General features: G+C 47.7%; 12 protein-coding genes, 2 long non-coding RNA genes, 1 other non-coding gene and 1 pseudogene across 19 annotated transcripts; 7 read left to right on the top strand and 9 right to left on the bottom strand.

Moving 5' to 3' along the window:
• Positions 1-9,234: 9,234 nt before the first annotated feature.
• Positions 9,235-12,264, bottom strand: LOC132592246 (uncharacterized). 2 transcript variants are annotated; one of them, XR_015950746.1, is made up of 3 exons: positions 11,207-12,264; positions 10,723-11,073; positions 9,235-9,611 (listed from the first exon to the last, which is right to left on the bottom strand). It is a non-coding gene; the product is annotated as an uncharacterized LOC132592246 (long non-coding RNA). The 2 variants fall into 2 exon arrangements; XR_015950747.1 differs by having other exon boundaries at positions 12,034-12,264.
• Positions 12,265-12,748: 484 nt separating this feature from the next.
• LOC148685512 (uncharacterized) lies at positions 12,749-19,507 on the bottom strand. Its single transcript, XR_015950745.1, has 3 exons — positions 19,379-19,507; positions 16,992-17,387; positions 12,749-12,853 (listed from the first exon to the last, which is right to left on the bottom strand). It is a non-coding gene; the product is annotated as an uncharacterized LOC148685512 (long non-coding RNA).
• A 20,744-nt stretch (positions 19,508-40,251) lies between these two features.
• Positions 40,252-49,594, top strand: OAZ1 (ornithine decarboxylase antizyme 1). Its single transcript, XM_088672931.1, is given in 6 exon segments — positions 40,252-40,496; positions 47,445-47,502; positions 47,504-47,590; positions 47,777-47,949; positions 48,846-48,931; positions 49,074-49,594. Coding segments are annotated over 6 exon segments (660 nt in total). The 5' UTR covers positions 40,252-40,371; the 3' UTR covers positions 49,205-49,594.
• Positions 49,595-52,269: 2,675 nt separating this feature from the next.
• Positions 52,270-106,489, bottom strand: MYO1F (myosin IF). The gene is made up of 28 exons (XM_060275408.2): positions 106,333-106,489; positions 91,767-91,904; positions 88,284-88,373; positions 88,030-88,124; positions 81,777-81,864; positions 81,119-81,208; positions 79,604-79,735; positions 78,960-79,094; positions 78,632-78,764; positions 77,390-77,586; positions 75,982-76,062; positions 75,622-75,708; positions 75,003-75,089; positions 74,369-74,536; positions 74,011-74,096; positions 72,675-72,756; positions 71,241-71,347; positions 67,652-67,750; positions 65,577-65,721; positions 62,616-62,730; positions 61,753-61,922; positions 61,253-61,398; positions 60,697-60,843; positions 59,460-59,608; positions 58,265-58,348; positions 57,261-57,474; positions 53,757-53,926; positions 52,270-52,822 (listed from the first exon to the last, which is right to left on the bottom strand). Exons 1-28 carry the CDS (start codon positions 106,333-106,335, stop codon positions 52,746-52,748), a joined length of 3,315 nt encoding a protein of 1,104 aa, XP_060131391.1. The 5' UTR covers positions 106,336-106,489; the 3' UTR covers positions 52,270-52,745.
• Positions 106,490-108,208: 1,719 nt separating this feature from the next.
• Positions 108,209-138,282, bottom strand: ADAMTS10 (ADAM metallopeptidase with thrombospondin type 1 motif 10). The gene is made up of 24 exons (XM_035120628.3): positions 138,068-138,282; positions 135,750-136,117; positions 132,085-132,244; positions 129,717-129,934; positions 128,473-128,556; positions 127,153-127,298; positions 125,941-125,984; positions 125,568-125,673; positions 124,792-124,938; positions 123,309-123,450; positions 121,589-121,696; positions 121,226-121,371; positions 121,065-121,128; positions 119,877-119,979; positions 119,630-119,763; positions 118,384-118,507; positions 117,905-117,985; positions 117,133-117,296; positions 115,308-115,434; positions 114,113-114,242; positions 112,394-112,598; positions 111,689-111,865; positions 111,024-111,180; positions 108,209-110,282 (listed from the first exon to the last, which is right to left on the bottom strand). The coding sequence occupies exons 1-24, from the start codon at positions 138,153-138,155 to the stop codon at positions 110,173-110,175; spliced, it is 3,333 nt and encodes a 1,110-aa protein (XP_034976519.3). The 5' UTR covers positions 138,156-138,282; the 3' UTR covers positions 108,209-110,172.
• On the bottom strand, positions 123,858-124,086 carry LOC118087377 (small nuclear ribonucleoprotein E pseudogene; annotated as a pseudogene).
• A 19,526-nt stretch (positions 138,283-157,808) lies between the features above and the next one.
• ZAP70 (zeta chain of T cell receptor associated protein kinase 70) lies at positions 157,809-183,096 on the top strand. The gene is made up of 13 exons (XM_060275409.2): positions 157,809-158,029; positions 166,134-166,592; positions 168,045-168,205; positions 169,463-169,601; positions 170,602-170,683; positions 171,825-171,865; positions 172,117-172,171; positions 174,951-175,134; positions 175,555-175,761; positions 177,453-177,645; positions 180,343-180,483; positions 181,334-181,446; positions 182,185-183,096. Exons 2-13 carry the CDS (start codon positions 166,191-166,193, stop codon positions 182,300-182,302), a joined length of 1,836 nt encoding a protein of 611 aa, XP_060131392.1. The 5' UTR covers positions 157,809-158,029; positions 166,134-166,190; the 3' UTR covers positions 182,303-183,096.
• A 216-nt stretch (positions 183,097-183,312) lies between these two features.
• Positions 183,313-183,386, bottom strand: TRNAE-CUC (transfer RNA glutamic acid (anticodon CUC)). Its single transcript has one exon. It is a non-coding gene; the product is annotated as a tRNA-Glu (tRNA).
• A 19,750-nt stretch (positions 183,387-203,136) lies between these two features.
• Positions 203,137-204,925, bottom strand: ACTL9 (actin like 9). Its single transcript, XM_035117359.3, has one exon. The coding sequence runs from the start codon at positions 204,546-204,548 to the stop codon at positions 203,217-203,219; it is 1,332 nt and encodes a 443-aa protein (XP_034973250.1). The 5' UTR covers positions 204,549-204,925; the 3' UTR covers positions 203,137-203,216.
• An 8,251-nt stretch (positions 204,926-213,176) lies between these two features.
• Positions 213,177-375,621, bottom strand: LOC118078488 (uncharacterized). The gene is made up of 82 exons (XM_088671363.1): positions 375,399-375,621; positions 361,417-364,634; positions 352,897-356,463; positions 350,624-352,782; positions 315,396-331,588; positions 280,488-298,724; positions 278,133-278,249; positions 273,353-276,997; positions 271,522-271,638; positions 270,339-270,467; positions 269,634-269,788; positions 269,485-269,552; positions 269,199-269,371; positions 268,734-268,760; positions 268,089-268,243; positions 267,930-267,997; positions 267,647-267,819; positions 267,172-267,198; positions 266,459-266,613; positions 266,300-266,367; positions 265,995-266,167; positions 265,338-265,364; positions 264,662-264,816; positions 264,503-264,570; positions 264,200-264,372; positions 263,743-263,769; positions 263,208-263,362; positions 263,049-263,116; positions 262,766-262,938; positions 262,290-262,316; positions 261,854-262,008; positions 259,757-259,824; positions 259,451-259,623; positions 258,845-258,871; positions 258,476-258,624; positions 258,323-258,390; positions 258,021-258,193; positions 257,694-257,720; positions 256,834-256,988; positions 256,670-256,737; positions 256,364-256,536; positions 255,604-255,630; positions 254,729-254,877; positions 254,576-254,643; positions 254,274-254,446; positions 253,941-253,967; positions 253,100-253,254; positions 252,936-253,003; positions 252,630-252,802; positions 250,708-250,734; positions 250,410-250,573; positions 250,122-250,189; positions 249,028-249,200; positions 248,423-248,449; positions 248,125-248,288; positions 247,095-247,162; positions 246,125-246,297; positions 245,369-245,395; positions 244,333-244,472; positions 243,006-243,076; positions 242,317-242,489; positions 241,330-241,356; positions 239,545-239,690; positions 239,064-239,131; positions 237,247-237,419; positions 236,213-236,239; positions 234,802-234,944; positions 232,705-232,772; positions 231,347-231,519; positions 229,625-229,651; positions 229,387-229,532; positions 228,083-228,150; positions 226,843-227,015; positions 225,153-225,289; positions 224,211-224,278; positions 223,127-223,281; positions 220,322-220,485; positions 218,743-218,810; positions 218,429-218,601; positions 217,531-217,569; positions 217,244-217,323; positions 213,177-214,595 (listed from the first exon to the last, which is right to left on the bottom strand). Exons 1-82 carry the CDS (start codon positions 375,619-375,621, stop codon positions 214,497-214,499), a joined length of 55,293 nt encoding a protein of 18,430 aa, XP_088527489.1. The 3' UTR covers positions 213,177-214,496.
• Positions 375,424-410,222, top strand: LOC148685511 (uncharacterized). Of its 2 annotated transcripts, XM_088672926.1 has the most exons (8): positions 375,710-375,850; positions 383,032-383,099; positions 402,390-402,449; positions 403,352-403,571; positions 404,656-404,801; positions 406,151-406,267; positions 406,793-407,024; positions 410,044-410,222. In XM_088672926.1, exons 4-8 carry the CDS (start codon positions 403,547-403,549, stop codon positions 410,046-410,048), a joined length of 525 nt encoding a protein of 174 aa, XP_088529052.1. In that variant the 5' UTR covers positions 375,710-375,850; positions 383,032-383,099; positions 402,390-402,449; positions 403,352-403,546; the 3' UTR covers positions 410,049-410,222. The 2 variants fall into 2 exon arrangements, with proteins under 2 accessions (XP_088529051.1, XP_088529052.1); XM_088672925.1 differs by lacking the exon at positions 383,032-383,099 and having other exon boundaries at positions 375,424-375,850.
• Positions 410,223-412,165: 1,943 nt separating this feature from the next.
• Positions 412,166-415,200, top strand: LOC118087110 (heat shock protein beta-11-like). Its single transcript, XM_088672924.1, has one exon. The coding sequence runs from the start codon at positions 413,533-413,535 to the stop codon at positions 414,037-414,039; it is 507 nt and encodes a 168-aa protein (XP_088529050.1). The 5' UTR covers positions 412,166-413,532; the 3' UTR covers positions 414,040-415,200.
• A 1,310-nt stretch (positions 415,201-416,510) lies between these two features.
• LOC118087112 (heat shock protein Hsp-16.1/Hsp-16.11) lies at positions 416,511-417,474 on the top strand. The gene has a single exon (XM_035119449.3). It carries the CDS (start codon positions 416,574-416,576, stop codon positions 417,195-417,197), a length of 624 nt encoding a protein of 207 aa, XP_034975340.2. The 5' UTR covers positions 416,511-416,573; the 3' UTR covers positions 417,198-417,474.
• A 1,260-nt stretch (positions 417,475-418,734) lies between these two features.
• FKBP8 (FKBP prolyl isomerase 8) lies at positions 418,735-438,513 on the bottom strand. Of its 3 annotated transcripts, none has more exons than XM_035119447.3 (10): positions 438,250-438,513; positions 435,600-435,674; positions 429,694-430,006; positions 427,907-428,076; positions 425,088-425,176; positions 424,267-424,484; positions 423,098-423,270; positions 422,513-422,590; positions 420,878-421,009; positions 418,735-419,967 (listed from the first exon to the last, which is right to left on the bottom strand). In XM_035119447.3, exons 3-10 carry the CDS (start codon positions 429,983-429,985, stop codon positions 419,881-419,883), a joined length of 1,239 nt encoding a protein of 412 aa, XP_034975338.2. In that variant the 5' UTR covers positions 429,986-430,006; positions 435,600-435,674; positions 438,250-438,513; the 3' UTR covers positions 418,735-419,880. The 3 variants fall into 3 exon arrangements, with proteins under 3 accessions (XP_034975338.2, XP_034975337.2, XP_088529049.1); XM_035119446.3 differs by lacking the exon at positions 438,250-438,513 and adding an exon at positions 435,937-436,020; XM_088672923.1 differs by lacking the exon at positions 438,250-438,513 and adding an exon at positions 435,926-435,991.
• A 69-nt stretch (positions 438,514-438,582) lies between these two features.
• KXD1 (KxDL motif containing 1) lies at positions 438,583-445,512 on the top strand. The gene is made up of 5 exons (XM_035120863.3): positions 438,583-438,722; positions 439,536-439,649; positions 441,142-441,294; positions 441,816-441,862; positions 442,906-445,512. The coding sequence occupies exons 2-5, from the start codon at positions 439,555-439,557 to the stop codon at positions 443,130-443,132; spliced, it is 522 nt and encodes a 173-aa protein (XP_034976754.1). The 5' UTR covers positions 438,583-438,722; positions 439,536-439,554; the 3' UTR covers positions 443,133-445,512.
• Positions 445,513-447,102: 1,590 nt separating this feature from the next.
• WDR18 (WD repeat domain 18) lies at positions 447,103-485,587 on the top strand. Its single transcript, XM_035118966.3, has 10 exons — positions 447,103-447,370; positions 453,034-453,144; positions 460,035-460,168; positions 462,464-462,605; positions 464,746-464,889; positions 467,158-467,222; positions 467,590-467,714; positions 474,937-475,103; positions 483,161-483,229; positions 484,314-485,587. Exons 1-10 carry the CDS (start codon positions 447,143-447,145, stop codon positions 484,443-484,445), a joined length of 1,317 nt encoding a protein of 438 aa, XP_034974857.2. The 5' UTR covers positions 447,103-447,142; the 3' UTR covers positions 484,446-485,587.
• The last annotated feature ends 26,071 nt before the right edge of the window (positions 485,588-511,658 follow it).

Here is a 511,658-nt window from a genome sequence, read left to right as displayed (position 1 = left end):
CTCTACAATTCTACAATTCTATGAGCTGCAGCTCTTCCCAAAGGCAACAAGCTGATCATAGGGTTAAGATATCAACTCTAATTTTTCTACCCACCCACCCCTTTGTTGCACCATCCACTGGGTCATGCAATCTTCCTTGATGGAGAGTTCTTCAGAATTTGAAACCGGTACCCCAAAGCAATGAATACATTAGAAATACATATGCTAATTTATGAATCAAGGTTCTCTGGTCATGTCAAAGTTCCTGTTCGGATTGGAATGGTGTGTGTGTGTGTGTATGTGTGTGTGTGTGTGTGTGTGTGTGAAAAAAGCAAATAAAGTGAAAAAACAACTCTGTCCTTCTGCAGAGATTCCTGCATTGCAGGGGGTTGGACTAGATGACCCTTACGGTCCCTTCCGGCTCAACAATTCTGTGGTTCTTTGATTCCAATTAAATAGGCAGACAGCACCCTCTAGTGTTGGAACCGGATGCTCTCATGTTCTGAGTAAATCACGCTGTTCTGTCAGTTGAACAGAATTTGTCATGCACAATGGAAGTGGAGGGAAATTATCCGGATAGATCCGCTTATTTTGCATACGCCTACCCAATTTGCACACTGCAGTTTCCCAGATTTGGGTGTGTGTGTCCCCCCCCACACACACACTTCAGAAGCTTAGCAATCATTAATATTCAGGACAGACAACAGACTAAATAGGAAGGGCCTCTTTGCACAGCACAGTTAATCTAACGTCTACTTTTCTGTGAGCTGCTTATAGTTTCTATTTCTGACCCAGTGGCATGCGCTGTGCTGCCACTCAGAATGCATGAAGGTGCCTTAGGCAGAGTTGGGTGCCTGTTTCTGATCAGGGAAAACCTTCACAGCCCCTTTACTGGAGATGCTGGGGACTGAATCTGGGACTGAGTGCACCACCTTCCCATCTCCAGGGAAGATCTGCATGCCACGTGTTGTGAACAAAATCTGCCCCTTTCCCCTTATGGGGTACCCAAGAGTCCTTAAGTATAGAGTCCTTAAGTGGGTTCCCTATTGGTAGGAGAAAATAACAGAGGCCAACCAGAGAATATTGAGAAGCAAAGCAGCTAGTAAGCCTGATCTTTATTGAACTGTTGCAACAGGGTGCTCTCCCCACATGCAGGGAGGGAGGAGAAACCCAGAACAATGGTGTGCAAGCCCTTATATAGACTCCCCCCCCACACACTGTAGCTCAAGACCACCCCCCAATACATCATACATACATCACAGTGTTAGGTCACCAGAAATGTAATATGGATGATTGGCTTCCCAAATTGACCAGACGAAATCTCAGGCAGTTGTACATATTATAAAACAGATTTATTAAAACATTTATTGCAATAAATGGTGGCAGTGAGAATGAGTTTCTCATTCTGCCCGACCCATGGGCATACACAGAGTGCTTTTATACCTTTTTGACAGAGTGAAGTGAAGATCAGCCTTTCTGCAGTACTTCATCAACCAATCAAGAGAGAGCACCCCAAGATGCAAAGTCACCCGCCCAACTCTACTAGGTGGCGTTATGTACCTGGTACCTTCATACACGTGTCTATGTGGAATTTTACAGGCACAATTGTGGTTGTGCTCTACTTATAATTTGCGGTGGGCTACATCCTCTTGCTCTTGTGGTTTATGCTAGAATTTCTTAGAAGTGCTGTGTGTGGTTAGATCTTTGCATTAGATGTGCAAACATGCTGTGCCTGTGTGCAAAGTGCTGTCTAATTTACTTTCTATCAGAGGCAGAGAGATTTAGAAAATGGAGTTCCTCTTGCTTTTAGGGCCTGCATGGTCTGACCAGGATTATTCTGGCCCTGGTCATTGCCACCCTATAACAGAAGGGGCGGTGTACAGCAGAAATACATCACAGGAGGTGGTCTACAGCAGAAATCCTGTTTGCTGTATATCTGTTAATGGTCACTGATTGCATTACCTGGGCTCACCCTGAAGGTAAAGGTAAAGGACCCCTGACAGTTAAGTCCAGCCATGAATGACTGGGGTTGCGGCGCTCATCTTGCTTTACTGGCCAAGGGACTCGACGTTTGTCCGCAGACAGTTTTTCCGGGTCATGTGGGCAGCACACAGAAATGCCGTTTACCTTCCCGCCAGAGCAGTACCTATTTATCTACTCGCACTTTGACGTGCTTTCGAACTGCTAGGTTGGCAGGAGGGGCCAAACAACAGGACCGAACAACAGGAGCTCGCCCCGTCGCGGGGATTCGAACCGCCGACCTTCTGATCGGCAAGCCCAAGAGGTTCAGTGGTTTAGACCACTGCACCACCCGCGCCCCTATTCATACCCTAATCATACCCAAATGTGCCCTTAAGGCAGGATTTGTGAGCACAGAGACAATGGGGAGGCTTTTCCTATTTCCATCCAAACTGCAGAGGAATATTTGAGGCCACTGAAAGAGTCAAAATGGCTTTAGGACTGTTTTCCTGTACTGTTTCAGACACGCAGTTTATATATCTATGTATGTGTATGTATATTTGAGACCTTAAATTCTTCTAACACACGTGAGAACAAACCACCCTTTCAAGGAGAGTGGGAGGGTTTGAGACCATTGTTGACACTGTCACAAGAGGCTGTCTCTTTTTTACAGCATACAGCTTGTCCGGAAGATCCGTCACTGATATTCTCAGGCAATATGCTGCTCTGTGTTCTGCCACCACTGAAAATGTGATTATGGGTGCCATCTAGTTACGCAATTACAGGCCCTCCAAGTGTCCCTATTTTCCAGGGATGGTTCTGGATTTACAGAAGCCATCCTGGTTTCTGATTTGATCCCGGAATGTCTCACTTTTCCTTAGGATGTCCTTATTTTCATCGGAGAAATGTTGGAGGGTACAGTGGTACCTTGGTTCTCAAACTTAATCCATTCCGGAAGTCCGTTCCAAAACCAAAGCGTTCCAAAACCAAGGTGGGCTTTCCTATAGAAAGTAATGCAAAACGGATTAATCCGTTCCAGACTTTTAAAAACAACCCCTAAAAGAGCAATTTACCACGAATTTTATTATGAATTTTTTAAAAAATTCTGACCTGCACTGATGATAGTCACTGATAGTTTTTTTAAAAAAATCCATTTCCACAGTCACACAATCAGTCAATCAGTAGCTGAACTGGGTTCCATGCAGTCACAAAAACAAATTAACCAAAAAAAGCCTCAAAAACAAAAATGTAAAATAAATAGCAAAAACAAAAGCACCAAAGTTAATCCATTCTGGAAGGCCGTTTGACTTCTGAAATGTTCAAAAACCAAGGCACAGCTTCTGATTGGTGCAGGCACCCTGGAAACAACGTTCGAAAACCGGAACACTTACTTCCGGGTTTTTGGCGTTTGAGAACCAAGGTACCACTGAATTGGATACAGTATTCCTATTTTCAGTGGATAAATGTTGGAGGGTGGGGAGTTATGCAACCCCTGAGCCAAGGAAATAAGTAACTCTACAAGCTTTAGAAGACATATGAAGGCAACCCTGTATAGGTAAGTTTTTATATGTTTGATGCTTTGTTGTGTTTTTATGTGTGTTGGAACCCACCTGTCAGGCTTCGGAGAAACAGCTTCTTCCCCACCTTTGGCCATGCATCAGCAGAACAAAGCAGTTAAGAGTCCCTTAGCAGTTTAAGAGCATTTAATGATCACAGCAAAAGAACACAGCAGCCATTCTCGGAGCGCAGGTGCTCCCAATTAATTTTCCTCCCCCTCCCCCCCTCCCAGTCATCGTTACTTCCCCTTCTTGCAACCTGACCTTGCAACCACTGAGCCTTCTGCACAGCAACTTTATCAGCTCTCCTTGCCTTTGGAAAGATAGGCTGGACACTATCAAACGAAGGGGGGGGGTCAGTTATCTCTCTCTCTTCCTGTTCTGCTTCTCCTAGCTCAGGCATCCCCAAACTCCAGATGTTTTGGTCTACAACTCCCATGATCCCTAGCTAACAGGACCAGTGGTTGGGAAAGATGGGGATTGTGGTCCAAAACATCTGGAGGGCCAAAGTTTGGGGATACCTGTCCTAGCTGTTCCCCACTCAGCTCTGACCAGCTGTTGTTTTCCAAACTATGTCCCTCTTTAAACCAGTTCTCTAAATCTATGGTGCTCCATTGTTCCTGGGCAGCTTTAGGATCCTGGTCAGGAGCAGGGAGAGGTTCCAACTTCCCACCCTTCCTCATCAGAGGTCTAATCCTGTCAGGTCTCTGGCACCACCCAACCCCGTCAGATGGCAGGATATTATTATTATTATTATTATTATTATTATTATTGACAGGGCTTTTTTCAGCTTGAACTTGCCAGAACTCAGTTCCTGCACTTCTCAGGTGGGTGCCATTGCCATTATAAGAGAAAAAGGGAGATGTACATGGTGAGTTCCGGCACCTCTTTTTCTAGAAAATTAGCACTGATTATGGAATAGGATGTCCCTATTTTCATCCAAGAAATGCTGGAGGGTATGTAATTATTCCTGCCTCTCCCTCATTTTTGGGGGGATGTCTCGGAAGGCCTGTGCAGCAGCGGCAACTGAGAAATCACATGATGCTTTCATCAGCAGTGCATGATGGGAGCTGTAGGCATGAGCATGGGAAACTGAGGACCTTAGCCACAGTACTCCCAGCATGCACCGGGGCATTTGGAGGACGCAGCTTCTTTCCATTTCACCCTTTTCTGGCCTTCCCATCTGGATCACAGCGAAAAGGGGAACAGCTCCCAGAAAAGGAGCCTGGTGGTCCTCTAACAATTTTATTTTGTACATTTCTTTGGAACTGTCAATTTCAAGCTATGTTCTGATAATTTTTACGCCCAGTTCCATTTCTTAAAGTCTGATTTCATGGGTATTTTTGCTATGTAATTTTTATACATGTACTGTAAAAAGCTGTGTTTTTTTTAACCAATTAAGTGGCACTGTATTTACATTGTGATTAATAAATAAGGAAGCAACTGAGTCATCTTTAACCATCTGCAATATGAACTTGGCAAGATTTTTCATTGCTCTGCTATGGTTAAGGGATCATGCATAGACAAGGTCGCATCCTGTTCGGGCCAGGAGCACTCCGTTCAGCTCCCAAGTTTCCCCACCCTGCTGCTCCCTGTCGACAAAGAAGCCTTGCTTTCGCCCTCCTGATTTAGCAGCCGCCCAGGTGGCTGGTTCAGGTTTCCCCTGCCTGCTTTGCAATATGTTAAGTCACCATTTCCAATTGAAACCGGAGAGGTTTTTTTTCCCCTGGGCGCCTGATTATCTAGATGGGCGCCTGTCACTCACCATGCTTCCCTAGGCAAGGAATGTATTGAAACCTTCCGCCAGCAAAACTTGCCAGAGGAAAGTTTGCTCGTTCTTGTTTTTTTAACAGATGTTTTGTAGAGCCAAAGTCTGCGTCCAAGTCGAGAGGTAAAATGGAAAACCGCTGTCAAGCGAGGCAAAATAATAAGAATAAAAATCCCCCCCCCAGAAAACCCAGGCAGCAAGTAGAAATGTTGAAATGAACTCCACCCTACAGGGAAAAAAAATGGAATAAATGTGTAAACAGCTGGCTGCAGTTTTGTTATTTATTGACCAGATCAATTGGCTTGTTTATAGATAGTTTTAGAAGGCTGGATTTATCAGTTTGCAAAAAGTGCAGGATCTCACCTCTCCCTGGAGAGAGTGAATGGCTCTGTTGAGATACAGGCCATTATTTATTTCTTATCCATTTATTTCTTTTTTCTTTTATATACTTTATTGAAAGATGAAAATAATGTGAAAGATGAAAATAATGTGTACTTTTTCACAGTAAAAAAAAGATGTGAAAAGGGAGGTAAGAAAAGAAAAAAATAATAGCCAAATACAATACCAAAAGAAAAACCCACCGGAAACAGAATGTATAAACATTACAAGATTGTTATTGTTCAATCTGTTTTATATATATATATATTCTGAGGCTCCAATACTTTGGCCACCTCATGAGAAGAGAAGAATCCTTGGAAAAGACCCTGATGTTGGGAAAGATGGAGGGCACTAGGAGAAGGGGACGACAGAGGACGAGATGGTTGGACAGTGTTCTCGAAGCTACCAACATGAGTCTGACCAAACTGTGGGAGGCAGTGGAAGACAGGAGTGCCTGGCGTGCTATGGTCCATGGGGCCACGAAGAGTCGGACACGACTAAACGACTAAACAACAACATTCTTTATTGAAGATAAACAGCAATGTGTATATAATTGTAAGTGCACAGGGTAAAATATGATGTGAAAAGGGGGGAAAGGAAAAGAAAAAAAGAAAAGAACACTATATACAATATAATTGAAACTTCAAAACAAAACCCACAAAATTAAAATTATTCTAAAACCAGATAAGATATAAGATATAAGTTAGATATAAGCAGCAGCAGCAGCATCACCACCCAGGACAACGATCAGTCACACATTTCTTTTCATTGTGTTAAAACCAGGAGTGGGGGGCAGTTAAACGACGCCCCAAAAATCCCAAGTCCCCACCACAGTCCACAGGCATAACAAGGGGGGAGTAGGGAGCGGGCCACCCTGGGTGCCACTCTGGAGGGGGGTGACACTCGGGGCCCCCCCTGGCGATTTCCAAGCCGAGCCCCGCCGCCTGGTAAAAACCGTGCCGAGCGAGGCCTTTTACCGGGAGGCCGGAGGCGCGAGCGGCGCCACCGGCACCCCACTCATATGTAGTATCTACGCACCTGCCACAGCCTCAAACTAAGGCCAGGACAATGACCATTGACACAGGCACCATACAGACACAACAGCAAAGAGGTTCAGGAAAGCAGTCTATAAAATTGTAGCAATAAGCGGATACCATATACCGTATTGTTTCCTGACTATCCAATATAGAATAATCTCCAAAATTCTTTTGCTGACCAGAGGGACCTGCCAGGGAGTGGCACCCCGACGAGCTGAACAGAGGTGTAAATCCACACCCCATGATTTTTCCTTCTCAATTGTTTAATGTAGAAATTTCAGTTTTGGTAACAAATGCCTTTTAAAAAACAGAGGAGCGGCTGCTTCCTTCGAAGACGGTGCCTGGAATGAGAGGCCCGTTAGGCCAGGTGTGAGTTCCCTGAACATCAATGGGAATGTGCCCAGTTGAGCGTCCCACACTTTAAAGGAGGATAGGGACAAACTGGAATGGGTGGGGAACAGTCCGATGAGGAAAGGTTGGAAGGGGGGGGGGTAAGCCTGGCCGGGGTAAAAGATGCCCCACTTGCAGGCAGAAGTCCTCCACCCACGCTGCACTCTGCTCCCCCATCTACAAGGTTAACACAAGACTGCCAGGGTGCCCAGTTGGTGGTGACCCAAGACGGCCACCAACGCGACTCTGGCATGTCCCGTTTCCAGGAGGAACTGGGAGGCCTGTTTCAGAACCAGATTGCTTTTAGGAAAGGAGAGGTTGGAACGTAAAAAATCAGCAGGTTCCCCCCCCTTCTTTTTGGCTTGGGAGTTCCAGTGAGTTGTGGCTACAAAAATCCCCAAGGGCCACTCCTTACAAGTCTGCAGCTGTTCGACAGAGGCAGGGGTGGCGCCCAGGTGGGGTGGACCAGAAGCAGAGTCTGAAAGGGCCTTCCAGGAGCAAGTTGCTTGCTTGGAGAAATTTGTGCTGCTGCAGTCTCTGGCCTGCTTTTCCTTGAGGGACCAGACCAAGACACCTGTCAAGGAGCTGTCTCAGGTGAGCACAGGCCATTCACGGGGCAGGAAAGAACATGAGACATGAAATGCAATGAGCTTTGATGCACAGGAGAGTTCTTCTGGCTCGACTCGCTCTAGCTGGAGACTCTGGTTCCCCTGCTCTAGTTCCCCTGCCACTAGCCCTCCGGGTGCCTCCAGGACAAAGAGTTAGGATTCAGAGAGGTGCCCAACGGGGCTCATAGCACAATGGTAGTGGCTTGGAAGGGCAGGAGGTAAACGAAAATACAGTCTAGTGGTGATACAATTGAATGAGGGGCTTAGGTTGCTCTTGGTTCAGTATTTATTTTGTAAGTTGTCTGTTTGCATGTGTTTCCAGGTGGACAGGAAGAGTGGCCCTCCCGCAGAGGGGCAGGGACCCCACGGCAGCCCTCCGGCACCAGTGGCCAACATAAGCAGGCCAGGCTGTCTCCAGAAAAAGAAGCACCAAGGGGGCTCGGAGCAGGAGCAGGCCACACACGAGGGGGGTCGTGCCAGGGACAGGGCTTTACGCTACCAAATGCCTGGTTTAAACAAGGATGCTTTTAAATTTCTCCTGGAAACTAAGAATGAGAGAGATGGATGCACCTCGTGAGGGCGGCTCACAAACAGGAAGCCGCCACCAAGGAGGCCCCGTCTATGGGCACCACCAACTGGGCACACTGGCAGCCTTATATTAACCTTGGGGGTGGGTTGGGCGTAGGACTTCTACCCGCAAGCAGGGCATATTTTACACCGGCCAGGCTAAACATGTCCACTCCTTTCCAACCTAGACTGTTCCTCACCCGTTACAGTTTGTCCCTATCCTCCTTTAAAGTGTGGGACCCTCAACTGGGCACATTCCCACTGGTGTTCAAGGAAATCACACCTGGCCTAACGGGCCTCTCATTCCAGGCACCGTCTTGGAAGGAAGCAGCACTTTCTCTGTTTTTTAAAAGGTGTTTGTTACCCAAACTGAATTTTTTATATTAAACAATTGATAAGAAAAAATCCTGGGGAGTGGATTTACTCCTTTGCCCAGTTTGTCGAGGTGCCACTCCCTGTGGGTCCCTCTGGTCAGCAAAATAATTTTGGAGATAATTTGATTCTATATCGGATAGTCTTTTTGGCTGTTTGGGAGCCACAGATGGGGCAGGCACCATTGTGTCGCACTGCTTCCTGGGGGGGAGCTTCCTCCTTCCTTTCGGTGGCTTGAGAGCCGTGGTTGGGAGGGGTGCCATTGTCCTGCACCCCCAATGGCCCTTGTAGTGGCATCCTGGGCAGGGTGGGAGGGCGCTCTCCATTCCGGGCTTGGAAGGCAAGGCCAATTTTTGCAAGGTCGCAAAAATAAGCCACACTTTTAACTTTTCCCGGGCAGAATTTGGGGGAAAAGTGTGGCTTATATTTGGGGCAATACGGTAATTTCTACATTAAACAATGAAAACCCATGTGTGACCGATTGTGCATCACAACCTCTTTCTGCAGGTTCCTGGGTAGTGATGCTGCTGCTGCTCATATCTCCTTTTTTGATATACAGACCGGCCAGTTCCTCCTGGAAGCACGACATGCCGGAGACAAAATAAAAAAAATTCCTTCAGTAGCACCATAAAGACCAACTAAGTTTTTATTTTGGTATGAGCTTTCGTGTGCATGCACACTTCTTCAGATGCCGGAGACACATTGCCTGCTGGTGGACGTGACTGTGCTGCTGGCTAATCCACCGTCTCAGCCACCTGGCCAGAGGCCTGCTCCCCACTTGTGCCCTGCTGCTGGTGCTGGGTTGCGCTGGTGGCACAGACGGCAGCGCTTTCCTGAAGACCTTCCGGATCCAGGAGACAATGGAACAGAGACTGAGGCATGAGGGGGTCGTGTGGGGCTCTGACGGGGTGCTGGGAGTCTCCTTGACTAAGGTGCAGTTCTGAGCAGATGACCCCCGCTGGGGACTCTTTTTTCCGTTTTCCGTTTCTAGCCCGACCTGCGAGAAAATGAAACAATTCACCTCCAGATTCTGGGAAACTGCCATGATTATTACTAATTAATTAATTAATTAATGGGAGGAACCAGCTGGGGAATGCCCAAGAGAATAAAGATCAGAGCCCGGGGAGTGCGGGTGGGACAAAAGTCAGTGGTCAGAGGGAGAAGACTGGGAAGAAGAGGTGTCTTAAGCTGGAGAGGTAACAGGGCTTAGTGAACTGGAAGAGTCTCTGGCAGAGAGAAATCCACAACCAGAGACAGGAGCTGCAGCAGGAGAGTGGGATGAGGGAGGCCAAGAGGCAGAGATGAGTCTGGCTGGGAAAGAGTTGTGATTGTCTCCCCCTCATGCTGCAACAAGCTTCCTCCCTCCTGTCTCCCAGAAGAAGAAGAGTTTGGATTTTATACCCTGCTTTATCACTACCCGAAGGAGTCTCAAAGCGGCTAACAATCTCCTTTCCCCTCCTCCCCCACAACAGACACCCTGTGAGGTGGGTGGGGCTGAGAGACTTCAAAGAAGTGTGACTAGCCCAAGGTCACCCAGCAGCTGCATGTGGAGGAGCTGAGACACAAACCCGGTTCACCAGATTACGAGTCTACCACTCTTAACCACACCACCACAGAATAAGGAGAGGCATGAAAAGGGCACAGCAGAGGTTGACTGCATGCAGGTGCAGTCTCCAATTGCTTGAGAAAAAGCACTGGGGGGCAGCGGACTTTCAGCCTCGGCAGCTGATTTTCACGGAGTAAGATGGAGGAATAAGCTGCTCTGCTCGTTAGGCCTGACACTCCACAGGTTTGTGGAGATTGTGTTTTTGCTAATAAAGAGTTAACTCCGCCTTTGAACTGTGTGATTACTGACCAGCACTCTGCTGCAACACATATTTACATACGCAGGTGCCTTGTTCTAGGTCAACACCTATTGCCCATCTAGACCAGCTATGCCTACTCTAATTGGCCGTGGCTCTTCAGGGTCTGACGTTAAGAGAGTCCTTTCCTGATCCCTTTAACTAGAGATCCCTGGGATCAAACGTGGGACCTCCTGCCCTTCAAAGCCATTGCGCTACAAGCCCTGCTGGGCACCTCCCAGAATCTGAACTCACATCGCACCCTACCTGCTTCCCCTCTGCAGCGGCCTCCTTGATATTGCAGCACACATTTGAGGGCTCCCACCTCCTCCTCTGGGCTGGGTGGCAGGGAGCGCTGGTCCTGCAGCTCCACTGCTGTGGCCTGCTCCTCCTCCTCCAATGAACAGCCTTGGTGCTTCCTCTTCTGGGTACACTTCTTAGAATCAAAGAATCATAGAGTTGGAAGACAACACAAGGGCCATCCAGTCCAAACCCCTGCCAAGCAGGAAACACCATCAAAGCATTCCTATAGAAATTCTTGCTCACGTTGGCCACTGGTGGCGGTGGGCTGTTGTGGAGTCCCTGCCCATTTGCGGGAGGGATACTCTTCCTGTCCACCTGGAAACATATACAAATTGACAACATACAAAATAAATACTGAGCCAAAAGCAACCTAAGAGAAATATCTTTTTTTAAAAAAACAACAACCACTCATTCAATTGTATCACCAATAGCCTGTATTTTTGTTTACCTCCTGCCCTTCCGAGCCATAACCATTGCCTCCTTGATATTGCAGCACACATTGAGGGTTCCTGCCTCCTCCTCCAGGCCACTGCTGTGGCCTTCTCATGCTCCTTCTTTGAGCCCCCTCCGTGCTTCCTCTTCTGGGGACACTTCCTGCTCCTGTTGGCTGCTGGCAGAGGCGATGGAGGGCTGTTGTGGGGTCCCTGACCCTCTGCGAGAGGGATACTCTTCCTGCCCAGCCTGAGGCCCCCACTCTCTTTGTCCTGGAGGCACCCGGACGGCTCAGGTTGTACTTGCGCAAATAAAACCATGTGCCCTGAAGACACCAGTCTCTGCTGACCTTCAGTCCAAGGAAACTGAACCTATGTAAGCACCTGGAACCCTAGGAGATTGTGGCATGCACATCTGCATCTCTGCGTTTATTTGTAGATGAGTGGTAACCATAACTGTGAAGCAAGAAATGAAATCATACTCCTTTTTTGGACCTTATAAGTTACAACCTTGTATCAGTTCTCAGTCCTCCTTAATGTGGAGTGATGGGTTGCGTTTCTATTTAAATTTCAGTCCTTATTCCTAAATCTATGGAGAGCTTGGATCCTGCTTTGGGGAGTTCCCCCTTGGGGCATTTGGCTGTCCACAGTGAGAACGGGATTCCGGACTAGGTGCTCCATTGGCATGGGTGTCTATTTATTTCCTTCTTGAAATATGGCAACCCTAGTTAAGGGGTTCTGGCTTATGAGTGTCTTCTGCCCCTTTTAAGGCCACCCAAGCCTGCCCTCTCTCCTCTTCTGGTGGCAGGCAGTTCCTAGGACTGAATCCCTATGCACCTCTGACCTTGTTCACTCTTGGCTGCAGGTGTTCTTCTCTGTTGTCTCCAGGTGGAAGTCACAGCCCCTCCAGAGCATCCCTGGCTGAATTATTGTGCGGCAGCCCTTGGCTGCTAATATATTCCAGGATGGTGCCAGGCCACTGTTGAGTCGTGGGAAAGACGGATGAAGACACAGCTCTTAAAACAACCAGCTCATTATTTCAGCTCTGAGTCCAGGACTGCACAATAGCTTACCCGGCTGGCTTATATAGTACTCAGTAACTTGCAACAGTAACAAACTTCCCCTAGTTACCCAATCCGTTAACAGCAGTCTCAATCCTTCATTTGCATGCTGTGGACCTGAGTGAGAACTTCAGCCACTGTGGGCAGGGTAAGAACTGCAGCCACGGTGCCCAGAATGAGTACTGCAGTCAAACTAAATACATAATACAGTACATAACAGCCACCCTCTTCCTTTTCCTGAAGCTGTGGCACAAAACCTAAACAAAAATAGCAACGTGAAGAAGTCTGAAGGACAGAGCAGGCTACGGTGTCCTCAGAGGATCTCTATTTCCTAAATAACTCATAGGAAAGATCTGCCTGGTCCAGAAGCCCTGTCAGCCGCGATGGGAAGGGGGGGGGGAGAGACTTCCCAGAATCCATTGCAACCTGACCTGACCTGGCAAGGCTGTCCTTCGTCTTCCCTGCCTGGGCTCCCCTGCTCGTCTGTCTCCCACATACCTCCTTGAGATCTCTGAAGTCCTCCAAGGTGTTGCTCTTGTAGGCTTCATGGACTAAGCTCCTCCTGCACACAACCTCAGAATCACTGGTATCCATTTCAGGGAACTGCAGAGGAAGAGGGAAAAGCTCTGTGAGCAGCGCTAGGAAGAGGGGAGAGAACTTCTGCCTGCAAGTGGGGCATCTTTTACCCCGGGCCAGGCTAAATATGTCCTCTCCCTTCCAACCTTTCCTCATCGGACTGTTTCCCAACCTTTCCTCATCAGACTGTTCCCCGCCCATTCCAGTTTGTCCCTACCCTCTTTTAAAGTGTGGGACCCTCAACTGGGCACATTCCCACTGATGTTCAAGGAAATCCCACTGATGTCATCTCTTCTGTCCTCCCAGTTGAACGACATGGCCCAGGGAGAGAGGGAAAAATAGGGGAAGTGAACAACTGGCTTCGCAAATGGTGCAAACAGGAACGGTTTGGATTCCTAGATCACGGTCTGCAGTTTCTTGATGATGGACTTCTGGCAAGTGATGGACTGCACCTCACAAAAGTTGGGAGGAATGTTTTTGCCACAAAACTCAAAAACCTCATCAGGAGGGCTTTAAACTGACTTATGTGGGGGAGGGAGACAGTGGTCCTGAAGGTAGGAGTCTATCAAATGCTGAAGATGATCATCCAAATGTCAAGGACCAAATGGAGCAAGCAGCATGCAGACCTAGTGGTGGGACGAAAATATCCTTAAATAAGAGACATGGGGGAATGATCAACGGTCTTCAATGTCTGTATACTAATGCACAGAGCATGGGAAATAAACAAGATGAACTTGAGCTCTTGGTACAGCAAACTAAATATGACATAATAGGCATCACTGAAACCTGGTGGGATGAGTCTCATGACTGGAATGTAGTAATAGAGGGATACAATCTATTTAAGAGAAATAGACCAAACAGGAAAGGAGGAGGAGTAGCTTTATATGTTAGGGATATGTATACCTGTGAAGAGATCCAGGATTTAAAACTTCAAAGCCAAATTGAGAGTATCTGGGTCAAAATTAAGGGAGAGAAAAACAACAGTGATCTCATTGTGGGAGTTTACTATAGATCCCCAAGCCAAACTGAGGACACAGATGATGCCTTCCTGGAACAGATGGCCAAGCATTCCAAAGGAAGTGAGATAGTAGTAATGGGGGATTTCAACTATCCTGATATTTGTTGGATGTCAAACTCAGCCAAGAGCATAAGGTCGAACAGATTCCTCACTGGCCTTGCAGACAACTTCATTGTCCAGAAAGTGGGAGAAGCAACAAGAGGATCAGCCATTTTAGATCTGGTCCTAACCAATAGTGATGACTTGGTTAGTGGGGTAGAAGTGGCAGGATCATTAGGTGGGAGTGACCATGCTCTTCTGGAGTTTATTATCCAGCGGAAAGGAGCAACCAAGCATACTAAGGTCCAAATTCTAGACTTTAAGAAAGCCGACTTCAGAAAACTTAGGGAAACGCTGGGTGAAATCCCATGGACAGTAATACTAAAAGGGAAGGGAGTTCATGATGGTTGGGAGTTTGTTAAAAGGGAGATATTAAAAGCACAACTTCAGGCAATACCAATGAGACGGAAACATGGAAGGTGCCTAAAGAAGCCAGGCTGGCTATCTAAAGAACTTTTGACTGAGTTAAGATTTAAAAGGGATATGTACAAAAAATGGAAAAGGGGGGAAATCTCCAGAGAGGAATTCAAACATATAGCCAGCACGTGTAGAGACAAAGTCAGAAAAGCTAAAGCACAGAATGAACTCAGGCTCGCCAGAGAGGTTAAAAGCAACAAAAAGGGCTTTTATGGGTATGTCCGTAGCAAAAGGAAAAACAAGGAAACAGTGGGGTCACTCAGAGGAGAAGATGGTGAAATGCAAACAGGGGACAGAGAAAGGGCAGAACTCCTCAATGCCTTCTTTGCCTCAGTCTTCTCCAAGAAAGAAAACAACGCCCGACCTGAAGAATATGGAGCAGATGATTCAGCAGGGGAAACACAGCCCAGAATAAGTAAGGAGGTAGTACAAGAATACTTGGCTAGTTTAGATGTATTCAAGTCTCCAGGGCCAGATGAACTACATCCAAGAGTATTAAAAGAACTGGCAGAGGTGATTTCAGAACCACTGGCAATAATCTTTGAAAATTCCTGGAGAACAGGCGAAGTTCCAGCAGACTGGAGGAGGGCAAATGTTGTCCCTATTTTCAAAAAGGGGAAAAGAGAGGACCCAAACAATTACCGCCCAGTCAGCCTGACATCAATACCAGGAAAGATTCTAGAGCAGATCATTAAGCAAACAGTCTGTGAGCACCTAGAAAGAAACTCTGTGATCACTAAAAGTCAGCATGGGTTCCTGAAAAATAAGTCATGTCAGACTAATCTGATCTCATTTTTTGACAGAATTACAAGCCTGGTAGATGAAGGGAACGCTGTGGATGTAGCCTATCTTGATTTCAGCAAGGCCTTTGACAAGGTGCCCCATGATATTCTTGTAAAGAAGCTGGTAAAATGTGGGCTAGACAATGCTACCATTCAGTGGATTTGTAGCTGGATTACTGACCGAACCCAAAGGGTGCTCATCAATGGCTCCTCCTCATCCTGGAGAGTAGTGACTAGTGGGGTGCCACAGGGTTCTGTCTTGGGCCCAGTCTTGTTCAACATCTTTATCAATGACTTGGATGATGGGCTTGAGGGAATCCTGAGCAAGTTTGCAGATGACACCAAGTTGGGAGGGGTGGCTAACACCCCAGAGGACAGGATCACACTTCAGAATGACCTTAACAGATTAGACAACTGGGCCAAAGCAAACAAGATGAATTTTAACAAGGAGAAATGTAAAGTGCTACACTTGGGCAAAAAAAATGAAAGGCACAGATACAGGATGGGAGACACCTGGCTTGAGAGCAGTACATGTGAAAAGGATCTAGGAGTTTTGGTTGACCACAAACTTGACATGAGTCAGCAGTGTGATGCAGCAGCTAAAAAAGCCAATGCAATTCTGGGCTGCATCAATAGGAGTATAGCATCTAGATCAAGGGAAGTAATAGTACCACTGTATTCTGCTCTGGTCAGACCTCACCTGGAGTATTGTGTCCAGTTCTGGGCACCACAGTTCAAGAAGGATACTGATAAGCTGGAACGTGTCCAGAAGAGGGCAACCAAAATGGTCAAAGGCCTGGAAACGATGCCTTATGAGGAACGGCTTAGGGAGCTGGGTATGTTTAGCCTGGAGAAGAGAAGGTTAAGGGGTGATATGATAACCATGTTCAAATATATAAAAGGATGTCATATAAAGGAGGGAGAAAGGTTGTTTTCTGCTGCTCCAGAGAAGCGGACACGGAGCAACGGATTCAAACTACAAGAAAGAAAATTCCACCTAAACATTAGGAAGAACTTCCTGACAGTAAGAGCTGTTCGGCAGTGGAATTTGCTGCCAAGGAGTGTGGTGGAGTCTCCTTCTTTGGAGGTCTTTAAGCAGAGGCTTGACAGCCATCTGTCAGGAATGCTTTGATGGTGTTTCCTGCTTGGCAGGGGGTTGGACTGGATGGCCCTTGTGGTCTCTTCCAACTCTATGATTCTATGATTCTATGATTCTATGATTCTATGAAATCACACCTGGCCTAACGGGCCTCTCATTCCAGGCACCGTCTTTGAAGAATGCAGCTCCTCCTGTTTTTTAAAAGGTGTTTGTTACCCAAACTAATTTCTGTATCAGACACGTCAACCCACCGATCCTGATTGATCAGTCGATCAGGGGGTTGATCTTGGTCGATCGCGGGGCGCAAGGCAGCCCGAGCACAGCACACTCCTCAATAGCCAGAAAGACAATGACTCCAAAGCCGGGCACCAAAGAGCTCCGCAGCCCAGCTGGTTTGAGAAGAGAGAGAGATGGATATGTGCTGGGGGAGGGGGGAGAGGATGGAGGTGAGAAGGAGCCGGGTCTCTGAAGAGGGAAGGTAGGATCAGGACCAGCAACAACACCGCCTCCACAGGGGTGGAGGGATGAAGGGGGAGAAGGCAGGATTGGCATCGCCCACCCACACTGCACCCATCCCTGCCCTCAGGAGAAGCAGCCGGCAGCGCTCACCCACCCACGCTGCACACATCCCTGGGTGGTAGATCACTGCCAGTTTTTATATTGGATCATAGATCACACGCTACTTCTTGTTGGACATGCCTGTTCTATATTAAACAATGAAAAGAAACGTGATCAATCGTGCGTCACAACCTCTTTCTGCAGGTTCCTGGGTGCTGCTGCTGCTTATATCTTCTTTGTTGATATACAGGCCGGCCAGTTCCTCCTGGAAGCACGACATGCCGGAGACACATTGCCTGTTGGTGGACGTGACCGTGCTGCTGGCTAATCCACCGTCTCAGCCACCTGGCCAGAGGCCTGCTCCCCACTTGTGCCCTGCTGCTGGTGCTGGGTTGCGCTGGTGGCACTGGCGGCAGCGCTTTCCTGAAGACCTTCCGGATCCAGGAGACAAGGAAACAGAGACCAAGGCACGAGGGGGTTGTGTGGGGCTCTGATGGGGAACTGGGAGTCTACTTAACTGAGGTGCGGCTCCGAGCAGATGACCCCCATTGGGGACTCTTTTTTTCCGTTTCCCGTTTCTAGCCTGACCTGCGAGAAAATGAAACAATTCACCTTCAGATTCTGGGATACTGTCATTATGAATGACCTTCATGGATAAACCTTGGGGTTCCTTCCAACTGTACAATTCTATGGACCCCATAGCTGCAACTAATGGAGAAGCAAGATCTGTTGGGGCATGGATCCTCTGCTTATGTTGTACTTGTGCAAATCAAACCATGCCTCCTGAAGACATCACAGTCTCCACTGACCTTCATTCCAAGGAAACTGAACCTGTGTAAACACCTGGAACCCTGGGAGATTGGGGCATGCATATCCGCATCTCTGCATTTGTTTGTGGATGGGTGGAAACCGTAATTGTGAAGCAAGAAGTGAAATCATTCTCCTTTTTTGGACCTTATAAGTAACAACCCTGTATTAGTTCTCGGTCCTCCTTAATGTGGAGTGATGGGTTGTGTTACTATTTAAATTTCAGTCCTCATTCCTAAATCTATTGGGAGCTTGGATCCTGCTTGGGAGTTCCCCCTTTGGGCATTTGGCTGGCCACAGTGAAAACAGTCAAGTCAGAGGCTCCTCCCAGCTCTGCCTTGCCCCGCCCAGTGGGCAGGACCACTCACCACTAAACCCCGCCCCACTTCTACCTGCATTCCACCACCACCCTTTGCAACCTACTGTCTTCTCCCTGCCTCCTTTCACAATGGCTCACCTGGATTGACGCAGGTGGCCTACCACTCTCAGGAGCGCTAGAGCTCGCCCCTCCCCACTCTTCCCACTTGCTTCCCTCTCCCCTCCCCCTTACCCCACGCTGATTGGCCAAGACAGGGTGTAAAGGGTGTGGCCCGGCAGCACCAGCCTGGCGGGAGGCAAGGAGACAGAAGCAGCTGGAGGAAATTCACCCCCAAAAAACTTAATTAACCCAGAAATAAAACCTGTTTTGAACAGAAAACTTCTAAACTGCAAAGTGAACTATTGCAGTCAAATAAAAAAATATATATAAAAAAATGTACAACCTACTCCTTGAATGGGAACCATAGCTGCCAAGTTTTCCCTTTTCTCGCGAGGAAGCCTATTCAGCATAAGGGAATTTCCCTTAAAAAATGAGAGAACTTGGCAGCTATGATGGGAACTAAAAGATGAAGTAATAAAAGAAACAACGATAAAGTGGTCACAAGATCTGGGCAAGACAATACATTTAGATAGGTGGGAAAAAATAGGGAGTGTTGACATAAATTTTATGGCTTGTTATTTGATAAAAGAAAATATAATGAAAATGTGTTATCGCTGGTACCTCACCCTAGTAAAACTTGCAAAAATCTATTTAAAAACCATTCAAACCTTTGTTGGAGATGTAATGCTGAGATGGGGACAATGTACCATATGTGGTGGAGGTGTAAAGTGATTAAACAATTTTGGACTATGATACATGAAGAGCTGAAAAGAATATTTAAGAGTACAATTCTCAAAACGCCAGAAGCATATCTGTTAGGCTTAATAACCAACGATATCCCCAAAGACAAAAGGAATATATTTCTCTAAATGACTGCAGTGGCTACCGGTAGATTACTAGTGGCAAAAAACTGGAAAACAGGAAAAATGCCAGAATTAAGATTTGTGAATTTATGGAGATAGAAAAATTAACGGCATCAATCAGGGGCTGCTCCAAGCAAAAAAATAATAGAGAGTGGGGGAGTGTAGAGATATAGAGATATATATGGAAAAATTGGATATGGAAATTAATTTTAACATATACGTAAAAGGAAAGACTCGCAAGGGCACAATATGATATTATAAAGGACTAGCTGGCCATGCCATGCGTTGCTGCGGCTTTTTGTGTTAAATGGACCTTTTCCTGTTAAATGGACCTTCAGAGTCCCCTCACCTTCGGAGTCCCCCTTCATTTTGCACACAATCATTCCTCCCAATATATTCCTCTGTTAAATTTTGCCCTGTCCCAACCCTGACTCCCCTACCCACGCGTGTTGCGGGAAATCCCCCCCCCTGCCCCGACACATTTATCCTACCCAAAGGCACGGCCCTGTAAAAGGCCCATATTCAGTTGGTTCTTGCCTGTGGCGTAGTCAGCTATCCTGGCTGGGCTATGCTGCGGCCTAGTCAGTCGGCTGCACAATGCTGGGCCTTGTTGCTGCACAAGGCCTGTTTTCAGTTGGTTGCTGTGGAATTTTGTAATGTCACCGATTGTCTGCAGCCAATGGAGACGCAGATTCTCCGTTCTATTTCCCAGCACGCACTTTTATCTGATCTGTGTGTCCTGAAACACGGGGCTTTTGGGGTTTTACGTGGCCCAGGTGTGACATCTGTCTTAGGTAACTTTCGGGACATTCACATGTGGTGATGTGTCAAAATTTCACCTCAGTCGGTCAAGCAGTTTCGATGAAAAGTGGACCCACATGCCCTTTTTACATATATATATATATGATTATTAAAAATAAATGACTGCTAACACAACAAGAAATAATAATAATACAAATGCCAATAAGATCATATGGGTGAGGGGAATTCGGGGGGGGGGAGGGTAGCAGAGGGTGGTATTTGGAATATCATAAAGAATGTGATATAAATGTAAATTGGCTGACAACGATTGTGCTTGTAACTTGAAATATTTTGAATAATTGTGGTTGTAAGTTTCTTTAAATAAATTATATATATACATACATTAACTTAACTCTGCTTGAACTGGGGGGGGAGGTTTATTTCTGCTCCCTCCCAGCTGGCTTGAAAGGGGGGGCTGTAAAAACACTTACCGTAACCTTCCAAGGACTTGGGGAAATTTCAGTTCTGGGGTGAGGAGCATGGAAGGTGACTTTGCTTTCCTGATCAGAGTTTCAGGCTGGGGAGTAGAGAGCAACTTTGAGGCACCTCCAAAGGACAAAAAATGGGAGGAGGTTCGTTTCTTTAGGGGTGGGAATATATATATATATACTGTACCGTATATTCCGGCGTATAAGACGACTGGGCGTATAAAACGACCCCCAACTTTTCCAGTTAAAATATAGATTTTGAGATATACTCACCATATAAGAAATACGACCCAGCGTATAAGACGACCCCCGACTTTTGAGAAGATTTTCCTGGGTTAAAAAGTAGTCTTATACGCAGGAATATACTGTGTGTGTGTGTGTGTAGGCATTTTGGCTTCCTTTCTCCTTGGCATTCCTCCCACCCACTCCAATTTTATTTATTTAAAATATTTATAAGTCAGTTTGGGGGTAAAAAAAGTGATACCTCTTCCAACCATTAATGTATGCAAAGTTATTTTTAAAAAGAAATATTCTCTCCCTTGATGCCCTGTCTTTTCCTGCTTAAAAATGCAGTGCTTTTTTTTTTCTAAAAAAATGTTTAGGGGTACTCTCATTTTGACTCAAGAAAATAACCCATTTTATAGTTCAAATCAGGAAAAATTAATACAGTAAATGGACAAAAATACGAAGGTTCACAAAATGTTTAGGAGTATGCGTCCCCCCAGAAAAAAAGCACATATGGGTATGTAGAGAGAGATTGAGAGGTATCTTGGGCACAGCTGGAATGTAAAAAGGTTAAGAGCCCCGGACATTGCTCTGCTGGTGTCCTTTGGTTTGAAAAAGCTGCTTCCTGATGGGAAAGAATCACAGAAACGTATCATCAGAAGGGACCATGGGGCCATCTAGTCCAACCCCCTGCAGTGCAGGAATCTGGTTGGGGGAATGCATTGTACTGGGAGAGACTGGCCAATGGCCTGATTTGGAATAAGGCAGATTCACCTGTTGGAATCCTTGCTTTCCCTGGGCAAGATATTGGTGGGAATTTGCACCTATGGCCCTCCAGGTGTTGCAGTACTCCAACTCCATGCAGCCAGGAATGGTCAGGGGCAATGTTGGGAGTTGAAATCCAGCAAAACCTGGAAAACAGATGTTATAAGAATTCTAAGATCTCAAATATAAAATACATGTTCATAAATGCATGAGGCAAACACATACATAAGTATTTAAACCACATACTTGAAACAGTACAGGAGAGCAGTCCGGAGGTCATTTTGATTCCCCGTCACCTCAAATATTGCTCTGCAGTAAGGGAGGAAAATAGGAAAAGCTTTCTCATTGTCTTTTTGCTTACAAATCCTGTTTTAAGGGCATATTTGTGTATGAATAGGGTGAACCTATGACCTGGATCCAGGAATTAAGAGTACCGTATATTCCGGCGTATAAGACGACTGGGTGTATAAGACGACCCCCAACTTTTCCAGTTAAAATATAGAGTTTGGAATATACTCGCCGTATAATAAATACGACCCGGCGTATAAGACAACCCCCAACTTTTGAGAAGATTTTCCTGGGTTAAAAAGTAGTCTTATACACAGGAATATACAGTATTTACCTTCACGCGGGTGGCGCTGTGGGTTAAACCACAGAGCCTAGGGCTTGCCGGTCAGAAGGTTGGCGATTCGAATCCCCGCGACAGGGTGAGCTCCCATTGCTCGGTCCCAGCTCCTGCCAACCTAGCAGTTCGAAAGCACGTCAAAATGCAAGTAGATAAATAGGAACCGCTACAGCGGGAAGGTAAACGGCGTTTCCGTGTGCTGCTCTGGTTTGCCAGAAGCAGCTTTGTCATGCTGGCCACATGACCTGGAAGCTGTACGCCGGCTCCCTCGGCCAATAACGTGAGATGAGCGGCGCAACCCTAGAATCAGTCATGACTGGACCTAATGGTCAGGGGTCCCTTTACCTTTACCATCACCAAAGAATGTCCAGGCTGCCCAGGTAAAGCAATCAGTGATCATTATCCAGATATCCTGGCAAACAAGATTTCTGCTGTAGACCGCCTCCTGTGATGTATGTCTGCTGGAGACCACCTCCTTCTGTGATGTATGTATGATGTCCTTGGGGGTAGTCTTGAGCTACAGGATGGGCAATTTCAAAAGTCTATATAAGGGCTTGCACACCATTGTTCTGGGTGAGTGAGGACCCTGTTGCAACAGTTTAATAAAGATCAGGCTTACTAGCTGCTTTGCTTCTCAATATTCTCTGGTTGGCCTCCGTTATTTTCTCCTACCAATAGGGAACCCACTTAAGGACTCTAAATGAGCTCTTGGAAGGGAAAAGGAGCAGTTTTTTTTCTTATAACACAGATGTTTTCTCTTCCTGGTTATCCTCTCCCAAGATATATGGGAAGAGTATACTGTATAGTAAAACAGCAGGAGTCATGTCCCAGCAGGACACCTGCTCTGCATGCAGAAGGTCCCAGGTTCAGTCCCAAGCATCTCCAGGTAGGACTGGGAGAGCTGCTGCCGGTCAGCGTAGATCAGGGATCGGCAACCTGCGGTCCATGGGCCTCAAGCGGCCCACGGGGGTCATTTAAACCACAAGCTGCCCCCAAACCAAGCCGCCCGTTCAGCGAGTCCCTGCGCACTGCGCTAAACCAGGTGCAGACGCGATCCGGCCCACGGAGCAATCTCCGCGGGAGCGAACCAGCCCAGGCGAGGTAAACCTTGCCAACCCCTTGTGTAGATGATACTGAGCAACATGGACCAATGCAAGGTCTGACTCTGCATAAGGCAGCGTATCAAGTTTCTAGATATCACACTTGCAATAGTAATAATAACAATAATAACAATAACAACCATAATAATATCAACTTACTTGCTGAGGTCCCAGGTTCAGTTCCTAGCATTTCCCGATAGGACTGGAAATCTTATAGAATAATAGACTTAAAGAGTTGGAAGGGATTCCAAGAGTCATCTAGTTCAGCCCCCTGCAATGCAGGAAACTTTGTTATAAAACCTCCAAGGAAGGAGAGGCCACCACCTGCCAAGGGAGCCCGTTCCACTGCTAAACAGCTCTTATTATCAGAAAGATTTTTCTGATGTTGATTCGGAACCCCCTTCCTTGTCACTTGAAGCCACGGGTTCAAGTCCTACCCTCTGGAGTGGGAGAAGACAAGGTTGCTCCCTCTTCCACGTGGCAGCCCTTGAGCTATTTGAAGGTGGCTCTCCTATCTCCTCTCAGTCTCCTCTTTCCCAGGCTAAACATACCCCAACTCCTTCAACCGCTCCTCATCAGGCCTGGTTTCCAGACCCTTGATCATCTTGGTCTCCTTCCTCCGCAGACGTTCCAGCTTCTCGACATCCTTCTGGTGCCCAGAACTGGACATTGTGTTCCAGGTGTGGTCTGATCAAGGTAGAACAAAGTTGAATTATGACTTCCCTTGATCTGGACGTGAGGGTGGTGGGGCGATCTGCCCAGGCGGGTGGGGCAATCTGCCCAGGGGGGGCGCCACGGTGAGCTGCCCAGAGTCTGCCTGGCGGGTCCAAGCCCTACACTGCCGTTTTGGGCAGCGCAGGGCCCCGAGCCACCGCGTCACTCCCAGGAGAGACGCATGGCTCAGGCGCACTGCAGGCCAGGCCCCGTGGTAAGTGTGCCCTTTTGGCACCCCCTCAGGGAGGACACCCGGGGCAAACCGCACCCCCGCACCCCCTTCCTACGCCCCTGCTCCATGTAGTTTCTTGGCTCTCCTCAGCTCTACCCCCGAACTCTTCTGACAGAATCCAACTCCCAGGCCCCATTCATCAGGATTCATCTCTCCCTCCACTCCAACTGCCGCCCTCGGAACTCTGGCCAATCAGGAGCTGTTGCTAGTTAACTGTTTGCTAGCGGCGGGGGGGGGGAGAGGGGAAACACACGCACTCAGTGGCTCAACCTGCGCAGTAAACAAACTTTTCCGTCACATGCCCCACCCCTGAAAATCATTGCGTGGGCAAGGTTGCATAGACCAGCCTCGATGCAGCAATGGGCAGGAATGGTAAAAAAGTATTTTGGGGATCCTGTTTCAAAACGCAAATATACGTGTATCGTGCACATGATACCTTATACAGGTGAAACTCGGGAAATTGGAATATTGTCGAAAAGTGCATTTATTTCAGTAATGCGACTTAAAAGGTGAAACCAATCTATGTGATAGATGCATGACATGCAAAGCAAGATACGACTAGCCTTTATTTGTTGTAATTGTAATTATTTGTCGTTAGGCGGGTCAATTATAAATGGAATGTAGTTAATGAAATGTAATAGCGATGTTTATTTTTGAATTATTGTAACTATTTGTTTTATTACTGTGGAATTTCCAAAGGAAAGTGTGAGGGACAAGGGATACAGGGAAGTCCCTCCCATCTTAAGTTCCAGCCCATCCCCAAGCGCTGGAGAGAGTAAGGAGAGCTCTGCCTCCAGCGGAGAGTCAGGAAGGGGTGTCCGAGGCTCAGGCAAGGTTGTAGAGCCCATGCCGCAGGTGGGACAGGAAGTTGGACGCACGGGGGGGGGGAGGCCAATCCCCCCAACTCCCGAATTGCGACGCAAACGTAGGGGGAAGAGGTTGGGTCTGCCAAAGCTTTGCTGCTGGAAGAAAACGCGCCAATCGCCATTCGGAGGTTCTGACACCTCACCTTAAGGATGCATTTTTACTGCTCTGAACACTGTAAATAATCAGCACTTAATAAAAGCCTTAAAAGACCATGCTGGAGTCGTTACTCTAGAGTAGCCATATCAGGCCCTCTGACAGAAAGCATTTGTAAAAATTAAAAAGAAAAAAAGTTGCATTACTGAAATAAATGCACTTTTTGACGATATTCAAATTTTCCAAGTTTCACCGGAATACCGTATTTTTTCGTCTATAAGACGCCCCATGTATAAAGCGCCCCCTATTTTTGTGGCAACAACCAATCACCAGTCCATCCTTGGCACTATCCGTGTATAAGACGCCCCCTAATTTTTGACATTATTTTAAAGGGAAAAAACCTAGTCTTATACACAGAAAAATATGGTACTTTATAATACTACTAGCTGACCCGGCCACGCGTTGCTGTGGCGTTGTGTTTGTAGTTTGAAAAGTAGGAAGATATTCAGTCAATGTTTGGGTAAGCGTTTGTTCTTTGGATGCTTGCCTTTGTATTTTGGTGGGGGGGGGGGTTGTACGTGGTTGTTGAAGTTCTTGTTGTGGTTGAATTGTCTTTGTGATAGTCTTAGGATGGCGTTGTTGAAGGTATTGTTTGAAGGTGATGGATGTTGTTGATGTTCTATATTCTTTTACATCTATAGATAGGCATTGCACTTTAAAAATACAGGATCCAAATACATTCTAACCACTTTTAAATTTGCAATTTAACTAATTGCATTTCAAACAATTACAGCTTGTGGGCTTCCCATTGCGGGCATCTGGTTGGCCACAGTAACAACAGGATGCTGGTTGGAACCAAGGGTGCAGGTTTGATTCCCATCTGGGGCAACTCACAGGGGGTTGGACTAGATGGCCCTCAGAGTCCCTTCCAATGCTAAAATTCTGTTTCTTGATGGGCTGTTTGGCTGGATCCAGCAGACTGTGGTTTTGCTGCACAATAAGCCCACCCACAGAAAAACCACACCAGTCTGGAGCTAGATTTCTCCCCACCCACCACCCCCACTCTTTCCAAAGATGCATTGCTTCCCCCTGTGTGTACAGTAATACCTCAGGTTAAGAACTTAATTAGTTCCGGAGGTCCGTTCTTAACCTGAAACTGTTCTTAACCTGAAGCACCACTTTAGCTAATGGGACCTCCTGCTGCTGCCGCGCTGCTGGAGCACAATTTCTGTTCTCATCTTGAAGCAAAGTTCTTAACCTGAGGTACTATTTTTGGGTTAGCGGAGTCTGTAACCTAAAGCATTTGTAAGCCAAGGGACCACTGTACAGTATATACGGTAGATTGAGGCAGAGCCTGACTGTGCCGCCGCCACCGGATGGGAGTTGGAGCCCAAACATCTGGATGGCACCAGGCTGACAAAGGATGGTCCGCACCCAAACCTGGATGTGAGGGACAGGGGATATCGCGAAGTCCCTCCCCTCCTGAGTTCAAGCCCATCCCCGAGCACAGGGGAAAGCAGAGAGAGTTCCGATGCCAGTGGGGAAGCAGGAAGTCGGGTCCGAGGCTCAGGCAAGGTAGAGGAGCCAGGGTCCCAGGTGGGACAGGAAGGGGCGAATAAGGGGGGGAGACCCATCCCCCCAACTCCGGAATTACGCAGAAAGAGGAGGGGAAAGAGGATGGGTCTGCCAAAGCTTTTGTGTTGGAGAAAGACGCGCCAAAAGCCATTCGGAGGTTCTGAAACCGACTGACCACATCACTCCGTGTAAATAGCAATGACTTCAGCACTGTAAATACGCAGCACCAATAAAAGAATAAAATGCAGAGCTGCGTAGCGTCGTTACTCTGAAGTAGCCCACTCCGGCCACTGTGACAGCAACCTCCGAATCCTTTTTTGGGCTACTTTGGAGTTGCCGGGATGAGCGTGTCAGAGGCGGAGAGATGGCGTCAGATCGCGGAGCAAGCCCAGCAAGAACTGCAGCAGCTGTCGCTGCAGGCGCAGGGGGAATTCAAGGCAGCTAAAGAAGAGACTAAGAAGGTCCAGGACGACCGGCTACAACTTGCGGAACAGGTGAGAGCGCTACAGGAAAGAGAGCAGGAATTAAGGGCGGTGGCGGTAGACCTCCAAAACAAGCTGGATGCAGAGAAAAACAAGGCGGGAGGGGCACCCCAAGTCCAAGTGCTGCCAGGAAGGAGAGCCGGGACCCTAGTAAGCAAGTTCAATGGAGACCCGAGGGAATTTCAGGGCTTTGAGACTGAGATTGTGTATGCTCTTGAGCTGCACCACGATGAGTTCCCTGATGATGAGCACAGGGTAGCGTTTATTGTGGAGCACCTTACCGGGGCAGCCAGGGAGTGGCTAAGACCGTTAATCGCAACAAAGAATCCTTGCATGAAGAATGTCAAACTATTTCTAGAAGGTTTGAAAACGATGTATTCGTCCGATAGTCATATGGACCAGACTAAGGAGGAACTTCATAATTTACGCCAAGGAAATATGACAGTTCGCGCGTATTGGGCGAAATTCACCATGCTGGTGCACAGATTGGGGTGGGAACTAGAGTCACCCCCAATGCAAGCGGCGTTCTACTTGGGGTTGCATGAGGAGGTGAAGGATGAGCTCTCGAGAGGTCCAAAGCCCGGTAATATGGATCAGCTGAGCAAAGCGGCTCTGGCGGTGCGGGTGAGACAGGAATCCCGGTGGAGCGACAAGCAAGCAACGCGCGCAAAGCGGGCTTGGTTCCCACGGTCGCAGGAGAAGCCACTCCCCCAACAACCCTTTCAAGCCACGCCTGGGGCCAGCCAGGACCAAGAACCCATGCAGATTGATAGCGCGCGCGCGCTGGCTTTTCAAACCCCAGCGGCGCCAAGACGCAAGGAGGGAAGGGGTGGGAATTGCTTTCTCTGCAACTCCCCCCAGCATCTCGTCAGAGACTGCCCACATCGCAGGGAGTGGCAAGGAAAGGCGGGAACGGTTGTGCCCTCCCCCACTGAAGCAGCACCACAGCAGGGAAACGGGAAAGCCTGGCTGCAGGAGACAAGGGGCAGCAGCCAGGCACAGTCAGCAGACAACAGCCCCAACCCGCCCACCCGCACAGAGAGGAGCAGAGCCAGCCCACCCCTCCCAGAGCAGGAGTGGTTCTAGAAGTGACGTTCACGCTCCCAAATGGCTATCCCCTGACGGTCCTCGCCCTAATTGACAGTGGGGCGTCGGCGAACTTCTTCTCGAGAAACTTTGCAGAAGAGCACCAGATCCAGCTTCTGCAGCTGGATTTTCCTCTGCACGTGGCAACCATTGACGGCAGAGAGCTGCTGGGAGGGGCCATCACTCATCAACCCCCCCCATGAGAATGACGGTTGGAAGGCACTCGGAGACACTGGCATTCAACGTCACCACCATCTCAGACCCCCCCATCGTCTTGGGCATGAGCTGGCTGGCGCGCCACGACCCCTCCATCAGTTGGCACCAGAGATGCATCACGTTTGGGTCGGACTTTTGTCTGGAACATTGCATGCAGCACCAACCAGGGGAGGGGCCTCCAATAGCCACGGTGGCCACCATGCACGTCAAAGGGGGTGAGGCGATACCCAAGCCGTACTGGGACCTGCAGGAGGTCTTCAGCGAAGCGGAGTCCGACCACCTACCCCCACACAGGCCTTTTGACTGCCAGATCAACCTGGTGCCAGGGGCAACTATACCCCCAGCCAAGCTGTACGCCATGTCAGACCAGGAACTGGAAGATCTGCGCGCTTTCATCGACAAGAACCTCAAGCGGGGGTTCATCAGAGAAAGCAAGGCAGCAGGGGGCAGCCCGGTCTTCTGGGTGGACAAGAAGGACACGCAACAGCGCCGTCTTGTGGTGGATTTTAGACGGCTGAATTCAGTGACAGAGCCAGTGGCTTTCCCCATGCCCAGAGTGGATGATCTCCTGACAGCGGCACGCAGGGGCAAGATTTTCACCAAGCTGGACCTGAGGGGGGCGTACAACTTGATCAGGATCCGGGAAGGCGATGAATGGAAAACCACGATGTTCACGCCTCTGGGCTCTTTTGAATATCTGGTGATGCCCTTCGGGTTGCAAGGGGGCTCAGCATGCTTCCAGGCCTTCATGCACCACGTCCTGGGGTCCCTCCTCTTCAGGAAATGCTTGGTCTTCCTGGATGACATCCTTATCTATTCCGATGACCCAGTGCAGCATGTGAAAGACGTCAGGGAGGTGTTGCAGCGCCTGAAGGAGAACCACCTGTATGTGAAGCTGGAGAAGTGCAAGTTTCACACCAAGGAGGTGGACTTCCTGGGCTACAAGCTGTCAGACAAGGGGCTGGCGATGGACAAGGACAAGGTGCAGGCCATCCTGGACTGGCACAGCCCCAGGACGCGCAAAGATGCCCAACGCCTACTAGGCTTCGCCAACTTCTACAGGAAGTTCATCAAGAACTTCTCTCGCGTTACGGCTCCCATCACTGACTGCCTGAGAGGCAAGCAGAAGTTCAGGTGGACACCAGAGGCGCAAGCAGCGTTCGAAAGCCTCAAGAGGGTGTTCGCCTCAGACCAGAACCTGTTCCACGTGGTTCAGGACGCGCCCCTACGCGTGGAGACAGATGCTTCTGATAAAGCTGTGGGCGCCATTTTGTTGCAACTGGACGCCAACAGAGAATGGAAACCCTGTGCCTTCTTCTCCAGGAAGTTGACCCAGCCAGAGCGAAACTACACGGTGTTTGATCGGGAACTTCTTGCGATCCACGCTGCGTTCCAGCACTGGAGACACTTCCTGGTGGGCGCCAAGCACCCCATCCAGGTGTGCACAGATCACAAGAACCTGGAGTTCTGGAGAACTGCCAGGGTGCTCAACCAGCGGCAGATACGGTGGGCAGAGTTCTTCTCGAACTTCAACTTCTCCATACACTACATCCCGGGAGAGCAGAATGTCAGGGCGGATGCCCTCTCCCGCAAGCCAGAGTACATGGAGGAGGAGGCGCCACCGGCACCCAGGCACATTTTCCCCCCGTCAGCATGGTCCTGCGGAGCAGCAGTGGTGAGCGAGGCAGAACTCACAGCACTGACAGCAGCGGATGAATTTGCCAACCGCATCTTCAGAGAACTGAGAGGGGGGGGGAGCAGGCAAAAGACTTTGCAGCACGCAGGGGGCTGCTTTTCTACAAGGGTGCACTGTACCTGCCCACCACCCAGCTTAGACGTACGGTCCTCAAGCAGATGCACGACAACCCAACGGCGGGTCATTTTGGGAGGGACAAAACCGCTCACCTAGTCATGAGACACTTCTGGTGGCCAGGGGTGCGGGAAGATGTTCGAGACTATGTACGGGGCTGTGACACCTGCCAGCGGGCAAAGGTGGTCAGGGCACCACCAGCAGGGTTGCTGGAGCCCTTAGCCACACCACACAGGCCGTGGGAAGTGGTGTCCATGGACTTCATCACAGATCTGCCTTCTTCCAGGGGCAAGACCGCAGTGTTGGTGGTGGTGGACCTCATGTCCAAAATGTGCCACTTTATACCGTGTGCCAGGGCGGTCTCTGCAGAAGAGACAGCCAAACTGTTTGTTGACCACGTATTCCGACTGCATGGATTACCTTTAAGGGTTATTTCGGATCGTGGCCGCCAATTTGTTTCCAGGTTCTGGCGGCGGCTCATGAACCTCCTGCAGGTGGAGGTCAGCTTGTCGACGGCTAGACACCCGCAGACCAATGGACAGGCGGAGAGGGTCAACGCCATTCTGCAGCAGTACCTGAGATGCTACGTCAGCCAGCGGCAAACGGACTGGGTGGATCGCCTGCCACTGGCAGAATTTGCCTACAACAATGCGGTGCACGTCTCCACAGGGGTGTCGCCCTTTAAGGCCAATTACGGGCGCGACCTCAGATCTTTCCCAGAGAGGGAGGGGGAGGAGGAGGAGGAGGGCCCACAGGCTGAGGATTGGGCAGAGGAACTGGAGACGGTGCACCAGCAGCTCAGAGAACACTTGGAGAAAGCCAAGGAAGCGTACAAGAAGGGGGCAGATCGCCACAGGCGACCGGGGGAGGTCATTAGGGTGGGGGACAAAGTTTGGTTGTCCTCGGAGGGCCTTCCCATCAGAGGGAGGTGCAAAAAGCTGGCGCCCAGAAGGTTGGGCCCCTTCACGGTCACGCAACAGGTCAACCCGGTGGCATACAGGCTGGCACTGCCAGAGGACATGAGGGTGCACCCAGTGTTTCATAGATCGCTGCTGTCGCCGTACAGGGAAAGCAGCAGGCTCCGAGGCAGCGAACAAACCCCTGAGGGAGGGGGGGAGAGGGAAGGCAGGGAGCAACTCAATGAGGCCACGGCCATCCTGGACTCAAGGTGGGGGGCGGGGGGCCTGGAGTACCTCATGTCATGGGAGGATGCTCCACCGTCCCAGAATGAATGGGTCCCAGCCACTCAGATACAGGAGGAATTCCTGGTAGAAGAATTTCACGCCCTCTTTCCCCATAGACCCAAGCCCTGGCACATGGAAAGGGAGGGGGAGGGGGAGGAAGCAAGGGAGAGCAGTTCACCATGGCGCTGGGAAGCGGAGTTTGAGGAACCAGAGGATGAGGTATGGGTGTCACCGAGATCCACCCAGTCAGAGGAAGGAGCAGATTGGCAGAACATTTTTACCCCTACCAGCTCTGACGCCACGGACTTTTTGGGATTCCCGTCCTCCCAGGCGGAAGGGGGGGGCTCGCAGGACTGGGGGGAGGTGTTCACACCAACGGGCTCGGAAAGCACTGAGTTCTTAGGCTTCCAGTCGTCACCGACACCTGGGGGGGACCTGGGGAGGGGTGAAGGAGAGCTTGGGAGGGGGGTGGATGTGAGGGACAGGGGATATCGCGAAGTCCCTCCCCTCCTGAGTTCAAGCCCATCCCCGAGCACAGGGGAAAGCAGAGAGAGTTCCGATGCCAGTGGGGAAGCAGGAAGTCGGGTCCGAGGCTCAGGCAAGGTAGAGGAGCCAGGGTCCCAGGTGGGACAGGAAGGGGCGAATAAGGGGGGGAGACCCATCCCCCCAACTCCGGAATTACGCAGAAAGAGGAGGGGAAAGAGGATGGGTCTGCCAAAGCTTTTGTGTTGGAGAAAGACGCGCCAAAAGCCATTCGGAGGTTCTGAAACCGACTGACCACATCACTCCGTGTAAATAGCAATGACTTCAGCACTGTAAATACGCAGCACCAATAAAAGAATAAAATGCAGAGCTGCGTAGCGTCGTTACTCTGAAGTAGCCCACTCCGGCCACTGTGACACTGGGTTTCCAGCTGTCTTTGGACTACAACTCCAATCCCTAGGTAGCATGCCCAGTGGTCAGGGATGATGGGAATTGTAGTCCAAAACAAAAAAAGTCCTCTCCTCCATGAATTCATCCAAATCTCCTTTAAAGTCATCAAAGTTGTGACCGACACTGCCTCTTGTAGGAGGGAGTTCCAGAGTTTAGCTACGCACTGTGCGCCTTTTGATGGTAACTTCCTTACCGGTCACGATCATTCATAACATCTCAACGTCCGCTCGTTTTGCATCACAGGGATTAGCTGTACTCAGGCCAGCAGAATGGTGCTTCTGTGTTTTGAGGGCAGATCTCTCCCTCGCCCTGTTCTCTTTTCTTCTTCCAGGAAGGGACGCCCTGTAGAATTAGCTGATCCCACTTAATCTCTCTGTTATAGCAGAGCTGATCCACATTATGAAGGACTGAGTGCGCCACACTGGCCTGTTATTGCAACCCACAGTGTCTCCGGGAAATGCGTTATCCAAGCAAGCAGATGCCTGCGTTGTACGCGTCTTGTCAGGAATGCATCGGGGCTCGCATTCCGCATGCCTAAACACTTCTCTTCCAAATGCGCACATTAGGCAGTTCATGTACAGAAAGCACTGATGCTGGTTATTAATTATTCCATTCCTCTATCAAGTAGCTGAGCAATAGGCCGGTTCGTTCGGTTCCATGTACGATTATTTAATATTTTTCAAACGCTTAGTACATATTTGATACCATTCCTTCTAATACATATGAACTTACCCTCCATCCCATGGTTTCCTTGTTGTTGTTGTTGTTGATTAGTCGTGTCCGACTCTTCGTGACCCCATGGACCATAGCACGCCAGGCACTCCTGTCTTGCACTGCCTCCCGCAGTTTGGTCAAACTCATGTTGGTAGCTTCGAGAACACTGTCCAACCATCTCGTCCTCTGACGTCCCCTTCTCCTAGTGCCCTCAATCTTTCCCAACATCAGGGTCTTTTCCAAGGATTCTTCTCTTCTCATGAGGTGGCCAAAGTATTGGAGCCTCAGCTTCACGATCTGTCCTTCCAGGGAGCACTCAGGGCTGATTTCCTTAAGAATGGATAGGTTTGATCTTCTTGCAGTCCATGGGACTCTCAAGAGTCTCCTCCAGCACCATAATTCAAAAGCATCAATTCTTCGGTGATCAGCCTTCTTTATGGTCCAACTCTCACTTCCATACATCACTACTGGGAAAACCATAGCTTTAACTATACGGACCTTTGTCAGCAAGGTGATGTCTCTGCTTTTTAAGATGCTGTCTAGGTTTGTCATTGCTTTTCTCCCAAGAAGCAGGCGTCTTTTAATTTCGTGACTGCTGTCACCATCTGCAGTGATCAAGGAGCCCAAGAAGGTAAAATCTCTCACTGCCTCCATTTCTTCCCCTTCTATTTGCCAGGAGGTGATGGGACCAGTGGCCATGATCTTGGTTTTTTTGATGTTGAGCTTCAGACCATATTTTGCGCTCTCCTCTTTCACCCTCATTAAAAGGTTCTTTAATTCCTCCTCGCTTTCTGCCATCAAGGTTGTGTCATCTGCATATCTGAGGTTGTTGATATTTCTTCCGGCAATCTTAATTCCGGCTTGGGATTCATCTAGTCCAGCCTTTCGCATGATGAATTCTGCATATAAGTTAAATAAGCAGGGAGACAATATACAACCTTGTCGTACTCCTTTCCCAATTTTGAACCACTCAGTTGTTCCATATCCAGTTCTAACTGTAGCTTCTTGTCCCACATAGAGATTTCTCAGGAGACAGATGAGGTGATCAGGCACTCCCATTTCTTTAAGAACTTGCCATAGTTTGCTGTGGTCGACACAGTCAAAGGCTTTTGCATAGTCAATGAAGCAGAAGTAGACGTTTTTCTGGAACTCTCTAGCTTTCTCCATAATCCAGCGCATGTTTGCTATTTGGTCTCTGGTTCCTCTGCCCTTTCGAAATCCAGCTTGCACTTCTGGGAGTTCTCGGTCCACATACTGCCTAAGCCTGCCTTGTAGAATTTTAAGCATAACCTTGCTAGCGTGTGAAATGAGCGCAATTGTGCGGTAGTTGGAGCATTCTTTGGCACTGCCCTTCTTTGGAATTGGGATGTAGACTGATCTTCTCCAATCCTCTGGCCATTGCTGAGTTTTCCAAACTTGCTGGCATATTGGGAGTAGCACCTTAACAGCATCATCTTTTAAAATTTTAAATAGTTCAGCTGGAATATCATCACTTCCACTGGCCTTGTTATTAGCAGTGCTTTCTAAGGCCCATTTGACTTCACTCTCCAAGATGTCTGGCTCAAGGTCAGCAACCACACTACCTGGGGTGTACGAAACCTCCATGTCTTTCTGGTATAATTCCTCTGTGTATTCTTGCCACCTCTTCTTGATGTCTTCTGCTTCTGTTAGGTCCTTACCACTTTTGTCCTTGATTATGGTAATCTTTGTACGAAATGTTCCTTTCATATCTCCAATTTTCTTGAACAGATCTCTGGTTTTCCCCATTCTATTGTTTTCCTCTATTTCTTTGCATTGCTCATTTAAGAAGACCCTCTTGTCTCTCCTTGCTGTTTTTTGGAAATCTGCATTCAGTTTCCTGTATCTTTCCCTATCTCCCTTGCATTTTGCTTGCCTCCTCTCCTCCGCTATTTGTAAGGCCTCGTTGGACAGCCATTTTGCTTTCTTGCATTTCCTTTTCCTTGGGATGGTTTTCGTTGCTGCCTCCTGTATAATGTTACGAGCCTCCATCCATAGTTCTTCAGGCACTCTGTCCACCAAATCTAAATCCTTAAACCTGTTCCTCACTTCCACTGTGTATTCATAAGGGATTTGATTCAGATTGTATCTTACTGGCCCAGTGGTTTTTCCTACTTTCTTCAATTTAAGCTTGAATTTTGCTATAAGAAGCTGATGATCTGAGTTACAGTCAGCTCCAGGTCTTGTTTTTGCTGATTGTATAGAGCTTCTCCATCTTTGGCTGCAGAGAATATAATCAATCTGATTTCGATGCTGCCCATTTGGTGATATCCATGTGTAGAGTCGTCTCTTGTGTTGTTGGAAGAGAGTGTTTGTGATGACCAGCTTGTTCTCTTGACAGAACTCTATTAGCCTGTGCCCTGCTTCATTTTGAACTCCAAGGCCAAACTTGCCAGTTGTTCCTTTTATCTCTTGATTCCCTACTTTAGCATTCCAATCCCCTGTAATGAGAAGAACATCCTTCTTTGGTGTCATTTCTAGAAGGTGTTGTAGGTCTTCATAGAATTGGTCAATTTCACTTTCTTCAGCTCCGGTAGTTGGTGCATAAACTTGGATTACTGTGATGTTAAAAGGTCTGCCTTGGATTCGTATCGAGATCATTCTGTCATTTTTGAGAGTGCATCCCATTACAGCTTTTGCCACTCTTTTGTTGACTATGAGGGCCACTCCATTTCTACTACAGGATTCCTGCCCACAGTAGTAGATACGATAGTCACCCGAACTGAATTCGCCCATTCCCTTCCATTTTAGTTCACTGATGCCCAGGATGTCTATATTTATTCTTGTCATCTCATTTTTGACCACATCCAGCTTACCTCCACTCATGGTTCTTACATTCCAGGTTCCTATGCAATATTTTTCTTTACAGCATCGGACTTTCCTTTCGCTTCCAGGCATATCCGCAACTGAGCGTCCTTTCGGCTTTGGCCCAGCCGCTTCATCAGCTCTGAATCTACTTGTACTTGTCCTCCGCTCTTCCTCAGTAGCATGTTGGACGCCTTCCGACCTGAGGGGCTCATCTTCCAGCGTCATAACTTTTATATGCCTGTTGTCTTTGTCCATGGAGTTTTCTTGGCAGGGATACTGGAGTGGCTTGCCAGTTCCTTCTCCAGGTGGATCACGTTTAGTCAAAACTCTCCACTATGACCTGTCCATCTTGGGTGGCCCTGCATGGCATAGCTCATAGCTTCTCTGAGTTATTCAAGCCCCTTCGCCACGACAAGGCATTGATCCATGAAGGGGTTTCCTTATTTCTCCTTATCTTGCTGCATATCATACCTAACAGCCCTCTTCAACTTAGCTGAATATCTCAATTGTTTTTCACTGCTGTTCACAGTTTGAATCCTACTTGCAAATTTATCTATTATATTTCTTCAAATATTCTATGAAAGGGTTCCACTCCTCCCTTAACACGGACTCCTCCTGGTCTCTAATTTTTGTTGCCAGACTTGCCAACTCCACATACAACTCAGCAGTAGAGCATCTCTTTTGTAGGCATGGAATCCTGAGTTCAAACCTTGAGTTCCACTGTGAAGCGGAGCCGCTGCCAGCCAGTGTAGGAAATACTGAATCAGATGCACCAATAATCTGACTCAGCATTAAGCAGCTGAATAAACTGGCCAAGATGTACAAGACTGTATCAAGCAAATTTTGGAAATGCTGAAGGGTCATTTTTTCATATGTGGCGGACTTGTAAAAAAGTGGCAGGATTTGGGAAATGATAAACAATGAATTGAAGATGTTTGAAATAGTCACCCCCCGCAAAAAAGCCTGAATCATTTTTTGGGGGGAATAATAGGGGAAGAGGTCCCAAAATTTGGTTAAATTGTTTACGTATGTTTCCACTGCAGCCAGAAATGGAAAGAAGAAGTAGTTCCGACAAAAGAGGAGTGGACGTTAAAACGATTGTATTGTATGAAGATGGTGAAATTGACGGCAAAAATAAGAGACCTAAAAGACTATCGGTAAATGTTTGTGGAAGAGTGGAGATCCTTTTTGGACTATCAGATAAAATATTATACTCAAATGAAATCGCAGGCATGGCTGAAAATATGAGCAAAGGAATGAAAATGATAAAGGAATATAATGTACGTACGATATGAACAGCACCAATGATCTTGTTGTGTATTGAGTCAAAGGATTTTATATCTGTATTGTATTATTATTGTCTGTATTTGCATTAGGATAAAGTAACTGCCTTTTGGTTCCAGAGGGTACAGCTACTATTGGTTCATTTAAGCTGCTGTATTTGGATCCTCTTTCTTATTGGTTTCCTCCAAAAGCCAGCACTGTGATTGCCTTATATTGTTCCCTCCAAAATGTATCCCTTTCTAGCTAGTCCCCTGTCCCTATAAATGTAGCTTTGCTCTCCTCAGACCTCAGTCTTGTTTACTTTAATAAAGAAGTGTTACTAGAGAACTGTCTCCAGCATATTATGTCCAGAGAGCTGAAGTCACAAACCCCACGTCACAACAGATCTGACCCAATATTAAGCAGCTAAATTGTGTTTAAAGGGTCCTTATTCCCCTCAGTGAGCTACAGTTCCCGGAGTTTTGCTGAGAAGAGGAACTGATAGTTACATCTTCTGGGAACTGTAGCTCTGTGCAAATAGAGAGTCACCTGGCAACTCTCAGCAATCCTTCTTGTTTAGTCGTTGAGTTGTGTCCAACTCTTCATGACCCCACAGACCAGAGCACGCCAGGCACTGCTGTCTTCCACTGCCTCCCACAGCTTGCTCAAACTCATGTTGGTAGCTTTGAGAATACTGTCCAACCATCTTGTCCTCTGTCCCCTTCTCCTTGTGCCCTCCATCTTTCCCAACATCAGGGTCTTTTCCAGGGAGTCTTCTCATGAGGTGGCCAAAGTATTGGAGCCTCAGCTTCAGGATCTGTCCTTCCAGTGAGCACTCAGGGCTGATTTCCTTCAGAAATCATCTTTCTGATTTTTTTTTTGAGGTAAAGAGAGCTCATCTTTCACATCCTCATTCAACCCCAGGTAGAACGCCGCTTCCATGGGAGGCGAGTGCAGTTCCCACCCCAGTCTGTGCACTAGCATGGTGAATCTCGCCCAATATTCGCGAACGGTTTGATCTTCTTGCAGTCCATGGGACTCTCAAGAGTCTCCTCCAGCACCATAATTCAAAAGCATCAATTCTTCGGCGATCAGCCTTCTTTATGGTCCAGCTCTCACTTCCATACATCACTACTGGGAAAACCAGACCTTTGTTGGCAAGGTGATGCCTCTGCTTTTTAAGATGCTGTCTAGGTTTGTCCTTGCTTTTCTCCCAAGAAGCAGGCGTCTTATAATTTTGTGACTGCTGTCACCATCTGCAGTGATCATGGAGCCAAAGAAAGTAAAATCTCTCACTGCCTCCATTTCTTCCCCTTCTGTTTGCCAGGAGGTAATGGGACCAGTGGCCATAGTTTTTTTTGATGTTGAGCAATCCTTAGCAAACTACAGTTCCCAGGATCCTTTGCCGGAGGGAGGAGACCATGACTGTTTAAAGTGGTATGATAATGCTTTTAAATGTGTAGTGCAGATGGGGCCAAAGATTAAAATATGTCGACGTTTGGATGGTCTTGCCTAACTAAAAGTGATTCAAGCAGGTGCCAGAAAAAGCTCAGCCAAGGTGCCTGCCTGATGTCAAGAGGCAGGGAGTTCCAAAGCCTAGGTGCCTCCACACTGAAAGATTTATTTCCTATGACTGATGTGCACAGTGATGGCAGAATACAGCCACAAAGAAAACAACCCCACACTAGTATGGAGGCACCCTTTATTTAATTTAGTGTTGGCCGTTCTTTTTCTTCTTCCTTGTTTTTTTGGTATGTTATGATTTTGCAATGTTTAAATGTCTTCATCGTACACCAACGTGAGCGTTTCCTGCCCCCGCAATAATTAGTACAATGGCTGATATGTATTTTAGAACTAAATAAATGTACAGTTAAGGGTCAAGGGATTTTTAAATCTGAAAAAAAAGGTTCTTTTGTGGGGAGGGGTGTTGTGTGTGTTCCTTATGGGTTTCTCAACGTAACCACAGGGAATTGAAAAAATAAAAAAATTCTATACATGATCGAGGTAACTGGGGCTGCATCCAGTGAAGTCTTCCAAAGAGGAAACCCATTGAAATGAATGGGCCTAGCCGTGCGCATTGTCTCTGTGTAAGCCCCACTGAATTCAATGGAGCTTACTTCTGAGTAAACATGTTTAGGATTTTGCTGTTAAGTTGTATACAACCATTATTGTTACTGTTATTATTGGTTACAGGTAGGTAGCCGTGTTGGTCTGGATCGAAGTAAAATAAAAAAATTCCTTCAGTAGCACCTTAAAGACCAACTAAGTTTTTATTTTGGTATGAGCTTTCGTGTGCATGCACACTTCTTCAGATGTATCTGTGGGAAGGGGGGGAGTTATTGTTTCATTGTTATGGTTTATGTTATCCATAACAATGAAACAATAACTCCCCCCCTTCCCACAGATACATTTAAAAGGCTGTAGGATATTAATCAGCCAATATAATATAACATAATCTGTTATAGAAAATGCGGTAAAAGGTGGATTAAAAGGGATTTTCTGTTTGTACGTTGAGGAGCTATTCTTTAAGGTAAAGAGAGAAAAAATCCACATTTTAAGAAATTATCTGTGGAAAATTATTCTTCATGAGAAATATTTGTTTTATGGAAATCCTGTGGATTAAATGGGTCTCTCAGCGTGCATGTGTGATTATTTCAAAAGTATGCATTTTATGCATTTCAGCTGAGGCAATATATGAGCGTCTGAGGAGAATGTTTTCAAGGAAGGGGTTTATGGATATTTAATATTTATTTATATTTGCTTTACCTAATGAATAAAACTTTATATTATTCAATAACGAGGCGTTTATTTGTGAGGGAATAGTAATAAGATCCCCCTTGCGCTTCCACATCTGCGCATGCGCCACTACCTCAGGCCACTGAGGCGCTGCCCCCTCCATCTCATTTTCAATTTACAGTACTGTACTTCAAGAACGCCACCTTCTCAGCCAATTGAATCGCCAAGATCATCTCCCTTGACCAATGATAGAAGTCCGCTTCAGCATGGCCCCGCCTTCCCTCTTTTATGTGCGTTTGTGTGAAAGCATTCTGCGTACTGCCAATCATCTTAACCCGCCTCCTTCCTTTTCTGCGCCGCGGCGCCTCAGCCAATCAGGAAAGCCCTTCACGGTCGGGGGGGGGAGGGGAAAGAAAATATTGTTTACCTCAGAGAGGAAAAAACGGTAAAGATGAAAAAAGAGGTGGAACAGGGAGGGGGGAGCGAGGGAGAAGAAGTGGGCGTGTCCTTGCCCTTATTTGCAGAGGAGTGGGCGGGGCAACACGCCTCATGCTAGATAGAAGGTAGACGCGGCCTCTGCTCCCATAGGCGTAAAAGGCTCGAGGTGGGCGTGACCATAAGGCTCCCGGGCACCGCCCACCACTACATAAAGGCGGCTGACGGAACGTTCCGGTCCGCCATTTTGTGCAGCCGAAGGGAGGAGAAGGAAGGGAAGGGTCTGCCGCGAGGGCGAGCCGAGAAGGAGGAGGAGGAGGAGGCGGCGGGGGGAAAGACCCGACCGGGGGTTCGGCGACTAGGGGGCGGCCCGGATGGTGAAATCCTCCCTGCAGCGGATCCTCAACAGTCACTGCTTTGCCCGCGAGAAGGAAGGAAATAAAAAGACCCACGTCCCCGCCGACATGCCCGCCCTGCCCGCCAGCGCCGCTTTGAGGAGGTGAGGAGGAGGAGGAAAAGAGAAAGGAACAGGGAGAGGAACCCCCCCCCCCAACAGGCGCCTCGATTCGCCTGATGGGCCGCGGCCTTGTCGTGCAGGCCACGCCCTATAAGCCACGCCCCTCTGCGCGAAGGGCCCGAGAAGGGCTGGGAATGGTTTGGCCACGCCCCTCCCTTTTTTTCTCTGTCCCTCTTCTCCCAAATAGCACCTCATACATATAAATACTTACGTGTATGTACATTTGTGTGCGTGCGTATGTGTATATGTGTGTGTGTGAGTGTGTAGGGAGAGGATGGAGATAAAGTAAAACATGTAGGGGGACTAGAGATGAAACTACTTTGAAGAAGGGAGGGGGCTATAGAGCTTTTTAAAAAAATAAGAAAGGGGGCTGTAAATGTAAAAGTCCTTAAAACAGGAAGCAAAACCCGTGTTTTTCCCTCCCCTCTTTTTCTCTTCTGCCCCCAGCACCCCATTTAAAAAGAAATATTTTAGGGGGGCTTTATCTGGCGTAGGGATGGAGGGGGGGACTACAGAGAAAATATATTTAATGGGGGGATGATAAAGGTTTAAAGCGCAGAGAGGGGGCTAGAGTTTTTTTTTAATGTGAGGGGAATTAGAAATGACCAAACTATTTTGAATAGAGAATAAGAGATTTTAAAAGCTATGTGATTTAGTTAGGGAGCAAGAGTTTTAAAACTAGGAGCAAGCTAAAGATATATAATATGCCAAAAGGAATTAAAGGTTTATGAAAGAGATTAAAATATGTTTAAAAGGAGGGGATGTCAAGATTAAAATATTTTTAAGGGTTGGCTAGTTTTTCTCCTGTTTGTTTTCATGCAGTACCCCAATATAATTGGGGATAAACCATACTGTTTTTGAAAGAACAAGTTCAGGCATTCAACCCTGTAACCCCATCCTCCCAAAAACGACCATTAGGCAGCAGTTCTTATATCTACTTGTTAAAAATTGAGCTTGTTTTTTTCTCTCCACCTCACTCCATAGTAATGCTCTCTTTCTAGGTGCCTCTAGGTTCCAAAGCCCTAACCATATTTAGTCATCAGGGGCTGATGGGAGTTGAAATCCAGCAACATCTGAAGTTAGTTGGGTTGGGGAAAACAGTTGTGGCTAGATAACACTCTCCCCCCCTCCCCATGAAAAAACATTAAAGGAACTCACTTCACCATCATGCACAATTTTATTTTTGAAAAAGAAAGAACCTCTTAAACGTAGCGCTTTTTTCCTTTCCTCCTAACCTAACCCTGAACATAATTTAGGTGTAAGGCACCATTTGTGTTTGTTTAGGGACATATTTAGGTTTCACCTTCTGCCTGGTTAGGTTCTGTGCATACAGATAAAGAGTTCTAGTTACAGGTAGGTAGCAGTGTTGGTCTGACGTAGTCGAAACAAAATAAAAAAATTCTTCCAGTAGCACCTTAGAGACCAACTAAGTTTGTCATTGGTATGAGCTATCGTGTGTGGGTGATCTTTTCCCTAACACCTCTCAAAGTTCTCTGTTCAATAGGGCCTTGCCGTTTCCCTAGGTGCCTCATAGCTAAATTTTGTTCAGAGTTGGGGTGGAGAGAAAAAAGTGCTAGGTTTAAGAGGTTCTTTAAAAATAATAATTGTGGTGAAGTGTGTCTCTTCAGTGCCTTACACTGCCTACTACAGTATACCTCATTGACAACCACTACTCAGATATTGGGTGGGGGGAGAGAGGAGAGTGAGCGTCACCTTTGTTCCATTACAGAACTCAAAATTCTGTGTCCATCGGGAGGAAGGACAGAGTAAGACCCACTTCTGCTAATTAAGGAACGAAACAAATTGTTTCTGCTGCTCTTTCACACACACCCCAACACAAGCTAGCCTTTTAACACCAGCGTATACGAAGGAAAGAAGGCCAATTTTAAAGGTGGAAGGGGAAGAGTGTGAGCAATCCTTGTTCTTTTGGGAAGTTCAAGTTTGTCCTTCCACTTTACATTGCTCGTACACCTACTGGGCAGCCAACACTTGGAAAATTCTTACCTGTATATGTTTGCAGGGAATATGAATTTATTTCTGATCACACAGGACAAAATAAAATTTTATCACACACGTGCCTTTGCATAAAATGACAATTGGCCACCAGGCACTGAACACCACAAAGGAGGAGGTACTATTTTAAAATATGTATGTATGTACCGTATATTCCAGCCTATAAGACGACCCCCAACTTTTCCAGTTAAAATATAGAGTTTGGGATATACTCTCCGTACAGTATAAGAAATACGACCCGGTGTATAAGACGACCCCCGACTTTTGAGAAGATTTTCCTGGGTTAAAAAGTAGTCTTATACACAGGAATATACAATATGAGGGTGAGGGAAAGCAAGGTGCACTTTTATATTCTATAGTGTGAAACTCCTCCCTCTCATCCTTCATTTAGTGCTCACCCCCCTAAGAAGTCTCTTTCTAAACAGTATGAAGGGACAGATGAAGCAAAACCCATATCTGATCATTGTGGGGAAGGATGTGCATCTTCTCTCTCCACTGCCTGCCCCAGAGTGAGGCCAGAAGCATCTGCTCCCTAGGAAAGAATGAGGTTCTGCTCTCCTTTGTTGCAGACGAGGTCATTGGTTATGAGAGACCCCCTGATCCACACAAAAAACAAATAAGTCTTTTTATCATTAGGGGAAAGGCTTCATCCCTCCCTTGAGATGCAAGACATATTTAGACACCTTACTTAGTATAAGTTTCAGGGAAATGAGTGACAACATAAAGGAAAAATGGGCACCAACTTCCACTCTTCCCTATCAAAACCTTGGGAGCCTTTTGTGAAAAATAGTTCCTGTGCAGTTCCTCAATGACTTTTTTTTTTGGCAGAATAGCCTATGTATTCATACAGCAAAGGCAAATCTTCTGCAGTAAAATAACCACATTTAAACAGTTCTTCCAAATGGATACGTATAACACTAGGGTCCCAAGTAGAGGGGAGCTCCGTTCGATACAAAGAGAGTACAGTATGTGTAAAAAAGAAAACTGTGTCTTTACTATATAATCTAAATCAGATTTCACCAACCTAGTATCCACCATATCTTTTGGGTGGGCACCAGGTTTAGCAAAAACCACCTCTAGATTTCCCATGTCACTGAATTCAGAAATGGGACCACCCTTTAGAAAAGGGGTGGGGGCTCTAGACAATATTTCAGGTGGGGGCAAATTCACAAGGCCAGCAGTAGGGCTTAATGTCCTTTCCTTCACTATTGATCATGTTAGAAGAAGCACCTCAGACTGAGCATTATTGAGATGTAACTGTCTGCCTCTGGGAGAGTGGGGAGTTTCCTAGCTGTTGTCCTCTTGGGTGTGGCTTGTCGTGAACTTCCTTTTTTAGTGCCATTGGAGGTGACATGGGGCCTTGGCCAACTGCACCTTCCCAGAACAGGCAGTGGACCCACTTCCCCTTCCTCCAAATCCGTCGTCTTCATCTCTTGTCTGATAAGATCTGCAGGTGCACACTTTATTGGCACCACCTAGGAAGGGATGTTCCTTGGAGGATGATAGAATGAGAAATGGGGGTGGAAGTGTTGGGTGCAAGAGAATGCTGGAGACTTCTAGGGTGGCACTTTAATCCCTTTAACCCTGTAATAGCCCTTCCTCACGGCCTTGCTATTCTTCATGAGTTCAGAAGAGATGGTGGTAGCCCCTGTCAGAACCATTTCAAAGAAGCCTATGCCTTAGCTCCCTTTTCTCAAATCTCAGTGCAAAAGTAGCAGCTGATCCAAGAATGTTTTTTTTAAAAAAATAGAAAAATCTGTTTCTCTGAGAAAGACGTCTTGTTTTGACCAGGCCAGGTATGGGAAATTGGATATCTGACCCGCTGTAAGCAAGGTCCAGGCCTTTTTTTTTTTTTTTTTTGCATGTAATACTTTACACCGTGACCTGTTCTCTGTATAATTTAAAAGGTACAGGCCATATTCCTTTCCCAGAGATTTGGATCTCTGAAGGATAGTGTACGAGGCATATACAGTGGTACCTCTACTTACGCGCACCTCTGGTTATGTTTCCTTTGGGATACGCACGCGGCAAACCCAGAAGTATTTTTCAGGGGTTCACCGCGTGTGCATGTGCAGAACAGGCACCACCGGTTGCGAAACCCTCGGAATCTGACCGGAGCTCCAGAACGGATCCCGTCCGCAACCGGAGGTACCACTGTAACTGAATGCTGTGGCAATGGTTGCCTTCATGTTCCTGACACCACCTGCCTAAAACCCTGTTGCAGGGAGCCCTGTTTAGACTAACCTGCCGCCAACATGGTGTCTTCCTTGTCCCTAATCATTGGCCAGGCTGGGTTAAGTACACAGTAGCACTTGGTAGTATAAACTTGGATCGTCCCCAGCTTGGGATGTTGGTGGGGTGAGCAGCCTGGGTCAGCTCTTCTCCCAGAGATTGAGTTTGTCCCTTGACATGCTCTAGGTCTTGATCAGCTAGGTTTGGATAGAGCTGGGGACCCCTTGGGTCATTTAGTCCACCCGCCTGCAGTGCAGGAATGAATTCCCTCCTCCTGTCAACTATCTTTTGGGCACGGGGCTTGAATCAGACCACTATTTCTCAGAACAGCCCTGGCAGCGCACTTGATATGAGGGGGGTATCTAGGCTGTGTGTGAGAAAATCAGTACCAGCCTTGTGTGCCCTGTGGTGCTGTTGAAATGACCTCAGAACACAATGGAGGGGGGTTGAGTTAAAGGAAATGCTTTTTGCTTTTGCGGGGAGTCGAGGCTGGAACTGGGTTGAGTCCAGTCTGGAATAGTTTCCCTTCTTGCTTTGAATCCTCTTGGTTCAACAGTGGGTGTTGAATTTACAAAGCAAGAGTGCATAATTTGGATCCGCAGACAGGTGAGGCACAGCCAACCTATGTTTCAAGTGATTCTCCTACTCGAGCACCCAAGACATCCATGCTCACTCAGATCCAGGCCCGCAGGAGCCTGCCTTAGTTAGGTGATCCATGGAGAACTGGCGATTGGTCCCTCTCCAGTGGATTGCAATCTTGGTTACACTGAATAGAAACAGTTTTCTTTAGATAAGCAGCTTGGGCTTCCTGCGTAACAGGGCCGATTCCTTGTCAGACTGTAAGGATAGACGGGTGTTGAACCCTAGGCATAATGCCTGCTTAAGGAGAGGGCTCAGTTCATGATGGAAAACACTACAGGTGGTAGATCTTGAACACTAGAATGGACCTTTTTCTGTGGTGGCTCCCCATTTCGGGAATGCTCTCCCAGAGAAGTTCTCCTGGCGCAATTTAGGCACCAGGTAAAAACTGTCCTCTGTAACCAGGCCTTTAACTATCTGTGGCCTTTTAGAAGTGGGTGGGATGTTTTTAATGTATTTTTCCTGTTAGTATCAGAATTGCAGAGTTGGAAGAGATCCCCAAGGGTCATCTAGCCCAACCTCCGCTTAAAACCCTCCAAGGAATGAGTTTTGATTTTAATGTACCTATGTGGGGTTTATTATTTGTCCGTTTGGTTGTATGCCATTTTGGGTTGTCCTGAGCAAGATAAAGCAACTGCCAAATGTAATAAAAAACAAAAATACATGCCCAGGGGTTTCCTGCCTGGAACCATTCACCCACTCATCCAAACTGAAACAGCACAGAGCATTGTAAGACGATGGGGTTAGTAACTGTCTGTTGGGCCTATGGCATCAAACCAGAAATTACAATAGCAAATGTAATGGAAAAGGCGCCCTTAATGAGTAGATACTGCCTGTCAGAAGACCTTAAAAGAAGTCACAAACCATTGTAACCCGGAGCAGCATTTTTCTGCGCCTCAGATGACTCAAATCATTCTCCCCCCCCCCCTCCACGTTTGAGCAACCTTGAGCCCAGCTTGGCTGAAGGAGGAATAAAATAAATCGGATTGTTGTGCAATCCTTTGAGCAAAGCACTGCATTGTGGTGAGGGATTAGTGGGGTGGTTGTTTCTTTTTTGGCTGTTCAAAATGGTGGATGACAGGGCTTCCTCCCCACCCCTTGTTTATTCTGTTTTGCAAATGGCTGCTGGCAGGATGGTTGTGAGAATTTCCCCGAGGGGAACCTTGATCTGCTTCATCTGCTGAGGTGACGCATCCAGTGAGAGCCTGCAGGGTGAAGGATGGTGCAGAGGGAGGGGCTAAGTGGGACAGCGATTATCATCATCTGCTGTTGATGTTAAAAAGGAGATCGAGCTCATTCAATTCAGCTGGCTTGCTGTTGACATAGCACTGTACATGAATGCTGCACAGCTAGCTTGCTTCAGCTGTGCGGGTCATTTAAATGGCAGTTTAGAAATTCAGAAATAGTGGTTGGTATTTTGCAGCTGCAAGCTCCATTCTTAACGTGTGGATGCATGCACTTTTTTGTTTTTGTTTTAAATGGCAGTTCTCCAATTTAGCTTGCAGGCTTGCTGCTCCTAGTATTGATTTCTCATTAAATTCCCAGTAGAAAGAAGCAAAACATATTATGGATTAACGAAGTTTTATGTATTTTATTGCAACCAGTGGAGGGGAAAGGAAAGGGCTTCCAGTTCTATAGAATGTGAGTGCGCCAAGAGGCTAATAGGGAATGCACATGTTTGTGGGCTGATGGGGCAATAGAGTGCTAGTTAAACAACTAGAATGGGAGCTTTTAGTCCTCTCCCCGGCCCCCGCCTGCTTCATGGGTTGGAGTTCGCATTAACTCTGAAAACTTAAGCAACTCTCCAGAGAATAGCAAAACAGCAGACTTGAATATCAGTGGAGTGCATCCAGATTGATTTGTGTGTTAGCATTCAACAGACACAAGTGTAACATTTGCAGGATTTTTTGAGTTGGAAGCAATTTGTTTGTGGGGTTTTTTTTAAATTTTGTTCAAACTTGGAGTTCATACTACTAGTCCACAAGAAATTCTGATGCCCTCCCTAGGTGTGCAACCCTGATCACTTTCCCCCTCTCTCTTTCTCAGTTCCAGAGTGTCCTTCAGTTGCTGTAGTAACCTGGGTCCGGGGCCTCGGTGGTGCTCCTGATGCCCCTCACCCACCCCTGAAGATCCCAGGTGGGCGAGGGAATTGTCAGAGGGATCACAATCTTTCAGCTAATTTATTTTATTCCGTAAGTATGCTTGTACTCTACAAGTGGGGTTAATCCCTGTATATTTTAAGGGGTTTAGAGATTAGGCTGAGATGTGTCCTTTAACTTCAGTGGGTCTACTCTGAGTGGGACTCACGGTAGATTCAGCCTAACGCTTTCCCCACAGCCATAAGCAGATAAAAAAAAACACTTTTCTGTTTCCTTTAGGATAATCGGCTGAATGTAACAGAAGAGATAACATCCAATAACAGGACAAGAATCCTGAATGTCCAGTCCAGGCTGACGGATGCCAAACACATCAGCTGGAAAGCTGTATTGAACAATAACAACTTGTACATCGAAATTCCCAATGGTGCTCTGCCTGAAGGGAGCAAGGACAGGTAAAGGGCGGAAGGAGTTCAGGTGTGCCTTGGTTGTTGTCATGGTTGGAGTGGGGTGGGGGAGGCCTCCAGCAAATTTATAGCTCTGGTAAAGTCTCATTCTTGAATCTGTGCTTTTACAGAACTGTCCTCAGGGTCTATCCTTGATACACCTCTTGGTGTGTTGTGCAGTGTGCTTTACACACTGATTAAGCAGGCTCACAGCAGATGAGTGGTCTATCTGCTGACAATTAGCTGCGATGGCTAAGTGGACCCTCCGTGTTTGCAGCCAGTGTGCTGCTTCAGGGGAGAGTTTGATGTCTTTCACACTGTGCTGATGGGCTTCCTAGAGGCATCTGATAGGCCGCTGGGGATCAGATGGTGCTGGTAGTGCAATAGGGATAGGTTGAGGCTGTTCAAATACTAGGTGCCCCCCCTTCCCTTTACAGAATGGAGGAATTTCTCCTCGTTAAATTGGTCCTGGGGAACCTGTGCTATTCTACTTTTGTACCTATTAAGTACGTACAGGTTTCCTGCTTTTCCACAGAGATGGTGTGGGGCTTCAAAAAAGAGAGGCCTGTGTTTAACAGGAAAGGAATGCAGTCCACGTTCTTCTAAGTTCCCACGTGTGCATCTTAATTCCTAAAACCAGTTCTTGCCAGTAGCATTGTGGGGGAGAGGCCATCCTGGGTAATTTCTGTACTGTAGTCCGTTCAGCCCCAGGAGATTATTAAGCTATAAATAGCAGCTGCTGGCTCCTTAAGGAGCTTCTGCTGCTTTTGAATTGCATTCTCCCTACCAGTTCCATCACACTTCCTCTGCCCAAATCAAAACCACAGCTGCATAAAATACTTCCTGAGCAGGGAAGTGGAAAACAGAATTTTCACTTGCTTCCTGTTCTTTCCCCCCACCTCCAGTTTTGCAGTTCTTCTTGAGTTTGCTGAAGAACAACTTCAAGTGGACCATGTCTTCATTTGCTTCCACAAGAATAGAGACGACAGAGGTAAGAGAGGCTGGCTTGGTGGCTGGGTGTGCGTGTGAGGAACTGGTGTCATCTCCCCGGTGGCATTGGTGGGAGATGGCAGGCAAATGGGGTGTCCAATTTCATCTGGGGAACTCATCTACATCTCTTCTCTCCCCGGTAGCCTCGCTGCTCCGTACTTTCAGCTTCTTGGGCTTTGAGATTGTGAGACCCGGGCATGCCCTCGTCCCCAAGAGACCCGATGCTTGCTTCATGGCGTACACCTTCGAACGAGACTCTTCCGAAGAAGACTAGATTGCAGTGTTTGCCTTGTTAGAGCTTTTCTCTCTCTTGTTTCTCTTTGTCAAAGATGAATCTGTAGAAATTTTGTCAACATCTTTAAATGATGCGTAGCACACAAGCACCGGAAAAAAGAAAGAAAGATTACTTGTTCCTTTGTACGAATTATTTGTGACAGGCTGCTCTGGTGGTGGTGGTGTGGGGGGGAAAGATGTTGAAAATTTCCACCTTTTGTCATCTGTTTTTTTTCTCTCCTGGATTTGTCTGCATGTTGTGATTGTGCAAAGAAAAAAAATAAATGCTCACTCCAAATTAGCAGTATATTTCTTGGAAGTTTAATATTGTGTGTTTGTGATACTGAAGTATTTGCTTTTAATTCTAAATAAAAGTTTATATTTTACTTTATTGCTAGTTTTAATGTTTAATAACAGTTGGTGTGTTTGGCTAGGAAGGGTTTTTTAGTCTGGACTTGTAGAGCAGTGGTGAGGCATGTTGGGCTCTCAGCTCCTCTCGTTCCTAGCTAGTGTGGACGAGGCAGATGGCATTGGAGTTCAGCAACATCGAGAAAGCAGTGGGTCGCCTTGCTGATGAGATCATGACATTGGTCCTACTGTGAAGGTTCATTTTCTGCAGGGAATAGTTTTCCACTCAAATCAGGGTCCTTTCAAGCAAACACAGTTGCATATTCCACAACACCACTTGGCTTTGTTGGGGGTCCTCTTCTCAATAAGGTAATTTGGTGCCGATTCTGAGCCTTTCCATGGGTTGCGGCTCATTTGTGTTATTGCTTCAAGATAGATGGGATTCTAGGGTGCTGAGTGGGCCTCTCAAGATTACTTTCCTGTGTCCTGCAAGCAGGGACTTGGCTGTTCTTGTGATTCACTGCCTCTGCATGAGGGAGAGGGGAGCTGAGCCAGCAGAGTTAACGGGTTGTGGGAATTGAGAGAAACATTGGCTGGCTTCATGGTTTTCCCCACATTCTGATTTTTGCATAGCACACACAGACACCAAGATTTGCAGCATATTGCCAGGTCAAAAATTATGAAACCGATATCGTGATATGAACTTGCATCATCTAAAGCACATTTTATCAAGATATCGCCCAGCCCTAGTGCCTGGAAACCTTAAATTGGGACTGGTGTCTTGAGTTGCTGCAGCAGTCCAGACAAGCAGCTGTAGGAAACGTGCAAGTCTGCATTCTCATTTCTCTACCATGTCCCCTCGCCTCGGTTGAGCTTGTTGCTATGAGAAGTCCAAACCCCTGGCTTCTCACTCCCTGTTCCTTTCATCCTAGGTGGCGGCTGGTTTTATACCCTGTAATGCAGCCCCTTGCAAAAGGCTTTATCACAAAACTCCCATCCTGTGTTGCTATCGCGAGACAAACTGCAGTCTACTTTTGCCAGTTACACTGCAGCAAACCATGGCTCCATCTACCTGAGCATTGTCTATACCAGTGTTTCTCAACCAGTGTGCCTCCAGATGTTTTGGGACTACAACTCCCATCATCCCTAGCTAGCAAGACCAGTGGTCAGGAATGATGGGAGTTGTAGTCCCAAAACATCTGGAGGCACACTGGTTGAGAAACACTGGTCTATACAGACAAAATTGGATGCCAAGGCAAAATGCTTGCCACAGTGATCTTTACCCGAGGTCACGTACGTACACTGCTCACGAGAGAGGCATTAAAGAGACTTTGTAGCATAAGTAAACAATTGTAGAGTTGGGACGCTGCAGTTGTCCCATAAGGGGATCAAACCTGCAACCTGGGCATTAATCAGCACCACAACCAAACTTAGGATAGGTCTCCCCACCTTGCTGGAAACCTTATGGCAGGGTGCAAAAAGAGAACAGGTGGAAAAACTTTCAACCTGAGAGCTGCCTTTTAGGGACTTGCTGACTGGTGGGTGGGGCAAAAAATTAAAATGTTATCTGACCAGCAGCATAGCTTGTGCACATACTCCTCTCTATACTGAGTTTACCCAGACCAGCAAGAGGCATTACTGCAGTTCATTGGCACTTTGTGTCAAAGCTAAAAGCACTCAAGGAAAGTGAGGCAGGGCTGGGGAGTGTGTCCAGGGCCAGACGGGAAGGTCTGCGGGGCCTCAATTGTTCCCAAGGCCCAAGGTTCTCTGACCCAGAACGGGAATGGGAGCAATGTTGGACACATCTTGCCCAAGCCAAAAATTAAAGGGATGCAGTGATCATATAATTGTAGGTGTTTTTAAGCAGAGTTTGGATGGCTATCTGTCATGGATGCCTTAGCTGAGATTCCTGCATTGCAGGGGGTTGGACTGGATGACCCTTGGTGGTCCTTTCCAGCGCTACGATTCTATGCTAAAGCTCTTCTCAATCTGATGGAGCAAGATGCTGGCTCCAACCCCAATGAATCGTAATAAAAAATAAAGGCCCAATGCAAACCTGAACCTCTAGGTTAGAATGACACTTGTCGAACAATTCCACGATTCTAAGTCCCATTTGTTCTGTTGAATTAAATCAACTAAATAGTTTCAATGAGATTTTGAATAAATGTGCGATTGATGTTTACCGTTTTGAAACTTGATTGCCTTAGCGGGCTGTGCAAACCGCTATTTTGAACCATGCTTTTTGTAGGGGGTGCTGTTCCCCAAAGGTCTAGCAACCGCTGTTGTGGATAATACTAAGCTCGAAATAAAGGAAGTTCCTATTTCCCTACCTGTTCTACCCCCCCCCCCCGGAATGATCAGTGGTCCTGAGCCAAATCCGCTTTACACAACTGGGGAAGCTAAACTGCAAACAGGCACACTCTGATTTTTTAGCAAATCAAAATGGGCCAAGGCTTCCCCTCCCATGGGCGTAGCCAGATTTAGGTTAGGGGGCTGCAGCCCCCCCCTATCCCCATCCTCTTCCTGGCTCTGTTTAGCAGATTTAGAATGAGATTTCTCAACAACTGTTGTTTTAAATTACTTCCTTTTAAATTACTTTTGAATTCGGCGAGGATTTCAGTTCCAAATACTGTATTCTGATTATTTCTACTTTTACTTAAGTATGTCCTTCAAATGAGTGTCCTTGCACCCTAAACTGACATTACAAGGAAGACAATGTGCATTTCGAAACTGCGTTTTTAATTCCTTCCTGGGCCTCCCTGCCTCTCCCACTCACCACCCCCCCGCCGCCCAAAAAAGCATTGCGACATTGTACAGAGAACACATCCAAGGCGGTTGTTGTGCAATGCCTCTGCCAGCAAACCTCGATAACTTATATCCCTTAAAAAAAAAAACCTACCTGCCATACCCGCTTAGATAGCACCAGAACAGCAAAAAATATCAACACAATGTGTGCTAGGGTGCAAAGGTTGCCTTCGTTTTCCCCATGCTGAAAAAAAACCCCACATGCCAAAGCTTTGGCAGTTTTGACAGCGGTCAGGGAGGGAGCGTTCCTGACTCCATGCGCTTGCAACACATGTGGCGGGGGTTCCTTGTGCATGGCGCAAGCTCTCTCTATTTCAAGAGCAGGTTTTGTATGATCTGGCCTGTTTACTGCCCTGCTTGGGCTCTTGGGCCACAGGACGGAGCGTTGCTCAGATCTTCTGAACATAATTCCCGGGGAAGAGGCCTTCTCGCCCATGAAGCCGGCCTTTCCACCATCCGGAGGGGTCTGCGAAAACAATACAATAGATGACAAAGTGTTTGTGTTGCTTGTCAACCCCACGTGCGACCCTCCATCCTTGCTGTATTGAAACAGCTGCTGTTTAAAACCATCTCTTGAAAACTAGCCCTTTTTGCTCTTCTCCCCTGCCCTAGCTAAGTGCATACCCTCCAACATTTTTCTGATGAAAACAACAGGATCGTTCTACAGTCCCTCCAAGTGTCCCTACTTTCCAGGGACAGTCCTGGATTTTCAGAAGCTGTCCCGGTTTCTGATTTGACCCCAGAATGTTCGGCTTTTCCTTAGGACGTCCCTATTTTCATCGGATAATATATACAACCTTTAGAAGATATCTGAAGGCAGCCCTGGATAGGAAAGTTTGTTAATAATGTTTTATTATGTTTTTATATGTGCTGGAAGCTGCCCAGAGTGGCTGGGGCAACCCAGTAAGTTGGGCAGGGAATAATAATAATAATAATAATAATGCAAGAATAGGATGTCGCTACTTTCATCAGACCTTGATATTGGGAAACATTGAGGGCACAAGGAGACGGGGACGATAGAGGACGAGATGGTTGGACAGTGTTCTCCAAGCTACTAACATGAGTCTGACCAAACTGCGGGAGGCAGTGGAAGACAGGAGTGCCTGGCGTGCTCTGGTCCATGGGGTCACGAAGAGTCGGACACGACTAAACGACAACAACTTTCATTAGAGAAATGTTGGAGGGTACAAAAGTGGCAGAGAGAGGAAAGGGTGTCTGGTGGGGAGACAGCTTCAGAAGAAGGGGACAACCCTGCACACTTTTGCCACTGCCTGTCTGCCCTGTGCCTAACCTCAGACCGACCTGTACCTCCCCCAAGAGAAATGTGGGTTTCTGTAGTGCAAAAGCACAGCTTCCTCACCCCGTCCTTGCATGATTCACAGACCGCATTGCAGACCTACCTTCCATCAATATATCTATCACGTCGCCCGGGTTGAAGCTGATCTCATCCACATCCTGCCCGACGTACTGGTACAGAGCGCGGCATCGTGGCCCGGAAGCCTTGGCCTGCGGCTTGGGCCTCCCCACGGCCGGAGGGGGTTTCTGGCTGATGCTCCGCTTCCTCTGCGTCCTGTTAAAAAGAGGCGGAAGTGAGTCGGCAGGGGGTCCTTGCAGCTCTGAATTCGAATTCTGCAGGGCCCCAGAGATGTTTCCAGCTGCAGGGCTTATCCTTTTAACACCTTGGTTTGGGTAGCAGTGGTTACATAGTTTTATGACCGCTGCTCCTTAGAAATTGACTGCATACATTTCTGAGGTATGCTATTATTTCGTTTACTTTTGTGTTGTTTACCTATATTGTATTGGATGAAAATTAGTGCTTTTGATTATTAAGAACCTTGTTCATGCTGGTTATTGTCCTTGATATAATTTTACATATATATATATTTTGTAGTTGAGGAAGACCACATCGAAACAGTGTCATTATCCAGATCACTGTCTATTATTTGCTATTACAGTGGTGCCTCGACTTACGAATTTAATCCGTTCTGAAGGCACCTTTGTAAGTCGAAAAATTCGTAAGTTGAAAAACGCCATTGGAAACACGATTTCCCATAGGAATGCATTGGAAACGGAAAACCCTATCTAAAAATTCATAAGTTGAAAAATCCCTATCTAAAACTGCTGCGGTTTTCCCCCAGATGTCGAGACATTCGTAAGCGTCTCGCTTACCCCCATTCGTAAGTCGAAAAATTCGGTTGTCGAGTCGTTTGTAAGTCGAGGTACCACTGCATTTGCATCGACAGATATCGCTAAGCATTCAAATTATATCACTGGATGAATTTTATTTTGATACTATATGGACTGTACACTGGAATATCGCTTCGCTGCAACTTATAAAGATATACATATATACATTTACTAGTGGTTTTCAGCCCGTTCAATAACGGGCGCTAGAATCCTGGGGTTCGGAGAAGCGCTTGCGCAGCGCTTCTCCGAACCCTGGGACCTGTCCTTGCTGTCGGCGGCAGGGGGACAGGAACGGAGGAGGAGAAAGCGCTGCTTTTTCCTTCTCCGTTCCTCTCCCGCAGCCGCCGACAGGAAGCAGATATCCCAGGGTTCGGAGAAGCGCTTGCGCAGCGCTTCTCCGAACCCTGGGACCCGTCCTTGCTGTCGGCGGCAGGGGGACAGGAACGGAGGAGGAGAAAGCGCTGCTTTCTCCTCCTCCGTTCCTCTCCCGCAGCCGCCGACAGGAAGCAGACATCCCAGGGTTCGGAGAAGCGCTTGCGCAGCGCTTCTCCGAACCCTGGGACCCGTCCTTGCTGTCGGCGGCAGGGGGACAGGAACGGAGGAGGAGAAAGCGCTGCTTTCTCCTCCTCCGTTCCTCTCCCGCAGCCGCCGACAGGAAGAAGACATCCCAGGGTTCGGAGAAGCGCTTGCGCAGCGCTTCTCCGAACCCTGGGACCTGTCATTGCTGTCGGCGGCAGGGGGACAGGAACGGAGGAGGAGAAAGCGCTGCTTTCTCCTTCTCCGTTCCTCTCCCGCAGCCGCCGACAGGAAGCAGACATCCCAGGGTTCGGAGAAGCGCTTGCGCAGCGCTTCTCCGAACCCTGGGACCCGTCCTTGCTGTCGGCGGCAGGGGGACAGGAACGGAGGAGGAGAAAGCGGCGCTTTCTCCTCCTTCCTTCCTCTCCCCCAGCCGCCGACAGGAAGGACGCGCGCACTCTTCCCCCCCCCCGCCTCCTCCAACCGCCGCTCCGGCGGGAGCGGCGGTTGGAGGAGGCAGAGTGGGGGGAGAGTGCGCGCGCGCAGTCTCTGCTGTCCAATCCCTGTATCCCTGGGGCACATGCGCAGTGACCCAGGGACACACGGGACATCTGGACGCAGGGACAACATGGACATTATTATATAGGATGCCCTCATTTTTCATCGGTCCATGTGTTGCCGCTGTTGTCTTTAGTCTGGAGTTCGCAACACAGGGGTTAGTTGATTTAGGGCTCATCCCATCAGCAGGATGAAACTTGCAGGGGCACAGAAGATGGCATTGGACACAGAATCGTGCTTTTCCGACGGGTGCCAATTTGAATAAAATATTGGGGGGGGAGGGCAGGAAATTGATCACATGATGCGGCACATTGCAAACAATTTGAATAGGAATGCCCATCAACTTTTTGGGGACCCTCAAATATTTGGCAGGGCAGGAGCAGATATAACAAAAGGAGAACAACAGAGGAAGAGTCAGGTCCAGATATTCACACAAGCAAGTTGGAAAGAAAAAACATAATATAGAAAGAATAATAATAATTTTATTGTTTATACCCTGCCCATCTGGGTATATACAAGTAATGATTTAAGGTGGAGAGGCAAGGGGCAGAGTAAACTCATTTGTTTTCTTCTTTCTGCTTTTCTTTTTAAGGAAATAAGTAATTATACGAGCAGGAATTGATAAATAGAAGGCTGAGGGAGAAGGGGAAAGGGAAATAAATTTTAAAATCTGGAACTGAAGATTAAATAGAAGGAATGGAATGTGAATTGGAAATAAATGGCTGATATAAAGCGGTAATTAGAGGAAAGATGAAACCAGTGGGCAATGAAGAGTGGAAAGTCAATGGAAAAACTGTGTTAAATTTGATGTAATTTGGTATCGATTTGTTAAAACTAATAAAAATTATTTGGCAAAATAAAAATAAAAATGTGGAGGGGCCAAGGGACCTCAGACCCTAGGGGTTGATTCCTATGGTTCCCAATAAGTTCAGTTTAATTTTCAAACCGACTCCATGATTCTAGACCAGGCATAGGCAACCTTGGCTCTACAGATGTTTTGGAACTACAACTTCCTTGATGATGATGATGATGATGATGATGATGATGATGATAATGATAATAATAATAATAATAATAATAATTTATTATTTATACCCCGCCCATCTGGCTGGGTTTCCCCAGCCACTCTGGGCGGCTTCCAACAAAAATCTTAGAATACACTAATTTCTTAAAGATTAAAAGCTTCGCTAAACAGGGCTGCCTTCAGATGTCCTCTAAAAGTCTGGTAGTTATTTTTCTTTTTGACATCTGGTGGGAGGGTGTTCCACAGGGCGGGTGCCACTACCGAGAAGGCCCTCTGCCTGGTTCCCTGTAACCTGGCTTCTCGCAGCGAGGGAACCGCCAGAAGGTCCTTGGCACTGGACTTGTTAGCTAGGGATCATGGGAGTTGTAGTTCCAAAACATCTGGAGAGCCAAGGTTGCCTATGCCTCTTCTAGACCTTATGGTTTTGTTATCAAAATCTACCTTCTGCTTCTTGATTGTAAGTAAAACCTCCAAGAGGTTTGGTGATGATAATAACAATAACAATAACAATAACAATAACAATAACAATAACAATATTGTCAGCAAAGGGGGTGGGGAAACAGCTATCCTCACATAGGGCGCCCTGGGGCAGGTGATAGGTTTCAAAATCGAGACATACCCTGCCATTCCCTGGTCTGGAACGTTGAGGAACTCCATGTTGTGGTCAGAGGGTGTCCTCGCCTTCGCTCGTCGCGTCATGCCTTGTCTGGGGAGAGCGCTGGCCGGAGGCACTTGTCCAGGCCTCTTAGGGGTGCTGTAGGTCTGTTCCTGGGACCTGGTGTTGCGTGCAAATTGCGGCGCTCCGTTCCTGCATGTACCTTGAGGGGGCGCCCCTAAATCAGAGGCGTTACAGAAGCCTTAGCAAATAAACTCTGCAGAGGTCCGTGCTGGTTTTGCTCAGCTACGCACAACCTGAGCCTTTCGTTGCCTAGTCGCCTGGAGCCAACTGTCAGCTCACCACAGGCGAGTTAGATTGTGGCGAATGCCCCAATTATTAGTAATGCCCCTATTATTGTTGTTGTTGTTATTAAAATTTGTATACCACCCTATACCTGTAGGTCTCAGGGCAGTTACAACATAAAATCACAATATAAAAACAAAAATTATATAATAAAAACAAAAATGACCCAATATTTGTTACCCACCCTTCACTAGCAGGCCCCAGGTTGGGTCACAGCAATTTAAACCTCAGTTTTAAAAACAGCTTAAAGAAAACATGATGAGCGAATCTGAGCTTTCATCCAGGCCAATAAAAATTAGAGGGCAAGTTTCTAGACCTCATGGAGGAAGAATGCAGGTTGAAATTCCCAGGTGGTCTATGTGAGACAAGGCAACCCCACAAAATGGGTTAGCTTTGCATACTGAAACTGGCTCAAGGTCTGCAAATGAGCAAGTGGGTCTGAACACCGATCCTCTGGGATCCTTGCCTGGTACTTTATCCTCTAACCTTAGGTCAGAAATGGGCAAATCTGTGGTTTTTCTGGATGTTGCAGGACTCCACTTTGCAGAACCCCCCTGACCATTGACCATGCTGGCTGCTTGGAGCTGGACTCCAACAGGGCATGCCGTGTTGGGGGTGCATTTTTCTCCCTTCTGCCAAGAAGCATCATCGGCCAGGCTTACCTCTCGGGGCTGACGTGGCGGTTCGCGATGGCGTTGCCTGCTTGTGGCGACCTCTGCTTTGAAGGGCCCCTTTCCGGGTTGGCTCTGGAGGAAGAGAGGAAGAGAATTCACATTCACCTTGGCCTGGAATTGGGATAAAATTCTGCAAAAGGTCATGCACATGGTCATGCAGATGATACCCAGCTCTACCTCTCGTTTAAATTGGAACCAGTGAAGGCAGTGAAAGTCCTGTGTGAGCGGCTGGAGGCGGCTGGAGGATGGATGGTGGTCAACGGATTGAAGACAGAAGTGCTGTTTTGGGGGGACAAGGGGCAGGCAGGTGTGGGGGACTCCCTGGTCCTGAATGGGGTAATTGTGTCCCTAAAGGGGACACAGCCTGGGAGTCATTTTGGACTCACAGCTGTCCATGGAGGCGCAGGGCAATTTTGCCTCCAGGGCAGCTGTCCACCAGCTCCATCTGGTGTGCTGGATGGGACCCTCCCTGCCTTCTCCCCGTCTCACCAGAGTGGTCCATGCTCTGGTTATCTCCTGCTGGGACTACTGCAATGCGCTCTCCATGGGGCTACCTTGGAAGGTGACTCAGAAACGACAACCAACCCAGAACGCTGGTGACTGGGAGTGGCCGGCGAGAACATATAGCACCGGTCCTGAAAGACCTGCTCCCAGTATGTTTCTGAGCACCATTCAAAGTGTTGGTGCTGGACTTGGAAGCCCTGAATGGAATTGGCCCTGAAGGAGCGTCTCCAGTCCCATCGTCCATCTCCAAGGGCCTTCTGGTGGTTTCCTCCCTGCAAGCATAGCTGTCAATTTTCAGATTTGAAAATAAGGGATCAGCAGCCTCACCTGTCCCGGGGACAGACTCTACGGTATATCTAACAATCCAGGATAGCAGCGGGAAACGGCACTGGAATAAGGGAATTTCCATCAAAAAGGGAAGGTTGACAGCTGTGGCTTGGAATAAGGGAGTTTCCCGGAAAAAAGGGAGGGTTGACAGCTATGCCTGCAAGAAGTGAGGTTATAGGGAACCAGACAGAGGGCCTTCTCGGTGGTGGCACCCTCCCTATGGAACACTCTCCCATCAGATGTCAAGGAGATAAACAGCTATCTGACTTTTAGAAGACATCTGAAGGCAGCTCTGTATAAGGAAGTCCCACACTCAGACGTGGGACTCCCGGCCGAAAGCCCCCCAGCTTACTGGAGTTCTTGGGGAGTCCACTCCCAATGGATATGGTCAGAGTCTTGCCGCCTGCTTTGAGGGCCGCCACGTCGCCCTGTCCACTCACGAACGTCACCGTCCGGGTGCCCCCTCCTCCCCACCCTTCTTTCTTCACACGGAACTGTAGTCTGAGGGACGGAGAGAAGGAGAGGTGGGGATTAGAGCCACAAAAACATTGTTCATTGTTTCTCTCACATCCAAAGTGACTTGCAGTTTGAACCAATTAAGAACATCCAATAAAAATATTAAAAACAGCTAAACAGATAATTCAGGACGTGCCGATCCCATCCCACTAAAAGGAGGCCGCAATTGCAGACCCTCCCAGTGGCCCCCGTTTTCCTGGGACAGTCCCAGATTTACAGAAGCCACCCCAGTTTCTGACGATCCTGGAACGTCCCACCTTTCCTAAGGACGCCCCTATTTTCATCAGAGAAGTGGTGGAGGGTAGGGAGTTATGTGGCCCCCAAGCCAAGGAGATAAGTCACTAGACAACCTTTTGAAAAAAGAACCCTCTCCCTTTTTGTAGAATCATAGAGTTGGAAGGGGACCCTATGGGTCATCTAGCCCAACCCCCTGCAGTGCAAAAGTCTCTTGGCCTCACTGATGTGGTCCAAAGGAAAGCAGAGCAAGATGTTTGGCACCAGCTTAGTGGCGTGAGGTGTGCAAGGCACCATCTGACCATCTTAGGGACTCCGCTCTGGATTTTTGTTGGCGCCAGATTCAATGCGCAGCATTTCCAAGCAGGGCTGGGGGGGTGGGCTAGATGACCATCAGGGTCCCTTCCAAGTCTACAATTCTCCGATTCTGAGACCTGGGAAAGCTGCTGCCGGCCAGTGTCAGTAACACACCGTGGTCTGATGTGGTGGTAAGGCAGGTTTGTTTCTTGGTTATCTCTCTCTCTCTTTAAGATTCTTATTAGAGTTTCATACCTTTAACCAATTGATTTCAGACTTCAAATTTGTCACACATTTCTCTTATAATTTGACTTCCCACCTTCCCTCCCGTGCTGTTTTTATAAATATTTCTTTAATATGCGTGCATAATATCACACTTTTCACCTAATACAAATTGCAGAAAACGCTACTGCAGTTTTAGAGGGGTTCTGAGTTGGAACGGCAGGGCTTAGGAGTGAAACCGGATCCATTTCCCAGCGACACTTTGGGAAAGGCGGGTGGTGGTTTGCGTGCTTGTGTGTGTCGCTAGTCGTCCCGCTTACGTGTCATTGAAGTTCAGGTGGAGTTTGCTGCGGGTCGCCTCTTCGTAGCGCTTGCAGAGCAGACTGATGAGCTCCGTCTTGAAGATGGATTCCAAGAACGTGTCGGCCTCGGCTTCGTGGAGGATGAAGAAATCGTCTTGCCTCGTGCTGTGGTCGCCCCACCCCAGGGGGAAAAACCAGGAAACAGCCAGAGAAAAGAAGGCGTTAGTCCTCTTGGGAGAGGGAGAAAGCGGGTGGGTTGAGAGGGAGAGTGGCAGGGAGTCCCTCTGACCCCGAGACGGCCTAGTGAGGAGCAGAGGACCACATCATTTCAATTCTCTGAATCGGAGGGTTGTGGGTTCGAGCCCCGCGTTGGGCAAAAGATTACTGCGTTTCAGCGGGTTGGGCTAGATGACCCTTGGGGGTCCCTCCCAGTTCTACGACTCTATGATAAGGCAGCTTCCTATTTAAACCAACCCTTTGTTCAAAACAATGAGGACTAGAATTTTGCTTCAATTTTCAGGGAAGGAGGTGGCTTAGAGGAAAAGTGGCACAAACGGAGAATGTGGTATCTCACCTGAGGGACACTCTGTTGACAGCCTGGACCTCCACTTTCTTCTTCAGGACCTCTCGGATCTGGCCTTTCTCAGGACCCTTTTTCACCTTCTCCCGGCCGATCATGTAGAGGTATTTGGGAGTCAGAATGAAGTCCCTCTTGATGGGCTGAGGAGGAGAAGTTGGTGGCTGCCATTACCTCTCGAAGGGAGCAAGCGTCCCCCACTTATTCACCTTCCCCCTAAACTCAAAAACCATTGTGTACTGGGCAAAAATTTCAGCTACAAACAAGGAAGTCCCAACTTTGAATCTCACGTGGAACTGACTCAGTGGCTCTTAGGCATCCCATTCTCCCTAGAAACCTCAGTCTTCCCTATCTGCGAAATGGGGATTAAATGCGCCGATCTGCCTTGCACAGAACATATGAAAGGTAAAATAGAGGTAATGTTTGTGGACGTTTCAGTGCTAATGGAAGGGCAGGACTCTGGATAAAGGATTTGGAAGAGGAAACCTCCACTTTACCTTAAACCGCCTGTCGTATTTGGTGACTGAGTCGGCAAAATCGATCCGCTCCCTCCTGGCCAAGAACTGGCGCAGCTCAGGCTTGTCTTCCATGCCCAAATAGTCCCCCACGAAGTTCCGGTTGATGCTGTTGCGCCGCCTCTCTTTGAAGTTGTACAGGATGTGAGATGCTTTGCGGTTGGGAGAAAAAGAAGAGGCCGGTTTGAAAAGCGGCCAGGCAGACCTGGCCTTGGTCAAAATTTAAAACGCAAGGAGCTAGTCCTTAAGACTGCATACCCTTGTGCGTGTTTCTGACCAGTTTTAAAATCACATGGACAAAATTTGAAATGCAAAGCGTTAGTCCTTAAGGCTGCATACTGTGCCTGTGCTTCTGACCAGCTTTAAAAGCACACAGGCAAAATTAAAAAGCCAAGGTGCTAGTCCTTAAGACTGCACACCCTACTCATGTTTCTGACCAGTTCTACAAACACACAGGCAAAGTTCAAACCACAAGGGGCTAGTCCTTAAGCTTACATAATGTGTTCGTCTTTCTGACCAGTTGTTTATTATTATTATTATTATTATTATTATTATTATTATTATTATTATTATTATTATTCCCTCCCTCCCACCACCTGGATGAAATTTTATTAGATTGTAATGTCCTTGGGGCAGAGACCTTGTCCTCTTAAAAATGATGCAAAGCTGGAGGCACATTGATAGCTCAACGATCACAACAATGGTTAAAATGGCTATAAACTGCTTTAAAGGCTTTCTTCAAGGTGGTGGAAAAGGGAGACAAATGTCCTTCCTTCTCTCTCTCATCATCCTGCTTCTCTCTCCATCATCCCTCAAACATTGGGGTCTTTGTGCACATCCTTTACCTTCCTCCCGCATCTGCTCGTATTTCCGGACCGCAATGTGGCGGCGCCAAGCTTTTTGGATTATCCGGGCGTATCCGTCAAACTTCCGTTCCCGCATCTCCTCTAGCAGAAAGAGCTGAGTGGCGATGAAGGTGGGAGGGAGAGAGAAACAGAACTAAAGGATTTTATCAGAATGTGATCTATCGAAAACTAAGGGGGAGGGGGAGGAACCCATTTTCCCCTTCCTTTTGAACTTTCTCCCTGCCCCACCCAAATCCCCTTTAAAAGGTACAAGAAGATGTCTTCTACTTAGCGGTGGCTGATGCCCAGATTTCCACCCTAGACATTAGGAAGAACTTCCTGACAGTAAGAGCTGTTCGGCAGTGGAATTTGCTACCAAGGAGTGTGGTGGAGTCTCCTTCTTTGGAGGTCTTTAAGCAGAGGCTTGACAGGCATATGTCAAGAATGCTTTGATATGCTGTTTCCTGCTTGGCAGGGGGTTGGACTGGATGGCCCTTGTGGTCTCTTCCAACTCTATGATTCTATGATTTCTGTTGATGTTGCGAGTCTTGGGAATCGGCATGGCTCCCAGCTCCAGCAAAATATGCTAGGGTGCTCTTAGGGACGGGTTGGGTGCAGATGAGGGGTGGGAGGAACCAGCCGGGGAACCCCCTAGGGAGGTAGGGGTGGGTGGGAAGACAATGAGGGAGAATACTTGGAGGGGGAGGTGTCAGAAGTGGAAAAAAGTAACAGGGCTTAGTGAGCAGGGAAAGTCTGTGTCAGAGAGCAGTCCAGAAACGGAGGCAGAAGCTGGAGCAGGAGATGAGGGAGGCCAAGAGGCAGAGATGGTGAAGAGTCTCCTGCTGCAAGAAGTTCCCCTCCCTGCTGGTCTCCCAGAACTAGGAGAGGCATGAAAAGGGCAGAGGAGAGGTTGGCTTCACACAGGCAGAGTCTCTGATTGCTCAAAAAAATTCCCAGTTTAGCTCCATCTTGTATGCTGGCTGAGACCCTCCCTGCCTGCGCCCTGTCTCACCAGAGTGGTCCATGCTCTGGTTATCTCCTGCATGGACTACTGCAATGCGCTCTGTGAGGGGCTACCTTTGAAGGTGATTCGGAAACTACAACTAATCCAGAATGTGGCAGCCAGACTGGGGACTGGGAGTGGCTGATGGGACCATATAACACCAGTCCTGAAAGATCTACACTGGCTCCCAGTACGTTTCTGGGCACAATTCAGAGTGTTGGTGCTGCTGACTTAGAATCATGGAGTTAGAAGAGACCACAAGGGCCATCCAGTCCAACCCCCTGCCAAGCAGGGGACTTCTAAAGCCGTAAACAGCCTTGGCCCTCTATACCTGAAGGAGCATCTCCACCCCCATTGTTCAGCCCGGAGACTGAGGTCCAGCTCCGAAGGCCTTCTGGTGGTTCCCTCACTGCAAGAAGTGAAGTTACAGGGAACCAGGCAGAGGGCCTTCTCGGTGGTGGCACCTACCCTGTGGAACACCCTCCCCTCCCACCACATGTCAAGCAAATAAACAACTATCTGACCTTTAGAAGACACCTGAAGTTTGGGAAGTTTTTAAAGCTGGATGTCTTAAATTTATTGGAAGCTGCCCAGAGTGGCCAGGGCAACCCAGTCAGATGGGTTGCATTTAAATAAAATTATTGTTATTATTAGAGGATTGGGAAGCAGCTTCACTTGTCTGGGCTGCCTCTTCCTCCTCTTCCTTCGGTCCATCCTGTGCACCCCCCAGCTCCGAAGCTTCCCCTTCCTGCACCTCCTGCTTCCTGCTTAGTACAGTTCCCCACCATAGCCATCAACTTTCGGATTCGAAAATAAGGGATCAGCTCCCTCACCTGTCCCGGGGACAGTCTACGGCAGGGGTAGGCAACCTAAGGACCGTGGGCCGGATGTGGCCCAATCGCTTTCTCAATCCGGCCCGCGGACAGTCCAGGAATCGGTGTGTTTTTACATGAATAGAATGTGTCCTTTTTATTTAAAATGCATCTCTGGGTTGTTTGTGAGGCATAGGAATTCGTTCACCCCCCCCCCCAAATATAGTCCGGCCCACCACATGGTCTGAGGGATGGTGGACCGGCCCACGGCTGAAAAAAGTTGCTGACCCCTGGTCTACGGTATATCTAACAATCCAGGACAGCAGCGGGAAACAGCGCTGGAAGAAGGGAATTTCCAGCAAAAAAAGGGAAAGTTGACAGCTGTGGCTTGGAATAAGGGAGTTTCCCGCAAAAAAAAAAAAGAGGGTTGACAGCTATGTTCCCCACAGATCACTCTCCCCCCCCCCCGGGAGTCAGACTCCAGCGCCCAGCCAGGATGGCCACAGAATGGAGCAGAATGGGCACAGGGGGAGTGTAGCATAGTGGGTTCAGGCGGACACTGAGATCCAGCACTGAAGGTTCCCTCATTGTGATGTGAGAAAAGATTTATACAGTATGTGGGGGTTTTTGTTGTCCCCCCCTTTTTGTTTTTGTTTTTCTGCTCTGTTTTTGTCTTTATTGTACCGTATTGTGTTATTTTACTTTTTGGAAAATTTAATAAAACATTATTTAAAAAAAGAAGAAGTGAGGTTACAGGGAACCAGACAGAGGGCCTTCTCGGTAGTGGCACCCATCCTGTGGAATGCCCTCCCAGCAGGCAATAAGCAACTATTTTACTTTTAGAAGACAACTGAAGGCGGCCCTGTTCAGGGAAGTTTTTAATGTTTAATGCTGTACTGTTTTAATATTCGGTTGGAAGCCACCCAGAGTGGTGGGGAAACCCAGCCAGATGGGCGGGGTAAAAATAATAAATTATTATTATTATTATTATTATTATTATTATTATTATTATTATTATAACGGGGGAGTAGCAAAAAAGCAAGGCCCTCCGGTTCGTGCAACCTGGCTTGCACAACAGCCAAACCCAAACCCGAGTTCCAGATCCTCTGGAACCCGGGGCCTCTGACATCAGAGCGCTCTGCTTACCGACTCGGGGTTCTTGACGAAAACCTTGGAGCGGCCCATCTGGTACTGATCCGCGTCCATGTTGACGGACCGCAGCAAGTGCTGGACCCCCTGGCGCTCATCTCCCTGCCACCTGGGCCACGTCTCCGGGGTCAGGATGGCGTACCTGCAGGAGGGAGCAAACCCACTTTGCTCAGAGCACAGCAAAGGCACATGGAGATATTGGGGAATCCCAGCAGGAGCGGGGAAAGTATGGGGGCATCGTCGGTGGGGAGGGCTGGGAGGGACCTGGCTTTTAACACCGCAATATATCACCAGCTAAACATCACGATATAGTGATATACAGTGGAACCTCGGTTTACGAACACCTCGGATTATGAATTTTCAGTTTACAAACGCCATCGACCCATCTGGAACGGATTGATTCACTTTCCATTACTTTCAATGGGGAAGTTCGCTTCAGTTTATGAACGCTTCAGTTTATGAACAGACTTCCGGAACCAATTGTGTTCATAAACAGAGGTACCACTGTATCACCATCTCTGAAATAAGGGTGGAGCTGTGTAGAGCCATTGGCTGGCTTCACTGATTTCCCCACATCGTAAATTTTGCACAGCACACAAACACATTGTGATTCACAATATATGCCAAAAATTCTGAAACCAGTATCATGATATGGACTTGAAACTGGTTTTTGATGATATATCGCTCAGCCAGGGCTGGCCCTACGGCCAGGCTGGGTGGCGCAGGGCACCACGGCGCCGGCCTGCCAGGAGGGCGGCGCAAGCTGCGCCCGCCCGCTGGCCGGCCGGTCCGCTGGTCTGCCGCGCTGGGAAATGGGGGGGGGCGCCGGAGGGATCCGTCGCTCCACGGCGCCAGGGGCGCTTAAGACAGCCCTGCGCTCAGCCCTAGCGGTGGGTAGTCTAGAGGGCTCTGAAATCTGCCGCCTTCTCCCCCCGTCAATATTGTGCTAAAACTTTTTGGGGTGCCCAGCCGGGCGCCCTGCGTATCACCTTGCTAACGAGATGCAGCCATCTGCCATCTTAATTTGCCCAGAGGTGTGTATATGTACCTATATCACCATATGCAAATGATAAGCAGATTTGTGTGCTGGGTGTGTACCCTGAGGCCATGCTAGGAAGATTTTAAAACAAATTCAGGCTCTAGCCTGGGGGGGGGGTGAGTGGGGACTCTTTTCCAGCCTGGGAGAGTAGAACCAAAGGCAAAGAGGGGGATTGTAACTTGAGATGGGGGCATTGTGGGGGTCTTATGTTATAAATGCATAGCTGTCAACCAAAATGGTCAATGGCCTGGAAATGATGCCTTATGTGGAACGGCTTAGGGAGCTGGGTATGTTTAGCCTGGAGAAGAGAAGGTTGAGGGGTGATATGATAGTCATGTTCAAATATATAAAAGGATGTCATATAGAGGAGGGAGAAAGGTTGTTTTCTGCTGCTACAGAGAAGGGGACATGGAGCAATGGATTCAAACTACAAGAAAGAAGATTCCAGCTAAACATTAGGAAGAACTTCCTGACAGTAAGAGCTGTTCGGCAGTGGAATTTGCTGCCAAGGAGTGTGGTGGAGTCTCCTTCTTTGGAGGTCTTTAAGCAGAGGCTTGACAGGCATATGTCAAGAATGCTTTGATGGTGTTTCCTGCTTGGCAGGGGGTTGGACTGGATGGCCCTTGTGGTCTCTTCCAACTCTATGATTCTAACTCCCGGATTGAAAAATAAGGGATCAGCAGCGGCGCGGCACTGGAAGTCGCTTCTACGCATGTCCAGAAGCGATGTCCGGTGCCGGCGCTGCCCGATTTCCGGTGCCCAGACATGGGCAGGGCGGCACCCGAAATCGGTTCTGCGCATTTCCAATCATGTGCAGAAGGAGCCTCCCCGGCCGGTAGGAGCTGCTCTCTAAATCCAGGGGATTTACGGGATTTCTTTTCAATTTGGGATAACAGCGGGAAACGGGTTTAAATACGGGGGTTTCCCGTGAAAAACGGGAGACTTGACAGCTATGTATAAATGTGAAAAATCATGGAAGCCCAACCCAGCAGCCCCTCCCCACTTCTGCCCCCTAGGAAGTGTTTCTGCTTACCTCTGCAGGAATTTGTGGAAGAGCCTGCGATAGGCGAACCCCGCTCTGCGGACTCGGATGTTCTCCTTCAGCCCCAGATACTCCACCTGGTGTTTTACCCTGCAAGAGAGGAAGAGCTGCCTTGCTTCTTTGTTTTCTAGAGTGTGCTGCAAATGTCTTAGAAGAGGCATTCCTATCTCTCTCGTGTAGCACAGAATGCCTCTTCTAAGGTGCTGCTTGCCACCTTGTGTGCCCTTTTCTCTGACCCAGAAGGTAACGCCTCCAAGATATCGGCATCTGTGAAATTCTTTCTTTCAGCTGAAAAGGGAATGCCTCTCCTAAGGGAATCTCTGCTCCCCTCTTGTCATCTTCTTCGAAGACACAGCTTGCCTTTCTCATTCCTCATCCTCCCATGTTTTTCTAAGACAGGGTTTTGCAAGCTGGAACGGGTCCAGAGGAGGGCAACCAAAAGTGGACAGGAACAATGGATTCAAACTACAAGAAAGAAGATTCCACCTAAACATTAGGAAGAACTTCCTGACAGTAAGAGCTGTTCGGCAGTGGAATTTGCTGCCAAGGAGTGTGGTGGAGTCTCCTTCTTTGGAGGTCTTTAAGCAGAGGCTTGACAGCCATCTGTCAGGAATGCTTTGATGGTGTTTCCTGCTTGGCAGGGGGTTGGACTGGATGGCCCTTGTGGTCTCTTCCAACTCTATGATTCTATGATTCTAATCCACGTTCTCCCTCTCTCACACAGCATAGAATGCCTCTTCTGAGATGAGACACGAGATGGGAGGGGATTCATCTTTTCTTTTCTTTTTTTAGCTGTCTTATTAGTTTAATGGAAATAATTACCAGGGAAATAAAAATGAAACACTGTTTTAGCAACTTACATTAATTACGAATAAATACAATAAAACACATTTTTTGTAACTCTCTTCAATATCTCCCTTGATGCTTTGGGCTCACTTAAATTTAAGCGCCAGTGACTCTCGAGGAAGTCCATGGCAAGTTTCCGGGCCTCCATCCTTCATCTTATGCCCACTTACTTGTGAGAAAGTCCCCTTGAGCTCAGTGGATTCCCCCCCCCCAATAATTTTTATTAATTTTTCCAAATATCTTAAACACAATACAGCTTGCTTAACAATATTATTCTCCTTTAAATCTATATATCTTATCCGAATTAATTTCCTTCCACCCCTCTTCTGGCTTCTCTACATTACTCTTACTTAAGCGTGTTTACTATATATACCTTCTATAAATGTCTATAATTCCGTAATAAATTTTTGTATTATACTTTAAACATACATTCCTTATTATATTACAGCACTACATCTTATAATCTAACCAAATGTTTACAATAAACGTTATGAGTTTTATTTCAGTCCTGTGAGTGTCTTTATTTATGTAAAGTTTTCTCTAAGTCATAGCTGCCAAGTTTTCCCTTTTCTCGCGAGGAAGCCTATTCAGCATAATGGAAAATCCCTGAAAAAAAGGGATAACTTGGCAGCTATGCTCTAAGTATACCATAAATTTGGACCATTCTTTTTGGAATTTCTCATCGTCCTGCTGTTGGATTCTTCCAGTTAGCCTTGCTATTTCTGCATGGGAATGCCTCTTTTAACATTATTTCTGTCCATAGGAGAGGATGTCTCTTCTGAGAAGAGAAATTCTGGATCAACCTAGAAGGAATTCCTCTACTGTACTAAGATGAGACGCCCCCCCTCCTGTATTTTAAGGGAAGGAATGCCTCTTAGAATCATAGCATTGTGGAGGGTCGTCTTTTTTGCCCAACGTGGAGCTCGAACCCTCAACCCAGAGATTAGGAGTCTTTTGTGCTCTACCAATTGAGCTACCCCTGCCCAGATTCCTAAGAGGAGGCACAGGAGAGAGTGGTTATTCTGCAAAGAGTTACTCTCCCTCCTTTGAAAACTCAAGAAATCGCTGCCTCAATAATCTTACAGTCCAAATTTTAACTGTGGGCGAGGAGAAAGAGAAAGAGCGAGGAGATAATAATAGTAATAATTAATAATAATAATAATAATAATAATAAAATTATTATTTATATCCCGCCCATCTGGCTGGATTTCCCCAGCCACTCTCGGCGGCTTCCAACATACAATAATCTATTTAAACTAAGAGCTTCCCTAAACAGGGCTGCCTTCAGATGTCCCCTAAAAGTCTGGTAGTTGTTTTTCTCTTTGACATCTGGTGGGAGAGGGCGTTCCACAGGGCGGGTGCCACTACCGAGAAGGCCCTCTGCCTGGTTTCCCTGTAACTTGCCTTCTCGCAAGATGAACCAGAGAAGGAAAAACAGCCGGCGATTCACACTGAAATCAGCGTAACCTCGAGGAATATTAAGCTTTGCTGCGAGGGGAGCGACTCCCCGATGAAGAAAAGTTGCAGCGCTTGGGGATTTTTAGAGAAAACGCGAGTAAGAGGCGACATTACAGAAGTTTATAAAAGGATACATGGCTTGGAGAAAGTGGACAGAGGAAAGCTTTTCTCCCTCCCTCATCACACTCGAGCTCATAATCGGCAAAATTAAGAGGATCTAACAACGAGTGCTTTATGGAAGAATGGATACATTTTTCAGACTATTTGAAGGAACTATATGAGGAACTGAGGGGACCCAGGTGGCGCTGTGGTTAAACCACAGAGCCTAGGGCTTGCTGATCAGAAGGTCGGCGGTTCGAATCCCTGTGACGGGGTGAGCTCCCGTTGCTTGGTCCCAGCTCCTGCCAACCTAGCAGTTCGAAAGCACGTCAAAATGCAAGTAGATAAATAGGAACCGCTACAGCGGGAAGGTAAACGGCGTTTCCATGTGCTGCTCTGGTTTGCCAGAAGCGGCTTTGTCATGCTGGCCACATGACCTGGAAGCTATACGTCGGCTCCCTCGGCCAATAATGCGAGATGAGCGCGCAACCCCAGAGTCGGTCACGACTGGACCTAATGGTCAGGGGTCCCTTTACCTTACCTATATGAGGAACTAGCAAGCAGGATTCGAGCAATGAGCAACAGAAAGAATTAGACTATAATGCTGTGGTTATGATTCAGTAGATAGAAGCAGAAGGGGGATATAACAGCTCCCTGGAAAACGGGGTGAGAAGTTGACAATAATAAGAGAAAGGACGAAATTGTGTTTTGATTGCATATGTTACAAAATATAATTGGGGGGGGGGAACAGCACTCGAACTCATGGACATCCAATGAAGCTGAATGTTGGAAGATTTGGGACTGACGAAAGTAAGTCCTTCTCCGTGCCGTGCAGAGTTAAACTGTGGAACTCACTGCCACAGGAGCCACCAACTGAGATGGCTTTAAAAGAAGCTTAGATTAATTCACGGAGAAGCACAGGGCTATTGGTGGCTACTAGCCAAGGATGGCTCGGCTCTGCCTCCACAGTCGGGAGGCAGCGATGCTTCTGAATACCAGCTGCTGGAAACCGCAGGAGGGGAGAGCCGCTCTTGTGTTCGAATCCTGCTTGTGGGTTTCCCACAGTTGGCCACAGTGAGAAGAGGATGCTGGACCGGATGGGCCATTGGCCTGATCCAGCAGGACTCTCCTCATGTTCTCAGTTGTCAGATCCGGGTCTCCCTCTGTCCTTTCTTACCTGCTCTCCTCCCAGTCTCTTGGTCTCTTGGTCTCGTTGGGTTTGATGCAGCGGATGTAGTGGGGGGTGCACTTCATCAAGGTCTTCACGAGATCATTGGCCTGCCTCTTTTAGGGAAATAATGATTATAATAATTATAATTATATTATCTATACCCAGCCCATCTGGCAGGGTTGCCCCAGCCACACACATAAAAACACAATGAAACACCAAACATTCACCATAACAATTTGATCCAATACAAATAAAGTCGCGATGACTTTAAAGTAAACAACTCATATCAAATAAAGCTATATTGAATAATCAGTTAGAATGCAATAATAAACAATAAAATTAAATCAGCAGATTATAATTAAACAGTTTACACTTATCAATTACAAGGAAGAATAGCTAAACTATAATCCATGGGTAGGCAAACTAAGGCCCAGGGGCCAGATCCGGTCCAATCGCCTTCTAAATCCGGCCCACGGACGGATCCGGGAATCAGCATGTTTTTACATGAGTAGAATGTGTGCTTTCATTTAAAATGCATCTCTGGGTTATTTGTGGGGCATAGGAATTCATTCACCCCCCCAATATAGTCCGCCCCCCCCAAGGTCTGAGGAACAGTGGACCAGCCCCCCGCTGAAAAAGTTTGCTGACCTCTGATAATCAGTAAAAATAATGGCAAGTCACAATGCACTCTTCCCAGATGCTTTTGCTGTTCTCAAATTCTGGGAAAGGCTCCCAGGGCTTGATCAGGATTTCCCGAACTTGGGTCGCTAGCTGTTGTTGGACTACAGTTCCCATCATCCCTGACCACTGGTCCTGCTAGCTAGGGATGATGGGATTTGTAGTCCAACAACAGCTGGAGACCCAAATCTGGAAAATCCTGGGCTGGACGGTGGGGCAAGGCTGGTGGAAAAAGCCATTGCCTGATGGACAGCAGAAGACACAAGATTTTTGGTGTTACCCAGCCCAGGGTGCAAATGACAGGAATGAGCTGGAAGTCAATCGCAGGAAGCAAGCGTAGTTAATTCTTTATTAGGAAAAGCAGGATCTCCAAAGCAGTACCAGGCCTAATGACCACAGCAACTCTTCTTCAGTGGGTCTTGAAGGTCCCTGCCTCCCCACAACCTTCTAAGACCCCTTCTCTCCAGGACTTTCCCCAAGAAATCGGAGACTATGCCTGCATGCAGCCAACCTCTCCTCCGCCCTTTTCATGCCTCTCCTGGTTCTGTGAGACCAGAGGGAGCGGAGTTGGTTGCAGCAGGAGGGGAGGAAATCCGTGACTCTTCACCAGACAGACTTCCTCTCTGCCTCCTGGCATCCCTCTTCTCCTGTTTCAGCTTCTGACTCTGATTCTGGACTTCATAATACATGGATAGTTTTATCCCACTCAAATGCTTCCTAGCTTCAGCTATGAATCGGATCAGGCCAAACACAAAGACTCACCTTAATTTTGGATCCCGCTGTGGTGGGTCTCCCTTTCTTATCCGCGTCGAGTTTTTCTGGGAAGAGTCCCCGGATGAACCCACTGGGAGGTGAAAGGTTTGGGGGCCTGGTTATGTCAAGCCAATAAACCCCACCCCATGATTCCCAAAAGAGAGAAGTGGGGTAGCTGATAAGGTAGTCAGACCAAGGAAGTTTATTATTCATTTATTAGCAATCAGTGCCATGCACTTTCCCAAGCACACTCATGAGGTCTAGAAACTTCATGCTCCATTTTTAAGGCAAAAGCTGGGTGAGAGTACACTCATTGCCCCTAAGCCATTGCACCCTCGCCTGCTTTTTCTCTGCCCTTTCAGTGACAAGAGGGATCCGGCGATAATTTTTTTTTTTAATTGATATTATTATTATTCGTACCCCGCCCATCTGACTGGGCTACCCCAGCCACTCTGGGTGGCTTCCAACATATATGAAAACATAATAAAACATTAAACCTTACAAGGCTTCCCTATGCAGGGCTGATTTCCGATGTCTTCTAAAGGTTGAATAGATGGGCCAGGAGAGCCTCCTCTTCCAGGTAGGGTCTACCTTCCTCAAACTGCGGTGACTTTGATGCCACCAGGGCAACACAGTCCCCTGTTGCCAGCACGACTCTGGACAGCAGGTTAATTCTGAAATGTTTTTGTCCACCCCACTTCCCCTCCACCCTGCTTGTCCCTGACCCTGGAAATAGCCAGTGTGGTGTAGTGGTTAGAGGAGTGGTTCACAAAGTGGGTGGGACTGCCCCCAGGTGGTTGTGGTGGGATTAACTATTCTAAATAAAGGCACTCGTTCAAATCTGAGGAGAGGATGCCTCTTCTGGACAGATAGTTTCTAGGGTTTGGATTTGATATTCCGCTTTTTCACTACCCGAAGGAGTCTCAAAGCGGCTAACATTCTCCTTTCCCTTCCTCTCCCACAACAAACACTCTGTGAGGTGAGTGGGGCTGAGAGACTTCAAAGCTGCATGTGGAGGAGTGGAGACGCGAACCCGGTTCCCCAGATTATGAGTCTACCACTCTTAACCACTACACCACACTGGCTCTCCATGTAGCTCAGGACTGAATGCCTCTTCTAAACAGACGCATCTCTCCATCTCTTGCAAGCTGCAGGGAATGAATCTTCTTCTGTCAAGGACAGGGGAACCTCCAGCCCCTCCAGAAGTCACTGATTTTCACCTCCCAGGGGCGCTGCTGGTTTCCCCATCCTGGATCCAGCAAATTCCCAGAGCCTGCTTCTAACAGAGGCTAACCGCCAGACGTTTCCGGGGAAACTCACGACCGCAGGGATCCTGGCAACTCACAATTCGCTGCTTTGCATCAACTCGATCAAGTCGGTGAAGAGCACGTCCCGATTGCGTTCGCAGAAGCCGCTCACGTCGTAGGACACCTGGAAACGAGCGCCATGGAATCTTAGGACGGCGGAGTTGGAAGGGGCCCCCCAAGGGTCATCCAATCTAACCCCCTACAATGCAGGAGTCACAAATAGAAAATCCCCAACAGATGCCACATGTGCAGAAATGGAATGAAGGGGGGGGAGGGAATCCACAAGAGTTTTATTTTAAAATGGGCTTTAAAAGTAAAATAATATGAGGATAGCAAATCAGCTAATTGGGAACCACGGATGTAGATAATAATAGCGCCCCACAGTGCTCCAGAGACCTTGCCAGCATAATGGTGGATGATGAATCCTAAATTGGACCCATTGAAATGTTCATGGTTCCCCACAGCCGACTGCAGCTTCTGAAGGAGTGTCTGGTCAGCCCCGTCGCCCTTGGCGTACACAGTGGCGCAGACATCGTCCAAGACGCTCATGATGCCAGGAGGATTCTGGGAGTCGGAAGAAAAGAGTGCAGGTGGGCTAATTACGTTCCGCTTCAGCCTTGCTGGCATTCAGCCACACGTCTTTTTCTGCCCAACCTCCTTGCATTCTGCCCGTTCTCTACGCACACATTTTGGGTGGCACCCAACTAAATTCTACTCAGAGTAGGTGTGTTAAAATGAATGGAATCAAGGTACGCATGCCCTTAAGTCTGAATGGGCTTCCTCTGAGTACAGCTGTGTACACACCACCCATTGCAAGCCCATGAATGCCAAAGAACCATGGGAAATGTCGTTGATTTAGGGTGCTGGGAATCATAGCTCTCTGAGGGGTAAACTACAATTCCCAGGATTATTTTTCGGAGGAAGTAATGTGATTTAAATGTACAGGGTATAGCAGTCTATGCTCAACCATTCCTGTCCACATTTTTTTTTGTAAAAGGGGACTTTTTGGGAGGGGGGGGCCCTCTCTTACCAGCTTGTTTTCGATGAGGTCACACACCACTTTGTTGTTGAAATATTCAATTGCGGTCCATTTGATCCCTTCCTGCACATACTCTTCCTAAGGCAAAGAGAATGAGCTGGAAATGCGAGGTTTTTTATTTTTTAAAGAAACCATAATATATCAAGAATTGAGGAGTTAACTCTTGATGTCACCCCGATTGATGTGTGGGGAGGCTGTCTGTCAAGTGACTGAGATGGGCACACTTGCTGATTTTGTTTTTAGAAAATCCCCTCTTTTCACCTTGAAAGGCGGAGTGAGGAAACCCTTTCCAAACTCCGTTTTTTTCTTCTTGCTATATAATACAGTTGTAAGGCTGTCATCACTCTGCAGCTGGTGGCTGCAGAAGCTCCAGCAATACAGCAGAATATTGGGCAGGCAAGCCAGCGGGTATGTTTATTCATTTCATTCAGACTCTGCATTTCTATATTAAATTACATTCAAGGTGGCATGCATAGATATCAGCAACAAACCAGTTAAAGGGGCTTAAATGTTTAATGGCTTGTCTATTGCAGGTAGGAAGAGCCAAAAGGAAATGCAAGGGAAGAGGGGGGCCATATAAAGTGGTCTAGAGCCATGGCGTAGAACTCACCTGCTCTGCTTTGAGGGTCAGCTCGATGAAGATCTGCTGTAGCTTTTCATTCACAAAGTTGATGCAGAATTGCTCAAAGCCATTTCTCTGAGGGGAGGAGAGAGATTAAAAGGCGTTATTCATATCACAGGGAACAGAGACATGCCCCCAGTTCAGGTCGCAAACTGTGGCAATCAGTGTATTGTAGTTTCTGGAGACGGCAAGAGAATTAAACCCCCTTCACCCAGGCAAGCGAGAGGCATTATCAGAGTTCAAGGACCCATTTCCAGCCAGGTGGAAAGGCTCAAGGAGGGTGTGGAGCAGGGCCTTGAGAGGGGGCGTGGCTTGGGGAGAGGGGGTGCTCTGAAGAAAATCACCTACTTGGAATATTTCGAACCCATAAATGTCCAGAACGCCAACGCTGTATTCTTCATGCGGCTTCTGAATGGCTCTGTTGATGGACTTGAGGCAAAGGAGAGAGGATTGGTTAGCATCCAAACGTGGCGGAAGGATGACAAGCAGGTTGCACAAATGACAACCAAGGAACCGGCCAAGGTCAGTAAAGCAGGCTTCCATCTTGCCCAACCCGCTAATCATCCTAAAGGTTGCTTCCAGCTAAGTTCCACTCAGAGTAAACCCATTGGACTTAATGTGCCCAAGTAAGTCTTTTCCATGGATTTCGAGGGGTCTCATGTAGGACCAAAGGCAGATCCAGCTGAATAGTCCCCCCCCACCCTATTTCAAAGAACCATAGAGCTGGAAACGACAAACAGGCTGCTCTCCAAAAACTCCTGTCTTTCCACGTTCAGTTCATAGCTGTCAAGTTTCCCCTTTTCTCGCAAGGAAGCCTATTCAGCATAAGGGAATTTCCCTTTTAAAAAAAGGGAGAACTTGACAGCTATGGTTCAGTTTCTAAAGGATCGTAGAGCTGGAAGAAAGAAATGGGCCGCCATCTTGTTCCAACACTCTCAGACTATTCCTCCCTTCCATATTTGGTGTTTAAAGAACCACAGAGTTGGAAGCAAGAAACAGGCTGCTCTCCAAACAAGCCTCATTCTTCCATTAATGGTTTTGAAAGAACCAGTGAATTGGAAGTCCAGTTCTGGGCACCACAGTTCAAGAAGGATACTGACAAACTGGAACATGTCCAGAAGAGGGCAACCAAAATGGTCAAAGGCCTGGAAACGATGCCTTATGAGGAACGGCTTAGGGAGCTGGGCATGTTTAGCCTGGAGAAGAGAAGGATAAGGGGTGATATGATAGCCATGTTCAAATATATAAAAGGATGTCATATAGAGGAGGGAGAAAGGTTGTTTTCTGCTGCTCCAGAGAAGCGGACACGGAGCAATGGATTCAAACTACAAGAAAGAAGATTCCACCGAAACATTAGGAAGAACTTCCTGACAGTAAGAGCTGTTTGACAGTGGAATTTGCTGCCAAGGAGTGTGGTGGAGTCTCCTCCTTTGGAGGTCTTTAAGCAGAGGCTTGACAGGCATATGTCAAGAATGCTTTGATGGTGTTTTCTGCTCGGCAGGGGGTTGGACTGGATGGCCCTTGTGGTCTCTTCCAACTCTATGATTCTATGATTCTATGAATGGGCCACTCACACTTCCATATTTGATTACTGAAAGAACTGTCAAGTTGGAAGCTATGAAGGGGCTGCCATGTTGTCCCAACACTTTTGGGATCCAAAGAACCACAGAGTTGGAAGCGATAGACAAGATTCCCTGTTGCCCAAGTGGCCCCAGCCTCCCCTAACATCCTGGACCAGGATGAGGCCAGTCCTCACCTCCACAAGGAAGTCAAAGACTCGGGAGTACAGCCCCTTGGCAAGGGCATCGCGGGTGTAGGAAGCTTGCTCGACATTGAGGGTCACGTTGATGGACTCCTTCTGGTTCCCCCACTTGCTGTCCATTTTCCGGCTGGTCAGCTTGTCGTTGAGCCGGTTCTTGTCGATCCCCAGGAGGTAGGCAGGAAAGGCCAGCACTGGGGTTGGGAGGGAGAGGCAGCTGAGCATCTCTGAAGAGGCAGAGAGGCCTGCAGGACTCACGGCCACCGCATAACTTCAGGGGTATGGAATGATCTTCACAACAACCTTGTAGGGTAGGTCGGTTTGCACACCCTTGCTGGGCCACAAAGGTTGCCAGGTGAACAGGGGGAGGGGTGTCGGTTGGCATCTTCCCTCAGCCTAACCCATGGGTAGGCAAACTAAGGTCCGTGGGCCAGATCAGGCCCAGTTGCCTTCTGGATCCAGCCCACGGATGGTCTGGGAATCGCCACGTGGATCGCCAGTGCGTGTGTTCTTTCCCTCTTGCTCCCTCTCCCTCACACGGCGGTGGCGACTCCTCCCTCCCTCCTCTTGGCTTCTCCCCGCCCTGCCTAGAGGAGGAAGGGGGCTGGGCTTTGTTGGTGCCAGCAGCAGCATTAATCAATTTTAAAACATTTCTCTCCAATACCTCTTGAAGGACACTTTGAATGAGAAAAGCACATCCTACTCCAGGCATCCCCAAACTTCGGCCCTCCAGATGTTTTGGACTACAATTCCCATCATCCCTGACCACTGGTCCTGTTAGCTAGGGATCATGGGAGTTGTAGGCCAAAACATCTGGAGGGCCGCAGTTTGGGGGTGCCTGTCCTACTCCCTCCCAGGCTAGGGCTAGTATCTCTCTCTCTCTCTCTCTCTCTCTCTCTCTCTCTCTCTCTCTCTCTCTCTCACACACACACACACACACACACACACTCACACACACTCACACACACACACACACAGCCCCTCCCTATCCTCTAGCTGTGAAGCCAGGCTGGCGAGGGGCGTGGCCTAGATAAAAGGGGTGTGGCCATGGGAGTGGATCCCAAAGGGCCGCTTTTTCTCCCCCTCTGGGCCTGAGGTTCCCCAGGCCATTTGAAATGCTTCATTTTGAGCAATATTCCACAGGGTCACAGAACTGTAGCATTGGAGGGGACCCCAAGGGCCATCTAGTCCAGCCCCCCCTGCAATGCGGGAATTTGTTCAGGTTGGCAAGCGACTCACAATCTGGGCTCTCCACCTGGGCGTAGTTGCCCTGCTCCTGGAAGCCGATGTTGCCGAGGTGAAGGATGCCGGCAGTGATCTGGAGGATGAGCTGTTTGTCTTGGCCAGAGATTCCGATGACGTCCATGGCGTTCTTGGGTGGCATGGGGGGAAGCCCAGGAAAGAGAGAGAGAGAGAGAGGGAGAGAGAGGGAGAGGGGAGGTCCATGTTATAGCTGGCGCCCCTTGAAGATGATAGAGAGGCAGGGACCCCCCCTCCCAAACCCTGGAAATTAATGAATGGCAGGGTTTCGATGATTCAGGATGCGAAGGGAGAAATATGACCACACCATTGTCTCGTGGAATTCGCTTCGGTCGTCCGTTCCGTCCACTTTGTACGTTTCTGATTGGGACAGGTAGTAATAGTAATCTGGGCTCATGATCCCCAAATTGTGCTTCTGGTCTTGGGAGGCACCCTCGATGAGCTGCAAAATGAGACATGTGTGGGAGACAAAAAAATATGCAACACAAACACAGATGGCAGGAGTACCGAAGATTTCTGCTGTGAGAGAATGTACGGAAGAGGCAATATTCTTTGTGCATGGACTAGCTGCAGGGGTGGTATAATGCTCAAGGTTTTGGAAGTTGCACTTTTGCCAGATCTTGGGCATGGAAAAGTGCTTGGCCATGCCTACTTCTGGCAGGGCAGTCAGTGCATAGTGGTGCATTGTTGTGAGCTCATCCCCGTGCCTCCTTGCACAAGCATGCTCAGGTTGGCACCACATTGCTTTAATTTCTTACCTTACAATAAAATCGCAAGGCTGTCACCACGCTGCACTTCACCTAGCCACCAGTAGGTGGCCACGGCCACTCCAGCATGGTTGCAGAACAGCAGGCAGGCGAGCAAGCAACAATGCATTAGATGTGCTTCTCAGGCAGATCATGCCTAGCTAAACACTTAACTGACCCAACCCTGCTTGGTCAGCTCCTTTACCTGGTAATAGATATGGAAGTTCCTCTCGCTTTCGTTCTGGCTCACCACACGGGATTTTTCCAGCAGGAAGTTGGAGATCTTCCCTCCATCGGGCTCCCCTCCACGACTGAACTGGATCTCAAAGTACTTCCCCTGGCAGGGCGAGACGGAGGCACAGGCTCGTACCAAATGTTCGCCCTACTCAGAGTAGCCCCACTGAAACCAATGGGCATGGGTCGCCAAGGCCCATTTGTTTCAAGTGCTCTCTGAGTAGATCTTAGCGGGAGACAACCCACAGCACCATGGGCAGGTCATTTTGCAAATCCAGTTTTCAGCCCAAAGGCCACATTTGCTTCTGGGTAACCTTCGGGGGGGTCACATAGAATTGTGGAGTTGGAAAGGACCCCCAAGGGTCATCTGGCCCAACCTTCTGCAGTGTAGGAATCTCAACTAGCATGTATTTTGGCTGCATTTGGCCTGGATGATACCCAGCTCTACCTCTCTTTCAAATCAGAACCAGTGAAGGCAGTGAAGGTCCTGTGTGAGTGCCTGGAGGCGGTTGGAGGATGGATGGCGGCTAACAGATTGAGGTTGAATACTGACAAGACAGAAGTACTGTTTGTGGGGGACAGGAGGTGGGCAGGTGTGGAGGACTCCCTGGTCCTGAATGGGGTAACTGTGCCTCTGAAGGACCAGGTGCGCAGCTTGGGAGTCATTTTGGACTCACAGCTGTCCATGGAGGCGCAGGTCAATTCTGTGTCCAGGGTAGCTGTCTATCAGCTCCATCTGGTACGCAGGCTGAGACCCTACCTGCCTGCAGACTGTCTCGCCAGAGTGGTGCATGCTCTAGTTATCTCCCGCTTGGACTACTGCAATGCGCTCTATGTGGGGCTACCTTTGAAGGTGACTCGGAAACTACAACTAATCCAGAATGTGGCAGCTAGACTGGTGACTGGGAGCAGCTGCCGAGACCACATAACACCAGTCTTGAAAGATCTACATTGGCTCCCAGTACGTTTCCGAGCACAATTCAAAGTGTTGGTGCTGACCTTTAAAGCCCTAAATGGCCTCGGTCCAGTATACCTGAAGGAGCATCTCCACCTCCATCATTCTGCCCGGACACTGAGGTCCAGCACCGAGGGCCTTCTGGCGGTTCCCTCGCTGAGAGAAGCCAAGTTGCAGGGAACTAGGCAGAGGGCCTTCTCGGTGGTGGCGCCTGCCCTCCCAACAGATGTCAAAGAGGAAAACAACTACCAGACTTTTAGAAGACATCTGAAGGCAGCACTGTTCAGGGAGGCTTTTAATGTTTAATAGATTATTGTGTTTTATTTTTCTGTTGGAAGCCGCCCAGAGTGGCTGGGGAAACCCAGCCAGATGGGCGGGATATAAATAATAAATTATTATTATTATTGTTATTATTGTTATTATTATTATTATACCTTGTGGTCTCCCACCCTGCCCTATTGTCATCAGAAGCAACCAAAGTTGGAGGCTCCAAGTCTTCGCTCCCCAAACAACGACCCTGCAGAGACTTACGAATCGACTGGAGTTGTTGTTTCGGACAGTCTTGGCATTGCCAAATGCCTCCAGCAGTGGGTTGGACTGGAGAATGATATCTTTAACGTGCTGGTAGGAAGAGAAACCAACATCAGTGGAACTGAGCAAGAGAGAACAAGGCAAAATGGAACTGAGATACACTAAACCCTCACAACATCCCCGAATCTAGTTTTCTCCTCCTTTTGCAGAGTGAATAACTCTGAATCTCAACCCAGGACCCTGGCCTGGGGAACCCCAACCTGGCCTGTAGCTATTCAGGGGCAAGGCGAATGTTCAGTTAAGGTTTTATTATTTATTTGTGTTTCATTAGCCTCACTGGCTGGTGAGCAGAGGGTTCGATCCTGCAGGGCACCGCATCCCCAGCAGCTTCCCTGCAGGGAGCACGCCAGCGAAGGAAGACCTGGCCGTCTCCCAGACCCATCTAACAGCCCCAGATTGCTCTGGAGATGGCCCCACTTGAGCAGGGGCGATCTAAGGCTGCTTTGAACCTAACTCAGCCCACAGCCAGATCCTAAATCGGCCCGAATCAGTTTGTCATCTCGCCAGATGTGGAGCCGAGACCTAGCCCATGGGACAGGAAGCAAGAACTGAAACAAAATACAGATTTGGGATAGGGCCAAAGGGCGAAATGACCTACCTGCACCTTTTCGCCACCTCCGGAAACTTTGGAAATGTACCCCATGATGTATTTGGCGGCCACCGTCTTCCCTGCACCACTTTCGCCGCTGAAACACACACGTCACAATGTCAGAAGCTGCCTTATGTACAGAGTCAGACCAACATGCCCTACCTAGTTCAGCACTGTTGACAGACGTCTGTCTCGGGAGACAGTGTGCTTTCGGGGGTGAAGTCAAACCGCTTTGTGAGCAGCACCGAAATGACCTCCCCGGGGCCTGGTCAGTGCGTCTGGAGGTCCTGGGCTGCCCAGACGACAAGACCTGCCTTTCAGCCTTGCCGGTGCCCAAAGGAAAGCAGAGCAAGACATTTGGCACCAGCTTGGCTGCAGGAGTTGCTGGAAGGAGGCATGCAAGGCACCCTCCAACCGCCTTAGGGACTCCACTCTGGATTTGTGTACGGCAGTGATGGGCAACCTTTTGAGCTCGGCTTGTCAAAATTCGCTAAAAAACCGAGCATAACTTGGGTGGTGTGTCACTTCGAGGAAAAAGCCATAATTTTGCGATATTTATAGTTTAAATAACAAAAATGTATAATTGTAATATGTGACTGTATTTAATAAACCAAAAACTAATTATTTAACCAAGCCAAACCAAAAACCCCTTATTTATTGCAAAGTGCCCAGAGTTGTTGAGCTTTTTTGGGGGGAGGTGCTGACCAAAGTTTTGGAGGTTTTTTTGGGGGGTGCAAAAGTTGCTTTGCTTTTTTGGGGGGGATGCCCCAAAGCTGCTGCGCTTTTTTGGGGGGGGGGAAGAGAACAGAAATAAATGACGAATAATACCTTCGCTGAAACTAACATGCAGCACCGACATAGTCTGCCAAAGCGCCTAAAACCCCAGCACAGAACGGGTTAAAAAACGAACGCTGTTACACCCAATCATAGTCTGCCAAAGCGCCAGGAAAAAAACAGCACAGAAAGGGTTAAAAACCAATCTCTGGCTACCAGCAACAACAACAACAAAGGACCCGGGTTTTAACAGCGGAGACAAGCTGTAGCGGAGACAAGCTGTAGGAGGAGCATGAGAACAAATGGAGAAAAAACAACAACAACATCGCGAATGGGCTGATGGGGCGCATGCCAGCAGTGAGGGCTCTGCGTGTCACGTCTGACACGCGTGTCATAGGTTCGCCATCACTGGTGTACGGTTTACTCCTGAGCCCTTTCTTCTCCCAAATATATCCCGTAAGGCAGCAGAGATCTCAATTTTCTTTCTCCTAGATAGGAGACAAGCCCACTGGCCCCTCACTTCCCTCTACAGCATGGGCAGAAACCACCTTCTTGACCGTTGGGTCTCACCCACTTCATTCGCTGGAGCCTATCTTTACCTGGAGGGGAAGCCCCTAACTCACCAAGGGTTTGAGACCCACTGGCTCCCCTCCAAGCCCAGGGTTTGGGAAATAAAGGGTTTGGGGACCCCAGGAGGCCCTCTTTGGCTATTATGGGAAACACCCCTTTGCCCCGTGAAACTTCGCTTGCCATGCAAACCTTCCGCTAGAACGCTGCAGACTTCAGTGGGGAAGTTGCTCAACATTTTGCAACAAATCTGTTGCAATGATCTCATCAGGGAAAAACAAACAAAACCCCCCAAGCCCTAAATTTATACAGTATATATATATTTCCCTTTCCCTTTTCCTTTAACAACAGGCTTCTTCCTAAGTCACTGCAGCCGTGGTAAAAATAAAATAAAATCACGCCTGCCCCAGGAGTTCTGCTTCAAGGGCAACGGGAGAACTTCTGCTAGAGGAAGAAGTGTGTATGTTTGTATGTTAGTGTCTGCGTAACCTTCGTGCTGAGTTTCGAGTTGCTCAATCATCTCAGATGGTCCACAGATGTTTCATCGGGGGGAGCCGAAGTGGTCTCTCCTGATTGCTGGGTTTCTCTTTCTTGCCATTGGAATGAGACACCCATTTGAATTCAGAGAAGGTTGATAGACCAGGCAGATAGGTCTCTAGAAGCTCGTTCTTGGCAGGCAGAACTATGCCCCTGTGATGACCATTTTTTTAATTTATAAAGAAGAGGCTCAGGCAAGTCAGGAGTCCTCCTTCTATCTGCCAGAGCTGGTCCTCCAGATATCACTCCCAGGTAGCTAATAATCAAAGATGTTGGGTGTTGGGCGTTTTGACCTATAAAGCCTTAAATAGCTCAGGGCCGCAATATCTCAAGGATTGCCTCTCTCCAGGGTGGTATTATATATCAACCCAACCCTAAGACCGCGGATGCTATTTAATGATGAAGAAGGTAGAATAATAGGAGTAGAAATTTGTACAAAGATGGGAAATGTGGTTATAATAGGGATCTATGCCCCAAATAATAGAAAAGATGAATTCTATAAAAATCTTGAAGAAATGATGTGGGACTACATGGGGGAGAACATGATATTGATGGGAGACATGAACGGGGTAACCTCCATGGATTTAGATAAAACGCCAAAAGATAGAAATAATAATTCGGGCAGGTTGCCTCTTTCCTTTTTTCAACTTGTCGAAGATTTCGAACTATATGACACCTGGAGAACCAAGAATCCTACGGCAATAGATATTACACATTATTCTGATGCAAAGAAATCTGGGGGAAGAATAGACTCAATATGGATAACAAAAAAATTAATGTTAAATCTAGAAAAAGCAGAGATACAAAATAGATCTATTTCAGACCACAATCCGGTATCAATTCAACTGGATTTCGGACGAAAGACAAGAGGAAGGTGGAGATTAAATGACGAGATTTGGAGGGATGAGCAGAGGGTAATGAAAGCAAAAGAAATATTAAAAGAATTTTTTGAAATAAATGAAAAACAGGATACAGATAAGAAGATAATCTGGGAGGCAAGTAAAGCCTATATGAGAGGTTTTAGTATTCAACAAATGAAAAGGGTAAAAAAAGAGAAAGAGAAAAATATAATGGAAATGAACAAACAAATAAGAGAGAAAGAAAAAGACTTAATAAAAGACCCTGGGAATGATGAATTAAGACAACATATCAAGAGATTGCAAAACCACCTCACAGAAATAATAAGTAAAGAAGTCCAAAATAAAATATTGTGGACAAAACAAAGGTATTTCGAACAGGCCAACAAGCCTGGGAGAATGCTTGCGTGGCTAGTTAAAGAAAAAGAAAAGGATAAGATAATTAACAAAATAGAGGTTGAAGACAAAGAAATAACGGATTCACAACAAATTAAGGAAAGTTTTATAAACTACTATAAGAGGCTTTACAAAGAGGAAGGAAAAGATGAGACAGAAACCCAGAACTATCTGACCCAAAATAAATTACCAGAAATAAATGCAGTGGAATATCAATATTTAAATGCAGAAATAAAAGAGGAGGAAATTAAACAAATTATAAAGAAAATGGTAGAAGGAAAGTCGCCGGGACCCGACGGGATTTCGGTAAAATACTACAAGGTACTAGAAGACCTGGTAATCCCGAGATTAAAAGAAATAATGAACGAAATCTTAGAAAAAGGTACAATACCGAGGTCCTGGCAGGAGGCTTTGATAACATTGATACCCAAAGGAGACTCGAATTTGAAATTAATTAAGAACTATAGACCGATATCCTTACTCAATATAGACTATAAAATATTTATGGGGATATTAGCAAACCGACTAAAAAAGGTATTAAACAGAATAATTGAAAAGGACCAAGCGGGTTTCCTCCCCGGGAGACAGATAAAAGATAACACCAGGGTCATTATAGATCTGATAGAATATTTGGATTTAAACCCTAGCCTAGAAACAGCAATGTTACTAGTAGACGCGGAAAAGGCGTTTGATTGCGTATCATGGAATTTTATGATAAGAACCTGTGAAAAGTTAGAATTGGGTCCCAAATTTTTAAATGGAATTAAAGCAATTTACAGAGATCAGAGGGCAAAACTGATTATAAACAACGAAATTACAGAAGAATTTAGTATAGGGAGAGGCACAAGACAGGGCTGCCCCTTGTCTCCTCTATTGTTTATCACAATTTTGGAGACCCTCTTGGTGGCAATCAGGAAGAACAGAACAATAAAAGGAATAAAGTTGGGAACTTATTGTTTTAAAGCCAAAGCCTTTGCTGACGATTTGATTATAATGACTGAGAACCCGGAGGAAGGAATTGTGGAAGGGTTAAATGAGATGGAGAGATTTGGTAAAGTGTCGGGCTTTAGATTAAATAAAGACAAATCGAAAATGTTAACAAAAAACATGAGAGGAAAAGATATAGAGAAATTGGAAAAGATAACTGGGATAAAAATAGAAAACAAAGTTAAATATTTAGGCATTCAGATAACAAACAAAAATACAAATTTATTAAAAGATAATTATATTGAGACATGGAAAGAGGTGAGGAAAAAAATGACAAAATGGAAACATATGAATCTATCTATTTGGGGCAGAGTATCCATGAGCAAAATGGTAATTCTACCGAAAGTTTTATTTTTATTCCAAAACATCCCGATTATAATTGGGAATAAATATCTAAAAGAGTGGCAAAAAGACCTGACGAATTTCATCTGGCAGGGGAGAAAGGCGAGGATGAAATCGGAGATACTAACAAACTCAAGAGAAACTGGAGGATTTGCTCTACCGGATTTGACAAAATATTACGAGGCAGCCTGCTGGACCTGGATAAAAGATTGGTTGACATTAGAAAAATCTGATATCTTGGAGCTAGAGGGCGTAAACAAAATCTTTGGGTGGCATGGGTATTTGTTATATGATAAAGGAAAGAAAAACAAAGAATTCCAAAATCACATTATAAGAAGGGCCCTATGGGAGGTGTGGAATAGAACAAAAGAAAAAATCATAGACAGAACCCCCTGGTGGGCCTCACCAGTGGAAGCCAATGCCACACTAAGATGCTATAAGAAAGAAGTCTGGCCCACTTACAGAGAAATCACTGAGATAGTAAACGGAGATATTAAGCTTAAAGGATATGAAGAACTTAAAACAAAAGGAATAGCATGGCTTGAATACTTCCAGCTGAAAGCAACGTTTGAAAAAGATTCTAGAACTAGGGGATTTGGAGAAACAAAAACGAGATTTGAGAAAGAAATCCTTAAAAGTAAAGAAAAAATTCTCTCGAAAATGTATAGATTGTTAAATGAACAGGAAAGGGAGCAGGGAGTAAAAAATAAATATATTGTAAAATGGGAGCAAGATCTAGGATACCCTATAGAATATGAAAGGTGGAAAGAATTTTGGGAAAAGCAAATCAACTTTACAGCTTGTTATACATTGAAAGAGAATTTCATGAAAATACATTATAGGTGGTACATGACCCCGGCCAAAATAGGAAAAATAAATAAAAACAACAACAACAAATGTTGGAAATGTCAGCAGGCCGTTGGAACGATGTTCCATATGTGGTGGTCATGCCCTAAAATTAAATTATTTTGGGAGATGATCCACCGAGAAACCCAAAAATTAATTAAAACCTCATATGGGAAAAAAGCGGAAGCATATCTATTAGGTATTCTAAACAGAGATATTCCCCGAGACAAGGTAGATATATATCTATACGCAACAACAGCGGCAAGGACGCTTATTGCAAAAACCTGGAAGGAACCAAGAACACCAACAAGAAGTGAATGGGTCGACAAACTTTGTGAATACCTAGAACTAGCAAAGTTAACAGATTTGATACGGAATAAATCTAAAGACAAGATCAGAAAACAGTGGGAGTGCCTCAATGATTATTTAAGGAATATGGGAGTGGGGAACAGAACATGGCTGTGTTTAGACTAACTATACAGGATTGTTTATAAGAAGTTTAGAGTGTTTAGTTTTTTTTTTTTCCTTATAGTACTTGTGATAAGATGTTAACGACTTGGGGTATGGGATCGGGATCAAGTACGAAGGTTAATGAGACTATGTGTGGTAACTACCGGTAGCACCTTAAAGACCAACTAAGTTTTTATTTTGGTATGAGCTTTCGTGTGCATGCACACTTCGTCAGATACACTGAAACAGGACACCATGACACCATGTTATTGTGATGAATATAAAATCGCAAAACTTAATAAAAATTTTTTTTTAAAAAAAAACAACCCAATATTTTTTAAAAAATAACCGACCAACCTTTTCCCAGTCCTTCAATCCTGCCTCCTCTTGATAACTAATTTCACTAGTAGGACTTGGCCAATTTGGCAGGTTCTGTCCATTTCGGCTGCCAATCCTCTTTAGTACGGATAGTGACTCCCATTCTGTTTTATCCTCCATTTGCTTACCTAATGATGACGCATTGGTTCTCCCCGTCGATGAGCATGTTTCGGTACATGTTGTCGGTCAACGCATAGATGTGGGGCGGGTTTTCGTACTGAGCCTAGGACATAATACCAGAGAGGCGTGAATCTGGGGCTCCTCCTGCTGTTGCCAGACCCGTGTCAGAGGCCAGGGAGGGGCTCGGCTACCTCAAGAAATTGGGGTGCCCACTGGCAGCCCCCCGACCTGTTCTACCATCCCCACAACTCCAGTGCCTTACTGCTCCTTGGTAGAGTTCCACTTCCCGGTCCGTGAAATAGGGCATTTGCTTAAAGGGGTTGACAGAGATGAGGACAGGTCCAATATAGGTCTGAGAGCCATTTGTTAAGGAATAATCTGTCTGTCTGTCTGTCTGTCTCAATATATTTTGGGGAAGGTGTGGGTTTCTTGTTTTCTCCTGCTCTGGAGGGTAGGACTCGAACCTGTGGCTTCAAGTTGCAAGAAAGGCGATTCCGCCTCAACATTCTGACAGTAAGAGCTGTTCGGCCATGGGATGGAAGGTGGCAGACTCTCCTTCCTTGGAGGTTTATAAGCAGAGCTTGGGTGGCCCTCGGTCAGGGATGCTTTATCTATAATTCATGCATTGCAGGGGGTTGGACTAGATGACCATTGGTGTCCCTTTCAACTCTATGATTGTATGATTCTATGAAATCAGAAGCCGGGGGTGGCTTCTGTAAATCCGGGACCATTCCTGGAAAATCAGGACACTTTGGTGGGTTTATCCTTGCTGAATTCTGCAAGAAGCAGCACCGGGACTAAGGAACAGGAAGCTAACAGCTCCCAGGTTGGTTGTCAGTAGCATAGCAAGAAGGTGAGGGCCGGGTGATGGCTCACCGAGGCAAGGGGGGCAGTGCCCCATGGGCCCCAAGGCGCCATGGCATGTACCGTACAACTGGCCCAAGGTGCGGCTATGCCTGCAAACCCGGTCGCCCTGCAAGCGAGAACCAGCCGGCCATTCTCTCTGGCGCCACCTACTGTTGGCCTCCCGGCCTCCCAGCACCAACTGCACTTGCAGCGTCGAGAGGGAGGGGCTGGGGTTCTGCTCTGCCTGGTCCAGGAACATCCGAGGTGGACTCAAGTTCGGATCCAGCCCCCAGGGGCTGAACCTGACCTTTTAGCAACACCCTGGGCGCCTGCTTATGTAGGTTGTGGCAATTCTGGCTGACTCAGGCTACAGCACGGAAGTCGTTTTCACAACGGCTGTTGTGGGCGGTGCTATTTTTAAGCAGGAAGATGAAAGCGAGAAAACTTTTCAGTTTCAGTGTGTGTGCGTTTATCCCACAAAGCTAAAGAGTCCCGTGACTTTGACTAAGCCCATCTCCATCTCTCTTGCGTGCTAATTTTTGGAACTTCCGTGGACCTTCAGAATAATAATAATAATAATAATAATAATAATAATAATAATGTAGCGCCTATACTCACAGGTCTCAGGGCGGTTCATAATATAAAATCACAATATAAAAAACACATAAACCGCATAATCAAAATTAAAATAAAAGCAACCCAGATGTTGCCCGACTGCAAAATTCTTTGTACAGCACAGGGTTAAATTACGGAACTATTAGCCACAGTTGGTGAAAGTGATCCTTGTGAATTCCAGTTGCTGGGAACCCCAGGAGGGGAGAGAGTTGCCCTTGTGTTCGGATCCTGCTTGTAGGATTTGGTTGGCTGCTGTGAGAACAGGAACCTGGACGAGATGCGTCACTGGCCTGATCCAACAGGCTCTCCATATGCGCTTATGGATTCTCAACCCCCCAATCACTGGCAATACGGCCTGTTTATTCTTGTTCCGTATCATCTGGCATTCTGAGATAGGCTGGAAGAGGAGGCTGAGGAGGAGACAGGAGAGCCACCTTCCAATATCTCAAGAGCTGTCCCATGGAAGACATGGAAGCCTTGCTTTCTCCTGCCCTGGAGCGTAGGATTCGAACCCATAGCCTCAAGTGACCATAAAGGAGATTCCTACTAAACATCAGTAAGAGCAGCTTGACCGTGGGATGGAAGGTGGGGGCCTCTCCTTCCTTGGAGGCTATTAGACAGAGGTTGGAGGGCCACCTGCCAAGAGTTCTTGAGCTGAGATTCCTGCCTTCATAGAATCATAGAGTTGGAAGAGACCACAAGGGCCATCCAGTCCAACCCCCTGCCGAGCAGGAAACACCATCAAAGCATTCTTGACATATGCCTGTCAAGCCTCTGCTTAAAGACCTCCAAAGAAGGAGACTCCACTCCACCACACTCCTTGGCAGCAAACTCCAGTGCCGAACAGCTCTTACTGTCAGGAAGTTCTTCCTAATGTTGAGGTGGAATCTTCTTTCTTGTAGTTTGAATCCATTGCTCCGTGTCCGCTTCTCTGGAGCAGCAGAAAACAACCTTTCTCCCTCCTCTATATGCATTGCAGGGGGTTGGACTGGATGACCCTTGGGGATCCCTGCCAACTCTACCATTCTATGATTCTTTGATTCTACGACTGTCCCCGAACAGGAAGGCCCAATTTATCCTCCTTAGCTAACAGCTGCCAATAGATCTCATCTCCATGGGTTCATCTAAACCATTTTTCTTATTAAATAGACATGCTGGATCAGACCAGGAAGACTCACCAAGGGCAGGGACGGGGGGGGGCATCTCTCCCCCTCCAGATGTTGACAGACCTCATCCTACATCGTCCCTAACAACAGCCATGCTGCCTCAAGTTGGAATCCAACGGCATTGGGGGGGGGGATATACAGGTCTTCCCCATCCCTGACCCCCAGAATGAGCCCCTCATTCTCTAGGGAGGGAATGCCTCTTTTTAAAAGAGGCATCTTCCCATTTCTTGCAAGAGTTAGGGGAGACTGCTTCTCAGAGCAGCACCAGGGGATTTCATAGAATTGTAGAGTTGGAAGGGATCCCTGTGGGTCATCTAGTCCACCCCCCGCAATGCAGGAACCCACACTGGGAAAAGAGTCCCTCAATGGGAACATCAAAGTATTTGGGAAATGGGCAGAGAGATTGGCTTCTGGAGTGGAGAAGAGGCTTTCAGCGTTCTGCCGGGACTGCCAAATTTGGAGAGAATGACGGGAGAGGAAGAGCAGGGGGGAGAAACATACTTGGCCACAAACCACAGGGACATCTGAACGGAAGTGACACAGAGGGACAGCAGCACAGGCAAGAGCAAAACTATAAATTTAAGAAGGATGTTGGCAAGCTGGAAGGTGTGCAGATGAGGGTGACTGAGATGATCAGGGGTCTGGAAACCAGCCCTGATGAGGAGCGGTTGAAGGAGCTGGAAAAGAGGAGGCTGAGAGGAGATATGAGAGCCATCTTCAAATATCTGAAGGGCTGCCACATGGGAGAGGGAGCAAGCTTGTTTTCTTCTGTTCTGGGCAGCAGGACTTGAACTCATGACTTCAAGTGACAAAGAAAGGCGATTCTGACTAAACATCACGTGGAACTTTCTGACTGTAAAAGGCGTTCAACCATGGGATGGAAAGTGGTGGAGCTTTTCGAAGCAGAGGTTGGGGGGGGGGCTTTTGTCATGGATGCTTCAGCTGCATTGCAGGGGGTCAGACTGGATGACCCTTGGGGGTACCTTCCAGCTCTATAATTCTATGATTCTAATTCACTGCCCAAAATGAAAACATGGATCAGTCAAGATGCCCTGACTCTGATCACGACGGGCACCAACGGCTAGAAGAACGAGCGAACGAAAGGATGAAAAGGATACGAAAATATAGTCATCCATGAACCGCTTCTTCAGATTTTCGACGATGGCGTCTTCGTTGATCTTGCTGAGGAGGACCATGTCGTCCACCCCACTCTGCTTGACGTTGTGGCTTTGCCAATGGAACCGCTCTTTGCTGCCCTGGGAAGATTCGAGAGAGAGAAGAAAGCAGAGTCAGGCCACCAGAAGTGGACCTGGAGTTTGGATGGATTGATCTTTTCCATTTGCACGAAGGGGACCCTGAGGGTCATCCAGCCCAACCCCCCGCAATGCAGGAAATCTCCGCTGAAGCACCCATGACAGATCATAATGCCATCCAACCTCTGCTTAAAAACCTCTAATCCTTAAAACCTCTTCATTGGAAGATCACAGGGCGGTTCGCAACACAAAGACACAAAACAAGAACACAAAATACATAATAAGCAAACAAACAAACAAACAAAGCAAAGCAACAACCCCCCTCCCACAAATACAGACCCCCCCCCACATTCCTCTGGTGAATGTGGGGGCCATTTCTCACTCCCCTCAAGTGACCCTCCTTGACCCCCCATTTATGCCCCCCCCCCGCAGAGCATTCCCACCACATCACCAACGGGGCACACACAAACCCTGAGGAAACTCCTTAACCCCTATTTTATTTTATTATTTAATAGCAAGTTTTTTATTAAATTCTATGCTTCAATACGTGCTAAATTTGTCTTTTTCCGACTTCCCACCCCTTTTCTCCCCCTCTGCTGCACAAAACCTTCCAATTCTTATGCCATCAACTTCTTCTTTTATATATATATTCATTTTAATTGTTTTTCCATATACAAAGCAAAAATGACAAAAATAAATTATCACACAAATTACAGGAGTTGTACAAATATTATCCAATATTAACATAACGGATACATTATTCTGATACAGTGGTACCTCGGTTTACAAACACAATTGGTTCTGGAAGTCTGTACTTAACCTGAAGCGTACTTTCCCATTGAAAGTACAGTGGTGCCTCGCTAGACGAATTCGCTAGACGAATTTTCTTATAACGAAAAATTTGTCTAGCGAATCCCATAGGAATGCATTGAATTTTTTTTGAATTTTTTCCCCCCCATAATTTTTTTTTGCCCATAATTGAATTTCAATGCATTCCTATGGGAAACCGCGATTCGCTAGACGAATTTTTCATAAAATGAATTCGTCTAGCGAGGCAACCTCCGCTCGAAAAATCCTTTCATTAAGCGGAAATTTCGTTAAGCAGGGCATTCGTTAAGCGAGACACCACTGTAATGGAAAGTGGATTAATCTGTTCCAGATTGTCCGCGGAGTACTTAAACTGAAGCGTACTTAAACTGAAGCGAACTTTCCCATTGAAAGTAATGGAAAGTGGATTAATCCATTCCAGACAGGTCCGCGGAGTACTTAAACTGAAAATACTCAAACCGAGGCATACTTAAACCGAGGTATGACTGTATATATAAATGTTCTGCCGAACATGACTTCCTTCCTTCCTTCCTCTCCCTTGGTTTTCCCTTCCTTTCTCTTCTTTTATGCGCTTTCTACATTTTATCCCTTCTGCCAGGGGTCCCCAGACTACGGCCCCCGGGCCGGATGCGGCCGAATTAGCCGCCAAATCCGGCCCGCGACGACCCCCGCCGCCCGCTGCCGCCGCCCGCTCTTACGGCATGCGGCGGGGCGGCGATCTTCAAAATCGGCAATAAATCGCCGAAAATCCTTTGTGCGCATGCGTATGGGCCTCTCCCGACCCGGAAGAGGTCATTTCTGATGCACTTCCGGGTCGGGGGAGGCCCATACGCATGCGCACAAGTGATTTTCGGTGATTTCCCCCCCGACCGTGTGCGTGTGCGCATGCGCACGGGCGCGCACTCCCCGCCCTCCGGCCCGCTGCGCGCACACTCCCCTGCTCTCCGGCCCGCCGCGCGGCCGGCGCGGCGGGCACCGGCCCGAAGCCCGGTAAGTCTGGGGACCCCTGCCTTATGCCCTCAATTTCAATACTGTAATTCCTAATTCCTTTTGTTGCTCATATTTCAAATCCCGCTTGCCAGTTCTGTTCTATTCTATTCTATTCTATTCCATTCTATTCTATTCCGTATAAACACACATCGATAAATAGATTTTGGAAAGGTGCAATATCAGACATGGACGCACAAAGCATTTCTTAGAGTAAAGAAAAGCAAGGCTCCCCCTTTCTTCCTGCCCAGGTTTGCCTTGCCTGCACTTCAGGGCTAGCGTGTCTCAGGCGCTTGGCCTTGGTGGTGGCAGCCCCTTCTCTACCTGGCCGGTTCTGCAGCTGCCCGAGGAGACTGACAGCAGCGGTGGCCGTGGAAAGGTCATGAGAGGCCATGGGATGCTCCCTCGCAGCCCCGATAGAGCCATTCTGGGATCAAATCAGAAGCTGGGGTGGCTTTTGTAATTCCAGGACTGTCTGCAGACCCCCCCCCAAGTGTTCCTCTTTTCCAGGGACAGTCCCGGATTTACAGAAGCCGTCCCGGTTTCCAATTTGATAACGGAATGTCCCGCTTTTCCTTGGGGCATTCCTATTTTCATCGGAGAAATGTTGGAGAGTAAGTAACCAAACAAAATTTAGAAGACATCAGAAGGCAGCCCCGTAGAGGTAAGTTTTAAAATGTTTTACAGTATTATGTTTTTATATAAGTTGGAAGCTGCCCAGAGTGGCTGGGGCAATCCAGTCAGATGGGTAGGTATTATTATTATTATTATTATTATTATTATTATTATTATTAGAATAATTTATTATTATTGGCCAAGTACATTTTCCAACATACTTGGAATTTGTTTCGGCTACATTGCAATGTAAACATACGCACACTGTTCCACTCACAATACAAATAAGCAATATTATTGAATTGTTGTTGTTGTTGTTTAGTCGTTTAGTCGTGTCCGACTCTTTGTGACCCCATGGACCATAGCACGCCAGGCACTCCTGTCTTGCACTGCCTCCCGCAGTTTGGTCAAACTCATGTTCGTAGCTTCGAGAACACTGTCCAACCATCTCATCCTCTGTCGTCCCCTTCTCCTAGTGCCCTCAATCTTTCCCAACATCAGGGTCTTTTCCAAGGATTCTTCTCATGAGGTGGCCAAAGTATTGGAGCCTCAGCTTCACGATCTGTCCTTCCAGGGAGCACTCAGGGCTGATTTCCTTAAGAATGGAGAGGTTTGATCTTCTAGCAGTCCATGGGACTCTCTTTTTTTTTTAAAACATACTTTTTATTAATTTTACAAACAGCAAAAAAAAGGAAACGGTACATACATAAACACCTTTTCCACCTCCTTCCCACCCACCCACATGGATCCTCCCCTGCCACAGAAGTATCTCATGTAGGTGAACAGTCAGAGATGGTCCATTTTATGCTTGGATTTCTGTCCTCCTCCCCCTCCCCTGACCCCAAAGCCCCCCCCCCTGCCACCAGGGAGCTCCAGCAAACCAGGGCAGTACGCAGGAGGACATCCATCCAACCATCTATTGTCATACCCAAAAAAGAAAAAAATTAAAATAGGAAAAAAGAGAAAAAAGAAAGAGCAAAAAAAGAGAAAAAGAACAGTACAAAACAGAATTTTTTTTTCTTACATTCATAATTGTAAAACCATATTTTGTGGGCTTCCCCTCCCCCCCCTTCCCCGGTTTTCATCCCTTTTTTATCATCTTTAACAGTTTCTTACTTTATAAAAATACACCTTTATATCTTATACAACTTATAAATCAATTATTATCATTTTCACCTAATGTTCAAATCACTGAAAAATCAAACTCCCATTTTATCTTCCCGTGCCTAATTTTTACTCCCTCTATAAGCCTCCATATTTTCACATTTTTCCAAAATCCATTCACTTTTAAAACTATAACTATTCTCAATTTAACCTTACCTCCCCGATTACCGGCTCCACCCCCCCAATCCAGCAAATTCCATAATCAGCAGACCAGTTATAAACCTGTTAATCCATCCTTATAATCACAACATCACTTTCCCTTCACCCCACCCCCTGTTTATAGTCTTTTGCCATCCAGGCCACCATACAAGACCCCTGAATTTCTTCTCTTCTCTGCATATTTTTTCCTTCTTCCCTGTGGGTGTTCTGGAGTTCCAGTAATACCAATCGTGCCCCCCTCAAATGCAGGGCACTCCATCCAACTTTTTGTAGAGTAAAGTCATCATTTTTTTCGTGGTGTGCTTCATTTTGTGTTGAATCATCACAGTCCTCATCTTCATCTTTTTCTTCCAAATCACAGTCACCATCATTGTCATTCTCACATTCATCTTTTTCAGTTTCAAAAGCTTCATCTTCTAGAAAATCATATTCTGCCATCACCATCTGAAATTGTTGCTGTAACTCTTGCCGTTTTGTCTCCTCTTGACATAGTTCTATTCTTGTTTCCCACATTAAGGTCAAAACAGACCGCTGGAACTCAGGGGAACACTTTTTTGTTGACATAGTTCAATCCTGCCAAGGTCAAAACTTGTCACGTGGGGTGGAATATGATCACAGTTTATTTTCTCGACTCCATTTTAACGAGCTGGCTGCATTCTTCAAGTCTTATTGACAATAAAGTTCGAACTCACATTTCACAAACATTTAAACCAAAAAAAGAATTTCCACAAAGTTCAGAAATACAGTGAAATAAAAATTGACTTATAAATCCTGATCAACTCACTGGGTTGTCTGGGCTGCCGGCTCCCGAGGAAAAGAAAGGTTTTTCTTAGTCTTTACCTCTTGCTGCAGGGCACTCACAACCACAGTCTCTCTCCCCTTTCACCCTGCATTTAGGGGAGATTCTCTTTGATGCCTTTGAGGGATCCTTTTAAGTTAAGATCTTCTGTTTACGGCTTCGGGTTTCTGTTTACTGTCTCTTATGTTACCGTGGGGGGGGGGTGGTGGCTTCCTCTTTTTCCCCTCTCTCCCAAATCCAAATTGCCTTAATTTAAATTCCAAACAATCCAAATTACTCACAGTCTATTCATTTGCTAATTATTCTTGGAAGAATTGGCCGCCTCCACTTCCCAGACTCGCAGCTTCGCGCTCTCAGAGCAGCAGTGTCAGCCTGTCCGCCGCGGTTCACCTCCTCACTCTCGGGGGCTTAAACAAAGCCGATCCGGGGAGGAGAGAGCCCGCTTTTGGCGCCGCCAGGCAAAATCCGTCCCCAAAAAGCTCGATTTGGGGCTTTTAAGGAGGTTTTGCTTCGCTGGAGCAATTCCCTCCACCTCTGAAGCGCCGAGGTCCACTCCGCTGATCGGACCCCCGTCTGAGCAAAGATGGCGCGGTCAACCGGAAGCCCCGCAGTCCATGGGACTCTCAAGAGTCTCCTCCAGCACCATATTATTGAATAGGATGCCTATTTTCATCTTGGAACATCAGGACACTTGGAGGGTATGCAAACACAGCGAAAAGGCCCTGGATAGTTTAATCAGCCAAAGGCCTGGTTATAGAGAAATGTTTTTGCCTGGCGACGAAATATATGTCATGGGGGAGAGCATTCCAGCAGCGGGGAGCCACCGCAGAAAAGGCCCTGTTCTCGTTTTGTCATCCTCCAGGCCTCAAGGGAGGAGGCACACAAAGAAGGGCCTCAGAGGATGATCTCAGGGTCCAGGGCGGTTTATTCGGGGAGAGGCGGCATTGCGGTGCTCCGTGCAGTGGGCTTGTTCCTCAACACACATCTCTTGGTCCTCCATCCAGTCAAGCAAGAATCACAGTCGGAGTTGAAGGGCACATTCTGCAGGGGCAAAAATGCTCTCCAGGAGGGCATGCGGCAGAGCCAATGAGGGCCGTGGCTTGGGACAAGGGTTGTGGCTTGCGGGGAGTTCCGAGGGCCGGGCAGAGAGGTCCCAGGAGCCGCATTCAGTGTCTTCTCCACCCCCCAACTGTAGTCGCGGACAGAAGTATTTCCGATGGGGAAGTTTTAACTGCTCCTACATGTTCCTGATTGCCTAAGAGGTGGTTTAGATGCAGTGGGGCAATTTCGGAGATCTCGGCCTGTCGAGTCATTCTGGTGCTTTTAAGATCGAGGGCTGAGATCCGACAAAGTCAGGCTCAAAATAGACCCACTGGCATCAATGGAACGAGGCAGGCCTGCAGATTTCAACAATCTATTAATAAATTAATAAACAAACATTGCCCCCCCCCCCTGCCTATTTAAGTATGTATTCTTGCTGAGCTGAAAATAAGATGGAGAACTTCCAGGGACAGGCTGAGACCAGAGAATCCAGGACTATTTTTGATAAAGAGGGGAGGCAGGAAGAATTCACCTCTACCTCCTCCAGGATTCCAAAAACACAACTACCCTCTGAAATCTGTGCTTCTCTGAGTTTTAGGACCCAGTTCTCCAGCCTCTCCCCTTCTGCAAATGTGTTCAGCAATATGCATCACTTTTTTGTGGTTTGGGGGTCAGTCTAGATGATGCCTCGGGTCCCTTCCAGTTCTTGAGATCCTGTAACGGTTTGGAGTGGGATGCATGAGAGCAAGCTCTTTGGCTCTTGTCCCTCTGCAGGACTTTTCTGGTTTCCATATGCGCCTTGAGGGGTGGGGGTGGGGGTGGAATGCACATAGGCCAATTTGCTGATGTTTAGGGATTTTTATAGAAAAAATAATTTGCAAATGGGTGAGGAAATGCGGTGGGGTTGAGATGAAGAAAAAACAGGAAGCGGAGAGAAAGCGAAGTGAGGGCAGACCCAACCCAACCCCCCAACCCCCAGATCTTGAGGGCTCTCCTGCCTTCATTGAAACCCTCGTCTGCCCCCAAGGAATTTATTTTGGACGTAGTGGTTTTTGATTTATGGTGGATTGCTAACTTGTCGAGCAACCTCACTTGCAGATATTGGAAATGTTAGAATATTATACGTTCAGGAACTGATGGGCAGCTAGCCAATGGTTAAGGATAATTAACAACAACAAAATATTGCAAGAAGGTTAATTGCAAGGAATGTGAATTAGAAATAACCGGGAAAACAACGCAGCAACAAGAGGAAATGAGGGACACATCGAGAACAGAGTGCTGGAAACCAATTTTTGGAAAAAAACCCTGTATGAAAATTGCTTTCATTTGTGGCTGATTTTCAATTTGGCAAAAAAGAAAGAAAGAAAAAAAGGGTGGGGGAGAAACCATAGTCTGCCCCCTTCTTGGTGTGGTCACTGTTTGCAAAAGCATCTGCCATCTACATCCTCTAGATCTTATGCAGCGCACAAGAAGGTCTCTTCCTCTGAGGTTTGGTTGCTGCGGCTTGGAGAGCTTCGGTTTAAAGGAAAGGGGAACTGAGGTAGCTGTGTCGTGAGTGTGTTTGTGTGTGTTGTGAAACCTGTCTCTGTGTTTCCCAGGACATGGTTTCGAAAAGGCGGCCAGAGAGGGTGGGGCCGACAATCAGCCATCAAAGCAGTGAGTTCCCCCCCCCCCCAAAATGGCATGTCCTGCGGATCACTAGGTCAGCGGAGGGTGTCTCCCGCTGCAACTCTGTATGAGTCTCCGTTCCAGGCCTGGCCTCCTTTGAATCAGCAAGTGCCCAACCCGGGGAACCACCGACACCACCCATGGGTTTCCTGTTTCGCGCACCAGCTTCAAAGGCAGCAAGAAGGCACACTTCCTGTGGTTGAAGTTAGAGGAGCGATCAAGGACCTAGTCCTCAGCGAGGTGGCAAACCCGACTCTGGGGAGTGCTGCTTCAGAGGCAGAACCTCCAAGTGTCCCTATTTTCCAGGGACAGTCGTGCACTTACAGAAGCCGTTCCGGTTTCTGATTTGATCCTGGAATGTCCCTCTTTTGCTTAGGATGTCCCAGTTTACATTGGAGATCTGTGGCAGTGCATTCTTGAGCCTGTGATGGAGGGGTGTGTGGATAAAACGAAAGTTGGCATCCAAACCTCTGACCCAGCTCTCTCATAGAACCATAGAGTTGGTCGGGACCCCAAGGGTCATCTAGCCCAATCCCCTGACATCCAGGGATCTTCTGCCCAATGTCGAACCCACAACCCTGAGAGTCTCGTGCTCTACTGACTGAGCTATCCCAGCAGTACGTAGCTCATATCAGCTGAATTGATTTATCTATTCGTGTTTAGTTTTTGAACACGTAAATGTATTCATGATTATTCTGGGCAACTTACAAACGTTGCCTTCTGGGGTGGGCGGGGCCAGAGGGAAAAGTGGGCGGAGCAAACAGAAACATTACAAGAATGTTTTAGCAGGTGCCAAAAAAGGGACAGGCGCCTGTTGTCAATAGGCGGGGAGTTCCAAAGATCGATTTCTTATAGATGAGGAAAGGGTATTACGTGGCAGCTGTTGACAGGCCCAGTTCTGCAGATAGAAGAGGTCAAGGGGTGCATATGGGGTATGGCAACCCCACAGGTAAGGGGTGGCTTAGTTTTAGGGCTGAACATGATCAATATTTCTTTCTCCGAGTTTCTTATCTGTCCAGATTTAAGTTCTCCACCTTTCTGCATCAACGTGGATCCTTGTGAAAATACCTGTGCAAATTCACCAGAGCTTTAGTGCCACTTTCTCCAAATATGCACATTTTCTGTAAGCCGTTTCCCCCACGTTATTCCCACTATTATATACATCTGTGTGCGCACCCGTAATTATACAGATTTTGGGAGTTGGATCACTGCATTGCAAAATTCAGAAATGTGCAATTTTTGAAAGATCACCTAATTTCGGTCTGGCAAAGTGCAGGTCCGGCATTAAGCGGACCAAATTCCTCCTCCTCCTCCTCTTTCCTCCTTTGGGTGCCATGTTCTCTTCAGTCCTTGGCACATTTAAAAAGACGAGCGCGAGAAGAGAAGCTGGATCAGGCCCCCAAAAGGAAGCCCATAAGCAATAGCGAGTATCACAGCTTCCCAAAGTAACCTTTCCAAATGATGTTTTCCCCCACCTACCCTCCCGCATTGATGGGTCTCTATCCTCCTCTTCTGACCTCTCCATTCTGTTTTCACACCTCCCACCCAGGTGTCAGTTTCCTTCCAGCCTCTCAGACTGTCCACACCCCATGCTGTTCCGTTATTATGGGATTGTTTTAATGTTTCCAGCCTCCCACACCCCCTTAAAATCTCTTGCCTATCTGCAAACCTCAGGGGTCACTCACAGTTTACTGATATTCCTGTCATAGAATCATGAAATTGTAAAGTTGGGAGAGACCTCCAAGGGTCATCCAGTCCAACCCCCTGCAATGCAGGAATCCTGCCCACAGCCATCCCTGGGTGGGCTCAAACCCCCAACCTCCTGGTTCACAGCCAATTGCACTGACCCATTCGAGACATTTTCTCCCTGTGAGCGTAAAGAAGAGGCAAATTGGCCCACCTCGCTCTCTCTCTCTGATCAATCCATGCACACAGAAAGCTAGCATGCAAGGAGAAGGTTGGCATGCTAGTTTTCTGGAGTGCAGTAGAAGCACTCCATTGCTACAGTCTCATGTGCTACAACCCTGGCACGGGAATAGCCATTTGCCGCAGAATTCACAAAGAATGCAAAATTAATAAAAAATAAAATTCTCCCCACCCGCTGACCCCCCCTTTTGGTTTTGGCAGATCTTTGGACTTTTGGACTGTTGAGTATTAATCTGATCCTCTCTCTGCAGATCTCTGTTTCTGCTGTTCTCGGGTGAGGGGTGGTTCCATCTGGCTGGGTTTCCCCCGCCACTCTGGGCGGCTTCCAACAAATACCAAAATACATTAAAATATCACAGATTAAAAACTTCCCTAAACAGGGCTGCCGTTAGGTGTTTTCTAAATGTCAGGTAGTTGTTTATCTCCTTGATCTCCGATGGGAGGGCGTTCCACAGGGCGGGCACCACTACCGAAAAGGCCCTCTGCCTGGTTCCCTGTAGCTTTGCTTCTTGCAGTGAGGGAACCGCCAGAAGGCCCTCGGCGCTGGATCTCAGTGTCCGGGCTGAACGATGGGGGTGGAGACGCTCCTTCAGGTATACTGGACCGAGGCCATTTAGGGCTTTAAAGGTCAGCACCAACACTTTGAATTGTGCTCGGAAACGTACTGGGAGCCAATGTAGGTCTCTTAGGACCGGTGTTAGGAACTTCCTAAATATCAGGAAGAACTTTTTGACAGAGCCGTTCAACAGTGGAACAGGCTACCTAGGAAGGTGGCGGACTCTCCTTCCCGTTTCCAAACAGAAGTTGGATGGCCACCTGCCAGGGATTCTTTAGCTGCGTTTCCTGCATTGCAGGGGGTTGGACTGGATGACCCTTGGGGGGTCCCTTCCAACTCAACATTTTTATGCTTCTATTACCTGGAACTTTCAAAAAAAGTCAATGCTGGTTTAATTGTTATGTTGGTATTAGAACCTTAAACAAAGCATTGTTTGACATATAAACTGGCTTCCTAAGACGGAATGGAAGTGTAAAAAATGGAAATGTAAAAATTCCCGAAGGCTGTCAAAGCCACTACGTCTCAATTTTGCAATGTATGGATCATTTTGTAAGCAGAAAAACGAAACCTTCAGAAGCACAGGAATAGCACCTCATCTAACCTTGGGGAAGGGGGGGGTGTTATTCCGTTGCTTTTCTTTTTCTTTTGATTATGTATTTTGTGTTTTATAATGTGATTTTATGTTGCAACTGCCCTGAGACCTATGGGTATAGGGACGTATACAAATAATAATAATAATAATAATAATAATAATAATAATAATAGCATATATAATTTTATTTCTTAATTGAAATCAATTAAGAATCTGAGGCGAATGGCATTTATTTATTTTTGTGGATAGCTGTTCAGTGGAAAGCGCAGGACAGGAAGATTTCAAGTCACCACCTAAATTCCTACATAGAGGTGTTACACTTCCTGTTGTTTTGAAGCTGCAAAGCTCAGCCCCGTGTGTGCTTACTCAGAAGTAAACGCTGCTGTGCTCACTGTGGCTTACTCCCAGATAAATATGCAGAGCAGCACTGAGCGGCGAACTTTCTTCCAACCTGAGGGCCACATCTCCTCCTGCGAAACTTTCTGGGGGCCACCAGTCAGAGGTGGGCGGGGTGATAAGCAAAAGTGGGTGGAGCACCAGAGGTAAACCCCGCCTCCTCACAATAAATAGCCAGGTTTCCACACACCCCTCTCTGTCTATCCTCCACCCAGGCGAGTGAAAGACAAGATTGGGTTATGAAGACACATTCCCAGCCATGGGAAAATGTTCAGGGAGGGAGCATGGCCTGGAGAGAGAGGATGGGGCCTCAGCACATTTCCGAGGGCCAGACGGAGATGCGTGGAGGGCCACACCCAGACACAATGGGTCTAAATTGAAGCTAAATTGAAGCAGGTGATACTTAGGTAGGTTTAGGAAAAACAAAGCAAAATGTGAAAACAGTGTGTTTGTTGGCTGTTGGAGGATTGACAGCACTCACTTCCCCCAAACATTTCTTGGGTGAAGATAAAGGTAAAGGTAAAGGGACCCCTGACTGTTAGGTCCAGTTGTGGATGACTCTGGGGTTGCGGCGCTCATCTCGCTTTACTGGCCGAGGGAGGTGGCGTACTGGCCAGCATGACCAAATCGCTTCTGGCAAATGAGAGCAGCGCACGGAAATGGCGTTTACCTTCCCACCGGAGTGGTATCTATTTATCTACTTGCACTTTGAGGTGCTTTCGAACTGCTAGGTGGGCAGGAGCAGGGACCGAGCAACGGGAGCTCACCCCGTCGCGGGGATTCAAACTGCCGACCCTCCGATCAGCAAGCCCTAGGCTCTGTGGTTTAACCCACAGTGCCACCCGCGTCTTCACCTGTGGGTGAAGATAGGAACTCCCTATTCTGTAACAACAACAACAACAACGAGTCTGTGACATTGCTCTGTCGGAGAGGAGCATCCTAGAATCACGGAGTTGGAAGGGACCATGAAGGTCATCTCGTCCAACCCCCTGCAAGGCAGGAACCTTTTTGCCCAACATGGGGGTTGAACCCATGACCCTGAGTTGCACACTCTCCAACATTTCTCTCATGAAAATAGAGACTCTGGGCGGCTTCCAACATATGTAAAAACATAATAAAAACCATGAAACATTTAAAAACTGCCTTCAGATGTCTTCTAACGGTTGCACAGCTACTTATCTCCTTGGCTTGGGGATGGCACAACTCCAGACCCTCTAACATTTCTCTGATGAAAACAGGGACGTCCTAAGGAAAGGCAGGACATTCCAGGATCAAATCAAAAACCAGGATGGCTTCTGTAAATCTGGGGCTGTCCCTGGAAAATAGGGACACTTGGAGGGTGAATGCCTGGATGCTCTGGGTCCCTTCCAACTCTACGGTTCTATGGTCTGACTTCATTTCCTGGTGATGCTAACCTTCCACAACAATTAACACCACCCAAAGTGGCCTTTGGGGTGTGTGTGTGTGTGTGTGTGTGTGTGTGTGTGTGTGTGCTGAGATACCTCTTGGGTGCCTGTAACAAGAACTACAATCTCCATTTCCCAGCCTGGAAAGAGAGTTTGGTTGTTAAGCCCCACAGGCTCCAGGAAGTTCTCGAGCAGGATGCAAAGGCAGCAAACAACCCCTTGTTCCTAGTCACCAAAAATCTAGTACTCCAAGGTAGACTGCGTTTGCATGGGGAGGCTCCAAGTTGCTGTCAAGGTGGGTCTCTGTTAAGGAGAGCTCTGCTGGGTCAGACCAAAGACCTGCCAAGTCCAGTGGCCAATCAGACTCATGGGATCATAGAATTGTAGAACTGTAGAGTCGGAAGGGACCCCCAAGGATCATCTAGTCCAACCCCCTGCGATGCAGGAATCTCAGCCAAAGAGATTCTCTGCCTCAAGCCCACAAGCAGGGTGTGAAATGAATGAGGTTAATCCTGAGATGCGGTGATTGCTAACTCTCCCGCTCCCTCTTGTTTGGGTTCTTTGAGGTAGACTTCCTTAGATCATGGAGGTTCCATTACACCAATAGCTATCAAGAGATCAGCTTTCCTTCCCCAAATCTCTGCAGTATAGTGGACATTACCACATCTCCTGGCAGGGAATCCTGTCAGTTAGGGGAATGGGATTCCCCCCCAGCCTGTGGACCGGCATGTGGGTCCCTCGTGGGCACTTTGGGGTCATGAGGCAGGGCTGGTGACAATCCCGATTTGTGGGGAGAGTCATGAGGGCTGGAGGACTTCATTCAATCTTCAGATTATCTACTCACTGCCCGCTTTCGCAGTGGGCACAGAACACGATGCAGAACTTGGACGACTGGTCTGAGATTCTGGCCTGAATCTACTGCTAAGTTTGTTCATTCTGAATCGATTGTTCTGAATCTCCTGATGGGTGAGGGACGCCCCAGGGTTCAAGGATCACGGGAGAGGGAGAACAAAAAGTTTTTTCAAGCCACTTTCTCCCTACTAGACGTTTTTTAAACTCTGTGTTCTACCTTCAGTGTGGCTATGCCCCAGAAATACATCTGAACGTGGACCCAAATATGTGCCAGTTTGGGGTTGAATTTACTCTGTCTTTAATTACACAACAGAACGTCAGGATAAAGGCAGGTCTCGGAAGCCGAATCCTAGAATCGTAGAGTTGGAAGGGCCCCCGAGGATCATCTAGTCCAACCCCCTGCAATGCAGGAATATGCAGCTGTACCATAACAACATACAGTGAAAACAGCATCAAACAGAATCTGCCCCTTCAGCAGCTTGAAACAGGGCTTCTACCTCAGATCGTTCAAAGGGTTGGTATTGTATTCGCCTTTAGCCACAGAGTAGAGCCTCTGAAGTGAGTGGACATGACTAACTTAGGCCTGTGACTCTGAACGTGTCTACTCTGAGTAAAAACCCAGCGGGATGCAACTGATGGATGGCAGAGTGGCAGGGGAGTGAAAAAGAGCAGAAAGTGGTTCTCTGTTACACACCCCATCATGGACCTCACAAGGACTAGCCGCTTGAGCTGCCCAGGCACCTTCTTATGCCGAAACACATACAATTGAGGTTACAGCCCAGCAGTTCCGCAAGTTGCTTTTGGGAAGGCTGCAAGTAAGGCCTGCTGGGTTAGACGTCTCCTTTGGACAGGGAAGCTTAATTTTGCCTTTTTTATTTTTAGCAAACCAGCCGAAGAACACCACCCACCCTGGAATGAATCAGGAGGACCGAAATACACATGCATCTGAATTGCACATCCTTGCACAAAAAACAGAAGCATCGCACCAGACACAGAAGTGGCAAAATTCATTTTTGCCTGGGTAAGTGCAATTTAATCCATCACCTCTGAATACACACAAACACACACACACATATATAATGGTGCCGTCTTCTTTTATCTGAGATAAGTCCCCTTGATTCCCCCCATCGATTTGAGTTTTTGAGTAGGCATGCTGAGGACTAGAACTTTTATTTCCCTCCCCAAATTCTCATGCCAAGTGGATGCCAAGCGGTAACTTTCCTTCAAGCAACCCCAGCGGTCCAAGCAACAAGTGGCAAGCAATTTGTCAGGGAATTTGGGGGTGTGGGAGACTTACCCCTGCCAACCCCCCCCCCCCCTGACGCCAGACACCTCTGGTACTCGGTCCATTTTTCCTTTTTGAGCAGTGCAAGCTGGGTGGCAAACCGGTTCCCAAAACAGGACGCCACAACTCACCTTGCCACCCTTCAGCACAGACTTACCATGATCTCTGCTCTGCCCACTCTCCAGATTTGGTGCCGAGACCCCCTCGCCCCCCGAGATGGGTCACTGAGGTTCTCTGTGGGTCATAGATGCATTCCTGGCAGGGCAACGAGCAAGCAGGGAGAGATCTCTCGGCGATGAGCTTCAGAGCTGTGCAGGCAGCAAGAGAGAAGTGGAAGCTCACCAGTGTCGGAGCAAGTTCCTCTATCCGGCCTTCACCCCCCCTCCCCGCCTTCATCTCCCCCTTACTTCCTCCTTCAGAGTTGTGCAGAGTTGTGCAGGTAACAGGCCTCTGAGAAGAGTCAGTGCAAAACTTGCACTTTTATTTCAGAATGACGCTCTCGAACCCAGTGCCGGAATAGGATTGTAGAATTGGAAGGGATCCCAAGGGTCATCTAGTCCAACCCCATGCAATGCAGGAATCTTGGCTGAAGCATAGTTAATAGTTAATTGATCCCCCTCCTCCAAGTTTCCTGTTCAGGAGGGGGATCTAAAACTACATACACAGACACAGGCCAGATGAGGAACGATTGAGGGAATTGGGTATGTTTAGCCTTGAAAAGAGGAGACTGAGAGGAAACATGATAGCCATCTTCAAATATCTTAAGGGCTGTCATATGGAAGAGGGAACAAGCTTGTTTTCTCCTGCTCTGGAGTGTAGGACTCGAACCCATGGCTTCAAGTTACAAGAAAGAAGATTCCAACTAAACATCAGGAATAGCTTTCTGACAGCAAGAGCCGTTTGACGGTGGAAGTCTCCCTCGGGAGGCGGTGGATTCTTTTCCTTGGAGGTTGCCAAGCAGAGCTTGGATGGCCATCTTTCATGGATGCTTGAGCTGAGATTCCTGCATTGCAGGGGGTTGGACTAGATGTCCCTCGGGGTCCCTCCCAACTCCACAGCTGTATGACTCTTGGATTCTGTGAAAAAGCTCTTTCTAGTGTGATGGTGGCTCCAACTGCAATGAATCATAATCATAAAAAGGGCCAATGCAAACCTGAACCTCTAGGTTAGAATGACTCTTGTCAAACCGGGTTCTGAAAGTTAATTAGTGCCCCCGCACCAAGTTACTAGTTCAGAATAAACGTTAAAAATTGCTAATGTGACAGTGCAATGGCATGGTTTGAACAACAGTGAATTGAGATGATGTACAAATAATTACATGAAAATAATGGTCAGAATGACTCTGTTTAGGAACAGTTACCAGCACAGAAAACAAACAAACAACCTAAACTAATAGAGATGTGATGGAAAGCTGGGGTCTTTAACCCCAGTAAATTATAAGAACATAAGTTTGCAATGAAGAATCTTTTTTGTGTGTGTGTGCCTCAAACGTCTGTCCTCTTAAAAAGATGATGGCAAAATAAGGGTTAAGGATGCAGTCTGCTTCAGTTAAATTTTGCATTTTAAAACACCCCCCACTGCCCCCCCCAATTAGAAATCAGTCTCTTGTTGCACCAGAGTTGCACTAGAGTTGGTGGCACTCACTGGGTGTGTGGATGTAACACAGAATGTACTGCTACCAGTGGGATTCCTGCCGTCCAGGCTCTGTGAGGGGAAGGAAAGTTGTCAGTATGGCTGGGAATGAAACTTTACATGGGTGCTGAGGAATGAAAGTCAAAGGAACAAAGAGACAAGGAGCCCAGAGGCCAGGGTGAGAGAAAGACAGGATTGCCAGCTGACATGAGGTACCAATTATTATTAGGTTTAAAATCCAGGGTTGTACCCAACTCAGCACAGAACAAACCTCAACCACCATGCCCATTAATGCCAATGCGTCTATTTCGGGTGGAACTAAAATAGGATAAAACCATATGTTTTTACATCTCCCCAACACCAGACATAGATGCTAATTCATAATAGCTCAGAACCAGGGGTGGTAGGTAGTTTTTTTATTGTAAAAATCATGCTGTAATTTCTCTCTCTCTCTTTCTCTCTGTCTCTGTCTCTCTCTCTCTCGCTCACTCTCATCATGGAAACGGGATTTTAAACAACTTCTATAATAACAATATTATTATTAATACAATATATCTGTATATATTTATATATGAAATGGTGAAATCTGACCCTGCCCACCAGAGGGCGCTCTGAGCAGATTAAGAAAACCAGCACCCAACTATCAGCTAGGAAGGTCCCTTTGGCCAAATGGCGGATCTCCGTCTGCTTGTGTCCGGGAGAGCAAGTGACCAACATTTTGCTGGCAGCCAAAATCCAAAACTGTTGCTGGGTATCACCGAAGCTGAAATTTGAACTGGATTCAGTGAAATTTTGAGGGAATGGGAAACAGTTTATGAGTAATACATTGCCCCACCTGGATGAGTGGAATCCTGCAGGTCCCTTAGACTTATCAGCGGGTTGTGGGGTACTTTGTGGGGTGAGGGCGATCTCCAACCAGATGGGAGAGGGTTTGCCATGTGAGATCCACAAAAGGGGCAAAGGTGAGCCAACCAGCCTCCCAGTGGCATAGCATGGGTTGCCAGTGCCCAGGGCAACCTGTGGAACATTAGCACTCCCCGAGTCCCTTCCACCAATCCTGTATTGAATAAAGTCAACAAAAGACTCTGCCATGTTGACCTCTGTCTCTCCGATGTGCACATCTCAAATCACTTGAGACAAGCACGGGGACGGGGACAGCGGGACAAGGAATTGGTCAGGAGAGGGTATCTTTCGAAAGCTTGTGCAGAGGGCATCCTAGCAACCAGCCGCCACCCAAATCCGCCCATGCAAACATTGGGAGATTTTCTGTGTAAGCTGTTACTATTATTATTATTTTGAAATTGTGCACCCCTAAGAATTTTGTGCCACTGCAACTCCCCCACCCCACTGTCTAATTTTGATTGCTCTGGAATTTGGCATGCTGTCCTACACCTTCTTAAAAAGATAATTCTGGAATCGAAACACACACAGCTTTACTGTAGTTTCGAGTCTCCCAGGACAGGAAGGGACCTCCATCAGGTTTGTGAGAAACCAAGTGAGGTGAAAGAGTTCCCCCTCAAAGCACCATTTTATTGTTCACGTCTGCAAGTTCAAAGGGAAGACCATGGAAGCATATACTCCCCAAATCTCAGCGGGACACAAACAGTTCTAAAATATCCTAGGATCTTCCCCCACTTGCAGGCTCTGATTTGGCCGCAAATCCCCGGGTTCTGAAAACAAGAGGTCTGTGTCCAAATTCCTGGATCTTCCTCCTTCAGCAGCTTTGGACAACCCCAGACCTGGAGACAAGCAGGGAAGATCCTGCCACCCGCTTGTTTCTCTTAAGCGAGCCTCAAGCATGCATGGTCCCAAAGGGATCATAAGGGATTTCCCTGAGGCCTTGCTGTATTCTCTTCTCTGCCATTCACCTGCAGCTCGGGATCCCTGCCGTGCTCTGCCTCCGACTCCCAGACCCAGACTCCTGTGCTACGCCTCCTCCATGGGGCTCGCAACAGCCAACCCACTGAGTAGAGGAGAATTCTGGGGCTGGAAAAATGGGGGAGGGGGAATGCTGATGGGGCACTAGTGACTCAGGTGGGCTACTCCTACACCGTCGGGTGGGCAGGGCGACAGCGGCACCCAGCTGTGATACTAAAATAAATAATAATGTCAGAGTTTCAAGTAATGCACTCCACAGCGCCTCGCCCAGGTCCTTTGCCTGAGGCACAGCGGCCCCTCGCACTGCGCTTTGCTGCGCCCCCCCACCCTCTGCAGAAGGTGCGGAGATTCTTGCCTGCTTGTTGACAGTCCTTGGGGAAGGGATGGGCGGTGGGGTGCGGGAAGGGCACAGCCACCCCTTGACCCAAGCCTTCCCGATTTCCTTGAGGCGCTGAAAGCGTGCCCCCCCCCAGCCACCGATGCCAGTTTAACGCCCCTGGCAGGTTTTGCAGCACATCTGTCGGAAGTAAGGTCGGCTACAGAACTTGAACTTTAGCACCAAAGGGCAGTAGGCGACCTTGTTCACATCTTTGCATTCTGGAGAGGAAGAAAACGGAGAAAAAGAGAATGTGTGATGTTTGTGGGTCAAGAGTAAGAGGGGACATGAAGAAGTTTACGAAATCATGTGCGGCGTGGAGAGAGTGAAGTTTCGCTCCCTCTCTTGTCACGCTAGAACCGGTGGGTGTCAGAGGAAGCCGAATGCTGGAAGATCCAGGGCAGATGAAAGAAAGGACTTCTTCAAGCAGCACAGAGTTGAGGTGTGGAACTCCCTGCCAGGTAGGCCAGGGGTTTCGGATGGCTGGGCTAGGTATTTGTTGACTAGAGACCCCAGCCCCTCCTAGGCCCTAAGGGTTCTAGCTGTGGGGATGGTCTCCTCAGGGCTCTCCTGATCCTTTGAGGAGCCTGGCAGCTAAGGACGGTCTCTTTGGGGTTCAAGGGACGGGTGACAAGGCATCTGTATAAAGTGGACCATGCAGCAGGTCCATCTCCTCCTCGTTGCTGCCATCGTCAGAGGACTCTGCTCCCAAGCATTCCTCGTCTGGGACCAAGGCAGTTTATTTAGGTGAGACTCAAGACAACCCCTCCCCTGCCCAGCTGGCCTTCTGCAGTCTACAGGTTCTGGCCCATGCCACGGGTGTAAGTCCCAACAACTGGCCTCAAGACACCCTGAGGTCCTCAGTTAGGTCACAATAGCTTTGTCTCATGGGGAACAGAGCTTTTTTTGCCACCCCCTACCCCTGTGTGCTTGATACAAATGTTGGAGCAGCACGCAAGTACCTTCGGGGTTCTCTGTGGGTCCCGAGTCACACTTGCTCTCGCACTGCTGTGCCGCCGCAGGCTTGAGGGCTTCTACGCACTCCCTGGAGGGCTGCCCCGTGTGGGTCATGCACTGGACCGAACGGTGTTGCTGGCCAAAACTGCACTGCCCAGAGCACTTTGGGGAAGAAGGAGGAAGGTGCAGGAGGGTTAGGATGGGCTAAGCAGTACGGAGTAAGATCGTAGTCCTCATGATTTAAATAGAAACACAAGAAGCACATAGATAGAGGGACAGACTGATAGAAAATTTTGGACTTTCAAACTCTTGATTGCACTCTCATTTCCCCCTAAATGAAATAAATATAAAATAAATAAGTACTATATAACATTTAGGAATTGCCTGAGGACATTCCTGTTTATCTGTTGGATTATCTACTGACTCCTCAAGCCGTCACCCTTGGTTTGTCCCAACCAATATGGCTCCCCAGTGCTTTCACCATTGGTTTGACCCGCTCAGTATGGCTCCCCATCCCCTTCACCATTGGTCTGACCCAACCAAGATGGCGGAGCAGCTCTAGTGACCTCCATTGAGTCTTTGCCTCTGGTTGAGACTCCCCGCAGTGGCTTGGCCTAGTGGAACAGTCCTTGGCAGCTCTCGTAAGTGAAAGAGGGCAGCAGTTCCATACCTCTCCCCACTCGCCGGTGACCCACCGCGGGGGTGGACAACGCCGAAGGCTGCACCTTATACTGGTTGGGGGCTTGGCATCCTCGGGACACTGGGAGGTGGGCAAGGTGGAGGTGTGGTCACCGCTCTTGCAGAGGACGATTCGGTGGCGGAAGCCGGGCCCGCAGTTTGGGGTGCACTGTAGAGAGAGGATGCTGTTATGGACTGGGGCAGAGAGAGAGAGAGAGAGAGAGAGAGAGAGAGAGAGAGAGAGAGAAAGGATAGCTGAGCTGAACCAAGCAGCTTGTCTGGCTCATGACCGAAACGTTTGGTCATGACAGGGGATAGCCACTTGTTTAATTGGTGTGTGTGCTTGTGTACCATGCTCAATCAGCAGCGGGCCGGTCCACTGTCCCTCAGACCTTGTGCGGGGCCGGACTATATTTTGGAGAAAAAAAATGAACGAATTCCTATGCCCCACAAATAACCCAAATATGCATTTTAAATAAAAGGGCACATTCTACTCATGTAAAAATACCAGGCAGGCCCCACAAATCACCCAGAGATGCATTTTAAATAAAAGGACACATTCTACTCATGTAAAAACATGGTGATTCCCGGACCGTCCGCGGGCCGGATTTAGAAGGCCATTGGGCCGCATCTGGCCCCCGGGCCTTAGTTTGGGGACCCCTGTATTAGACATTTAAAAAGACACAGAGGCTCTTACCTCAGACCAGTCAAGGGCGGCCCATTCTGGGGGGCAGGTCTGGTTGCCGCAGGGCTCCAGCAGGCGGGGGCGTGGTGAGTTGCAGGAGGTGTCGTCCAGGATCTTCTCCTCCATGGTGGAGATTTTGCGCCGGCAGGTCACGCTCCGGGTGCGGACGCCCTGGTTGCAGCTGCGGCTGCACTCGGACCAGTTCCCAATCACCCAGCTGACGGAGGCGAGAGGCAGAAAGGATAAGCTTGCTTTCCCTGTGTGCTGGGAAGGGTGTGGGGAGAAGGGGCAGCTACAGGCCCTGGCGGTGCAAATGCCCAGAGGTGAGAAATTTCGGGGTTTAAATGAGAGAATGTCACAAAGTCTCCAGAGCTTCACAGATGGAGGCGGCAATGTTTCTGGATACCGTTCGCTGTAAACCGCAGGAGGGGAGAGCGCTCTTGTGCTTGGATCCTGCTTTCACACAGGCAACTTGCTTAGCCACTGTGAGAACAGGATCCTGGACTACGTGGGTCATTGGGCTGATCCAGCAGGCTCTTCTGATGTTCTTAGGAGCTTATGTTACAGAATCTGTATTTAAATTAGAATCAGGGCTTGGTGGATAAACCACTAACTGGATTTCTATCAGAGGCTGCATGGATGGTTATAGCCGCATTCTGGAAGGATTCAGTTCAAAAAAAGGATGGCATATTCCCTACAGGGGGACGGGACTGACTCACAAATTAAGATTGGCAAGTGGAATGAAGTACCCAGGACACCTTTCTGGGAAAATGGTGGAACTTTCACCCATTCAAAAATCCTCCAAAAAAACAAAAACCAAAGGTTTAGGCTGATGTGCGGATCACTTAAGATGCATTCTGCTCTAAGTTGTAGTGTATGTAGGGCAATACAGGTTTTCACAATGCATTTCGGGGAGAAGATAAATAAATATTTAAAAAAGAAAGGGAAAGGGATGCATAGGTGTGTAAAAACAAGTGACCCTCAAATGTTTTCTTGGTGGAGGGGAGAGTTGGTATTTTCCCTGCCTCAATTGGATTGTTGTTGTTGTTATTTAACTTTGTATACTGCCCTGTGCTTGCAGGTCTCAGGGAAGTTACAACATAAGATTACAATATAAAAACACAGCATACATAATAAAAATGCAAACAAAAAAACCCAATAACCCCCCCCCCAACACATTTTAAAAGGCCATCGGATGTCACTCAGTCCAAGGCCTGGGAGAACAGGAACATTTTTGCCTGGCACCTAAAGGTGCCTAATGAATGCGCCAAGTGGGCATCCCTGGGGAGAGCGTTTCCACAAACGGGGAGCCACTGCAGAAAAGGCCCTGTTCTCGTCCTGGCACCTTCTGGACTTCTTGCGGACTTGCGGAGGAGGCACATAAAGAAGAGCCTCAGATGATGAACGCAGAGTCTGGGATGGTTTATATAGGAAGAGGCAGTCCTGGAGGTATTGTGACCCTGAGCTGTTTTAGAGGTCAAAACCAGCACTTTGGATTGGGCCTGGAAACTAATTGGCAACCAGAATATGCTCAAACCATTTTGCCCCGATGAGCAACCTGGACACTGAATTCTGCACTAGCTGAAGTTTCTGAACCATCTTCAGAGACAGCCCTACGTATAACGCATTGCAGCAATCAAACCTTGAGGTTACTGGGCACTGGGCTTCTTTTGGAGTGCCCCTCCCCCTAGGATGCAGCCCCCCCCCCGCAAAAAAAAGCATCTAACTTACGCCGGCGGGCAGGGCTCAGTGTTGCACAATCTCTGTCTCTCGGGCAGCTTAGTGTCGGGGCTGCAGAGGTGGTTGAAGACTGTGGAGCTGTCGGCTTGGTTGCGGCAGACAACGGGCTGGACCTGGCTGCCTGTAATGATGGTGCTGAGTGAGGATGCTGAGGTTTGAGCAGCGAGAAACAGCAGCACCTTCTCACTCACTCCCCACACCCTAGGTGCCAACTATCTGGGGCCCTGGGTGCTTGAGCACCCACAAAATTCCCCTTGATAGGAATTTCAATGCCAGGGCCCTGCATGCTGCATGGCACCCACGGTCACGGGACCAAGTTGGCACTCCTGCCCCCCACGTTCCATAGCACCCCCCAAGCCAAACAGTCTGCTTTTCAATGGTAGGAACTGCCTGCCCTCAAATCCCCATAAAATGTGTGCTTTCAAAAAGATGTGTGGACAGAAGCAAGGGTTCATCTAGCTCAGAGCTGACTACACTGATTTGGAGATTGAACCTAGGACCTTTCCCATGTAAAGCAACTGCTTTCAAGTCCTTGTGTTCCCAGAACAGGAACTGGATTTTTCCTTCTACTGAGTCAGGCTGCTGGTTTGTCTAGCTAAGACTGGCAGCAGTTCTTTAAGGGTTCTGGTGGAGTTTGCTCCCAGCCACACCTGAGATGCTGTTGGGGATTCATACCCAGGACCTACTGCATGCCAAGCAGATGCTATGCAGTTGAGCGATGGCCTTTCTCCTATAAATAAAGCAAGATTCTAGTCCTCACAATTCTGTATGGCTTAAATTGGAACATGGGGATCTGCCGTGGAGCAAGTCTTCCCAAAGGTCTGCCGAGCTTAGCAGAGTCTCTACACCGCTGTCGACACAACAATGGCAGAGTCTCTTTAGGGGTTCAGACAGGGGCCCTACCTGGAGATGCCATGGTTCGAACCGGGCAGCGCTGGATTGCCAAATAGGCAGAGTAGGCACCAGCCTATGGGCCCCAAGCCTTTTAGGGGTTCCACGACAACAGATCAATATACGATTGATATCAACAACATATTAGGAGATAATTTGCACAGAGCCCCCCCCCACGAGATTTCGACTACCCAGTGGCCTCCACAGGGTTTAATCCAGGACTGGAACCGGGGACCTCCTGCATGCATACCGCTGCCGCACCTCTGAGCTGGGCCCTTCCAATAAAGAGTCTTACCTCCACCACAGAGGGCCGAGCATTTTGTCCACGAGACATACTGCCACAAGTACTGGGCGACGGAACCACGGAGGATGGGTGCATTGAACTTGTAGCGGATTCTCTGCAGTTCTTCCCTGACGAGCACCTAGGGGGTGGGAGGGAGAGGGAATAGTGAGGCACAGCCATGGTTGGTGGCTGGTGGAGAACCCCGCACATTCCCAAAAGGACCTTGGAAGCAGAATTCTCTGCTGGAAATTAAAAAAAGCCACCCCCACCCCCCATAGCTGTTCTGTTGCATGACTTGTGGGGCGTTATTGCAATCAACCCAACAATTCATGTTTTGCCAGATGGGCACACGAAGGGGCAAAGGTTCACAGAGGTTTCCTACAAAATTTGCTAGAGGGAGCTCTTCCTGAGATCACTTCCTTTGTCTGTCTTGGCAGGAAGCTGTAGCACTAAATCCTTCCTTCCTGTCTCAGCATCTCTCTCTTTCTTCGCCATGCCTCCACACATGCATGCCTAGTTCAGGCACCATTTTTTGTAACTTAGATAGTGGTTGTAAGTCTGCCTTCATTTTGCTACTGTACTTCCTGCTTCAAGGCCGAGCTTATGTAAGTAAATACAGTGGTGCCTCGACTTACGAATTTAATCCGTTCCGAAGGCACCTTCGTAAGTCGAAAAATTCGTAAGTCGAAAAACCCCTAAAAATTCCTAAGCTGAAAAATCCCTATCTAAAACTGCCGCGGGTTTTTTCCGGATGTCGAGACATTCGTAAGAGCGCAGACATTACCCCCATTTGTAAGTCGGAAAATTCGGTTGTCGAGTCGTTCGTAAGTCGAGGTACCACTGTACTACTTTTACGGGATTTGTCATCTTTCCGCAGGGCCTGCAAGACAGAGCTGTTCTGCCTGGCCTTTGGGTTGGACTTAGTCTGACCCCTGTGTTTTCCTCCCTCATGGCTTGGATTTATGGACTACTTAAAATCAGGCTGCATTTTAAATTTAAATACTGTATTTTAATCAATTGCTTTTTATGTTTTATTGTAATTTTATTGGTGTGAGCCGCCCTGAGCCCGGTTTTGACTGGGGAGGGCGGGGTATAAATATTTTTTTTAATTATTATTATTATTATTATTATTATTATTATTATTATTACTTCTTCACAAAGCAATGTCATCATTATTATTGTATCATTCTATTGAAAACTTGGAAGGGACCATGGGGGTAATCTAGTCCAACCCCCTGCAATGCAGGAATCTTTTGTGCAACACAGGATTCGAACCTGTGCTCTACCAAATGCTCTACCAAATGAGCTATCCCAGGTCCATGGGATTGTTATTTTTAAGGGGGAGAAAAGGGGTACTGCCGGGGTAAATCCAGTCTGCCTCAAAGTGACCCAGATTATTGTTTCTAGAAGATTAAATCAACCTTGTTTTAGCTTCCAAGTTTAAAGCTACAGAGTATGGTAGTCTGCTGATCTCACGCACGTGAGCAAGGAAGGATAATAACTAAACAATATACCCTCTCCTGAGGCTTAAACCCATTTCTACATTACATGACCCCCTAGTCCAACAAGGATCCCATGCCATCCCAATTAAATGTCCAATCAGCTTTAGCTGTGTGCTGAGGTCAAACAAGGGCAAATGGAGTCTGTTAGTGGGCATGGCGTCCTGTACTGGTTGCAGGGAGAATCTTGGCTTATCAGGGATCACCCTAAAGCAGCGGTTAAAAAAGTTTTTCGTGCCCCACCACTAAAAGCACTCTTCAGTAGAGCAGTGATACCCGCTTTTCAAAGACTGATAGTTTAGATACCACATTTAGTAACCTCTGTTCAGTCAACGAACCATTACGATGAGGGTGACGTTGGTCGGGCCCAGGGATTCCAAGGACTCCAGCTCGTCTTGAGCGCGTCTGTAGTGGAAGGTGGTCCCGGCGATGTCAAAGCGCCGGGGTGGGTCGATGGAGAGCTTCCCATTGACAAAGTACTCGTCGTTCTCCCCTCTCAGAGCTGGAAGGAGAATCCGGGGGGGGGGGGACGGGGACAAGTCAGAGGTGGGCTGAAGCACTTGCATCCCACCCCCCCAAAGGATTCAGGGATATTTTTTCATAATAATCATAATTGTATTACTTGTTCCCCACAATTATTATTATTAACATTAACATAATGTTTATTTGCTTGACACCTGACCACCGAGAAAGCCCTCTGCCTTGTTCCATGTAACCTCACTTCTCGCAGGAAGGGAACCACCAGAAGGGCCTCAGAGGTGGACCTCAGTGTCCGGGCAGAATGATGGGGGTGGAGACGCTCCTTCAGGTATGCAGGGCTGAGGCCCTTTAGGGCTTTAAAGGTCACAACCAACACTTTGAATTGTACCCGGAGCCACTGTAGGTCTTTCAGGACTGGTGTTATATGGTCCTGCCAATGGCTTCCAGTCATCAGTCCGGCAGTCACGTTCTAGATTAGTTGTGGTTTCCGAATCACTTTCGAAGGTAGCTCCACGGAGAGCACATGACAGTAGTCCAAGCGGGAGATAACCCACATGCAAAACCAGAGGTTGGAGGTCACCTCAAGGACAACCTGTCTGGAGTCTTCCCTGCTTAGCTAAGGTTTCTCACCAAGGTAGTTCAAGGAAAGGTTGAGCTCCCGGATGTCGATATGCACCGATCCTTTGGGGATCCAAATCACCTCTTCGTAGCCTGTGTGGCAGATGGAGATAATCAACCAAGGTAAGTTCTAAGGGGGTGCTCAACGCTCAAAAAGCCAAGAGAGAAAATTTGGTGCAGGGAATTGCAAAGCACATGAAGAAATGTGTTGATGCTGTCTTCTACTAAGTCAGTGCTGGGATGGGAACCTGGGAGATCAGCCTTCAAATTAGCATTTTTTAAGGGCACTGGTCAATAGGCATTACGGGCATTGGGCAATAGGTGCTATGCACAGCTGGAAACTTCCCCAATCAAGTTCTACCCGTGCAATTTATTTTTGAAAGCATCTGCCTGGGAATAGAAAAACATTTGCCTACAACATGTCAGAACCCTCTTGGCCACTCTCTGAGCTGTACATTTGTCCACCTGTCGGCTCACCAGGCGACCCTCACCTCCGTCCGGCAGCGAGTGGTTGAAAAGTCCTTCAATGGTCTCACAGGAGCTCCCGTCCCCTCCGCAGACCCGGCACTTGTCCTCCTTGGTGTCCGAGCCCAGGATGCGGTCGCAGCCCACGTGCTTATAGGAAACAAAAGGAGAGGTTTGACGGAGGAAGTTCTTGAAAGAGCTAGGGATGGCAACTCTGGTTGGGCGATACTGGATTTTCAACATCGTGATATATCACCAGCTAAACATCGTGATATACGGATATATCACAATGTCTGAAATAAAGATGGAGCTATGTAGAGGCATCGGCTGGCTTCACAGATTTACCTGCATCAATATTTTTGCATAGCACGTACACACATCATGATTCGCAATATTGCCAAGGTCAAAAATTAAGAAACTGATACCATGGTATGATCTTCAAACTGGTTTTGGACGATATTATCGCCCAGCCCTAATGAGCACCAACCTGGATAGCCTTAAAAGAGAGTAGGCCTTTCTAAAGAGGAATGGTAGAAGACAAGAGCCTGGTTTTGGTCTGGCCAATGGCACGTTTGGTCCAGCATCCTCGTCTCACAGTGGCCAGCCAGATTCCTCCAGGATGCCCGCAGGAAGGAGATAAAGGAGCAAGCCCTATGCCTCTCACTGTGGTTCATAAAAAGCTAAGAAGAACCTGCAGCTGGGACTCGTCTAGTCCAGCCTCCTGTCCTCACAGTGTCCAATCAAATGCCCCCCTAAGAAGCCCAAGCAAGATGCGAGAGTAATAGCCTTCCCTTGAACACACCATTATAAGGTAGACTGTCTCTGCCTATGAAGGCTCTATTTGTGAATTGCCAGGAACTAAGTGGTGAAACAGATGCCCATGATGGGACGCCCGCAAGCAGAACCTGACCATCACAGCAAACCTCCCTCTTGTGGCACCAAGCAACTGGGATTCAGAGGTAGACTGCCCCGATCCAGGAGGTGATATGCAGCTATCATGCCTAGCAGCCACTGATATAGCCTTATAGTCCTTGAATTTGTCTAATCCTCTCAGTTAGCCTATGTCCTTAAATCCTGTGTCCCCCTTGTTACCTTTTATCTAAATGGAAAAGCCCCCCCCCCCCAATGCATAAATCTTTCCTTGTAGAGAAAGTGGACCAACCTCTCCCCCACCCCCCACCCCGCCACGGTCCCAGAAGCTGCCCATTAAACCTCAATCAGTTGGAGGCCTACGGGCAGCGAGGAGGAGTGGTTATAGCGCTGGAGAATCACCTTGCACTCTCCATTGACACAGATGTCGTTGGAGTCCTGCCGGCAGGGTGTTCCATCCACCACGGCTGCCGCCCTTTCCGTGTAGAAGTTGAAACCTTCTGCCAGGCAGTTGAGTGAACAGGACTTGACGCCTCCTGCGGAGAGATGGCAATTTCAAACCACGACATCAGAGAGGCTGGGTTTGGAATGGGTAAAAGCTGTCCCACATACCCCGCCCCTCTGGGCGTGTGTGGGGAAACAGCCTTACCTCCTCGGTACGTCTTCCAGGTGTAATACTTTCCTCGGAAGGGGATATGATCAAATTCGGCGCACTGCAGTTCTCGGAAGTCTTGCGAGCCCGGTAGGCAGTCCTGGGGTGGGGGCACAGAAAGATTGCCAAATATATTATTGGCTCTCTGGGGGTGGGGCTGGGGTGCTGCTTCTTTTAATGCCTGGAAGCAGAGATGGCACACTCTGTGCCCCACAGCTGAAATACTTTGCTGGGAGGTGTAAGGCAGACACTCCACGACTAAGCTATAAGGTTGGGAGCTGTTGTCACTTCTCACATCTGCCTCCCAAGGCATGTGACTCACTCTGCCCTATCATTATTAATATTTATTAAATTTGTATACCTCCCTTCACCCGAAGATCACAGGCAGCTCATGACATAAACATTCAAAACGAGAACCCAAAATACCGTTATAGATTGTGTGTGTGTGTGTGTGTGTGTGTGTGGGAACACTCCTAAACCCTAGAAATTGACAAATGGTAGGATTTCGATTAATTGGGATGTGGATGAAAGTACAACCTGCAGAGCTGTGCCGGACAGGAAATCCCTGGGCTGGCTTCTGCAAACCAGCCTGGGTAGCCTAGCAAACAGCAAATCTGTCAACAGTGGCGCTGGCTTGGGCCCCAGATTATGGGTGCCCAGTGGCAAGCACAAGATGTAAAGTGACTTCAGGACAAAGAGCAAATCACATGACAAAAGGTGTTGATGTGCCATCCGAGAGGAATTCTGTTGCCTGGGGAAGCAGACGTGTCAAGATGATGGGTGTGTGTGTTTGTGGTGACAGGAAAAGAGTCTTTTCAGCAAGGTGTGCTGGGAAGAAGAAAGGGAAAGAAGAAAGGCTGGGATCCATCTTGGGCAGGTTGGCTGAAGGCAGGCTGGGAGGGATGCCTTGGACTCCAGGGCTGCACAAGCACCTCTTGAAATGACCATGCTGTAAGATCTGGCCTCCCTCCAGGCAGACTAAAGGTGTAAATAGGTGAATAAATCACATTTCTTAAAGTTATGGCAGTCTCCACCGTGTCACAATTCCCCAAGCGACCACAGACCCTGGGTGAACGCCTAGAACCCCTTGGGATCTTGCTGCCTCTCAGCAGAGAGCTCAACTTTTGTAACAATCCATTCCGTTGCCCCCACCGTCCTCCCATCCCAGAATCCCTTGCTACTCACGTCAGTGTTACAAGACCGGTAACGCTTCCGTTCCCCGAGACAGTATTTCCCACCGATCGTCGGCCTTCGGAAGAGAGAAAAGGAGGAAGACGTGAAAAATGGCACCCCAGGGAGCACGGGGTGTGTGTGTGTCTCAGGTATTTATGCATGTGTCCACTTACCGTGGGCTGTCACAGTGGCGGATGGATGAGGAGACGCCTCCCCCACAAGTCCGGCTGCACTCTCCCCATGGCGACCACGTCCCCCAGGCTCCGTCCACACCCTCTGGCCGTGTGCCGAAAGGAACACACTCCCGTTTGTAGCACCACTGGCGGTGGATGCAGAGAAGAAGAGAGACCCACCGGTCAACAACAACACCCCCCACCTCTCGCTGGCATTCATGCGTCTGACCTCAGCGTGACTGTGTGATTAGGGGTAAACTGGCCGCCTGGAAGGGATCCCAAGGGCCATCTAGTCCAACCCTCTCGCAAGGCAGGAATGGCTGCTGTGGGTTAGGGTACAGCAAGGGTGGCCCTGCCTCTTACCCCCCTCTCGATGGTGTTAGTCTGGCAGATGGTCCCCTCGGCTGCTGGGATGCTGTTGGTGATGCATCGGTTGCTCTTGCTAAGGCACCAGAGCTCGTTGCAAACTTCCTGGAGGAGGAGGAGAAGAAGGACCAGTGGGTGGGTGGGGGCGCGGGCGGAGCTGGGAGGAGGGGTGGACGACCGCAGAGGTTGGACTAAGGAGGGAGGTGGCAACTGGTGACTGGAGACTGAAGGAAGGATTAAAGAAACACAACAGGTCTCTGTGGGGACTAGGTCTGGGAGATAGCTGGTTTTCAACATCGTGATACATCGCCAGCTAAACATCACAATATATCACAAGGTCTGAAATAAGGATGGAGCTATGTAAAGGCCCAGGGACCCAGGTGGCGCTGTGGGTTAAACCACTGAGCCTAGGGCTTGCTGATCAGAAGGTCGGCGGTTCGAATCCCTGTGACGGGGTGAGCTCCCGTTGCTTGGTCCCAGCTCCTGCCAACCTAGCAGTTCGAAAGCACGTCAAAATGCAAGTAGATAAATAGGTACCGCTACAGCGGGAAGGTAAACGGTGTTTCCATGTGCTGCTCTGGTTTGCCAGAAGCGGCCTTGTCATGCTGGCCACATGACCTGGAAGCTATACGCTGGCTCCCTCGGCCAATAATGCGAGATGAGCGCGCAACCCCAGAGTCGGTCACGACTGGACCTAATGGTCAGGGGTCCCTTTTTATGTAAAGGCACTGGCTGATTTCATGGTTTCACCTCGCATCGTGATTTTTGCATAACACACGTACACAGGCTGGGAGCCTCAATGTCGCTCCTCTGTAGGCTTCAGCCGGGGCAAAAAACCTGACTAGCCGCCCCCGCCCCCCTCCTCTGTAGCTACAGCTCTGCATTAAAGTCAATGGATTGTAGCAAACTGCACCAAACTCAGTAGACCCATTTAGCATCAATGGATCTATCGAACTACGTATGTTTTTACTCAGTGGAGTCATTTAAGTCAGTGGGTTGCCTCAAATTATCTCATGCTGTGAGGAGCCCCTTGGGGTATAGGAAGAGGGTTGCTGATTCCGTTTCCCCACCCCCACCACCTCACCATTCCCCATCCACTAATAAGCAAAAATATTGCTTTTGAAAATCATCAGAGTGGAGAGAAAAAAACTGGTGGAATTCTTACAGGTGGAGTGCAGGGATTTTGCCATCAATATACAGTCGTACCTTGGAAGTCGAACAGACTCCGTTCCTGAAGTCCGTTTGACTTCCAAAACGTTCAATGCAGGAACCACATGCAAAGTATCCCTAAAGAACTGTGTTGGTAATGCTCCCCATGAAGAAGCTTTATCTACATCAGGAAGTGTGGTCACCCAGGGAGGCTGAGGACGTATTGCCTGGGGAAAATGTTTACTGGGAACGAAACAACATCTGCATAAAAATGTCCAGAAGTCTCCCTGGAAACTCCCAACTGCCCTGTGAATCAGGCAGAAAAGGTTGAAGCCTCTTTCGCAGAAGGAGAGTGGTTTTTAAAAACAACAACCCGGAGGACAGATTTCAGCCCCGCACTACTGATTACTGCAAGAGTGGACCTTGGCTGACGCTGGTGCCGCAGCTGAGGGCTGTGGCTGGTTTAAAGGCTGGCCAGTGGGTGCAAAACGCCTTGCCTGATGGGGTAAGCCCATCCCTCCACCCCTCCACGTTGGGAATCAAGAGTAAAAGCAGGAAGGCTCTCTACCCCATATTTACACTGGCGAGATTTGACTCCGTACTGAAAGCGGCACTGCTCATCTGCATCGTAAGCCTGTCCTGGGGCCACCGTTGGGTAGACGAAATCCTGCTTGGGTGGAGCATTGTTCAGGCAGAGGCCCATCCCGGAGCTGGAGCAGCAGAGAGAAACAAAGGAGAAAGACATCAAGGGTTGATGGTGTTGAGTGCGAGAAGAGTTTTATTTATAAAGAGCTGCAATTTCACATCAACGTAGAAAAATTATTGAAAATTATGCAAGCACAGACTAAGCAACTGGCTTCATTCTTCAGCTGGTAGAGCATGAAGCTCTTAATCTCAGGGTCATGGGTTCAAGTCCCGTGTTGGACAAAAAGATTCCTGCATTGCAGTGGGTTGGACTAGATGACCCTTGTGGTCCCTTCCACCTCTATGATTCTGTGATTCTGTCAGACAACCAAAGTAGAATTTGGAGTGGTAGCATTAAACTACCACATACTGTATTGTAATCTGTAGTTTTAAATACTGAAGCAATAGAACAAAACACACTGAATAGACATTTCTAGTTAGAAACGCTGAGTAGAAGAGTCATATTAATCCCTTTGAACGTGATCTGACTCAGCTGTTTCCTTGATTTTTGTCTTGGAGTGAATCTCCTCAGCATCATCCAGAACCAAGTTCAAATCCAATAAAACAGACTTCTACCTTGTGTTCACCTGTTCATATAGTCCCATCTGAATTCTGGACCTGTTTTGTAGGCATCTGAAGATGAGGTTGATGGGCTGCACCATTGCTTTCTTCAAATTCTGGCCTTGCCCGCCATGGCCAACACCTGGGCTTGGAACGACCCCCCCCCAAGACAACCCTACTTCTAAGGGATGGGGGGGGCCTCTAAGAAGAAGCATAGAATCATAGAATTGTAGAGTTGGACTGAGGTTCATCTAGTCCAACCCCCTGTTCTTGTTCTACCAGCTGATTGTTGGAAAGAAATGGCCAGCAACCCAGATGACCTTAAAAAAGGATTGGACAAAATCATGCAAGGAAGGGCTATCGATGGCTACTGCCCACAATGGCTGTGCTCTGCCCTCCACAACTGGGAGGCAGCAGTGCTTTTGAATACCAGTTGCTGGAAACCACAGGAGGGAAGATTGCTCTTTTGCTCAAATCCTGCTTGCTGGTTTCCCATTAGGGCATCTAGTTGATCACTGTGGGAACAGAATACTGGACCAGATGGGTCATTGGACTCATCCAGCAGGACTCTTCATATTCTTATGCACTCCACAACAAAACTAAATATGGAAAGCAGGACCCCAAATAATAAATAAACCCAGAAGACCCCCAGCATGAAAAAGGAGCCCATTGTGTCATTTTTGTGTCAACCACTTAAAGGCCAGTTATGGAAAACTTTTGGAACAAAAAGACAGGGAAAATGAAAGTAATGGGGTGGTGTGTGTGATGCTTTGGAGACACACAGAGGAAAACAGGCAGCCCCTTACTCGAGAAAGCTGGTTATATAGTCCCTACTGCACGTGGACCACACAAAAGGGTTGGTTTTCATGGTGATGTGAGCCGCCATCAGCTTGGCTGTCTCCTGCCCCCGGGAACCACAGCTGTTCCCGACGCCGTCGTGGTTCATGCCAAACCTAGATGGAGAAGCGTGAAGCCGGAGAAAGAAGGCACATACCAAACGGGATTATTTTCTGCCTGCTTGGGAGTGAACAGAGCAGCAAGGAGGGAGAGTCTATCCTGGAATAAACTGACTGGCAAGTAGGGGAGTCTATCCTGGAATAAACTGAGTGGCATGTTGGGAGTCTATCCTGGAATATATTGATCAGCAAGTAGGGGAGTGTATCCTGGAATAAACTGACCAACAAGTACCGGTAGGGGAGTGTATCCTGGAATAAACTGACCGACAAGTAGGGGAGTCTATCCTGGAATAAACTGACTGGCATGTTGAGAATCTATCCTGGAATAAACTGGACAGCAAGTGGGGAGTCTATCCTGGAATAAATCGATCAGCAAGAAGGCGAGCGTATCCCTGAGAAAACTGACCAACAAGTAAGAGAGCCTGTCCTGGCCATTCGGATGTCTTTGACGCCATCCTTTGCATCTGCACCCAACCCCTCCCACAAGCCCTCTTTTGGGCCTGTGGTTCAGAACACTACAACATAGCAGAAGTGGTCTTAAGCATTAAACAAATCATTGATCAGACACAAGACCAAACTGAACCATTTCGACATCAACCCCACAACCAGATCTGAACTCTGCTCACGTGTGGCCGATCTCGTGGGCGATAGTGAAAGCTGTCGCCAGGCCGAGGTCTTCATTGATGGAGCAACTCCGTTCCCGCTCACACATCCCACCCACGGGCGCCAGTCCTGGGAGAGGCAGAGAATTGTCATAGAGAGACGTTATGTCAAAGCACATTCAGCCACCAGATCCAAAATCCTGAGCTGCACATTGCTCTGGAAGGGTAGTTTGTAGAGAATTCCGCCCTCTCCCCAATTGGAATCTGCCCTAGTTTGCATCACAAACTGATATTGAAATAATGCTTCTCACTCTGCTCTAAAGCTGGGGTGGGGGTGGGGGGAATGGCAGAAACAGAGCGTTTGAAATGCATTCAGTGGGAAAGGCTTCCTACCTACCTAGAGTCCCGCATGGTTTGTTTTTGTAGATGCAGATATCGTATCTAAAAAGCAGGTGCGAGAAGAAGGGAGATACAATTAAGGCAGATTCCAGCCTGCCAACTGAGCAAAGCAAATAAACGAGGGGCAGGTGGGGCTCGTCCACCTGGGAAGGGAGCCCACCCAGGAGAAGGAAAACTCTGACCCTAAACCTCTGCTGTCTTGCAGCCAGGACATCTTTGGGAGAGGAAAAGGCTCAGGAGTAGACCCTCCACAGAAACGGAGTGGAGTCCCTAAGACGGTTGGATGGTGCCTTGTACGCCTGTTTCTGGCAACTCCTGCAGCCAAGCTGGTGCCAAACGTCTTGTTCTGCTTTCCTTTGAGCCACACTAGTGAGGCCACAATGGGGGTCTTGTCATCTGGGCAGCCCAGGACCTCCAGACACACTGCCCAGGCTTGCGCCCTGGGGAGGTCACTTGGGTGCTGTTAGTGCAGCAGTTTGACTTCACCCTCAGAGGCACACTCCATTGTCTCTCATGACAGATGCCAACAACAACAACAACAACAACAACAACAGCTATTATGGAAATTCCAGTTCTGGCGTTTTATAGCTCTTATTTTGGAAAAAAGTGATGTTTGCTGAACTTATTCTTAAAAATGGAATAAAATTATTTAATTATGTTAAACAACAAGCAAGCAAGCAAGCAAGCAAGCAAGCAAGCAAGCAGACAGAGAAACCTCTGGGTTGTGAGAGAATCTCAGCTTGCAAAGGGCTCAAACATGGACATAGCCATGGGTGTGCAGGGGGGGCAGCTGGCCCCCCATCAAGTAAATAAATAGAAATACCTGACTAACTGACCAATTGCTTTGCAGAAAACTCGGTTCTGCCCCCCCCCATAATGCCTGCTCCCCCTAAAATAATTCCAACGTGGCCCATGAGACCATCTCCCCCTAACCCTGCCCACCTGTCCATCAGCTGACAGCCCTGGGTGACATCAACTGATGGGCAGCATTCAATCCTGCTGAAGTCTGCTTGGCCAATGCATTCCCTGGGGCTGGGAGGATTGAACCGCCCTCTCATCAGTGGGTGAGTGGAGGGTTTGATGGCCAGGGGCATCCTGAGGTTGGCATGCCAATACTGCCCCCACCCCCAACATGCACAATCAGGATGAAACGAGATGTTTCGACTTTGGAGCCAACTGCTCTTATGCCACCAACATGGTTCCAGTATACCTGGTGATCAAAACGGCAGTGTCGTGATTGGCGATGCCGTTGTCTGGGATGGCATTCCCGTTCCCATTGCGATTGACAATGGATTTCTGCCACTTGCAGAAGCTGTCGAGAGACTTTCCGGCATGGTGGTTGATCTCCAGGGTGGGCTGGAGGAAGAGGGAGAATTGAAAAGGTTTCAGAGAGTGTAAACACATGAGGAAGGACATTTTCTGTGGCTGCACCAAGACAAAGCCCTGTGGCACATGGGGTTCCAGGCACTTAAAGGTAAAGGTAAAAGGACCCCTGACCATTAGGTCCAGTCATGACCGACTCTGGGGTTGTGGGGCTCATCTCACTTTATTGGCCGAGAGAGCCAGCATACAGCTTCCAGGTCATGTGGCCAGCATGACAAAGCCGCTTCTGGCGAACCAGAGCAGCACACAGAAACACCGTTTACCTTCCCGCTGTAGCGATACCTATTTATCTACTTGCACTTTGACGTGCTTTCGAACTGCTAGGTTGGCAGGAGCTGGGACCGAGCAATGGGAGCTCACCCTGTTGCAGGGATTCGAACCGCCGACCTTCTGATCGGCAAGCCCTAGGCTCTGTGGTTTAACCCACAGCGCCACCCAGGGTCTATTTCCTTTGGAGGGTTGAGACACGGCAGAGACCATCGCAGATTTAAGAAATATGGTTTACGCGTCTGTTTACACCTTCAGTCTGTGTGGAGGGAGTCCAGATCTTACAGCACGGTCATTTCAAGAGGGGCTTGTCCCCCACAGCAGTGCAGCCACGGAGTCCAAAGTATCTCCCCCAGCCAGCCTGCCTGTAGCCAGCCTGCCCAATATGAATCCCAGCCTTTCTTCTCCCCCCCAGCACTTCTTGCTAAAACAAAACAAAACACCACACTTTTCCTGTCACCTCAAGCACATACTGCATCACCTTGGCAACACCTGTCTCCCCAGGCCAAAGGATTCCTCTATCCACACCTTTGGTTATGTTAACAGATTTGCTCTTGCTAGGCCAGCCAGGCTGGTTTGCAGAAGCCAGCTCAGGGATTCCCTACCTGGCACACCTCCATACCCCAATTAATCAAAATCCTACCATCTATTAATTTCTAGGGTTTAGGAGGGTCTCCCCCAAAAAACCTATAGCACATCTCTTATCACCTCCCCTCAAATATGCTCCTCTTCCCCAGCTTTATTGCCAAGGAGAGGACCCAGCAAGCAACCAACCGCTGTCATTTTCTGTTCCCACTTTTTGCCACCACCATTGTCTGGGGAAGCTTCTCAGTGACATCTGCCCTGGTCCCTCTTTCTTTCTCTTGGGGCACCCCCTCACCTGGTCCTCTGTCAGTAGGATGAGCCGGGTCACCAGTATGTTGACAATATTGCCCAGACTTGAGTCTTGGAAAAGTTTAGCAACCTGACCTCCAGGAAACAAAGAAAGACCAGTGTTAAAAAACAAGACGGTCGGGGGGGGGGGCAGCTGAATGACGATGGGCTTTTAAAAAAATCTTTCTCAATGGGACAGAGGAAGCTGCCTTTATACCAAGACAGACTATCGGTCAGAGTAGCTCAGTAAAGTCAAAACTGACTGGCAGCCACTCTCCAGGGTTTCTATCAATCTGGAGATGCCAGGGATTAAACCTTTTGCACACGATGCAGATACTCTACAGTGAGCTACGGTTCATTTCTTAAAAATAAAGCAAGGTCCTAGTGCTCAATATTTATTAATACAGTATTTGTGTTTGTTTCGATTTGTTTTTGTAGATGAAGTTGCAAACCGTACAAGTGTCCCTATTTTCCAGCATTATTTCCGCATTTACAGAAGCCATCCTGGTTTCTAAGTATCTCAGAGTGTCCTGCTTTTCCTTAGGACATCCCTATTTTAATCGGAGAAATGTTGGAGGGTATGCACTTGCGTTTTACAACTGTAATTGGTTTGTTTGAAAGCATGCCCTGTGTGTGTGTGTGTGTGTGTGTGTGTGTGTGTGTGTGTGTGTGTAGTATATACATATATACACACATACACATACATATACATACTATATATGTATATATGTGTAGATATGTATATATATATGTGTGTGTGTGTGTGCAACCCCAGCTACCCCCACCAACCTCATGCTAACCCCAGCACCCCTCTTGTCAACCCTCTTTACATCTCACCCAAACCCCATCCTCCCACAACTCCTTCAAGCCCCCCAATCCCTGCTTTATTGAAACCTCTGCTTTCATTTATAGCCACCATTTTGCTCTCCTCCCTCGCCCTGAATTCATGCAAATCCAGGATTGCGTCGAGGCAATTTCTAGCTGCGTGACAACAGCCTTACGTTTCTATGTATATAGGAAGATACATTTCCCAAATGAAAACAAACAGCTAAAAAAAGGCAGACCTTTGTCAAATTGGAGTCAGCCTCCAATACTGTAATAATTATCCAAATTGGAGTTAGTTAATGTGTGTAAATGGACTTCAGGAAGCACTAAGGTTTGCCTGGACTGCACTGCACATCCCACCATTGGCCTAGTGGGAAAGTTCCCAAAATGGGAACCTGTGTCTGGGTGCTTGGTTATAACACTTACAATATTCATGATGGCCAGGATGTACTGCTCGATGTCCCGCCGGCCGTGGTACCCCACCATCATTTTGTCGGCCACCACGAGGGTCTCCACGTAGCGCTCAGTGCTGACCGACCTCTTCAGCGGAAGCTGCCCCCGTTGGGTGAAGTTGCTCAGCGTCTTCAGTGGGGAGGGTTTCAAGGCCCGCAGCCACCATGGGCGGCCCTTCCACGGCTTCTCGTCTGAATTGGGAAACGGCTGTGAGGCAGACTGCTTTCTCCTCTGTTCCCCCACAGGCCTATTTTGTGCAAACCACTTACAATCCCTAAAACCTGCTAGGCCCGACAAATCCAGATGCCTGCTAGGTCTGGCTAGTCTCTAATACATACTAGGCCTGGTCAATCCCTGAGGCTTAGTAGGCCTGGTCAACCCTCGAGCCAGCTACTAGGGGCTATCAAACTCTAAGGCCTACTAGGCCCGGCTAGTCCATGGACCCCCAGGCCTGGTCTAAATCATACTAGGCTTAGCCAATCCCCGAGGCCTTCTAGGCCCAGAAAACCCCAGAGACCTACTAGGCCCAGCCAATCCTCAAGGCCAACTAGGCCTGAAAAATCCCTGAAGCCTACTGGGCCCAGCCAATCCTTGGCCAATTCCTGGGGCCTACTAGGCCCAGCCAATCCCCAAGGCCTAGTAGGCCTGGAAAATCCCTGAGGCCTACTAGGCTCCCCCAATCCTCAGGAAGGTAAACATTGTTTCTGTGCGCTCTGGTTTCCGTCACGGTGTCCTGTTGCACCAGAAGCGGTTTAGTCCTGCTGGCCACAGGACCCGGAAAAACTGCGGACAAACGCCGGTTCCCTCGGCCTGAAGCAAGATGAGCGCCGCACCCCATAGTCACCTTTGACTGGACTTAACCATCCAGGGGTCCTTTACCTTTCCTTAACTAGGCTTGAAAAATCCCTGAGGCCTACTAGGCCCAGCCAGTCCTCAAGGCCTCCTAAACCTGGACATTCTCTTAAGACCACCTAGGCCTGGAAAATTGCCCATTTTAAGGGCCACTTCCAGATTTCATGAACAGTATCAGTAACAAAACTGGCACGGATCAGGAGGCAAAGAAAGCATTTGAAAGAGTCTGGAATGCAGAGCGCCGGTTGCTTGTTTTGGGGGATTGTTATCTCTCCAAGAAACAAATTGGAAGCAGATTTGCTCTTGCCCAGAGAACGCAGGGAACGGCCAGAGTGCTTGAAGAGGGCAGCAGAAGGCCTCTTGGCGGCATTAAATGCGAAATGGCTTTGACAGTGTCCTCTGCTCTACTTCTTCTGGTATCCGGGAATCCGATCCTTTGGATTCCGGCTCCAAAGTTAGCGGGAGGCGTGTGTCTCCCCCACAAAGGCAAACCGGAATCCAAAACCACATCCTTGAACCAAGTGTCTGTTAGGTCAAAATGCATCCCTCACTGGGCCTCCCAGATGGCTTTCAAAATTACTACCGCCAAGCAGATTTCTGGCCTATTTCGGCCCGAGGGCCACATTCCCATCTGTGCAACCACTCGGGGGCCACATGCCAGCTGCGGGCAGGATCAGAGGCAAAAAGCGGGCAGAAAGTGACAGACTCTCCCTTGGAGATTCATAAGCAGAGGTTGGGTGGTCCTCTGCCAGGGAATCTTTAGCTGTGATTCCTGCATTGCAGGGGGTTGGACTGGATGACCCTCAGGGTCCCTTCCAATTCTACAAATGGGTGATTAGAAAAAAACATGTTGATGGTTGTTCGGTTGTTATAAATAATATTTCGCAACTGAAATCAGCTTACATCAATCAGTCAAGTCTCCTAGCTTGACTCTATTCTCTTTTTTTTGTGGCTAGATGCTTGATGGAAAAAAGCAGGACAGGAATACTTTAAATAAACACCCAAATACTTACATAAGGGTGTTTCACTTCCTGTTGCTTTGAAGCTGCAAAGCCCAACCCTATGCGTGTTTACTGAGAAATAAACCCCACTATGTTAAGTTGGGGCTTACTCCCAGATAAATATGCAGAGCAGAGTGGGGGAACGTTGCACCGTCTGGGGGCCACATTTCATCCTTGGAAACCTTCCAGGGACCACGTGCCAGAGGCAGGTGGGTCAAAAGGCAAAAGCGGGCAAGTTTCTACACTCAGAAACACCCCTTCCCTTTATCCACCATCCCAGCAAGAGAGGCAAGTAAGGAGTGCATCCCAGCCATACGAATGCCGTAGCTCAGTTGGTAGAGCATGAGACTCTCAGGGTGGTGGGTTCAAGCCCCATGTTGGGTGGAAGGTTCCTGCATTGCAAGGGGTTGGACTAGATGACCCACGTGCCCCCTTCCAATGTTACAAGTCTGTAGTGTTTATCCACCCGGATCTGGCCCACGGCATACCTAGCACCCCACAGGCGGCGTCCATGTGTGGGTGCTGGAGAGACGATCTCTTGTAGACCACATGGGGACTCCCTTCGCTCTCTTGCCCCCCACTGATATTAGTGCCGGGGCTCAGGGGCTCAATGAAGTACTCCTCGCCGTCTGCGATGATCACACCATGCTGGAACGAGGAGAGGAGAGGAACGTGCAACGCGTTTATATGTGGGTCTGCCTCGGAAGACGGTCCAAAAAATTTAGCGGCCAGATCACTCACCAGAACAAGGTGAAACAAAATTTAAAAATTCCTTCCAGCAGCACCTTAAAGACCAACTAAGTTTGTTTTTTTTTTGGTATGAGCTTTCGTGTGCATGCACACTTCTTCAGATACCATGCATGCACACGAAAGCTCATATCAAAATAAAAAAAACTTAGTTGGTGTTTAAGTTGCTGCTGGAAGGATTTTTTTTATTTTGTTTCGACTACGTCAGACCAACACGGCTACCTACCTGTAACCAGAACAAGGTGGTTCGAGCACAGAACACCAATCCTGGCACAACCACACTGGCTGCTGATTAGTTTCCAGGCCCAATTCAAAGTGTTGGTGCCAAGGTGCTCAGGACCTCAATACCTTAAGGATAGCCTCTCCCTGTATGAACCAATCTGGGCCCCACACTTGTCACTGGAGGCCCTTCTCCATGTCCCCCATGCCAGTGGCAGCAAGAGAATGGGGTCTTTTCTGTGGTGGCTCCCTGATTGTGGGATGCTCTTCCCAGAGAGGCTCGGCCTGGCAGCATCACTACATGTGCCAGGCAAAAATATTCCTCTTTGCCCAGGCCAATGGCTATTAAATAATCTATGGCCTGTGAAAGTGTGGCAGAGAAGACTGTTATGATGACTGCTTTCTTATTAGGCTGTCTGTCAGTATGCTTTTTATTATGTTTGCATCGTTGATGTTCTGAAATGTGTCTTTAATGTTGTACATTGCCCTGGGATCTTCTGATAAAGGGTGGTATATAAATTCTGATAAAGGGAGGTATATAAACTGCCCTCCGTGGTTACAGGCAACAAAAGTTTTTGAATACCAGTTGCTGGAAGGGAGAGAGCTTGTGCTCGGGTCCTGCTTGCATTGCAGGTTTGTTGGACTAGGTCCCTTCCAACTCCACAATTCTATGATTCCATGATCTGGACGGCCACTGTGAGAGCAGGATGCTGGGCTAGACGGGCCACTGTCCCTGACGCAGCAGGCTGTTCTTATGTCCTTAGGTTTCGCATCCCAGGGTGACCCTGCCCACAAGCCACGAGATGACCCCCCTCTCCTTCTTCCTGGCTGCTCTCTCTCCGGCTGACGCTCGAGTTTTCAGCCGGACTCCTTGCCAGCCTAGCCTCACACTACCCCGCTTGTCCTCGGAAGCGTGGCTTGCGGCCAAGAGCAACAAAAGCTTTCGTCAGGAAAGGAAATCCACAGCAAGGCCATCAACACCGCCCCTTTCAAGGGCTGGGAAACCAGAAACTTTTCATTACACGCACACAGAACTGATTCAACTCTGGTTCTTTGTGGAGGGGGCTTGGAAGGAGAGAGAAAAATTGGGGGGGGGGACCCCCAGACCAACTGATAACTAGGCGTGCTACCAGATTTCCAAATGCTTTAAAAGAGAGAGAGAGAGAGAGAGAGAGAGAGAGAGAGAGAGAGAGAGAGAGAGAGAGAGAGAGAGAGAGAGAGAGAGAGAGAGCGCAGGGGAAACTCTTATTTTTTAAAGAGTTAAAAGCACCCTGGGACGAGGGCTTCCCTTCCTATCTTATCCCGCGCTGCTCGACAATATTCCTTTTCATTCTGCAGCAGAGACAGGAGAGAAATTCGGCCTGTGTTGCAGTGCTTGGGGCTTTCTAGTTTAGAGAAACGGCGAGTGGTGTGATAGAAGTTCATAAAATTATACATGGCATGGGTGGAGAAAGGGTTTGCTCCCTCTCTCATGAAACTAGAACTCGTGGGCATGCAATGAAGCTGAACGCTGGAAGATCCAGGGCAGATAAATGGAAGTCCTTCTTCACACAGTGCAGAGTTAAACTATGGAACTCCCTGCCCCAGGAGGCTGTGATGGTCACCAACTTGGATGGCTTTAAAAGAGAATTAGACGGGTTCAGGGAGGAGAGGGCTATCAGTGGCTAGTAGCCAAGGGCTGGCCACTGTGAGAACGGGATGCTGTGCTAGATGGCCTACAATTCCCATCATCCCTGACCACTGGTCCTGTTAGCTAGGGATCATGGGAGTTGTAGGCCAAAACATCTGGAGGGCCGCAGTTTGGGGATGCCTGATTTACAGAAACCAGTTTTGAAAGTTTTAGTCCACCACCTTGATTCAGAATGGCACCTGGCAGTATCCAAATATAGATGAAAACCTGCACCTTGATCTCAGTGTCCCAATTTCCCAGGGACAGTTGCAGATTTGCAGAAGCCGTCCCGGTTTCTGATTTGATCCCGGAATGTCCCGCTTTTCCTTTGGACGTGACTGTTTTCATCAGAGAAATGTGGGAGGGTATGCAGTTATGCAACCCCTGAGGCAAGGAGGTACAGTAACTAGAACAGGCATCCCCAAACTGCGGCCCTCCAGATGTTTTGGCCTACAACTCCCATGATGCCTAGCTAACAGGACCAGTGGTCAGGGATGATGGGAATTGTAGTCCAAAACATCTGGAGGGCCGAAGTTTGGGGATGCCTGAACTAGAAGATATCTGAAGGCAGCCCTGCATAGGGAAGTTGTTGTTGTTGTTGTTGAATAGGATGTCCCTATTTTCCTCGGAGAAATGTCGGAAGCTATGATCTAGCAAAATTTTGGCAGCGAGGTCTTAAGAGGTGTCTGAAGGCATCGTGAACAGGCAAACGACTTTCCAAGATCAGCAGGGAGAGCTCCTGCCGTGCTCAGGTCCGGCTTGTGGGTTGCAAGCAGGATGCCGGACTGGATTTCAACATGACCCAGCAGGCAGGATCATCTTAATTTCTTACTCCAGAATCCGTTCTGGGATCTTGCATGGTTAGGAAATTGGCTGGGGGTGCGTGTCGGGGGCGTTTACTGAATTACCGCCATGTCCTTGGGCTGGGAGCCAAAGAGACAGTGACAACAGGAGGAGGCATTGCAAAATTTCCCTCCTTGAATTGTAAAGAGGGAAAGAATGAGTTTAGGATTGAGAAACCAAAGAGGATCTTCCAAAGCGGAGAGTGGAAGGAGTCGCCTACGGAAGGTCTGCAGAACCTTTTCCCTGAAGTGCAAACCTTTTCCACTTGAAAGGAATAGTTAGCGTAAATCTCTCTCTGGGAATGATAATAATAATGATTTTGATTTTTTATATGCCACCCCTCTGACTGGGTTTACCCAACCACTCTGGGCGGCTCCCAACAAAATATTAAAAACACAACAAAACACCAACCATTAAAAGCTTCCCAATACAGAGCTGCCTTCAGATGTCTTCTAAAAGTTGTGTAGGTATTCTTTTAAATCTCTTTTGGGTGTTCCGCAGGGAGGGTGCCACTGCTGAAAAGGCCCTCTGCCTGCTTCCCTGTGACTTCACTATAATCTTACATCATTTTTAGGGAACAATGAGGACTAGAACCTTGCCCTGTTGTTGTTGGGGTTTTTATAGGGGAGGGTCTCAGGCCTAGCACAGGCGAGGCTGAGCCGGGGTGCAGCTTACCAGCCCGTTGCAGTTGCTGATGGCGACTTTGGAGTTGAGGTACTCATCTTGCAGGTGGCCAGAGTAGTGGCAGTCCTCGTGGAACTCGTGCTTCCGGTCGACCCCGTCGTGCCGCCAGTACTCCACCCGGAATCGCTCCGCCAGCAGGTTCGTGTGCAACGTCAGGTTGAGGAGGAACTGCGCCCGGTGGGCTGATACCCTGTAGAAGACCTGCTGCTCCCGGGGGGGCTCGTGGGAGGGGCCCCCCGTTCCGCGCCGGGCCCGCCGCTTTCGCGGGCTCTTCACGTCAAAAGTCAGGAAGTCCCCATTTTGGTCCACCTGCACGGGGAAGGCGATCTCATAGTGGTCGAGGCTTGAGAGGAACTCCTCTGGAGGGGGGAAAGGAAATGCGGGGAGAGAAAAGACATGCAGGTGGGTGAATCAGTGCCCTGGCCATTCCCAGGGTTTTGCTTGGCACAGCAATCCATGTTCATTCCGCAAGAGAGAGGTGGGGGGGCCCCTGGGGCCTTTTAGATGTGGTTGGGGTCGAGTTCCCACATCCCCTCTGACCGATGGTCGCACTGGCTGAATCATAGAATCACAGAGTTGGAAGAGACAACCACTTTGAGCTGATTCTTAAAAAATGGAGCTTTCCCCCTTTGCAAAAAAGATGCACAACTCTGAGCTGACCCCCCCCCCCCCCAAACGGGACTTTTCCCATTTGCAAAAAAAGCTGCACAACTTTGAGCTGATCCTCAAAAAAATGGAGCTTTCCCCCTTTGCAAAAGAAGCTTCCTCAAATATTTAATTTGGGGGGGGGCAAAGGCACCTAGGCCTCTAGGAGTGGCTGCTATGCCTAGGACAATTCAAGAAAGCAAAATATTTTCCCCCTTGTTTTCCTCCTCTAAAAACTAGGTGCGTCCTATGGCCAGGTGCGTCCTATGGAGTGACAAATACGATATATCTGGATGGATACAGGTCTTGCCCCCATGAAGCAGTTGCTGAGACTGAAGGTCCCTGCCTCCCCACAGCTGCCTCAGTCCCTTCCAATCCAAGCAATTGGAGGCTGTGCCTGCACACAGGCAACCTCTCCTCTGCCCTCTTCATGCCTCTCCTGGTTCTGGGGGACAAGAAGGGAAGGGAGCTTGTCACAGCAAGAGGGGGAGACACCCATGACTCTTCACCAGCCTGACCCATCTCTGCCTCTTGGCTTCCCTCCTCTCCTGCTGCAGCCTTCGATTCTGGACTGCTCTCTGGCACAGACTCTCCCTGCTCACTAAGCCCTGTTACCCCTTCAGCTTCCAACACCTCCTCCTCCCAGTCTTCCCTTTTCTCCTTCTGCCCACTAATCACTGTCCCACCAACCCTCCCCAGGCTCTGAGGCTTCTTCCCTTGAGGGTCCTCCAGCTGGTTCCTCACACTGTTCCTCTGTGTCCATTTAGTAAGTGACATCCCAGAAGAGGCAGGCTCCCCACCCAATTTGGCCTCTGTCCTCACCACTGGAAGGCTGCCCAGAAGTAAATGCAGACCCCACGTCAAGAAAGCTTCCTTTCCCCCGCCTTGAGGTCTAGTAAGTATGTCATTATATTACAGTCAATGACCAGTATCAAAACATAGAACATCAACTGCAAAATTAAAAAAAACGCAGAACAAAGTAAAATAATGTAAAATCACATATACATAAAAATAAAGTAATAAAATGTCAAACGTTCTAAAGTTCCCTATACAGGGCTGCCTTCAGGTGTCTTCTAAAAGTTCTGTAGTTCTTCATCTCCTTGACATCTGCTAGGAGTTGCGTTCCACAGGGAGGGCGCCACCACTGAGAAGGCCCTCTGCCCGCTTCCCTGTAACCTCACTTCTCACAATGAGGGAACTCAGAGCTGGACCTCAGTGTCCGGGATGGACAATGGGGGGTGGAGACACTCCTTCAGGTCTACAGCATAGCTGCCAAGTTATCCCTTTTTTAAAGGGATTTTCCCTTATGCTGAATAGGCTTCCTCGCGAGAAAAGGGAAAACTTGGCAGCTATGGTCTACAGGGCTGAGGCTGTTTAGGGCTTTAACGCTCAGCACCGAAACTTTGAATTGTGCTCGGAAATGTACTAATCATTGCATGTCGTATTTTAATTGCTGCCGCCCAAAATTTGGCTACCTTGTGTGTTACACCAGGATTGTTATCTAGGAGCGACAGAGTGGCAAGAAACTGTTCAGTATATTTCAGTATATTTATGGAGTACTGGCAGAATAAGGTCAGAGTGTAAATCTCTATAAAACAAGCACTGAGGACTAGCAGCTTGGGGCTCAACCTGCGCTCCCTTGCCCCGCCATCCCCACACCGTACCTTGCGACTGGAAGGCGTAGCCTGGGAGGTTGCCCACGGACACGGCCGAGACGAGGGTCCAGGTCAGAAGCCTCCAGGCTGTTGCCATAGTGGGCTACGATGCTCGCTGCGATGGGGGCTGCGTTGGACCAGGCCGACGGGGTCTGCCCCAACATTGCTTTCGCTGAGCCGCCACGCTTGCTTAGACAGGGGTCCCCCGTTCCTCGGTGGCCATCCTCGGCCACTGGGTGCTCTGCAGGAGGCGGCAAGGGTGGGGCGTGCGTCACGGCGGGGAGGGGCTGGTCCTTGGCGCTCAGCATGTGCCAGGAGTCTGCGGCATTGCTCTGTCGGAGAGGAGCATCGTAGAATCACAGAACAGTACAGTTGGGAGGGGCCACAAGGACCATCTTGTTCAACCCCCTGCAATGCAGGAACCTTTTTGCCGAGCGTGGGGCTCGAACCATGACCCTGAGACACATAAAGGTAAAGGTAAAGGGGACCCCTGACCATTAGGTCCAGTTGTGACCGACTCTGAGGTTGCGGCGCTCATCTCGTGTAATTGGCCGAGGGAGCCGGCGTACAGCTTCCAGGTCAAGTGGCCAGCATGACAAAGCCGCTTCTGGCGAACCAGAGCAGCGCATGGAAACGCCGTTTACCTTCCCGCTGGAGTGGTACCTATTTATCTACTTGCACTTTGATGTGCTTTCGAACTGCTAGGTTGGAAAGAGCTGGGACCGAGCAATGGGAGCTCACCCCGTCGTGGGGATTCGAACCGCCGACCTTCTGATCGGCAGGCCCTAGGCCAGGCATCCCCAAACTTCGGCCCTCCAGATGTTTTGGACTACAGCTCCCATCTTCCCCGACCACTGGTCCTGTTAGCTAGGGATCATGGGAGCTGTAGGCCAAAATATCTGGAGGGCCGCAGTTTGGGGATGCCTGCCCTAGGCTCTGTGGTTTAACCCACAGCGCCACCCGCGTCCCCCTGAGATGCATACTCTCCAGCATTTCTCTGATGAAGGTAGGGATGTCCTATTCAATAACAATTGTTGTTGTTGTTTTATTGTTTATACCCCGCCCATCTTACTGGGTTGCCCCAAGCCACTCTGGGCGGCTTCCAACATATGTAAAAACAGCATAAAACATTGAACACCAACAACTTCCCTATCCAGGGCTGCCTTCGGATGTCTTCTAAAGGTTGTTTAGTTACTGTAGGGAACCAGCAAGCAGGATCCGAGCACAGGGGCAACTCTCTCCTTTCCTGTGGCTTCCAGCGACTGGGATTTAGAAGCTGTTGTGGTTCATAGAAGAGATTTTGTGGCTCAAGAGAGAGAAAGATAGTGGGGGAGAAAGAAAGGACGGTAGAAACAGCGAGGTGCTTGGGGCACAAAACAGTGGGGAGAGAGGCAGGGGAGAAGGACACAGAGAGGATTACCGTAGTTTACATCTTAATTCCCCCCCCCCCTTTAAAAAGTCCAGATTGTTGTTGAAGAGAAGGAGAGAGAGAGAGTACGTCTGTTCCCAATTTTGCCACTGGATCTGCAGACAACTCGGCCGCGCTGGCTTTGGATCCAGCTGTAGAGGAGAGTAATGGGAAGCAGATGGGCCGGAGGGGTCCCTGTCTGCCTGCGAATAAGCGAGGAAGGATTTTTTTGCAAGGAAGGCAATGGGACCCGTGGACCTTGAGCTCTTGTTTTGCAGATCGGGAGCTTGGATATGTGTTTATTTCATCATCCAGGGTAGGCCCATCCAAGTTAATGGCTTTAAATTCAGTGGGTCTACTCTGAGTAGGACTCGGCTGGGGGATTTAAGGATAGCAGGCTCTCGTCTGTTTCAGGTTCTCTCTGCCCTCCCCATCCTAAAAACCGGCTCTCTGCAACCGGGAGCCAGTAGTGGCATAATGGTTAGAGTGTTGTCCTTGGACCCGGATGTGTGTGACCCGGGTTCAAATCCCCCCACTTGGCCACAAAGCTCAGTGGATGCCCTTTGAGGAGCTAGTCTCTCTCTCTCAGCCTATCTGACCTCGCAGGGTTGATGTTGTGGGGTTAAGTGAGGAGGGGGGAGTACTGTGTATGCCACCCCGAGCTCCTCAGAGAAATGGTGGGATCTAAACGCAATGAAGAGATACTTTTCAAGAGCAACAACCGCAAAAGTCTTAAGGAAATTGATCAGAGAGGTAAGGCACGAGAGCGAAATAAAACCATAGCATCAGAGAACAGTAGAGTTGGAAGGGACCCCCAAGGGTCATCAAGTCCAACCCCCTGGAATGCAGCTGAAACATCCATGATGGATGCCACCCAACCTCTGCTCAAAAACCTCCAAGGAAGGAGAGTCCCCGACCTCTGTTCCACTGTCAAGCAGCTCTTACTGCCAGAAAGGTGTTTTTTCTGATTTTTAGTCAGAATCTCCCTTCTTGTAACTTGAAGCCATGGGTTCGAGTCCTACCCTCCAGGGCTCCACCTTCCATGTGACAGCCCTTGAGATATTTGAAGATGGCATTGTATCTCCTCTCAGTCTCCTCTTTTCCAGGCTAAACACCCCCAGGTCCTTCAACCGTTCCTCATAAGGCTTGGTTTCCAGAATTTAGGAAAATCTGCATACTGTACTGCTTGATTGTGGTAAAACCTCTGAGTACATACATAATTTTATTTGTATGCTGCCACTGAGTAGGGCAACTCTATGATTTGAAGACATCCCATGAGGAGTCAAAGGTGTCTGGCAAGCATGTGAAGAGTGCAAGGACAGACCAAACTATCCATTTTGGTTCCTCTCAGCTCCTCGTTCTTCCATTCTTAAAGTTCAAATTCTGCATCAGTTGGCGCTTTATTTTTTTGAAAAGTCCTCATGAAAGTTCGCTTGCGCATTTCCTGCAGATTTCTGCAGGCTGCTTGACTAATAGACCAATTTTGGTTTTGCAAAGCAATTTCTTCCAAATGAGCACTTTTATTTTCTCTTCCATCACCCAGGACAGCTATTTTTGCACATTACCTGGCTAGAGAACCATTTTACAAAATTGGGTAAAGTGCACATTTCAATGAACAGCTCCTTTGTGTGTGTGTGTGTGTGTGTGTGTGTGTGTGTGTGTGTGCCATTTCAGAAAATGCAGATACGGTGGGTTTGCCTCAATGCGAACTGAATAGATTTCCCCTCTCCCCCCATTCCTAGATAAGCAGCTTTTCCTTTCAGAGAAGGTCACTACCTGATCAGAAATCAGGGTGGATTTGATTTTCTATTGGGCGTGGTAGGAAGAGAATCGCCTATGAAAGATGTGAATCTGTTTTTATACGCCACAATTGCAGCCAGAATATTGTTAGCAAAGTACTGGAAGACACAGAAGATACCTACAGTGGAAGAATGGCAAATAAAGACGCTGGACTATATGGAACTTGCTGATCTGACCGGAAGGCTACGCGACCGGGGAGAGGAGAAGGTGGAAGAGGAATGGAATAAATTTAGAATTTATTATAAAAAAATATTGCAGAATTGATGTATGAGAATTATAAGCAATTGTGAAGTCGCAGGTTAAGAAATTAAGTGAGATATAATTGAAAATAGGTTAGAATATTCTAGTGAGTTGTAAAATTGAGAAAAGGACGTTGTAATTAGGTTTGGAAAATAAGATATAGAATTTGTCAAGAATGATATGCAATGAACGGTTAGAAGCGGGACTCGGGGAAGTCCCTTACTAAAATGAGAAAAAAATGGAATGTATATGTTGTTGTTTTCTTTTAACTCTTCTTCTTTTATTTCTGAATTTTTGAATATTGATGTTATAATAATGTATAATTATATGGAAGTTATTCTTTTCTTTTTATAAAACTTAATAAAATTATTAAAAGAAAAAAGAAAAAGAAAAGAAATTCAACTGCTATGTCCCTTAGTGCCTTCGTGCTAAAAAGGTTGACCTGCATACCTGCCAGGCAGCTGTTAAAGGCTCAGAACATAAAAAGAGGCCCTGGCCCTTAGCTTTGAAACATCTGAAATGGAGGTAAAAGGAGAATGCTCACCTCCAGCCTCCTCCTCACCCCGACTCTCATTTCTAATTATTATTAAGCCCAATTATTTACACTCTCAACCCACCAGACGTCATTGAGCGAATTGGCTTGGCTTTTCAACTCAACTAAAGTTTGCTCGGATGATTAAAACAACAGGTTGCAAGGGATTAATGGAATTGAGCCTGTGGTGCAGTGGAGTGTGGGTTTAAAAAAAATAAAAATGGATGGAAGGGAATGCTTTTCAGGATCCAATCAGAGCATATGACCCAGAACTCTGAGCCAGATACCCAGCTTGAAGAAGAAGAAGAAAATCACACTGCTGTTAACGTATTTTTCGTGGAGCAGCCGAGATGAGAGAGCGCATTTAAGCTTGTTGGGAAGGTAGGCGTGTAATCCCACGATGCCCAATTAGCAGATGCAGGTAATTAAAAGGTTGTCGGAAAGTTGGGAGGAAAACACACACACACACACAGGGGTGCCAACTTGAATAAAATATCGGGGCGGGGAGCAGATAAGCCCCACCCTGCATAACTGATCACGTGACGCAGTGCACTCACGCCATTTGAATGGCAATGCCCATTGATAACTCCAGGGCTGCCTCTCTCCATATGAACTGACCCAGACCCTGAGATTATCCTCTGAGGCCCCTTTTCGTGTGCTTCTTCCATGAGAGGTCTGGACGGTGGCATCATGAGAACAGGGCCTTCTCTGCAGTGGCTCCCCGCCTGTGGGATGCTCTCTGTTGTGACGTGGGGTTTGTGATTTCAGCTCTCTTGACAAAACATGCTGGAGACAGTTCTCTAGTAACAGCTCTTTATTAAAGTGAACAAGACTGAAGACTGAGGAGAGGAAAGCTACATTTATAGGGACAGGGGACTAGCTAGGAAGGGATACATTTTGGAGGGAACAATATCAAGCAATCACAGTGCTGCCTTTTGGAGGAAACCAATAAGACAGAGGATCCAAATACAGCAGCTTAAATGAACCAATAGTAGCTGTACCCTCTGGAACCAAAAGGCAGTTACTTTATCCTAATGCAAATACAGACAATAATAATACAGATATAAAATCCTTTGACTCAATACACAACACCCCTCCCCCCCTAGTGAGCACAGCAGACGTAATCCCTCAGGTACTGTGGGGTCCTACAACTTCTACCTGATCTCCTGACAACAGGTGTTGCAGGTTCTGGATTGGGTGTTACCTGTGGTGGAGGGGCTGCTATAGTGGTTTCATCAGGAACAGATGGAGTCCCAGACATCTCAGGGTCCCCGACCTGTACCTCGTCATCATGAGGACTAGCAGACCCTGGTTCATTTGCTGAAGCCCCTGGTGACTGTACCTCTGGACCATTTTCACTCTGGTCTTGCAGCTGTGCGTCATTAGCCAGGGATGAATTATCTGACTCCTCCCTGCTGAGCGCCCGGCGCCTCAGCTGATCTATATGTCTCTTCCAAACTTGCCCATTTTCCAAGGTCACATAATAGGACACAGGTCCACTAGCCCGGGTGATCACACCGGCCACCCACCGCGGACCTCGTGAATAGTTCCTCACCCAGACCAGATCTTCAGGGGCGAGATACCTTGTTGTGTCAGTCTCAGCCTGGGGGGTTGCTCTTGAATTACGGTTTGGCATTTTATCTGGGTGGACATAATCCAGCACCGTTACCAGTCTTCTACCTAAGAGCAGCTCGGCTGGCGACTTGCCCGTCGCAGTACATGGCGTCGCATGCTGCAAAAATAACATTCGCGCAATGCGAGCCGACCAGTTACCCTCCATTAAGCGCGCAATGGATTCTTTGGCTGTTCTTACCATGCGCTCAGCCTGCCCATTGGAGGATGGGTGAAAGGGCGCGGATGTGACCCCTCTTATAAAGTTATCAGCCAAGAATGCCCTGAATTCTTGGGATACAAAAGCTGCCCCATTATCTGATACAATGGTCTCAGGTAACCCGTGGGTAGCAAACAGCTGCCTCAACACCTTGATTACGGCAACTGATGCCATGCTAGGGACCATCGCCACTTCTAACCATTTGGAATATGCATCAACGATAACCAAAAAGACCTTCCCTTGGAATGGCCCAGCAAAATCTATGTGTAGCCGGCTCCAGGGAGTCCTGGACTGCTCCCACCAGTGGACTGGTGCTCTGGCCACTTCTGGCCGCACCTCTTGGCATGCCTTGCATGTTCGTACCCATTGTTCTATGTTCTGGTCCATTCCAGGCCACCACACATAACATCGGGCTAGCGACTTCATCCTGACCATTCCCGGGTGTCCCATGTGAAGCGTCTCAAGAACCCTGTTTCTCAGTGGTGCTGGGATTATCACCCTATCTCCCCATAGGAGACAACCCTTATGCATGGACAATTCGTGCTGCCTTGTCGCATAAGGCCTGAATTTTTCTTCATGCGGACCACCTGGCCACCCCCTCCCCACCCAAGTGAGCACACGGGAGAGAACAGCATCTTTCCTAGTTTTCTCAGCTATATCCGTAGCTGTTACAGGAGCCCCCGGAAGTGTTTCTAGCATCATAATGTGCTCCGCCGGAGCAGGATCCTCATTGCTCCCGCCAGGAAGGGGCAATCGACTCAGCGCATCAGCATGGCACAACTGTTTCCCCGGCACATGGGTCAAGGTGTACTGGAACCCATTCAGGAATATTGACCAACGCAACATTCTGGGGGAGAGAATTTGTGGCGTTTGTTTGTTTGGGTTAAACAACCCTAACAGTGGTTTGTGGTCCGTTTCAATGGAGAAATGGCGACCGTACAAATAATCATAGAACCTTTTGATTCCGGACACAATAGCCAGTGCCTCTTTATCAATTTGAGCATAGTTGCGCTCTGTGGGCGACAACGTACGGGAATAGAAAGAGATGGGCTTCTCCGACCCATCCGGTTCCCTATGACTCAGCACAGCCCCCAGACCGTATTGAGAGGCATCACATGCCAGGACCAGCGGCTTTGACTCATCATAATGAGCAAGGACGCTCCTGCTACTCAGCATTCCTCGCAAGGAGTCAAAAGCCTTCTGCTGCTCCCGCCCCCATCGCCACACATTCTTTTTCTGCAATAGTCTATGTAATGGTTCAGCTACCGAAGCTTTCTGGGGTAAGAACGAATGATAAAAGTTAATAAGTCCCAGGAATGACTGCAACTCCGTCTTGTTCTGTGGTCGTGGTGCCTCGATGATGGCCTTAATCTTAGCATCTGTGGGGTGGATGCCTGATGCATCAATTTTAAACCCCAAGAAATCCACAGTTGGCACCCCAAAACTGCATTTTTCTTTTTTCAGTTGCAACCCCACCTCCTTGAACTTGAGCAACACTGCACGGACACGCGCAACCAGTTCCTGTGGGTCTTTTCCAGCAATCAAAACATCATCAAAAAATGGCAAGACCCCCGGCAGACCTCTTAACAGGCGTTCCATGAGCCCTTGAAAAATCCCTGGGGCCACACAAACTCCGAACTGTAATCTGTTAACTCTGAACGCCCCTTTATGTGTGACAATAGTCTGTGCTTCCGCTGATTGTGGGGTTACTGGCAGCTGTTGGTAAGCTTGTGCCAGGTCAATTTTGGCGAACACCTTGCCCCCAGCCAGTTTAGCCAACAGATGTGATACGACTGGAATGGGGTATGAGTTTCCCCTGAGTGCCTTATTGATAGTACATTTGTAATCTGCACATATCCTGACTTCCCCATTTGCTTTAAGGGGTGTGACGATTGGAGTCTCCCACTTAGCAGAGTCCACGGGTGAGAGAACTCCCTGCTTGACCAATTTATCCAGCTCTGCCTCGATCTTGGGTTGCAGTGCAAATGGCACTCGCCTTGGTTTGAGTCGGATTGGAGCCACCCCGGGGTCCAACTCGAAGTCAACTGGGGGCCCTTTATAACAACCCAGTTTTCCATTAAAGAGACCAGCAAATTCCTTGCATAATACCTCACTCATCTCAGGGCAGGTTTGGATTGAATTAAGCCCTGAGATACTCAGTCCCAGGGCAGGGAACCAGTCAGTGCCCAGGAGACTGGGGCGACTGCCCTTCGCAATCACCAGTTTGAGTACAGCCTGTTTGTCCCGGAACTGTACTCTCACGGCACACATTCCCATAACATGGATGCGGCCTGCTGAGTACGACTGCAAGGTTGCCGGAAAGGGCTCCAGAGGGGGCAACTTACCCCTGGGGAAGAATGTCTTCGCGGTCTGGTCCGACACGATGGTGAATGCGGATCCGGAGTCCACCTCCATGTCGCACTGCTGACCCTCAATCTTCACCTTGACGTGTGCCTTGCCTTGCGCTGGAAACTGCACGGCCCTCCCGTTGATCTCCGTTACGTAGTGGCAGTTCTTTAGAAAACGAGTTGCTGTGGGCGGTCTGCGATGCTCCAGTCTAGGTGCTCCTGTCGCTCCCGACGCCGCCGATCTACAGACCCTGGCGATGTGACCCGTCTTTCCGCACGTCCGGCAGATAGCATCCCTGAAACGACAACTCTTCCTTTCATGGTTTCCGCCACAACCTGGGCAACTGCCTCGGCGATCTCTGTGCACTGTGCAGGCCTGACGCACCGACTCGACCCCACGGACTGGGCTCTGGCTCGGAGTAGCCTCTAGCTCGTCCATGGCATGCGCAACTTCTATCTGTGGCTTAGTGGCCTTGCGACTGGCATCAAGCTCCTCTCTTTCATAATTCTCCGTGGCGGTGGCCTCTTTCAAGGCTGAAGCAAGGGTAACCTCTTCTTTAGCCACGATGCGTCTTCTGGCTTTCTTGCTGCTCAGACCACCAATAAACCGATCCAGGAGAGTCTCTTCCAGATTTTGGAAGCCGCAGTGCTGAGCGAGCTTCCGGAGTTCAGCCAGAAATGTGGATACAGACTCCCCAGCATGCTGCTGCCTCTTATGGAACTCCATCCGCCGGGCCATCTTGGTCTCAGTAGGCGCCAAGTGGCTTGTTAGGCAGGCAAGAATATCTTTGAGAGATGTCTCACTCAGCTTCGCTGGAGCAAGTAATGCCTTGGCCAGCTTGAAGGTCTCGGGCCCACAGTAGCTCAGGAATGTGGCCCTTCTTTTGCTGGCATCGGTGATCCCTTGAGCCACTGCAAAGAACTCGAAGCGTTCGACGTAGTCTTCCCAGGTGTGGGGCTCTGATGGCTGGAAGGGCTCCAATACCCTTGGACTCTCCATTGTCCTAGCGGGCAGGGTCGTCTTCTCAGCTGGCCAGTGAGTCTTGTTCTCAGCTGCAATCCGGACTCTGAGGCAGGGTTGTGTTTAACCGCTCCTCAGCATTCCGGATCCCACCTTCGTCGCCAGTTGTTGTGACGTGGGGTTTGTGATTTCAGCTCTCTTGACAAAACATGCTGGAGACAGTTCTCTAGTAACAGCTCTTTATTAAAGTGAACAAGACTGAAGACTGAGGAGAGGAAAGCTACATTTATAGGGACAGGGGACTAGCTAGGAAGGGATACATTTTGGAGGGAACAATATCAAGCAATCACAGTGCTGCCTTTTGGAGGAAACCAATAAGACAGAGGATCCAAATACAGCAGCTTAAATGAACCAATAGTAGCTGTACCCTCTGGAACCAAAAGGCAGTTACTTTTTCCTAATGCAAATACAGACAATAATAATACAGATATAAAATCCTTTGACTCAATACACAACACTCTCCCCGGGGAGGCTTGCCTGGTGCCTTCATTATACACCTTTAGGCGCCAGGCCTTTGGCTGACTGACATCCAATGCCCTTTTAAAATGTGTTTTTGGGGGGTGGGGTTATTGGGTTGTTCTTGTTTATGTTTTTTTTATTATGTATTTCATGTTTTTATACTGTGATTTTATGTTGTAACCACCCTGAAACCTGCTAGTATAGGGCGGTATGCAAATTTAGTAAATGATAATAATAATAATAATTTGGGAGGGGGCTGGCTCTCGCACACAAACCCCACATCCAAAGTCAAAGTCTCAAGGGAGACTGATGTTGGAACACTGGCCAGGCACAACCAGACGGTCGGGGTGGGCATACATTTTGGGGGCTGACCGGGGGGGACGACGACTAGACTTTATTTCATCCAGGTAAAAGACCCAGTTTGACACCCCCTACAAAAGCATTTGCGCGCGCGCACACACACACACACACACACACACACACACACACAGGCTGGGGGCCTCCACGGCGCCCCTCTGGAGGCTTCACCCAGGGCCCCAAACCTGGCAGCCCCCCCCCTTCAACAGCTCTGGGGGCTGTTATGGGGTTCGCTTTGCAACCAGCAACTTGGGCAGTTCTTGTCTGTGGCATTGCCCTACAACAGATCACCACATTTAAAAATAAAATAAAATAAAATAACTACTACATCTCAGATTTTGATTAACATGTCAAAGCTACTGGTGGGAATAAATATTTCCTATGCCTTATAGTTTACAAGAAGCGTGGGGTACCAATTAGGGAAATGCTCTACTGTATAAATGCATGAATTAAGCCGCTTCTAGGACAACCCCCACCTCCGGTGATTAGGGACCCCGAAAAGTTATGCTTCCTTTATTTCCCAGAGTCTATCCGCCACTGCAGATGGTCGAGATCAACCCTGGAGATTTTTGCATACGTGTAGAATTTTGGGAACGCGAGGCGAACATACTTGGCATCCTGCAGAAATGTTTTCCCACCCACCCAGAAGGCAGCAAGCCCTTCCCATTCCCCGGAACACAGCTAACTGTGAGAGAGAGAAAGAGAGAGAGAGAGAGAGAGAGAGAGAGAGAGAGAGAGAGAGAGAGAGAGAGAGAGAGAGAGAGAGAGAGAGAGACCCAAGCAAGACATCTTTTCGGGTGGGGGCCAGGGAGAGACCGTGTCCCCGGCCTCATCCCCCAAACCAGCCGTTTTTGCGCAAGGATTCTGCAACTCCCGTCCCTGGATCGCTTCATCATCCCCCCCCCCCCCGCTTTGCAAAACCAGAAAGTTCCCAAAGGGGGAAGAAAAAAAATTCAAATAAATTCCCTTTGCATACCTTTCGCTAATTTTGTTTTTTGATTTTTCTTCTTCTCCCCGCCCCGGGTTTCTTGCCGGAAATTTCGGTTGGTCCGATGAGAGAGGTTATCCAAGCGCAGGACGCAAAGTTTTCCCCCCGAGCAACAGCTGGAAAGAGAAGGAGAGAGAGGGACTGGGAGAGAGAGAGAGAGAGAAAGAGAAGCAGCAGAGGGGGAAATTCAGGGGAAATGCTCCTCCTGCAAAAAGTCTTGAGCTAACGGATTCGTTGCAAGAAGAAGAAGAAAAAACAGAAAGAGGGAGAGAGAGAGAGGGAGAGAGAGACCTCCTTTCAGGAAGCAAGTGGAGGTTGTATGAAGCAGACCGGGTTGTTTAGCAAAAAAAGAAGGGGGATTTTGCCAGGCTAATTAAAAATAAAAATAAAAGCCACCACAGTGCTTCCCCCCACCTTCACCCAAGGGGAAAAGAGAGAGAGAGAGAGAGAGAGAGAGAGAGAGAGAGAGAGAGAGAGAGAGAGAGAGAGAGAGAGAGAGAGAGAGAGAGAGAGAGAGAGAGAGAGAGAGACCTCCTTCTCTGGTGACGCCATTGAAAGGCAAGTTTCTTTCTGTTACAGATGTAAGGCACCGCTGGGTTGCTAAACCTCAGTGGGAAAGGGAGGGGGAGACAGATGCACCCCCTCCAACATTTCACGGGTGAAAATAGAAACGTCTTATTCAATAATAATAATAATAATAATAATAATAATACCCCATGCATCTGACTGGGTTCTCCAGCCATTCTGGGCAGCTTCCAACATCTACAAAAACATAATATAACATGAAACAACATTGAAAAACTTCCCTATCCAGGGCTGCCTTCAGGTGTCTTCAAAATGTTGTATAGTGACTTATCATCTTGGCTTGACTCCAGAACCTCCAACATTTCTCTGATGAAAATAGGAACGTCCTAACTAAGGAGCAGTGGGACATTCCGGGATCAAATCAGAAAAACAGGACAGCTTCTGTAAATCTGGCACTTTTAGGGAAGCTTTTAATGTTTAATCGATTGTTGTATTTTAATATTTTGTTGTAAGCCGCCCAGACTGCCCCTCAAAATTGCTGCTGCCAGGTATCCCGTTAAAGGAATCCTGGGGCTCCACACATTTGTCCGTACCCCCGGTAGGGGCTAGGACCGCGCATGAGCCTCAGGGAGCTTCCGAGGGAGAGGTGAAGGGTTTGGCTCCCAGCTCCCTCCTCTCTCAGAGGGTGCTCACCTATACTGGCTTCCCTAGTACGCTAGCGGGAGTCAGTTTTGTTCCAGGCTGGGGGACGGGGGGGGGGGGGCGGACAGATGGCTGGAACCAATGCCTAAGCAATCACTCACATTGTTGTTGTTGTTTAGTCGTTTAGTCGTGTCCGACTCTTCGTGACCCCATGGACCATAGCACGCCAGGCACTCCTGTCTTCCACTGCCTCCCACAGTTTGGTCAAACTCATGTTCGTAGCTTCGAGAACACTGTCCAACCATCTCGTCCTCTGTCGTCCCCTTCTCCTAGTGCCCTCCATCTTTCCCAACATCAGGGTCTTTTCCAAGGATTCCTCTCTTCTCATGAGGTGGCCAAAGTATTGGAGCCTCAGCTTCACGATCTGTTCTTCCAGTGAGCACTCAGGGCTGATTTCCTTCAGAATGGAATCACTCACATTAGTTGTATTTAAATAAAGTTGTGGCCAAATTAATGCCAAAAACCTTAACCTTAAATTCTGTGTGAAGTGTGAGTTGTGGGGGGAGGGTGTCTGGGTACCTTGACACACTCCCTGAGAATCGTAGACTGTCCCCGGGACAAGTGAGGGTGCTGATCCCTTATTTTCAAATCCGAAACTTGGCAGCTATGGCCCAGAGTGGCTGGGGAAACTCAGCCAGATGGGCGGGGTATAAATTATAAATTATTACTATTATTACTATTATTACTATTATTACTATTATTACTATTATTATTATTATTACTGTCGCTGGAAAATGGGGACACTGGGAGTGTCTGCTGATGGGAGGATAACAAACCAAAAAGGCAAAAAAGACAATCACGGAAGGGTATAACCAGCGTAAAAACAAAGCTGTGCCGTGATAACTCGAGAAACGAGATATAGGTAAGGTTGAAAAACCCAACTAATAATTCCTCAAAGACAAATAATAGATTTAAATATTCCCAAAGAAACTTTGATATAGAAAAGAAATAAATATCCCAAAATAACCTCTAAATAAAATAAACCTTGACGAGGTGCCGGCTAAGTGACTCGTTTCACTGGAAAATATCTGTTTCCTCAGAAGGGAAATGTTAAATGGCTGAGAAATATCATTGCTCTTCGAAAAGTTTAAATAAAGGGCTGCAAAAGCTCCCCTAGTTTGTAATGGTATGTCTCCATTGTTCAGACTGCTAAAGGGTGTTTCTGATTCTTGGCTTATATACCGAATGGAGCTCCATTTAAGAATACCATTACAACTAGGAGAGGTTTTGCAGCCCTTTATTATTTTGGGATATTTATTTCTTTTCTATATCAAAGTTTCTTTCGGAATATTTAAATCTATTATTTGTCTTTGAGGAATTATTAGTTGGGTTTTTCCACCTTAAATATATCTCGTTTCGGGGAGTTATCACGGCACGGTTTTGTTTTTACGATGGGAGGATAACAGCACATCTAAGCTCAGGGGGAGTGGGGGATGTAATATTTAGACAGCCTGCTGGATCAGGCCAATGGCCCATCTAGTCCAGCATCCTGTTCTCACAGGGGCCAACCAGATGCCCCAATGAGGAACCTGCAAGCAGGATCCGAGCACAGGAGCAATTCTCCCCTCTTGTGGTTTCCAGCAACTGGTCTTGTAGCTCCCTCATTGGAAGCCCACATCCTCGCCAAAACATCCCTGCCCACACCCTGTACCCCAGCCTATGTGTGAGATGCAGGTGGCACTGTGGTCTAAAACGTTGAGCCTCTTGGGCTTGCTGATCGGAAGGTCAGCGGTTCGAATCCACGCCATGGAGTGAGCTCCCATTGCTCTGTCCCAGCTTCTGCCAACCTAGCAGTTCGAAAGCATGCCAGTGCAAGTAGATAAATAGGTACCGCTGTGGCAGGAAGGTAAACGGCATTTCCGTGCGCTCTGGTTTCCGTCACAGTGTCCCGTTGCGCCAGAATTGGTTTTAGTGATGCTGGCCACATGACCTAGAAAGCTGTCTGTGGACAAACGCCGACTCCCTCGGCCTGAAAGCAAGATGAGCGCCACAACCCCATAGTCGCCTTTGACTGGACTGAACCGTCCAGGGGTCCTTGACCTTACCTTGACATTTACCTTTACCTTTTACCTTACCCCTGGTAAGGTATTTGAAGCGGTTATTTCCCTCTAATTAGTTGCCTCACGTACTGAATTCTGGGTAGGAAAACAGGGTGTGTGTTTTTATTCATTCAGCCCTTATTGGCATACAGTCATACATCGGTTTAAGTACACCTCGGTTTGAGTACTTTCAGTTTAAGTACTCCGCGGACCCATCTGGAACAGATTAATCCACTTTCCATTACTTTCAGTGGGAAAGTATGCTTCAGGTTAAATACGCTTCAGGTTAAGTACAGACTTCCAGAACCAATTACACTCATACTTCGGGTTAAGTACGCTTCAAGTTGAGTACTCCACGGACCTGTCTGGAATGGATTAATCCACTTTCCATTACTTTCAATGGGAAAGTTCACTTCAGGTTAAGCACGCTTCAGTTTAAGTACTCCATGGACCATCTGGAATGGATTAATCCACTTTCCATTACTTTCAGTGGGAAAGTTCACTTCAGGTTAAGTTCGCTTCAGGTTAAGTACAGACTTCTGGAACCAATTGTGTACTTAAACTGAGGTACCACTGTAATACTTTTTAAAATGTAACTTCAAAGATTAGATTAGATTAGATTATTGTATTTTAATATTGTGTTGGAAGCCATCCAGAGTGGCTGGGGAAACCCAGCCAGACGGGCGGCGTATAAATAATAAATTATTATTATCATTATCATTATTATTATTAAGAGCAGAGTATCTCAGTTTGAGTGGGTGGGGAAATGCCCCCTCCCTTCCTCAAAAGCCTGCGGCGGGTGATGCAACTGTGAGGAGCCTTGTCAGGCAAAGAAGTCCTACTCTGCAGGAGCCATAGAAGCGGGCCTATGGAACTCCCTGCCACAAGGCATGGCAATGTGTGCTGGCTTGGGTGGTTTTTAAAGAGGGCCCCTGGTGGGTATGCTTGGCCTCTACAGGACCTTTCCCCCTATGTTCCTAACTCAAACCAGATCTTTATTCAGGATCATGAGGACTACAGCCTTAGTTTACATTTAGGGGAAAACGTCACTGTGGAAGACAGAGGGCGGGAAATGGATTGCTTCAGTGTGCAAGAGTAAAAAACAGATAATGTACATTTCTCATGATGCCACAGGGTGACATCACTTATTAAAGGCTGACTCCCCTTGCAAAATGGTGCAGAGGCACAGGGTGGGAATGAATTTAAATAACATTAATGATAATAAATAGATATACAGTATTTATAAGGGGCCCTTTATGGGATGGGACATGTGTTAGTGTTCACTTTCAAAGTGCCCTCTAGTGGACAAAGAAGGAAAAGCTTTCCTTTTCCCCGATACAGTATATTTTATTTTTATTGCTTTTTTAAAGAAAGTATTTTTAATATTTTAAAGGAAAAATCTCAAAGTGATTGGCAACACATGAAAACATCAAATAAAACACTCCAGAATAAAACAAACCCAAGCTTCCAGATTAGTATTTCAGATCCTTCTCTAAGTGACATTTTGCTTTCACCTTATTTATTAGACTGGCTTAATTTATAGAGCTGTCCTATAGCAGAAGGACTCTAGAAATTTCACATATACATTCCAACACACAATAGATTTCTCTCTCGTTTTGTCGACTTCCCATCACATTTTCCAGGGTTGTTTTTTTTCTTTCATTCTCTCCTATCTTCTCTCTCTTATCTCGTAACAATAATGAAATAATCTCCATAGTTCAAATCCTGCTTGCGAATACATCATACTAAAATAACAAACACGCCCATAATTCTGGAGGGTTCCTCACCCTTGAAAGCATTTAAAGACCTGCGACGGGCACATCGGTATTTCCCCCCGCTGTTGGGCCCGCTCTCACTCAGATAAATTGCCCCCACCTCACTGAACAACCCTTTACCCAAAGGTTTTTTTTCCTTTCCTCTTAAAATTCTAGCCCAGAGTATCTTGCGGGGGACCTCTGTGAAGGGATAACTAGTAAGTTGGAGTCTCAGACAGGATTTCTTTAAACAAACAATAAAAATTTATTTAAGGCAAGATCTTCTTCTTCTTCTTCTTCTTCTTCTTCTTCTTCTTCTTCTTCTTCTTCTTCTTCGATCATTCGTAGCCGAGTAAGATTGTCTTCCATAAACACAATTTTAACAATGGGTCTGTAAGTGACTATGGAGGCCAATTCTGGATCCACACGTCCTTCCACAGTGGGGACATTGGTTTCCAGGCGGGAGTTGATCACGGTGTGGATTTGCCAAGTGTGCCTTCCTCTTAGCACGTTTCTCCCTTGCGTCCTGAGTTCGAGTGTCTTCAAAGCCCATGGCACCTTTGGTAAAGGCTGTTGTCCAACTGGAGCGCTCGCAGGCCAGTGTTTCCCAGTTGTCAGTGTTTATACTACATTTTTTAAGATTTGCCTTGAGACAGTCTTTAAACCTCTTTTGTTGACCACCAGCATTACGCTTTCCATTTTTAAGTTGGGAATAGAGTAGTTGCTTTGGAAGACGATCATCAGGCATCCCGCACAAGATAGTATATAAGGCAAGATAGTATATAACACACATGGATTAAATTTAGGTTACTTCAAGAATACAGTGCAATTTCTCTTTAATTCGTCCTCAGTTGTTTTTGCGTTGTAGGTTTGGTTCCTTTATAGTATGGTCATACTTTCTTTCAGTTATCCACCCCCTTTAGCAATCCTGCTCCTGAGGTTATAGACCAAAGGGCTCTTGAGACAGTCTTTAAACCTCTTTTGTTGACCACCTTCACTGGGTCTGGGAGTTTTCTTCTTTTCCTTGGAAGTCTCTCTCCCCTCCAGACTAGATTTGAGTCCCAAGGATGCTGTTCCTTTCCAGCTCCTACTTTTCCTGGCTCAACCTCCCAGTAAAATTTCCGGCCTATTCCTCCTACAGGACAACGGCAACCACACTCTGTCCTTCGCAATAAGCTCTGAATGGAAGTTGCTTTTACCCAGAACCAACTATTTCTCCCATTCACTCTTTATTCCTCATCCTGTCTCCTATCCTAGCTCCCTAGGTAAAGGTAAAGGACCCCTGGGCCGTTAAGTCCAGTCACGGACAGCTCTGGGGTTGCGGCGCTCATCTCACTTTACTGGCCGAGGGAGCTGGTGTTTGTCCGCAGACAGCTTCTGGATCATGTGGCCAGCAGGCGAAATCAGAGCAGCGCACGGAAACGCCGTTTACCTTCCTGCCGGAGCGGTACCTATTTATCTACTTGCACTTGGACGTGTTTTCGAACTTCTAGGTTGGCAGGAACTGGGACCGAGCGAAGGGAGCTCACCCCGTCGCAGGGATTCGAACCGCCGACCTTCTGATCGGCAAGCCCAAGGGGCTCAGTGGTTTAGACCACAGCGCAACCCTCGTCCCCTACCTCAATTCCAACACTCCAAAACCAACCCTCTCAACTCCCACAACCACTGTCTCTCCTCAGATCCTCTCCTTTTAAACTCTCCCTCCTGGAACCACGGCCAATCAGAGGCTGTCATTCATTAAACATTTGCTGGTGGGGAAAGAAAGGAAAGAAAGAAACACTTTTTGACCCAAACAGTCCAACAAAACCAACTTTTTCATCACACCTGCCTCTTTCTGGCTGTGGCTAATCACACTGCTCCTTGTTATCCAATCACCCGGAGACCCAGCCGGGCATTACTTGTGTGAGAGGGACCAGGGTGAGAGGCTCTGCCCACCTGGGTGGGCACCTAAGATTTCGGCTCCCACAATGTCCTGGGTTGTTGATTCTGGTGCCACAGAGAAGCCCTTTCATCCCTGACCAAACCCAGTTTAATGTGTCGACCTCCCAGTTCTTAGGCTGCACTATTCCTTTGAAAAATCAGATTTGAAATAAGAGTGCCTCTAAGCATGCTCAGAGTGACATTAAGTATTTTTCTGGGGGAGGCGGTGCAGGCTTCATGTAGTTATATTGGCTTTAAATTACTGCCCCTTTGTTAGAAATTATTATTATTATTATTATTATTATTATTATTATTATTATTATTATTATTTACGCACCCTTTTTCATTCATTGAAAACAAACCCCTTTCCCCAGTCATGAAAATGAATGCAAATTAGGTAAACATACTGTATGTCAAGGTTCCTATGCAATATTTTTCTTTACAGCATCGGACTTTCCTTTCGCTTCCAGGCATATCCGCAACTGAGTGACCTTTCGGCTTTGGCCCAGCCAGGAGAGCTGGACCATAAAGAAGTCTGATCGCCAAAGAATTTATGCTTTTGAATTATGGTGCTGGAGGAGACTCTTGAGAGTCCCATGGACTGCAAGAAGATCAAACCTCTCCATTCTGAAGGAAATCAGCCCTGAGTGCTCCCTGGAAGGACAGATCGTGAAGCTGAGGCTCCAATACTTTGGCCACCTCATGAGAAGAGAAGAATCCTTGGAAAAGACCCTGATGTTGGGAAAGATTGAGGGCACAAGGAGAAGGGGACGACAGAGGACGAGATGGCTGGACAGTGTTCTCGAAGCTACGAACATGAGTCTGACCAAACTGTGGGAGGCAGTGGAAGACAGGAGTGCCTGGCGTGCTATGGTCCATGGGGTCACGAAGAGTCGGACACGACTAAACGACTAAATAACAACAATACTGTATGTCAAAACTGCTCAATTGATTCAGATGAGGAAATGTGCAGGATACCGTTTTAGAGTATCAGTTCAATCCGTAGAGCATGAGACTCGGAATCTCAGGGTCGTGGGTTTGAGCCCCATGTTGGGAATTAAGATTCCTGCATTGCAGGGAGTTGGACTAGATCACCCTTGGGGTCCCTTCCAGCCCTATAATTCTTCGATTCAATATGCAAAAAAACAATTGGACGTTTCCATTTGTATCAAAACCATTATTTCTCCTTCCTGCGCTGCTGGCAATCCATCAGCATCTTTGACCTGAGGCTTCCAATTTTCCTTTGGAATTAGGGTTGCCAGACTCAATAGAGGACAGGACTTCTGTGCCTTTAATTGCCCTGCTCTCTTTTGAGTCTGGAAACCTTAAACAGAAACCAGCAGAACCTTTGCTTGGAAATTAAACAAAGGGTCTGCAGGTTTCTCTTTAAGGTTTCCAGACTCAAAAGAGAGCAGGGCAATTAAAGGCACAGAAGTCCTGTCCACTATTGAGTCTGGCAACCCTATTTGGAATTTCCACATGCGACGATTCTAACCACTAGGTAGTGTTGCTCCCCCTGACCCCAGGCAAGATGCCTTTACCTACCAGACAGGGAATCAAGACTTGCAGGTTTTCCCATAAGAGAGGGGAAAGAGTCAGGGAGGCGAGTTATGGCTCTACCAGTCGAATTTCTGCCTGGGGCACAATACTCAAAAAGCACAGGAGCTCTCCCTGAGAAAGGAAGTGGCGAATGTGAGTTTTTCAAGCCTAACTTGTGCTCTTTACACCTTCTCAAAACCAGAAGCCTTTCTTCAAACGCGCTTTTATCAACCTTCCTGCTTACGTAGTACGGAAATTGGGTCAAAACTTCAAAGACCTCACCCTGCAGAGCAAACTCAGCCGCCACGTCTTCACTGCCAGAAGACCTCTCTCTCTCTCTCTCTCTCTCTCTCTCTCTCTCTCTCTCTCTCTCTCTCTCTCTCGTTCCCTTTACACCCCTAAAAACCATCATTTTGCTTTGGGATGGACATCATTTCCCCTTAAAAAGAGAGAAACAGACAGAAACGTTTACGGAAGTGTCCGTTGTCTTCCCTGCTCTCTCCATCAGGTAAGGATCTTGAGATGTTTGATGCACAGATAACCATTTTTCTCCCCATTTAGTGCTGAACTGGCGCTGCTCCACATTGGTAAGAAATTGATATTTCATTGTGGTGGCATCTGCCCTCTGGGACTCCTTGCCTATTGACATCAACAGACGCCTAGTGTCCAGATCAAGGGAAGTAATGGCACCACTCTATTCTGTCTTGGTCAGGCCACAACAGGAATACTGTGTTCAGTCCTGGGCACCAAAATTTGAGAAGGAGGTTGACAAGCTGGAAGGTGTGCGGAGGAGGGTGACCGAGATTATCAAGGGTCTGGAAACTAAGCCTGGTGAGGAACGGTTGAAGGAGCTGGGGATGTTTAGCCTGGGAAAGAGGAGACTGAGAGGAGATATGATAGCCATCTTCAAATAGCTCAAGGGCTGTCTCATGGAAGAGCGAGCCAGCTTGTTTTCTCCTGCTCTGGAGGGTAGGACTCGAACCCATGGCTTCAAGTTACAACAAAGGAGATTCCGACTAATGTCAGAAATAACTTTCTGACAGTAAGAGCCGTTCGACAGTGGAACAATCTCCCTCGGGAGGTGGTGGGCTCTCCTTCCTTGGAGGTTTTTGAGCAGAGTTGGGGGGACCATCTGCCATGGATGCATAGCTGCCAAGTTTTCCCTTTTCTCGCGAGGAAGCCTATTCAGCATAAGGGAAAATCCCTTAAAAAAGGGATAACTTGGCAGCTATGCATGGATGCTTTAACTGAGATTCCTGCATTGCAGGGGGTTGGACTAGATGTCCCTTGGGGGTCCCATCCAGCTCTATAATTCTATGATCAGGGGACACCTTCTTCACTGTACTCTTTCCTGTGCCTGCTAAATACATTTTCGTTGCTGTTTAGACAAACCCTTTCCAGACATGTGGAATCATAGAATCGTAGAGTTGGAAAGGATCACAAGGGCCATCTATTCCCACCATGTGCCTTGCAGGAATGTTGACATATGTTTTAATCTGTTTTCATTTTATCACAGGTTTTATCTTTGGAAAGTTTTAAAAAATTGTTTCCCCCAATACTTTTAATAGCTTTAATTCTATGGAGAAACACCACTTTGAGATAGTCAAGTGGTATAGACATTTTATGGAAAAAGCACACACCAAATAAAGTTGGGGGTTCAAGGCAGGGTTTCAGGGAGCGAACCTCAAGGGGGTCCTTGGTTGTTAAAGGTTGGTTAGGGTAGGCTGGTGTTGGGTTTAGATCAGGGGTCAGCAAACTTTTTCAGCAGGGGGCCAGTCCACTATCCCTCAGACCTTGTGGGGGGCCGGACTATATTTGGGGGGGAAATGAATGAATTCCTATGTCCCACAAATAACCCAGAGATGCATATTAAATTAAAGGACACATTCTACTCATGTAAAAACATGCTGATTCTCGGACCGTCCACGGGCCGGATTTAGGTGGTGATTGGGCCGCATCCGGCCCCCGGGCCTTAGTTTGGGGTCCCTGGTTTAGATAGACCTGTGGTGTGATTTAGTGTAAGAGAGCTTCCTATTTAAATCAGCCACTTATCCAAAACCACAGGACTAGAAACTTAACTTTATTTTTAGGGGGCCAAAAATTACACATAAAATCCCAATGCAAATTTTAAAAGATTTCTTTCATCTTGTTGACTTCACATCCCATTTTCTGTTATGATTTTCTTATCCTCCCCCTTTGCTGCATTCTGTTCTTCCCTCTGTTTTAAGATAGTCATAACACAACAATCTTTAATTATTTTTGCTGCTCATAGGTAGAAACCGGTTCACAGATTCTTCATGTTCTGTGTCCTACTTGGAGCGAAATCATTGCAGGCTGCTTTATTTAGGACCTTTGATTTCAGTAAGTTCCTCTGTGTTTAACTTAGCCAGACACTACTCACAGTCCTATTCAGAGTAGTCCCCGTTGGACTCGTTTCGGCCCATCAATTTCCAATGGGTCTTCTCTGAGCTAAAAATTTCCAGTGTTTGTAGGGGAAGCGGAGTCTTGCGAATCGATTGACATCTATACTGTGACTTGGGGTTGATTTGGGGTTGATTTCGGTTTCTCTCAAGTTTTCCACCCTTCCAGTTTTCAGTTTGTCATGTTTCCACATCCGTTTGCAAACTTCAATAAAATAATTTTAAAAGCCCTAATGGAAGTTCATCAGCAGTTTAGCGCTCATTTGCCTCCCATCGATGGGTTTCTCTGATATGCAGTTTCCCTGATATGATGCATCCCTGCGTGTTATTTTTGCAAATTCGCGCACAATTTCCACCGTGTCTGCAAATTTTGAGCTGTGCTTCATTTGCGGGGACTGCATCATTCGAGCTCGGAGGCTCGTAAAATGAAATTATGAAGTTGCTAATTATAATTATAATTATTATAATTTATTATTTATACCCCGCCCATCTGGCTGGGCTTCCCCTGCCACTCTGGGCGGCTTTCAACAAACATTAAAATACATCAAATATCACAGATTAAAAACTTCCCTAAACAAGGCTGCCTTTAGTTATTTTCTAAATGTCAGGTAGTTGTTTATCTCTCTGACCTCTGATGGGAGGGCGTTCCACAGGGCGGGCGCCACTACCGAAAAGGCCCTCTGCCTGGTTCCCTGTAGCTTTGCTTCTCGCAGTGAGGGAACCGCCAGAAGGCCCTCGGCGCTGGATCTCAGTGTCCGGGCTGAACGATGGGGGTGGAGACGCTCCTTCAGGTATACTGGACCGAGGCCATTTAGGGCTTTAAAGGTCAGCACCAACACTTTGAATTGTGCTCAACCACAAACCCTCAGTTGCATGGAGGCTGGATGTCTGTTGTGATCGCACACCTTTTAAAGATAATGTATGCTAATCAGAGATAAACACAGAAGGTAATTTTTTTTAAACTGGTTTTTCCACCTTCCTCGGTTTCCCCTGCAGGCAGAATAGATGCTCTCCCACTTAGCTCCCCAAATGGTAAAGTAGTAGTAGTAGTAGTAGTAGTAGTAGTAGTAGTAATAATAATAAAAATAATAATAATAATACTTCAACTCCGCCCATCTAACGGGGTTGTCCACTGTGCTCGGAAACATACTGGGAGCCAGCATAGATCCTTTAGGATGGGTGTTATATGGTCCCGGCGGCCACTCCCAGTCACCACTCTGGCTGCCGCCTTCTAGATTAGCTGTAGTTTCTGAATCACCTTCCAAGATAGCCCCACGGAGAGCGCATGGCAGTAGTCCAAGCAGGAGATAACCAAAGCATGGACCAACCTAGCGAGACAGTGTGCAGGCAGGGAGGGTCTCGGTAGACCCCTGGAGGCAGAATTGACCTGCATCTCCATGGACAGCTGTGAGTCCAAAATGACCCCCAGGCTGTGCACCTGGTCCTTCAGGGGCACTGTTACCCCATTCAGGACCAGGGATTCTCCCACACCCACACTCACCCTCCTCCTGTGCCCCAAAAACAGAACTTCTGTCTTGTCAGGTTTCAACCTCAACCCGTTGACCGTAAACCACTGCAAATCCTGTGTGCCATTGTAATCAGGGCCGGTGCTAGGGTTTTTTGCGCCCTAGGCAAGATCACCTTCTGGCGCCCCCCCCCCCCAGCCAATCATATCTCAAACATGAGTATATATGAGTAGGCATATATAGGATTGCATTGTAAGCCGGCCCTTCTCTCACTTTCCTGGGAGTAAGTCCCATTTGACTCAGTGAGACTTACTTCTGAGTAGAGATACTTGAACACGCGTTTGCTTTTTTAAAAAATTGTGGGTCTGACTTTTGAGTAGACATGCGGGCGATTGCATCCGCGTCTGCAACCCGATAGCAAACACCTACGTGCGGCATCTCTCCGTCCTACGCGAGCTAATTTTGGGGAATTTCCACGGGCCGCCTCTCCCACCAGCCCTTTCTGCCTGAGGCTGCGCTGAGCCAGCCCCGCACACGAAGTGGCACTTCGAGGCCCCGTCTGACAGCCGTCAGGGGCTGGGAGGCAACAGAGCCAAAACGCCGCGCTTGTGCTCAGGAGCAGCAGCGGCATGGGCGGAGAGGCTGCTTCAGAGGCTAAAGGTCCTTAGAGGGAGTGGCGACGGCGGCAGCAGGAGGAGCAGCAGCACCTGCGGGAGCCTTCACTTTGTCACCAAGATGCCGGCTGTGTCAAAGGGGGACGGTTGCGCAGGCTGGCTGTCTTCATCTCTGACATCAGGAATTGTTAGCGCGGCAGCCCTGGATGAGGCTGGCCAGCGCCCCCTCCATTTTGGTGCCCTAGGCAACTGCCTAGTTCGCCTTAATGGACGCAAGGTAAATAAAATTTTAGCCTCCGCATTCCCCATCCTGACCTGTCTCGTATTTTGCCTGACCAAAGGTGGTAACGAGGGTCATCTAGTCCAACCCTCTGCAATGCAGGAATCTTTTGCCCATTGTGGGGCTCGAACCCGTGGCCCTACCAACTGCTCTGTCCCAGAAGGCTTGAGAGCAGCCTGGTGTCAGATGCTTCATTTTGTAGCTACATTTGCACAGCAAGCCCCCAGCACAAACACACAGAGCGACCATCTGCCTGCTCTTAAGTCACACCTCCTGGCGGCTGAGCTTCCTGCCGCAACTTCCTGCCCCCAAAATGACATATGAGCACCTTCTGAGTCTTCAAGAGCTGCTCTAGCCTTCCGGGACCAGAATATGAGTGCAAACACATGGATGCTATAAATTGCAAAATCTATCAAGCATGTAGTAGAGACTCCCTGAAGGGAGCCTTTTCCAGTGTTTAGGGACCTTTTAGCTTAGAGAAAAGGCAGGAAGAAGAGACACAATGCCAGAAATGTATGAAATTAATCATGGCATGGAGAAAGCGGATAGGGAAAAGTTGTCCTCCCTCTCTCCCCACACTAGAACTGAAGGTTGGAAGATTCAGGACAGACCAAAAAAAGAGAGGACTTTTTCATGCAGTTAGACTTCCCAAAAAGATAAAACAATAAAATTACCCAGTCACTATTCTGGCAGCTGCATTATGGATTAGTTGTACTGTAGTTTCCAAGGTGTTATGTATTCAGTGGTCCGTGTTTGCCTGAGCTTGAGTCTGGACTAAGGCATAGCTGCCAAGTATCCCGTATCCGCCGGGAAAACCCCTTTTTTCTTACCGTTTCCCGGCGGTCTCCCGTTTAGCGAAAAATCCCGGTATTGTCCCTTAAATCGGGATACTTGGCAGCTATGAGTGGAGGAGAATGCAATTGTTAGCAACCCTAATTACCCGGCCATTTTTCTGGTGCCGCTTGCCCTTCTATGGGCACCAGAAAATGGCGCCGCCGGCGCCGGAAGTCGCTTCCGCGCATGACCGGAAGTTGCGTGATGTGACTTCCGGTGGCGCTCGCCCTTCTATGGGCACCAGAAAATGGCGGCGCCGGCGCCGGAAGTCGCTTTTACGTGTTTCCGGTCATGCGCGGAAGCGACTTCCGGTCATGCGCGCGCTGCCGATCCCGGATATTTACGACCCGGACTTGGCAGGTATGCTAAGGATTGTGAGCTCCTGTGTTCTGATTCAAAACATGATGCCCAATCACAGAACGTTTCGACATTTGGGCCTCTGCCATTGGCCCTTGAACTCTGAGTTATGATTTGCAGCTTGGAAGTTTAGACAGCCAATCATGTTGGGAGTGGGAGTGGCCCAGGCTTTCAGAAATGTATATAAGCAGTTGCTTTGCCCATTTCCCAGTTATGTAGTTCAATAAAGGTTCTTGCTGTGATCACTGTGTCTTGCCTCATGGGAACCCACCTACACTTCAAAAGTCACCTTCAAAGGTAGCCCCACTGAGAGCTTATGACAGTAGTCCAAGTGGGAGACAGCGGCGTCGCTAGCCTTCTGGCTGCCCGGGGCGGCAAACCTGAAGGCACCTCGCAGGGGGCGGGGTGTCCGTCACACGCATGTGTCACGCGTCACGACCCATGCGTCCTGACGCACGCCCCATGTGTCATGACGCACGCTGCACGCGTCGCACTACGGACTCCTTGAATGCCCTTTTTATAACGATCTTAGAAACAATTGCGTCCGCCCCTGGTGAAGATTGCAGAAGGGAAGCTCACCTTTTGCAAATGTGGGAATGTTAGGGATGTGTATTAGGATCATAGCTGCCAAGTTCTCCCTTTTTTTAAAGGGAAATTCCCTTATGCTGAATAGGCTTCCTCAAGAGAAAAGGGAAAACTTGGCAGCTATGATTAGGATATATTATTAGATACATCCTATCCAAGCTTGTGTTATCAAGCTTCCAATATCAGCAGAGTGACATTCCCTTTTTGTGTGCAGCAAAAGTGTGCGTTTAGGTTTGTTAAAACCTATACAACAATATTATACTTCCTAGTAAATCCCCTGTAAAAGAAATACATGACACAATAGTCTTAAAATAAGATAGAGTTTACTCACATGACATCCTGAGTTAACAGCATAATCTCAGAAAGGCAGGTTTACGTAGAAAAGTTACAAATATATACATCTGGAGTCCATAGCTGCCAAGTTTTCCCTTTTCTCGCGAGGAAGCCTATTCAGCATAAGGGAATTTCCCTTAAAAAAAGGGATAACTTGGCAGCTATGCTGGAGTCTACTTAGTCGAGTAAGGCTCCATCTGGTTTCTCTCTTGGCAGCAGGCCAAGAGAGAAAACCATCCTAACTGTGGATTCTCTGGAGATGTGATCCCATTGAAGAAGAGATGGCTAAGAGAGAGAATGGCTGCTGGCTAGGGGCTTTTATCTGCCAGCTAATCCATCTCATCTGCATGTCTGGAGGAACAGGAAACTGACCTGGTCAGGTGTTCCTCCAGGTGTTCCTCCAAGTGGACACTCTAGGAACTGTTATGACTTGTCTGCTCCCAGTAGTCCATCCCACAGCAAAGACCTTTTTTCTGTTGTCTGATGTAGAGAAGCCTATCTCTTTTAGAACATCCAAATTTCTCACTAAGGTTCTACAAATTCGTGTAACAAAAAGGGGGTATGGGAAATGATTAATCCTCTAAAGCAGGCACCCGCAAACTTTGGCCGTCCAGATGTTTTGGACTACAATTCCCATCATCCCTGACCACGGTCCTGTAAGCTAGGGATCATGGGAGTTGTAGGCCAAAACATCTGGGGGGGGTGCAGTTTGGGGATGCCTGCTCTAAAGGTCAGGGAGCAGAAATGTAAACCACTGCTAGCAGCAGAATTCTTGTTGTTATTATTTTTACATGTGAAGTGGCTGTTTGGTTGTTGTTGCTGAGTCGTTGAGTTGTGTCCGCCTCTTCGTGACCCCATGGACTCCCAGTTTGGTCAAACTCCACAGTTTGGTCAGACTCATGTTCGTAGCTTCGAGAACACTGTCCAACCATCTCGTCCTCTGTTGTCCCCTTCTCCTTGTGCCCTCCATCTTTCCCAACATCAGGGTCTTTTCCAGGGAGTCTTCTCTTCTCATGAGGGGGCCAAAGTCTTGGAGCCTCAGCTTCAGGATCTGTCCTTCCAGTGAGGACTCAGGGCTGATTTCCTTCAGAATGGATAGGTTTGATCTTCTTGCAGTCCATGGGACTCTCAAGAGTCTCCTCCAGCACCATAATTCAAAAGCACCCATTATTCGGCGATCAGCCTTCTTTATGGTCCAGCTTTCACTTCCATACATCACTACTGGGAAAACCATAGCTTTAACTATACGGACCTTCGTCGGCAAGCTTTAACTATACGGACCTTTGTCGGCATAGCTTTAACTATACTATACGGACCTTCGTTGGCAAGGTGGTGTCTCTGCTTTTTAAGATGCTGTTTGGTAGAACACAATACAGTGGTACCTCGGTTTATGAACACAATTGGTTCCGGAAGTCTGTTCATAAACTGAAGCGTTCATAAACTGAAGCGAACTTTCCAATTGAAATTAATGGAAAGTGGATTAATCTGTTCCAGACGGTCCGCGGAGTACTTAAACTGAAGCGTTCATAAACTGAAGCGAACTTTCACATTGAAAGTAATGGAAAGTGAATTCATCCGTCCAAGATGGGTCCGCGGCGTTCGTAAACCGAAAATTCGTAAACCGAGGTTCCACTGTAAACCGAACCAAGCTGCACTGAACTGCATGTGTAATTCTGTTGTTGTTGAAATTTAATAATAATGCCTGCCTGCTCCTGTTCCCCAGGTGTTTCCCTGAGCACCCTATGACCACCGCTTGGGCAGCCCCAGAACCTGCCGCGCGATGCCCAACCCGGCTGCCCACCTGCCCTTCTACTACGGTAGCATCTCCCGCTCGGACGCAGAGGAGCATCTCAAGCTGGGCGGGATGATGGACGGCCTCTTTCTGCTCCGCCAGTGCCTCCGCAGCCTGGGGGGCTACGTGCTGTCGGTCACCCACAACCTCCACTTCCACCACTACCCCATCGAGCGGCTGATGAACGGCACCTTCGCCATCGCGGGCGGCAAGGCGCACTGCGGCCCCGAGGAGCTCTGCGAGTTCTACTCCAAGGATGCCGACGGGCTCTGCTGCCCGCTGAAGAGGCCGTGCAACCGCCCCGGCGGCCTCGAACCCCAGCTGGGCATCTTTGACTCCATCCGAGAGAACATGGTGCGGGAATATATCCGGCAGACGTGGCAGCTGGAGGTACGGGCAGAATCGGGGCCTTTCCTGTGGTTGTTGGGGAAAACATTGCGGCCAGCGGAATATGGAGCGGCACCGGAGGGCACGGGGGAAACGTCAAAAAGAAAAGAAGAAAGCAGCAACATTTTTGCCAGTTAATTTTTATTCATTTTCAAATTTATAACACATCCAAATCGAATTAAAAGTGTTTTAAAACGTTCCCCCCCCCCGAAAAAAACTGGTTTCCCACTCTCTCAGGTATATTCCAATTCATCCCCTTTTACATGCTGCTTATTTTACAGATTTATTTCTGCTTAACATCCATTTTGCTAAGCAAAATACTCGTCCCTCAGCTGTCCCTTTACCAACTCCTGCATACGGATTAAACAATATTACGTCAAATAAAAACAAGTGAAGTTAGGCTATAGTAATTTAAACGTTTTGTTCTTCTTCCCAACTCGCATGTAGATTCATTCTCTTATCCCTGATAGTTTTCAGCCTCGGCCTGTTTGCGCAAACCCTTTTCCTTTCCATATGCAAACCAGATTATCTCCTTTCAATGTTCAGTCTTTGTTATTGAGTTACAGCCTCTGAAATCCATTATTTGCATTCCATTGGAGATAAAGCTTTTACAATGCCCTTCTTTTCCTATTGGATGGGAACACAAAGCAGGACTGGGAGATATTTGGTTTCCAGCGTCACGATATATCACCAGCTACACATCGTGATATACCGGTACTGATATATAACAATGTCTGAAATAACATTGCAAACCCCCCCCCCCCAAATGATTAACAGTATATTGCCAGGTCAAAAATTATGAAACTCTACAATTCTATGCATGGGACGCAGGTGGCGCTGTGGGTTAAACCACAGAGCCTAGGGCTTGCTGATCAGAAGGTCGGTGGTTTGAATCCCTGCGACGGTGTGAACATCCCATTGCGCGGTCCCAGCTCCTGCCAACCTAGCAGTTCGAAAGCATGCCAAAAGTCCAAGTAGATAAATAGGTACCACTCTGGCGGGAAGGTAAACGTGTGCTGCTCTGGTTCGCCAGAAGCGGCTTAGTCATGCTGGCCACATGACCTGGAAGCTGTCGGCTGGCTCCCTTGGCCAGTAAAGCGAGATGAGCGCCGCAACCCCAGAGTCAGTCATGACTGGGCCTAATAGTCAGGGGTCCCTTTACCTTTACCTTTACAATTCTAAGCCACTAGATATTTCCTCTAAGGTAATCTCACTGCCCTCCAGGAGACCGTACCACCCACTTTGGGAACCCCTAGTTTAGAACAACATACAGTTACAAAAGCAGTTCCTTCCATCTCTAACATCTAGGCGTGGAGTGCCGCCCTTATGTAGCAACCAACCGGGGTTAAATGGGAGGCTGATAATTTCCCCCACCAAGCACAGCTTGTCTCGGAAGTTTAAATAATTCCCAGAAAGGCAATAGAGTCTCTGTTCTCTCCTCTTCCTTCTTCGTAGGGGGACACCCTCGAACAGGCCATCATCAGCCAGGCCCCCCAGGTGGAGAAACTTCTGGCCACCACAGCCCACGAGAAGATGCCCTGGTACCACGGCCCCATCACTCGAGCGCAAGCAGAAAGCAGACTCTACTCAGGCTCGCAGCCTGATGGGAAATTCTTGTAAGCACGCTATCAGGGGAAAGCTTCCTGTCTGTCGTCTTCTTCTTCTCTTACCTTCCAAGTCCCAGACTGCAGAATCCGGGACCGGCAGCCGTGTGACACCGGAAGTTGCGTTGACGTAACTTCCGGTGTCGCTTTGCCCTTCTATGGGCACCAAAAATGGCCGCCGGCGGCTTCAAAAGTCGCTTGTACGCATGTCAGGAAGTGCATTGACACAACTTACGGTGTCGCTCCGCCCATCTATGGGCACCAAAAATGGCCACCGCCGACACCGGAAGTCGCGTCTATGCACTTCCGGACATGCGTAGATGCGACTTTTGAAGCCGCCGGCAGCCATTTTTGGTGCCCATAGAAGGGCAAATCAGAAAGAAAAAAAATGACCGCCGGCAGGAGAAAATAACGGAGAAAAACGGGAGACGAAGTGATACGGGGGACCACCGGGAAAATGGTAAGTAAAAACGGGGGTTTCCCGGGGAAAACGGGGTACTTGGCAGCTATGCTTCTTCTTCTTCTTCTTCTTCTTCTTCTTCTTCTTCTTCTTCTTCTTCTTCTTCTTCTTCTTCTTCTTCTTCTTCTTCTTCTTCTTCTTCTTCTTCTTCTTCTTCTTCTTCCAAATCATTTTTATTGATTTTCCAGATTTTAACAAACCAACCACAAATTAAAACACATTCAATCCAATCTTTCCCCAAAATGGGTTCCTGCACCCTGTCCTCGATGCATCCATAAATTCCTCTCGTTGCTGCATTGTTTTTCCAACCTGTCTGTCGTCTTTCTGTGTTGCTGCCATTATGCAGTTGGGGCACCCATCTGCTTCGCTTTGCAGATTCGGGACATCTATCGAAGATTAAAACAACTACCAACTCTACAATTCTGTTTATTGCTAGGTAGCCACAGGGTGTAAATTAAGCTCGGGTTTGCCTCAAAAGGCAAACTCCCCTGATTTGTAATTTTTGAAATCATATGCGGAATGGAAAGCAGCCACCCCTCACAATTGGCACTTCTCTGAATTTTGCAATGCCATTCCCCAGTCAAATGCCTATATATATAGCAACAACCTGCCCATAAAAGACACACATTCGTGCAAATGTCATACAAAATGGCATTATCTCGGGGGACCCTGCTTTGCATAGGGAAGCTGAGATTGGACGAATGAGAACCAGAAAATGGACACCTTCGCCAGGCCCCTTGGAGAAGAATCAGGTGCCCCTTAGTAGGAACAGAGCTGATCCCGAGAACCTCAATGCCATTTCCCTCCAGGCTGAGAGAGAAAAAGGAGAGCGGCTCTTACGCTCTGTCCCTCGTCTATGGAAAGACGGTTTATCACTACCGGATCGGACAGGACAAAGCAGGAAAATATTCGGTGGACGACGGAACCAAGTTTGATACGCTGTGGCAGGTGGGTTGTGTGAGTGCGTGGGGCTGGAGACCCTCCTCCTTCTCGGATTGCCTACATTGCAATGAAGAGAGGAGAACCATCGAATTGCAGAGTTGGAAGGGACCCTGAGGGTCATCTAGCCCAACCCCCTGCAATAGGTGTTTTTTTTTTAAGGCAAGATGGGCACTGCCACCCAAGAAGGTGTCGGCAAACACGGGCGAACCACAAGGTTTGCAGGGGTACAACTTTTGTTGGGGGGGGGGGGAATGGGTGGACACTTAAAGGGAGGGGGAGCCCCCAAAACAGACCCATTTGGACTGAGCATGTGTGGTGGCTGTCGAGGGAGACAAACAGAAAACCAGATGGGCAACGGAACCCAATGGAGTATAATAATTTCGATTAAAAATAAATAAAGTGATACAGAGGGAAAGTGAGGAAAGTGAGGGGTGGGGGAGAAGAAAGATGTGTCTATTCCTAGCTGGAAGTGAATGGAGGACAGAGCATAGCTGCCAAGTTTTCCCTTTTCTCGCGAGGAAGCCTATTCAGCATAAGGGAAAATCCCTTAAAAAAAGGGATAACTTGGCAGCTATGGGACAGAGGGGTGTTGTGTGTTAATTTCCTAAAATTATATTCTTGTGAAAATAATACCTCAAAGCAGTCGCTGTGTGGGCGGAAATTACCCTGCTGTACTCAGGTATAACCTTGCTCTGTGGCTCTGCCCACTTTTGCCACTGGCTCCGCCCACTGCTGGCATGCGGCCCCCTAAGAGGCTGCCAAGAAAGGAATGTGGCCCTTGCATTCATGAAATCTACTGTCATGTGGAGGAACCCTTCCCCTGGACCATCCCTAGCTGGGCTTATTATTTCACCTCCCATATTTCGTCTTGCTGTCTCCAAGGAGATCTTGGGATCCGAGCAAAAGGAGAATGTGGAATAGGCAAAGTTGAGCCTTTAAAAATAAAATAAAATTCTCTCTGTGTTTTTGGGCTTCTAACCTTCTTCTCCTCCCTTCCCAACTGCAGCTCGTGGAATATCTCAAACTGAAACCAGATGGCCTGATCTATTATTTGAAGGAAAGTACACCCAATCCAGATATGCCAACAGGTGAGAGCCCAATTGCTCTCAGGAGCAATTCAGAATTGTTGGGTTTTTTGTTTTGTTTTTTGTTTTACTTTTAGTGGACTTTGTTAAATACGGCCTAGTTTCTTTTAAAAAGTATATATGAATTTTTCAATTTTTTCCAAGCACCAATTAAAAAGCAAAGCAAAACAATACCCATATCCCCTTGGACTTCCCTCCGTCCTTTTGTGGATTCTTATATTATAATTTCCCCCTCCCCCTGCATCTCCTTAATGATTTCAATTCTTACTTGTAACTAGCCTTTATTGGCATAAGTTAAAACAGTAAAACCATACAAAGTCATCCAAATGCATTGATACATATACAATATATAAAAGACTTGTTGTTGTTTAGTCTGGTTTGGGATTCATCCAGTCTAGCCTTTCGCATGATGAATTCTGCATATAAGTTAATAAGACTAGATAACCACAATTTTTACTAAATCCGTAACTGTTCCTTATTTTCCATTTTTGACCTCAAGTTCTGCATCATAGAATCGTAGAGTTGGAAGAGACCACAAGGGCCATCCAGTCCAACCCCCTGCCAAGCAGGAAACACCATCAAAGCATTCCGGACAGATGGCTGTCAAGCCTCTGCTTAAAGACCTCCAAAGAAGGAGACTCCACCACACTCCTTGGCAGCAAGTTCCACTGCCGAACAGCTCTTGCAGTCAGGAAGTTCTTCCTAATGTTTAGGTGGAATCTTCTTTCTTGTAGCTTGAATCCATTGCTCCTTGTCCGCTTCTCTGGAGCAGCAGAAAACAACCTTTCACCCTCTTCTATATGACATCCTATATGGCATCAGTCCTGCTAATGAGTTTAGTTCCCCCCCCCAACAGTTTTTCCAATAGATAATATGCTCTCCCCATTCTTTATTAAAAGTTACTTCTCCCTGGTTTCTAATTCTTCCCGTACATTTTGCCATTTTGGCATAGTCCATTAATTTTATCTGCCACTCTTCCTTGGTTGGGACTGTATCTTCTTCCCACCTAGCTCCTTCCAAGCAAGGTTCATGAGGTCTGGAAGCTTGGCTTTGTTTGTTTGTGCATGAGAGCGCTAGAAGGACCATAGCTCAGGCTTGTCCTTCGAAGATGTCACCTAAGCAAACTCTTTCCTCTTGTTTCCAGAAACCGTGACGCCTGCCCCACCGGCTCATCCGTCTGCATTCGTAAGTATCTCTTTTTTTGCTTCCTCTCAAATTGTTGCAGTCGGGTACCGCCTTTTAGGGTCGGTTTAAGGACTGGGGGACACGCATGTCCTGGGTGAGAGATCAGCCATGGCTTCCATCAGCGGCCAGGGAAATCCCATTGAACCGATCTCTGCACGGAAGCGAATCCTGAATCTGCAAGGGGTGGAGTAGATGCCCCCAGGGATCCCCTTCCAACACTGCAATTCTATGATTCTATGTTTCCTTGCCAGGCTCAACGGAGACTCGTATCACAAAACTCTGATGGTTACACACCTGAGCCCATCGGTGAGTAAAGGGCAAGGGAATAAACCAGCACCCCAAGGTGAATTGTTGTGTTTTTATATGTTCTTGGTAAGTAACTGGTCCAAATTTTAGGCATTTCCCCTCTTTCTCTACATACACACATAATTTTATTCATGTGCTGCCTTCCCACAGTTGTGGACTCTCCTTCCTTGGAGGTTTTTAAGCAGAGCTTGGATGGCCATATGTCCTGGATGCTTTAGCTGAGATTCCTGCATTTCAGGGGGTTGGACTAGAGGACCCTTGGAGGTCCCTCCCTACCTTACAATTCCAGGATTCCAGGTTTCTATGAAACCATGCTCAATGCAGCTTAGAACATGAAGAAAACACATAACTACAAGATAGCTGTCACAGGCGCGTTGGTGGCTACTCTAGAGTAACGACTCCTCCAGGCGTTGTCTTTTCATGCTTTTATTTAGGGCTGATTATTTATAGTGCAGAGCAGTACTATGTACATGTTGTCCGTTAAGGGTCAGAACCTCCAAATGGAGATTCGCGCGTTTTCCTCCAGCAAAGTAGTCTCGGCATACTGAATCTCCGCCCCCGTTGCCTCCTCCTCAGTTCCGGGGTCGGTGGGACTGGTCTCCTTCCTTTGCTTCCCACTTCCCTTCCCACACTGGGCATGGGCTCCGCTACCTTGCCTGAGCCTCGGAACCACTTCCTGAATCTCCGCTGGAGATCTCTTCCTCCCCACTAGCGCATAGCTGCCAAGTCCGGATCGTAAAGATCCGGGAACGGCAGCGCGCGCATAACCGGAAGTTGCGTGACGCAACTTCCGGTGGCGCTTCGCCCTTCTATGGGCACCAGAAAATGGCGGCGCCAGCGCCGGAAGTCGCTTCCGCGCATGACCGGAAACACGTAAAAGCGACTTCCGATGCCGGCGCCGCCATTTTCTGATGCCCATAGAAGGGCAAACCGCAACCGGAAGTCGCGTCACGCAACTTCCGGTCATGCGCGGAAGCGACTTCCGACGCCGGCGCCGCCATTTTCTGGTGCCCATAGAAGGGCAAAGCGGCACCAGATAAATGGCCGCCGGGAAGAAGCAAATTAAAGGGACAATGCCGGGATTTTCCACCAAACGGGAGACCGCCGGGAAACAGTAAGAAAAAAGGGGTTTTCCCGGCGGATACGGGATACTTGGCAGCTATGCACTAGCGCTCCCATTGGGTGATGAGCTGCTGCTTAAGATGGGAGGGACCATAGCTGCCAAGTCTCCCGTTTTCCCCGGGAAAACCCCTTTTTTACTTACCTTTTCCCAGTGGTCCCCCGTATCACTTTGTCTCCCGTTTTTCTCCATCATTTTCTCCTGCCGGAGGCCATTTTTTTTCTTTCCGATTTGCCCTTCTATGGGCACCCAAAATGGCCGCTGCCAGCTTCAAAAGTCGCGTTTACGCATGTCCGGAAGTGCATAGACGTAACTTCCGGTGCTGGCGGCGGCCATTTTGGTGCCCATAGATGGGCAAAGCGACACCGGAAGTTGCGTCGGCACACTTCCTGACATGCGTACAAGCGACTTTTTAAGCCGGCGGCGGCCATTTTGGGTGCCCATAGAAGGGCAAAGTAACATCGGAAGTTACATCGACTCAACGTCCGGTGTAAAATGGCTGCCGGTCCCGGATTTTGCAGTCCGGAACTTGGAAGGTAAGAGAGGGACCTGCCTGTACGTTCTGTCCCTCACAATAACGAAAGTATCTTGTAAAGGAAGTGTTAAAAAAACACACAACCAAACCAAATGATTTCCACATAAATCACAACAAAATCTAAAAGACTGCAACAGCAACAATGGCTACAGCGCCACCTTGTGGCCACTGGTGACACTTTGAAAAGGAAGTTTTTAACTTTGCAAGGGCATCTAAGAATTCACTCTACTAATTGTTTCTTTAAGTGCGAAAAAGAAGAAAGAGGTGGAAATCACACCAAGTTCATCTACTGCAATCATTTTATCATTTCTCTTCCACTGCTTTTATCTTGAATCCTGCCACAATTTCATTTTACTATAAAATTTTTAAATAGTCCACAAAAGGCCTCCATTCTTCTATGAAAAGTTCTTAATTTGGATCTCTTAATTTCGCTGTCAGCTTTGCCATTTCCGCAACATCTTTTACTTTCAAAAGGCAATCCTCCTTTGACATTATTATTATTATTATTATTACTACTACCTTCTCTTCTTTCCATTCTGTGGATATAATATTCTAGCTGCTGTTGTCACATACATAAATAATTTGATCATCTTCTTTGAAACCTCCGTCCCTATTATCCCTATAAGAAAATATTCTGGTCTTTTGGGAATGGCCCATTTAATTTTTTTCTTCATTTCATTAAATAATAATAATAATAATAATTTATTTATACCCCGCCCATTTGGCTGAGTCTCCCCAGCCACTCTGGGCTGCTCCCAATTGAATATTAAAACAATACTGTACAGCATTAAATATTAAAAACTTCCTTAAACAGGGCTGCCTTCAGATGTCTTTAGGATAGCTGCTTATTTCCTTGACATCTGATGGAAGGGCGTTCCACAGGGCGGGTGCTGCTACCGAGAAGGCCCTCTGTCTGGTATTATTATTAGAACGTTAGCAGGACCAGAGTAATTTCAGCAGTAAAAAATACGTCGAGATAAAATGGGAAAGGGAAAACACAGGGAATAGAAGGAACAATGGAAGGGGAGGAAGTCAATTTAATTTAACGCTTTGCTTTGTTTATGTGACTATGAAAATTATAAAATTCATTTTTTAAAAAAAAGTTCTCTTGGGGATGGGTGCAGGCCGTGGAAAAAAGGGGCGGATCCTGCCCATGGACACGTCCTGCTATGAAAGCCCTTACAGCGACCCCGAGGAGCTGAAGGAGAAGAAGCTATTCCTGAAGAGGAGCAACCTGATTGTCGAGGACATGGAGCTGGGGGCAGGCAATTTCGGCTCCGTCCGGAAAGGCGTTTACAAAATGAAGAAGTAAGTTTTCCTCATCGTGAACGAGAGCAAGGATCCGACTACCTCAGTATTGCCTGCACTGACTGGCAGCCGCTCCCCAGAGAGTCAGGTTAAACTGTACCATACTTAATTTTTTTAAAAAAGACACCCCCTGAAAATAAGCCACCGTGCTTTTTTTTGAGGAAAAATAAATATAAGATGGTGTCTTATTTTTGGAGAAACACGGCACTACTCTAGTTTGGGTGGAATGCCTCTTTCAAATAGTCTTCCAAAGAGTCCTTTAAGAGCCCAGCCTCCTTTCCCTACTCAAAGAAGAGGCATTCCGCAACGTCGGAGGTAGAGGCATCCCTCCGCCTCCAGCATGTCGAGGGGAGTGCTTCTTCTGAGAGGCCAATCCCAGCTGCCACCCATCGCCATAACCTCTGCTCCCTTCCTCCCTAGGAAGCACATCGACGTGGCCATCAAGGTCCTGAAAAGCGGGAACGAGAAAGCCGAGAGGGACGACATGATGAAAGAGGCTCAGCTCATGCACCAGCTGGACAACCCTCACATCGTCCGCATGATCGGCGTCTGCGAGGCAGAGGGGCTCATGCTAGTGATGGAGATGGCCTCCGGAGGGTCTCTCAACAGATTCCTCTCCTCTAAGAAGTGAGTCGATCGCGCTGCAGATTGGATCTGCAGGTCCCGGGCGGAACTGCAAATCCAGTTCTTTTTCCATTTCCAAGGTTTATGGACAACTCTCCTTCTCCGGTGTGGTGTAGTGGCTAAGAGTGGTAGACTCGTAATCTGGGTGACCGGGTTCGCGTCTCCGCTCCTCCACATGCAGCTGCTGGGTGACCTTGGGCTAGGCACACTTCTTTGAAGTCTCTCAGCCCCACCCACCTCACAGAGTGTTTGTTGTGGGGGAGGAAGGGAAAGGAGAATGTTAGCCGCTTTGAGACTCCTTCGGCATACCTGCCAAGTTCCTGTCTGAGAAATAAGGGACTGGACCGGAAGTAGCAGACCGGAAGTAGCGCTGCCGCCATGTTGGAACTGGGCGGAGCATGCTCAGAAGCGACTTTTTATGCTGCTTTGCCCAGTTCCAAAATGGCCGCCGCGTCAGAAGTCGCACTGCAGCCATTTTGGAACTGGGCAGAGCTGCATCAAAAGTCGCTTCTGAGCATGCTCCACCCAGTACCAACATGGCCGTCGCGCCAGAATAAACCGGGGAAAAACAAAAAAAATCTGTTTTTTCAGCTGGGAACAGCTGGAAAAACGGGGGTTTCCCGGGGAATACGGGAGACTTAGCAGCTATGCTTTGGGTAGTGATAAAGCGGGATATCAAATCCAAAACTCTTCTTCTTCTTCTCTTCTCCAAAGAAGGTAAGAAAGCAGATGGCGGATCGATTAAGCAGTTCATCCGCTGAATAAAAGGGGATACAAATAGGCCTAATGCGATTTCCTTTAGAATCGTAGAATTGTAGGGTTGGAAGGGACCTTCTGGAATAGAAATGTCCTTGTCAAGTTCAGCAAGGGAGGGGCCTCGCCGGGAGGGAGTTTTACGATATTGGGATTGCACTATGGAATATTTGGCTCCTGAGAGATATGAGCCACGGATCTGAGCCACGGGGATGCCACTAACCATAAAAGCATAGAATTGTAGAGCTGGGAGGGACACCTTCTGCAACGCAGGACTCCCAGCTCAGGAATCCCTGACAGGTGCCCCCCCCCGAGCCCCTGTTTAGAAACCTCCAACGACGGAGAGTTCGCCACCTTTTGAGGTCATAGAATTGTCGAGCTGGAAGGGACCCTGAGGGGTTGGACTAGATGACCCTCGGCGTCCCTCCCAACTCTGGTTCTATGAAACAGAATACAAGTAATACCTCCCTGGAAGTCCTCAGGCTAAGAAACTTTCTCCGTCTTGGACTTTTTGAGTGACAAAAGAGGAAGGCTGCGCCTGGGAGGGAAATGTGACAAAATACCATTTAGCAGAATAGTATGAGAACTGTAATTTTAAGTGCAGCCAGAAATTTTCATGGAGTGTTTATATATCAAATAATATAATGTAGTACTAACAATTGACAGAAAGGGTTGTGGAGGAGGTCCTTTTCTTTTATCTCTATCTCTTTTGTCCATCCTCACCGTTTCCCCCCTCTTGCTTTTTCTCTTTTCTTATTCTCTTGAGATGTTGATTTTTATCGTTCTTTCATACATGAGTTTGGATTTTATTGTTCAATATCTTAAACACACACATGCACAAGTTTCCCCTTCCCTGTTCTAAAGCAATTGGGTTCTCCAGCTCAGGAACCCTCATTAAGTCAATGCCTTAACCGTGGAAGAACTTTCTTTCCCTCCCCTAGGGATGAAGTCCCCGTAAATAATGTGGTCGAGCTGATGCACCAAGTGGCCATTGGCATGAAATATTTGGAAGAGAAGAACTTCGTCCACCGAGACCTGGCTGCCCGGAATGTTCTGCTGGTCAACCAACACTACGCCAAGATCAGTGATTTTGGGCTGTCCAAAGCTCTGGCCGCTGATGACAGTTACTACCTGGTGAGAAATGAAAAACGGGTTGCAGGCATGTCAAACCTGCGGCCCTCCAGATGTTTTGGCCTACAACTCCCATGATCCCTAGCTAGCAGGACCAGTGGTTGCGGAAGATGGGAATTGTAGTCCAAAACATCTGGAGGGCCGCAGGTTTGACATGCCTGGAAGGTCAGAGAGTGATCTGCTGGGATGCAAGAATGGTTGAGATTAGGGCTGGGCAATATCTGGTTTTCAACATTGTGATATATCATCAGCTACCGTAAACATTGTGATACATGATGTCTGAAATAAGGATGGAGCTGGTTCTCAAATTTGTGATATATCACCAGCTAAATACCACGATATACTGATATATCTCAATGTCTGAAATAAGATTGGAGCTATGTAGAGGCATTGGCTGGCTTCACTGTTTCCCCCACATTGTGATTTTTGCAAACACACACACACACACATCATGATTTGCAATATATTGCCAAGTCAAGAATTATGGAACCAATATCATGATATGGACCTGAAACCAGCTTTGGATGATATATCACCCAGCCCTAACACACATCATGATTCACGATATATTTATTGCCAGGTCAAAAACTATGAAACTGATTTCACAATAAGGTGACATGATAGCCATGTTCAAATATATGAAAGGATGTCATATGGAGGAGGGAGAAAGATTGTTTTCTGCTGCTCCAGAGAAGCGGACACGGAGCAATGGATTCAAACTTCAAGAAAGAAGATTCCACCTAAACATTAGGAAGAACTTCCTCACAGTAAGAGCTGTTCGGCAGTGGAATTTGCTACCAAGGAGTGTGGTGGAGTCTCCTTCTTTGGAGGTCTTTAAGCAAAGGCTTGACAGGCATATGTCAAGAATGCTTTGATGGTGTTTCCTGCTTGGCAGGGGGTTGGACTGGATGGCCCTTGTGGTCTCTTCCAATTCTATGATTCTATGACTTCAAACTGGTTTTGGACAATATATTGATATATCGCCCAGCCCTAGAGATATCTAAGGGAAGGGGGACACTGCCCAACCAGATCCTGAGAAAACAAGAAGGCATTTGATTATATCGAGGTGACGCCAACTACGTCATGGTTAGAGTGTAAGCAATAAGTTGTTGGTGGTGGTTGTGGTGGTGTTGGTGTTATGAACAAGGACATGTGTGGCCTAAACCCAGAAGACCTCTTTAATGGAACTTTGAATAAGGCAAAAACAATTCGTACTCAGAGGCTTTTCGATATTGAACTGCAAAAAGAAGGTGCCTTACTCCCTGATAACTACAGGTGTCTAAAATCTTGGCCTAATTTGGCAGCTGCCCCGTATCTATCCAATATTACTTATGAATCTTATAGATGGGCCTTCTCCAGAGCTCGATTTGATGCGATGCCTTCAGCTGTGTTACACGGCAAATTCTTGCGTGTACCAATCAATGAGTGCCTTTGCCCATGGATGTCCAATAAGGTGGAATCTGTTATTCACATTCTTTTATTTTGTGAACTCTAAGGTGAAGAACGAACGCGACTCATTTTACCCCTATTATCAAAATTCACACCCTTGCAATATTATCTGGTATTTCCCCCCCGAAACATTACGTTTTGGAAGATTCTCTGAGCTCAGTATCCTACACTGTGGCCAAATTTTGCACCTTAGCTACCGGTATTAAAAAACGTAAATCTCTTTTATTGAATAACATATTATAACAATTTGTCCTGCCCTCCGATGATGATATCTCCATCATTCTGCCCGGACACTGAGGTCCAGCACCGAGGGCCTTCTGGCGGTTCCCTCGTTGCGAGAAGCCAAGTTGCAGGGAACTAGGCAGAGGGCCTTCTCGGTGGTGGCGCCTGCCCTGTGGAACGCCCTCCCAAAAGATGTCAAAGAGGAAAACAACTACCAGACTTTTAGAAGACATCTGAAGGCAGCCCTGTTCAGGGAGGCTTTTAATGTATAATAGATTATTGTGTTTTATTTTTCTGTTGTAAGCCGCCCAGAGTGGTTGGGGAAACCGAGCCAGATGGGCGGGGTATAAATAATAAATTATTATTATTATTATTATTATTATTATTATTATTATTATTATTATTATTATATTGCTGATCTTTTGTTTGGAGTTGACTGACTGACTAGGACCTGGGAGAACAGGGTTCAAACCCTCAATCAGGCTCACCGGGTGACTTTGGGGTGAGCCACAGTCTCTAAGTGTTCTTCAGAAGAATAAAAATGGGCCAAAGGAGAGTCATGCATGCTACCTTGAGTTCCTGGGAAGAAATCTGGGGTAGAAACGGAATAAAAAAAACAGGTCTTGCCCATTGAAATTAATTTCTAATGACTTACCTCTTGATATGAGCTGTTGGGAGTCGCAACTGGGGAGAGTTGCTGCCATTGCATTCAGAGGTCAGGGCTTATTGTTAGGACACCATGAGGACAGGAGGGTGGACTGGATGGCCAGATCCAGCAGCCAGGCTCCCCTGAGTTTCTTACGACTGCTAAATAGAGCTTCCATGGGCAGAGGCAGTCTACCTTAGAATGACGGGGAACAAAGGAGGGAGGAAGCCTTTGGTTGGCCCCTAGGAGGACAGGATGCTGGGCGAAGGTGGGGCCTGTCTCTGCTTGGGGAGAGCCAGTTGTCCACCTAAGTCTTCTCCTTCTGCACCATGCACGTTAACTGGCGGTTCTTCACTGCTCCTCTTCTGTGCCTTTCGATGCAGGCCAAGACAACAGGGAAGTGGCCGTTGAAGTGGTACGCCCCAGAGTGCGTCCTCTTCCGGAAGTTCTCCAGCAAGAGTGACGTCTGGAGTTACGGCGTCACGATGTGGGAGGCGTTTAGCTACGGACAGAAACCCTACAAGGTGAACACCCCTAAGCTGAGTAACTTGGGAACCCTACACACTGCAAGATCTGTCCTTCCACTGAGCACTCAGGGCTGATATCCTTCAGAATGGATAGGTTTGATCTTCTTGCAGTCCATGGGACTCTCAAGAGTCTCCTCCAGCACCATAATTCAAAAGCATCAATTCTTTGGCGATCAGCCTTCTTTATGGTCCAGCTCTCACTTCCATACATCACTACTGGGAAAACCATAGCTTTAACTATACGGACCTTTGTCGGCAAGGTGATGTCTCTGCTTTTTAAGATGCTGTCTAGGTTTGTCATTGCTTTTCTCCCAAGAAGCAGGCGTCTTTTAATTTTGTGACTGCTGTCACCATCTGCAGTGATCAAGGAGCCCAGGAAAGTAAAATCTCTCACTGCCTCCATTTCTTCCCCTTCTATTTGCCAGGAGGTGATGGGACCAGTGGCCAGGATCTTAGTTTTTTTTGATGTTGAGCTTCAGACCATATTTTGCGCTCTCCTCTTTCACCCTCATTAAAAGGTTCTTTAATTCCTCCTCACTTTCTGCCATCAAGGTTGTGTCATCAGCATATCTGAGGTTGTTGATATTTCTTCCGGCAATCTTAATCTACAGTATCTACCTATCCGTTTAGTCTTATTTCATAAAAATTATCTATATTTTATTATATTTATTATTTACCATGTTGTTGTTGTTGTTGTTGTTGTTGTTGTTGTTGTTGTTGTTGTTAGAGCATGAGCCTCTTAATCATATGCATTGCAGGGGGTTGGACTAGATGACCCAACTCTATGATTCTATGGTTCCCTGCTCTTAAGGCAAACCAATCAATTTCTCTGCCACCATTCCACTAGAAAATGAAAGGACCGGAGGTGATAACATTCCTCGAGGACGGGAAGAGGATGGATTGCCCCCCGAAATGCCCCCCGGAGATGTACAAGCTGATGCAGCAGTGCTGGACTTTCAAGTAAGACTCTTTTTGCAGTTCAACGAGGTCTGGCTTGGCTGAGTGCTCTAGATTAGCCGAGCCCTCTCAAAAACCATGCAGGGTTGGCAGGCCAATATCTGGGATTCTTTAAGTTTAAAAACAAACAAACATTTATTCAAAAGTTACAATACAGCTTTCCCCACTGCCATAACATCACAGAATGGTCACTCTGTGAGCCAAGGAATACCCACACCTGATACCTGAGACGGGGAATGCTTCTTCGTGCAGAACGGAGTTAAGCTGCGGAACTCACTGCTGCAGGGTGCATACCTGCCAAGTTCTTCTCTGGAAAAAAAGGGACCGGACCGGAAGTAGCATACCGGAAGTAGCATGGTGGCCATTTTGGAACTGGGCGGAGCATGCTCAGAAGTGACTTTTGATGCTGCTGTGCCCAGTTCCAAAATGGCCACCGCACCAGAAGTCGCGCTGCAGCCATTTTGGAACTGGGCAGGGCAGCATCAAAAGTCGCTTCTGAGCATGCTCCGCCCAGTTCCAAAATGGCCGCCGCGCCAGAATAAACCGGGAAAAAACAAAAAAAATCGTTTTTTCGGCTGGGGACAGCTGGAAAAACGGGGGTTTTCCGGGGAAAACGGGAGACTTGGCAGCTATGGCAGGGTGTGGAGAGGTCAGTGCAAGTATGAGCCTCCAGGATATTTCATTGACAGATATGCAGATCCCCCACTTAATTTTCTCCCCTCCATTTCCCTCCCTTCCCAGGTGGGAAGACCGGCCGGACTTTTCCAGGGTGGAGACGCTCATCCGCACCTATTACTACAGCATCGCCGCCCGGACAGAGGAAAGGCAAGAGGAGAAAGCGGAAATTACGCCTGATTGAGCTCTCCAGACACCCACCCCAAACCCTCTGCAGCCAAGACGTCTGTCCTCCTTTGGGAAGGGATGCCTTGCAGGCTGCGCTGTTTCTCTGCGGCTGCAAATCCAGAGATGGTGGAGACCAAGCTCAGTCTGCCCTCACCCAAGCCCACAACTGCCTGCCTTCTTGTGGGCAACCAGCCCTCCTTGCCTGTCGGCTTCCTCCCTCACCCTCCGTCTTGCAAAGCTTCTCTGCCTCTCATTGACTCTGGTGCCCCCTACTGACAGTCCTCCTGTACAACAGGCACCGCACACTGTTGATCCAAATTCAGTAGTGGCTCCAGGTTTTCCTCTCCCTTCCCCTTCCGTCAGCGAATATGAACGCGAGAGCCTGCTGGATCAGGCCAATGAATGGCCCATCCAATCCAGCATGCTATTTTCACAGTGGCCCCACCATGCAAGCAGGATCTGTGCGCAAGAGCCCCCTCCCCTCCTGCTGTTTCTGGCATCTCTGCCTCAGATTGTGGAGGCAGAGCCGTAGAGATTGTTGCTAGTAGCCTTCATAGAATCATAGAATACAATTCATTGGAAGGGACCCATCAAGTTCAAGAGTTATCTGTTTTGTTATACATAATGTAATTTTAATTGAATTTCCTAATTTTTCCAAATTGACTTCAAAGTAAATACTGTAGTTGCATTGTTTCATGTATTGCCTCCCCCCACAACCTCCTCAGTGTTTCTGTTCATACCTTTTTCTACTGCATTTTAAATCAAACTCAGATCCCTTTAATAAAATTACTTTATCATTTTTCTTTCGCTACTACGATCTCGAATCCTGCCTGCGATTTCATCTGGCTACAGACCCTTTTCAAATACTCCAAAAAAAGAAGAAGAGAGGCCTCCATTTTTCTATAAAAATTTCACCATTTTGACCTCTTAATATTCCTGCCATCTTTGCATAGTCACAGAATCATAGGGTCGGAAGGGACACCCAAGGACCATCTGGTTCAACCCCCTGCAATGCAGGAGTCTTCTTGCCTAGCGTGGGACTCGAACCCACAACCCTGAGATTGAGAGTCTCAAACTCTACCGACTGAGCTATACCAGTCCATTGAGTAATCTCTTCACTTTGAAACCCTGCAAAGGAAAACCCTCCAAAGGAAATATAAAGGAGGAAGAAAGTATTAAGATTATTCATGTGCCTAGTTATGGCTCTGAAATATACTCGGAGTCGAGAGTGAATTTCATGCTCTTTATTCAGCTCGTAGTCATCAAGGAGAAGAAGAGAACAATCGCCCTTTCCCCAAAACCATGTGCTTATATACATTATTTACACAATGGGCCTTGCATGATTGGCTACTTCAGGGCTACACCTGTGGGCCAATCAGTTTGTGGATTGACTTCTGCCAGCAGCCTGATTGGCTGCTCCTGCAGGCCAATCAGGTTGCGGATTCACTTCCACCTGGAGTTGGATTGGGTGGCTCCTGCGGACCAATCAGACTGCTGATTCTGGATCCTATTGTTCTATGATTCAGCTCAGTACATAACAGGCTCTCTCTCACATTAATAACTCACCTCTTGGATCCATTTTGCTCATCTAATTTTTAATTTGTATCTTCAAAGATGTTTAATAAAGGAGTTTTTTTAAGGGCTGAGATCACCCGGCCATTTTTTTTCTCCCTACGAGGTCTGTGAAGGCCAGCCAGTCCTCACCTTTGATCAGAGTAAGAGGCAACCACAGCACTTCTGAAAAAACAGACAGCCGTCCTCTGCTAAAATGTGACAAACGCTGGAGAGATATATATCTGATGTATTTTATTTACAGGTGCATGTTTTAGGTTCTGACTGTAAAGTGATGTTCTTGTTTGTTTAATTCAGGGTTGGGGGTTGGGGGCAATGCTCATTTATGGTTTTGTAAGAACCCTTGAACATTATAAATCACAGAATGTGAATATTCGGAAGGCATCCCAAGGGTCATCTCGTCCAACCCCCTGCAAAGGAAGGACCACAGATAAAAAGGTCTTTTAAAAAGGTAAATCTGAACAAGTTGCCAGTCTAGGGATGGGGGGAAAGATTGATTGATTGATCCAGGCACTTCTGTGTGAGTGCCTGGAGGCGGTTGGAAGATGGATGGCGGCTAACAGATTAAGGTTGAATCCTGACAAGACAGAAGTACTGTTTGTGGGGGACAGGAGGCGGGCAGATGTGGAGGACTCCCTGGTCCTGAATGGAGTAACTGTGCCCCTGAAGGACGAGGTGCGCAGCCTGAGAGTCATTTTGGACTCACACTGTCCATGGAGGCGCAGGTCAATTCTGTGTCCAGGGCAGCTGTCTATCAGCTCCATCTGGTACGCAGGCTGAGACCCTACCTGCCCGCGGACTGTCTCGCCAGAGTGGTGCATGCTCTGGTTATCTCCCGCTTGGACTACTGCAATGCGCTCTACCTTTGAAGGTGACCCGGAAACTACAACAAATCCAGAATGCGGCAGCTAGACTGGTGACTGGGAGCGGCCGCCGAGACCATATAACACCTGTCTTGAAAGATCTACATTGGCTCCCAGTATGTTTCCGAACACAGTTCAAAGTGTTGGTGCTGACCTTTAAAGCCCTAAATGGCCTCGGTCCAGTATATCTGAAGGAGCGTTCCACCCCCATCGTTCTGCCCGGACACTGAGGTCCAGTACCGAGGGCCTTCTGACGGTTCCCTCGTTGCGAGAAGCCAAGTTGCAGGGAACCAGGCAGAGGGCCTTCTCGGTGGTGGCGCCTGCCCTGTGGAACGCCCTCCCATCAGATGTCAAAGAGGAAAACAGCTACCAGATTTTTAGAAGACATCTGAAGGCAGCCCTATTTTAGGGAGGCTTTTAATGTTTAATTGTTTCATTTCATTTTTCTGTTGTAAGCCGCCCAGAGTGGCTGGGGAAACCCAGCCAGATGGGCGGGGTATAAATAATATATTATTATTATTATTATTATTATTATTATTATTATTATTATTATTATTGATTCAGTTCACATCCAAAGAGAAATCTGTTGAATTTGCAGTTTTGGAAGCAATCTGAGACCCAAAACACGCCAATCTTTCAAAATTCACAGGTATCTAAATTTTGCAGCGTAGCTTGCTGACACACCACCACTGGCAGAAATGGCATATTAGGGGAATATGTTCACAAAAATTAATACATTGTGGAAAATAACGTCTGCAAATGCATTATAAATGGCTCAGGACCGCAATAATCCAGAATGCTACAGCCAGACTGGTGACTGGGAGCGGCTGTTGGGGCCATACCATATATAACACCGGTCCTAAAGGAACTACATTGGCTCTCAGTACGTTTCCAAGCACAATTCAAAGTGTTGGTGCTGACCTTTAAAGCCCTAAACGGCCTCGGTCCAGTATACCTGAAGGAGCGTCTCCACCCCCATCGTTCAGCCCAGACACTGAGGTCCAGCGCCAAGGGCCTTCTGGCGGTTCCCTCCCTGCGAGAAGTGAGATTACAGGGAACCAGGCAGAGGGCCTTCTTGGTAGTGGCGCCCACCCTGTGGAAGACCCTCCCATCAGATGTCAAGGAAACGAACAACTACCGGTATTTGACTTTTGGAAGACATCTGAAGGCAGCCCTGTATCGGGAAGCTTTTAATGTTTGACATTTTTTGTATTTTGCTGGAAACCTGCCAGATGGGCGGGGTGGAGTATAAATAATAAAAATATTTATTATAGAATTGTAGAGTTGGAAGGGACTCCTGTGGTCATTTAGTCCAACCCCCCTGCAATGCAGGAATTTCAGCTAAAACATCCATGACAGATGGCCTTCTCATGTTCTATTGCGTTTTTAAGATTTTGTTGGGAGCCTCCCAGAGTGGCTGCGGCAACCCAGTCAGATGGGTGACAGATAAATATAAATATAATAATAACAGCAATAATAATAATAATAATAATAATAATAATAATAATAATAATAATAGCCCAACGATCTTCTCTAGGACTTCCAGATCCCGCATGTCTAGTTTTGCCTTTGACCCCCCCCCCTTTAGTGCTAAATCAGAGAAAATCCGATTGAAGCTTGCTGTGATTCACCAGCAAAGAGACAGTGGGGACTTCGATGTCCACCTTACGTCCTGTTTCTCTTTCTGCCATTTCAAAAGCCAGTGCAACTTTTGTGCGTATTAAGTCCCCTCCTACCCCGCTCCTTTTCCATTTCATTCTGAAACTACTCCCCTGTCTTCCCCAGAAATTACTTTTCCGTTCCAGAAAGGCCCTCAGAAACTCCTGTGATGTAAAAATGTCGAATTTAGCCATTGCTAAATAGGATGTCCATGAATGAATGAATGAATGAATGGAAGCAGCATACCCTCCAACTTTCCTACAATGAAAATAGGGGTGCCCTATTCCATATACTCCAACATTTCTCTGACGGCTTCCTTATTTTCATTGGAGAATCTTGGAGGGAATGGACTAAGACAGGGGTCAGCAACCTTTCTCAGCCGTGGGCCGGTCCACGGTCCCTCAGACAATGTGGTGGGCCGGACTATTTTTTTTGGGGGGGGGGAAATGAACGAATTCCTATGCCCCACAAATAACCCAGAGATGCATTTTAAATAAAAGCACATATTCTACTCACGTAAAAAACACGCTGATTCCTGGACTGCCCGTGGGCCGGATTGAGAAGGCGATTGGGCCGCATCCGGCCCACGAGCCATAGGTGGCCTACCCCTGGACTAGGACGTCCCTATTTCACTTGGAGAAATGTTGGGATGTCCCTATTTTTGTCAGAGAAGCGTATGCTGTGGACTGAGCTGCTGCTCAGGGCACAGGAGCAAAGGCTGGGTTGAAAAGTTTGCAACCTGCGCGGCTGCCTCGCTCATCTTTCTCTCTTTTTCACACACAACTTCCCCGGTGACTCATTTCCCACCCTCTGATCTTAGAAATAATAAACCTGCTGCCCTGTGGATCAGCCACTTTGACCCGGTCTGTTTCCCCCCTCCCCTTTCCATCTGGGGCATCGGGTTCAAAAGGGAAATGAAATCTCCACCTGCGCCCCTTCTTTACCGCCTTCCTTCCCTCCCTCCCTCTCCCTCTCCCTCTCCCTCCTTCATGTACCGGTAATTGTGAGATGCTCACCCATTTTTCTTAGACTGGAGACAGACAGACAGAGTTGAGACCTTTGGACGTTCCCAACCCAGTTCATCTTAGAAAGATCGGGGGGGGGGGCTGTTCTCATCCTCCACATGTTGGCAGGTAAGATGGATTTCCTCCTTCTAGGGATGAGCTAGAAATCAAATTCAGTTCACCCTCAGTGGCGGACCTATCAGCATTTCCCTATATAACTTTTAATTATTTCTCCCCCCCAAAACGTTTTCACCAGAACCTTCAAATCAAATGCTGTTTCATAACTGACTTCCTCCCCTCCCCTCTACAATTACTCAAACCTTTTCTACTGCGTTATACTGTATCTTTATCTCCTACAAAAAAGTTTCTCTATTACAATTATTTTTCTTCCGCTGCTTTCATCTCGAATCCTGCCCGCGATTTCATTTGACTGTAATGTTTTTTTTAAAAAAAATATTCCACGAGAGGTCTCCATTCTTCTGTGAAAACTTCATCATTTTGATCTCTTAATTTCTGATAGTTCATTGCTTTCAAAAACCGCCATTATTATTATTATTATTATTATTATTATTATTATTATTATTATTATTACCTTCTCTTCTTTCCATTCCTGTGCATATAATATTCTAGCTGCTGTTGCCACATACTCTAGTCCAACCCCCCATTATATACATTGCATATACATTATATTAAATCTGCAGATAAATAGATAGATGCATCAAGTCCCAGTCGAGATTAGTCCTGCTCAGGGTAGGCTTATCAAAAAATAGTAATTTTTTAAAATGATCATTGCATGCCAAAGGATGGTTCTTTCTCTCTCATTCTATATATTCCTTTGGTTCTATACAGAAAATTTTATTCAATCTGTAAATAGATCCATATACAGTAACTCAAATAACTTCCTTGCTAACAGCTACCTGCTTAGTTACAGGTAGGTAGCCGTGTTGGTCTGAGTCGAAGCAAAATAAAAAAATTCCTTCAGTAGCACCTTAAAGACCAACTAAGTTTATATTTTGGTATGAGCTTTCGTGTGCATGCACACTTCTTCAGATACACATGCATGCACACGAAAGCTCATACCAAAATATAAACTTAGTTGGTCTTTAAGGTGCTACTGAAGCTACCTGCTTAGTCACAGCTCTAGGCTGCGAGGAGGCCTCTACGTGCTCTTATTTCAAATCAGTTTTTAAAAGCCATACTAAGAGAAATTGACCCGCAGACTCTGGGTTTCTCAGAGAGGAACTGAATCTGTTGGACTTTGCAGCTCTCCGATGGGTTTGGGTCAGCCAATTTAATGGCAAATGCCATCCAAATACAATTTTGCCTGGTGCTGGTTTTTATTATATGAGTTTTGTGTATATATATAATTCTTTTTCCATGTAGAAAGTTACATTTGCTACTCAACAGTTCTATTCCAATTCAACAAAACTAGTGACTTCCCACTCACCCAACATCAATGCTTTTAACTCAAATTACACACAATTGCGCTTTAAGGTTCCAGTCCTCAGTGTCTTATCTGATTTCATCCTCGCTAGCACGTTTCTGAATATGCTCTGCTGTTTTTCTTGCTCTTCGAACCCTGCTGCGGTCTTCGCGTATGGGAAATGACTTTTCATATAGACTAGGAATGGGTCCCAGTCTTCTTTAAAAGATTCTAAAATCTGTGTTTAGTCAGTGCTGTCAGTTTTGCCATCTCCACATATTTCAATTTTTCCATCTGCCTTTCTTCCTTGGAGGCTGTTCTCTCCTCCTTCCATTTCTGAGCATAGAGAATCCTTGCCACTGGAGTCACATCCATAAATATTGTTGAGGCTTCCTTTGAGATTTCACTATTATTCCCAGAAGGAAGGATTCTGGGCCCTTGGGAAAAATCACTTTAATTTTTTTCTTAATTTCATTATAAAGCATATCCAATAAGAGTTTTTGATCCACTGTTTAGGTCTTTTCTTGGACTAGTGCTGTATTGCTTCCTTTGTACAAGCTGCTTCTTCTTCTTCTTCTTCTTCTTCTTCTTCTTCTTCTTCTTCTTCTTCTTCTTCTTCTTCTTCTTCTTCTTCTTCTTCTTCTTCTTCTTCTTCTTCTCCTCCTCCTCCTCCTCCTCCTCCTCCTCCTCCTCCTCCTCCTCCTCCTCCTCCTCCTCCTCCTCCTCCATATTTTTCCATCTCCCTATCTTATACCTGGCCATGCTAAATAGTTTCTTCTCATTTCTTCTTTGTCAAATTATTGGAATACTTCAGATTGGTTTGTTATACATTTAAGAAAATAATAAAAACCTGCAAATAAAGAGATAACTAGGTTGGGTCATAACCAAGGGTAATTTCCCCCGTTAGACTGATAGAAATATGTTATTATTTTTATTCATGGAAGCAAACCAAGGATGGTTCTGTGCATATATGTCTATAGAAATAACTCTCTCTCTTTCTACACACACACTCCTTTGGTTCCATGCTGTACAAATATTTTTATATTAAATCTTTAAAGAAAGAGATAACTAGGTCAGGTTGTAGCCAAGTTTTGTTCTACATAGGCTAGACCAACTGAAAGGAACAGACATTGCAAATTTAGGTTTGTTGCTCTCAAGGGATCTCCTCTGAGTATAAATTTCTGCAGCATTTTGTGAATTCTGTTTTTAAAAATTCTCACGAGACTTCTTTAGAATTATAGTGTGGATTTTTCCTAACACACATTTTTTCTAGGCAGTTTTGACTAATGTGCCCATTTTGTGCAAGTGATTTCCCCCAACACAATGCGTTCTTGTATGCTATTTTCACTACCGGTAATAAGTTAATTTTAAAACACACTCCCCCTGCCCGAACATATGCATTTCTGGAAATGCAGATGAGTGCAAATGTCTGATAAAATTCAGATAAGTGCAAATTTCAGATAAAATTCAGATTAGTGCAAATTTCAAAAGACAGCCCTCTTTCGGTTCTTGTATTACTTCAGAAAGTACGGATTTGATAGTATTCAGATGCAAACTGAATCCAATTGCTTTCCCCATAGAAACCAACAACTTTCCTCTCAGGACAGCTTAGTTCATGGGAAGGCAAACTAAGGCCTGGGGGCCGGACGTGGCCCAATCGCCTTCTCAATCTGGCCCGCAGACGTGTTTTTACATGAAAAGTTTTGCAAACTTTTCAACCCAGCCTTTGCTCCTGTGCCCTGAGCAGCAGCTCAGTCCGCAGCATACGCTTCCCTGACGAAAATAGGGACATCCCAACATTTCTCCAAGTGAAATAGGGACGTCCTAGTCCAGGGGTAAGCAACCTAAGGCCCGTGGGCCGGATGCGGCCCAATCGCCTTCTCAATCCGGCCCACGGGCGGTCCAGGAATCAGCGTGTTTTTACATGAGTAGAATGTGTCCTTTTATTTAAAATGCATCTCTGGGTTATTTGTGGGGCATAGGAAATTGTTCATTTTTCTCTCCAAAATATAGTCCGGCCCCCCACAAGTTCTGAGGGACAGTGGACCGGCCCCCTGCTGAAAAAGTTTGCTGATCCCTGCTCTAGGAGGCTTAGGTAAAGGTAAAGGGACCCCTGACCATTAGGCATAGCTGTCAACTTTCGGATTTGAAAATAAGGGATCAGCAGCAGCCTCACCTGTCCTGGGGACAGTCTACAATCCAGGATAGCAGCGGGAAACGGTGCTGGAATAAGCGAAGGTTGCCAGCTTTGGCTTGGAATAAGGGAGTTTCCCGCAAAAAAAGGGAGGGTTGACAGCTATGCCATTAGGTCCAGTTGCAGATGACTCTAGGGTTGTGGCGCTCATCTCGCTTTACTGGCTGAGGGATCCGGCGTACACCTTCCGGGTCATGTGGCCAACATGACTAAGCCACTTCTGGCGAACCAGAGCAGCGCACGGAAACGCCGTTTACCTTCCCGCTGGAGCGGTACCTATTTATCTACTTGCACTTTGACGTGCTTTCGAACTGCTAGGTTGGCAGGAGCAGGGACCAAGCAACAGGAACTCACCCCGTCGCGGGGATTCGAACCACCGACCTTCTGATCGGCAAGCCCTATGCTCTGTGGTTTGACCCACAGCGCCACCCGCGTCCCTAGCCCCCCGCGTGGAGGAGGCTTAGTTTTGTCAAAACTGAGTCTACACTTCCAGAGTTAATGCTAAATACATTACTTTTGGTAAATGGGCCAGCGTAGCCACGAGAGGGCCGTGAAAATTTGTGTCCTGGCCTTTTCAGACTCGTCTTCCCAGGCACTATCTGAAACCCAAGGGGCGCATGGATTGCCAAATGTGGATTCTTTCTACTTCTCATATGCGTGATGATATCCCAATTCTTCTGAATTAAAAATTTCCTTTTGTTTAGAGAAAAGGTGAGTTGTTGGGGGGGGGGGAGATACAACAGAGATATGTAAAATTATGCATGATTAGGAGACAGCCGATTCCTCCCCACTCTAAAAAAATTCCTTCAGTAGCACCTTAAAGACCAACTAAGTTTATATTTTGGTATGAGCTTTCGTGTGCATGCACACTTCTTCAGATACACAGTATCTGAAGAAGTGTGCATGCACACGAAAGCTCATACCAAAATATAAACTTAGTTGGTCTTTAAGGTGCTACTGAAGGAATTTTTTTATTTTGCTTCGACTCAGACCAACACGGCTACCTACCTGTAACCTCCCCACTCTGTCTCTCAGAATTTGAAAAGCTGAGGGTCAGAAAGGAAGTGCAGCATTGGAAGATTTGTGACAGGTGAAAGAAAATAATTCTTCCCCTTCTGAACTATTTCCATCTCTGCAAGATCATTTTTGTGATGAGGCGACCAGAACTGCACACAGTATTTCTTTCTTTTTTAAAAATAATAATAATTGTTATTGGGTTTTACAAAATCAATCACACAATTAACATTCTTGAAATGTTCAAATCTTAGGACTCCCCTCCTCCCCTCCATGGATTCTTAAAATACCTACAGTATATCAACCGCATATTATAGTTCATCCAAATTTCAGTTCTCCATTCTTTCCAAAGTCTTTGTAACATTGCAGGATACAGGTAGGTAGCCGTGTTGGTCTGAGTCGAAACAAAATAAAAAATTTCCTTCAGTAGCACCTTAAAGACCAACTAAGTTTTTATTTTGGTATGAACTTGCTTGTGCATGCACACTTCACCAGATACACTGAAACAGAAGCCACCAGACCCTTATGTATAGTCAGAGGGTGGGGGTGATGGGAATGGGTGATGGGCTGATAGGAGTGGTAAACCTGTTGATGACTGTTAACGACTGTTAATGACTGCAATTGGTCTTGCGGGGGGGGGCGAGCAAGGGCTGAGGTGCTACGGAAAGCTTGATCATGTATAATGAGATAAGAATCCTATGTCTCTGTTCATTCCAGGTGGCTCCATGGTTTTAAGCTTGCTAATGAGTTGCAATTCAGCAACTTCTCTTTCCAGTCTGTTTCTGAAAATTTTCTGTAATAAAACAGCTGCTTTGAGATCTTGTATAGAATGTTCTGGGAGATCGAAGTGTTCTCCTACTGGTTTCTCCTACTGGTTTTTTTTAAAAAAAACATTGCAGGAGTTATTTAAAGGCTGCCAAAGAGTTCAAGCGTCCACAGTGTTCTTGAAAATGCAATCTATATTCATCCCAATCTCTGCTGAAGTTTCGGTCCTCCAGATTTCTAATTTTCCCGGTCAATCTTGCCATCTCTGCGTCATCTAATAGTTTCATCTGCCAGTCCGCCTTCGTAGGCATCTTGTCATCTTTCCATTTCTGGGCAAGCAGCCGTCATTGCGTACACATGAACAGACATTTTGCACATGGTATTTCAACTGTGGTCTCAGCCTGGATTACGATGCCAGCAGTTTTATTTGCAATCCCTTTCCTAATGATCCCTCGTGTGCTACTCAGTGGGCAGCAGCCTAACTAATCTGCAGATATTTAACCCACCACCGTGGGTTGCAAGTTAGCTGAATGTTTCTTTTTTTTTATAAATATTTTTTATTGATTTTGTAACAAATAGAAAAAGAACAAAATACAACAGAAATACAAAAACAAAAACAAAAACAGCTTAAAGAAAAGAAGACAAAATTAAAGAGCAAAAACCAAGAAAAAACAGAAAAACAATTCTTCAACATTTAATCCAATATATATCTTACCCTGGCGACTGCCGACTTCCCCCCTTCCGCGTTTCTATTCCTGTCTATTGCAACACTCTCTACTTCTTAATCTATTTCTTCTTCTAATATAGCTATAATAAATGTTTTCAATAATTATTTTACATTTAAGACTTATTTCCTTCTCACAAACGCTTAATGCTTCTTCAGCATCTTTGAGTATCCACTTCCCTTATTGTCCATTTTTAATCTTATATTTCTCTAAATAAATCTTAAATTTCTTCCAGTCTTCTTCCACTGTCTCCTCTCCCCGATCTCGGACTCTCACAGTCAGTTCAGACAGTTCCATAAATTCTATCAGCTTCATCTGCCAGTCATCCACCGTAGGTAGATATTCAGATTTCCAATTCCTTGCTAATACAATTCTAGCTGCTGCTGTGGCGTACAGGAAAAAAGTAACATCCTTCTTTGGCAATTCTTTCCTCGTAATTCCGAGTAAAAAGGCCTCTGGGTTCTTAACAAACGTGTTTTTAAACACTTTCTTCAACTCATTATAAATCTTATCCCAGAAGCTCTTTACTCGGGGACAAGTCCACCACATATGGTAAAAGGTCCCTTCTATTTCTTTGCATTTCCAACATTTATTATCCTTATTGTGATATTTCTTTGCCAGTTTCACTGGCGTAAGATACCATCTTACCATCTTTGCCAATTTCACTGGCGTACTGGCGTAAGTTAGCTGAATGTTTCATTGCCATGCTCCCCCCCCCGTGTCCTTGTTCTTTGATAAAGTGAAATTTATCGACCTGTGGTTGAGAGATCTTCCATGCACCAGCCTCATTTCATAACCCCCAACGATTTCCTCTTCTCCCACGCCAGTTACCGGCACTTAGGTATCAGTAAGAGATTGACAAAACAATCTGTGGTTTGCTCTGGCAATGTTGAGGTTGACGTTTCCATGGAGAAAGGTCAACTAGTTCTTGGCAATAAGGCATCTTTTCTAGGTAACTGACATTCGCCTTTCGTTTTGTTTGTTCCAGACATCGTTCCTTCCTAGCAGCTGACGTGCTTTTGGAGGAACAGGGCAAATCGGCCCCCAAGTCCCGCCCAAATTCCCCCCAGGTGACCCCAAATGACGTACATAGAAAGAAGAGTTGGCGTCTTTACATTTTTCTGCTGAGTTGAGCTGGGGTTCTGAAGTAAGAACATAAGATGAGGATTCCTCCATTACAGCGGGTTGGACTGGATCTTAGAATCGTAGAGTCAAGAACTGTAGAATTGGAAGGGACCCCAAGGGTCATTTTTAAGGGACCCAGGTGGCACTGTGGTTAAACCACTGAGCCTAGGGCTTGCTGATCAGAAGGTCGGCGGTTCGAATCCCCGCGACGGGGTTAGCTCCCGTTGCTTGGTCCCAGCTCCTGCCAACCTAACAGTTCGAAAGCACGTCAAAATGCAAGTAGATAAATAGGTACCGCTACAGCGGGAAGGTAAGTGGCGTTTCCATGTGCTGCTCTGGTTTGCCAGAAGCGGCTTTGTCATGCTGGCCAAATGACCTGGAAGCTATACGGCCAATAATGTGAGATGAGTGCGCAACTCCAGAGTTGGTCACGACTGGACCTAATGGTCAGGGGTCCCTTTACCTTTACCTTTACCAAGGGTCATTTAGTCCAATCTGCAGCAACGCAAGTCAGCTAAACATTAACATGCCACTCTCAGACCCAGCTCCTTCAACCGTTCCTCTTAGGGCTTGGTTTCCAGACCCTTGATCATGTTGGCTGTCGTCCTCTGCATATGTTCCAGCTTGTCAACATCCTTCTTAAATTGTGATGCCTAGAACTGAACACAGCTAGGCCTGCCATATTTCAAAATGCCATATTCCTTTTTTTAAATTATATTTTATTGATTTTATATTATAAGAAGACCAAACATACAGAAGAAAAAATACATAACATATTTTCCACTGACTTCCGTCCACCCTCCCAGAGCCCTCTCCTCCCACCAGAGGGACCCCCGAAAGGTAGGCAGCTAGCAGTGTTTCATTTTATGGTTGGATTCCTCCCCCCTCCCTCCCCTCCCCGGAGCCCCCCCCTGCCACCGAGAGGCTCCAAGAGAGGGAACGAAGGGGGCGGCATCCCTCCAACCAATTATCCAAATAAAGGAAAAAGAAACGAAGGGAAAAAAGGCGGGGGAGCAAAAAGAAAAAGACCCCCCTAAAAATAAAAATTAAAAATTAAAAAAAAATAAAAAAAGAAAAAAAAAGAAAAAAGGAAATAAAAAAAGTAAAACATCATTATTACTTATATTTCTATAATCATTGTCATTATGTGGACCTCCCCAACCTCCCCCCTACCCCGATTTCCATTTTCAATTCTTATTTAGCAGTATTCTTATTCTTATTCCCATTCTATTTCCACAAAAAAGAAAAATTAACCTTATGTCATAAAAACTATCCCAATTTTTAAATCCTCTTTAATCAAACTAACTTGATATTTCTGAATCTTTTCATAATCAAATCTACTCATTACTTTTTTTTTTGACCTGCCTATTTTTTATCCTCCAAAGCTCCTCTTTATTATTCTTACTTTCACAAATTAAAAATCATAATTTTCCCCTCCCCGCTCCGATCACGGCCTTTCCCTTCCAGTCCAGTAAGTTCCAAAGTTGTCAGTCCAGTTATCAGTCCTTTTTGTCTGTCCTAAATAATTGATATACAATCTTCCTTCAACCCACCCCCTTCCTAACCTGTTTCAAAATCCAACCCCCTCTGTCTCCCCCTCCCCAGTCTTCTTTTCTTCTTTGCTGTCCATTTTTCTCATGGGTGTTCTGTCTCTCCTGTACACTTTCAGGTGGTGCCCAGGGAGCTGAAGAAGAGGAAACCTCCTGGGGGTGAATGGGCAAGAGAGAAGCTGGTGGCAAAATGCTGATTCATCCCTTGATGCCGGAGGGGCCACCCCAAGCACCTCCGCTGAGTCAGCGTCTCCGTCAATGCCAGCAACACGACGAGGCAACAACAGAGAAGCGGAGTAAGCAATCGCAGGCCTGAAACGAGGGCAAGGGGACTGTGGCATTGAAATATAACTCCTGGCAAGAGGTTGTGAGACGGCAGCTGGCCATCATCCCCTCCCAATTATCATAGAACCATAGTTGGGAGGGACCCCACGGGTCATCTAGTCCAACCCCTTGCAAAGTAGGAAGCTCAGCTAACGCAACCAGGACAGATGGACTAAGGGGGCAGGGATGGGGGGGGACATGGCCCTCCAGATGTGATTCGGAATGGAGGGCTCGTTTAAATAAGAACAACTAAAACTGCCTTGCCTCATCAAACCGTTGGTGGATCTAGCTCAGTGTTGTTGACACTGGCTGGCAGCAGCTCTACAGGGTGTCAGGGCAGCAACTGGAGATGCCATCAGGGATCGAAGCGGGGGGGGGGGGCACTTGCATGCTCCACCCCTGAGCTATTGCCCCTCCCATAAAGATAGCGTAACATCCTAGTCCTCGTGGTCCTGAATTTTAAAAGTCGATTTAAATGGGAACCTGGGAAGATGCTGTTTTCTCACTGGGCCAGTATTGTCTACACTGACCGGCAGCAGCTCACCAAAGTTTCAGGCAAGGGGGATTTCCAGCTCTACCGACAGAAAGGCAGACTCAAACCTGGGACTTTCTGCAGAGATTCTAGTCCTCGTGAATCCTGGGGCAGGGGGAAGGTTGGAATTAAACAGGAAGCTGCCCTTATTGTAGCTCAGTGTCATCTTCTCTGACTGGCAGCAGATTTCCTGGGGTCTCAAACAGGGGTCTTCCTCAGATTTCCCAGCAGCTCACCCTTTCATTGAATCGTAGAGTTGAAAGGGACTCCAAGTGCCATCTAGTCCAACCCCCTGCAAGGCAGCGATCTCAGGCCAAGCATCCCTGGTGGCTTTGACGAAGCGAGATTTCTCACCCTTATTGAACCCATTTTTTTCCTTTCTTTCGCAGAAGGCAGTGAGCGGACTGCGGAGGGTTTCCAGGGCCCCCTCCCCGGGGTCTTCAGCCGCCCCGCCGTTCGCTGCACAACAGGCCCTCTCCCTTGCAGCCCCAAGGGGGCTCTGCGGAGGAAGCGGGAGTTCACCCCCGACGACAAAAAGGACACCGCCTACTGGGAGAAGAGGAGGAAGAACAACGAGGCGGCCAGGCGGTCCCGGGAAAGGAAGCGCTGCAACGATTTCGCCATTGAGAGCCAAGTGGCCATGCTCCAAGAGGAGAACCTGCGTCTCCGCTGGGAGGTCTTAGAGCTGAGGGCCCGGTTCAGCCTCGCCGACTCGGAGGCCCACGGTGCCCAGCAAATCCCAGACCCCCAAGTCTCCCCTCTCCTTCCCAGACAAGACGGGGGCTGCTTTAGGGTTCGCCATGACCCCCCTGCAGCTCAAGAAACAGGGGGTTTTATCTACCTCTCCAGGAACCTCCCAGGTTCTCTGCCAGGCTTGGGTTCTCTGCAAGAAAGGGGCCAGTTTTGCAGATTGGCCTTCTCCCCAAAGTTCCTCGACTACCACCTTGTCCACAGTTACGGCTGCCATTTCCCAGGGTTTGGAGACCCCCGTTTCCAAATTGTGACGCTGACCGCGGGCGAGGGAGGGAGGGATGGCCGACCCCAAACCCCACCAAGCAGTGGGCCTGAGCAGCAAGGTGAGACCAAGTTGCCCCCTTGCAGGTCGTTGCCGGATGCTTCCGAAATGCTGCAGGCAAACAAACACCACTCTGCCTTGCCCCATAAACTTCGGATTAAGGCGAGTTCTTTAAACTCTTGGGGAACCGGGAGCATCCACAGACACTGCATGGAGGGTCGATCCTTGGGGAGGAAGGATGACATGGGGCTTATGGCGTAGCAACCAACTTTCGGATGCAGGTATTTGGGCGAGGACAGTGGCTTGCAACCTTTCTGAGTCCACGGCAAAACAAGGTTCAGATCAGAAGCAGGAATGTTGTGTTATTGTGGGGAAGGGAAGGAAGAAACACACAGCACTACACACACATGCAGACATGGTCCTTTCCTGCAATATTTCCCCCGACTCATAGAATCGTAGAGTTGGAAGAGGCCACAAGGGCCATCCAGTCCAATCCCCTGCCAAGCAGTAAACACCATCAAAGCATTCCTGACATATGCCTGTCAAGCCTCTGCTTAAAAACCTCCAAAGAAGGAGACTTCACCACACTCCTTGGCAGCAAATTCCACTGTCGAACAGCTCTTACTGTCAGGAAGTTCTTCCTAATGTTTAGGTGGAATCTTCTTTCTTGTACTGTAGTTTGAATCCATTGCTCTGTGTCCGCTTCTCTGGAGCAGCAGAAAACAACCTTTCACCCTCTTCCATATGACATCCTTTTATATACAGTGGTGCCTCGCTTAACGAATGCCCTGCTTAACGAAATTTCCACTTAACGAAAGGATTTTTCGAGTGGAGGTTGCCTCGCTAGACGAATCCGTTTTACGAAAAATTTGTCTAGCGAATCGCGGTTTCCCATAGGAATGCATTGAAATTCAATTAATGTGTTCTTATGGGCAAAAAAAAATTCAATTTCCCCCCCCAATGCATTCCTATGGGATTCGCTAGACAAATTTTTCGTTATAAGACCCGTGGAACGAATTAAATTCGTCTAGCGAGGCACCACTGTATTTGAAAATGGCTATCATATCACCCCTTAACCTTCTCTTCTCCAGGCTAAACATACCCAGCTCCCTAAGCTGTTCCTCATAAGGCATTATTTCCAGGCCTTTGACCATTTTGGTTGCCCTCCTCTGGACACTTTCCAGCTTGTTAGTATCCTCCTTGAACTGCGGTGCCCAGAACTGGACACAGTACTCCAGTTGAGGTCTGACCAGAGCAGAATACAGTGGTACTATTACTTCCCTTGATCTAGATGCTATACTCCTATTGATGCAGCCCAGAATTGCATTGGCTTTTTTAGCTGCTGCATCACACTGTTGACTCATGTCAAGTTTGTGGTCTACCAAGACTCCTAGATCACATGTACTGCTCTCAAGCCATAAAGTCGGGTGGCTCCATAAAGTCGCGTGACTGTTAAGGAGGAGGAGGGTTGCCGGGGGGGGGGGGAGAGGTAGAGAAGAAGAGGGGGGAGGGGGTTGGAGGTAGAATTAATTTTGTATACTTGCGCTAGCTCAAACATGGTGGCAGAACTTCAATGATGGGACCAAGAACTGGGGAGAGACAGGTTCAAATTGCCAGTAGCCAGGCGGCCCTGAAGCTTGCTGGGTGACCTTAGGCCAGACACAAACCCTACTTTGCAGGGATGTTGTGAGGATAAAATGGTGGGCAGCAGGAATGACTATTGTATGCTGCCCTGAGCCCCTTGGAAGAAAGGCTGAATAGGAAAGAAAATTATAATAACAAAGAACTCAAGTTACAGGTAGGTAGCCGTGTTGGTCTGCTGTAGTCGAAACCAAATAAAGAAATTCCTTCCAGTAGCACCCTAGACACCCATGAAAGCTCATACCAATGACAAACTTACCGTAGTTGGTCTCTAAGGTGCTACTGGAAGGAATTTTTTTCATTTTGTAAGGAACTCAAGAACCACCATAGGAACATATCCAGACCCCATGATCAACATCTGAGGCCCTTCTTTGTGTGCCTCTTCCACAACAGGTCCGGAGGGAGGCCACATGAGAACGGGACCTTTTCTGCAGTGGCTCCCTGTTTGTGGGACGCTCTCCCCAGGGAGGATTGCCTAGCACCTTTATTACAGTATATTCCTGTGTATAAGACTACTTTTTAACCCAGGAAAATCTTTTCAAAAGTCGGGAGTCGTCTTATACGCCGGGTCGTTTTATTAATACGGCGAGTATATCCCAAACTCTATATTTTTACTGGAAAAGTTGGGAGTCGCCTTATACGCCCAGTCGTCTTATACGCCGGAATATACGGTATGTATCTTTAGGTGTCAGACAAAAAACGTTTCTCTAGAACCAGGCCTTTGGCTGATTAAACAACCCATGGCCTTTTAAATGTGGTGTGTGTGTTTTTTTGGGGGGGGGAGGGGAGGGAAGTTATTGGTTTGTTTGGTTTTTTTTTGTTAACATAGAATAAGCGTAGAATTGTAGAGTCGGCAGGGACCACCAAGGGTCATCTAGTCCAACCCCCTACAATGCAGGGATCTCAGCTAAAGCATCCAGGACAGATGGCCATCCAACCTCTGCTTAAAAACCTGCATGGAAGGAGAGTCTACAACAGGGAACTAAATTTGCTCCTTTCTTGAATCTTCCACCGTTATGTGATGCTGCTTCTGGTTAGAGAAGGCACTCTGCAAATGCTTAGAGGTACTATGAGCGACCTTTAAAATCGCACCCCACACAATCCTGCTCCCTTTACAGAAGGAAGGCAGATCTCTGCCTTTGCATGCTTACAATTTGAGGGGAAAGGGAGAGGAATGTTCTACTCAGAGGAGGAGGAGAGGAAAGCACTCTGCCTATGCTCAGGAGCACTTGGCACCACAAAACCAAAAATGGGCAAATCCTTGATTGTGTGTCTCTATCCACCTGATCAAAAAGTAATAAAAATATATTTTTATTTAATGGCGACATTGTGTTCCCTCTTTCCTGTTGCTGGGGGGGAGGGCCTTTTGCTGGGGAGGGGGGGGGAGGCAGGAGATGTACTGGTATTAATAAAGGGAACCTACCACAAAGAGGCATTGCAAAATGTTGCAAGCAGAATTGACCACAGCCCATGCTGGTTACAGCCGCAGCATTGAAGCCTAGCACGAGCAATTTGGCTGCAACTTAAGAGGCCAAAGGCCGCGTGAAAATGTCTTGGCTTCAGTATCAGCCACACCAATGGATCTTAAACGAAGAATTGCGCAAAATAAAATATTATTGGACTCCCTGATGTTTGCATAAGAAAGGACTATCTAATGTATCACTCTGTTAGAGATGTGATACGGACGATGCTTCTTTGAAACAGATGCTTCTATTATGTCGCACACTGACTAAGTTTGGGAGAAAAGTGCTGGACTATATAAACAGTGCACTATGGAAAAACTTAAGATCTGCAGAGGTGAATATGCTCTTGAACTATATACCGACTGTATGGAAATTGACGACAGGACAGTGAATTGGAAGAATAGAGATACAATTCCTCTTAATCAGTGGTTTGACAGCATGACAACATTGGAAACTTAATTTCATACCCTTATTTTCACCTTTTTCATACCCTCCAATGAAAATAGGGACGTCCTATTCTATAATAATAATAATAATAATAATAATAATAATAATAATAATAATAATTTATTTATACCCTGCCCAACTGGCTGGGTTTTCCCAGCCACTCTGGGTGGCTTCCAACAGAAAAATAAAATAAAAATAATCGATTAAACATTAAAAGCCTCCCTAAACAGGGCTGCCTTCAGATGTCTTCTAAAAATCTGGTAGCTGTTTTTCTCTTTGACATCTGATGGGAGGGCGTTCCACAGGGCGGGCGCCACCACCGAGAAGGCCCTCTGCCTGGTTCCCTGCAACTTGGCTTCTCGCAATGAGGGAACCTCCAGAAGGCCCTCGGTGCTGGACCTCAGTGTCCGGGCAGAATGATGGGGGTGGAGATATTATTATTATTATTATTATTATTATTATTATTATTATTATTATTGGTTGCCCCAGGCACTCTGGGGCACAAAAAACACATGAAACACTGAAAAACTTCCCTTTACAGGGCTGCCTTCAGATGGCTCGGGCCTTGGATAACTCCATACCCTCCAACATTTCTCCAATTAAAATATGGACGTCCTAAGGAAAAGTGGGACATTCCAGGATCAAATAAGAAACTAGGACCCCTTTTGTGAATCTGGGGTGGTTCCTGGAAAACAGGGACACGTGGAGGGTCTGTGAACAGACAGCTTATCGACACATATACTTTCTTTGGATAAATGCAATTATATTGGGAATGGGTTCACACAGAGTGTATTAGATTATTGGCAACTACCGGTATATGTGTATTAGGATGATAAGAATATACACATCTGTATATTGATCCATGCTAATGTAATAGTTGCCTTTGTCCATGGAGTTTCCTTGGCAGGGATACTGGAGTGGCTTGACAGTTCCTGCTGCAGGAACTGGCCACCTCGTGAGAAGAGAAGACTCCCTGGAAAAGACCCTGATGTTGGGAAAGATGGAGGGCGCAAGGAGAAGGGGACGACAGAGGACGAGATGGTTGGACAGTGTTCTCGAAGCTACGAACATGAGTCTGACCAAACTGCGGGAGGCAGTGGAAGACAGGAGTGCCTGGCGTGCTATGGTCCATGGGGTCACGAAGAGTCGGACACGACTAAACGACTAAACAACAACAATGTAACAGCGTTCCCCCCCCCATTTCACACACTTTTTCCTTTCTTTTTCTCACTCTATGAAATCCATTTATTAATACAGTAATAAGAAGAAAAGAGGCCTCTGCTGTGTTTCCTTGCCTGCAGCAAAGACGGTTACGGTTGCAACGGCCTCAAGGAGGCTTCGGGGCTTGCCGCCTCCCTCCCAGGGGTCTCCAGCACGGCTGTGGGCAAAAGCCCTTTTGGAGAGAAATTGTGCAGGGAGCCCGTAAAGTTCATTCTTAACAGAGCTGCTTTCTTTGTTGGCTCCCTGACCGCAGCACTGCCTCCGGCGCTGAGCTCATCCCCTCCAGCCAATAACTGTGAGCCTCGTTGTCATTCCTATGCAAACTGATTTATTTTTGGTCCCCTGGCATCCCAGCCCCAAACTACCCCCGGGGGGATTCTCGCCTGGCCCGTCTCAGTAGCACTTCCTGTGGACGATGTATGGGCCGTGTTCGTGATATTGCTCCTTCCGGATCCAGCATGGCTGAAAGTTCTTCAGGGAAGCGAGGATGGACCCCCCAGTCCAAACAGAGTACTTCCTCAGAGGGATGGCCGTGACTTTCACTTTCGTGTTGGTGGGCACAGCCACCATGAGGTCGTGCAAGAACCTCTTCTCGAAGCCCTCAAAGAGGGACGAGCCACCACAGAGCATGATGTTCTCGTACATTTCCTTCCGGGATTCTTCAGGGACTTTCCGGATGCTTCTCAGTGCCATACCATGAAGCCCCAAAAGGTTCAGTCCGGGCATCTGCGGAGGGTTGAACAACATCTCTGGACACTGAAATCTCTCTTTGCCCAGGCTGATGATCTGGCCGTCGGGCAGCTGGTAGTCTGCCATATACTCCCTCTTGGGACGGTTCCACTCGTTCTCAAAATCAAAGGCCACGTAGCAGCATTTTTGCTTCATGTCGTCAATGACATCCAACATCCTCTCGTCAAAATAGTGTCCCATGTTCCTGAGAATGTCCATCAGGAAAGATGTGATGTTGGCGCCCGCGATGTCCATCCTCTCGGTGGCGTGCGGCAGATTGTACCCTTGGTGGACGGGGACGGTGTGGGATGTGGCATGTCCCGCGTCCACTACCAAACCGCTGATCTTGCCGTGGGCGTACACCGACAACACTGACTGGTACGCCACGTACATCCCGGGGGAGTTGAGCGACTCGAAGACCACCTCCACCAACTTTTCCCTGTTTGTTGTGGGGCAGAGCGGCGGGTCGGACATCAAGAGGGCGTGGTCTTCCGGAGCAACCTTGAGGTCATGGTAGAACAGGTGCCTCCACAGAATTTCCGCCGCGTCCCAGTCGATGATGATGCCGTGCCGGACTGGCAAAACGATATCGACGTCCAGCTCTAACCGCGCCCGCTCCCCAACAAAGGTATCTGGCCTGTCTCTCCTCGTCCTCATGGACTTCTCGGTGGGGTGCCCAACCAACGTTCCAATGACCGCCTGAGGAGTCTGTTGACCTGCGAACCCCGCTTTACACGTCCCTGTACCTGTATCGATGATCACTGCTCCTGTCTTCACAACTGAGCGCCCTCTTTCCGGAGTATTTGACCGAGGAGCTTCTTTCGAAGATGCCCGTGATCTGGACGAGCGGTCCAGTGTGAATCCCGGGGATGCGTTCCTTGTTCCGGCACGTCCTGGGCTGACCGGCCTCGACCCGGGGCTCTTTGATCGTGAGGATGCTGGGCTCCTTGTCCGTGAAGGGCCGGGGCTGGTTCTCCTGGTACTCCTGAATGACATCTTGAACGGGCCCTTGAGATACCCCCTTCTTCAAGGTCAGCCACTGAGCTACAACACCAGATTGTCCGGCAGAATTCTGCCTCACTCTGTCACAAAGGGAACTATGACACCACACCAGCTCCTTGGGTGACGTGGCTCGGGGCAGGCCACTTGGTCTCGGCCGGCTGCGATTCCCTCCCTCCGACCATTGCTCGAAGCGCGAAACCTGGGTGTTCAGTCCATCCCACCGCTGGTCGTCAGGAGGCTCTGAATTGTTCCGCCAGAGACAATGGGTGGCAGGCCCGGAATCCTGGAATCTTCGGTACTAGATGACTCTTGGGTCCCTTGCAACTCTATGATTCTATGATTCCATGAACATGGAACACCACAAGTCAGCTGGGCATATTATCTCCTGAGTGAGTGGCGTCTAAGAGATTCACATTTTGTATCTGGAAACACAGATAAGTGATGGTTCATCCATCCACAGCTGGGGGCAGGAAACACCTTGGGAGTTGCAGCTGCCGGGAATCACAATGCGCTGTCACGCACAGGTTCTGTTTGCGGGCTTCCCTTTGGGGTATTTGGTTATTACTGGATCTCTCAGCGGCTGTCGGCCACAGTATCCTCCTGGACTGTCTAGGAGGGCTGGGAGCTGGGGGGCCCTATTCTGCAGTGGTTCCGCTCCTTCCTCCTGGGCCGTGTCCAGAAAGTGGTGTTGGGGGATGAGTCTTCAGACCCCTGGGCTCTCACTTGTGGGGTGCCTCTCAGGGCTATGCCCTCTCCCCCATTCTTTTTAACATCTATAGGAAACCTCTGGGAGAGATCATCAGGGGGTTTGGGCTGGGTGTTCATCAGTAGGCGGATGATACCCAGCTCTACCTCTCTTTTAAATCAAAACCAGTGAAGGCAGAGAACATCCAGTGTAGGTGTCTGGAGGCGGTTGGGGTGTGGGTGGCGATCAACGGATTGAGGTTGAATCCCTACAAGACAGAAGGGCTGTTTCTAGTTGATGGGGCAGGCAGGTGGGGAACTCCCTGGTCCTGAATGGGGTAACCATGCCCCTGAAAGACCAGGTGCACAAGCTGGGAGTCATTTTGGACTCACAGCTGTCCATGGAGCCACAGGTTAATTCTGTGTCCAGGGCGGCTGTCTACCAGCTCCATCTAGTACGCAGGCTGAGACCCTACCTGCCTGCAGACTGTCTAGCCAGAGTGGTGCATGTTCTAGTTATCTCCCGCTTGGACTACTGCAATGCGCTCTACGTGGGGCTAGTATGGCGGCTGAGACCCTCCCTGCCTGCTCCCTGTCTCGCCAGAGTGGTCCATGCCCTGGTTATCTTCTGCTTGGACTACTACAATGTGCTCTTCGTGGGGCTACCTTTGAAGGTGACTCGGAAACTGCAACCAATCCAGAATGTGACTGCCAGACTGGTGACTGGTAGTGGCCACCGGGACCATATAACACTGGTCCTAAAGGATCTACACTGGCTCCCAGTATGTTTCCGAGCACCATTCAAAGTGTTGGTCCCTAATTTTAAAGCCTAAACAGCCTTGGCCCAGTATACCCATCGCTCAGCCTGGACCCTGAGGTCCTCCTCTGAGGGTCTTCTGGCAGTTCTCTCACTGCGAGAAGTGAAGTGACAGGAAACCAGGCAGAGGGCCTTCTCGGTGGTGGTGCCCTCCCTGTGGAACGTCCCCTCCCATCAGATGTCAAGGAAACAAACAACTATCTGACTTTTAGAAGGCGGCTCTGTATTGGGAAGTTTTTAATGTTTGGTGTTTTATTATGTTTTTATATGTGTAGGAAATTGCCCAGATTTGGTGCAAATTGCACCAAATTGCACTGGATTTGATGGGCCAGAAGATCAGTCTCATATTAACATTCTTATGTTCTCTTAACATTATAAGAATGTTAAGAATTAAGATTCTTATGTACAAAGATTACCATAATAAAGGACAAAGGTGGTAAGGACCTAACAGAAGCAGAAGACATCAAGAAGAGGTGGCAAGAATACACAGAGGAATTATACCAGAAAGATATGGAGGTCTCGTACACCCCAGGTAGTGTGGTTGCTGACCTTGAGCCAGACATCTTGGAGAGTGAAGTCAAATGGGCCTTAGAAAGCACTGCTAATAACAAGGCCAGTGGAAGTGATGATATTCCAGCTGAACTATTTAAAATCTTAAAAGATGATGCTGTTAAGGTGCTACACCCAATATGCCAGCAAGTTTGGAAAACTCAGCAATGGCCAGAGGATTGGAGAAGATCAGTCTACATCCCAATTCCAAAGAAGGGCAGTGCCAAAGAATGCTCCAACTAACCGCACAATTGCGCTCATTTCACACGCTAGCAAGGTCATGCTTAAAATTCTACAAGGCAGGCTTAGGCCGTATGTGGACCGAGAACTCCCAGAAGTGCAAGCTGGATTTCGAAGGGGCAGAGGAACCAGAGACCAAATAGCAAACATGCACTGGATTATGGAGAAAGCTAGAGAGTTCCAGAAAAACGTCTACTTCTGCTTCATTGACTATGCAAAAGCCTTTGACTATGTTGACCACAGCAAACTATGGCAAGTTCTTAAAGAAATGGGAGTGCCTGATCACCTCATCTGTCTCCTGAGAAATCTCTATGTGCGACAAGAAGCTACAGTTAGAACTGGATATGGAACAACTGATTGGTTCAAAATTGGGAAAGGAGTACGACAAGGTTGTATATTGTCTCCCTGCTTATTTAACTTATATGCAGAATTCATCATGCAAAAGGCTGACCTAGATGAATCCCAAGCCGGAAGAAATATCAACAACCTCAGATATGCAGATGACACAACCTTGATGGCAGAAAGTGAGGAGGAATTAAAGAACCTTTTAATGAGGGTGAAAGAGGAGAGCGCAAAATATGGTCTGAAGCTCAACATCAAAAAAACCAAGATCATGGCCACTGGTCCCATCACCTCCTGGCAAATAGAAGGGGAAGAAATGGAGGCAGTGAGAGATTTTACTTTCTTGGGCTCCTTGATCACTGCAGATGGTGACAGCAGTCACGAAATTAAAAGACGCCTGTTGCTTGGGAAAAAAGCAATTATAAACCTAGACACATAGCTGCCAAGTTTTCCCTTTTCTCGCGAGGAAGCCTATTCAGCATAAGGGAAAATCCCTTTAAAAAAGGGATAACTTGGCAGCTATGCCTAGACAGCATCTTAAAAAGCAGAGACATCACCTTGCCTACAAAGGTCCGTATAGTTAAAGCTATGGGTGATGTATGGAAGTGAGAGCTGGACCATAAAGAAGGCTGATCGCCAAAGAATTGATGCTTTTGAATTATGGTGCTGGAGGAGACTCTTGAGAGTCCCATGGACTGCAAGAAGATCAAACCTATCCATTCTGAAGGAAATCAGCCCTGAGTGCTCACTGGAAGGACAGATTGTGAAGCTGAGGCTCCAATACATTGGCCACCACATGAGAAGAGAAGAATCCTTGGAAAAGACCCTGATGTTGGGAAAGATTGAGGGCACTAGGAGAAGGGGACGACAGAGGATGAGATGGTTGGACGGTGTTCTCGAAGCTACGAACATGAGTTTGACCAAACTGCGGGAGGCAGTGCAAGACAGGAGTGCCTGGCGTGCTCTGGTCCATGGGGTCACGAAGAGTCGGACACGACTAAACGACTAAACAACAACAACAACAACATGTTCTCCTTCCATGGATACAGAGTGAGTCAAAGACCCACAGGTTCATTTAGTTGAGCAGGCATTTTGTACGCTGACTAACAGCAGCACTTCAGGATTTTAGACAAGGGGACTCCTCTCTGGATATCCCCGGGATCAAACCTGCGACTTTCTGCATAACCTAATGGGGGCCCCTTTGGCCCAATCCAACAGGGAACTGCTGCTGTTCTTAGGAATGACTTTGGACAAATTCACAGAGGGTTAGCAATGGCTATTACCTGCAGTTTCAGAGGTAGTCAATCTCTGAGCACTAGCTGATAGGAATGCAGCCGGGAAAATTTCCTTTTTTTATTATCCAATGAAGGCAGATTTTTGGAAAATTCGGGACCAGTAAAGGAAAATATGTATTCAAAGTACCTGCCACAAATCTGGATCTTGGCATCCAGGAATTTGACTTTTTAATACCCATTTTTTCAGTGCCACAACAATCAATCTGCAGCTGGGTAAGGCTGGGAAACCTGAGAGACACTGCCAGTCAGTGTAGGCAATACTAAACTAGACAGACCATTAGCCTCAGAGGGTACAAGGCAGTTTCCTATACAGTCCTAATGCGCTGAACATAGTTAAGGCAACAATGTCTTAAGTTTTCCAGCAGGTGGCAGGAGTGAATCAATTAATCACCATCCCACCAAAATGAAAAGCTGTTAATCAAGATCAGGCATCCCCAAACTGCGGCCCCCCCAGATGTTTTGGCCTACAACTCCCATGATCCCTAGCTAACAGGACCAGTGGTCAGGGATGATGGGAATTGTAGTCCAAAACATCTGGAAGGCCAAAGTTTGGGGATGCCTGATCTAGATCAGGGTTTCCCAAGTTGGGTCTCCAGCTGTTTTGGGACTACAATTCCCATAAGGGGATTGAACCTGCAACCTTGGCATTATGAGCACCATGGTCCAACCGACTGAGCTATCCGACTGATATGGCTTAGAAGCAATTATCATCTATAGTGTCAGAAAAATGGTGGGGGACTCCTTCACTGCAGGTTTTTAAACAGAGGTTGGGTGGCTGTTTGTCAGGTGTGATTCAGCTATCAGTCCAGAATTGCAGGGGGCTGGGCTAGATGACCCTCGGGGTACCCTTCCAACTCAACAATTCTGTGATTCAATGATTGGTGAATGTCTGTAATCCCTATTTTCACTGGAAGAGTGTTGGAGAGCATGCTGGGTATGTTTAGCCTGCAAAAGAGGAGACTGAGAGGAGATACGAGAGCCATCTTCAAAGATCTCAAGGGTGGAAACATGGAAGAGGGAGCCGGCTTGTTTTCTTCTGCTCCGGAGGGTAGGACTTGAACCCATGGCTTCAAGTTACAAGAAAGGAGATTCCGACTAAACTTCAGGAAGAACATTCTGCCAGTTAAAGCTATTCAGCCATAGAACAGACTCCCAAGAGAAGTGATTGACCCTCCTTTCTTGAAGGTTTTTAAGCAGGGGCTGAGTTTCCTACATTGCAAGGGGTTGGACTGGATGACCTTTAGGGGTACCTTTCAATTCTGCAAGTCTGAGAGTCCACAGCAGGTCCCTACAGCAGGGACAGGGAACATTGATGACTCTCCTGATGCGGTTAGACTCCAACTCCCAGCAGTCCAGAGGCATGATGGAATTTGGAGTCCATAAGTATCTGGAGGGGAGCTAGTTGGGCAAGGCTGGTCTATATCATGTTGTCAGAGTGTTAGTAATTAAGATACTAACAATAATAGTAAACTTATGGAGAAATTATGATCTGGAACGGATTCATCATTCCTGCATGACACACCATTTTTTTGCTCACATGTCTAATCCCTCCCAATTTGCCCTGGATTTCTGCAAGGCACCCCAGGACATCCATTCACCAAAAGTTCACTTTCAGTTGAGCCACGGTCCATTTACTCTGCTCCCTTTTTTTAGTAGAATACATAAGGATCAAAAGCACAGAAAGACGCCCATTCTCAAAACAGCCGAGGGCAGGAGAGGTGACTGAGAGGGCGGAAGAATGAAGGGTATTTGCATTCCGAGAGGCAGAAAACGTAAGAAGGGTTTGCCGGATCAGGACAGAGGCTCATCGAGTTCAGCATCCCTTTCTCTCGGAGGCCAACCCACAAGCAGGATTTGATCACACTCCCCTCCTGCGGCTGGCAGCAACTGGGATCCAGACGCATACAATGATAGAATTGTATAGTTGGAAGGGACCCCGAGGGACATCTAGTCCAACCCCCTGCAATGCAGGAATCTCAGCTAAAGCATCCAGGACAGATGGCCACCCAGCCTCTGCTTACAAACAGTGGCGGAGCTTCATGCTCCGGCACCGGGGGCGGAGAGCAGGTGGGGACGGGGCTGGTGCACGCCCCGTGGCGCTTGTTCTGGGGGTGGGGACAGCCACAATGGCACCCTACTGGGATCGCACTGCCGGGGGCGGCACGCTCCCATCACGCCCCTCTTCCTACGCCCCTGCTTACAAACCTCCAAGGAAGGAGAGTCCACCACCTCCCGAGGGAGTCCATTCCACTGTCGAACAGCATTTACTGTCAGAAAGTTTTTTCTGATGTTTAGTCAGAATCTCCTTTGTTGTAACTTGAAGCAATGGGTTCGAGTCGTACCCTCCGCAGCAGGAGAAAACAAGCTGGCTCCCTCTTCCATGTGACAGCCCTTGAGCTGTTTGAAGATGGCTATCCTATCTCCTCTCAGTCTCCTCTTTTCCAGACTAAACACCCCCAGCTCCTTCAACTGTTCCTCATCAGGAACTTGATAATCTTGGCCTCCCTCCTCTGCACACCTTCCAGCTTGTCAACATCCTTCTTAAATTGTGGCACCCGGAACTGGACACAGTATTCCAAGTGTGGTCTGACTAAGGCAGAATAGAGTGGGACTATTACTTCCCTTGACCTGGACACTATATTTTTGTTGATGCAGTCTAGAATAGCGTTAGCTTTTTTTGCTGCTGCATCACACGGTGGTCTCATGTTAAGCAGCACCAAAGTGACTTCTCTGCGGCGCAAGCCTAGTAGTCAGTGTGTCTGGAGGTCCTGGGCTGATGCAGTCCAAAGAAAATCAGAGCAATTCATTTGGCACCAGCTTGGCTGCAGGGGTTGCCGGAACTTGTGCAAGGCGCCATCCAACTGCCTTAGGGACTCCGCTCTGGATTTGTGTAGGGTTTGCTCCTGAGACTTTTCTCTCTCAAAGATGTCCCACAAGGCAGTGGATGTTTAGGGTCCTTCTCCTAGATGGGCTCCCTTCCCAGGTGGATGAGCCCCACCTGGCCCTCGCTTCCCTTTATGGCATGGGCAGAAACCACCTCCCTAAATAAATAAATAAATAAATAAATTAATAATAATAATAATAATTTATTATTTATACCCCGCCCATCTGGCTGAGTCTCCCCAGCCACTCTGGGCGGCTCCCAATCGAATATTAAAACAATACAGCATTAAATATTAAAAGCTTCCCTAAACAGGGCTGCCTTCAGATGTCTTTTAAAATTAGGATAGCTGCTTATTTCCTTGACATCTGATGGAAGGGCATTCCACAAGGTGGGTGCTGCTACCGAGAAGGCCCTCTGTCTGGTTCCCTGTAATGGAACTGCCAGAAGGCCCTTGGCGCTGGATCTCAGTGTCCGGGCTGAACGGTGGAGGTGGAGACGCTCCTTCAGGTATATAGGACCGAGGCCGTTTAGGGCTTTCAAGGTCAACACCAAGGCTTTGAATTGTGCTCGGAAACGTACTGGGAGCCAGTGTAGATCTCTCAGGACTGGTGTTATGTGGTCCCGGCGGTCGCTCCCAGTCACCAGTCTAGCTGCCGCATTCTGGATTAATTGCAGTTTCCGGGTCACCTTCAAAGGTAGCCCCATGTAGAGCGCATTGCAGTAGTCCAAGCGGGAGATAACCAGAGCATGCACCACTCTGGCGAGACAGTCCGCCGGCAGGTAGGGTCTCAGCCTGCATACCAGATGGAGCTGATAGACAGCTGCCCTGGACACAGAATTGACCTGCGCCTCCATGGACAGCTGTGAGTCCAAAATGACTCCCAGGCTGCGCACCTGGTCCTTCAGGGGCACAGTTACCCCATTCTGGACCAGGGAATCCTCCACACCTGCCCACCTCCTGTCTTGTTCTTGACTGTTGGACCCCCTCTTGGTATATCCACTCCACCCCCCAGGGCCTGTCTTCACATGCAGGGGAACCCCCTAACTCATTGTGGGTTTGAGACCCATCGGCTCCCCTTACCTGATTTAGCCGGCCAGTCGAAGCCGTTCCCAGGTTTGTGGCTGCTGTCACCTTCTAGGAGCCGCAGTGGAGAGCAGGGTGGGGACCAAAGGTGGACCAACGACCCCAGGAGGAGCACAACATGATACCCACAAGAGGTGCTACCCCTCCCCTAACACCCCCCCACACACCCTGCTCTCAATTTAATAATCATAAAAAGAGAGGGTTTGCCCTCTTAAGAGAACAATCATACAAATTGAGGACTCTTGCCTCTTTTATATGCCAGTCATTTGGGGATTTAAAGATCAAGGAGTCTTAACTCAGAAACCGGATCTTCCTCTTCTGCCATTCCAGTACCCAGGCTTAAGGCAAATAAATGTATGTTATTGGGACCTGACTCTCACATCACGAGCTGCATTGCGGCATAATGGATGTATGATTACAGGCGGGTTTCATTTTCTCCTGCCAACCTAGCAGTTCGAAAGCACGTCAAAATGCAAGTAGATAGGGACCGCTACAGCGGGAAGGTAAACGGCGTTTCCATGTGCTGCTCTGGTTTGCCAGAAGCGGCTTTGTCATGCTGGCCATATGACCTGGAAGCTATACGCCGGCTCCCTCGGCCAATAATGCGAGATGAGCGCGCAACCCCAGAGTCGGTCACGACTGGACCTAATGGTCAGGGGTCCCTTTACCTTTACCTTTTCATTTTCTTGTAGGTTGGCTTTAGATTCCAGATACAAACACACAAACGTTCGTTTTTCAGCTTGCTGTTTATTGATTGGTTCGTAAGAAATCGAGAACGTTTTTAAATATTGAGATATTTTAGAAAACAAAGAACAATCATCATATCAATCGCTGACATACAAATATATATTATTTTGGAATCTGGTTCTCTCCTAAACCACAGCCCCAGTTGTCTTTCCGGAGCCACAGCTCTCTTGTCAGGCCACATCCTTCACTAACCTTCCACCCCACCTTCTATAAGTGCTTTAGCCTGCCTGGAAATGTGTCTGTGATAATGCCTCCTGCTGGCCTGGACGGAGGACGGAAAGAGGAGTGGCCAGACATAGAAACCTCTAGTCTTCGTTCTGGCGGCGTGTAGCCTACCGCACAAAGGTAAGTAGCATAGGCCCGCCTATTTTTTTGCTCCCGGCTCGGCCCTCCAACGGTATGTGGAACCTCGGAAGATCCCCCAAGAGGGGGCCCGGCCCCTGAGCTGAAGGAGCTCTCCCAGTCCCCAAGCTTAACGGAATTTGTTTCTGCAAGTAGATACAATATCTGCTGAGGGATGATATTCCCCAAAATGCTGAGATTGTTTCGAGATATTTAGCTGAGATTTTTAGTGTCAAATTTAAAACTGCTTAATTTATTTAATAGTGGCTACTGGGTCTTTCATCATGTTTTATGAGTTTAATATGTCTAGATTATGAATGTTTTATGGATGGTTTTTATTTTATTTTAAAAAAACTGATTCTACTGTCTAAGCTCTGCCAACAAAGGCTGAATGAATGAAAAGCAAAATTCTAAGGGAATCAAAAGTGCAATACAGTCTAAACTTCCTTTGATGCATCTCTGGACGTTTCAGAGAATGTGGGGCGGGGGGAGAAAGACTTGACACTGATCTGCATCCCAGGCAGAATCCTTCTACAAATAGTTAAATAATCTGTGGCTACATACATATATATATATTAAAATTACATTCGAAAGTCCACCGTGCATTAATAAATAAATTAGAACGGACATTCCCCACTCCACTCACTTCTGAATCCGGAAGTCTTCAGGGTCGCCGAGGTCAATGTCCAAAATATCTCATAGAGCATGCTCAATAGTCATAGAATCATAGGGCTGGAAGGGACCACAAGGGTCATCTAGTCCAACCCCCTGCAATGCAGGAACCATCTCTCTCTCTAACGTTGATTGGTTGTGATTCATTTCTTAATCAAGACGTCTGTTCCAGCTGTGCCAAAACAGTTGTTTGCTGCGGACGGTGGGAGGAGCGTGCAAAAGGAGACCGCTACCCCACCTCCACCTCGTGGGGCGCAGAGAGTCAAGGCCGCCAAAAGTCTGCACATCACCGTGCTTTCCTCATGTCCAAGTGCGGGAAGTAGAGACCGAGGACGTCCTGCTGCACTTGGTACTTCCCTCCTTTCTTCCGCAGACAGAAGGCAACCTGGTTGGTGCAGAAAGAACAGAGGAGGGAGAAAAAGAATGCTCGTCATACAAGTCTGTGTGCGGACAATGCTCCCCTTCCTGTCCTGCATCAGCAGATGGACCACAAGCTGAACATGAGCCAACCGTGTGATGCAGCAGCAAAAGAAGCAAATGCTATTCTAGGCTGCATCAACAGAAGCCTAGTGTCCAGATCAAGGGAAGTCATAGTCCCACTCTGTTCTGCTTTGGTCAGACCACACTTGAAATACTGTGCCCAGTTCTGGGCACCACAATTTAAGAAAGACATTGACAAGCTGGAAGGTGTGCAGAGAGAAGGGCGACCAAGATGATCAAGGGTCTGGAAACCAAGCCTTATGAGGAATGGTTGAAGGAGCTGGGTATGTTTAGTGTGGAGAAGAGGAGACTGAGAGGTGATATGAGAGCCACCTTCAAATATCTCAAGGGCTGCCACATGAAAGAGGAAGCAAGTTTGTCTTCTCCTGTTCTGGAGGATAGGACTTGAACCCATGGCTTCAAGTTACAACAAATTCTGACTAAATGTCAGGAATAACTTTCTGACAGTAAGAGCCGTTCAACAGTGGAGCAATCTCCCACAGGAGGTGGTGGGCTCTCCTTCCTTGGAGGTTTTTAAGCAGAGGTTGGGGGACGATCTGTCATGGATGCTTTAACTGAGATTCCTGCATTGCAGGGAGTTGGACTAGATGACCCTTGGGGGTACCCTCCAGCTCTACAGTTCTATTGAGTCTAAGTCTGTGTGAGGACCACACTCCCCTTTGTGCCCTGTAACCAGATCCATCTGCAGCTGCTGTCAGGGCTGGAGTTGGACACAGGTCAGCTAGGAAAGAAGCAGATCTTCGATGCCAGTATAGTTAACTTTTTATTCAAGGAAGCGGCACACAGCTCAGCAACCCTTCCCATCAGGTCTTGCCCCTATGGAGCCATTGCCAGGACTGAAGGTCCCTGCCTTCCACCCTCTCTAAGGCTCCTTCTCTCCCGGATGTTTCCCAAGCAGTCTCAAACTGTGCTTGCACACCTCCAGCCTCTGTTTTGCCTTCCTCGTTATTTTCGGAGACTAGGGTGGAGAGAGCTTGTCGCAGCCAGAAAGAGAGACTCCCTGGATTCTTCTGCAGCCTCTAGACCATCCCCACCCCTGTTTCAGCCTCAGTCTGAATTGCTCCCTGTCGCAGCCTCTTCCTGCTCACTAAAGCCTGTTGCTCCGTCAGCATCTGGCACAGAGGTCTAGAGGTTTTTAAGCAGGGGCGTAGGAAGAGGGGGGTGGTGGGAGTGCGCCGCCCCTGGCAGTGTGATCCCAGTAGGGTGCCATCGTGGCTGTCCCCGCCCTCAGAACATAGAATCATAGAATAGAGTCATAGAATCATAGAGTTGGAAGAGACCACAAGGGCCATCCAGTCCAACCCCCTGCCAAGCAGGAAACACCATCAAAGCATTCTTGACATATGGCTGTCAAGCCTCTGCTTAAAGACCTCCAAAGAAGGAGACTCCACCACACGCCTTGGTAGCAAATTCCACTGCCGAACAGCTCTTACTGTCAGGAAGTTCTTATTTCTTGTAGTTTGAATCCATTGCTCCATGTCCGCTTCTCTGGAGCAGCAGAAAACAACCTTTCTCCCTCCTCTATATGACATCCTTTTATATATTTGAACATGGCTATCACCCCTTAACCTTCTCTTCTCCAGGCTAAACATGCCCAGCTCCCTAAGCCGTTCCTAATAAGGCATCGTTTCTGGGCCTTTGACCATTTTGGTTGCCCTCCTCTGGACACGTTCCAGCTTGTCAGTATCCTTCTTGAACTGAGGTGCCCAGAACTGGACACAGTACTCCAGGTGAGGTCTGACCAGAGCAGAATACAGTGGTACTATTACTTCACTTGATCTAGATGCTATACTCCTATTGATGCAGCCCAGAATTGCATTGGCTTTTTTAGCTGCTGCATCACACTGCTGACTCATGTCAGCACTGAAGATTGATCTTCCCAATCTTCTCCCTCTGACCTCTCCTCAGTGTCCCACCACCAACTCCCTGGCTCTGAGCCTTCCTCCTCTGGGGTTTCTCTTGGGGGTTCCCCAGCTGGTGCCTCCCACCCCTCCTCTTCATCCAGCCAGTCCCTTACAGATGCTCTTTGTGGCTGCTTAGGACAAACCGTTACACCTGGCTACGTCAGACAGAGAGGTGAGGCAGGAAGGCTCCCTCTGTTGGTCTGGCTGGGACAAGCTGTTCCACCTACCGCTAGCTGTGTCAGAGGGGAGTCCATCAGCTGCATCTGAGCGAAAGGTGAGATAGCGAGGCCCCCTCTGCCAGCCTGGCTGAAATTAAATGCCGTTTGGGTCCTCCCCTCCCCAAATGACCTCCATCAGCACACCAGGACATTTCCCAATTCAAAAATAAAAAATACTTGTGCAAGTAGTTCTCCCACGGCATTCTCCAGCCCCCTTCCATGTGAAATGGTTCTGGGGAAATGCGATTTCCCACACGTTGGGTGCAACTGGTGTCAGAAGCGAGATACCCTGCCCCAAAATTGTGAAATGGTTCTGGGGGGGGGGAAATGTGCATTGCTTGTGTCCGATAAAAAAAAAAGAGGAAAGAACTTCCTATCCCCTATGTCCTGAACGCAGAGGATGAACATACCAGGAAGCAGATGAGGAAGAGGAGGAGGAAGCCCAGGAGAGCAGACAGACTTATAAGGATGATGGCCCAGAAAGGTAACCCTGGAAGGACAAAAAAAAGAAGTATTAAATGTTGGCAGGCTTTGACCCATGGCATTGTGGAGAATTAAAATGGTGGGCAGCTTCTGAGGCTGAGGCATTTGAGTAAATCCGACGGCCAGTGGAAGAATTGAAAGAGGAGACCCACCCACCAGAAACCAGGACCCCTCCAACCTCGAATCAACACTGAACCAAATAAAAATCACTGACCTCCTTGGTGGTGCACTGGGGTCCCTGTTGAAGGATAACCTGTCAAGTAAATATAGCATAAACATAACAGCATGAAATGAACCCAGGAGCAGAATCGAGCCAAAAGGGCCCCATCTAATGTATTGTTTCTGGGGGACAGGGGACGGGCAGGTGTGGGGGACTCCCTGGTCCTGAATAGGGTAACTGTGCCCCTGAAGGACCAGGTGTGCAGGGTGTTGTGTCTAGAGGTCCTGGGCTGCCCAGAGAGCAAGACTCCCCTCTCGGCCTCGTTGATGGGGCCCAAGGAAGGCAGAGCAAGACATTTGGCACCTACTTGGCTGAAGGAGTTGCTGGGAAGAGGCTGACACAGGACCAGAGCTTTCCTTCTCCTAGACAGGAGATGAGTCCCATCTGCCCCTCACTTCCTTCTACAGCATGTGCAGAGACTACCTTCTTGACCATTGGTCTCCTCCACTCCATCTGCTGGAGCCCGTTTTTGCATGCGGGGAAAGTCCCTAACCCCCCGAGGGATTGGGACCCATCAGCTCCCCTCGCCTGGTTTAGCTGGCCAGTTGAAGCCGTTCTTGGGTTGTGGCCGCTGACAGCTTCTAGAAGCCACAGGTGAGAGTTGGGTGCAGGTGGGGACCAAATGTGGGCAAACTACCCCAGGAGGAGCATGGTATGTCCCCCACCAGAGGTAACCCCCCCCCCCGCGCCCCTAACACCCCAGTCTTGGAAGCAGTTATGCTCCTGACTCCCAGTTGCTGGAAGCCATGGGAGGGCAGTGTGGCTCTTGAACCACAGTGAGACAAGGGTGCTAGACTAGATGACCCATTGGCCTAATCCAGCAGGCCCTTCTGTCTTTCCCCCAGAAGCTTCTGCCATTGTCCAGGATCTCTGGCATTCACTGCATTCTTACCGCTGACCAGCAGGCTTCCGTTGTCCAGTGTGTACACCCCCAACGCTGTGGCATTGCCCGTCCAGTTCCTAAACGCATCATACACCACAGCTCGGCCAAAAGTCCTCGTGGACGAATCCATCGCAAATGTGCAGGCGCCGCCGACCCCTGTCTCGGTAGGCTGGCCGGTTGGTCTATGCAAAAATTAAATCAAAGCCAAACGTTGGTCAACCGCCATGACTGATGTCTCTTAAGTAGGGATGTTGGAGACTCCCAATGGCAGCGGAGATTACCGACCCTCACTTGGACTCCATTCGAACCATACACACACGCACCTGAAGCTCTTGACAGAGCACTGCACAAACTCCTTCTGCAGGTCGCTGCGTTGGTATAACTGGTGGAGCTGTTTGGAGGAAAAAGGGGAGGACAGAAGAAGAAGAGTTTGGATTTGATATCCCGCTTTATCACTACCTGAAGGAGTCTCAAAGCGGCTAACATTCTCCTTTCCCTTCCTCCCCCACAACAAACACTCTGTGATGTGAGTGGGGCTGAGAGACTTAAGAGAAGTGTGACTAGCCCCCAAGGTCACCCAGCAGCTGCATGTGGAGGAGCAGAGACGCGAACCCAGTTCCCCAGATTACGAGCCTACCGCTCTTAACCACTACACCACGCTGGCACACAGGATCAATAAGGGCGAACGTAGCCAGAGAGAGGTGCAATTCGGGTCCCTCTTTGAGTCATATTACATTGGCGTGGCCTGTGCCATTGTTACACGGGTTTTAAGATGCACACACACACACATAGCAGGTGCCCCCCACCCCGCAGAAAACCAACCCTTCACCCTTCAGCAATTTGGGAAATATTCTCTGGAAATAATGGCCACTTTATTTGAATGTATTAAACTTAATTCACATCGCAAAACAAGAGCAGTTTTAGTCAGGTGGCGTACAATGCGTTGCCAGCGACTGGGGCAAGGCAAGGATTGTGCCCCCTAACCTCAGTGCGGGCATTGTGCAGGAGGCAATGGGTGGACTTGGCTCGCTGTGCCCCTGTGGTACCCGCTCCTCGTGGAGGTCGGCTGCCCTCTCGGCTTGGGGAGAGACCAGGGTTCAAATCCCCACTTGGCTGTGGAGCTCACTGAGTGACCTTTCAGGCCTACCTACCTACCTTACCCAAGCTACACTGAGATCCTCAGAGAAACAGGATATGTGTTCATATATATGATTTGAGATGATTTTAAAAATTGTCCGTGGAATTTGGAATTCATTTTTATAAACACCGTTTTTGATTAAGTTACAGGTAGGTAGCCGTGTTGGTCTGAGTAGAAGCAAAATAAAAAAATTCCTTCAGTAGCACCTTAAAGACCAACTAAGTTTATATTTTGGTATGAGCTTTCGTGTGCATGCACACTTCTTCAGATACACGTTTTTGATTAAGTTATGGTTAACTGCAATAACAATTTCCTCTTTTTCTGTAATGTGCACGATATCTTTTTCCCCTGTTTCGTTTCCCTCATGGGGATGACGTCTTGTGTCTTATATTACTCTGTGCAGTTTTCATTTTGTACTCTGCATTTTCCAATAAAGATTATAAAATAAAACCTGATAGGAGAAGATTTTAACTCTAACTCTTTTAAAATATCTTGAGCTGCTCTTAGAATGTTTTCGCTTTGTTTTTTAAACAAACTTGGGGAGGAGAGGCAGGATATAGAAGTTCAAGAAATAACAATACATATATTGTACATATTTCCAGCCAGGCCAAAACACTCGAGGAGGCCGGAGGGAGAGAAAGAAGTCTGGGTCAGGGGCAAGCCTGAAAGGAGTCTCAGGGGCCTGGCAGAGTGGTCTGGAGGGCCGCAGTAAAAGTCAGGAGTGAGGCCTGGCCTCTGCTTAGCGTCTCTCCCAAGCTGTTTACCTCGCTCTCAAGACTCATTTTGGTCTTCCAGTAGACACCCGAGTCGGGATCTGCCATTTCCCCTGCGTACGGCAGGTTGGTGACGGTGAAATTGACCGCAAAGTTCTTCAGCTGGAGTTGGAGCGGCAGGGCGGCAGTGGCAGACTCAATAGCCGATTCAGGAGCTGGGGAGGAAGGGGAGATCCTAAAAATCCCAAAAAAATACCCCTTCGGCCACCCAGTGCCCCCATCTGATATTATTTAAAAGACCGCTTTGCATGACCAACTAACAAACAAAATCAAACACATTGCACATATATTGGAAATCCAACTAAAACGATTCAGTTTTATTAAATAGAATTTTTTCTTCTTCTTCCAGTAGCACCTTAGAGACCAACTAAGTTTGTCATTGGTATGAGCTTTCGTGTACATGCAGGAGTTTTTTTTTTTAATATTCAGAAAACCAATTTTTATTAATTAATTAATTAATTAATTAATTGCCAAAGTTTTATTAATTCAACAAATCTGATTACCTTCATCCCAAGTCTGGCAGTCGTTGCCACCCCCAACGCAACCCCTCATCTCATAATCGTTGTCCCCAAGCAATCCCCAAGGTGTATACTTTTGATTTTAATAAAGATACTACGTTTCACTTTTAAGTCGCATTCAACCTTTTAGACAGAATGCACGAAGGGAAAGGTTTCATTTCTGGGTAAGGTTCCGGGGGGTGGGGGGTGGTGGCCTGCATTTTGCAACCTTATGCTCTCTAGGCCATAAACAGGAAACTCTAACCTTGAAAGTGGTACAAATGGTCATTAAAATGTGTTATTCTAAGCACAGCTGTCAAGTTTTCCCTTTTCTCGCGAGGAAGCCTATTCAGCATGAGGGAATTCCCCTTAATAAAAATGGGAGAACTTGGCAGCTATGGCTAGAAGAGGCAAGGGAAGTGAGACAGAGACAGGAATGTCAACAGCCCGAGGAAGGCAACATCTGAGACGAAATGGTCTGGGCACATTTGGCGCACTCGGTTTATGAACACCTCGATTTACGAATTTTCAGTTTACGAATGCCGCGGACCCATCTGGAACGGATTAATTCACTTTCCATTACTTTCAATGGGAAAGTTTGCTTCAGTTTATGAACGCTTCAGTTTAAGTACTCCGCGGACCCGTCTGGAACAGATTAATCCACCTTCCATTACTTTCAATGGGAAAGTTCGCTTCAGTTTATGAACAGACTTCCGGAACCAATTGTGTTCATAAACCGAGGTACCACTGTATGGAACTGTGGGGTCTCAATAAACATGAGGGTCTCAGAAAAAGATGTAGAAGCCTTTCCTTTTCTGTTTATAGGATAAGTAATGCCATATTTGCTTCTGTACAACGTGCTTGCCAAATTAATAGTTTGCAGTTAACAGAAAGGTTGCCAAGGAATTTAATGTTAGTAGATACCAAGTTACCTTGGAAGTTTGTCTCCTGCAACAAAAACCTGTCAATTAATTTGTGGCCTTGCTATCTGAATTCCTTTGAAGCTTGGTCTTTGTTTTTGTATCCTGTGTAAGCCCATTAATCAGCCTAATTGTCGTACAGTGGTACCTCGGTTTAAGTACACAATTGGTTCCGGAAGTCCGTACTTAACCCGAAGCGTACTTAACCTGAAGCGAACTTTTCCATTGAAAGTAATGGAAAGTGGATTAATCCATTCCAGACAGGTCCACGGAGTACTTAAACTGAAAGTACTCAAACCGAAGCGTACTTAAACTGAGGTATGACTGTACTTGTAGAAGAATGTAATGTAGAAGAATGTAATGTACTGAGAATGGTAGGGAGTCATTTTTCCTGTGTCTGGTGCTCAAGGTTTATAAACCAGCATGGTCTGATTTATAGGCAAGAGGCCCCTGAGACTGACAGATTTATAGGTTTAGGGTTGGTTTAGGGTTAGTTCATAAACTGGGAGATTTAGCAGGTGCTAGCTTGAGGGCTCTGCGCATGCTCTAGAGCAGGCACCCCCAAACTTCAGCCCTCCAGATGTTTTGGACTACAATTCCCATCTTCCCCGACCACTGGTCCTGTTAGCTAGGGATCATGGGAGTTGTAGGCAAAAACATCTGGAGGGCCGCAGTTTGGGGATGCCTGTTCTAGAGCCTCATGAAAATTAAAAAAAACACACTCCTTAAACTGCTAATTTACATGAACATGGGTTGTATGTAAAGGGAGGGGGCACACATCAGGGAGTAGATATGAAATGGGTGTTTAGGGAAGTCTTAACCAATAGGAATTGCAAGGAGGAAAGGAGGGGGAGAGCGGGGGACGGAGCAGCTTTAAAGCATGGGTAGGCAAAGTAAGGCACAGGGGCTGGATCTGGCCGGATCGCCTTCTAAATCCAGCCCACGGGCAGTCCGGGAATCAGTGTATTTCTACATGAGTAGAATGTGTGCTTTTATTTAAAATGCATCTCTGGGTTGTTTGTGGGGCATAGGAATTCGTTCATTCCTCCCCCCCCCAAAATATAGTCGTCCCCCCAAGGTCTGAGGAACAGTGGACCGGCCCCCTGCTGAAAAAGATTGCTGACCCCTGCTTTAAAGGGCAAGGGGAAAGTTTTTCCCCTTGTAGCAGTTTCTTTCTCTAGATTGAAAGTGTTGCCCTCTGTTTTACTCAGCTGATTAAAAAGAGTATTTTCCCTGGATCTCCCGAGTCTGTTGGCTTTCATTGACCAACTGAGCCAAAGGCTGCCCTGGTCCAAATAGTGGACCCAACAGAACCACGCGTGTTTTACTTCTCACAACCGGTGACCTTTCCCGATTTATGGTGAACGGTGTTCATGTACCTCGCACAGTCACGCCCTTGAGCTGGAACTGCTTTCCCAGCCACAGAGACGTGGCGTTCCTCGTCTCCTGCTGAAACGTCTCTCGGACTACCTCTTGGCTGGTGTTTGTGGCCGGGTCAAAGTAGCACTTGCAATCGACCACAATGGAGCCGTACCTAAGAATTGCAATGTGCAGAGGAAGAGTCAGGGACAAGAGGACATCCCAAACAAAAATGAAGCCAACCCCAAGAGGCAGGCAATCCCTTGAACAACATGGTTAATTCAAAAAACCTGATCCCGCAAGGCTCTCCTGATGTTCGTATCTGTGACTCCCATCTCCCATTAGCCTCAGCTAGCACGGCCAACGTGCAAAGGATGATGGGGATTGGAGTCCCTCAACATGCAAGGGATGATGGGAGTTGGAGTCCCTCAACATGCAAGGGATGATGGGGGTTGGAGTCCCTCAACATGCAAGGAATGATGGGAGTTGGAGTCCCTCAACATGCAAGGGATGATGGGGGTTGGAGTCCCTCAACATGCAAGGGATGATGGGAGTTGGAATCCCTCAACATGCAAAGGATGATGGGGGTTGGAGTCCCTCAACATGCAAGGGATGATGGGGGTTGGAGTCCCTCAACATGCAAGGGATGATGGGAGTTGGAATCCCTCAACATGCAAGGGATGATGGGGGTTGGAGTCCCTCAACATGCAAGGGATGATGGGAGTTGGAATCCCTCAACATGCAAAGGATGATGGGGGTTGGAGTCCCTCAACATGCAAGGGATGATGGGGGTTGGAGTCCCTCAACATGCAAGGAATGATGGGAGTTGGAGTCCCTCAACATGCAAGGGATGATGGGGGTTGGAGTCCCTCAACATGCAAGGGATGATGGGAGTTGGAATCCCTCAACATGCAAAGGATGATGGGGGTTGGAGTCCCTCAACATGCAAGGGATGATGGGGGTTGGAATCCCTCAACATGCAAGGGATGATGGGGGTTGGAGTCCTTCAACATAAAGAAGTCTAAAGATTCCTTATCTTTGATTCAGGTAGATGTCTCAGGAGCCTGGATAACTGCTTACACTTTCTTTTCTATCGGTACTGACCTCATTCTAGTTACTTTGCAAATGTTGAATCCATTTCGGATGGCACTCCGGAGGAAGAGTTGATTTAACTGGAATGGGTGGAACAAACTGAAATTAGGAACTGCTGGGATTATTTTTTTATTTTTATTTTTTTATCGCATTTGCATCCTTCGAGGAGGCGGCTAATACGGTTTCCCTCCGCCTCGCTTAACCCTCACAACAACCCTACCAGGTAGGTTGGGCTGAGAGTGAGCGACTGGCCCACAAGGGCACCCAGTGAGCATCATGGATTGGTCTGAATTCGAACCCTGGGCCCTGAGGTCCTAACTCAACACTCTAACCACTGCGCCACGCTGCCTCTCGTGTTAAATCACCTGTGCCTTGCAATGTGTGAGAAAAACCATGCAGCCTCACTGTTTGACATACACATATTTTGCTATATGTATGTATGTATGGTAAAATAAAAATAGGAATGGGAAGCGATCTCCGTGCTGCATTTTATCTGCCGTGGGGGTTTCAGAATTTGGATTTGATCCAGCTGCTGTTCTTAGGGACAGCTTTACAAAGGGATTAGACAAAACACGCGTTGTCATTCTTCTTCCTTAAACTCCAGAAAGGCAGAAGAAAGGTGCGAGGATGGTCAATTAAAAATTTAACATGGATAATGACACTATATCAATTAATATTGCAATGCAGGGAAGTCTATTACATTGCGCAAATATATATATATATATATATATATATATATATATATATATATATATATTCTTATACACATCTTTGGTTCCCCCCCACTTCCCCCCTTTCCCCCCTTTCTATCACTTTATTTCTTTGCTATTGAAATTATTTCAATATAAATATAACACATAGAAAACGAGGACACTGAAGGAAGTGTGTATGACCCATTCCTGAAGGCTCCTATGCCTTCTAGGGTCTGGTGAGTCCCAGCGCACAGATCCTGACCTCGTGGGCGATGGCAGACTTCACACGCTGGTATTCTGGAGAGGACGGGTCCGTGTGGGTCAGGTTCTGGTTGATGACCGTGAAGGCGAGCTCATAGCCGACCCCTTCTGCTCCTCCTCTGAGGGCTGGCGGGTATCCTGCAAAGAGTTGGAAGGATCAGGTCGTGAACAGGTGTGTAGGCAATGGCAGGCCCTCCAGATGTCCTTATTTTATAGCGACGGTCCTGGATTTACGGAAGCCTCTCTTTAAAGGCAGGAATGTAGGTGGCGCTGTGGGTTAAACCACAGAGCCTAGGGCTTGCTGATCAGAAGGTCGGCGGTTCGAATCCCTGTGACGGGGTGAGCTCCCATTGCTCAGTCCCAGCTCCTGCCAACCTAGCAGTTCAAAAGCACCTCAAAGTGCAAGTAGATAAATAGGTACCGCTCCGGCAGGAATGTAAACAACGTTTCCGTGTGCTGCTCTAGTTCGCCAGAAGCGGCTTTGTCATGCTGGCCACATGACCTGGAAGCTGTATGCCGGCTCCCTTGGCCAATAACGCGAGATGAGCGCCACAACCCCAGAGTCGGTCACGACTGGACCTAATGGTCAGGGGTCCCTTTACCTTTTACCCAAAGGCATGGTGAAAGTCACCCTCGGAGGAGACTGAGGACTGAACTAGGCCCTCCCCAACGGAACATTCACAAATAAATTGTAAACAGATGAGAACATTGGCAGGATTATTGTATAAACAATACTGTATAATGAATAAATGGGTAAATTAAGTTAATTAAGTTAATTTGTGTGGGACGAAAAGGTGCAGTCAAGTGCAGCATTCCGGCAGAGGACTAACGGCCTCCATGTTCTAACCGGTTGCTGTGACAACCAGTTTGTCGGTTGCTGGTAGTTTTGAAAGATATCTGCTGGGTTGCAGCCACCTCAGGACCAAAGTCCCTCTGGTATAGTTTATTATGTAACCTAAGCCTGCCTTCAAGTACACTTCTGTAAACCTGAATGAATCTGAGAGTAAAATAGTTTCATAGTAACATCTTTATTAGTAGAATTCAGACGAGTCAGCAACAAGCTGATCGCTGCATAAACTTATAAAGGGGATTGCTTAACTCTGCTAAAGTAAACCTTCCCACAATTTGGAATATGCAGAAAATATTTTAAAAAACAAATTTAAGGAACTGCAGAAAGAGAGGGAAGGAAGCCGAGTTTTGAAATGTTAAAACGGTCGTAAAATTATTGAAATGTATAAAAACTGAGAATCGTTTTTTTTAAAAAAAGAATTAGGCCCTCCCTGTTCCTCACCCTCCTTGAGTGTTTCAAACTCAGATCCGGCCTCTTGCTTGCCTGGATGAAGTGTAGAGAGGGCTGTGTGTGTGTGTGGAAACTAGCCTATTCTCTACAAAGCTGACATTTTATAGAATCGTAGAGTTGGAAGGGACCCCCGGGGGTCATCTAGTCCAACCTGCTGCAATGCAAGAATCCCAACTAAAGCAATCTCATTTACCATTCATTTCCCCGCCCACTTTTGCACCTGGCCCCGCCCACCATGGCATGCAGCCCTCAGAAGGTAACTCAGGCCCTCAGGGTGGGAAAGGAGCAAACCCATTGAGATGAATGGGCACCATGATGAATGGCTTAAGCCTGTCGATTTCCACGGGTCTCGGGTTCTTCTCGTCCGGCCTCTGGCCCCCAACTGGCTTACCATTCACAGACAGGCTGTCCTTCTCCATGCTGTAGTGGCCGAGCCTCGTGCTGTCCCACGTCAGGTTACTGATCTCCCGGTGAAGCCTCGCTTGGTCTAAGGGGGCAGGGAGAAGATCTTCCCAGTAGGTGCAGACAGTGTCCACCGCCACAGCATGCCTGGTTTGTGGAGCCCTAAGGAAAGGCAAATGCACATTATAGGATCATATAAACCAGAAGGGGTCCTTCAAGAGTCATCTAGCCCAACCCCCTTCAATGAAAGGGGGTCCTCCCCTCCAGAGCAGCAGAAAACAAGCTTGCTCCACCTTCCCTGCGACGGCCCTTCAGATATTTCATAGAATCATAGAATCATAGAGTTGGAAGAGACCACAAGGGCCATCCAGTCCAACCCCCTGCCAAGCAGGAAACACCATCAAAGCATTCTTGACATATGCCTGTCAAGCCTCTGCTTAAAGACCTCCAAAGAAGGAGACTCCACCACACTCCTTGGTAGCAAATTCCACTGCCGAACAGCTCTTACTGTCAGGAAGTTCTTCCTAATGTTGAGGTGGAATCTTCTTTCTTGAAGTTTGAATCCATTGCTCCGTGTCCGCTTCTCTGGAGCAGCAGAAAACAACCTTTCTCCCTCCTCCATATGACATCCTTTCATATATTTGAACATGGCTATCATATCACCCCTTAACCTTCTCTTCTCCAGGCTAAACATACCCAGCTCCCTAAGCCGTTCCTCATAAGGCATCATTTCCAGGCCTTTGACCATTTTGGTTGCCCACTTCTGGACACGTTCCAGCTTGTCAGTATCCTTCTTGAACTGTGGTGCCCAGAACTGGACACAGTACTCCAGGTGAGGTGTGACCAGAGCAGAATACAGTGGTACTATTACTTCCCTTGATCTAGATGCTATACTCCTATTGATGCAGCCCAGACTTGCATTGGCTTTTTAAGCTGCTGCATCACACTGCTGACTCATTTGAAGATGGCTGTCTGTTTCTTCTTTTCCAGGCTAAACATACCCAGTTCCTTCAACAGTTCCTAATAAGGGTTGGTTTCAGGACCCTTGATCCCCCTCCTCTGCACAAATTCCAAATTCTCAATATCTTATCGGGGGGGGGGCTCAAAAGGGGTATATGGAACATCCATGTTCAACAGCAATCTACATTGGAGACCTGCCAGAGGAATTGGTTGGAATTTGAAAGCCTGGCTGTTGCCCACCCTCTTAGCTGCCCATCCCAGGCCCTTACCGAAATCTCTCCACTTGGCAGTTCGCAAACGCCGGGCCAACGTGTGTTTTCTTGAGAAGAGGCTCCATCTGGAGGGGGAAAAGAAAAGAAAAAACATTGGCAGAGTTCCGTCACATGCAGATCAGTCACTTTGAAAGCTTTGCCTGAAAGGCAGAATGATCTGCGGAGCTGGCACTGTTAACGGTGCCACCTAATGAGTGATGCCGAAGAAGAAGAAGAAGAAGAAGAAGAAGAAGAAGAAGAAGAAGAAGAAGAAGAAGAAAAGAAGAAGAAGAAGAAGAAGAAGAAGAAGAAGAAGAAGAAGAAGAAGAAGAAGAAGAAGAAGAAGAAGAAGAAGATTATTCTGCATTTGTAAAAAATCAATCTTTCAGCACATGGTGGAACCTAAACTTTGGAACTCCCTGCCTCTTGACATCGGGCAGGCACCTTCCCTGTACTCTTTCCCGCACTTGCTAAAGACACTTTATTTTATTAGACTCAGAAATTTAGAATGCTGATGTGTTTTTAAGTTGTTGATTTGATTATTATTTTTCTGAATGTTTTAATAGTTTTTACTAATACTCTTACTGTTTTATTCTTTTTGTAAAGCGCTTTGAGGTTTCCTATGATCAAGCGATATATAGATTTTTGCAAAATAAATAAATGCACACAAGAGATAGGACGTGGGGATAATAAAGGTTTCTCAAGAGCGAATAGGCATCAAGAGTTGGCCCAGTGAGGCATTTTCCAAGGACTCACAACCAACAGTGGGGTCCAGTGGCAAGAGCCCCTTTTAGCAACCCAGGCACTTACTTATTTATTTTATAAAAAATTGTTTGCAAAAAATTGATTGCACAAAAGCAAAACAACGGCCTCAAAGCTGACTACAAAAAAGGGGAAAGCAATAAAAATATACATAAGAAAAAGGAACAGCCATAATTTAATACTTTCAAGAAATTAACTATAGGCTAAAAATAGATACCGGTAACTCAGAATGAAATTCCGGAACCAAAGTGCTTTTTTTGTGTGCAGCCTGAGCACAAAAAGTTTTAAAACGAGCTCAAGGTGAACTAGCCAGATGTTTAGCTGAGAATCAATCACAGTCAGTCCATCAATTGGCAACTAGACATTCCATTTCGGCAACTACAACCTTCGTTTAAGGAACCATTTGGTTTTTTAGCTTCTATATCGGAGTTTCTAGCACTGGAGGCAGTCTTCAAGGACAAGCCCCACATCTAATGCAGGGCAGTAGTCTAACCAGGAAGTCTCCAGGGCTGGGCTAGTTGCGCTGCAGGTGGCGCACACTAGTGGGATATGAAACGTACGTAGAAGTTCAGGGCTTTCTCCGTGGCGTTGAACTTGCGAGAACCAGGGGTCCCCATGTCATTCGTGTAGGGGAGGCTGGACAAGGTGTAGCTGACCGTGAAATTCCGCAAAGTTGGCATCTTGGCAGGGGTCGCGGCGGGGAGATCTGGAAGGAGGAGGAACAATGTGAATTTCAAGGCAGGAGTCGTTTCAATCGGAGAGTTTTCCATGCACAAGGTGGCACTTCAGAATACTTACACGGAATGCTACGCAGGTCGCTGTAACCTGGAAAGGAAAGAAACAAATACCCTCGTAAAGAAACTAGAGGCACGTAAAGAAAACTGTTTTCCTGCTCAAGAAACAGGATCCCTCTTTGTTAAAAAATAAAGGCTTCGTCACTAACTGCAAGTGAGCTTGTGCCTCCATGTAGTATTGTGGTCCTCCCTGCCCCGAATTAATAACTTAATATTATTATCCTTCATATCCTTTCTGGATGGTGCAGTAAGAAATCACCCTCTGTGTGTTCCAAAAAAACAGTCACAGAGGACATTGTCCACTGAATTATCCAGCCTCCTCTATTCAAAGATCTCCGTGAAATATATCCATCAAGCCGCAGGGGGAAAAGAAGTCTTGCATCAAGCGAGTTTGCATGTTTTCCTGCTGTCAGATGAGGAAAAGTATGGACTCCTGGGGGTTCATTTGCCTTGCCTGCCAAGTGGGTGGCTCAACTCGGATGGCCTTTTGTTATGGTTAGGGCTTATAGCTAAACAAATAAAATTGCTATTCCTGCCCTTCATGAGGACTAGCAGCCATGCTATCTAACCCCCCCCCCCCAAGATGTGTTCAGGGTCCGCCTTGCAGCTTGCTGACTGGGGAAGTTTGTTGTGTGTGAAGCCAGGTGTTCTGACTTAGAAGCCTCTTGACCAGGCACCCCCAAACTGCGGCCCTCCAGGTGTTTTGGCCTACAACTCCCATGATCCCTTGCTAACAGGACCAGTGGTTGGGGAAGATGGGAATTGTAGTCCAAAACATCTGGAGGGCTGAAGTTTGGGGATGCCTGCTCTTGACTCTTGACCTGGAGTCACCCGCCCGGAGGTGGTTGGGGGATGGATGCTGGCTAATGGATTGAGGTTGAATCCTGACAAGACAGAAGTACTGTTCTGGGGGGGGGGGGAACAAGGGTTTGGCAGGTGTGGGGGACTCCCTGGTCCTGTACAGGGTAACTGTGACCCTAAAGGACCAGGTGTGCAGCCTGGGGGCCACAGCTGTCCATGGAGGCATGGGACAATTCTGTGTCCAAGGCGGCTATCTACAGCTCCATCTGAGACCCTCCCGGCCTGCACAATGTCTCGCTAGGGTGGTCCATGCTCTGGTTATCTCCCGCATGAACTACTGCCATGCGCTCTACGTGGGGCTACCTTTGAAGGTGACCCGGAAACTACAACTAACCCAGAATGCGGCAGCTAGACTGGTGACTGGGAGCGGCCGCCGAGACCACATAACACTGGTCCTGAAAGACCTACTTTGGCTCCCAGTACGTTTCCGAGCACAATTCAAAGCCTTGGTGTTGACCTTGAAAGCCGTAAACGGCCTCGGCCCAGTATACCTGAAGGAGCGTCTCCACCCCCATCGTTCTGCCCGGACACTGAGGTCCAGCTCCAAGGGCCTTCTGGCGGTTCCCTCACTGGCAGGAGTGAGGTTATAGGGAACCAGGCAGAGGGCCTTCTCGGTGGTGGTGCCCTCCCTGTGGAACACCCTCCCATCAGATGTCAAGGAAATAAACAACTATCTGACTTTTAGAAGACATCTGAAGGCAGCCCTGTTTAGGGAGGTTTTTAATGTTTGATGCTTCATTGTGTTTTCATAGCTGTTGAAAGCCTCCCAGAGTGGCTGGGGAAACCCAGCCAGATGGGTGGGCTGTAAATATTATTATTATTATTATTATTATTATTATTATTATTATTATTATTATTAGTGCACCATTGACGTAGAGGCTGTCCTTGTCTAGAGTGTAGGGCCCCATCTTGGTCATGCCATTGGTCATATTTATCAGCTCCCGGTACACCTTCACTCGGTCGAATTGTGGCGCCGCCGCATCTCGCTGGTAGCTGCAGACGGTATCCACCGTAGTTGCCGTCACACCATCCGAAGACCTGCAAGATTGAAGGCGCAACGGTCAGTCCCTAAGCAGGCAGGGGTTGAGCGTTTTTCCGGCCTGGAAGCTGCATTGCAGCGACCGCATGCCAGAGGCAGAAATGGGCGGCTAGCTGCTACCCACAGTCACAGGGCAAGATCAGCAGTCCAGGGCATATCTCTAGCCTGGCGAATATCAGTCAGCTGGGGTGTGAAGTGAGGGGTGTGGCCAAGGGAGAGGGGGTGTGGCCTAGGGAGAGTTCTCAAGGGCCAGATAGCAAAGGATCTGGAGGGCCAGGCCTGTGGGTCTCAAATCCTACCATTGATTGCTTTATATTCTTTTTCCTTTTCCTTTATTTCATTTTCTTTTTTAAAAGTGTTTTGGTGCACCACCCTTTTCTCTGACTGAACAGGAATTTCTTTACCTGCATCACGGGGTTGGGCTAGATGACCCTTGGGGGTCCCTTCCAAGTCTACAATTATTATTTCCCCCCGGTTTATCTTTAGTAATTTGTATTGCTTTTCAAAAAAATTAACAAATTCATGTCAAATTAATCTGAATTAAATATTCAAAAGTTGCTTTCCCACCCTTCCTTCATGTGTGCCCTTGTTCTTCCTATCTTGCTGCGTTATAAAACATATTTAAATCTACTTGTCACTTTATTATTTAAAATAATTTATCATTTTAACATTATTTTGTAAGTCTTCATCTCATCATTTTCCATTGTGTATATTTCAATCCCTGCCCTTCCTTTTATTAACGTGTGTGTGTGTGTGTGTGTGTGTGTCTGTCTGTCTGTCTGTCTGTGTGTGTGTATCTCGTTTGTCTTTCTCTGTTTCCTTTCTTCCTTTGTCTTCCTCTCTTTTCTTTTGATGTTTCTCTCTCTTTGTTTTTTATGATTTCATCTGTTCTAGATGTAGTTTATACTGTATTGAAAAAACTTTAATAAACATTTCTGAAAACAACAACAACAACAACCCTATAACATATTTTCCAAACAAGACAGAATTACTCTTTGCTTTGCTATATCCAACTCAACAATTCTATGATTCTCATCTAAAGGTTGCAGGACACTGGTGTTGAAATTCATTGGAATGGAAATACTGCTTAACGGCAACATTCGGGTTCAAATCAATAATAGCCACTGCGCTTATTTAATTCTCCATGAGAACATGGAAGGTTCAGGAATGTCGAGACGTCTTACCGTAAAGCCGTAACCTTGCATCCGGAATAGGCTTCTCCAATGCTGCTTTTCCTCAACATTTGGCCCAGCTAAGGGCAAAAAAGAATCTTAGATTAGCCCGACTCACACTCTGGATAAGGAATGATTAAATTGTGACTCCGGGTGGTCTGGCATCCAGCCTGGCCCTTTGGCCCCTTTGGTCCAGGTTTAGGAAAGCACCACACGCTTATTAAGGAATAAGTCCCGTTGAATAGAGCAGAACCTGCTTTTTACTCAGGAGGTGGTGGACTCTCCTTCCTTGGAGGTTTTTAAGCAGAGGCTGGATGGCCATCGGTCATGTATGCTTTAGCTGAGATTCCTGCATTGCAGGGGGTTGGACTAGATGACACTCGGGGTCCCCTTCCAACTCTACAATTCTATGAATCTATGATTCTATGACTAAACCAACATAGGATTGCACTGTACATTACGTCGGGCCCATGACCTTAGGGCCTGGCCTACATCACAAGGTTGTTGTGAGGGGGGATTAGGGGGTGGTGACCTCGAGTTATAGAATCATAGAGTTGGAAGAGACCACAAGGGCCATCCAGTCCAACCCCCTGCCAAGCAGGAAACACCATCAAAGCATTCTTGACATATGCCTGTCAAGCCTCTATTTAAAGACCTCCAAAGAAGGAGACTCCACCACACTCCTTGGCAGCAAATTCCACTGCCAAACAGTGGAAGAGTTCATTGGAGGAAGCACAGGTGGTTCTTTTAATGTTGCTATTATGTTGTTGAGAGATAATAAATTAACAATAACAATAATAGATTAATGATTATTATGAGTGGATTAATGGTAATAGTACTAGCTTAAAATGATACTAACAGCTTAAAATGATACTAACAGCTTAAAATGATACTAAGAATGCTATATATATATATATATGGCATGTGGGTGTGTCTCCACTTTTCACCAAAACCGCTTGACCGATTGAGGTGAAATTTTGACACAACATCACATGCAAATGTCCAAAGGCTCTTATAAAGTTTGCCAAGACAGACCTGTCAACCTAAGCCAGGTAAAAACCCCAAACCCCCGTGTTTCAGAACTCACAAATCACATGAAAGTGCAAGCTGGGAGCACAGGAGAGGTTGCAAACCAGTGCCCTCTAGTGACAGCTACACTGCTCCTGCACCTAGGAAAGCTTCCCTCTCCGCAGCATCTCGGCTCAGCTTTGCAGACTGGGCCGAGTGGAGGTGGGGGCTTGCCTGGCTGGGGGATGAGGGGAGGAGGGGGCAGGGTGGGGGGTCTCACAGGGATGCACCTGTGTAAACATAACACACATAAAACAGGGGGACTCTGAAGGTGAGGGGAGTTTGAAGGGGGACTCTGAGGCTCCATTTCATAGAATGAGCCACAGCAACGCGTGGCAGGGCCAGCTAGTAATAATTATATATTCCATAATAATTAACAGATTATTGTATGATATTGGGCAATAACCAATGTTGGCCCTATTCAGGGCAGCCCCACTGAAGCTAATATATATATTGACTAGCTTGGGCCTATTAATTTCAATGAGTCTACTCTTAGAACTTAGATGGAGCCAACCCATTGTTAATTACCAATAACAATTACTCTTGCTGCTGGTAGGAATGTGAGGCGTTATCTGTCAGCACACACGTATTCAATCTCATTTATGCACTAATTGATTCCCCTCCCTTGCAAAAAATAGAAATGCTCACATTGGATTTTTTTGGAAGGGCGAAAGCCGGTGGATTATGACCAGTGCATGATAGCTCAGCTGGTTAGAGCATGATGTTGATAACACCAAGGTTGCATGTTCAATCCCCATATGGGACACCTGCACATTAGTGCATTGCAGGGGGTGGACTAGATGATTCTAAGGGTCCCTTCCAGCTCTGCAATTTTATGATTCTATGACTATCTGCTCAGAAGTAAGTCCTGTTGAATTCAATGGGCCTTCTTCCCATGGAAGTGGGGGAAAGAACAGCAGTCTTTGCTCCTCATTTGCAGAACATGCCAGACCATACAAGACTTTGCAAAGACCAAATCTCTCATCCAGACCTACTAATATCCTGTGCCCATGAAGTTAGTACAGGAACACCAAGACTCACCAAAGTGGTTACAACTCTCTGTGTGGAAGTGAAAGCTTTCGAACTCGGATCCCCCATCTCCGCCTTGTATCTGAGGTTGGTCAGAGTGAAGTTGGTCGTGAAGTGTTCACTGGCTGGAGGGTGGGGAGGAGTTGGGACAAAGCCTGCATAACGGAGAAGAAGAAGTCATTATTGACATAGGTGTCTGTCTCCTCGAGGATATTACTGTCTCCCAAGAGCTGAGCTGAAACAGTTTTTTCACATTGCACCGTCATGATCACCACCTTCATGAAATGCCATAATCCTGGGCCGTGTGTCTGGAGGTCTTGCTGAGGGGGTCCAAAAGGAAAGCAGAGCAAGACGTTTGGCCCTCATTTGACTGCAGGTTGCTGGAAGCAGGCTGACAAGGCAGCATCCAACTGCCTGAGGGACTCCACTCTGGATTTGTGTAGGCCCCCCCAGATGCCCCACAAGGCGGCAGGTAAGGTCATGAGCAGTGGCGTAGTGTGAGGGAGGGTCACAGGGGTGGCTGCCCCAAGGCTGAGATACGTGGCAAAGCAGAAGCTAAGATGTTCTGCCAACAATTGACAGGCCCTATGCATATGGGACCCAGGTGGCGCTGTGGTTAAACCACTGAGCCTAGGGCTTGCTGATCAGAAGGTTGGCGGTTCGAATCCCTGTGACGGGGTGAGCTCCCGTTGCTCGGTCCCAGCTCCTGCCAACCTAGCAGTTCGAAAGCACGTCAAAATGCAAGTAGATAAATAGGAACCGCTACAGCGGGAAGGTAAACGGCGTTTCCATGTGCTGCTCTGGTTTGCCAGAAGCGGCTTTGTCATGCTGGCCACATGACCTGGAAGCTATACGCCGGCTCCCTTGGCCAATAATTCGAGATGAGCGCGCAACCCCAGAGTCAGTCACGACTGGACCTAATGGTCAGAGGTCCCTTTACCTTTACCTTTATGCAGTGGCGTACAAGAGGCGGTTGGCCCGGGCACAAAATTGTTAGGGGCGCAAAATTTCAACACCTAGTGCTGCCTCAATACAGCTGCACACTTCCATCCCTGGGCTTCATTGAAAACACTTTCTCCATGCAAATCAGGAAGTGACCTCTCCATACTTCTCTTACGTCAGTGGCTGCGATCTCCTAGGTGATGATTGAACGCCCTGGGCACTGGCAACCCACGCTACGCCACTGGCCACAAGGACTAGAATTGTGCTTTGTTTTAAAGGAAAGCATTGTGTTTGATCTCCAGCATCTCCAGGGCCTCCAGGTCTGGGAAAGGCCCTTGAGTCTGAAACCCTGGAAAGCTGCTGCCAGTCAGTGCAGATGATATTGAGCTAGGTGGCCATGGTTTGCCTCTGCATAGGGCATTTTTCTATGGTCAGTTGGGGTGTGGTTGAGATGTCACAGTTCTGTGAATAGCACACTTACCGGGTTGACGAGATAGTTCATGATAACCTGTTGAAGGAGGGAAGACCTGTTAGAAGGTGGCAGAGAGCACATTGTTGGGGGAACGTCCCACCCAGGCTGAAGAAATCAGGACAGAGAACAATGTTCTAACACAGGCATACCCAAACTGCGGCCCTCCAGATGTTTTGGCCTACAACTCCCATGATCCCTAGCTAACAGGACCAGTGGTTGGGGAAGATGGGAATTGTAGTCCAAAACATCTGGAGGGCCGAAGTTTGGGGGTGCCTGTTCTAACACATGTAACCACACACTGCCAGTAAATCACAGCAACACAAGCTGAATTTAAAGAGTAAGCAACTATTTTGGAACATGTTGAAATATTGCTTTGAATATTACGATGCCTTATGAGGAACGGCTTAGGGAGCTGGGCCTGTTTAGCCTGGAGAAGAGAAGGTTAAGGGGTGACATGATAGCCATGTTCAAATATATAAAAGGATGTCATATAGAGGAGGGAGAAAGGTTGTTTTCTGCTGCTCCAGAGAAGCGGGCACGGAGCAATGGATTCAAACTTCAAGAAAGAAGATTCCACCTAAACATTAGGAAGAACTTCCTGACAGTAAGAGCTGTTCGGCAGTGGAATTTGCTACCAAGGAGTGTGGTGGAGTCTCCTTCTTTGGAGGTCTTTAAGCAGAGGCTTGACAGGCATATGTCAAGAATTCTTTGATGGTGTTTCCTGCTTGGCAGGGGGTTGGACCGGATGGCCCTTGTGGTCTCTTCCAACTCTATGATTCTATGCTTTGAATCTTATGTAATATTGCATTTATAATTGAGGAAGTAAGTCTCTGCGCTTATTGCATATCAATCATAGCAGAAATATTCTGGCCTCTGTGTCGTGTTCAGAGGACTCTCTGGCTCTCAGGAGAGCAGATATCTCTCCCCCAGGCATTTGGAATAAAGAGAGGCTTCAGCTGGGAAATAAGAGTTGTCTTGTGGTTTGATTTCCATAAGAACACCTCCACATGCTTCAACCATAACAGCAAATTTCCTCTCCTCACCATTCACAAGGAGGCTGTCCTGGTCCAGGTCATAGGGCCCCATCTTGGTGAAGTCCTTTGTCTTGTTGACAATCTCCCGATATACCTGCATCCGGTCAAAAGAGGATGCCATCAAGTCTCTCTGGTAGCTGCAGACGCTGTCCACACCAGTGTTCTTCCCGTCATCTATGGATCTGGGAATGGAAAGGTTAAAAACTTAAAAACTCTTCCTAGGTGGGATCTCTTCCTCCTCCTTCCATTTCAACACTTTTGGCCCTAAATTAGATGTCCCAGGAAAGGACCAGTGGTTCTGGTAAGGAGCAGGGACTTTGCTAGAGTGGCACCTCCAAGAGGACAAGGCAGGGTAGATGTTTCAGCACCATGGAGAGCTCCCTGTGAGCCACTTGCCCTGCCTGAGATTAGATGTGTATTGAGGTCTTTAAAAATTAGTATTAGCACTAGAATTAGTTGCTGTTTTGCCACGGCTACTCAAAGCGACTTACTATATATAAAAATCTGTTATTGATTTTAGACCCAGTAAAGTAAATAAAGATATATATGGACAAATATTGCATAGTTATTGTTAGTGTTTTGCTACTTTGTTTTTAATTATGTTCTTGTTTTTATTCTGTATTTTATTCTGTGAACCACTCTGACATCTTATGATGCAGGGTGGCAGTATTACAACAGGTCAAAAGCGGCATAAAGTTGAATATCACTATTAAATTTACAGGTAGGTAGCCGTGTTGGTCTGAGTCGAAGCAAAATAAAAAAATTCCTCCAGTAGCACCTTAAAGACCAACTAAGTTTTTATTTTGGTATGAGCTTACGTGTGCATGCACACTTCTACAGATACACTTCAGATGTATCTGAAGAAGTGTGCATGCACACGAAAGCTCATCCTATATAATAAAGTCCCTGTGTCTCTGCGTCCAAGTTGTCCCGTGTGTCCCTGGGTTACTGCGCACGGGCCCCAGGGACACAGGGATTGGACAGCAGAGACTGGACGCACACACGTGCATGCTCTCCCCACCACCACCTACCGTTTCCCTGTGGCTGCCAACCGCCGCTCCTGGCTGGACTGAGCGTTGGCGGGGGGGGGGGGAGCGCGCACGTGTGTGCGTCCAGCAAGGACAGGTCCCGGGGTTTGGAGAAGCGCTGTGCAAGCGCTTCTCCGAACCCCGGGATGCCTCCTTCCTGTCCGTGGCTTGGGGAGAGGAACGGAGGAGGAGAAAGTAGCGCTTTCTTCTCCTCCGTTCCTGTCCCCCTGCCGCCGACAGCAAGGACAGGTCCCAGGGTTCGGAGAAGTGCTGCGCAAGCGCTTCTCCGAACCCCGGGATACCGCCTTCCTGTCCGCGGCTTGGGGAGAGGAACGGAGGAGGAGAAAGCAGTGCTTTCTTCTCCTCCATTCCTGTCCCCCTGCCGCCGACAGCAAGGACAGGTCCCAGGGTTCGGAGAAGCGCTCCTTCTGCCTACCAGATTGCTGTTTCTACATCTTCCCTATTTTTGTGTCCTCTGGTTGTTGGTTTTTTTTGTCTTTTTATGTATGATATCACCTTTTAACTACTTACTAGTTTTTATTCCTTACCTGTTTAAGTCTTATGTGCTCAGTTTATCCAGATGCTGGTCTGTGACCGAAATAAAGTTTGATACTGATACTGAAAGTGTTTGCTTCAATTCCTGTCCCTGTTTCCATATCATTAATACAAGGACTGCATTCACAGTCAAGCTTTGTGACGTATGCTGTGCTTGTTATTTGGCATCTCTTACTTGCCTGATAAAATTTCAAAGACCACCTTTAAAGTAATAATAAAAAAGCACCCATCCCACATCTGTACCTGAACTCCGAAACTCTGCATCCCATGAGCGCAGAACCAACGCTGCTTGTCCGCACTGCTCGACCCATCTAGGCATAAAGGAAGGTGATGTCATTTATTTATTCCTGCCCTTAAAAAACAGAAGGTGTGCTCTCCATACCTGCCAAGTTCCGGCCTGAGAAATAAGGGACTGGACCGGAAGTAGCAGACCGGAAGTAGTGCTGCCGCCATTTTGGAACTGGGCGGAGCATGCTCAGAAGCGACTTTTGATGCTGCTCTGCCCTGTTCCAAAATGGCTGCCGCACCAGAAGTCGCGCTGCAGCCATGCATCAAAAGTCGGTTCTGAGCATGCTCCGCTCAGTTCCAAAATGGCCGCTGCGCCAGAATAAACTGGGGAAAAACAAAAAAAATCCGGTTTTTTCGGCTGGGGACAGCTGGAAAAACGGGTTTCCCGGGGAATACGGGAGACTTGGCAGCTATGGTGCTCTCCCGGAGGGCTTACCAGCGCCGAAAGGGCCTTCTCCGTCGCGTTGAACACCTTCGACTGGGGAGTGCCCATCTCTGGCTTGTAGATGAGGTTCGTCACGGTGTAGTTCACTGTAAAGTGATCCACTGCCATTGGAGGTCGAGGAGTGGCGGGCGAGGCAGCTGTAAGGGAGATAATCTGTGAGATCGCAGCCTTGCCCCATGTATGCCCCCCACCCGACCTCACCAGTCTGCATTACCGGCACTTAATACTCATTCTACACTCGGAAGAAATCCATCTTTGAGTGTGGCAGAAGCTACCCTTTAGAACTCCCTGCCTCTTGACATCGGGCCGACTCCTTTCCTATACTCTTTCTGGCTCAAGCCGAAAACATTTTTTTTGTTTACGCAAGCCTACCCAGACTTGACCCTCCAGATGTGGCGGGACTACCACTCCTATCATCCCTGACCGTTGGCCATGCTGACTGAAGCTGATGAGGTTTGGAGTTCAACAGGAGGTAGTCCCAGCCTCACTATCCTGTCCTACTGCCTCAGACATCTCCGAACAGTGCGCTGGCCTTCTCTTCTCCAGATCCTTCCTCCAGAAGGGGGTCATCCAAGGGGTCTGAGCCCTCTGGGTCTGGTTCATTGGGCCCTGGAAATGCTGCCCTCCCTTTAAAAAAATCTTAAATCAGTGCTCCCTTTTGCTTATAGGGCTACGGGGCATAATGCAAAGTGCAGGGGTGGTGAGGGGGTCCGCCCCGCATTGTGGGTGCCCGGCGCATGTGCATGACCTCACGAACATCACACACATGATGACTGGCGCTGTTGGGCCTTGGCGTGCTGTGTGCTGTCATGCAAGCGCTGTGTTGGGTCGCCTGGCTGGGCACCCGCAGTGATAATTTTGTGAGTGCCTTGGCAGCCAGGGCCCCCCAGAGATGTCTCCTATGACCTGAGTCACATGATTAGTCACACTGAGATGGTGTGCACTCCATACACATGTGGCTTCAATTCCAGCCTTTGTTTCCTGCTCTCTCCCAGCTTTTAATTTTAATTTCTGATCTGGCTCTCAGCGCTAAAATTGGCTATCCATCTAACTCAGGCACCCCCAAACTTCAGCCCTCCAGATGTTTTGGACTACAATTCCCATCTTCCCCAACCACTGGTCCTGTTAGCTAGGGATCATGGGAGTTGTAGGCCAAAACATCTGGAGGGCCGTAGTTTGGGGATGCCTGATATAACTGATAGATCAGAGGTTGCCACTCATTTTCAGGGCAGCCTCCTGTTGGTTCCAAAAACTCACCCCCAGTGCCCCTACTCTGCTCTATATAATTTTTTTTAAGCATTGTTCAACCCAGGATGAATTAATTAAGTCAACAAGGATGCAATGGGTCTGAATAAAAACACGGTGGAGGTCAGGGTGGGAGATCAATCCATGAAACAAAGCTGCCATGTCATTATCTAATCTGAAGATAATTTGAGAAATTTTGGAAACGTAGTAAAAAAATAATATTTGCAAAAAAAGAAAAGCACTGTTCGAAAGAGGAAGATCATGACACAACAGAACAGTAACAACTGATTGCACTTTCATTCAGAATTCAAATAAAACTGCTCAGTTTCATTCAATGAACTTTACACTTCCTGCACCCCCGTGCCGCCCCCTTCATTGCCTCTTAGTAACCCCCTAAGCAATCCCATTCTCCCCCAGGGGGCAGAACTGCCCACTTTGAGAACCATGGATGTAACCAACGCGCCACAATTTTGGATTAGCCTGCCCACAATGAATAAAAATTAAGCATTGCAACGGTTATTATGCCCTTACTTGTAGGATGCGATGCTTCCTTGTAACCTGGAAAGAAAAGGAACACGTGTTTAAAGGCAGAATCGGGTTCAGTTGCTTCCACTTTCTAGCGTGGATGTTTGCCCACTTTTGTCCTAGGATAGGGTTGGGTCTCTTTATACCAGGAGTGGCTAATGTTTTAGTATTTTTGGTCCCCTTTCATCTAGATGTCTACCAGCTCCATCTGCTGCGACGGTTGAGACCCTACTTGCCTGCGCACCGTCTCACCAGAGTAGGATATGCTCTGGTTATCTCCCACTTGGGATACTGCCATGTGCTCTCCGTGGGGCTACCTCTGAAGGTGACTCGGAAACTACAATTAATCCAGGATGCAACTGCCAGACTAGTGATTGGGAGCAGCCACCGTGACTATATAACATCGGTCCTGAAAGACCTACATTGGCTCCCAGTACATTTCCAAGCACAAGTCAAAGTGTTGGTGCTGACCTTGAAAGCCCTAAACAGCCTCAGCCCTGTATACCTGAAGGAGCGTCTCCACCCCCATTGTCCAGCCTGGACACAGAAGTCCAGCTCTGAGGGCCTTCTGACGGTTCCCTCACTCAGAGGAGTGAAGCTACAGAGTACCAGGCACAGGGCCTTCTTGGTGGTGGCACCCTCCCTGTGGAACGCCCTCCCATCAGCTATCAAGGCGATAAGTAACTATACAACCTTTAGAAGACATCTCAGGGTAGCCTTGTAGTTTTTTATGTTTGATGTTTTATTGTTCCTGTATATGCTAGAAGCCACCCAGAGTGGCTGGGTACAAATAATAAAATGAGGAGGAGGAGGTGGAGGAGGAGGAGATAGATGGGGTGAAGGGGTCTTTCCCTATTTTCTGAAGTTGTTAGACTTGGTGGGGCAGATCAGGCCCTGAAACTGGAGGTTAGCAACCCTACTGGCTTATATCCTAAACGTTCTGAGACACAGCAGGCAGATAGAAAATATTGGACAAATTGAAAACCTGGTTACCGTTCACATAGAGGCTGTTTGGGCTCAGATTGTAGGGCCCCATCTTGGTGAAGCCATTGGTCTTGTTCACAATTTCGTGGTACACAGTTACTCGGTCAAAGGGGGGTGAGGAGGATGGTGCCCTGTAGGCACAGACAGCGTCCATTGCCGTTTCGTCCCCATCTCTCAACAGCCTGGAAGGAAAGGAAGAAGGCAAAGAGAAACACTCAGAGGGGGACCAGAGGTGATGGAGAAGATGCAATTCCTATTGTCTGGACAACGTAAGCACATGCCAGGGACTGCTTGGACGGAAGAGGAGTGGTGGGAGGAGCCAGCCAGGGAACTCTCAACAGAACCTCCAGAGGAGGAAGGCACAGATCTCAGGGATTGGTGGTGGGACACCGAATAGGGGTAAGATTAGGAGGTGGCGTTGGATACTGAAGGGGCAAGAGGGTTTAGTGAGCAGGGAGAGCCGGTGACAGTGAGCAGTTCAGACTCCAGGCTGAAGCAGAGGAGGGGAGTCAAGAGGCTGCAGAAGAACCAGGGAGTCTCCCTCTCTGGCTGCAACAAGTTCTCTCCAAGAACAAGCAGAATAACGAGGAGGGCAGAACAGAGGCCAGAGGTGCACAGACACAGACTGCTTGGGAAACATCTGGGAGAGGAGGAGTCTTAGAGAGTGGGAAGGCAGGCTTGTGTTGGGGAAGGCTGACCTCAGAGCTGTCACTCGGCATCCCTGATAGTTTGGGCCGATGCTTCTTCCACTGGAGATGACTCTGCCAAGCTGAAAGAGAAAAAATACTGTTGGTAAACTTTGTTATATGCCTGTTGTCTTTGTCCATGGAGTTTTCTTGGCAGGGATACTGGAGTGGCTTGCCAGTTCCTTCTCCAGGTGGATCACATTTAGTCAAAACTCTCCACTATGACCTGTCCATCTTGGGGGGGCCCTGCATGGCATAGCTCATAGCTTCTCTGAGTTATTCAAGCCCCTTCACCACGACAAGGCATTGATCCATGAAGGGGTTTGACCTGGCGTGCTATAGTCCATGGGGTCATGAAGAGTCGGACACGACTAAACAACTAAACAACAACAAACTTTGTTAATATCGTTGCTACCAAAAATACCTTGTAGACAGGAGCACCATTTCCCCCCACCCTCCAAAAAAACATGGGAGGTTGGGGAGTGGCATTTATTTCTAATACAGTTTGTTTAGACTACAAAAACAAACAAACACCCTGCTACATGGGATTGTAGGTAGGGTACCCTCCGGAAAATAGGCTGACTCACAGGCATTCTGTGATGGGAAGAGCCGAGCTGGGACTTTTGGGAGACAATTTATGAGATTGGGGGGGGTGTTTAAAAGCTTGCCCCCCCAAAAGACCAGAGGCATTTCTCTTAGGAATAATTGAGTCAAATGTTTCTAAGAACTATAAGAATTTATTTCTCTATGCAACAACTGCAGCTTGTATTTTATATGCTCAAAAGTGGAGGGAGTCCCAACGAGGGAGGAATGGCAAATATGATGGAATACACAGAGTTGGTGAGGCTAAGCAGCGGAATTGGAGAGCAAAAGGGAAAAAAAGTATTTAAAGAGGATTGGAAAATGTTTGTAGACTATATGGAGAACTTCTGTAAATGGGTCAAAACGCTAGCAGGTTTAGAATAAATTCAGCAGTGCAAAATATGTGGAAATAAAATGTGAAAAGAGAAAAGACAGAGTGATTCTAATGTGCAGTGGTAAAAGATATTAGAAGGAAGGCATGGAAAGGCAGAAAGGAAGCCAATGTTCTAATTCTTAAATTTTTGGTTGTAATGTTGAATGAAAACTGTGATGATGGAACCATGTAAATAAAAGTTTAGAAGAGAGAGAGAAGAGCCCAACTGGGCGGGGTTCCAACACAAGGCAGGTCTCTGGCACAAACAGAATGTAGAGCTCCTAGAGACCTTTGAGGAGCAAAATTCCAGCAGATACACTGACTATGTCAACTCAAAAGGACCACAAACAATTATCAACAACTGGATCAGAACCGGACTCTTACCACCGTGGTGAGAGCTTTTTCTGTGGCATTGAAGACCTTCGAATGCAGAATTCCCATTTCCGACTTGTATTTGAGGTTAGTGACAGTGTAATTGACGGTGAAGTGTTCAATTGCCCAAGCTGGGGGGGTCTGAGTTGTTGCTGGAATAAAGCGGAGACGGAGGGAGAAAATTCAGCTTGGCTCTCATTTCAATGCACAACTAACAAGTTTACATTTCCAGAAACAATTTGGGAACTGAAACACAGCTCTCCTTCAAGATTCTCACTTCCTCAGATTCCTCCCTGCCCCCTGGGGGGGGGGGGAGTGTACAAAAAATGTGTATGTTGGGGGTTTGTGTTTGTGTCGGGAGTGGGGGGGGGTCATTGTAAGCAACCTACGAAGATATTAGAGGAACGGCTTGCAGAAATGTGTGTTGTAGGAGAGAAGCATGCTAAAATGCTGGCAAATTTTCACGAGGCCTTTCGAAAAGAAATAAATAAGAAATTGATACAGAAATGTGGCAAACTTAATTTAAAAAATACTTTTATAAGCTGTATGTCTTTGTTTCTCAATTTGATGCTTTTAAAAGGTTTTGAATGTATTGTGGTATTTTTTGCATTTATTTTGATTGATCGCAGTTTAGTAACTGCTTATTGTTAATTGCTAAGAGTAAATTTCTGTTGAATCGTCATTTCCTGATGTCCTGGGAATCAATTTTATTGTGTGCTATTATGTTCTAAATAGATTATTGACTATTACTTCATTTGACACAAGTCGTCCCATTTAAAAGCTATGTTTTATCGTTACTGTTTTTTGTATTGGATCGGATTATTATAAGCTGCGTGTTTTTTTGTGGCATATTTTGTCGCTGTAAACTGCCTTGTGTATATAGAAAGGCGGTATACAAATTTTAAGTGAAATGAAAATGAGATGAGGGGGTGAGAAACTAAAAAACCCCCGATCACTTCATTCCCTTTAGAGCCATTGTCAAGACACCCATATGCCTCATTAACATGGGCTTTGTAAGGATTCTACAGCCTTTTGCAGTTATACTTACATGGTTCCAGAGGGACTTCCTTATATCCTGGGGGGGAAAGAGAAGAGGTGATAGTTTGTGGAGAGAAAAAGAAGACATTGCAGCTCTAAGGCAAAACCGGCAGGAAAATAGGCAAGATTCTCCCTCCCTTCCATAGTGCCAAGTACCCCGTTTTCCCCAGGAAACCCCCGTTTTTACTTACCTTTTCCTGGTGGTCCCCCGTATCACTCAGTCTCCCGTTTTTCTCCGTTATTTTCTCCTGCCGACGGCCATTTTTTTTCTTTCCTGATTTGCCCTTCTATGGGCACGAAAAATGGCCACCGCCGGCTTCAAAAGTCGCATCTACGCATGTCCGGAAGTGCATAGGCGCGACTTCTGGCGTCGTCGCCGGCCATTTTTGGTGCCCATAGATGGGCGGAGCGACACCGAAAGTTGCGTCGACGCACTTCCTGACATGCGTACAAGCGGCTTTCGAAGCCGGCGGTGGCCATTTGTGTCACACGGCTGCCGGTCCCGGATTCTGCAGTCCGGGACTTGGAAGGTAAGCTCCCTTCCGCCCTGCAGCTCTCCATCTTGGGAATGGTGCCTCCTTGTATTTTTTCCTTCCCTTAATAAGGAAACTAAATGTGCGATAGACTCATGTCTTCCTCTCTGACCTGTGAATGACCTGATCTTCCTGTTAGCCCCTTGACACCCCAATGGGAAGGCCTATCGAAAGCACGGCACCTGAGGCAATCTATAGCACGAAGAGCAAATGCCCAAAAACTGCTTCACTACCGTTGACGCAGAGACTGTATCTCTCCAAGTCGTAGGGGCCCATCTTGGAGAAGCTCCTTGTCCGGTTAACGATTTCGTGGTACACATTCACTCGATCGAACGCTGGTGCAGCAGAGCTGATCCGGTAAGAGCAGACGGCATCCATCCCAGTTTCGTCCCCGTTTTGCACTGGTCTGGAAGGCAAGAGAAAGGATTTGAGCAGGAGCCTTTGGAACTGGCCAAAGCGGTGGGTCTGAGAGGAATGAAGCTGCTGGGAAGAGATTATCAAAGCTGAAATGTCTACAAGAGGGTGATGACTTTTTTACAACCTCATTTCCCTGTATCATATTTTGATGAGCTTTCCTTAAAGATTAGATAAAATCTTACTTTCAAAGAGATTTGAAAAAAAACCTCACACACAAAATGATTAAAAAAATTATTTATCAGTTTTTTTACCATTTTTGAAGTCACTGTAAGCAGATATACAATTGAATCCAAGCTTTAGAGTCACATATATACAACATTATGTAGGGTCATCAAACACACAAGGAAGCTTTTTTTAGCTGCAGTAACAGTATAGACGATGTTTTGCTACCTCTCCTGTAGGTTCTTTTCCCAGCATGCCCGGCAGGGTCTGCTGCCTGAGTTTTGAGGTCCCCAAAAGGGACTTTTACCTTGCGCAGGTGTGACATTTGTATACCCTATGTTGCTAAGAACACTCCCCATTGTGGAATGTGGTGTTGTGTCCAAATTTGATACGAAATATATATAGAATTGTTAATACAATTTTATGAAATGGTAAAACGGCATACAAAAAAAAAAATTTTTAACGGTTTGTGCGTAACCTTTTTTAATATTTCAATGGAATATACCTCATTTTAGTCATTAATAGGCAAAAGTTCATCCATTTGTGCTACAGGAAATAATTTTTAAGAAAAATAAATAAATGAAAAAGTCATCACCCTAGTCTACAAATAAGAGGAAGGCTTACCTCAGAGTTGACACTTTGCATCCCATAAATGCCGAGCCGATACTGCTACTCTGGAGGATTCTTCCAAACTGAAAAAGAAAGTATCCGTTGAATATTATTATTTTGAATCCAATATTCTGAGTGAGTGAATGTTATTTGTATTTTTTAAATAATGATTTTTATTGATTTTATAAACACAAAAGAGAAAAACAAAAGATCAACAACAACTTAAAAAACAATAAAACACGTTAAAAAACAATAACATAAGAACAAAGGGAAAAACAAACATCTAAATACAAATCCAAATTTCTTTAACATTGTATATAGGGACCTCCTCGAGTTCCCTCCATCTGCGCTTCATTTCATTTTTTATCTTTTGGCAATTTCCAATGCATTTTTATATAAATTTCTTAAAATTTCAAATATATCCTTTCTATATACTTCACTTAGACCTTAGATACTTAGCTTCTATACAATTCTAAATCTATTCTTGATATACAATTTTTGCATATTTTTAAAAATAGGTTTTAAAGTCTTTCCACTCTTCTTCTGTTGCTTCTTCTCCCCGGTCGCGGATTCTTCCAGTCATCTCAGCCATTTCCATGTACTTGTTATTTGTACTTTTACAAGATGGTGTGATTGTTATTTTAAGGGGGAAATAACATGAGAATCCAGTCTGCCTTAAAGCATCCTGGATTAAGGCTAAAATTATCTGATCTAAGCTACCCTTTCAAGCTGCTGAACTCACAAAGATGAGGAAGGAAAGATAATATCTTATAAATCTATCCTCTCCTAGCATCAAGTCACATCCCAACCATAGCTGCCAAGTTATCCCTTTTTTAAAGGGATTTTCCCTTATGCTGAATAGGCTTCCTCACGAGAAAAGGGAAAACTTGGCAGCTATGATCCCAACATTTGAAACCTACTTAGTAGCCAGTTTATGGACCAAAGCTTATGTCTAAACGGTCCTAGCCTGCCAGTGGAGGTCAAACTACCAGGGAACACCACCACAGCATCCCAAACAATCGACGCCAACTGGAACCAGTCTTACCAGGGTGGTGAGTGCTTTCTCTGTGGAGTTGAACACCTTCGAATTGGGAGTTCCCATCTCCGGCTTGTATCTGAGGTTGGTTACGGTGCAGTTCACAGTGAATCGTTCAACCGCCAGGGCTGGGGTTGGGGTTGGTGCTTTGGTTGGCACTGGGGGCAAAACAGCTGGAAAGGAAAACAGTTATAAATCGATGCTCTTCCATTGAAGCTCTGCAAGAGACCCCACATGCTCTGGCTCCCCTTCCCCTCTCCCCATGTTCTGGACGGACTCAAAGTTAGGATTTGATTGTGGGACTTACTTGATCTGAGAGGTTGCTCATTGTAGCCTAGGCAAGAAGGAAAGATAAGAGCAATTAGCATGGAATTCAAGGGGGAGAAAGAATTGTTACAATGATCGCTGGTTACAATATGCAGGCACCCGTGGGAACACACACACACCAAACCCCCTCCATATCTATAAGGAACATGCAATAATCACAGCAGAAGATACTGCTCCCGTGATGTGCTGCAACACTGCAATAATGCAAACACGCCCACAGATATTCAACGCATGTGAAATGCATAAAAGCTATCTGGCCACTGTTGTTTCGTTTCATTTTTTCATTTCACTTTTAATTTGCCTACCATTATTTTATTATTTATTATTTATTGAATTTATATACCGCCTGGAGGTCTCAAGGTGGTTCACAGAACAAAATCAAAATATAAAACCACAAAATCATAGAATCATAGAGTTGGAAGAGACCACAAGGGCCATCCAGTCCAACCCCCTGCCGAGCAGGAAACACCATCAAAGCATTCTTGACATATGCCTGTCAAGCCTCTGCTTAAAGACCTCCAAAGAAGGAGACTCCACCAGACTCCTTGGTAGCAAATTCCACTGATTCACATAATCAATATCTACCATTGACGCAGAGGCTGTATCTTTCCATGTTGTAGGGACCCATCTCGGTGAAACCGTTGGTCCGGTTGACAATTTCATGGTACACCTTCACCCGGTCAAAGGCGGGTGTGGTGGAGTCTTTGCGGTAAGTGCAGACGGCGTCCATTCCAGTTTCATCCCCGTCTCTCACTGGTCTGGGAGGAGAGGGAGAAGGAAAGAGAAGGTTTTAGCAGAAATATTGGGGGGGGGGTCAATACAAGAGAAGGGAGTATCGAATTGCTAGGAACAGAAGGGCACAGGATGCTGCTAGTCCTCATGATTTTGAACAATGGCTGGTTTAACTAGGAACCCAGGGAACTGACTTATACCAGCTGGTCCATCAAGCTCAATATTGTCCACACTGATTGGCAGCACCTCTCCAGCAGTCTTCCCTACCACCCTGCCCTACCCAGAGGTGCTGGGGACTGAGTCTGGGGCCTACTGCTTGCATTGCGGACACTCAGCAACCAAGTTATGGTCTTTCCCCTAAAGGTAGTACAAGATTCTAGTCCTCATGGTCCAGAATAAAGGGCTAGGTTAAACAGGAGATCAGCAAGCCGCCCCATACTGAGTCAGACCATCTGGCTTGGTATTTTCCACTCTCCAGGGCCAGACTCACTACCTTCCCTTCCGTTCCCCATTACCTGCCTGTTGGTACTTGTATTTATTAGGAAATGTATTTTGCAAAGAATAAGTTGTGCTGGGGAAAATCAAAACCTATGTAATGTAATGGCTGCAAAATCTTGTGACTCCAATTAAGGGCGCAGAATGCTGAATCGTGGCCTTGTCAATGTGCTAACACTCTTTAAAAGTGGCCATGTGTATTGCAAGCTATAATTTATGGGCTGCTTCAAAGGAGTTTTGGAAGATAGAAGATCCTCTCTTGGACTCAAGAGAGTGAGACGCGTTGCATTGGACTTAGCATATATGTATGATATTGCTTGTAATAGCTGCCATCTTGCAAGTAAAGAGTCATCTTCAAAGACTCATGTGTGGAGTCTACTACAACACTAGGGCTTCAAGGGTGAAACCACTGCATCACTCTGCATGACTCAGAAAAAAAAAGCAAGCCTTACTTCAAAGCTGTGACTTTGCATCCCGAATACTCTGGGCCGATACTGCTTCCGGAGAAGATTCTGCCAAGCTGGGGGGGGGGGGGAGACAAGATACATTGAGTACGTTGAACCTTGATGCTTCGCACCTTATGAGAATCGATTTTGCCAAGTGGATCGGAACCCAACTCTTACCAAATGCCTGTCTAAATAAAGAAGAAGAAAAGTCCTAGCCTACCAGTGGAGGTCAAACTACCAGGGAACACCACCACAGCATCCCAAACAATCGACGCCAACTGGAACCAGTCTTACCAGGGTGGTGAGTGCTTTCTGTGTGGAGTTGAACACCTTCGAATTGGGAGTTCCCATCTCCGGCTTGTATCTGAGGTTGGTTACGGTGCAGTTCACAGTGAATCGTTCAACCGCCAGGGCTGGGGTTGGGGTTGGTGCTTTGGTTGGCACTGGGGGCAAAACAGCTGGAAAGGAAAACAACGATATCTTGACAGTCTTCTGTTGAAGCTCTATCATCAGACCGCCCCCCCCCCGTTCTCCTTCCCTGCCCTCCATGTTCTGAATGGACTCAAAATCAGGTTCCCAATATGGTACTTACTTGTTTCGCGAGGCTGTTCGTTATAGCCTAGGCAAAAGGGAAGGAAGGAATGGTTTGTGTTAGAATCAGTGTGATGAGAGAATTCTTGCTTTGATCCCTGGTCTACAATATGCAATTGCCCTTGGACAGTTGGGGGGGGGGAACCCCCACCACATCCCAGGAAGCCATAACAAATACACAATCAAAGGCACAGAATCATAGAATTGTGGTGGTGGAAGGGACTCTGAAAGTTATCTAGTCCAAACCCCTGCAATGCAGAAGTCACACTGAAAGGATCCCTCCAATGAATGAGAGCCCACCACCTTCCAAGGCCCTCTCTTCCACTGTTGAACAGCTCTCACCATCAGAAAGTTATTGCTGATGTTCAGTCACAATCTTTTTTTCTTGTCATTTGAACCTATTCGTTTGTGTCCCACCCTCCGGTGCAGCAGAAAACAAGCTTTCTCCATCTTCCATGTTCAGATATTTCCACGCCATTTGAAGATGGCTATCCTGTCTCTTCTCAGTCTCCTCGTCACCACACTAAACTTACCCAACTCTCTCAGCTATTCTTCATAAGGTTTGGTTTCCAGGCCCTTCTTAGTCACCCTTTTCTGCACATGTCAACATCATTCTTAAATTGTGGTGCCCAGAACTGGACAGAGTATTCTAGGTGTGGTCTGACCAAGGCAGAATAGAGTGGGGCTGTGATTTTCCTTGATCTGGACACCAGACTTCTGTTGATGCAGCCTAGAATAGCACTCACTTTTTTTGCTGCTGCCTCACACTGTTGATACATGTTAAGCTTGTTGTCTACTAAGATACCTAGATCTTTTTCACATAACAATAATAATAATAAATAATACATTTTTATTTATACCCCGCCCTCCCCAGTCAAAACCGGGATCAGGGCAGCTAACACCAATAAAATTACAATAAGACATTAAAAAAACTATTAATTAAAATACAGATTAAAATACAATATTAAAACTTAAAATGCAGCCTCATTTTAAGTAGTCCATGAGGGAGGAAAACACAGGGGGGTCAGACTGAATCCAACCCAAGGGCCAGGCGGAACAGCTCTGTCTTGCAGGCCCTGCGGAAAGATGACAAATCCCGCAGGGCCCTGGTCTCCTGTGAAAGAACGTTCCACCAAGTTGGGCCCAATGCTGAAAAGGCCCTGGCCCCAGTAGAGGCCAACCTAGCTACCTTATGGCTAGGGATCTCCAGAGTATTGTTGTTTGTGGACCTTAAGGTCCTCCGCAGGGCATACCAGGAGAGGCGGTCCCGAAGGTATGAGGGTCCTAAGACGCATAGGGCTTTAAAGGTAAAAACCAGCACCTTAAACCTGATCCTGTACTCCACCGGGAGCCAGTGCAGCTGGTAAAACGCTGGATGAATGTGATCCCGCAGCAAGGACCCCGTGAGGAGCCTTGCTGCGGCATTCTGCACCCGCTGGAGTTTCTGGGTCAGCTTCAAGGGGAGCCCCGCATAGAGAGAGTTACAGTAATCAAGCCTGGAGGTGACCGTCGCATGGATCACTGTGGCCAGAACAGGGTGAGAGAGGTAAGGGACCAACTGCTTAATAGGGCGGAGATGGAAAAAATGCCACCTTAGCTGTGGCTGCAACCTGCGCCTCCATGGAAAGGGAGGCGTCGAAGGTTACACCCAAACTCTTGACAGAAGGCGCTGGCACTAATTGAGCCCCTAACTGAGCCCCTCTCATCCCTTGACATGCTGTCAAGTCAGATGTCTCCCCCCATTCTCTGTTATGCATCTGGTTATCCCTCCCTGAATGTGAAGGAACAAACTGATGCACAAGGTTTTCCAAACTTCCTAACTTGCCACCTGTCACTCCAAAGTGTACAGCCACAACAACCATTCAAAAGCATTAGAATAATGCAAACACACACACCCCTCTTAAAAAACCAACATTAGGTTACCGTTGACGTAGAGGCTGTATCTTTCCATGCTGTAGGGCCCCATCTTGCTGAAGTTGTCCGTCTGGTTGACGATCTCATGGTACACCTTCACTCGGTCAAAGGAGGTCGTGGTGGAGTCATTGCGGTAAGTGCAGACGGCGTCCATTCCGGTTTCATCCCCGTCTCTCACCAGTCTGGGAAAAGAGAGTGAGAATTTGGGGTGCAGGACTCTCCACAAAGGTGGAAAACAGAGGCGGGAGGAAGTCAGTCTTGCCAGAGTGAGAAATGACCAGAGGGTATATTTCCCCGCACTTGAGGAAGGCTTACCTGAGCTGAGTCACTTTGCATCCCAAGAATGCCTGGCCAAGGCCGCTGTTGTGGAGAATTCTTCCAAACTGAAGAAGGAAGGAAACATTGAATTGGTGAAATCACCAGGATCACCCACAACACATCCCATGCCAGTCTCACAAGTAGATGGGAATCAGACTTACCAGCACGGTGAGCGCTTTCTCCGTAGCGTTGAAAGCCTTGGAGTTGGGAGTTCCCATTTCTGGCTTGTATCTGAGGTTGGTTATGGTACAGTTGAGGGTGAAGTGTTGAAGTGCTGGGATTGGGGTTGGCGTTTGTGTTGGCGTTGGCCGAGTGGCTGCAAGTGGAAGAGAAGGACACATGGCAGTGCTCAGAGGAACATGGTGTGATGGGATTGTGACACACAGCAAAGCAATCAATGAAAGATTTTCATACTGAGGCTCTTCCGCTGAGTCACGGCCATTACTGAAGGAGCGTCTCCACCCCCATCGTTCAGCCCGGACACTGAGGTCCAGCTCCGAGGGCCTTCTGGCGGTTCCCTCACTGCGAGAAGCCAAGTTGCAGGGAACCAGGCAGAGGGCCTTCTTGGTAGTGGCGCCCGCCCTGTGGAACGCCCTCCCATTAGATGTCAAAGAGAAAAACAGCTACCAGATTTTTAGAAGACATCTGAAGGCAGCCCTGTTTAGAGAGGCTTTTAATCTTTAATCGATTATTTTATTTTTCTGTTGGAAGCCCCCCAGAGTGGCTGGGGAAACCCAGCCACATGGGCGGGGTATAAATAAATAATAATTATTATTATTATTATTACTGACACCCTCAATTTACTCGTTCCCTTGAGTTTGTCATGAGGAGCACAATTTTTCATATTTTTATTTTATTGGGCTTTATAAACGAGAATAATGTTATTCAAACAAGTATAGCAAGTATTCTCATGTCGTTTGTATATCACAAAATACCATAATAAATGTGGGGAAATATCTACAACATATGGACACAATTTAAGGATAATGATATGGTTCTTACTTGATGAAACAGGAGCTTCATGATAACCTAGGACAAAGGAAGAGATGCTGGTTTATGAATGGACTAAGACTATGGGTGTTTCAGTTGTAGCACTTGAAAAGATAATGGATTTGATCCAGACTCCCCCTGAGTGGAACCCTCCTTGCGGGAGCCTCCCCATTATCCACACCAAATTTCCTTCTGCCCATGAAGCCAGAACTCTCAGTTCTGGAGTGAGAGGCCTCATCTCTCAGGAAATTATGGACACAACAAGAAAAACGAGCTCAGAGGACAGTCTAATTCTGTACTATGACACAAACCCCACAGGGAGATAATTAGGAAACACCTGGTTACCATTGACGTAGAGGCTGTATCTTTCCATCTTGTAGGGACCCATCTTGGTGAAACCGTTGGTCTGGTTGACGATTTCATGGTACACCTTCACCCGGTCAAAGGCGGGCGTGGTGGAGTCATTGCGGTAAGTGCAGACGGCATCCATTCCGGTTTCATCCCCATTACTCACAGGTCTGGGAGGAAAGAGAGAAAGGTTGAGCAGAATTATGAGCAGTTGGAATGGTTGTGTGAGACAGGATCATGTGTGTCTGTTCAAGGGATGATCAGAGCTAAAAGGTTCCTGTGTTTCGAGGATGGCTGACCTGAGCTGAGTCACTTTGCACCCCACATACGCCGGGCCAATACTGCTCTTGCGGAGCATTCTTCCCAGCTGAAAAATAAAGGAGGCACTGAGTACGTCAAACCAATAGGATCATGGCAAGCCACTCTCACAAGTGGGCAGGAATTTGACTTACCAGAGTGGTGAGAGCTTTCTCTGTAGCGTTGAAGGCCTTTGAATTGGGCGTCCCCATTTCTGGGTTATACTTGAGGTTGGTTACAGTCCAGTTGACGGTGAAGGGTTCAACTGCCGGGGTTGGGGTTGGTGTCAGGGCTGGTGGAGGGGCTACAACAGGAAAGGAAATAAATGTATCAGGCAGAGGCTAGCAGCTCGCTGCATGGTGTGACTGATCAAAATAACAACAAATCAATTTATATGAGTTCACACCGATGGTCTTCCATTGACATATCACCAACACTATTTCTGTAATGATCTCTAGCAGACAAGCAAGCTCTGGTAAGAAGTAATTGACCCTCTGGCAGTTTTTATGCAGGTTTATTTACAAAAGGCTCATCCCGAGCCCGGCATCTCGCCTGCTTGCAATTACATTTGTTGGTCAGTCTGAAGTTTTGCTCCTTCCACAACAGGAAGGACGCCAGACTCCCGCCTTTCCCCTCCTGCCCTTCTGTTGCTTTTTTATTTCACCCAAATGCCTGGAATTGGGACTGAGAGGCTGACCTTCCCCCTCCTCCTCACTCTCACTCAACCCAGACTCAGACCACTGTTTATCTGCTGATTGCCTAGCAATGTTTGGCTGCCTTCCCAATTCTTCCTCTCCTTGAGAGCTAATAGGGTCCTCTCCAAAAAGGGGACTCAAACTGCCCTCTCACGATTCTGACAAGCAGTTCTAATTTGCAGAGTCAGTCCCTAGTTCAATCTCTGAGTCTAACCCATCCCCTGCGCTCAGGGGGCCACTTTCCTGACAATTGCCTTCATATTACTCTTTTCCCTCAGTTTCATGAAAGGTCCATGAAGGGCTTTAAGATGTTGGATTTTTAAAAGCAAACTTACTTGATTCAACTGGGACTTCATTATAACCTGGAGGAAAAGAAGATGCAGAGGTTTATGAATGAGGCAAAGCAGTGGTGTTTCAGATGGAGATTCTGGCAAAAAATATACAGTGGTACCTCTACTTACGAATTTAATGCGTTCCGAACACACATTTGTAAGTCAAAAAAATTTGTAAGTCGAATCCCATAGGAATGCATTGGGAGAAAAAATTTGTAAGTTGAAGCAACCCTATCTAAAAATCGTAAGTAGAAAAAATCCTATCTAAACCGCATCCAATATGGCGGATGGAGCTCCATTTGTAAGTAGAAAAATTCGTAAGTAGAGTTATTCGTAAGTAGAGGTACCACTGTAACTGGTTGCATCCAGAATTCCCTTGCGTGGTGTACTGCTCGGACCGGGGGCGGGGGAAGTCTCCAATCTCTCTCCCTGCCAATCATCTTTGTGGGGATTAGGAAAGCTTCTTGAACATGGGCTACGTGGTGCAGTAATAGGGGCAGCACCAGGAAGGAGGCGTCCTTCTCAGTGGTTGATGACCTCTTCCATTATCTATCTCGGCAGCCCATTCAGCTTCCTTCAGCCCATAGAGTTTGAAACCCCCTGTTTGAAAGCATGTCATTCGGGAGATGGAACCCTCATCTCTCTGAAAACATTAGATCGGATGAGAAGATGGGACCCTCAGGACTACCTGGCTGTAACTACGACACAAACCACACAGAGGGGTAATCTATGTACATGAAATCTTTAAGAAACACTAGGTTACCGTTGACGTAGAGGCTGTATCTTTCCATGCTGTAGGGCCCCATCTTGCTGAAGTTGTCCGTCTGGTTGACGATTTCGTGGTACACCTTCACTCGGTCAAAGGCGGGACTGGTGGAGTCATTGCGGTAAGTGCAGACGGCGTCCATTCCGGTTTCATCCCCGTCTCCCACCAGTCTGGGAAAAGAGAGAGAGAATTTGGGATGCAGGCCTCTCCACAAAGGTGGAAAACAGAGGCGGGAGGAAGTCAGTCTTGCCAGAGTGAGAAATGACCAGAGGGTATATTTCCCCGCACTTGAGGAAGGCTTACCTGAGCTGAGTCACTTTGCATCCCAAGAATGCCTGGCCAATGCCACTGTTGTGAAGAATTCTTCCAAACTGAAGAAGGAAGGAAACATTGAATTGGTGAAATCACCAGGATCACTCACAACACATCCCATGCCAGTCTCACAAGTAGATGGGAATCAGACTTACCAGCACGGTGAGCGCTCTCTCCGTAGCGTTGAAAGCCTTGGAGTTGGGAGTTCCCATTTCTGGCTTGTATCTGAGGTTGGTCACGGTACAGTTGAGGGTGAAGTGTTGAAGTGCTGGGATTGGGGTTGGCGTTTGTGTTGGCGTTGGCCGAGTGGCTGCAAGTGGAAGAGAAGGACGCATGGCAGTGCTCAGAGGAACATGGTGTGATGGGATTGTGACACACAGCAAAGCAATCAATGAAAGATTTTCATACTGAGGCTCTTCCACTGAGTCACGGCCATTACTGAAGGAGCGTCTCCACCCCCCATCGTTCAGCCCGGACACTGAGGTCCAGCTCCGAGGGCCTTCTGGCGGTTCCCTCACTGCGAGAAGCCAAGTTGCAGGGAACCAGGCAGAGGGCCTTCTTGGTAGTGGCGCCCGCCCTGTGGAACGCCCTCCCATTAGATGTCAAAGAGAAAAACAGCTACCAGATTTTTAGAAGACATCTGAAGGCAGCCCTGTTTAGAGAGGCTTTTAATCTTTAATCGATTATTTTATTTTTCTGTTGGAAGCCCCCCAGAGTGGCTGGGGAAACCCAGCCACATGGGCGGGGTATAAATAAATAATAATAATAATAATAATAATAATTATTATTATTATTATTACTGACACCCTCATTTTACTCGTTCCCTTGAGTTTGTCATGAGGAGCACAATTTTTTATATTTTTATTTTATTGAGCTTTATAAACAAGCATAATGTTATACAAACAAGCATAGCAAGTATTCTCATGTCGTTTGTATATCACAAAACACCATAATAAATGTGGGGAAATATCTACAACATATGGACACAATTTAAGGATAATGATATGGTTCTTACTTGATGAAACAGGAACTTCATGATAACCTAGGACAAAGGAAGACATGCTGGTTTATGAATGGACTAAGAATATGGTGTTTCAGTTGTAGACACTCAAAAAGGGTTCAATCCAGACTTCCCCTGAGCATAAGCCTCCTCAGGGGAGGATCCCCATTATCCACACCAAATTTCCTTCTGCCCATGAAGCCTGAACTCTCAGTTCTGGAGTGAGAGGCCTCATCTCTCAGGAAATTATGGACACAACAAGAAAACTGAGCTCAGAGGACAGTCTAATTCTGTACTATGACACAAACCCCACAGGGAGATAATTAGGAAACACCTGGTTACCATTGACGTAGAGGCTGTATCTTTCCAGCTTGTAGGGACCCATATCAGTGAAACCGTTGGTCTGGTTGACGATTTCATGGTACACCTTCACCCGGTCAAAGGCGGGCGTGGTGGAGTCGTTGCGGTAAGTGCAGACAGCATCCATTCCGGTTTCATCCCCGTTACTCACAGGTCTGGGAGGAAAGAGAGAAAGGTTGAGCAGAATTATGAGCAGTTGGAATGGTTGTGTGAGACAGGATCATGTGTGTCTGTTCAAGGGATGATCAGAGCTAAAAGGTTCCTGTGTTTCGAGGATGGCTGACCTGAGCTGAGTCACTTTGCACCCCACATACGCCGGGCCAATACTGCTTTTGCGGAGCATTCTTCCCAGCTGAAAAATAAAGGAGGCACTGAGTACGTCAAACCAACAGGATCATGGCAAGCCACTCTCACAACTGGGCAGGAATTTGACTTACCAGCGTGGTGAGAGCTTTCTCTGTAGCGTTGAAGGCCTTTGAATTGGGCATCCCCATTTCTGGGTTATACTTGAGGTTGGTTACAGTCCAGTTGACGGTGAAGGGTTCAACTGCCGGGGTTGGGGTTGGTGTCAGGGCTGGTGGAGGGGCTACAACAGGAAAGGAAATAAATGTATCAGGCAGAGGCTAGCAGCTCGCTGCATGGTGTGACTGATCAAAATAACAACCAATCAATTTATATGTGTTCACCCTGAAGCTCTTCCATTGACATATGGCCAACACTATTGCCTTCCTATAATTCCTTTCCGTGAGTTCGGTGAAAGGGACATTAAGGGCTTTAAGATGTAGGATTATTAAAAGCAAACTTACTTGATTCACCTGGGACTTCATGATAACCTAGGACAAAGAAAGACAGGCTGCTTTATGAATGGACCAAGACAGCTGTGTTTCAGTTGTAGAAACTTGAAAAGGGTTCTATCTAGACTTTCTCTGAGCATACTCCTCCTCAGGGGAGGCTCCCCCCTCTCCATGCCCCATTCCCAAATTTCCTTCTGCCTATGAAACAAGAAATGCCCATTTAGAGAGCTCTCAGTTCGGACGTGAGATGCCTCATCTCTCCATAGCTGCCAAGTTCTCCCTTTTTTAAAGGGAAATTCCCTTATGCTGAATAGGCTTCCTCGCGAGAAAAGGGAAAACTTGGCAGCTATGCATCTCTCAGGAAATCATGGACACAAGAAGAAAACTGAGCTCATCGGACGGTCTATTCCGGGCATCCCCAAACTGCGGCCCTCCAGATGCGCTGGCCTACAACTCCCATGATCCCTAGCTAACAGGACCAGTGGTTGGGGAAGATGGGAAATGTAGTCCAAAACATCTGGAGGGCCGAACTTTGGGGATGCCTGGTCTATTCCATTACACAAACCACAGACAGAATTAATCTATGCACAATGAAGCGCCTAAGAATCTCCTGGCTACCGTTGACATGGAGGCTGTATCTTTCCATTTTGTAGGGACCCATCTCGGTGAAGCCGTTGGTCTGGTTTACAATTTCATGGTACACCTTCACCCGGTCAAAGGCTGGCGTGGTGGAGTCATTGCGGTAAATGCAGACAGCATCCATTCCAGTTTCATCCCCGTTTCTCACTGGTCTGGGAGGAGAGAGAAAGAATTTCAGGTGTAAGACAGACCACAAAGGTGGACAAGAGAGGAGAGACAAAGTCACTGTTGCCTGAGTGAGTAATGTCCAGAGGATATCTGTATCCACATTGGAGGAAGGCTTACCTCAGTTGAGTCACTTCACATTGCACGAACGCTGGGCCAATGCTGCTGTTGCGAAGAAGTCTTCCAAACTGAAGAAGAAAAGAAACACTTGATTGGTGAAATCAACAGGCTCACTCACACCTCATTGCATGCCATTCTCACAAGTGAGAACCAAGAACAGAGCAACACGTGGCCAATTACAAATGAACAATATATATATATATATATATATATATATATATATATATAACATATGTAATGTCAAACAAGACTAGAATATATAATATAATATAATGCACATGAAAACAATTCCAATAGGTCTCTGGAGGTCCCTGTCGATATGAATGGAACCAAATGGCAGAAAGTCATTTTGTGTGTGTGTGTGTTTTTTTTTTTACTCGTACCTTTTTCAGGGTTACGAGTGTTAAAATCTGAGTTGGATTTAAGTTGAATGTATGAGTTTAAGTTTCAAGTCATATTATTATTTGATTTTGTATTATATTTTATTTTGTATGTTATTATTTCAAGTGTGTGTATGTGCTTACGTGTGTGTTTGTATTAATCTGAATTTCAATGAAGTTTATTTTTAAAAAATAAAAAAGTCATTCAGTAAGAAACAAGCTGAAAAGCTTTGTATAGCAAAGTTCCAAAGTACAGTAATCAGCAAACTTGTCATATTCCAAAGTTCCAAAGTAACTGAAGTATTCAATGAACTAGTCGGACAGTGTTTCCGGAATGTTGCACAGTTTCGTGAGAACTTCTTCAGCGCAGAAGCAGAAAATTGATGTATTTCATAAACACATCCATAATATGAGTAGTAGGGTGATGACTTTTTTACAACCTTATTTCCCTGTATCATAATCTGATGAGCTTTCCTTAAAGATTAGATAAAATCTTACTGTCAAAGAGATTTGATAAAAAAAACCTCACGCACAAAATGATTTAAAAAAATTTATCAGTTTTTTGACCATTTTTGAGGTCACTGTAAGCAGATATAAAATTGAACCCAAGCTTTAGAGTCACATATATACAACATTATATAGGGCCATCAAACACACAAGGAAGCTTTTTTAAGCTGCAGTAACAGTATAGACGCCGCTAGAGGACGATGTTTTGCTACCTCTCCTGTAGGTTCTTTTCCCAGCATGCCCGGCAGGGTCTGCTGGCTGAGTTTTGAGGTCCCAAAAAGGGGCTTTTACCTTGCGCAGGTGTGACATTTGTATAGCCTATGTTGCTAAGAACACTCCCCATTGTGGAATGTGGTGTTGTGTCCAAATTTGATATGAAATATATATAGAACTAGTGTATTTCAGCCCGTTTAATAACGGGCGCTAGAACATCCTGGGGTTCGGAGAAGCGCTTGTGCAGCGCTTCTCCGAACCCTGGGACCTGTCCTTGCTGTCGGCGGCAGGGGGACAGGAACGGAGGAGGAGAAAGCGCTGCGTTCTCCTCCTCCATTCCTCTCCTGCAGCCGCCGACAGGAAGAAGACATCCCTGGGACCTGTCCTTGCTGTCGGCGGCAGGGGGACAGGAACGGAGGAGGAGAAAGCGCTGCGTTCTCCTCCTCCATTCCTCTCCCCCAGCCGCCGACAGGAAGGACGCGCACACTCTTTCCCCCCCCTGCCTCCTCCAACCGCCGCTCCTCACGGCCAGGGAGGGTTGTGAGGAGGCCTTCGCCGGCCTCCACCCTCGCTGACGTGCCCTGCAGTGAGGCGGTGTCCGGCGGGAGCGGCGGTTGGAGGAGGCAGGGGGGGGGAGAGTGCGTGTGCGCAGTCTCTGCTGTCCAATCCCTGTATCCCTGGGGCACATTCGCAGTACCCCAGGGACACACGGGACAGCTTGGACGCAGGGACAACTTGCACATTATTATATAGGATTGTTAATACAATTTTATGAAATGGTAAAACGGCATACAAAAAAATTAAAAACGGTTTGTGTGTAACCTTTTTAAATATTTCAATGGAATATACTTCGTTTTAGTCATTAACAGGCTAAAGTTCATTCATTTGTGCTACAGGAAATAATTTTTGAGGGGGGAAAATGAAAAAGTCATCACCCTAATGGGTAGATTTGCAGAACAGTGTTCATAGACTCATGTAATCACAGAATCAGACTTACCAACATAGTGAGCGCTTTCTCTGTAGCGTTGAAGGTCTTTGAGTTGGGAGTTCCCATTTCTGGCTTGTATCTGAGGTTGATTACGGTACAGTTGACGGTGAAGTGTTCAAACACTGGGGTCGGGGTTGGTGTTTGTGTTGGTGCTTGCAAAGTGGCTGGAACAGGAGGAGAAAGATATGTACTAGGGCCAAGAGATTGATAGCAGCATTAAACGATTATTATATCCAAGCCATTAAAGGGTGCTCATATTGACACTAGTTCACTGATGTATTGCCAACAGTTTTAACATCTTGAGTCTCATCCCTGACTAGGTTGTAAGAGACCATAGTACCACAGCAACGTAGGTGGTAATAACTTGCTTCAAGAGGGGCTTCATTATAACCTAGAAAAGGACAAGAGGTGTGATGTGTTAGAATTTAAATGTAGTTCTACTTACTTGTTTCAGGAGGGTCTTCATGATAACCTACAGAAAAGGAAGAGACGGTAGTTTGAGAAGCTCTCAATATATTGATGTTTAAAATATGGAGGGTATTTTTCTGGGGCAGGGGAATTGTTATGCCCTCCTGTATTTGGAAGATGCACTACACAGAAGCAGTGAGACACATCCTGCACATATTATGACACAATCATGTCCGTCACACGATAACCACCTCAAGAAGCTTAGGACACTTCCATGACTTGGGGAGGCCTCCTGGGCAGAGGACAAAAACCTCATAGCGTTATCCCTGCACCCAGATTGGCACAGCAACTCAAGCAGCACAAAACCATATGAAAATACCCCAGCATTCAGTTCGCAAGAAAGGGTGCAAATATCTCTGCAAACATTGATGAAGGCTGGGCTTGGGGGAGGGGGGACTGCACAGAACACACACGGACAATCTATGCACATCGAGGGCTCCACAACTTCTTTACCATTGACGTAGAGGCTGTATCTTTCCACCTCGTAGGGCCACATTTTGCTGAAGTTGTCCGTCTGGTTGACGATTTCATGGTACACCTTCACTCGGTCAAAAGCGGGACTGGTGGAGTCATTGCGGTAAGTGCAGATGGCGTCCATTCCGGTTTCATCCCCGTTCTTCACTGGTCTAGGAGGACAAAAAGAGAGGGAGATCTGTCAGGATGCAGAACGGACCACAAGGGAAGAAAGGATGGATTCCCACTAGCCAAGGTGTGTTCCCATAGATGGAAGACTTACCTGAGTTGAGTCACTTTGCACCCCAGATATGCAGGGCCAATGCTGCTGTTGCTGAGGAATTTGCCAAGCTGAAAGAGGAATGAGACATGACATCAAAAGAAGAGCATCGTCTACACCTCATCACAAGCCTTTCTCACAAGCCATTGGAATCAGACTTACCACTGTGGTGAGTGCTCTTCCCGTTGCATTGAATATTTTTGAATTGGGTCGTCCCATCTCTTCCCTGTACTTGAGGTTGGTGACGGTGAAATTGACGGTGAATTGTTCAACCACTGGAATTGGGGTTGTCGTTTGGGCTGGCGTGGGCAGAGTGGCTAGAACAGAGGGGGGAATAAATGAATGTCTATGCCACTCCTCCTTGCCCAAGGGCCCCCAGGATGGAAAAAGGAGAGAAAAGCCAAGGAAGCAATATCCAGAATGCAATAACTAAAATGAAGGCCACCAGACACGCTGCTTTCACAATCTATTTCCCCTCATTAAAGGATAGAAATATTGTGAATGTAGGCAGGAGGTCCATCACATAGTGAGACTGATAACTCTAAGCAACGAATCACTTGAATGAAAGAATCTTCCTTTTGGTACTCTTCCACTCTTGCATTGTCAACATCAGCTCCTCCAATTGTTGTGTGTGTGTGTGTGTGTGTGTGTGTGTGTGTGTGTGTGTGTGTTAGAATTTAAATGTGGTTCTACTTACTTGTTTCAGGAGGGTCTTCATGATAACCTACAGAAAAGGAAGAGACAGTCATTTGAGAAGCTCTCAATATATTGATGATTTAAATAAGGAGGTTTGTTCTGTTGCAGGGGAACTCTGATGTTCTCCTGTATTTGGAAGATGCACTATGCAGAGGCACATATTATGACACAATCATGTCTGTCACATGACAACCACCTCATGAAGCTTAGGACACTTCCATGACTTGGGGAGGCCTCCTGGGCAGAGGACAAAAACCTCATAGCATCATCCCGGCACCCAGATTGGCACAGCAACTCAAGCAGCACAAAACCATATGAAAATACCCCAGCATTCAGTTTGCAAGAAAGGGTCCAAATATCTCTGTAAACATTGATGGAGGCTGGGCATGGGGGAGAGGGGACTGCACAAAACACACACGGACAATCTATGCACATCAAAGGCTCCACAACTTCTTTACCATTGACGTAGAGGCTGTATCTTTCCACCTTGTAGGGCCCCATTTCACTGAAGTTGTCCATCTGGTTGACGATTTCGTGGTACACCTTCACTCGGTCAAAGTGGGGACTGGTGGAGTCATCGCGGTAAGTGCAGATGGCGTCCATTCCAGTTTCATCCCCGTTCTTCACTGGTCTAGGAGGACAAAGAGAGAGAGATCATTCAGGATGCAAAATGGACCACAAGGGGCAGGAGGATGGACTCCCACTAGCCAAGGTGTGGCAGGACCAGCAAAGAAATGGTCTCCCATTGGAAGAAGACTTACCTCAGTTGAGTCACTTTGCACCCCAGATACGCAGGGCCAATGCTGCTGTTGCTGAGGAATTTGCCAAGCTAAGAGAGGAATGAGAGACGATGTCAAAAGAAGAGCATCGTCTACACCTCATCACAAGCCTTTCTCACAAGCCATTGGAATCAGACTTACCACTGTGGTGAGTGCTCTTTCCGTTGCATTGAATATTTTTGAATTGGGTTGTCCCATCTCTTCCCTGTACTTGAGGTTGGTGACGGTGAAATTGACGGTGAATTGTTCAACCACTGGAATTGGGGTTGTTGTGTGGGCTGGCGTGGGCAGAGTGGCTGGAAGAGACGCAGGTATTTCATAAATCTTCCTTCCACCCTTCCCAAATGGGAAGCAGAATAGTTAAAACAAGTGAAAATCAATTGAAATTCCCAGAATACAATAATTAAAACGAAAGGCACCATACTCCCGGTTCTCACAATAAACATTTCTGCCTTAAGAGATTAAAATACTTTTAATTTCAAATAGAAGTCGGTTGAATGGTGTGAGAATTGAGAAAAGAAAAGAAAATGCAATAAAGCAATATTCAGAATGCAAGAACTAAAACCAAAGGCCATGAAACCTCATAAACTCAGATTATATATCCCCTTCTTAACAGATTGAAATGTTTTGAATGTCAACCAGAAGTCTATCACATGGTAAGATTGGGAAATCTAAACCAACCAACCAACCAACCAAAGAGTGCTCATGTTGCTAGCCTTCTCCTGCTCCATTGTCCAAATCAGCCCCCCATCACTCTTTGCCCTGTGTTTGTCGGGGTGTGTGTGTTGTGTTGGGATTTAAATGTGGTTCTACTTACTTGTTTCAGGAGGGTCTTCATGATAACCTACAGAAAAGGAAGAGACGGTTATTTGAGAAGCTCTCAATATATTGATGTTTAGAATACGGAGGGTATTTTTCTGGGGCAGGGGAATTGTTATGTTCTCCTGTACAGTGGTACCTCGCAAGATGAATGCCTCGCGCAACGAAAAACTCCCAAGACGAAAGCATTTTGCGATGTTTTTGGTGATTTGCAAGATGCCGTTTTCTACGGCCGCGCTTGGCAAGACGAATTTATCGCAAGACAAAGCAACTCGCGTAACGAACTACTTTCATATTGCGAGGCACCACTGTATTCGGAAGATGCACTACACAGAGGGGGTGAGAAGCATCTCGCACGTATTATTGACACAATCATGTCCGCCACACGATAACCACCTCAAGAAGCTTAGAACACTTTCAGGACTTGGGGAGGCCTCCTGGGCAGAAGACAAAAACCTTCATGGCGTCATCCCTGCACCCAGATTGGCACAGCAACTCAAGCAGCACAAAAACCATATGAAAATACCCCAGCATTCAGTTCACAAGAAAGGGTCGAAATATGTTTGCAAACGTTGATGAAGACTGAGCTTGGGGGGCTGCACAAAACACACACACGGACAATCTGTGCACAACAAGGGCTCCACAACTTCTTTACCATTGACGTAGAGGCTGTATCTTTCCACCTTGTAGGGCCCCATCTTGCTGAAGTTGTCCGTCTGGTTGACGATTTCGTGGTACACCTTCACTCGGTCAAAGGCGGGACTGGTGGAGTCATTGCGGTAAGTGCAGATGGCGTCCATTCCAGTTTCATCCCCGTTCTTCACTGGTCTGGGAGGACAAAGAGAGAGGGAGATCATTCAGGACGCAGAATGGACCACAAGGGATGGGAGGATGGACTCCCACCAGCCAAGGTGTGGCAGGACCAGCAAAGAAATGTTCTCCCATTGGAGGAAGACTTACCTCAGTTGAGTCACTTTGCACCCCAGATACGCAGGGCCAATGCTGCTGTTGCTGAGGAATTTTCCAAGCTGAGAAAAGAATGAGAGACAATGTCAAAACAAGAGCATTGTCTACCCCTCATCACTAGCCGTTCTCACAAGCAGTCGGAATCAGACTTACCACTGCGATGAGTGCTCTTTCCGTTGCATTGAATATTTTTGAATTGGGTTGTCCCATCTCTTCCCTGTACTTGAGGTTGGTGGCGGTGAAATTGACGGTGAATTGTTCAACCATTGGAATTGGGGTTGTCGTTTGGGCTGGCGTGGGCAGAGTGGCTGGAAGAGACGCAGGTATTTCATAAATTTGCATTCCACCCTTCCCAAAGGGGAAGCAGAATAGTTAAAACAAGAGAAAATCCGATGAAGGAATTCCCAGAATACAATAATTAAAACGAAAGGCATCATACTCCCAGTTCTCACAATATATATTTCCTCCTTATGAGATTGAAATACTTTTAATTTCAAATAGAAGTCGGTGGAATGGTGTGTTTGAGAACTGAGAAAAGGAAACCAGATAAAGCAATATTCAGAAGGCAAGAACTAAAATGAAGGCCATGAAACTTCATATTCTCAAAATATGTATCCCCTTCTAAACAGATTGAAATATTTTGAATGTCAACCAGAAGTCGATCACACGGCGAGACTGGGAAATCTAATCAATCAATCAATCAATCGACCAACCAACCAAGCAACCATCCAACCAAAGAGTGCTCATGTTGCTAGCCTGCCCCTGGTGCATTGTCCAGATAACCCCTCCCCCCATCACTCCCCATCCCTGTGTTTGTCGGGGTGTGTGTGTGTGCTGTGTTAGAACTTAAATGTAGTTCTACTTACTTGTTTCAGGGGGGTCTTCATGATAACCTACAGAAAAGGAAGAGACGGTCATTTGAGAAGCTCTCAATATACTGATGTTTAAAATATGGAGGGTATTTTTCTGGGGCAGGGGAATTGTTATGTCCTATTTGGAAGATGCACTACAGAAAGGGGGTGAGAAGCATCTCACACGTATTATTGGCACTTTCATGTCCGTCACATGACAGCCACCTCCTGAGGCTTAGAACACTTTCAGGACTTGGGGAGGCCTCCTGGGCAGAAGACAAAAACCTTCATGGCGTCATCCCTGCACCCAAATGGCACAGCAACTCAAGCATCACAAAATAATATGAAAATACCCCAGAATTCAGTTCACAAGAAAGGGTCCGAATATCTTTGCAAACATTGATGAAGACTGAGCTTGGGGGGCTGCACAAAACACACACACACACACACGGACAATCTGTGCACAACAAGGGCTCCACAACTTCTTTACCATTGACGTAGAGGCTGTATCTTTCCACCTCATAGGGCCCCATCTTGCTGAAGTTGTCCGTCTGGTTGACGATTTCGTGGTACACCTTCACTCGGTCAAAGGCGGGACTGGTGGAGTCATTGCGGTAAGTGCAGATGGCGTCCATTCCAGTTTCATCCCCGTTCTTCACTGGTCTGGGAGGACAAAGAGAGAGGGCGATCATTCAGGATGCAGAATGGACCACAAGGGAAGAAAGGATTGACTCTCACTAGCCAAGGTGTGTTCCCATAGATGGAAGACTTACCTCAGTTGAGTCACTTTGCACCCCAGATACGCAGGGCCAATGCTGCTGTTGCTGAGGAATTTTCCAAGCTGAAAGAGGAATGAGACACAATGTCCAAACATGGGCATCGTCTACCCCTCATCACAAGCCGTTCTCACAAGCAGTCGGAATCAGACTTACCACTTCAATGAGTGCTCTTTCCGTTGCGTTGAATATTTTTGAATTGGGTCGTCCCATCTCTTCCCTGTACTTGAGGTTGGTGATGGTGAAATTGACAGTGAATTGTTCAACCGCTGGAATTGGGGTTGTTGTTTGGGCTGGCGTGGGCAGAGTAGCTGGAACAGACATAGGTATTTCATAAATTTCCATTCCACCCTTCCCAAATGGGAAGCAGAATAGTTAAAACAAGAGAAACTCAATTGAAATTCCCAGAATACAATAATTAAAATGAAAGGCATCATACTCCCGGTTCTCACAATATATATTTCCTCCTTAAGAGTTTGAAATACTAGAAGTCGGTGGAATGTTGTGATTGAGAATTGAGAAAAGAAAAGAAGACCAAATAAACAATATTCAGAATGCAAGAATTAAAACGAAGTTCATGAACCTTCATATTCTCAAATTATATATCCCCTTCTTAACAGATTGAAATATTTTGGATGTCAACCAGAAGTCAATCACATGGTGAAATTGGGAAATATAACCAAACAAACAAACAAACCAAAGAGTCCTCATATTGCTAGCCTTCTCCTGGTCCATTGTCCAAATCAGCACACACACACCCAAACCACTCTTTTCACTGTGTTTAAATTTGAACCTACTTACTTGTTTCAAGAGGGGCTTCATTATAACCTATGGAAATGGAAGAGACGTTCATTCGTCAAATTGCATAATGTAATACCACAAGCAAGCTTTTGAAATATAATAGTAACTGGTTGGGATTTCTCACTGTTTTGGACGGTGCATCACCTGCAAACAGGAAGGAACATCCTCCACCTCTATGACAAAATCATCTCACTGCAAAGGGAACCTCAGACCCCCCCACAACATCAGGTGAAAACCTCCATGGTCGTATCTCTGCACCATGATTAGCCCCGTTCTACCCAAACAACACACAATACCATTTTCATCAAAGTCCGCAGCATTCGGTCCTAGAAATTTGGCCTCTGGAGACGGCTGGGCTTGGGAAACTGCTGTGTTGCTTCTATTAACATTCATGGACCCAAACACCCATCCATACCCATCCAGATAATTGATGCACATCCAAAGCTCAAAAAACCACTCAGCTACCGTTGACGTAGAGGCTGTATCTTTCCAGATAGTATTGCCCCATCTCGGTGAAACCATTGGTCTGGTTGACGATCTCGTGGTACACCTTCACCCGGTCAAAGGAGGGCATGGTGGAGTCATTGCGGTAAGTGCAGACAGCGTCCATTCCGGTTTCATCCCCGTCTCTCACCGGTCTGGAAGGAGAGGGAAATCAGGATCCAGGAATTGACCACAGATATGGACAAGGGAGGACAGAAGATGCCAACCTTGTTTGCCTGGGTTGTCAGCAGAGCAGATATGTTCTCACCTGAGTTGAGTCACTTTGCACCTCAGATATGCCGGGCCAATGCTGCTGTTGAGGAGGATTCTGTCAAGCTGAGGAAGGAAGGAGACATTGAGCATATTCCACAAATTTATCTACATGTCCCTTTCTAATTACCATGGGGTCAGGCTTACCAGGCGGATGAGATCTCTCTCCGTTGCATTGAATATTTTGGAATTGTGAGTTCCCATCTCTTCCCTGTACTTGAGGTTGGTGGTGGTGAAATTGACGGTGAATTGTTCGACAGCTGGAATTGGGGTTGTTGTTTGGGCTGCCGTGGGCAGAGTGGCTGGAACAGAAGGGGGAATAAATGAACGTGTGTATTCGGCAAATTTCCACCCCACTCTTCCTTACCAAAGGGGACCCAGGATGGTTAAAAACGGGGAATCAAATGAAGCAATACCCAGAATACAATATTTGAAACGAATGTCATAAGTTTGCCAGCCTTCAAAGGTGGTGTGGCCAGGCCGCTCCAGTGATCTGTTGGCGGGCTGGGGAAGGATCTCCCAATTGCCAGCAAATTGGCCAATGCCGGCAGGTTTCAGGTGGGAGTTCCCCAGGGGCTGGTCCTGTGGAACGCCCTCCCATCAGATGCCAAGGAGATAAGTAACTATACAGTCTTTAGAAGACAGCTAAAGGCAGCCCTGTATGGGGAAGTTTTTTTTATGTTTAATGTTTTTGTATACGCTGGAAGCTGCCCAGAGTGGCTGGGGAAACCCAGTCAGATGTGTGGGGTATAAATAACAAGATCATTATTAATATGCTTCCGGCTCCCCCCTCCTTTTAAAAATTATTTTCAAATCATTAAAAACAAAATCACCACCATGCAATTTTCTTACTTGTCAACTGGGGTGCCATGGAGGAAATTACTGGATGCTGTCTGGGGGTTGTCCATACTGGAGTGATTTTGGTGGTTGTGCGGGCTGTTGTAGGTATAAGTGGAGGAAGAAGAGGCTTTGTGGAAGAGCCTATGGAGGAAATAGAGAGCCAGGGGGTTACCACAAGAAGATGTTACAGGTAGGTAGCCGTGTTGGTCTGAGTCGAAGCAAAATAAAAAAATTCCTTCCCCAAAAAGGGGACTTAAATGAATCAATGAAATCAATGAAATCGACAGAGAGCCTATGTGATGCATGCTTAGAGCACTGGTTCTCAAAGGACCATCACCTTGTCATGGTGAGTGGGCTTGCAGATTCCTATGACCCTTGCGAGTGAAGCTGTCGGGAATCTCGGACTCCCGCAGGGTCACCCAAGGGGGTAAGGTCAAAGGGGAGGAGCTAAACAAAGAATGATCCACAAAGTCCTCAACAGCAGAACAGGCGGAAGATAACAAGGGGCATGTTACAACGGCTGTGAAGGCGGATGAAGAATCTACCAGTCGTCGTGATCCTCATGCCATCGGAATAGACCCTTACTGATCTCCACACATAAAACAAATTCACACATAGGTTTCTACAAAAAAGCCGCCACCCCCCCCCCAAAAAAAAATGTCCCATGGCAATCGGCAAATGGTAACGGGAGCAGGACCGTGAAATCTGGAAGCTCCTACTGATGAACCGGCACATGGGCGGCAGATACAGATTCAGTAATTTTAACTAAAGGAACGAGGCAGTTGAGCAGCTCGGCAGCTGTACTGTATCCATGACTGAGCAGCCCTACTTAGGATCCACTCTGCTCACCCCGAAAAGGGGGAGGGACTAGAAAAGGACAGGCGGATCCAGAATTGGCAGGAGAGGATGGCAAGTGTGGCAGGAAGATTCAAGGACAATCCAAGAAACATTTCAGTGTAGTATAGTAAGAGTATCAAAATATTTATTTTTTTATTTGCAGAATACAGATAGACATCTTTTCAAAATGAGAGCAAGACCATTGTTGAAACCTGACAGGGACATTGTAGTGAAGGGAGGGTCAGAAAGTGAATGATCCCTAATCTGAAGAAGTTTATACCCAGAACAAACTTAGTTGGTCTCTAAGCTGCTACTGGACATTTTTTTTTCATCAGCAACAGCAATAGTTAATACTTACTTGTTGTTCCGACATGGGGCGTAGTTGCTTGTGGCGTTGTGGCATTCTTAACACCTCCCGGTTGCAGGATTGGCCTCTCGGTAACAGGCTGGATCACAGATTCGTTGCCTTTGGTGGCTGGAAGGGAACAGATTTCCATTACTGCCGGCCAGAGATCTTTGCTGACAGGTCCCAGATCCCACTTTCAGACACAGACTCTCAGCCAGTTACTATGATGCATACGGCATGCAGGTCCAGAAATGCAACCGAGGCCAAGATATGGGGCAAAGCAGAAGCTAAGATGTTGTGCCAACAACTTAAAGTCCCCGTGCCGTGGCGTAGCATAGGGGGGCCCCTATAGGCGATTGCCCTGGGCACAAAATTGTAAGGGGCACAAAATGTCAACACCCGGTGCTTCCTCAATACAGCTACCGTGGTGCCTCACAAGACAATATTAATTCGTTCCGCGAGTTGTTTTGTATTGCGAAAATTTCGTCTTGTGGTTTTCCAATTTAAACAAGTCAAAGCCAAAAAAAATTGCAAAAAAATTCGTCTTGCGAGTCAACCAAAAGATCGCAAAATGCTTTCGTCTTGCGAGTTTTCCGTTGCGCGAAGCATTAATCTTGCGAAGTACTATGGTATTGCGAGGTACATGCTTCCGTCAATGGGCTTCTCCATGGGAACCCGGAAGTGACCTCTCCAGACCATAGAATGGCTCTTCTTTTCTTATCTCTGCAGCTGCAATCTCCTGGGTGACACTGCTATGCAGTTGAACGTGCATGCGTACTCCAACCGTTTGCCTCCTACCCATCCTGCTCCACGCGGCCCTGGGCAACCCACGCTACGCCACTGGCCCCATGGGGCCTCCCATTCAATGAGCGGAGAAGTCAGACACTTGCATGGGTGGTGACCTGATCCTCAGGTAGGACCACTGAGAGGTGGTCTGGGGGAACCCCCAACAAACAGTGGACTGTCAAAAAGTCATTACATGGGATAGAAAATAAATGTGTCACCTCCTTCTTATGTTGACAACAAACATGATAATATTTGTACCTGTTGAGAATATTCAAATCCAAATGACTCTTTTCTGACAGTGCTGGGGTCACAACAGACTGCTGTGATGCAACACTTGGGGTCTCAGGATGCTTCTCTCAGGCCATCCCCAAGGCCAAGGCCGCCCAATCCACTGAGCACAGGTACCTTCCCGCTGGAGTGGTACCTATTTATCTACTTGCACTGCGTGCTTTCGAACTGTTAGGTTAGCAGGAACTGGGACAGAGCAATGGGAGCTCACCCCGTCGTGGGGCCTTGAAAAGCCAACCTTCCAATCAGCAAGTCTGAGCGGCACAGTGGTTTAAACCACAGCACCTGAGAGGCTCAATGTGTGAGGAGGTCTGAGCTAGTTGCTGAAGCTCAGACCACATTGTTCTTACAAGACCTCATTGTTCTTATAAACCAATGATATGGGGGAAAATTACCACTGTAACTAAACGAAGTTTTACTGACTGTGCAACCTTTTCTGAATGCTGTATGGGAAATGACCTGAATCTGACCTTAGGAGAGTTTGTAAGTAAAGCACTCTTTGCTCGTTAAAAAGTGGAAAGGCTGAGTCCTTTTTTGCCCACCCCAGCGCTTTCCTTTGTGGAAGCTCACATTTTATCATTAAATTGGCAGAAAACCTGAATTGTCATTTCTTCCAATTCAGCATTAAACAGCAAGTTTTTGTGCTGAAAGAGTCAGAGTTCTTGTTTTTTAAACATTCAGATACAGCATAATAAACCATAGACCTGTGCCTAGAAAATTTGGAGGAAAGGTAAGTGTGGATGAGCCCTTGGGGAAAAAAAGAACATACCTCTCTCTGTCTCTAGAGTGGTGGCTGTCTCTGATGTGAATCCAGTAGTCTCCCCATGGGAAGTAGAAAGAGCTCTTGACCATGATGTTAACTCAGTAGTCCACATTGCAGAGGTTGATGGTTGTTCTCCACTAGACGTGACCTCCACAGGGACAACGGGAATAGTGGATGTAACATGTACAGTTGATGTTAACTCTGTAGTTTCTACTGGAGAAGTGGATAGAGCCTCAGTACTTGATGGGATCTCTGTGGTCTGCAGTGGAGAAGTGGTGGCTTCTGCTGCAGTTGATGTCATCAATGTTGTCTCCTTTGGAGAAGTGGAGAGAGCCTCAGTACTTGATGGGATCTCTGTGGTCTGCAGTGGAGAAGTGGTGGCTTCTGGTGCACTTGATGTCAGCCCTGTAGTCTCCTTTGGTGAAGTGGATAGAGCCTCAGTACTTGATGGTATCTCTGTGGTCTGCAGTGAAGAAGTGGTGGCTTCTGGTGCAGTTGATGTCATCAAGGTAGTCTCCATTGGAGAAGTGAATAGAACCTCAGTACTTGATGGGATCTCGGTGGTCTGGAGGGGAGAAGTGGTGGCTTCTGGTGCAGTTGATGTCATCAATGTCGTCTCCATTGGAGAAGTGGATAGAGCCTCAGTACTTGATGTAATCTCTGTGGTCTGCAGTGGAGAAGTGGTGGCTTCTGGTGCAGTTGATGCCATCAATGTAGTCTCCGTTGGAGAAGTGGATAGAGCCTCAGTACTTGATGGGATTTCTGTGGTCTGCAGTAGAGAAGTGATGGCTTCTGGTGCAGTTGATGTCATCAATGTAGTCTCCTTTGGTGAAGTGGAGAGAGCCTCAGTACTTGATGGGATCTCGGTCGTCTGCAGTGGAGAAGTGGTGGCTTCTGGTGCAGTTGATGTCATAAATGTAGGCTCCTTTGGTGAAGTGGATAGAGCCTCAGTACTTGAGGGGATTTCGGTGGTCTGCAGTGGAGAAGTGGTGGCTTCTGGTGCAGTTGATGTCATCAATGTAGGCTCCTTTGGTGAAGTGGATAGAGCCTCAGTACTTGATGGGATTTCTGTGGTCTGCAGTGGAGAAGTGGTAGCTTCTGGTGCAGTTGATGTCATCAATGTCGTCTCCTTTGCTGAAGTGGAGAGAGCCTCAGTACTTGATGGGATCACTGTGGTCTGCAGTGGAGAAGTGGTGGCTTCTGGTGCAGTTGATGTCATCAATGTAGTCTCCGTTGGAGAAGTGGATAGAGCCTGAGTACTTGATGTAATCTCTGTGGTCTGCAGTAGAGAAGTGGTGGCTTCTGGTGCAGTTGATGTCATCAATGTAGTCTCCGTTGGAGAAGTGGATAGAGCCTCAGTACTTGATGGGATCTCTGTGGTCTGCAGTGGAGAAGTGGTGGCTTCTGGTGCAGTTGATTTTAGCCCTGTAGTCTCTTTCAGAGAAGTGGAAAGAGCCTGAGTAATTGATGGGATTTCTATGGTCTGCAGTGGAGAAGTGGAGGCTTCTGGTGCAGTTGATGTCATCAATGTAGTCTCCTTTGGTGAAGTGGATAGAGCCTCAGTACTTGATGGGATCTCTGTGGTCTGCAGTGGAGAAGTGGTGGCTTCTGGTGCAGTTGATGTCATCAATGTAGTCTCCTTTGGTGAAGTGGAAGGAGCCTGAGTAATTGATGGGATTTCTATGGTCTGCAGTGGAGAAGTGGTGGCTTCTGGTGCAGTTGATGTCATCAATGTCGTCTCCTTTGGTGAAGTGGAAAGAGCCTCAGTACTTGATGGGATCTTGGTGGTCTGCAGTGGAGAAGTGGTGGCTTCTGGTGCAGTTAATGTCATCAATGTTGTCTCCTTTGGAGAAGTGGATAGAGCCTCAGTACTTGATGGGATCTCGGTGGTCTGCAGTGGAGAAGTGGTCGCTTCTGGTGCAGTTGATGTCATCAATGTAGTCTCCTTTGGTGAAGTGGAGAGAGCCTCAGTACTTGATGGGATCTCGGTGGTCTGCAGTGGAGAAGTGGTGGCTTCTGGTGCAGTTGATGTCAGCCCTGTAGTCTCCTTTGGAGAAGTGGATAGAGCCTCAGTACTTGATGGGATTTCTGTGGTCTGCAGTGGAGAAGTGGTGGCTTCTGGTGCAGTTGATGCCATCAATGTAGTCTCCGTTGGAGAAGTGGATAGAGCCTCAGTACTTGATGGGATCTCGGTGGTCTGCAGTGGAGAAGTGGTGGCTTCTGGTGCAGTTGATGCCATCAATGTAGTCTCCGTTGGAGAAGTGGATAGAGCCTCAGTACTTGATGGGATCTCGGTGGTCTGCAGTGGAGAAGTGGTGGCTTCTGGTGCAGTTGATGTCATCAATGTCGTCTCCTTTGGTGAAGTGGAGAGAGCCTCAGTACTTGATGGGATCACTGTGGTCTGCAGTGGAGAAGTGGTGGCTTCTGGTGCAGTTGATGTCATCAATGTAGTCTCCGTTGGAGAAGTGGATAGAGCCTGAGTACTTGATGTAATCTCTGTGGTCTGCAGTAGAGAAGTGGTGGCTTCTGGTGCAGTTGATGTCATCAATGTAGTCTCCGTTGGAGAAGTGGATAGAGCCTCAGTACTTGATGGGATCTCTGTGGTCTGCAGTGGAGAAGTGGTGGCTTCTGGTGCAGTTGATTTTAGCCCTGTAGTCTCTTTCAGAGAAGTGGAAAGAGCCTGAGTAATTGATGGGATTTCTATGGTCTGCAGTGGAGAAGTGGTGGCTTCTGGTGCAGTTGATGTCATCAATGTCGTCTCCTTTGGTGAAGTGGAAAGAGCCTCAGTACTTGATGGGATTTCTATGGTCTGCAGTGGAGAAGTGGTGGCTTCTGGTGCAGTTGATGTCAGTCCTGTAGTCTCTTTCAGAGAAGTGGAAAGAGCCTCAGTACTTGATGGGATCTCGGTCGTCTGCAGTGGAGAAGTGGTGGCTTCTGGTGCAGTTGATGTCATCAATGTAGTCTCCTTTGGTGAAGTGGATAGAGCCTCAGTACTTGAGGGTATTTCGGTGGTCTGCAGTGGAGAAGTGGTGGCTTCTGGTGCAGTTGATGTCATCAATGTCGTCTCCTTTGGTGAAGTGGATAGAACCTCAGTACTTGATGGGATCTCGGTGGTCTGCAGTGGAGAAGTGGTGGCTTCTGGTGCAGTTGATGTCATCAAGGTAGTCTCCGTTGGAGAAGTGGATAGAACCTCAGTACTTGATGGGATCTCGGTGGTCTGCAGTGGAGAAGTGGTGGCTTCTGGTGCAGTTGATGTCATCAAGGTAGTCTCCGTTGGAGAAGTGGATAGAACCTCAGTACTTGATGGGATCTCGGTGGTCTGCAGTGGAGAAGTGGTGGCTTCTGGTGCAGTTGATGTCATCAAGGTAGTCTCCGTTGGAGAAGTGGATAGAACCTCAGTACTTAATGGGATTTCTGTGGTCTGCTGTGGAGAAGTGGTGGCTTCTGGTGCAGTTGATGTCATCAATGTAGTCTCCTTTGGTGAAGTGGATAGAGCCTCAGTACTTGATGGGATTTTCTTACTTGTCAACTGGGGTGCCATGGAGGAAGTTACTGGATGCTGTCTGGGGGTTGTCGCTGCTGGAGTGATTTTGGTGGTTGTACGGGCTGTTGCAGGTATAAGTGGAGGCAGAAGAGGCTTTGTGGAAGAGCCTATGGAGGAAATAGAGAGCCAGGGGGTTACCACGAGAAGATGTGATGGGGAGATGAGATAATTCTTCTCCCTTGCCTGCCCTTTAAGCCCCCAAAAAGGGGACTTAAATGAATCAATGAAATCGACAATGAATCAATGATCGACAATGATCAATGAAATCAATGAAGTCCCCAAAAAGGGGACGTAAATGAATCAATGAAATCAATGAAATCGACAGAGAGCCTATGTGATGCATGCTTAGAGCACTGGTTCTCAAAGGACCATCACCTTGTCATGGTGAGTGGGCTTGCAGATTCCTATGACCCTTGCGAGTGAAGCTGTCGGGAATCTCGTACTCCCAGCAGGGTCACCCAAGGGGGTAAGGTCAAAGGGGAGGAGCTAGACAAAGAATGATCCACAAAGTCCTCAACAGCAGAACAGGCAGAAGAGAACAAGGGGCATGTTACAACGGCTGTGAAGGCGGACAAACAATCTACCGGTCGTCGTGATCCTCATGCCATCGGAATAGACCCTTACTGATCTCCACACATAAAACAAATTCACACACAGGCTTCTTCAAAAAAGCCACACACACCCCCCAAAAAAGTCCCATGGCGATCGGCAAATGGTAACGGGAGCAGGACCGTGAAATCTGGAAGCTCCTACTGATGAACCGGCACATGGGCGGCAGATACAGATTCAGTATATTTAACTAAAGGAACGAGGCAGTTGAGCAGCTCGGCAGCTGTACTGTATCCATGACTCTGGATCCACTCTGCTCACCCAGAAAAGGGGGAGGGACTAGAAAAGGGCATGCGGATCCAGAATTAGCAGGAGAGGATGGGAAGTGTGGCAGGAAGATTCAAGGACAATCCAAGAAACATTTCAGTGTAGTATAGTAAGAGTATCAAAATATATATATTTTATTTGCAGAATATAGATAGACATCTTTTCAAAATGAGAGCAAGACCATTGTTGCAACCTGACAGGGACATTGTAGTGAAGGGTGGGTCAGAAAGTGAATTATCCCTAATCTGAAGAAGTGTGCATGCACACGAAAGCTTATACCCAGAACAAACTTAGTTGGTCTCTAAGCTGCTACTGGACAATTTTTTATTTTTTATTTCATCAGCAACAGCAATAGTTAATACTTACTTGTTGTTCCGACATGGGGCGTAGTTGCTTGTGGTGTTGTGGCATTCTTAACACCTCCCGGTTGCAGGATTGGCCTCTCGGTAACAGGCTGGATCACAGATTCGTTGCCATTGGTGGCTGGAAGGGAACAGATTTCCATTACTGCCGGCCAGAGATCTTTGCTGAGGTCCCAGATCCCACTTTCAGACACAGACTCTCAGCCAGTTACTATGATGCATACGGCATGCAGGTCAAGAAATGCAACCGAGGCCGAGATATGGGGCAAAGCAGAAGCTAAGATGTTGTGCCAACAACTTACAGTCCCCGTGCCGTGGCGTAGCATAGGGGGGGGGCCCTATAGGCGATTGCCCTGGGCACAAACTTGTAAGGGGCACAAAATGTCAACACCCGGTGCTTCCTCAATACAGCTACAGTGGTGCCTCGCAAGACGAAATTAATTCGTTCCGCGAGTTGTTTTGTATTACGAAAATATCGTCTTGCGGTTTTCCAATTTAAACAAATCAAAGCCAAAAAGAAAAATTGCAAAAAAATTCGTCTTGTGAAGCACGGCCATAGAAAAATTTGTCTTGCGAGTCAACAAAAAGATCGCAAAATGCTTTCGTCTTGCAAGTTTTTCGTTGTGCGAAGCATTCGTCTTGCAAGGCACCAAGGTATTGCTGAGGTACATGCTTCCGTCACTGGGCTTCTCCATGGGAACCCGGAAGTGACCTCTCCAGACCATAGAATGGCTCTTCTTTTCTTATCTCTGCAGCTGCAATCTCCTGGGTGACACTGCTATGCAGTTGAACGTGCATGCGTACTCCAACCGTTTGCCTCCTACCCATCCTGCTCCACGCGGCCCTGGGCAACCCACGCTACGCCACTGGCCCCATGGGGCCTCCCATTCAATGAGCGGAGAAGTCAGACACTTGCATGGGTGGTGACCTGATCCTCAGGTAGGACCACTGAGAGGTGGTCTGGGGGAACCCCCAACAAACAGTGGACTGTCAAAAAGTCATTACATGGGATAGAAAATAAATGTGTCACCTCCTTCTTATGTTGACAACAAACATTATAATGTTTGTACCTGTTGAGAATATTCAAATACAAATGACTCTTTTCTGACAGTGCTGGGGTCACAACAGACTGCTGTGATGCAACACTTGGGGTCTCAGGATGCTTCTCTCAGGCCATCCCCAAGGCCATGGCCGCCCAATCCACTGAGCACCTCCTTGGGATCCAGTTCTGAGAGCTCTACATCCTCATCCCATTCCTCCACCCAGTCTAACCAAACCTTCCAAGATCTCTCCACAGGACCCAGGACACCAACCCATCCTCCAGGTCTCCAAATCCTAAACTGCTTCCTGTTTGTGTCACAAAGGGAGTGCCTGGGGCAGGTGACCCCATACCTGTTCCTTGCAAAGCATCCTGTATATAAAGGAAGGGATCATTGAGGTTTCCTTTTGTGCCGTGTTTCTAGGCTGAGGTTCGCCCTTTGCATGAGAGGGTTAAGACCAGAGAGTAAGCTGTCCTGACAGGCTTAAAGGTAAAGGTAAAGGGATTCCTGACAGTTAAGTCCAGTCGCGAACGACTTTGGGGTTGCGGCGCTCATCTAGCTTTACAGGCCGAGGAAGCCGGTGTTTGTCCGCTTCCGCAGACAGTTTTTCCAGGTCATGTGGCCAGCATGACTAAGCCACTTCTGGCAAAGCAGAAACGCTGGTACCTTCCCGCTGGAGTGGTACCTATTTATCTACTTGCACTGCGTGCTTTCGAACTCTTAGATTGGCAGGAACTGGGACAGAGCAACGGGAGCTCACCCCGTCGTGGGGCCTCGAACCGCCAACGTTCCAATCAGCAAGTCCAAGCGGCACAGTGATTTAAACCACAGCACCTGAGAAGCTCAATGTGTGAGGAGGTCTGAGCTAGTTGCTGAAGCTCAGACCACATTGTTCTTACAAGACCACATTGTTCTTATAAACCATTGGTATGGGAAAAAATTACCACTGTAACTAAACTAAGTTTTACTGCCTGTGCAACTTTTTCTGAATGCTGTATGGGAAATGACATGAATCTGACCTTAGGAGAGTTTGTAAGTAAAGCACTCTTTGCTCGTTAAAAAGTGGAAAGGCTGAGTCCTTTTTTGCCCACCCCAGCGCTTTCCTTTGCAGAAGCTCGCATTTTATCATTAAATTGGCAGAAAACCTGAATGTGTCATTTCTTCCAATTCAGCATTAAACAGCAAGTTTTTGTGTTGAAAGAGTCAGAGTTCTTGTTTTTTAAACATTCAGATACAGTGTAATAAACCATAAACCTGTGCCTAGAAAATTTGGAGGAAAGGTAAGCGTGGATGAGCCCTTAGGAAAAAAATGAACATACCTCTCTCTGTCTCTAGAGTGGTGGCTGTCTCTGATGTGAATCCAGTAGTCTCCCCATGGGAAGTAGAAAGAGCTCTTGACCATGATGTTAACTCAGTAGTCCACATTTCAGAGGTCGATGGATGTTCTCCACTAGACGTGACCTCCACAGGGACAACGGGAATAGTAGATGTAACATGTACAGTTGATGTTAACTCTGTAGTTTCTACTGGAGAAGTGGATAGAGCCTCAGTACTTGATGGGATCTCGGTGGTCTGCAGTGGAGAAGTGGTGGCTTCTGCTGCAGTTGATGTCATCAATGTAGTATCCTTTGGTGAAGTGGAGAGAGCCTGAGTACTTGATGGGATCTCTGTAGTCTGCAGTGGAGAAGTGGTTGCTTCTGGTGCAGTTGATGTCATCAATGTTGTCTCCTTTGGAGAAGTGGAGAGAGCCTCAGTACTTGATGGGATCTCGGTGGTCTGCAGTGGAGAAGTGGTGGCTTCTAGTGCAGTTGATGTCATCAATGTTGTCTCCTTTGGAGAAGTGGAGAGAACCTCAGTACTTGATGGGATCTCTGTGGTCTGCAGTGAAGAAGTGGTTACTTCTGGTGCAGTTGATGTCATCAATGTCGTCTCCTTTGGAGAAGTGGATATAGCCTCAGTACTTGATGGGATCTCGGTGGTCTGCAGTGGAGAAGTGGTGGCTTCTGGTGCACTTGATGTCATCAATGTGGTCTCCTTTGGTGAAGTGGAGAGAGCCTGAGCACTTGATGGGATCTCTGTGGTCTGCAGTGGAGAAGTGGTGGCTTCTGGTGCAGTTGATGTCATCAATGTTGTCTCCTTTGGAGAAGTGGATAGAGCCTCAGTACTTGATGGGATCTCGGTGGTCTGCAGTGGAGAAGAGGTGGCTTCTGGGGCAGGTGATGTCATCAATGTCGTCTCCTTTGGAGAAGTGGATAGAGCCTCAGTACTTGATGGGATCTCGGTGGTCTGCAGTGGAGAAGAGGTGGCTTCTGGGGCAGGTGATGTCATCAATGTCGTCTCCTTTGGTGAAGTGGATAGAGCCTCAGTACTTGATGGGATCTCGGTGGTCTGCAGTGAAGAAGTGGTGGCTTCTGGTGCAGTTGATGTCATCAAGGTAGTCTCCATTGGAGAAGTGAATAGAACCTCAGTACTTGATGGGATCTCGGTGGTCTGCAGTGGAGAAGTGGTGGCTTCTGGTGCAGTTGATGTCATCAATGTTGTCTCCATTGGAGAAGTGGATAAAACCTCAGTACTTGATGGGATCTCTGTGGTCTGCAGTGGAGAAGTGGTGGCTTCTGGTGCAGTTGATGTCATCAAGGTAGTCTCCGTTGGAGAAGTGGATAGAGCCTCAGTACTTGATGGTATCTCTGTGGTCTGCAGTGGAGAAGTGGTGGCTTCTGGTGCAGTTGATGTCATCAAGGTAGTCTCCATTGGAGAAGTGAATAGAACCTCAGTACTTGATGGTATCTCTGTGGTCTGCAGTGGAGAAGTGGTGGCTTCTGGTGCAGTTGATGTCAGTCCTGTAGTCTCTTTCAGAGCAGTGGAAAGAGCCTCAGTAATTGATGGTATCTCTGTGGTCTGCAGTGGGGAAGTGGTGGCTTCTGGTGCAGTTGATGTCATCAATGTCATCTCCGTTGGAGAAGTGGATAGAATCTCAGTAATTGATGGGATTTCTGTGGTCTGGAGGGGAGAAGTGGTGGCTTCTGGTGCAGTTGATGTCATCAATGTCGTCTCCTTTGGTGAAGTGGAGAGAGCCTCAGTACTTGATGGGATCTCTGTGGTCTGCAGTGGAGAAGTGGTTGCTTCTGGTGCAGTTGATGTCATCAGTGTTGTCTCCTTTGGTGAAGTGGAGAGAGCCTCAGTACTTGATGGGATTTCTGTGGTCTGCAGTGGAGAAGTGGTGGCTTCTGGTGCAGTTGATGTCATCAATGTCGTCTCCTTTGGTGAAGTGGAGAGAGCCTCAGTACTTGATGGGATTTCTGTGGTCTGCAGTGGAGAAGTGGTGGCTTCTGGTGCAGTTGATGTCAGCCCTGTAGTCTCCTTTGGAGAAGTGGAGAGAGCCTCAGTACTTGATGGGATTTCTGTGGTCTGCAGTAGAGAAGTGGTGGCTTCTGGTGCAGTTGATGTCATCAATGTAGTCTCCTTTGGTGAAGTGGATAGAGACTCAGTACTTGATGGGATCACTGTGGTCTGCAGTGGAGAAGTGGTGGCTTCTGGTGCAGTTGATGTCTCCAATGTAGTCTCCTTTGGTGAAGTGGAGAGAGCCTCAGTACTTGAGGGGATTTCGGTGGTCTGCAGTGGAGAAGTGGTGGCTTCTGGTGCAGTTGATGTCATCAATGTAGTCTCCTTTGGAGAAGTGGATATAGCCTCAGTACTTGTTGGGATCTCGGTGGTCTGCAGTGGAGAAGTGGTGGCTTCTGGTGCAGTTGATGTCATCAATGTAGTCTCCTTTGGAGAAGTGGATAGAGCCTCAGTACTTGATGGGATCTCGGTGGTCTGCAGTGAAGAAGTGGTTGCTTCTGGTGCAGTTGATGTCATCAATGTTGTCTCCTTTGGAGAAGTGGATATAGCCTCAGTACTTGTTGGGATCTCGGTGGTCTGCAGTGGAGAAGTGGTGGCTTCTGCTGCAGTTGATGTCATCAATGTGGTCTCCTTTGGTGAAGTGGAGAGAGCCTGAGCACTTGATGGGATCTCTGTGGTCTGCATTGGAGAAGTGGTGGCTTCTGGTGCAGTTGATGTCATCAATGTTGTCTCCTTTGGAGAAGTGGATAGAGCCTCAGTACTTGATGGGATCTCAGTGGTCTGCAGTGGAGAAGAGGTGGCTTCTGGGGCAGGTGATGTCATCAATGTCGTCTCCTTTGGTGAAGTGGATAGAGACTCAGTACTTGATGGTATCTCTGTGGTCTGCAGTGAAGAAGTGGTGGCTTCTGGTGCAGTTGATGTCATCAAGGTAGTCTCCATTGGAGAAGTGAATAGAACCTCAGTACTTGATGGGATCTCGGTGGTCTGGAGGGGAGAAGTGGTGGCTTCTGGTGCAGTTGATGTCATCAATGTTGTCTCCTTTGGAGAAGTGGATAGAACCTCAGTACTTGATGGGATCTCTGTGGTCTGCAGTGGAGAAGTGGTGGCTTCTGGTGCAGTTGATGTCATCAATGTTGTCTCCTTTGGAGAAGTGGATAGAACCTCAGTACTTGATGGGATCTCTGTGGTCTGCAGTGGAGAAGTGGTGGCTTCTGGCGCAGTTGATGTCAGTCCTGTAGTCTCTTTCAGAGCAGTGGAAAGAGCCTCAGTAATTGATGGTATCTCTGTGGTCTGCAGTGTAGAAGTGGTGGCTTCTGGTGCAGTTGATGTCATCAATGTCGTCTCCTTTGGTGAAGTGGAGAGAGCCTCAGTACTTGATGGGATTTCTGTGGTCTGGAGGGGAGAAGTGGTGGCTTCTGGTGCAGTTGATGTCATCAATGTCGTCTCCTTTGGAGAAGTGGAGAGAGCCTCAGTACTTGATGGGATCTCTGTGGTCTGCAGTGGAGAAGTGGTGGCTTCTGGTGCAGTTGATGTCATCAATGTAGTCTCCTTTGGAGAAGTGGATATAGCCTCAGTACTTGTTGGGATCTCGGTGGTCTGCAGTGGAGAAGTGGTGGCTTCTGGTGCAGTTGATGTCATCAATGTAGTCTCCTTTGGAGAAGTGGATAGAGCCTCAGTACTTGATGGGATCTCGGTGGTCTGCAGTGAAGAAGTGGTTGCTTCTGGTGCAGTTGATGTCATCAATGTTGTCTCCTTTGGAGAAGTGGATATAGCCTCAGTACTTGTTGGGATCTCGGTGGTCTGCAGTGGAGAAGTGGTGGCTTCTGCTGCAGTTGATGTTAGCCCTGTAGTCTCCTTTAGAGAAGTGGATAGAGCCTCAGTACTTGATGGGATCTCGGTGGTCTGCAGTGGAGAAGTGGTGGCTTCTGGTGCAGTTGATGTCATCAAGGTAGTCTCCATTGGAGAAGTGAATAGAACCTCAGTACTTGATGGGATCTCGGTGGTCTGGAGGGGAGAAGTGGTGGCTTCTGGTGCAGTTGATGTCATCAATGTTGTCTCCTTTGGAGAAGTGGATAGAACCTCAGTACTTGATGGGATCTCTGTGGTCTGCAGTGGAGAAGTGGTGGCTTCTGGTGCAGTTGATGTCATCAATGTTGTCTCCTTTGGAGAAGTGGATAGAACCTCAGTACTTGATGGGATCTCTGTGGTCTGCAGTGGAGAAGTGGTGGCTTCTGGCGCAGTTGATGTCAGTCCTGTAGTCTCTTTCAGAGCAGTGGAAAGAGCCTCAGTAATTGATGGTATCTCTGTGGTCTGCAGTGGAGAAGTGGTGGCTTCTGGTGCAGTTGATGTCATCAATGTAGTCTCCTTTGGAGAAGTGGATAGAGCCTCAGTACTTGATGGGATCTCGGTGGTCTGCAGTGAAGAAGTGGTTGCTTCTGGTGCAGTTGATGTCATCAATGTTGTCTCCTTTGGAGAAGTGGATATAGCCTCAGTACTTGATGGGATCTCGGTGGTCTGCAGTGGAGAAGTGGTGGCTTCTGCTGCAGTTGATGTTAGCCCTGTAGTCTCCTTTAGAGAAGTGGATAGAGCCTCAGTACTTGATGGGATCTCGGTGGTCTGCAGTGGAGAAGTGGTGGCTTCTGGTGCACTTGATGTCATCAATGTGGTCTCCTTTGGTGAAGTGGAGAGAGCCTGAGCACTTGATGGGATCTCTGTGGTCTGCATTGGAGAAGTGGTGGCTTCTGGTGCAGTTGATGTCATCAATGTTGTCTCCTTTGGAGAAGTGGATAGAGCCTCAGTACTTGATGGGATCTCAGTGGTCTGCAGTGGAGAAGAGGTGGCTTCTGGGGCAGGTGATGTCATCAATGTCGTCTCCTTTGGTGAAGTGGATAGAGACTCAGTACTTGATGGTATCTCTGTGTTCTGCAGTGAAGAAGTGGTGGCTTCTGGTGCAGTTGATGTCATCAAGGTAGTCTCCATTGGAGAAGTGAATAGAACCTCAGTACTTGATGGGATCTCGGTGGTCTGGAGGGGAGAAGTGGTGGCTTCTGGTGCAGTTGATGTCATCAATGTTGTCTCCTTTGGAGAAGTGGATAGAACCTCAGTACTTGATGGGATCTCTGTGGTCTGCAGTGGAGAAGTGGTGGCTTCTGGTGCAGTTGATGTCATCAATGTTGTCTCCTTTGGAGAAGTGGATAGAACCTCAGTACTTGATGGGATCTCTGTGGTCTGCAGTGGAGAAGTGGTGGCTTCTGGCGCAGTTGATGTCAGTCCTGTAGTCTCTTTCAGAGCAGTGGAAAGAGCCTCAGTAATTGATGGTATCTCTGTGGTCTGCAGTGGAGAAGTGGTGGCTTCTGGTGCAGTTGATATCATCAATGTCATCTCCGTTGGAGAAGTGGAAAGAGCCTCAGTAATTGATGGGATTTCTGTGGTCTGGAGGGGAGAAGTGGTGGCTTCTGGTGCAGTTGATGTCATCAATGTCGTCTCCTTTGGTGAAGTGGAGAGAGCCTCAGTACTTGATGGGATCACTGTGGTCTGGAGGGGAGAAGTGGTGGCTTCTGGTGCAGTTGATGTCATCAATGTAGTCTCCTTTGGTGAAGTGGAGAGAGCCTCAGTACTTGATGGGATCTCTGTGGTCTGCAGTGGAGAAGTGGTGGCTTCTGCTGCAGTTGATGTCATCAATGTTGTCTCCTTTGGAGAAGTGGATAGAACCTCAGTACTTGATGGGATCTCTGTGGTCTGCAGTGGAGAAGTGGTGGCTTCTGGTGCAGTTGATGTCATCAAGGTAGTCTCCATTGGAGAAGTGAATAGAACCTCAGTACTTGATGGGATCTCGGTGGTCTGGAGGGGAGAAGTGGTGGCTTCTGGTGCAGTTGATGTCATCAATGTCGTCTCCATTGGAGAAGTGGATAGAGCCTCAGTACTTGATGTAATCTCTGTGGTCTGCAGTGGAGAAGTGGTGGCTTCTGGTGCAGTTGATGTCATCAATGTCGTCTCCATTGGAGAAGTGGATAAAAGCTCAGTACTTGATGGGATCTCTGTGGTCTGCAGTGGAGAAGTGGTGGCTTCTGGTGCAGTTGATGTCATCAATGTTGTCTCCTTTGGAGAAGTGGATAGAACCTCAGTACTTGATGGGATTTCTGTGGTCTGCAGTGGAGAAGTGGTGGCTTCTGGTGCAGTTGATGTCATCAATGTAGTCTCCTTTGGTGAAGTGGAGAGAGCCTCAGTACTTGATGGGATTTCTGTGGTCTGCAGTGGAGAAGTGGTGGCTTCTGGTGCAGTTGATGTCATCAATGTAGTCTCCTTTGGAGAAGTGGATAGAGCCTCAGTACTTGATGGGATTTCTGTGGTCTGCAGTGGAGAAGTGGTGGCTTCTGGTGCAGTTGATTTCATCAATGTTGTCTCCTTTGGTGAAGTGGAGAGAGCCTCAGTACTTGAGGGGATTTCGGTGGTCTGCAGTGGAGAAGTGGTGGCTTCTGGTGCAGTTGATGTCATCAATGTCGTCTCCTTTGGTGAAGTGGAAAGAGCCTCAGTACTTGATGGGATCTCGGTCGTCTGCAGTGGAGAAGTGGTGGCTTCTGGTGCAGTTGATGTCATCAATGTCGTCTCCTTTGGTGAAGTGGATAGAGCCTCAGTAGTTGATGGGATCTCTGTGGTCTGCAGTGGAGAAATGGTGGCTTCTGGTGCAGTTGATGTCAGCCTTGTAGTCTCCATTGGAGAAGTGGATAGAGCCTCAGTAGTTGATGGGATCTCTGTGGTCCGCAGTGGAGAAGTGGTGGCTTCTGGTGCAGTTGATGTCAGCCTTGTAGTCTCCGTTGGAGAAGTGGATAGAGCCTCAGTACGTGATAGGATCTCTGTGGTCTGCAGTGGAGAAGTGGTGGCTTCTGCTGCAGTTGATGTCATGAATGTTGTCTCCTTTGGTGAAGTGGATATAGGCTCAGTACTTGATGGGATCTCCGTGGTCTGCAGTGGAGAAGTGGTGGCTTCTGGTGCAGTTGATGTCAGCCTTGTAATCTCAATTGGAGAAGTGGATAGAGCCTCAGTACTTGATGGGATCTCTGTGGTCTGCAGTGGAGAAGTGGTGGCTTCTGGTGCAGTTGATGTTAGCCCTTTAATGTCCTTTGGTGAAGTGGATAGAGCCTCAGTACTTGATGGGATCTCTGTGGTCTGCAGGGGAGAATATGTTGATTGTTCTGATAGCATTGTAGATCTTGTTTCTCTAGATGTAGTGGATTCAGTTTCGGTACTTGATGGGAGAAGTGTAGTGGAGATCACAAAAGCTGTGGCTTCCTCAGGTGTTGATATTCGCCCTGTTGTCTTTGTCCTGGTACTGGATTCAGTTTCGGTACTTGATGGGGGAACCGTAGTGGAGATCACAGAAGTTGTGGCTTCTGCAGTTGTTGATATTGGCCCTGTTGTCTTTGTGGTGATACTGGATTCAGTTTCCGTACTTGATGAGGGAACCGTAGTGGACATCACAGAAGTTGTGGCTTCTGCAGATTTTGATATTGGTCCTGTTGTCTTTGTGAGGGTACTGGATTCAGTTTCTGTATTTGATGCGGGAACCGTAGTGGAGATTACAGAAGTTGTGGCTTCTGCAGATGTTGATATTGGCCCTGTTGTCTTTGTGGTGGTACTGGATTCAGTTTCGGTACTTGATGGGGGAACCGTAGTGGAGATCACAGATGTTGTGGCTTCTGCAGATGCTGATATTTGTCCGGTTGTCTTTTTGGCGGTACTGGATTCAGTTTCCGTACTTGATGGGTGAACTGTAGTGGAGATCACAGAAGTTGTGGCTTCTGCAGATGTTGATATTGGACCTGTTGTCTTTGTGGCGGTACTGGATTCAGTTTCTGTACTTGATGGGGGAACCGTAGTGGACATCACAGAAGTTGTGGCTTCTGCAGATGTTGATATTGGACCTGTTGTCTTTCTGGCGGTACTGGATTCAGTTTCTGTACTTGATGGGGGAATTGTAGTCGAGATCACAGATGTTGTAGCTTCTGCAGATGTTGATATTGGTCCTGTTGTCTTTCTGGCGGTACTGGATTCAGTTTCCGTACTTGATGGGGGAACTGTAGTGGACATCACAGAAGTTTTGGCTTCTGCAGACGTTGATATTGGCCCTGTTGTCTTTCTGGTGGTACTGGATTCTGTTTCTGTACTTGATGGGGGAACCATAGTGGACATCACAGAAGTTGTGGCAGATGTTGATATTGGACCTGTTGTCTTTGTGGTGGTACTGGATTCAGTTTCCGTACTTGATGAGGGAACCGTAGTGGACATCACAGAAGTTGTGGCTTCTGCAGACGTTGATATTGGCCCTGTTGTCTTTTTGGCGGTACTGGATTCAGTTTCTGTACTTGATGGGGTAACCGTAGTGGACATCACAGAAGTTGTGGCTTCTGCAGACGTTGATATTGGCCCTGTTGTCTTTGTGGTGGTACTGGTTTCAGTTTCGGTACTTGATGGGGGAACTGTAGTGGAAATCACAGAAGTTGTGGCTTCTGCAGACGTTGATATTGGCCCTGTTGTCTTTTTGGCGGTACTGGATTCAGTTTCTGTACTTGATGGGGTAACCGTAGTGGACATCACAGAAGTTGTGGCTTCTGCAGATGTTGATATTGGACCTGTTGTCTTTCTGGCGGTACTGGATTCAGTTTCTGTACTTGATGGCAGAATTCTAGTGGAGATCACAGATGTTGTAGCTTCTGCAGATGTTGATATTGGCCCTGTTGTCTTTCTGGCGGTACTGGATTCAGTTTCCGTACTTGATGGGGGAACTGTAGTGGAAATCACAGAAGTTGTAGCTTCTGCAGACGTTGATATTGGCCCTGTTTTCTTTGTGGTGGTACTGGATTCTGTTTCTGTACTTGATGGGGGAACCGTAGTGGACATCACAGAAGTTGTGACAGATGTTGATATTGGACCTGTTGTCTTTGTGGTGGTACTGGATTCAGTTTCCGTACTTGATGAGGGAACCGTAGTGGAGATCACAGAAGTTGTGGCATCTGCAGATGTTGATATTGGTCCTGTTGTCTTTCTGGCGGTACTGGATTCAGTTTCGGTACTTGATGGGGGAACCGGAGTGGAGATCACAGATGTTGTGGCTTCTGCAGATGTTGATATTGGACCTGTTGTCTTTGTGATGGTACTGGATTCAGTTTCCGTACTTGAGGAGGGAACCGTAGTGGAGATCACAGAAGTTGTGGCTTCTACAGATTTTGATATTGGACCTGTTGTCGTTGTGATGGTACTGGATTCAGTTTCCGTACTTGATGAGGGAACTGTAGTCGACATCACAGAAGTTGTGGCTTCTGCAGATTTTGATATTGGTCCTGTTGTCTTTGTGAGGGTACTGGAATCAGTTTCTGTATTTGATGCGGGAACCGTAGTGGAGATTACAGAAGTTGTGGCTTCTGCAGATGTTGATATTGGCACTGTTGTCTTTGTGGTGGTACTGGATTCAGTTTCGGTACTTAATGGGGGAACCATAGTGGACATCACAGAAGTTGTGGCAGATGTTGATATTGGACCTGTTGTCTTTGTGGTGGTACTGGATTCAGTTTCCGTACTTGATGAGGGAACCGTAGTGGACATCACAGAAGTTGTGGCTTCTGCAGATTTTGATATTGGTCCTGTTGTCTTTGTGAGGGTACTGGATTCAGTTTCTGTATTTGATGCGGGAACCGTAGTGGAGATTACAGAACTTGTGCCTTCTGCAGATGTTGATATTGGCCCGGTTGTCTTTGTGGCGGTACTGGATTCAGTTTCCGTACTTGAGGAGGGAACCGTAGTGGAGATCACAGAAGTTGTGGCTTCTGCTGATTTTGATATTGGTCCTTTTGTCTTTGTGAGGGTACTGGATTCATTTTCTGTATTTGATGCGGGAACCGTAGTGGAGATTACAGAAGTTGTGCCTTCTGCAGATGTTGATATTGGCCCTGTTGTCTTTGTGGTGATACTGGATTCAGTTTTGGTACTTGATGGGGGAGCCGTAGTGGAGATCACAGAAGTTGTGGCTTCTGCAGATGTTGATATTGGTCCTGTTGTCTTTCTGGCGGTACTGGATTCAGTTTCGGTACTTGATGGGGGAAGTGTAGTGGAGATCACAGTAGTTGTGGCTTCTGCAAATGTTGATATTGGACCTGTTGTCTTTGTGGCGGTACTGGATTCAGTTTCGGTACTTGATGGGGGAACCGTAGTGGACATCACAGAAGTTGTGGCTTCTGCAGATGTTGATATTGGACCTGTTGTCTTTGTGGTGGTACTGGATTCAATTTCCGTAGTTGAGGAGGGAACCGTAGTGGAGATCACAGAAGTTGTGGCTTCTGCAGATTTTGATATTGGTCCGGTTGTCTTTCTGGCGGTACTGGATTCAGTTTCTGTACTTGATGGGGAAATTGTAGTGGAGATCACAGATGTTGTGGCTTCTGCAGATGTTGTTATTGGTCCTGTTGTCTTTGTGAGGGTACTGGATTCAGTTTCCGTACTTGATGAGGGAACCGTAGTGGTGATCACAGAAGTTGTGGCTTCTGCAGATGTTGATATTGGCCCTGTTGTCTTTGTGGTCGTACTGGATTCAGTTTCGGTACTTGATGGGGGAACTGTAGTGGAGATCACAGAAGTTGTGGTCTCTGCAGATCTTGTTATTGGACCTGTTGTCTTTCTGGCGGTACTGGATTCAGTTTCGGTACTTGATGGGGGAACCGTAGTGGAGATCACAGAAGTTGTGGCATCTGCAGATGTTGATATTGGTCCTGTTGTCTTTGTGGTGGTACTGGATTCAGTTTCTGTATTTGATGGGGGAACCGTAGTGGAGATCACAGAAGTTGTGGCTTCTGCAGATGTTGATATTGGTCCTGTTGTCTTTGTGGTGGTACTGGATTCAGTTTCGGTACTTGATGGGGGAACCGTAGTGGAGATCACAGAAGTTGTGGCTTCTGCAGATGTTGATTTTGGTCCTGTTGTCTTTCTGGCAGTACTGGATTCAGTTTCGGTACTTGATGGGGGAACTGCAGTGGAGATCACAGAAGTTGTGGCTTCTGCAGATGTTGATATTGGTCCTGTTGTCTTTCTGGCGGTACTGGATTCAGTTTCGGTACTTGATGGGGGAACTGTAGTGGACATCACAGATGTTGTGGCTTCTGCAGATGTTGATATTGGCCCTGTTGTCTTTGTGGTGGTACTGGATTCAGTTTCTGTACTTGATGGGGGAACCGTAGTGGACATCACAGAAGTCGTGGCTTCTGCAGATGTTGATATTGGACCAGTTGTCTTTGTGGTGGTACTGGATTCAGTTTCGGTACTTGATGGGGGAATTGTAGTGGAGATCACAGATGTTGTAGCTTCTGCAGATTTTGATATTGGCCCTGTTGTCTTTGTGAGGGTACTGGATTCAGTTTCTGTATTTGATGCGGGAACCGTAGTGGAGATTACAGAAGTTGTGGCTTCTGCAGATGTTGATATTGGCCCTGTTGTCTTTGTGGTGGTACTGGATTCAGTTTCGGTACTTGATGGGGGAACCGTAGTGGAGATCACAGATGTTGTGGCTTCTGCAGATGCTGATATTTGTCCGGTTGTCTTTTTGGCGGTACTGGATTCAGTTTCCGTACTTGATGGGTGAACTGTAGTGGAGATCACAGAAGTTGTGGCTTCTGCAGATGTTGATATTGGACCTGTTGTCTTTGTGGCGGTACTGGATTCAGTTTCTGTACTTGATGGGGGAACCGTAGTGGACATCACAGAAGTTGTGGCTTCTGCAGATGTTGATATTGGACCTGTTGTCTTTCTGGCGGTACTGGATTCAGTTTCTGTACTTGATGGGGGAATTGTAGTCAAGATCACAGATGTTGTAGCTTCTGCAGATGTTGATATTGGCCCTGTTGTCTTTCTGGCGGTACTGGATTCAGTTTCCGTACTTGATGGGGGAACTGTAGTGGACATCACAGAAGTTTTGGCTTCTGCAGACGTTGATATTGGCCCTGTTGTCTTTCTGGTGGTACTGGATTCTGTTTCTGTACTTGATGGGGGAACCATAGTGGACATCACAGAAGTTGTGGCAGATGTTGATATTGGACCTGTTGTCTTTGTGGTGGTACTGGATTCAGTTTCCGTACTTGATGAGGGAACCGTAGTGGACATCACAGAAGTTGTGGCTTCTGTAGACGTTGATATTGGCCCTGTTGTCTTTTTGGCGGTACTGGATTCAGTTTCTGTACTTGATGGGGTAACCGTAGTGGACATCACAGAAGTTGTGGCTTCTGCAGACGTTGATATTGGCCCTGTTGTCTTTGTGGTGGTACTGGTTTCAGTTTCGGTACTTGATGGGGGAACTGTAGTGGAAATCACAGAAGTTGTGGCTTCTGCAGACGTTGATATTGGCCCTGTTGTCTTTTTGGCGGTACTGGATTCAGTTTCTGTACTTGATGGGGTAACCGTAGTGGACATCACAGAAGTTGTGGCTTCTGCAGATGTTGATATTGGACCTGTTGTCTTTCTGGCGGTACTGGATTCAGTTTCTGTACTTGATGGCAGAATTCTAGTGGAGATCACAGATGTTGTAGCTTCTGCAGATGTTGATATTGGCCCTGTTGTCTTTCTGGCGGTACTGGATTCAGTTTCCGTACTTGATGGGGGAACTGTAGTGGAAATCACAGAAGTTGTGGCTTCTGCAGACGTTGATATTGGCCCTGTTTTCTTTGTGGTGGTACTGGATTCTGTTTCTGTACTTGATGGGGGAACCGTAGTGGACATCACAGAAGTTGTGACAGATGTTGATATTGGACCTGTTGTCTTTGTGGTGGTACTGGATTCAGTTTCCGTACTTGATGAGGGAACCGTAGTGGAGATCACAGAAGTTGTGGCTTCTGCAGATCTTGATATTGGTCCTGTTGTCTTTCTGGCGGTACTGGATTCAGTTTCGGTACTTGATGGGGGAACCGGAGTGGAGATCACAGATGTTGTGGCTTCTGCAGATGTTGATATTGGACCTGTTGTCTTTGTGATGGTACTGGATTCAGTTTCCGTACTTGAGGAGGGAACCGTAGTGGAGATCACAGAAGTTGTGGCTTCTACAGATTTTGATATTGGACCTGTTGTCGTTGTGATGGTACTGGATTCAGTTTCCGTACTTGATGAGGGAACTGTAGTCGACATCACAGAAGTTGTGGCTTCTGCAGATTTTGATATTGGTCCTGTTGTCTTTGTGAGGGTACTGGATTCAGTTTCTGTATTTGATGCGGGAACCGTAGTGGAGATTACAGAAGTTGTGGCTTCTGCAGATGTTGATATTGGCACTGTTGTCTTTGTGGTGGTACTGGATTCAGTTTCGGTACTTAATGGGGGAACCATAGTGGACATCACAGAAGTTGTGGCAGATGTTGATATTGGACCTGTTGTCTTTGTGGTGGTACTGGATTCAGTTTCCGTACTTGATGAGGGAACCGTAGTGGACATCACAGAAGTTGTGGCTTCTGCAGATTTTGATATTGGTCCTGTTGTCTTTGTGAGGGTACTGGATTCAGTTTCTGTATTTGATGCGGGAACCGTAGTGGAGATTACAGAACTTGTGCCTTCTGCAGATGTTGATATTGGCCCGGTTGTCTTTGTGGCGGTACTGGATTCAGTTTCCGTACTTGAGGAGGGAACCGTAGTGGAGATCACAGAAGTTGTGGCTTCTGCTGATTTTGATATTGGTCCTTTTGTCTTTGTGAGGGTACTGGATTCATTTTCTGTATTTGATGCGGGAACCGTAGTGGAGATTACAGAAGTTGTGCCTTCTGCAGATGTTGATATTGGCCCTGTTGTCTTTGTGGTGATACTGGATTCAGTTTTGGTACTTGATGGGGGAGCCGTAGTGGAGATCACAGAAGTTGTGGCTTCTGCAGATGTTGATATTGGTCCTGTTGTCTTTCTGGCGGTACTGGATTCAGTTTCGGTACTTGATGGGGGAAGTGTAGTGGAGATCACAGTAGTTGTGGCTTCTGCAAATGTTGATATTGGACCTGTTGTCTTTGTGGCGGTACTGGATTCAGTTTCGGTACTTGATGGGGGAACCGTAGTGGACATCACAGAAGTTGTGGCTTCTGCAGATGTTGATATTGGACCTGTTGTCTTTGTGGTGGTACTGGATTCAATTTCCGTAGTTGAGGAGGGAACCGTAGTGGAGATCACAGAAGTTGTGGCTTCTGCAGATTTTGATATTGGTCCGGTTGTCTTTCTGGCGGTACTGGATTCAGTTTCTGTACTTGATGGGGAAATTGTAGTGGAGATCACAGATGTTGTGGCTTCTGCAGATGTTGTTATTGGTCCTGTTGTCTTTGTGAGGGTACTGGATTCAGTTTCCGTACTTGATGAGGGAACCGTAGTGGTGATCACAGAAGTTGTGGCTTCTGCAGATGTTGATATTGGCCCTGTTGTCTTTGTGGTCGTACTGGATTCAGTTTCGGTACTTGATGGGGGAACTGTAGTGGAGATCACAGAAGTTGTGGTCTCTGCAGATCTTGTTATTGGACCCGTTGTCTTTCTGGCGGTACTGGATTCAGTTTCGGTACTTGATGGGGGAACCGTAGTGGAGATCACAGAAGTTGTGGCATCTGCAGATGTTGATATTGGTCCTGTTGTCTTTGTGGTGGTACTGGATTCAGTTTCTGTATTTGATGGGGGAACCGTAGTGGAGATCACAGAAGTTGTGGCTTCTGCAGATGTTGATATTGGTCCTGTTGTCTTTGTGGTGGTACTGGATTCAGTTTCGGTACTTGATGGGGGAACCGTAGTGGAGATCACAGAAGTTGTGGCTTCTGCAGATGTTGATTTTGGTCCTGTTGTCTTTCTGGCAGTACTGGATTCAGTTTCGGTACTTGATGGGGGAACTGCAGTGGAGATCACAGAAGTTGTGGCTTCTGCAGATGTTGATATTGGTCCTGTTGTCTTTATGGCGGTACTGGATTCAGTTTCGGTACTTGATGGGGGAACTGTAGTGGACATCACAGATGTTGTGGCTTCTGCAGATGTTGATATTGGCCCTGTTGTCTTTGTGGTGGTACTGGATTCAGTTTCTGTACTTGATGGGGGAACCGTAGTGGACATCACAGAAGTCGTGGCTTCTGCAGATGTTGATATTGGACCAGTTGTCTTTGTGGCGGTACTGGATTCAGTTTCGGTACTTGATGGGGGAATTGTAGTGGAGATCACAGATGTTGTAGCTTCTGCAGATTTTGATATTGGCCCTGTTGTCTTTGTGAGGGTACTGGATTCAGTTTCTGTATTTGATGCGGGAACCGTAGTGGAGATTACAGAACTAGTGCCTTCTGCAGATGTTGATATTGGCCCGGTTGTCTTTGTGGTGGTTCTGGATTCAGTTTCGGTACTTGATGGGGGAACCGTAGTGGAGATCACAGAAGTTGTGGCTTCTGCAGATGTTGATATTGGTCCTGTTGTCTTAGTGGCGGTACTGGATTCAGTTTCGGTACTTGATGGGGGAACTGTAGTGGAGATCACAGAAGTTGTGGCTTCTGCAGATGTTGATATTTGTCCTGTTGTCTTTGTGACGGTACTGGATTCAGTTTCCGTACTTGATGGGGGAATTGTAGTGGATATCAGAGATGTTGTGGCTTCTGCAGATTTTGATATTGGCCCTGTTGTCTTTGTGGTGGTACTGGATTCAGTTTCGGTACTTGATGGGGGAACCGTAGTGGAGATCACAGAAGTTGCGGCTTCTGCAGATGTTGATATTGGCCCGGTTGTCTTTGTGGTGGTTCTGGATTCAGTTTCGGTACTTGATGGGGGAACCGTAGTGGAGATCACAGAAGTTGTGGCTTCTGCAGATGTTGATATTGGTCCTGTTGTCTTTCTGGCGGTATTGGATTCAGTTTCGGTACTTGATGGGGGAACCGTAGTGGAGATCACAGAAGTTGTGGCTTCTGCAGATGTTGAAATTGGACCTGTTGTCTTTGTGGCGGTACTGGATTCAGTTTCGGTACTTGATGGGGGAACTGTAGTGGACATCACAGAAGTTGTGGCTTCTGCAGATGTTGATATTCGCCCTGTTGTCTTTTTGGTGGTATTGGATTCAGTTTCTGTACTTGATGGGGGAATTGTAGTGGAGATCACAGATGTTGTAGCTTCTGCAGATGTTGATATTGGCCCTGTTGTCTTTCTGGCGGTACTGAATTCAGTTTCGGTACTTGATGGGGGAACCATGGTGGACATCACAGAAGTTGTGGCAGATGTTGATATTGGACCTGTTGTCTTTGTGGTGGTACTGGATTCAGTTTCGGTACTTGATGGGGGAACCGTAGTGAACATCACAGAAGTTGTGGCTTCTGCAGACGTTGAAATTGGACCTGTTGTCTTTGTGAGGGTACTGGATTCAGCTTCCGTACTTGAGGAGGGAACCGTAGTGGAGATCACAGAAGTTGTGGCTTCTGCAGATTTTGATATTGGTCCTTTTGTCTTTGTGAGGGTACTGGATTCAGTTTCTGTATTTGATGCGGGAACTGTAGTGGAGATTACAGAAGTTGTGCCTTCTGCAGATGTTGATATTGGCCCTGTTGTCTTTGTGGTGATACTGGATTCAGTTTTGGTACTTGATGTGGGAGCCGTAGTGGAGATCACAGAAGTTGTGGCTTCTGCAGATCTTGTTATTGGACCCGTTGTCTTTCTGGCGGTACTGGATTCAGTTTCGGTACTTGATGGGGGAACCGTAGTGGAGATCACAGAAGTTGTGGCTTCTGCAGATGTTGATATTGGTCCTGTTGTCTTTGTGGCGGTACTGGATTCAGTTTCGGTACTTGATGGGGGAACCGTAGTGGAGATTACAGAAGTTGTGGCTTCTGCAGATGTTGATATTGGTCCTGTTGTCTTAGTGGCGGTACTGGATTCAGTTTCGGTACTTGATGGGGGAACTGTAGTGGAGATCACAGAAGTTGTGGCTTCTGCAGATGTTGATATTTGTCCTGTTGTCTTTGTGACGGTACTGGATTCAGTTTCCGTACTTGATGGGGGAATTGTAGTGGATATCAGAGATGTTGTGGCTTCTGCAGATTTTGATATTGGCCCTGTTGTCTTTGTGGTGGTACTGGATTCAGTTTCGGTACTTGATGGGGGAACCGTAGTGGAGATCACAGAAGTTGCGGCTTCTGCAGATGTTGATATTGGTCCTGTTGCCTTTGTGGCGGTACTGGATTCAGTTTCGGTACTTGATGGGGGAACCGTAGTGGAGATCACAGAAGTTGCGGCTTCTGCAGATGTTGATATTGGTCCTGTTGTCTTTTTGGCGGTACTGGATTCAGTTTCTGTACTTGATGGGGGAACCGTAGTGGAGATCACAGAAGTTGCGGCTTCTGCAGATGTTGATATTGGTCCTGTTGTCTTTTTGGCGGTACTGGATTCAGTTTCTGTACTTGATGGGGGAACCGTAGTGGAGATCACAGAAGTTGTGGCTTCTACAGATGTTGATATTGGTCCTGTTGTCTTTGTGGCGGTACTGGATTCAGTTTCTGTACTTGATGGGGGAATTGTAGTGGAGATTACAGATGTTGTAGCTTCTGCAGATGTTGATATTGGCCCTGTTGTCTTTCTGGCGGTACTGAATTCAGTTTCGGTACTTGATGGGGGAACCATAGTGGACATCACAGAAGTTGTGGCTTCTGCAGATGTTGATATTGGACCTGTTGTCTTTGTGGCGGTACTGGATTTAGTTTCTGTACTTGATGGGAGAATTGTAGTGGAGATCACAGATGTTGTGGTTTCTGCAGATTTTGATATTGGTCCTGTTGTCTTTGTGAGGGTACTGGATTCAGTTTCCGTACTTGATGGGGGAACCGTAGTGGAGATCACAGAAGTTGTGGCTTCTGAAGATCTTGTTATTGGACCCGTTGTCTTTCTGGCGGTACTGGATTCAGTTTCGGTACTTGATGGGGGAACCGTAGTGGAGATCACAGAAGTTGTGGCTTCTGCAAATGTTGATATTGGTCCTGTTGTCTTTGTGGTGGTACTGGATTCAGTTTCCGTACTTGATGGGGGAACTGTAGTGGACATCACAGAAGTTGTGGCTGCTGAAGATGTTGATATTCGCCCCGTTGTCTTTTTGGTGGTATTGGATTCATTTTCAGTACTTGGTGGGGGAACCGTAGTGGAGATTGGAGAAAATGTGGCTTCTGAAGATGCTGTTGTTGCCTGTGTTGGAAACAAAGGCAGCAGGCTTCCTGCCACTTAAAAGTGAAACAGGATTAATTTTACTTCCATGCTCTGGACAGAATGTTATTAGTTTTTGTAGAATGCAATTTGTTAAAGAAACACGGAAGGTAGTATAAATGGCACATTCATATTTGTTTGAAGATTTCCTTTGGCATGTGTTTCTTGACTTTGTGCATTTGTAATCCCATGGATTACATTTTGCTTTTTTATTTTTCCATTTGCATTACCCAATTTTACAATAGGCAATTGTTTACCAAGCAAGTTCTCTTGATTATACATACGACACTACATTATGCAGACTGGGGCCTCTGCCATTTTCACTAGCTGCAGCCTCTGGGCCACTGTCAAGGGCAGCCCCACATAGAATGCTTTGCAGTAGTCAAGCCAGGAAGTCTCTGGAGAATGGAGTCTAGGCTATGCTGGTTCAGAAGCCAGTCTAAGGTGGGCCTTGACACTCCTGTCCACAGCAGCTACTTTGGACTCTATTGAGAGTCTGAATCTATGAATATTCCTAGACCAGCGTTTCCCAAACTTGGGTCTCCAGGGTTTTTTTTACTACATTTCCCATCATCTCTGGCCACTGGTCTCGCTAGCTAGGGATGATGGGTGTTATAGTCCAAAAACAGCTGGAAACCCATGTTTGGGAAACACTGTATGAGACTATGAACCTGTTCTTTCAGGGGTATTTCATCCTTTCCTGGCATAATTCATTCCACCCAATTTTGGTGGAAACGGACCCCCACCCAGCACTTCTAATTTATCAGGATTCATCTTAAATTCACTGGGCCTCAATCCAGTCAATCTCTGGACTAGACTGTTGGTCCTGATTCAACCTGCAGAGCCTCTTTTGATTCAGATGCAATGGACTGTTCACATTTAAAGGAAAACTAATTTCCACTTTCTGAAACAATTTTAGTACCGAAACACATCTGTACTTATCCAAAATTTGCAATGCAGTTCTCCAGCCAACATTAACAAAAAGGCATATATTTAGGGAAAGTGTGCAAAAATATATATGAATAGATTAGTAAAAGTAACACTGTAAAGTTGCAATGCATTAAGGAAAATTGCTGGCAGAAATATGGACATTCGTCAAAACGGCAAGGTAAAAATGTGTTCAGCGGGAGAAAGCTGCACTAAAAGGCTGGCAGATTTTGACAAGGAATAGAAAAGAATTGCAAACTTCTGCAAAAAGTGGGGAACAGAATTTCAGATTGGAAAAATGAGAAACTTTTGAGAATCAAAATGGACAGGTCCTCCTATCCCTCTCTGAGCACATCAGACACAACTAAGACTTCACATCCTCCTATATGTATCCTCCTATATAAATAAAAACATAAGGCTGTCATCATGCAGCAGTCACAGTCAAGAGTGCAGAAGCCTTGTCCAGCTTGCAAGTGAATTAACCTGCTGAGAAATCCTCTGGTGTGTTTTCCAAGGGTCAAATGGCAGCAACCCGCTCTTTGGCATTTAGCGGGCAAAGCTCAAGCCCTCAACCTTTCACCATCCAAAGTAATCCCATAATGATAGCTTCAGGACAGGGAGAGGAGCCAAGGAGAAAGAATCCCTCCCCACTCTTTCCTTTGCATCGTGGCAAGGGAAAAGGAAGGAGGTCTTGTGGAGCAAATCCTTCCTTGTTTCAACCCCTGGCAACAGGATAACAGTCTCCACTACATCACTGCATCTGAAGGCAGTGGGCTCACTTGGGGAGCTCAGGGCAGCCACACAAAGGCTACTAGCCATGTTGGCTATTTCTCTGCCTCCAAGGCTGGAGCCACAAATATTTCTGAATACCAGCTGCTGGAAGCCAAAGGAGGGGAGAGTTGCTGTTGCACTCAGGTCCTCCTTGGAGGTTTCTGTTTGGGGCATCTAGTTGGCCACTGTGAGAAGAGGATGCTGGACTAGGTGGCCATTGGCCTGATCCTGAAAGGGCTCTGCTTATGTTCTTACAACAGGTCTGTGCTCTCAGCACTTGGGCACTGCCTGCCCCCTGCCAGCTGAGTCTGCTGTTACACAGGTAAGAGTAGGGCTGGGCCTCTTAGAGATCCAGTAAACTTGGGGGGGGGGGAGGTTAATCATAGAATGATAGAATGATAGTTGGAAGGGATCCCATGGGTCCTCTAGTCCAGCCCCCTGCAATTCAAGAATCTCAGATAAAGTATCCATGGCAGATGGCCATCCAACCTCTGTTTAAAAAAACTCCAAGGAAGGAGAGTCCGCAACCTCTCAAGGGAGACTATTCCACTGCCAAACAGCTCTTGCTGTCAGAAAATTCTTCCTGATGTCAGAATCTCCTTTCATGTAACTTGAAGCCATGGGTTCGAGTCCTAACATTTAAAGCAGAAGAAAACGAGCTTATTCCTTCTTCCTTGTCACAGCCCTTGAGATATTTGAAGATGGCTCTCCTATCTCCTCTCAGTCTCATCTTCTCCAGGCTAAACATCCCCAATTCCCTCAACCATTCCTCATCAGGTTTGGTTTCCAGACCCTTGATCATCCTTGTCACCTTACTCTGCACACCCTCCAGCTTGTCAATATCCTCCTTAAATTGTGGTGCCCAGAAGTGGACCCAGTATTTCCAGGTGTGGTCTAACCAAGACAGAACAGGGTAGGGCCATGGCTTCCCTTGATCTGGACACTAGATTTCTGTTGATGCAGCCTAGAATAGCATTAGCTTTTTTTGCTGCTGCATCACTCGGTTGGCTCATGTTCAGCTTGTGATCATGCAAGACCTTGAGATCTTTTTCACGTGTACTGCTAGTAAGCCAGAAGCTAACAGATGAGGTTCCTGCTGCCAGCTGGCCATCAAATGCAGCAACCTGTTCTCACAGTGGCCACTTAGATGCCTGTGGGGAAACCTGAATAGAATCATAGAGTTGGAAGAGACCACAAGGGCCATCCAGTCCAACCCCCTGCCAAGCAGGAAACACCATCAAAGCATTCCTGACAGATGGCTGTCAAGCCTCTGCTTAAAGACCTCCAAAGAAGGAGACTCCACCACACTCCTTGGCAGCAAATTCCACTGTTGAACAGCTCTTACTGTCAGGACGTTCTTCCTAATGTTTAGGTGGAATCTTCTTTCTTGCAGTTTGAATCCATTGCCCCGTGTCCGCTTCTCTGGAGCAGCAGAAAACAACCTTTCTCCCTCCTGTATATGCCATCCTTTAATATATTTGAACATGGCTATCATATCACCCCTTAACCTTCTCTTCTCCAGGCTAAACATACCCAGCTCCCTAAGCCATTCCTCATAAGGCACCGTTTCCAGGCCTTTGACCATTTTGGTTGCCCTCCTCTGGACACATTCCAGCTTGTCAGTATCCTTCTTGAACTGTGGTGCCCAGAACTGGACACAGTATTCCAGGTGAACTCTGATCAGAGTGGAATACAGTGGTACTATTACTTCCCTTGATCTAGATCAGGCATCCCCAAACTTCAGCCCTCCAGATGTTTCGGACTACAATTCCCATCATCCCTGACCACTGGTCCTGTTAGCTAGGGATCATGGGAGTTGTAGGCCAAAACATCTGGAGGGCTGCAGTTTGGGGATGCCTGATCTAGATGCTATACTCCTATTGATGCAGCCCAGAATTGCATTGGCTTTTTTAGCTGCTACAACATCACACTGTTGACTCATGTCAAGTTTGTGGTCTACCAAGACTTCTAGATCCTTTTCACATGTACTGCTCTCAAGCCAGGTGTCACCCATCCTGTATTTGTGCCTTTCAAATTTTTTGGCCCAAGTGTAGTACTTTACATTTCTCCCTGTTGAAATTCATCTTGTTTGCTTTGGCCCAGTTCTCTAATCTGTTAAGGTCATTTTGAAGTGTGATCCTGTCCTCTGGGGTATTAGCCACCCCTCCCAATTTGGTGTCATCTGCAAACTTGCTCAGGATGCCCTCAAGCCCATCATCCAAGTCATTGATAAAGATGTTGAATAAGACTGGGCCCAAGACAGAACCCTGTGGCACCCCACTAGTCACTTCTCTCCAGGATGAAGAGGAGCCATTGATGAGCACCCTTTGGGATTTCATCTGCAGAGGCAGAGCACTGACACCGTCGATAGATTCGCCCAAAGTTTAACCTGAAAGAGGCGACCACGTCATGTACGGATGTTGTTGCGACATTGAATTAACCCTAAGACAACAAAAACATGCCATTTGCTGGTGCCCTTTCTGTGCCCAAACAAATAGCAGAAGGAAGCCAGTGAAAACAACCTCGTCTGTCTCAACCTAATACCTCTTCCTCCTTTTTTATGTGCTCTCAAAGTTCGTCATCCCAAACACCTTTCCTTCCAAAGGACAGACCATTATTTTCTAGACACGGGTGGCTGCTCACCTGTCAATAATGGACTGAAAACTGCAAGCAGTGGGAATTTTCCGTACATTTGGACCACACTCTATCACTCCCCTCTCTAAAAAAAAGAGAGAAAAGGACAGAACCCCTACGCACCCCAGCAAAGACTGCAAAAGATAGATTTTGGTGAATAGGGAGGGAGGGAGGGAGAGGAGCACTCAGAGCCGGACCTCAATGCTGGCTGGGAGGTTCAGCAAAGATCAAAGGAAGTACTGTACTCCTTCATGCATAGGTAAACTACGGAACTCACTGCCACAGGAGGCAGCAATGGCTAGCAACTTGGATGGCTTTCAAAGAGAATTGGGAACACTCACAGAGGAGGAGGAGGAGACTATTGATGGCTACTAGCCATGGTGGTTACATATTACTTGCAGTACCAGAGATCATCTACCCCTGAATACCTTAAATGGCTCAGGACCACAAAACCTCAAGGACCGCCTCTTTCCATATGAAACTACCCCCGGACCCTTCTTTGTGTGCCTCCTCCACGACAGGTCAGCAACATGAGAGCAGGGCCTTTTCCGTGGTGGCTCCCCATTTGTGGAATGCTTTCCCCGGAGAGGTTCAGCTGGTGCCTTCATTATGCACCTTTAGCTGCCAAAAACGTCCCTCTTCAACCAGGCCTTGGGCTGATTCTTTGGGTTTAGGTTTTTATTATGTATTTTGTGTTTTTTTATATATTGTGATTTCATGTTGTAACTGTAAAGTAATTAAAAACTGCAAGTGGGGAGAGTTGCTGTTGCACTCAGGTCCTTGCTTCCCATCACTCAGGGCATTTTGTTGGCCACCGCAAGGACAGGATGAGAGATTTAGATGGCCTGATCCTGTTCCCGTTCTCTTCCGATGTTCTCTGGCACCGTTACGCGGAAGCAGAGGAAGAGCTGTCACTCGAGATGCGTTCCGTTTCCAGATAGATCGGGATGTTAAGCAAATCAAACCCCTTGACAGAGCAACCAGGCAGGTTGCTTAACTGGATGGCTTAATTTTCGCCTCCAAGGTCAACAGTTTGTGGCTCACCAGAATATGACAGGTGGTGTCACAGAGGATTAGATCTGCCAGGGGGAGGATCCTCCCTTCCAATGCCTGATCTCAAACGGTTTTGACATTGGCTCTGACTAAGACGCAATGGAGAAGAAAATATGTATTTTCTTTTGCACCAAGAGCAGATCACTGTAAAAAAAAGAAAGCATTTAGCTCCTCCCCAGAGCCAGCCCAGGCCCTTAATGTTCAGTGACCTTTTCCTGACCAAGCAAGTTTGGTCCCTTATCACTAAAAATAGACAGGACATATCCGTTGAGGATTAGTTTCTCCTGAGAGCTCAATTAACCATGAGAGCTCAATGGAGCCTCCCCAGTCAAGGCAGTCTACCTCAGAGTCACCAACACTGGGGATCAAGCATCAGTCCGCCCTTGGGATATAATCCATGGGCAGTGTAAAAAAAAAAATACAAACAACTTATTAAGGGTGGATGTCATTTCCTATTCTGGGCCCCTCTGTGCTCTGGTAGAAATGGAAAGAAGAAGAAGTTGACTCGGTAGAGCATGAGACTCTTGATCTCAAGGTTGTGGGTTCAAGCCCCACATTGGGGCAAAGATTCCTGCATTGCAGGGGGTTGGACTAGATGACCCTTGTGGTCCTTTCCAACTCTACAGTTCTATGATTCTGTGATTCTATTATTTCAACAGAAGAGGAGTGGACTTCTAAAACTATTGGACTATATGTAGATGGCGAAACTGACAGCAAATATAAGAGACCCCCCCAAAAGACGAAATATTTGTGAGAGAGTGGAGACCCTTTTTTCGGTTATCTGAGAAAACGTTATAGTAGATTGAAATCACAGGCAGGACAAGAAATTTAAGCGAAGGAATGAGAACGAGAAAGGAATATAATGTAGGATATGTATTATAGAAACAAGTATTACATTTAAGGCAGCAGAGAAAAGGGTTTGAGCAGAAACATCACGGAAGTGCAGATGGGAAATCAATAAGCTAAGGGAATACTCTATGGAAACTGATCTGAATTTGTTAAACTATACGGAAACCAATTAAAAAATTATGATTAACAAAGGGGGTTCTGTGCTCTGGCCTCCAAGCCATGGCTTACCCAGAGGCATTAAATGGGCCACAGAGGTAAGGAGCATGATAGACAAGTTCAAACTACAAGAAAGAAGATTCCACCTAAACATTAGGAAGAACTTCCTGACAGTAAGAGCTGTTCGGCAGTGGAATTTGCTACCAAGGAGTGTGGTGGAGTCTCCTTCTTTGGAGGTCTTTAAGCAGAGGCTTGACAGGCATATGTCAAGAATGCTTTGATGGTGTTTCCTGCTTGGCAGGGGGTTGGACTGGATGGCCCTTGTGGTCTCTTCCAACTCTACGATTCTATGATTCTAAGTTTTCCCTCTCCACTGCATCCAAATGGGCTTGTCATTGAATCATAAAACTATAGAGCGGGAAGGGACCCTAAGAATCATTGAGTCCAACCTGCAGTCCTCTTAGCTTATATGGCTATGTTCAGAGGCAGGTAAGCGTCGCACCTCCCTCCCTAAGCCAGGCAGAAGCTTCCCAAGCTTTGGGAAGGAGGTGGCAGGGGAACATTTTGGGGGCTAGCCTAGTCCCCCTAGTCCACTGACCACAGGAGGATACAATTTAGAGCCGTAGGTGTTTGTCAGCAAGGAAGTGAGGACTTTCTTGGTAAAAGCTGGGGACCTATTTCAAAAAAATGCCCTTGGCGCTCTGCCAGCTTTGCCCTGTGCCACCCCCGGCGGGCAACCTTGCTGCCCGCATCTATTGCCATCTGAAACAAGGCAGGGAGGTTCTGCTCCTTTGCCCATGAGAGGGTGTGGAAGAGAACAGGAGGAGCAGGGACAACACTCTCTCGGACCGTGCAATGTTTCAATCGTCAGCCAACCAGGGAAACAAAAAACAAATAAATTCCAACCTTAAAAGCACTTGCTGAAATCCAAAACCCATTAATATGCAGTGTGTTAATTAACAAATTACCAATCATTTCCAGTGCCGTCTTAAACGCCCCTGCCACTGTGGTGCGCCGGATCTCTCCGGCGCCCTCCCGCCCTGTTTCCCAGCGCGGCGGGCGGGTGGGCGCAGCGGCGGGCGGGCAGGCACAGCGCGATCTCTCTGGCGCCCTCCCGCCCCGTTCCCCAGCGCGGTGGGCGGGTGGGCGGGTGGGCGTCGCCACAAGCGCAGCTGCACGGCGGTCCGGCGGATCGGGCGGCCAGCGGGCGGGCGCAGCTCGCGGCGCCCTCCTGGCGGGCCGGCGCCATGGTGCCCTGCGCCACCGGGGGTCTACCTAGAGCCGGGCCTGATCATTTCACCGTGTGTGTCTGCAATAACGTAATTGGCATTTTACTTCAGACCCTCCGAGTGCCCCTATTTTCCAGGGATTTACAGAAGCCGTTCTGGTTTCTGATTTGATCCTGGAATGTCCCGCTTTTTCTTAGGACGTCCCTATTTCCATCAGAGAAATGTTGGAGGGGTATAGAGTTATGCAACCCCAGAGCCAAGGAGATAAGTCACTAGACAACCTTTAGAAAACACCTGTAGGCAGCCCTGTATAGGGAAGTCTTTTAATGTTTATTATGTTTTTACATATGTTGGAAGCCACCTAGCATGGCTGGGGCAACCCAGTCAGATGGCCTGGGTACAAATAATAAAATTAGTAGCAGTATGGAATAGGATGTCCCTATTTTCATCAGAGAAATGTCGGAGGGTATGAGAAAGTCCTTCTTCATGCAGCACAGAGTTAAACTATGGAACTCACTCCCACAAGAGCCAGGGGTGGCCATCAACTTGGATGGCTTTAAAAGACAAATGGACAAATTTGTGGAGCAGAGGGCTATTGATGGTTTATTAGCCATGATAACTATGCTCTGCCTCCATATTCAGATGCAGTAAATGCTTCTGAATACCAGCTGCTGGAAGCCGCAGGAGGGGAGGGGGCTCTTGAACTCAGATCCTACTTTCAGGTTTCCCATAGAGGCAACTAGTGGGCCACTGTGAGAACAGGATGCTGGACTAGAAGGGCCATTGGCCTGATCCAGCAGGCTTCACTTACGTTCTTATTCAACACGCTTTTTGTGTTAGCACAAAGATTAATGCTAACACAAAAAGTATATCTCCTCTTCATCTCCCACCCTCCACCCCAAAATCTGCTCCAGAGGGTTGCGGAAACTCCCTGGACAAATTTGGAGGGACACAGTGGATTCACCTGGGAATCATGCAAGGAAAAACTTTCACAGTGACAGCATCTTAAAGGTAAAGGTAAAGGGACCCCTGACCATTAGGTCCAGTCGTGACCGACTCTCGCGTTATTGGCCGAGGGAGCCGGCGTACAGCTTCCAGGTCATGTTGCCAGCATGACTAAGCCGCTTCTGGCAAACCAGAGCAGCGCACGGAAATGCCGTTTACCTTCCCGCTGTAGTGGTACCTATTTATCTACTTGCACTTTGACGTGCTTTCGAACTGCTAGGTTGGCAGGAGATGGGACCGAGCAACGGGAGCTCACCCCGTCGTGGGGATTCGAACCGCCGACCTTCTGATCGGCAAGCCCTAGGCTCAGTGGTTTAACCCACAGCGCCACCCGCGTCCCCGCGACGGCATCTTAGCCACCTTCAAATATCTCAAGGCCTGTCCCATGGAAGATGGAACAAGCTTGCCTTTTCCGCTCCGGAGGGGGGAACCTGAACCGACGGATCCAAGTTGCAAGAAAAGCAATTCCGACTTAACATCAGGAAGAACTTTCCGACAGAGAAATCCATTAGGTGGTGGGATGGACTCCCTCGGAAGGTGGTGGAGGTTGCATGAAGGATCCCCGACAGAATCCTGTAGCATTGCAGGGGGTTGGACTTGTTGACCCTCGGAGGTCCCTTCCTACTCCACAATTCTATGATTCTCAGTGCTACCCTGAATACAATCCATAACTCTAAAAAGACCTCCAAAAGCGACTTACCCAGAAGGTAACAAACAATTGTGTACGCTCCCATCTCATGGAAACTTCGTGAAATTGCACCTCTCTGTCATCAAAGTTGTTTTCCTCCAGCATGCAGGCACCGCGAGAATGCCATGCACCGCTTGTGGTTTCTCTCCGACTATGAGCACGATGCTTCTGGCTTGGATCAGGTCCTGTCCCCAAGTGCCATCTCCTGCTCACTTGGCCAAACCTTTTGTTTGAGGAGCAGGTGTCAGAAGACACACCCATCCCTGCCTCTTAGAGCCCTGCCTTCCCCACGTCTTTGATAAGAGGAATCGAGAGAAACTTTCTGTGTCTCGAAGAAAGGTCATCACTTCCTGGAACATTGATCTGGGACAGCGGAGCATGTGACTCATCAGACGCCCATCGCAAGGGACACTAATCGCCCCAAATATTTGAGCTTCGGAGGGGACGTACTTTGAATTAGGGCTTATTTATTTATTCTGCTTTTCCTCCAAGGAGCTCAGGGTTCTAACCCTCATCGAATCCCAACAACAACCTTGCGAGGGAGGTTAGGCTTGAGAGGCAAGAGTTGTTGGCTCCCAAGGCCACCAACAGAGCTTTCTGGCCAAGTGAGGATTTGAACCCGTGTCCTAGACCAGGCAGTTCTCCTGCAGAGCCACCCCAACAGCTTCTCTGCTGACAGCCTGCAAGTCCCCCAGAACAAGGTTGTCTATTGCATGTTACAGAGCAGAGAGCCAGGCAGAAACGGAGAGGGCCCCTTGGGGCTCACCATAGACAGAGGAAAGGGGCCTGGCACAGATGGATAAGGGGTGGAGGGGGGAGCTACAAGCCAGTCTGCGCAAATGCTTCATCTAGACAGGAGGAACCCTTAGAACTCTCCGTGGGTTGTCTGTTCTGCTTCCATAATAAAGAAACTAACTGTACATTAGCCTGTGTTTCGCTGTCTTTCTCTGATCTGCAAACGACCTGTTCTCCTTGTTGGCTCCCTGACATTTGCAGACCGCAGCACTGGGCCTGGAGGGACTCCCTCCTTTTTGGAAAGAGCTGCTGGGTTTTCTAGTTGGAGGGGCACATCCCGATGGGGGATTCACGTGCGACAGAGTGCCCCGCGCTGGCAAAACTCAGTTTGATCCCATTGCTAATACTGCAAGCGTATTATGTTTTGGTGGCTGCAACTCAGCGGTAGAGCAGCTGCTTTGCATGCAGAAGGTCCCGGGTTCAATCCCCAATGGCATCTCTGGGTAGGGCAGGGATAGAACCCTGCCTGAACTCCTGGAGAGCTGCTGCCAGTCAGTGTAGACAATACGAGGCTAGATGGAGCTAATGGCTCTGGCTCAATATTCATGACGGAGAATATCAGACCAGAAAAAGAGCCTGCTGGACCAGGACAAAAGGGAATCCCACCTCACAGTGGGAAACCAGGTGGTCCAATAGAAAGCCCACCAGCAGGACCTGAGTGTAACAGCAGACATACAAGAAAGGAGTTGTTTCTGCAGTGCACAGTTAGACGGTGGAACTCACTCCCACAGGAGGCAGTGTTGGCCCCCAACTTGGTTGGCTTTAAAAGAGGATTTGACAAATTAATGGCGAAGGAGAAGCCTACTGAAGACTACTAGGCAGGATAGCTATGCTATGTCTCCATGGTCAGGAGAAACAATGCTTCTGAAAACCACTTGCTGGAAATTGCAGGAGGGGAGAGTTAACTCTTGTGCTCGGATCCTGCTTACCGGTTTCCCACAATGGGCATCTGCAATGGATGCTGAACTAGATGGGCCACTGGCCTGATCCAGCAGCAGGCTCTTCTTGTGTTCTTAAGATAATGCACTATGGGGAGAAAGTGCTGTTTGCTTCTTGGGTAACCGCAGACTGGCAGAAGGAAGTATCTCTGCATACATTGAATTATTTCCTTATGAAACACACGGCAGAGCAGGTGTGGTGATGGCCCCGGGGGATTAAGGTGGTTTTGGGGAGGATTAGACAAATTGCAAGAAGATCAAACCTATCCATTCTGAAGGAAATCAGCCCTGGGTGCTCACTGGAAGGACAGATCCTAAAGCTGAGGCTCCAATACTTTGGCCACCTCATGAGAAGAGAAAACTCCCTGGAAAAGACCCTGATGTTGGCTACAATGGTATTAGTTCGCCTGTCTTCCCAAGTGATGTGTCAGCTCCCGCCTGGAAACCGATTTCCCCACTGCGGAAGGATGTGTGGATCCAGAATTGGCCTCCACAGTCACTTACGGACCCATTGTTAAAACCGTGTTTATGGAAGACAATCTTACTTGGCTACGAGTGATCGCCAAAGAAGAAGGAGGAGGAGGAGTTGGGAAAGATGGAGGGCACAAGGAGAAGGGGACAACAGAGGACGAGATGGTTGGACAGTGTTCTCGAAGCTATGAACATGAGTCTGACCAAACTGCGGGAGGCAGTGCAAGACAGGAGTGCCTGGCGTGCTCTGGTCCATGGGGTCACGAAGAGTCAGACATGACTAAACAACTAAGCAACAACAAATTGCTGTTAACTATGGCAGCTAAAGGGACCCAGGTGGCGCTGTGGTTAAACCACTGAACCTAGGGCTTGCTGATCAGAAGGTCGGCGGTTCGAATCCCTGTGACGGGGTGAGCTCCCGTTGCTTGGTCCCAGCTCCTGCCAACCTAGCAGTTTGAAAGCACGTCAAAATGCAAGTAGATAAATAGGAACCGCTACAGCGGGAAGGTAAACGGCGTTTCCATGTGCTGCTCTGGTTTGCCAGAAGCGGCTTTGTCATGCTGGCCACATGACCTGGAAGCTATACGCCGGCTCCCTCGGCCAATAATGCGAGATGAGCGCGCAACCCCAGAGTCGGTCACGACTGGACCTAATGGTCAGGGGTCCCTTTACCTTTACCTTTATGGCAGCTAAATGGGACTTGTATCTGCAAAGGGAGCAGACCCTCCGAGGGTCCTTATTTTCCAAGGACAGCCCCAGATTTTCAGAAGCCGTCCTGGTTTCTGATTTGATCCAGGAATCTCCTGCTTTTCCTTAGGACATCCCTATTTTCATTGGCGAAAGCTTGGAGTGTGTGGTAGGACGTCCCTGTTTTCACCAGAGTGTCTGACGTGAATGCGGTGCCATTGAAATGAATGGACCAAAATTAGCCGTGCCGATTCACAACAATAGGGCTACTCTGAGAAGAACATTGCTGGGGACAACTCTTGTATACCCTCCAACATTTCTCTGGTGGAAATAGGGACATCCTATTTCATAACCTTCAACATTTCCCCGATGGAAATAGGGACGTCCTCCAATGACAACAATAGGGACATCCTTTCCCACCCCCTCCAACATTTCTCCAACAAAAATAGGGACATTTTAAGGAAAAGAAGGACATTCCAAGTTGGATGAGACCCCAAGGGTCATCTAGTCCAACCCACTTTCATTGCAGGAATTAGGGTTGTTTGAAAGGCGATTAATAAATAAATGATGTCTTTTTTTTTACTATGCTCAAGAACAATTTCCCTTCTTCCACATCATTTTTGTTTAACATCTAGCTTACCGAAGTGCTTATTTGAGAGGTTCTCTCTCCCCCTCCACCCCTGTCCTATTAGGCTACAGTAAAATATTGCTCTAGTCTTGCTCTGAGAAGATGCCACCTTGCCCAGCCCTCCCTCACCTCCCATGATTAGACGCCGCCTCCTACTGGACTCATCTGGTAAATGCAGCCTGCTGAGAACAGGTGGAGTGCAATGGACAATCCCTTGGAATCTTAACTCTTCCACTTCGCAGCAACGGAGGAATCCCCAGATACCTTATGCTCTCGTCACTGCCCTACGCCCTCTCATACCAAGCTTGGGTGTTCCCGTGACGATCATTCTGGCAGCGAATTGGGGCCAACTATAGGCAAAGTCACAGGTTGTTGTTGTTTTTGCATCGTCACCGTTACCCTTCTAAATGCCATAGCTGCCAAGTTTTCCCTTTTCTCGCGAGGAAGCCTATTCAGCATAAGGGAATTTCCCTTAAAAAAAGGGAGAACTTGGCAGCTATGCTAAATGCCCAGGCTGGGTGTTTCCACAACAAACATTTTGGCAGCAAAGCAACAAAACTGGTTATTTGGGCATCGCCTAGGGGCTTCTCAGCCACACAAAATCATACTAGTTTTTTTTTTAAAAAAAAATCAATAAAACAGAGAATACAGCACAAAGCCTGATGAGGAATGGCTTAGGGAGCTGGGTATGTTTACCCTGGAGAAGAGAAGGTTAAGGGGTGATATGATAGCCATGTTCAAATATATAAAATGATGTCATATAAAGGAGGGTGAAAGGTTGTTTTCTGCTGCTCCAGAGAAGCGGACACGGAGCAATGGATTCAAACTTCAAGAAAGAAGATTCCACCTAAACATTAGGAAGAACTTACCGACAGTAAGAGCTGTTCGGCAGTGGAATTTGCTACCAAGGAGTGTGGTGGAGTCTCCTTCTTTGGAGGTCTTTAAGCAGAGGCATATGTCAAGAATGCTTTGATGGTGTTTCCTGCTTGGCAGGGGGTTGGACTAGATGGCCCTTGTGGTCTCTTCCAACTATGATTCTACGATTCTAATACATAACGTAACAACGGCAGTTCCAAAGCAGTTCAGAAAACCGGCCACAATGTGTTGATTAAAAGAAAATAAATGAAGGTCTGGATGGGCTCATCATTCCATGGGAAAGCTTAAGTAATAGCACGGATTAGGACTGGGGGGGGAAGCATGCCATGGAGTTTTAAAACTCCTTGCATTATAAAAAGTTGCATTATAAAAAGTTGGTGGAGAGGGTGCGGAAAAATAGGATCACCCTTCTCTCTCCCAAACAATCCACATCCACACACCCTTCCATATAATCAAGGGGTTGATCATCTCTAAACCTGACCATTTCTAGCACAATGTAATACATCAGAGGGGACGCAGGTGGCGCTGTGGGTTAAACCACAGAGCCTAGAGCTTGCCGATCAGAAGGTCGGCGGTTCGAATCCCTGCGACGGGGTGAGCTCCCGTTGCTCGGTCCCTGCTCCTGCCAACCTAGCAGTTCGAAAGCACGTCAAAATGCAAGTAGATAAATAGGAACCGCTGCAGCGGGAAGGTAAACAGCGTTTCCGTGTGCTGCTCTGGTTCGCCAGAAGCGGCTTTGTCATGCTGACCACATGACCTGGAAGCTGTACGCCGGCTCCCTCGGCCAATAATGCGAGATGAGCGCGCAACCCCAGAGTCGGTCACGACTGGACCTAATGGTCAGGGGTCCCTTTACCTTTACCTTTAATACATCAGAGGAAGTTTTCTAGGGAGAGATGGGGGAGGCTGCCTTTCTCCTTACCCTCTTCCTGAAACCTCTCTCAGCTCTGCGATTCCCCTAAAATGCTCCAGTTCCAAGCTTGCTGGAGCTGTTAAAGAATCATAGAATTGCAGAGTTGCAAGGGACACTGAGGGTCATCTAGTCCAACCCGCTGCAGTGCAGGAATCTCAGCTAAAGCGTCCATGACAGATAATGCCATCCAATGGCGCAACTCAGCACCATTCTCGTGAGTCCAGACTTTCCCCCACCACCCTCAGCATTCTTCTCTCTGGTCCTTAATCGCCAGGCTAATAATACTTGTAAAATTGCTGGGATAACCAAGGAACAAGCCTGATTTAAATCTTTTTTCCCTGCCCGGGGAGCTCTGGCATGGCTGGCTCTTCGCTGTAGCAGTCTGGTCTGCCGGGCGAGCCTTCATTTAATTAACGAGTTTCTTCCTCGCTACCCTTTGCCTTGTTACAGTTTTAAAAAGAAGCGTGCAAGTCTTAAACGAACCCTTCAGGGAGTCCGAGTAGGACAAAGATCCTGAATTCAATTTCGACACAAATCGGCTTCTCGCTCGCCAGATGCTGGAGCGCAGGAGCAATTCTCTACCGAAAGAAGGGAATGTTTCTTCCTAAGATCAGGGGCGGGAACCTGCACCTCTCTGGATATTGCTGGACTCTAACTCCCAGCAGCCTCAGCTAGCAATGGCCATTGTTCGGGGAGTTGGAGTCCAATCTTTAAGTATTGCTATAGATTGGGGAGGGAATCCCCCATAACCCTAGAAATTAATGAATTCTAGGATTATTATTATTATTCTCACGAGGAATCTGGTAAAATGTGGGTTTAATGAGGGAACTGTTAGATGGATTTGTGGTTGGTTGACTAACTGAACCCAGAGAGCACTCATTAATGCAGGCTTTCTCAAACTCGGTCCTCCAAGTGTTTTGAGACTACAATTCCCATCATCCCTGACCACTGGTCCTGCTAGCTAGGGATCATGGGAGTTGTAGGCCAAAACATCTGGAGGGCCGAGTTTGAGGAAGCCTGCATTAATGGTTCCGCATCATCCTGGGGGAAAGTGACAAGTGGGATGTTTAGCCTGCGAAAGAGGAGACTGAGAGAAGGTATGATAGCCATCTTCAAATAGCTCAAGGGCTGTCACATGGAAGAGGGAGAAGCTTGTTTTCTCCTGCTCTGGAGGGTAGGACTCGAACCAATGGCTTCAAGTTACAAGAAAGGAGATTCCAACTCAACATTCGGAAAAACCTTCTGACAGTGAGAGCTGTTTGACAGTGGAACAGACTCCCGCAGAGATTTTTAAACAGAGGTTGGAATGGAAAGCATCTGTTGGGGGGGGGGGTGATTTACCCTTGTGGTCCCTTTCAACTCTATGATTCTATTAAAGCAAACACATCACTGCGGAGCCAAATTCTCACAGATGAACATTTTGGGGTGCTAAAGAGAATCTGTGGATCTCGCAATGTTTCCCAAGAAACAGCCTCAACCAGATAGCTTTTGACACATTTCCTTTCCTTTCCCTGCCCCCTCCAGCAAAAAATTCTTTCTGGTTACGTGACCCAGCCAATAAGGCATCATGGAAGCAGCATCGTGTTGCCACAGAGCTGTGTGGCTTGTCAGATTAGGCTTTGTGGTGATCCTGCGCCCCACTGGTCCTCCTTCAAGGAGGCTTCAGGTTTAGCCTGACCATCCCTTCCTCATTCCACCCCTTCCTCATTTTCAGAATTCCACCATGCAATTCCTGCAAATCCCAGTGGGAACTAAATATGTGGGCCACAATATGTTGCAATTATCCATTGGATTTCTCCAAACTATAATCCTCAGTATGTGTGTATGTGTGTGTGTAGATAGATAGATAGATAGATAGATAGATAGATAGATAGATAGATAGATAGATAGATAGATAGATAGATGATAGATAGATGATAGATAGATAGATAGATGATAGATAGATGATAGATAGATAGATAGATAGATGATAGATAGATAGATAGATAGATAGATAGATAGATAGATAGATAGATAGATAGATAGATAGATGATGGATAGATGATAGATAGATATAATCCAAACCTACCCAGAATCTCTACTGTAGCTGATGAAACGGTTGTCCTCGCAGAGGGAGACGTCACAGTCCGGAGGGAGATGGTTGTCCCTTCAAATGAGATCCCCTTCGTTCTCTCTGGGACAGGACTTGGGACCTTTTTGGCTGAGGTGACCTCTGTGGCTAATGATGTAGTAGACAGCAAAGGGGCCATCTTTGCAGAGGACATTGCTGTAGTTGTGGGAGAAGCGGGTGTCTTGGTGGTAGTCCTCACAGTCTGGATAATTGGAGACGCCTCCAGGCCAGTTGATGTAGCAGACCTTGTACTCTCGGCTGTTGATGCTGGGTGAGAAGATGTCTCTTCGGTGGGTATTTCCTCCATACGCTGAGAGGGAGTGAAGACAGAAGAAGATGTCTCAGCTCCGCTTGACGTTGCCACTGTCTTCTCCGTGGGAAATGGAGTCTGGTGGGCAGTGGTGGTCCCTTCAGCTGATCTGGACACAGTACTGAAGAAGGAAGTGGGCTTCATTTCAGCTGGCGCTAACTCAGAACTCTCTGTGGGAGATAATGCAGCGAAGAGGGAAGAGGATGTACTGGCTAGGGTTGAGGTGAGCGCTGTACTCTCAACGGTGGACCTTTTAGAAAGGAGAGAAGTTGGCACCTCTGTACTATCAGAGGAAGGGTTAGAAGACGCCTCTTCCTGCGACTGTGCTTTGTCAGTGTCTGCTGAAGGCCCAGTGGAATGCCGAGGAATCGATGTCTCCACTTCTGTTGGTGTGTCAGGGGGAAACGCTGAAGTCATGGGAGATATGGTTGAGGCTGTCTCTGAGGTTAGCTGCTTCCCCTCAGATGGTGTCACGTCAGTCATTCGAGAGGCAGTTGGGCCTTCAGCTGATGTTAACATGGTCACTGGTGGGGGAGATGTTACAAACAGAGGGTGAGTGGTTCCCATCCCAGCTGATGTTAACTCTGCCCCCTCGTGTCGAGAGATAACACTCAGGGCAGAAGAGCTTGGCTCTCCAGCTGAGGTGGACACTGTCCTATCAGAAGGAGATGAGAGGAAAGAGGACCTCTCTTCTATGGCTGAAGTAAACATTTCACTCTCAACAGAAAACATTTTAGAGAAAGAGGTGGCTGTCCCTTGAGAAGATTTTACCTCAGTAATCTCAGTGGGATACATTTGAAAAGACGATGTCTTCTCATGTGATGGTACTGCCGTGGTCTCTGCAGGACCCCCGGAAGAAGGACGGGAAGTGGATAACTTTCCCACTTTCGGTGTCTTATCAGCTGGCATGACCTCTGAAACCATTGTTGGAGGCAGGATGGAGGATGTAGCCTCCTCAGCTGTTGTGAACTTTGTACTCTCAGTGGGATAGATTGTAGTCAATGAAGAAGGACTTGACTCTGCTGCTGTGGTTAACCATGTCTTTTCAGTGGGAGACGTTGTGGTCATGAAATAAGTGGTGGTCTCATCAAATGTGGTTGGTTTTGCCCTGGCAGTCGGAGATGTTGTGGTCATGGGAAAAGAAGTTGGGTCTTCAGCTAATTTTAAATCTGTGCTCCTATGGAAAGAGACTGTACCCAGGAGGGAACTGACTGTCACTCCACCTGTAGTAACCTTTCTCATCATAGTTGGATGTGTTGTAGTCAGCCAAGAAATGGTTGTGTCCTTGGCTCGTGTTATCTGTGTTGTCTCACTGGGAGATGTCTTGGGCATGAGGGAAGCTGTTATGTCATCAGGTGGTGGTGACACTCTCCTTTCTGCTGGAGGTGTAGACAGGAAAGAGACAGCTACCGGTATCTTGTCAGCCAGTGTTAACGGCGTGCGTTCTGCGGGGATGAATGAAGGTGAAGAAGAAGGGTAAGCTTCAGGCGATGTCAACGCGAGGGAAACTGTAAACATGGGAGATGTGGAGGAGTCAACAGTTAATGTAAACTCATTGTTGTCTATGGTGGTAATTTTAGGTTTTGGAGACATGGCAGCCGTCTGTGGCACCCTTCCCGTTTGGATAAATGAAGTTAATGGAGGTGGGCTTGATGTCTCTTCTAACCTATCAGTAGGGGTTGTGCTACTTCTTGGTGATGGGACGGTCTCTTCAGCTGAGGTGTCCTGTACGCTCTTGGTGGATGTACCTGGAAAAGGCTGAGAAACCGTTGTTTCAGCTCTCGTTTTTCCCGTTTCGGTAACTGAAGTTGCTGGAGGTGAGCTTGACGTTTCCTCTATGCTCTCAGTAGGGCCTCCGCTGCTTGTTGGTGATGTGGCAGTTTCTTCAGCTGAGATCTGCTCTGCGCTCTTGGTGGATGTACTTGGAGAAGGCTGAAAAACCGTTGTTTCAGCTGTTGTCTTTCCCCTTTCGGTAACTGAAGTTGATGGAGGTGGGCTTGACGTTTCCTCTGTGCTATCAGTAGGGGTTCTGCTACTTCTTGGTGATTGGAAAGTTTCTATAGCTGAGGTCTCCTCTACGCTCTTGGTGGATGTACTTGGAGAAGCCTGAGAAACCGTTGTTTCAGCTCTCGTCTTTCCTGTTTCGGTAACTGAAGTAGCTGGAGATGGGCTTGACGTTTCCTCTATGCTCTCAGTAGGGGCTCCGCTGCTTGTTGGTGATGCGGCAATTTCTAAAGCTGAGGTCTGCTCTACGCTCTTGGTGGATGTACTTGGAGAAGGCTGAGAAACCGTTGTTTCAGCTGTCATCTTTCCCGTTTTGGTAATTGAAATTGCTGGAGGTGGGCTTGACGTTTCCTCTATGCTCTCCGTAGGGGCTCCGCTGCTTGTTGGTGATGCGGCAGTTTCTTCAGCTGAGGTCTGCTCTACGCTCTTGGTGGATGTACCTGGAGAAGGCTGCGAAACCGTTGTTTCAGCTCTCGTCTTTCCCGTTTCGGTAACTGAAGTTGCTGGAGGTGGGCTTGGCGTTTCCTCTGTGCTATCAGTAGGGGTTCTGCTACTTCTTGGTGATTGGAAAGTTTCTATAGCTGAGGTCTCCTCTACGCTCTTGGTGGATGTACTTGGAGAAGCCTGAGAAACCGTTGTTTCAGCTCTCGTCTTTCCTGTTTCGGTAACTGAAGTTGCCGGAGGTGGGCTTGACGTTTCCTCTATGCTCTCAGTAGGGGCTCCGCTGCTTGTTGGTGATGCAGCAGATTCTCCAGCTGAGGTCTGCTCTACGCTCTTGGTGGATGTACTTGGAGAAGGCTGAGAAACCGTTGTTTCAGCTCTCGTCTTTCCCGTTTCGGTAACTGAAGTTGCTGGAGGTGGGCTTGACGTTTCCTCTATGCTCTCAGTAGGGCCTCCGCTGCTTGTTGGTGATGTGGCAGTTTCTTCAGCTGAGATCTGCTCTGCGCTCTTGGTGGATGTACCTGGAGAAGGCTGAGAAACCGTTGTTTCAGCTCTCGTCTTTCCCGTTTCGGTAACTGAAGTTCCTGGAGGTGGGCTTGATGTTTCCTCTGTGCTATCATTAGGGGTTCTGCTACTTCTTAGTGATGCGGCAGTTTCTTCAGCTGAGGTCTCCTCTACGCTCTTGGTGGATGTACCTGGAGATGGCTGAGAAACCGTTGTTTCAGCTCTCGTCCTTCCCGTTTCAGTAACTGAAGTTGCTGGAGGTGGGCTAGACGTTTCCTCTATGCTCTCTGTAGGGGCACCGCTGCTTCTTTGTGATGTGTCAGTTTCTTCAGCTGAGGTCTGCTCTACGCTCCTGGTGGATGTACTTGGAGAAGGCGGAGAAACCGTTGTTTCAGCTATCGTCTTTCCCGTTTCGGTAACTGAAGTTGCTGGAGGTGGGCTTGACATTTCCTCTATGCTCTCCGTAGGGGCTCCGCTGCTTGTGAGTGATGTGTCAGTTTCTTCAGCTGAGGTCTGCTCTACGCTCTTGGTGGATGTACTTGGAAAAGGCTGAGAAACCGTTGTTTCAGCTGTCGTCTTTCCCGTTTCGGTAACTGAAGTTGCTGAAGGTGGGCTTGACTTTTCCTCTATGTTCTCCGTAGGGGCTCCGCTACTTCTTGGTGATGGGAAAGTTTCTATACCTGAGGTCTCCTCTATGCCCATGGTGGATGTACTTGGAGAAGCCTGAGAAACCGTTGTTTCAGCTCTCGTCCTTCCTGTTTCGGTAACTGAAGTTGCTGGAGGTGGGCTTGACGTTTCCTCTATGCTCTCAGTAGGGGCTCCGCTGCTTGTTGGTGATGCGGCAATTTCTATACCTGAGGTCTGCTCTACGCTCTTGGTAAATGTACCTGGAGAAGGCTGAGAAACCGTTGTTTCAGCTGTCATTTTTCCCGTTTTGGTAATTGAAATTGCTGGAGGTGGGCTTGACGTTTCCTCTATGCTCTCCGTAGGGGCTCCGCTGCTTGTTGGTGATGCGGCAGTTTCTTCAACTGAGTTCTGCTCTACGCTCTTGGTGGATGTACCTGGAGAAGGCTGCGAAACCGTTGTTTCAGCTCTCGTCTTTCCCATTTCAGTAACAGAAGATGCTGTAGGTGTGCTTGACGTTTCCTCTATTCTCTCCGTAGGGGCTCCACTGCTTGTTTGTGATGTGTCAGTTTCTTCAGCTGTGGTCTGCTCTACGCTCTTGGTAGATGTACCTGGAGAAGGCTGAGAAACCGTTGTTTCAGCTATCGTCTTTCCCGTTTCGGTAACTGAAGTTGCTGGAGGTGGGCTTGACGTTTCCTCTGTGCTATCAGTAGGGGTTCTGCTACTTCTTGGTGATTGGAAAGTTTCTATAGCTGAGGTCTCCTCTACGCTCTTGGTGGATGTACTTGGAGAAGCCTGAGAAACCGTTGTTTCAGCTCTCGTCTTTCCTGTTTCGGTAACTGAAGTTGCCGGAGGTGGGCTTGACGTTTCCTCTATGCTCTCTGTAGGGGCACCGCTGCTTGTTTGTGATGTGTCAGTTTCTTCAGCTGAGGTCTGCTCTACGCTCCTGGTGGATGTACTTGGAGAAGGCGAAGAAACCGTTGTTTCAGCTATCGTCTTTCCAGTTTCGGTAACTGAAGTTGCTGGAGGTGGGCTTGACGTTTCCTCTATGCTCTCGGTAGGGACTCCGCTGCTTGTTGGTGATGCGGCAGTTTGTATAGCAGAGGTCTGCTCTACGCTCTTGGTGGATGTACTTGGAGAAGGCTGAGAAACCGTTGTTTCAGCTGTCGTCTTTCCCGTTTCGGTAACTGAAGTTGCTGGAGGTGGGCTTGACTTTTCCTCTATGCTCTCCGTAGGGGCTCCGCTACTTCTTGGTGATGGGAAAGTTTCTATACCTGAGGTCTCCTCTATGCCCTTGGTGGATGTACTTGGAGAAGCCTGAGAAACCGTTGTTTCAGCTCTCGTCCTTCCTGTTTCGGTAACTGAAGTTGCTGGAAGTGGGCTTGACGTTTCCTCTATGCTCTCAGTAGGGGCTCCGCTGCTTGTTGGTGATGCGGCAATTTCTATAGCTGAGGTCTGCTCTACGCTCTTGGTAAATGTACCTGGAGAAGGCTGAGAAACCGATGTTTCAGCTGTCATTTTTCCCATTTTGGTAATTGAAATTGCTGGAGGTGGGCTTGACGTTTCCTCTATGCTCTCCGTAGGGGCTCCGCTGCTTGTTGGTGATGCGGCAGTTTCTTCAGATGAGGTCTCCTCTACGCTCTTGGTGGATGTACCTGGAGAAGGCTGAGAAAACGTTGTTTCAGCTCTCGTCCTTCCCGTTTCAGTAACTGAAGTTGCTGGAGGTGGGCTTGACGTTTCCTCTATGCTCTCTGTAGGGGCACCGCTGCTTGTTTGTGATGTGTCAGTTTCTTCAGCTGAGGTCGGCTCTACGCTCCTGGTGGATGTACTTGGAGAAGGCGGAGAAACCGTTGTTTCAGCTATCGTCTTTCCCGTTTCGGTAACTGAAGTTGCTGGAGGTGGGCTTGACATTTCCTCTATGCTCTCGGTAGGGACTCCGCTGCTTGTTGGTGATGCGGCAGTTTGTATAGCAGAGGTCTGCTCTACGCTCTTGGTGGATGTACTTGGAGAAGGCTGAGAAACCGTTGTTTCAGCTGTCGTCTTTCCCGTTTCGGTAACTGAAGTTGCTGGAGGTGGGCTTGACTTTTCCTCTATGCTCTCCGTAGGGGCTCCGCTACTTCTTGGTGATGGGAAAGTTTCTATACCTGAGGTCTCCTCTATGCCCTTGGTGGATGTACTTGGAGAAGCCTGAGAAACCGTTGTTTCAGCTCTCGTCCTTCCTGTTTCGGTAACTGAAGTTGCTGGAGGTGGGCTTGACGTTTCCTCTATGCTCTCAGTAGGGGCTCCGCTGCTTGTTGGTGATGCGGCAATTTCTATAGCTGAGGTCTGCTCTACGCTCTTGGTAAATGTACCTGGAGAAGGCTGAGAAACCGATGTTTCAGCTGTCATTTTTCCCGTTTTGGTAATTGAAATTGCTGGAGGTGGGCTTGACGTTTCCTCTATGCTCTCCGTAGGGGCTCCGCTGCTTGTTGGTGATGCGGCAGTTTCTTCAGATGAGGTCTCCTCTACGCTCTTGGTGGATGTACCTGGAGAAGGCTGAGAAAACGTTGTTTCAGCTGTCATCTTTCCCGTTTTGGTAATTGAAATTGCTGGAGGTGGGCTTGACGTTTCCTCTATGCTCTCCGTAGGGGCTCCGCTGCTTGTTTGTGATGTGTCAGTTTCTTCAGCTGAGGTCTCCTCTACGCTCTTGGTGGATGTACCTGGAGAAGGCTGCGAAACCGTTGTTTCAGCTCTCGTCTTTCCCGTTTCGGTAACTGAAGTTCCTGGAGGTGGGCTTGATGTTTCCTCTGTGCTATCATTAGGGGTTCTGCTACTTCTTAGTGATGCGGCAGTTTCTTCAGCTGAGGTCTCCTCTACGCTCTTGGTGGATGTACCTGGAGATGGCTGAGAAACCGTTGTTTCAGCTCTCGTCCTTCCCGTTTCGGTAACTGAAGTTGCTGGAGGTGGGCTAGACGTTTCCTCTATGCTCTCTGTAGGGGCACCGCTGCTTGTTGGTGATGCGGCAGTTTCTTCAGATGAGGTCTCCTCTACGCTCTTGGTGGATGTACCTGGAGAAGGCTGAGAAAACGTTGTTTCAGCTGTCATCTTTCCCGTTTTGGTAATTGAAATTGCTGGAGGTGGGCTTGACGTTTCCTCTATGCTCTCCGTAGGGGCTCCGCTGCTTGTTTGTGATGTGTCAGTTTCTTCAGCTGAGGTCTCCTCTACGCTCTTGGTGGATGTACCTGGAGAAGGCTGCGAAACCGTTGTTTCAGCTCTCGTCTTTCCCGTTTCGGTAACTGAAGTTCCTGGAGGTGGGCTTGATGTTTCCTCTGTGCTATCATTAGGGGTTCTGCTACTTCTTAGTGATGCGGCAGTTTCTTCAGCTGAGGTCTCCTCTACGCTCTTGGTGGATGTACCTGGAGATGGCTGAGAAACCGTTGTTTCAGCTCTCGTCCTTCCCGTTTCGGTAACTGAAGTTGCTGGAGGTGGGCTAGACGTTTCCTCTATGCTCTCTGTAGGGGCACCGCTGCTTGTTGGTGATGCGGGAGTTTCTATAGCTGAGGTCTGCTCTACGCTCTTGGTGGATGTACTTGGAGAAGGCTGAGAAACGGTTGTTTCAGCTCTCGTGTTTCCCGTTTCGGTAACTGAAGTTGCTGGAGGTGGGCTTGACGTTTCCTCTGTGCTATCAGTAGGGGTTCTGCTACTTCTTGGTGATTGGAAAGTGTCTTTAGCTGATGTCTCCCCTACGCTCTTGGTGGATGTACCTGGAGCAGGCTGAGAAACCGTTGTTTCAACTCTCGTCTTTCCTGTTTCGGTAACTGAGGTTGCTGGAGGTGGGCTTGACGTTTCCTCTATGCTCTCTGTAGGGGCTCCGCTGCTTGTTGGTGATGTGGGAGTTTCTTCAGATGAGGTCTGCTCTACGCTCCTGGTGTATGTACTTGGAGAAGGCGGAGAAACCGTTGTTTCAGCTCTCGTCTTTCCCGTTTCGGTAACTGAAGTTGCTGGAGGTGGGCTTGACGTTTCCTCTGTGCTATCAATAGGGGTTTTGCTACTTCTTGGTGATGGGAAAGTTTCTATACCTGAGGTCTCCTCACCGCCCTTGGTGGATGTACTTGGAGAAGCCTGAGAAACCGATGTTTCAGCTGTCGTATTTTGCATTTCTGGAAATGAAGTTGCTGGAGGTGGGCTTGACGTTTCCTCTGTACTATCAGTAGGGGCTCCGCTGCTTGTTGGTGATTGGGAAGTTTCTATAGCTGAGGTCTCCTCTATGCCCTTGGTGGGTGTACTTGGAGAAGGCTGAGTAACCGTGGTTTCAGCTCTCGTCTTTCCCGTTTCGGTAACTGAAGTTGCTGCAGGTGGGCTTGACGTTTCCTCTATGCTTTCTGTAGGGGCTCCGCTGCTTGTTTGTGACGCGTCAGTTTCTTCAGCTGAGGTCTGCTCTACGCTCTTGGTGGATGTACCTGGAGAAGGCTGCGAAACCGTTGTTTCAGCTCTCGTCTTTCCCGTTTTGGTAACTGAAGATGCTGGAGTTGGGCTTGACGTTTCCTCTATGCTCTCAGTAGGGGCTCCGCTGCTTGTTGGTGATGCGGCAGTTTCTTCAGCTGAGGTCTGCTCTATGCTCTTGGTGGATGTACTTGGAGAAGGCTGAGAAACCGTTGTTTCAGCTCTTGTCTTTCCCGTTTCGGTAACTGAAGATGCTGGAGGTGGGCTTGACGTTTCCTCTATGCTCTCAGTAGGGGCTCCGCTGCTTGTTGGTGATGCGGCAGTTTCTTCAGATGAGGTCTGCTCTACGCTCTTGGTGGATGTACCTGGAGAAGGCTGCGAAACCGTTGTTTCAGCTCTCGTCTTTCCCGTTTTGGTAACTGAAGATGCTGGAGGTGGGCTTGACGTTTCCTCTATGCTCTCAGTAGGGGCTCCGCTGCTTGTTTGTGACGCGTCAGTTTCTTCAGCTGAGGTCTGCTCTACGCTCTTGGTGGATGTACCTGGAGAAGGCTGCGAAACCGTTGTTTCAGCTCTCGTCTTTCCCGTTTTGGTAACTGAAGATGCTGGAGGTGGGCTTGACGTTTCCTCTATGCTCTCAGTAGGGGCTCCGCTGCTTGTTGGTGATGCGGCAGTTTCTTCAGCTGAGGTCTGCTCTATGCTCTTGGTGGATGTACTTGGAGAAGGCTGAGAAACCGTTGTTTCAGCTCTTGTCTTTCCCGTTTCGGTAACTGAAGTTCCTGGAGGTGGACTTGAGGTTTCCTCTGTGCTATCAGTAGGGGTTCTGCTACTTCTTGGTATTGGGAAAGTTTCTACACCTGAGGTCTCCTCTACGCTCTTGGTGGATGTACCTGGAGAAGGCTGAGAAAACGTTGTTTCAGCTGTCATCTTTCCCGTTTTGGTAATTGAAATTGTTGGAGGTGGGCTTGACATTTCCTCTATGCTCTCCGTAGGGGTTCTGCTACTTCTTGGTGTAGGGAAAGTTACTATACCTGAGGTATCCTCTACGCTCTTGGTGGATGTACTTGGAGAAGCCTGAGAAACCGTTGTTTCAGCTCTCGTCTTTCTTGTTTCGGTAACTGAAGTTGCTGGAGGTGGGCTTGACGTTTCCTCTATGCTCTCAGTAGGGGGTCCGCTGCTTGTTGGTGACGCGGCAGTTTCTTCAGATGAGGTCTGCTCTACGCTCCTGGTGGATGTACCTGGAGAAGGCTGAGAAAACGTTGTTTCAGCTGTCATCTTTCCCGTTTCGGTAATTGAAATTGCCGGAGGTGGGCTTGACGTTTCCTCTATGCTCTCAGTAGGGGCTCCGCTGCTTGTTGGTGATGCGGCAGATTCTCCAGCTGAGGTCTGCTCTACGCTCTTGGTGGATGTACTTGGAGAAGGCTGAGAAACCGTTGTTTCAGCTCTCATCTTTCCCGTTTTGGTAACTGAAGTTGCTGGAGATGGGCTTGACGTTTCCTCTATGCTCTCAGTAGGGGCTCCGCTGCTTGTTGGTGATGCGGCAGTTTCTTCAGATGAGGTCTGCTCTACGCTCCTGGTGGATGTACCTGGAAAAGGCTGAGAAACCGTTGTCTCAGCTCTCGTCTTTCCCGTTTCGGTAAATGAAGTTGCTGGAGGTGGGCTTGACTTTTCCTCTATGCTCTCAGTAGGGGCTCCGCTACTTCTTGGTGATGGGAAAGTTTCTATACCTGAGGTCTCCTCTATGCCCTTGGTGGATGTACTTGGAGAAGCCTGAGAAACCGTTGTTTCAGCTCTCGTCCTTCCTGTTTCGGTAACTGAAGTTGCTGCAGGTGGGCTTGACGTTTCCTCTATGCTCTCAGTAGGGGCTCCATTGCTTGTTGGTGATGCGGCAATTTCTATAGCTGAGGTCTGCTCTACACTCTTGGTAAATGTACCTGGAGAAGGCTGAGAAACCGTTGTTTCAGCTGTCATTTTTCCCGTTTTGGTAATTGAAATTGCTGGAGGTGGGCTTGACGTTTCCTCTATGCTCTCCGTAGGGGCTCCGCTGCTTGTTGGTGATGCGGCAGTTTCTTCAGATGAGGTCTCCTCTACGCTCTTGGTGGATGTACCTGGAGATGGCTGAGAAACCGTTGTTTCAGCTCTCGTCCTTCCCGTTTCAGAAACTGAAGTTGCTGGAGGTGGGCTAGACGTTTCCTCTATGCTCTCTGTAGGGGCACCGCTGCTTGTTTGTGATGTGTCAGTTTCTTCAGCTGAGGTCTGCTCTACGCTCCTGGTGGATGTACTTGGAGAAGGCGGAGAAACCATTGTTTCAGCTATCGTCTTTCCCGTTTCGGTAACTGAAGTTGCTGGAGGTGGGCTTGACATTTCCTCTATGCTCTCCGTAGGGACTCCGCTGCTTGTTGGTGATGCGGCAGTTTGTATAGCAGAGGTCTGCTCTACGCTCTTGGTGGATGTACTTGGAGAAGGCTGAGAAACCGTTGTTTCAGCTGTCGTCTTTCCCGTTTCGGTAACTGAAGTTGCTGGAGGTGGGCTTGACTTTTCCTCTATGCTCTCCGTAGGGGCTCCGCTACTTCTTGGTGATGGGAAAGTTTCTATACCTGAGGTCTCCTCTATGCCCTTGGTGGATGTACTTGGAGAAGCCTGAGAAACCGTTGTTTCAGCTCTCGTCCTTCCTGTTTCGGTAACTGAAGTTGCTGGAGGTGGGCTTGACGTTTCCTCTATGCTCTCAGTAGGGGCTCCGTTGCTTGTTGGTGATGCGGCAGTTTCTTCAACTGAGTTCTGCTCTACGCTCTTGGTGGATGTACCTGGAGAAGGCTGCGAAACCGTTGTTTCAGCTCTCGTCTTTCCCATTTCGGTAACAGAAGATGCTGTAGGTGTGCTTGACGTTTCCTCTATTCTCTCCGTAGGGGCTCCGCTGCTTGTTTGTGATGTGTCAGTTTCTTCAGCTGTGGTCTGCTCTACGCTCTTGGTAGATGTACCTGGAGAAGGCTGAGAAACCGTTGTTTCAGCTATCGTCTTTCCCGTTTCGGTAACTGAAGTTGCTGGAGGTGGGCTTGACGTTTCCTCTGTGCTATCAGTAGGGGTTCTGCTACTTCTTGGTGATTGGAAAGTTTCTATAGCTGAGGTCTCCTCTACGCTCTTGGTGGATGTACTTGGAGAAGCCTGAGAAACCGTTGTTTCAGCTCTCGTCTTTCCTGTTTCGGTAACTGAAGTTGCTGGAGGTGGGCTTGACGTTTCCTCTATGCTCTCAGTAGGGGCTCTGCTGCTTGTTGGTGATGCAGCAGATTCTCCAGCTGAGTTCTGCTCTACGCTCTTGGTGGATGTACTTGGAGAAGGCTGAGAAACCGTTGTTTCAGCTCTCGTCTTTCCCGTTTCGGTAACTGAAGTTGCTGGAGGTGGGCTTGACGTTTCCTCTATGCTCTCAGTAGGGCCTCCGCTGCTTGTTGGTGATTCGACAGTTTCTTCAGCTGAGGTCTGCTCTACGCTCTTGGTGGATGTACCTGGAGAAGGCTGCGAAACCGTTGTTTCAGCTCTCGTCTTTCCCGTTTCGGTCACTGAAGTTGCTGGAGGTGGGCTTGACGTTTCCTCTATGCTCTCTGTAGATGCTCCGCTGCTTGTTGGTGATGTGGCAGTTTCTGCAGCTGAGTTCTGCTCTACACTCTTGGTGGACGTACCTGGAGATGGCTGAGAAACCGTTGTTTCAGCTCTCGTCTTTCCCGTTTCGGTAACTGAAGTTCCTGGAGGTGGGCTAGACGTTTCCTCTGTGCTATCATTGGCGGTTATGCTACTTCTTAGTGATGCGGCAGTTTCTTCAGCTGAGGTCTCCTCTACGCTCTTGGTGGATGTACCTGGAGATGGCTGAGAAACCGTTGTTTCAGCTCTCGTCCTTCCCGTTTCGGTAACTGAAGTTGCTGGAGGTGGGCTAGACGTTTCCTCTATGCTCTCTGTAGGGGCACCGCTGCTTGTTGGTGATGCGGCAGTTTCTATAGCTGAGGTCTGCTCTACGCTCTTGGTGGATGTACTTGGAGAAGGCTGAGAAACTGTTGTTTCAGCTCTCGTCTTTCCCGTTTCGTTAACTGAAGTTGCTGGAGGTGGGCTTGACGTTTCGTCTGTGCTATCAGTAGGGGTTCTGCTACTTCTTGGTGATTGGAAAGTGTCTATAGCTGAGGTCTCCCCTACGCTCTTGGTGGATGTACCTGGAGAAGGCTGAGAAACCGTTGTTTCAACTCTCGTCTTTCCTGTTTCGGTAACTGAAGTTGCTGGAGGTGGGCTTGACGTTTCCTCTATGCTCTCTGTAGGGGCTCCACTGCTTGTTGGTGATGTGGGAGTTTCTTCAGATGAGGTCTGCTCTACGCTCCTGGTGTATGTACTTGGAGAAGGCGGAGAAACCGTTGTTTCAGCTCTCGTCTTTCCCGTTTCGGTAACTGAAGTTGCTGGAGGTGGGCTTGACGTTTCCTCTGTGCTATCAATAGGGTTTTTGCTACTTCTTGGTGATGGGAAAGTTTCTATACCTGAGGTCTCCTCTCCGCCCTTGGTGGATGTACTTGGAGAAGCCTGAGAAACCGTTGTTTCAGCTGTCGTATTTTGCATTTCAGGAAATGAAGTTGCTGGAGGTGGGCTTGACGTTTCCTCTGTACTATCAGTAGGGGTTCTGCTACTTCTTGGTATTGGGAAAGTTTCTATACCTGAGGTCTCCTCTACGCTCTTGGTGGATTTACCTGAAGAAGGCTGAGAAAACGTTGTTTCAGCTGTCATCTTTCCCGTTTTGGTAATTGAAATTGCTGGAGGTGGGCTTGACGTTTCCTCTATGCCCTCCGTAGGGGCTCCGCTGCGTGTTGGTGATGCGGCAGTTTCTTCAGATGAGGTATCCTCTACGCTCTTGGTGGATGTACCTGGAGAAGGCTGAGAAAACATTGTTTCAGCTGTCATCTTTCCCGTTTTGGTAATTGAAATTGCTGGAGGTGGTCTTGACGTTTCCTCTATGCTCTCCGTAGGGGCTCCGCTGCTTGTTGGTGATGCGGCAGTTTCTTCAAATGAGTTCTGCTCTACGCTCTTGGTGGATGTACCTGGAGAAGGCTGCGAAACCGTTGTTTCAGCTCTCGTCTTTCCCATTTCGGTAACAGAAGATGCTGTAGGTGTGCTTGACGTTTCCTCTATTCTCTCCGTAGGGGCTCCGCTGCTTGTTTGTGATGTGTCAGTTTCTTCAGCTGTGGTCTGCTCTATGCTCTTGGTAGATGTACCTGGAGAAGGCTGAGAAACCGTTGTTTCAGCTATCGTCTTTCCCGTTTCGGTAACTGAAATTGTTGGAGGTGGGCTTGACATTTCCTCTATGCTCTCCGTAGGGGTTCTGCTACTTCTTGGTGATTGGAAAGTTTCTATAGCTGAGGTCTCCTCTACGCTCTTGGTGGATGTACTTGGAGAAGCCTGAGAAACCGTTGTTTCAGCTCTCGTCCTTCCTGTTTCGGTAACTGAAGTTGCTGGAGGTGGGCTTGACGTTTCCTCTATGCTCTCAGTAGGGGCTCCGTTGCTTGTTGGTGATGCGGCAGTTTCTTCAACTGAGTTCTGCTCTACGCTCTTGGTGGATGTACCTGGAGAAGGCTGCGAAACCGTTGTTTCAGCTCTCGTCTTTCCCATTTCGGTAACAGAAGATGCTGTAGGTGTGCTTGACGTTTCCTCTATTCTCTCCGTAGGGGCTCCGCTGCTTGTTTGTGATGTGTCAGTTTCTTCAGCTGTGGTCTGCTCTACGCTCTTGGTAGATGTACCTGGAGAAGGCTGAGAAACCGTTGTTTCAGCTATCGTCTTTCCCGTTTCGGTAACTGAAGTTGCTGGAGGTGGGCTTGACGTTTCCTCTGTGCTATCAGTAGGGGTTCTGCTACTTCTTGGTGATTGGAAAGTTTCTATAGCTGAGGTCTCCTCTACGCTCTTGGTGGATGTACTTGGAGAAGCCTGAGAAACCGTTGTTTCAGCTCTCGTCTTTCCTGTTTCGGTAACTGAAGTTGCCGGAGGTGGGCTTGACGTTTCCTCTATGCTCTCAGTAGGGGCTCTTCTGCTTGTTGGTGATGCAGCAGATTCTCCAGCTGAGGTCTGCTCTACGCTCTTGGTGGATGTACTTGGAGAAGGCTGAGAAACCGTTGTTTCAGCTCTCGTCTTTCCCGTTTCGGTAACTGAAGTTGCTCGAGGTGGGCTTGACGTTTCCTCTATGCTCTCAGTAGGGCCTCCGCTGCTTGTTGGTGATTCGACAGCTTCTTCAGCTGAGGTCTGCTCTACGCTCTTGGTGGATGTACCTGGAGAAGGCTGCGAAACCGTTGTTTCAGCTCTCGTCTTTCCCGTTTCGGTCACTGAAGTTGCTGGAGGTGGGCTTGACGTTTCCTCTATGCTCTCTGTAGATGCTCCGCTGCTTGTTGGTGATGTGGCAGTTTCTGCAGCTGAGTTCTGCTCTGCGCTCTTGGTGGATGTACCTGGAGAAGGCTGTGAAACCGTTGTTTCAGCTCTCGTCTTTCCCGTTTCGGTAACTGAAGTTGCTGGAGGTGGGCTTGACGTTTCCTCTATGCTCTCAGTAGGGCCTCCGCTGCTTGTTGGTAATGTGGCAGTTTCTTCAGCTGAGATCTGCTCTGCGCTCTTGGTGGATGTACCTGGAGAAGGCTGCGAAACCGTTGTTTCAGCTATCGTCTTTCCCGTTTCGGTAACTGAAGTTGCTGGAGGTGGGCTAGACGTTTCCTCTGTGCTATCATTGGCGGTTCTGCTACTTCTTAGTGATGCGGCAGTTTCTTCAGCTGAGGTCTCCTCTACGCTCTTGGTGGATGTACCTGGAGATGGCTGAGAAACCGTTGTTTCAGCTCTCGTCCTTCCCGTTTCGGTAACTGAAGTTGCTGGAGGTGGGCTAGACGTTTCCTCTATGCTCTCTGTAGGGGCACCGCTGCTTGTTGGTGATGCGGCAGTTTCTATAGCTGAGGTCTGCTCTACGCTCTTGGTGGATGTACTTGGAGAAGGCTGAGAAACTGTTGTTTCAGCTCTCGTCTTTCCCGTTTCGGTAACTGAAGTTGCTGGAGGTGGGCTTGACGTTTCCTCTATGCTCTCAGTAGGGCCTCCGCTGCTTGTTGGTAATGTGGCAGTTTCTTCAGCTGAGATCTGCTCTGCGCTCTTGGTGGATGTACCTGGAGAAGGCTGCGAAACCGTTGTTTCAGCTATCGTCTTTCCCGTTTCGGTAACTGAAGTTGCTGGAGGTGGGCTAGACGTTTCCTCTGTGCTATCATTGGCGGTTCTGCTACTTCTTAGTGATGCGGCAGTTTCTTCAGCTGAGGTCTCCTCTACGCTCTTGGTGGATGTACCTGGAGATGGCTGAGAAACCGTTGTTTCAGCTCTCGTCCTTCCCGTTTCGGTAACTGAAGTTGCTGGAGGTGGGCTAGACGTTTCCTCTATGCTCTCTGTAGGGGCACCGCTGCTTGTTGGTGATGCGGCAGTTTCTATAGCTGAGGTCTGCTCTACGCTCTTGGTGGATATACTTGGAGAAGGCTGAGAAACTGTTGTTTCAGCTCTCGTCTTTCCCGTTTCGGTAACTGAAGTTGCTGGAGGTGGGCTTGACGTTTCCTCTGTGCTATCAGTAGGGGTTCTGCTACTTCTTGGTGATTGGAAAGTGTCTATAGCTGAGGTCTCCCCTACGCTCTTGGTGGATGTACCTGGAGAAGGCTGAGAAACCGTTGTTTCAACTCTCGTCTTTCCTGTTTCGGTAACTGAAGTTGCTGGAGGTGGGCTTGACGTTTCCTCTATGCTCTCTGTAGGGGCTCCACTGCTTGTTGGTGATGTGCGAGTTTCTTCAGATGAGGTCTGCTCTACGCTCCTGGTGTATGTACTTGGAGAAGGCGGAGAAACCGTTGTTTCAGCTCTCGTCTTTCCCGTTTCGGTAACTGAAGTTGCTGGAGGTGGGCTTGACGTTTCCTCTGTGCTATCAATAGGGTTTTTGCTACTTCTTGGTGATGGGAAAGTTTCTATACCTGAGGTCTCCTCTCCGACCTTGGTGGATGTACTTGGAGAAGCCTGAGAAACCGTTGTTTCAGCTGTCGTATTTTGCATTTCAGGAAATGAAGTTGCTGGAGGTGGGCTTGACGTTTCCTCTGTACTATCAGTAGGGGTTCTGCTACTTCTTGGTATTGGGAAAGTTTCTATACCTGAGGTCTCCTCTACGCTCTTGGTGGATTTACCTGGAGAAGGCTGAGAAAACGTTGTTTCAGCTGTCATCTTTCCCGTTTTGGTAATTGAAATTGCTGGTGGTGGGCTTGACGTTTCCTCTATGCTCTCCGTAGGGGCTCCGCTGCTTGTTGGTGATGCGGCAGTTTCTTCAGATGAGGTCTCCTCTACGCTCTTGGTGGATGTACCTGGAGAAGGCTGAGAAAACATTGTTTCAGCTGTCATCTTTCCCGTTTTGGTAATTGAAATTGCTGGAGGTGGGCTTGACGTTTCCTCTATGCTCTCCGTAGGGGCTCCGCTGCTTGTTGGTGATGCGGCAGTTTCTTCAAATGAGTTCTGCTCTACGCTCTTGGTGGATGTACCTGGAGAAGGCTGCGAAACCGTTGTTTCAGCTCTCGTCTTTCCCATTTCGGTAACAGAAGATGCTGTAGGTGTGCTTGACGTTTCCTCTATTCTCTCCGTAGGGGCTCCGCTGCTTGTTTGTGATGTGTCAGTTTCTTCAGCTGTGGTCTGCTCTACGCTCTTGGTAGATGTACCTGGAGAAGGCTGAGAAACCGTTGTTTCAGCTATCGTCTTTCCCGTTTCGGAAACTGAAATTGTTGGAGGTGGGCTTGACATTTCCTCTATGCTCTCCGTAGGGGTTCTGCTACTGCTTGGTGATTGGAAAGTTTCTATAGCTGAGGTCTCCTCTACGCTCTTGGTGGATGTACTTGGAGAAGCCTGAGAAACCGTTGTTTCAGCTCTCGTCCTTCCTGTTTCGGTAACTGAAGTTGCTGGAGGTGGGCTTGACGTTTCCTCTATGCTCTCAGTAGGGGCTCTGTTGCTTGTTGGTGATGCGGCAGTTTCTTCAACTGAGTTCTGCTCTACGCTCTTGGTGGATGTACCTGGAGAAGGCTGCGAAACCGTTGTTTCAGCTCTCGTCTTTCCCATTTCGGTAACAGAAGATGCTGTAGGTGTGCTTGACGTTTCCTCTATTCTCTCCGTAGGGGCTCCGCTGCTTGTTTGTGATGTGTCAGTTTCTTCAGCTGTGGTCTGCTCTACGCTCTTGGTAGATGTACCTGGAGAAGGCTGAGAAACCGTTGTTTCAGCTATCGTCTTTCCCGTTTCGGTAACTGAAGTTGCTGGAGGTGGGCTTGACGTTTCCTCTGTGCTATCAGTAGGGGTTCTGCTACTTCTTGGTGATTGGAAAGTTTCTATAGCTGAGGTCTCCTCTACGCTCTTGGTGGATGTACTTGGAGAAGCCTGAGAAACCGTTGTTTCAGCTCTCGTCTTTCCTGTTTCGGTAACTGAAGTTGCCGGAGGTGGGCTTGACGTTTCCTCTATGCTCTCAGTAGGGGCTCTGCTGCTTGTTGGTGATGCAGCAGATTCTCCAGCTGAGGTCTGCTCTACGCTCTTGGTGGATGTACTTGGAGAAGGCTGAGAAACCGTTGTTTCAGCTCTCGTCTTTCCCGTTTCGGTAACTGAAGTTGCTGGAGGTGGGCTTGACGTTTCCTCTATGCTCTCAGTAGATGCTCCGCTGCTTGTTGGTGATGTGGCAGTTTCTGCAGCTGAGTTCTGCTCTACACTCTTGGTGGATGTACCTGGAGAAGGCTGTGAAACCGTTGTTTCAGCTCTCGTCTTTCCCGTTTCGGTAACTGAAGTTGCTGGAGGTGGGCTTGACGTTTCCTCTATGCTCTCAGTAGGGCCTCCGCTGCTTGTTGGTAATGTGGCAGTTTCTTCAGCTGAGATCTGCTCTGCGCTCTTGGTGGATGTACCTGGAGAAGGCTGCGAAACCGTTGTTTCAGCTCTCGTCTTTCCCGTTTCGGTAACTGAAGTTCCTGGAGGTGGGCTAGACGTTTCCTCTGTGCTATCATTGGTGGTTCTGCTACTTCTTAGTGATGCGGCAGTTTCTTCAGCTGAGGTCTCCTCTACGCTCTTGGTGGATGTACCTGGAGAAGGCTGAGAAACCGTTGTTTCAACTCTCGTCTTTCCTGTTTCGGTAACTGAAGTTGCTGGAGGTGGGCTTGACGTTTCCTCTATGCTCTCTGTAGGGGCTCCACTGCTTGTTGGTGATGTGGGAGTTTCTTCAGATGAGGTCTGCTCTACGCTCCTGGTGTATGTACTTGGAGAAGGCGGAGAAACCGTTGTTTCAGCTCTCGTCTTTCCCGTTTCGGTAACTGAAGTTGCTGGAGGTGGGCTTGACGTTTCCTCTGTGCTATCAATAGGGTTTTTGCTACTTCTTGGTGATGGGAAAGTTTCTATACCTGAGGCCTCCTCTCCGCCCTTGGTGGATGTACTTGGAGAAGCCTGAGAAAACGTTGTTTCAGCTGTCGTATTTTGCATTTCAGGAAATGAAGTTGCTGGAGGTGGGCTTGACGTTTCCTCTGTACTATCAGTAGGGGTTCTGCTACTTCTTGGTATTGGGAAAGTTTCTATACCTGAGGTCTCCTCTACGCTCTTGGTGGATTTACCTGGAGAAGGCTGAGAAAACGTTGTTTCAGCTGTCATCTTTCCCGTTTTGGTAATTGAAATTGCTGGAGGTGGGCTTGACGTTTCCTCTATGCTCTCCGTAGGGGCTCCGCTGCTTGTTGGTGATGCGGCAGTTTCTTCAGATGAGGTCTCCTCTACGCTCTTGGTGAATGTACCTGGAGAAGGCTGAGAAAACATTGTTTCAGCTGTCATCTTTCCCGTTTTGGTAATTGAAATTGCTGGAGGTGGGCTTGACGTTTCCTCTATGCTCTCCGTAGGGGCTCCGCTGCTTGTTGGTGATGCGGCAGTTTCTTCAAATGAGTTCTGCTCTACGCTCTTGGTGGATGTACCTGGAGAAGGCTGCGAAACCGTTGTTTCAGCTCTCGTCTTTCCCATTTCGGTAACTGAAATTGTTGGAGGTGGGCTTGACATTTCCTCTATGCTCTCCGTAGGGGTTCTGCTACTTCTTGGTGATTGGAAAGTTTCTATAGCTGAGGTCTCCTCTACGCTCTTGGTGGATGTACTTGGAGAAGCCTGAGAAACCGTTGTTTCAGCTCTCGTCTTTCCTGTTTCGGTAACTGAAGTTGCTGGAGGTGGGCTTGACGTTTCCTCTATGCTCTCTGTAGGGGCTCCACTGCTTGTTGGTGATGTGGGAGTTTCTTCAGATGAGGTCTGCTCTACGCTCCTGGTGTATGTACTTGGAGAAGGCGGAGAAACCGTTGTTTCAGCTCTCGTCTTTCCCGTTTCGGTAACTGAAGTTGCTGGAGGTGGGCTTGACGTTTCCTCTGTGCTATCAATAGGGTTTTTGCTACTTCTTGGTGATGGGAAAGTTTCTATACCTGAGGCCTCCTCTCCGCCCTTGGTGGATGTACTTGGAGAAGCCTGAGAAAACGTTGTTTCAGCTGTCGTATTTTGCATTTCAGGAAATGAAGTTGCTGGAGGTGGGCCTGACGTTTCCTCTGTACTATCAGTAGGGGTTCTGCTACTTCTTGGTATTGGGAAAGTTTCTATACCTGAGGTCTCCTCTACGCTCTTGGTGGATTTACCTGGAGAAGGCTGAGAAAACGTTGTTTCAGCTGTCATCTTTCCCGTTTTGGTAATTGAAATTGCTGGAGGTGGGCTTGACGTTTCCTCTATGCTCTCCGTAGGGGCTCCGCTGCTTGTTGGTGATGCGGCAGTTTCTTCAGATGAGGTCTCCTCTACGCTCTTGGTGAATGTACCTGGAGAAGGCTGAGAAAACATTGTTTCAGCTCTCGTCTTTCCTGTTTCGGTAACTGAAGTTGCCGGAGGTGGGCTTGACGTTTCCTCTATGCTCTCAGTAGGGGCTCTGCTGCTTGTTGGTGATTCGACAGTTTCTTCAGCTGAGGTCTGCTCTACGCTCTTGGTGGATGTACCTGGAGAAGGCTGCGAAACCGTTGTTTCAGCTCTCGTCCTTCCCGTTTCGGTAACTGAAGTTGCTGGAGGTGGGCTAGACGTTTCCTCTATGCTCTCAGTAGGGGCTCCGCTGCTTGTTGGTGATGCGGCAATTTCTATAGCTGAGGTCTGCTCTACGCTCTTGGTAAATGTACCTGGAGAAGGCTGAGAAACCGTTGTTTCAGCTGTCATTTTTCCCGTTTTGGTAATTGAAATTGCTGGAGGTGGGCTTGACGTTTCCTCTATGCTCTCCGTAGGGGATCCGCTGCTTGTTTGTAATGCATCAGTTTGTTCAGCTGAGGTCTGCTCTACGTTCCTGGTGGATCTACTTGGAGACGGCGGAGAAACCGTTGTCTCAGTTCTCGTCTTTCCCATTTCGGTAACAGAAGATGCTGTAGGTGTGCTTGACGTTTCCTCTATTCTCTCCGTAGGGGCTCCGCTGCTTGTTTGTGATGTGTCAGTTTCTTCAGCTGTGGTCTGCTCTACGCTCATGGTAGATGTACCTGTAGAAGGCTGAGAAACCGTTGTTTCAGCTATCGTCTTTCCCGTTTCGGTAACTGAAGTTGCTGGAGGTGGGCTTGACGTTTCCTCTGTGCTATCAGTAGGGGTTCTGCTACTTCTTGGTGATTGGAAAGTTTCTATAGCTGAGGTCTCCTCTACGCTCTTGGTGGATGTACTTGGAGAAGCCTGCGAAACCGTTGTTTCAGCTCTCGTCTTTCCCGTTTTGGTAATTGAAATTGCTGGAGGTGGGCTTGACGTTTCCTCTATGCTCTCCGTAGGGGCTCCGCTGCTTGTTGGTGATGCGGCAGTTTCTTCAGATGAGGTCTGCTCTACGCTCTTGGTGGATGTACCTGGAGAAGGCTGAGAAACCGTTGTTTCAGCTGTCATCTTTCCCGTTTCGGTAACTGAAGTTGCTGGAGGTGGGCTTGACGTTTCCTCTATGCTCTCAGTAGGGCCTCCGCTGCTTGTTGGTGATTCGACAGTTTCTTCAGCTGAGGTCTGCTCTACGCTCTTGGTAAATGTACCTGGAGAAGGCTGAGAAACGGTTGTTTCAGCTGTCATTTTTCCCGTTTTGGTAATTGAAATTGCTGGAGGTGGGCTTGACGTTTCCTCTATGCTCTCCGTAGGGGATCCGCTGCTTGTTTGTGATGTGTCAGTTTCTTCAGCTGTGGTCTGCTCTACGCTCATGGTAGATGTACCTGTAGAAGGCTGAGAAACCGTTGTTTCAGCTATCGTCTTTCCCGTTTCGGTAACTGAAGTTGCTGGAGGTGGGCTTGACGTTTCCTCTGTGCTATCAGTAGGGGTTCTGCTACTTCTTGGTGATTGGAAAGTTTCTATAGCTGAGGTCTCCTCTACGCTCTTGGTGGATGTACTTGGAGAAGCCTGCGAAACCGTTGTTTCAGCTCTCGTCTTTCCCGTTTTGGTAATTGAAATTGCTGGAGGTGGGCTTGACGTTTCCTCTATGCTCTCCGTAGGGGCTCTGCTGCTTGTTGGTGATGCGGCAGTTTCTTCAGATGAGGTCTGCTCTACGCTCTTGGTGGATGTACCTGGAGAAGGCTGAGAAACCGTTGTTTCAGCTGTCATCTTTCCCGTTTCGGTAACTGAAGTTGCTGGAGGTGGGATTGACGTTTCCTCTATGCTCTCCGTAGGGGTTCTGCTACTTCTTGGTGATTGGAAAGTTTCTATACCAGAGGTCTCCTCTCCGCCCTTGGTGGATGTACTTGGAGAAGCCTGAGAAACCGTTGTTTCAGCTCTCGTCTTTCCCGTTTTGGTAACTGAAGTTGCTGGAGATGGGCTTGACGTTTCCTCTATGCTCTCAGTAGAGGCTCCACTGCTTGTTGGTGATGTGGCAGTTTCTTCAGATGAGGTCTGCTCTGCGCTCTTGGTGGATGTACCTGGAGAAGGCTGCGAAACCGTTGTTTCAGCTCTCGTCTTTCCCGTTTCGGTAACTGAAGTTACTGGAGGTGGGCTTGACGTTTCCTCTTTGCTCTCAGTAGGGGATCCGCTGCTTGTTGGTGATGCGGCAGTTTCTTCAGATGAGGTCTGCTCTACTCTCTTGGTGGATGTACCTGGAGAAGGCTGAGAAAACGTTGTTTCAGCTGTCATCTTTCCCGTTTCGGTAACTGAAGTTCCTGGAGGTGGGCTTGACGTTTCCTCTATGCTCTCAGTAGGGGCTCCGCTGCTTGTTGGTGATTCGACAGTTTCTTCAGCTGAGGTCTGCTCTACGCTCTTGGTGGATGTACCTGGAGAAGGCTGCGAAACCGTTGTTTCAGCTCTCGTCTTTCCCGTTTCGGTAACTGAAGTTCCTGGAGGTGGGCTTGATGTTTCCTCTGTGCTATCATTAGGGGTTCTGCTACTTCTTAGTGATGCGGCAGTTTCTTCAGCTGAGGTCTGCTCTACGCTCTTGGTGGATGTACCTGGAGAAGGCTGCGAAACCGTTGTTTCAGCTCTCGTCTTTCCCGTTTCGGTAACTGAAGTTCCTGGAGGTGGGCTTGATGTTTCCTCTGTGCTATCATTAGGGGTTCTGCTACTTCTTAGTGATGCGGCAGTTTCTTCAGCTGAGGTCTCCTCTACGCTCTTGGTGGATGTACCTGGAGATGGCTGAGAAACCATTGTTTCAGCTCTCGTCCTTCCCGTTTCGGTAACTGAAGTTGCTGGAGGTGGGCTAGACGTTTCCTCTATGCTCTCTGTAGGGGCACCGGTGCTTGTTGGTGATGTGGGAGTTTCTTCAGATGAGGTCTGCTCTAGGCTCCTGGTGTATGTACTTGGAGAAGGCGGAGAAACCGTTGTTTCAGCTCTCGTCTTTCCCGTTTCGGTAACTGAAGTTGCTGGAGGTGGGCTTGACGTTTCCTCTGTGCTATCAATAGGGTTTTTGCTACTTCTTTGTGATGGGAAAGTTTCTATACCTGAGGTCTCCTCTCCGCCCTTGGTGGATGTACTTGGAGAAGCCTGAGAAACCGTTGTTTCAGCTGTCGTATTTTGCATTTCAGGAAATGAAGTTGCTGGAGGTGGGCTTGACGTTTCCTCTGTACTATCAGTAGGGGTTCTGCTACTTCTTGGTATTGGGAAAGTTTCTATACCTGAGGTCTCCTCTACGCTCTTGGTGGATGTACCTGGAGAAGGCTGAGAAAACGTTGTTTCAGCTGTCATCTTTCCCGTTTCGGTAATTGAAATTGCCGGAGGTGGGCCTGACGTTTCCTCTATGCTCTCAGTAGGGGCTCCGCTGCTTGTTGCTGATGCGGCAGATTCTCCAGCTGAGGTCTGCTCTACGCTCTTGGTGGATGTACTTGGAGAAGGCTGAGAAACCGTTGTTTCAGCTCTCATCTTTCCCGTTTTGGTAACTGAAGTTGCTGGAGATGGGCTTGACGTTTCCTCTATGCTCTCAGTAGGGGCTCCGCTGCTTGTTGATGATGCGGCAGTTTCTTCAGATGAGGTCTGCTCTACGCTCCTGGTGGATGTACCTGGAAAAGGCTGAGAAACCGTTGTCTCAGCTCTCGTCTTTCCCGTTTCGGTAACTGAAGTTCCTGGAGGTGGACTTGACGTTTCCTCTGTGCTATCAGTAGGGGTTCTACTACTTCTTGGTATTGGGAAAGTTTCTATACCTGAGGTCTCGTCTACGCTCTTGGTGGATGTACTTGGAGAAGGCAGAGAAAACGTTGTTTCAGCTGTCATCTTTCCCGTTTTGGTAATTGAAATTGCTGGAGGTGGGCTTGACGTTTCCTCTATGCTCTCCGTAGGGGCTCCGCTGCTTGTTGGTGATGCGGCAGATTCTTCAGCTGAGGTCTGCTCTACGCTCTTGGTGGATGTACTTGGAGAAGCCTGAGAAACCGTTGTTTCAGCTGTCGTATTTTGCATTTCAGGAAATGAAGTTGCTGAAGGTGGGCTTGATGTTTCCTCTGTACTATCAGTAGGGGTTTTGCTACTTATTGGTGATGGGGAAATTTCTATAGCTGAGGTTTCCTCTACGCTCTTGGGGGATGTACTTGGAGAAGCCTGAGAAACTGTTGTTTCAGCTGTCGAATTTTGCCTTTCAGGAACTGAAGTTGCTGGAGGTGGGCTTGACGTATCCTCTGTGCTATCAGTAGGGGTTCTGCTACTTCTTGGTGATTGGAAAGTTTTTATAACTGAGGTCTCCTCTACACCATTGGTGGATGAACCTGGAGAAGGCTGAGAAACCGTTGTTTCAGCTCTCGTCTTTCCCGTTTCGGTAACTGAAGTTGCTGGAGGTGAGCTTGACGTTTCCTCTATCCTCTCAGTAGGGGCTCCGCTGCTTTTTGGTGATGGGAATATTTCTATAGCTGAGGTCTGCTCTACGCTCTTGGTGGATGTACCTGGAGAAGGCTGAGAAACCGTTGTTTCAGCTCTCGTTCCCGTGTCGGTAATTGAAGTTGCTGGAGGTGGGCTTGACGTTTCCTCTGTTCTATCAGTAGGGGTTCTGCTACTTATTGGTGATGGGGAAGTTTCTATAGCAGAGGTTTCCTCTACGCTCTTGGTGGATGTACCTGGAGAAGGCTGCGAAACCGTTGTTTCAGCTCTCGTCTTTCCCGTTTCGGTCACTGAAGTTCCTGGAGGTGGGCTTGACGTTTCCTCTATGCTCTCAGTAGGGGTTCTGCTACTTCTTGGTGATGGGAAAGTTTCTATAGCTGAGGTCTCCTCTACACCATTGGTGGATGTACCTGGAGAAGGCTGAGAAACCGTTGTTTCAGCTCTCTTTTTTCCCATTTCGGTAACTGAAGTTGCTGGAGGTGAGCTTGACGTTTCCTCTATCCTCTCAGTAGGGGCTCCGCTGCTTTTTGGTGATGGGAAAATTTCTATAGCTGAGGTCTGCTCTACGCTCTTGGTGGATGTACCTGGAGAAGGCTGAGAAACCGTTGTTTCAGCTCTCGTCTTTCCCGTTTTGGTCACTGAAGTTCCTGGAGGTGGGCTTGACGTTTCCTCTATGCTCTCAGTAGGGGCTCCGCTGCTTTTTGGTGATGGGAAAATTTCTATAGCTGAGGTCTGCTCTACGCTCTTGGTGGATGTACCTGGAGAAGGCTGAGAAACCGTTGTTTCAGCTGTCATCTTTCCCGTTTTGGTAATTGATGTTGCTGGAGGTGGGCTTGACGTTTCCTCTATGCTCTCTGTTGGGGCTCCGCTGCTTGTTGGTGATGTGGGAGTTTCTTCAGATGAGGTCTGCTCTACGCTCCTGGTGTATGTACTTGGAGAAGGCTGAGAAACCGTTGTTTCAGCTCTCGTCTTTCCCGTTTCGGTAACTGAAGTTGCTGGAGGTGGGCTTGACGTTTCCTCTGTGCTATCAATAGTGGTTTTGCTACTTCTTGGTGATGGGAAAGTTTCTATACCTGAGGTCTCCTCTCCGCCCTTGGTGGATGTACTTGGAGAAGGCTGAGAAACCGTTGTTTCAGCTGTCGTATTTTGCATTTCAGGAAATGAAGTTGCTGGAGGTGGGCTTGACGTTTCCTCTGTACTATCAGTAGGGGCTCCGCTGCTTGTTGGTGATTGGAAAGATTCTTCAACTGAGGTCTCCTCTATGCCCTTGGTGGATGTAGCTGGAGAAGGCTGAGAAACCGTTGTTTCAGCTCTCGTCTTTCCCGTTTCAGTAACTGAAGTTGCTGGAGGTGGGCTTGACATTTCCTCTATGCTCTCAGTAGGGGCTCCGCTGCTTGTTTGTGATGCATCAGTTTCTTCAGCTGAGGTCTGCTCTACGCTCCTGGTGGATGTACTTGGAGAAGGCGGAGAAACCGCTGTTTCAGCTCTCATCTTTCCCGCTTCGGTAACTGCAGTTGCTGGAGATGGGCTTGACGTTTCCTCTATGCTCTCAGTAGGGGCTCCGCTCCTTGTTGGTGATGCGGCAGTTTCTATAGCTGAGGTCTGCTCTACGCTCTTGGTGGATGTACTTGGAGAAGGCTGGGAAAACGTTGTTTTAGCTCCCGTCTTTCCCGTTTCGGTAACTGAAGTTGCTGGAGGTGGGCTTGACGTTTCCTCTATGCTCTCTGTAGGGGCTCCGCTGCTTGTTGGTGATGCGGCAGTTTCTTCAGATGAGGTCTGCTCTACGCTCTTGGTGGATGTACCTGGAGAAGTCTGAGAAACCGTTGTTTCAGCTCTCGTCTTTCCCGTTTCGGTAACTGAAGTTCCTGCAGGTGGACTTGATGTTTCCTCTATGCTCTCTGTAGGGGCTCCGCTGCTTGTTGGTGATGTGGCAGTTTCTTCAGCTGAGGTCTGCTGTACGCTCCTGGTGTATGTACTTGGAGAAGGCGGAGAAACCGTTGTTTCAGCTCTCGTCTTTTCTGTTTCGGTAACTGAAGTTGCTGGAGGTGGATTTGACGTTTCCTCTGTGCTATCAGTAGGGGTTCTGCTACTTCTTGGTGATGGGAAAGTTTCTATACCTGAGGTCTTCTCTACGCTCTTGGTGGATGTACTTGGAGAAGCCTGAGAAACTGTTGTTTCAGCTGTCGTATTTTGCATTTCAGGAACTGAAGTTCCTGGAGGTGGGCTTGACGTTTCCTCTGTGCTATCAGTAGGGGCTCTGCTGCTTGTTTGTGATGCGTCAGTTTCTTCAGCTGAGGTCTGCTCTACGCTCTTGGTGGATGTAGTTGGAGAAGACGGAGAAAGCGTTGTTTCAGCTCTCGTCTTTCCCGTTTCGGTAACTGAAGTTCCTGGAGGTGGGCTTGACATTTCCTCTGTACTATCAGTAGGGGTTTTGCTACTTATTGGTGAAGGGGAAATTTCTATAGCTGAGGTTTCCTCTACGCTCTTGGTCGATGTACCTAGAGAAGGCTGAGAAAACGTTTCAGCTGTCATCTTTCCCGTTTCGGTAACTGAAGTTGCTGAAGGTGAACTTGACGTTTCCTCTATGCTCTCCGTAGGGGCTCCGCTGCTTGTTGGTGATTGGGAAGTTTCTATATTTGAGGTCTCCTCTACGCTCTTGGTGGATGTACCTGGAGAAGTCTGAGAAACCGTTGTTTCAGCTCTCGTCTTTCCCGTTTCGGTAACTGAAGTTCTTGGAGGTGGGCTTGACGTTTCCTCTATGCTCTCTGTAGGGGCTCCGCTGCTTGTTTGTAATGCATCAGTTTGTTCAGCTGAGGTCTGCTCTACGCTCCTGGTGGATGTACTTGGAGAAGGCGGAGAAACCGTTGTTTCAGCTCTCGTCTTTCCCGTTTCGATCACTGAAGTTGCTGGAGGTGGGCTTGATGTTTCCTCTCTGCTATCAGTAGGGGTTCTGCTACTTCTTGGTGATTGGAAAGTGTCTATAGCTGAGGTCTCCTCTACGCTCTTGGTGGATGTAGTTGCAGAAGGCGGAGAAACCGTTGTTTCAGCTCTCGTCTTTCCCATTTTGATAACTGAAGTTGCTGGAGGTGGGCTTGACGTTTCCTCTATGCTCTCTGTAGGGGCTCCGCTGCTTGTTTGTAATGCATCAGTTTCTTCAGCTGAGGTCTGCTCTACGCTCTTGGTGGATGTACTTGGAGAAGGCTGAGAAACGGTTGTTTCAGCTCTCGTCTTTCCCGTTTCGGTAACTGAAGTTCCTGAAGGTGGACTTGACGTTTCCTCTGTGCTATCAGTAGGGGTTCTGCTACTTCTTGGTGATTGGAAAGATTCTTCAACTGAGGTCTCCTCTATGCCCTTGGTGGATGTACCTGGAGAAGGCTGAGAAACCGTTGTTTCAGCTCTCGTCTTTCCCGTTTCAGTAACTGAAGTTGCTGGAGGTGGGCTTGACGTTTCCTCTATGCTCTCTGTAGGGGCTCCGCTGCTTGTTTGTGATGCATCAGTTTCTTCAGCTGAGGTCTGCTCTACGCTCCTGGTGGATGTACTCGGAGAAGGCGGAGAAACCGCTGTTTCAGCTCTCATCTTTCCCGCTTCGGTAACTGCAGTTGCTGGAGATGGGCTTGACGTTTCCTCTATGCTCTCAGTAGGGGCTCCGCTCCTTGTTGGTGATGTGGCAGTTTCTATAGCTGAGGTCTGCTCTACGCTCTTGGTGGATGTACTTGGAGAAGGCTGAGAAATCGTTGTTTCAGCTCTCGTCTTTCCCGTTTCGGTAACTGAAGTTCCAGGAGGTGGACTTGATATTTCCTCTATGCTCTCTGTAGGGGCTCCGCTGCTTGTTGGTGATGTGGCAGTTTCTTCAGCTGAGGTCTGCTCTACACTCCTGGTGGATGTACTTGGAGAAGGCAGAGAAACCGTTGTTTCAGCTCTCGTCTTTCCCGTTTCGGTAATTGAAGTTGCTGGAGGTGGGCTTGACGTTTCCTCTGTGCTATCAGTAGGGGTTCTGCTACTTCTTGGTGATTGGAAAGTTTCTATACCTGAGGTCTCCTCTACGCTCTTGGTGGGTGTACCTGGAGAAGGCTGAGAAACCGTTGCTTCAGCTCTCGTCTTTTCTGTTTCGGTAACTGAAGTTGCTGGAGGTGGATTTGACGTTTCCTCTGTGCTATCAGTAGGGGTTCTGCTACTTCTTGGTGATGGGAAAGTTTCTATACCTGAGGTCTCCTCTACGCTCTTGGTGGATGTACTTGGAGAAGCCTGAGAAACTGTTGTTTCAGCTGTCGTATTTTGCATTTCAGGAACTGAAGTTGCTGGAGGTGGGCTTGACGTTTCCTCTGTGCTATCAGTAGGGGCTCTGCTGCTTGTTTGTGATGCGTCAGTTTCTTCAGGTGAGGTCTGCTCTACGCTCTTGGTGGATGTAGTTGGAGAAGGCGGAGAAACCGTTGTTTCAGCTCTCGTCTTTCTCGTTTCGGTAACTGAAGTTCCTGGAGGTGGGCTTGACGTTTCCTCTATGCTCTCAGTAGGGGCTCCGCTGCTTGTTTGTGATGCATCAGTTTCTTCAGCTGAGGTCTGCTCTACGCGCTTGGTGGATGTACTTGGAGAAGGCTGAGAAACGGTTGTTTCAGCTCTCGTCTTTCCCATTTCGGTAACTGAAGTTCCTGAAGGTGGACTTGACGTTTCCTCTGTGCTATCAGTAGGGGTTCTGCTACTTCTTGGTGATTGGAAAGTGTCTATAGCTGAGGTCTCCCCTACGCTCTTGGTGGATGTACCTGGAGAAGGCTGAGAAACCGTTGTTTCAACTCTCGTCTTTCCTGTTTCGGTAACTGAAGTTGCTGGAGGTGGGCTTGACGTTTCCTCTATGCTCTCTGTAGGGGCTCCGCTGCTTCTTGGTGATGTGGGAGTTTCTTCAGATGAGGTCTGCTCTACGCTCCTGGTGGATGTACTTGGAGAAGGCTGAGAAACCGTTGTTTCAGCTCTCGTCTTTCCCGTTTCGGTAACTGAAGTTGCTATAGGTGAGCTTGACGTTTCCTCTATCCTCTCAGTAGGGGCTCCGCTGCTTTTTGGTGATGGGAATATTTCTATAGCTGAGGTCTGCTCTACGCTCTTGGTGGATATACCTGGAGAAGGCTGAGAAACCGTTGTTTCAGCTCTCGTTCCCGTGTCGGTAATTGAAGTTGCTGGAGGTGGGCTTGACGTTTCCTCTGTTCTATCAGTAGGGGTTCTGCTACTTATTGGTGATGGGGAAGTTTCTATAGCAGAGGTTTCCTCTACGCTCTTGGTGGATGTACCTGGAGAAGGCTGCGAAACCGTTGTTTCAGCTCTCGTCTTTCCCGTTTCGGTCACTGAAGTTCCTGGAGGTGGGCTTGACGTTTCCTCTATGCTCTCAGTAGGGGTTCTGCTACTTCTTGGTGATGGAAAAGTTTTTATAGCTGAGGTCTCCTCTACACCATTGGTGGATGTAGTTTGAGAAGGCGGAGAAACCGTTGTCTCAGCTCTCTTTTTTCCCATTTCGGTAACTGAAGTTGCTGGAGGTGAGCTTGACGTTTCCTCTATCCTCTCAGTAGGGGCTCCGCTGCTTTTTGGTGATGGGAAAATTTCTATAGCTGAGGTCTGCTCTACGCTCTTGGTGGATGTACCTGGAGAAGGCTGAGAAACCGTTGTTTCAGCTCTCGTCTTTCCCGTTTTGGTCACTGAAGTTCCTGGAGGTGGGCTTGACGTTTCCTCTATGCTCTCAGTAGGGGTTCTGCTACTTCTTGGTGATGTGGGAGTTTCTATAGCTGAGGTCTCCTCTACACCATTGTTGGATGTACCTGGAGAAGGCTGAGAAACCGTTGTTTCAGCTCTCGTTTTTCCCATTTCGGTAACTGAAGTTGCTGGAGGTGAGCTTGACGTTTCCTCTATCCTCTCAGTAGGGGCTCCGCTGCTTTTTGGTGATGGGAAAATTTCTATAGCTGAGGTCTGCTCTACGCTCTTGGTGGATGTACCTGGAGAAGGCTGAGAAACCGTTGTTTCAGCTGTCATCTTTCCCGTTTTGGTAATTGAAGTTGCTGGAGGTGGGCTTGACGTTTCCTCTATGCTCTCTGTAGGGGCTCCGCTGCTTGTTGGTGATGTGGGAGTTTCTTCAGATGAGGTCTGCTCTACGCTCCTGGTGTATGTACTTGGAGAAGGCTGAGAAACCGTTGTTTCAGCTCTCGTCTTTCCCGTTTCGGTAACTGAAGTTGCTGGAGGTGGGCTTGACGTTTCTTCTGTGCTATCAATAGGGGTTTTGCTACTTCTTGGTGATGGGAAAGTTTCTATACCTGAGGTCTCCTCTCCGCCCTTGGTGGATGTACTTGGAGAAGGCTGAGAAACCGTTGTTTCAACTGTCGTATTTTGCATTTCAGGAAATGAAGTTGCTGGAGGTGGGCTTGACGTTTCCTCTGTACTATCAGTAGGGGCTCCGCTGCTTGTTGGTGATTGGGAAGTTTCTATACCTGAGGTCTTCTCTATGCCCTTGGTGGATGTACTTGGAGAAGGCTGAGTAACCGTTGTTTCAGCTCTCGTCTTTCCCGTTTCGGTAACTGAAGTTCCTGGAGGTGGGCTTGACGTTTCCTCTATGCTCTCTGTAGGGGCTCCGCTGCTTGTTGGTGATGTGGGAGTTTCTTCAGATGAGGTCTGCTCTACGCTCCTGGTGTATGTACTTGGAGAAGGCTGAGAAACCGTTGTTTCAGCTCTCGTCTTTCCCGTTTTGGTAACTGAAGTTGCTGGAGGTGGGCTTGACGTTTCTTCTGTGCTATCAATAGGGGTTTTGCTACTTCTTGGTGATGGGAAAGTTTCTATACCTGAGGTCTCCTCTCCGCCCTTGGTGGATGTACTTGGAGAAGGCTGAGAAACCGTTGTTTCAACTGTCGTATTTTGCATTTCAGGAAATGAAGTTGCTGGAGGTGGGCTTGACGTTTCCTCTGTACTATCAGTAGGGGCTCCGCTGCTTGTTGGTGATTGGGAAGTTTCTATACCTGAGGTCTTCTCTATGCCCTTGGTGGATGTACTTGGAGAAGGCTGAGTAACCGTTGTTTCAGCTCTCGTCTTTCCCGTTTCGGTAACTGAAGTTCCTGGAGGTGGGCTTGACGTTTCCTCTATGCTCTCAGTAGGGGCTCCGCTGCTTGTTTGTGATGCATCAGTTTCTTCAGCTGAGGTCTGCTCTACGCTCCTGGTGGATGTACTTGGAGAAGGCTGAGAAACGGTTGTTTCAGCTCTCGTCTTTCCCGTTTCGGTAACTGAAGTTCCTGAAGGTGGACTTGACGTTTCCTCTGTGCTATCAGTAGGGGTTCTGCTACTTCTTGGTGATTGGAAAGATTCTTCAACTGAGGTCTCCTCTATGCCCTTGGTGGATGTACCTGGAGAAGGCTGAGAAACCGTTGTTTCAGCTCTCGTCTTTCCCGTTTCAGTAACTGAAGTTGCTGGAGGTGGGCTTGACGTTTCCTCTATGCTCTCTGTAGGGGCTCCGCTGCTTGTTTGTGATGCATCATTTTCTTCAGCTGAGGTCTGCTCTACGCTCCTGGTGGATGTACTTGGAGAAGGCGGAGAAACCGCTGTTTCAGCTCTCATCTTTCCCGCTTCGGTAACTGCAGTTGCTGGAGATGGGCTTGACGTTTCCTCTATGCTCTCAGTAGGGGCTCCGCTCCTTGTTGGTGATGCGGCAGTTTCTATAGCTGAGGTCTGCTCTACGCTCTTGGTGGATGTACTTGGAGAAGGCTGAGAAAACGTTGTTTTAGCTCTCGTCTTTCCCGTTTCGGTAACTGAAGTTGCTGGAGGTGGGCTTGACGTTTCCTCTATGCTCTCTGTAGGGGCTCCGCTGCTTGTTGGTGATGCGGCAGTTTCTTCAGATGAGGTCTGCTCTACGCTCTTGGTGGATGTACCTGGAGAAGTCTGAGAAACCGTTGTTTCAGCTCTCGTCTTTCCCGTTTCGGTAACTGAAGTTCCAGGAGGTGGACTTGATGTTTCCTCTATGCTCTCTGTAGGGGCTCCGCTGCTTGTTGGTGATGTGGCAGTTTCTTCAGCTGAGGTCTGCTGTACGCTCCTGGTGTATGTACTTGGAGAAGGCGGAGAAACCGTTGTTTCAGCTCTCGTCTTTTCTGTTTCGGTAACTGAAGTTGCTGGAGGTGGATTTGACGTTTCCTCTGTGCTATCAGTAGGGGTTCTGCTACTTCTTGGTGATGGGAAGGTTTCTATACCTGAGGTCTTCTCTACGCTCTTGGTGGATGTACTTGGAGAAGCCTGAGAAACTGTTGTTTCAGCTGTCGTATTTTGCATTTCAGGAACTGAAGTTGCTGGAGGTGGGCTTGACGTTTCCTCTGTGCTATCAGTAGGGGCTCTGCTGCTTGTTTGTGATGCGTCAGTTTCTTCAGCTGAGGTCTGCTCTACGCTCTTGGTGGATGTAGTTGGAGAAGGCGGAGAAACCATTGTTTCAGCTCTCGTCTTTCCCATTTTGATAACTGAAGTTGCTGGAGGTGGGCTTGACGTTTCCTCTATGCTCTCTGTAGGGGCTCCGCTGCTTGTTTGTAATGCATCAGTTTGTTCAGCTGAGGTCTCCTCTACGCTCCTGGTGGATGTACTTGGAGAAGGCGGAGGAACCGTTGTTTCAGCTCTCGTCTTTCCCGTTTCGATCACTGAAGTTGCTGGAGGTGGGCTTGATGTTTCCTCTCTGCTATCAGTAGGGGTTCTGCTACTTCTTGGTGATTGGAAAGTTTCTATAGCTGAGGTCTGCTCTACGCTCTTGGTGGATGTACTTGGAGAAGGCTGAGAAACCGTTGTTTCAGCTCTCGTCTTTCCCGTTTCGGTAACTGAAGTTCCTGGAGGTGGGCTTGACATTTCCTCTGTACTATCAGTAGGGGTTTTGCTACTTATTGGTGAAGGGGAAATTTCTATAGCTGAGGTTTCCTCTACGCTCTTGGTCGATGTACCTAGAGAAGGCTGAGAAAACGTTTCAGCTGTCATCTTTCCCGTTTCGGTAACTGAAGTTGCTGAAGGTGGGCTTGATGTTTCCTCTCTGCTATCAGTAGGGGTTCTGCTACTTCTTGGTGATTGGAAAGTTTCTATAGCTGAGGTCTGCTCTACGCTCTTGGTGGATGTACTTGGAGAAGTCTGAGAAACCGTTGTTTCAGCTCTCGTCTTTCCCGTTTCGGTAACTGAAGTTCTTGGAGGTGGGCTTGACGTTTCCTCTATGCTCTCTGTAGGGGCTCCGCTGCTTGTTTGTAATGCATCAGTTTGTTCAGCTGAGGTCTGCTCTACGCTCCTGGTGGATGTACTTGGAGAAGGCGGAGAAACCGTTGTTTCAGCTCTCGTCTTTCTTGTTTCGGTAACTGAAGTTGCTGGAGGTGGGCTTGACGTTTCCTCTATGCTCTCAGTAGGGGGTCCGCTGCTTGTTGGTGATGCGGCAGTTTCTTCAGATGAGGTCTGCTCTACGCTCCTGGTGGATGTACCTGGAGAAGGCTGAGAAAACGTTGTTTCAGCTGTCATCTTTCCCGTTTCGGTAATTGAAATTGCCGGAGGTGGGCTTGACGTTTCCTCTATGCTCTCAGTAGGGGCTCCGCTGCTTGTTGGTGGTGCAGCAGTTTCTTCAGATGAGGTCTGCTCTACGCTCTTGGTGGATGTACCTGGAGAAGGCTGAGAAAACGTTGTTTCAGCTGTCATCTTTCCCGTTTCGGTAATTGAAATTGCCGGAGGTGGGCTTGACGTTTCCTCTATGCTCTCAGTAGGGGCTCCGCTGCTTGTTTGTGATGCATCAGTTTCTTCAGCTGAGGTCTGCTCTACGCGCTTGGTGGATGTACTTGGAGAAGGCTGAGAAACGGTTGTTTCAGCTCTCGTCTTTCCCATTTCGGTAACTGACGTTCCTGAAGGTGGACTTGACGTTTCCTCTGTGCTATCAGTAGGGGTTCTGCTACTTCTTGGTGATTGGAAAGATTCTTCAACTGAGGTCTCCTCTATGTCCTTGGTGGATGTACCTGGAGAAGGCTGAGAAACCGTTGTTTCAGCTCTCGTCTTTCCCGTTTCAGTAACTGAAGTTGCTGGAGGTGGGCTTGACGTTTCCTCTATGCTCTCAGTAGGGGCTCCGCTCCTTGTTGGTGATGCGGCAGTTTTTATAGCTGAGGTCTGCTCTACGCTCTTGGTGGATGTACTTGGAGAAGGCTGAGAAATCGTTGTTTCAGCTCTCGTATTTCCCGTTTCGGTAACTGAAGTTGCTGGAGGTGGACTTGATGTTTCCTCTATGCTCTCTGTAGGGGCTCCGATGCTTGTTGGTGATGCGGCAGTTTCTTCAGATGAGGTCTGCTCTACGCTCTTGGTGGATGTACCTGGAGAAGTCTGAGAAACCGTTGTTTCAGCTCTCGTCTTTCCCGTTTCGGTAACTGAAGTTCCAGGAGGTGGACTTGACGTTTCCTCTGTGCTATCAGTAGGGGTTCTGCTACTTCTTGGTGATTGGAAAGTTTCTATACCTGAGGTCTCCTCTACGCTCTTGGTGGATGTACCTGGAGAAGGCTGAGAAACCGTTGCTTCAGCTCTCGTCATTTCTGTTTCGGTAACTGAAGTTGCTGGAGGTGGATTTGACGTTTCCTCTGTGCTATCAGTAGGGGTTCTGCTACTTCTTGGTGATGGGAAAGTTTCTATACCTGAGGTCTCCTCTACGCTCTTGGTGGATGTACTTGGAGAAGCCTGAGAAACTGTTGTTTCAGCTGGCGTATTTTGCATTTCAGGAACTGAAGTTGCTGGAGGTGGGCTTGACGTTTCCTCTGTGCTATCAGTTGGGGCTCTGCTGCTTGTTTGTGATGCGTCAGTTTCTTCAGGTGAGGTCTGCTCTACGCTCTTGGTGGATGTAGTTGGAGAAGGCGGAGAAACCGTTGTTTCAGCTCTCGTCTTTCCCATTTTGATAACTGAAGTTGCTGGAGGTGGGCTTGACGTTTCCTCTATGCTCTCTGTAGGGGCTCCGCTGCTTGTTTGTAATGCATCAGTTTGTTCAGCTGAGGTCTGCTCTACGCTCCTGGTGGATGTACTTGGAGAAGGCGGAGAAACCGTTGTTTCAGCTCTCGTCTTTCCCGTTTCGATCACTGAAGTTGCTGGAGGTGGGCTTGATGTTTCCTCTCTGCTATCAGTAGGGGTTCTGCTACTTCTTGGTGATTGGAATGTTTCTATAGCTGAGGTCTGCTCTACGCTCTTGGTGGATGTACTTGGAGAAGGCTGAGAAAGAGTTGTTTCAGCTCTCGTCTTTCCCGTTTCGGTAACTGAAGTTCCTGGAGGTGGGCTTGACATTTCCTCTGTACTATCAGTAGGGGTTTTGCTACTTATTGGTGAAGGGGAAATTTCTATAGCTGAGGTTTCCTCTACGCTCTTGGTCGATGTACCTAGAGAAGGCTGAGAAAACGTTTCAGCTGTCATCTTTCCCGTTTCGGTAACTGAAGTTGCTGAAGGTGAACTTGACGTTTCCTCTATGCTCTCCGTAGGGGCTCCGCTGCTTGTTGGTGATTGGGAAGTTTCTATATATGAGGTCTCCTCTACGCTCTTGGTGGATGTACCTGGAGAAGTCTGAGAAACCGTTGTTTCAGCTCTCGTCTTTCCCGTTTCGGTAACTGAAGTTCTTGGAGGTGGGCTTGACGTTTCTTCTATGCTCTCTGTAGGGGCTCCGCTGCTTGTTGGTGATTGGGAAGTTTCTATAGCTGAGGTCTCCTCTATGCCCTTCGTGGATGTACTTGGAGAAGGCTGAGAAAACGTTGTTTCAGCTCTCGTCTTTCCCGTTTCGATCACTGAAGTTGCTGGAGGTGGGCTTGATGTTTCCTCTCTGCTATCAGTAGGGGTTCTGCTACTTCTTGGTGATTGGAAAGTTTCTATAGCTGAGGTCTGCTCTACGCTCTTGGTGGATGTACTTGGAGAAGGCTGAGAAAGGGTTGTTTCAGCTCTCGTCTTTCCCGTTTCGGTAACTGAAGTTCCTGGAGGTGGGCTTGACATTTCCTCTGTACTATCAGTAGGGGTTTTGCTACTTATTGGTGAAGGGGAAATTTCTATAGCTGAGGTTTCCTCTACGCTCTTGGTCGATGTACCTAGAGAAGGCTGAGAAAACGTTTCAGCTGTCATCTTTCCCATTTCGGTAACTGAAGTTGCTGAAGGTGAACTTGAGGTTTCCTCTATGCTCTCCGTAGGGGCTCCGCTGCTTGTTGGTGATTGGGAAGTTTCTATATATGAGGTCTCCTCTACGCTCTTGGTGGATGTACCTGGAGAAGTCTGAGAAACCGTTGTTTCAGCTCTCGTCTTTCCCGTTTCGGTAACTGAAGTTCTTGGAGGTGGGCTTGACGTTTCCTCTATGCTCTCTGTAGGGGCTCTGCTGCTTGTTTGTAATGCATCAGTTTGTTCAGCTGAGGTCTGCTCTACGCTCCTGGTGGATGTACTTGGAGAAGGCGGAGAAACCGTTGTTTCAGCTCTCGTCTTTCCCGTTTCGATCACTGAAGTTGCTGGAGGTGGGCTTGATGTTTCCTCTCTGCTATCAGTAGGGGTTCTGCTACTTCTTGGTGATTGGAAAGTTTCTATAGCTGAGGTCTGCTCTACGCTCTTGGTGGATGTACTTGGAGAAGCCTGAGAAAGGGTTGTTTCAGCTCTCGTCTTTCCCGTTTCGGTAACTGAAGTTGCTGGAGGTGGGCTTGACGTTTCCTCTGTGCTATCAGTAGGGGTTCTGCTACTTCTTGGTGATTGGAAAGTGTCTATAGCTGAGGTCTCCTCTACGCTCTTGGTGGATGTACTTGGAGAAGGCTGAGAAAGCATTGTTTCAGCTCTCGTCTTTCCCGTTTCGGTAACTGAAGTTGCTGGAGGTGGGCTTGACGTTTCCTCTATGCTCTCTGTAAGGGCTCCGCTGCTTGTTTGTGATGTGTCAGTTTCTTCAGCTGAGGTCTGCTCTACGCTCCTGGTGGATGTACTTGGAGAAGGCTGAGAAACCGTTGTCTCAGCTCTCGTCTTTCCCGTTTCAGTAACTGAAGTTGCTGGAGGTGGGCTTGACGTTTCCTCTATGCTCTCAGTAGGGGCTCCGCTCCTTGTTGGTGATGCGGCAGTTTCTATAGCTGAGGTCTCCTCTATGCCCTTCGTGGATGTACTTGGAGAAGGCTGAGAAAACGTTGTTTCAGCTCTCGTCTTTCCCGTTTCAGTAACTGAAGTTGCTGGAGGTGGGCTTGACGTTTCCTCTATGCTCTCAGTAGGGGCTCCGCTGCTTGTTGGTGATTGGGAAGTTTCTATAGCTGAGGTCTCCTCTATGCCCTTCGTGGATGTACTTGGAGAAGGCTGAGAAAACGTTGTTTCAGCTCTCGTCTTTCCCGTTTCGATCACTGAAGTTGCTGGAGGTGGGCTTGATGTTTCCTCTCTGCTATCAGTAGGGGTTCTGCTACTTCTTGGTGATTGGAAAGTTTCTATAGCTGAGGTCTGCTCTACGCTCTTGGTGGATGTACTTGGAGAAGGCTGAGAAAGGGTTGTTTCAGCTCTCGTCTTTCCCGTTTCGGTAACTGAAGTTGCTGGAGGTGGGCTTGACGTTTCCTCTGTGCTATCAGTAGGGGTTCTGCTACTTCTTGGTGATTGGAAAGTGTCTATAGCTGAGGTCTCCTCTACGCTCTTGATGGATGTACTTGGAGAAGGCTGAGAAAGCGTTGTTTCAGCTCTCGTCTTTCCCGTTTCAGTAACTGAAGTTGCTGGAGGTGGGCTTGACGTTTCCTCTATGCTCTCAGTAGGGGCTCTGCTCCTTGTTGGTGATGCGGCAGTTTTTATAGCTGAGGTCTGCTCTACGCTCTTGGTGGATGTACTTGGAGAAGGCTGAGAAATCGTTGTTTCAGCTCTCGTATTTCCCGTTTCGGTAACTGAAGTTGCTGGAGGTGGACTTGATGTTTCCTCTATGCTCTCTGTAGGGGCTCCGATGCTTGTTGGTGATGCGGCAGTTTCTTCAGATGAGGTCTGCTCTACGCTCTTGGTGGATGTACTTGGAGAAGCCTGAGAAACCGTTGTTTCAGCTCTCGTCTTTCCCGTTTCGGTAACTGAAGTTCCAGGAGGTGGACTTGATGTTTCCTCTATGCTCTCTGTAGGGGCTCCGCTGCTTGTTGGTGATGTGGCAGTTTCTTCAGCTGAGGTCTGCTCTACGCTCCTGGTGGATGTACTTGGAGAAGGCAGAGAAACCGTTGTTTCAGCTCTCGTCTTTCCCGTTTCGGTAATTGAAGTTGCTGGAGGTGGGCTTGACGTTTCCTCTGTGCTATCAGTAGGGGTTCTGCTACTTCTTGGTGATTGGAAAGTTTCTATACCTGAGGTCTCCTCTACGCTCTTGGTGGATGTACCTGGAGAAGGCTGAGAAACCGTTGCTTCAGCTCTCGTCATTTCTGTTTCGGTAACTGAAGTTGCTGGAGGTGGATTTGACGTTTCCTCTGTGCTATCAGTAGGGGTTCTGCTACTTCTTGGTGATGGGAAAGTTTCTATACCTGAGGTCTCCTCTACGCTCTTGGTGGATGTACTTGGAGAAGCCTGAGAAACTGTTGTTTCAGCTGGCGTATTTTGCATTTCAGGAACTGAAGTTGCTGGAGGTGGGCTTGACGTTTCCTCTGTGCTATCAGTTGGGGCTCTGCTGCTTGTTTGTGATGCGTCAGTTTCTTCAGGTGAGGTCTGCTCTACGCTCTTGGTGGATGTAGTTGGAGAAGGCGGAGAAACCGTTGTTTCAGCTCTCGTCTTTCCCATTTTGATAACTGAAGTTGCTGGAGGTGGGCTTGACGTTTCCTCTATGCTCTCTGTAGGGGCTCCGCTGCTTGTTTGTAATGCATCAGTTTGTTCAGCTGAGGTCTGCTCTACGCTCCTGGTGGATGTACTTGGAGAAGGCGGAGAAACCGTTGTTTCAGCTCTCGTCTTTCCCGTTTCGATCACTGAAGTTGCTGGAGGTGGGCTTGATGTTTCCTCTCTGCTATCAGTAGGGGTTCTGCTACTTCTTGGTGATTGGAATGTTTCTATAGCTGAGGTCTGCTCTACGCTCTTGGTGGATGTACTTGGAGAAGGCTGAGAAAGAGTTGTTTCAGCTCTCGTCTTTCCCGTTTCGGTAACTGAAGTTCCTGGAGGTGGGCTTGACATTTCCTCTGTACTATCAGTAGGGGTTTTGCTACTTATTGGTGAAGGGGAAATTTCTATAGCTGAGGTTTCCTCTACGCTCTTGGTCGATGTACCTAGAGAAGGCTGAGAAAACGTTTCAGCTGTCATCTTTCCCGTTTCGGTAACTGAAGTTGCTGAAGGTGAACTTGACGTTTCCTCTATGCTCTCCGTAGGGGCTCCGCTGCTTGTTGGTGATTGGGAAGTTTCTATATATGAGGTCTCCTCTACGCTCTTGGTGGATGTACCTGGAGAAGTCTGAGAAACCGTTGTTTCAGCTCTCGTCTTTCCCGTTTCGGTAACTGAAGTTCTTGGAGGTGGGCTTGACGTTTCTTCTATGCTCTCTGTAGGGGCTCCGCTGCTTGTTGGTGATTGGGAAGTTTCTATAGCTGAGGTCTCCTCTATGCCCTTCGTGGATGTACTTGGAGAAGGCTGAGAAAACGTTGTTTCAGCTCTCGTCTTTCCCGTTTCGATCACTGAAGTTGCTGGAGGTGGGCTTGATGTTTCCTCTCTGCTATCAGTAGGGGTTCTGCTACTTCTTGGTGATTGGAAAGTTTCTATAGCTGAGGTCTGCTCTACGCTCTTGGTGGATGTACTTGGAGAAGGCTGAGAAAGGGTTGTTTCAGCTCTCGTCTTTCCCGTTTCGGTAACTGAAGTTGCTGGAGGTGGGCTTGACGTTTCCTCTGTGCTATCAGTAGGGGTTTTGCTACTTATTGGTGAAGGGGAAATTTCTATAGCTGAGGTTTCCTCTACGCTCTTGGTCGATGTACCTAGAGAAGGCTGAGAAAACGTTTCAGCTGTCATTTTTCCCGTTTCGGTAACTGAAGTTGCTGAAGGTGAACTTGAGGTTTCCTCTATGCTCTCCGTAGGGGCTCCGCTGCTTGTTGGTGATTGGGAAGTTTCTATATATGAGGTCTCCTCTACGCTCTTGGTGGATGTACCTGGAGAAGTCTGAGAAACCGTTGTTTCAGCTCTCGTCTTTCCCGTTTCGGTAACTGACGTTCTTGGAGGTGGGCTTGACGTTTCCTCTATGCTCTCTGTAGGGGCTCTGCTGCTTGTTTGTAATGCATCAGTTTGTTCAGCTGAGGTCTGCTCTACGCTCTTGGTGGATGTACTTGGAGAAGCCTGAGAAAGGGTTGTTTCAGCTCTCGTCTTTCCCGTTTCGGTAACTGAAGTTGCTGGAGGTGGGCTTGACGTTTCCTCTGTGCTATCAGTAGGGGTTCTGCTACTTCTTGGTGATTGGAAAGTGTCTATAGCTGAGGTCTCCTCTACGCTCTTGGTGGATGTACTTGGAGAAGGCTGAGAAAGCGTTGTTTCAGCTCTCGTCTTTCCCGTTTCGGTAACTGAAGTTGCTGGAGGTGGGCTTGACGTTTCCTCTATGCTCTCTGTAAGGGCTCCGCTGCTTTTTTGTGATGTGTCAGTTTCTTCAGCTGAGGTCTGCTCTACGCTCCTGGTGGATGTACTTGGAGAAGGCTGAGAAACCGTTGTCTCAGCTCTCGTCTTTCCCGTTTCAGTAACTGAAGTTGCTGGAGGTGGGCTTGACGTTTCCTCTATGCTCTCAGTAGGGGCTCCGCTCCTTGTTGGTGATGCGGCAGTTTCTATAGCTGAGGTCTCCTCTATGCCCTTCGTGGATGTACTTGGAGAAGGCTGAGAAAACGTTGTTTCAGCTCTCGTCTTTCCCGTTTCGGTAACTGAAGTTGCTGGAGGTGGGCTTGACGTTTCCTCTATGCTCTCTGTAAGGGCTCCGCTGCTTGTTTGTGATGTGTCAGTTTCTTCAGCTGAGGTCTGCTCTACGCTCCTGGTGGATGTACTTGGAGAAGGCTGAGAAACCGTTGTCTCAGCTCTCGTCTTTCCCGTTTCAGTAACTGAAGTTGCTGGAGGTGGGCTTGACGTTTCCTCTATGCTCTCAGTAGGGGCTCCGCTCCTTGTTGGTGATGCGGCAGTTTCTATAGCTGAGGTCTCCTCTATGCCCTTCGTGGATGTACTTGGAGAAGGCTGAGAAAACGTTGTTTCAGCTCTCGTCTTTCCCGTTTCAGTAACTGAAGTTGCTGGAGGTGGGCTTGACGTTTCCTCTATGCTCTCAGTAGGGGCTCCGCTGCTTGTTGGTGATTGGGAAGTTTCTATAGCTGAGGTCTCCTCTATGCCCTTCGTGGATGTACTTGGAGAAGGCTGAGAAAACGTTGTTTCAGCTCTCGTCTTTCCCGTTTCGATCACTGAAGTTGCTGGAGGTGGGCTTGATGTTTCCTCTCTGCTATCAGTAGGGGTTCTGCTACTTCTTGGTGATTGGAAAGTTTCTATAGCTGAGGTCTGCTCTACGCTCTTGGTGGATGTACTTGGAGAAGGCTGAGAAAGGGTTGTTTCAGCTCTCGTCTTTCCCGTTTCGGTAACTGAAGTTGCTGGAGGTGGGCTTGACGTTTCCTCTGTGCTATCAGTGGGGGTTCTGCTACTTCTTGGTGATTGGAAAGTGTCTATAGCTGAGGTCTCCTCTACGCTCTTGATGGATGTACTTGGAGAAGGCTGAGAAAGCGTTGTTTCAGCTCTCGTCTTTCCCGTTTCGGTAACTGAAGTTCCTGGATGTGGGCTTGACATTTCCTCTGTACTATCAGTAGGGGTTTTGCTACTTATTGGTGAAGGGGAAATTTCTATAGCTGAGGTTTCCTCTACGCTCTTGGTCGATGTACCTAGAGAAGGCTGAGAAAACGTTTCAGCTGTCATCTTTCCCGTTTCGGTAACTGAAGTTGCTGAAGGTGAACTTGAGGTTTCCTCTATGCTCTCCGTAGGGGCTCCGCTGCTTGTTGGTGATTGGGAAGTTTCTATATATGAGGTCTCCTCTACGCTCTTGGTGGATGTACCTGGAGAAGTCTGAGAAACCGTTGTTTCAGCTCTCGTCTTTCCCGTTTCGGTAACTGAAGTTCTTGGAGGTGGGCTTGACGTTTCCTCTATGCTCTCTGTAGGGGCTCTGCTGCTTGTTTGTAATGCATCAGTTTGTTCAGCTGAGGTCTGCTCTACGCTCCTGGTGGATGTACTTGGAGAAGGCGGAGAAACCGTTGTTTCAGCTCTCGTCTTTCCCGTTTCGATCACTGAAGTTGCTGGAGGTGGGCTTGATGTTTCCTCTCTGCTATCAGTAGGGGTTCTGCTACTTCTTGGTGATTGGAAAGTTTCTATAGCTGAGGTCTGCTCTACGCTCTTGGTGGATGTACTTGGAGAAGCCTGAGAAAGGGTTGTTTCAGCTCTCGTCTTTCCCGTTTCGGTAACTGAAGTTGCTGGAGGTGTGCTTGACGTTTCCTCTGTGCTATCAGTAGGGGTTCTGCTACTTCTTGGTGATTGGAAAGTGTCTATAGCTGAGGTCTCCTCTACGCTCTTGGTGGATGTACTTGGAGAAGGCTGAGAAAGCGTTGTTTCAGCTCTCGTCTTTCCCGTTTCGGTAACTGAAGTTGCTGGAGGTGGGCTTGACGTTTCCTCTATGCTCTCTGTAAGGGCTCCGCTGCTTGTTTGTGATGTGTCAGTTTCTTCAGCTGAGGTCTGCTCTACGCTCCTGGTGGATGTACTTGGAGAAGGCTGAGAAACCGTTGTCTCAGCTCTCGTCTTTCCCGTTTCAGTAACTGAAGTTGCTGGAGGTGGGCTTGACGTTTCCTCTATGCTCTCAGTAGGGGCTCCGCTCCTTGTTGGTGATGCGGCAGTTTCTATAGCTGAGGTCTCCTCTATGCCCTTCGTGGATGTACTTGGAGAAGGCTGAGAAAACGTTGTTTCAGCTCTCGTCTTTCCCGTTTCAGTAACTGAAGTTGCTGGAGGTGGGCTTGACGTTTCCTCTATGCTCTCAGTAGGGGCTCCGCTGCTTGTTGGTGATTGGGAAGTTTCTATAGCTGAGGTCTCCTCTATGCCCTTCGTGGATGTACTTGGAGAAGGCTGAGAAAACGTTGTTTCAGCTCTCGTCTTTCCCGTTTCGATCACTGAAGTTGCTGGAGGTGGGCTTGATGTTTCCTCTCTGCTATCAGTAGGGGTTCTGCTACTTCTTGGTGATTGGAAAGTTTCTATAGCTGAGGTCTGCTCTACGCTCTTGGTGGATGTACTTGGAGAAGGCTGAGAAAGGGTTGTTTCAGCTCTCGTCTTTCCCGTTTCGGTAACTGAAGTTCCTGGATGTGGGCTTGACATTTCCTCTGTACTATCAGTAGGGGTTTTGCTACTTATTGGTGAAGGGGAAATTTCTATAGCTGAGGTTTCCTCTACGCTCTTGGTCGATGTACCTAGAGAAGGCTGAGAAAACGTTTCAGCTGTCATCTTTCCCGTTTCGGTAACTGAAGTTGCTGAAGGTGAACTTGAGGTTTCCTCTATGCTCTCCGTAGGGGCTCCGCTGCTTGTTGGTGATTGGGAAGTTTCTATATATGAGGTCTCCTCTACGCTCTTGGTGGATGTACCTGGAGAAGTCTGAGAAACCGTTGTTTCAGCTCTCGTCTTTCCCGTTTCGGTAACTGAAGTTCTTGGAGGTGGGCTTGACGTTTCCTCTATGCTCTCTGTAGGGGCTCTGCTGCTTGTTTGTAATGCATCAGTTTGTTCAGCTGAGGTCTGCTCTACGCTCCTGGTGGATGTACTTGGAGAAGGCGGAGAAACCGTTGTTTCAGCTCTCGTCTTTCCCGTTTCGATCACTGAAGTTGCTGGAGGTGGGCTTGATGTTTCCTCTCTGCTATCAGTAGGGGTTCTGCTACTTCTTGGTGATTGGAAAGTTTCTATAGCTGAGGTCTGCTCTACGCTCTTGGTGGATGTACTTGGAGAAGCCTGAGAAAGGGTTGTTTCAGCTCTCGTCTTTCCCGTTTCGGTAACTGAAGTTGCTGGAGGTGTGCTTGACGTTTCCTCTGTGCTATCAGTAGGGGTTCTGCTACTTCTTGGTGATTGGAAAGTGTCTATAGCTGAGGTCTCCTCTACGCTCTTGGTGGATGTACTTGGAGAAGGCTGAGAAAGCGTTGTTTCAGCTCTCGTCTTTCCCGTTTCGGTAACTGAAGTTGCTGGAGGTGGGCTTGACGTTTCCTCTATGCTCTCTGTAAGGGCTCCGCTGCTTGTTTGTGATGTGTCAGTTTCTTCAGCTGAGGTCTGCTCTACGCTCCTGGTGGACGTACTTGGAGAAGGCTGAGAAACCGTTGTCTCAGCTCTCGTCTTTCCCGTTTCAGTAACTGAAGTTGCTGGAGGTGGGCTTGACGTTTCCTCTATGCTCTCAGTAGGGGCTCCGCTCCTTGTTGGTGATGCGGCAGTTTCTATAGCTGAGGTCTCCTCTATGCCCTTCGTGGATGTACTTGGAGAAGGCTGAGAAAACGTTGTTTCAGCTCTCGTCTTTCCCGTTTCGATCACTGAAGTTGCTGGAGGTGGGCTTGATGTTTCCTCTCTGCTATCAGTAGGGGTTCTGCTACTTCTTGGTGATTGGAAAGTGTCTATAGCTGAGGTCTCCTCTACGCTCTTGGTGGATGTACTTGGAGAAGGCTGAGAAAGCGTTGTTTCAGCTTTCGTCTTTCCCGTTTCGGTAACTGAAGTTCCTGGAGGTGGGCTTGACATTTCCTCTGTACTATCAGTAGGGGTTTTGCTACTTATTGGTGAAGGGGAAATTTCTATAGCTGAGGTTTCCTCTACGCTCTTGGTCGATGTACCTAGAGAAGGCTGAGAAAACGTTTCAGCTGTCATCTTTCCCGTTTCGGTAACTGAAGTTGCTGAAGGTGAACTTGACGTTTCCTCTATGCTCTCCGTAGGGGCTCCGCTGCTTGTTGGTGATTGGGAAGTTTCTATATATGAGGTCTCCTCTACGCTCTTGGTGGATGTACCTGGAGAAGTCTGAGAAACCGTTGTTTCAGCTCTCGTCTTTCCCGTTTCGGTAACTGAAGTTCTTGGAGGTGGGCTTGACGTTTCCTCTATGCTCTCTGTAGGGGCTCCGCTGCTTGTTTGTGATGCGTCAGTTTCTTCAGCTGAGGTCAGCTCTACGCTCCTGGTGGATGTACTTGGAGAAGGCTGAGAAACCGTTGTCTCAGCTCTCGTCTTTCCCGTTTCAGTAACTGAAGTTGCTGGAGGTGGGCTTGACGTTTCCTCTATGCTCTCAGTAGGGGCTCCGCTCCTTGTTGGTGATGCGGCAGTTTCTTCAGATGAGGTCTGCTCTACGCTCTTGGTGGATGTACTTGGAGAAGGCTGAGAAAACGTTGTTTCAGCTCTCGTCTTTCCCGTTTCGGTAACTGAAGTTGCTGGAGGTGGGCTTGACGTTTCCTCTATGCTCTCTGTAGGGGCTCCGCTGCTTTTTGGTGATGTGGCAGTTTCTTCAGATGAGGTCTGCTCTACGCTCCTGGTGGATGTACTTGGAGAAGGCGGAGAAACCGCTGTTTCAGCTCTCATCTTTCCCGTTTCGGTAACTGAAGTTGCTGAAGGTGAACTTGACGTTTCCTCTATGCTCTCCGTAGGGGCTCCGCTGCTTGTTGGTGATTGGAAAGTTTCTATATATGAGGTCTCCTCTACGCTCTTGGTGGATGTACCTGGAGAAGTCTGAGAAACCGTTGTTTCAGCTCTCGTCTTTCCCGTTTCGGTAACTGAAGTTCCAGGAGGTGGGTTTGACGTTTCCTCTATGCTCTCTGTAGGGGCTCCGCTGCTTGTTGGTGATGTGGCAGTTTCTTCAGATGAGGTCTGCTCTACGCTCCTGGTGGATGTACTTGGAGAAGGCGGAGAAACCATTGTTTCAGCTCTCGTCTTTCCCGTTTCGGTAACTGAAGTTGCTGGAGGTGGGCTTGACGTTTCCTCTGTGCTATCAATAGGGGTTTTGCTACTTCTTGTTGATGGGAAAGTTTCTATACCTGAGGTCTCCTCTCCGCCCTTGGTGGATGTACTTGGAGAAGCCTGAGAAACCATTGTTTCAGCTGTCGTATTTTGCATTTCAGGAACTGAAGTTGCTGGAGGTGGGCTTGACGTTTCCTCTGTGCTATCAGTAGGGGCTCTGCTGCTTGTTTGTGATGCGTCAGTTTCTTCAGCTGAGGTCTGCTCTACGCTCTTGGTGGATGTACCTGGAGAAGGCAGAGAAACCGTTGTTTCAGCTCTCGTCTTTCCCGTTTCGGTAACTGAAGTTCCTGCAGGTGGACTTGATGTTTCCTCTATGCTCTCTGTAGGGGCTCCGCTGCTTGTTGGTGATGTGGCAGTTTCTTCAGCTGAGGTCTGCTCTACGCTCCTGGTGGATGTACTTGGAGAAGGCAGAGAAACCGTTGTTTCAGCTCTCGTCTTTCCTGTTTCGGTAACTGAAGTTGCTGGAGGTGGGCTTGACGTTTCCTCTGTGCTATCAGTAGGGGCTCTGCTGCTTGTTTGTGATGCGTCAGTTTCTTCAGCTGAGGTCTGCTCTACGCTCTTGGTGGATGTACCTGGAGAAGGCTGAGAAACCGTTGTTTCAGCTCTCGTCTTTCCCATTTTGGTACCTGAAGTTCCTGGAGGTGGGCTTGACGTTTCCTCCGTGCTATCAGTAGGGGTTCTGCTACTTCTTGGTGATTGGAAAGTTTCTATAGCTGAGGTCTGCTCTACGCTCTTGGTGGATGTACTTGGAGAAGGCTGAGAAAGGGTTGTTTCAGCTCTCGTCTTTCCCGTTTCGGTAACTGAAGTTGCTGGAGGTGGGCTTGAGGTTTCCTCTGTGCTATCAGTAGGGGTTTTGCTACTTATTGGTGATGGGGAAATTTCTATAGCTGAGGTTTCCTCTACGCTCTTGGGGGATGTACTTGGAGAAGCCTGAGAAACTGATGTTTCAGCTGTCGAATTTTGCCTTTCAGGAACTGAAGTTGCTGGAGGTGGGCTTGACGTTTCCTCTGTGCTATCAGTAGGGGTTTTGCTACTTATTGGTGATGGGGAAGTTTCTATAGCTGAGGTTTCCTTTACGCTCTTGGTGGATGTACCTGGAGAAGTCTGAGAAACCATTGTTTCAGCTCTCGTCTTTCCCGTTTCGGTAACTGAAGTTCCTGCAGGTGGACTTGATGTTTCCTCTATGCTCTCTGTAGGGGCTCCGCTGCTTGTTGGTGATTGGGAAGTTTCTATATCTGAGGTCTCCTCTACGCTCTTGGTGGATGTACCTGGAGAAGTCTGAGAAAACGTTGTTTCAGCTGTCATCTTTCCCGTTTCGGTAACTGAAGTTGCTGAAGGTGAACTTGACGTTTCCTCTATACTCTCCGTAGGGGTTCCGCTGCTTGTTGGTGATTGGGAAGTTTCTATATCTGAGGTCTGCTCTACGCTCTTGGTGGATGTACCTGGAGAAGGCTGAGAAACCGTTTTTTCAGCTCTCGTCTTTCCGATTTTGATAACTGAAGTTGCTGGAGGTGGGCTTGACGTTTCCTCTATGCTCTCTGTAGGGGCTCCGCTGCTTGTTTGTAATGCATCAGTTTGTTCAGCTGAGGTCTGCTCTACGCTCCTGGTGTATGTACTTGGAGAAGGCAGAGAAACCGTTGTTTCAGCTCTCGTCTTTCCCGTTTCGGTAATTGAAGTTGCTGGAGGTGGGCTTGACGTTTCCTCTGTGCTATCAGTAGGGGTTCTGCTACTTCTTGGTGATGGGAAAGTTTCTATAGCTAAGGTCTGCTGTACGCTCTTGGTGGATGTACTTGGAGAAGGCAGAGAAACCGTTGTTTCAGCTCTCGTCTTTCCTGTTTCGGTAACAGAAGTTGCTGGAGGTGTGCTTGACATTTCCTCTATGCTCTCCGTAGGGGCTCCGTTGCTTGTTGGCGATGCAGCAGTTACTGTAGCTGAGGTCTCCTCTACGTTCTTGGTGGATGTACCTGGAGAAGTCTGAGAAACGGTTGTTTCAGCTCTCGTCTTTCCCGTTTCGGTAACTGAAGTTGCTGTAGGTGGGCTTGACGTTTCCTCTATCTTCTCTGTAGGGGTTCTGCTACTTCTTGGTGATTGGGAAGTTTCTATACCTGAGGTCTCCTCTACGCTCTTGGTGGATGTACCTAGAGATGGCTGAGAAACTGTTGTTTCAGTTGTCGTCTTTCCCGTTTCGGTAATTGAAGTTGCTGGAGGTGGGCTTGACAATTCCTCTATGCTCTCTGTAGGGGTTCTGCTACTTCTTGGTGATGGGAAAGTTTCCATAGCTGAGGTCTGCTCTACGCTCTTGGTGGATGTACTTGGAGAAGGCTGAGAAACCGTTGTTTCACCTGTCATCTTTCCCATTTCGGTAACTGAAGTTGCTGGAGGTGGGCTTGATGTTTCCTCTATCCTCTCTGTAGGGGCTCCGCTGCTTGTTGGTGATGTGGCAATTTCTTCAGCTGAGGTCTGCTCTTCGCTCTTGGTGGATGTACCTGGAGAAGACTGAGAAACCGTGGTTTCAGCTGTCGTCTTTCCCATTTCTGTAACTGAAGTTCCTGGAGGTGGGCTTGATGTTTCCTCTGTGCTATCATTAGGTGTTCTGCTACTTCTTAGTGATGCGGCAGTTTCTTCAGCTGAGGTCCCCGCTCCACTCTTGGTGGAAGTAAGTGGAGTCGGCAGTGAAACTGTTTTTTTTTGTTGAAGTGATATATTGGGAGTATCATTAATGAGAATGTTAAATATTGGCAAAGTCAAATAAACGTAAAATTTCTATACGAAAGGGGAATGTTGAAGTTTACAATGACAGCAAAGACACTAACATTGAATGTTTTTTCGAAGTTATATATTTATCGAAACGGCATCACTTATGCAGACATGGTGTTCGGTTATTTGTAAAACAACATTTCCTTATTTGGATTATTTACAAAGGCATATATTTTTTGCACCAATAGTGCAATCATAAATTAAGCAAACCATTTTTAATTGGATGTATTTAAATTGGAAATACATCAGGATCACATGGATTTTCCATTAAATGGTACAAGACATATGTTGACTTATTAGAACCAATGCTTTCCCATTATATGTAGAGATACTTGATAAATGTATTTTATCAAGTATCTCTACATAGAGGAGGGTGAAAGGTTGTTTTCTGCTGCTCCAGAGAAGCGGACACGGAGCAATGGATTCAAACTACAAGAAAGAAGCTTCCACCTAAACATTAGGAAGAACTTCCTCACAGTAAGAGCTGTTCGACAGTGGAATTTGCTGCCAAGAAGTGTGGTGGAGTCTCCTTCTTTGGTGGTCTTTAAGCGGAGGCTTGACAGCCATATGTCAAGAATGCTTTGATGGTGTTTCCTGCTTGGCAGGGGGTTGGACTGGATGGCCCTTGTGGTCTCTTCCAACTCTATGATTCTATCAAGCTTATATTACAATTATACCCAAACCAGATGAAGACCACACATTTTGTGCGAACGTTTGAGCTATATCCCTAACAAATCCCGATATGAAGATTTTAACATCGACTTTTGCATATAGAATTCATCAAGTAATATCAGCGGGTTTTGAGAATGATTAAACTGGTTTTATAATAATGAAATAGGCAGCAGATAATATTGTTAGTGGTGGATTTGATAGATTTAAATAAAAATATTGATCCATTTTTAATTCAATCACTAAACTGGTGACTGGGAGTGGCCGCCAAGACCACGTAACACCATCTTGAAAGACCTAAATTGGCTCCCAGTATGTTTCCGAGCACAATTCAAAGTGTTGCTGCTGACCTTTAAAGCCCTAAGCGGCCTCGGTCCTATATACCTGAAGGAGTGTCTCCACCCCCATCGTTCTGCCCAGACACTGAGGTCCAGTCCCGCAGGCCTTCAGGCACTTCCCTCGCTGCGAGAAGCCAAGTTACAGGGAACCAGGCAGAGGGCCTTCTCGGTAGTGGCACCCGCCCTGTTGAACGCCCAAAAAGCAGAGACATCACCTTGCCGACGAAGGTCCGTATAGTTAAAGCTATGGTTTTCCCAGTAGTGATGTATGGAAGTGAGAGCTGGACCATAAAGAAGGCTGATCGCCGAAGAATTGATGCTTTTGAATTATGGTGCTGGAGGAGACTCTTGAGAGTCCCATGGACTGCTAGAAGATCAAACCTATCAATTCTTAAGGAAATCAGCCCTGAGTGCTCCCTGGAAGGACAGATCGTGAAGCTGAGGCTCCAATACTTTGGCCACCTCATGAGAAGAGAAGAATCCTTGGAAAAGACCCTGATGTTGGGAAAGATTGAGGGCACTAGGAGAAGGGGACGACAGAGGACAAGATGGTTGGACAGTGTTCTCGAAGCTACGAACATGAGTTTGACCAAACTACGGGAGGCAGTGCAAGACAGGAGTGCCTGGCGTGCTATGGTCCATGGGGTCACGAAGAGTCGGACACGACTAAACGACTAAACAACAACAACAATATTGTTAGTGGTGGATTTGATAGATTTAAATAAAAATATTGATCCATTTTTAATTCAATCACTAAACTGGTGACTGGGAGTGGCCGCCAAGACCACGTAACACCATCTTGAAAGACCTAAATTGGCTCCCAGTATGTTTCCGAGCACAATTCAAAGTGTTGCTGCTGACCTTTAAAGCCCTAAGCGGCCTCGGTCCTATATACCTGAAGGAGTGTCTCCACCCCCATCGTTCTGCCCAGACACTGAGGTCCAGTCCCGCAGGCCTTCAGGCACTTCCCTCGCTGCGAGAAGCCAAGTTACAGGGAACCAGGCAGAGGGCCTTCTCGGTAGTGGCACCCGCCCTGTTGAACGCCCTCCCATCAGATGTCAAAGAGAAAAACAACTACCAGACTTTTAGGAAACATCTGAAGGCAGCCCTGTTTAGCGAAGCTTTTAGTTTAATAGATTATTGTAATTTAATGTTTGTTGGAAGCCGCCCAGAGTGGCTGGGGAAACCCAGCCAGATGGGCGGGGTATAAATAATAAATATTAATATTAATAATTATAGATGCTAAAAAGGCTTTTGACAAAAAATAATAATAGTATATGGAGGTAGCTTTAACCAAATTTGGTTTCTTTTTGGATTTTATAAAATACAGTAGATTAAATAGATTAAAGTAATTTCTGACTCATCTATCTCTAGAGTTCATGCGGATGGCATTATGTCTGCCCCCTTTCGACTAGCTCGAGGGACTAGGCAAAGATGCCCACTTTTACCTTTGCTTTTCAATATTTGTTTACAACCCCTAGCTTGCGCTATGTCCAAGTCAGACCAGTTTTTACCTACTGGTGCCCAATTAGGTAAAGAAGTGATTATTCATTCACTTAAAAAGGTAAAGGGACCCCTGACCATTAGGTCCAGTCATGACCAACTATGGGGTTGCGGCACTCATCTCACGTTATTGGCCAAGGGAGTCGGCGTACAGCTTCCGGGTCATGTGGCCAGCATGACTAAGCCGCTTCTGGCGAACCAGAGCAGCGCACGGAAATGCCGTTTACCTTCCCAACGGAGTGGTACCTATTTATCTACTTGCACTTTGACGTGCTTTCGAACTGCTAGGTTGGCAGGAGCTAGGTTGGCAGGAGCTGCGACCGAGTAACGGGAGCTCACCCCATCGCAGGGATTCGAACCGCCGACCTTCTGATCAACAAGCCCTAGGCTCTGTGGTTTAACCCACAGCGCCACCTGCATCCCCTCATTCACTTAAGGAATATCAATTCTGTGTTTGCTCAGAGTCTATTAAATATATAGATATCTAAAGAAGAAATTGACAGATGGGAGTCATTAAACTTTACCTTATAGGTTTGTTTGTACTTTATTCTATATTCTATTTTTGAAAAATTAATAAAAAAAAATGAAAAATTAATAAAAAATGATATTTAAAAAAAGGAAAGGATGCACACACTCTAAATATTATTCCCACATCTATATTCTGAGATATTCTCAGAATATTCTATATTCTATATTCTGCCATTTTTAATATATCTGGAACATTTTTCCAAAAGATAAACTCCCTATTTAGGAAATGTCTTTGGGGCCTAGCAACCCTCAGAATATCTGTGCAGAAAATGCAGACTCTCCAAGTGCCCAATTTTCCAGGGACAGTCCCAGATTTACAGAAGCCGTCCCGGTTTTCCTTAGAACATTCTTATTTTCTTCAGAGAAATGTTGGAGGGTCTGGAGTTATCCATCCCCCAAGCCATCTGAAGGCAGCCCTGTGTAGGGAAGTTTCTTATTTCTATTTTTATTTCATGCAATTCTTAAAATGTTTAATGTTTTATTATGTTTTTATGAATGTTTTATTATGTTTTTATGAATGTTGGAAGCTGCTCAGAGTGGCTGGGGGAACCCAGTCAGGTGGGTGGGGTATAAATAGTAAAATTATTATTATGGAATAGGACGTTCCTGTTTCCATTGGATACATTTTGGAGGGTATGGAAAATGCAGTTGCAAATTAAAGGGGGTTGGGCTAAGATGACCCTCGAGGTCCCTTCCAACTGTACCACTCTATGATTCCAAGTTTTTCATGCCTGTTCATTGCAATGGGTCTACTCTGAGTAGGGACTTTGTTCGCTGCAACCCTTTGTGCCTGCCCCTCCTCTCCACCCCAGGCCTCTCCACCTTGCAGGGATGACTCAGGGAGCCTGTCATTCACATTCCCCCCCCTCCCACACACACACCTGGTTGCCTAGCAATGGCATAGCAGCTGGATCCTTGACCAAACTCTCTTTGAACTTTTAAGCCGCTCTCTTTTGTCCCTGCCGCTCTTTTGATCGTCCCTTGAAACTAAGCAAACAAGTGCCCAGCCTCGCACAAGTCCTGCAGTGAAGGGCCTCGTGCTACATTGCAGAGGATAGCCAGGATACAGCCCTCCGGACAACCCTGGACTACAGATCCCATCGTGCCTGCCCTACAGTCACGCTGGCTGATGGGAGTAGGAGTCCAACAAAATCAGGAAGGCTACAAGTTCGCCATCTAGTATGATAAAACACATTCTCAGTTGGTAGAGCATGAAACTCTTAATTTCAGGGCCGTGGGCTCGAGCTCCATGTTGGAGAAAAGATCCCTGCATTGCAGTGGGTTGGGCTAGATGACCCTTAGGATCCATTCCAACTCTACTGTTATATATTCCGTGGTCTGTGTTTGCCTGAGCTTGAGTCTGGACTAAGGATTCTGAGCTGTGTTCTGATTCAATACATGATATCCAATCACAGAACTTTTCAGGATTTCGGCCTTCTGCCATTGGCCCTTAAATTCTGAGTCATAATTTGCAGCTTTGATGTTTAGGCAGCCAATCACGTTGGGAGTGGGAGTGGCCCAGGCCTTCAAAAAAGGAAGCAGTTGCTTTGCGCCTGTTGTCCAGTTCTGTTAGTTCAATAAAGGTTCTTGCTGTTTTCATTGGGTCTTGCCAGTGATAAATAATCTTTTTGTCATGGGGGGGGGGCTGGGGGCTGGGGTGGATATACACCAAATGCCTGAGCCATAAATCTACCCATATTTGAAATCAATAATCCAGATCATTGTCTGCTTGAGTTTATTAATCACATTTTACATTTAGCCACTGAGACGGGCACTGCGACTGCGCCCACAATAAACAAGCAAACAAACAGACTTTGTAGTGAGTCCCCCTACCTTTTTTTCCGGAAAAAAGCACTGGTTATTGTTGTTTTAGAAAAGGAAGTCCCTATTTTCATCAGAGAAATGTTGGGCGGTATGTAAGATCTGGACTCTCTATCCCTACTCAGGTGTAAATATAGGGAGAAGTCATATTTCTTAAAGCTACAACAGCCTCTGCTGTGTCTTGATTCTCAAGGCGACATAGACCCCTAAAAAAAAACACCTGTGGAATTTTGCCACCGCTCTGCAGAAAGGGGGGGGGGCAAACTTTTGTAACACTATTTTCAGGGAACAAAAGTGAGTGATGTAACACCAGTTTTAATCTCCTGAGATCAGCAGAGGGATGTCCCTGCGATGCAGAAACATTCTTTCTTTGCCCCATAGTAGAGATCATAATCTATATTTTTGGAGTCAGTGTGTTTAGAGTAGGACAGAGTGTGGGAAGGAAAATGCAGATCTACATGCAGAAACAGCCACACAGCTCCCCAAGTATTGTGTGCCTCAAGGAAAGGCAGGCCTTTTAAAATCATCATTTTATTTGACTGGGAATTCCTGTTTGTAGTAGGGTAACACCTGGGCATCGGAAGATTCAGATCAGGCGAAGCAAAGTACTCCTTCCCACACCACACACGAAAAATCTATATACTGTATATAAAAAAATGTAAAAATGGTGAAAGTGTGGGCTCCACTTTTCTCCATAACCGCTTGACCAATCGTCCTGAAATTTGGACACAACGATCCATGCCACTCCCCAAGTGTTTGCAGGGGAAAAAATCCCTCAAATCTCACACCTGTGCAGGTAGAAACCTGCTTTTCCACCAAGTAAAACAGCGCCCTCAAGTGGAATTCCTCCCACAGTACACCCCCTCCCTTCCTGTGAAATCTACACCACACCCACAAACCAAATACTGTAATGACATCATCAACCAAGTATCTGAAACTACCAAGGCGGCCATTACCAGACCCCTAGGCCCTGCCAGGCTGCTAGGCCCCCACTAGGCCCGGGGGGGGGGAGCATGAGCGCCCGGATTGCAGGTCGCACCACAGCCTTTGTTTTATGTAGGCCCCTGCGAGGCTGCTAGGCCCCCACTAGGCCCAGGGGGGGAGAGGGCAAGCGCATGGATCTCAGGCCGCAGCACAGCCTTTATTTTATGTAGCCCCCTGCCAGGCTGCCAGGCCCCCACTAGGCCTGGGGGGGAGGGCGAATGCCTGGGTCACAGGACGCAGCATGGCCTTTGTTTTATATAGGCTCCTGCCAGGCCCCCACTAGGCCCGGGGGGAATAACCCACAGCAACACACTTGGGGGCACGGCAAGGGGTTTTTAATTAAAATTTAGCGGGCGTTGTGTCACATGCGAGGCTCCGGCGGCCATTTTAAGTAAGGGCACTCATGCCCTTTTAACCTACGCTTTATACTATGCCTGATTGCAAGCCTCTGTGTCTTTAAAAAAAACAACCATGCACTTTCTCTCCCCAGTTTAAGTCCTCAGATATTTGCAGTGGCCACCCCCCCCCCCCCATTTACAATCTCCTACCTTCCCCATGCCACTTCCTGGGTTTTATGGAACCAAACAGCTCAGGTGCTTCGTACCTCGCCTTCTGTTGCTACGGGGCTGTGGGTCTTCACTATTTGATTCCCCCCCTCCAGTCGGGATTATTAAAGTAGTTCTCTAGGTTCTCTGGGTCACCTACTCCAAAATTAGAAAATCCAAATAACAAAACACACACACACACACACACACACACACACACACACACACACACACACCAAAACACACAACAACGCCCAAATCATACAATACCCACCAAAATAAATGACAACCACAAAAATAAAATTAGCCAATAATAACTTCTCCTTCTCATGTTCTTATCTCAAAATTTTTTAATCTAAATATATAAAAATGCTCACGATGCGTGCGCAGGGGCCAATGTATGGCGATACAGGGGGGAGAGGACAACACTCCCCGGGGAAAACAGAGGGAAGGGTGTCCTGCTGAAACACAGGGATGAGCCAGGGGATTGGAGGGAGGAGGGGCGGGATACGCCATGGATTGGGACAGGGTGGGGGGAATCACAGGGATGACCCACAGCAACGCATGGCCGGGCCAGCTAGTATTTTATAAAAACTAATTTTGAAAAAGGAGGGGTGTTGTGGTTTACACAAAGGAGGACCTCTGTTTATACATCTCGCCTTCCGCTTCAACCGCTCTTTGTTTCCAAAACAGCAAAGATGTCGCAAAGCTTCACTACCCGACAAGTTGGCAGAGTAACACCAACTGGGAAACCCGTTTCTAATTGCCTTTTATGCTTTGGGTTTCAGTGAGTGACACACAGGTGAGCTGACTCATACAGCCCATCGCTCCATCCAGCTCATTGGGTTATTTATTCATTTATACATTTTCCAGTTTTCCGCTTGTACATCATACATTTCCATTACCGATGGTTACTCTATGGAATTCCCAAGCCAGCACTCCATGGCATTTTATATAAGCCTTCTTTTGCTGCAATTCACCCTATTTCCTCCCATCAATTCCTTTGTTATTCTTAGCTGTTGCTCATATAATTATTCCTACTTGTAGGTTAATTTTGGTGTCATCTCTCTTTAAATACTCTCCAAAAAAAATTCCACTCGTCTCTTAGCTGCTTCTCATCCTGATTCCTTATTTCCACTGTCATATTTCCTAGATTTGCTTCTTCTATCAGTTTATTCAGCCACTGTTCTTCTGTTGGAATTTCTCTTTCTTTCCGTATTCTGGCATATACTGTCCTGGCAGCTGCTGTTGCATAAAGAAATATGCTGTTGCATAAAGAAATAGTGCTTTCTTTGGAATCTCGTCAACTATTATACCCAGGAAGAAGGTGTTGGGTTTTTTAAAAGAAATGTAGATTTAAATGTCTTTTTAAATTCCACATAGACCATCTCCCAATAATATTTGGCATATTTGCACGACCATCCAATGTGGTCATTGTTATCGGCACTTACTGGCAACAAACTATAGGAACAGCAGAAGCAACTGGGAAGGGAGAAGAGGAAATTGTTTTATAAGTTTTACATGCGAAGGTCATAGCGGGGTTTGAAGTGTAGGAAAACAGCAATATATATATAAAGAAACGTGTTTGAGAGGGTGAAATTAGATAAGAAGGAAAATTAGAAACATAGAGGTGGAAGGGACCTCAAGAGTAATCAAGTCCAGCCCCCTGCAACGCAGGAATCTCAGCTAAAGCATTCGTGACCGAGGGTATAGATCAGGCATCCCCAAACTTCGGCCCTCCAGATGTTTTGGACTACAATTCCCATCATCCCTGACCACTGGTCCTCTTAGCTAGGGATCATGGGAGTTGTAGGCCAAAACATCTGGAGGGCCGCAGGTTGGGGATGCCTGGTATAGATGTTGAAGGGAGCCTTAAAACACAACTGTATATATCCATGTTGGAGGGTATGGAGTTCTCTGACCATTGATCCATCTGAAGGCAGCCCTGTATAGCGAAGTTTTTCTAATGTTTAACGTTTTGTTATGTTTTTATATATGTTGGGAGCCACCCAGAGTGGCTGGGGCAGCCCAGTCAGATGGACAGGGTATTAATAATAATAATAATAATAATAATAATAATAATAATAATAATAATATAGAAAAGTACACCCCTATTTTCATCAGAGAAATGTTGGAGTGTCTGGGTTGGACGGCCATCTGCCAGGAATTCTTTTGCTGTGGTTCCTGCATTGCAGGGGGTTGAACTAGATGACCCTTGGGGGTCCCTTCCAACTCTACCATTCTATGATCCCATTAGATGTGACGCAAAACCTAAATACCAGAAGACTCTCAGATCGTAGCCTGTAAAACCTGCTCAGAGCAGGCCCACTGAGTTAGCAACAGTCCCTGGGTTTCATCGGGTCTACTCTGAGTAGGACATAATCGGGCACGCTGAAACTCTCCCAGACCTATTGGAAATAATGCATCCAAGTCAGCGATGCCCATTTATTTTAATGGGTCTACTCCAAGGGTGGCTGACACTGGCTACACTCATGATCGCAGACAGCCGGTTGTTTGAATCCACACACGTGCAGGCACATTTTTTTAAAGCCTGCCCTAGCCCAAACACCTGTGGTTACTGGAAGACTAACAAATCAGTGTGTTTATTGTGTTCTTTTCGGTTCTGCTTCATTACACCTGGAGGATTTATAACATTCCGAAGGGCACTTGATTTATTTGTGAGTTGCATTTCCTTATCTGATGGGCTCTTTGCCAGCGGATGGACTGAGGAAATGGAGGTTTGAAGGGGTCTCTCCCTGGGTGGTCTCGGACCAGTGGATTCCCCCCACGAACACACACACACAAAATGGGGACATTAACACACACACACACACACACACACACACACACACACACACACACACAAACAAACCATGAGCTTATATTCAACATTTTGCCCTTCCAGGAGGGTGGAAGGGTTGTAGCTCAGTAGCAGGACCCCTGCTTGGCATGCAGAAGGTCCCAGGTGCAATCCCAGGCATCTGCAAGAAAGACTGGGCAAGACTTCCCTGCCTGAAACTCTGCACGGCCATAACCAGCCAGTCACTTTGCAGCTAGATGGGGCAGTTGGTCCGACTCAGTATAAAACAGCTTCCTTTAGTCCTACATTTACAATCATGAGATCTGGAAACTTGGGTTTTTTATGGTTTAGAGGCAGAGTGCCTGCTTTGCATGCAGAAGGTCCTAGGTGTCCTCAGGGGCATCTCCAGGCAGGGGTGGTGGTGCTGGGGAAAGACTCTGCCAGAAACCCTGTAGAGAGCTGCTGCCAGTCAGAGCAGACAATGCTGGTCTAAATGAATCGGTCTCTTGGCTCTGTCCAATGGTCCAACACAGATATGGAAGGGCAAATTTGATTGAACACCGTGGCACAAATAATTAGGTTTGGATGGGATTCCAAGGAACCTTTGCTGTTCGTACTGCAAATGGACAAGTGCCCGAGGGAAGACTGTAACAGCCTTGAAACAAACATTATTCCAATGAGAGGATCCGATTCACTCCCCAGTCTCCTGCTTTCAGGTCCAAAGATGCAATTCTGCCGGCTGAATTCTGCAAAATTCTGCAGATGGAATTCTGCAGAAGGGGAAGCTGCAAAATCTGGGTGTTCATTGATCCAAGAGGATCTAAATTCTTCCCTTCCCACCTTTATTATTTTCTCCAGAGAGAAAATGTTGTCCAATTCATTCCCCATTCTCCTGCTTTCAGAATTCTGCAGGCAGAATTCTGCAGAAGGGAATTTTGCAAAATCTGGGTGTACGGTGACCCAAGAGGATCAGATGTTTTCCTTTCCTTCCTGCAGGATTTTCTCCAGGGGAACATATCAAGGGCGGATCTAAGAACCAGGAGTCAAACAGATACTATTTTCACTTCTCAGCATTTCCCACTGTTGCCTTTCTTTCCCCATGACCAGACCCTACTGCAAACTCTCCAACACATCCCCCTGAAACGAGTTTGTGCCACATGGGATATAGCCCAGTCGACAAACTGCTAAGCTCCCTGTCTTGGGTGCCTTCAGAAAGAAGTCATAGAATCATAGAATTGTAGAGTTGAAAGGGACCCTGGGAGCCATCTAGTCCAACCCCCTTGCAAGGCAGGAATATGCAGCTGTCCCTTACGGGAATCGAACCTGCAACCTTGGCGTTATCAGCACCACGCTCTAACCAACGGAGTCCTCCAAGACTTCTGTGTCCCCTTAGCATTCCCGCGCCTCTTCTGCAGTGTTGTGCTGGTTGCCTCAATGGTTGCAGCCAAAGAATTAGCCATTTGGGGAAGGATAGGAGGCGTGGAGAAAAAACCCTACCTGGTGCTGCCCACAGGTGGAAGGAAACCATCAAGATGATAAATATATTCCTGAGAAAATGCTGGACTGAGTGGAGCCTCCAGTCCATCTTCCAAGGCCTCTGAGATCGGCTGCTGTCCCCCAAGTCTACCTTTGCAAACCTTCCAAGGGTGGTGGACACATCTAATGCCAGGGACGGCGGATCTATGAGCTTAAGAGGCTGCCACACCCTCAGCAAAGGCATCAATCAATGGCAGAACCCAACCCTTACCTGAAAAAAGGAGCTATTTCATAACATTGTAAGACAACTCAACCGTATCTCAAGACATCGGACCCAACGGGACAGGTCTCATTAAACAGCCAGCCTCAGCAAATATTATTTTTGCGGTTAATGAGGGGAGTGGGGAGGAACGAAAAAACCGACGGAAACACCGTAGGGAGAGAGGAGACCTGGAGTTTCCAGCCGCATTAAGGTATTTGGTCAACGGCAGGTGCCCCTCACCTGTTTGGGGGAGGGGGAGGCTGGTTTTTGTGACCGTGGCGTGAGGGGCGCTACATGTTTTTTCAATTAAAGTCACCCCCTTGGTACTGCATTGCTGTATCCGGCCTTGCTTGTGAAAGTTGCTTCGCAAGTTTCTCAGTTTTGGAGGACTTCTGGGGCAAGGCGAAGTTTTCATCCGGTGCCATTTTGTGCGGATTTCCGTCTCCTTGGATGCCTGGTTCCACTCAGATTTCCAGTTCTGTGACGCTTTCCTGTTGATCGGGGATTTTGTATGTACGCAGGGAAGTGGTGGTTATTGGTTTTCTCCTACTTATAGAGGATAAGAGGCCGGAATCAGGAAAAACTCCCCTCCAGAGTTGCTGGTTTTTTGTTGGCAAACAGAGAAAGTGGGCAGGATTTGAAAGAGACGCATCCTTCGTTTTTATGTTGATGTTGTTGTTGTTGTTGTTGTTGTTGTTGTTTAGTCGTGTCCAACTCTTCGTGACCCCATGGACCCGAGCACGCCAGGCACTCCTGTCTTGCACTGCCTCCCGCAGTTTGGTCAGACTCATGTTCGTAGCTTCGAGAACACTGTCACAATGTTCTCGACAGTGACAGTGTTCGTTTTTATGGCGTACGTCAAAGCCAAAACAAATCATTATTTGCCAGGTGTGACGGATTGTAAGAATGTTCGGAGTTTGGGTTCTTTTGTCCATCCTGAAGGTGTAAACAAACTCAGGGTTTGTCGCCAGTTAAGATCTTCTCAGGGTAGACCCACTGAAATTAAAAAGACCCAAGGCAGCTGTGCCCATTAATTTCAGTGGGTCTACTGTGAGTATGGCTAGTAAAAGGTAAAGGGACCCCTGACCATTAGGTCCAGTCGTGACCGACTCTGGGGTTGCGCGCTCATCTCGCGTTATTGGCCGAGGGAGCCGGCGTACAGATTCCAGGTCATGTGGCCAGCAGGACAAAGCCGCTTCTGGCAAACCAGAGCAGCACATGGAAACACCGTTTACCTTCCCGCTGTAGCGGTTCCAATTTATCTACTTGCATGAGTATGGCTACCATTGGATAAAACCCTCTACTGTACTTCTTCAGTGGGTCTTCCCCACAGATATTTAAGTATAAGAGATCAGCTGTAGTGGCTGCCAATAGTGAATATTCATCATTATAGCAAACAAGTTTTGAGGGAGAGGTTTGTGTGACGCAGCTCCTCTTCAAAATAATATGAGAAGCCATCGTCATAGAATCATAGAGTTGGAAGAGACCATCGTCGGAAATCTGTTGGCTGTTGGAAACAGCGTTTGGGTGGTAATCACTTCAGTGTCCGGAAAAACCCAACAACTTTTGTGTCCAGACTTTCACTTTTTGAAATACGGCAACCCTAATCTGTTTAGGGAACAGTTTACAAAAAGAGGAGGAGGAGGAGGAGGAGGAGAACCAACAAGAGGATCAACCATTTTAGATCTGGTCCTAACCAATAGTGATGACCTGGTTAGTGGGGTAGAAGTGGCAGGATCATTAGGTGGGAGTGACCATGCTCTTCTGGAGTTTATTATCCAGCGGAAAGGAGCAACCAAGCATACTAAGGTCCAAATTCTAGACTTTAAGAAAGCCGACTTCAGAAAACTTAGGGAAACGCTGGGTGAAATCCCATGGACAGAAATACTAAAAGGGAAGGGAGTTCATGATAGTTGGGAGTTTGTTAAAAGGGAGATATTAAAAGCACAACTTCAGGCAATACCAATGAGACGGAAACATGGAAGGTGCCTAAAGAAGCCAGGGTAGCTATCTGAATAACTTTTAACTGAGTTAAGATTTAAAAGGGATATGTACAAAAAATGGGAAAAGGAGGAAACCACCAGAGAGGAATTCAAACAGTAGAGACAAAGTCAGAAAAGCTAAAGCACAGAATGAACTCAGGCTCGCCAGAGAGGTTAAAAGCAACAAAAAGGGCTTTTATGGGTATGTCCGTAACAAAAGGAAGAACAAAGAAACAGTGGGGTCACTTAGAGGAGAAGATGGTGAAATGCAAACAGGGGACAGAGAAAGGGCAGAACTCCTCAATGCCTTCTTTGCCTCAGTCTTCTCCAAAAAAGAAAACAACGCCCGACCTGAAGAATATGGAGCTGATCATTCAGCAGGGGAAACACAGCCCAGAATAAGTAAGGAGGTAGTACAAGAATACTTGGCTAGTTTAGATGTATTCAAGTCTCCAGGGCCAGATGAACTACATCCAAGAGTATTAAAAGAACTGGCAGAGGTGATTTCAGAACCACTGGCAATAATCTTTGAAAAATCCTGGAGAACAGGCGAAGTTCCAGCAGACTGGAGGAGGGCAAATGTTGTCCCTATTTTCAAAAAGGGGAAAAGAGAGGACCCAAACAATTACCGCCCAGTCAGCCTGACATCAATACCAGGAAAGATTCTAAAGCAGATCATTAAGCAAACGGTCTGTGAGCACCTAGAAAGAAACTCTGTGATCACTAAAAGTCAGCATGGGTTTCTGAAAAATAAGTCATGTCAGACTAATCTGATCTCATTTTTTGACAGAATTACAAGCCTGGTAGATGAAGGGAACGCTGTGGATGTAGCCTATCTTGATTTCAGCAAGGCCTTTGACAAGGTGACCCATGATATTCTTGTAAAGAAGCTGGTAAAATGCGGGCTAGACAATGCTACCATTCAGTGGATTTGTAACTGGCTTACTGACCGAACCCAAAGGGTGCTCATCAATGGCTCCTCCTCATCCTGGGGAGTAGTGACTAGTGGGGTGCCACAGGGTTCTGTCTTGGGCCCAGTCTTATTCAACATCTTTATCAATGACTTAGATGATGGGCTTGAGGGCATCCTGAGCAAGTTTGCAGACGACACCAAATTGGGAGGGGTGGCTAATACCCCAGAGGACAGGATCACACTTCAAAATGACCTTAACAGATTAGACAACTGAGCCAAAGCAAACAAGATGAATTTTAACAAGGAGAAATGTAAGGTACTACACTTGGGCAAAAAAAATGGAAGGCACAAATACAGGATGGGTGACACCTGGCTTGAGAGCAGTACATGTGAAAAGGATCTAGGAGTCTTGGTAGACCACAAACTTAACATGAGTCAGCAGTGTGATGCAGCAGCTTAAAAAGCCAATGCAATTCTGGGCTGCATCAATAGGAGTATAGCATCTAGATCAAGGGAAGTAATAGTACCACTGTATTCTGCTCTGGTCAGACCTCACCTGGAGTACTGTGTCCAGTTCTGGGCACCACAGTTCAAGAAGGATACTGACAAGCTGGAACGTGTCCAGAAGAGGGCAACCAAAATGGTCAAAGGCCTGGAAACTATGCCTTATGAGGAACGGCTTCAGGGCCGTCTTAAGCGCCCCTGGCACCGTGGAGCGACGGATCCCTCCAGCGCCCCCCTGCCCCATTTCCCAGCGCGGCAGGCGCAGCGCAGCTGTCACAGGCGCTGCTGCGCGGCGCCGCAGCGGGTGAGCAGGCACAGCGAGGTTGTCGAACCGGCGGACCGGGCGGGCACAGCTCGTGGCGCCCTCCTGGCGGGCCGGCGCCGTGGTGCCCTGCGCCACCGGGGGTCTACCTAGAGCCGGCCCTGAACGGCTTAGGGAGCTGGGTATGTTTAGCCTGGAGAAGAGAAGGTTAAGGGGTGATATGATAGCCATGTTCAAATATATGAAAGGATGTCATATGGAGGAGGGAGAAAGATTGTTTTCTGCTGCTCCAGAGAAGAGGACACGGAGCAATGGATTCAAACTTCAAGAAAGAAGATTCCACCTAAACATTAGGAAGAACTTCCTGACAGTAAGAGCTGTTCGGCAGTGGAATTTGCTGCCAAGGAGTGTGGTGGAGTCTCCTTCTTTGGAGGTCTTTAAGCAGAGGCTTGACAGCCATATGTCAAGAATGCTTTGATGGTGTTTCCTGCTTGGCGGGGGGTTGGACTGGATGGCCCTCGTGGTCTCTTCCAACTCTATGACTCTATGATTCTATGATTCTAGGAATGCATTAATTAGATCACACATGCAGCTGCCTCTGAGGAGGTTCAAAAACTTCAGCTGGTGAAAAATTCAGCAGCCAGTTGCTCACCAGGGCAAGACGGTTTGAGTATATTGCACTGATCCTGGCCTGATTGCAGTGGCTGCCAATCAGTTTCTGGGCCCAATTCAGAGTGCTGGTTTCGACCTATAAAGCCTTGAATGGCTCAGGACTGCAATACCTAAAGGATTCTGTTACAACATTAAACATAGCATTAAAAGTGACTTAGAACCATAAAAATAAGATGGGTGCTAAAAGCACACACCTCAAGTGCCAAAGGTCAGGGTAAAGAGGTCGTCAGCATTCTCCAGAAGCTGTATAAGTGAAGGTTCCAGGCAGACCTCTGTGGGGAGGGAGTTCTGCAGTTTGGGGCCCACTACAGAGAAGGCCTCCTCCTGGGCCAGCTTATCCCCCAACCCAAGTCTCTGAGGATGGAGGAAATACTAGGAGGGCCCCCTTTGCTGATCTCTGCACCTGAGAGAGTCGGTGGGGGGGGGGAGAAGGTATCCTTTCAGGTATTTCATTCACCATTATCAATCTTCTTCACCGAGAACCAACCCCGTTCCTGGATAAGATTCCACAGAGACCCTGGACAGATGCAGCTTGAAAACCAGCTTATTAATAATAATAATAATAATAATAATAATAATAATAATAATAATTTATTTGTACCCCACCCATCTGATTGGGTTGCCCCAGCCACTCTGGGTGGCTTCCAACTCATATAAAAACATAATAAAACATAATAAAAGCTTCCCTATACAGTACAGAGCTGCCTTCAGATGTCTTCTAAAAGTTGTGTAGTTCTTTATCTCCTTGACATCTGATGGAAGGACATTCCACAGGGAGGGTGCCATCACCGAGAAGGTCCTGTGGCTGGTTCCCCGTAATCTCACTTCTCGCAGTGAGGGAACTGCCAGAAGGCCCTCGGAGTTGGACCTCAGTGTCTGGGCTGAACGATGGGGGTGGAGACGCTCCTTCAGGTATAATGGGTGGAGGCCGTTTAGGGCTTAAAAGGTCAGTACCAACACTTTGAATTGTGCTCGGAAATGGACTGGGAGCCAGTGGAGATCCATTAGGACTGGGGTTATATGGTCCTGGCAGCTGCTCCCAGTCACCAGTCTGACAGTCTCGTTCTGGGTTAGTTGCAGTTTCCGAGTCACCTTCAAAGGTAGCCCCACGGAGAGCGCATGGCTGTAGCCCAAGCGGGAGATAACCAGAGCATGGACCACTCTGGCAAGACAGGGAGCAGGCAGGTAGGGTCTCAGATGGAGCTGGTAGACAGCCGCCCTGGACGCAGAATTGACCTGTGCCTCCATGGACAGCGGTGAGTCCAAAATGACCCCCAGTGACCCCGTTCAGGACCAGGGATTCCCCCACACCTGCTTGGATCTGTTTGCAGGATGGGCAAATAATAATAATAATAATAATAATAATAATAATAAGTATTATTAGTATTATTAGTATTATTAGTATTTATTTATACTGTACCCTGCCCATCTGGCTGGGTTTCCCCAGCCACTCTGGGCAGCTTCCAACAGAAAATTAAAACACACATTAATCTATTAAACATTAAAAGCCTCCCTGAACAGGGCTGCCTTCAGGTGTCTTCTAAAAGTCTGGTTTTCCTCTTTGACATCTGTTGGGAGGGCGTTCCACAGGGCAGGCGCCACCACCGAGAAGGCCCTCTGCCTAGTTCCCTGCAACTTGGCTTCTCGCAACGAGGGAACCGCCAGAAGGCCCTCGGTGCTGGACCTCAGTGTCCGGGCAGAATGATGGAGGTGGAGACACTCCTTCAGGTATCCTGGAAAAGAAGCGTTTCAGAAATGCTTGCCACCAGCCCAGAGAGAGCTGGCAGGGGCCAGGCGGGGTTTCCCATCAGCTTCATTGCCTGTCCCAAGCCCCCTTATGCTCTGCTGGTTGCATCTTATAACGCCATTGTGTATTATCTTAATTCACGGCCGCCTGATCCAGGAATCTTTCCAGTTAGAGCTGCGCTCAAGACGTCACGGCTTCGATGAAAAATAAAAATAAAACACCCCAGCAAGATTTTTTGGGGGGGAAACCACACAAAATACATAACAAAAACAAGAACAAAAAGAAACCAATAACTCACTTGGCATCCACCCTCCCACCCCCTATCTGACTTGTTTTCCCTCTTTCTTCTTAGTGTCTTAACAAATGAAACCGATTTGCAAAAATGATACATGTAAAAATATGAGAGACACTGCACACACCTTTGTAATTCAAGAAATCTTTCATAAAAAATACTTTAAAAACAAAACAAAACAAAAACAAACTCATCGGGAAGGCCCCAGACAGGAGCTGAGCACAACAGAAGCAAATGTCCCCAATTGGCATTCCAAGGAATTTAGTGCCTCCAAAAATGAAGGGGGGACATAGTCCTTGTGCTTTCCTCCTGTGGTTTCCCTGATCCAAGAACCATAACAGACTCCATGTGGCCAATATGTTGTTGTTGTTTAGTCGTTTAGTCGTGCCCGACTCTTCGTGACCCCATGGACCATAGCACGCCAGGCACTCCTGTCTTCCACTGCCTCCCGCAGTTTGGTCAAACTCATGTTCGTAGCTTCGAGAACACTGTCCAACCATCTTGTCCTCTGTCGTCCCCTTCTCCTAGTGCCCTCAATCTTTCCCAACATCAAGGTCTTTTCCAGGGAGTCTTCTCTTCTCATGAGGTGGTCAAAGTATTGGAGCCTCAGCTTCACGATCTGTCCTTCCAGGGAGCACTCAGGGCTGATTTCCTTTAGAATGGATAGGTTTGATCTTCTAGCAGTCCATGGGACTCTCAAGAGTCTCCTCCAGCACCATAATTCAAAAGCATCAATTCTTTGGTGATCAGCCTTCTTTATGGTCCAGCTCTCACTTCCATACATCACTACTGGGAAAACCATAGCTTTAACTATACGGACCTTTGTCGGCAAGGTGATGTCTCTGCTTTTTAAGTGGCCAATATAAAAAGGTAAAGGGACCCCTGACCATTAGGTCCAGTCGTGACCGACTCTGGGCCAATATAATGAGGACTAAATATCTAAAGGATCTTTCCTTTCCATTTCTTCCCTTCCCTTCCTTTTCCTTCCTTCCTTCCTTCTTCTCTCTCTCTCTCCACCAGAAGTACTACCAGAAGCCCTACCCGGCCCCCAGCAGGCAAATAACTAAATGAATCTACCGTAGTTACAGGTAGGTAGCCGTATTGGTCTGCCGTAGTCGAAACAAAATAAAAAGATTCCTTCCAGTAGCACCTTAGAGTTGGTCTCTAAGGTGCTACAGTACTAGAAGGATTTTTTTAAATTTTGTTTCAACTAAATGAATCCTCCATGTATAGGAGCAGCCTATCTCTGAATACAGTACTCAACATTGCAGGCCAACAAGGGAAGGGTTTAAAACTGGGAAACTGGCCTTTGGAGATTCACATGGGGGCTGAGCTTGTGCCCGCTGACTTTCTAAACCCCTGATCCCAAGCTGTTGTTAAGGAGCATGGGATTTATTTATGGCTTAGTTTGTAACATAACGTGGAGAGTCAATGCTGGCTTTCCAAATTGATGGGAAGTAACTAAATTCTTCTGGGGTCGTTAACAGGAACTGGAAATTCAGGAATAGCGACAAAGCCGACAGTGGCTGGAAATATAGGGCTTGTGAAATTTAGAGTTCTCTCATAACACTGGAACTCGCAGACATTCATCGAAGTTGAATGCAGGATGATTCAGGACAAAGAAAAAGTAGCGCATCAGTGGACCATGGAACTCACTGCCACAGGAATCAGTGTTGGCCACCAACGTGGATGGCTTTGAAAGCCAAATTCTGAGAGGAGAGGGCTGTTGGTGTTCTGCCTCCTCCACCAACAGAGGCAGATATGCCTCTGAAACCCAGTGGCTGCGAATTGCAAGTGTCGTCATTCAGGTCCTGCTTGGGGGCTTTTCAAAGGGGTTTCTGATTGGTCCCTGCAAGGACAGGTTGCTGGGCTAGGCGGTGGGCCCACTTGGACCTGATCCAGCAGCCGGTCTCTTCTGATGTCTATACTTTTCTTCACACCACCTCCAGCAAGGAAGCTAGGTCCCTCCCGGATCGCTGTGTCGACGCAACGACAAAAATAGCCACCCATTGTCTGCTAAGCCACCCCATCCATCACACCTTGGGGAGCCGGGGGGGGGGGGAATTGGCAATGAAATTGGCAAGGAGGAGAGCTGGGCTCTGTTGGCGGTGCAGTCCACCAGCGGGGGAACGGATGGAACCTGCTCCTTAAATCTCACCTCTGGTGCAAAAAAGGAAACAGCCGGATTCTTCTGAATGCTAATGCACAAGGTATCTTGGCTCCAGCTGGAACCAGGCAGGCGGGGGGGGGGGCATGTGTGCTTAACCCTTTCCCTGCCACCCATCACACAACCACACAACCCCTCCATAGGGGACCCCAAAGCTGCAAATGGGGTCAGCTGCGGGAGGAGAACAAGGGAAGGAGGTCACAGCTGGAAAACGGCAAGTGAAAAATATAATAATTGCAGATCCTTCAGGTGTCCTTATTTTCCAGAGACATTCCTGGATTTACAGAAGCTGTCCCAGTTTCTGATTTGATCACACAATGTCCTGCTTTTCCTTAGGATGCCCTGATTTTTATCAGAGAAATGTTGGAGGGTATGGAGTTATGTGACACCCCCCCCCAAGCCAAGGAGACAAGTAACTATATAACCTTTAGAAGACACCTGACTATATACTGTACAGGTGAAACTCGGAAAATTAGAATATCATCGAAAAGTGCATTTATTTCAGTAATGCAACTTATTTTTTCTTTCTTTTTCTTTTAATTTTTACAAATGCATTCTTTTAATTTTTACAAATGCAGAATGTGAAAATGATGGCCATGTTAAGAGTGCGGAAGGGAAAGTGGGAAGTCAGATTCCTAGAAAAATGTATAACAAATCTGAAATTTTATATTACTTGGTTGAGGTTATGAAAATTTAATAAAAATCTCAAGTGAAAATAAATAATAATAAGAGAGGTTCAGGGGTTTTTCTGTTGTATATCATGAATCTCCACCTCCAGGGGTACACAAATTTAATTTCTGTTTCCCACCCCACAATCTTAAGTTCTGCTCTTCCCATTTCGCCAAAGTGTTCTTCATACCCATTGACATTCTGAATAGCCCTCGCGGACGTCTACTTCTCCTAATAGACACTTTTTATACAAATAATATGTGCAAATCGTGTGCATGAAAAAAATGTGTGTGCAATAAAAGTGTACGATAAAATGCAAGTGAAAATAACAGACCTAAAAAGAAATGGCTTCTATTGCGGAGAAATGGCTTTGCTGAGGTGTATTAGTCAAAACGGCATTTAAATGTGTTATCTTGCAACAAACACACAGAGAGATGGGGTGGCACAGTGGTTAGAGTGCCGGATGAGGACCTGGGAGACTTGGATTCGAATCCCCACCAAGCCAGGAAACTGGATGGGGGGGTGACTTTGGGGGCAAGTCCCTGCCTCTCTCAGCCTACTGTCCCTCGCAGGGTTGTTGTAGGGGCTAAATGCAGAACTTTGTTTGCCACCTTGAGCTCCTCGGTGCCTTTAACGGCCCAATTCTGTCAAGTCACACATAAATCGCTGGTGTTCAGGGTGGGGGGGGGTCAGGCTTCCAAGGTGAAACTACGGAGCCGGCCGGGTGGGGTAGGGGAACTGGGGTGTGGGAAATGACCAGAATGCGTAACCTAAATATTTCCTGGAGTGCCAACAACACTGCCTTTGTTCTGACAGAAAAACACCCATAACTACCGGTATGCCCTGAGAAGGCCTGTCAGAACGCTTGACGAATGCCAGCCCCAGCATTACTCTGACGCCAGAGGAATTCTTTCCCCGTTAACCTGACCGACTGTGAGGTCAGAAGCAATAAAAGGTGCCCAAGAAGGTTTATTTTTTGCAGGAGGAGAACATCAGCTGGGAACAGCTCCGTTGGTAGAGCATGAGGCAATTAACTTTATTAAAATTTTATTAAAATTTTATAACAAACAACAAAAACATTCAAAATACAAAAGACAAACTACACAATACAAAAAACTGCAAAAATACAAAATACAAAAAATTTGTACAATTTGTACAAAAAATTTGTAAAAAAAAATGACTCCCTCATTCCTCCTCTCACTGCATTACATTATAAATCATCTTTAGTAATTTCTAAATCCTATATAACATCTAATTCTTACTTAAAATTAACTTTGATCTATACCTTTTATAACTTTAATTTTTGCCTTCCCAACTACTTCACTTCTTTTTACACAGTTGTAACTAATTCTAACAATACTAGGACGACAGAGGACAAGATGGTTGGACAGTGTTCTCGAAGCGACGAACATGAGTTTGACCAAACTGCGGGAGGCAGTGCAAGACAGGAGTGCCTGGCGTGCTCTGGTCCATGGGGTCACGAAGAGTCGGACACGACTAAACGACTAAACAACAACTAACAATACTTATTTCTCAACATTATATTATCTACAACCTCTTTGTATCTCCTTCACTTTCATTAATTCTAACCTATTACATGCTTATTCTTTAAAGAAACTTTAAATTTCTTCCAATCGTCTTCCCCCGCTTCTTCGCTCCGATCTCGAAGTCTCCCGATTAACTCCGCCAGTTCCATGTATTCTATCAACTACTTCTGCCATTCGTCGACCGTTGGTATTCCTTCCTTCTTCCAATTCTTAGCAATTAAAATTCTTGCTGCTGTTGTGGCATACAAAAAAAGGGGGGGGGGGTAACATCCTTCCTAGGTATTTCATCTCCAATTATCCCAAGTAAGAAGGCTTCTGGTTTCTTAACAAAGGTGTTTTTCAACACTTTTTTCAATTCATTATAAATCTTTTCCCAGAAGCCTCGCTTGAGGCAATTAACATCAGGCTTGTGGGTTCGAGCCCCACGCCGGATGGAAGATTCCTCCTGCATTGCAGGGGGTTGGACCAGGTGACCCTCAGGGTCAGAGTAAAACGTTTCCCGTGCTGGAAGGAGTTCAACAGCACTGTTTCAAACACTGACCATCCGCAGGCCTCTTCTCCCTGACCGATTGCATCCTCCGTCTCCAGGGATTCCTTGCAACATTTCCACCCCTGGCTCTGCTCCAAGGTGGCCCTTGCCAAGGGGTTGCATGGCAAGGTCCCAACTCCCCTCACAAGGTTGAAATAAGACACTTGGCAACAGTATTTTACGTCAATGGGCTAAAAAAAGATTTCAGATTGTGAGCAGTATTGGCTTAGGCCAGGGGCGAGCAACCTATTTCAGCCATGGGCTGGCCAGACTATATTTTGGAAATAATAATAATGAATGAATTCCTATGCCCCACAAATAACCCAGAGATGCATTTTAAATAAAAGGACACCTTCTACTCATGTAAAAACACACTGATTCCCGGACTGCCTGTGGGCCGGATTGAGAAGGCAATTGGGCCGCATCCGGCCCACAGGCCTTAGGTTGCATACCCCTGGCTTAGGCATTGGACCTAACCAACTATATCTAACTCCCGCCCGTCTGCGTGGAGTCCGGGAAGGGTTCACCACCAGTAGGGGGAGTCCTGCCGCTCTGGTTACGCCGCTCTGGTTACGGACTTTTCAGGGTGAGAACGGCACCACGGAAGGGATCGTGTCCGCAACCAGAGATACCACTGTACACCACAAGTCTTGGGATCTTTTGGTAATAACTGTGCAAATCAGTTGCATGTCTGCGCAACTCAGAGTTGAGGCAAGTGCTGAAGGCTCTTCAGGGCTGGCAACCACTTCTCAGTCCCAGTGGGTTCCAACAGCTACACCAACACTTAACTGTACAGAATACGCACAGAATGTAGAAGCAAATCCAAAGGGGGGGTGGAGGAGGAATTAGTAACTGGAATCTGTAAGTCCTTGGTGAGATCTTGAAGTGCTTGCCAGTCAACGCATAAGAGTTCACTGGTTCCAGGCCCTTCTTCCCAGGGCTCACCTGACATTGTCCAAACAAGAAAGTCTCTAACCACACCTGTTAACAAACATGGATGCATATGCTATAATGCAGGCATGTACAACAGGTAGATCGTGATCTACCGGTAGATCACTGGACGTCTGTGGTAGATCACTAGTAGATCATTGGCTCCTCTCAAACAAGCTGAACAAATGTGGCTCCCCTAAAAAAAAGCTCAACGTTTTATCTCCTCCCTGAAAAAACTCAACAAGTTTGACCCGAACCCCCCCCCCAAAAATGGACCTTCCTCCTTCCTAAAAAAAGTTCAACAACTTTGACCTGAACCCCCCAAAACGGGGTAGATCACTGCCAGTTTTTAACTCTGTGAGTAGATCGCAGTCTCTTGGGAGTTGGCCACCCCTGCTATATAATGTTATTGTTTTAGTTGAATAAATTGCTTAAATGGTTATTAAGGAAATGATTATTTATCTATTTTTCTCTTTCCAGGAAAGAACAGCAGAAAAGTTGTCCAAATAGAAACAATTACTGTAACTTATTAAACCTCACAATAATTTCATAATTATCTGTCTATGTATTTCTAATAGTATAACCAAATCAGTAATTTTTGATATAACTGTAAAAACGACTCTGAAAATTTATTATTCCAAAAATGAAACCTTATACTAGCAAGAATGAATCTTTCTGTTAAAAAAAAAGATTTAAATCAAGTCTTACAGACTAGTGATTTAAATCGATTTGATTTAAATAAAATCCACCCTGTTTCAAATCTTGTCTGCAACTTCATAAATTGGTGATGTTTTGATAGCCATCAGTGGTCTCCATTAAACACTTAAAACACTTTGTCATTATATCCCCTGAATTTGGCAGTCGATTTCGCCATTTCAGCATATCCATCAGTTTCACAAGCCATTCCTCCTTCGCTGGGAATCCTTCCTCTTCCCACTACTCTACATATAAAGTTCTAGCTGCTGTTGTCGCCTACATAAATAAACTAGCCAATTTTCTCGGGACCTCCATCTCCATTATTCCTAGTAAAATTTTGAGTTTGGGGAGGGGGATTATCAATTTAAACATAATTTCCCATTCATTAATGGATCATTTCCCAAAAGCCTTTTCACAGGACCACCAAATTTGGGGGGGACGGACGATGACCCTGCACATTTGCCCTTTTTGCTGCCGCATCACAGCAGTGGCTCAAGTTTGGCCTGCGATTGAGACAGTGCTTTGATCTCACTCGGGCGCAACTGTCTTCTCGGCTTCTCAGACTAATTAAGGTGAACGGGGAGAGAAAGTCCTTACCTGCTGCCTGGAGACACTAGAATAGCAAGAGCCACGGGGGGGGGGGAGGGGGGCTGACCGCACATCTCCCCCCACCCCATTTGCCCTGGAGAACCGAGGCACGGCTTCAAGGTGCCAAATATGAACGGCTTGCTAGGTGGTCTCCTGCTTTGCTCTCTGCATCACACCCCCTCGTCCTACTTTCTGCGGCACAAAAAAGGGGTATTGGGTGGAAACTAATCCCAGAAGATTGTCTTCCTTGACCATTCTGCCTTTCCCAGGCTTGGGGGGGGGGAAGGAAACGGTGCCAGCAGAGGGGTAAGGCAAAAGAATTTGTGGGGTAGGCCTAATTAGAGACACAAACAAAGCCTCTGTGTTTAAGGGAAGTATATCTTTGTTTTCAGTACGTTTCCGAGCACAATTCAAAGTGTTGGTGCTGACCTTTAAAGCCGTAAACGGCCTCGGTCCAGTATACCTGAAGGAGCGTCTCCTCCCCCATCGTTCTGCCCGGACACTGAGGTCCAGCGCCAAGGGCCTTCTGGTGGTTCCCTCGCTAAGAGAAGCCAAGTTACAGGGAACCAGGCAGAGGGCCTTCTTGGTAGTGGCACCCACCCTGTGGAATGCCCTCCCACTAGAGGTCAAAGAGAACAACAACTACCAGACCTTTAGAAGGCATCTTAAGGCAGCCCTGTTCAGGGAAGCTTTTAATGTCTGATGGATTTCTGTATTTTGATATTTTGTTGGAAGCCGCCCAGAGTGGCTGGGGGAACCCGGCCAGATGGGTGGGGTATAAATAATATATTATTATTATTATTATTATTATTATTATTATTATTATTATTATGGCATGAATTCGTCCGGCCCTCTTTGAAAGCCACCCGAGTCGGTGGCCGTCGCTGTGGCAGGGAGTTCCACGGTTTAACATTCTGCTGAATCCAGACCTGGAAGAGCTGCCAGCTTTCCTTTTTAACAAACAGCTCTGAGCGGATAGCTCAGTCGGTAGAGCACGACTCTTAATCTCAGGGTCATGGGTCTGAGCCCATTCCATGATTCTATTCTTCTATTCTTCCCTTCTTTCACAACAGCCCAGTGCAGTAAATGGACAACAATTATCCGGCTTTGGATCAAAGCTTCTACAAAGGCACTCCTGGAGAGAACCCAGTTTTCTGTTAAAAGGGGGGATGGTGGTTGTACCATTCCCTCAGCTGAGCGATGGCCCTTGAGCAGACACTTGCGACTGTTTACAGAGGGCTAAAAATAAGCGCTGCTATGAAGACAGAGGCATGCCCCGGCGTGGCAGTCTAAATATTGACTGGACCCCACGTCAGAAGACGGAATTTGCACACTGCATCATTCATAAAGCACAGCAAGTAACCCACTCAGAGCAGAGAGATACTGTAGATAGATAGAATTGTAGAGCTGGAAGGGATCCCCAAGGGTCATCCAGTCCAACCCCCTGCACTGCAGGAATCTCAGCCAAAGCATCCAGGACAGATGGCCACACAATCTCTGCTTAGAAACCTCCAAGGATAGATATAGATATGTATATAGATACACACACTCCAACATTTCTCTGATGGAAATAGGGATGTCCTAAGGAAAAGTGGGGACGCGGGTGGTGCTGTGGTCTAAACCACAGAGCCTAAGGCTTGCCGATCAGATCAGGTCATGTGGCCAGCATGACAAAGCCGCTTCTGGTGAACCAGAGCAGCACACAGAAACGCCGTTTACCTTCCCGCTTGGAGCGGTACCCATTTATCTACTTGCAGTTTGACGTGCTTTCGAACTGGGTTAAACCACTGAGCCTTGGGCTTGCTGATCAGAAGGTCGGCGGTTCAAATCCCTGTGACAGGGTGAGGTCCCGTTGCTCGGTCCCTGCTCCTGCCAGCCTAGCAGTTCGAAAGCACGTCAAAATGCAAGTAGATAAATAGGCAGGAAGGTAAACGGCGTTTCCATGTGCTGCTCTGGTTTGCCAGAAGCGGCTTTGTCATGCTGGCCACATGACCCGGAAGCTGTGCGCCGGCTCCCTCGGCCAATAAAGCGAGATGAGCGCTGCAATCCCAGAGTCATTCACGACTGGACCTAACGGTCAGGGGTCCCTTTACCTTTACCTTTAAGGAAAAGTGAGACATTCTGGGATCAAATCAGAAACTGGGGTGGCTTCTGAAAATCCGGGACTGTCTCCAGAAAATAGGAACCCTTGGAGGGTCTGCCCCCCCCCCACACAAAGCTATGAAAACAAAAGTATAAAGGGGGGATTAATGAAATAACAATAATAAAAACATCTCTGAAAAAATAGGAATCTGCCTTATCCCACAATTCAAAGCTCCCTGCTCTCTTATCTCGAATCAACCACCTTTGGGAGTCAGGTTGCTAATCTGCTCTGGAATTAGCAAGCTGCAGGATAGGTGCATTTTGTTCAAGGAAGGTAATGGGGAGCCTGGAGAGGTTGAAGGGGATGAGACGGATATGTTTGATGACATGAAGTGGCAGAACAATGAGGTGCCCCTTCCTTAAGCCGGGAGGATTACTGTTGGCAAGCAAACTCTCCGAGCTATGCCAGGTTTTGGAATAGCCCCACTGAAAGGGGAGAAAACCAATAAAAGCGAAGAGGTGTGTTTCAGCGGGTGTGTACCTTGGGGTGTTTTTAAAAAAATATCATTTGCAGAACAAATGACTCATAAGGCAGATGAAAAGGTCTCTGTTGGAGGAGAAAGTGAAAATAAGAACAAAGGGCTATTGTTTGCATGGTTGCAATTCAGGAGCGCATAGTTAAGCTATGGAACTCCCTGCCACTGGAGGTAGCGACAGCCACTGATTTTAATGGCTCTGAGAGAAATATCGGGCAAATTCATGGAGAAGAAGGTGAAAGATAGTTAGAAAAAAGCCCTGCAGATAACAATGTTCAGAAGTGGGGCTTCTCGGCTACAATGACACAAAACTGCTTGTTTCCAGAGCCTCAGAACCTGTTGCAGACCCTCCAAGTGTCCCTATTTTGCAGGGACAGTCCAGAATTTACAGAATGTGATTTGATCCTGGAATGTCCCACTTTTCTTTAGGATATCCCTATTTTCATCAGAGAAATGTGGGAGGGAGGGAGTTATGTGACCCTCAAGCCAAGGAGATAACTCTTGAAAGACCTACATTGGCTCCCAGTACATTTCCGAGCACAAGTGTTGGTGCTGACCTTTAAAGCCCTTTAAAAGCCTCGGTCCAGTATACCTGAAGGAGCGTCTCCACCTCCATCATTCTGCCCGGACACTGAGGTCCAGTGCCAAGGGCCTTCTGGCGGTTCCCTCATTGCGAGAAGCCAAGTTACAGGGAACCGGGCAGAGGGCCTTCTTGGTAGTGGCACCCGCCTTGTAGAACGCCCCCCCCATCAGATGTCAAAGAGAATAATAACTATCAGACTTTTAGAAGACATCTGAAGGCAGCCCTGTTTAGGGAAGCTTTTAATGTTTAATAGATTATTGTATTTTAATTTTCTGTTGGAAGCCGCCCAGAGTGGGGAAATCCAGCCAGATGGGCGGGGTATAAATAATAATAATAATAATTATTATTATTATTATTATTACATCCAGCAGTCCTTTACCTTTACCTGTGTAGGGAAGTTTTCTAATGTTTCATGTTTTTATATATGTTGGAAGCCACCTAGAGTGGCTGGGGCAACCCTGTAAGATGGGTGAGAAATAATAATAATAATTATTATTAATAATAAATAATAATAATTAATAATAGCGGCCCTATTTCCATCAAAGTAATTATTCATATGATTAATAGAATAATGATAGAATAAGACACCCCTATTTTATTCAGAGAAATGTTGGAGGGTATGGGCTTATGGGGCAGGCAAATGCAATCTCTAACGTATTGAATGAATGAGGCCCCCTTTATGGGAGGTCAAGTGTCTCATCCAGACCTTGTAAGCTGCTGGGAGATCCGGCAAGACAGCATTGCTGATGTGACGCACCCTCTGCCAGACCAAACAAGCCACTTTGTGGTCACTTGATGGATTTATCTTCTCTCCGAGCCTTCTGCAGCTTCTCCCTTCGACCGAGTACAACCTCTCGGTCTTCTGCGTAGGCCAACATTGCAATACTATAGGTACAAGGGGCAGCTGTGCACCCCCAAAATTTGAAAGATACCAGCTCCAGCTGAGGTCGGCAGGTCCCTGAAGTCCCGCACTGTCTGGGACTCACCAAATTTGCCACATGTTCTGAAAGGCAGTCCATTTCCCCCAGGTGGGAATGCCTCTATTAAACAGAAACATCCGTGCATCCTGTCACAGGGAATGCCTCTTTCAAATAGAGACATTCCTCAATCTCTTGGGGGGGGGGGGATACCTCTTCTAAACAGGTCTTGGTGGACCACAAGCTGAACATGAGTCAATAGTGTGATGCAGCAGCAACAAAAGCTAATGCTACTCTAGGCTGCGTCAACAGCAGTATAGTGTCCTGGTCAAGGGAAGGAAAAGTACTGCTCTCTTCTGCCTTGGTCTGACCCTACCTGGAGTACTGCGTCCAATTCTGGGCACCACAATTTAAGAAGGATGTTGACAAGCAGAAAGGTGTGCAGAGGAGGGAGAGATCAGAGGCCTGGAAACCAGACCTGATGAGGAATGGTTGAAGAAGCTAGAAAAGAGGAGATTGAGGAGGAGATAGGAGAGCCACCTTCAAATATCTCAAGGGCTGCCCCATGAAAGAGGGAACAAGCATGTTTTCTCCTGCTGCGGAGAGTAGGACTCGAACCAACGGCTTCAAGTTACAAGGAAGGGGATTCTGATTAAACATCAGGAAAAACTTTCTGAGAGTAAGAGCCGTTCGACAGTCTTGTGTCTCCTTCCTTGGAGGTTTTAAAGCAGAGATTGGATGGCCATCTCTCCTGGATGCTTTAGCTGAGATTCCTGCATTGCAGGGGGTCGGACTAGATGACCCTTGGGGTCCCTTCCAACTCTAGGATTCTGTGATCTCTGATCCAGTCCTCTCCGGAGGCCTCAGGGCTCAGCAGAAAGAATGCCGTGAGCCAGGATAGAGCCCGAGGCCCCAGGCAGAGGAAGGTTGGCTCCAGGCCCGTTTGCAGCAGGTTGGGCAACCCCCGTTGAGAGATCTGTCAGGGTGTTTGCTTTTGAAAAGCTGCCCGAGAAATAACAGCAGAGTGAAACAGTTTCCCAAGCCGGGGGCTGTTTTTGTGCAGTGATACCAGGTCTAAGCAAACTTCCTAACCCCAGGGAGAAACTTCTCTGCGCACGGCATGCGTCCACATTTCCAGACCAAGTGTGAGGGGTGATTTCGCCCCAAAAAGGAGAGGCGGTAACAGGCTGTTTAAGCCTGCTCTGCCCCCTTCTCTTCCCTCTTCGTTATTTTGGCTCCCATCCCTACTTGTCTTTATTTCTGGGGCTGAGTAGGATCTTTTCTGGTAGACTCTGATTGACAGGAGTCTTCTTTTTTCACCTACTCCATACTGCATACCCTCCCACATTTCTCCGATGAAAATAGGGACGTCCTAAGGCAGTGATGGCGAACCTATGACACACGTGTCAGATGTGACACGCAGAGCCCACACTGCTGGCACACGCCCGATCGGCCCATTCGCGCTGTTATTGTTGCCCCCCCCCCATTTGTTCTCCCGCTCCTCCTACAGCTTGTCTCCTCTAGAACTTGTCTCCGCTGTTAAAACCCGGATCCTTTTTTGTTGTTGCTGCTGGTAGCCAGAGATTGGTTTTTTAACCCTTTCTGTGCTTTTCCCCCTGGCGCTTTGGCAGACTGTGATTGGGTGTAACAGCGTTCATTTTTTAACCCATTCTGTGCTGGTTTTTTTGGCACTTTGGCAGACTATGTCGGTGCTGCGTGTTAGTTCCAGTGAAGGTATTATTCGTCATTTATTTCTCTCCCCCCCAAAAAAAGTGCAGCAGCTTTGGGGCACCCCCCCCCAAAAAAAAGCAAAGCAACTTTTGCACACACACACCCCCAAAAAACACCTCCAAAACTTTGGTCAGCAGCTCTCCCCAGAAAGCTCAACAACTCTGGGCACTTTGTGATAAATAAGGGGTTTTTGGTTTGGTTAAATAATTAGTTTTTGGTTTATTAAATAGTTATATATTACAATTATACATTTTTGTTATTTAACCTATAAATATCACGAAATTATGGCTTTTTTCTCGAGGTGACACACCACCCAAGTTATGCTCAGTTTTTTGGCGAATTTTGACACACTAAGCTCAAAAGGTTGCCCATCACTGTCCTAAGGAAAAGTGGGACATTCCGGGATCAAATCAGAAACTGGGACGGCTTCTGTAAATCCAGGACTGTCCCTGGAAAAGAGGGACACTGGGGGTCTGTGTGATGTTTGTTGGAGTGTTGTTCCTTCAATTTGGCTAATTGGCAGATGGTCCTGGCAGATTTCAGAGATTTCAGATTTCCAGAAGATTTCAGAGACAATGGAACACTCACCTGAGGCAGCGTCGGGTTGTGAACATCCCTTAGGCCAGTGATGGGCAACATTTTGAGCAGGCATCCCCAAACTGCGGCCCTCCAGATGTTTTGGCCTACAACTCCCATGATCCCTAGCTAACAGGACCAATGGTCGGGGAAGATGGGAATTGTAGTCCAAAACATCTGGAGGGCCGATGTTTGGGGATGCCTGCTTTTGAGGTTGGTGTGTCAAAATCCGCCAAAAAACCGAGCATAACTCGGGTGGTGTGTCACTTCGAGAAAAAAACCATAATTTCATGTATTCAGCAGCAAATGGTGTTTCTTAGATCAGGAGTCAAGACAGGAGTGCCTGGCGTGCTAAGGTCCATGGGGTCACGAAGAGTCGGACACGACAAAACAACTAAACAACAAAGATCAGGAGTGGGGAAATATACCTGCTGGCCTCTGGGATTTGGAGTCTGGAGACATCTGCAGAGTTGCAGGGCTTCTTCCCCAACCCTAATCTCCAAAGTGTCGTCCCTGCAAAGCACGCCCTGCCCTGCGAATCCAGCTCCCTGGCCTTCTCAAAAGAACAAGCCCATCCATCAACGGTGGCAACCTATCATTAGCTGTGTTGAAACATCTCTGCCTGTCTAGCCAGAAGCCCAGCAGACAAAGGGGAGGTCTGGGTCGGCGATGGCTTTCCTCACATACTGTCCAAGGTTGCTCTCTGCCTTTGTTGCCTTTGGGATCTACCAAGGAGTTCAGCGGAGGTCCCAGAAACAGCTTGCGGGCAGAGGTCCAGGATGAACCAGGAACTGCCTGCGAGAAGCCATGGAACAATAATGATAGCAGCTTCCAACATGTATAAAAACACAATTAAACACCTAACATTAAAAACTTCCCTAAACAGGGCTGTTGTCTTTGTCCATGGAGTTTTCTTGGCAGGGATACTGGAGTGGCTTGCCAGTTCCTTCTCCAGGCTGTATATTATCTCCCTGCTTATTTAACTTATATGCAGAATTCATCATGCGAAAGGCTGGACTAGATGAATCCCAAACCGGAATTAAGATTGCTGGAAGAAATATCAACAACCTCAGATATGCAGGTGACACAACCTTGATGGCAGAAAGCGAGGAGGAATTAAAGAACCTTTTAATGAGGGTGAAAGAGGAGAGCGCAAAATATGGTCTTAAGCTCAACATCAAAAAAACCAAGATCATGGCCACTGGTCCCATCACCTCCTGGCAAATAGAAGGGGAAGAAATGGAGGCAGTGAGAGATTTTACTTTCTTGGGCTCCTTGATCACTGCAGATGGTGACAGCAGTCACAAAATTAAAAGACGCCTGCTTCTTGGGAGAAAAGCAATGACAAACCTAGACAGCATTTTGAAAAGCACAGACATCACCTTGCCTACAAAGGTCCGTATAGTTAAAGCTATGGTTTTCCCAGTGGTGATGTATGGAAGTGAGAGCTGGACCATAAAGAAGGCTGATCGCGAAGAATTGATGCTTTTGAATTATGGTGCTGGAGGAGACTCTTGAGAGTGCCATGGACTGCAAGAAGATCAAACCTATCCATTCTGAAGGAAATCAGCCCTGAGTGCTCACTGGAAGGACAAATCGTGAAGCTGAGGCTCCAATACTTTGGCCACCTCATGAGAAGAGAAGAATCCTTGGGGGGAAAAACCCTGATGTTGGGAAAGATTGAGGGCACTAGGAGAAGGGGACAACAGAGGACGAGATGGTTGGGCAGTGTTCTCGAAGCTACGAACATGAGTTTGACCAAACTGCGGGAGGCAGTGGAAGACAGGAGTGCCTGGCGTGCTATGGTCCATGGGGTCACGAAGAGTCGGACACGACTAAACGACTAAACAACAACAACAACAACAACAACAACAACAACAACAAACAGGGCTGTCTTCAGGTGTCTTCTGAAAGTCATACAGTTCTTTTTCTCCTTGACATCTTATGGGAGGTGGTTCCACAGGGTGGGCGCCACCACCGAAAAGGCCCTCTGCCTAGTTCCCTGTAACTTCACTTCTCACAGGGAGGGAACCACCAGAAGGCCCTCGGAGCTGGACCTCAGTCTTTGGGCTGGATGATGGGGGTGGAGACGCTCCTTCAGGTATACTGGACCGAGGCTGCTTAGGGCTTTAAAAGCTCAGCATCAACACTTTGAATTGTGTTTGGAAATGCACTGGGAGCCAATGTAGATCCTTTAGAACAGGCATCCCCAAACTTCGGCCCTCCAGATGTTTTGGGCTACAATTCCCATCATCCCTGACCACTGGTCCTCTTAGCTAGGGATCATGGGAGTTGTGGGCCAAAACATCTGGAGGGCCGCAGTTTGGGGATGCCTGCTTTAGAACCTGTGGTATATGGTTCCGGTGGCCACTCCCAGTCACCAGCCTAGCTGCCACATTCTGGATTAGTTGTTGTTTCCAAGTCACCTTCCAAGGTAGCCCCACGTAGAGCGCATGGCAGTAGTCCAAGTGGGAGATAACCAGGGCATGCACCACACTGGCGAGACAGTCTGCAGGCAGGGAGGGTCTCAAATGGAGCTGGTAGACAGCTGCTCCACACCTGCCCGCCTCCTGTCCCCCCCAAAACAGTACTTCTGTCTTGTCAGGATTCAACCTCAATCTGTTAGCCACCACCCACCCATTAACTGTCATTCCCTCTGCTTCTGGTGCTCATTTTGAAGTCAAAACAGGTTATTTGAACCCTGGTCTCTCCTGGCTCCTAATTGGACACTCTAACCACTACCCCATACTGTTCCAGTCCAGTAAGATCCAGAGGGCCAATTGGAAAAACAAAAACACACCCAGCATAATAGATTGGCAAGCTTTAACAATAGAATATTCACAGTTAGCAAAAACCACTAGAAGAATAAGAGGACAAACGAAACAAAAAACACAGAAGGAATGGAGGATATTTGATGAGTACAGTATATAAAAAGTAATGGTATACCCAAAATCCTAACGGCAGACTAAAGCTGAACCTAATTTGAATTTAAAGAAAAATAAATGTAAACAGAAATCCAGAATTGTGCGATAAAATAAGGTTAATATATAGATTGCAGAGAGAATAATTGGAAGTCATCACAAAGAAGATGTTAATGGGGGTTTGGGGGTTTGGTTTTTTGTTCTTTTTTGTATACAGATTGTCAGAGTGTTTTTTTTCTGCAATAGTATTTCTTTTTCTCTTTTTCTTTTTTCTTTCTTTACTTTAACTTTTTCCTTTTCTATTTCCGTTTTGTAAAATGTTATGAGAGAGGAGAAGAAAATCAAATGTATGTATGCTGTGTGTCTATGTTTTTAAAGAAAGAAATTAATAAAATCTATTTAAAAAAAAAGTTCCAGAGGGCCAAAGGGGTACCCAAATCCCCCCCTTAACCCACAACATCAGACTCCTACTTCAAATATCTTAAAGGCTATCCCATGGAAGAGGGAGCAAGCTTGTTTTCTCTTGTTCTGGAGGGCAGAACCTGAACCCATGGCTTCAAATTACAGTACAGTGGTACTTCGGTTTATGAACACAATTGGTTCTGGAAGTCTGTTCATAAACTGAAGCGTTCATAAACTGAAGCGAACTTTCCCATTGAAAGTAATGGAAAGTGAATTAATCCGTTCCAGGCGGTCAGCGGAGTAAGCGTTCATAAACTGAAGCAAACTTTCCCATTGAAAGTAATGGAAAGTGGATTAATCCGTTCCAGACGGGTCCACGGAGTACTTAAACTGAAGCGTTCATAAACTGAAGCATGGGTGTAATTGGTTCCGGAAGTCTGTTCATAAACTGAAGCGTTCATAAACTGAAGCAAACTTTCCCATTGAAAGTAATGGAAAATGAATTAATCCGTTCCAGATGGGTCCGTGGCGTTCATAAACCGAAAATTCATAAACCGAGGTGTTCATAAACCGAGGTTCCACTGTACAAGAAAGAAGATTCTGACCAAAAGTCAGGAAGAAATTTCTGTTGGCAAGAGCTGTTTGACAGTGGAATGGTGACTGGGCGCGTTGTCACTAGAGGTTTTTAAACAGAGGCTGGACGGCCATCTGTCATGAATGCTTTAGTTGAGATACCTGCATTGCAGGGGGTTGGACTAGATGACCAAACCTCCCAAGTGTCCCTATTTTCTAGCGACGTCCCTGATTTAGAGGTGTCCCGGTTTCTGATTTGATCCTGGAATGTCCGACTTTCCCTTAGGATATCTCTATTTTCATTGGGGACATGTTGAAGGGTGTGGAGTTAATCGACTCCCGAGCTGTCTTCACGCAATCCTACATAGGGAAGTTTTTTTTTGTTTTGTTTTTAAATGTTTAATGTTTTATTGTGTTTTGGAAGCTGCCCAGAGCGGCTGGGGCAACCCAGTCAGATGTGTGGGGTATAAATAGTAAAACTATCATAATGGAATGGGGTGTCCCTATTTTCACCGGCGAAATGTTGGAGGGTATGGATGACCCCTGAGGTCCCTTGCAGCTCTAGTAAGGCAAATGTTCCTGCTTGCTAGCTTTGCAAGAACTGGTTGGCCGGTGGACCTAAATGGGCCCGATCCTGCAGGGCTCTCCTTACGCTCTTAGCTTAACCTTTGAAAGATTGGCTGATTGGATTTCTAACCCAGCCGTTCCTCCAATAAGCTCTCAGAGAGCCCATTCAGTCTCACGCAAGGCCTACGAAGAAGTAAACCCTGCTGACGTCAATGGGGCTTATTCCCTGGGTTACGTGGCAACCCCACACTTCGCCGCTGTCTCCAGCTAGGGCTACGAACAATCACCTGCCTGAAAAGACCTGGAGAGATGTTGCCAGACAGTCTAGGCATTCCTAAGCCAAATGAGCATCTGATCCGACTTGATGTAAAGGCAGCTGGAGTTGGAGGCAGCCTCTAATCTAGAGGAAATCACCGGGTCTGAATTAAGCCAAATCATAGAGTTGGAAGGTACCCCAAGGGTCATCTAGCCCAACCCCCTGCAATGCAGGAATCTTTTGCCCAGTGTGGGGCTTGAACCCACAACCCTGAGATTAAGAGTCTCCTCCTCTACTGGCTGAGCTCTCTGTGCAATTTGAGTTGGATATGCGGTCAAACGTGGCTAAGTGATTTGAGGATCAGGACCTAAGGCAGCATCTGTTGCGGGCTGGAGGGGCAGCTGAGTCAGGGTCCATTTAAAGGGTGGGGTGGGGTGTGCTGCTTAATTGAATCAGAGTTTGTCCCCCTTGCTTTCCATGCAATGGAGCAGAAGGAATCAAGTAGTCCGGCACAGGTAGGTCTGCCTGTATCAAACTGAATGTTCCAATAAGGAAGGGAAATAGTTCAGCTCTTAAGACTTTCTGAATTCATCGTTTTTTTGCTTCCAGGGGGGGAAGGCTTGGAGCAGCAAGGGGGGGATGTTTATCCATTTATTTAGCATTTATTTTCATTTATACTTGCATTTATTTTGTACTGCATTGATTTTAGGGGAAGGCTTTTTTGACTTCTCTTTCAAAGACCTTCTTGAGAGAATGATGGTATCATTCTGCAAGCCATCCAGCTCTTTCTCCTGAGAACCAAGATGGCTCAGTCAGTGGAGCACAGGCTCTTAATCTCAGGGCTGTGGGTTTGAGCCCCATGTTGGGCAAAAAATGGCACTAGCTGACCCAAGGGGTCCCTTCCGACTTTATGCCACTTTTCTTCTGTGGTTCCTGTAAATTGCTTGAATCTTGCGTTTTTCATTGGCTTCCTCAACCTCTGCCCTCCAGGTGTTTTTGGCCTACAACTCCCATGATCCCTAGCTACCAGGACCAGTGGTCAGGGATGATGGGAATTGTAGTCTCAAAAACATCTGGCTGGCCAATGTTGATGACCCCTGCATTTTTACATCCTTGCAGCAAACCTAGGAGGTAATCTGTTACTGTTCTCACCTGTGCACCTGAGAAAAGCTCAATGTGAGGATATAATGAGGAAGGATATATCCCAGCCCCAACAACCCTGCGAGGTAGGCTAGGCAGAGAGAGAGAAAGAGAGCGAGAGGCCATGATTGATCCAAGGTCACCCCAGTGAGCTTTGTGGCAGAGTGGATTTGAACCCAGGTCTCAGCCTGACACATGAACCACGAACCTTTGTGTTTTGATCTAGTTTTCTGTTAGACAGAGGTTCAGCAAACAGGAGTTATACAGCAAGTTACTTCAAAAGGGTTTTATTTTGGAGGGGCTGAGGTCTTGTGGCCGATATCTGCGCATCCTAACCTGCATGTCTCTCTGGGGAAATTTAGGTGGGTTGGTACCGAGGGCATTTCCAACACCCTCTTTCCCCTGCCCCGTCTCCCTGGAAGCAAGGTTTCCTGGAAGCAAGGGCCCAGGGCTTAGCCTTAGAGCAGGCATCCCCAAACTGCGGCCCTCCAGATGTTTTGGCCTACAACTCCCATGATCCCTAGCTAACAGGACCAGTGGTCAAGGGAGATGGGAATTGTAGTCCAAAACATCTGGAGGGCCGAAGTTTGGGGATGCCTGCCTTAGAGGCTGTTCCTCTGAGGTGCAAAAAGAAGCTCTTTCTTCTTTTTAAATAGTTGTGTAAAAAAAGAAGCAACCCCCCCCCCCCGCCGGCTGAAATTCATTCACTGATACAACAAGGACAGCCGCAGGAGCCGATGAAGATGATTAAAATTTGTATACCACCCTATACCTGCAGGTCTCAGGGCGCTTCACAGGATAAAATCACAATAGAAAAACACAAAATACATTAAAAACAAACAAAAAACCCCAATAATCCTCCCCAACACAGTGGGTTTCTTGCACCCTGTTTAAAATCCTGCGGGACAGTGTGTGCTTCCCCCCCCCCCCCCAACTAACTTGGCAAATTGGGCTCTCTCTTCCTATAGACTTCCGTGCTGGGGCCAGTCTGGTTTGTAAGAATCCCTCGTCGTCTGCTGACGTATCTGGTAAGTCAGTCGGGGTGGGTTTGTGGATTGGGCCTTTTTAGGGTGTCGGGGTGCTTGCCGATCTCCCCAGATCTGGTCCCTGGGGGTGGCGAGGAATCCAGCAGCAGGGAAGGGTTGCTTGCGGCCTTCCTGGCTATACCTGGCTGTCCCCTGTTGGAGGCAGGATGCTAGGCTAGAAGATGAAAAACTATTGAGCTGCTCTTAAATATTACTTTGCAGGGTTTGAGGTGGTTAGGAATTCGTCAAATTGGGAAAGAATAAAAAAAGAGAGCATCTTTTAAGAATTGCGATTTGGCAAAATGGGCAAAGGGAACTTTCCCACTCATTCATTCTCTTGCCGCACCAGGACATGACAAGTAGTTTTTCACAGAGAGTTTCGACATCTTCTGTTCGCCAGCCCTAGATGACAAGCTTCCCCCCACTTTAGCATCTGGGGTGCTAGTAGACTGCCTGACATAAGTTGGAGAGGAGGCCTTGAAACAGTCCTCTAAGCTTGCTAAAGAAAAGAACCTGCCTAGTCAGGGGCAGTCTACCTGCTGAATGTGAAGGGGGACGGGAAGGACTTTTCTGTGGGCTTCCCAGAGGCATCCCAATAGATCTGAAATATATACCCCTTTAAGCTTCAATTTGTTTTTATTCTGGGTTGTTTTATTTGATGTTTTAATGTGTTGTAAAATTAAGAGTAAAGTTGTATACAAATGGAAATAATAATAATAATACGCAACACTGGCGAAACCTCAAGAGCCTAATCTCCCAGTGTTTATTCCTTCCTCCTCTTGGGATCCGCTGCTGGGATTCAGATTTATGTTTTATTTTCCCTATATATCCCATTCCACACGTCAATGTTGGCTACCAAAGCCTGCGATTCTCTAAAACACTTTCCTTTGCTCTTGGCTGCTCAGTTCCAGTTCTTTCGCAAATTCCTCCCCTGGGCTCGCCTCGCCATCCCTGCGGGGACCCCCACTAGCCAAGGATCCCTGGCACAGTCTCCGGATCGACCCGTGCGCCGCGCCAAGAAGCGGCTGGGAACCGTAGCGCATGTCGTCCTTGCCTTTGCCCCTCTGAGGTTCCAGCGTGCTTTCGGATATCTGACCATCATGGAACGGGATTTGGTCCCCAAAGGTGAGACCCCGGGGGTTCGGATCACCCTCCAGATTGACCTCTGCTGGCTTTAGCCATGGGAGGGTTTTTTTAAATCCATGTGGACAGCCGACACATTTGCTTTGCTTTGTCACCCACATTTCATATGCGTTTTTGTTTTTCCATTTTGTTGCATTTCTCTCCCACTTTTTCTTCAAGCAGATTTCCCCACAACAAACCAGTGAGGTACTTTACACTGAGAGGTCACCCAGTCCCAGTGAGCTTCATAGCCGAGTGGGAGGATTTGAACCCTGGTCTCCCAGGTCCAGCACTCAAACCAGGGCACCACCCTGCCTCACGCATGCTTTTCTTTTAGAGAACATCTGAAGGCACCCCTGCTTAGGGAAGCTTTTAATGTTTAATAAATTATTGTATTTTAATACTTCTGTTGGAAGCCGCCCAGAGTGGCTGGGGAAACCCAGCCAGATGGGCGGGGAATCTATATATATATATATAAATGTAAAAAAGGTGAAACTGTGGGCTCCACTTTTCTCCGAAACCGCTTGACCGATTGTCCTGGAATTTGGACACAACGGTCCATGCCACTACCCGAGTGTTTGCACAACCTCGGATTGCTCACATCTCATACCTGCGCAGGTAAAACATGCTTTTCCACAAACTAAAACAGCGCCCTCAAGTGGCGTTATTCCCACAGCTCCTCCCTCCCCATGGAGTCTAGCCCACACCCACAAACCCCGCCTCCGCCACCTGTAAAACAGGGGGACTCTGAGGCTCAGGGGGATCTGAAGGGGGGCTGTTACCCTCCATTTGACAGACTAATGCACGGCAACGCGTGCAGGGCCAGCTAGTAAATAATAAATTATTATTATTATTTATTATTCTGGATCTACCCCACCAAATGAATCCCCCTCCTCCGCTTACTGTTCAAAATCATAGAGTTGGAAAGGACCCTGTGGATTATCTAGTGGTCCAACCCCCTGCAATGCGGCAAGAGGCAGCTGCTCCACACGGGGATCGAACCTGCAACCTTGGCAAGAGCAAGACCTCTGCAGGTGGTTTTTGTTTTGTGTTTTTGGTTGTTTTAATCTTGCTCCTCCTCCTGCAGAGACATTGGAAGCCCGTGTCCACCCATCGGGCAAAGGGAACAAAAGGAAACAGGACGATGTTACTCTAGAGGAGGAACTCTGCTGGGCTGAGCTTCTCCAGAAAGAACTACCGGATGAAGATGATCCCGAGGACCCGACTTACGAGGTACCTCTGAGACTTGGCAGCGCTTTGTTAACGCAACCGCTTGACACAGCCATCGAAACGTCAGCCCTTGACTTATTTTGCATTTCATCCGGATCTCCCCTTATCAGTGGCGTAGCGAGCCGCCGCGACACCCGGGGCAGCAAATTGCCATGCACCCGAGGGGGGGGGGCGCAGTGTCGCTACGTAATGACGCATGCATGCTACGTAGAGGGGGATCGCGCCCCCCTGCGACTTCTAAATGGAGCGTCCAGGCTCCAGGTAGAGAGCCCACTGGCGCAGCACACCGTGCCGATAGAGCTTTTTACCAGGAGGCTGGAGGGGCTCGCCTTGGGAGTCGCTAGGTGGGATGCCGACTGTCACCCCCCCCCCATAGTGGAACCCGGGGCGGCCCGCCCCCTACGCCCCCCAGCTCCGCCCCTGCCCCTTATCACAGTTAAATCCCATAAGTCAAAGTTGCCCCTTGGTTTATTTTTCCTTTAAGACATATAATCGTAGAATTGTAGAGTTTGGAAGGTATCCCCAAGGGTCATCTAGTCCAACCCCCTGCAATGCCTTTCTTTCCAATCTTTACTTAAGGCCATGCTCAGCTCACACCATACAAATCCTGAATGACTTGGTTAGTTAGAGTTTGGCGCTGTTAACGCCTAAGAAGTTGCCGGTTCGATGCCCGTAAGCGACAGCTGCATATTCCTGCATCACAGGGGGTTGGACTGGATGATCGTCAGGGTCCCTTCCAACCCCATGATTTTATGAGTTCTTTGAGTTCTGTGATAGCATTTAAAACAGCTGAGGTTCCCCCACAATTAAAGAATTGTGGGAGTTGTAGCTTAAGGGTGTTGAGAGTTGTTAGGGGGATCCCATTCCCCTCGCAGAGCTAACAATTTAATTCAAATTTTAATTTGCATACAAAGATCACACACGCCGTGTAATAATCTGATCTGAAACACACACAAAAGTCGCAATAAAAACATAACTTTAAAAGAATCGACAATTCAAATAAAGCAACACTCAAGAATCCATTGTCGTGTAATGGTACACAATGAAGTTAAATATCAGCAAACAATAATTAAATGGGAATTCACTCTTAACAATTACAATAAAAAAACTAAACTGTTAATTTTTAATTTTTTAAAAAAACTAAACTAGGAACAATTTAAAAACAGCAGGCCCCACCATGCATACCAAACCATGTAAAATGGTCAAACTGAGAAACAAATCTATAAAATTGTTTTTTTAAATTGGACTTAAAATGGGCTTAGGATTCCCAGAGTTTGCCGCGAAGAGTGATGGATTGATTGACTGAACAACCATTGACCAGCCTCTTCTGTGTCTCTCCCCCCCCCCCCAAGTCTACCAACTCTGAGTCAGACAGCGAAGAATACAAATCTCAGAACGACACGGACGTCAATTTGGAGGTGGAGGAGAAAGATGGATTCTTGATGCTGAAGGAAGACCCAGCTCATCAGGTTACGAAAGATTATTTTTGCCCCGAAGGAGGGGACCTTCCTGCTGCCTTGGCAGTGAGGGGAAAACAAAGGGCCTTCTTCACGTCCTCAGAGGTGCTCTTGACATCTTGCCAATGCAGAAAGAGGACATGTTTCTTCTTACTGGCTTAGACTTAAAGATTTTTTGGGGGGGGGGGCAGTTCTGCTTTTCTGGATGAATCATGGAGGCTGTCGCACAGCACAGCATTAAAATGTGGAACTCACTGCCTCAAGATGTCCTGCTAAGATTGCTTAAGGCTTAATTGGAATATACATTCCAATACATAACAGATTTGGTTTTTTTGTTTTTCCTGGCTTCCTACTCCATTTTCCATGGTGTTTTTTTTTAATTTCTCCCCCTTTGCTGCACCCTGTCTTCTCTCTCTCATATCTTAACCGCCATACAATGATCTCTAATTCCTTCTGTTGCTCCGAGTTCGAATCCTGCTTGCAGAGTGCAGCTTCCTTCACAGTCCCGCTTCTCTCTCTCTTTCACGGTGTTTGTAGGAGGATCCAAAGAAGGAAAATGGTGCTGGGGAGGAGGCCCTGGACCCCCGCTGCTCCGGGGACGGGAATGAGCAGCCAGACAAGGAGGTGCCTGACAGTGGCGGGGACAACCCAGGTGTGAATCCCACCACCCCTGCTCCGGAGACCAGAATGCTCCTGCCATCCCGCGACCCCAGTGCTGAGATGACCTCCAGCGACAACTCCCAGGACCAGTGGGAGAATGTGAGCGGCGGTAAGCATCGCGGAATCATATTGTTGCAGAGAGGGAAGGGACCCCCCCGAAGGTCATCTAGCCCAACCCCCTGCAGTGCAGGAATGGCGGCTAACAGAGGGCCACCCAAGCTCTGTTTAGAAACTTCCGAGGAAGGGGAGGTTCCACTGTCAGACAGCTCTTACCCCTGTGTTGCAATACAGAATGGCAGGGGGTTGGACTGGATGGCCCTTGTGGTCTCTTCCAACTCTATGATTCTATGATTCTAAGGGGCCCCTGACCATCAGGTCCAGTCGTGTCCGACTCTGGGGTTGCGGCGCTCATCTCGCTCTATAGGCCGAGGGAGCTGGTGTTTGTCCACAGACAGCTTCTGGGTCATGTGGCAGCATGACAAAGCTGCTTCTGGCGAACCAGAGCAGCGCACGGAAACGCCGTTTACCTTCCCGCCGGAGCGGTCCCTATTTATCTACTTGCACTTTGACATGCTTTCGAACTGCTAGGTGGGCAGGAGCTGGGACCGGGCAACGGGAGCTCACCCCGTCACAGGGATTCGAACCGCCGACCTTCTGATCAGCAAGCCCTAGACTCTGTGGTTTAACCCACAGCGCCACCTGGGTCCCTGCAATACAGAAGAATCTGCTCAAATACAGCCGCAACACGTGGCTAATAAGTATGGTCAATGTATTAGTAGTAGTAGTTAGAATATAATCCAAAATTTACAAATCATAAACCTCATATGTAATGTATGTATAAGTCCATGAGCAAGAAACGGTCAACGCAATGAATTGCTGTCAGGGAACACCACGACGCAGGGAGAATTATCCTTTATTAGAAATTATTTGCTGGCGAAGATTCATCTTCGAAACAGTTGACTAACCGGAAACACTGTTCTGCTTGTTTGCTGTTCATCACTGAATTCTGTATGCTGGAACACTCACCACTACAATACTGTTGGACATTATCGATTGAAAGGCATTCTGCCTGCGTCGTGGTGTTACCTGACAGCAATTCATTGAATCAATGGAGTGCAATAAATACTGTATATTCCTGCGTATAAGACTACTTTTTAACCCAGGAAAATCTTCTCAAAAGTTGGGGGTCGTCTTATACGCCGGGTCGTATTTCTTATACAGCGAGTATATCCCAAACTCTATATTTTAACTGGAAAAGTTGGGGGTCGTCTTATACGCCCAGTCGTCTTATATGGTACATTTGTCGTTCCGACGCAGCAAGGTCAGTATCCTGGCTATAGTAAGGCCATGGAGAATTCATTCACGTGGTCAGAATGTTATCCCTGATGTTGAGTTGGAATTTCCTTTCTAGGGGGCTCCTGCAGAGGTCCTGATCCAACATTCTGCCTAGGAATTTCTTTGATTTGCAAGTTGTTTTTAAAATACTTTTTCATTGTTGTAGCCTGTCCTGGAACCTTAGGGCAAAAGGCCTGCATTTATATAGCAACTAATAATAATTAATAATACTTACTAAGTAGGTCTTGCAGTTGCTACTAATTCTTATTAGTAAGAATATTTAATAATAAAAATGTGTTATGCTAGGGGCTCAATGAACCCGACAGGCTGAGTCTCCGGGAGGCAAAGAATCCACAAAATGAAATTGTGGTGGTCCAGGCGCTCCCTCTAGTGGCAGAACTGCAATACTACGACTTGCTGACCTGGAGGGGGATTTTGCACATTATCTTGGGTGTGGGGAGAGAGAGAGAGAGAGGTCGGATTCTGGAGGAATGTCATGGGTGGGGGGGTGCGCAGCAGGGGTGCCGTTTACTGGACCAAATTTATACCCCACTGCATTGCCAGAGAACCTTCTAAGCTGTTTGCAGAAACAAAATAATTAGGTTTTTTTAAAAAAAGTTATAAAAACAGGTATTTAAAATATTCTCAAGGTTTCCTTTTCAACTTTGCCCTTAAAAAAGAAAAGGGAAAGCAGCTGTTTTGGACTACAACTCCCATCATCCCTTCTTAGCAGGACCAGTGGTGGGGATGATGGGAACTGTAGTCCAAAAAGAAGCTGGAGACTCAAGTTTGGGAAACCCTGATCTAGAAAGTTGGCGCATCAGAGGTTTGTGTGGGATATCACTGTCATCACAATCTCCTCCCTGTCCCACCCCCTCAAAAAAATATATCTGTAAAGTCAGGATGCTGGATGAGACTGATCCTGCAGCCAGGCTCCTCTTAGTTTCTTATAACCCCTCTATGGAACCTCCATTGACAAAGCTAGTCTACCTTAGGGTGGAGAACAAGAGTGGGAGGGGCTACTGGTCTCAACATCCTGCTTGTGGGGTCTTCCCCGTTTGGGACATCTGATTGGCTACCGGGGAAAAATAGGGGGGGGGTTGAGGAAAAAATGAAGAGAAAATAAGAATTTAAAAAGAATTTTTAAAGAGGAAAGAAGAGTCAAAAAGCATAAAAAGAAATTGAATCAGGTTTGTTACATCCCTCTCGTCTTAACAATGAAATTCTAAATCATTCATAAAAAATGTAGAAGGTGCTAGTCCTCATGGTTCTGAATGAAGGGCTGATTTCAAAAGGGAACCTAGGAAGCTGCCTTTATACAGAGTTGGTCCATTGATCTAGCTAGCTACCGTATTTTTCCAGTGTTGTCAACACTGACTGGCAGAGTCTCTTGGGGGGGGGTTCTGGCAGGGGACATTCCCATCCCTTCATGGAGATGCCAGGGATTGAACTTTTGGGCTCATTTAACAATCTATGGCCTTTTCAACTGGGGAGGGAGGGTGTTGGTATTGTTTCGTTTCTTACTACATTATGCATTTTTGGGGTGTTTTATGTTGCAAAACGCCCCTGTGATCCTCAGAAGGAAGGAGGTACAGTATATAAATTTAATTCTGCATGCCCTATCGCTGAGCAACCGGAATGCCTTTTAAAAATTTGGAATACTGCACCTTGTTTCCCTTGGGTATGTGCTGTGCTCACCTCTGATACGTTTTTCCCCTGGAATTGACAACTAATTCCACACCCACCCACCCCGCAATTGAGAACTTGCCTATGTGACTTTTCCCCTTCCCTAGAATAACGGCAACTGTCTCCTTTCCTGGCTGAGATTGGCACTGCAACATAGCAAGGCTGCCTTGAGCTGACGTGACCCTTTCCGACTGTCTGCCCTCTTCCAGCAACCGGAGGCCCTCTTTTTGATACGGAAACGTCTTCTCTCTCTTTTGAATTTGCAATAAAGCCTTAATTTTTCACACTGGGGTGTTTGACGGCTTCTTTCTGACCGACTCTGGCTTTCTGTAGGAACGGAGGATGATGCCTTCTACAGAGTTCAATACTGTCTACACTGGCTGGCAGCAGCACTCCTGCATTTCAGGGAAGGGTCTCTCCCATCCCTGCCTGGACATGCCGCTGGGCATCGAACACAGGACCTTCCCAGGGCTTGTCCACGCTTACCTGTCCTCCATGCTTTCCAGGCATGGGCAGAGCCAGGATTTTATTTTGGACTCAACTGTCCTCATCCCCTGTCTGGCTCCATCTAGCAGATTTTAGCAGTCCAGTATACCTGAAGGAGCGTCTCATTGTTCTACCCGGACACTGAGGTCCAGCGCCGAAGGCCTTCTGGCGGTTCCCTCGCTACGAGAAGCCAAGTTACAGGGAACCAGGCAGAGGGCCTTCTCGGTAGTGGCACCTACCCTGTGGAATGCCCTCCCACCAGAGGTCAAAGAGAACAACAGTTACCAGACCTTTAGAAGGCATCTTTTGCAGCCCTGTTTACGGAAGCTTTTAATGTTTGGTGGATTTCTGTAATTTAATGTTTTGTTGGTAGCCGCCCAGAGTGGCTGGGGGAACCCAGCCAGATGGGCGGGGTATAAATAACAAAATATTATTTATTTATTTATTTATTTATTTATTTATTTATTTATTTATTACTTTCTTTTGAACCCAAGTACAGTAGCACCTTGGTTCTTAAACTTAGCCCGTTCCGGGAGTCCATTCGACTCCCAAAACCGTTCGAAAACAAAGGTTTGGCTTCTGATTGGCTGCAGGAGCTTCCAACACATATAAAAACAAAAAAATGCACGTTAAAAAAAACTTCCCTATACAGGGCTGCCTTCAGACGTCTTCTAAAGGTTATATAGTTACTTGACATCTGACATGTTACTTTAAACTCCTCTAGGTTGCTGACCATCACTGCCTCCTGTAGCAGGGAGTTCCAAAGTTTAACCAGAAAGGTACTTTCTATTATCTGTCCTTAGCCAGCCAACATTCTAGCGTTAGAGAGAGAGAGAGAGAGAGAGAGAGAGAGAGACTTCTCACCCTCCACTTTCTCCAACCCAGGCATAATTTTTCATCTCATTTTCTCTAAATTTTTTAAAAAACTTGCAAGCTCTGCAACCTTTCCTTGTAGAGGAGCCTCTCCACCCCCTTGATTGTTTTTGGTTGCCCTGTTCTGAACCTTTTCCCTGTGGAAGGAGAATAATAATGTAAATAAATAAGGAATGGGTGCTCATATGGATGCCGGGCTAGATTTTGACTTCATCCTGCACCCAGACTTTTCTCAGCTTCTGCAACATTCTGGCCTGTTCGGGATTTTTTAAAGTGATGTTTTCATATGATGTGGAAGGAATGGACATGACAGCTGCAGCAGGAAATATTTCTTGCTAGTTGGTGGGCGGAAAGGAGGAATCTTGGTGACTCATGGGGTGTCAGTGTCTATTTTGAGAGGCCTGGGGGCTTGGCATCCTTGGCCCGCGACCTGCGATGTTTACTACGGATGCATATACAAATAGAAACCTCCTAACAGGGTAACTATGTGAGCAGTGTGTTCCTATAGCTCTGATTCCAGGTCACAGATCCGTCACATCTCGGTTCATCATTGCAATTTGGCAGCACCCGCCATTTGTGGCGATCCTCACAAGCAGCCCTGTGAGGTAGGCCAGGCTGGGAGGCAGCAACTAACCACAGAATTTGAACTTGGGTCACCCTGGTCCTGGTCCGACACTCTAGAGTGGCATGTCTAGGACGGCTCAGTCGGTAGAGCATGGGAGTCTTAAATCTCAGGGTTGTGGGTTCGAGCCCCACATTTGTCAGTAAGGTTTCTGCACTGCAGGGGGTTGGGCTAGATGACCTTTGGAGCCCCTTCCAACTCAACAATTCCATGTGGTACTTCAGCAATGTGGGAAGAGGAAGAGAGCAGGGCAGTTTCTGATTTGATCCTGGAATGTCCTGCTTTTCCTTAAAGATAAAGGGACCCCTGACCATTAGGTCCAGTTGTGGACGACTCTGGGGTTGCGGCGCTCATCTCGCTTTACTGGCCGAGGGAGCCGGCGTACAGCTTCTGGGTCATGTGGCCAGCATGACTAAGCCACTTCTGGCAAACCAGAGCAGCACATGGAGACGCCGTTTACCTTCCCGCCACCTATTTATCTAATTGCACTTTGTGCTTTTGAACTGCTAGGTTGGCAGGAGCAGGGACCAAGCAACAGGAGTCTGAAGGCAGCCCTGGATAGGGAATTTTTCCTGTTTCTTGTTTTGTTGTTGTTTAGTCGTTTAGTCGTGTCCGACTCTTCGTGACCCCATGAACCATAGCACTCCAGGCACTCCTGTCTTTCACTGCCTCCCGCAGTTTGGTCAAACTCATGCTGGTAGCTTCGAGAACACTGTCCAACCATCTCGTCCTCTGTTGTCCCCTTCTCCTAGTGCCCTCCATCTTTCCCAACATCAGTGTCTTTTCCAAGGATTCTTCTCTTCTCATGAGGTGGCCAAAGTATTGGAGCCTCAGCTTCACGATCTGTCCTTCCAGGGAGCACTCAGGGCTGATTTCCTTAAGAATGGATAGGTTTGATCTTCTTGCAGTCCATGGGACTCTCAAGAGTCTCCTCCAGCACCACAATTCAAAAGCATCAATTCTTCGGCGATCAGCCTTCTTTATGGTCCAGCTCTCACTTCCATACATCACTACTGGGATGTTTTATTAAGGTTTTATACAGCTGCAATCAAAATTATTCAACCCCCATTGCAATTATTATCAAAATTTACAGACTTTCAGCAACCCAGTCAGATGGGTGGGCTATAAATAATAAAATTACTATTGTTATGGAATAATAGGACATCCATATTTTCATTGGAGAAATGTCGGAGGGTATGGATTAAGCATGCACACATACACAAAGCATCTGAATGTTGGGGGGTTTTCAAGCCTCGGATCTTGACTGACGTGTCCTTCAGGGTTCAACTCACAGCTGTTGTCCCAGTGACTCAGAAGGCTGCCAATTTCTATTTTGGCCTGGATGCGCATGGAAGCCGGTCCCTAATTATAAACTCTCCCCAGGGCTGAGAGCAGAGAGATGACAGCAGTGGGTCCCTAGCCTCACCGAGCTCTTTTGGGGGTCTGACTAACAGCTCCCTCCCTTTGGGCTGAGTCCTTTTTGGGGGCGAGGAGAGCGCCGGACGCCTGGGACCCCAATAAAAGCTCTCTGGCTCCCGGAGAGAGCAGAACAGAGCCGCTACTGGAGGACCACAGCCGACAAGCAAGACGACCCTCGAAGCATCCCAAGGCGACGATGCTGTGCCGACTGCACCTCGTGCCCCCCCGGAGCCCCCTGCTCAGCCAGGCTCTGTGGCCCCCCACCCGCTCGCTCTTTGAGGACCTGGAACGAGAGATGGATTCGCTGTGGGAGCTGCTGGGCTGCAACAGCTGGCCCCTCGGGGGCCACGAGGAAGCGTCCCGGGGGCCGGAAGAGGCCCCGTTTGCGGTGACTCAAGACATGGCCGGCTTTGACCCCCGGGAGCTGGTGGTCAAGCTGGTGGGGCAGAAGCTGGTGTTGACCGGCAGGAAGGCCACGCAGACCCCCGGAGGACCTTTCCGCTACGAGCTCTTCCGCCGGGAGTGGGACGTCCCGGGCAGCGTGGACCGCCAGCAGCTCAGCTGCTCCATCTCCCGCGAGGGCCAGCTGCGCATCGAGGCGGCCGGGCCTGCCGCCAGGACGGTGCCCATCGAGGTCGGCCGAGCGCCGGGCAGCGGCCAGGAAGCCACCTCCACCGTGGAGGGCCGCCGAACTAAAGGCTGAGGGGAAAGCGAGGCGCAGCGGAGACTCTGGGTGGACTTGGGACCCTGGATCAGGGCTTTTCTGCCAATTAATGTTTTTAAGTGGGACATTTTCCTTTGTGGTGGTCGGTCAATTTGCAGATATAATGCAGGTAATCCGACGTCTCTATGAACGAAAGCCTGCAGGTCAGGGTGGAGGGTATATTGGGTTTTTTTTGTCCTTGTTCACCTCTCATGTTTTGATGCTGCGTTTTATGTTCGGATCTCATACCCTCCAGCATTTCTCCAATGAAAATAGAGATGTCCTATTCAATAATAATAATAAAGATTTATACACAATACTATTTATGCATTATGGGGTGCTTATTTAAAATAATCTGAAATATGAATACAATTGACCATTGTAAGGCATGGGCCCACATTCTATGTGTCTAGGCAGGCTTTGCCCTAAACAAAAATGTTTTCAGCAGACACCGAAAATAATACAGTGGTACCTCGGTTTAAGTATACAGCTGGTTCCGGAAGTCTGTACTTAACCTGAAGCAAACCTTCCCATTGAAATTAATGGAAAGTGGATTAATCCGTTCCAGACGGGTCCGCGGAGTACTCAACCTGAAGCGTACTTAACCTGAAGTATGAGTGTAATTGGTTCCGGAAGTCCGTACTTAACCTGAAGCGTACTTAACCTGAAGCGAACTTTCCCATTGAAAGTAATGGAAAGTTGATTAATCCGTTCCAGACGGGTCCGCGGTGTGACTGTATTATGCTTTTATGCAGAGGGCCTTCTCAGTGGTGGCGCCCTCCCCGTGGAACACCCTCCCATCAGATGTCAAGGAGATAAATAACAATTTGACTTTCAGAAGACATTTGAAGGCAGCCCTGTTGAGGGAAGTTTTTAATGTTTGATTATGTTTTTATATGTGTTGGAAGCCAGGATGGCTGGGGCAACCCAGTCCAATAATAAATAAATAAATAAATAAATAAGTTATTACTGTTATTATTCTGAGGTGGTTCAGATGTAGGTTTGGGCCTGTCCGGACTGACTTGTGAGAGGTAGAAATTAAATATACACCCACATCAACATTGCCCCTTAACAATTTGAAGTGTGTGCATTGAATTCCATTCCCCGGTTTTCACAGGCTTGAAATGTTTTAGGAGCGCCAACACTTGGGGGAATTTTGAGTGGTAGAAAAAAAAATATCCTTGCTTCGTCATCCTTGTACCTTGGTCCTGGACTGGTGGCTGATGCAAGGAGTTGCAAGAAACTGATAATGCCTCACTCCACACCTTTCACCCAGATTGTGAGACTTGAAGCAGAAGGGGGTTGAGGCAGAAAGTGGATGTGCTTTAAAAAAAATATAAATTCCCTTCCTTAGCTCGCCCGTAACTTCCCTTTGCCTAGCAAAAGCAGGACTGCGCCGTTCCTTCTGGAGACAGTAAAGGAGGAAGGCATGTGGGAATCTAGGTGAGAGAACTTAACTCGGTGCTGTTTCTCAGCCTGGCCCACCTCGCAGGGCTGGTAGCAAGAAAACGTGGTTGGCATCTGGGAGGGGGCTGTGCGTGACCCCTGCATATCCCTGCATTCCAGGGAGTTGGACTAGATGATCCGCAGGGTCCCTTCCCACTCTATGATTCTGTGACAAAGACAGAGCTCAGGTTTGGAAAGCAGGTCTTGCCAACAGCATCCTTGTCGGCCCCCCAACCCAGTCTGGCACCCCCCTTCGCAAAAACAGGCAGCCTTTTTTTCTCAGATTATGCAACCGAAAAAAGGGGGAGGGATTTCTCTACTAGAGTCTAGTGTCTTCCAGAAGGATCTGTTGATTTCCTGTTTTCCATGCAGCTGCTTTTGGGGGAGGGGGTGCTCCTGGCGCCCTTCCAACACCCCAGGGCACTTTTTCGCAGCATGGGGGAAGCCCAATGAGCCCTGCACCTTTCTCTCTCTTTTCAATTATATTTTATTAACTTTCAACATTTTTTGACATATACAGTCAAAACAGTTTCTCTTATTTTCCAAGACTTCCCACCCTGCTTTCCACTGAGTTGTTGCTTCTCCCCTTCCGCAGACCCTCTATAATATCCTATCAAACCACAACCGCAATATTATAATCCAATTCCTCCTGTTGCTCATTGTTCACCATACTAGAATATTTCTTTTTAAACGGTCCAAAAAAAGGGCATCCATTCTTCCATAAAACACTCATTCGATTCTGCTAATTTTTGCCAGTTCTGTGCCTTTCCTGGGGCTTCTCGGCACGACAGCGGCTAGCAAATCCTCTCTTGCAAACTGTGGCAATCGTTTCTGGATTGCTTCCAAGGCCTTCCCCTCTCAGCTGCGTCTCTCGACAGACGTCTCTGGAAGGACCTCCTCGGTTCCAGGCCCGCCTGGAAAGGCCTCTTACAACACGTTGCGTCAGTCTCTGGGCTCGTGCCAAGGAGCTGGCCGGCAGATAAAAAGCCGGGGCGCGCTTGGAGTCAGCCAGACAGAAAGGAAGCACAGCTGAAGGAGCTCCGCTTGCTGGATCATCTCTTCCCTGGCTGTTTGTCTGCGGCACCACCATGGCGAGCTATTCCCGCTACCTGCTCCGAATGCTGCCCCTGCGCCGCTGGCCGGTGCACAGCTTTAGCCCTGTCTGGCTCAGTGGGCCGCAACCAGCTGGCGGGGCCCTCTGGCCGGCAGTCGGGCAAAGCCTCGTCGACCGGGTCGCAGCCGATGTGGAGAGGCAGATTGTGGAAATGGAGACAATGAGCAGGGCCTTCTTCCAGGCCTCACCGCTGCAGAAGTTCCTGCGGGAAGCGCCGCCAGAGGAGAACGTGGCTCGGGACGGCGAGGCAGGCGGAAAGTTTCGCTTCTCGGTGGACGTGGCCGGCTTTGCGCCAGAGGACGTGGCTGTGCAGCTGGACGGCAGGAAGCTGATGGTGATCGCCAAGCGGCTGCGTGAGAGCACAAGCGAGGAGGGCGGCTGCGTGAGGGAACGCCACGAGGTGCACCGAGAGGCTTTCCTCCCTGCCGACGTGGACCTCCAGGCCTTGACGTGCTCGCTGGCATCCGATGGGCGGCTGTGCATTGAGGCCCCCCGCCTGGCTGCGGCAAAAGCCATCCCCATCGACGTGAAGGCGGCCGACCAGCAGGTTCCGGGAACCAGCACAGAGAAGGACCCGGAGAAGCCACAGGATGCTTGAAAAGTGTGGACGCTTTGGGCACTCAGCAGCTGCTGTGGGAATTAGTGCAACGTCTTAGTTCGGCTCCCCATTCAAAAGAGCGTCTGCCAGGATTCCAGCTGACCTTTCGACTGCCTTGACTAATATTTCCAATTTATTAATCACCTTCAAAAGCGATGTACGGTTCTTTTCCTTGTGTGCAATTAAAAGTTGTGTGTCTTATTTCTCCACATTAATCGCCAAACTGATTTATGCTTCTGTTCTTCATCCACAATAAAAATTGTGCTTTATTTTTGCACGTTGGTTGTGTTTTTGCTTGCTTTCATAGAATTGCAGAGTTGGAAGGGACCACGAGGGTCATCTAGTTCAACCCCCTGCAATGAATGAATATTTTGCCCAATGTGGGGCTCGAACCCATGACCCTGAGATTAAGTGTTCCCGTGCTCTACCAACAGAGCTATTCAGTGGGTCTGCTTTGAGCATGACTAATGTAGGGGGCACAACTTTTCCAATGGCGTGCTCCTCCCCCTCCACTGGTACCCTGAAGGCAGGATTCAATTTGGCGGGATTTCAAGATGGAAACCCAAGTTATCGGTTTGCTGGGCGGCCAGGCAAATTTGGGGGTGCCCCCTGCAGCGGTTCAGTGGCCCTGCAGTTGCAGCCAACCACAACCAAGCACATTTAGCTAACAAATTTCGTTTCGCAGTTGGATGAGGCGGATTTATGGCCTTGTCGGTGATTTGTAACCATGCGTGGTTGAGCCTCCAGCCAATTTTTTAGGACAGAAGGGAACGATCTTATTTGTGGGTTTACTTGATCATCATAGTGGGAACCAGGATGCAAAACAGGCCTAGAGATAGCCATTAGATTATGGAGAACCTCCATCTTTAGCAGCAGTCTACCTACAAATGCCAGATTGCTGGAGGCAAACAGGAAGGAAGGCCTGGGGCCGCTACAGAGGCACCTGGGCAGCCCTAGTGGGAGGGTGAAAGCTGGAGTAAGTTGAACTCTGGGAGCCCCCAAATTTTCCCAAAAAGGACTTTTTTTTTTTAGATGGTTGCACTAATATATTGCATGCACTTAGGAATTGTTGGCAACAGATCTGAACAATGATGTGCACATGTTGTTTTAAAAATGTTAAAAAAAAAAGAGCTTCTGAGCTGATTTACTGCAAAGAGCAGGAGCCCGGAGCAGTCTATCTGAACAGCTAGAACTCAGAATTTTCAAGCCACGGCAGCACCCTTAAACTGAACCAATTGAAAACACACCGGTGCTTGCCTGTTGGTGCCAGCAGTCTTTGTTACAGAGGCGACACATCCAGAAACAACACGTAGTTGAAACTACATTACTAGGGAAGGTTTCTGGGAGCCACACAGACAGTCCTCGAGGGCCACTTTCCTAGCAGGTTGTGCTTCCCCAGTTTTAATACACAGCAGCCCTCCTCCATCAGGCTCTCGCTGCCCTCCATATTTATTCTTCGCTAACCCAAAGCTTTTACATAATGCCCTCCCCTCAAAATAATAATAATATTTTTTTTTAATGCATCAGAATCTTGTGGTCTGCTGCTGACAGATTTTCCTTTATTAGAGAATTTGTGGGGCAGTGGTGGTTTTCACAGTTTAAAATCTGACAGCGGTCAAACTAATGATAATAATTAATAAACGAGAGTGTCCTGCCTGGGCCGGGGGCGGGGCCATGTCCTGGGGAAGGCCAGACCAGTGGGTGCTGGGTTTGGGGGGGGGGACGACGACCCAAGAATGCCGTCATAAGGCTGGCGCCAGAAAGGCTCTGGGGTGGGGGCAAAGAAGAGTCCGGGGGGGGAATTCAGAAGGGGGCCTCTGCCCCTTCGTTTGGCCTCCAGAGGGGGTGATTTGGGGAGGGGGGGGAAACACCCACCCGTCCTCATCTCCACTCTCTTCTCCCCCCTCAACCCACTGCATGCCCCCCCCCAAAAGTGTGCTGAGTTTCCAATAGAGGAAAGGGCCTGCTCACTTTGTGCGTCGGAATCAGTACGGATAGAGCTCCTAGGGTTCCCTGCACAGCCCTAAACATTCCCCACAGTTCCTCGCGGCTGCCCACCTGACCCTGTCTCGCTGCGGAGGTCCATTTCCGTAATCCCGCCCTCCTCCGCAGAAACCCACCGGCTCCCCCTTTTCTGCATAGGACCCCAAAAGACCCCCTTGGCTGCACAAGCTCTGCCCGCCACGTGCCTTCCGACAGAAACAGCCGAAAGGGCGAAAGGGGCATTCGAAAAAGAAAAAGGATTGAGCAGAACTTCCAGTGAATTCCGTCCCCACCCCATCCCCACCGCAAAAAGAAGATACCCACAAGTCCGGGTCCCTTCGAGACCCTGCTAATTCCAGTCTCTGCAGTCAGAGCGATGGCGCGAAAAATCCCTCCCACCGCCCCATGGATCTCTCCAGTTCCCCTGCCGGCCCCACCGCAAAGTGGTCTGCTGCATCTCGCGACTAAGAGGAGGGTGTGCGCAGCCTCTGGGGAGGGGAGGATCTAAGCCCCCCCCCCCGCCCCAGCTGCTACCCTACAGGTCCAGAGCTGTGTATGCGTCTGTCGAGGGCCGGGTGGAAGGAGGAGAGCCGGAGTGGGGGTGGGTGGGTGTGTGCCGTGGTGGGGAGGAGGGATGGAGAAAAGAGGGGCTGGTCTTCCGCCGCTTGGGCTCCTTGCCGTCCCCTGTCAGCAGATGGCGCTAGTTCCTGGCTGCGATGACGACCGACAAGGCCACGCCCCCCAGCGCCACGGCTGTTGCGCCAAAGAGCCACTTCCACGGAATTGACTGGGAAAGAGAGATGGTGTTGTCATTACAATTATTCTTATTGCATTACAATTACAACGATCATTATTGAACAGTGGTGCCTCGCAAGACGAAATTAATTTGTGCTGCGAGTCACTTCGTCTAGACTCTAGCGATAATTCCCTCTGGCGAAGCATGGGTTGCCGCGGCAAAAAAAAACCAAAAACCGCCGGAAAACGTCTTGCGAAGCATGGCTTTTGTCTAGCGAGTTTTTCGTTGCGCGAGGCATTCGTTTTGCAAGGTACCACTGTATTAATACTGATCGTTATTATTGCTATTATTATTATTACTATCATCATTATATTCTATTTATTATATATGACTAGTAGAGATGTAAAAAGAAAAGCATACTATTAAACGGGAAGCTAAAAGCAATGTTTAAAATGAGAAATGTAAAATAATTATATTAAAATGGTAAAAAAAAAAAACCAACCAAGGTAAAGTGTTAGCAATTCTAAAATTAAGACAAGATCCAACGCCTTGCATTGCTGGAGTGTCACTTAGCTAAAGCACCCATGGCAGACAGACATCGCAGCTCTGCTTAAAAACAAGTTCGCAAGTTCCAGAGAGAGACCACTCCGCTGTTGAACAGCTCTTGCCAACAGTTTTCTCCCTGACCAGAGGAGGAATGACCGCTGGGAGGGGCAAAGAAACTCCCTGCTGCATCTACAGCGCCACAAGCGGGTGCCTTCTTCTGCCCTGCCTGCAAGAAAACATGTCTCTCCCGCCTGGGTCTCTGCCGTCCAGCAGCTTGACCTTGCCCCCCAAAGGCCCACCCCTCCATTCTCTCCTGAGACAGACAGATGCCAGCCTGCACACACACACACACAGATTCCTGCATTTGCAGGGGGTTGGACTAGATGACCCACGGGCCCCTTCCGGCTTGACCTACCCGCGATGACTTGTCTTTGCACTTGGCGGTGGGGCCGCTGGGGTTGCCCAGCATCTTGCGGTACATCTCCGTCTCCACGCACTTCTGGTCGGCGTGCTTCTTCGCCAGCTTCGAGAGCTCTGTGTGAATGGTCTGGCGGGGGGCGCAGGGAGAGAAGGAAGGTGTATTTTAGAGGAAGCAGGAGAGGGAGCCTTCCTGGCCAATATCTGACTTATAGAAAAACTATACCACACTTTATTTATTTATTTATTTATTTATTTATTTAAAAAGTTGAGCAGTTCAATTATGTTTTTGAAAAAAATAAATGACTAAAATACATAGACCAATCTACACCAAAAAAAATCATTTGAAGAATACCAATAAAACATTGAAAACAAATTTTAAAAAGTAATTTGACCCGCCAAAAGCAGAAAATATTTATTATTATTAACAATGTTGGTTTTTTTCTGGGGGTACACAAAGGTATGCAATTCCAGCACCTTTTTTTTTGTGTAGAAGAGAAGCATGGATTTTTATTTATTAAAATTGTATACCGCCCTTCATCCGTAGATCTCAGGGCAATTCACAGCATTAAAATGCCATATAAAAACACAAAATGCATAATAAAAGAAAGAACAAGAAAAGGGGAAATACCCACTAACTCCCCTCCCACAAACATTTAAAAGGGTATAGGAAGTTAATCAATCCCAGGAACGTTTTACTAGCCACGGATATATTTGGGTCTCCAGTTTTTTTTCCCTTCTTTTTTTGGACTACAAGTCCCATCATCCATAGCTACCAGGATCAGTGGTCAGGGATGATGGGCACTGTAGTCCAAAAACAGTTGGAAACCCTGCAAGAAATGATAAGAACACGATAGAACATGGTTACAGGTAGGTAGCCGTGTTGGTCTGGATCGAAGTAAAATAAAAAAAATTCCTTCAGTAGCACCTTAAAGACCAACTAAGTTTTTATTTTGGTATGAGCTTTCGTGTGCATGCACACTTCTTCAGATACTGTATCTGAAGAAGTGTGCATGCACACGAAAGCTCATACCAAAATAAAAACGATAGAACATAATAGAGCATCGCAAATGCCTGAGCCGCCACCATTGAAGGATTCTGCTGCAGATTGCTGGACTCAGACAGGACAGGTGAGTCCTAAAACTTGGGTTACACCTGTTGCTTCTATTATATATAAGAACTCACCTGCCCTTTGCTAGAGCAACTTCAGAGTTTCCTCACCTGACCCTACACCCCGGTTGGGCTTTGCCACGCTTCTTGGAGGAACCTGTGGCCCTCAACCCCACCATATCTGGCCCTCGGCTTAATTTAATGCAGGGCAACAGAGCGTTAGCAATGACCTAACGTGCTGGTGGGCTCTCTCCCTTGCTGGGCAGGGATCTGGGCAACCGGCTTCAGGCGCCGGGTTGGATTGGATGCCCTCAAAGGGTACCAGGATTCTATCCGCCATCTGAGCCAGAAGCAAGCCACATCTGGGGGCAGCGGCGACATACGCCTCTGCCTACAAGCCATTGACGATCGCCCGGTTCAAGATCCTGCAGTGGGTCAGATTCTGACTGATTTCCGCATTGCAGTGGGGTTGGGCTAGATGACCCTCTGGCCCTTTCCAGACCTACGATGCTCTGAGCCTTACCTTATTCGATGGCTCCAGCTTCAAGGCGGCTTTCAAGATGGGGATGGCCTCCCTGTATTCGCCTTGCTGAGCCAGGACCTAGGAGAACATAGGCAAAACCCGTGTTTACAGTGGATCATTTTGCAGGTTTCCAAACTTTAGCGTTTCCTAATCCGCTATTTTCAAGGACGTGAGAAAAGCCAGCTGTTTTTGGACTACAATCCCCACCATCCCTGGCCACTGGGTCCTGCTAGCTCTGAAAGATGAGAGTTGTAGTCCAAAAACAGCTGAAGAAAAAGGCCCCGGATGTTGCAGCCCCTTCCATGGCCGAGTGTGGGATTCGAAACCCAGGCTCCCAGGTCTCAGCCAAGCACTCTAACCACTGCACCACACTGCCATCATCCAGGGGGGTCATCCATGCACTTTCCAGAGACCTGGGTTCAAATCCAACCATACCTAGGCAAGTCCACCGGATGCCCCTGGAGCACTCCCTGCCTCTCGGCCACACCTAGGGCTGTTGCGAGGGTGAAAGGAGGAGGGGGGCACTTGCAGCCACCTGGACCCTCTACCCTTCCTCTTCTCCACCCCCTGAAAGACAACCCCTACCTTCCCCTTCCGAAAAAGGGCTTTGATGTTGTCCGGCTGCTGTTCCAGGACTTGGTTGCAGGATCGCAGGGCCGCATCGTAGTGGTCCAACTTGAGCTGAGAGGCGGCTAAATTGTTCAGGCACTTCATCTTGACGTCCACTAATCCCTCCTCCTCCTCCTGGGCAAAGTCCACTGCAGGGGGGCGGGGGGAAGAGCGGGGTTACTAGAAAGGGGGCGGAGTTGCAGCTTGGACAGGGGTGCGGGTTCGAAATGGCAAAACAAGGGCTCTTCCTAGGAATGGAAACTCCAAAGAATCACAGAAGTGGAGAGCTGGAAGGGACCCTGAAGGTCACCCAGCCCAACCCCCTGCAAGGCAAGTGTCCCTGGCAGGTGGGCCTCCAACCTCTGCGGAAAAACCTCCAAAGAAGGAGAGACCGCCACCTCTCAAGGGAGCACGTTCTGCCATTGAGCAACACTCCCTTGCTTCTGTCTTGCAAGGGAATGCAGACCCCGGCCCAACCTACATCTCCCCCTCCGCTGCCCCAGCTGTAAAAGTAAAAAATAAAACCCAACTCATCTAAAGTGTCTAGGAAGAGAGCAGAAGAAGATGGAATAAGTAGTGTAGGGTCTGCTGCCCCTGCTCACTTTGCACTGTCTCTATGTCTCTCCATTCCTTATTTTTATATTATTATTATTATTATTATTATTATTATTATTATTATTATTATTATTATTTATATGCAGCCCATCTGACTGGGTTTCTCCAGTCACTCAGGCGTCTTCCAACAAATTAAAACACAATCAAACATTAAAAACTTCCCGATACAGGGCTGCCTTCAGATGTCTTCTAAAAGTTATGCAGTTAGCTATCTCCTTGAGATCTGATGGGAGGGCTAAATGATGCTCCCCAAGTGCACCCTGCCTCCACGCAAGTCCAGGACTGTGACGAGTCACTCCAAATCCTCCCGTGAGTGCTGCGTGACGACAGCCTTGCGTTTTTATATGTATAGGAAGATATCTTTTATCAAGTTGTTGTTGCTTTTGATCCTGAACTTTCAGGGTACAAGGCAGCTCAAGAAGTTTAATAAACACTTTTGAAAACTGGGGCTCAAAGCTGCTAGTCCTATATTTAGCAAGAGTGCCTGTTAGCTCCACCCCACCCCCATCCGCCATGGGGGAACCAGGCACCTTTTGAACTGGAGCCGATAATCTTCAGCGCAATGTCGTAGGAGTTGATAGCCAGGACGTAGTCCGCTCGCTGGTAGTGGAAGTTGCCACGCTCCCTCTTCCGGTTCGCCAGCTCAATCTTCTCCTTCCCACTTAGGAGTTCCAGGTCGGGGGCATCCTGGGCCGCTAGGAGCTCCACTTCAAGTTCCAGGGATGAGTCAGGGGGGATGTCTGGACTCCTGGTTGGAAAACCGGAGGAAAAAACACTCCGTTCATTAAAAAAAAGCATGGGCATTGCTCTACAGGATCAGAGCCAAATTCCACCCAGCCCAGGACCCTGACTCCGACAGAGGACAGCAAGACTGCAGGTGAGGCACCCCAAAGATCCTGAAGGAGCGTCTCCACCCCCATCATCCAGCCCAGACACTGAGGTCCAGCTCTGAGGGCCTTCTGGTGGTTCCCTAACTGTGAGAAGTGAGGCTACAGGGAATCAGGCAGAGGGCCTTCTTGGTGGTGGCACCCGCTCTGTGGTATGGCCTCCCTGCAGATGTCAAGGAGATAAACATCAATGTTTGATGTTTTATTATGTTTCTGTATATGCTAGAAGCTACCCAGGGTGGCTGGGAGGACTACAAATAATAAGATTATTATTCTTATCCGGTTTACACAGGGCACTCATGACACTTGAATCCTACAGGGTCAGCCTAGGAAGGGGCGGAGTGGGAGTTTCTGGACAAGCAAAAGGATTTCTTTAGGCTTCAGCAGATCCTCTTTCTTCGAGGATTAAATCTCCCGTCAACCCCCTGGGGTGAAGGGATCCCTCAACCCTCTTCCTCACCTACCTCCCTTGCCGGCCGAAGCAGTACTTTGCGTCTGAAATGATGAGCGCCGTCTCTCCCATCTCCATTAGCTGTATGCAGAGGTCCAGGGCCTGCAGAGAGAGAAAAATGATTCCAGCAACTGTTGGGACGGAAGGAGAGCCCTCCCAGGCCAGAAGTAAGATTCCTGGGAGCTGGTACTCTGAGGGAAGAACATGGTCATTGCAGCTAGCAGGAAAAGGGGGCTCATCTAGTCCAACATCTGGTTCTCACTGTGGCCAAGAGAACAGCTCTGCACGGCAGCCTAAGGACAGGATCGGAGGGTGATAGCTAGAGATGTGAAGGCCCGGGAAAACCCCGGGAAAATTTGGAAAAAACCCCGGGTTTTTCCTGAAGCCTTTTTTTTCTGAAAAATTGAAAAAATAGATTATGGAATGTTTTATTTTAATATTAATAAAATATTTTAAGATAAGGGGTTCAAATATTTTATAAATCATTTTTAAAAAATATGTGTGGTGTCAGATTATTCTAATTTCTGTGAGGACAAGCAAACTGAAGTCTCCAATGCAAGAACAAGATACACTTCTTCCTTTAGGAGGTGCTGTTGTCACCAGAAAAGAAGGTTTTAATTTTTGGTTTTGCATGTGTGTGGTATGCATTGGTTCTGTTCCTCTTCACTAGGCCTCAAAGCACTGGGAGAAAATATAGAGCAACAAAAAGGGCCTGAAAGTATATGTGCTGTCGTGGCAATCAGAGAAGTGTTATGAAAGAACAAAAGAAATGAAAATATTTTAAACATTAAATGCCGTAAAACAGTCTTTAAAAAGTGAAATAAACTAATTTAAGCATATAGTAGTAGCTAAAGTGGTTAACAGGTCAGTGTGAGGAAATCAGTGTGAGGTCTCATGGGCAAAACATGGGAGGTGGAGGAAGCATGTTGCATAGCAAACAGTGATGAATGACAAGTTAAATTTCAGTTCCCGTTTGGATACACTATATTTTTAATATGCTAGTTGTGATAAGTTTATGCCCATTAAAATTGTCCATAGTTATATTTTGTTTCTAAAGCAGGGGTCCCCAGACTTACCGGGCTTCGGGCCGGTGCCCACCGCGCCGACCGCACGGCGGGCCGGAGAGCAGGGGAGTGCGCGCGCAGCGGGCCGGAGGGCGGGGGAGTGCGCGCCCGTGCGCATGCGCACACGCACACGGTCGGGAAAAAACCGCCGAAAATCGCTTGTGCGCATGCGTATGGGCCTCCCCCGACCCGGAAGTGCATCGGAAATGACCTCTTCTGGGTCAGGAGAGGCCCATACGCATGCGCACAAAGCATTTTCGGCGATTTTTTGCCGATTTTGAAGATCGCCGCCGCGCTGCGCGCCGTAAGAGCGGGCGGCGGCAGCGGGCAGCGGGGGTCGTCGCGGGCCGGATTGGGAGGCTAATTGGGCCGCATCCGACCCGGGGGGGCGTAGTCTGGGGACCCCTGTTCTAAAGTAACAGAATTACTTTCAATCTGGAAAAAAAGAAGTGCTAATGTAGCGTTTTTTTCATTTTTTCTGAAAATTTCTGTTTTTTTCTTTTAAAAAACCAGGGGAAACCCAGGGGTTTTTCCGAGCTTCAAAATTTCCGGAAATTTTACATCTCTAGCGATAGCCCTCTGTGCCTGCCGCTCCCCAGGATCTGTCACCCGGAGGCAGACTTCACTCAGCTATCGTAAGAAGAGTTGTGAGAACATCTTATAGCTGCACCAATACAAGATGGGGCACACCTGGTTTGTCAGTAAGTAGTACATGTGAAAAGGATCAAAGGGTCTAAGTAGACCCCTAGCATAACATGAGTCAACCCTGTGATGCAGCAGCAAAAAAAGTCTAATGTTATTCTAGGCTGCATCCACAGAAGTCCAGTTTCAAGGTAAGTCACAATTCGGCTCTGTTCTGCCTTGGCCAGACCCCAAGTGTCCAGTGGTGTCCAGACCGCTCAGTGTCCAGTTCTCGGAGCCACAATTTAAGGAGGATATTCAAATCAAATCAAATTCATCAATTCGATAAGGAGGCTATTGAGATGCCTGAATATGTGCAGAGGCGGGCGAATGAGATGACCAAGGGTCTGTTAACCAAGCCTGATGAGGAACGGTGGAAGGAGCTGGGTATGTTTAGCCTGGAGAATCATAGAATCATAGAGTTGGAAGAGACCACAAGGGCCATCCAGTCCAACCCCCTGCCGAGCAGGAAACACCATCAAAGCATTCCTGACAGATAGATGGCTGCCAAGCCTCTGCTTAAAGACCTCCAAAGAAGGAGACTCCACCACACTCCTTGGCAGCCAATTCCACTGTCGAACAGCTCTTACTGTCAGGAAGTTCTCCCTAATGTTTAGGTGGGATCTTCTTTCTTGTAGTTTGAATCCATTGCTCCGTGTCCGCTTCTCTGGAGCAGCAGAAAACAACCTTTCTCCCTCCTCTATATGACATCCTTTTATATATTTGAACATGGCTATCATATCACCCCTTAACCTTCTCTTCTCCAGGCTAAACATACCCAGCTCCCTAAGCCGTTCCTCATAAGGCATCGTTTCCAGGCCTTTGACCATTTTGGTTGCCCTCCTCTGGACACGTTCCAGCTTGTCAGTATCCTTCTTGAAGAGGAGATATGAGAGATCTTCCAACATCTCAAGGGCTGTCACACTGAGGAGGGAGTTTTCTCCTGCTCTGGAACCAAACTGGACCAAGCAGAGACCAACCAGGTGCAGTTCTGCCACAACTGGCATTCAGAAGTGTTTTTTCCGGCCTCCAAGCATTGTTTTGGTTCTTTTCCTGCTCCGCCCGCCCAAAAGAGAGTTCTACGCACCTGCATGACATCGCAATCCCCCAGCGTGAAGGTGAGGCTGGGGCTCTCCTCGACCACCATGCCGCCCTGCAGCATGGTCTTAAGGCGGACGGTGACATCCTGGCTCTTAACCGGCCGGGTCTCTGGTCCCTGACCTGCGACGATGACTTTCTTTTTCAGCAAACCGCTCCCTGCGGGGAGGAACCGAGAGAAACATGCAGGAGAGCAGAAAGAAGTTTGTATCCACTTTAATTAATTGGGATTATATTTGGTGTTCCTCAATGGGTCAGTGTGACAAATTGACGCAGTTTTGAAATGTTTATTCCTACCTGGCTGGCAAAGAGTTAATCCACCTCCAGCCTGACTGACATAGAATTCTGATGGGGGCGGGACTGTTCCCAGTTTAAAAGGAGGGAGCTTGGGTTTGGTCAGTTAGGGAGAGGGAGGAGGGTGTGGTGTGATGTGGAGAAAGTGGAGAGGTCAGGAGAGTGTGAATTTAGATAAGGTTTAGGAAAGCTGGAAGTTAAATGTTTGACGGAGTTATTGTACAACTGAAACAAAGCAGATAAACACATGAAACGTTAAAGAAGCACTTATGCTTTTAAGACAATAAAATTTCATCTCTGTTTTGCCAAGAAGGTTCGTCTTTATTGTTCCAGCGGGGTATCAGGACTCACAGCCGTGGTGGCTCAAGGGAGGGCAAAACTCACCTCAGGCAGAGAGGCGGCAGTTTGTGTCCTGGAGTTACACGGAAGAGGCTTAGGAGGATAAACCTGGGGTGCCAAGAAGTTGCCAGAGTGGAAAGGGCAAGCTTTTACAGTGGGGAATCAAACTGAGAGAGACCCTTTACTGTAGGCAAGAGGTTATTCTGTTTAACAGCCTAGAGTTCCTTAAGATACCAGGCCACGTAAGCTGGAAGACACTCTTTACTAAGAAACCCACAAGTAAAAAGGGGTTTATTTTAAGGCGGCAGGAGAAGAGGGTGGGTGGTTTCACCTCTAGTGTCCTGTACCGCATTTTTGTAGTAGAGAGTGGGACACTTTGTCACAGTCAGCAATAAGGCGTTGGGTTTATGAATGAGGGAAAATGGCAATTGATGGGACCTTCTGTGTATATTTTTTGCAGAAATATAACGAATGTGAAACAGATAGATACCAGAAATTGTGGGGGTTTTTTTATCTGAGAAGCAAGTTTTGCTCTTCCTGATTTTTTTCAACAACTTTATGGAAGATTTTTAACATGAAGCCATGTTAAAGAGCAGAGGAAAAGTAACTAAAAAGACCCTTTATCACACTTCTGTCTTATATATTGTGTCATTTATCCAGACATATAAAGGCAGAGTGGGGGATTTTTGAGTTGTTCCTGTTTATATTTTTCTTATATATTTTGTGTTTTATCTTGTGAATCGTCCTGACGCCTGCATGCTTCGCAATTAATTTTGACATGGGGGGGGAAGGGGACAACAAGGAAAAAGTAGAAGCGAAAGCAGAAGTGGGAGGATCACGGAATCATGGAATTTTAGAGTCGGAAGGGACCCTGGGGGTCATCTGGTCCAACCCCTTGCAATGCAGGAATCACAGCATCCGACTCAGAAGCAAGAGCCCTGAGCAGGGTTGGGGAGCTCAGAAACAGACCTACAGGAAGGCCCACGCGAGACTCTTTGCACCCCACAACCTGCAGAGCAGGAAGGAAGCAGAAGGAAGAAATAGAGGCGGGCCTGAGGGGAAGCCAATCCCAGCTGCACCGACAGAACTTCTGCCTGCTACAGCTTTTGCTGAAGGCGCCGTCCAAAGGCAGGGTGCCCTCACCTAACACATCCACCCACTCTGGGGTCTCCTCCGTGTCTTCCGGAGCAGGGTGCTGCGAGGCGGCCGTCCCTCGGCCGTCGTTTCCGGGCACGTCCTCCAGCGGAGGGAGGCCGCTCAGGTCCTCGTCTCGCCCTTCCTCTTCCTCCTCGTCGTTATCCAGGACTTCGAAATCCTCCCCGCTGTCCAGCGTGGAGGTGTTGGATTTTGCCAGCTCGGGAGAGGTCAGGTCCACCAGGCTGGCCCCCGCCCAGTCCGGAGAAATGTCGTCCAGACCTTCTCCCCCGGAAGCCATGGCGGCGGCGGATCAGGGCAGCTGGAAAATGAAAAGGGGGAAGGAAGAAGAACATACGTTTAAAGAAGATTGGAAAATGTTTACTGAATATATGGAGGAAAATTGGGTTTATTTGAAATCGTGGGCAGCCTTAAGATAAACTCAACACTGTAAATAAGTTTTGATGGATGTAATAATGGAATACTGAATGGTTTAGCTACAGGTAGGTAGCCGTGTTGGCCTGACGTAGTCAAAACAAAATAAAAAAAATTCCTTCCAGCAGCACCTTGGAGACCAACTAAGTTTGTCATTGGTATGAGCTTCCGTGTGCATGCACATTTCTTCAGATACCAATAGTTTAGTTTATATAAAATATGCAGGTATTTTATATTGTGCAAAAAGAATCATGGAAAGAGAGGAAGGGAAATCACTGGTATTTTAAGGATGGTTAAGTGAATATTCTATAATGTAAAACAGAAATTTTATTAAAATTATTTTTAAAAAATAAAATAAAAAAGGGAGAGGGAATCAAGGGAAGGGAATGGAGTGACACCCCTAAGAAGAAAGGTTGGGGCGCTTGGGTCTCTTATTTTGGGGGGTATGGCATTAACTTACTTACTTACTTAATTTGTATGCCACCCTATACCCGTAGGTCTCAACCCACCTTTCTACCTGTATCCCTCCAAGGATCATAAAGGTAAAACGTAAAGGGACCCCTGACCATTAGGTCCAATTGTGACCGACTCTGGGGTTGCGCGCTCATCTCGCATTATTGGCCGAGGGAGCCGGCGTATAGCTTCCAGGTCATGTGGCCAGCATGACAAAGCCGCTTCTGGCGAACCAGAGCAGCACATGGAAACGCCGTTTACCTTCCCGCTGTAGTGGTTCCTATTTATCTACTTGCATTTTGACGTGCTTTCGAACTGCTAGGTTCGCATAGAATCACAGAAACTGAAGAGCCGGAAGGGGGTCCCCGAGGGTCATCCAGTCCAACCCCCTCCAATACGGGAATCACAACTAAAGCATCCAGGGCAGATGGCCACCCAACCTCTGCTTGAAAACCTCCAAGGAAGGAGAGTCCACCGCATCTTCATGTCGAACAGCTCTTACCCTTAGAAAGTTCTTTCTGATATTTAGAAAGATCTACATTGGCTCCCAGTACGTTTCCGAACACACTTCAAAGTGTTGGTGCTGACCTTTAAAGCCCTAAATGGCCTCGGTCCAGTATACCTGAAGGAGCGTCTCCACCCCCATCGTTCTGCCCGGACACTGAGGTCCAGCACCGAGGGCCTACTGGCAGTTCCCTCGTTGTGAGAAGCCAAGTTGCAGGGAACCAGGCAGAGGGCCTTCTCGGTAGTGGCGCCCGCCCTGTGGAACGCCCTCCCATCAGATGTCAAAGAGAAAAACAGCTACCAGATTTTTAGAAGACATCTGAAGGCAGCCCTATTTAGGGAGGCTTTTAATGTTTAATAGATTATTTTATTTCATTTTTCTGTTGGAAGCCGCCCAGAGTGGCTGGGGAAACCCAGCCAGGTGGGCAGGGTATAAATAATTTATTGTTGTTGTTGTTGTTGGAATCTCTTTTCTTGCAGCTTGAAGCCACGGGTTCAAGTCCTGCCCTCGCAAAACAGGAGAAAACAATCTTGTTCCCTCTTCCATGTGACAGCCCTAGAGACACTGGAAGATGGCCATCCCCTGCGTTGCAGGGGGGTTGGATTAGATGACCCTTGGGGGACCTTTGCAACTCTACAATTCTATGATCTTATAACCTCTCAGTCTCCTTTTTTCCATGCCAAACACCCCGTTCCTAATAAGGTTCTGTTTCCATCTCAGCCATCCTCCTCTGTGCAAGGAGCTCAATGTGGCATTCGGTACTTGGCTATCCCAATTCTTAATTTGAAGCCCCAACAACAACAACAACCTTGAAAGGTAGGTCTGCCGGAGAGAGGAGACTGGCCCCTAAGCTCACACTTCATGTCTCAGCAGCGATTCGAACCCGGTTCTAGCCCACATCAAAAGGCAGCCATGATAACTGGGGACTTCCAAGCTTACAATTCAGCTCCTATTTTGACATTTATTGATTTTTAAAGGAGAAAAGGTGTGTGCCAAAAGCCTTATTCTGTCATCCCAGACCGCCTCCCAGCTGTTGAGGAGGAGACTGGTGCGAATCTCCCCTTTGCCCTTAACAGAACCCCAAGCATGCGTATTGGAGAAATCACAAGCCCCCAAGGTTTGGGTGGGGGGCGGAAATGACCCTACAGACATGTCAAGACACCTCCAGGGTCTTAGCCACCCTGTGACCCAGCGAGATTGCAAACGCTGGTAACTTTTTTAAAAAAATCCGTCGAGATTTTAATCCTACCCCTTTCTGCCAGAAAGTTCAAGAGATGGGTGGGGAGGGAGGGAGGGAGGGAGGATCATAGTATCATAAAATCTGTAGAGTTGGAAAGGACCCCAAGGGTCATCTAGTCCAACCCCAGGCGATGCAGGTAGATTTTCCCCAATGTGGGGCTTAAACCCACAACCCTGAGATTAAGGGTCTCGTGCTCTGTTGACTGAGCTATCCAGAGTCCCCCTATTATTATTTTTTAATGTAGTGAACCGCCCTGAGATCTACTGATTGAAGGGCAGTATGCAAATGTAAAATTTATTTGTTTTTATTTATTTACTAAATCTGCATGCCGTCTTATACCCATGGTCTTAGGGCAGCTCACAACATAAAATTGCAACATAAAAACACAAAATATGTTACAAAAACAAGAAAAAACCATTAATCCTTGCACTCCCCAACCTCATTCCAATAATACAGCATCAGAATCATCATAGTTTTCATTCTTGCGCCGATCCCTGCGAGGTAGGTTAGGCCACAAGAGAGAAACCCACCAGGGCGAAGCTCCCCTAAGCCAGTTTGAGGACCAAGCAGAGGGTTTGCAGGCAGACAGCTGCCAATTTTTTACTGCAGGTTCATCACAGAACTGTGGGGCTAGAAGGGACCCCAAGGGTCATGTAGCCCAAACCCCAGCAACGCGGGGATCAATCACAGCCAATACAGTGGTACCTCGGGTTACAAACGCTTCAGGTTACAAACGCTTCAGGTTACAAACGCTTCAGGTTACAGACTACGCTAACCCAGAAATAGTACCTCGGGTTGAGAACTTTGCTTCAGGGTGAGAACAGAAATCATCGCGCTCCGGCGGCGCAGCAGCAGCAGGAGGCCCCATTAGCTAAAGTGGTGCTTCAGGTTAAGAACAGTTTCAGGTTAAGAACAGACGTCCAGAATGAATTAAGTTCTTAACCAGAGGTCCCACTGTATGTTACTTGCCTCTCTGCAGGGTCAGAAAACATAATTGGTTGTCCCCAACTGAGTTTTTCAGGAGTAGACCCCTTGGAAATTAACGGACCTGCGCTAGCAATGCCCATGGATCTCAATAAGGGATCTGCTCAGAATATGACCTACATTGGAAATGTCCTTTTTGAAAACAATGATGACAAGCTATATTCAATGTTAGTCATAGCAATCGCCGTAAACCCATTGCAGCTACTGGGTATGACTAACCTAGATCAATAGGCTTGAATGGCTCCCCTTAGCTGGAGACATATAACATAGCGCTATATTCACTTTTCTATGATTTCCTCTCTCTCTGTGTGTGTGAATTTGGAAATTAATTGTTTCCTGCAGAAAAGTAATAATATTAATACTAACACCAAGAAGCGTACGTAGCAGATAGTGTGCCGGACTGGGGCCTAGGTTCAAATCCCCCAACTTGGCCATGAAGCTCAGTGGGTGACCTGGGGGTGGGGGGGGGGCAGACACTGTCTCTCAAGCCAACCTACTTTGTAGGCCTGTTGTGTTGATGAAATGAGGAGCAGGAGGACAACATACAATACCTTGAGCTCCTCAGAGAAACAAATAAATCAATAACAAACAAATCAATCAATCAATCCCACTTTCCCATAACAATAACAACAATAAATAATAAGTAAATTTGCTTTTTCATAGGCTTTGTTGCCGGAGGAAGGTTTTTCATGGACAAAACTCCCCAAGTCTTCAGAAATTCACATGCCTTCCTAATAATAATAATAATAGTAATAATTTCATTATTTGTACCCCGCCAATTTGACTAAGTTGCCCCGGGCACTCTGGGTGGCTTCCAACATATGCAAAAACATAATAAAACAAATCTAGATGTCTTCTAAATCTAAGTAATGATGATACATAATAAATTTGTTTGTTCATCGGTTCTGTTCCCAGAGGGGCCTATTTTGGTGGCTAAGGCTCCCTGCACCTTCAGAAATTCACATGCCTTCTACACGCACAAGCACCCACCCTCTCCCCAGCAGACAAGACCCCACTTGCACCCCAGGCTGACCCCGTTTCTCAGGCTCCACCAGGACAGGGAAGGGAGCAAACCACTCACGGTCAGCAGATTCGCAGCACAAACAACAGGAAGCCAGTCTGCGCAACATGTTATTAACCTGCGGAACTCCCCGAGGGAAGGGCTCGGTTGCGAAACGCCTGCGTCACATGCAAAAGGTTGGTGGTTCAGTCCCAAATGGGATCCCCAGGAAGATCTGGGAATGTGCCCAGCCAGAAGCCCCGGAGAGCAATACTGAGCTCGAAGGACACGGTGTTAAGGCAGCTTTCTACATTCCTTTGCTAAAAGATTTTTTTAAAAGATAAAGCCTGCCACCTTCAAGCAAGTCTGCCTGCAATTTTGCCTCTTGCAGAAGGAATGCTCGCAGCTCAAGAGATGGTATGGAACAATATCAGAGTAATCTTAGGGTCGTGGGTTCGAGACCCATCTTGACCCTAGCAATCCCTTCCAACTCTATGTGCATGCAAGGGGAAAAGCAAGAAGCCAGGGTGGGTTCAAATCTCGCCTCTGCTGCGACCTGAACTCCCTAAGCAGATATCCTTAGCCAATATGCCCTCTGTTTCTTTCCGAGCCTAACCCCTGGCACCCCTCCCTGGGCCCCCACCTGCTGCAACACTTCACAGGGTTGTTGTCATTATTTGTGCTCTGATCTGACCATTTGGACAAATAAAATAAAATATTAGCAACAACAACCACAATTCCATTGTAGCATGCCATCTCAGGATTATAATAAAAATTAAAGCATTCTGATACAGGCAGGCATGAAAGGACAGCAAAGCTCAGACCCAGAAGCCCGATCCAAAACCAGGTTCTACTCCAACATATCCAAGCAGGCTGGCATGCAAGCAAAAATGGCTGCAACCCAGGACACATTTTCTTGCCTCTCCTCAAGCCACACACAGAGAGGAGGCAAGGGCTGGCGAGGCCGGGGTAAATGAAATTAGTAATAATAATAATAATGTGTATTTCTAGGCCACAAAAGTGAGTCAAGGGCACACACGCAACGCACGAAATCTTGAGGACTAGGAAGCTTATCACAGCAACATGGGGAAACGGAGAGAAGATTTGTGTTGGATTTCAAAGCAGGGTTACGTGATGTGGCCTAGCCTCTGAAACGCCACCCCCCCCCACATGGGCCCAGGCTCCCCTTGGCCGGGCTCCAAGGTTTAGGCCTTAATCCCCAGACGCTTCCTCCAATCCCACCCCCACCCTGCCTAAAACTTGGCAGCCAGGCCAGAGGAGCAAATGGCAAATCTTACCGCTACGGGCTTCCCAAGAGCTGCGTGGAGTTCGAGCCCTCGAGTCCCGGATTCGAAAGGCGCCACATGCACGACCTGCAAAACAAGATAAAATTTTATTGGGGGGGGGGGGACGAGAGAGGAAGGCAGCTAAAGCAGAAAGGATTGCAAACACACACAAGCACACCCTCCCCCCCCCAGCTTGCCAAGTCCAGGCAACTTCCCTCTCTGGACCACCACCCCTTTGCCCATTGCATGGATACAATCTCTGCCTTCCCCACTGTTAAGAACTCCCCCCACATTCCTGTCCTTCCCTCTTCTTCCCCCCCCCCAAATGTATTGCTTACAAGGCACTCACCTGGTCCAGGAATGATTCCTCTCCCACCAACCCCCACCTCAATTCCCCCACCACTGGCTCAGCTGACAACAGGAAGTCAACGCTACTGGCTGATGGGGCTGCCAGTCAAAGCCTGCCTCCGCCCTCTTAAAGGGAAAGGGAGGGAAAATGTTTCCCCTGTGCAGATTTGATTTATTTTGCTTCCTAAAATCCGTAAGGGCATATTAAGAATAAGATCTGTCCCAACATTTAGCTATTAAAATAGGACACTGTTCATTATTCTTCTCTCCCCGTTAAACGTGTGTTATAGATATACAGCCTAGCAACTCATAGGAATGTTTAATAATCTAATAGGAGTATTGAGGTGTTTATCAGGGGGTGAGGAAACTGAGGTCCTCCAGATTCATGGAAATGTCATCAGAGGGCACCCTAAGAGTCATCTAGTCCAGCCCCTGCAATGCCATGTCTTTGCCATCACCAATGATGTGGGTGCAGAATCCAGCAACAATGAGGATGGCCAGAGAGAGAGAGAGAGAGAGAGAGAGAGAGAGAGAGAGAGAGACGGAACCTCCCCATACAGAGGAAGTCTATCTCTGACTACCGGATGTGGGATAAACAGCAGGCAGGTACTTGTCCCAGGTACAGGAGCTTACTGAAAACATTTAGCTGGCTCAAACCAGATTATAACCGAGGACATTCTTGTTTTAGATCCCCTCCACACACAACAGAAGCTCCACATCCAGCTGCAGTCTACCTGCCTGCAATGTAAACCCCAGGAGGCAACTCTCTCAACTTCCCACGCCTTGTGGAAAAATGGATGGGCAAGAGAATTAATTTCCGGTGTCCTTAAAAGCAGAGTGCAGACTCGCCTGGATTGCCTAACACAAGAGTCAGGTTATGCATTAACCATACAGCCAAGTATTTGTCCCTCAGCCTTGCAAAATTAGCACACGTGGGCAAGTTCTGTCCCACACACCCCTCCACCTTTGATTTCTCAAAAATCAAAGATCCTAGGAGATGAAAAATTGCACCAGCTGGCATTTAATTGCATTAAGTGTGCAATAAATCAGCTTTTGCCAAGTATTGCACTCACAGAACGACAGCAGGTGCAGGTGAGCTCGGATGTGGCCAAGTTTGCAGATGAAACTAAATTGTTAGGGGTTGCAATGCAAATGTAAAGGGATGCATGTTGGAGCAAAAAAAAAAAATTAATTTTACATATATGCTCCTTGGGTTTGAACTGGCAATAACTGACCAGGAATGTAACGCTGGGTTCATAGTAGTTCACTCAAATGAAGATGTTAAACCCAGTATGTGGCAGCCATGAAAGATGCAAATTCCATGCTAGGGATCATTAGGAAATAAATTGAGAATAAACCTGTTGTTCTACAAATCTATGTTGCAGCCACATTTGAAATGCTGTGTGCTGTACTGGCCGCCTCACCTCAAAAAGGATATTATACAGCTGGAAACGATTCAGTGCTGCAAGATTCAGGACAGATAAAAGGAAGGACTTCTTCACAAACACACACTGCAAAATTAAACTGGATTTATCTGCAAATCTAATCTGCACATGTCTTCTCAGAAGTAACAACTCCCATGGTGGTTTTGGGGGTGCTGTTTGTATTAACTACTTTTATAACTTGCTTCAATCACATTTTGGGTTGGCTTCCAAGAGGACTCTGCTCAAGGCAGCGTGAAACAGGCAGTAGAAGGAAAACTGCACCCCCAAAACACATTTCAGGTCAAGCACCACTGCCAGGTAGGCTAAACCAACCTTTGCCTACCTTGTAGTCTATCAAGATCTACACTCTACACCTTCCCAGAAACCCTGGTGGGCCAACATATGCCTACCTTACTGCCTCCGGAGTAACACACTCTACATGTGGCCAGAAAACCCAGGCTGGAAGTTGTGACCATCTTGTTTAAGGCGAAATGAAACCTCTGCACACGCCCAGAAACCCAACTGGGAGCAGATTGTAACTAACCAGTTGTCCAGGGATGCACTCTGCACATACCAAGAAACCCTGGGGGCCAGCATATTCCCATTTTGCTGTGTAGGGAGAAATGCACTCTGCACATGCTCAGAAACTCGGAGAAGGGTGTCAAGCTTTACCTAATTCGTTTTCCATGTTGTTAATATGTGTTGGAAGCGGCCCAGAGTGGCTGGGGCAATCCAGCCAGATGGGCAGGATGTAAATGTTCATTTTTAATTTATTTACCGGTAGTATTAGTAAGAGATAAACTCTGCACATGCCCAGAACCCCGGGGTTCTCCCCCTCCCTTAAATTATAATTTATTACATTTACTTCATTATATATCAATAGTGCCTACTTTGCTGTCTGTGGAGGTGCACTCTGCACATGCTCAGGGGCACCCGCTTGGCGTCTCCTTCGCGCTCCTAGCGAGACGCTTGGGGGCGTGGCCTGGGGCGGGGAAGGGGGCGTGGCCAGAGGAGTTCCCCAATCGAGACAGAGGACGAGTCGAGCTGGGCTAGGCGCGGAAGTAGGTCCCGCGTTTCCATGGAAACGTGCCGGGTTCCATACGCACGCACGCCGCGCAAGGGGACGCCGAGGTCGCGCCGTGCGTGGGGCCACGCCCCAACCCGGAAGTGAGCGAGCGGCCGAGCTAGCTGGGCTCCGAGCGCGCGCCAGTCCAGGACAGGAGGCGGCCCTCGGCGGGGGCAGCGACTACACTGAACGAGGGGCCTACCGCGCCTCGACTCGCGCTCAGCCTCCCCCTCCCCGCTGGGGCTCCCCCGCTCGAGCCACGGGCATGTGAGCCCTGAACTGGCGAGGCCCGCTCAGGTAGGCCGGGGGTGGCGCCTCCCGGGAGGGGGGGACACCTTCGCTTCCCGTGGGCAGGAGCTGTTCTTGTGCGGGGGCGGGGAACTAAGCTGGGGAGAGCCTTGTGGGCGGGGCCTTCTGCATTAGGTGGGTGGAGCCTTTGGTGGGTGGGACCTTCTCTGCTATTGGAGGTTTGTGGTGGGCGGGGCCTTCTGTTTTCAATGGGTAGGGCTTATTGGGGAGGAGCTTGTGGGCGGGGTCTTTGGTCGGCGGGGCTTTGCAGTTGGGAGCTTGTGGGCGGGGCCTTCTTCATCAGTGGGCGTGGTTTTGTCTGTTGTCTGGGAGGGACCTTCTGGTTGGAGTGGGCGGGGCTTGTCTGTTACTTGGCAGGGTCACGTTGCAGGGGCTTTGAACGAGGATTAGGTCAGTTGGAAAGCTTACTTGGTAGGGGTACTCCTGTTATGGGGAAGGGGCTTTGCCTAGTGTGGCAAAAGTGCTTCTCAGATAACAAGGGACTTTTATTTGTGGGGAAGGGGCTTGCTTATTTTTCAACAAGGAAAAAGACAGTTTACAAGTCCTTTTTTGATCTTGCCACCCAGGAAGGCCAGGGCTGCTTGGTCTCTTTTGCTGCTGCTCACAGCTTGGCTCACTTACTTGAGATAACATCCCCATTCCTTGTAGATTAGCGCCTGCCTCCTCTCACACAGATGCTCTTCTGATCTGTTCCTTGCCTGCTAGATCCTCGTGGCTTCCCTGAAGCACTTCCCCAATGTTGGCAAAGGGAGTTCTCCCTCTTCCTTCTTTCCAACCTGACCTCTTCCTTCTCTTCCTCAGGTACAAGCCCCACATTAAGATGGAGCCCACGGCCTCAGCCGTCTTCTGCAGCCGGGTCCTTGGTATGGTCAACTCGGAGGATGTGAACGCCATCATCCTGGCTCAAAAGAACATGTGAGTGGCCCCTGTTTTTATTTTGCAGCGCTGGACTTAACCACCTTGATAGTGTTTCTTTCTCTTCATAGACTCATAGAATTGTAGAGTTGGAAGGGGCCCCCAAGGGTCATCTAATCTAACCCCTTGCAATGCAGGGATCACAGCTAAAGTAGCCTGGACAGGAACCTCTGTTTGAAAACCTCCAAAGAAGACAAGTTCACCACCTTGCAAGGGAGTTCGTTCCTCACTCTCTTGAGCAGTAGAATAAAAGCTTGCTCCATCTTCCATGTGACAGCCCTTCAGATACAGTATTTGAAGTGGCTGTTGTATCTCCTCTTGGTCTCCTCTTTTCCAGGCTAAACATTCCCACTTCTTTCACCTTCTTTCTCCTTTTCCAAGCTAAAAACATGGTGGGTAGGATGCTCTCCTTCAAAATTCCTGCACCGTGTCTCCATCTTCTTGCCTTACCCTTCCATGGCTCTCAGCATTCACTGGAGAGGAGCACTGAACTTTGGAAGTCACTCCCACAGGAGGCAGTGGTGGCCACCTATTTGGAAGGCTTATAAAGAGGATTGGTCCAAACTGAAGGAGGATAAGGCCACCAGGGACTACCAGTCACTCTGGCTGTGCTCTCCCTCCAACGACAGTAAATGCCCCTGGAATGCATTTGCTGGCAATTGTGAGTGGGGAGAGTTGCTTTTGCCCTCAGGTCCTGATTGCAGGCTTCCCGTTTGGGACATCTGTTGGCCACTGGGCTGGGCTCAGTGGGCCCCCTTTGGCCTGGCTCCCCTTACGTTCTTCATGCTTTTTATTATTATTAAGTTTTTCCATTAATATTTTTTATTGAAATAATTAGCAATTAAAATAAAATAAAATAGAAATAAATGTTAAAATATAAATATTATAAATTATTATTATTATAAATTACAATTATAAAGATACAAAGGAAAAAAGAAGGAAGTGTGTGGGGTGGGAAACAAAGATTCATATAATAAAGAAAGAAAGAAAATACAAAAATGCAAAGTAATGTACAGTACTCCCATACATAAATTGATAGTGTTATCATCCTAATACCTATATAGATGTTAATAGCCTGCTACATTCTGTACAAACTCATTCCAAATGTTGTCATTTTATCCTAAAAGTCTGCATCCATAAGCAGTCCGTTCGTAAGTAGCGAGTGTTGTCATATTGTCGATCCATTGATTAAAGGTTATCATATATTTATTCTTCCAGTTCATCAGTATCAGTCTCTTGGGCACCATTAGGGTGGGTAGAATCCCATTTCAATACAATAAGTACATAATTCCAAAGAATATTCTCTGCTGAAAGATTTAACTTTTTCTGCAGTCGCTTATACAATCCAGCACTTTCTCCCAAAACTTGGTAAGTCTAGAACACTGCACGTTCTTCATGCTTGCCTGCAGCTCCCAAAACATCCCTTAATCCTGGTAATCTTAAACCTGCCGCTTGAGCCAACCCAAGCCAACAGCTTGCCTTTGTTGCCCAGGCTGGACCGATTTGAGAAAACCAATGAGATGCTGCTCAACTTCAATAACCTGTCTGGCGTCCGCATGCAACAGATGAGTGAGCAGTTCCTGCACCACACCCGGACTTTAGTGGAGATGAAGAAAGATCTAGACAGCATCTTCCGGAGAATCAGGTGAGGCTGGCTGACCACTAGGGCATTATTCCCGTCTTGTCCATGGAGCAGGCGATGCTGCTGTTTAGAATCTGCGGCCTTCCAGATCTTACTAAACTACAACTCCCATCATTCCTTGCTATTGGCTGCAGCACCTATGGGTGATTGGAGGTGTGGCTCAGTAACATCTGCAGGTTTACAGGTTAGCCCCCCCTGGTGTCAGACTGTAAGATGTGGGAGATCAGGATTCAGATCCTGCCTCGGCCACAAGGATCACTGGGCAGCCTGTCTTTCAGCTGAACCTACAGGCTTTTGGGGGGATAAAACAGAGAGGGGGAAGGTCTGGAAATAATTCTGACACACACACACCCTTGTCTTTTCGGCTGTTCATTTTATTCTACTTTTGTGGCATTAAGGATATGCTCAAAGAACCATAGAATTGTGGAGTTGGAAGGCACCCAAAGGCTCGTCTAGTCCAACCCCATACAATAGAGGAATCCTAGCTAAATAATACCTGATTACCATGTTTATGTCTCATACAGGACGCTGAAAGGGAAGCTCGCGAAACAGTATCCAGAGGCATTTAGTAGTGAGTATTATTATTGTCAATTATCATCATACTTCTATCCCATCTTTTCCCCAGAGTGAGACAAGGCAGCTTACACCAGTGACACAAATGCAGAAGGTTAAAAAAGCATAGAAGTTAAACTATAAACACTATAGAAACAGACCTTTTAAAGTACATATTGTAAAAGCAGCACAGCACTTTTTAAAAGCCATTTCCTTAAAACAAAACCAACTAGTCATATTTCCTAGGAAATACTGTACATTTTGCTCTCCAGGCTGTCTGAATGAGCAGTAAAACATCAAATGCAATGCTGCGTAAACAAGTGTAAGGTAGACGTATAGAATCTTAGAATTGTAGAATTGGAAGGGATCCATGGGGTCATGTAGTCCAATGCAGGAATCTCAGCTAAAGCATCCATGACAGGTGGCCACCCAGCCTCTGGTTACAAACCTCAAAGGAAGGAGAGTCCACCACCTCCTGAGGGAGACCATTCCACTGTTGAACGGCTCTTACTGTCAGAAAGTTTTTTCAGAATCTCCTTTGTTGTAACTTGAAGCCATGGGTTCGAGTCCTACCCTCCAGAGCAGGAGAAAGCAAGCTTCTTCCATGTGGCAGCCCTTAAGATATTTGAAGGTGGCTATCATATCTCTTCTCAGTCTCCTCTTTTCCAGGCTAAACACACCCAGCTTGGTTTCCAGACCCCTAATCATCTTGGTCGCCCTCCTCTGCACACCTTCCAGCTTGTCAATATCCTTGTTAATTTGTGGTGCCCATAACTGGACACAGCATGTTTTATTGTCTTTTAAACTCTTGTAAGCCTCTCCTAAAAGTTCACTTTGCACAATGTTTCAAAACCCCAAGTCCAGCGACGATTATTTTCCTGTGCACTCAAAACCCTTTTCACCTGCATTAACCGTAATAGTCCTCACAATGGTCCCATTGGCTAGACCACCTTTCTGCCTTCCACATAACATGCCTAATGCTTCCTTCTGTTGGCAAAGGTGGCATGTGCTTTCTAGCCAGTCGCATCTGTCAGTCTGCCTTATTATCGTTCTGATCCCTAGATATCCACGAATCTCCCATCCTGGAAGACGACGACTTTGACCCGATCCCCAAAAGCACCGCCACCACCATTGCTACCTCAGAGCAGAGCACGGAATCCTGCGACACCAGCCCGGACATCATCTCCCCTGCCACCAGCCACGACTTTGAGGACCTCTCCCAGGGGCCTTACGACTCGCCGGCAGTGAATGGGCAGAGCATCACAGATGACGACAACGAGACGGACTAGTCTCTGCAGTGAAGCTCTCGCATGGGGCAAACTGATGCGCCGTCTCGACCCCTGCTTGCTTCTGGACTTGCAAACTGGCGACCCCCTTCTTTTTAAAAAACAAAACAACCAACCTGTATTTTCTGTGTTGTCTTGGCCAGCTGTTTCTTTGCGTTGGGGAGAGAGGGGCGAGCCTGGGCAAAAGTGGCTTTTCTTGCATGAACTGCCGTCTTCCCCCGCGGTGCTGATCTGTGATTTTTATGCCAAATATGCAAAACGGTGAGCGGCTAGTTCACATTTTTGTGGGGTGGGAAACACACTGCGCCGGGGTGTGTGTCTGCCCAATTGCACGATTGGGTGTGTTCACTGAGGGCTACCTTCAGCCTCTCAGCCAACGGTATAACCATGCTTAAGACACACACGAACTCTCATGCGCTCAAGGGATTATTCTCTTAACAGGGATGCTATCAACCCCAAATTTGCAGATTTCGGGGAAGTGGCCAGCCGTACATCAGCTGTGCCTCCCTGCAACGGCTGTCGGCTGGTTCATTTGCTACCCCGTAAACAGAATAACATGCAAGAAGCACTTGGTTCTATCCAAACTCTTCGGAGGAGAACTGCTTGAAATGAATCAGCATGAACGTGGGGCCATGAATTTCAAGGGGTCTGCCCCAAGAGGAGCTTTCTTCAGTGCAGTCCTCTGCACTGGCTGTATACCCTGAATCCACGCAAGGACATTTTTTACAGTGGTGGTGGTGGTAGCGTTTCTAGTGAGAATAAATGATTTGGGGTTCATCCCCTATTCCAGGAATCCCCAGACTGCGGCCCTCCAGATGATATTTTTGCCTACAACTCCCATGATCCCTAGCTAACAGGACCAGTGGTCGGGGAAGATGGGAATTGTAGTCCAAAACATCTGGAGGGCTGAAGTTTGGGGATGCCTGCCCTATTCCATTTTGCAGGGCACGAGTGTCGATAGCGGAGATCAGTTCCTCCACCACTCGGGACGACACTCCCCATTCCTTGAGCCGTGTTTTCCTGCACACAGTCCGTCCATGCATGGGCCTGTGGTGTTAGCTGCGTCGTGCCCTGTTCCAAAGAAGTGCAGATCTGCTCCCCTCTCCTGGTTCTCTTGCTGACTCAGCGAGGGTTGGAGAACACAGCAGCCTCCATTGCAGCTTCCTCTTAACTCCCCTTTAAAAGTATGTCTCTTTCTGCTCTACTTTTCCCATCGTCCAATGATGCACCTTATATCTGACACAAGAGAGTATATGTGCTTGCCTTGCTAGTGGCGAAGAAGAGCTGGATTTTTATTTTTATTTTTTTGCGCCTGGCAATGAAAGCGCCCCTTGGATTTCAGATTTATAACTGATACGGTGGTTCATTGACCAGAAGTAATGTCTTTAGCATTTAACTCTAGAAGTGTAGACACCATTCCGACCAAACAAAGCCCCCTGGAGCAAAATATACATCAGGACGCTTAGTTTGGTCAGAATTGAGTGTATACTTCCAGAGTTGACACTGATTACATTTCTTCTGGTCAATGAGTCACCATAGCTGCTAGAGGGTATGAAAATTTGTGTCCAAGGGTTTTCAGACTTGTCTACCCATGTTCCATCCGAAGCCCAAGGGGCGTGTTGGTTACCAGGGACAAAATATATTGGCATTAGTTTCAGCTCTCCTAGCCCACTAAGTGTTGCCCATCTTAAGCAGAGGTTGCCCACTGCTTCCACCCCCTTCTTAACATCTGTTATAACCATCCTGTTAGGTACTTTTCCCTAGAGGTATCCAATGCAAACAGTTAACGCCAGCACAACAGCTTTTACCTGTCTAGCGAAACTTCCCCACCATCTCTTAATTGCCTGCCTGCCCCCCAAATCGACTGGGTTGGGGGGAATCTCAAGAACAAATTTAGAAGAGGGCAGAAAAGTTAAAAGCTGTTGAGCTACCCTAAGTGTTCAGTTGCATCCCAGTATTGGGTTGTGCTCAACATTCGGCCTACTCAGCACTGACCCACTGAAATCAGTAGTCTCATCCATTGATTTCAGTTGGTCTACTCTTGAGTAGAATTTTGTTGGGTTTAACCCTGATCCCTGTCCCCCACTTCCATGACACCTTCAGTTACCGTTTTTTCTGACAAGTGTCTGTGTCTCTAGTGTTCAGTTTTTAAGCGCCTATCCCACACATAAAATGGTCTGTATTATGGTTCCCTTCGCCGGAACTCGGGTAATTGCTAGATTTGTTGAGTAAAGGTTGGGGCAAGCTGCTTCCTTCCTCCGCCGTAAATAATAATAAAAACTCCTGAAATGCATTGTAATTCAAAGAATAATATTTTTGTACTGCTACGAGTTTACAGAGATTAATGAGGTAATAACCAATAAAAGAGTTGCATTAATTGATAGATCTGGTGTTTGTGAGCTGTATTTGTTGTTTTTATTGATTGGCTTTCATGGGGCAAGGAAGCCTTTTTCAACCAGGGAGGTCACTTCGGTGCTGCTCACACGATTTGACTTTGCCCCCAGAGGCGCACTCCATTGCCTCTTGAGACAGAAAACTACAAGATCACCACAATAATATGGTTTTAGCACAGGGATGAAGAATTTGTGACCCCCTGGCTGTGCTGGCTGTTGCTTGTGGGAATTTGATTTCCAACAATATTGGGAATGGGCTGCAAGTTCCCCATCCCTGGTCTGAGAAGAGAGAGGCATTCCCTCCTGAGAAAACACAGGCATTCCTTCGATGATATCTGGAGGGATACCAGCTTTCACCATTCCTCATCTCTAAATAGAGGCATCCCTCAATCTCTCACATGCAATAAGGGAATCCTACTTCTTAGAGCAAGGATAGGAGACATGCCTACAAAGGTCCGTATAGTTAAAGCTATGGTTTTCCCAGTAGTGATGTATGGAAGTGAGAGCTGGACCATAAAGAAGGCTGATCGCCGAAGAATTGATGCTTTTGAATTATGGTGCTGGAGGAGACTCTTGAGAGTCCCATGGACTGCAAGAAGATCAAACCTATCCATTCTTAAGGAAATCAGCCCTGAGTGCTCACTGGAAGGACAGATCCTGAAGCTGAGGCTCCAATACTTTGGCCACCTCATGAGAAGAGAAGAATCCTTGGAAAAGACCCCGATGTTGGGAAAGATTGAGGGCACTAGGAGAAGGGGACGACAGAGGACAAGATGGTTGGACAGTGTTCTCGAAGCTACGAACATGAGTTTGACCAAACTGCGGGAGGCAGTGCAAGACAGGAGTGCCTGGCGTGCTATGGTCCATCGGACACGACTAAACAACTAAACAACAACAACAAGGAGACATGTGGTCTTTCAGATGATACTGGGCTTCCAGAAATAATCATATCTGACCACTGACGGTGCTGGCTGTTGGAGCTGAGCTGGGAGTTCAACCAACAGCTTCAAGACCCCCCTTTTAGGAATTAATGGCATCCTTCCAAGAACTAGAAGAGGCTTGTGGAAGTGCCACTTGATGCTTAAAAAACAATTGTACGCATATTCACATGCTTAATATGAAATACTACTGTATACTGCCATAATCATGACGATGATAGCATTTTTATTAATAAAAACTCAGGCAAAATAATGTGGGAGGTCCGTTCAAATTTTATGATTTTGTGAAGGCGCCTGGTTGATCTCAAGAGGGAGTTCTAGAGACCCACCCAGATCCATTAGGCCAGGGGTCTCCAGCTGCTTTCAGACCACAATTCCCATCATCCCCTGGTAGCTAGCAATGAGGGGAGATGTTGTCCAAAAAAGAGCTTGGGGCCCAAGGTTGGGAAACGCTATACAGCTCCCATCCCTGACCATTGGGGGCTGAGGGTTTCTGGGAGCTGTAGTCCTAATGGCAAACTCTACGGTTCTCCGCCTCTAATGTTTTGTCTGTCACTTCCGGCAATCAAGGGGCGGGGCCTGGAGCAGGAGGAGGCGTCTTTAGTAGGCGAAGTTTCCCTCGCGCGCCCTCCTCCCTCCTGCAGACGCGCATGCGCACAGGGAGGAGGCGTGACGGCCCAAGATGTCGGCTGCCGGCGGACCCGTGGAGGTGGCGCTGGTGTCGGCGGCTGAGGCGGCCTCGTCGTCCGGAGGCGGCTGCTCGGTGTGGGAAGTGGGCTCCGGGGCGTCGGTGGCCGGCTACCGCGGGTTTAGCTGCGCGGCTCGCGGGATGGCGCTTCTGGGCGGGGAGCACCTTCTCGGGGCGCAGCTGGGCAAGGCCTGTGTGGGCGCCTGGGAGCTCCAGAGGAAGGTAGGAACGCGGGGGGAAGGGTCTGCGCATGCGCGAGCATCCTCAATAAGCCCCACCCCTGGGAGTGACCCTCCCCCTCCATGGGGTTCCCATGGAAACCCCACCTCAAGACATGACACGCCTCCCCCCCCATTCCCTCTAGACCAGGCATGTCCAAAGTCTGTGGGGGGGGGCTAATCCGGCCCGCAGGTCGATTTAATCCGGCCCCCGTGGCAGTATATGTCCTGGGGTGAAATCCTTTAAAAAGCTCAGCATCTTTGGTCGGCCCTCAAGCATGTTCACTTCATCAAATCTGGCACTCTTTGAAAAAAGTATGGGCACCCCTGCTCTAGACTGAGTCTTGTTTTCCAAAGGATGGACTGACTGTGATGGATTCTCAGTTAAAACATCTGGCTAGTTCAGAGGACAACCTCTTGAGCCAGGTTAAGAGTTTGAGAACGTGAAGAAGAAAAGTCACTTGACCCAAGGACAGTCTACGTATATATTGACCTTTTCCGACCTCTTTTTCTTAATAGTGACATGGACCATTCATGACGTAGGAATATTCTTCCCAACTCTGAGCAGGGCAGTGGGGGAACTGACAAGTGACAACCACTCACTATAACAATGCTCCTGCTCAGGCGGCACTGAAAACACATTTTGGTTCCTGAAATTCACTCTTACTGTGCAGATAAAATATAACGGATAGAACAGGGTGGATAAAAATCAATGATTTTTTTAAAAAAATCAAAAAAATCGGATTTTTTTGATTTAAATCGGATTTTTTTGATTTAAATCGATTTTTTTGATTTAAATCTGATTTTTTTTAAAAAATAAAATGCTTTTTGAGGAAAATATATTACCATCCAAAGGTTATTCCATCATGAAATAAAGATTAGTTTTTTAATTATGTAGAATAAGGTTGTATATGTTTATTTTTGGGGGTAAATAAATGCCATTAATCCATTCACAATGTCATGCTCTTCCAGAGGTTTTTGTAAGATTATTGGGCAGATTCTCTGCCTACAAGATATTATCACAGATGCTTGGTTTACTTTTGCAGTTCTCAAAACTGAATTTGACTCAACAGAGATCACATGCCTCTTCTTCACAGCAAAAATGTTATAACATGAACAGAGTTGAGAAAAAGACCTTAATCCTATTGTTCTACAAACCTATGAATACAGAAACAACCCCTTCAGTACTAAGTTTCAAGAAGTTCAGTGAATAGAATAGAAACAATATTTTTCTGATTGTTTGGAGTGGACAGTATTTAAGTTTTTCATGTGATTTAAATCGACTATGATTTAAATCAAGCCTTACTGACTAGTGATTTAAATCGTGATTTAAATCATGATTTAAATCAGTTTGATTTAAATCAAATCCACCCTGGGATAGAATTTGACAGGATGGGGTATTAGTGTGTGAAAACAGTCCCGATACAACGATCCCCAGATGGAGGAGATGTCCAGCACCTCCTTCACTTGATTGCAACTGGCCAATAGCCAGCTGCTTTTTGGACCTCCAGCTCTCACCTGCTCCAGTATCCAGCATGGCCCATGTTCAGGGATGCTGTGAGTTGTACTCCAATACATTCTGGGCGAGGAAACAAGGCTCTCCTCCACAACAGTCTGAAAAGCTGTGGGAGACCAGCACCCTTCAAAAACATCACCCCCTCCTCATAATAAATAGACCAGAAGAGAAAACTTTTGATAATGATACAGTGTGTTTATCCTGGGCTTTGCGCGTGTTGCATTATAAGGCTTACAACAACCCTGCAAGGTAGCCCTGTACTGTTAACCCAGCATTGCAGGTGGTGGGGAGCTGAGAGAGAATGTAAGAAGAGCCTGCCAGATCGGGCCAAAGGGGGGGTCCAGCTAGTCCATCATCCTGGTCTCACAGTGGCCAACCAGATGCCCCAATGGGAAGCCTGAAAGCTGGACCCAAGTGCAAGAGCAGCCGCTCTCCCCTCCTGTGGTTTACAGCAGCTGGTATTCAGAAGCATTACTGCCTCCGGCCAGGGAAGCAGAGATTGGCCATTCTGGCTGGTGCCAGTTTGCTCAGTCTTCTTTTAAAGCCACCCAAGTTAATTGCAATCTGCATGAAGAAGTAACACAGAGCATAGCTTGGCTGTGGTTTCTGCTGTGTGCCAGGGCTTTAAATAAACCGTTAGACCCTCAGAACAGGGTAATCTTTCACTCTAGCTGCTGCAGAATTCCCAGCCGTCTTTCCACTGACATTATGTCACTCCAGATGAAAGATGAAAGCCAATCAGGGTGGATAAAAATCAATGATTTTTTTAAAAAAAATCAAAAAAATCGGATTTTTTTGATTTAAATCAGATTTTTTTGATTTAAATCGATTTTTTTGATTTAAATTGGATTTTTTTAAATAAAATGCTTTTTGAGGAAAATATATTACCATCCAAAGGTTATTCCATCATGAAATAAAGAATAGTTTTTTTATTATGTAGAATAAGGTTGTATATGTTTATTTTTTGGGGTAAATAAATTCCATTAGTCCATTCACAATGCCATGCTCTTCCAGAGGTTTTTGTAAGATTATTGGGCAGTTTCTCTGCCTACAAGATATTATCACAGATGCTTGGTTTACTTTTGCAGTTCTCAAAACTGAATTTGTCTCAACAGAGATCACATGCCTCTTCTTCACAGCAAAAATGTTATAACATGAACAGAGTTGAGAAAAAGACCTTAATCCTATTGTTCTACAAACCTATGAATACAGAAACAACCCTTTCAGTGCTAAGTTTCAAGAAGTTCAGTGAATAGAATAGAAACAATATTTTTCTGATTGTTTGGAGTGGACAGTATTTAAGTTTTTCATGTGTAGGCTGGGCTGACAGTCTAAGTTTCTTAATATATATATATATATTGTTTTTGTTTAGCCAAATTAGTTAACAAACATGGATGTTTGTTTAAGCAAATAACATATGCTGTAATGTTATTGTTTCAGTTGAATACATCTATTTAAATTGTTATTATTAAGGTAATAATTATTTTTCTCCTTCCTAAGTACAACAGTAAAGTTGTCCAAATATGAATAACCCATGAAACTGGGGATAAAAAACTAATATGAAAAGTTGTTATTCTAAAAATCTTCATCTACTTGCATATTAAAGTTATACCAGCAAGAATTAGTCTTTATGTAGAAAACTATGATTTAAATCAAGCCTTACTGACTAGTGATTTAAATCGTGATTTAAATCAGATTGATTTAAATCAAATCCACCCTGAAGCCAATCCTATTATGCCTGTCTGGGTTGCAGTTCCTCTCTAGCCCTTCCGTCTTGGATAGCTTGATATCCCTCTCTGCTACAACGCAGTTCATTTGCTTTCTTCCCAGCCCTCTTATCGTCTTAAGCCGCCTCCTCTCTCAACTGTGCTCTGCCAGACTTTTTAAGCATTTTCCCAAATACTGTAATGGATTAGAACTGAAATCCCAACTCACTTTAAAAAAAGAAGTGTACAGCCACATCTCCCAGTAGCTTAAACTCCCGACTGGGGGTGCACACAAAGGCATCTTATTTCAGCAATCAAACTGAGATCTAGGTTGTTTTAAGAGTGGCATCTGCTCTGTAGTAAACTAACATGTATTATGCAGCCCCACACTGGGGAGCAGAGCACGTAGGGAGAAGTATCTCCCCCAGACAACGCAAGAGACTTCCACCAGATCAAGTCTTGTCAGAAACGCTGCAGACCATCCAAATGAAGCTTGTGGACCACATTTTGCAGGCCCCTGCTCTACTATGTAGGATATAATCCTAGATTTGTAAAGTTGGAAGGGACCACGAGGGTCACCTAGTCAAACCCACTGCAATGGAAGAATCTCTTGCCCAACATGGAGCTCAAACCCACGACCCTGAGATTAAGAGCCCCATGCTCTACTGACTGAGCTATCCACATGTGGATACTCCATTTTCACCATCTGATCAGCTTTCTATTCCAATATGGTTTTTTTAAAAAAAAATTAATGATGAATCTACTCACTGACATAAGAAGCCTAGTGAATTAGGCCAATGACCCATCTTATCCAGCATTCTCACTGTATCCAAGCAGATGCCTGTGGAAAACAAGAAAGTCCAACTGGATAGCTCAGTTGGTTAGAGCATGGTGCTGATAACGCCAAGGTTGCAGGTTCAATGGGGCAGCTGCATATTCTTGCATTGCCAGGGGTTGGGCTAGAGAATCCTCGGGGTCCCTTCAAACTCTACAGTTCTGTGATCTTATGAAGTAGGACTTGAGCACGAGCCCTATCCCCACCCGTGGTTTCCAGTAACTGGTTTTCAGAGTCATTGCTGCCCCTGACTGTGGAGGCAGAGCATATCATCACAGTGAATAGCCATTGATAGACCTCTCCACCATGAATTTGTTTATTTGTCCCTGAAAACCACCCAAGTTATACCTCCTCCTCCTCAACTGGGAAGTCGAGGCAGAGGAAGTTACAGCTATGATAAAGGGGTCTCAAGACTTTGGGTATGCTATAACAATGTCCCAACGGGAAAACCTGTGGAAGAATAGTTGGAAATTTACTACATGCTATGCCATAAAGGAAAAATTGTTAAAAATGCAACACCGGTGGTATTTAACTCCATGGAAATTAGCCAAAATGTACAAAGGAGCCAAAAGTAATTTTGGAGATGTGGAGACCCAACAGGCTCACTGTACCATACATGGTGGCAATGTAGCAAAATAAAGAAATTTTGGGAGAAAATCCACTTTGAACTAGAAAAAATGTTAACAATCTCATTTATTAGGAAATCAGAGGCATATTTGTTGGGCATTACTGATTCAGATATTCCTAAAAAAAAATAAAGATTTTTTTTTTTGGAAGGCAACAGTGGCAGCGAGAGGTGGAAGAGCGACATAATTCCTTCTAGACAAGACTGGATACAAAAATTGACTGAATATGCTGAATTAGATAGTCTAGCTGAAAAAATAAACAATAAACCGAGAATTGAATTTGTATCAAAATGGGAGGCCTTCAGAACACACCTTTAACAAAATTATACCATGTTAAAATCTGTAGCAGCTTTTGAGTGATCCCAGCAGTTTTTTTATTAATTGCCCATATAAATATAAACATTTATAAATTGTGAAAATATTAATATAAAAATAGTATTTTGATATGGCATTAAATTCATGTAAAAGAATTAAGGAATAAATGGGAGGTTGGGTATAAAAGATAATGAGATTTTTATTTTTATTGTAACATGAAATTTCAATCACAGATTTATGTCATGATTTTTATCTTATTAACAGATTGTATAAATTTTACTTTCTTTCCTTTTCCCTCCCCTCTCTTAAGTTGTACCCCTTTTCGGTATTGTTTGTTTGTGTGTGTGTGTGTGTGTGTGTGTGTGTGTGTGTGTGTGTAATAAGCATGGAAATAAGCATTAAACAAAACAAAAAAACACCCAAGTTGGTGGCTATCCCACCCTCCTGTGGGAGTGAGTTCCACAGTTTAACTCTGTGCTGCATTGAAGTACTGGTACTTTCTTTTATCTGTCCTGAATCTTCTCATGTTTTTATTGTGGTATTAGGGTGTGTGGGTTTTTTTATTGTGTTACACTGCCCAGAGATTGATGTGTGGGGCAGTACAGAAATATTTTAATAAGTAACAAATAAATAATACTCTTTCCCTCCCCTGCCCCTATTTGTCCCTAGGATCAGCTCCAGCAGAAGATAATCTGCCCAGGCTTGGTGTCTTGCTTGGCTGCAGCTCCCAACGGTCTCTACATCTTGGCGGGTATCGCCGAAAGCATCTACCTCTGGGAGGTAAGGAAGGTGGCAAAAGTGGGTGGGTGATCTCCCTTGGCTATTTGGGGGGGGGGGGGAGGAACTGATGGCCTTCAGCAGGATTGGAGAAGCTCATAAGAACACAAGGAGAGCCTGTGGAATCAGGCCAATGGCCCATCTAGTCCTGCATCCTGTCCTCACAGTGGCTACCCAGGTGGCAGCAGGAAAACCCGCAAGCAGAACCAGGTCACAAAAGCACTCTCCCCTTAGTTAAACATTAGTTCAGATGACAACCTCGAGCCAGGTTAAGAGCTTTGAGAACTTAAAAGAAGGAAAGTCACTTGATCCAGGGACAGTCTACATATATACTGCCCTATTCTGACCTCATTTTCTTAATGGTGACTCAGACCATTCATAACTTAGGAATATTCTTCACAACTCTGACCAGGGCGGGGGGAGCAAAGACAAGCAACAACAATTCACTATTACGCTGTTCACCACTCCTGCTCAGGCTGCACAGAAAAAGCATTTTGGTTCCTGAAATTCATTCCGATTGTGCAGACAAAATATAGCGGATAGAATTAGTGTGTGAAAACAGCCCAGATCCAAGGATCTCCAGGCATGCACCTCCAGATGGTGAAGATGTCAGATGCCATCCTGGCACCCATGCATCTTTACTTGGTCACAAGTGGTTGATATCCAGGTGCAAATTGTGCCTGGTGCCTGGCTTATATGGGGTTTTAAGTAATGAGTTTTTCCCAACCCTACCTTGGGATGTCAGGGATTGGTCCTGGGGCCTTCTGCATGCTTGGTCCTTTGTAGAAGCCACTTTGGTATAGAATCATAGAGTTGGAAGGGTCATCTAGTCCAACCCCCGTGCAGTGCAGGAACCTCCGTTCAAGTATCCATGACAGATGGCCAGCCTACCTCTGCTTAAAAACCTCGAGTAGGGAGATCACTTTACAGATACAGAGCCACTAGCAAAGAGACAGAACGCAACAGTGGGAGATGGGCTGCTGTATTCCCCCCTCCTCAATCCAAACAGCAAACTAGGTGCAGGCAGAGGGCCTTCTTGGTAGTGGCACCCACCCTGTGGGTTGACCTCCCATCAGATGTCAAGGAGATGAGTAACTACAGTAGATAACCTTTAGAAGACATCTGAAGGCAGCCCTGTATCGGGAAACTTTTTAATGTTTTATTATGTTTTCATATATGTTGGACACCACCTAGAGTGGCTGGGGCATCCCAATCAAATGGGTGGGGTGCAAATAATAAAATTAATGTTATTGTGTAAGCTGTTCAAGTTTTGCCACTATACCTGAAAGAAAAGATATTTGGAAGCATTATTGATGTGCAGAAATGAGGCCTTGCCACAAGGGGGCAGGAGCTAACTTTGTCTCCTCACCTGTCCATGTTGCTAATTCTGTTTCCTAGGCAAGGAGCAAGGCTGGGAAAGTGAGTTCTTCAATATGGCCCAAATTAGTTAGCTTTGTTCCTTTTCCTGCTGCCATTTTAAAGATCTCCAGCCAGGTGTTATGCAAGAGGAGACCATCAGGAGAGCCCTTAGGCTGGGTCAGTCCAAAGGAGCCCTCCCCCCTCCAGTGGCCAAATAGATGTCACAAAGGGAAGCCCACAAGCAGGTCTTGAATACAGCAGGATCTCCTCCCTCCTGCAATTCCAAGAAACTGGCATTCAGATGCATTTACTGCCTCTTAACAGCAGGCCTAGATGATGATGATGATGAATAAATAAATTAGTATACCGCCCTATACCTGCAGGTCTCAGGGTGGTTCACGTTATAAAATCACAATGTAAAATATAGCCATTGTGGAAGTGGCCAATGATAGCCACCTCTGTGAGTTTGTATAATCCTCTTCTAAAGCAGTCGTAGAATCGATGGCCATCACACCCTCTTACGGGAACGAATTCCACAGTTTAAAAATGTACCATGCCAAGATGTCCTTCCTTTTGCCTGAACCTCCCCATGTAATTAATTGTTTTATTTAGTTAGAGCAACTTTACCCTGCTCTTCAACCAAAAAGTCTCCTAGAGCAGCTTGCATACAGTCAAAATGAAACAGTCCTTCCCTGCAGATTTACAATCTTAAAGAAAACACGACATACAAGGGAAAAGGGACTGGGAGGGAAGAGGAAAATAGAAACTCGGGCACCAGTTTCTAAAGAGTTGTTCCTGTAATGATCAGCTGGCACAGTTCAGGGGCATGAGGTGCCTGATGGAGCTGGGCTTCCAGCAAAGCTGATGGAGGGAGCCCTGCTTCCTCTCTTTCCCACTGAGGGGAGAGGAGACCCAATGGAGCTGGCCTGTCACAGCAGATCTGATGGAGGGAGCTCTGCTTCCTACAGTTGCCATGGAAATTATTCAACCCCCCCCCCCACTGCAAATCAGGTTTATTATCAAAATTTACAGACTTTTAGTTGTTTCCATTGAGCACATCAAACAAAAGCAATTTAAATAGCTCAACACAACAGATGCTTCGAGTGGTTTCCCCAAATTCAGCTGAAAATGCAACTTATACTGGCTTCCCCAGTCTCTTAATAGTAATAATAAAGAGGCTGAGGCGATACGGAGAGGAGGCCTGATGGAGCTGACCTGTCACAGCAGAGCCAACGGAGGGAGCTCTGCTTCCAACATTCAGCTTCATCCTACGGCCCCGAGTTCTAGCATTACGAGAGAGGGAGAAGCAGCAGCAAGTAGCTGCACTAAGTAGAGCACATATAGCCTGAGCAGGTATCTGGCAGCATACCCTCTTCTCCTGGCTGCCCTCCAGCATACAACCTTCGGGTCCTTATGCTCCACTTAGCTGCAGATTCTTCTCCTTCCTTGCCTCACAACCCAGTATCCTGTCCCTGCCCCAATTTATTCTGCACGTTTGAGCAAGGTGGTGAGGAGCAGGATGAATATTGCAAAAGATGAGCCTTGTGGAACTGCTGATGGCGTCTCTTTTCCCCCCCTTAAAACTTTCTCCTTTTGAAGTTGTCCGCAGCAGCCCAAGACGCTTGCTTGCAGCAACCCTTCACCCCGGGGTGAAGGAAGCGAAAGGCACCCGCCCACCAAGCCCAGAAGGTGTCACATTTATGTCTTTTGGTGGCGGCAGGGAGGGAAAGCAGTGGGTGGCTTAAAAGCAATATTGGTAGCGCTGTAAAATAATCAGATCCATCTTGGACAGTTTAAAGCTGTAATGGAATCAAATTTGAGTTTCCTTTTTTGGTGACTTCAAATACATAAGTAGAGCTTGCTTGCTGGGTCAGGCCAGTGTCACATCTAGACCAACATCCTGTTCTCACAGCGGCCAAACAGATGCCTCAGTGTGTAAACCTGCAAGCTGGATGCGAGCGCAAGAGCCCTTTCCCCTCCTGCGGTTTCCAGCAACTGGGATTCAGATGCATTGCTGCCTCCAACTGCAAAGGCTGATAGCCTTCCCCTCCTCCTTAAATTTGCCGAGTCCAAGTTAGGGCTGGGCGATACCTGGTTTCGAACATCACTATTTATAACTAGCTAAATATCACGATATAGCAATGTATCACAATGTCTGAAATAAGGATGGACTATGCAGAGGCACTGGCTGGCTTCACTGTTTTCCCTGCATTGAGATTTTTGTATCTCTCTCTTACACACACACACACACACACACACACACACACACACACACACACACACACACCATGATTCGCCATAAATTGCCAGGTCAAAAATTACGAAACCAATATCATGATATGGACTTCAAAATGGTTTTGGGCGATATATCGCGCTGCCCTCGTCCCAAGTTGATGGTCAGCACTGCTTTCTGTGGGAGGGGGTTCCATACTCTGCGTGAATAAGTCATTTCTTTTTATCTTTAGACAAACTTTGCTGGTGGGGGTGTGGAGGCAAGGATCCCGCCTGCCTTCCTCCTTCCACACCCCCAACCTGCTGCCGCATTCCCTTTTTTCCGCCAGATGCTTCTGCGCAAGCAGGGCCCAGGGGCAGCCAGTGACCCTTCACCTGCTGCCGGCAACCATGATCTGCCGCCTGCCGTCTCCGAAATCTGCCACATTTCTGAGAACCGCCTCCGTCAGCAGCCCTTCTGCCCGGCTGCATCATAGCAGGGAAGCATGGCAGCCCCCTCCTCTTCCACGAATTGTAACAAGTCTGGACCAGCTCCTCCTTCCCACCTCTGCCTCCATCAGCAGAGCCTTTCCACCTGGCTGGCAAGATATCAAAACGGCCCCTGCCTTCTCCAGCCTGGCTAAGACCATCTGCCAGTGAGCCCCTCCCAGAACAGCCTCGCATCAACTGACTCGTCTGCTTGGTGCGTCAATATCGGGAGATGCTGATAATCAGCCTGGCTAGGACTGAACGCTGTTTATTTTATATATATATATATATATATATATATATATATATATATATAACATTTATTTATTTTGTTTTGAGCGTTTGTACCCCAAAATGCTCCCAGAGTGGCTTTCATGCGATACACCCCCTGGTGCCTGCAGGCTTGCAGTCTACAAAGGCACAGCACACAAGGGGAAAGGAACGGGGAGGGAAGAGGAAAATCCAAACTCGGGCACTGGTTCCTGTAACGATCAGCCAGCACAATTCAGGGGCAGGAAGTGCCTGGTGTTTCCTATCTCTCTCCCTCTGAAGTAGTCTAGTGGAACGGCTTCCCCCCCCCCCCCAGGTGACCATTGAGAGGAAAGGCAATGGCATGAGGCTTTCTTCCCAAGGAGCTCAAGGGAGCATACCTGGCACTCTGCCTCCTCCCATTTCTTCCTTGTCACAATCCTGCAAGGTGGGGTTAGTCTGAGGAACGGCAACTGGCTCGCAAGGTCACACCCAGTGAGCTTCAAGGCTGAGTGTTGAAGGATTTGCACCCTGGTAGCCTACACCCCAACCACTCTAGGCAGCTTCCAGTACATATAGAAACATAAAAAAATAGATTTCTCAGGCCCTCCTCTTGGTTCCTTGAGATGAAGTGCTCACAAGCTCTATCTATACAGAACTGCTTCCTTGAACTCCCTGGAATCAAGTCTTGTGTTTCTGTTTTTCTGTAACCTTGTTTTCCAGCCTTATAGTTATGCTGTCTCTCCGGCTTTGAATTCAAACGGGTGCAGAAAAGTTCAGGGCAGACAAGTCATGGCACACCAGAAACTCTACCCCATGTCCAGTAACCAAATTTGGGGCGGGGCGGTTATCAAAATACATTTCTTTTAAAGATTTCTGGTGTGCCTTTAAACTTGAACCCTCCTCAGGGTAGCTTCCCTTAAGACACAGAACAGGATTCAAATTTTTAAAAATCAAAGTAGGTGGAAACAGCAGTCAAAAGGCCAGCATCACACCTGTGTTTAACTTAACCACATTGCAAGGAATCAGAAACTGAGGATTTGAACCCAGCAACAATACAGAGCTTAAAAGTTCGGCCTCTTAGTTAAAGGCAGCTGGAGATAAATGACTTTCTCAAGCCCCACTTTTGAGAAGCTGCCAGTGGAGGGGGTCAGACTGGTATCCCTTGGGTGCTGGTTCTGGAAGAGGAGAGTGGCCTTGGCATCGCTCCAACCAGATGAGCAGCTCAAGCGATACTCCCAGAGGGCTGATAACTGTCCGCTTATTGTAATGCAAATCATTCCGCGATGCGGCTAATAATATGCCAGGCAGCTGTGGCTTGTGACTTCCTTACAGGTTCACCCAAGCAGCAGCCCCGAGGCTACAAGGCTCCTGTCTCTGTCTTGGTCTTGACACCTCCTGCCTTGTCACTGTGTCATCAGACAGGAGGATATAGAGGTAGACAACTGGGCTGCAGCCTTGAATACGCGTGCCTGGGAATAAGATGCTGGGCACCTGCTTTGCATGCAAAAAGACCCAGGTTCGTTCCCATGGGGCATCTCCAGGTAGGGCTGCGGAAGACTCCCTGCCTGAAGCCCTGCAGAGCCTCTGCCAGTCAGTGTACACAATATTAAGCTAGATGGGCGGTTTCATTTCACTTTTTGTATGCCGCTTTTTTGTGTTACTGTACACAGGGTAATGGAACAGCTGAAGGAACAACAAAATAGACAGCAAAGATCACACAGGTTCTAATAAGAATCTGATCCAAGACAAAAAGAAGTCATAATAAACAACTTCTATCAAATAAAGCAATATTTAATAATCCATTAGAAAATAATAGTAAGCAGTAAAATTAAATAGCAAATAATCATAAAATCGTAGGGACTCATCATTAGTCCAACCCCCTGCAATGCAGAAATATGCAGCTGTCCCATACAGGGATCGAAACTGCAACCTTGGCGTTATCATAACCGATTGAGCTATCTAGGCTTTAAAGAGTTTACACTAAATTGCAATAAAGAATTACTCAACTATAACCAATAAAAATAATGGCAAGTCACAATGAACAAAACAAAACATACAAAGCCATGTAAAAGGATCAAATTGAAAAAGAAGGACACCCAACATAAAATTGGTTTAAATATAGGAACTCCTCTTTTTTCCAGCTGCTTCTACTGTTCTCAAAGTTATGTTCTGGGAAAGGCTCCCAGGGCTGGAGGGTGGGTCAAGGCAGGGGGGAAAGCCATTGCCTGGTGGCCGGCACAAAGTCTCTCTCCCCTTGCAGTCCTTCATCTGGAAACACCTTTCTTTTGATCTGGGCCAGCAGCCTGACTCAGCATTAGGCAGCTTCCTAGGTTTCCTGTCTAAATCAGTCCTTTGAATGTCAGTCTAGTCATGAAAGCATTTAACATTTTGGTGCTTCCTGCCTTTGTGCCATTAGGCAAAGGAAGTCAGAAGTGGGTATTGGGTGTTGAACTCTGATATTTCACTTACAGTCCTCCTTGGCAAATCAGGCCCAGGGCATCATTCGATTCCTAATCTCTCCTGCTTTTCTCTTCTCTTCCCCCCCCCCTCCCAAATATGTTGGGGTCGCTTCCCTGCCCCAGGTGTCCAGTGGGAACCTGCTTGCCATTCTGAACCGACACTACCAGGATCTTTCCTGCGTGGCCTTCACAGACGACAGCAGTCACTTCCTCTCCGGAGCGAAGGACAGCCTTGTGATAGTGTGGAACCTGTACAGGTAAGAGATGGAAAGTGTGCAGAGGAGGGCGACTGAGGTGATCCTAAGTTTGGAAGCAAAGCCTGATGTGGAACTGTTGAAGGAGCTTGGTATGCTTAGCCTGGGAAGGAGGGGAGTGAGAGACCATAGAATGGTGGAGTTGGAAGGAGCCTGAGGTTCATCTAGTCCAACCCCGAGCAATGCAGGAATCTCAGCTCAAACATCCATGACAGATGGCCCTCCAACATTTGCTTTAAAACCTCCAAGGAAGGAGAGTCCACCACCTCCCGAGGGAGACCGTTCCACTGTCAAACAGCTCTCAGTGTCATAAAGTTCTTCCTGATGTTGAGTCAGAATCTCCTTTCTTGTAACTTGCATGGGTTCGAGTCCTACCTTCCAGAGCAGGAGAAAACAAGCTTGTTCCCTCTTCCATGTGACAGCCTTTGCTTGAGATATTGGAAGAAGACTCTCCCGTCTGCTCTCAGTCCCCTCTTTTCCATCCTCAGCATTCCCAGCTCCTTCAACCGTTCCTTCTAAGGCTGTGGGGGTCTGATACAATAGCCATCTTCCAACTCTACGATTCTATGATCCATCGAGCTCAGTGATGCCTACATAAACTGGCAGCAGCTCTCCAAGGTTGCTTTCCTTCTCCTCCTATATCCCTTCTAACCTAGAGGTTGGACTAGTTGACCCTTGGGCTCCCTCCCAGCTCTATAATCAGACGATTCTAAGAGGCAAAAGTCTTTGACAACCTTGCTTGTTCCGTTTGCAGAGGTTTCCTATTCTGCAACCTTTTGGCTCACTCATGTCTGTCTCTGGCTGAGTCTCCTCTTAAAACGAAGGTTCATTTTCCAAAGCTTCCCACCATGGCTGGCTTTGACGCAGCCCCAGAACTGCAGCTCTTGCAGAGGCACAGCAGGCAGTTCCCGGGGGGGGGGGGTTGTGGGATGATGATGGTTGAGCCTTTCGCACAGACCAGTGGTTGATCAGAAGGAGGTGAGGGTGGAACAGCAACTCGTGCAGGGACCCTGCGGGCAGCCTCCTCCTGAAACAATTTAGGTTTCGTAGCAGAGGAGCTGCCAGGATGCCAAGCCGTTTTCTATTTGCTCCCCAGGCAAGCAGGCACCCAATTCCAGTTAACCAGGCTGCTTTGGGCCTCCTTTGACAGAAATAATGGCACAATGGAAGCCTCTGCCTCGCCTCCCCCCCCCCCAAAAAAAAAACCTTTGTACGCTGCGCCAGCGTTGTTTGCTGGCTCCCTCCACACCAAAGCAGCACTTGGCATGGAGATGCCAGCACGTCCCTGACCCCCTGGGCCAGCAGAGCTTTTGACAGGCGGCATCTCTTCCTTAATTGCTTTGGCCATCGAGGCCACAAGGACAGCCAGCCGGAGGGGAGGCTCCCATGGTTGGATCCCGCAGCCACTGTTCTAAGGACAGCAGAGCCCCCCCCCCCCCGCACCTCACAGCCCTTAACCTCTTCGGTTTCAGGAGCTACAAAACATCATCATGTTGGGGAGAGGGCTGCATTGTCTTCCAGGCAGCACTCGGGGGGCCGGAGGCGAAAGTGGGTGGGGCAGCGGAGAAAAGAAAGAAAGAAAAAGTGGGTGTGAATGAAAAAGGAAAAAAGGAAAAATATACAGTTACATTACCATACCTTAAAATACGGTTGTGTATATTCTTAGTATCCTAATGCACATTTAATTGTCAATAACCTAATAGATTCTGTGCAAGCTCCTTCCAAATATCATTGTATTTATGCAAAGAAAGTCTGCATCTATAAGCTGTTCCTATGTTGTCATGTTGTCAAGCCATTGATTAAGGGGAATCGTATCTCCATTCTTCCAATTCATCAATATCAGTCTCTTGGCCAACATTAGGGTGCGTAGAATCCGTTTTCGCTGTCCTGTTGTCAGTTTCCATACAATGGGTTCAAGAGCATATTCACCTCTGAAAATCTTGAGTTTTTCCATAGTGCATTGTTTATATAGTCCATCACTTTCTCTCAAAACTTAGTAAGTGTGCGACATAGCAGAAGCATATGTTTCAAAGAAGCATTGTCTGTATTACATCTCCAACAAAGAGATACATTAGATATACAAACATCAGGGAGTCCAGACTATAAGAAAATCAACACCGTCTCCCATGAAAAGCTTGAGGAGAGCCAACTCCAGACATTCCATTGCTTTTATTTGGACAAATGCATCCGGAAATGAGCCACGTTCCCTCACACCCACCCTGCGTATTTCCTGAGACCTCCGCTTTCCTTACCCCACTTGCTGTGTCCTGAGGCCTCTTCCTTCCACCCTTTCCCCAGCGTGCTGCAGGCCGAGAATGCCCAGAGCCCCGAGCCCCGCCACGTGTGGTCGAGACACAGCCTTCCCATCACGGACCTCTGCTGCGGCATGGGCGGCCCCATGGCCCGTGCCGCCACGGCCTCCCTAGATCAGACGGTGAAGGTAAGGGCAGACAGCATGCCAGGGGAGTGGAGTTCCGCTCCTCATGTAACAGGGACTGGCTGCATGAGGAGGAGTGGTGGGAGGTGCCAGCCAGGGAACCCCCCAAGGAAAATCCTGGAGGAAGAAAGTTCAGGGATTGGTGGTGGGACACCGAGGAGGGGGAAGATTAGGAGGTGGTGTTGGATACTGAAGGGGCAAAAGGGTTTAGTGAGCAGGAAGAGCCGGTGACAGGGAGCAGTACAGACTCCAGGCTGAAGCAGAGGAGGGGAGTCAAGAGGCTGCAGAAGAACCAGGGAGTCTCCCTCTCCGGCTGCAATAAGCTCCCCTTCCCCCTGGTCTCCAAGAACATGCAGAATAACAAGGAAGGCAAAACAGAGGCTAGAGGTGTGCAGACACAGTTTGAAACTGCTTGGGAAACATCTGGGAGAGGGGTAAGACCACCTGCAAAGGGTTGCTAAGTGGTATGCCGTTTCCTTGAATAAAAATTTAACTCCACTGACCACAGAGCCCTGTGCCTTTCGTGCTGATCTGCATCTGACTCCAGCCCTGACAGCAGGGCAGAAACGTCGCAAGGAAGCCCTGCGGCAGCTGGATCAAGCCCCTCTAGTCTAGCGTCTTTCCCCTACAGTGGCCAGCCAGCTGGCCCAATGGGAAGCCCCAATGTTAGAAATTAGCCAGGTGCATTTTGTGACTTGCATGGGTCCAATTGCAACCACATGGAGATCTCTGGATGCCAGGTTGGCGACTTGACATCTGTCTCTGGCTGCCCCCCCCCCCCAGCTTTCTCCAACAGGTCATCAGAAGAGCTTATTTACTGCATTCATCTCCCACATTTTAATCCAAGGGGTCCATTGTTCACCACCACCCCTTCTCAGTTAACCCCTACAACAACCCTGTGAGGTAGGTTAAGAGGCTGTGACTGACTCGCAAGGTCATCCAAGGAGCTCCATGACTGAGTGGGGATTTGAAGCCTGATCTCCCAGGTCCTAGTCCGACACTCTTAACCACTACGCCCCACACTGACTCTCTAATTGGGAGTTGTACTCCCACCTCCAGATTGATTCAGGGCAGGCTGTGGGGCAGGTGGTTCTCAGGTTGTGGGGTGCTGTACACAGCCACGGCTACATCTTGTACAGATGCAAACGGGAGCAGAAAGAAAATGTTGCAGTATGGAGCGCTTGGTATTCTGTTTTCAGGGAGTTAAGATTTGTGTGTGCGCGTGTGTGTATATGTCTTCGAACATTAGGGCTTCCTCCAAGACTGCTGACACCTCCCTCTTGTGCGTTTTGCCTGCATCAGCTATAATAATTCATATACCGGCGACATCATTCTTTCCTACACATCTCTTGTGGCCTGAACATTATTCAGCCAAGTCAGCCCAAAAGTTCATGGCGACGGCCGTCAGCGGCCCTGTAACAGCCACTGCCTCTCAACCTTGCTGGTTCATTGTGGGGATTATATGGGGAACGGGACAACCAGGCATGCCACCTTGGGATCCTTGGAGAGAGAGGAGGGATAGAATTGCAACAAATAAATAACAGATTCCTTTAAAATTAAACATACTGGGGAGCATGGAAAGGAGAGGGCAGGAGGGGTTTGATCCTGCGGGGGACCCCTGCAGCTTCTCCCTCCTGCCTGACACCTGCCCCTCCTTCTCAGAAAGATGGGAGTTGGAGCCCAGCAACTTTTGCAGGGGCCACAAATCTCCATCCCTGATCTGAGGAGAGGCATTCCCCTCTCTCAGGAGGGAATGCCTCTTCTATATAGAGGCTTCCCACCATCTGTCATAGGGTCAGGAAGGATGGGACGACAAATGTTATCCCGTCCCCTGGTTCTATCTCATGTTCAATTGCAAGAGTTTGCCCATCCATTCCCAAGCCCCTCTGCCGTGTTCCACTGCCATTCTGTCTTGAGCTGCAGGGATTCCTGGCCCGCCTTTGTACACCCTTGGTTGATTGGTCCTAAATAAATTCGTAGAATTGTAGAGTTGGAAGGGGCCAGAAGGGTCATCTAGCCCAACCCCCTGCAACGCAGGAGCCTTTTGCCCAATGTGGGGCTCGAACCCACAACTCTGAGATTAAGGGGTCTCATGCTGTACCAGTTGAGCTATCTGTATGGTTCCTCTTCTCCTCTCTTCCAGCTTTGGGAGATCTCCTCTGGCGACCTCCTCCTCTCCGTCGTCTTTGACGTGGGCATTCTGTCGGTGACCCTCGACCTCACGGAATACCACATGTTCTGTGGTGGTATGGACGGCTCCATCTTCCAAGTTGACCTCTGCGCCTGGGTAGGTCCGATTCCACACATGGCATTTTATGCATTGTGACTTGTTGATCGTAGTTTAGTAATTATTTATTGTAACTGTTAAGAGGACATTCCTGTTTAATAATTATTTGCGGGTGTTTTGAGTGTTAATGTTTTTGTATATTATTTATTATATTCTAATACATTGCTGAATGTTACTTTATTCGAAATAGGTTGTTCCATTTTAAAGTTACGTTTTATTACGAATTTCTGTATTGGATCAGATTAATATAAGGTGTGTGTTCTTTCTTGCTGTAGACCGCCTTGTGCACTGTAATAAGGAAAGGCGGTATACAAATGAAAAGTGAAATGGGGCAGTTAACAAAGGAACCCGCCTGCCTTACATACTGAACCAAAGTATGTATGTTCTGTGTCACTTCATATTGTCAACACTGACTGGCAGCAGCTCTCCAGGGCAGGCAGGTGTTTCTCCCAGCCCCACCTTGAAGTGCCACTGAGCTACATGGGAGGTCAGCTGTTGGGCAGGTTAAGGCAACCCTGGGTCTAAGAGATTTTGTTTGTTTTATATTATTTATTGAAAAACAAAAAGTACAAAATGACAAGCGCACTGAGTAAGATAAGACACAAAAAAGGAGAAGAAAAAAATAGTACCAATGTAGAAAACAAAACGGGGGGGGGGGGATATTGTGTACATTACAAAAAAAAGGTGGGGACATTTTGATACTGTAGTTAACTAGACTTTAATCTAACAGGTATTTATAAAAATGAATTCCAAATATAGTTGAATTTGTACACAACTTGTTCATGTGTAGCAAAGTTGTACATATCTTCAATCATTAAAGCGAGCTGCATTGTTATTTTTTCAGTTCATCAATACAGTGGTACCTCGGTTTATGAAAAGGATCTAGGAGTCTTGGTAGACCACAAACTTGACATGAGTCAGCAGTGTGATGCAGCAGCTAAAAAAGCCAATGCAATTCTGGGCTGCATCAATAGGAGTATAGCATCTAGATCAAGGGAAGTAATGGTACCACTGTATTCTGCTCTGGTCAGACCTCACCTGGAATACTGTGTCCAGTTCTGGGCACCACAGTTCAAGAAGGATACTGACAAGCTGGAACGTGTCCAGAAGAGGGCAGCCAAAATGGTCAAAGGCCTGGAAACGATGCCTTATGAGGAACGGCTTAGAGAGCTGGGTATGTTTAGCCTGGAGAAGAGAAGGTTAAGGGGTGATATGATAGCCATGTTCAAATATATGAAAGGATGTCATATGGAGGAGGGAGAAAGATTGTTTTCTGCTGCTCCAGAGAAGCGGAAACAGAGCAATGGATTCAAACTTCAAGAAAGAAGATTCCACCTAAACATTAGGAAGAACTTCCTGACAGTAAGAGCTGTTCGGCAGTGGAATTTGCTACCAAGGAGTGTGGTGGAGTCTCCTTCTTTGGAGGTCTTTAAGCAGAGGCTTGACAGGCATATGTCAAGAATGCTTTGATGGTGTTTCCTGCTTGGCAGGGGGTTGGACTGGATGGCCCTTGTGGTCTCTTCCAACTCTATTATTCTATGATTCTATGAACACAATTGGTTCCGGAAGTCCGTTCATAAACTGAAGCGTTCATAAACTGAAGCGAACTTTCCCATTGAAAGTAATGGAAAGTGGATTAATCCGTTCCAGACAGGTCTGCGGAGTACTCATCCTGAAGCGTACTTAACCCAAAGCATGGGTGTAATTGGTTCCAGAAGTCTGTTCATAAACTGAAGCGAACTTTCCCACTGAAAGTAATGGAAAGTGAATTAATCCGTTCCAGATGGGTCCGTGGCGTTCATAAACCGAAAATTCATAAACCGAGGTGTTCATAAACCGAGGTTCCACTGTACCAGTCTTTTTGCGGTAGTTAAGGGTGCGGAGAGTCCACTCATAGTGTTTTTAAGTGATGTTCAGTGATTGACAGGTGGATGGGTCTGCCCATCTGTCAGTCACTGAACATCACTAAAAAACACTTGACGAATGGTGGTGGTGGGGAGATTTGCCACCTCTGGAGCAGACAAATCTGGGCGGTATGCAGTGCTATTTTTCGAGGAAAAGGGGAGCTGGAACTGACCACCAACACCTCCCTTGTTCTCTTCAAATGGCCATGGCACCCACTTGAGAGGGGCCGGAATGGAGTTCCTGGATGTGTGAACCAGCAGCCCTACCCAAGTACCTAAGGCAGCTTCCTGGTTCTCACCTACCCACTTTTTCTGGCAATGCTTCAAAATATAGTTTGTAACTTCCCCCTCCTCTTTCTCTCAGCCCGTGCAAAGGGAGAGGGGCTTCCAGACAGAGAGGGAGTCTGCCAAGATCTTCAAAGGGCATCGGTGAGTGCTGCGGCAAAGGTGGGATAGAGCAACAAAGGGACTTTTTTTTTTTTACCTACATGCTGTGATTTTTGGTTTGATTGGATTACCCTCTGGGTCCCTTCCAAATCCACAATTCTTTCATTTGACCGGATGGGCGGAATTCCAGCCAGGCCACAGCACTCAGGAGAAGGTGCACGAAACACACACGTCTGAGGGCTGCCCGTCCCGACATAAGCCTTGGATTCTAAGGGGCATTGGCGGGGAGAGGCCAGACATTTGGGTTGCGGGCGCACCCTGTAGCGTGCTCAGCCCCCTTCTCTATCGACGGGGATGACATCAGTTACGCTCGAGACACAACCTGGAGGTCCTTTTGTCTTCCCTCCAGGAACCAGGTGACTTGTCTCTCCGTCTCCACCGATGGAAGCCTGCTCCTGTCTGGCTCGCATGATGAAACCGTCCGGCTGTGGGACATCCAGAGCAAGCAGTGCCTGCGCACGGTGAATTACAAAGGTACGCAAGTGCTGTGTGCCTGTATGCACCTCTGCAAAGGGTTGCAGCACAGCCTCTGCATGCAGAAGGTCCCAGGTTGGATTCCCCCGCCAGCATCTCTTGAGCAGAACTCCCGCCTGGGGCCCTGGATAGACCTTGCTCTCAAGTAGCACAGGAAGTCCTGAGCTAAGTAGACCACAGCAGACACCTGTGTGAGGCAGTCTGTTCATTCATTTATTTTTAAATTATATATTTTTTTAAGTTTCAACATGTTCAACATATACAATCAAAACACAGTTTTGCCTTTTCTCCTGTTTTTCCTTGACTTCCCACCCCGTTTTCCATGGAGCTGTTGCATCTCCCCTTCTGCTGTGCCCTCTCTTCTGCCTGTCGAATCCGAACCACAATATTATAGTCCAATGTCTTCTTTTGCTCATAGCTCAAATCCTGCTCACAAGTTCATCATGCTATAATATTTCTTTAAAATAGTCCGAAAAAGGCATCCATTCTTCCATAAAACACACACTGTTAGATTCCCTTAATTTTGCTGATAGTTTCCCCCAGTTCTGCATACAGTGGTACCTCTACTTACAAATAACTCTACTTACGAATTTTTCTACTTACAAATGGAGCTCCGTCCGCCATCTTGGATGCGGTTTAGATAGGTTTTTTTCTACTTACGAATTTTTAGATAGGGTTGCTTCGACTTACGATTTTTTTTCTCCCAATGCATTCCTATGGGATTCGACTTACAAATTTTTTCGACTTACAAATGTGTGTTCGGAACGCATTAAATTCGTAAGTAGAGGTACCACTGTATTTGTTTTGCAGGTTTATCAAACTCTCTTCGGTGAAAAGCTACCAGTGCAGTTCGTAAGATCAGATGAAATGCAGAAAAGGCAGGGAATTGCAAGCTCAGTAAAGCAAAGCACAATACAGTACCTTGCATCCAGCTCAAGTTTTACCCAGAGTAGACCCACTGAAATTAAAGGTTTGCGTTTAACCATGCCTGCTGGTGTCAACGGGGTGTGCTCTTGAGTATGGTGAACATTGACTGCAGGCAAAAGAAACCAGTTCCCTGGTTAATATTTCATAAAATGCCTGGGTCTTCTGCTATCTAGCTGAATGTTAAGATGCTCTGTTTTCAGCTGGTAACCGGGATTCCAGAAGGCTGCAGTGGCCACACTAAAAACTCAAGTTTCTTTCCCCAGCCCTGCCTGAAGATGCTGGGAGTAAAAGTGAGCTGCCCTGCTAGTCTTCATGCTCCCAAGCAAATAGCTGAAATAGGAATGGAGGACTTTGCCTTATGCCAAATCAGACCCGTGGTCCATCTAGCAGAATATCTCCCAGAGTTTCAGGATCAGAGTCCCTTTCCTGGGAGGTGCCCTTCCCAGCTCAGATACCCAAAATATTTTGTTTATACCAGGCTGCTGAACTTTCTACTCCAAAGCAGAGTTTTTAGGCATTCTCAGCAAATGGTTTTGGGTTCCTTTCCTCTGGAGTAATTCTCCCTGAACAGGAGAAGTGATGTCCATGTTATTATGTGAGCCACCATTTCCTCATATCATCTTTACATAATCTTCATTTTAACCATCTCTGTTTGTCTAGGGGCAAAATTGTCCTCTTCCCCACCCCCAAGAACACAACACAATTTGCAAAATCCTGTCTGGTTGTGTGCGTGTGTTTGGCATGTGCCCTGCTTTGTTTTGAAGCGATGTTCAAAGCCTTGCGTTGGCAAAGAGAAAAGGAGCCATAAAGCCTGCATGGCTGAATCTTAAAAACCTCACGATCTGACTTGAGGATCGTAAATTTCTCAATGTGCTGAGCCGCGCTTGGTGCCTGCACCCTCTTCCCCCTAATCCTGGGTAGAAAAAAAGTGCCAGGCTATAACAATGCAGCTGGCAAGGGGAGTGTTGGTTCAGCGTCGGCCAATGGGGAGGCAGCCCTTGTCCACCCACTCCTTCCTGGAGAGGAGAGGCAAATTATTTTCGCTCGAGTTTTATTAGGAGAGGGGATTGGGAGATAAAGCTGCTGGGTTTCGCAAGACCTTTTGTGGTGCAGCAACATTTGGAAAACTGGCGTGGGTGGTTAGGATTCCAGGCACCGGCCGATGCCCATGCGTCAGCCAGTGTGGGCAATTGGTAGCAATAATAATAATAATAATAATAATAATAATAATAATAATAATAATAATATGTTATTTATACCCACCCATCTGGCTGGGTTTCCCCAGCCACTCTGTGTGTGCTGACTGCATTGTAGAATTGTAGAGCTGGAAGGAACATAAGAACCTAGGGAGAGCCTCGCAGGATCAGCCCAGTGGCACACAGAGTCCAGCATCCAGTCGCCACAGGATTCGCATCTAAAGGATCCCTGGCAAGGGGCCGTCCAACCTTTTTAAAAACCTCTGAGGCAGGAGAGCCAAACACCTTCCGAGGAGACCGTTCCACTGTCGAACAGCTCGAAAACCGGAACACTCACTTCCGGGTTTGAGATCCAAGGTGCGACTGTACTTGAAGATGACCCTAATGCCATCCCTCGGCCTTCTCTTCTGCAGGCTGAACATGCCTGATGCCCCTGAAAACTCCTTACTCTACCACACAGGTCTCTCCCCGGGCACAGGAGCAGTGCAGCGGACTGGAGCTCAGAGACCTGCTACTGATCGTGCCTGGCATGATGCAGTTGGGTGCTACCCAGGGCCCATGGCTCTGTGGCAGAGCCTCTGCTGGGCATGCAGAAAGTCCCAGGTCCAGTTTGCAGGCAGGACTGGTAGCACCCCCTGCCTGAACCCCTGGAGAGCCACTGCTATCCAGTCTGTGTGTAGACTGAATAAGGTTCTGGAAACAGCCTTACGAGAAGCGCTTGAAGGAGCTGAGAGGAGATATGATAGTCATGTTCAAATATCTCAAGGGCTGTCCCGTGGAAGAGGGAACAAGCGTGTTTTCTCCTGCTCTGGAGGGTAGGACTCGAACCGAAGGCTTCAAGTTACAAGAAAGGAGATTCTGTCTAAACATCAGGAAAAACTTTCTGACAGTAAGAGCTGTTTGACAGTCTCCATCGGAAGGTGGTGGAGTCTTCCGCTTCCTGGGTGGTTTTTGGATAGCCATCTGTCATGGATCCTTGGCCTGAAATTCCTGCATTGCTGGGGCTTGGACTAGATGACACTTGGGGTCCCTTCCAAGTCTACAATTCTATGAACGTTGAAGTTGAAAAGGCCCAACGGCCTGGCTCTGCATAAGGCAGCTTCCTCCATTGCTATTCAACCAGCCCATTATTCAGAAACATGACTAGAATCTTACTTTTAGCAGAAGGGCCCTAGCCCTGCTCTGCATGCACGAGGTCCCAGGTCCAGTCTCCGGGTAGGACAGGGAATGTCCCCGAACTAGTTTTGAACTGCTCTCCCCTTCGCAACAGGGCGAAGAGCCCTTTTCTTCCTGTCCTTTATATAACGGCATTGTTCGTCCCTCCCTCCTCCCCTCCAGATGTCTAATTACTTTTCTCCCTTCTCCGGAAAGAATCCTGTCCAGACGCTGGCAACTCTCTCTGCTGTTATCGGTGCCCCCAGGGAGGCATTAACATCCTTTATCTCGGCTGCGCAGAACACTTGATAAGGCGCTGCCGCTGGCAGCTCAGTTCCCGACACGTCTCTCTTTTCTTCTAAACCCTCCCCTTTCAACATCGTCCTCGGAGCTTCCCTCCTCCCCACCCGCTAAACCCTGAACACCTGCCAGGGTGCCGGCTCTGTGCTTCCGAGCGCCGCCTGCCTCTCTTCGCATCTGCTCCATCCCTTCAAAACTGATCTCTTTTCAGGGCGCAGAAGCCTGTAAATCCCCTGTGCGGTGCAAGCGGCAAGATAGCCCTAATAACGAGGCTTTGGAGCACTGCTCAAACTCTGGTAATTTAATAACATTCCGTGTCCAGCACTTCCACTCGGCTCCGGAGCGGCGGGAGGAGAGAGAGAGGCCATCCTTCGTTTTGTAACGAGCTGCAGCTGGTTTTAACCACTCGCCAGCTTCAGGATCACTTGGGTCAATAATCCCCGAGCCGGGAGCTGTGCCACGAGAAATGAGCAAGTGAAATAGCGAAAGTCTCCTGTGAGTGTGCCTGCCGCTTCTCTGCGCGAGTCTCTGCTCCAGCCTCACCTTGGCAGGACCCAGTTAATCCCGCCACATATGGCACAGGTTGCCATAGGATTTTTTGGTCACACAAATGTTGTAGTAGTAGTAGTAGCAGTGAAAGCAGGGGCTCCTGTTGCCCCTCCGCATGAGTTGTTGCCCTGGGTTTGGTGCCTTGGGAGTGCAGTAGTGATTTGCACAGGGAACATGGGCAGAGAATGAACCCACACTCTGTTTCCTGTGCGAGGTGCCGTTCCACTCCCTAGGAGGCAAGCCCAAGGCAGCGACTCATGCAGAGATTCAACCGGAGTGCCAGAAGCGGCAGAGTGAAATATGCTTTTCACACTTCACAACAACCCATCCTCACCCTGCAGAGAGAGATTTCCCATCAGCACAGGCCTTGTTTCAGATCAGACCCTTCGGCCATTCAGACCACAACCTGAGGGATTCCGTTCCACTGTCGAACAGCTCTCACTGTCAGAAAGTTCTTCCTTTCTTGTAACTTGAAGCCATGGGTTCGAGTCCGGCCCTCCAGAGCAGGAGAAAATAAGCTAGCTCCATCTTCCATGTGACAGCGCTTGAGATATTTGAAGATGGTTCTCCTATCTTCTCTCAGTCTTCTCCAGACGAAACATACCTAACTCCTTCAACCGTTCTTCATAAGGCTTGGTTTCCAGACCCTTCATCATCTTGGTCTCCCTCCTTTGCCCACATTCCAGCTTGTCAACATCCTTCTTAAATTGTGTTGCCCAGAATCGGACACAGTACTCCAGGTGTGGTCTGACCAAGGCAGAAAAAAGCGGTACTGTTACTTCCCTTGATTAAAAAGGATTTCCTTTTACCTGTACTGAATCTTCCGGCTTCATTTGATTTCCACAAGCTATAATGTTATGACAGCAGGAGGAAGCTGCTCTCTGTCTTCTTTCCCCAAGAATTGCATGATTCGATGCCTTCTCCATCAGTACCAGTGGGCCGCAGGTCAGTCCAAGGCAGAACTTACTATCTTCTTGTTGGGGGAGCCAGTGTGGTTAGAGCATCGGGACTAAGACCTGGGAGAAAGGCCAGAGTTCGAATCCCCCCACTGAGCCATGAAGCTCACTTGGGTGGCCTTGGAAGGCTGTTGCGAGGATAAAATGGGGAGGAGGAGAACCATGCACAGCACCTTCAGCTCCTTGGAGAAAGGTGCGGCAGAAATGCAATAAATAAATAGAACCAGAGGCTCACCTGAGCTCTTAAAAAGTTATTTATGGACAAATCCTTTTTGATCTGCTTCCCTGCCGCTGGGAAATGGAGGTGGATGGGTGTGGCACCCTGTTCTGCCCCAGCACCTTGCAGATGGGGTGGTGGCGGGGGGCACACTTAACCAAAAGCTCCTGAGAGCTCCAGCTGCGGGCACTGCGGAGGTCTGCCTGGTTTTGCATGCAAACTCCAAAGGCAGAGCCAGGTTTTGGGGGGGGTGAGAGAAAGCACACGGGGACACTGCTGGAAATAGATCTGAAGAGTCAAAAGACCAGCCTTGAGCCGTTGGCAGCTGCAAGCAAGAAATGGCTGAGGGATTTGAATTTTGTTATTCCGGCTGCCACTGGCTGCTCTTTCCAACGGGTGTTGCTCTCAAATGGGTTGGGAATGGGAAAAGGCTTGCTGGATGCGCTGTGCATGTGTATATACTAAGTAACGCCTGGCTTGGTGAGCAATGAGCTGAGCACCCTGTCTGGCCCACCCAGCAAGCCATTCCTGGCCTTGTCCTCTTGCTTCCTCAGTCTTCTTCCTCCTCTTAAGTTTGCCAGGGCAATGGATGCAACAATTTGTGAGTGCAGAGAGGTGAGCTGAGGTTGTGGCAGGGAGGCGTCGGGAGCCTGACGGCAGCCCGTGTGGGTAAATGCGGTAATTAAAGCGCTCATTAACTCCGCTGAGTGGATGTGTGCGATAGATCATTACCGCGAGACAACTTGCGAGCGCACCGGGGCCTGGGTGATGGATGGCTCGCTCGGCAGAGGACGGAGAGGCCGCAGTGCTTGGGGCTGTGCCTGGTCGCCCCCGGGGAGGTCTCCAAACAGTTCCCTCCGGTCGCCTCTAGTTGCCTTCGTAGCTAATTGAAGGAGAGGAGAGGTAGCGGGGGGAGCTGACACCAAGGAGGAACGCAAACACACACATGCCTTAGATTCTGTAGAGCAGAACCACCAAAAGGGGGAAAGATGCTGGGGAGGAGATGTGATTCCTCAGAGGTTTTTAAGCAGAGGTTGGATGGCCATCTGTCATGGATGCTTCTGCTGTGATGCCTGCACTGCAAGGGGTTGGACTAGAGGACCCCCAGGGGTCCCTTCCATTATTCCCCCGGGCAGGGCTTGGAAAATACACCCTGCCTGAAGCCCTTGAGAGCTTCTGCCAGCCAGTGTAGACCTGTGGTTCCCAAAGAGAATAATACTGCCCCCTGGGTGGGGAGGTTACCTAAGTGGGGGTTGCTAGGGGGAGGCAGGGGGCCCCTGTAAATGACAATCAGGCTCTGGAAAGCTGGCATCTCCCTGGATCAAGTTTGTCGGCTTTGTTGAATTAATTGAACTATTTTTAATTGGGCTTTGAGTGAACGGGCAATTAATTGCCGCTGTTTTGAATTTTATCATGTCATCATCTCCCTTAGTGCGCCGTGCAAGCTGCTGCTCTGAATAATGCTTTTTGTAGTGCAGAGTAGTGAGCACATGGGGCGAATTTATGGAACCAAGCTGGAAAAGGTTTGAGAACCACTGTTGCAGACAATCTAGAAACCTTACTGAGCTGTGGGGCCTGTCTCCTAAACAGAAGGATGCATGCTCTGTGTGCAGAAAGGCTGGGAATGACTCCCTGTCCGAAAGCCCAAAGAGCTGCTGGCAGTCACAGTCCTGAGATGGATGGCTTGGTGTCCTGACTCAGCATAAGGCTGCTTTTGACTTACCACAAACCATGAGGACTAGCACCTTGCTTCATTTTCAGGGGAGGGTCCACAAACTCTGTGCTCGAGAGGCCCTTGGGGGGCCTCTTCCAAACTCTCCAATTTCTTATGATTCCGCAGTTAGCCCATCAAATGGCCTAAGGACCTGCCATAAGCATACCTTGCCGCTAAATCTCTCCCTCCCTCCAATTTGCTCCTCCAGGTCCAGTCACCAATGCCTTCATCACCCTGGCTCCAGCCAACATGCTAAACCCAGAGAGCAAGCCCCAGGTCCCCCTGCCCAAGTTCAGCCGCCACCTCTACACCATGGAGAACGCGGGGAGCCCTGCCAGCGAGGGGATGATGCTGTGCCTCGGAATGCATCAGAAGGTAGGGGAGTCTTCGTCTGCTTCCCCAGCAAATATGGACCAAGTGACCACCAAGCTAGAAATCCCCCTTCGCTCTTGAGGGTGGTGGGCAAAAGGATGGCGGAATACTTAACGCCCCAGGTCCACTGGTATAAAGGTCTCACTAAGACCAATAGATTTGAGGCTATTTCCCGGTGTTCGATCCTCGGTCGGAAAGGCACAGTCATAGAATCATAGTGTTGGAAGGGACCCAGGGGGTCATCTATTCCAATCCCCTGTGATGCACAGGTCTAAAGTTAAGAATAAGGCCTTTTGGCTGCCCAGGTGGAGAATAGAGAGCGGGACGTGTCTGAACTAGCAGAATGTACAAAGGGGGAAAGCGAAACAAAAAGAAGATTCATTGCTCTTCCACTCTCACAGCTCAGTCTTCAGAGATGGCAATTGCCCATGATTCTTGGCTAGCGATGCTCTCGGGAGATCTTGCAGGAACTTGGACAGTCCTGTGAGATCTCGCAAGCCCATGCCAGAACTGGCACGTGGAGAGGGCCTTGTCCCCCACCCCCAGCAAGGCAGGGGGCTTAAAAGGACTTCTGTCTTGCTTGCATTTAATAACAATAACATTAAAAACATCCACATGCAGGGCTGCCTTCAGATGTCTTCTAAAAGTTGTGTAGTTATTTATCTCCTTGACATCTGCTGGGAGGGTGTTCCACAGGGAGGGCGCCACCACCGAGAAGGCCTTCTGCCTGGTTCCCTGTAACCTCACTTCTCACAGTAAGGGAACCGCCCTCGAAGCTGGACCTCTGTGTCTGGGCTGAATGATGGGGGTGGAGACGCTCCTTCAGGTCTACAGGGCTGAGTTTGTATTTTTCTTGCAGTTTGTAACGGCTTTCTCTGATTATGCAGCAAACAAGACATGTTTTATAGTGGGGGAGGGGGAGAGAGAAGGTATGGAATTGGGACCCAGACGTGGTTGGCAAAGGGAACACACCTCTGAGCTCTGCATGCCTGTGTGCCAAGCCTCCTTACCCTTCCGATGCAAGCAGGAGCAGGTGGCTGTTCCCTGCTGGAAGAGGCGATGCAGATCTGAGCGAGGCAGGGCTGAATGTTCTGGTACAATTATCCCTCAGGGAAAGGAACAGGTTGGCAGGAGAGAGAGAGAGGGAGTGTATTATAATCCTGTTGTTGGGCACTGAGGCAGTAATAGGCTGGAACGTCTCCATCGCACCTTGGCATCTCGAGGGACGAGGTCGGCCGTAACGCATAAATTAACTTCCAGCGTTGGGGAGGCCCAGTAAGATCCCTGCCAGTGGCCTAATCTAGCTCAGCATCCTGTCCTCACTCTGGCCAAAAGGTTGCCCCAAAGGGAAGCCCACCAGCAGGATCCGAGCACAAGAGCCCTCTCCCTTCCTGTGGTTTCCAGCAACTGGGATTAAGGAGCATTGCTGCCTCTGACCGTGGAGGCAGAGCATAACCATCCTGCCTCGTACCCCTTGATAGCCCGTTCCTCCACCATGCATTTGTCCAATTCACTTTTAAGCCATCTGGGTTTCTGGCCATCACCGCTTCCTGTGGGAAGGGGTTCCGCAGTTTAACGAAGGGTTTTATTTTATCTGTCTTGAATCTTCCAACCGGGCCTTGCCTGTGTTAGTCTGCAAAGCTGTCAACAGCTTAGATCTGAAGTTCCTCAAGGACTGCCCGATTCCTTCTGCCCTGCCTTGATCACAGAGACCTTCCGGTGGGGCACTCTTGGTGCTGCCGGACAGGCCCTGCCTCCTTTCTCGCCCTTGACTGCCGTCTGGTAGAATGACAGCTGAGGATAAGCAGAGGGCAGCTGGTCTCTGAGCAGAGTCTACTCAGCATCCCTCCTTCCCTCTTTGAGACTTGGGTTTCACAATAGCTAGGCCTCTGCTCCAATCCAAGAGGTTCTCCTTTCTGCCTGGGACTCTTCTCTTGGGTTCATGCAGGTGGCTTTGAGTGGAGACCACGTGACTTCAGGGACACTAGAGGTGGACAGGGAGCGGGGAGAGGGTCCCGCTACCCACTGGTGAGCTTTCCGGGGACACCTGGCTGCCTGACTGCAGGGAAACAGGAGGTGGCTTTGTTCTCATGTCCCCCACAACGTCATAAAATCTCAGCCTCCCCACTCAAACCCGGCAACACCCCTTTGCCAGGAATGCATTTCGTTTTCCCAGCAAGGGGTTGTGTCCGATGCCCTCTCGCAGTTGCTCCAAGGAGAGGGAGGACGAGGGAAGCCAGCGTTTCATCAGCCTTGCCTGTTAACCATCGCTCACTGCAGAGGCATTTTCTCCTCTCCTGCCTGTCTTCTCTTCCCCCAAAACACAAAGGGTGCTTTGATGTGTTATCTCTCCTGCCTGTCATTTTTCTCTCTCCACCCGGGAGACTGATGGGGCCCGTCTACTTTGATGGATTAGCTCCTTGCAAAGGGAGGCCTCGTGCCCGCTCCTCTCCCCTGGCACCACACTGCTTGTCCTTTTCTTCTTCTGAGTTTCCTTGAGCTGTGGCGGGCAAAGTGTCCGGCCACCCACCCCAAGGCTCTCGCCAGGTATCTCATCTAGTGTTCTTGTAACAGATTCCCAGGAGCGTCTCCTGTCAGCCCTGCTCCTTTCCTCTGCAACGTTGACAGCAGCCCCAAACCTCCAAATTGCGATGTCTCTTGTTCAACCAGCAAGAGGAAGGATGTTTCCGAACCAGGAAAGGTGGTTGTTCAGGTTGAAATGGTTTGGGAAACTTTAGCTCCTCCTCATCTTGGGGAGTCCAGCAGAATCCTGACAGCAGAACAAGATTCTAGCCCTCATGACTGCTTGGGGAAGGGTGGGAGAACTTATGAGAACACATAAGAAGAGTCCTGCAGGGTCAGGCCAGTCAGGGCCCATCTAGTCCAGCATCCTGCTTCTCACAGTGGCCAACCAGCAGTGTTTGAAATTAGTCTGGCTGCTCCAGGTGCATTTTGCACCTGGCTATCGGCCACTTGCGACCAAGTGAAAATTCCTGGGTGCCAGGATGTCGCCTGACATCTCCACCATCTCGAGGTGCATGCCTAGGGATCCTTGGATTAGTTTTCACACACTAATACGCCATCCTGTAGAATTCTGTCTATTTTATCTGCACAATCAGGATGAATTTCAGCAGGCACAATGCTTTTTCAGTGCAGACTGAGCAGGAGCAGTGAACAGCGTTATAGTGAATTGTTGTCACTTGTCTACGCTTCCCCCACTGCCCTGCTGAGAGTTGTGAATGCCTACGTTATGGATGGTCTGTGTCACTATTAAGAAAAAGAGGTCGGAATGGGCCAATATATATGTGGACAGTCCCTGGATCAAGTGACTTTTCTTCTTTACGTTCTCAAAGCTCTTAACCCAGCCAGGGATGTAGGAAGGGGTGTGTGGTGGGGGCAGTCCGCCCCGGGTGTGATCCCAGAGAAGGGTGACAAAATACCCCCTGGGCGTGGCCCGCCTCCGGAAGGATCACACCTCCCTCAGGTGCACGGCATGTGTGCCGCTCTGGGTGCCGGAATGGCTAGCTCCGCGACTGAACACAGCTCAAGGTTGCCCCCTGAACTAGCCAGATGTTTAACTGATAATCATTCGAAATATAAGACTTAAGAACCGTCTTGCCCCAAATGTCATCTAGACATTCTGTTTTGGCAACTGCAATCTTTGTTTAAGGAGTTGTTTAGTGCCTGGCTTGTGTATCTGAGTTTCTAACACACACTGCTGACCATATCCTCCTCCTGGGAAGAGGACCTGGGTGTGATAGTGGAGGGAGAACATAGCCATTGTAGCTAGTAGGATTGCTTTTAGTCAATTCTCTTTTCAGAGCCACCTGTAAGAACCCATGAAGGAGCCAAAGGAGAGCCCTCAATTCCAGCATCCTGTTCTCACAGTGGCCGACCAGGTGCTTGTGGGAAACCAGAAAGCAGGACACAAGCTACTGGAGTCCAGAAGCATTACTGCTTCTGCTTGTGAGGCTAACTGCTTCTGATGCAGCATTTTTTTGAGCCATTGGTTGCATTCTGAAAAGTCATTGGCATCAGTTGTGCAGAACCATCTCGCTTGTCGCTCCTGAATTGAGGGTTCTTTTGCTCTTTTTTGAGGCTGTTCCCCCCCCCCCCGTTTGTTTTAAAACATAGCTTGCTTTTTTTAAAATACCACCCACTGACTGAAACATTTTCCAGGGCGGTTTTACCACAGACTGTAAAACAGCAATAAAAAAGCAGCACAATTCAATAAAAAACAAAACCCAGCGCTGACAGAAAATAAATAGATCAGAGGTTGAAAACCTGGGAAAATGAGAAACGTATCTGCTTGGCATCAGAAAGACACGAAGTCAGGGGAGTTTTAAATGGATGATGTTTTGTTGTGTTTTTAATATTTTGTTGGGAGCCGCCCAGAGTGGCTGGGGCAAACCAGTCAGATGGGTGGGGTATAATTAATGAAATCACTGCTACTAATTATTAGATCAGGTGTCAGACCAGGTGTGTGTGAGAGAGAGATCATGTCCCCCACAAGTAGAGGGTACAGCTGAAAAGACCCTCCCATATTTGCCACCCATATCATCCAAGGCAGCTTGGGCAGGTGGACTTAAGAAAGACTCCACATTCTATTGATTCCATTTGTATTTTTTGAAGTGGCAACAACATGGGCAGGTGATTGGGGTGGGGGTGGGGAGAGACTGTTAGCTACATCATCTTGAGGTCTGGGGGACTTCAGAGGTCCAGGGGCTGAAATTGCCACAGGAGGGGAGAGGGTTCTTTCACTTGGCTTCCCACTGGGGCATCTGGTCGGCCGCTGTGAGAACAGGCTGCTGAAGCGAACCTTATGAGGAATGGTTGAAGGAGCTAGGTATGTTTAGCCTGGAAAAGAGGAGATATAAGAGCCAGCTTCAAATATCTAAAGGACTGGCACGTGGAAGAGCTGTTCAGCAGTGGAACGGTCTCCCTTGGGAGGTGGTGGACTCTCCTTCCTTGGAGGTTTCTAAGCAGAGGTTGGATGGTCATCTGCCATGGATGCTTGAGCGGAGATTCCTGCATTGCAGGGGGTTGGGCTGGATGACCTTTACAGTCCCTTCCAGCTCTACAATTCTATGATTCTGTGACTAGATGGGCCGCTGGCCTGATCTTTATTATGTCCTTGAAGGTGAAGAAGGCCCTAGAGGGGCAGACGGAGAGAAGTAAGAGCTTCTGTAACCTTTGAAAAAGGACACTGCTCCCTTGCTATAAAATAAAAGAGAGAGATTGTTGTGAAGGTCCTCTCTCTCTTGTGTGCGTTGTGAGAAGGGAGAGAAACCCCAATAACATAATGTCTTCCTTTTGCAGACAGTAATAATCTAGAGATGATAGGGGGGGGAGGCTGGAATGAGAGTGCCAGAGCTGGGCTCTGCGGATCCCCTCCGTCCTGCGCGCAGGATAAAGATCTCCTCTATTTCCCATTATTGGCTGCGTGTCTGCTCCGAAATTAGAACAGAGAGTCTCGGGCTGTGTGTCTGGAGTTCATGATGAGCTGCTGAGGCTTGAGGTGGGGGGGGGGGAGGTTTTCCCTTTCCCACTGGTGACGGGAGGCAGGTTTTTCAGGCACTTCTGCAAGGTGGCAGAGCGGCAGAGCAGCTGCCTTGCACCCTGAAGGTCCCAAGTTCGAATCTCCAGAGAGGGCTGAGTTAGACAGCTTGATGGCTTGGCTCCGTATAAGGCACCTTCCTGGTTAGATCAGCTCTTTGCTTGGAATCATGAGGACCAGAATCTTGCATTATTAGGAAGGAAAGGATCACCGTTTGCTGACAGACCACCTGCTTGGCCTTCAGAAGGTCCCTGGTCCAGTTCCCCACTAATGTTATAGCCAGGTGGGGCCTGAAACCTTGGCAAGCTGCTGCCAGTCTATGTGGACAATACTGAGGCTGTTGCGGTGTGGTCAGGAAAGGAGCCCTGTGTGGTCAGGCCGGGTAGCGAAAGGCCTCGTGTAGTTAGTAATTCTGTGCTTTGTTGCTTGGAGAGACCCCTGTGAGCCAGAGGGCGAAGCTCCTTGGTCCCTGCAGCCAGGGGTCCCTGCCCCCAAATCCGAGGCTTTTCTTTCAGTGTGCAGCAGCGCAGAGTCCCAAAACGGCTCTCTGGGCACAGAGTGATGAGCTTTGGCGTGCCAGATGGCAAAGCTGCCTCGGACCACAAAGGAGGCAGGGACTGGTTGGAGGCAGAGGAATGAGGGGGTAACAACAGGGGGAACCCCAAGGAAGGAAGGCTCAGAGCCCAGGGAGTGGTGGTGGGACAACAGTGAGTGCTCAGAGGGAGAAGCCTGGGGGGGAGGAAGTATCAGAAGCTGGAGAGGTAACAGGGCTTAGTGTGCAGGGAGAGTCTGTGGCAGAGGGAAGTCCAGAATCGGAGGCAGAAACTGAAGCAGGAGACAAGGGAGGCCAGAAGGCAGAGGGGAAGTCTGGCTGGTAAAGAGTCACAGGTGTCTCCCCCTCCTGATGCAAAAAGCTCCCCTCCCCGCTGGTCTCCCAGAACCAGGAGAGACATGAAAAGGGCAGAGGAGAGATTGGCTGCATGCAGGCCCAGTCTCCGATTGCTTGGGGAAAACCTTGGAGAGGAGGAGACTTAGACAGCTGTGGGGAGGCAGGGACCTTCAGTCTCAGCAACTGTTTCATGGGGGCAAGACCTACCAGAGATTATTTGCTGTGCTCATTAGGCCTGGCGCTCCTGTGCAGATCCTGTTTTTGCTAATAAAGACTTGACTACAAGTCGCTAGGTGTGATTTACTGCTGCCCTCTCCTGTCGAAAGGCATGTTCAAACCTTGCTCCCTCCAGCAGCCTGCCTTGTCACTCCTCTCTCATGGCCGGCCGCTGATCGTATCGGTCCTCTCTCTCTCTGATGGTTGCCTTCTCAAAAAAAAAAAACCTCGCACACAATCGTTTTTGTCCCCTGTTATCACTGTTGGTGTGGTGTGATCCTCTTCCTTTAAAAGAATTCCAAGGCTGGCAGGGCTTCTCCAGATCTCTTTGTGAGAGATTATCCTTTTAGCTTCTTCCTTAAGTGCTGCGGAAACTCTTTATTGGGGAGCACTTGAAATTCTTTGGCTTCCCTCCCCGCCATTATGCTGGAATGTAGCTTTTGCTCCTAGGGTGTGGCTCTTAAGCCGACAGCTTGCCTTTGGCATCAGCTCGACCGAAGCAGACCCAAGAAACCTGGGACACACCTCAGTCCTAGGCTCAATCCCCAGCAACTCCCTGGAGCGCTGCCTGAAACGCTGGAGAGCTGCTGCCAGCCCATGCTGGGAATATTGAGCTAGGTGGCCCCAACACGCCGACTCGTATGTATTTAAAATAGCTGTGTAGGAACCATTAGGGCTATATGCTTAGTTTTGTGTAAAGCAGTTTCTTGTATCCTCTGGGTGGGGGTTAAGTTCCCCCCCCCCCATGCTGTAGTGTGTGTGTGTGTGTTTGATATAACAAAAAGAACATAACAACAGATAAAAATTTAAACATGGAAAACAAAGCTATAGAATGGGCATAGAACGGATACAGTTGCACATTGGTTAAAATAACAAAAGTCTTTGAGTATGGGATATAGGCATTACCTGGTTATCAAGTCTAGTGGGGATAGCCTGGGTAACTCTGTTGGTTGGAGCGTGGTGCTGACGAAGGCCAGGGTTGCAGGTTCAATCACCGCCAGGGACAGCTGCAAATTCCTGCATTGCAGGGGGTGGGACTAGATGATCCTCAGGGTCCCTTCCAACTCTGCAATTCCATGCCAGATTTGCCAGGCTTGTGGCAAGGGTCTCGAAAATGATGGTCCTTCTCTCTGTGTATATGCCAAGTAATATAAAAAGTGCATGGGAGTTCTGGTCAAAATCTCAAATTGCACACAATTTCCTCCCATTTTCCAGAGCAATGGGTACCCAGCGCCCTATGTATGATTTGTCAGCTGTTTCCAATTGGGTTGCAATTACTGTTTGAGCTGCTCAGATCATCTATAAGACTAGTTCTTTTGACAATATGTCTACAAAATGGCTTTGTCAAAAATATCCTTGGCTTGTATGTTGAGGCCTCTGCTCTTCTGTCTCCCACAGGGATCCGGAGAGAGCAACTTGGAGAAAAAAGAGCGGCTGTACTCGCAGATGTGTGCGACAAGAGAAAAGGTGAGGCTCTCTATCCCTACAACAGGCAAATTTTGAGTTTTGAGAGGCTTGATCTTGACACATTGCAGACTTTTCTTCTTCTTCTTCTTCACCAAATCAGATTTATTGCTAGTTAAGTCAGCCATCGTGCTATTTGCATACACAGACAATAAAAACAAGGCAGGTGTATAAGGCGCACTAAAATACCATTAACATTTTGCTTTGCAGTAAAGTTTTGGCATTGTTTTTTAACAGTAGACCAGCGATTCCTACACTGTGCACTGTGGCAGGTAATCCTTCACTTTGCTCCCCTTGAAAAGCTGAAATTGAAAAATAAAAACCTTGAGAAATAAAAGCCTAATGCCAGGCGGCAAGACGTGCTTTTTGAAAAAAAGAACCGTGAAAAATCAGATTGGGCCTCCGGTGGAAGCAGTGAGGGGAACCATAGAATCTTAGGGTTGGAAGGGACCCCCGAGGTTCATCTAGTCCAACCCTCCTGCAATGCAGGAACCTCAGCTAAAGTGTCCTTGACAGATGGCCACCCAACCTCTGCTTTAAAACCTCCAAGGAAGGAGCGTCCACAACCTCCCAAGGGACAGTTCCACTGTCAAACTGGTTGTGTCGACCCCAAAGCAACTCTCCAAAGCAACTTCATTGCTCTTTTTCTTGTCTCTCATGTTAAAAACTAGGAGAAAAGGGTCAGACAAGCTTCCGGTGGGGGAAGAGAGTCGCCAGTTCTATATTGGGTGCAGTTATCTTAAGGGTTTGCATGGGCAGCCTCTACAGCCACTAGCTGTTGTGTTGGCAGTGGCTCCTGGCAGCTGGAGTCGCAATGCCCTCCGGATGGAAGCAGGTTTCTCCATCCCAGGATGGAGTGCCTCTTCTGAATAGAGCCATTCCTCAAATGCTGCCTGGTGGGAGACAGGTTTTCTCCACCTCTTGCCAGGGATGGAGGTCATGCCAGCTGCCTTTGTTGCCGCTGAGTTCAGGGTCCCAGGGCGGGCGAAGGCAGCGCCCTGAGCCAATACTCTGATCCTTCCTCTGCTTCTCCTCCCACCCTGGTTCCACTCCCCATTTAGTTTCCAACCCCCTTTTTCCCTTGCAGAACTTGATGGGCGACCAGGAGCAGCTGAAGATCCACGTGACTCAACTGGAGGAAGAGGTGGGCACCTTACGCAAGATCAACAAAGGCCTCTTCGACTTCTCCAGCCGCCTCATCATGAAGCAGGGCAAATAATGGGGGTTGGGGGACAAGAACCTGGCCGTAGCCACGCACAGCGCCTGGGTGCCAAACCCTCTCCCCTGGTCAGAGGGGCAGGAACGCTGTTCATACCCTTGCCCGCTGGCAGGACCGGACCTCACACATCCAGAAATGGGGGGGGAGGGCGCAGAGACGGTGTAAGTCAAGATTGTTCCAACAGGACATTGCAAGGAGACATGGCCTTTTCCCCCTTCCTGCTCCTCTTCCTCAAACAGACCGACGGGCCCTTTCCACATCCTCTGATTTTGCAAAGGATTCTGGGTCACGCCATGCGACCCCCGTTGCTGCTTCACCGCTGCCTTTGCTGCCAGGGATTGATGATCAGTAGTTCGCCTGCTTCCTTTGGGGATGGGGCCTGCCTGCAGGCAGCTTTTAGGCGTTCACCAGCCGTTCTGGCATCCTCCGATCTCCTGGCCACTGTCAGTCCAGAACGGTCCAAAGCTGTTATCAGCAAAGAGGCCTCGATTCCTTTTAACACTGTGTTTTTGAGAGCGACAGAGAGCCCCCCTTGGAAGTGGCGGGGGGGGGAGAGGAGAGAGTCTTGTGTTCCATCGTTCCGCAGGCTGCAGAAATGAGGCATTGGATTCTGGGCTGGGTAAACCTCTCCGGGTGAGTTGTGCTTCTCAACGCTTCTCTCCCCTCATCAAAAACGTGCACAAATCTCCCAAGCGCTCCCTGCTGTATGAAAGCTAGCCATTCGGGGGAGGGGCCCTCGTTATGCACCCCCCCCAGTGCCTTTTGTACATGCAGGGAGAGATTTATTTATTTACGTTCTATTGAGCCTGCGCAAATTAGACTTGCCTGCCATTGAACTGAACCACTAAAACTCACCATTACACAGCTCTGTCATGCACAGTGTGCCAGATCGTATCCTTAACCCTCCTCTTGTTGGTCAGGACACGCAGCTCCGGATCCCAAGCTGCTTTTTTTTTTGTACTCTGGTGAATCTGCTTCTCCTTCCTGTCCCTCTCTCTCCCCCTACAACCCTTGTCTTTCTTAATTTTACTTCCTTTAAAAAGAAATACCTCTGATTCCATGCCAGAAAAAAATATTATTTCCCTTTTATTCCTTGTTTTTTTGTTTTGTACTTTTTTAAAATAAAGGACTGTTTACCGAAATTGCATTTTGGTGGAGTGTTTAGAGAGAAGGCGACTAAGAGGCAAGAGGATTGAAACATATAAAATTATGCATGGAGAAAGTTGACTAGAGTAAGGGTTTTTCCCCCTCACAACACTAGAACTCGAGGACATTCATTTTTAAAAAAATATTTGAAAACCTTTATTTCTTTATTTAAAAACATTACATAGAAAACCATCAAACACAAAATGAACACAAAGTAAACACAAAGATAACCAAAATCAAATAATGCAAATTAAGTACAAATTGTATGCAACTTAAATATGAGTTAATTACAGTTTAATTGGAATAAAGATGTAAAGAATAAAGATGTAAAGAATAAAAATAAGACTAAAGACAAAGAGTAAAAAAAAAAATTTAAAAAATGTTTCCGATTGTTAATATATCGTTTCTAGCAATTCTTAATTTCCCTGTTTTCTTCTTATCATATTTTCCCACCCCTCGCGGGTGAAACTCGAGGACATTTAAAGAAGCTGAATGCTGAAGACTCCCCTTGCCCTTAGTCATCACAGTTAAATGGAACCTCCAAATTCAGGGGCAGCCTACCCCTGAATACATCTGTTGCCCTGATACCCTGGCCATGGCCAACCAGATCCCTCTTCTGTGAAGCCCACCAGCAGGACCCAACTGACATTTGGAGGCATATGCTTCCTCCTTCGGCAGAGGGCAAGCAGACATGGTTGGTGGCTGTTGGCACTTTTCTGCAGAGAGGATTCCCCGCTTGCAGGGGCCACATCGCTCAGTACACAGAATCCTAGAATTGTGGTTTGAAAGGGGCCCCAGCAGTCTCACCTAGTCCAACCCCCCTGCAATGCAGGAATCTCAGCTAAGGCACCCATGACAGAGGGCCACCGAACCTCTACTTGGAAACCTCCAAGGAAGATGTGGCTTTGCCTTGGGTGCTTCTTTCCGTGCTGCACAACGGGAGCGGCTTGTGCACGTCCCATTTGATCTCGTCTCTCTGCTCCAGACGAGGGTTGACATCTCGGCCCCTGGAGCTGAGCGCCCTCATCCTGGCTTCCTGGAGGGGCCTTTGCTTCTCTGAGCACAGGGTGGGACCAGCAGCTTCCTCCTCGAGCAAATTGGTGCCTCGGGATGCAGAGATCACTTTCTGGTTGTCATTCCTCCCTGAAGGAGGAACGCAGCAGCGCTAGGCAGAGGCTGCCATTTTTATATCCGGCTGTTCAGCCTCTAAGCCAGCTGTTCCTGGACTTTTTTCCTGGCGGCCGCCGCCCCCCTTGGTTCCATAAACTCATCCCCAGTGCCCCCCTGCCCTGGAAAATGCAATCGCAGTTTGCATGGCACACTAAGAGAACATATCAATGAAATTCAAAGCGTCAGCGATTAATGGCACACATAATACAAAATCCAGTTAAAACTAATTCTACGGAATGGGCAAACTTGGTTCAGTGGTGGGCCAGTCATTTGCAACTCCAGCGCACCCCTAGAGGGAATTGGGGGGGGGGGGAGAAGACAAAAGACCTATTCGCAAACACTTACTCTGTGGAACTCGCTGCCAGGAGGTAGGATTGCTACTTGCCTAAGGCATCTTTAACATGGGGTACACATTAAGAGCAAAAGATGCTCTTAATCATGGGTTCATGGGGTAAAAGATTTGCATTGCAGTGGGTTGGACTAGATGACCCTGAAATCCCTTCCAACTCTGATTCTATGGGAGGAAGGAGAAGCATTTTATCATCCTCTGAGGCCCTTTTTCATGTGTTTCTTCCATGAAAGGTCCGGAGGGTGGCAAGACAAGAGCAGGGCCTTCTCTGCAGTAGCTCCCCATCTATGGAATGCTCTCCCCAGGGAAGTTCGTCTGGAGCCTTCATTATGCACTTTTAGGCGCCAAGCAAAAATGTTCCCTTTTAGCCAGGCCTTTGGCTGATTTAAATGTGTTGTGGAAGGGGAGATTGCTTGTTCCTTTCTGCTCTTATTTTTATTATGTATTTTCTGGGTTTTTTTACACCATGATTTTATGTTGTGAACCACCCTCAGGTCTATGGGTATAGGGTGGTATACAAATTTAATCAATGATAATATTGCCTGCTATAACCCATTACGGTGTTTTTAATGGAGCCTCCATGTCCCAACGCAATCTACCCCAGAATACAAGATTTGAAGTAGGAACAGCCATTACGAGGGGCGGCAGGGGTGGCCACTAATGTGGATGGGTTTAAAATAGAATCATAGAATTATATAGAATCATAGAACTGTGATATTGGAAGGGCCCATGAGGGTCATCTAGTCCAATCCCCTGCAATGCAGGAATCTTTTTCCCAACTTGGGGCTCGAACCCACGACCCTGAGATTAAGAGCATCTTTTTCAAGAGTCTGAATTCATCATTCAATCCGCACACACAGCTTCTGAATACCAGTTTCTGGAAACCATAAAAGGGAAGAGGGCTTGAGTCCTGCTTGCGGGAATATCTCTCGCACACCTAGTGTGAGAAGAGGATGCTGGGCTCTTTATCCTGATCCAGCTATCTGGTTCTTAGGTCCTTGTGGAACCTCCAGGTCAGAGGCAGTCTACCTGGATTCCTAACTTCTTCCTGGTATTTTGCCACTGTAGGAACAGGATGCTGAACTAGATGTCCTGCTGGCTCTCCTTAAGTTCTTCCTTCTCTTTTTAAAGTCTTTTCTCAAAGCAGGAGTGGGAGACCCAGCAGGCTATCCCCGAAAGTGGGAGAACCCATTTTGATTTAAAGTGCGGCTTAATAACCCAGAGTGTCTGGACCGGTTGCCCATCTCGCATGCCAGTAGGCTTAGATAATAATGCTTTTAGCTTAATCAATGCCTGCTCCCCTCGTTCCAACAAGGAGCTGAGGGTTCTTTTATGTTTTCAGGAGGAATGCATATTTTGATCCGTTCCCAACCTCGCAAATTAAAGAGTTTTTAACGGGGCCCGTCAGCCAGATGGGTTTATTCCACTGTCCCCAGAGCACCCTGGGCTGAATTTTTTTAATAAAAAAAACAAGCGAACTATTCAAGCTACCGAGGCAGTGATGCTTTCAAATAGCAGTTGCTGGAAATTGCAGGAAAAGAGATACTGTACGCTGTTGCACCCAGGTTCTGCTTGTGGGTTTCATGCTTGGGGCATTTGGCCACTGCGAAGACAAGATGCAGGATGGGCCCCCTTGGGGGTCTGATCCAGCCACTTCTGACATCCTAATGGACAAATTTGTGTCTGGTAAGACTATTCTTGGCATGACGGTGGAGGCAGCGATGCCACACCCTCCAACATTTCTCCGATGAAATTAGGGACGTCCTAAGGTAAACGGCGTTTCCGTGCGCTGCTCTGGTTCGCCAGAAGCGGCTTAGTCATGCTGGCCACATGACCCGGAAGCTGTACGCCGACTCCCTCGGCCAATAAAGCAAGATGAGTGCCGCAACCCCAGAGTCGTTCGCGACTGGACCTAATGGTCAGGGGTCCCTTTACCTTTAAGGGAAAGTGGGACATTACCGGGATCAATACAGAAACCGGGATGGCTTCTGTAAATCTGGGTCTACCTGGAAAATAGGGACACTTGGAGGGTCTTAGATGCTGACTCCTGAGCAGATGATGTAGATGAATATCTGTATTTTTAAAATATCTCTTACAGTTTATTTATTGCGTTCATAAACCCCCTTTTTCTCCAGGGAGCGCAAGGTGGTGTACATGCTTCTCCCTCCTTCATCTGATCCCCACAACAACCCTGTGAGGTCGGTTATGCCAGGAGGTGGTGACCGGCCTGAGACCATGCCTAGGGAGCTTCCTGGACAAGTGGGAGGATCTGAACCCTGGTCTCCCCCCCCCCCGGAGCCAAATACTCTAACCACTGTGCCACACTGTCTCCCAAGCAAGACCTTCTGCTTGCACGTTTTGGGGGCAAGAGGCAGCAGCACTATTAGATCAGGGTGGCTGGGAAATTGCTGCCGCCCACACCCCAAACTGGCAATCTCCATCGTTTTCTCTCCTCGGGCAGAAGGTGCCTCATCTATCTCACTTTAGCCTGTCAGGGGCGCCAGAAATGAAAAATTGGCTTGCCAGCCGTGGGGTTGGAATAGTCCTTGCCAACGATGGGGTTTCCTGCCAGGTCACTCATCTCCCCTCTGATTCTAGATAAAAGCTGGCCTCTGGGATACCATCTCCCCACAACCCCCACAGCCTTTCAAATGGGGGGTTTGGGGAACAGGCCAGCTTTCATTGTATCTCATCCACCTGCCTTGGCCATCGATCTAGTTAATTAACTGTCGGCTGCTGAGCAGATAAACTATCTATCCTGGGAATTTGCTTAATTGCTTATTTGGCCTTGTTGCTAATATATGGTGTGTGTTTTTTGTGTGTGTGTGTGTGTTAAGGAAAACTCTCCCTCTGTGCTATTCTTCCAAGAAAACTATCTTTCTTCCTTTCCCCTCCCACTGGATTCGGTCACCAAAACTCCTGCCTTCTCAGCCTTGCAAAGAGAGGCTGGTCCTTCTTCCTTCTTGAATAGCTCAGTTGGTTACAGCATGGTGCTGATGATGTCAAGGCTGCAGGTTCAATCCTTTAAGAAGGATGTTGACAAGCTGGGATGTGGGCCCAGGAGGGCGACCAAGATGATCAAGGGTCTGGAAACCAAGCCTTATGAGGAATTGGTTGAAGGAGCTGGGGATGTTTAGCCTGGAAAAGAGGAGACTGATAGCCATCTTCAAATATCTGAAGGGTTGTCACATAGAACATGGAGCAAGCGTGTTTTCTCCTGCAGTGGAGGGTAGGACTTGAACCCATGGAGGAGCGTCTCCACCCCCATCGTTCTGCCCGGACACTGAGGTCCAGTGCCGAGGGCCTTCTGGTGGTTCCCTCGCTGCGAGAAGCCAAGTTACAGGGAACCAGGCAGAGGGCCTTCTCAGTAGTTGCACCCTCCCTGTGGAACGCCCTCCCACCAGATGTCAAAGAGAAAAACAACTACCAGACTTTTAGAAGACATCTAAAAGGGGGTTGGCCTGGATGACCCTTGGGGATCCCTTCCAACTCTTACCATTCTATAATTCTAGAACCTCTGATCTGAGAAGAGGCCTTCTTTGCTTTCAGGAGGGAAGCCTTTTCTGAATAGAGGCATAACTCCACCTCTGGAAAGTTTCTCCTCTGATCAGGGATGAGGAACATTCCCTCTTACAGATGTTGCTAGATTCCATCTCCCAACCTTAACCATTGGTCCTGCTGGCTGGCCAGGGCTGCTGGAAGTGGAGTCCAAGAACATCCAGAGAGGGCCACAGGCTCCCACATCTCTCTTTCCAGCTAAGACGCATATTCCCTTCCCACCTTGGCGTCTGGAGAGCACTTTACAGATAAAAGGCTAAATTGAAATAAGCTCATCGTCTCGCCGGGCACGTTAATTCTCCAAACAGCAGTCGATTTCTCCTCCTTGCATTGATTTGTTTACATAAGCAGGAGACCTTTCGGCAATTCTTTTGGATGCGGGGAGCGGCAGGGTGAGAGGATCCCACAGCCAAGGTTGTATGTGCTCATAGAATCCTAAGAGCTGGGAGGGATCTCAAAGGTCACCCGAGGCTGACTCTCTGCCAATGTGCAAAGTCTGCAGATATGGCACCCCTTTTGGGTAGGCCGTCTGGATCAACCTGCACTTTTCCTCCTTCAAAGAGTCGTAGAATGGTAGAGTTTACCTTCCCGCTTTAGCGGTACCTATTTATCTACTTGCACTTTGACGTGCTTTGGAACTGCTAGGTTGGCAGAAGCTGGGGCTGAGCAACGAGAGCTCACCCCGTCACGGGGATTCGAACCACCGACCTTCTGATCAGCAAGCCCTAGGCTCTGTGGTTTAACCCACAGAGACCACCTTAGAGACCAACTAAGTTAGGGACGCAGGTGGTGCTATGAGTTAAACCACAGAGCCTAGGGCTTTGCTTCTCAACATTCTCTGGTTGGCCTCTGTTATTTTCTCCTACCGAAAGAGAACCTACAAAATGATTCTATATGGGCTCTTGGGTACCCCATAAGGGAAAAGGAGCAGTTTTTTCCTCATAACACAATAGTGCGCGCCTTTAGCTGCTCACCCGCTCACCACAGGCGAGTAGCTCTTCTGGAAAGATTGGATGAGAACTGCAGCATTCCGCATTTCTGTGCCCTTGACCACACGGCAGGGAGGGGCATTTCCATCTCTGCGGAGCACCATCTCCTCTCAAGTTTGCGCGCCCGGCGGGAGATCTCCCTGGCAGATCTCAGGCTGTCAGTCATGGTGTCTCTCGGCAGGAATTAAATGTTGGGGGAGAACCCGAGCTTCTCTCCCCTGTCCTATTTATTCTCCTTCTGCCCCGTCAATCATCTGCTGCTGACCCAAAAGCGCAAAGTGAAGATGCTCGGCTAAGTTTTGCTGACAGAGGAGGGATGGTCGTTCCGTTCACCCGGAGATGCTGCTGTTTTCTTTCGCTTGGGAAGAATCCTGAAATCTTAAGAGGTGGGATGAGACAAGATGGATGCAAGAGGAATGACCTGCCAAAGACGGAGCCTGCCGTGGATGGTTCCCTTGAGATTGCTGCCTTGAAGGGGGTAGGACTAGATGACCCTCAGGGGTCCCTTCCACTTCTACAATTCAATAATTCATTCTGGAAAACAAGCCCTAGCTCAGCTAGGTACAATTGTCAATTATTATTCCATATTTTAAAAAATTCTTTCCAGCAGCACCTTAAAGACCAACTAAGTTTTTTATTTTGGTATGGTCTTTAAGGTGCTGCTGGAAGGATTTTTTTTAAATTTTGTTTCGACTACGTCAGACCAACACGGCTACCTACCTGTAATTATTCCATATTATCATTATTATTTTTTATCCATTTCATTTACAAACCTCTTCCTACATCTCCAAGAATTCTGCAGTAGAACGTAAGAATTGCACATATTAGAAACAATTTTGAATCTCATCCAGATACCAACTGATAATATATATATATATCCTCTCCACTGAGAAAGACTTGATCTTGTTAAAAATGATCTTATTAGAAGGAGGTGGGATTAGACAAAATCAATGTGAGAGGATCGATCTGTCCAGGACAGCCTGGTTAGAGAGGACTGTGTCCATTATTAGTCATACTTAGAGGAGACCAATCGAAATAAAAGAGGCATTGTTAATTTAAGCCCGTTGATATCAATGGGTCTACTCTGAGTAAAAGAATATATATAAAAGGATGTCAAATATATAAAAGGATGCCATGTAGAGGAGGGAGAAAGGTTGTTTTCTGCTGCTCCAGAGAAGCGGACACAGAGCAATGGATTCAAACTACAAGAAAGAAGATTCCACCTAAACATTGGGAAGAACTTCCTGACACTAAGAGCTGTTTGACAGTGGAACTTGCTGCCAAGGAGTGTGGTGGAGTCTCCTTCTTTGGAAGTCTTTAAGCAGAGTCTTGACAGCCATCTATCTGTCAGGAATGCTTTGATGGTGTTTCCTGCTTGGCAGGGGGTTGGACTGGGTGACCCTTGTGGTCTCTTCCAACTCTATGATTCTATGATTCATCTGCTCGAGAGACAATAGAAGTGACCTGGGCAGACACAAGCCTGGGCAGCATGTCTAGAGGTCCTGGACAACCCAGACGACAAAAGCCCCCTCTCAAAACATTTGGCACCAGCTTGGCTGCAGGAGTTGCCGGAAGGAGGCTTGCAAAGGCGCCATCCAACTGCCTTAGGGATTCCACTCTAGATTTGCATAGGGCTTACTCCTGAGCCTTTTCTTCTCCTGAAGATATCCTGCAAGGCAGCGGAGGTTTAGGATCAGAGTTTCCTTCTCCTGGGTGGGGTTCCTTCCCACGTGGACGAGCCCCTCTACAGCTCAGGCATTGTTAATTTAGGCCCGTTGATATCAATGGGTCTACTCTGAGTAAAAGAATATATATAAAAAGATGTCAAATATATAAAAGGATGCCATATAGAGGAGGGAGAAATGTTGTTTTCTGCTGCTCCAGAGAAGCGGACACAGGGCAATGGATTCAAGCTACAAGAAGGAAGATTCCACCTTAACATTAGGAAGAACTTCCTGACAGTAAGAGCTGTTCAGCAGTGGAATTTGCTGCCAAGGAGTGTGGTGGATTCTCCTTCTTTGGAGGTCTTTAAGCAGAGGCTTGACGGGCATATGTCAGGAATGCTTTGATGGTGTTTCCTACTTGGCAGGGGGTTGGGCTGGATGGCCCTTGTGGTCTCTTCCAACTCTATGATTCTATGATTAATTTGAGATGCAATCAAAATAGATGCACTCTGAACACAGGTCACAGGTTCCCAACCATTTCTGCTGCCCACTGAGACCAGTGGGGCAGAAGGCAGGGGAGACCCAGAAGTGGGCAGAGCCAGAGGAAGTGATGGGCAGAGCCAAACCACTCTGGTTCTATCCTCCTCCTCCTGTTCCTTCTCCTCCCTGGTGACTTCTACAAGGGGCAAGACTTGAGACTGAGGAGGAGGAAGAAGATGACAGGACAGGGCAATATATCAATATATCATGCAGAAACCGGTTTGAAGTCCTTATCATGAGATCAGTTTCCCAATTTTTGACCTGGCAATATTATCCCGATGCGTGCGTTTGTGTGCTATGCAAAATCATAATGGAGCAGGGGAAACCGTGGAGCCAGCCAAAGCCTCTACCTAATGCCAACCTTATTTCAGACATCGTGATAGAGCAATATATTGTGACGTTTAGCTGCTGATATATCACAGTGTTGAAAACCAGATCTCCCTGCTCCCTGTCTGTAAGCAAGAAAGCCGGCAAGTGGGGGCTGGCAGAGGTCACTCATTCAAACACAGACCAGCTCCTGGGGGGCCACGGTCAGAGACAGAGTGACGTGGGGTGTCAAGCTTCACATACACACTTCAACCTGAATCTAGGATTCTATATTTCATACATATATTTTATTCAAGTGCTTGGAAATTATGAGGAACGGCTTAGGGAGCTGGGTATGTTTAGCCTGGAGAAGAGAAGGTTAAAGGGTGATATGATAGCCGTGTTCAAATACCGTATATTAAAGGATGCCATATAGAGGAAGGAGAAAGGTTGTTTTCTGCTGCTCCAGAGAAGCGGACACGGAGCAATGGATTCAAACTACAAGAAAGAAGATTCCACCTAAACATTAGGAAGAACTAACTGACAGTAAGAGCTGTTTGACAGTGGAATTTGCTGCCAAGGAGTGTGGTGGAGTCTCCTTCTTTGGAGGTCTTTAAGCAGAGGCTTGACAGCCACCTGTCGGGAATGCTTTGATGGTGTTTCCTGCTTGGCAGGGGGTTGGACTGGATGGCCCTTGTGGTCTCTTCCAACTCTATGATTCTATTATTCTAATTATGGGACTGTTTGCATGCTCCTTTTGCGGTCATTTGTCCACCTTTGGTCCCCACCCTGCACTCTGCTCTCACCTGCGGCTCCTAGAATCTGCCAGCAGGCGACAGGGGCCACAATCCCAAGAAATGGCTTTGACTGGCCGGCTGAACCAGGTGAGGGGAGCTGATGGGTCTCAAACCCATGGTTAGTTAGGGGCTTCCCCTGCATGCGAAGATACCGTGTTTCCCCTTTTTTAAGACACCGTCTTATAACTTTTTTCCCTCAAAAAAACACACAGTGGCTTATTTTCAGGGGGTGTCTTTTTTTTAAAAAAAAAGTGCTGGTACAACTGGGACCCACTGGCTCAGGATGCTCGGTGCTCTCTTCTGCACATTGCTGGGCGCGTTGTTGGCGCTGCCAGTTCCGAGCGCCTGCAGGGTGGGGTGGGGGTGGCAGTGCTTTAAACCCCCAACCCTGTAGAAAGCAATGGAAGTTATGGACTGTAACAATCCTTAAGAGGCGCAGGTCTTAAAAAACCCCTGGTATCACCCTTGAAGCACAGCCTTCCAAAGTCAGGGGGGAATAGGTCTGTTTAGACAAAGGAAAGGATCGGGGGTGATTCTGTGCCCTGGGACCCACAGAACTACTTTAAAAATCCCAACCTGGGGGGGGGGTCAAATAGTGAAGCCCCATAGCCCTGTAGCAACAGAAGGCACATTCTGAAGCACCCGAGCTGTTCGGTTCCATAAAAAATCCAGGAATTGTAAAATTAACAACAATAATGGGGGGGCACTCTATCCAAAGAGTTAAGAAGGAATGGGAAAGTGTTGAGTTATATATGGAAAAATATGGAAAGGAAAGTTAGTTAAAGATAAAAAATAAATAATTATCGCAAGGGGAAAAATAACATCATAAAGGGTAATAATATTAAATATAAAATAGACAACACAACAGAAAAAGCAAGTATATGACTAAATGAGATCGCACAGGAGTGAGGGAAGTGGGGAGAGAGGGAGGGGGGTAAGGAATGGAAGGAGGCAATGGTTGGAGGAGGGTATAGGGGGATGAATTAAAGGAAAATTAAGACTGAGAAGCGCATGGTTTTTGTTTTTTAAAGATGCAAAGGCTTGCAATCAGCCAAAGTATAGAGCCCAACTTCTAGGAGACTGCGATCTACTTGCGGATTTATAAACTGGAGGTGATCTACCCCCGTTATATTGGTGTTCAGGTCAGAGTTGTTTTTAGAGAGAGGAAATATCCCATTTTTGAGGTTAAAGTAAAAGTTCCTGACCTTTTTTTTATAATGAGGAAATGCTGCTAAAACTCCGTTCTTCATTCCACGAAGGGGAGAGGGGGCGGGGCCGGGTGCTCAAAGACAAAAGAAATGGAAAAGGAGATAGCGATCAAATCCAGCCTCGCATTCATGCAGCCGTCGGGAGAGGCAGGGGCTGCAGCCGAGTGCTGCTTCACAAACAAACGGGGGAAAGTGCTTAGAACCCAGAGAATCCAGCTGAAAAACACGAAGCAGCAACAGCAATTGCACACACACCATCCCAAGCCAGCACAGTAACCAAGTCCCAAAAGCAAGAAAGGACTCAGCAAACACTGCTGCGGCCGGCGTTGCTGCTGCTGACTCGGGGAGCTCAGTGATCTCTTCCGCACAGCGCCTATCACTATGGCTTATTTTCGGGGTACGGTTTATATTTCTCAAATGCTTAGAAATGCTGCTATGGCTTATTTTATGACTACGCCTTAAAAAGGGGGAAACACGGTAGGCTCCAGCGGACGGAGTGGACGAGACCAAGAGGGGGGTCCAGTGGTCAAGAAGGTGGTTTCTGTTTGTGCTGTAGAGGGAAGTGAGGGGCAGATGGGACTAATCTCCTCTCCAGGAGAAGGAAAACTCTGACCCTAAACTTCCGCTGCCTTGCGGGACACATTTGGGAGAAGAAAAGGCTAAGGAGTAAAGCCTGCCCTACACAAATCTGGAGTGGAGTCCCTAAGTCAGTTGGGCGGCGTTTTGTACGCCTCCTTCCAGCAACTCCTGGTGCCAAACGTCTTGCTCTGATTTTCACATCAGTGAGGCCAAGAGGGAGGTCTTGTCACCTCGGCAGCCCTGGACTGCCAGACACACTGCCCAAGCTTGCACCCCAAGGAGGTGACTTTTGGTGCTGCGAATGCAGCAGTTGAGCTTCACCCCCAGAGGCACATTCCATTGTCTCTCAGAACTGCTGAGTTAGAAGGGCCATTTAGTCGAACCTCCCGCAACGCAAGAATCACAGCTAAGATTTGCAAGACAAACATCCCTTCTTAAGTGTGGCTAGCAGCTACTGTTCAACAGTGGGGCAGATTCTCCATCTCCTGATTCCTTGAGAGAAAGCAAGAAGAAGAAGAGGAGGAGTTTGGATTTGATATCCCGCTTTATCACTACCCGAAGGAGCCTCAAAGCGGCTAACATTCTCCTTTCCCTCCCCCCCCCCCCACAACAAACACTCTGTGAGGTGAGTGGGGCTGAGAGACTTCAGAGAAGTGTGACTAGCCCAAGGTCACCCAGCAGCTGCATGTGGAGGAGTGGAGACTCGAACCCGGTTCCCCAGATTACGAGTCTACCGCTCTTAACCACTACACCACGCTGGCATCGAAATTCAGCCTTCGTTCGGCAGAAAAAAGCAACGGCCATGTCAGAAATGGCAAGCAATCGAGATGATTTAAAAGGCTAATAGTTCAGCAGAAGGAGAGAGTGAGAGAGAGAGAGAGAAATGACCTGTTGAGTCAACCCATCTTTCACTCTGGTGACTTTGCTGGGTGCTGTGCAACTCGTCTATCTGCATCTGTACAAAGCAGAGATGAAAGATGTTCAGGGTTCCCCCCCACCCCCGCAATCCTCCTCCTCCTCCTGCAAAACAGTTAACTCATATCATACCACCTATCCTCCTTCTGTCTCAGAAAATCTAGTGTTTAGCCTGCAGGGAAGAAAATAAGAATAATAGAACTCTGATGTTGGAAGGGTACCCTGGGGGCCATCTAGTCTAACCCGCTGCAATGCAGGAATCACAGCTGAAAAATTCTTGACGCCATCTGCTTAAACTCCTCCAGTGAAGGAGAGTCCACCACCTTTCCAAGGAAGTTGAAGATGGCTGTCCTATCCCCTCTCAGTCTCTTCTTTTCCAGGCTAAATGCCCCCAATTCCCTCAGCTGTTTCTCATAAAGGCTTGGTTTCCTGACCCTGGGTCATCTTGGTTGCCCTCCTTTCCTCTCTAGAATAGCTCATGCAATTCTTGGTTGCATCATCAGAAGTCTAGTGTCCAGATCAAGGGAAGTCATAGTCCCACTCTGTTCTGCCACTCTGTTCTGGAATACTATATCCAGTTCTGGGCGCCACAATTTAAGGAGAACTTTCTGTTGGCAAGAGCTGTTCAACAGTGGAATGATCTCCCTTGGGAAGTGGTGGACTCTCCTTCCTTGGAGGTTTTTAAGCAGAGGTTGGGTGGCCATCTGTCCTGGATGTTTTAGTTGAGATCCCTGCATTGCAGGGGGTTGAACTAGATGACCTTCGGGGATCCCTTCCACCTCTACAATTCTGTGATTCTGTGATTCCACACCTTCCAGCTTGTCAACATCCTTCTTAAATTGTAGTGCCCAGAATTGGTCACAGTATTCCAGGTATGGTCTGACCAAGGCAGAAGAGAGTGGGACTATTATTTCCCTTGCTCTGTTGAAGCAGCCTAGACTAGCAATAGCTTTTTTTTTTTTTTGCTGCTGCTGCTGCTGCTGCATCACACGGTTGTCTCATGTTCAGCTTGTGGCCCACCAAGACACCTAGGTCCTTTTCATACGTACTACTGGCAAGCCATGTGTTCCCCATCCAATATTTTTGCGCCTAAGTGCAAAACCTTACGTTTGCCACTATAAAAATTAATCTTGTTTGCTTTGGTTCAGTTTTCCAGTCTGTTCCCATAATAAACCTTTGATTTGGGAGGGGGTTGTTGGTCGTCGTCTGACTTCTCCCCCTTCCAGGATTTAAAAAACGGGAGAGCATTTTTTCCATGTATCCAAAGCTGAAGACGTGGGCAGAACTAGGCTGCAAGGAGAGGGTTTGGAATCCATCAGCTTATTGCAGCTCATTACATTTGTCTGCGGGGTGATCAATATTTTTGGGTAAGGGACATTTGGCAATTATGATTCTTTAAAGTGGTGGTTATTATCATAATTGGTTTTTGGTTTTATGGATGGAGCTGCTGTTTGGGGCCAGCTGAGATTAAAACAAGATTTTGCAATTTGAACCCTCGTCTCCCAGGTTAGTCAGGCACTCAAACCACGCTGCCCCCCAATTTCCAAGGGTCTACTCTGGGTAGGACTAAGATTTGGATGGAACCCACAATAATTGATGGACAGGAATGTCACAAAGATGGCAGCAGTAGCTGCTGCTTGTCCACGTGGCCTCAAAGCAAGCTGGTGTAGTGGTCGGAGTGCCAGACTAGGACATAGGAGACCTGGGTTCAAATCCTGGGTGACACACTGGGCCAATCACTGTCCCCAAATCCTACTCAGAATTAGACCCAGTGAAATGAACGAACCTAAGCTAAGTCATCTCCTGCCAACCTAGCAGTTCGAAAGCACGTCAAAGTGCAAGTAGATAAATAGGTATTGCTCCAGTGGGAAGGCAAACGGCGTTTCTGTGTGCTGCTCTGGTTCGCCAGAAGCGGCTTAGTCATGCTGGCCACATGACCTGGAAGTTGTACGCCGGCTCCCTCGGGTAGTAAAGCGAGATGAGCGCCGCAACCCCAGAGTTGTCTGCAACTGGACTTAACGATCAAGGGTCCCTTTGTTGTTGTTGTTTAGTCGTTTAGTCGTGTCCGACTCTTCGTGACCCAGTGGACCAGAGCACGCCAGACACTCCTGTCTTCCACTGCCTCCTGCAGTTTGGTCAAACTCATGTTCGTAGCTTCAAGAACACTGTCCAACCATCTCGTCCTCTGTCGTCCCCTTCTCCTTGTGCCCTCCATCTTTCCCAACATCAGGGTCTTTTCCAGGGAGTCTTCTCTTCTCATGAGGTGGCCAAAGTCTTGGAGCCTCAGCTTCACGATCTGTCCTTCCAGGGAGCACTCAGGGCTGATTTCCTTCAGAATGGATAGGTTTGATCTTCTTGCAGTCCATGGGACTCTCAAGAGTCTCCTCCAGCACCATAATTCAAAAGCATCAATTCTTCGGCGATCGGGTCCCTTTACCATTAAGCTAACTCATGTCTATTAACTTCAATAGAGTTTACTCTGAGTAGGATTAGTATTGAATACCAACCCTGGCTTGGATCTACTTTGAATGGGGGTGGGGGAAAGGACAGTGTGAAAATGCCAAAAAAACAAAAAGAACAAATGTGATTAAATTTCTTTATTTTGCTGGCAAGCTTTTGACTTATTCCTCACAGCTGGCAGAAACCATCTCTTCACCCCTCCGATTTCCCACACTGTGTTTTTTTTTAAAGACTCTGTAAATCTAACAGCGGGGGGGGGGGAGGGATAGATTATCTGATTACCTCTGCACAGCTGTTGCATAGTTTCTGGAAGACCTGCTATCTTTCTCTCTCAGTTCTTTCGGAATGGGAAAAAAATCTGATTAAAGGAAAGGGGAGGGGGAATTCACAGAATCGTAGAGTTGGAAGGGACTCCAATGGTCATCTAGTCCAACCCCCTGCGATTCTTGCACCTCTGTTTTAAAAACTGCTCAAACTTCCATGTGGAGAGAAAACGGGAGAAGAAGAAAGCAGCGATGGTTGGTCAAATGATGTGGGAATAAACCACAGAGCCAGACCAGGTGTGTCCCTCCCAACTTCTCTGTCCAACTCTCTCTTTAGGCCACGCCCCTCTCCTTCGGCCATGCCCCTCTCCTTAGGCCACGCCCCTAGGGAACCCCTGACAGACAGACATCAAACCGAGGAAGTCTGCTCCACTGGCGACCGGCTCTTGCCGTCAGAAAGTTTCCCCCGAAACCCCAAAGTCCTTCCTTTCTTGCCATTTGGATCCATTGGCCCAAGCAGAAAGCAAGCTGGGCCCGTGCCTCCATGTGACAGCCCTTCAGCTGTACTTTTTAAATATATATTCTTTATTGAAAGATGAAAAGCACATGATTACAAGGGCGCAGAGTAAGATAAGACACAAAAAAAGGAAGGGGAAAACGGAAGGAGATAGTACCCGTGTAGAAAATTAAACGCAACAACAACAAAACGAGACTTAATCTCAGGCTTGTAGGTTCGAGGAGTTATAAGAATTCTAAGGTCTCAAATATAGAATAAATATTCATAAATGCACACACCTGTATATAAACCATGTGTCTGAAATAGTACAGGGGAGAAATCCTGAAGCCATTGTGACTCTCAGGGACCTCAAATATTCCTCCGCAGTAAGGGAGGCAAATGGGGAAAGCCTCCCCATTGTCTTTTCACTTACAAATCCTGTTTTAAGAGTGTATTTGTGTATGAATATGTTACCTGGATTCAGGAACCATCACAAACTATCGCAAAAGAATGGCCAGGCTGCCCAGGTAATGCAATCAGTGACCATTATCAGGTATCCTGGCAGACAAGGTTTCTGCTGTAGATCACCTCCTATGACGTATGTGTGATGGTCTTTGGCTAAGGGGGTTGGGCAACGTCAAAAGTCTTTAAAGGTTCCTGCACACTTTTGTTCAGGGTCTCTCCCTCCTTGGAAGGAGGGGAGGGAACTCTGTTGCAACAGAAAAATAAATATCTGCCTTGCTTTCCACTGGATCCTGCCTCCATCCATTCTTCTCTGACCAATCATGGATTTAAGGGACTCAGAGTCCCATGGGGAGCTGGGCAGCAAAAGCCAAATCCCCGTTTTCACATCAGAGTCCCACATTGGGTGGAAGATTCCTGCATTGCAGGGGTTGGACTACATGGCCCCCATGGTCCCTCCCAACTCTACAAGTCTGTGATTCTGTGAAAAAAACTGTATACATTTTTTTTAAAAAAAGTTATTGTAGTTAACCAGACTGTAACCTAATACAGAATTTTAAAAAATGAATTCCAAATATTGTTGAATTTGTCCCTGGCAAGTCTATGTTGTTGTGCAACTTCTTCATGTGTAGCAAGTTTGTACATATCTTCAATCCAACCGTTGAAGGGAGATGCGTTTTAATTTTCCCAGTTCATCAATACATGTCTTTTTGCCATAATAAGAGCGTGGAGAGTCCATTCATATTGTCCCTTTGTTAGGTTTCATATATTGGGTCTATGATTCAAATCTTTTCCTCTGCAAATGTAAGATTGTTCCGTAGAGCTGTGTTGTTCGTCTCTATTACAATCTGCCAGAAATCTTTCGATGTGGGAGATTGTACAAGTGTCTGCTTTAGAGCAGTGTTATCTCTGTCGTATCTCCAGCAGCTCGATGTCTTAGAATAGTCCTTTCATAAACAAGCATAAGTAAGTTCTAAATATTATTTTTGTTGTTGTATGAGTCTTAATTTGAGGTCCAGACACTTTAGGTACCTGAAAATGGCTGTCATTTGCAACAGCTGAGCAAGCAGAGTACCCCATCTCCCCAGACTTTCAAAAGCCCATTTTATAACCCCATCTATGTGGGGAGATGGGACATCTTGACCGCATGGTACTGCAATGGGAAAGGACCCTTTGCACATGCTCAGAGGTTCCCTCCTCGCTTAATCACCCTCTGCAGGACAGAGGCTGTGCTCAGAATAGATTCTGGGTCTGCATGGCGTGGGTGAGTCTTCAAATTAAGATGTTTCCATACCAAATCAATAAGCACCAAAGAGGCCAGAAGATGTTATTTTGGGAATGTACTATTTTACTATTGTCATAGGAATAAAGCTTTTTAAACTCTCCGATTCCTTTTTCCTTTATAGGAGTCCGGACTTAAATAGATAACAGTTTGTGAGATGTTTTATCGATCCCTTGTTGAGGGGAAAGAGACAATCTTTCTTCCAAAGGGGAGACAATTATCCTTTATATATAAAGTGTTAGTTGACTCTCATGCAGAGATTTCACCTTCTCTTCCACCACCTTTAAAAACTGCACTGTTAAAAACTGCCTGGAAGGCAGTAACCACAGCTGCACCAGTTGGATTTCTGCCTGTTGCAAAGTTGCTGGGAGTTCAGTTAGGGAGAGAGAAATGGCTCTGCCAACAGCAATGCCATTGGCTCTGCCTCCATAAACTCCCGTAAGACCCCAGACAACATGGTCTTTTGTTGGCATCCATCAACAAGGGAATCAAGGGAAGTAATAGTACCACTGTATTCTGCTCTGGTCAGACCTCAAATGGAGTACTGTGTCCAGTTCTGGGCACCACAGTTCAAGAAGGATACTGACAAGCTGGAACGTGTCCAGAGGAGGGCAACCGAAATGGTCGAAGGCCTGGAAACGATGCCTTATGAGGAACGGCTTAGGGAGCTGGGTATGTTTAGCCTGGAGAAGAGAAGGTTGAGGGGTGATATGATAGCCATGTTCAAATACATAAAAGGATGTCATATAGAGGAAGGAGAAAGGTTGTTTTCTGCTGCTCCAGAGAAGTGGACACGGAGCAATGGATTCAAACTACAAGAAAGAAGATTCCACCTAAACATTGGGAAGAACTTCCTGACACTAAGAGCTGTTCGACAGTGGAACTTGCTGCCAAGGAGTGTGGTGGAGTCTCCTTCTTTGGAAGTCTTTAAGCAGAGGCTTGACAGCCATCTATCTGTCAGGAATGCTTTGATGGTGTTTCCTGCTTGGCAGGGGGTTGGACTGGGTGGCCCTTGTGGTCTCTTCCAACTCTGATTCTGTGATTCATCTGCTCGAGAGACAATAGAAGTGACCTGGGCAGACACAAGCCTGGGCAGCATGTCTAGAGGTCCTGGACAACCCAGACGACAAAAGCCCCCTCTCAAAACATTTGGCACCAGCTTGGCTGCAGGAGTTGCCGGAAGGAGGCTTGCAAAGGCGCCATCCAACCGCCTTAGGGATTCCACTCTGGATTTGCGTAGGGCTTACTCCTGAGCCTTTTCTTCTCCTGAAGATATCCTGCAAGGCAGCGGAGGTTTAGGATCAGAGTTTCCTTCTCCTGGGTGGGCTTCCTTCCCACGTGGACGAGCCCCTCTACAGCTCAGGCAGAAACCGTTTTTTTTTTACTGTTGGACCCGTCCTGTTTGCTTCATCTTTGCATGCAGCCTGTCTTCGCATGCAGAGGAAGCCCCTAACTCACAGAGGGGTTGAGACCCGTCGGCTCCCCTCACCTGGTTTAGCTGGCCAGTCAAAACCATTCCCAGGTTTGTGGCCACTGTCGCTTGCCGGCAGCTTCTAGGAGCCGCAGGTGAGAGCAGAGTGCAGGGTGGGGACCAAAGGTGGACAAACCACCCCAGAAGGAGCACACGAAACCCACGAGAGGTGCTACCCCTCCCCAAACACCCATGCAAGATAAAAGCACAAAATAGATCAGAAAACAAGAACAACAGCAACAAAAAAAAAGTAACGCCACCTTCTACGAAAGATAGTTAATTATCCATTTATTAGCCGCCACAGCAATTGTCACGGCCAGTTATGGAGAAAGCGCGCGTCTGCTGTCTCATAAAGCACAGCCGACGAAGGTTTTCGAAATGAGAGATGTGGATAAATGAGCTAATACGAGACGAACGAGGAACAGGCTTGTCTCGGAAGTCTCATCCTTCAAGTGGCACCTCTATTATTTATTGGAAGCCAAACTGTCTGGTTTCGTTTGGCTAAATAGGGCTTTCGGTTTGATACAGTAGCATAGCGGGGTGGGGCGGGGGGCCGTGGCTTCGGGCACAATATTTGGAGGGGGGAACATCCAGACACCCATGTAAGTGCCGGCTTCTGCGTGGATCCCAGGTGCATCCTTGTGGGAGAGCTGCCCCTGCCTACCGGCCGCCGAGCGTCTCTGCTCCCCAGAGCCCAGCCTGGCCTCACCGCCCTGGCGCTGTCAGGGACAGGGAACAGCGGAATTGTTCACTCTTTGCACAATGCACTGTGCTCCCAGATGGCAGCGGGGGCAGCCCAGGCCCATGGGGAGTGGGCATGGATCGAGGGAGGTGGGCAAGGGGCGACCCCGGCTGACCCGGCCCCGTGCTCCTCTCTGTGGGCGTTGGCGGCATTTACCTGCCAAGGGCCACGTTGGCCTGCCAGGCTCCCCCCTGTGCAAGCAGGCAGGTGGCACAACACAACTTTTTCTTGGCTGTGGGGTTGGTGGGTCCCCTCGGCAGCATTGCTGGCTTGCCTGCCCTGGGCACCTGCAACCCACGCTACGCCACTGGTTTGGTATAAACTTTTTCCTCTGTCAGCTGAATTTGCAAAAATTAGAACATGCTGTAAGCTTAGGGGGAAAGGCCAATATGAGTCCCTGTTTCAAACGAGATGATTTTTATCCCAAGCCTGGGGGCCACAGTCATTTCTTGGTGAGTTTTCCGGGGCTGCATGGCAGTGATGGGTGAGGGCAGAAGGAAAGTGGGTGGGGCCAATTTGGTCTCCGTCCTTTCTAGGCCCCCTGGCAGGCATCCTCCAAGCAAAAGGCATGATCAGGGTTCAGGGTTCAAGGACGCATGTCTCAGCCAGGCAAAAACACTTGCAGTGAGGTTTCAGGGGCCGCTTTTTGGCCTGTGGGCTTCTGGGCTAGCATTACCCTTACCTCCCTTAGTTAAAAAGGTAAAGGTAAAGGGGCCCCTGGCCATCAGGTCCAGTCGTGTCCGACTCTGGGGTTGCGGCGCTCATCTCGCTCTATAGGCCGAGGGAGCCAGCGTTTGTCCGCAGACAGCTTCCGGGTCATGTGGCCAGCATGACAAAGCTGCTTCTGGCGAACCAGAGCAGCGCACGGAAACACCGTTTACCTTCCCGCCGGAGCGGTCCCTATTTATCTACTTCAGGGGTCCCCAAACTACGGCCCGGGGGCCGGATGCGGCCCAATTGGGCTCCCAATCCGGCCCGCGACGACCCCCGCCGCTCGCCGCCGCCGCCCGCTCTTACAGCGTGCAGCGCGGCGCCGCTCTTCCAGGTCGGAAAAAAGCGCCGAAAATCCTTTCTGCGCATGCGTATGGGCCTCTCCCGACCCAGAAGAGGTCATTTCTGGTGCACTTCCGGGTCGGGGGAGGCCCATACGCATGCGCACAAACGATTTCCGGCGCTTTTTTCCGACCTGGAAGCGCGCACGCCCGTTGGCCCGCACAGACGCGCACTCCCCCGTCCTCCGGCCCGCCGCGCGATCGGCGCAGTGGGAACCGGCCCAAAGCCCGGTAAGTCTGGGGACCCCTGATCTACTTGCACTTTGATGTGCTTTCGAACTGCTAGGTGGGCAGGAGCTGGGACCGAGCAACGGGAGGTCACCCCGTCGCAGGGATTCGAACCGCCGACCTTATGATCAGCAAGCCCTAGCGCACGCATCCCCAAACTTCGACCCTCCAGATGTTTTGGGCTACAGTTCCCATCATCCCTGACCACTGGTCCTCTTAGCTAGGGATCATGGGAGTTGTAGGCCAAAACATCTGGAGGGCCGCAGTTTGGGGGTGCCTGCCCTAGCGCATCTAATTTCTAGGGAAAGTGTTTCTTTAAAAGCTCTCAGCTCCCATTGGCTCATACTGGGCCATTTCTTTTACTACATTTTTATTAAATTTTACTTTTATTTGTATTCCAAGATTCTGCTCACTTCTTCGCGGGTCCCTCGGGGCCGAGTAGCAAACCTGTGGCTCTTATTTCATTTGTAAATGTGACAGAAAACAGGAAGGGGGCGGATTATTAAAGAGATAAAATAAAATTCTTTATGAATAATGCTAACAGAAAACCTCACATGGTTGCCCTGAGCCCCTTTGGGAGGAAAAGCTGGATATAGATTTAATACATGAGCTATTGTTCTTCAATGACCCTTATCTCCCTGCCTTCAGAATGCCGGCAGACCCGTTTCCGTGAGAGCAAGGGCAGCCATCCGTTTGGCTGGGGCTTACACTCTTGCATGGTCATCAGCCTGTTGTAGTTCTAGGAAGAATCATGGAACCATCGAATTGTCATGCTGGAAGGGGTCCCCAAGGGTCATCTAGTCCAACCCCCTGCAATGCAGGAATCTCAGCTAAAGCATCAATGACAGATGGCCATCCAACCTCTGCTTAAAAACCTCCAAGGAAGGAGAGTTCACAGCCACCCAAGGGGTTCACTGTTGAACAGCTCTGTCAGAAAGTTCTTCCTAATGTTCTTCCTTTCTTGTAACTTGAAGTCACAGGTTCGAGTCCTACCCTACAGAGCAGGAGGAAACAAGCTTGCTCCATCTTCCATGTGACAGCCCTCGAGACATCTGAAGGTCGCTATCTTCCCTGATTTGGGGTTGCTGATCATCCATTGCCTTCTGAGATTTGCACCTGGGAAGCATAGTTTGCAAAGGCTCCTGGGCGCTGCAGCAGTGGGCGGGGGAAACTTCTGTTCCCAGGATTCTTTGCAGGAAGGAGCACACTTTCAGTGTTAGGTGTGTGGATCTGCCGAGGGAAAGGGAATGTTGCTGAAGGGTCGGTGTGGAGTGAACAAGAACAGAAGAGGTTATCCAGGAGGGTTTGATGGAGAATGAGAATTGCTGTAATTAGATATCACTGTAATTAGAAACTACCTGTTTGGGAAGGTCACACTTCAGCCTTGATCTCGCAGTACTAATTGTCCCTAGTAATTGGTTTGGGGAGACGCTGCAAAGTCCCAAACACTGCCTTGGCAAAGTGAGCATATTAAAGTAGAAAACTTAATTAATCCTTAACGAGTTTCTATTTAGCCGTCAACTGTTAAAGGGAGATTTTCAACGCACTCTTGTTGATTGTAAATCAGGTTGGCAAACATTATCCATTCCAAGGTTTACAATCCGTTCTAGGCAACTTTGGGGGGGCGGGGGCAGAAGCAAGAGTGGGAGGGGCCACAAATGCAAATGTTTGCTTTCGGATGGTGGGCTGAACCCCTCTCTATCCAGGCAAGGGCCCAAGGACACAATGCCAGCCAGACCAATACCCTCAAGGAAGCTGTGAGGCAGGGGTGGTGGGGGCGTGGCCTGGGAAAGAGTGGGCGTGGCCTGGGAGGACTGGGTGTGGCTAGAGAAGGGGTGTGGCCTGAGGACCAAGTGGAGATGGAGTTTTGGAACTGATAAGACCAGGGATCAGCAAACCTTTTCAGCAGGGGGCCGGTCCACTGTCCCTCAGACCTTGTGGGGGGCCAAACTATATTTTGGAAGGGGGAAAATGAATGAATTCCTATGCCCCACAAATAACCCAGAGGTGCATTTTAAATAAAAGGACACATTTGACTCATGTAAAAATATGATGATTCCCGGAACGTCTGCGGGCCGTGGCCGGATTTAGACGGCAATTGGGCCGGATCCGGCCCCCCGGGCCTTAGTTTGCCTAGCCATGGATAAGACAAAAAGGGAAGCAGATCTCATTTTGCACCTGGTCCTTGAGTAGTGAAGTGGTTAGACTGAGACCTAGGAGACCAAGGTTCAAATCCATACCCTCCAATATTTCTCCATTGAAAATAGAGGTGTCTATTAATATTATTATTATTATTATTATTATTATTATTATTATTATTCCCTGCCCATCTGACTGGGTTGCCCCTGCCACTCTGGGCGGCTTCCAACATATATAAAAACATAATGAAAACAGCCCAGGTCCAAGGATCCCCAGGCAAGCACCTCCAGATGGTGGAGATGCCACCATCCTGGCACCCAGGAATCTTCACTTGGTCGCCAGAGGCCGATAGCCAGGTGCAAAATGTGCCTAGAGCTTGGCTAATTTTGACGACTGAGCCAGACCAATGGCCCATCTGGCTCACAGCGTTAGAAACTCAGATATATGAGCTAATCGCCGAATGGAACCTTCAACCTGGGTTATGGTTGCCACAGCAGGCTCCTTTGGCCTGATACAGCAGCCTCTTCTGAAGTCCTTTACCGGAGGAAATCATCGTCCGACGGCTCATGGGCAAGTACAAAACTAAAAAACCACAGCAGAGCTGCCAAGAACCTAGAATGTTGATGCCACCTAGACCCCAAGGCTCTGCAATTCAGAACCCCAAGGAGACATTTCAGAAGCTCTCCGCACTGAAAAAAAAGACACCGGTTTTATCCTTTCTGGGCTTGGGGTTTTTTTGTTTGTTTTAAGAAATGCATTCCAAGGCTCTTGTTCGAACCTCTCTGAGAGTTCCATCTTCCCTGGGAACTGTGATCTCCTTAAGACTTTCTGCAAGCACTCTCTTGAAAACATCTCTCCCCCCCCCTCCCCCAGCTCCCTGAAATGAAGTCTGGGGCTTAGATTTTTGAATTCCGGTCACACGCACATCGATGCATGACTGAGGGAAAGCGGCGGAGAGTGATAATAACAGGAGGGCTTAGCTCTGGTTACTAAAAAGAGAGCTCTCGAAACGGTCTGGGCTTCCACAACTCCCTTTCAATACCTATATACACCAAAAGGCTTTTTCGCTGCCAGGATTAATGCCACGACAATAGAGATCTCTGGAATCCGTAATGGAGCCAGGGCGGGCGGGGAGCCGGTGCCCCCCACAATCCTGCCGCATTAACCCCCCTGAATCTGCCGAAGAGATTTGGCTGGCTGGCTGTGGGCATGCAGGCTGCAATATCCCGGGTGAGTGGGTGGGTGGGTGGGTGACGGATGTTTGGCGCATTGGCACAGCCCATTGCTCGGTGCCAGCGCTGCCGCTGGGCGCCACCTGTTGTCACACGCCCAGTGCGCATAGGTAGGGATGTGGGTGCTGGTGGTGGAGGAGGGAGGGGGTATGTGTGGGTGTGGGCGTTTTTCAATTGCAAAAAGTCCTAGGTTTTTTTGGGGGGTGTTAACCCCTGTGCAACTGTCTTTTCTGAGGCTCAGCACTCAGTTTTCACGCACAAGGTCCCGGGATCATCGCTTGGCATGCCCAAGATTGGGGGCAGGAGAACGAGGCCTCTTTTGACCTAAGAGGACCCCCGCAGCTGAGTCAGGTCGAAGGGGACCCAGCGTCCTGTCCGCCCAGCAGTTGCCCCAAATTAGAAACCCCACAAACACGATCTGAGGGCGATAGCCTTCTCCAGTTCTGGTTCTCCTGCGTTCTAAGCTAGACTGCCTCTCTCCATGGAGGCTCCATTCAGGAATCAGATAAGAAGAGGAGAAGCGTCTGGCTGCTCAATCGATAACGCCAAAGAGGGTTCCTCCAAACCAGGGCTGTAGCTGGGGGGGGGGACCAGGGTTTTTTTTTTTTTGCCCCAGGTGCAGCATCCAGAGGGGTGCCATTGAGGCTCCCTGCCTGGGTGGGTGTGTATGCAACTTTGAGTAGCGGGTGCCAAACTGGATCTTTGACCCGGGTGAAATAAAGCCTACTTTTGCCCCTGATCTAAGTCCGGCACCCTGTTTTCTTGTTGGACAACTGGATGCCCATCCAAACAGGACCTGAGTGCAACAGAAAACTCTCCCCAACAGCTGGAACTCAGATTCTAAGGCAGCCATCAGGACTAGTAGCTAGCGACAGACCCCTCCCCTCCATCCACGGATTTGTCTCATGCCAGACGAATGGATTTTAAAGCTAATGGACTCTGTGGAGCTGGCAAATTGAACAGCAAAAATAAGAAATCAGCATGACAGACTGTTCATGGAGGGATGGAAGCCCTTTTTGGAATATCTGAAAAAAATATCATAATCAGTTGGATTTGCGAGCAGGATTTGAAATATGAGCAGCGGTAGAAGATTGATAATATCTGAAAGGCAATATGTCTTAGAATGAAGTATGCAAATGGGATGGGATTAAGAACAGCATGGAGGAGGGAAATGTGGGAAGTCAAGTCTTAAAGAGAAATGCATAACAAATTTGGAACCTGGAATTTATAGGTAAAGATTTTAAAATGTAATAAAAATTGGGCAAAAAACCCCAAGAATTTGTCTCTTTTGAAAGTCGGGCAGGCCAAAGGGGGCCCATCTAATCCAGCGTGCTGCTCTCACAATGGCTGACTGGATGCCCCCCAAAAGAAGCCTCGCAGCGGGAATGGAGGACAACAGGAGCAACTCTGCCCACTTGCCGCTTGGACAAGTACTCGTTCACCAGCCTGTCCTACCCTGCAGGGTTGTTGTGTGGGCAAAAGCAGAGATTGTCAGAAGGAAGACCGGACCAAGGAATATTATTTATGGTATATGATAGCTGTCTTCAAATATCTCAAGGGCTGTAACATGGAAGAGGGAGCAAGCTGGTTTTCTCCTGCTCTGGAGGGTAGGACTCGAACCCATGCCTTCAGGTTGCAAGAAAGGAGATTAGATTCTGACTAAACATTTGGAAAAACTTTCTGACAGCAAGAGCTGTTCAACAGTGGGAGGCTGTGGACTCTCCCTCCTTGGAGGCTTTTAAGCAGAGGTTGGGTGGCCCTCTGTCATGGATGCTTTAGCTGAGTTTCCTGCATCGCAGCGGGTTGGACTGGATGACCCTTGGGGGTCCCTTCCTACTCTATAATTCTTTGATTCTATGATTCATTTAAAAAAGAAAAAAGGAACCAGGCCAGTCCTAGGTTATTCCGGGAGGTGAAGTCAATGATTCAATGTACAGTACTTGCAGGAATCTGGCTCAGAAAAGAGCAAGGGGCAGCAGCGACTGACATTGAATCGCACACTGTGCAAAAAAACAGTCGTGTGTTTTGATGTGAGGAAATCTGAGTTGCCCGGCTTTTTCAAAGTGCTACAAGGAAATTGTAAAATTAGCAAGAGAGGTGGCTTCTCTCTCTCTCTCTCTCTCTCTCTCTCTCTCTCTCTCTCTCTCTCTCTCTCTCTCTCTCTC

The sequence above is a fragment of the Zootoca vivipara genome, chromosome 6 (assembly GCF_965207765.1).
Source record: "Zootoca vivipara chromosome 6, rZooViv2.hap1.1, whole genome shotgun sequence".
NCBI classification, from domain to species: Eukaryota; Metazoa; Chordata; class Lepidosauria; order Squamata; family Lacertidae; genus Zootoca; species Zootoca vivipara.
The sequence above is the reverse complement of the archived record's forward strand: the minus strand, read 5'-3'. Positions and strand labels throughout refer to the sequence as shown.

Coding starts and splice junctions, on each gene's coding strand:
- MYO1F (XM_060275408.2), bottom strand. Junction 88,125..88,283: donor TGGAACTCTACCAAGGAGCA/GTAAGGCACTGG, acceptor ATTATGTCCTAG/GCTCAGTACGAAAACCCGCC. Junction 81,209..81,776: donor GAGGTGGCGAAAAGGTGCAG/GTAGGTCATTTC, acceptor TCTTCCTACCAG/CACGTTAAAGATATCATTCT.
- ADAMTS10 (XM_035120628.3), bottom strand. CDS start 138,155: ATGGCAACAGCCTGGAGGCTTCTGACCTGGACCCTCGTCTCGGCCGTG. Junction 117,297..117,904: donor CCTTTCCTTGAACTACCTTG/GTGAGAAACCTT, acceptor TTCTCCTTCCAG/CTCTGAGAGGGGAGAACGAC. Junction 111,866..112,393: donor CCGCCCTTGACTGGTCTGAG/GTAAGAGCCTCT, acceptor CTCTCTCTACAG/TGCACCCCAAACTGCGGGCC.
- ZAP70 (XM_060275409.2), top strand. CDS start 166,191: ATGCCCAACCCGGCTGCCCACCTGCCCTTCTACTACGGTAGCATCTCC. Junction 166,593..168,044: donor GGCAGACGTGGCAGCTGGAG/GTACGGGCAGAA, acceptor CCTTCTTCGTAG/GGGGACACCCTCGAACAGGC. Junction 177,646..180,342: donor CTGATGACAGTTACTACCTG/GTGAGAAATGAA, acceptor CTTTCGATGCAG/GCCAAGACAACAGGGAAGTG.
- ACTL9 (XM_035117359.3), bottom strand. CDS start 204,548: ATGTCATTCAGGAGTACCAGGAGAACCAGCCCCGGCCCTTCACGGACA.
- LOC118078488 (XM_088671363.1), bottom strand. CDS start 375,621: ATGCCTTTGCTGAGGGTGTGGCAGCCTCTTAAGCTCATAGATCCGCCG. Junction 356,464..361,416: donor CATCACCAAAAAGCAGCGGA/GCCCCTACAGAG, acceptor GAAACAACGCTT/TCTCAGCCTTCTCCAAGTAC. Junction 234,945..236,212: donor TGAACTATCTCGTCAACCCG/GTAAGTGTGCTA, acceptor TCCGTTATGCAG/GCTTTGTCCCAACTCCTCCC.
- LOC148685511 (XM_088672925.1), top strand. CDS start 403,547: ATGGAACGGGATTTGGTCCCCAAAG. Junction 403,572..404,655: donor ACGGGATTTGGTCCCCAAAG/GTGAGACCCCGG, acceptor CTCCTCCTGCAG/AGACATTGGAAGCCCGTGTC. Junction 404,802..406,150: donor CCGAGGACCCGACTTACGAG/GTACCTCTGAGA, acceptor CCCCCCCCCAAG/TCTACCAACTCTGAGTCAGA.
- LOC118087110 (XM_088672924.1), top strand. CDS start 413,533: ATGCTGTGCCGACTGCACCTCGTGCCCCCCCGGAGCCCCCTGCTCAGC.
- LOC118087112 (XM_035119449.3), top strand. CDS start 416,574: ATGGCGAGCTATTCCCGCTACCTGCTCCGAATGCTGCCCCTGCGCCGC.
- FKBP8 (XM_035119447.3), bottom strand. CDS start 429,985: ATGGCTTCCGGGGGAGAAGGTCTGGACGACATTTCTCCGGACTGGGCG. Junction 423,271..424,266: donor TATCGGCTCCAGTTCAAAAG/GTGCCTGGTTCC, acceptor GCCCCCCTGCAG/TGGACTTTGCCCAGGAGGAG. Junction 422,591..423,097: donor CCCTTTTTCGGAAGGGGAAG/GTAGGGGTTGTC, acceptor ATGTTCTCCTAG/GTCCTGGCTCAGCAAGGCGA.
- KXD1 (XM_035120863.3), top strand. CDS start 439,555: ATGGAGCCCACGGCCTCAGCCGTCTTCTGCAGCCGGGTCCTTGGTATG. Junction 441,295..441,815: donor AGCATCTTCCGGAGAATCAG/GTGAGGCTGGCT, acceptor TGTCTCATACAG/GACGCTGAAAGGGAAGCTCG. Junction 441,863..442,905: donor GTATCCAGAGGCATTTAGTA/GTGAGTATTATT, acceptor TCTGATCCCTAG/ATATCCACGAATCTCCCATC.
- WDR18 (XM_035118966.3), top strand. CDS start 447,143: ATGTCGGCTGCCGGCGGACCCGTGGAGGTGGCGCTGGTGTCGGCGGCT. Junction 447,371..453,033: donor CCTGGGAGCTCCAGAGGAAG/GTAGGAACGCGG, acceptor ATTTGTCCCTAG/GATCAGCTCCAGCAGAAGAT. Junction 475,104..483,160: donor GCCTCGGAATGCATCAGAAG/GTAGGGGAGTCT, acceptor TGTCTCCCACAG/GGATCCGGAGAGAGCAACTT.